This window comes from Pezoporus flaviventris, unplaced genomic scaffold (assembly GCF_033815535.1).
Source record: "Pezoporus flaviventris isolate CSIRO_AGI_PZ_B2104156 unplaced genomic scaffold, CSIRO_AGI_Pfla_v1 ptg000066l, whole genome shotgun sequence".
NCBI lineage: Eukaryota > Metazoa > Chordata > Aves > Psittaciformes > Psittacidae > Pezoporus > Pezoporus flaviventris.
Window position 1 is genome coordinate 8760662 of NW_026892614.1, and position 446173 is coordinate 9206834.

Here is a 446173-nt window from a genome sequence, read left to right on the forward strand (position 1 = left end):
AACTGTGGTTCTTCACTCCTTATTAAAAATACTCTGAAGTAATACATAATGAGAAGTAGAATGCGATCCTATCCGTCAGCAACATGTAGCTGTGAACTGCTGCACATCAGTAACAACGTGAGAACACCAGGAAAAGAAATCATACTATGCTGGATCATGGATGCAAAACTGAATCAGCATCATGGAAGACTTCTGCATTGAAGACTACTTGGTTGATTCACTGTGAAAAACAAAACACCAGCAGTCTGTCTATCTTTTTCTACATTTCTTTATTTATTTTCTACATTTCTTTATGTCTCTGTGTTTTCTTATTATAAATTGATGTATTTTCTCCTTTCTTCATGTTGAGATCCTTCTGCTTCCAGTATTCCAAAGGACATCCCTGTCCCCACCCTGCCAATCTGCCTTTTTGTCTTTATCTTTCAACTCAGAGGACTTTTCAGCTTGCCATCTCCAGTTGTTTCAGTTCTTTTCTCTGCCAGGCATACCTTGGATTGATTCTGGGTGCAGAAAATGTATTTTCTCGTAACAGATGGCTTTAAATGCATATATGAGTGTGCACAAAACCAGATATATCCTATCACCTTTCCTACGGTGAAGTCTCGGAAAAATTCCTAGGCTTCCTCCAAAAGACCCCCAAAATTAAAACCAGAATTATGCCATTAAACCTCAAAACCCTCTTCATTACAAGTTTTGCCACCTTTACTGATGATACTGACTATTCCAAGCTTTCCCTTGGTGTGGTTGTGGTGCTTGCAGGTTTGTTGTGTTTTTTCGGTATCCATAAACGTGTCAGTATAGAGAACAAAAGCACATTAAGCTTGTAGTATACCAGTGCGTATTTTTTTCCCTTTTGTGATCCTTTGTTGTGAAATGGCACATCTGGGTGCAGCTGAAGCCCCCTGTGCCGCATAGCTGCATGGCTCAAACTGGCCTCTAGAGACCTCAGGAACAGAGGAAGCGCCAGCTGAAGCAAAGTGCCACGGTCAGTCCAGTTTCACTTTTGCACGTGCAGAGGAAGGAGCAACTCTCTCTCCCTTTCTTTATAGGTAAGCCTTCAAACTAGTCCCACAGTGATTGCTACCAGTTTAAAATAGCATAAGTTTAGCTATGATCAACAGAGAGCTTGGAGCCTGTTATTTTGTTCCTTATGCATGTGGACTTCCACCATTGTGCTGAAGAAGACAAACAGGTACATTCTCTAGCATATTCCTCCTAGCTGCACATGCTTCTGTGCTTCTCCGAACACCATCCCTTTGAGTTAAAATCCTTTGGAAAGGTGTGTGCTTTGCTATGATGAAGTTCAAAATAGCAGTTCTAGCCCGTATTACTGTGACTTCACATTTTAGCGCTGCAGCCCCGGATGTCGTCCAGAAAAGCAGTCTGGGTTCATAAAGGTCGTCCAGACTCTCCAGGTCTGCCCAGAGCCTGAGCTATGCTGAGGCAACTTTCTTCCAGTTTGAGAATTATATAGAGCTCTCCCTCCACATATCTTTAAGGCCTGATCTAGTAGTGTTAGCAGCTTGATTCAATCATTAACAAGAAATTGCAAAAAGACAAGCAAGCTGCCGCAGATGATAACAAACAGTTTAGCAGGGGGTGGGAAAGGAACAGCTGTGTTATCCTATTTAAGATGAGAGCCTAAAACAAAGGAAACTGAAGTCCTTCTGGGGCAGGTGAGCAGCGCCTGGGAGTTGTTGCTGTTGATTTAACTTGGTGCTGGGCCTCACTATACCTCAGGTAAGCTATTCTCGCACTTGCACTCGCACTTGCACTTGCACTCGCACTCTCTGCATGTGCAGCCTCTTCTTCTGAGAAAAGGGGTTTTGAAATATTCTTTTCCCCAGTGTTTCTGGTAATGCAAACAGTGAACTAGTAGGTGAAGGTCTGTGTCTCAAGGAAATCTGAGGAAGCATGAACTATACAATGACTTAGATAAAAACTTGCTTTTAGCCTAGTAGCTCAAGTAAAAGCACTTGTTAACTGAAAGGTTAAAAAGAAATTAAAAAAGCTGTTAATTATGCTCTATAGGAAAACTGATAAGATTCTCAGGGATCTGAGTCAAACTCAACTGTTTCGGTACTTTCAGCCCAGAAAGAAGAGAGGGAGACAGATGTTTGCTTTTCATATACAGGCTCCTTAGTGTGGATGAGCTCAGTGGGCAGCAGAGTTTATCTCTAAAAAGCCAGCAGGATTCCCTCATAGTGGGAAAATAATACTTTGCTGCATTATTTGGGTGAAATTGCCCTTTCCTTTTCCAAGAGTAGGCACCTGCTGGGAGGGTGCTTCCATACTGTATCCTGCCCTCTCAATATTGCTGGCTGCTTTCACACACTCTCAGGCCAGATACTATGGACAGATTCTTGCAGATCTTCTTTCTTATTCTGTCCATTGTCTGCTCCTCTTATCCTCTGCATCTCTGCAGGAGATGTAATGATAGGGGCAGGACAGACAGCAGGGCAGCCTGCCTCATCTTCAAATGCATCTGCTTACGTACTCCTCTTCTGACCTATGTTGAGAGTTTTTATTTAGTCATGGAAGTGAAAAGTATCCTTTTCTTATTCTGCTCTTCACTGACTTGACTCACTCATTTCATATCCATCCAACATGGTTACACTCAAGACACTGATCTTTCTAAAGGTGTAATGCCTTCAAACCAGAAAGCACTGCCAGCATCTTGATGGATTCCAGCTTTCCGAAAAAGGCAGAGTTAGCAAAGGCTTAGAAACATCTTAGCTCCTTTGGAGAGAGTGGAGACTTAAAAACTAAAGAGAATAGAGTCACTCCTTAATGCACTCACTGGTAAGTATCTATAATGCTACCAAATTAGCTCAGCCTGGAACACAGCTAGAGGTTGAGCTTTGTAGCCCTCAGTTTTTATCAGTCTGCTTATTTTATATGAGCCCAGTGCTGGTCTGAGCTGACATAGCCTGTAGTCATGTGGATAACAGAAAGACATTTCATACAGGCCAATGAGATACACATGTTCTAGCAAATTTTGTTAGAATTTTATTAAATTTCAGAGGTGAAAAAAAGGGAGACTTTGGTTGAAAAGAAATTATTTCAAATATTTTGCTGGGATCTAGTGCTTTTCTGGGATCAGATAGAATGATCAAATAGAGTTTGTGCTTTCGGGGGAAATGAAGGAGGCTCAGTGATCTACCATACCCCTCACCCTGTTATTCTGGGGGAATACTGTCATTTGGAAACACTGCATCAGTTACATCTAGCCACACTATGCTCTATTCCATTTCATTTCTCATACAAATACTTTTCTTCTTTGTGCCACATGGAACAATATTAAAATAGGTTAATCAGTAACCAATGATTCCAGCAGCAGCTGAACAGTCTCTCATATGCTCCCAGCTGTAAGTAATCTAAACCCTTTCTCTTTTTCTGTTATGTAGGTACTGAGATATTCCATACTGCTGAGTCTTCCAGCAGCAAATGAAGAATATGTATATGTTCCTCCTTTCCACTTTATATTTGCTTTTGAAATCCACTGGCACCAAAGAGGTTATATTTGGTCATAATAATTTCACAGAATATCAAGTGGGCAACATGAACCTGATTCTCTCTGTCCCACACGGTGGGTCAATGGAACCCAAAGACATCCCTGATCGAGAAGCTGCTTGTTGGGATGCAAAGACATCCTCTTGTATTTTCTCTCATGAGTGTCCTCCTGGAAGTATCCAAAGTTATAAGAAATGCAAAGTGTCTACCAACCAAGACAGGTATACTATAGAGGTTGCTCAAGCTCTTGCTGAAGAAATCAACAACATTACTGGTGGCTTATTCCCACATATCATTATAAACCACCTTCAGAGATTCAAGATGGATGCTAACAGGGTAAAGGAAGAAGCCTGCTTTGGAATTCCCCAAGCAGAACAGGCATGGGAGGAATACATGGGATTTTTGACCACTGCAAAAAGACAGATGACAGAGGGCCTGATTCTGGATATCCATGGACAAGCACATCCTGAACGATGGATAGAATTAGGTTACACTCTTTCAAAAACTTCTCTTAACTCGGGGGACTTTTCTGCATCGTGTTCCTCAATTAGCCATCTGGCCAGTCAACTAGTAAATGTGTCTTCTCAGACTTTGGTTGCAGGGAACAGAAGTTTGGGTAAATATATTGAAGAACAAGATAACAGTCATGTCTGTGTGCCTTCTCCATCCAATCCTAGCCCAAATAATGGGAGCTATTATAGTGGTGGATACATAACAAAGACTTTTGGTTCCCATAGCTCTGGCACTGTTGATGCCATTCAGCTTGAACTACCCCAGTGGGTGAGAGCAGCTGAAGAACGTCCCAGATTTTGTAAAGCACTAGCAAGGGCTGTAATGAAATTCTGGCAAACTAACTACTGCAGCCAGCACAACCGTGAATTTCTGCTGTGCTGAAAGATGCTATCCTTTAAAGATAGCTTTCCATAATATAGTAATGATCTGGAACAATGGAAAAGCTGATACACTTGGAACATTTAGGCCTGCAATATAATTATGGATGATGGTGGAAAGAAACTAACTTGCAAAGGAATACAGAGACATCTACATAAAATCCACAGCTAATACCAATAAGCCCATTAATACACAGCTTTCTACTACATCCAGCATTGAAAAGACTTCTTGAAAATAAGTGGGTATATTTGGAAGTATCATTTGTCTGGTATGCTGCTCTGTGCCTAATTTCTTTCCAATAGCATTCTGTAGCACACAATAAACTGTTCTTCTTATAATTGAATTCTGTGCAGTGTTTTAGTAGATGGTCTGTTCAAAGAAATGAAGCATCTCTGCTTTTCTTATGATACTTAAGACAATAGGATTGTCTTGTGTAATATATTTTGGGCTGGGACCAGTTTCCATTTGGTGTTTATAAAGCCCTAGGAGCTGGAACTCTTCAAGTAAACAGTAACGTTGAGCAATGACACCCAGTCTGAACTACTTCAGGTTTTGTTAATTTAATGAATAATGAAAAAAATCTCTTGAGAGCATTACAGTGCTAAAATCTTGTCACAGTTTAAGTAGCACAACAGTAAGGTGTTATCTTTAGAAGCCTTCCATCCAGTTACAACATATCATGCATTTTTGACAGTTATACTTACAGCATGCTTCCCTCCTGAGAGCTGGTCCATTGATTTCATACAGCATAGGATTAAACACTTGATTGTTAACTGGGAATAGTATTGCATTGCGGATGGGCTCTTCTCCACCACGGAGAACATAGCGGCATAAATAGATGTGAGTCTGTTTATGCTACAGTAGACAAATCAGCTTTTGGAAAACATGGGCAATTAATAAGGAAGACTGAAAAGAGTAAAATTCATAAATTAAGAACCTATGAAATCCTATCAGTGCTAAAGGTTTGATAAAAATGAAAGAATGGGTTAATAGTTCTGAGTAAATAGTTCTGAGTAAATAAACAGTCAATCAACTAAAGAGAAGCAGGATTTCTGCATCTTGCAGCCACAGTAAAATACTTAAGTTCTAACTATAAATAGGGACAATATCAAAGAGAAAATCTTGCATGACTATAAAGCAGAACACATAAGAGCAATGGAAGAGGAGCTCTCTGAACCTGAACTGTTCACTTTTAATAATCTTTGAAGACTAAGCAATTTTCAGGTAACTTGAAGAGAGCTGACTAGCTGTCTTTCAAAGGCAAATAGGACTCATGGAACTGCAGGGTGTTACCTTTCATATGCTAACTGCTAAATCATGGGTCAGATGAAGGGAGCACAGATAGTAAATGAGGGATTACATCTTATCTGGTGACACTTGTTTTGTCAGACAAACTTGATTTTAGTTTTAATCACAAGGTTAATTGTGGTTATGTAGTGGGTTAACCCTGGCAGACACAAAGCACCCACCCAGTTGCTTGCTTGCATCCAGTGGGATGCAGGAGAGATTTGGAAGAGCAAAAGTTAGAAATCTTGTGGGTTGAGATAATGAGAGTTTAATAGGTGAAGCAAAGCTGCATGTGCAAACAAAATAAAGTACAGAATCCATCCACTGCTTCCCATCAGCAGGCAGATGTTTAACCATTTCCTGGGAAGCAGGGCCTCAATGTGCATAATGGTTACATGGGAAGACAGGTACCATAACCACAAATATCTTGATTTGCTCCTCCATTCCATAAACTGTTATTGCTGAGCAGGACATCATATGGAATGTATTAGGTTCACCCCAGCCAGATCCTGAACAGTTGATAATAGTATTTTTAAACACCTTCCCGCAAGATATTTTGCTAAAAAAAAAATATTTGCAGATCAAACACCATTCATTACTAGTAATACAGAAACCGCATTTTTTTTCCCCCAAAATAGTAGGTAATAATGGCACTAGTTACAGGAATTACCTTAAATACTTGCCACAGCGACACACTTGGCAATGATTTGTACCTTTAGTGAAACAAAGGATGATAGAATATGTATTCTGTGACCTGTGTCATGTTGTGGCAGTGTCTGGGAATGCTGAAATGCCAGGAAGCATTCAGGGAATCATGACTGATAATGAATTGAATATGAGCTCAGCATGTAGTTTTCTTGTTTAGAGGGTGAACATGCTCTCTGAAAGCATAAGCAAGGAATTAAGAGGCAGAAACAGCAGGACATATTAACTCCTTTTTGGGAATCTGATGTTTATCTGATTGTGTGTAAAATACAGTTCTGACACATTAGACACTTAAAAAAACATATAACCACTGTGGTGGAAAGGCTTAAAAAGGCTACAGAAATCTGCCTTATAGTGACTCACAAAGCTCAAATTACAGTTAACTTTGCTATGAAGAGTAATTGTGAGGCTGACAGAGCCTGGGTAAAGGAGAATGCCATCTTTAATGGTATTTTTAAATAAGGCTGTTTCTCATCATTTGAACCTAGTTCTCAATCTTTCTTCTGTCTTATCTCCACATGATTAACAGGAATCTAAATGAAGACATTTGACTAGGATACTGTGGCATATCTGTGCTAACTACAGAACATCCCATCATCTCTTTGCCTAGCTAAGGACACAAAAGTTCTTGAGAGAAAGGTTAGAGCAGTACCTCTGGAATAACATTTCATATTCTTCAGAGGAATCTATCTATATAGCTAGCAAAAGCAGATTTATGGCTCTGAATCTTTAAGCAGTTAATCACAGTAAGGTCCTTTTCCTTCTTAACCATCAAAAAGTGGAGTGAGATAGACTCTTCTGTGAGTATCTTGTTATAACCATATAGTCTTTATCACATTTTTTTATCTGCATGAAAGACTGGATTAGAAGTAAAGATTTGATTTCGAGATGTTCTACTTAATTGTGAAATGCTTTTAAATATAATTAAAAATCAAAAAGAAACAGAGAAAAAATGAAATAAGGAACCTGTTAATCCACTTGCCCTGAAGATGGACGCTATGTTTATTTGTCTTGACCCTGTTCTCCACCTGTTCGCATTGTCTATCCTGTGGCACTTGGTGTCTCAGCTTTTCTCTTCTGAAGACCTTGAAAAATAAATTGCAAAATTTCAAGAACTAAATAATATATTCAGGTGAACAGACCAATTGATAGTGTTTTGTAACAACACAGACAAAAGAAAATATTTATTGTGCATGCAGCTCATAGAAAAAATCTGATCTCATTTCACTGTAAATCCATCGCAGTGCCATTGGCTTCAGTGTAGCTGCTCCTACTTTGCCAAGGCAGAAGACCCCCTGTATTTTATTTTCTTCTTCTGGAAGAAAATGAAACGTAGATTTCCAAGGCACAATAATGGTCAGAAGGATAGCATACGTGCTAACTATTTGAACAAGTTTTCTGTTTTCTGAGATACTCTGTAATGCTGCATGCACAAGCATTAAACCATGTAGATTTAAATGCAGAGTACCCTATTCATCCCACCTAACTAGCCATCTAGATGCTAGAGTCTCATCCAAGCTAGTTTTCTAGATAACCTCTATAGAAAGACATCACCACCTCTACTTGGGGTGATTCTTTCCATCCTATGATAGGTGGGATAAACACCTGTGGACATTCTGGTCTTTCTCCATAGATGGAAAAACCTAGGAAGCCTTGCTAGACAGCTTGCAATAAATCAAAGCAATAGTACTTATAAAACAGTATTAACTTACAATAGCCACATCTTTGTGCAAATAAGAATTAATTTTGCGGGGCTGGCTAAAATTGTTGAGTTTGAGTAAAAAGCTAATGAGGTGAGATTGAACAGGAGAAGCAAGTGTCTGGAATACTCACTTGGTGGCATTTTCTCTTCAGCTGGCTTCTCAAGCTTCCACCAAACGGAGAATGGAGTTGGATGGGTAGTAATGCAAACCGTGTTTGAAAATTAAATTGAGAAGCAGATAGTTAACAATAGAATGGCAGAGTATATGATTGTGATAATTTACCAGTGCTAAAGGCTTCTGCTTTATGAATGCCACTGCAAAAGGTAGAAAGCACTTATACTTACCTTATATATAGGAAGATACCCAAATACTGCACCAGCCAATCTGTTTCCAGGCTCAAAACATTTCACAGGTTGTTTATAGATCTGACCAAGGGAAGCCAAAGTCAGTGCATTACTAGCTGAAGACAAATGATAATGAAGACATTAGCTCTGTTATTGGATTGCATGGTAAGATTCATGTTATCTGCAGAAATGTATATTACTACTATCTAAAGAGATTAGGGTTTATGCACAGGTTTTCTCTGTACCATGTAAAGGCTACCTTGAACTTTTTTTTTTCGTTTTCTTTAAATAGGAGGGATCATTATTCTACTACAGAAAATGCATATGCAGCAAAATCCCAGCTTCCCAAGGAACACAACATGAAGAGTTAACAGCAAAATGCCTTTTATCACCTAAGTTAAAGCTAGTTTTAAACACTTAGTTCTCTGACCTATTAACGCTTTGGATAAGATCAATAAAGGAATAGTAGTAACAGTTTAACAGATACCACATCTTCAACAATGTAAAACATTTATGAAGGAATCTTTTCCAGTATCTGTCTGCTAATTCTCAGCATTATTCATGCTCATTAATTACTAGGCCTTACCTATTTCAGAAAGATATGACAACTGAATTATGGTGAGCTAATCATATACTCTAGGTATTTGAACAGCCACTGAATAGCACACTCTAGTCTAAAGTGCAAACTGAAGTTCACTGTTTTTTTCCGCTCTAAGGCAAATGATAGGAAATCAAACTCTTTTCTCATCAAAAGCTTAATAAGAAAGAGACTCTGGTGCTAACATGTATCATGTATCTTCTGCTATGAGACCTCCCATAAGTCATCTTTCCAAACAACTATGTAAAATGCAAAGCAGAGCCTACCTCTACTGTCTTCACCTACAATGTACTCAGCCACTGACTTTGCTACAATAAATTTCATGTTTTATACCCAGCCTCAACATATTTTTCCCACTAACTGTTCTTTCTTATTATACAACACTGTATCTACACCTGCTGAACAAACGGGGACCAGTGATCAACTGCCAATATTTTGTAGTGCATCCTTCTACAAAAAAGTAGGTACGCAAGTCTCTGTGGTTTAAACACAGGCTGCTCTGGAGATTGTGGAGCACCTGTGACTGGTATAACTGACTTAAGGGAGCTCACCAACTTGTTGCTGTTTTGGGGTGAAATGATGGAATGCCTCGAAACTGCACACTTGACTAGCTTTGTGTAGCAGCAAGTAATCCACTAGCTTCAATAGATTCTACGATTCTCTAAACAGTGGAGAAGTGTCTTCCACTCACCTTGTCATTCTTTCTTCCAGGGTACACGAAAAAAGTAGCTGACCACATGGGGTAATGCTGTTTTTTACTGACTACTGTTTGGAACTTAGCTGGCCACATTAGAATAGGAAACTCATGGTACCACAAAGTTTAGGAGAGGTTTTTAAAGCATTCATAACCCTCACTGGCTTTTGACCAATAACCTCTGGGTCAGAGAAAGAATGGTCAGAAAGGTACTAATGGAAGCCTTTTTGGCAAGTGGCCATAGGATTTGTATCTTTTTCTGCTACAACTGCAAGAGAAGTTTTATCTGTTCCCATGACTTTTAAGGGCTAAGCCAGGTAAAAATGGAGGACCTCAACAATTATTTAATTCAAGTTATAGAAAATATTTATAACGATATCTAAAATAACTCAGAATTCTCCTGGTTTCTGATTTTATGGGAACTTTAAAAGAACTATTGTGTATAATCAGGAATTCAGTCTTGTTCTAGTATTTTCACACTTCCTTTGAGTAAATTTAAGATACTTAGGATTTCTGTTGGAGCATGTGAAAATTCTAGGTTTTTTTTAATGCTGTTAAACCAAATAATTGTTGAATCATTGTGTGCTACCTTCTAAATTGGAATTTGTAAGTGTGAAACAATGAGAATGAAAACCAGAGAGGTTTCTTCAAACCTTCTGATCATGCATCTTTGTTCTAGCTTGTCCATTGAATGAGAAGGATATGTAGGATTATTTATGGCTAATTTCTCAATGATATATATAATTGTATTTCCTCTGTGTTGCACAGAACAGAAACAAGTTTGTCATATATGTTAGCTACCTTTGGAGAAGCTAGAGATTTGAAAAACTTTGAGTCCTGAATTGTGTCCATATGTTTAAGACCTTTTAGATCTGAAGGTGGTCTGGTCAGTGACTTCCACCTGTAAAGGCAAGACAGAAAAAATCTGATGCTCCTATAAAAATGCAACATTATTAGCTGGCTCCAAAATAAAATTATTTTGAAGTATAAGTTATTCCACATATCTCAAAAATACAATTTATATTAGGACATTCATAGGTGTCACAAAGTGCTCCACTAGCGCTTTGTCAATCCAGATACTGGCTTGTCATCTTTAGAAGGCTGGCAATGTTAATATAAAAAACACTAGTTACAATAGCTGGGTGCTAATCTGCTGTCTGATAATGGTTTTTCAGCATTTCTGTCAGTTCTAATTACCGTTCCTGTATGCTGCTTAGGAATAAAGAAAGTTCCCTCTGCTCATATATCTGGTTTCCAAATTTAGAAAGAAATGATCTGGAGCGTAGATTAACAGTTTCATTTCTTATCAGAAAAATTAAGTCAGGTCACACAAGCTAAAGTATTATAAACTACAAAGAGAAACTGAGACTGTTCTTTTATATGGGCCTGTCTACATGCTGGCATTTTTCAATAGATAACTTGAACTGCTTGTTTAAACTGTAAGCACCTATGCTATTCAGCTGGGTTTGTACCTTTCCAGGTATATGCACATTTGGACGATATCTGTAATTAGCATTTATAACTTGTTTTGTTAATTGAAATTCTAAAATAGAACTTAGTGACTTGACAGCTATCCAATAATCAAACTGTAGTAGTATCATAAAGTGACTTGACCGAAGAGAAGCGTCGGTGTCCTGTAAAGAACAAAGCCTAGCATCCATAAGTAACACAGCCTTTTGGATGATGGTTGCCTAGCTATCCATTACACGTTTGGTACAATTAATCCAGAGGCATCCAGTTAGTCTTAAGGTGGCAGCACATACAGAGTATATAGAATAAGACTGAAACTTTCTATTGTGCAACATGTGTCCACTTTATCTTTTTTTTCCCCAGTTCTCTGCACAGCTAAGCCGGCTTTGCTGCCAGTCTAATTAATGTGCTTCTAATGTATAATAGCTGTTCTCCTTTACTGAAATAGTTGAATAGTCCTTCACAACTAGTCACAGTTTGACAGAGGCATGTCATTTATGGAAAGGTTCTTCAAAGTTAGCTGGCTTAATTATAGTATCTTTGATTCCAGAGGTTTCAAATTAATTGCTGACTATTCAAAAGGACTACAGGGGTTAGTCCTTCAAACACAGCCAAGCACTTCACTATATTTGATGAGTTAGCGTTTTGACTTCAGTGGGACTACTCACATTATTAAGGATTCTAAGGAATAGTAAGTGTTATCAGGATACTGACCTAAATGGAATAATAGAAAAGCACCCAAGAGATTTGCCATTGTCCCAGAGTGCTTTGGTTAGAAGGCAGCTGTTGTGGCTTAAACCCAGCTGGTAACTCAGTACCATGCAACTGCTCACTCACGCCCCCTTTATCCCCCTGCCCCGGGTGGGATGTGGAAGAGAATCGAAAGAATGTAAACCCCACAGGTTGAGGTAAGAACCATTTAATAACTAAAGTACAATATAATACTGCTACTACTACTAATGAAGATGATAAGGGAAATAACAAGGGGAAAGAAAACTAGGAGGGGAAAGGAAAAATTCCCAATAAACAGAGGCGATGCACAGTACAATTGCTCACCACCAGCTGACTGATACCCTGCCCAATCCTAGCAGTGATCTGGGCCTTCCGGGTAACTTCACTGTTTATATACTGGGCATGACGTGCTGTGGTATGGAATAACCCTTTGGCTAGTTTGGGTCAAGTGTCCTGTCTCCCTGATCCTTCCTGGCTTCTTGTACCCCTCTTCACTGGCAGAGCATGAGACACTCTTGATCAGGGTAAGCACTACTCAGTGACAACTAAAACACTGGTGAGTTATCAGCATTATCCTCAGACTAAGTCCAAAACACAGGTCTGTACCAGCTACTAGGAAGAAAATTAACTCTATCCCAGGTGAAACCAGGACAGCAGCATAAGAACTGACTGGGTATATATGAAGCCTTATCACTAAAGTAGGCATGACTTTTAAGTCTGGGAGTAATTTTTCTCAGATTTGGACTGCTCTGTTATTAATGGTACTATGCACATTGCCTCTGAAGAGTTCATCTTCAATATTTATGTTAGTTTGGTCAATGCACTAATTAATGAACCAGGGAGCTCCAGGAATATGACTTAAGCTAGAAGTCCAAGGTTCTCTGGCTTGACTTGTAACTAACCTAAATCCCTTGAGAACTCTTATCTAGAATGAGAGAGGTCCAGGACTGCTATTGAACACACAACACTTAATGCAAGTGTCAGAATGCTGTGATCAGAGGTACGTGAATGTATCCATAACATCCCATCAAATTTAAGAAGAATGTTTTTTAAACTGAAAGATTAAATTTGGCTTATTTTTACAGAAGGATTTGGTTTTGAGTTAAAACTATTCACATTAAGATTTTAAAATAAATTTTCTGGAATCCCAGAAGTATATTAGCTTGTGGAACTGGAAAGGAAACAGGCTGCTAACCTGAACAGTGTATATAACATACATCCTCTAATTAGACTAAAATATGAGACAATTATCTAGCCATCACTATTACTGAATTCAAATCCCAAGCATCACTTAGTCCTGGCTGTCACCTAGTCATAACAATTCAGAGGTCTATCCATGCTGTGTAGAAACATTTATACAAAGGACTTTTCCAAATAACTCATAGGAAATACTAATAATTCTTTCTGACCTTCAGGTGCTTTTTACATGTATTTTCAGAACTGTTTGCTCAGTCCTACGTGTATGTAAACATATGAGATCTTACTTGTCCCTGTCCACCACGAGAGGATATTCAAGCTCCTCCTCTTCCATATACTTGCTTTCTTCTTTAATTATAATAGGAAAGGTATTAACATCACAAGGCAAAATCAACCGAGTAGTATCTGGTAATTCAAACTTCCTGGGTTGTCCGTAGTAACCAAGATAGTGTCCATTCATCGCATTCCAGAGCCTACAGACATAGTAGAAGCAGTGCCAGAGGACAGAAAGAAAAAAATGGATACTCTTAGAAGTGGCACATAAGTGAGAAAATACCGCTCTACATTATCAAGTTCTGCAGCACTGTTCTGGAGTTCAGTGTGCTAGTCATAAAAAAAAAACCAATGTGATTGAAGTTCACTGTTTATAATGTAAGTAACTTGAGAGTAAAAATGTCTCAGAAGGATGTTGTAAAAATCAGAAAACAAAGAGTTCATCTTTAGAATTACAAAACTGAGTAAAGGCAGTGGTATCCTGAGTTGCTCCTACAGTAAGGTGCTGCCACCAAAGCAGGATCTACACAAAATTTCCTCATTAATTACCCCAAATGCCCAAAAGAAACCCCTTCGTGTGTACTTGTTAGCAGAAAAGGAATTACCATTATCTATAAAGCATTTCAGGCTGCAATGGATTAATTACATAAGCATTGAGTAGATGCAGTGCTTAGGACCCACATCAATTTAACAACTATTGAAAGCTAAAATAGGATTAGAACAGGTGGCCATTTCTAAAATGATGGAGCCATTAACTATGCATTCAAGGTCACCTTGCTGGAGGAAAAATGACAGTCTGCAAAAGGTCTGACTTCCTAAGAAACCTGGAAGCTTTACCCTAAATTACTAGTTTTTTTCAGGTGCAGAACAGAAAATGCCCTCAATGTATTTATTTCAGTTCCTGCCTATATAGAAGTCCAGCAAGAAGAGGAACTCTGGAGACAGTTCTACTGATTAGCCATAGCCATAAGAAGCAGTACCTGACTGAACCATCAATAGATGCTGTTACTACCACATTTTTCTCCTCTTCATGAAATAAGTCAACCACTTCAGTAGCATGTGCCCTCCAGCAGGCCTCCTCCTTTATTTGCTGAGGTAAAAAAGCAACATAACCACATTTCAGCAGTTCTGTAAGGTTGGTAGCTTAGTGGATTTATCCGCATGGTTTTCTGAAAATTCAGAGGTGAAAAAGGAATCCCCCCATGAAACAATCTGTGAATGGCATATGGTGGAAACACCACTCAGAGGACATGGATAAATTCACTCTTAACATAGCCTCTTTGAACACAATGGAATAATGTTAACAGCTTTTTACTTATGTTTTTCTTGCTTTTCACAACACAAGTTATTATTTCAAGCAAAAGACGTGACCTTTATGTGCAGGAAACATTTTTAGTCCCCATAGTGCTCTGAATCCATTTTTCTGCTTGTCGTATCTTGGTATACTGTTCAAGTTAAGAAAAGCTGGCAGATATTTGCTTACATTTTTGTCTTTTTGCAGATCTTCTAAGAATGAGGCAATGCGCCAGCGCATAACGTGTCCCTCTGTTTAAAAAGCAAAAATCAAAACATTAATAAATTTCATTAGTGCTGCACATTCACTTGCTGCTACCATATGCTCTTGTAAACATTGGGCAGAATAAAGCAGAGATTACAGGTCAGTCAATGTTATTTTAAGGTGAATGTCACCATCTCAGTGTCAAGCACAGGGTAGAAAACTATGGGCTATTCACTAATATGCGAAAAAATATATATACTCTTTGTGAACAAGGTATCATTAAATGGATAGGTTTGAAATGGAAAAAATTTAAAGTTTTTTCTTTAAATGACATGAGTAAAAAATAAGTCATCTCGCCAAGACAGTTTTCTATTGTACAAACTAGGTACGAGAGCTTCCTGGGGTTTAAACTGTTTTACAATCCTGGTGAAATAGATGAAGTTGATTAATTGCAGACATAATGAAAGCTTGATATTTGACAACCTTTTAGTGAGCTCATGTGAAGCTAGAATCAAAGAACCATTTTCCTTATGGCCTGCAACTGCTCAGTTTACCGCCTAAGCTCTCTCTTTCCTGATGAAGTTGCCTTTTATCTCTTGTTTCTACTATTACACAGAAAAATCTTTTGTGTAATTCCAACTTTCATATTGGTCACATCTGGTTTCTAGGCCTGTATGCTTTCAGGCAAGAAAGGAGGCTGACAGAGAAGTTGACATTTTCCTAACAAGGAAAAATATATAATGGGAACAAAAAATTGGTAGTAGCACTGCAGATAGAAGAGAAGGGTGTGGAAAGCATGTAAAGCAAATACATAGTGGCACAAATACAAAAGGACAAAGGGGGGGTATCAGATGAATAGGTAATAGGGTGGATACTTTTCCACAACTAATTAAAATCCTGTTCAGTGCATGCTGAACTCATTTACTGATTTGACTCAGTGGGGAGTGGAAACTATGTTTTCAGCATCAGTATCAAGGTACTGCTCAGTTTTACAACAAATGGAGAAAATGAGAAAAAAACTTTCTCCATCCAACCTCTGACAGTATAAGAGCAGGAAGCTGGCAAGAAACAGTTCTAATAGTAATTTTAGAAGAAAACTGACACATTAAAGGACAAAAATCTCATTTGACAGATGCAGAAGAGGAAAATCTCCAGGGTGATTCTAAAGGCTTGGAGGAGGATCAGACAGCAGATGACTTTCTGCCAAATGAAAGCCAGATTTCGTGTGAAATTAAGTCTAACAAAGAGCTGCTAGCACAGACCACGAGTGCCTTCTTTCCTTATACAGCAGCATACTGCTGAAGCCATTACTGTACACTCCACATCAATGTCCAAATCATGGCTCTTGGTACAGTCACAGCTGCAGTTTCTTATTTAGTTTTATTACTATGGATGTGAATTTTTTGCCTTTTTTTTTAGCAGCAAACTTTGCCCTTGGTATTAACACAATAAGAAATGGAAATAAGATGGAAAGTATATGCAGGGCATGTGAATGAAGAAAATTTTAATGTCTTTTATAAAAACATTTCTGCTGATAATGCTGCTAAAACTAAGCTTTAATCTACCATCCTTTCATACTAGAAAATACCTTTTTCAATTATTTAATTATAGCTTTGATGGAGAAAGTCTGGAAGCATTTGGGCATTCATTTCCACATTTCTGGCACATTTACAGACTGTCCTGAACAAAATGACTATCATGTTTACTCACCCTTACTGCCTGCCAAAAGTATTTTAGTGGAGATGTCTGTACAAAGTGCTGTCAGAGGAACTGAAGGATGTTTTGAAAATGGCAAAAGTTCTTTCACCAAGTTTCCCTAAAATACATAAACACATACATATTTGTCTTTAAAATATATACATTAAACAAACAAAAATCAATGCATCGGAAGTTGAGTTCCATTGATTTGATCTATTCAGCATTACTCAGCTCATATCTATTCAAAAAGATGCTAAAAAAGTAGTTATCTAATTACTGAATGACCAAGATAGCTGGGGTGTATTCTGGATTGCTGTCTCTTCTACATCAAGAGAAGCAGCTATTTTACTGTTCAGTGATCATACCATGGTACTCCCCCTTTTTACAGTATTTACTTTTTATCTCTTGTTTAGAGTAACATGTGTGATCACATATTTTCTGGAATATGTCTTATGGATCTCAAGTAAGACAACTAAGCCATTGAATTTCTGTTGCATGACTGGCTTTAAAAGCTGATTACAGCTGTAGACTCTATGTGTCTACTATTCGCTCCCTGTTTGTAACCTTACTAGTGCTAGCTGCTAGCTGGCTTGTGCAATGTTCCAGACCTATTTCTCATCTTCTGACAATAGGATACTCTGCCTTGACTAATATCCTTTCTTAGAATATAACTGGTTTGGGTGAAAAGTCAACTTTCAGACTTTGAAATAACATTACAGTCAGTTTTTGTTAAAATTATTTCAAATAATGTTTCTTCAACTAATTTGTATCTGTGGAAGAAACTGTTAAGAAAAAAATCAATAAAATATCTGCTTCTGCAATTGCTAGTTAAAAAGCACGTTTTCATGTTTTCAAAGATTAGTAGATTTACCTTCTCAATAGTCCAGTCCCATCCCAAAGACATTCAGATAGCTACCTGAATACTCCATAGGCAGATACAGCCATTTTCATGAGCAGAAGCCAGTATGGGTGAGTGTCCCGCTTCAGCTTTGGGTACATACTGCATACTCTTGCAACTAGTTGTGTCTTCTGCTTTGTAACACAAATAATCATACATTTTCTCAACAATTTTTAGAGCTGCTTTTGAATGCCCAGAAATTACAAAATGCTAGAAAAAATGTAAATTTGAAAACAAACTCCATCATCAAGATGACATTACTCTGAAAACATTACAGATATAGATAAAAGACAACTGAAAAGAAATCAGAACAATCTTCATGATCTTATCTAAACCATCCAGAACTATTGCTTCATGATGGTGGGGGAACTTTACTCAGAGTGTAGCAAAATTTTACAGAAACTGCAAGCACCAGTGAGAGTGGAGGAGAAGTGCAAGACAATGGTCATCAGGATCTGCAGCATGCATGAGGCTTCTGGAGATTACTGTAAATTCAACAGTGAAGTTTAATAACTAAATGACACTTAATTCTGGAATCACAGATTTCTGTACTTACTTTTTCAGTTCAAAACTTTAGCTTAATGCAAGGTGGTGGTTACAGAAAATCTTTTTTGAGTTCCTGCTATGACTTCCCTAGTGTTGGAGAAGCTGGGGTGGGGATGCCTTATGAAGACGCTCAGTGAAATGGATATTCAGTAGATGCAGGAATGAGTGCCTATTTCATTGGGCAGCTGCAAGGCTTAGGGATATTTTGGTTTCAGAGCATGTTTTCTTTGGAAAATCAGTTCAGCTTAAATCCACATTTCAGATGATCAAATTTCTTGTTATTGGGAAAGTCTGCTTTACAGGAGAGGTTGAACAAAGGATTCAGAAGAATCCAGGTTTGCTTCTTGCAAATTCATGACTCCATTTGCACAGCTTTAACTCTTAAGCACTTTGTTCTCTGTTGTTTTCTGTTGTTTTAAGGATATATATCATAGGAAGACTTTTCCTTCTAAAATTTCATTTTTTTTTGAAGATTTTGTCTGTGAGGTCGTTCAGTCATATGTGAGTCAAGTTGGCTTTTGCTATACTGTTTCAATGATTAATTGCTCAAATATTTATGTGGCAGACAACTGTGTACAGTTGACATTCCCATATTCTGCAAGGTTTTCAGCATCATGTCTACTTAGAAAAGGCAGCAATTAAGCCCTTGCATATCCTGCATCATGGCCTGGCTTTTGGGAAATAACTACAAATCAGGAGGGAGCAGAAGATGTTGAGGTGTGTCATCCACATACCAATGGTATACCAATTATTATAAATACGGTTTGTCATTCAAACCGACAGACTCATTTTCTGTGGTAATCTGGACCAAATTCATGGACCAGCAACAAAGAGAATGAAAAACGTTTCCATACCTGTTGTCTTTTCAGTATTAATTTCATCACTTTTTACATTTTCCTAATAGCAAGGAATAAGATGTAACAGAATTAGAAAACAGAACATGAGTATAACTACAGAACAGTTCTCCAGTTGAAATTATTTTAAGAATTTATTTTATTTTAATTGAAGGATTTAAATATTTCCACAGTTTCCATTCAATCTGGGACAGCACTGAGTGAAAATAAGGAACAATTCATCTGAAGAGAATCAAAATCACAGATAACCAAATCACAAATGAAATTAATTGGTATTTAGCATCATGCTAAAGGTAAATTTGGATGAATGGCATTATCTTTTTAGGATAAGCAATGTCAATCATTTAGAGTCATGTGAATGTAACCTACATTTCTTAGAGAGTTTAATTCTTGGCACTACATTGAGCAAAGATGAGCAAAATACATAAGTAGCAATAACATTTACTCACATCTGCATCTTCAGTATGAGAATTGTGAGAGTCCTTCATTTGTACCTTACTACATAGGCTTTTGAGGATCCCCAAGGCTGACAGTATGCTGGTCTCAAAAATTGCCAAGTCTAATAAGGCAGGAAAAACTATGCAGCCACCAGTGTTTGAGATATTGTGGTATCAATAGGATACCACAGGACAAGCCACTTCAGTCTCATCCTACCTATTGATCTGTAGGGCTTGATATGTTGGGGTTTTGGGGGTCTTTCTAAGAGCTGCAATTGGCTGTCCGTTTTGTTGCTCTAATGACTAAATAGCAAAGATATTGTATACTTTAGTTTGTGGATGACAGTCAGGCCTGTGCCTACTTGGGGATCTCTGAATGTGCCATACTCTGCTGAAACAACATTGTGGAAAGAATCTGGGAGGTAGCAGGGTTTTTTTTTCTTTTTGCCTGCTTGCTGTTTGTTACTGTGCAGATGTGGCATGTTCTGGCATAAAAAGATAAAACATGTGACAAAAATCATAATGCTACCCTTAGTAAAAATACACAGACTGAAACACTTGATGGTAAATAAAAAAAAAAATAAAATCATACTGTCATTTGAAAGAATGCATCCAAGCAAGTGTGACTGCAAAGTAGATGTATTTCCAGTTTTATTCAAGTACTTCATGATTTCTCTATTTTACCTTCCCCTTTGAGTTTTCTGTACTCAGTACTCGCGTACTGCTGTTTCTCACCATTTGAAAGTCAGCACTGCTATTGATCAGCGTCTGACAAACACTTTGGTAGTCAGCTATTCCATGTATCACTGAGCCAGCTGCCTGACAGAATGTATTCTTAATTCCCCACCTCATTCAGCTTAGGGGAACAAAGTTTGTTTCCCTGCAATTCTTGATATTTACTTGTGTGCATGTCTTTATGGAGGGAATTTAGTAAGCTACAGGATTTTAAAAACAAAACTAAGATGAAAACAGAAATTTGCTTTGAATGCTACTGAACCCATGAAGCCACCATACCTACCTCTTGCAGGCTCAAAGAACTGCTCTTGTGATCTGGAGTGGCATCATTATGACTCCTCACAGTAGCGGTAGTAGAGGACAGGGAACTGTATTTCCTGTGTGAAAGAAATTATTGGAGATCACTCACATTCTTGAAGAAACTGTTTTCTGTCTGGAAAAACAAAACAACATCATCCAGTGTAATAAAGCATAATAAAATAGTGCCTGAATTGATCACACTAAGGGTTGGTGGTGTTTTAGAAATTTATGCAAGTAGCTAGGCAATATTTGCATATTACACAGCCAACCACTCCTGTTAGGAGTTTTGAGCAAATTAAATCCATAGTAAATCAAAATTAACACTGGTGTTTATCCTCAAGAAGTGAAGAGGAAAAAATTCAGTGCATGTCAGTGGCTTGTTCCCTTTCATCTTACCCAGCACTTTGTTCTGCAAATTTTTTTTTCAATGAATTATAGATTATTTTCAATCTGTTAGGATTCTGTGGAAGAAAATCAGAAAAAAAATGTGTGGGGTCTTCAATGTTTATGTTTCTGTGTCAAGAAAAGTTCCTACTGTGCTAATGAGAGACTCCTGCCACATAACTTACACCAATTTCACATCTGCTCTTTGTTGTATCTGAACAACAGGGATAATGCAAAACCCCTATAGGAAGTATATAGCAGGTTTCCCACTTAAATTTGGACAGGTGGCTGTAGCTTTGTAATTTTTCAATGTTTGATTTCACAAACTTGCTAGCATTCTTGAACATTGTGTGTCTATATGTTATCACAGCCAAATTCATCCAGGTACCTTCCTAATACATACAAAACATCCTAAGCCTATATGGTTCGAAGTCATTGTTGGATCCTCCTACTTATGCATAATCATAACTTTTCCTGATTTATACAAATTTCTATTTGTGAATTGTAATCACCACATTTTCAATTTAGTTAGGATTTCCCAAACTGATCATTAAGCTATAATGTAAAATGTAATGTAAAAAAAGCAAATTTATGTTCAGTTAAGTGGCACTTGTACATTTACTACTTGTACATGTAGTAAATGCATAAGCTACTTAAAGGTTTTAAAGCAAAGTAAGACCATAAATCATTCTTATGGTTCAGGAGAGCAAAAATGCTGCCTAATTGCTTAAGACCTTAAAGTCACATTAAGTATTTAAACCATATTGAGCCCTTCTGCCTACTGGTGCCTTTGAACAACCATTGGAAGCCAGGCTTCTGATGTTATGTACACGTGCAATGCTTTTCTCTCAAAATGAGCATATTTGGCTAAAATTCTATTGTCCATCCAACACTAAAACCCTATGCCAGCTTCTAGTTTGTTTTAAGATGAAACTTGAGGCTGCACACTTCAATGAGCTTGCCTCTCTGATCAGAGTATCTAATAGCATGAGGATTGTATCCATTTTGAAATAAAGAAAAAGCCTGTTGCCACAAAGATTTATCTCATAGAGATAAGAATCAAAGAAGGTACAGTACACAGGAAAACTGATACCTGACAAAAGCTGATTTCTGATGAATTCTTTAACAGAATTGAGAGTTATGAGGTCAAAAGGACAAAAGGATAGCTTAGTGGAGGAGTAAAAAAATAATATTTATATCATAAATCATAATATTTATGATTGATAAGCATTAAGGATAGGAAAGCTAATTAACTGTTTGAACTCGAAGTGATTAAATGCAAAGAAAATCTCAATTTAAATCAGCTGTCTTGGACAAATATTACATGGGTGTACAACAAATGACTGCACCTGTCCTGGGGGTAGATACAGTGCACACAGTTACCTGGAAGAGAAAGCAGTATGTACAAGGAATAACACAGCATTGACTCCAGATGCCTGAAGAACTGAAGCCTGGCTGTCTTCATTAATGTTACACCTAAAAATAAAGATGTTTGTACAGGATGTGTCAGAGAGGTTGCGTACTATTCCCAGAAAAAGTTGCAAGCTTTATTTGTAATCTAAAAAATCAAACATGTCATTTCCCAGAAAGCATGTCACCTAAAAGTGTTAGACACAGTTTTTTAGAGTCAGTTAATCAATTATGATGGATTAATGTCAGTGAAGTGTAGGTACAAAATGTGCCTGTGTCAGGAAAACCAGGAACCTGATGGAATGATGAACATTTTGTTCAGTCAAGTATTTTCCTGAGAATTAGTATCTAAGAGAAAAGTAAAGTAACTTATGTTGAAGTTAACTGCTAAGTTAATGTTAGAAAAGTACCTATTCCTGTCATTCAAACCAGCCACGTGAACCCTGGGTAAAATACTCTACTTCCAAATTGACTTTCCTGTCTTCTATGCATCCACATTAATTTGCTTCCTCATAAATGAGGAGGCAAAAGCAAAAGAGACAGAGCCAGAACTGAGTTAAGTTTCATTATTTCCTGCAATACAGAAAAACTCAGCTCACTTTCTCACAAACACGCCAATTTTACATATGAAGGATGCTATGAAACTACTGGGTAGGATAAGTAAATATTGACTTTGTATGGTATGAAAAGGCGTGTATTCCACCACCACCACAGAAATACTGCCGTTCTGCTCCACACAGTCTAACCAGACATGTTGTTGTTTTTCATTTTCCTCATTGTCCTGGGTTCAGCAGTAGCAGTCATTTTTCTCCTTCTTAGTAGCTGATGCAGTGCTGTGTTTTTGACTTTCGGCCTGGGAACAGCACTGGTAACACCGATGTTTTTAGTTGCTGCTCAGTAATATTTACTCTGACCAGGGACTTTCTGAGTCTCATGCTCTGCCTGGGAGGAGGGGAAGCTGGGAGGAAGCAGAGACAGGACACCTGATCCAAACTAGCCAAAGGGGTATTCCATACCACAGCACGTCATGCCCAGTATATAAACTGGGGGCAGTTACCCGGAAGGGCTAGATCACTGCTGGGTCGGGCTGGGTATCGGTCAGCAGGTGGTGAGTGGTTGTATTCTCTTCCCTTGTTATTTCCCTCACCATTATGATTCTTGGTGGTAGCAGTAGTGGTTTTGTGTTATACCTTAGTTACTGGCTGTTCTTATCTCAACCCGTGGGAGTTACATTCTTTCGATTCTCCTCCGAATCCCTCTGGGAGCCAGGGGAGGAAGGTGGGGGGGAGTGAGCGAGCATCTGTGTGGTTCTGGGTTGCCGGTTGGGCTTAAACCACAACACTCATGTAGCAATTTAGTCTGATGAGAATATCTAGAACCAATATGCTCACATCTTGTCACTTTCTGTGAAAGGATTTTACTCCCAAACCTCCAAATCTACTTGAGATTTCCCCTTGTTGAACCTGACTTCCAGTCATCTAGGTATTGAGAATTATACTGAAGTGATAATGTAGAACATCTGCCATTGTCATGTGAAGTAGTATTATTTCTAGATGTCCTTCCAGACATAAGACTTCCTAAATAAGGATGTTTCTTCAGCTCAGTAGCAGCCTCTAGTCAATGACAGAGTGATTTACATAGAGTTGCCTCAGTGGCAGTGCTGAGTTATGTTAAAATACTATTCTTAATTACATCATCCTTTCCCCAGATGACTCTTGTCTCTTGACCATGTCTCCTACCTGCAATGTCAGGAATAGCTAACAAAGTATATTGAAGTGGGAGGGAGAGGGGCACACATAGTTTATTACTTTAACTCCTGCTTGGCCATCACCCTTTATAGCTGGTTGTTTTAGCATTCCCAGTATGCCATTTGAAAAGTTTGTATGAAATACTGGAGGTCAAAATGTCTCCTTGAAAGCAATACTTACAAGCATCTCACAGTGGCAGATTCGAAATCCCACAGAATTATTGCACCGTTTGCACTTCCTGTAGCTATCAAACTGCATCCTTCTGCTTTTAAAACAGCAAAACATTTGATTTCCACAGAAGGTACAAAATTCTACAAAGAACATTGAAAAAAAAGTTGATTAGAAGCAGTGTGGACACTAGAGAGTAAAATGTTGTAACTGTTAGTTTAATAAGGTGCCTAAATTGACAGTGTCTGCAACAACTGTGTATTGAATGCTATTCTAATCCTATTGTATTTGAGCCACACAGAAGCACCAGAAGGAAGCAGGGTGTATTTGAGCCACACAGGAGAACCAGAAGGAAGCAGGGCATGATAGTACTCCCTGCTACAGAGGACAGGAGCCTCCATCTGCTAACCTGACCTGTGCTACCTACAGCACAGTTGCAATTAGAGCACATAAAAACTGCTGTAAGAACTAAAGATTAATCAGAAGTAGGTACCTATGGAGATAGGGTAATCAGGTTAAAGGAATAAGTCACTGAACAGAAATATAACAACCTTTCCTTAAACATCATCTAGATCTGTTACAAAGTTAGTGAAATTATACAAAACAAAACTTAAGTCTCATGGACTAAGTTAAATTGGTCAACAACTGAAATATAATTTGACATTTTACCAAAACAATAATAAGAAGAAATGGAATCACTTTAATACCCAGCTTGATCTTTATATGCCACTATTCCTGATGGTCAGTCTAGTTATAGTGATGAATGACACTGAATTTCTAGAAGACTTTATACAAGAACCTCAACTTACTATTTTTTACAGAAATGTAAGTTATATGTTCAGAGCAGCTGCTTCATCATGGCAAAAAACCATGCAATGAATTACTAGGCAGATATAGCCATTGAAAACAATCACTTTCTTACATGATTTATTTTAGACCTTCAGTGTGCTGATAATTTTGAATACTTATTTGGTTCTTATCCTATTACTAAACATTAAATCTTTGAGGGCACAGTAAACATTTTACTTTCTAATCTTTCGTAAATTATGCAGAATTTGAAGCGTTTTTCACCTCTGTATCATTCTTTGGAGAGCTGGTGTCAGACAGAAGCTGAATATCCGGGAAAAAATCATGTGTTTGTAAGATGTCAGGCTTCAGTAAGAGAGACACAACTGGATTCTTTCGTGGAAATGATACTGCCTCAGGAAGCACCCATGTGACATACAGGTATGTTTCAGCTGAGTTACCCTATTAAAATAACTGACTCAATGAAAAAGGAAGGAAAGGATTTCTCTGTTCATAAGGCAATTATCAGTGAGTGTGTGTCAAAAGCTTATTTCTGTGTCAAACTATAAAAACTGTTATAGGTATCACCTAGCATATACCTACACTGCAAACTGACACATCAGCCAGAAATGTTCCAGTTTACTTTAAATTACCTGCTGTTATATTATAAGTTGTGGAGTTCAGAGCTTTTGATTTTATTCAGCTTAGCTACCTTCTTAAAGTAAGTTGTCTCTTCAGTTATAGCTGCTTATTTTATTAACGCTGCTGGTCTTCAGTTCACATCTACCATACCAGCAAAACTGGTGGTTGTTCCAATTGTGTGAGAAGAAGAAGCCACAAGTCCATGGCATACAAATGACTGGAATACGTCAGCAATATCTGAGTCTGAGGGCTCAGCTGCTGATTGGGACAGTAATGTTACAAAGGACAAGTATTCAGAACCCAAGGAGGTGATGCTGTGTCTTCCACTGCCCAAGGAGTGCGTTAAGGCAGAAAGGCAGCCGTGAAGCAAGAAAAAATACAGCTTCCTCATGAGAACATGGCCGTAGGCCTGAGCTACTGTTTAAAAGGAGAGCTTTTACCAGTGCAGTGGGGCTAAATACATAAACAGGAATTGCAGGAACAGTTCTAGCCAGTCACAGCTGCTGGTGAACTAGAAACTCTTAAAACAGGGTAAACACTGTCTATAATAACAGCAGCATTATTGTAAAGCTTTTATCTTAAAGTTTTGACTGAAAAGTCAAAAGTCAATCACAAACAGAAAAGCAAAATGCAAATTTCATCAGAATGAGGAAAACCAGCAAGAGCTAATGAACATATTAATACTTAGACAGAAAGGCAGAAAGCTAATTTGACAATATGCAGAAACTGGATTGTTCCTTGACAGTTTCTAAAAATGTATCTACTAACTAACGATGAAGTCCTATTTTACCGCAAAATTTAGGAGCTACCAAATGAAGTGAGGGGCGAAAAAAAGATGTATTTGAAAAACCTGAATGATTTTCATCTTCCCACTCTGTTCCAAAGCAAGAAGTGCATGCTGACTCTCATCAGCCTTCAGATAAACTATCTTCAGCAGACGACGCTGATCTTTGCTGCACTGGGCCAAAGGCAAGGCTTTAACTTCCTGGCCACTTTCAGACACCCAGATTTTCACTGTTCCTACACATGGATGAGAAAGATATACAAAAGGGAATGAACTTTTCATCACCTGTGCTTCAAGTCAGAAACTTGAACTGGATCAAACAGAGAAAGCAGAAGTAAAAAGAAAATCCAATTGGAGGTTCTGAGCTATGTCACTGGCCTTTTGAAAGCCGTAACAGCGTGTGTGTTTCTTAGGAAAGCACCTTCAGGGACACAAAACTTACAAGAAAACATCTTCACCACTAGGTCCACCATGTTTCCATCTTTTTTTTTCCGTGGCTGTTTTATGCTACAGCCCAGGATAAAAGACAGAACCTATCTTACTTCTGTTTCTGAACTAACAACATCGGAGAGCTGGCAGAGTGTGGTCTGTCAGGCAGAAGACTTTAGGTTCTCAGCTACAGCAAGGAGCAGAGGCACCTGGTTGCTGGACTTGTCCCACAGAGCTAGTGGGGAGAAAGAGTTACAGCATTATTTTAAGTGAAGCAGTTATTACGTATGACTTCACTTCTGTATGGCTTGACAGAATTCACCTTCTGTCATGCTCTTATAATCTTAAAGTGCAGTCTCTACTCTCAAGTATAAGCAAGAAACATTAGCCAGTATACCAAGTGGAAAAGGTCATCCCTTTATGTGATGCAGCTTTCATATATGTAATATATTTTAATGCTTCAGGTGTGTACTCTTGAACATTTGAATGTGAAAAGAATTATTCAGTTATGTTACCAGATTACAAAACTATGAAAAGTTTTCTGCAGAATTCAGTGTAGCACTTGTGTATTGGAGAGGTCTTGTCACATCACCTAAACTTGATGCACCCTAAATAAAACCTGTGAAAAATTCAGGAAACATGTAGATACATGTACTCTAGTGTTCAGTGTCTGCAGACACTGTAAAATTGATCTTGGATACTATAAAATTGAAAACCTGCTGTTTTCTGTCTGCAGCCATTTCATTACAGATCTAAGTGCTATGAGGAACCACCTTTTCAGACCAAGAGCTTTGAAGACAGTCTTCTGGAGAGCAATAGGCTAACAAAGTACCAGGGCCCAAGCAGCCAAAAATCACCCTTCTGTGAACTATCTACCAGATAAAACCCAACCAAGACATGCCCCCTTTTCCCCATACAGACATCTGTGAGTTCCTTCCCACCTTGGAAGAAAGCCAAAATTCAATCTTCTGACAATGTAAGAATCAAGGCAAAAAGTTCCATCTCCTCTTCTAATATGTCATTTTAAATAAGTGCAATAAAAATGTAATAAATATTTCATTACTTTACCATCACATGCTCCAGTAACAAAATAAAACCCATGTATTTCAATGGCTGCACAGGTCACTTCAGTATTCAGCCCATGCGCATCTTCCATCTGATATACTTGATATCCCGTTTCCAGGTCCCAGACCTGGAAAAATAAGACAGTAATTATTTTTACTATATCCTCTAAAACTCATCACACAATGTGTTCCAGTGTGAATGACTAATGCTTCCAAGAGAAAATTTTCATGTCAGTGAAAAACATTCTCTTTTACAATAGCACACTGCCATGTTCTATTACTGAAATACTAATGTAATTCCCTGAAAATGTTCCTCTCCCCAGAGAAGCCATTCCAGCAAGGGGGGACAGTATTTAATATGCTACGAGAAAGACCCTTGTTAAGTCAGAGAAGTTTTTGTTAAATGATTTTTTACAGTGCAAAAGCAAAGAAATCTAACTAGAAATAATGGAACTATAATTTCTATGCCAAACAACAAAATGAGGCTCTGAATAATAAAAAGTAACCACCTAATTGCCCAGTAACTTATTTGTAATTAAAAAAAGCTGAGACTTTTATTTTTCATTTTAAATGGAGACAGCTTACACTCACCTTCAGTATTGACTCAGAGCAGATAGTGAGAATCTGGTGAAAAGCCCAGTTGTAAACTAAAACCTTGATGCTTTTCTTATGTGTCCTTGGCACGTATTTTGTATCTTGTATCATATGAGTTAAGGGATAAATATCAATGACATCTGAACCTGCACAGGGTGAGAGGTGTGGGAATATATACATTTTGAGTATCATAGGAGTTACTTTCCCTGCATATAGAAAGATTTTATGTAAAACATAGGATTCGAATTCTTCTGAAGATGGTAAGGAATATTGTCTGTTTCTTCAGCATATGTGTTCTCTAAACAAGAAAACATTCACATGTGCCCCCCACAAAGGGCACTGAACAATGGCTAAGTATTTACCTGCCTTAAACCACCACCTACCCACCTTTGATGGGACTGATACCCTGACTCCAAGTCATTAGGAGTCATAAATCCCCATCTCAGATGTCAGTAGGCAATGCTGATGTCTTTCTAGTACCTTCCTTCATACAGCACTGTGAATTTGAATGGTGTTTTCCAGACATTTTACAGTGCTTTCAGATTAGAAGGATTGCAAAGACAGAGATATAGGTGGGGACAATATGACAAAAGAAAGTACAAGGTTTTTACAACGGAGGCTCACAAGCCAGACTACATATGCAGCTTCCTTTTGCAGTTCTAGTTACAGTTCTACCAGGAGAGGAGCAGCAGTCAGCAGTGAGTATGCAGCAAAGGACCAAGTTGCCTAATACTTGGTGTAAGTCCAGGCATAGAGGACAGCAGCTTGGAAAAAGGCACAGAAGGAAATCTATGGCAATATTTAAATGACGCATGAAGGTGATAGTGATTTATGGATGAAAAAATAACTGAAAATCTCTGTAAAACTAGGTACATAGCAATGAGAATTCATTTGCCCATGTACAGCCTCAGTCTCGTGCCCTTTTCAGGGGCAAGGAGGCATTCACTTAACCTTTTAATGGAATCATTAACAGAATCCAGGACTAGATTTTTTCCGATATTTAGGTACTGCTCCAGTCATTGTTTCTAAGGCCAAAGTTACCTCCTTTTGTCAAGGATTTATCAATGCAAAATCCATACACCGCTAAGCCTTGAAAATCTTACTAACAAATTTGAAGAAAAGATGATATCCTTTATCCTTTAGAAATTAAAATAATCTTTAAAAACTTGACTGATTAATATTCTTGGCATTTTTAAAATAAGAACTGAAGTTTCTTAAGATTTGCAATGAGTACCAAATGCCTAAATTGATACAACAATTTGTGGGCACTAGTCCAGTGTATATATATTTGGGCTTCTAAAACAACTTTATTGGCAATGAGATTCAGCAGAAACTAGCAGATCACTGAAAGGAAAAGAAAAAAAGAAAAAAAAGAAGTCTCACATTCATGTCCTCAGATTTGACAAGCTTTGCAAGCGTTGTGCCTTGTTCCTCATCCAAGGATAGAAAAAGCTGTCTCCAAAAACAATTATTTGTCTGGTATGTCTCAGGCCTCGATAGCCCCAGAAAAGGTTCAAAGCTGGGTTTTTTTTTCAGTGGCTACATCTCTGGGGAAGGTAAACCCTGCCAGTTTCCGGAGTCTCTGCCTTAGACGCAGAAGGCTAACATCCTTCGCCTGTAAAGCTTTGGTCCCTTGGAGGTTCCAGGCTCCTTGTTATACAGTCAGGAAACAGAGCCCAGAAACTAAGTTGAGTTCCCACAGTATTTTATTCCTGACCAATTGGATAATACATCTGTTGACAGCAGAGATTGTGGGGCTTTCTGTAGCTACTGAGTTAAATAAGGTGTTTGAATGCATTTGTGAGGTCTCCACAGAGACTGTACTTTGCTGCTTTGATCTCCAAATGGTAGGAAGGTGCTAGATGAATAGTTAGGGGAATATCAGTGGCCTAGTAGCTTTCAAGAAATGGCAAGGCTACAGAAAATATCTGTAGTTTATTTTTTCTGAGGAAGCCTCGCCTTACCCTCAGAAAAGGCTTTCTCATTTCCTTTTGTTCCGGCTGTTAATTCCCATGCTGCATATTTTTGATGCATATTTCTATATTGAAATTAGCACTGTATATAACAAGATCCACTTTAAAATGGTCTTAATGTGCAAATACCTCCCAGTATTCTGTACATCTTATATACTTTATTTCTTTACTCAGCTTCAGCAGTATGTAACCATCAAGAAAATCTCATTCTAGGAGACGGGACATTTTCTCATACATCAACTGCAGCAACATACCGGAGATAAGCACGCCATTATCATTGTCAAATAACATGACAGAGTTCTCCATCTCTTCAGGGTTGACTTGAGTATCATGGAAGACCTGCAGCAGTGAAAGAGTCTGTATGTCCCACACTCTAAAAATCTGGAGGGAGAGAGCAGGGAGAAAATTTTGTACTATATCATGATTGGATTTTCAACTACTTTTCATTTCTATGATAGTAATATTATAGTCTCCAATGAAAATCACATTGTTAAGCATGGTACTTCCCCAAATTAGCAAAACAAATATCAAAGATATCTTTATCCCCATTTTACTAAGGATAAAAGGCCCAGAAAGGCTGAGCTCTGTAATCTTGACCTGACAAGTCCATAGTAGAACCAGATCTGAGAATTGGTGCTACTCCTTAATGACAAGATGGATCAGTTGTGTCATACTTTTCAGTCAGTCACTTACAGATATATGCCAATAGTTCAAAAGCTCATATTTGTACTGGACTATCAAATGGTGTGCAACAGTAAAAAGATAAATTTCACAGGGTTCCAGGTAAAGGAATTCCTGTAATCTTTGACTGACCGCAGATGTTGGAGCAAATCAGGATCAGGAAACACTGCAGAAGGATCATTTTAATGCATAGGTAGTTCTTGTGTTCTCCGTAAGCAAATGGTAGTGGTCACAGCCTGGATACTAATCTCTAAGGAGCACTAGATACATTAGATATATTTGGTTTTACTTTCAGTTTCAGTGGAGAACACAATGTAAAATTCTTTAAACCGCAGAATTACTTGATAGTAATTGTATATTATTCATCCTGCCTGATTGCCTGATCAAAAGCTGTGTTGAACTCACTGCTATCCCATGCAAACTGCTCTTAGTCCTAAAAGAAATCATGATTTAATTTCTCAGATGTCATGGCTTTTAGTGTGGTATATTTTCTTGCAAGATAATCTTACTATAAAAAAAAATCAAAAGTCATTCTGTCATCACATCTGACTGCAATTTTTATTCAGCTGCCGAAACCATGGTGAGTTTTATGTAGGCATTTGTGCAAGGTATCTGTATTCATTCACTTGTGTTACTAAAAGGTGGGGCTGCATTTTTAATTGGGATTTTGACATGTTGGTACAGTGCTTCCATCAATATCGGGAGTGTTGTGGGTGTTGACAAAATTCATTGAATCATTGCATTAAATGATCCATATAATGTAAATCCACAAAACACATCAGGACAAACCCCTGAAATATTCAACTGATTTTGATGACTGAGCTCCATCTCAGACAGAAATTTTGTATAAATAATTCTGCTTCCTGTGCTACAGTCCCTGGAGGTCTTCCTCTCTCAGCTGTTCCTTATTCTTTGTCACTCAGTTGACATCTTAGTGGCTTTTCTTTGGTGATTTTGATGCAGTTAGGCAAATTCGTGGGCTTGGCCAGGAAGCATGAAGCAGCCATCCTGCCCTGACTGGGGCTGGGCTGCTGTTTCTCTAAAAGAGCTTGAATTTTGGGAGATCTGATGAAGAAAAAAAACCCCAAAAAACAACTAGGAAAAATCCTAGGGAAATCTGTAGCCATTTGTTTGATTCATCCCAGGATCTCCTGTATTAATATTATGTTAAAGGTAGGTCCAAGTCCAAGGGCGTCTGCAGCATACCGCTTTGGTGAAGTTTCGTGCATTATATTCCTGAAAACCTGCTTGATTCACCCACAGGTAAAACCAGCTGTATTGGTACATTAATCCGTCCGTTGTGGATAGACCACCCAGTAAGCCCCTTGAAACCAGCCTGAGCATCAGTCCATAACAGCTGAGCATTGTAACAGAAAAAGAATAAAGTGGAATTAGGACAGAGAGACTGGAAGCTCATTTTGAAATTGTTGGTTTTTTATTTTTTGCCTGATATATTAGCACAATCACTGGAAGCTCTGAAAAACAGCCAGACTAGCCTGAACATAGAACTCTGATTGGCACTTTCATATAATTTCATAAAAGACAAGCTACTTGCTAAGGCCATTAACAAGTCATGACCCAAGAAATGACTTACAGCCAGACTTATATGAGAAGTGCTAGAAAATAGTATCTGATGTGTAACTCAAATTCAGCACAGTCATGCTGCTACTGACTTATAAAAGTTGGTGACTGGTAGAAGGAAGACAGATTAAATTATCATTAAAGAAATTTGATTTGCAAAGTAATTGCTTTTAGATCATCTTTCCTAACACCAAGCTAGAAATCTGACAGGAAGAACTCTGAGGAAAAAACAAGAACAATCTGTCAGCCTCATAAATAAAACAGCTACAATCGAATTCACTGCTGAAAATTCAGAAAATTCAGTTCCGTAAAGTTGCTCACCTTTTAATACAAAGACCTTTGAAAACTTGAAATAGCCCTGAGAAATACTTTCTACGCAGATTTGCAATTAGATAATTTTATGTCTGTAGAGCACCACTAATATATGTGCATTTGATCCCATAAAAACTTAAACTGTTTGCGGGTGTCCTGAACCCAGGACAGTGGGGTTGTTTTTTTTTTTAATGTAAATAATCCAGGAAAAAAATTCATTTTATACCTATAAAAACAGAAAGTAAGTGGTTTCCCAAATGGCACACAGCAAATATTAGTCTGAAACATAACGCACAAGTTTTGACTATTTCAGCTTTCTTCACCATAGCCTTTTCCTTTCTTAATTCGGAAATCTATTTATTTCTCTGTTGAACAGAGTGTGTGCCCATTACAATTCACAGGCAATATGTCATGTCCTTAAAAATGCTTTTGATAATGAGGAAGACTTCACTTGTGCATATGTTCATGTTATGAGTTCTTTTCAATTGCCAGGAATTATTTCTTCCCAAGGCACACTCACCATGACTGAGAATGAATGTTTGTTACTCTGTATGTTATAAAATGTTACGGTATAGGTCTTTTTTTCACTAAAAAGAGGATCTCAGCACAGGGAAAACACCATTGCCAAAAAGAAAAAAAAAAAAGGCTTAAAGAAACCATGCTGAAAGCCCCCACAAATAGAAGAATGTTCACTGTATGCAGAATAAACATAGAGACAACAGTGGATGAAAATTATTCAGGGAAATACACAGATTTTGAGGTTATTGGAATTTCCATTAGTAACCTGATTTTAAAGGAAGTTATATTGGATCAGCAAAATTCTGAAGAGGAAGGAAAGAAAAGAAACAGATCCATCCTTTGGCACCACAGAGAAGTTCATGGTGGGTGTTTCAGAATTTTAAATAGAAGAAAATTTTTCCTGAATACTTTCTTTGTTTTCAGGAAAGCTCAAAAGGAAAATGCTCTAAGGAACTTCTACAGAGACTAAATTTTCCCTGATACAATACTGAGTTAGAGGAACCATGTCCAACATATTCCTCTGATAGGCTTCTGATTACATTTCAGTTTACTCAGACATGCAATTTCTAAAGCATACCAAAAGAGAAACAGGCAGTGAGAAGGCTTGAGAAAAGAAATCCAGCTGAATAGAAAAAATGGTGAAACTGTTCATCCACCTGACAGTAGACCAGCAAAAATAGAGAGAAGAACTGGTGAAGAAAGTTGAGAAAGTCAGGGCAATGTTGCAGGTAGATCTCCAAGCTCAATTCTGGCACAGTTACAATTAAAGCATGTAAAAACAGTTAGTGCTGATTTTACAGCAACAAGTGAATCTAAGTAAAAGCCTCTTGCACTATTTCTCGCTGCTTGTTCAGCTATTAATGCCAGTACCACATTAAGAAAATGCAGTCACTTAAAGTGACAGCAAACACCTGGACAAATCACAGTATTCATAAATCTCTTCCCTCCTTCCAGCTTTCTTCCTTTCCCACCCTGTGGGCAGGGATGGGGAGATTACATAGACCACTGTTCCACATGAGTGATTCCCACACAAGGCATCCCTAGCGTGGCCACTAGATATAATGTCACTGCTATTCATCTGCGTCAGCACACACATGACTGCATGAATTCAGGCACAGAGAGTGGCAACAAAAAGCATGCAATTTGGAAATTGGGAGGTGACTAGGGGGAGTTGCCTTGGGGATGCTTTGTTAATAGTAACTTCATTGTCCTACTTATTTATTGAAGAACTTTCTTATCTCGCCTGTAACAGCGTCAGCAAACTACTTTGTTATCCTTTCCAGGACCACAGTCTGGATCAGTTCCCTCTGTTCTAGGCACTCCTCTTGTGTCTTTCATTTTTCAAACCAGTGGCAAACCCACCTGGTTACAGATGGAATTTCCACAGACAAAGCAAAATTTGAAACCATATCAATCCAGAATTCAGCGGGGTTCTTGTCAAAGCCTTCTGAGAACCCTTTAAAAAAATGAAAGATGTATATTTGCATACATAAACACTTCTCTTTCAAGCACCACCTTCCTTCAAGCCCTAAAAATCAGAGCATAGAAAAAAGCCTGAACTATCTTTTCCCTCTAGTCTAAAGCGTATGTTTTATGAGTATGTAAAAACAGTAACACCCTCTGTTCTATTTTTCTTAATACACACACACAGACAGACACAGAGCAGATTCATTTTACTAAATTAAATGGGAGCAGCAGAGGGAGGCAGAACAAAGGTGGCAAACAGGACAAGACAAAATTGGTAAAGAAATATTTTACATGTTCTCAGTACAATAAAGTTCAGGTTCAGGAACACTTATTTCATGCTGGGTTGCTATGAGGAAGCCACTGTGGAAGCATGCTTTGACTTTGAAAGAAGTGAATCCTCTTCTGCCCCTTTCTGTCTGCAATTAACTGAGACAGAAAAGCACTGAAGAGCCCAGGATTTGCTGACCCTCCCACACCCAGCAAGAGATAATCCCTTCAAATTACTGCTAGTTAAGAATAAGAAAGTGACCTTAATACACTGCTTTGAAGAAAGTAACAACTCTCAAGATAAAACAGTAACTTCTTTTTAGTACTTCCAAGCTCTCACATCCTGCAGATATTTTTTGTAAGCTCATGAAAATTTGGGTTTTTTTGAAAGACAGACAACTTTCCTCAGTTTTACAGAATGGTGATGCTGCAAGTTTTTAAAACAGTTTATGAAAAAACACTTGTGCAGGAAAATCCAAAATCCAACCACTCTTGGGGCAGAAAGAAGTTACACTAGCCACAGCATGCACTATAGGCACAGACAGGAAGAGTAAGCAACAAAGCTGATTTTCTGTTTGAGTGTTCAGTTCATCTGGCCCTATTTGCTACACTGTTCAACTGTGGGGATTGGAGTCTCCACAGTCTATGTGGAATATTTACAGATTCATACAGAACCTCAAAGACAAAAATCACCAGGCATGAAGCACAGATCAGACTGCAGTTCTGCTTGCTCTATTACTTATTAGAGTAAGTTATCTGGAGAGAGTGCCATTATGTGTCTTGTGATCCCTGAAGGTGATCCTGCAAAGTATTATAATTCGCTGTAGTTATTAGAAGACGTGGGAACAAATTGATGTCAATGGGATTACTTGTGAGGCTAAGGCGAGGAGGATTTGGCTCTAAGCATATTAATGCAATGTGGTGTAGCAGATGGTACTTTAACTAGTGTCTTATTCAGACAGTAATTTGGCAAAGTTCAAAATTATGAACATTTCAATTTACTTCCTCAGATAGTACCATTAGGCTGGTAATATATAAGGTTGCTTTCCTTTTCCCAAATGTGGAGGAATGCTGGAAATAAACTGGTTTATATGCAATAGTGAGTCTACTTGCGTAGCAATGAGCCTGCAGGGTATTTACTGGGTGCTATGCAGTGACTGAGAGTGTGTAAAGGCTTTGTATGCCCCTCTCTGTGCTCTGTGTACTGAAAACAAACCTACCTGATCCCTAATGCAAACATAAAATAACCCCCAACACCTCTGGAAAACAGTTTCAGTGGACATTTAGATGGTTTGTGGGTCAGAAGCTGGAGGCTAAAGGTGTAGGACAGAGGTGACTGCCTATGAAAACCTGTATCAGAGGAGCTCAAAAAGTCAGGTTCTTCCTACCAATTTTGAGCCAATCTTAGAAGGATGCCCTAACCCTAGACATAAGGTTTGAAGTGATTTTACTTTTTCACAGAAACAGCATCACAGAACGGCTTAGGTTGGAAGGGACCACTGGAGAGTACCTTGTCTAAGTGCACTGTTCAAGTGGGGCCACCTCAAGCAGGTTGCCCAGGACCATGGAGACTCCACAACCTCTCTGGGCAACTTGCACCAGTGCTCCTTTTCCATCCCAGTAAAAGAAGTGTTTCCTGATGTGCAGACACAACCCCCTGTGATTCAGGATTCAGTTTTCATTTCCTCTGGTCCTGTTGCTGGGCGCCACTGAAAAGAGCATGGCTCCATCTTTACACCCTCCTTTCTGATACTTATATACGCTGATGATCTCCCTTGAGTCTTCTCTTTTCTAGGTTATTTTGTAGGTTTGTTTTTATTTTTGCAAACTACTCAACACACAAAGTAATTCAAATGATGGAAAATGGGACAGGAAATAACAGAAAACAGGGTAAGTTATATGAAAAGTCCAGAGAATAATATTCAACATTCTTGAAGGATTATGCAATATAAGAGGAGAATAAAATTCTTAATAGCAGGGTGGAACAAATAAACTGAAGAGAATAAAAGCTCAGCAGCAAGAGAAGGATTAACTTTAACTTTCAAAGCAGTATATGAAAGATGTTGCCACATGATTTCTGTGCAGAACGACTGGAGCAAATTTCCCAAATGCCTCTTTTTCAAATTATCTCAGTTAAATTGAATATTGTTGACATACAGAACATTCTAGTAACAGCCGCAATTAGCAAGGGTTTGACATAAAGTAAACATTGTGCTTCCAGCTCACCTGTTTCCCAGAAGACAAATGACTGTATTATAAATATATCCTTGAAACAATGTCATGTGCTTTCAAAATAGGCTGGAAAAAAATCCACACTAACTCACACAGACATTGATACAATCACAAGACAGACAAAAGACATTTATGACTTCCTACAGGGATATTGCACAGCCAGATTGCCATTATGCAGATCTGGAGAGAGAGCACTGGAGACTGATAACATAAAGGTTTGAGTAAATATGCAAAAGTCAGAAAATACAAAAATATGTAAGATATCTTTACCTCACTTCATCCTCCCTGAAACACATAAAAATCTGCCCTTGAGTTCTGTAAGAATAAAACTAATATATATATATATATATGTATATATATAGCAGAGTTAATTTAATATGGGCAAATTTCAGCAGGGAGGTGTTTATGTACTTGCATCAAGTTGGCTGTATTAGGTTTTGAAGAAATTACAAATGGAATGAAACTCTGCTATGCCCCAGAATGGAGAAGTGAGAAATCACCCTGTTTATTGTACTAGTCCCCTGCCACATGTAAATGTGTGCATTGCTCTTTTGGTATTTACTGCCAAAAATGAAATTACTTTTAGAGAGAAGAGAAAGTCTAAAGAACACTCTCTTCACTGATTTAAAAGAAAAGTTTTTTGCTGTTTACAAATGAGACCACACAGTGGTGTAAAGGCTGGGAATATATACTCCTTGCACTAGCCCTGTTGATCATCAGACAAAACTGAGATTGTTTTTAGACACTGAAGCCTGTAGGTTTAAATCTTGCTCAGCTGACTTACTTAAGTGATATAATTCAACCAAACCCACCACTGGAGGTATTCTAGTAAAACAAATGGAAGAACTGGCAATTTCGGCTTACCAATTTCCACTAACAACTCAAGTTAGGCAAGACATGAAATTGTAGCCTCTGCTGTTCCAGTTGTGAATCCCCTCTCTGCACTAAATAAGATAGAGTTTGTCACTGCTTCACAGCCTTTCAGTACAAGGACTATGCAGTCTGGTCTGGACTCTTCCATGGCCTTAATCTTGTTTCCACAGAGCACTATGAGTGTAAGATCATTTTTCATATAATGATCTGCTTCCTGCAGCATCTTCAGGTTTAATAACCCCTGTCCCTATGAGGTTGTTTGTTTTTTTTTTTAACTTAATGCTTTCTGAATGTATTCGGAGTTCTGTTATATGAAAAGAATGAAGCTATACATGTTTCAGGCTGCAGAACGAGAATAAGAATGAGCAAACTATAGACAAGAAGAGGCAATGAAGGACTGAATGATATGGAGAGATAAAAATGAACACAGCAGAGATTTCTTGTGCAGCATTCTTCTACCTAGGGTATAGTGCCAGGTTAGTTTTCCATTATTTCTCTGCTCCACAGATTGCTCTCATATTACCCTGTACTTGGTAGAATTGATTCTCCAGCTGACTGGGCCCATTTTAAAAAAGGCCAGCAATTTCTATTAAATTTGTAGAAAAATGCCTTTAGTGCCAATGTAACAACCAGGCAGATTAAGTACTTTTATAAAGGATAGACTTGCCTGGTTTGAAACATCCACCTCATGTCATGGTTCATCATCTAACTAGTGTATTCTGAAGCATCCAAGGATGCTACTTAGCTGTAATTCCAAGTCCAAAGATAGAGCTTTTTAAAGGATTTGCATATTCTACGAGGATTTCTCTTCAGTAAAAATATATTGCCTCAGTGCTTGAATAAGCTATATTATTTCATTTTGTACCCCTTCAGACCTAAGATAAAAGGTGTAAAATAGTTGTAACCAACTATAGTGGGTCATACAGCACTTTTTTCTCTTTTTTATAATGATAATGATCACTAAAATTACAAGCATAAATCAAGAGAATAGGCTGTTGCAACCATATTGGAAAATATGTTTCCTGATATGTGGGTTAGTGGCTTCTGCAGAATAATTCCAATCAAAGAGTTCCTTATGTACATTTGTATTTACAAATAAATACGTACACTTTCATTTTCATGCCAGTGACCTAATCTATGACTGCAACATGATGAAACTTTAGCAAAGTGTTCATGTATTATGTAAAAACCCAAGACTATTTTGGTGCAGTGATACAGAGGACTGGTTAATACCTTCAGCCAAATTTAAGAGCATTTTCTCTTTGGAAACATTTACAATGAAAAGGGAGACAGTAAGTGTAGTTGTGATGAATGTGGTTCGTCTTGTTCTGTGATATATAATTTAACACAGAGAATAGTTTGTGTTTATGGGAAATCTCAACATAAGATTTGGAACATGTTGCTATGATTAAGAACAAATAGATCACATTGATATTTCAGATCTCCTAATAAATTCACTTAACTGAACAGATGGAGAAAAAGACATGGCTGTGGAGTACAACTATATTTGCAACGATGCACACTTGGCTTTAAGTTCTTCAAAACCTGGAAGATCAGGAACAGATCTGTTTCCAGGAATATTATATTCTGAAGCAAATCCAGCAGCACAGAATTAACACAGTCCCTGCCTTGGCCCTCCCCTATTTCTCAGTGTCACTACAGTGGAAACACTAAATCATATGACTAAAGGGCATAAGAAATTATTTCCAAATCTATGGCTCTGTCTAATTTGTAGTTATTGATAAGAGAATTTGAAACACACATTATTTTTAATAGCTGCCTGACATCGGTTTAGTAATGATTTGTTCCATCAAGAAATCCTTAAAGTATTGGCGCAAACAAAGTGCAGAACTAGTTTGAGGAATTTTTGTTTTCTTAAATTGAGCAATCATTTGAGTTCAAATTCCAAAACAGTTTCTTAATTCTTTCTTAATCTTTTTTCAATTAAACATCATAGAAGGTTTCTTCAATGTTTTCCAGAAAGCTGCACTGCACCCTGGCCAAAGTGCCCCAGTGTAAACAAAGAATCTGCTCAAAATAGTTTAGATGAATTTCAAGTTTGGCTTGTATTGGATGCCTTCAATATTGTCTTTAATCTAGCATCTATTTATAAGTAATTTATTGGTTCTGAAAAACTCTTGCACTTCAGAAATAAAGATAACCCTTCTTTGATTTCAGGTCTACACGATCATGCTCTTCACAGAGAAAATTTAATTTTGGGGATTTCCAAAAAAGTATTAATTTAGCCTTCCTAAGCTTTTCCCTAATTCTGTTCTGTCAAACAGCTAATGAAAAATCTGTTAACTATAAGGAGATTTTGTTTCCCTTGGTTACAGTGCTTCTGTGAGACCGTTATCTGTCTGATGTATTTTCAGCAAAGATATGTGGACTCTCCTTGTTTTGTTTCAGGAACCTCCTATATCACAGTGAATGAAAGATGAAAACAAAGTAGAGGAAACTATTTTGATTTTTCTTATGCTAGCCCTTATTGGAAAGCAAATTGGTCTTTGTCACAATAAAGTCATTGCCACTTTATTTGTAAAGTCCCTTAGACTTCTCTATGAGGGATCCCTTCTTTTTTGATATAGTTTTCAACTGTGACAAGAGTTACCTGACTTCTGAAAGTCTAGGAATTTATTTCTTTATATTTTTGAGGAGTGTGATTTCTATTTATAACTTAAAGAGCTGTTTGAAGACACTTAGCTTTTAATTAAAACACTTCCACATATTCATTTTCATGTACAACTGATCTTACTGATGTCACAGCACAACTTAGCTACATTTAGTTAAGATCAGGTATCCTCATACATGGAGACTCATAAAATAGATTTTGCTTCCCTTGGAATCATGTTGAATCACAGAAAGGCCCAGAAGGGACCTCAAGAAGCCTTCTGGTCCTTTACTTCCCCAGGGCCTTCATTCTTATTTGCTTTTCTATAAATATCTTCATGTACACTCATTTCCCTAAGTCATGTCTTATGTCTTATTCCATTTTTCCTACATGTATAGCTCACAGGCTATCTGTCAAAACCCTCCTTAATTTGGCAGCAATGTATGAGTGTAGGAAATGTACAGTTACCTACAGAATAGACAGGTATAGATTTACAGGAGGAAGGGGGAATGGGTATGGCTCTGGGATTATGTGATGATGGGAGATTTCTGGTGACTTATTTTCAGATAGTAGTACTTTTAGAAGGGTGTGGATTATTTTAAGAATAGGATTAAAGACATGAAAAGGTGGTATTTACTGGTACCTCAGTGAGCAGTGGTAAGCAGTTATGGCAGAAGAGCAGCACAGACAGAATAGCTCGGTAATATTTCCATCTATTTCCAGCAAATCTTGCAATATCTGGTTGAAGAAGTTTTATTATTGATTTTAAACAGGAGGAGTTCAGGTTCAATATAAGGAGGAAGTTCTTTACTGTGAGGGTGGTGAGGCACTGGAATGGGTTGCCCTAAGAAGTGGTAAATGCTCCATTCCTGGCAGTGTTCAAGGCCAGGTTGGACAGAGCCTTGGGCAACATGGTCTAGTGTGATGCATCCCTGCCCATAGCAGGGGGGTTGGAACTAGAGGATCTTAGGGTCCTTTCCAACCCAAACCATTCTATGATTATATTACTATTCCTGTTCATGGACAATATTTTGGACCAGTAAACCTTGTAAAAGGTGCTCATCAGAAAGAGGTCAATAGTTGAACATGATGTATAGAGTCACCAGTGTAAGAAAAACTCAACCTATGGATTTAGTAAGCTAACAGGAAGAGAGAAGAGTAAATGAAGCTGTAGGAAGCTTTTGCAGGTGATCACTACAGAATGGAGCATTCAAGTACAGGTTATGAAATAATTCCAGCAGTCGCCAAAGTAATATGGAAATTAGGGTTAATATCTACTGTTGTAAGTATTCTTTTGTCACATTCAGAAAGAAAATATGTCAAATAGTTCCATTCTAGCCTTGCTTCTCGATACAAAATTTTGGAAATTCTAAGCTAAAACTTCACCTTTTATTAAAATAAAAGAATGGATGAGATTAGGGCTATATGCCATCAAAAGTACTTACTCTAAACCAAATTTCTACTTGCATTTATAGCATTGATTTCCATGAAGTTAAGCATTTTACCTTTGCAGAGGAAAGGCTGATCACATGTTGATCTTTTTCATTTGTCACAATTTCCACAACGCTATGTAGGTGCCCCGATAGCTTCCCTGAAGGCTTACTATTAACAGCAGGATGCCACAAACGAAGATATTTGTCATTACCTGAAAGGAAAAAAAAAAAGACCGAGTAGTCACTGGTATTACAAATAAGCTTTGTAATGGAGAGCTGTGTTGTCAAGTCTCTTGCTTCCACCAAGTAGGCAATTCCCACATAAGGATGTGAATTCTTCATTCTAAGGGCTGGATTCCAGCTTATGTTTTCATTGCTTATCCCCAAAATTGTATGAAAAACACATAATTGACTTGTGTTTCAAATTTTTTTCATTTTGCCAGAGGAATGTCAGAGACATGGGGTATGACTACTAGTGCTGGTCCCATAGAAGCAAAATCCTTTATTAGAAATAGAACTGTGACTATGATTTTTTCCTTCAATGATCTAATTTAGAAAAAACATCAAAACACTTTTTGTGTCCGCTAAGCCAGGAAAGGAAGGGCCAACCACCTCTATGGAAAAGGGTGGGCATGAAGAACAGGATGGGGAGCAGGTATGAAAGTTGAGGACTGATACAAAACAATAGCCGCTGATGAGTGATTTTGTGTCTTGGCAATCAGGTCTTTCATATTTATTTGTGTGTTCAAACATTAAATTTACTCACATTATAGAGAATAATCCTTGATTGCATTGTAAATGAATCTTTCTGTACTGTTTTTGTCATAATTTCCATAAATATTTCAAAACACAAAGATGTATTAGTAAACTCCTGAGTTTACATACTGATCTAAACACAGCTGTACCTCGTGCAATGAAATAATTCACATTTCTCACAGGAGTTTCAAGAGAACATGAGCACAATTTAAGTTTGACATTAATTTATATTTCAATTTCAAATCCTGGCAAATATTGCAATTAAATGAATTGTATGCCATTACTTGAACACTTTATTAACACACAATAAATGAAATAGCCATATTTTTATCTATACTTCAGTTTGAGTTTCAGTTTTTTCTTGGCTTGAAGTGTAGAAAACAAAAACCATATAGACTAGGAATTCCATGGTCCAAGAGAACATTCACCGAACCTGAACACTATGACACTGAGCTCAGTTTTGTTAAAAGAGAGAAAAGCTCTTGCAGTCTTCTCTCCAGGGATCTTCCTTAAGCTTGTTCAATCTACTGCCATTGGTCAGTCCCTTCCTCCATCTCTCACTCCAGAAATCTGTTACTTTTTTTCTTACTACAGCAATATTCAATTCATTTACAAGCACCCCATCTCCCTTTTACTCCATTAAAAATTGTCCTCTCACTTAAATTGGTTCCACTGTTTATGTAGCTTCTCTCTAAATGAGAGAGTCTCCCTTGAGAAATGATCTATTCTTAAAATAGCTACAACAGAAAGTAATTTTGGTATATGCTGGCTCATTTCACAAGTGTGACTGAGAATTCAACCATGCAAACAGCTGCACTAGCACAATGGAGGGATAATTTCTGCACAGGAAAGAGGAGCCATGGATAAGTAGCTAACCAGCAGTAACTTCAGTGGGAATCAGTTTCTTTTCAGGGCAAATTTCAGACAGAACTAATCTACATTAGCTGTCTGCGCAGTAAGCGTTACAGGAGGTAACTTAAAAGGCTATAACTGCACTAGTGAAGTCCTTTTGGATGGGGAGCTACAGAACATGATGGGCTCCTGCTCACTTCCTCATATGCTGTGTTGGGCTTTCATAGACATGTCCTGAAAGTTAGCAGAACCTGTGTGATCCAGCCAGTACACATTACTGAGAAACAAGGCCATGGAAGTAAAACTCAGCTTGCAAACCTTCTATGGGGTCAACAGGAGGGCACAAAAAATGGTAGACAGAAGCCTCCAGTGAGATTGATGAGATGAGTTATAATGTCAGAGGGAACAAACACTGCTTCAGACAACACACCCTTTAGCAGCCCCAAATGAAAACTGTCATGTCTTAAAACTGGGGTGAACTAAGAAGGAGCTGTTGACAGTATCTGACCAACTCAGCTACCTACTTGATGCACTCTGAGGAACAGTATCTTTCTTAGTCTTCCTAATTGCTCTGTTCTTTATATTCCTGAGGTGACAGCAGATGAATGAAAAGGGGATACCACCCTTTAACTGAGGCACAGGATTTCTTTTACAGATAGAATCATTAGTACATGTTATTTACTTATATTAATAGGAATAACAAGCAACATCAGGAAAGAAAACGTTTTCCTACATTAATAATGCTGTTTGCTTCTCATGTTATACAGTGGACCAGTTTTAGATCCTTTTACTGATGTGGATTTGGTTTTAGTAGATGTGTTCTGTCCCCTTTTTCTGTACTAATGCCAGATTGGCCTGAACATTTGCTGCCTCACTGCTTCACTGGAACATTTGCTGGAACATGTATTCTCTCTGTGCTCCAAATATGCCTCCAGGATTCAGAATCCTGTCACAGAAGACATGGGTACTAACCACGTTCAAGAAAAGCTTGAAAATGAATTATCTTTCTACATATCTGTTAGCAAATATTTAAGATTCTGTGAAATCAATGATTTAAATCATGATGGGCTCAGTTCAGTGTTCTCTCATCCCAACTAAATAATTATGAAAATATATAGGGTCTGTTGTTGCTTTTTTGTTTGGTTGGTTGTTTTGGGGGGTTGTTTGTTTTTTTCTAGGCTTGGTTGTATTTTGTTATGGATTTGTTTGGTTTTGGTTTTGTTTTCTGGTTGTATTTTTTTTTGGGTGTGAGAGGCTTTTGTTGGTTTGCTTGTTTTTTGGTGTTTTTTTTAAACTCAGATTCTCTGACCACAGCTCTATTCTAACTGGATGTTATGGATTCCAATACCATTTTTGAACATGTGATGCTTTGTCAAATCATTTTCATTGCTTACACTGTTCTGCTGAGATGTCTGCGTCTCAATGGTGTTGGAACCCCCTTGAGAACAATAGCATTTTTGAATGACAAATGCTAGGCCTAGCTTAGCATCCTCTGATAAAATAGAAATGAAAAATATAACTCGTGTTTTCTTTCTATACTGCTTTTCTCACACAGACATACCCCTTATTCTTTAAAACAGCTTGTCATACCTTCAAGCCTGACTTCAAAATAATCTTGAGTTGTAATATTTACAAAACCTCTTTGGAACAGTTAGATAACTGGTAAATTAACACAAGTTCATATGTTTATCATATTGACCAATGTCTCTTTCTTTTTCTGCAGTCATATATTCTTCTTAAATTTAGAATGCATCACAGAAAAGAGTCTGCAATGCTTCTGAAGGCTAATACTAGTCCTGAAATGTGGTTTCTGTAACTAGGATTCTTGAGAAATTCCTGAAAATGTCAATGCCAATGTATAGCGCCAGTAAAAGAAAAATATGTTACGAGTTACTTCACTTGTGCCAGGAATACACAAAGAATACTAAGCAAGTACAAAGGACTTCCTTGTATCAGTCTTAAGCTGCTACTGCTATACTTAGAAATTACTAATTGTTTTTCTTCTATTTTATTGTTCACAGAAGAACCATACCTGGATTTGAGGAACTAATAGTGTTAGAAGTTGCTGTGTCATATCATTTAAAAGTGATCACCTCCAGCTTTTATATATACACATAATTTGGTTTTAACTGTAGCTGTTTCCTGAGCTGATAAGACACGATTGGAATTGAAATGGATACAGAATAAGAAGAAAACCATATCATTTTACCCTTCAACATAATATTAATGCAAAATACTACACAGAAAAGTTATTCTAAATTACTGTGGGCTATGTATTTTAGGCCACTATCAGGCTTTTAACACTTTACTGGATGAAGTCTAGCTTTTAGCATAAAAAGTGAATGCTGTAGCAAGTTTGCTTTTATCTTTCTTATTCATTATTATAAATGTCAGATATCAGGAAGACAAAATTATGTTGAGTCACAGAACTGACAAACTCATTAATTTATTCAAATACATCTAAATAAATTATGAAAGAGTAAGGCTGTTAAAACATGACTTCTGAAATAGTCACTTCACATTGTAATAATACATTGTAGTGTTTTGAGTACTATTTGCGCTATAAATACCTGGCTAAATATCAATAGTTTGGGAGTTAGTAAAGTGGTTAGTAGATTTATCCCCACTGAATACTTTAGAAGCTAGCCTACAATCAAAGGTTGGATTTGTTTCTTTTAATTGCTGGATGTGACATATGAACATAGCTTCCGCAAATGTTTGCCTATGTCACCAAGAAATCTATATATTATGATACATGAATTATTCACCTGCTCTGGTCATTGATTGTTTTAACTGGATCATCAATACATGTTTCTCAGCTAGACAACAGATATGGAGATACAGAAACATAGTGCGCTCTAGTCAGACTATTGCATCATCATGAGCAGTGTATTTTCTTAATATAGCACTGAACTCTAAAGCTCAACTTTTAGTAGATGGATCTCTCAAGCACTGTAACTTTATTCTTAATTCTGGGTGCAGCTTCATAGTAGCCCTTGGTTAATCTAAACTTCACAGTGAAATTTGAAAGAGATGATCCTTTCCTGTCTGTCTTTGGCCATGCATTCTCACTGTCTCCTGTGACTGTTAGTAATTTAGCTCAGGAATAATTTAATTTTGTGCTTAAAGGAAGCAGCAGAGCTAAGCACTGGGAATAATGGTGAGAGGCAGGAGGATGCCATTTAATATCAAGGTGAAGGTCAATGAATGAACAAACAATACAGGATTCCAACTCAAGGATATGTAAATGTTATGGTCCAGAAATAGACTAAAATATTGTTACAAGTACAATTCTTATACTTTTTCAAAATCTTCATTACAGAATCCTTGAACACCGTATTATTAAGCTTTTGTCATGTTACCCATGCTTTCTGTACTTTTGTGCAGTGAAAGTCAAGACAAATTAAAATGCAGTATTGAGAAAGCTCGTCTGCTTCTACAGTATTCTGATTAGGTAGCTGTTTAGATGGGATAGGAGGTTCTGCATTCCAAGTCTAGCCTCCAGCCTCTATACTTTCAAAAATTTTAAGCAGATGAGGGCATTTCTTTCGGCAACTGCTGCTATTCAGAAAACCCTTCTCAAACTTATCTGCTCTAATTTGTGGTCTAATATTTATCCTCCTTATATTTTTAAAGACAGCAACGATATTCCTTGTTAATTACCATTTTTCTAGGTTATAAAAAATGCACTCTTCAGTCTCTGTGTGATAGGTTTTCCCCAACCTTTTTCACATTCAATTAATCTTTTTCAGACATGGCTCATATCAACCATACAGTGAATTCCAGTAAAACGTGAGGTTTTAGTAGTGTTAGATTCAGAGAAGTTAATGCTTTGTTACCTGTAGGACAGATATTTCAACTAACACATGTACCTAGGGCAAGTATTGCTTCATGACTGCCCTATTCCTATACTCTGCCATAAGCCTTTATTGCTGGTCACTGTCAATGAGGGGATAGTGCGTTAGGCTGACCTTTGGTCTGGCATACCATAGCTAGTCTTACGAAGGAAGTTTATGCAGATTTTTCTCTTCCTCTGCTATTTCTGTAAGAATTTTCAGTGTGTGACAGAAACTTTTATTAGTTCTTGTGTAATTGACCTGTACTATTCCGACACTTCATGATGGTTTTAATACTACAGTAGAATCCTCCAGTTTTACCTGTAGGAAATGCTAACCACATTCTGTTTTATAGGATCTGATTGCTTAACACAGGAAAGGATGGCCAAAGAGTAATAGGAAAGGATGGGAGCCCTGCTAATAATGCAAGGAATAATGTGTATAACCTGGCCAAGACCATCACTGTGACTTGGAAAGGTGCCTTAGAGTAGTTCAACATATTGTTTCTCCTGTTTTATCTTATGAGAAGAGAAGGCTGTGTAGAGACCTCATAGCAACCTTCCAATATCTGAAAGCGATCTACAAGGATGCCGGAGAGGGACTCTTCATCAGGGACTGTAGTGGTAGGACAAGAGGTAACAGGTTAAAACATAAATAGGGGAAGTTCAGGCTAGATATAAACAAAAAGTTCTTTACTGTGAGGGTGGAGAAGCACTGGAAAAGGTTGTTCAAAGAAGCGGTAAATGCTCCATCGCTGGCAGTGTTCAAGGACAGGTTGCACAGAGCCTTGGGTGACATGGTCTAGGGTGAGGCATCCCTGCCCATGGCAGGGGAGTTGGAACTAGATGATCTTAAGGTCATTTCCAACCAAGCCATTCTATGATTCTATGATACTTGATTCCAAGCCAGACTGAGCCCTTGATAGATTCCTGTAAGGAAGTATATCTTTTCAGAGTAAGGCTCCCAGCAATTAAAAGCAAGACATCTATTTCCTATAATTTAAGACACTATCTTAAGAATTATTTAAATTTTTAAGATACTAACTCAGCTTTACTTGATCTTATTTAACTGGGGAAAAAAAACCACAACAGTACAATCTCTTGAGAAAAAAATCCAATACTTACCACCAGTGACAATTAGTTTTGCTTTTCTACAGTATGTAAAGGCATTGACTCCTTTAGGGACAGAAAATTCCTTTACAGGTCTGTAATCATTAATGAAAGAAAAAAAAATTATTACAGGTAAGAAACATTAGGAAAATAGTCTACAGTCATTCCACCTTATTTTTCTATAGTATATAAATAGCTGTTTGCATAATGTATACAGTCTCTTGTTAAAAGCAAATTGATTTATAACAGTGACTTATATAGCCTTACAGTGATACTAGCATTAATAAAATAGGAACATACTGAACTTTCCATTAAAATAATAAGTCTCTGATTTGAACATCTTAATCCTTTATCAGTCATACTCCAAACAGTATACTAAAATGGTAGCTGTTGATAAAGTAAACCCTCACACACATCTCCATGCTTAAAGCAGTTCATCACTGAGGAAAGTATCAAACCAACTGCCTTTGCCCATTCCATACATGGAGGTGTATTATGGCCTCTATTTTTGCATGAAGTGCAGTTACTTTTCTGCTGCTTATGTATAATTGTATAATGCATAGCCTCTATTTTATCTATTTTGTGTTGTATAACAACATGAAGACACCACAGGCCTCTGAACTCAGCTGAATTATTCTGTTGTATTCACTGATGAAGCACAGGAATTCAAACACCCAACACAGACTGGGATTATCTCAGTGTCCCTTCCAAACCCATCCTTTGAGCAACTTCTGCTTGTCTCTCCATGTTTCATACATTCCTACTAATAAGTGAATATTTTCTTGATCTTTGAGCAATAGCATGACTAACACCAGTCTCTCCCAGGAAACAGTGACTGTCAATGTAAATTGGCTGTACAGAATTAAATGGGTACACATTTAATTTTTTTCCTTGAAATCCAGACAAGTAGGTAGTTCATTTATTCCAGGCTAAATTGTAACCATAGATATTGAAAACATTACTGATAACAGTAAATTTTACAAAAGACTCTGGAAACTTTGAAGATTAATGAAAGAGCTTATTCTTTCTAGGCTGTTCACTCCCTATTACATAGCAGAAGCAAAGCTTTCTTTCCAGACCTCTAACAGAGGAGTCCCAATTCTCTTAATGATATAAAATAGCAACTAATTGATATAAATGTGTGGCAGATTTCATCAGGATTTATTATCTTTTTTCCCTTAATTCTTTAATGTAATACTTTTATATAACCCTCTATTGGCTCTTTAATGAATGGTCTTGATACTCTTCTGTCCTGGGTTTAAACCACGACATCTTCCAACATCAGTGTGAATAAGGGCTTCTGGCAGCATGAATTCCTGCCCAAGTCATGGCCTTCCAACAGAAGCACCTTATGATCCCACCTACACCCTCCCAGTTTTAGATACAAGAAAAGTTTATAACTGCTTATCAGCCATTATCCACAAAGAAACTTGACAGTCACATAGGAGATAAGATCATTGCATCCCCCTTCAAGCACAATAGCAATTGCTGGCTGCAATGTTAACTGGGGAAATTTATTTTGTTGGCACCAGTAAGTCATATATTTCAAGTATAATTATGTATGAAATTGGCATTTCAAAGAAATTTGATCCATGCCCATTTTTAGAGCTATTAATTTCATTTTAACAGCTGTGTAATTTTTCAGTTGTCTAAATATAATTTCATTGAGGTGTTGCATGAAACTACTTAGAGAAATGTATTTATTCAGTTGGAGACAAAATTATAATCAATGTTAAATGAAAAAGACCTACCCAGATATTTATAGTTAATGTTCTGTATTACAATGTAAGGTGGTAGCATACACTCTTTTGACCATACTTTTGGCTCTGCAGTCTTTGTTTTCTTTCTCTTCAAATTAATTCCAAAACTCTTAACAAAATCAAATGGGGTTTCTCAGCTTTTCTCTTTATACAGTATATGACCTTGGACAAGCTCTATTTCATATTTCACTTTCCTAACCCGAACAGACATGCAATGCTCATAAAAACTGAAATTATTAGATTGATGCAAGAATTATTATGTGAATATTTATGGCCTACATTATACAAGACATTAACTGGATTATCATAATTGTTACTAGCTTTCAAAACCTATTTCTCTCTGGATGTACCTTACAGAGGAATTGTGAAACTGATCTGATGTTTACAATGCTTTGAGATATTTGAATGAACAGTTCTATCTATAAGTTATTTAAAGTTCTTTACATCCGATTGTCTTTGTATTATCTATTTTCTAATTGGGCTATAAACTATTCTAAAATCATAGATTAGAAAGGCTTGGAATCAGCTGTAGCACTGATGGCCATACGAATAAGGATATGGCCAAATAAGGAGGCCACAACCTCTTTCCTGTATAGTAAATCAATTTCACAGCTCTCAGAATAAATTGTTTTGTTGGTTGAAGCTTATGTAACTGAAATTGTGAAATTAAAACCATAAATGAAACTTAAAGATATTTTAGTGTGCATATAAATTTTTAATGAATGGATATATGACATACACGTAACAAAGCAATCATTCTTCTAACTAAAATTAGCCTGCTGAGAAGTTGGAGTGAACAACACTGCCAACACAACTTATTTTTAAGGGCTGTGAGTAATGAACATATACGGATAGTTGTCTCCTACATCAAAAGCTAACAAACAAAATTGTTATGCATTTAAGCAGCTGTATTTTTGTTTGTATTAACAATACTTACAGAAAAGACAACTTCCATACAACAGGATGGCACCTTGCAAGGCACTGATCTCATGCAAAGTTATATAGCAAGAGGTCTGTTTTTTCAGAAGATGTGATATACTTACAAGTTGTCCTCTAGTCGCTTTACATCATCCAAAACAAATGAACAAATGCTGTCTGAGGAGCAGGATCCAAAACAATGTAGGTCAGAAATATACTTAACTTTCATAACCCAGTCGTCATGTAGCTTGCGCTTAACACTAGGGATATAAATTGAGATGTTATTGGGATACACTAGCATCAACTGCAGTATGTCCATGGGGAGACAGGGATTTTTACTGTGAGATTATACATAACCTATGCTAAAATTTAATATCCAGGGCAGATACAGAGCCAAAAGCAAGCAGAGCTAAAATTAGGGTTGTATATGCACTTCTCTATTTGCAATTATGCTTCCATCTAATAAGGCACAATAAAGCTGTGCCTATGTCAAACTGGGTAACAGCAATTGTGAATTCTTCCATGGAAGCTGAAAGTTCTCTTGTAAGATCCCCTACTGGTAATGATGGCAGTTCTTTCACACAACAGTAAGCAAATCACACTTGCTACAGTTTGAAAAATTCTTTTTTTGGTAGATGGGGTTAATTTATACAGAAAAGCTAATCCTCCATGTACTCAGGAGAAAACCAAAATAGAAAACCAAAATTGCTAGACTGATACTATTTTATCATAAGCAACTTACATGTGAAAAGTTTTGGAGTCCAAGACCTGAAGTTGTGATTCTCTTTTGCCTTTACGTTTTTTTAATGCCAAGTGATCACTGTTCACAGTAAGCAAATAAACATAACCCTTATCGTCTCCCATTAGGATAGTATCCTTAGCCACTTGCTTTGATACAGTCACCGTGCAAACACAGAGCAGGCAATTTTCCATTGGTTTGATGACAAAGCAAATATTCTGTGAAATACAGTAGGTAATTGATTAGCTATTGCATGCAAGCCCTTAAGTTAACTGAACATCATGCTTATCTACTCGCTTCACCATTCAATTCTTGACTTTGTTTTTTCAAGCTCCCCCTGTGATAGCTGTTTCCTGCTATTAGAAACTCACAGAAGATCATCACTAAGTGAAGTTAAATGCAAATTTCAAAGATTTCATTGGGGCTTTATTTCATAGGTTACTTTTCTATTTCAGTGAGGAAATAGTTACAAATTTTAGGGAGGATCTCACCATGCTAAGTGGGATGGTGTATTTGCTAAGACTCTCTATGATTTCCTGTTCAAAAATAAGATGCTGTCTAGTAGAAAATGGGAAATAGACAAATTAAAGAATTATTCAAACCACTAAATGCAGCAATAACACAGGGAAAGAAATTATATTTGAGTCCTAACTATTAATACAACCTGGAAGAACCAAGTGTACTTATGTGGGCAGGTGTTTCAATTTTCAGGAATTGAGATACTTGGAATGAATACAGCTGCAAGCCACTGTGGCATTTTTCTAGACTGAGAAGGTCTGGAAATGGGATTTTGGGTCATCTCCATTATGCTGGTCACTGGTTCTACTGCCTGACTCCATCCTTGCCAACCCAAACTGGCAACTGTTCAAATGCCATAGAAATTAACTGCTTCAATGTTGTCCATGTAGCAGAAACATTAAGGAGACATAACAGATATAGAACTGTCTATATGTTATTTCTGTGGTCTTGAATGAGAACTGCTCCTATTCAGTGATAGTCAGGAGACTTTCAACTCTTGCTGACGTAATGACTGGAGGAAACCTGGAGAATAACGCGTGGAGAATAAATTTTTGAGCCTTCCAAATTGGACTGACAGAAAAGCTTCCATTCACCTGTCTGAGCATGGCGAGCATCAAAATATTTTACCCATGTGGTGCAAAATATAAATTCCACTGTTTCATGCAGTTCCTACAAAGAAAAATGTTAATGCCTTCATCCTGTTAGAACAACAAAAAGTGAATTTATATTGAAAACAAAGACTAATCTTCTTCATGCTTCCTCTTTAACATTTGCCTGACCCAACATAATACCTGACTTTTATAGTTCCAGATGATGACTGTCCTTTCAGTTACAGCCACAACACATTTCAGTTGAGGGAGGAAATCGCACCCTGTGATCCAAGCAGTATCCTGATGAAAATAAAAAAAGATAGCTAAAGAAGGATTTTCTCTATACCTCTATATACAGATCTTAATGTAAAATGATTTCTCCTGCAAATTCTAAGATTAGAGACTCAAATTCACTACCACATTGGCCAGAGGTTTGGGTTTGGCTTGGATTTTTTTAAGACATTAATAGATAGCTGTTTTTTTTTTTCCTCCAAAAATGTAATGGACCTTCCTAAATGAGAGTGAGATTGAAATGGAAAATGGTCCATTTGCTATGTGTGCAATGGCAGAATTAACTATTACTTTAAAATATTCAAAACATTTATAAAATAATACTGACTGAAACATCTTTCTTTTCAAGATTAAAGTGACAAAGAAACTTTTGATACACATTTAAACTGTTACACTGTTACTGCAGTTCTTCAAGTAAGCTATAACCCCTTGTAGTATCTAAAAATTAGTTCCAGTGGAAATACTTGACAAAGAGTTAAAACAAGGACCTATGTTGCTAAAGATACAGTTTATATCCACAAAGTGAGTTCAGAAGCAAAAATCACAGTACTAAACCCATAGTGAACTGAAGGCAGTTGATGACACTTCTACTTTTATTTCCATTATTGAATGCAAAATTGGTTGACAGAGTGATGTCAACACTTGCAGGAGAAAGCTTCTTTCCTTCCTAATGGCCTGTGGACAAGTGGTAATACATTTACAAGGATTTCAACTCTGCTGTTTTCAACAATAACATGCAGAAAATGTCAGACCTGCAGATACCTTATGGATTGCTTGGTAATTACCTTATGGATTGCTTGGTAATTCTTATGGAAGACTTTGTCAACTGTGGCTTTTGAGGGTCCTTAAAATAGTGTCCAGAGAACAATGACTTACTGATGTGGGAAAGCTGATTTTACACTTCTAATTTAGCCACTGTTTTGTAGTGCTGGCTTGTGATGATGCAATCAAAGTAAAAGAGCTGCATCTTGCAAAGGTTTTCCTGGCTATCACATGTACTGAGATAGTAGAAAGGCAAAAGGAAAATCAAAACCAAGCAGTAAGGAGAATCTTTCCATTTGAGATTTTACGAAGCCTGAGGGACAGATGTCCCTTTGCTTTCTTTTTGTGTTGTAGTTGAATTTTAGGCAATAAAACAAGCCCTGATGAAAGGACTTAAAATATTGATACTAAAAATGTATTTCACATACTTGCCTAGAGATACAACCAAGAATCTATGATATTACTTTGAAATTATTAAACAGAACAAATCACATTACAGGACAGTGGCCCGAGAAGGCATGACTAGTCCTTATGTACAAATCAAATGTCCCCCCTCTGTTGAAAAGTTATATGCAGTCCTGGTAACTGAATCTTTCCAAGTCAGTCACTATATGCCTTGAGAGGGGACTTATCCCAGCTGAACACAAAGTATTTCTCACCTATCTGGGAGAAACAGCTCAGTTAACCTGCAAATATAATCTTGGAAGTTAGAAGAAAGTCTGATGTCTGACAATAGTTAAGGAAGAATGAGTGGGAAAGGCTAGACATTAGCTTGGCAACTCAAGGGAAATATCTTCATTATACTTAAATGTATTTTAGGCATATTAGCTCAAGGCTAGTATTCTGGTTTCCCACACTGAGGTCAGATTCAAATACTTTGAGGACACAGGACAGAGTGAAAATGGCTGTTATCATTCAGGCAGGCAGGGGACATGCTCTTGGGATGCAATTTACTAATTCTAGCAGAGGAATTAAGCAAAATATTGGAACAACAATGTTCACATGTCCAGGATTGAGCTACCATTTTTCAGACATGTTTTTTTAAATGTTTCAAAGAGCAAACATTTTCCTCTAACCTCTGCCCCAAGGCCTACTCTCAAAGTCTACTCTCCTGACGCTTTCTTCTAGAGGAGCTATAAGTAACTTCTTCAACATCCTGTGAAATCCTTTCTTTTTCTTCTTATCCCATGTCTACCTGGAGGTAAAAATGCACTGGGTATTTACTGGGTGCTCACACATGACACAGACTTCTGAGTTTTTCCTTCAGCTGAGATCAGAGCTCTTTCCACAGGATAGAATAACTGAATAGAGAAAGCTAGATCATTTCTCACTAATGGTAGAAATGAATGATAGGGACCCTTTGCCCCTTTCAAAATCTGATATAGCCACTTGAGTCAATTAATTAATTTTAGATTTTCATACACAGAGATAAATGAGATTCAACCTCTCACATCCAGGAAAAATGAGAAACATTTAACTTTCCACAACTAAGCATCTAAACTTTACAAAATTTAGGTAGTGTCTTAATTACATTAGAAACTAAGTTATTCTATATACTTACATTTTTCAGGGAGGCAGAGTCTCTGCCTCCCACCAATCTACAGAATAATTTTAGCTCCAGTTTTATTATACAATTCTGGATAACAGTTTCTCCCTCACTATTCTCTCCATGTAGCTAATGATGCTGAGTCACCAAATAGGGTAAGGCCATCGGCTTCAGCTTCCCTGTCTTGTCACAGCATCTGTGACTACAAAATCACGCTGTCAAACCAGAACTTGTCAACTCTTAGCTGGTAGGCACCCACACATTGCTAGGGAAAGGTACACCGATGCTTAGCATGTTCTCAGGGAAAACTCTTCATTCATTGGTTTGAGGACTATTACTCTCCTAAATAATTAACAGTGAAAGGGTAACAGATGTTGGAATAACTTGTGCCTTCCGTTCTGTCTGATTTTACTCCAAATAGGAACAAGTCTATGTAATTCATGAAGGGAAAGGCCAGCTTGCAGTTAAATAAACATTTGAAAACCAGTCAAGGAAAATTGAGCTTGATTTTTCTTTTCCAGTGAACCATCCTAGCCATTGTACTGTAGCATCCACTAGCTTAGAGACATGATTATCATTAAGATATTATTTCACTAAAAAGGAGAGAAAAAATGACAGAAATGACAACCTAAGAAGTATTAAACCCACTTCTGGCTTGAAGAGTAAACAAGAATGCCTGTTCATATGAAGGTTCTTTTAGAGGATCTATACAAAGGCTACATACATCAACTTATGTCTAATACATATACAAATAAAACCATATGATGTACACATTCGTATTTTCCATACAGCATCTGAATGTGAACTTTGAGTGAAAGAAGAAAGCTAGAGAAGCAATGAATACTCCAAGAGGGGGAAAATGTTGGCCTAGACAGATTTTCTTTTCTAAGATTCTCCTCTCTATAGAAGATAAATATTCTAATTGCTAACTGGGAGTCTAAAAATGTAGCTGAAAAAATCACGTTTCAACACATAACATGCAATTTTTATATGCCAGAAGAAAGCAAGAATTAGTAAAACATACCCCCAATTTATCCTTTCCTTTTGCATTATTTATAGACTTTATATGTTATATTTGACAATATAACAGCAAAAGTAGCAAAAAATGTGTTTATTGCACCAATTTATTAGAAGTTGACAGTCAGGGAAAGATCCAGCATAAAGAAATTGAAGTTTCCTGTAACAAGCAGCAGAAGTGCTTGCATGTGTATAACTGAATCATTCTTAAGATTGTCTCTAAATTTGTCTCTAATAATTCCAGAGAAACTACTACTACTTAAATTACACCAACCTATGGCACCCTATGACAAATTATGCAGAAGTCTCAAGGTTGGCAGTAGCATTAGAATAATGCTAAGTTTCTAATTATTTCATTTTAGTGCCTGCCGATTTTTAATTCATTTCACAGGAGGAAAGTGAACTTACTTCAATAGAGGTGTTTGCCAGAACCTTCATCTGAAAAAAAAACAAACAAATATATGCTGTCACAACAACAAGTTTACAATTAAATTAAAAGTCTGAAGACAGTCAGCTCTCCTCTATCACAGGTAGAACAGAACAACAGTACTCAACAGAAGGAATCTGCAGTTAAGGTCTTCTGAGAAAGATCTTTAACCTACTTGTGTGCCCCCTATATACTGAGGAACTAAAAACCCCTCTCTTTCTCTCACAGTGCTTTGTTTGTTGGCTTGTGGGGGGTTTTTGGTTGTGGGGGGTTTGTTTTGGTTTGGGGATTTTTTTGTTTTGTTTGGTTGTTTTTTTTTGTTTGGTTTGGGTTTGTTATATTTTTAAATTGAAGTGAGCTAAATAAGTGAAACCGTACCATTTTTTTTTTTTACTGTGGAGTACAGATCAGCTGTTCTTCTGATAGAATTGTGCTTCTAATGGTCCTTCACAGCTAGAACAGCTTCAAATCCTGGAAGAAGTAGGATGTGACATATAGAAACCCAAGCTACTGCTGACTGAGATTACACACCAACTAGTGCCAGCAAAATACTAGGTACAAGTAGCACTTCAGGCTGCAAATACAAATACCCATGGCACAGCATTTTTCAGCAAACTATTAGTGAACAGTGTAGTGTATGGCTCTGAAGCGTTTAAAATCCCAGGGTGGTAAGTATACCTGTCACCATCATCCAATAGAGACAGGATTGCCTGACCAAATATTATTCATTCATGTACATAGAACATGCTGACTTCTGCAGGATATATGTGCATCCAAGAACACCTTATGTTTAATAATCTTTAAAATGCAACAATTATACAAAACCAACCCTCTCTATTTGTCAATTCACTGCTCACGTACTCATATTTTGGCCCCTTCATCCAGAACACAAGTCCTACGAAGCGGCATCTTCATATTCTCTTACCAATATGCTGCAAAGCCAAACTAGAGAAAACAACTCACTAGCTGAAATTTTAATGCCAGCTCTTTCCAAATCCTTGGTGTTTGAGAGTAGAAGAATGATACAAAAGTTGCTAACTCTACATTTGCTTTTGTGATGTGGAGTCATATTCTAGCAGGAGGACTCAAAATGATTGCAATGCTAAAGAACTAAAGTTTTCTCTTGCTTGCATGAAGATATATCAGAGCAATTCTAATGAAGTCAAAAGTCATTTGCTCAGATCAACAGAGATCAGAGACTGCATCATGAGTAAATGACTGCTGTTGTAATGCCTTAGTCATTTGCAGAACATACAGTTTTATACATGAGATTTGAGGTCTAATTTGCTGTGTTAAGCTGCTGGGTGTAAGGTCATTTACACTGCAGTCACTGATGTCAGAGTGACATCAGTCCAGTTTATGAGGAGGCAGCAATTCAAGTTGAAAGCAGCATGAAGAAGCAGGGAGTGGGGAAGAGAGCTATTTTTAACACAATACTTAGTGCAATTATTTTTTGCAGATAGAGGGATAATACGTCAGAGGACAGAGAACTAGGCTTTCAAATAAATTATTTTAGTATTTACCAAAACTGCATTACTGCTTTGTTGCCTAATCATCCACAAGAGTACTTTCTTGCCTTACGTGCTCCTTTCATAAGCATTATGCAATAATTAGCTAAAGCTCCTAGAAAGGATTAGTGCTGTGTTAAAGCTTTATTGTATTGTTTGAAGCAATTTTTATCAAACTGGTTGTATGAAAATTGTTCAAATGTAAAGTGTCAATGAGTATAGATGTGTGATGTACCTCATAGCATCCAGAAATGTGTACCTCTAAATAGTAACATGATAATCTGGGATAATAATTTCCAAATTTTACTTTAACAGCATCTTGAACCTGAACTTCTACTTAAAATGGTGCTCTTTTAGAGTCTGCTGATAAGGGAGTTACTGCAAAGCAGTATCATGTAGACTGTCAGAAAATTCAAGACTTTCAGGTTTCTAGATGTTGCTATATTGAGTAACTCTTCTTTGCAAACAACTGATAATGATTTCTGCCCATTCTAGATATTTTGTGTAGTTGTAGAAAATAGTTAATTCCCTGGTTTCCATTAGATATGCAAAAGTTAATTACAGTAGCATATTTTGTATTAAGGAAAACTTTTTCTAAAAAGAAATATGTAATATTTCTAACAATAAATAATATTTATATTAAACTATCTTCTGTTAAGAATGTTTCTTATTAGCTATCTCTACTTTCTATCAACTTTTATGGACTGTTCAGTAGGTTTATAATTGAAAATCACAGTGTATATTTCCTACTGTATTTAAAAAAGATAGAAAAAGTTAACTTTAATTAAAAAAGATACCTAGATTTTTAAAATTTTTTTTTTAATGGGTAAGTTTGCATCCTGGATCACAGTTCACCCAGTTCCCATCTATGCTGCCTAATGGAAAAATTAAGTTTGTTTGAGTCAGAATTACCTGCTTGTTAAAAACAGTTAGCACTCCTTTCTGAGAGGATGTTACTATGAAATCCAGATGGGGCACCTTCACTATACCCTTAATCGCATCATCTCTCTTCACAACTGTCAATGAGAAAATATTACTCTTCATCTTCCAGACACAAAAAATCTAAACAAATTAAATCATAGTATCAACAACATTTTCTCTTCTTGAAATGATATTGGTACCAACTCCATGACAGTAGTGCATTATACTATACATTATCCTATACTTGATTTAAATAATCATGTTTCACCTTCAAATATCACTAATGCATTATGGATGTGCTAGGTCTTTTTATATTATTTGAAAATTACAGAAACGCAGAGTAATAAATAAGTAACTGCATAAATAAATACTCAGAGTCAGAACATTAATATTTTCAGAATAATCTGGGAAAATGAACAATTGGGCAAGGCAGCAGTGGAATGTTCAGATGCAGTAAGTTTAGTAAAAAAAACATATTCTGGACTACATAAGAAGAAAAAGACTCATGAATAATAAGCAAAGACAGAAATACAATCGTATCTCTGTACTTCCACTAAAATGTGCAACACACAGCATTAAAAAATATTAGTTTTGGATACAAAATGAAGTATATTACCTGTATGAGCAATCTGCTGTTTTTTGGATAGAAGAAAAACCATGTTTTCTTCTTTCAGCTGGGAAGACATGCCATCACTTTCTTCTAAGAAACAGCCAAAAATCTAAACAGAACAAACCAGGCAATTTATAATAAAACTACTTCTGGAATATTTGTTTACATGCATAAAGTCAAATATTTATCTGACATTTTCCTCATTTAATATCCTTTCAGTAAGTTTTCTAATGTTATTGGCCTTAACCTTAGCTGTCAATATCATTTTAGATTTCTGAGATCTGCTACTAAGATCAAAATGTTTCTTGAATGTTTGGAAAGAAGCCAGCACACACAGGGCTTCTAGAAATAAAAGCCATCTAATTGATGAAGCTGTTTATACAGCTTTGCCTCCTAACAACTGTTTGTAAATTATCATCTCCAGTTTCCCTTTCCCAGTTAAGCTACTTGTGCTTCCTCAGCCAGACCTCAGCTGAAATTAAAATCAGTAAAAGGCAGACAAAATAGACGTCTCTATAAACTGAGAGATTCAAAGCAAAATAGTGGTTTAGCCTACACAGAAGAAGAGCTTTTCCATACAGAAAAAGTAATCCCCTTTTGCCCATTTTTTTTAAATTCTTTTTCAGCTAACCCTAAGCCAGGCAATGTTGCATTTTTACTGATCATGACAGAGAACCCCTACACAGACTATCCAGGTAAGTAGCTCATTTCTGTTCCAGGGTGTGATAATACTTCAGTGTTTCAGTTCTCCAAACCACAAGCTCTATACCCGTGTACATTTCCTCAGGAAACAAGTTCAGCCACACTGCGCCACAGATTTTTTAACCTCCTTTCTCAGTATATATAATGGACATTTTATATATATAGACTTCCATGAGTTCTAAAAGCAATGCCCCTTTGGATGCTAGACAAAACTTTGCACTGTTTTCTAGCTCAGTATTTTTCATACTATACAACAGAACTCACATTTTTCTCCTTTGAGAGATTCAGATGTACATCTTTTAAAAAAGAAAAATATTCTTACACAACATTACTCTTCATCTTTCACTTCCCAGCTCCCTCCTTACCACGCACACAATTTTCTACCATACATCATCAGTCAATACATTATTTGTCTATTACAGACCCTTACATCACTCTTCCTAGTTTCTTGTAATATCACCTTGTGTGGGGAGTGAAGGCAATAGATTTGCATGAAGACAGTTTGGGAGTGAGTTCTGAGGCCTTGGTGCTTGACAAGCCCTGGGGCGATGAGTTGGAATGCTGAAGGACAGAGAAGGTCGAAAAACAAGCCTTGGGAGGACGGGCCAGGATGTAGTTGTGGTGGGAATCTCAGTTGAAGGTATGGAGGTTGTAAGAGGGTCTGCAGCATTGTGATTGGACTATTTGCCTGGAGATTGAACGTGGCATGCTTGTGCAGGTTGGGAAAGTACTGAACAAGGGGATAAAAATGGGCTTGGTGGTAATAAAGTTGGATTTGAATCTCCTCATCAACTTGAGTCCGTGTCGTGAAACGCCACAGCCTTGTGACTTTTTCTTTAATGACAGACTGACCCAGCATCAGGTCACTCCCAAATCCTGACAAGATGCCAGATGCAATGGTTGGGCTAGGCCAGTAGCTGCCCTAAAGCCAACAAAGATGGAAGTTCTCAGATCAGTGAGACACCTAGGTGTGCCCTGTCATGCTTCTTATATACATGAGATGGTGCTACATCTGAACTTCTGCTCAGCAGGCAGAACACTGCCAAAGAAAGGGCATCTTGGAAATCCCTTTCAGGTGCATAAATGTCTTCTGCTGACTCCAGCACAGAGACAGGGGATACCAACAAGCTCCACCCCATAATGTCTACCAGAGGTTGACAAAGAGCATAAAAGATGACTCAAAATGCATTTTATATGTCTCTCAGATGTTTGGCATTAGAAAAATAGAGCTTTCAAAGTGCCAGCTACATTTAGGAAAGGGATGCAGAAGCCGATTTCCCAAGCCATTGATAAATGATAGCTGCTAGACTGTCCAGTGTATGACTAAGGGTAGATCCTAATTTAACAAAGGTTAAAGAGAAGGTTTTAAATTCCTTTAATGTTGGGTTGTTTATTGTTTTGTTTTGGTTTGTTTTTTTGAATAAAATAGTGGCCTTTGAGTATGGGGAGACTGTTGTGGAGACTGCTGGGAACTTAGGAAACCCTTGAACATGGAGGTACTTGAAAAAGAGAAATGTCAGGAAGAAATAAGAACACTTACACAAGACTGTGACCCTTTAGGTCATGGAAATATATTTGGAAGATTCTGTCAAGCTAAAAAGAGGCCAGATATGGAGAGGTAAATTTGAAAGAAAATAAGATCTGTGAGAGCAGTAAGAGGGGAACAAAGGGTCAGGGACAGAGTTCTGGGAAAGAAGGGTGGGAGGAAAGAGAGGCAGAGATGATAAAAGAGAAATATCAAAGGAGCACAGTGACGTGGATCCCTCTTCCTTAACTTTTGAGACTGAGGGCGTGCTCAGCAGTGCTAAAAGCAGCAGGGGAACTCAGCAGAACAGGGATGAAATACAGTCCTTTTTTAGAAAAAAAAAATCACATTAGAAAACTGGAGCACAAACAGCCGAAACCGTGATGGCTATTTAGGATGTTGCAGAAAAATAGCTTTTCAATGATACATGGCTTCATTCCCGACTCCAGTACCTCTCCAGGATTACCTGAACCATTTTGAAAACGTACAGTTTTTCAAGAAACAAAATTTTGAAAAGACCACCACCACATAATACATAGAACACAAACCAACCCTATTTTATTTTATTTGAACCCATTCAAATAAACCTGTAAATACCTGGTTTGATGCAATCATTACAGATAGGATGTTACCACAATTGCAGTAGATCAAAAAGCTGACATTGAAGTTATGGTTGATGCAAATTAGGCTTAGACAACAATCAATTGATCAATGCAATGATTATTCTGTTTCAGTGCAAGCTAAATCTAGAGAATTCCAGGAGTCAGCAGTTTTCTTACTTCAGTTTTCAACTCTTTCTCTATACCCTGACTCTCTATACCCACACTACCCATAAAATAAATCTTAACCTTTTGACCTGAAAGGAGTTTAGCTTTATGTTCTACAATGTTTAGATAGCTTGTAATACTTATCACTGTCATATTTCCCTCTAAATGGAAAGAAAACAAAACACCCAAAAAAACTCACTGGAGGTTTTCCATGCAGTATTTTATTTCAAACTCATGGATAATGCTGTTTCAAAGTAAAGAAATCCATGTCAGATTGAAGCTGATTAAACAGTCTGATCTTTGTCTATTTCATAACTGAATTATCACCTCCATCATGAATGCATTTCCATTTACATAATACTAAATATTTCTCCCCACAGGAGAAAATAAATAAAAACCTCCAACATGAATACTTTAATCAGGATTCTTTTGAACAGAGAAATAACAAATATTTTTATTTCACTCCTTACAGCACTTATTATAATCTCACCGATATCCATCTTCTAATGAAATGCATACTGTGAGATGCTGAAGATTCATTGAATGCCACACTCCTCTTTTCTCAGGAAATTTTATACACAGGGTATTTTAAAAGGCTGTCATCAGTCAGCTCACAGTTGGTAAAATCTGACGAATGCTCACAAAAATGGTTTCTGGAGAATTTTATCCTAAGCAAATCGCGCACACATTTCATAAGGAAACTAAAGGGGCTTCACTTCCTTCATTAGACAGCATACTGTGCTTGCCTGTGTAATTATGTAACCCAGGTAACAAGTCTGATTGCATTGGAAACCTCAAGTAAGGTTTTGGAGTCAAAAACGCTCATTCCAGTAAACAAACTGAGCTTCCTTCAGAAGCTCTTCCTTCAGTTCTCTTATAAACTAATGAGCAGGAACATTATTTGCTACTCTTCTGCTTCCCTAAACAAAGGATCATCAGTCTGGCAATCACCATAAATACAGAAGTACTATACTCTACCAGTCCCTGCTTCATACCCATAGAGCAGATCTTATGATATATAGGATACGTGTCTAGCTTGCCACATCTACACAACAGACCATGTCACCTCTCTCTAATCCCAGACAAAGAGTAGTAAGAAGTTTGAAATTAGGTAGATAATTTTGAATAGTACAAGAATTTGACTACTGCTGCAATTGTGCAGTTCTTCAGCATGTCTTTTGGCAGCTGGTCATTTCAGGAGCTTAGTGTGTACATCATGTACCAGCAAATCCAGAGATATCTTCCCCGTCCCCTATTTTTACAGTTTCAAATAAAACCTGAGCAGATCCAGGACTTCACCTTTAAGTTTCCTGTCATGTTGAAAGAGGAAGGAAGAAAGGGTAACATATGAGCTGGAGACATGCAAAGATAAAAGATTTCAAATTTAGCTCTCACAAAGTGAATTTCATAACAGAGGAATTGGATTTGGCCTTAAATTCTATCTGTTAAAGAGGGCTTATCTGTAAATTCTTTAGAAGGCAGTTATGTGATGTTTAATGTCTTCTACAGCTAACTTTCAAAGATTTCCCCCAGGCCTTTATTGAAGAAAATCTTTAACGCCTGACATGAGCAAAGTTTGTGAGTAATGTGCCATTATAATTAAAAGCAATGCTAAGGGAGGTATTGATCAGAAATATTCCCACACAAAACCATATTAAATTGAAAAGACTGAACACACTAGTTTTAGGATGGTATTAAGAAATTACAGGAATTGCTAACAATATGTAAAGAACAGATGTTGGTCATCTTTAAGGTTCAAATAATAATGTGATGTTCCAGCATAACATAAATGGAAATCTGCTGATTAATTTATAGTTCATGCCACTTTTTAATACCTTGCCTTCTGGCTTTAATTCCAGCAAGGACTTGCCATGTATGTAATGCCACCTATGCTATCATAGGATATAACTCCCCTATATAGGGAGTTATATCCCATCTACACAATTCTGTTTTCAGGTGAAAAATAAAGACAGGATCTTTTAGTAACACATGATATAGATGCTCTTGATATAAATTGGCTCTAACAACGTCAAATCAGTCATTGTTATAGAGCAGTTGATTGAAATACTATCCATGGGAAATAACTTGATAGAAGATACTTTTCTAGAACAAGTGTTTATAATTTCTCATAATGTGCAAAAAAAGGTGCAACATGTTTAAAAGAAACAAGACTTTTTCACAAAATGTGTAAAATATGGATGCTATGGAAGTATCCTTTTTAGGTGAGTTGAGAAGTAATTTACAAATGGATAGATTAAAAAACCATCAAGGGTTACTAAACACAGAGTGCAGTTGCAACTTTGGCACAAGAAATCCTTAAGCTACGTGCAGCCAGAAGCAAGGAGGCGTGAGCCAGGACTACTATTTCATAGTTACCTCTTTCTTACACATTTTTTACAAGGATCTGCTATTTGCCACCATTAGAGAGAGAAAATTTGATTAAATGGATCTCATGCATCAACACAATCAGATAATACCTACTGAATTCTCTGGTTAAAAAACTCTCTACTAAAATGCTGCCATAACTCTAATGCTTCACATTTAAAGTAAAGCTCAGATTTATCCCTGTGAAAAGGGGAAGAGGGAGGAGAGGAAGCAGAGGAAAGAGAGAAAAGAGAGGAAAGAAAGGAAGCAAAAGGAAGTATTTCTGATGGTTTAGCTATAGATAGGACTTATCCTGAGAGCATAAATTGCATGCTATAATCATGACAGATTTCATATTTTGTCAATAAGCCTGCGGCCAAAGCATATCACTGAAGTAGTTTGGGAGAAGACCTGGACATACTCAGGCTCTATGTTCCAGATCCTGCTATCTTGTCAGGAATCTAGCATATCAAACTTGTGTGAGGACAAGCAGTTCTGGTAGACAGCTCAGTGCTCTTTTATAAAATAAGCAGGAAAAGTATTTTTATTTAGTTAGATCATCCTTTAACATTTATTCATGTGCATCTACATAATAGGCTCAAGGATCTTGGTTCAGAGAGAACAGAGACCAACTTCCTCAACTCATGTAAACCAGTGGAGCATAATTAAGATTTAATAAAGTATTTAATTTGCAAGTTCAGCTACCAAACAGATAGGGGCAGGAAAGAAAAGTAGTTCACCTACAAATAAAAATTTAACTTAAGCAGGCTTCATTTAATTCATTCTAATTAACCTTTCTTGTCAGACTTCCAATGACATGCCTTTATAAGGACAGATACCTCTCAGAGTTTGAAAGAATGGAATAATTAATTTCATTAAAAAATTAGATTAAAAGTCCTGCTTGCTGAAATTACTGGACAGCTTTTGTAACAAGCACAGTATGGGCAAATCTTGCTCTTAAGAGCCTGCTACAATTAGCAGCACAGATTATGCCACGTGTTAAACTGGTTTGCATGATATATTTAGAAGTCTGAAATTAGACAGAGATCTTCAGCAGAAGATGCAGTACAGTGAGTGTCTTAGCAAAAACTTGTAGAGACAATGCTATAATTTCAAATTACCCACCTGTTTACCCACGTAAAAAGGGGGAAAGGCAGGGCTCAGCAAAGGTCTTCCATACCTTATCTTTCACTGACACTTGTTAAAAATAAACATCATTTCTTGAATAGGATAACAGCGACAAGTAAGCTACTCCAAGCTACTTCTTCAATGTAGTTTTTGTTTAGATCAACCAAAACAATACATTTAATCTAATTTTCGAGTTTCAAAGGCATATCTGTTTTCCAAATAATATTGGGTTTTGGGGGAGAAATGGTGGCCGGGATAAATAACGACATGTGAGTGCCCCATTATGCCATGGAACACATGAACAACAGACTCATGAACAATACATAATTAACAGTTAAATACTGTTACCTTTTAAGATTCTAATTGGTTGTTTATATTTAATAAAGTTTTAGAAATCCTTACCTCACACCATTCTATCCTTACATCAGGATTGTTGCTGAGCTTCCAGAAAAAGGCCTTAACATTATAGTCCTTCACTTCTGCACCAAAAAGTGCCTGTGTGGCTGCACAGAACTTTTCATAGTCTATCTCATCTGCGTGGGAGGAACAATACCCAGAGAGTTAGAACCTGTCAAGCTACAGCTTCCTTCCTTATCCTCCCTACCTACTGGTTTATTTCTCCTTCAATATCAACAGCATGTCAGTTCTAGCTCCTCATACTGTATTCAGTGAGGTATTTTGCAAAACAGTTCAGTCTTTTAAAAACTACCTGATTTGCAATGCATGACAGGAAACAGATAAAAGAACAGGGGACAAATTCTTACCTCTGCTTTCTCCCCTTACTTTCACACCATGATTCTGGTATGTTGCTCTGAACCTTAACGCTGTCTGGCATAAAGTTTATCCTTTCATGCAACAATAGGCACTTGTATTGAGTAAAGCAAACCTTTGAACTCATTACTTACAATAAAGCAACTGGATTTACATAATTCATTGGTTTTGTGTTTTTACAGATCAGTAGAAACATTGCATTGTGCTAACCTGTATATGTGGCAGCACCAACAATTGTTATTTTGTGAACAATATCCATAGCATTATAATTTGACCTGAATCCTAACAGAAGGAGAAAAGCATTCTCATAGTGCGATATGCCTGTTTCTTGCAAAAATCAGTAAGTCACAGTTCGAACATTAATTTGAGGTCTATAGTCTTGCCTACCTTCTCTCCATATAAAAATTACACTTTTCCATCAGAAGAAAATATCTCTTACCATCATCTTTAATATGCAAGCCTAATTTCTCCTTTGTCTTCTGGGTTACTAGTTTTTCAACTAGTTTCTGAAACTCCTTCACAGCATTCTTGAAATCCATCAATTCAGGAGCAGAGCGACTTTCCTTATCACAATCTTTCTCAGACATCCTTCATTAACAGAAAACAAGGTAGATAGAACACGGTAAGAGGAAGAGATCTTCTTACAGCCTGGTCCAAGCCATTTTTCACTCCTTAAACTCCCACAGGAGTTCATATAAGAAGCAACTGCATGATAGGTGTACGAAGCATATTAAAGAGGTGACTCAAGCTGGCACCTTAAGCTGGCAAACATAGTATGAACTGTTGATGTCACAACCCCTATTACGTCACAGAATTCTACTGGCCCTAGGTTACGAACAAGGATCACTAATAACCTATCAAGTGAGATTATATCATGGCATCTCATGCAACTGGTGGTTAAACAGGCATGAACTTTCTCACTTTCAGAGACAGACATCATCAGGGTTCAATTCTGCTGTATCAGGCACCCCATAGCAACATCAGAGCACATTCTCCAGTAACAAAGCAACTTTATCTTATCTTTCAGACTTCTGTACACAGTGAGGAGGAAGGACAATTATACTAGTTATCTCTAAGTTTCATATTGTTTTCTTATGCTTTAGATTATTTTCAAGTTTTCTGCCAAAAGCTGTGCATCAGCTAACGCAGTTAGGAATAACTGCAACTGCGTATTCCCTTGGATCCACAATTCATCTGGAGAAGAATGACAGAGCCAGTTATCTGTTTAGATATGCTCTGTGACAGGAGACTGAGACCAGCCTTATGATATTCTAGTATGTGCTACTGCTGCAAGGCTCAGCCAGGGAACTTGATCTAGGTGAGGATGTCTGGTTTTATAGTAGCAATAAGAACATTTTAGGAGGGATATTAAGTTATAAATCAGTATTCATATAGTAAAAAGAGGCCAAAACCATCCAATTCAAACAAAAAAGAACAAGAAAAGCACTTTTTCACAGTTCTTAGAAGTAGCATTTAATGTTTGCTTCTTTAGTCAATCTCAGTTTCTTGAATATATGCCTTCTTGACCTCAACTGTATTCCAAATTCCTACTCAATGAACAAGAACTTCCAACCTAGAAAAAAAATTACCCTACAGAAACATTTTCAGTTGTATAAATCATTATAAATAAGACTGCAAAAAAATCCAGTTATGGAGTGGTAGAGCTTTAGTCATTTTCAGCTGTCCAATTGCCTCCCCCTTGAACTCTTAGGGGTCTGCATTTAACTTGCACTTAAATTAAGATTAAGATCAGGATACTATATCAAAGTACCATTCTGGTTTTTGTTCTTGGGGTATACTTAAACAAAAGCAGTATGGGGCTATTCAGAAAGTAAAATTGCAGCTACCACTTTCTTTTGAAAGTGGCAGCCCAGAGCACTCACTACCTGATCAAAATTGTTTGATAGTCCACCCAATGTCTTGAGATCAAACATGAGTTTTGCCCTACAAAAGCACCAGTTCCTGTGTTATATTTGTGTTACTTTTCTATACCACAGCATCTTAAATTTTTCACGAAATACTGGAAACCTAAGGTATCCAACTGGAGTGGTGGAAAAGTGGATTGGTTTTTCCTCTGAAAATAAAGAAAAAGAAAGAAAAGATGAAAGAAAATTACATCCAAAACTATCCTCTGAATGAGTAACACAGTGACTACTGAAGAAACAGCAATACCAGTTCTTGTAAGAATATTCTAAAGAATTAAGCTTCATTCATTCCTTGAAAAGGAATGATATAAAAACCTTTCTTCAAAGAATAGTTCAGTGCAGTGACTTTTAAGAAGGAAGCATTTTCCTGAAAAAACAGGTGCTTGAAAAAGAAGTTCTGTGGTTTGCACCTGTGATCATCAGTAGTCTTCTACTGACTAAACTGTCACAGGTTTTTTAAAAAAGGTTTTAAGTATTGGTAATTAGTATGTCAATTACTTTGGATCATGTTATAATCGCAGATTCTCTGCATATGGAAGCTAGTTATCTTGATCAGGGTTCTGGATTCTACACCTCAGATGATCAACTTTTAGTTCCGAACCCTTTACCGAATCTTACCCTTTATTCTTGATCACATTTTGCAAATTGTAAAGGCTTGCCATTTGTTGACACTGCCATCTGAGGCAGTGTATTCTGCTGTGAAGTCAGAACTGTTCTTGTCTTGGCTCTGCCATTTCTTTTTTCTTGGTAAACTTATCAGGTTGCTAAAAACTACCTGTAACACAGGAGCAACACCCCAACCTGGAATTAATTCCTTTGTAGTATTACTAATCCTTATAAGTTAATGTCCACATTTTATGTGTGCCATATCTGCAGTTCTTTTTGTATCACTGCACTACGTTGACATTAAATTCTGGCATCTTTCTGTTTATCATGCTATTCTCACATCTCCTGTGCATTACATGAATATTATTGACATAATAAGCATAATTGAACTGTAATTGAAAATGAATAAAACTGTTCATGGTATTAGCAGTGAAATGCATTTACATTTGTTCACTGATCTACCAGTTAATGAAGTCATTAATTCATATTCATTACACAATCCCACATTTCTGTGATCAACAAAACTTGAAGTATTTCTGAGAAGCACATCAGTGATAATGAGTTGATGCTGGTATCTCCTGCAATTACAAAAAGGTGGAGCTCATGAAGAAATCACAAAAAAACTTGTCCCCCTTTTTATTGCCCTCACCAAGGTAATTTACATAATCCTGGATTATTTTCATTTTTATATCAGTGCAGACAGTAGTTCTTTATTAAGCATATGATTAAGTTTGGGATGAGAAAATCTGGCTAGAACAACCAGGCCAAAATATCCCCTTTGGCCCTACTGTCCTTGTTTCTAAATTTAATTGAGGCATCATACATTCATAAGGTTTAAATCCAGAAAAGACCTTGATATCTCCTACTTTCATCTCGTCCATGTTACAGATCATTAAATATCAGCCATTTATCACTATAACAAGCCAAACAACTTTGTTCTAAAGCACAATTTACAGAAAGATATGAAGTTTTAATCTGCAGATGCTCAGAGATCCATGATATTTGCTCCAAAGGTTAATTGCTCACATTGTTAAAATTTAAGCCTCCTGTGTGAATTTGATTAGCTTCAGCAGTTGTTGGAGTGTCTTCACTGATTTAGAGTAATCATTAGTATATTGTCCTGCTAGGGGCCTTTGTACCTGAATTACTTCTCCCTTTTTTCTCTTGTTAATTAAATCAGCTTGAACTCTCTGCCTCCTCCTGCAACACCTTCCTTCAGGACTCAAAATAATGTTTGTGATTCTTTTACACATTTTTTCAGCTTTTCAGTATCTTTAAAGAATGCAGATGCCACGTTATTGTGCTATATCATAATAAACTGATAATAATAATGGTCAAATAATGAATTGCAGTCTGTTTGTTAAGCTCACTTTTCATGAGACCATTTTTATCAATTTCTTTGTATTGTTCTTTACCTCTTGACCTCTAGATCAGCTTTTCTATTACTTCACCCAAGGCTGATGACAGACTTATTGGTCAAGCCTTTCTTGAATTGCTGTGCATGGATTCCCTGCTCTGTGGAGATTATGTAGTTGAAAAGAAAGAAGACATCATCTTTTTTGCTATTTAAATGATCGATATCAATCATTTAAATATGTTTCAAGAATATAAAAGCCACTTCTTCTTCTTAAAAAAAAACCAACCAAAGAAAAAAAAAACAACAAACAGATAAAGACCATAGTCTTTATACACACTTGGGAAAATCAGCTGAACATCTTTGAAATATACAGGGAAGACAATCTGGTATTAAAGAAAGTTACTAAAAATAGTGCATGCATTGCCTCTGCATGAAATAGCTAGTTCTCCAGGGGAAGTGGTGTTTCAAGATATGCCACCTAACAAAAGCAAACTGCTTGAGTTAGATACAAAAAAACAGCATTGAAAAGGGAGAGATAGCTTGGAAAAGGGAGGATAGCTTGAAAAGGAAAATGGAAAAGGAAACGGATAGGTTGAGGATGCATTTTTGCTAGTTCCAACAGTAATTCTCTAAGACAAAGTTTCCCTTGTGTGCCAAAGTACTCAGTATCTTGGTCAGAGTCCTGGTGTCTTTGATACATTGCTTCCAGCTGAACCCTTGTTCTGCAGCGTTTCCTGTTGGTTAATTTTTCATCTAAGGTTGTACAACATCGGGCTATATGTCTCATTTCCCAACTGTTATTACAGTGATTTAAGGACTACAAAAGGTAATCCTTAAGGATTCCTTAAGGTTCATCCTCAGAGTGGAAAAGGTTCAACCTCAGAGTGGAAAAGTTAAGAACATTCAACCTCAGAGTGGAAAAGTTAAGAACAGAAAGCTATGTTATGTTACCTTGCAACCACCCACAAAGAAACTTTATGTTATATAGCACAATAAAATACACAGAAACCCCAAATAAGGAAGAATTGCTTTCAGTACCAGCTGATTCTGTTGTTTTCGATGTTTAAACTAAAAAAATGTACAGCACAATTTTAAAATAAGATGTGATGACTGAGTGGACTGACATACAAAAGTGGAGAAGGTGGGAACTGCATTAGAAGATAAGCTAAACCTGAAAGGGAAATTCAATATTAAATTGATGAGTAACAGGAAGTCCTTGCATTAGTAAGTCTACAATAGCATTAACTCAGTGAAAAGCCTTTTCTTTCCTGTCTCCCTTACTGAGATTGTGGAAGGCATTGGATATGGAATAAGGCAGAGATAATGTTTATTCAGAAGTCAAACCTCCCAACTCTCCTTCTCTCAGTGTGTAATCTTACTAGTCAGAATTATTGGAAATTCTCAGGCCAGTGAAAAATCAATTATTTACAGTCTTTATCTCAAGAAGTATAATGAAATTCTATGCAAATTTCAGAGTTTTGACCATGTTATTTTACAACTCGCAACAAATAACCCAAAGCTACTGCAGAAGACAAACAAGCAAAAGGTAATAGATCTTCTTTCCTTCCTCTACTCCTTCTATTCAGTGACAAATAGTCTCCAAGTAACATGATGGTTCAGAATAGCCCAAAGAAAACACAGTAGCTCTGAAATGGCCTTAGTTCATAGAATCACAGAATCACATAACCATAGAATGGTTTGGGTTAGAAGGGACCTTAAAGATCATGTAGTTTTATTCCCCCTGCTATGGGCAGAGACACCTTCCACTAGACTGGGCTGCTCAAAGCCCCATATAACCTGACCTTGGACACTGCCAGCAATGGGGCAGCCACAGCTTCTCTGGGCAGCCAAGGTGTACACATGGCAGGTATACTAGAACTTAGATGCCATGCAACATGCTGCAGCCAACTTCCAACTCCAGCACAGGTGCTCTTACAGCATCTCATCACCTCCCAGGGTGGCCTACTTGGGTCCCCTTCCTGCTGCAAACATTTGTGCTTCAGTGAAATATGTTTGAACCACACACTTTTCTAAATCCAGAATACTCTCAGAGTCTTGCAACTTTTCCACTTAGCCTGCTTTGTGATCTAAACATCACATCCCAATGTGAACTGGATTAAATAGCTAGGATTACAATTCTGCAAGATCAAGATCTAATCTCAAACTTTGCCATTAGGCTTGTGTATTTTTTTTGCTCTTACATATTGTATTATCAACAGATGTAGATCTATATTAAAAGCCTTGTTTTAATGCCAAGTGGTGGGAACAGATGAAAGGTTCCTTTTGTCCATAAACTCTCCTTGCTCTACACACTGCAGCTATATATAGATAGAGTGAATAATCGCTTGGCTTTCATCTGCCTTTAAGGCAGAATTGCAAAAAGAACATGGAATCAAAAAAAAAAAAAGACAGGAGAAAAATGTAAAAATACAAATTAAAAAGCTGAAGCCAGGGTTTTTTTGGGAGACTTCTTTTTGGTTTTGTTTTCCTTTTTTTAATTTTTCTTTCCTTCTTTTCTCTTTTCTGGGACTGCAGCCTGGCAGCCATGCCCTTTGAAATAATTTTTACAAAGTTCAAAACAGGCAACAAATCACCAGCATCTTCTGATTCCTGAAACAAATGTATTGAGTAAAACTTCTTTTCTGCTCACTATCTGCTTGTCAGGAAAGAGCCTATGACTTGAAAGGCATGATAGCAGAAGATAAAGATAGAAATTGTATATAGATACGTGTTTTGAAAGATATCAAACCAACTCAACTACCCGTGTTTTCAGTCTCAGTTCACAAGGAAACACACCCTCAGTCTAGCCCTTTTCATATCACTACGTGTATAAGGGAGGAAAAGAAACAGAGGTATCGTTTGCCAAGACATATTTCCATGAAAATTCTGTTGCTTCCACAGGTGACATTAATTGTTTGGAATTAGATACTAAGAAGGAATTAGAAGCTTTTCCTTCTAATTCTAAACTAAGAATAGATCTAAACTGAAAGTTTTATTTGGGCCTTTGTGAAGGCTGTAACACACCAGCACATGCGTGGGTCTGCTAAGAAAGCAAACTGGAGGTCTTCCTGTGAAGAAAACTGGTGTTTGACTTGGCAAGGTGTTTTAGGCCTTGCTGAGCAAAAATTACTGTGATATTCTCAGGGACCATTTGGATTTGAAGTCAGTACTGCCACCCTAGCACATCTGGGGGCCAGTACAACACCCTCACTAAAACCTGCTAGGGCTGTACACAGGCAGCTTGGCCGTTCTTGTACTGTTTTCACACAACACACACCAGAGACAAACATAAAACTACGTGACTTAGTAGCACAAATTTGGTACCTTTCTTGCTCCGTGGCTGACAAAAAGGTGTTCACTTGTGCTGTAAGTTTGCTTGGGTCATGATGCTGGTGTTTGCTTTAAGGGTACAAATACTGCCATCTCCGTGCACTGTGGGGAAGCACCTCAGAAGAAACTATTGCTATAATAGGAGTTTTCATCAGCAGGATATCTGGAGAAGTTTAACTATGGGTTCAGCAGTTTATACCTCTCCCAAGAGTGGGGCACAAAAGAGATCTGCCCAAACATGTCTCCTTAGAAGGAACCACTGCTGAAGGCAGCCGTGCCGAGCCAAAACACACAGAGAACTTTTTAGGGAAGATGAGAATACAGCCACATCCCAGCCATGACGAGACTGCTCACCGCAGCAAATAACAGAATGAGGGGAGCTACTTGTTGGGAAGGAGCCATCCGGCACCAGCGTGTGGCGGCAGTAAGGCCCCCCTCGGGCGGGCAAGGGTGAGGCCACTCTAGGGCGCGCCCTCAGTGGGCGGGAAGCCGGAGGGGGCTCCTCCTCCTGCCCTCACTAGCTCTCTGCTATGGGGCTAGGAGCGGGCGGAGAGGTTTATCTCTGCTGCGGCCGGTCTGCGAGCCATGCACTCGGGGAACAGCACGGGCACGACCAGCCGCCCGGAGCCCGCGGCGGCAGAGCAAGAGGTGCCGGGCGAGCGGCCTCTCTTCAGCGCCAGCACTTACGAGCTGCTGGCGCTGCTCGTCGCCACCATAGGCGTGCTGGGCTTGTGCAACAACTTGCTGGTGCTGGTGCTCTACTACAAGTTCAAGCGGCTTCGCACGCCCACCAACCTCTTCCTCGTCAACATCAGCCTCAGCGACCTGCTGGTGTCTGTCTTCGGGGTGAGCCTTACCTTCATGTCCTGCTTGAGGAGCCGCTGGGTGTGGGACGCTGCCGGCTGCGTCTGGGACGGCTTCAGCAACAGCCTCTTCGGTGGGTGCTGGGGTCACGGTCGCCTCCTGTCCCGCTGAGTCTCTCCTCCCGGCTGCCCGTACTCTCCCTGTCAGCTTTCCCGGGGCTTCCGTCCCCCCTCCTGCCTGTTCCCAATCGTCACATACCCCCTCCCCAGCCGTCGCCTCTCCCCCGCCCTGAAGCGACCGCCTCGTCCCGGGAGTTTACTTCATCATCCCTTCGTCCCCTTTCAGTCAGCTCACTCCGTCCCCCGCTCCCCTCTGGGAGAGGCGCTTTCCCTCCCGGGGAGAAGGAAGAGTGAGGAGCAGCAGCTGTGGTGGCTGCCAGGGAGAAAGGGTCGGGTCCCCCCTCCTGGCGGCTCCGCACGGCAGAGTTCTGGGAAGGTCGACAGCGCTGAGGAGAATGACGCGTAGCAGACATTAAATTCATTGGGAATCCGTTTCGGCCTCCAGCCCATGCCGATGTGACGGGAAACTTAGGGAAAAAAAGCAGCGTTGTTAAAAGGGGTCTCCGAGTTGGCTGAGTGCTGCTCGGACAGCACGAGGTTGTATTGTATGTGGGGAAACGCTGTGGTCAGCGGGCGAGTAGCGCGTCCGACCTTGATGTCAGGGCCAGCATTGCCCTGCCCCGGTGGCACGGCTGGAAACGCGGCTGCACACCGCGGCAGTTCTGCCTGTCCGCCTCCAACGCTGCCCACCCTGCGGCAGTACCGCCAATTCCTCTGACCATATGCGAAATTCAAGGACTGTCGTAGCAGTGGCAAAGGAATACGGCTTTGCTTTACTGATAAAGGATGCTGCAGAAGAGCAAGGGTTGTGTTTCTGGTGGTGAAAATGGCTATCAGTAGCCAAATCTAAAGCTCATGTCGGGTACTTTTTTTCTGGGAGAGGTGTGTAAGTTAAAGGTGGATCACAGTGTGCCCGTGCAATGTGTATGCGCTGAAAATTGGCTCTAGTAAGGCAAATGAAAGTCTTTAGTAAGCTTTGTAGTTTTCCTGCTGAGTCTTTGTTTCACATGGCACTCTGGTCTACCTTTGGGTTGCTGGAACAAAGCAGATCAGTCATGATCACAGTTGATGGAATAGATGGGAACCTAGCTGACAGCTGATTTCCACTCATGATTGGGAGACATAACAAAGTTTGTTTTTTTTGTCACAGTGTATTTGGTATATATGTTTATGTTCATCATGACTCTTTTTCAGAAAGAGGCAGGAGAACGTAGGTGTGAAGCTGTTCTATGACCTTCATGCTTGGCCACACTGGGGCTCCTGGCCAATGCTCACACAACAGTGTGATCATGAGAAACTGCATGGCCCCATGAGTAAACAATTACAGATGTGGCATAGAGCCAGATGTTTTCTAAGCGTATAAAAGCAGGACTCTCTTGTAGCCAAATCTGAAGCCTCACCTACAGGTGGACGCACTGTGCAGGAATTTTCCCAGCTACCTGACACTCCTGGCATTGGCTGCAATGGGGCTTCCCAGCTGGAAGTGTGGGCCTGGATGATGATTCAGTGGTAATTGGTGATGTATTTCTTCTTAATTTGCTCTCTCTATGCAGCAATGATTTGACACATTGCTAATTTTGCGGTATACTTTACTCTTTTTTACTATATATGTGTGTGTATATATGATTTGCTTTATAGTACTTATTTACTATATAGAGATATATACCTGATTTGGATTAGTGTGCTTATTTAATAAACCGTGCATGTTGTATAGCTAGTGACTGGTACTGCATAATGCAGCAAAAACCTTATGGCTTGTATGGCTTGGAAGCTGTGGTGGATGCAAGATATAGTTACCCCCTTGTGCAAGGTTTGGTACTGGATGATTTCTGTGGTACACAGCTCTCAGACATTTGCTAGTGTTACCAGGGAAAGCAGATGTTCATGTTCTGAAACTTTTCAGTTCAGAAAGTGGCAACAGAGCTACAGACTGCGTCTAGGGATAACTGGCTGTATTTTGTGTTCTTAGCAATAGTTCCCTTCTGCATTATGATAACTTTATCACTCTGCAACCCCATGTAGTAATACCTGCTTGTGTTGTGTTGTATAGCTCAGAATTTGCTGTTCGTGCTACTGTTGGCTGCTTTTCCTGGGACTGGAAAGTTTTTCATTGAGCCTTTAGTATATTCAGAGTTCTGGTTGCTACAGTGCAAAACGGATCATTTTGACTACTGAACATACGTCCTTGTACACAAGTAGAATCCCTATTTTCTTATTTTACATTAAAATTTGAAGTCAAGATACAGTTCAGGTACATATGTCTTCACAACAGAGGCCAGGAAAAGAGCTTCTCTTTGCTATTACAAAGCCATTCTTAGCATGCCGTATACTAGTGTGGGGAAAGCAACATAGATAACTAACAGACAAGTCTTTGATGACGTTGTTGTCTGTCTTAGACAGTAATCCCCATTTAATTAATTATACTGAGTTCCAGTATTTATTTTTTAATGGGTGGTGTACCCTGGTGGAATATGATACCTACTTCAATTAAGTGATGTATTTAAACTGTGAAGGTTGCTTCTCTGTGAGGTGTGCAGTCAATTCTATGCTGGTCCCACTGAGCCTGCCACCCTCTCGTTATGTAAAAGCTTTTAACTTTTCCCCTGTCTGTAGTTGACCAAGCTGTGAACAGCAGTGATCCGTGCAATCTCTTCATCCGATTTAGTAAGACTACTCGTACCTAAGAGGTTTGCTGTCTGTCACTGAGAGCATAAGTTTTTGGGTATAATTGCTAGAGCAGACACTTGGCAGGTAAACATACCCAAATGTCTTTAAAGTACAGATACCCTGTAACCTGAAGCAAGTATTTGCGCAATACAGGCTCAAGGCATATAATCTTTGTGTGCATCTTCTGCCTTTTCACAAGCAGGTTAACAAGAGTTTTTAAAATGACAGTGATTGTTGCAGAACTTGATGTGCACAAGAGAAGTTTTTACCCTGCCCATTCCCAGGCAATGGATATCTGCTTTAATGCCTTCTGTACATAGAAATAGGTTCTTACTTCTGAACAGAAGTAAGCTAGTCTGATCCTGTGGAATGTACATATATAACTTTCAAACATACATCACTTCAGCTACAAGAAATGGCAACCATCTGCCAGTAGTGTTCTTCTAATACTTTCTGTTATGTTTAATTAAGCAAAGGAAGAAAAGAGTGGTAAAACTGAATAGTAATAGAAATGGTCTTGAGAAACAGGAGTAAAAATCACATATCTGAGGCAGTCTCTGGACAGAAGATTGCATAGTAAGGGTGTACTTTGGGGTTGGCTTTCTATTATTAAACTTCCATTGTTTGTGATTAAAAGGCTAGTGCTACTGAAGTGTGATTAGAGACATTTGTATTTCCTAACTGTAAGCTATTCTTGTAAGGGAAATAAGCACTGCCAGCTTTTAATGTCAAGTTAATTGAAAGTATTATGACCCTTCTGGACAAGTCGCCACTGGCATGTGGTGGGTTGATCCTGATGAGCTACCAAGTAAATGTTAAGATCCAGGTGTATACTCCCTTCCAGTAATGTGAACTGGATCATGGGGAATTTTGTAAGCAGTCTTACTTTTCCCTAGAAGAGCTGCAGAGTGTATAGCTGAGGTTATGCTATTTACTTGTTTCAAGGCAAGCTGACTACCTCCCTACTCCTTCCTTCTGTCACACACATATATCATGCTGAAGTAAGGATTAATTGCTAGAGACTTTCCTGTGGACCTGGCTTTAAAACAAAGCAAAGCAAAACCATTTTTCTGTGTATAATTGTTAGCTATGTTATCTAAGACTTTTCACACTGAAGGAATGAGGCCCTGTGCCACCCTCTTGTGTTACTAATGTATGTTATATGCACTGACTTAATCTCACTAAAAGCATTTTATATGGTCAGTCAGCAGATGATTTTAGGATCTTGTGTTACAGACAGATGGAGACTCGGTGTGCATTCAGCTTTAGCAATTTTTTTCCAAGCGAGTTGATCACTTGTGGGATTGAACATGGAAGAGATGTTAATTCCTCTGTAGTTTTATAGGAGAGGTGTATATAAAACATACAAGTCTATTATGCCTAGAAGTGATTTTTGTCTACCTAGATTTTCCTGCAGATGCTCTAATTTCTTGAAAATTCAGAAGTGATACATAGCTATTGCCTAAAACATATCATACACCTAATTGCTGAATTTAAAAAGACTGGTTATATGTTTTGTAATACACAGCTGAAGACTGAAGTAGCACCTTGTCTTGGACAAGTTGTTTCAACTAAATTGCTGCTGCCTAGCTTTTCAAATGTGAATGAGGCAAGGGGGATTTCAGAAGACAGGCTTTCCCCTCTGATCAGTATGCAAAATAGTAATTCAATATTTGGATGTAGGTCAAGGATTAATTGATATAGAAAATATGTTCTTTAACAGAAGTCATGGTCTGTCTCAGAGTTGAATCTCTTTTGCTACATTATGCCATAGCATAATTTCTTCCTCTCCTCTTTGAGAGAAGAGACTGGGGAGAACTTACAGTACTTAAAAGGGGCCTATAATAAAGACCGGAAGAGACTTTTTAGCAGGGCCTGTTGCAATAGGAAGAGGGGTGATGGTTTGAAACTAAGAGAGGGAAGATTCAGGCTGGATGCAAGGAAAACATTCTTTACACTGATCTGTTATGGTCGAAATTTGTCTTTCAGTTTGATTTCTGAGCATGCAAAGAAGTAAACTGGTAGTTTTATTTTCTACTGCTATGTATTTCCATCCTTTCCCACCAAAAAGTACTGTCTAGGATATTGAGTATAACAAATGCTGCTTGAAACTGTCCCTTGACATCAGTTAACTCCAGCTGAATTACATTTAAACAAAAATGTATAAATTCTCCCTTCCCAACTTCTCATTTAATTTCCTCATTTGAGAGGAAATTTTCCTTCCTTGCAATCAGTGCAGCAGAGGTACAGGTTATTGCCCAAACCAGATATGAGCGACTCATAAAATTTTATATATTAGTTTTAGTTTGTGTTTTATAGAAATACGGTTGAACTTAACACTACTGTTAGCATATGGAAAAAACTTGCAGACTGACAAAATACGCGTTACACACTGACTGTGGCAAGTTGTCTGAACAAACTTTTTCAATATCTTTGTTGCTGTGAATGTTATTAGTTTGTGTCATTACATGTGGAAGTGGCAGGCATATTCGAGCTCTTGCCACTTAGAGTCCCTTGGGCATCTTCTGCTTTTATGGTTTTGCAGCTTCATAATGGAATTTGTTGCCACAAAGTGTGCACACAGAATAGCTGAAATTCCCAGTAGTTGGAAAACTCAAATGACATATAAAGTTTCCAGTCATTGTTACAGATCATTCAAAGATATTAAAGTCAGTTTATACTGACTGATACTGGTCTCGCAATGAGGTTATTCTAGTTATGTGAGGTAATCTGTGCTGCTTCTCTCTCAGAGCTTTTGTTAGACATGTTGAATGTGCTTTGGTTGCATGTTGATGCAGAATGGAAAAGATGTATAGTGGGGAGGAATTCAGATTTTTTTTTATGTTTTAGTCTTGTTCTTCCCTATACTGAAGTTGTATTAAAAAACCAAGGACATCCTCCATCCCCTAGTGAAAAACTGGACCTTATGATCCATTGACATTTAGTGGAACATAAACTCCTAAGAAATGTTGACAATTCTGAAGATTCTACCTATTGAGATTTTTTTTTTTTTTTGGGGGGGGGTTTGTACTTTAGATTTAGGAACAAAAGAAATAGTTGGAATATCTACAAGCTGGAAAACTGTTACCAAGAATTACAGTCATTATTTTGGTCAAAAGTAAGAGCTCCCCAGTTTGTGGTGTAACTGAGAATTGTGCAGTTGCTTGTATTTTGAGGGCTTAAACAACTTGTAGCATTTGAAACCTTGAAATCCCAGGTTTAACTTTCAAATTACACAGACTTTACAGTAAAATCAAGGTAAGTTTTATGACCCCAAGGGTCATCTGGTCCAACCTTTCTTGGCAAAAGCACAGTCTAGACAACATGACCCAAAACGCTGTCCCGCTGAACCTTAAGTGTCCAGTGTTGAGGAGTCCACCACTTCCCTCAGGAGATTATTCCGATGGTTGATTGTTCTTGTTGTGAAAAATTTTCCTCTAGCGTCCAGTTGGAATCTTCCCAGGAATAACCCCTCATCTCTTTCATGTGACCCTGTGTAAAAAGGGAGTATCCCTTTTCTTTGTAGCCACCCTTTAAATACTGAAACATGGTGATAAAGGTCTCCCCTGAGCCTTCTTTCCTCAAGGCTGAACAAAACCAGTTCTCTCAGCCTTTCTCACATGTTTTCCCAGTCCTTTTGACATCTTTTTGGCTCTTGACTGGACCCTTTCCAGCCTGTCCACATCTCTTTTGCACAGCAGGGACCAAAACTGGACACAGTATTCCAGGTGTGGCCTGACAAGCACTGAGTAGAGTGCTTTGTTGATGCAACCCAGCATCCTGTTGGCTTTCTTTGCCACAGCTGCACACTGTTTACTCTTATTAAGCCTATTGTCCACCAAGATCACCACATCCCTTTCCAGAGAGCTGCTCCCCAGCTGGGCAGATCCCAGCCTGTGCTGCACTCCTGGGTTATGTTTTCCCAGACCTTAACAGTTGTCCTGTTGAACTTCCACTGCGTCTTGTCAGCCCACTCCTCCAACCTATCCAGGTCTCCTGGCAGGGTGGCCTTCCCCACTCCATTTGGTATCATCAGTACACTTCATCAGGGTACACTAGATCCCATCACCCAGGTCATTCATGAAGGTATTAAATGGCATTGGGCCCAATATTGATCTCAGGGGGACCCCACTAGTGACAGGTCTCCAATTTGAAAAGGAGCCATTCACCATCACCTTCTGGGTGCAGTCAGTTCCCCACCCACCACACAGACCACTTGTCTAGACCGTAATACAGCAGTTTCTCTAGGAGGAGGCAGGGGGAGACTGTATCAAAAGCCTTGGAGAAATCCAGGTAGACAATGTCCAGCACTGGCCCCACATCAACTGAGCAGGTTGTAGAAGTCAGGTTTGTCAAGTGCGATTGCCCCTGGTGAATCCATGCTGGCTTCTCCCAGTTACGTGCTTCATTTGACTTGTGAAAGACCCCAGGAGGATTCATTCCATAACTTTCCCAGGGACTGAAGACTGATGGGCCTGAAATATCCTGGATCCTCCTTTAAGCCCTTCTTGTAGATGGAGGTGACATTTGCCTTCTAGTCTTCTGGGTTGTCCCCCAGTCTCCATGACTTCTCAAAGATTATGGAGACAGACCTTGCAACAATGTCAGCCACCTCTCTTAAACCCTCAGGTGTACGCTGTCAGGGCCCATCTATTTGTAGGTGTCAGGCTCCTGTAATATTTCATATATGAACTCTTCCTTCACTGATGGTGGACCTGTGTTTGCATCAACCTGGATTTTTGTTTCCAAGGCCTGGGATTAATGTCAAGCCCAGGAAATATGTAATATTTCCATATGTAATATGGAAACAGTTCTAAAACATTCCTATGCAGTGTAATGGGTGTTTAACTGAAGTCGTAAGAGTTACTCTCTAGAATTTCTATGTTAAAAAGATGGACAGTCAAATCTGCAAATTTACAACCCTAAGTTTTCTGCATTCTATGGGAGTAAAGTAGTGTGAAAAAGAAGTGCATGAAATATTTTATTGGTTTTGGTAACATTAAAGGAGGGAAAGAAAACAAAACAAGAAACAAACCCTGTTCAGTCTTCGGTATGCCTCTGAGTTAAATAGCTTCAGAAATGCTGATGACACTACTCAGAAATTGCTCCTCTGACTATTTCTGTTCCACTCGGCAATGTCTGAATGCTGAGAGATACTGCCTGTATTTCAATTTGCTCATTCAGTAAAAGCAGTTTATTGGTAGTGTCAGGATAAGGTAATGCTGAGAGCTGAAAAATCTCTGATTTATGGCATAACATGTTAGTAAGTGTACAGTGGGGTTGAAAGAGTACACAGATAATTGAAAATAACACTGATATTTTTATGATATCAGCAAGATAGGAAAGGACACTCAAAATAACCCAATGTCTTACAAGTGGGACTCCTTCAGCAATATAACACTTTCCTGGTTGTTCTTTGGTATGCAAAGACTCTCGAGAAATCTTCAAAGAAATTGGAATTCTCCTAGTAATTTTGGTCACGTTAAAGGTGTATAGCTATGCTCAGTTGTTGAAGGCTTTCTCTGACTTGAGTCTGAACTCTGAATTCCCTAGGTTTGTAACAGATTTTGTTATTGCTGAGTATCTCATTTCTTTATGGCAGCTAAATCTCAAAAAAAAAAAAAAAACAAAAAAAAACAAATACCCCAACCTTAAAACAGTTCCCCCCCCCTCCCCCCCGCCCCCGTGAAGCCCACCCTAAAACAGACAACCCCCCCTAAAACCAAACAACCCAATGACAACAGTAGCAAACCCTTCAACAACTGTTAACAGAAGAAGCTCAGTGTGAGCATGATCTCTCACTTCATGAAGTAATATTTAGGAAGAAGTATTGGCTTGTTCTATTTTATTTTTTTTCCTTGTCCTTCTTCATGGTTATTGTATGTCATGGGTCACGTCAGCACCCTTCTCTGAGGAGTCTTAAAGTTAGTGGTACTGTTTGAGTTAGTAGTTAGTGAGTGATGGGGTGTTAACCAAAAAGTATATTGGTGTTAGATTCACAATATGAGCCAGCTAATTGTGAGTTAACCTGCTGGCAAAGGAAATGTTTATTAGGAGGACTTCAGTCCACTTTGCAATGTTTGTGAGTAATTTAATTGATTTTCTTTATTTTTCTTACAGGAATTGTTTCAATTATGACTCTCACTGTTCTTGCCTATGAACGCTACATTCGAGTAGTTCATGCTAAAGTGATTGACTTCTCTTGGTCTTGGCGGGCTATCACATACATCTGGCTCTACTCATTAGCCTGGACTGGAGCACCTCTTTTGGGCTGGAACAGATACACACTGGAAATTCATGGATTAGGTTGCTCCGTTGACTGGAAGTCAAAAGACCCCAATGATACCTCCTTTGTAATCCTTTTTTTCCTTGGGTGTCTAGTAGCACCTGTGGGGATCATGGCCTATTGCTATGGCCATATTGTCTATGCAGTAAGAATGGTAAGTTAATTCAAATAAGAGTTCTCTTACTGTAGCATTTTCAGTGAAAAATGCTGTATATTAAGCTTGGATCAGAGTCTAAATTCACACTCTTGCTTCCTATTCCAACTTTTGAATGTTTAATGTTCATTCATGTCAGGTACCAATAGACAGGATGTAGGGTTGGAGGAGAACCAACCTAAAGACACCAAGATCTATTTGTTGTGTAGTTTGACAGGGAGGTAGTTTAAGGAATGCTCACACTCACTAACTCACATCAGGGTTTTTTTTTGCCTTGAAAAGGGGCAAATATAAAACTGCAGTTTTCCTGATCAGAGAACTGTCTTCTCCTCACCACTCCTGAGAAGACAACCCTGTAAAACTCTTCCAAGTGGAGATTAAGCCCTGTTAAAACAGTTTCTTATGTTAAGGCGACCCATTTTAATTCAGTCCAGATCCTTGTGTCAGAAAGTGTTAATGTTTTGTATTCTGTGAATAATTAGCATGGATCCCTTCAAGTTTGTGGTCAACAGTATTGGCACAACAAATAATTGTTATGGAGAACACTCACATGCATGTCCCACATCTTTTCCTCATCTTATGACTCATTCAGATAACACTGGGAACCGGCTGCCTAGTGTTCTGCTGTAAATGGAGTTTTCATAATTGCAGGGTAACAAACTAAGTGGCAGAGCAGTACAGAAAAATCTATTTATGCAATTATCTTCTCTTTAAAGATTGCTGATGACACAGATCTGCAGGATTGTCTAACTAGTCAGACAAAGGATCACTAAATGTAAACTGAACTTGCTTATGCCAGTGGGTGAGAGCAAGTCAGTTTTCTAAAATACGTGCAGCATGTTTTGTTACATCACTGGATTTGTTGTTTTCCAGCAGATATGCTATCCTGTTTTTCTTCTAATTATATTTTTACACCTAATATACCCAGTAAAAGTCTGGTATGCGTGACATAAAATTCCAGAATTGTGGTTCATATGAGAAGATATGTAGTGTCTGTGCCTAAAACTGAATTAGCAGATTAGTTATAAAGAAATGTAGAACTATTAATTTTCAAGTAAACTATAGAGCTATCGTACTTCACCATTTTATTTTTTTTCTTCTGCAGCTTCGCTGTGTGGAAGATTTCCAGACTGTTCAAGTGGTCAAACTTCTAAAATATGAAAAGAAAGTGGCTAAAATGTGTTTCTTAATGATCTCCACGTTTCTTATTTGTTGGATGCCCTATGCAGTGGTTTCCCTCCTGGTAACGTATGGCTATAGCAACCTTGTAACTCCAACAGTAGCCATCATCCCATCTTTCTTTGCGAAGTCAAGCACTGCTTATAATCCAGTCATCTATATCTTCATGAGTAGAAAGGTAGGTACATTAAAGTAAATCAGATTTAAACTTTTCAATTGGTTATTCAAATAAGAATCTTTAATCTGTAAATCTTAATTTTTTTTAATTTATTTTTTAATTTGAACAGCTAGAATAAATGGTAAAGATCTGGTATAATTAAAATCCCTGATGGTGATTTAAATACTACCTTATCAGAAACTGATTTTAAATGTCTGAATTTACACATGAGCACACACATTAAAGGGAAGGGGAGGGGTGTCAAAATTTGTGTCTGGTTTTGGCAGTTTACCCATGAAATGGATTACACCTAGAAAACCTCATCTGAATCACTCCCTCATCACAACAGAAATCCACCGCAGAAAATTCATAATATCCAGGTTTTTTTAGGAGATAAAAAGCCTGCCTTTGACTTTTCTATTATTGCAACACAACGATTGAACAACTCTGCATACTATTTCATGTTACACCAGTAACAATTTTCAGAGCTACTATTCATTGCAGCACCTCTAAAGAAAGAGGCTAAACACATACAGACCCCCCCCCATGCTTCCACAATTAGTTCTACTTTATTCACTCCAGCATGATAATAAATATAGCATACAGATATGAGCCTGAGCTATGAAGCCAAATAGAAACCACAGCAATCACAGTGACTGTCTTCAGCCACTATAAATTCCATTCTATAAACAATCACTCCCTAGGCTGTTTCCCCGCCCAGCCTTGCACCCATGCCCACAAATATTCTCTGGCTTGCTCAAGACGCAGGTGCACTGTCAGCAATCTTATTCTTTAATTATCCACTTAGGGGGAACAGGACAGCTTGCAGTTCCCATATCTCCCCCTTTTTTGTGTTGCACGATCAAGGCGGCAAGCACTTTGGCTTTGGTTCTTTGCAAGCTGGCAACAAGTCTCCACATCAGATGGAGGAGAAGCAAAGTAAAGTGGTGGTGTCCAGGCTCCAAAGACAAGATCTCACCAATGCACTAGCCAGACGTACTGGGAGCCTTGGGAACCTGAAGATAGATGCTGTTACTTCCAAAGACACAGTCCTTGGCTTTCCTTGTCTCCTTCTCTGCTTCTGCTTAAGGAGTCTTAAATCACACAAGAGCAGCTTCTTGATATTAGCATTTGAAGATGGAAGGTTCAAATACAATAGTTACTTATTGTATTATTATAGCTTATAATAGTTATGCTAACTTCTGCTTTTTTATCTTGAGGGTGATGAAACCTGCTTTAGGTGACTGTGCTTGAGCAGGATATTTGGACTAAATAATCTCTTGTGCCAACCATAGGCTGCTTAGCCTGCCCTTCCCTTCTGAATGGCCCTCTTATAACAGAGGAGGCCACCTGTCACAGCAAGATCTGGCATAGCATGTGTTCCCAGCACTCAGTGCCTACTGAGTTACAGCCAACAGTAGAGCTAAAGGTTCTTCTTGGTGGCAAACACAGAGGCCAACCCAGCCTTGTTCTTGACTGTACTAAGAGGCATTTGGCCAGCCTCAGTCCTTGCACCTCATTGTCAAGGCAGAGTTTCACCAGCCTCATCCAGTAACAAGTCACTACCATGGGAAAGCACACACAGATTTACATTAGCAGTATAACTACTACAGGGTGCAGCAGTACATTGAGGGTAGTAGTGACAGTGGAGGACCAGCCACAGAAAACTTCCCACCAGTGATGTTCTCCCACCTTCTTAATTTGTTCTGTTACCTGCTTTATAACACTACCAGCATGATGTACAGTTATTAGGATCTTTCTAGCTTCTGCCTTAGCATATTCTAGCAGCTACTGTAAATTTGCATGCTCGACATCTCTTTTACAAGTGAGAAATCCATACTGATAGGGGTTGGGGTTTTACTACGATATAGTGTGTAGTTTCTTACTAGCAACTGGCTAGTAAATGCAGGTGGTTTATACATAAAATCATAGGCTCTAATAATAGCTACATTGCAAGCACATGTATTTGAGTTGTTAAACGCAGTCTGGTTATAGACTTCATTGATTTGCATGTATTATTATTTGTCTCTCAATTGGAGAGGCATCAATTTGATGGGTGGACCACTCTGTGGATAAAGAACTGGCTGGATGGCCTCACGCAAAGAGTTGTGGTCAATGGCTCAGTGTCTGGCTGGAGACCAGTAACGAGTGGTGTCCCTTGGGGATCGCTGTTGGGACCGGTCTTGTTCAACATCTTTGTGGCTGACATGGACAGTGGGATTGAGTGCACCCTCAGCAAGTTTGCCAATGACACCAAGCTGTGTGGTTCGGTTGATACCCTGGAGAGAAGGAATGCCATCCAGAGGGACCTTGACACGCTTGTGAGGTGGGCTGATACCAACCTCATGAAGTTTAACCATGCCAAGTGCAAGGTCCTACACCTGGGTCACAGCAATCCCAGGCACAGCTACAGGTTGGGCAGAGAAGAGATTCAGAGCAGCCCTGTGGAGAGAAACTTGAGGGTGTTGGTCGATGAGAAAATGAACATGAGCCGGCTTCAGTGTGCGCTTGCAGCCCAGAAAGCCAACCACATCCTGGGCTGCATGAAAAGGAGCGTAACCAGCAGGTTGAAGGAGGTGATCCTGCCCCTCTACTCTGCTCTCATGAGACCTCACCTGGAGTATTGTGTGCAGTTCTGGTGTCCTCGACATAAAAAGGACATGGAACTGTTGGAAGAAGTCCAGAGAAGGGCCACAAGGAGGATGACCAGGGGACTGGAGCACTTCCTGTATGAAGACAGGCTGAGGAAGTTGGGGCTGTTCATTCTGGAGAAGAGAAGGCTGTGTGGAGACCTCATAGTGGCCTTCCAGTATCTGAAGGGGGCCTATAGGGATGCGGGGGATGGACTCTTCATTAGGGACTGTAGTGATAGGACAAGGGGTAACGGATTAAAACTTAAACAGGGGAAGTTTAGGTTGGATGTAAGGAGGAAATTCTTTCCTGTTAGGGTGGGGAGACACTGGAATGGGTTGCCCAGGGAGGTTGTGAGTGCTCCATCCTTGGCAGTGTTCAAGGCCAGGTTGGACGAAGCCTTAGGTGATATGGTTTAGTGTGAGGTGTCCCTGCCCATGGCAGGGGGGTTGGAATTAGATGATCTCAAGGTCCTTTCCAACCCTAACTATTCTATGATTCTATGATTGCTAGTTAAGCCAGAAAAGTATTAATTGGAGAGGACTCCATACCTACAGCGCTCATCACAGTACTTGCAGTTTGATGTAGACTTCTCAGTTGCCCCCAAGTAATGTTTTGCAAATCTTTCCTTTTTCTCTGTCTCATTCTGATTGGGGTCTTCAAGGTCAGCTCTAGCATCTGAGGCACTGGGTTCTTCAACTTGTCTGTCCAGCTCATGGTTTGGCTTGACAACCTTTGCAGGCAACCACTGCAGACCTGCAGGTAGGAGGGCACAAGCATACCCCACCCCCAGGTTATCAGCTCCACAGGCCCTTCCCGTTTCTGTGGCCCCAAAGGGTCACGATACCACACTCCAGCACATTCAGAAGGTGGAGTGTCAGAGGAAAATGTCATTGTAGTGCAGTGACAGGAGTATTCATGCAAGATTGAGTGCAATTCAAAAAATTCAGTGTATAGATGGCATTGTCTAATTGTTCTTGAGGGACCATATTCCCCCTTTTTTGTTTTTGTAGCATGAATTTCAGAACAGTGTGAGCTCATTTCACAATCCCCTGGCTTCCTGTAGAGGACTGGGGAATACCAGTGACATGCATGACACCCGATTGTTGTAAAAATAGTGATAAAGCTAATGAATTATTCACAGGGCTATTCTCTGTTTTCAGCTGGGAAGGAACTCCTCAGGTAGCATATGCATGTGTTAAATGTTGGATAACATCACGGGCCTTCTCTCCTTTATGGGCAGAAGCTGAAATCACATGTGAAAATGTGTCAACAGACATATGAACATATTTAAAGGCACCAAAGGAAGCGATATGTGTAACATTTGTTTGCCAAATCTCATTTGCCTTTAAGCCATGAAGATTTACACCCATGGCAAATGAGGACTGAGCTGTTGACTGACAGTCAGGGCAAGACTTGACCATTTGCTTTGCTTGAGAAGAAGACAGGTTAAACTGTTTCTTTAAAGCAGAGGCATTCTGATGAAAAGAGGAATGTGAAGTGGCTGCAGAAGTAAATGCTGAGAGTTAACAGTCAAGGAGTTTGCTATGTCTACCCGCAGTTAAAAGGGCCAGGCAGGTTGGAATGCAATCTAATATGACCAATGAAAACAGAATATATCCTAGTTTCCAAACAAAGTTTTAGCTTCAGCAAAATGTCAGTGCACAGTTATTGATTTAACATGCTAAAAGGAAGGCATGATAACAATCAAACAACATATTCTGAGTCACAAACAATATTTAAGGATTCTGCAGGGAACAACTGTAGCTCATGCAAGACTGCAGCAATTTCAACAAGCAGTGTAGAGTCATCCACATGTATAACAGAGGATTGCCAGGAATCATTTTCAAACCAAACAACAGCAGCTTTGCTGTTTTTTTTCTAGAGCCATCAACAAAAATGGTTTTAGCGTCTTGAATGGGTTGCGTTTGAATTACGTATCACTCCTGTAGATCAAAATCTGAAAAAGCTTTTAGCAATTTATGTTTTGGAGTACCATATTTTTTTTTTTTCCTGTAAAGTCTGCTAACACTGTTTGGAAAGAAACAGACTGAGGAAAAGGGACCTGAAAGTCTGTTACAGTTAATGGTAAATACAATTCTTCAGGGTCGTTGCCTGTTAAATGTTGAACCCTTGTACAGCCTTTGGCGACTAAGTCAACAATCATATTTAATGGTTCTGTCACAGTCTTTCTCTGGGTATGTGGTAAAAAAACCCATTTAAAAAAGTAAACAGAATTACTGTTGATTTGACATCTAACTCCTAATGGCCTTTGTTGCGTATTAACAACAAGCAGAGAAATTGGCAAGTGTAAATGCATTTTATCTGCCTGTAGCATCTCAATTTTTTGAGTCACTGTATTCAAAGTGTCAATACTTTTAGGGGTAAGCTGACAAGGAGAATTCAAGTCTGAGTCCCCTTGTAATAAATCAGAGAGTGGTTCAAGGTTGGCATTAGTAATACTCAACATAGGACCCACCCAATTAATAGTACCTAAGAGCTTCTTTAAATCATTCAAATTTGTGATTTTGTTTGCCAATTTTATCTTCTGAGGCTTTACTGTTTTTTTTTCAGTTAGCACCCACCCCAAATATTTCCAGGGTGGCATTTTTTGTATTTTTTCCTGGGCAATTTGTAGACCAAAAGAACATAAATTTTCTGCTAAATGATTAACGTTACTTTCTAAATACTGTTCTGTTTCTGCACAGACCAAAATGTCATCCATATAATGATAAATTATTGATTCAGGAAATGTGCTCCTAGTTGGTGATATAGCTGTGGAAACTACTAGCTGACAGAGCGTTGGACTGTTTGTCATTCCTTATGGCAAAATAGTCCATTGATAGCTTTGAATGGAGCAGCACAGTTGACTGAAGGCACAGAAAAATCAAAATTATCTCAATCTGCAGGATGCAAAGGAATTGTAAAAAAAGCAATCCTTCAAATCCATAATGTAAAGAAACCATTCAGGTGGAATCATAGTAGGATTAGGCAAACCTGGTTGTAAAGCCCCCGTGGGTTGCATTACATTATCAGTTGCAAGCAGATCTTGTAAGAGTCGCCATTTCTCTGATTTCTTTAGAATTGCAAAAATGGGTGTGTTCTAGGGGCTAGTAGATGGAACAATATGTCCTGCTTTCAGCTGCTCTTCAACCAATAAATGTGGTTGCTCCAATTTTTCCCCTTTTAAAGGTCACTGATCAACCCAAACTGTTTTTTCTGTTAACCATGAGAGTTTGAGCATGGGCTTCAGATCAGTGAGGATAAATTTGCCCCATCTCTGGTAAGCAACAAATTCCATTGCATTTGCAAATCTCACCCCACAGATTCATAGAAACTGGGAGTATACATGGTTGAAAATCAGCTACAGCACCGTCCGGTGCAATAGCTTTGAGGACTCGACTACTTTTAAAAGGAGACTGCATACCTCCTATTCTGGCTACTGTTGCTAAAGTCTTTTCAAAGGGCCAATCAGTCAGCCATTGAGATTGTGAAATAATCAAAACATCTGCCCCATCATCTAGTAATCCACTAAAGTCTCTATTCTCTATTTGCAAATTCAATAAATGTTGTTTCTGATTAATGTCCTGGGTCTAATAAACCTCAGCTTTTCCACAGCTTCCAAATCCAGAGGTATTCCTTGTGTTAATTTCTACTTTTGGCACCCAATATGGAATCAAAACAAGTTGTGCTAGTTTTTGACCTTTTGGAATTTTACAACTGCCATTTAAGGAAGATGCTAAAATTTTCGTTTCTCCAGTATAATCTGAATCTGTTACTCCTGGATGAATGTTTATTCCTTGGAGAGTTGTACTTGAGTGTAGTAACAAAAGATCCATAAACCCCTTTGGTAAAGGTCCCCAAACATTGGTAGCTATAGCTTTAACAGTGGCACAATCTAATTGGGTGTTGGTGCTTGTTGCCACATCCAAGCAGATGCTGCCTGTTCTGGTAGCTGCGACATAGGAGATGGAGCATTTGCTGGAAAACCCCTGTTGTTTTGAGGGGTATTAGGTTTTGCCGCACCCCTCTTGGAGTTTCCCAACAAAGGATTTCCATCCTTATCAAATTTAGATTTACACTGATTGCTCCAGTGATATCCTTTCTTGCATCTGGGACAGAGTTGAGATGGTGTTTTTTCTTTCTGCTTTTGTTTCTTTTGGGGACACATTTTACTAACATGTCTTCCTGTCCACAGTTAAAACATTTTTGCTGACACATGTTGAGTTTTGATAATGCAGCAGCCAATGCAGAAGCCTTATGAGCCTCCATACCTATATCCTGACATGTTTTAATAAACTCGGCGATGTCTGTAAACTTTTCCCTGACTGGGGCTAAAGCAGCTTTGCAATCTCCCTTTGCATTTTCATATGCTAGCTGAAATAAAAGCACACCAGCACCCTCAGGATTATCAATCTGCCTTTGTATAGCATTGCTTAATCAGTCTATAAAAGACAAATAGGGTTCCCGAAACCCTTGGTGAACAGTTGCGAAAGAAGTAGTTTTCTTTCTTGATTCACGTACTCACCTCCAGGCTTGTACAGCCATATGAGCAGCTTGCTGGATTTGATGATAAGGGTGCAACCATTGCCTGTTAACATATCAGCATCTATTGGTGTTCCTCTTTGAGCATTATCTAATATCTGTAAAGCCACTAAGTCACTATATTCCGATCTCCAGACGAGTATTGATCAGGTGTCAAAATTGTTTGCATTAAAGTGTGCCAATCCCATGGTACCATAGATCCTGAACTAGCCATCATTTCTAGCAGACCTAATGTATAAGGACTTTGAATTCCATTTTCCATCACTGATTTTTTCAATTCCTTAAATACTGTGTACGGAATACTTTCATGTACTGGTTGTTGTTGTCCCTGCCCATCTGTTCTATAAAATACAGGTAAAGTGAAAGCAATGTCTCCAATAAGATCACCATCCTCTATCCCCAAATGAGGAATATTTGATGTGAATACCTTTAATGGCATCAGAGGCGGATGTAAATTTGGCTCCTTTTCTGAATCTATGGGGCCAGAAGTAAAAGGATTATCCGGCTTCTCAGAAAAGATATTTTCATCCTTCTGTCCTTGCTCTTTCAAATTGTTGGTATTTTGGTAATTTGTTTTATCAGGTTTCTGAATTATATCGTCAGCAGGTTGCAAATTAGATAATGCAGAATAGACAAAACGCCATGTCACTATTAAATCAACAGGAACCTCCATACCAAGGTGATTTTGAGTTTGTAAATGTTCTCCCACTCTCTCCCATATCTGAGTATAAGATGACCCTGTTGCTGGAAACCAGTTGCAATTTGGTTTGACCCATAACAAAAGTTTCATTGCTTCTCTCTCAGACAAATGATATCCAGAGGATTTTAAAATTTGCTGTAAAACTTTCAAATACAGTTTCTGTTTGGCTGATTCTACTTGTCCCATTTTTCTAATGCAATGCCATGATTCCCTGTACAATGGGTGATACTGACCTGTAACAGGGAAATGGCGGTACCAGGAATTCCCTGTCGGGTTGCATGGACACTGCAGTGTCAAGCAGTTTAGTGCCTCACATGGGGCACCATTTGCAGTGTTTGTAAAGAAAGAGGCTAAACGCACGCCCGCACACACACACCATGCTTCCACAACTAGTTCTACTTTATTCACTCCAGCATGGTAATATATAGCATACAGATACGGGCCTGAGCTGTGAAGCCAAACAGAAACCACATCAATCACAGTGACTGTCTTCAGCCACTATAAATTCCATTTTACAAACAGTCACTCCCCAGGCTGTTTCCCAGCCTGGGCTTGCACCCATGCACACAAATACTCCCTGGCTTGCTCAAGACCCAGGTGCGCTATCAGCAATTCTTCTTCTTTAATTATCCACATAGGGGAAACAGGACAGCTTGCAGTTCCTGCATTCATAGCCAGAGTCTCATGTGGATGACAGTGAAATGTTTTCTGGGGACAAAAGCATTAACATGCTGTTAAGAAGACATACTTTTCCATGAGAAACAAATTTATATTTTTGTCTGCTTTTGTGTTCTTCATTATGAAAAGTAGACTGCTGATATAATGGTGGTAATAGCTCATTTCAGTGCTTTACAGAGCAGAGAGACAATGGAAGTATTTGGAGTTATCAGTGGCATGCCAAATATATGGAAACTAGGGAACTACACATCTTTTTCTAAGTCATCAAGTTATAACCACTGAATGTTGGTGAATTTATTTAGACATAAAGATAGCTTCACCGTAACCCAGAACACTAACTGGAAGTGTAATGCACATTGTAAACTTCTGAAACCAAAATTGTATAGAGTTAAAGATATCTGGATTTTTATAGAATCACTTGAGAAAGGGTATAAAACCATGAATGATTGCTAGAAGGGTTTCCTTGGGATTTCATTGTCTTTTGGCTCATTATAGAGATGGAACTGTCTGAGATTTCCTACCTGGTTTGCAATTGCCATGCAGCAGCCTGGGCCAGCCAGCAGCCAGTGGGGACAAGGCAGCCAAGTCACTGGGTCTCATCCGCCAAGTGGGCAGCCAGGCAAAGGCCGTAGTGCAGCTCAGGCCAGGACTGAGGGCAAAGGTGGTGCTGTTTCTGAGTGAAGGCAGGAAGCCCCCAACATGCTGTCTTGCAGCTCCCCGCCTCCCCCAGCTCATTTCATAACAAGCTGATGCAAGTTTACACAGCTGCACGGTGTCAGAGCTGACACGGATATTGGGAGCTAATAATAGTCATGTTCAAAAAGGAGTATTTTTCAACAGAGGGATTTTGATTTTTTTTTAATACCGTGACACTGACTCTGTACCCAGATATCAGGCTGAGTAATTTATCTGAAAAAGATTGTGTAGGTTCTGATATCTAGAAGCAAATCAAACTGGGACCAGGAAAAATGCCAGTGAAGTCATAGCCAGGATAAGAACGAATCGGCTGAACACACTGATTGGAGATACAATGTGAAGTACTTCTCACTCACTTCTAATTCCAGATTAAGACCAAAATGATATTTTCACTCATCTTCTGGGATGTTTTGCTTTTAAAAGGAATTCTAAAACCAGTTCTTCTCTAGAATATCCTTCCTCTATTTGACTGTTCTAACATGCTTGTGCTTTCTCACTTCTCTGCTACTCTGAGGTAAGACATCATCTCCAAAACCTTAAAGGCTTCCACATGACCATTCTCTTGCACCAGATTGTCCTTCTCTATCACCTTGTAACTTTATAGATCCCCTTCCCAAAAGGACCTATTGCCTCACCTGTGTCAGAATAGCATTAATTTCCTATGAGAAAACCTTGTTCCAAACTGGCATGTTGGAGAGTTTCTTGCATAATAGTTGGAAAAACAAATACCCATGCAGGATAATACAGAATGATTTTTTACACAGCTAAATAGAAGACTGTTAAGAAAAATGTCCTCCTTCCTTTTCAGGGAAAAGGTGGATTGTTTCTTTCCCTGCCCTCTTTGTTGCTGTGTGTTTTTTTTCCTTGCAAAACCAGAGAATTTCCCCAAAGGATCATATTTGAGCTTTAGATGTGTGAAGATGTGGAACTGCTGAGTGAGTGTATCTTTTAACCCCCATACCTGAATCTTTGCTTTGTGAAGGGTGACCATAATTGGAGCATGTGAAACAGTGCTACTGCTGGAATTATCATTCTTTCTCCTGATATGAGCTTTCAATAAATACTTTGCATTAATTTAGACACAAGGTCGAACAAACTTCCTGTATCATAAGTGGTTTCTAGTTAGCTGAAAGACTTCTATTCTCCTCCATATTCAGTGGGAACACTTTAGTTCTGTGTTACCAGCCATGGCAATTTCATTTTATGTCTGTGTCCTTCAGTGCTTTTCTTAACATTCCAGACTCTGGAATTAAAAGGAAGAAAACACTTTCTGTCCCCTTCCTCCCCTTGTTTCTTCCCTCTGCATCCTTCTGTGAAGTGTTTATGAGAATATCTTCCCCTGCTAGATCAAATGTGTGACCTTTGAATACAGGAACAATGCCTATACCCCCTAGGCTGTGGAGCCTAGACCCTGTGTTCTTTGCAGATCTTGCTGCTGGTGAAATATTCAGTTGCACTTCAGTGCTCCCTACTGGCTAGGTGATCCTAAAGATACCCACTAAAAAGCCACCATATTTGTTACAGAAGTCTGTTATTTTGAGTCATTTACTGTACTGCTGTCATCACTAGATCATATGTGATAGTGAACACTTAGGAAGTGAACACTTAGGAAGTTGTAACTTCATTCTATATATTCTCTCTTGCAGTTTAGACGGTGCCTCTTACAACTCCTGTGCTTCCGCCTGATGAGATTCCCGAGGACCATGAAAGAGACGCCAGTGACAGGGAATGATAAACCAGTACGGCCGATAGTTATGTCTCAGAAAGCAGGAGACAGGCCAAAGAAGAAAGTGACTTTCAGCTCTTCCTCTATAATTTTTATCATCACCAGTGATGAAACTCGGCAAATAGATGACAACAGCAAACATGATGAGACAAAAGTAAATGTCATTCAAGTAAAGCCACTATAGGGATGAGTTAAAGAGATGTGAGAATGAGATGGACTTCAGCCAGTAGACTGTTTAGGTTGGAAACCAGTTTTAGTGGCAATGCCTGTGGACTGCCAAGGGAAACCTCATTCTTAAGCTGTGAAATACTGAAGGGATTCTGCATCTAAGGCTCTGCAGGCAATTCAGTTTTGATCACAGTACTGAAATCTCTTCATCTGTGCCAAAATTGCTGATGGATGTCTTTACTATTCATTTTCTTAAAGCATATTGTAGGACTTCTATTCAGGAGATCTTGGTCAGGCTGGAGGAATGCACAGACAGAAATGTTACAAAGTTCAGCAAGGGCAAGTGCAGAGTCCTGCGCTTGGGAAGGAAGAACAATTCTGTAGCACAGCAGGCCAAGCCCTGGCTGCCTGGGATGCAGCTCTGTGGAAAAGGATGTGGAGTCCTGTTACACGAGGACGTGAGCCTGCAGTGTGCCCTGGTAGCAAGGAAGGGTAGCAGCACCTTAGGCTGTACTGACAGTATTGGAGCCAGTAGTCTGAAGTAATTATGTCCTTGATTCAGTCTTCAGTGGACCATATCTACATTACTGCATCGACTTTTGGGACCCCAAAGCAAGACAGATATCTGTAAACTGGGGTGAGTTCAGTGGAGTCCCCGAAGATTGTCAGGGGTTGTAGTACCTTGCCTTGTGAGGAGAGGCTGGGGGTACTCCTCTTTACCAGCGTGGAGATGGAGCATCCTCACAGGAACCTAATATCAGCCTTCCAATAGAGATGGGGAGGTTTTCAACAAGATGGAGCAAGGCTCTTCAGGGCAATTCATAGTGGAAGTATCACAGACAATGAGCATGAACTGAAATAAGAGATTTGGGTGAGTAATAAGGAAAAGGTTTTTCACCCAAGAATAGCCAAACAATGGAACAAGTCATACTAGAGGCTTCCCAAGGTTCCTTTAGTATGGTGTTATAAGGGAAGAAGGAGGAAGAATGTTTGAGGTTTCCTACAGTTCAGTTGGTCTGAATTGGTGCTTTGCAGTGTAGGGGGTGAGAAAAGTGATGTCATCAATGACTGGGACTACAGTTAAACCAAAAGGCCTGAGAAAGCTGTCCTCTGTGCCCAGCAAGCCATTCTCTTGGTGCTATCTGGTAGGACCCATGAGATACATAGTGAAGAAAATCCTGCCAATCAAAGCATCAATGAAAAAAGGTCAGTGAAAAGGGAGACTTGGTTTGGGTTTTGTTTTTTGTTTTTGTTTTTGTTTTTCAGTTATTACTATTATGTGCTTTATGCATCTGTATCTTACATCCATTTATTCTGTACATGAACAGAACAGGACCAGGAACATCATCCTGTATTAATCCTGAACCTGCTCTGGCATTCTGGTGAAAGTAACTGTTAGGCAAAAGTTACCTTGCTCTTCTCTAATTGTAGTTGTAATGTGAGTGATGAGAGATCTAGTTGTAGTGTAAGTAATGATTTTCTTTGAGCTCAGTGAACAGAACAGATAGAGAATTTTGTCCTTTTTTTTACACATTTTAAAATATTGTTGGTACAAAATGGTGACAGGATTCTGTCCCAGACGTGGCTTCCTGTCAGCATGGGGTGAGTAAGAGAACTAATTTTTAATTATGGCAGTTGGTTCTCCACCGCATCCATTGCACCAGTGTAATTTCTCTGCCTCAGTCTGATAACAGGCAGTATGGATCTGCAACATGCAGCTTTTCGATCTCTGTGAAAGCTGTGAGAAAAGTAAGAAATTTCTTGTTTCCTCTGGGGACAAATCTTCTGAGAGGTTCAGAGGGAATGTGCACAATTACTGTTGGCACTGTAGCTTAGTCCTCTAGTCAAGAATGAAGCTTAAAAAAATAAATACAAAAAATCAGGGTCTAAACGTAGAAGCTTTCAGCTAGTGTTCCTGGGAGTAGGGAGTGACTTCAGCTCAGAACAAGTGACATGGTGCTGTACCTGTGCTTTTGAAGAGGTAAATTTGTTATACATGCACCCCTCCAGAGCTTTAGCACTGGTAAACAGGCTCTGTGTTGTGTTTAAAAGTGCATCTGGAGTCCACTTTGGTTTCTGGATTAAATCGTATAATCTGAGAGAAAACAGATGGTGATATACTCGTCTTTGTTTCTTTCATATTTGTTATTTTTAATTTATTTAGTTTTTAAAATATGTTATTTTAAATGCGCAGAAAGTTGTCTTAACCATGTCAGATATCTGCTCTTACTGAAGCATGTTCATTGCAATTTCAAGAACTACGTTTTCAGTCAGTGATCACTACATCTATGCACATTCATATTTACAAATGGAGAAAGATGTACATTAGCATTCCATGTCATTATTCCATCCTTTTAACAAAATGTTTGGTATTTTAATGATTTCTGTATAATGAGTCTTCAGTGAGTGATTAAATGTACTTTATTTATATCAATGTGTTCTCGGTGAAGTACTTTTTCCCCCACCAAGAGGGAGATGGTTTGGTATCGTTACTTGTTAGGTACTGCTTGAATTATTGAAATGGCATTATCTCCTGAGAAAATAATAGCATTTCAGGATTCCAGCTGACCTTTGTAAAGAACAAGGAACGAGTATAGTGTCTATAAACTAAAAATACCCAAGATTTATGAAGGTCAAATTTGAGTAATTAACAACAATATATGATTTTTAATGATTGATGTGCAACGATTATTAAAATACATAGCACACTAACAATTATGTAATATATGAAAACTAAACACTAAATATTGTTGTAAAATTGTTATCTTGGCTACTTTACATAACTTGGTGGCCTAAAACGATAAATCTTGTGAAACATTTATGATAACTTGTTATAGCCCGTAAAGCTTCACTAGCTTTGTAAATGTACCCATGTGAAGTTAGCATGCTGCAGTCCTGTTTGCTCGTCTTAAGCTTAACTATTTTCTGTGGGTGGCTGCAGCACTGATGCAAAATTCACACCCTGACACAGAACTTAAGCACTGTAGCAGTGAGGCTTTTAATATCACCAGGTTATTTACAGATTTTTTTAAATCTCTCTTAAAAAATTCAAGTCAGTCTTTGTTCTATTCTAGGGATGTCACAACTGGCTAGTTTAGCAAGGACTCGTGGGACCTTTCTCTCCCGTTACAGGGAATGGAAGAGGAAGATGGTTAGCATTAACATTTGGACCATTAGCTGTTCCTAAAGTAACAGAAATGCAAACTAAGAAAGAGAGGGAGAAAGTGCAAAGGGCAAAAGGACACATTATTTATGAAGATTTTAAATAAACTAGTTGGTAAGAACTTTCATGATCCTGTCATCAAAGGGAAGTGGCAGGTGTGGTGAGTACCATGACAGCCTCAGAGCCAATTAATTTCTCTTAATGATGTTTCTTGATTTCATGCATTACTGGAAAAATACATATGATGATTTAGCTAGGATGTTATTTGTAACCTGCAAATGCAGGAACCTTGGTTAACTTGCTGCCCAGCAGCTGCTGGTCCCAGACTCTGTTGTGAGGCATTTCCACATCCCTTTCATGCTGAGGAAGGATCCCTTCTCATCCTGTGTTATGGGGCAGCCATGAATCCTGAAGCTGTATCCACTGACTGCTGCTATCCATTTGCTGCTGACCTGGGTCTTATGGAGGCAAGGAACTGTGTGATGTGAGTTTAGATCTGCTCCACAGCCTTGTGACCTTCCTCCTTTTTCAGCTTCCAGAAGCATCTAGTTTTATGCTCCATGTATCTGACTTTATACAAGAGTCAAGTCTTAAACTACTTACACATTATCTTTTATCACAATGATTACATCAGTCAGCAGATCAGTATTCACATGCATTATCCTTTGTGCTCCTGTCCTTTACGTAATAGTGGTATCCTGCTGCTATTTCGTGCTAGAATACTGCAACAGCTAAGTGAAATGGATATTTGAGCACTATATTGTGCTAAGCCATCCAGAAAGAACAGCCTTTATGACTACATTTATCCTTGGCTTATATCAACAACCTTCCGCTCCAGAATGGAATTTCACTGAATAATACTCAGAGGTAAGAGATGAGAAAAATCTGACTATGATGGTAGAAGATTTCACAATCTCATATTTGACCCACATATAAACATCCCAGGTTTAAAATATCTCTTGTCAGGTATTTTATTTCTTTTGACAGCCTATTTCACCGCAGTTAAGGAGCCTTATTTTTTTGTCTATCACAAAGGAAAAAAGAGGAGGAGGGCGGTGAGGCTGGAACAGTCCCAGAGGGTGGGGATGCCAGCTCCTGCTGCTGTTAAAGGTTGGCAGTAGGTGCCCCTTTTGAGTTGGACTGCTACTTGCACATGCTCAAGTCCCTCCCTCTGTGGCAGCTAGAGCAGGATGAAAAGCAGGAGAGAGAAGAGCACAGCTGATCTCCCTTTCTTTTGCTGCAGGCAAGCGGTTCCGCCTTGTCCCACTTGTCTGACACCCAAGGCCACTTTGCCTGCTGCTCTGACCTGGCTTGGCTTCTCATTTATCCAGTGCAAGCCAAACATTATGAATGAGTTTTTCTCTTTCTCGCTCTCCTTACCAGATTAGTATTGAAGAATTACTTGTAACGCATTAAAGCTGGAGAGGAAATTAAATTGATTTTCAGTACAAATTAGAATGCAGGTTATTAGCAACAGACTTGGCATCAAACGCAGCCTGGAGCTGGCTCTTCTGCCTCCCCTTTGCTGCATTTTCAAACAGCGTTTGCGCTCCCTCTTGTGGCTTGCTCAGGCCAGTGCCTGTTGACAGGAGAACGAGCCTGGCCTCCTAAACCCCTGTTTTCATTACACATGTCCCCTGCATACGGGAAGAGTCACTATTTCATGTCTATTATATTTAGTTTATACTGAGTATGCTTCTGTCTTTGAAAAATTAGGTGAAATAGATATCTGTAAGTAATAGGAAATCTGGCCTGTCACAGTGATAATTTGAGGAGCTTATGTCTTTGCTCGTTCTGGAGAGTGCAGTCAGATAGGAGGCTGGTTATATAGATTGTGCAGGCATGGTGCTGGAGCAGCATATTAAAGTGCTTCTAAATCAGTTTTTTGCCTTGCTGAAACTTTGTCCAAGTGAAGGTAAAATCCCATCTGTTACTTGTCAAGGCAGCCTGAGGTCTGCTCTGAGGGAGAATAAAGTGTATGCGTGCTGGTTAGCCATGCTAGTTTTAACCAGTCTATCTTTATGGATAGATGATTGAGACTGAGGCCAGGATACAGTGTAGAATTATTAAACCTTACATACTAACTTCCTGGTTACCTACTGGCACTTCTTTATTTATATTAAGTTTCCAGGTGTAGCTAAAGTGGGATTTTGTTCCTGTGATGGATGGATCTCAGGCAGCAATTGGAAAATACTCTTATCTTCACCTATCCAATTGTCTTCATGGTTTAGGGAATTGACTTGCATCAATACACCCTCAATATACTGTGTCTTTCATTTGCTGTGCTGGTGTGAGGTGTGTATTGAATAGATGGCATGGGCCATGGCTTATACCTTGAACAGTGCCTGTGCAAATTCCATCTGCAATTAGTCTTTTCTAAGGCATGCTGCAGCCTTCAGAAAGAGGTACTTACACAACTGGGCAGTATTTTCTTTCCTTATGCCAAATACATCTTTATTTTGGCACTCTTTCAGTAACATGTTTGGCAGTTGGGTCTGAGGAGAGCTTAAAGCATGCTTGATGGGCTGTTGAACATGAATTCTGATTATCCTCCTAGAGGTAAAATACAGAAGAGCATTTTTGCCCACTTTTGAACTCTCATCACTGAGCTTAAAACATCTTTTGGTTAGAGAGTATTAGTACAGCATCTATGTGCATCACACAATACCAGACTACACTTCCATTTCACATGAGGGCTTCTATTAATAATGACTCATAGCTTTGTAGATATAGTTGCAAAATAAGTGTTTTCTCTGAACCCATTAGAAGACAATGAAATTTTACAAATCACAGAACTATGCATGGTTTTCAGTTGCCTGAAAGCTTCCAAATGAGGGGATATTTGGGGGGGGGGGGGGGGGGGGGGAACTTGTAGGTGTAGGAAGGCATTCTTTTCTTTTCAAAAATACTAGAAAAATGCCTTCTAGTGTGAGGCAATGATGGCAGACATATGACTAGTACACATGATGTTTAAGAGTATAAACAGTGTCAAGAGATGCTCAGTAAATAAATAGTTCAAGTAACATAGCTACTTACAGCTACACAAAATAGTCCAATTCATGAATATTAGATGTATTTAAAATTTTAAGTGGAAGCTTAGCTGTAGATTTCTCTTTCCTGCCCTGAAGCTACTTCTATTAAAGTTAATAGCATGTCTGGTTTCCAGAGAATTGCCATGAAATGTTCTGACAGTGGAGGGGAGCATTTGTTTTGATAAGTGTATTGAAATAGCTTGTTGGTACCTCTTGATGCAATAATGTGTGATAGAATAATAACCATATTTACTTTGAGTTTTCTCTAACTAAGTTTTATACATCCAGATCAGGGTATTGTTGTAAAAGACACTGAGCTTTTAAAATAAATTTGGGAGATCATATGCTGCCAATGTCCAAGGTGAAATAAGGCATCAGTGATTAGAAATGGATGTGCTGCTGCCTGAAGCAGACAGAATGTTTTCAGGAGCAGTACCTCCTAAGCTTTTACCTTTTCAACATCATCTCCTAATAACTGGTCCTTGAAAAACTACAAAGAGGCATAATAATGCATCTTTGTCAGAAAGATAATGAACGGCAACAGAAATTATGTCTGAAAGGTCAAATATAGAAAATTTGTTAACCATGTCTTTCTTTATCTATGCATTTATTATCCTTTGAATTTTTAGACTAACAAAGCATTGCTTTTTCTGAGTGAAGGCCCTTCCATTTTTTTTTCTGTTTTTCAACCAGTTATAACATTCTTTCACCAAGATTGTGTTCCTTTCTAAGAGAAAGGCTCAGATGTGTGGATTTTGGTGAGTAAAGAGGGAAGCACACCATACTTGAGATCTATACCTTATTTCAAGGTTTGTGAAGTTACCATTAACTTGGCAGTGGGGAAAAGGACTGAATTACTATCTACAGAAATTGTGAAGTGAGACAGCATTAGCATGTACTTTAAATCTAATATACCCAATCATTTATTTTGCACATAATACACGGTTATATGTAAACATAAGGGATCTGTTGGTCCTAAGAATATGTCAACTTCCATTTGAAAGAGTTTGGCGTGTGCTACAATTACATAGTGAGACAAATAAGGTGCGTCACCCTGCAGAGGGAGCCGTTGGGTTATCGAGCCAACCATAACTACTGTATTTTTGTTGCTGGATTTTTTGTGTGTGTGTACTTCATTTGTTGTGTGGTTGATTCGAGGGGTTTGATTTGGTTGGTTTGGTTGGTTTGAGGGTTTTATTTGTATGCGGTTTGTTTGTGTTTTGTTGTTTTTTAATACTGAGCTTGCAAGAATGTTTACAGTTTTAGTTTCCTTCCGGCTTTGCTAAATTTTGCAGAAGCTCATCTCTTAAACGATTTGCCCTTCCTAGAGGTGACAATTACATGCTTAGTGCTTTCTCTACTAATGAAACAAGACAGGAAAAGAGGTCCATCCTGTTCCAGGGTACCAAGGACAATGCTTAATTTGTATAAAATGCAGCAGACCTCACAAGGGTACAAACTGTCCAAGCATCATAAACTGCTCTGTGCAGATGGGAGCAGCATTCTGCTGTGACTGAGGAAAGGAGGACTGAGTTACTTTCATAGGAAGGAAGCCTTACCACCGCGGGCAGTCTAATGTAACATGCACAGAGAAGAGGTGGTCTTTACTTACCAGAATTGTATTTGTTGTTGTTTCTAGTTTTAATTATACTGTACCCCACCATTGCTAGACTTCTTCCAAACCAGAAGGCTTGTTTGCCTGTCGCTGAGGTAACTCTGGCATTGCCTCAGATGTTGGCAGTAGACACATGCTGGATTGTAATTATGTCAGACTGAGAGTTCCTCTTGGAAAGCTAAACCTGTTCCATTTGCATTATATGTGGACTCAACTGGAAGACACAGACCTATTCTAAGAGATTTTTAATTGCAAAGATCTTCAAGATATCTTTCATGGTGCAGTGTCATACTTCTTGTAATGTCTCCTACCTCTTACTCTCAGGAATTCTCTCTTCACTTAAAGGTATTTATTTTGCTTTCTTCATAAATAAGTGTGCCACCAAATTAGGAACTCCACTCACTTCAGAACAGTAAAAGTCTGAAAAACACAACAAATAATTTTCACCAGACTGTCAGTCCGTTTCCTACTATTTGTGACACTTTCCCCTTGATTTTGGAGTCATTTAGCATCTATAAGAAGGGATGTACCAGTGGTCTGCAGGATTTTCCTGTGTTATGACAGGCTCATAGTGTCTTTCTTGGTGTCAATGTGAAACCAAGGAGAGCTCCTGTTCTTTCACAGGTCCAAACGTTAGTTTGTTTAGTCAACTTTAAATCTGTGTTGCCTGGAAAGAGTTTTCCTATATTTTCTGGCTTGTCTTTGTGTCTTTATATCCTTTCTTAAACAGTCCTCCTTTGGCTCTTCTATACCCTGGTTTAGATAATATTGGAGGCTTCTCTCCCCACTGAAGTTTTCCATTCTGAAGAGAGAGGAGCATGCTTTAATTTTAAGACCTGCTAGTTTTTCCCTAGTAGATTTTCAGTCCAAAGGTCTCAAATGTGGCTACATTTTGGTCAAATCATGATGAGACTTACTAACTTGTAACATCTTTCCCAGTGACACTTCTCCAAATCTAACTTGCTTAAAATTAAGGGCAAGAATTTTTAATATTTTCTCAAGCTGAAGAATATACATCAAAGGTCTGAAAACTATGTTGGGGGATGAGAAAAGACCAGTGGAATGGGGAGGCCAGGAAGCAGTATCAGTGCTGCAAACAGCTCTCCCTACTCCTTTCCCAGCCAGTGAAGTGCATGTTTCTCCTGCTTCCCTTTCTTCACTGGGTAACCTTCTGTCCCAGGCAAAATTCATAATTCATAAAGGCAGGGTAAACTTTTTTCCCCATCCCTAATGGATTCAATTCAGTACATGCTGCTTGGACTGTTATGTAAACATGGAAATCTTTCACAGTGATTTTACGCTCGTGTAAAACTATGCTAGTACTTTAGTTAGGTTTTGGCTTTATATTTTCTCATGTCCACTTATGTCTTTGTAGCTCAGCCATCTCGTTGCTACTGTAAATGACCTTGGAAAAGATTTGGCCATGCAAGTCTCTTCTTGGAGGCTTTCACATGAGTCTGTAATGATGCTTTTTTCCACTGCATGTCTGGAAGTCCTGAAAGCAATAGCAGCATTTTTCTGACAGATCTACTAGATAGAAACTGGGGGACTCCTGATCCAGGTGGTGGTACACTGTAGTTCAGGCAAACCTGTGTGGTACATACAATGATTTTACTCAATCCACTGTTGCCCAGGGGATTGGCAGCAGAAGCCTGCAAAGCCCTGGTGGCACTTAGTTCCCACCTGAAGAGTCACTAAGACCTGGGCTTGGAAAGCTGAGTGGGGCTAAGGAGCCAATGGTCACAGCTTGTTCTTCGTGAGTGATAAGTGAACAGGGGCTCAATGCAGCTGGGTCAAGAAACTCTGGCCAGGGAGTGCAAAAACCAGCATCTGTCTGGAATGGACTGTCTGGAGTAAGTATCATCAGTTATCAGCTGGAAGAAGTAGAGTTATTCAGCTTACCTTGAAGCAGATACATGTGTTTGATTAAATGCCAAGTTATGTGGACTCCACTGCCCTTTATCAACTGAAAACTGTATTGACAGTGATGCCTGCTTGTAGCAACTGCATGGCCTCAAGTTGCTGCTCCACGAGGGTGCAGGTCACCTGTTGATCCTGTATCAAATTTAGCAGATATCTGTGGATGTCTTGAATACCCTGGAGCATCTCAGATTGCAGTAGCCACCCATATGGGTGCAAAAGTATGGAGACTTACATCTCCACTGACTACAGTGGAAACCTATACATTTAGTTCATATCCAAGCATCCAAATATGGCTGATTATGGCTTGAATCGTCCACTTCTTGGCTTTTAATACAATGACTGTCACTTCATAGAGTTCTGTTGCTGGCTCCTGTTTCCTTCCCATCTCTTTCTTTCTGTCTTGAGGACACTAGCATGAACTTTACCCAGACAGCATAGTTACCTGGCAGTCAATAACCTAGCACCATGGCTGTCAGATGTAATAGTGCTTTATCTAGATGCATGGTCTTGCCCAGTTTTTTGCAGTTATGTCAGATGGCTGACAGTTTGATGCAAGCAGTTGTCTGGACAATACTCTGTGTGTATTGTGATCATTGCTGATTTCTCACATGAGTTTGACACTAACGAACACGGTTCCACTAAATGGTGTAATTTCCTTGGAATAGGGTATTCTGACTGAAAAACATTGCACTGAAATGTTTTTGGCTAGCACTACTTGAGAAGAATGAGACAAAAAGAGGTCTTTCAGTCTTTTCTATAAATAAAAAGTCTTTAAACATGTTTATGCCATAGCAAGTCTGTAGGGCTTCTTGTCATTTCAAAGTGAGCAGCTGCTGAAGTATTATAGGCTTCAACTGGGGATAGTTAATGCTACTGTAAAAGTAGCAGAAGTGAGGGAGAGAAATTGTTGAGAATATTACTCCTGAAAATCATGTTCTAACAGAAGTAGTTTTTCTTGGAACAGATTATTAGTCTGAAAAGGACAATTTTGACTTCCCCACAGAGAGTGAAGAACCATCAATTGACAAATTTACTGTTCCTGAGAATCTCTCAAGTCCACTGCTTTTTGTTCCTTCATACCTGTGGCAGCATTCTGAATCTAAAATAATTTTCAACTTGTTTTTATCAGTTTGTTGACAACCAGTGGAAATGCCAAATGGAGATGCAAAATTCTGCCAAATCAAGATTACAGGGATTTGCATGCATTTAGCTTTCTGGGGAAATCAGCTGCATGAGATACAAGGCGAAAGGGACTCAATACAAAGCTTCTCCAGTAGAATCTACTTTGCATCCTGATGCAGTAGGTATCTCCATATCACTCTTCCATTACTGCCTGATCACCCCAAATTATCCTCACATTTCTCTACAGTGACACAGTACTGTATCTCATACAAGAAATCAAGCTGAAGACAGGCCTCACAGGAAAGTCTGTGACAGCTGAGGGAATGTTTTCCTGTAGTAAGTGCTCTGTGAACTCTCCTGCTCTTGCAAAGACAACTCTTCCAACAGAGAATTGAACCACTTTTCTTGCCAAGCAAGAAGATCTATTTACTGCTGCTAACAAAGAAGGTGAAGAAAGCAGAGAGAGCCACGGGGGGGATGATTTTTCTGCGTGTGAAAGTAATTGTCTTTCATTAAATAACTTGCAGTCCCAAACTTCAATACTATTTCTTTAGCAGCTATTTTGGGATTCAAGAACATTTGAAAGTTATATTTAATTCCAGTGTCTAATTATTTTTTTAATCTTCATTTTTAAAGGCTGTTGGAATAAAGGTCACAAAATGCTAACTATAAATTGCCCAGGTCACTGCCTTTCGGTAGCTGTTGCAAGAACGGGCAACAGTGTTTTAACTATAATATCTATTAAATATGCTAAAATATGTTTCTACTCCTATTATCCTAGCAAACATGAAGCTCACAAGGCATAATGATTTAGCAGACATTTTTCCACAGCTTGATCAACCACTGAGTTGATATAAGAATCCCTTTCAAATACAGTTGTTAGCAGTAATAGCAATTCTAGATGTTTCTTTTTATCAGCTAATGACTTAGTTTCAGGGAACACGGGTAGACATCGTGGCTATCTTTTTCCATAGTGCAGTACAAAATAAGTCATTACCAGAAGTTCAAACCTTTAAAACACTTAACAGATAAGAGCCAGCTTTGTCTGTCTTGGAGGCAGACATTCCCTTAATTTTGTGAAAAGAGAACACAGGGGTTGAGTGCCTTCCCAGCTTGTTGTCTTAGTCAGACTTCTTCATCTGTCAGATTTCCCCACAGTCACTCTCACACTTGGCTCTCAGTATTACACTGCAGTAAGATCTGGCAAATTATTAGCAAGAGAACAAGTTCTTTGGGGATGAACTTTTTGTTTTGTTTGCATATTGTGCCCGTCCTGGTTGATACTGACTGTAAATATATGACACCTTACATTACACACCATGATGTCTCATATGGAAAGGAACAGTATTAGCACTCTTGCTCATTATGCAAGACATCTAGCTGCAGTAAATTTTGGCACATCAAGTCTTAGCTCCAGATTGACAAGACAGATCACGATAGAGGCTGTTCAGATGGCCTGAGACTGACCGTGGGTAGTAAAATACTGTCTCATGTTCATGGACATGAATCCATTGTGGAATGCCTTGGTAGCAATACCAGAAACAATGCTTCAGCACATGCAGGGTAAATAAGCAAGCATGTAGAGAGAATAAAAAAGTGTAGCTTGAAATAATGTGTTACAAGCATTTGGATGAAGCAATGCTCAGAGAAAATAGGATGAGAGCAAAATCTGTGTGTGGCTGTTAAAAAGGTTTCGGCCTGGGCTTAGCAGTGAAGTATGAAGTATTGGAGCCATAGCTATTAGGCAGGGGGACAGAAAGGACATGGCAACAAAGGTGCTACTGAGGAACTGGGGAGACAGATCTACAACAGATAGCTGGATGGGAAGTGAGAGCAGAGGAAGATTAAAGAATCTGGCAGGAGTCTGATACCCACAGAAATAGCTGTCTTCTCTTCCCTCAGGCTATCCTTCTGAAAATAGGACAGCTGCTGATAGTGTAGCTCCTTTGTTGATGATATAGAGAAGTTATGTTTTAACTGCTAATTTGCCAGAGATGTCACTCAGTAAACCTGAAAATCTGTACCAAAATAAATAAGAAACTCTATTTAACATGGGCTGAATGACAATTAGTTATCTGTTGAGTTTGCCAAGTCAGAGGAGAATGTCACAGGTCAGTTGGCTGATATCAGCAGTTTCTACTCACCACAGAAGAGGTTAAAGTCAGTGGGAGACTGGTGTAGGCAATGACCTTTAAAGTTAAACACAATTGTTTAACAGATTAAATTGCCTTGACTATCTGTGGATTTTTTATTTAAATGAAGTTATACCATTCTTCCTCCCTCTCTTTGCATTGGTATTGTCACCTGGTGGTGTTTACAGGAAGCATTAGAAAAGAAGCTAAGCTACAGACCCAGCAGAGTTCTTCAAGGTCAGCTATTACGTAGCTGTTGCCTATAAACACCATTGTGAATATGCTGTCAAGGTCCACAGGCTTTTCATTCCCAGCAACTGCCATTTTCTGTTAGTGGTAATTGGGAAGTAAATCAGGACCTTATGATATATCAAGTCACTAAATCAGAGCTTCACTTCTCCTTTTGGTGGCATAAGCACTGAGAAGCAGTTAGTATGAGTTTCATATTAATGCTTAAGGATGCTTCGATATCACAAGAAGCACTGGAATTCAAGGGCAGAAAAACTACAGCACAGAAAAGGAACACATGTATTTTGAGGCTTTAAACACAGTAACAATGAAACACAGTAAGAAACAGCTATATGAAATACTGTGGACTATCTATGACCTTCTCAGTAGAACAAATTAAGATTAAACTCCTCAAAGCCATCTGTAACAGCAAGCTCAGACCCATGCTAGTATCGTTTTGCAGTAACATTAAGGTGAAGTACCCTCTAGCGCTGAGCAGCTCTGGACACAGGGAAACCCCAGGCCTAATTCTGATGCAGTGATCTCAGTTTGAAATGCTAAATTGGTGCCAGACTATGACGACACAGGAGACGGAAGAAAAACTGCGAGTGTCAACAAGTGTCCATCTGTCTGTGTCTCTAAGCATCTTTTGTGCATGTGTAATTCACCCAGAAGGAAGCTATCAGTGCTCTGTGTTAGCTTCTGGCTGAGCCCTCTTCCTCTTTCTTTTCCTTTTCCTTTACTTTCCCTTGAGCAGTAGTGAACCTGGCAAAGTTTGAGTTCAGTTTTTTTTGTTCATTCATTTTTTTCTTTTGCTACCAAGAAACCAGTGGGTTTTTATATAGGCATTTTGGGCCAGTGAGGTTGCCTGTGTATGAAGAAATACATTTGCATGATAAAGCCTGCAGTTCTTTGTTACCTCTAAACTAAATTTTTTGTCCAGTTCTGGGTCTGCCTTTCTTTAAGTGACTACTGTTGAGTTGCTTATAGCTGCAGGGTCTCCAGTTCCAGGATGTGTCCCATCCCATCTCATCCCATGACTGCAATCCTCTACACTGCATCTAGTTTTACCATTGCTTAAGTCCTCTTCTGTCATATTGGGCCTGTATTTCTCTATGCCACATCATTATGTTAGAGTCATAAACATCTTACTCTAGATAAGATTTTTTTTTTTTTACTTGTAACTATTATCAGTATAGAAACTTTGCTTTTGCCATGCAAAGAAGTAAACCAAGTTAACCACAGTGACCTGGTAGTTGGAAAAATCGAAGTGAACCAAGTGAAAACAAAGCTGCAGGCAGGTCAAGCTAGGTCACACAGAGCAAGCCTGACAATCCTATGTAGTGAGGCCATGCAAACAGTGTGCAGCCTGTGACTGCAATGGCAATACTTTCCTGGCACATGCTCTTTGTAACACATGAGGAAAGGTGCATGTTTGGGTTTTAGCTTCTGGGTGCAATTCTCCCAGCTCATTCCAGTACCTCCATTCCTGTCTGTGGTTATATCTGTGTCAATACCTTTTCTTTGGCACTAGCAGTAGTGTATGCTGTCCTAGATTTCTATCCCAAACTGCAAAATGTCAGAAAAGATTTTACTCTCAAACTTTAGTTACCTTGGGCAAAGACAAAGCACGGAAGGTTTAAGCTGACAAGGAATATAATAAGTGAGGATTGTCTTCAGTTAGAAGACTCAAATAACTTTTTGCAATCTTGATTGCCTCTAGCTACTTGCAAAAGCCATAATGAAACATCTTCTCTTTAAAGCCAGATTTGCCTTCTGGGCTCATGCTGGGAGTTCAGCTTGTTAGACATAAGAAGACAGTCTTCCAAGTGGAATACAGATTTTGCAGAGGTAAAAAATGAGGCAGGCTCATAGCTGATGTTAGTCCTTAAAGACCCATCAGTGCTGAACAATGTTTAAAAAACGTCTACTGGAAGATCAACCAAAACATCAGATTCTTCAAGTCTGCAGTAATATGTTTTTTTTTCATCTCAATGTCAACCTACAGTCAATCTGGATTCTGCTTCACAGGGTCATCTTCAGCTACACAAGACTACTGAAGATGCCAGTATTTAGAACAGAGAACTCACCCTTCATTTTCAGTGAAAAAACAGCTGCAAGTTTAACCTCTTTCTTCACTCCCAACTGTGAAAGTATCCCGTGGGGAGAAAGTGCTGCTTGACTTGGGATTACAGTATTAAGAAACTGTTTTTTTCACTTATTAATGTTTTAAATCCATCATTCAGTTGTATTTCCTCAACCCTTTTCTGCCAAGCAGATGTGGTAGCTACGAATGGGCTGGCAGCTGGCAGCAGAGAGATGTTATAAAGCCTTCACAGGTAGCATTTTGCTGTCAGCTGCATCAGAGGTGTTAGGAATTTAAATAAGTGGCCTACAGAGTGAATTTTACTCACTGAAAGAACTTGGTGCTGCTCAGCAGCATGGTTAAAAACAAATGTTGAAATCCTAAGCACAAAATATTGTAAGCAGAAACCTGATTGCTTATGTTGTGGGATGTGAAGGAGGCAGAAGCGAAAGAGATAGGATCCAGAGCTGGGGCAAAGGGAATGGAGAGACCATTTTGCCTCTCCTGCTGCTGCTGGGTGATCTGGCAGTGAATCAACAGCAACTGGTGAGTCTTGAGTTCCCCGTCTTTCTTCTTCTCCACCTCCTCCTTTCCTGTCCTCCCCCTGTCCCCTTCAATACCTCCCATCCTACATTACCCTTTGGCAGCAAGTTGTACTTGCCCTTGGTGGCTTCCCAGGACTTCTGTGAATCGAAGTAGGCATCAGGTCCACAGGCATTTCAGTGCCTGCAAGCAGTTCTGCCATTCTCCATATCCTATTTTGTCTCAACCTGAAAGGGTGCTGCTTATGAGAGGGACATACTTGCCTGGCTTTGATGCAGAAAGAGCCTGTCAGTGCCTGTGTGGCAACTTTCATGTGAAACATGCTTAAAAATAGACAGGTTTTCCAGAATGTCCAATACCTTGCAGCATGTCCCAGGGTTGCAACCTCCTCTGCAGCATTTGTACATCAATTGGTGACTGCCTTGATGATACAAAAGTCTCTGAAATGTCACCTTGGGAATAGAGTCACTGAGTTTATTTCAGTCAGGTCCTAACTCATTTTGTCATTTTGTGTGGCTGGGGTAACATAAACCCACCTGAGACCTCTTGTGAAAGGATCCCACTTCATTAATGAATTCTTAGGTGAAAGAAAGCTTGTATAGTGTTGAGGACATTGAAAGTCCCTAATGCCATCCTCAGTTTAATAGTGTTTGCAAAAACCAGAAAAGCTTTAAAGTGTGGCTCTCAGTCACCTCCACACTTTACCATTTTCTTTCCTCTGAATCAGAGGAAAGTTCTACAAAAACCAGGTTTATGATCACTTTTGTGGGCAATCTTGGTGTGTTAGCATGTTTCAGTAGAAAGCTAGAAAAAGACAGTGTGTTTGGGTTGCACATTTGTCCTCTGTAACGAAGTGTGGTGGGAGGTACAAAACTATCAAGGACACGAGAGATAGATTTCAGTGACTGATTTTGAAAGCTTTGTCTTAGTCTTAACATACAGTTTATTATCAAGAAAGCTCTTCCTATTAGAAATGCTAAACTGCATGGTAGCTGCAAGCTTTCAAATGCAAGGAAAAGGGAGAGAATAGGAAATGTCGCTTGAAGGTTTCATTAATCTACAGAGTTGTTTAATAAATCAGTGCTTATATCTATTTATCAACCTGACAGCTGCTTCCCTTGTCACCATCCCACTGCTTGTTGACATCATGTTTATTTCTTCATTTTTTGAGAATGGAACATTAAGGCAAGAAAAACTGGTGTAAGAAGCGACTGGTATGGGGACTAATGGAGCTACTGAAAATGAAATCTTTCATTGATTTTGCTTGAAAGAGAAGGTGACCCTACTCCGTGTGAAGCTGTAACCATGGCAGCAAATCCAGTCACTGGGAAAAAAAAAAATTATGCTGCTTTTGCAGTAGGAGGTAGAAATGGACACTCTGAGCTGAATGTTTTCAAGCCCATGATTGGGAGCTTGAGATTTTTTCATTTAATAGGCTTTGACTTTGAAGATGGATTGTGCTACTATATTTCTTGCAGAAAAGATGTCAGTGGGAAGAGATCACATTTGGTAATTGGGCCACACCAGCCTAGAGAGCTGAGGGATGCTTGCATTAGGATAAAGATGAATCCCCAATGATAGTTTCCAATAACAGGTATCAGGGATACAAAAAAGTGCCCCAGATACATATGGACCAACTGTTACTTAGATAATGCACTTTTACATCATTGACTGCATAAAGGGACCTTGAAGCATTGAAAAAGGGCTTGGATGTAACCAGGAATTGAGGCCATAGCACTTACAGGGCACTGTAAGTCTCTCAAGTTCTTTACAAAGAGCTAATTCTCATTATTGCCTGGGAAAGAGGGCAGCACAGCTACTGAGCCAGCAAGGTTGGCTTGCTTGCCTAAAGCCAGAGAGAAAAATCTATGTCAAAACTAGTGCCGCAAACCACGGTTTTCAACCCCTTGCCCAGAGCATTCCTGATCCTGCACCAGTTGCCCCCACAGCTCCCAGAGTGTCCTCCTGAGCTGTCCAGGCATGGCCACTTTAATCACTGATGCACGTTGCCCTAAAACATGTTGTGCTACTCTTGAGAGGTTGGAGGGATTCCCAGCCATGGAGAGAGCTAAGGGGTCCTGATCTGGCAGGTTACTCTACAGGTACATTCTCTCCTCTGCATCCACAGCGGGAGCTGTTTGAGGGCTGATACCCATTAAAAACTTAGTTCCTGTGTGTCTCCTCAGGCTTGCTTCAGTCAGTTTGCAAAGGCTTTGTTGAGCACTAGTGTATAAACAAAGAGGGCCAGAGTGCACATTCTCCATTTTACAGAAAAGTAAGCAGTATACCGCTATTCATGAGGCAGAACTGGTTGCAATCCGCATAGTGTAAGCGATCCCTTCTTGTGTGTAACATAAGTACTCTCTAAGGCCATAGCTGATTGGTACACTGGGAAGGTTACTGGGAAATGGCAGCAACCTTTGGCTTCTATTGAGCCAAACCATTCTTTGGAACGTTTTTAATTAAGATTAACGTACCCCTAAGTGTATGTCAATGATAGCAACATAAACTGGTGTACAGTCCTGCAACCCAAAAGAAATGTTCATTATTATATTAAAATGTTGTATCTATTAGGCACTGTGTGCTTAATCCGGGACCCATGTTTCTCTTTGTAATTGCATCAAGAGTAATTGACTTGGACTCCAGAAATAGGAAGCTTGTTTCATAGCAGCACTTCTACTCAAAAAACATTTTGTATCCCTGCTGTGCTAAATAACCACACTAAAATTAAAAACACTTGTTCTTGTAATGTCAGGTAAGAGAGTGACATATACACAAGCTGCTGGTTCTGCTTATTTTTGATGGAGGTTGCCCTGTAGACATAATTTCAGCAGTAATGCATATCCAAGTGGAATTCACAGGAAATGAGAGAAATCAATATGCAACTTCAAATGTAGCCTTCAAAATCAAGCAATACCAGGAATCTTGCTCTCTGCCACAACTGGGAATGCTGTATGCATTCTCAAGTGGAATGCATGTTTTCTGTATATAATATCAAAAGGTTTCTTTTTAAATGCAAGCATCTGATCACAAACAACCTTACTGGTTTTACAAAAGTCTGTGGCCTGATTTGTACATCCTGGAGACATGACCAGCATAAATAAGACTTCCTGCAGAGAGGCCAGTCACATTTCCAGTGGAGCCATTAAGAAATCTGTTTCTCAGCAGGTGATTCTTGTTGCTCCAATAAAGACATCCACTGAGGTTTATATCTATAGGACTGTCCCCTCGCCCAGCCCAAGCTAAATAGGGAAGTGGAAATGTGACTTTCAGTGGGCAATAAAGCAAAGGGAATTTTCTTCAATAGGCACCGAGGAATTAGAGTCTTGAAAAATATTTGTTTGAGGATAGCGATCAAAGAGAGAAGCAGAGGTCAGAGAAAAAGGCAAGTGTGAAAGCTAGAGAATCAGAGGATGGGAGAAAAAGAAATTGAAAATATATGGCAAACACTGTAATGATTTTGCTTGTGGATTTCAAAGGAAGACAAGGATCAGACTTCCTCCAGTGCTGGGTCATTGATGGAAGACTTCACTCAGATTCTCCAAAGATGCATTTTCCATCTTGACAGCTAACAAATGATGGTGCAGGCTGACTCGCAAACCTCTTTTTCAATAGACTAATCTGCTACTGGGATTTTTCTGGCACCTTCTTTTTTTTAAAAAAAAAGTAGAAATTGCAAGAGAAATAGACACAATAAAAGCAGATCTCTGCTTCCTCACTTCCTTTTCATATGAATCCCTGCTTTTCCTATTCAAAACTAATTCTGGTGCTGTGTAGGGAATATATATATCCAACATAGTAAATGGGAATAGGGAAAGAAACAACTGGCTGCAGAAAGGCAGGAAAAGAGAAACTAATAGAACTGAACATTCAGTGGCAGGAGAGCATCCACACAATGGGAGGACATGAGAAAAAAATTAAAGCAATGTGATTTTTAAGGGAAAAGTCTGATTCAGATGGTTTTAATAAACCTGTATTGGTTGGTTTTGCATAACCTAAGCAGAACTAGCAGGGTATATTTCTAAATGACTAAAGAAGACTGTTAAAACCTTATGGCAAGATTAACTTTGTGTGAGTCAGATTAGCATATTGAAAAGGCATAATCATATTGCCAACAGGAGATAAAAATGTCCAGTTTTGCAGAAATCTTTGGGTTTTGCTGTACTGTGATCAGCTGCATACTATAGCCATGTTGTACTAGGAGTTTAACTGTGAAGCCACATAATATTAAATACCTTCTAGTGTCATATGTTATTGGAATATTATTTATAAAATCCTCATTTGGCTTAGCAAAGGTGATACTAGTAGAACTCTGAAGGAATGTTTCTATGCTGAGAGATCAGAATTGTCCACAAAATGCTCTAATGGTCACTGATCTGGATAGCCATACTATTAAAAAGTTCTTTAGGCTTTGATATGGCTGTTTCAAAGTGGATGGTAAATATCGGTGAGCATATGCATCTGAATGTGTGTGTATGTGCAGAATAAAAGTTAAAACACGGGTACACACACAGAAGGCAAAGGAAAACTGCTAGTACAGAACATAAGGGTTTGTGTCTATTGAGTTACTGGACTATATTAGAATTTTTATATAAAAATTCACTTTTTGGATCCTGAAAATGCTAATCACTGCTTGTTATAATTTACACATGTTCTTCAGAGCAAAACCACACTAAACTCCCAAAACCTCTTACAAGATGCCTGCACTTCCCTCGCTGACAGCTGTGTGGTCAGAACATGAGCCAACAGGGATCAACAAACTAATGAGAAAGTCTTTTGATGGAGGTGACAGAGCTGAATGCCCACATAGGCTGAAGCCTGAGGCAGGTGCCTGTTAGTCTGGGTGTACAGAAAGCATTTACTTTAAAGACAAGGCATACCATGAGCGAGCTAAATCATAAATTGCTTCAACCCTGGCTTTTGTTGCAAAACTTCTCTCCTTGCCTCCTTTCTCCTTCTCCTCTCCACTCCCCAATGTGTTGCACTTGCTTGGATGCCACGTGGATTCATGTTAGTACTTGACCAGTGGGTAGTTTAACCATATTAAGAAAGAAGTTAGATTATGACGGGAATGGTGACTTTGTCCAATTGTAATTAACAGGCTAGCTGCTTCCATACTTGTGATTCACATTGAACATCACAAATGCTGTTCTGTACAAAAAAGAGTGTGAAGAACATAATCAGTATGGGTAGGATTTTGAACAGACCTGTGGGTCCAACTTTTTGGGGCTTTGACCCACTTATTCACTGGTTAGACTAATTGAAATAAACAAGAGGAATACTAAACTACAACTGTTAGGATAATGGGTAACATTACATATCGAAATTACACAGATCACAGTTTTGCTTTCTTATTAGATCTACTTGTTCATCCACACAGCTCAGGTAGGGTGCTCTTTGCCAGGGTTGTATTGTATCACTTTGTTGTACTTATTTGGGATCATGCTCAATAATTCCTCAGGGGAATCTTTCAGTCACCACCTTGCTTGCATAAATATGTGGCTTGAATGTTGACCATTCTTTCTTGTCCAGTTAATTTTATTGTTGTTCAGAGCAGAAATTCAGGCAAATGTCAAAGACATAAAAACATTTCCAAATAAGCTAATCAGTGAGTATTGTTCAGGGTCTGCTGGTTTCCTTCAGCAATGCAGCGAAGTGAAGTCTTTCACAGACAGAGGACTACTCCTAGAAAACAAAGAGGAAGACTTTGCTTTGTGACTGGGTGGGGACAAAAATCCCCAGCTGACATATTGCAACATGTATTTCTATAATGCTGAGGAGGGAGGTCTAGTTCATTTTCTTCTTGTGTACTACAATTCCTCCCTGCTGACTGCTCCATTATTTGTAGCATGTTGCTAGTAAACATATCAAGCATCGCACTGGGGCTACATCTGACAGTAACAATACTCTTAGTTTTGTGTAAACTTTAAAAGTTAATTGTGGAGTTTTTCAATATTTCTTCTCTGAGAGTGTGGTTTTAGTTTCTTGGCTACATACTCAATTGCATTGTATTGTTTCATGGGAACAAGAAAAGGATGTAATTGAATAAATAGTCTTAGACTAAGGTTTATGTCCATCAGTATATATTTAAAATTATATGGTTATAGTAGGCCTGTACCTGTGTAGGGGGGTCCACCAGTGCTCACCCCCTGCCTGCCCTTCCAGCCAGCTGCCACCATCCTCTAGCAAGGAAAATGGAAAAGCTCAAGAAGAGGGATAGAGCACACACTGGTATCTATTTTCCATTCTTGTGTCTTCTTCAGCAGCCTAATTAATTTATGTATACATGAGTTTCTTTAAATTCTAGCCCTGGGGGAAGGAAATTTAGGATTAATCTTCATAAAGAAAGAGCTTCCCTGTGTCTAAGAGCTCCCAGTGTAACCTTCCAGGATGTCACCTGTGCAGAGAATGGGCTCTTCCAGTGACTCCCCCAGCACAGCATGTGGAGTGCTGGCATCACCAACCACCTTCTCCTTCATTCAGTGTCTAATTTAGGGTGCCTTGCAGCTGCAGCCCAGAACTGACTCTCTGCCCACTTCTGTGCTGACAGAAGGGCAGGGCGATGCAGAAAGCCAATGTCCTTCAGAAACACCCTTGGATTTCTCTCTTAGTTCAGCTGTTCTGGACCCCCTAAACCAGAGGGCACGAAAGCCACCCAGAACTCACATCAGGAGGGTTACTTACTGCTGTCTTTAAGAGCATTGATGCAGCTGAAAATCTGTCCCTTCCCCCTTAATCTTACCTCCCCCTTTCTTTACTGATTCAGTGTTAGTGAATCAAAATGCCAGGCAGAATATTCAGCAGCTAATAGGTGAGAGGATCAGCTAAATAAAATAACTAGGATCAGTGGGAGCAAGCTAACCTTATTATGTGAGGAGACATGTGAGTAGATGTATTAGTAGACAAAGTTATGTTTGGTTTTGGATTAGGTGTACTGCCCTGAACTCACTGCAGTCATTTAGGTGGAAAATGGTATAGAATTTAAAAACCAGGCTGGTGGCAGGAGGGACATTTTGTTTCCTCCCAGGACAAACTAGAAAATTCGCATGTACCTTCCTATATCCAGCTTCTTTTCTGTGACTGGGAAAGTAGCCAAATGAAGATGTTTTCATGACAAGTAAAACAAAAAAGTGGCGACTACCTATGTTTCAACAGATGCCTGCGGATACCAATGGAGATCAATCAGCAGAAATTACCTGTTCAAAGAAAATCATAAATTAATGATTTTATCATAAAATAATGATAATTAAAATAGATAATTCTGCTGGATGCCTGTCATCCTCGATTAGAAGATTACACTCCTCAAGATGTCACAGCTGAAAAGTGGGAGTCAGCCACACAAAAAGCCTTATTTCATTATGTAACTGAACACCTTTGGATATATTTGATGGATAAATAAAAAGGCAATGATCTCATGAATCTCCATTTGGAATAAGTATGTATTTCAACAATTAAACTGAAGGAATAAAAAAGTTGCATAGATTGTTACTAATATGACTGGTGAAATGATGAATGTCTGAAAGAGGAAAAAAGAGCTGCTTTTCCCATGGATAGACATCACTAGTTCTGCTCTCCCAGAAAGGCTATTTACTTTCAAACAGGGCCTTCCTGCATTCGATCTCCTACATCAGTCAAGATAAAGACCAGAGTGTATAAGCTTTTTCCCTCAACAGTCTCTGAAACAGCTTGGGATCTCTAGACAATAATGTGCATAGGGTCCAGTGGAGATGTCCAACAGATGGCTTGGGAGACTTCAAGCCAGTTCCCAAAAGCAATTTAGGAATTAAGGAGCTGGTGGGATGTGGATTTACTTGGGAAATGGAATTTTACATCTCCTGAATTACCACACTGCTTCCAAATGTTTGCCTCAAACCTAGTTCTGTCAAGGATACAGGGTGAGCTAAAAAGCATTCAGTTTAATTGTGTAGGTGTAAACCCATTTTCAGTTTGTACAGCTATTTAGTTTTCCAGGCAAGGTGCTATATGTTTGACTGGTTTTGTAGGTAGAGCTTATGGATGGGAAGTACAGTACAGTATTTTGAGGTCAGAACTGCTGAACCAGATAAGCAGAAGGACTTAGTGACAGATAAAGCCTGTAAAGACACTGCGAAGGAAGCTAATTTGGCAAAGATACAGAGAGGTTTTAGAAGAAAATCTGCAGAGATGGAACTTTCAGGCTGATCTGAAAATGCATCATCTGGAGCCCAGATTACTTTTATTTGGAATTTCATTTCCATGCACAAAGCTAGGAACAACAGAATACTGGAAGAGGACATTAAAAAGTGAACTCTGAGGAAGCAAAGTTAGGATCCATCCAAACCAAAGTGAAATAGTTAAACAAAAAAGCTGACAGAAGTTAGCTGTCTTTGAGCTAGGGAAAAAGTAAATGCTACTCACAGCTACTTAATACGGATAAAAAGAAATCTCCTAGAGAGATATTTTAGAAAAGGATCTTTCTGTCCCAGAAAGTGTGTGATTTATCACTGAACTGGAACAGTCACACTAACAACTCAAACAGTTTTCACAAAATACCTCAGTGGGAAGATGCTCTGAGAAAGAACACGCACAGGAGGGACACAACAATGACAGCAACAATGTCCATGCACCATGGTATCAAAGTTTTATAGCAAAAATGCAGAAAGAAAATCTGAGTTGAAAAGAGTCTCTGTTACAAGAGATGCTTCTAAAACCATGGGCTTATAAATGAGTGCGGACCCAGGAACAAGGATGAGGACAGCCCCCCCCCCCCCCCCCCCCCCGGTGGGGAGCAGTACCATGCCAGAGGCATCCACAGAAACATTACCAAGGTCAGCACACAGACAAACCTGCTTGGAAATACCAAGTGTATAAGATGCAACACTACCAAGTTGCTGAATATCCCAGCCAGGGGAAAGATGCTGAGGACACACTGCTGGAGAGTTGTGGCTACTCCTAAGAGAAACAGGCAGCTTGTGTTAGGCTGTTACTCTGGGAATGCCTGAGGGAGTGCTGCTGCTGCTGGGGATGGAAAGTGAGCCCTGAGTTCATATACCAGAAGCTACACAGGTCAGTGATCAGATGGCTTCTCTGCAGCACTGTCTGGCTTAACTTCTCATCCTGGAAAGGAAGCATTTTCATTTTGAGCAGAATTTGTGCCTACAGCCTTAGTTATTGAACTCACATTATAAAACGATGGTCTGGAGGCCAGAAGGATAGGTAGCCTGAAGTATTACCAGTAAGAAGCTTCCCTGAATCGCACTAAGCACATCTTTCTGTAAATTATTAAGCATTAAAGAAACAAAACCACTCACTTTCATCATCCATTTTTCCACTACACTGAGCCTAGGCAATAAAAATCAGTGGAAGGAGTTTTCACTTTCCACTACTGCAGATTATACCATATTTGTTTGAAACCAGCTACCTCTCGTTCATGTTTACCCATAAGCCCATTTACACAGTATAAAACAGCCTTAAAGAGTGTCATTTACATTCACACACACTTCAATGGCTCTTTATTTTGCCTGAGTACCAAACAGAGCCACAGCAGCCTCCATGAAAGTGGAAATTGGGCATGGTTCCTCTAACAATGAACTTTATTTGGGCAGATCTGCACCCAGCATCATGAAGGGGAAGGGCACTTGGGCAGCTGAGGATGAGAAGTAATGTATAAAGCATTGCCCATGAGGCTGTGTCCTTTAGCACACACCTGTCCTTCCCTCTTTCCTCTCCTTCTGGTACATCTGTTGCAGCACAGAGCTCTCATCTCTAAATAAGAGAGAGGCAGCAAAAATGATTTGATCATGATTTCATGTGATTCCCTGGGTAGGTAAAAATAAAGTTGCTAAACTGGTGACCATGCATGAATCTCACAGAAGTGACAGCACCAACTCCTCTGTGCTTTTCTTTTATAGCAGTGCTAAAAATAGCAAATAGGATGTTGGCCTGAGATTTTATAAGACTGACTGTGTTTCCTGATGACAAAGAAATAACCTGGCAACATTCATGCCAGTGCCAGAGAAGAATATGGCATGGAATAAATTACATCAGGAACAACCAGAAATGAGAAGAACCTTTTCACCAAAATCTGAGGAGAAGATTTCACTGGGGAGAGCAGAAGACTGATGGGTCTCAGGGTGGTTAGTGTGAGGCTAGGACCAGGAGCAGATGGTATGCAATCAATATCACATGCTGAGAGAAGGCATGGCCCCTTCTTCCCTCCTATATGCAAGAGCTAAGTTATTTTGTTATGAATTCTAAATAGGATATCCAAGAGACTTCTCTGGTTTCAATGTCAATAATAGTGCTCAGATAGCACTAATGATCACCTCTTGCTGTTCCCCCACATTACTCCAAACATATCTCCAGATTTCTTCCCTTTTGATTTCACTTTAGGATCAAAATCTCTGCATTTGTCATTAAACAGAATTATCAGACTGTGGCCAGTGCTAGTGAGAAGGAAAATGTGGTGAACAAGAGATTTCTGTAACCTCAATGTACAATTATTTTTCGAAGCACACTTTTGTGTGTAAGGATTGAGGGAGGGTGGAAGAAATGCAGTCAAGAAAGAAAGGGCTCCTCTCTAATCAGAATCATGTCTCTGCACCCTTTTTGTCTTCAGAAGAGTCTCACAAGACTGGCTGGGAGAAAACCTGACCCAAGCAGACTTTCAATCAAGTTAAAACTGCTACCAGAAGTGCCTAATAAATCGATCATGCAAAAGCACTTCACAATTGCTATTGCTTTTCTAGCCCACAGTCATGAGTAATCCCTCGTTTCCTTCCTTCTTTCTTCCACAGGATATTACAAGGCAGAACAGATTGCCAAGAGAGCAAATGAAGGGATGGCACCACAAGCAGCTGTCAAGTTTGGATTCCTTAGATAGGAACAGTCTGATCAGCAGCAAAACCCAAGGAAATATTTGGTTTTGAAGAATTTTCTCAAGCACCATGGGGAACAGAGAACAGGAGAGGGAGAGCAGCAAAAGATTATTTTGCTGCCTGTTTAATTTTGCTCTATGTAGCCATCTATATAATTGCAGAATACAAGTTGCTCTGTGTCCATTATATAAAGGAGATGCCCAGTATGATAAAAATGAAACGGAAATTTACCAAATGCTCAAAGGATATAGCTCACATTGAGAAGAATACTATGTCATTACAAAGCCATGAGTATCTTTTATAGTTTGAATGCACAGCTAACTGAAAAGGACAATTATTGCCAGGCCAGATGAAAGCAGGTGAATGTAAAGACTCAATTAACCTCTTCATTATGGAAATTTTGCCACTTGGTTCAGGACTGGACTTCCTAATTTATTTGGGCAAGCTTCATCTATATGATTTGTTCAGTCCTTTCAGTTTTTACCTTTGATATCTCTTTTGTATTTCTAAAGGGTCTCAAGGGATTAGTGCCTAAGGTCTTGGTGGTCATGTACACAGTTAAATACAGACAGAAGAGACACTTTCAGTGATCTTTCTAGCAGCAGTATAAGTTGTTTCAATGCTTGTATGACACTAAGGGTGTGGAGTGGCAATCTTCCAGTTTTTGCAGGAGCTGGCAGCTAGTATTGGTCCTTAATGGAACAGCAACATATTTCTCTTTCAGATTTGCAGTTTCTAAATGTCACTCTTTTATTGTTGATTTATAGAGACCTTTTCTTCTCAGACCCAACCAGAGCAATATATATACATGAAATAGATATTATAAACTCCAAAATAATGCTTTTTGCCCTTGATTGAAAAAAAAGTATGGTAAAGCTTTGTAATTTTTGTCTCCTTGAAGCCATTTTATAAAGTAAATCAAATGGCTGGATGCCTCTGAAAGGGAAGTCTAATTTTATGTAGAACATAGCACAGTGCACTGAAGAATAAAGATGAATGGCTGCTAATTTACAGACACTCTTGACCATATATTTAACTTCTGTAAAAGATTGTCGTCTCCCTGTCTATTTTGAAAAATTTGAATGACTAATGCACCTGTACTGTTTACTGAGAGGTATACTTCAGATTTGTCTTCTAATATTTTACTTGAACACCCTGATGACCCCAAAACCTACATGAAATGGGGAAAAAATAATAATCTAATAATAACAGTACCACAAATGAGACTTTAATTGGACAGAGCCAGGAAGGACAGTCAGTAACTCAGCAGTCTTACCCCTGTTATTTCCCTTGAAGGAAGAGATAGTATTCGATGGTCACTTTTGCCTCACAGCCTGAATCCCAGGGAATTACAGATATTTTGTCAGTCCACCAAGTCATAGTAGCCTTCTGTGTCACTAACAATGCAAATGTTGCACATACAGATGATGACTGCATCTCCATGCCTCTCTGCCCTGATTCGGTTGGCACTGACTTCCCTGGAGCCACACCAGTTTCAGGCTGTGCTGTAGCTATAGCATGTTCCTCCATCTTAGCAGAGTCATGCATCCTTTCCTGGACCACATTTTAGATAGGCTTTTGATCTCAGCAATTGCAGGCATCCTGTAGGCCTCCCTCCAGCAAATTTATCTGCATAAAAAGATATTTTGCATGATTGCCTGGACAATACCATCATAGGTGAAGCATCTGCAACATAGCCTTTGGTACAGACTCCAAAACCTTTGAAACCAGCAGGCCAGAACATCTCAAAGCATGCCCCTTTGGCCAGACATGCCTTTTCAGGAAAGCAGGTTCACAGGGAGTGATGGTGTAAATGTACTTATATCATCTGCTGGAAAGGTTAAACAACACTGACAAAGGTCATAACATCGGGGAGTAAGTGGCCTCAACTGTTGCTCTGTCCTACAGCTTCAGCTAGTGTTATCCCTCTCATGATAAGACCTTGTACTCTTCGTTTGTGCCTGACCCACATAACACAATGTTGAACACCATTTCTACTTTCTACAGAAAATCTATATCAAATGACCGAAATCTGGGGCTTTTATCAAGTGTTTATATGGTAAATACACAAAGTATTATATGAAGCTTAAATACAGTGTATTAAATCACTTTGTAAAGCCAGAAAAAAAATAATTTACAAGTATTATTGTATTACAAGTATTATTTTAGACACAATTCAGAGAATTGAAAATTCTCAGATAAAGTGTTATTGACGTTTCAGAATAAAGTATTATGAATTAAAGGAAGCAGAATGGCTGCCGAGAGGCCTAAAGATGGTTAATTTAGATGCAGAGCTTAGTCTGAGTACAAGGTTGAATTTAAAGATGTAAACAGTTAATTGCCAGTGTGACATATAATAAATTGATATGATATTTTAACATGTACTTTTGGATAATAAGAATGATTTCAGAGAAGCAGCTATACAGAACAGCAGTGAAAGTCTTTCCACCCTGGTGCACTACAATGTTACTATTTCCTGCAGTTTCTTGATGAGGTTGAACTGCATTATCCACAGTAACTATTTATGTGTGTTTGATTAAATTTATAAATAGATTGTCAGAAAATAAAGTTACAGGAAATAACGGGGAAAATAAGAATGAAAAAACTAAAGATACATTGTCATGGGTAAAGTAAAAATAAAAGTGAAACCAAAGAATTGGTAAAACTCTTCCTCAGAGGCACATGATTAACATTTCTCTTTCTAAATGACTGCTAAGTAAAAGGCCCAAGTGTTGGGTTTACCCTGTCAGATTTTTTTTCTCTGTATTCTGGTTAGTTGTAATATTAGTAATCATACTTAATCTGTCAATAGCAATGTAATAAGTGTGCTTTTTCCAGTGGGAGCCCCTAACCCTAGTTAGCTTTTGTAGTAATGTGGCCACCCGGCAACATGAGCACTGACATGACTGCTGTACCATGGCAATCACAAAGGCCTGCTAAGAACTGATAAAAAATTGCTCCATCCCCAGTTCTTGCACAAAATTATTTACTATCTGTGTGGTTTTCAAGTAGGACAACGAGACAGGAAGTCCTGAAACTTCTCCAAGAGGTAAGATGTGGCTGTGTGAAGAACTGAGAGAAATTAAATTAAACAAAAGGAAAGTCAGCAACTAAGATTGTCAGAAGCAGATTAGATCAGATGCTTTTGTTTTAGTGAGAAAAAGGTTAAGATTGTTTGTTTCCCATGTTCAATGTTTTTCTTTTTTGTCCTTGCATAATTATTTCTCATGTCAAATGGCCAAACCAGGAAAGCCTAATCCATAACTGAAAAGGAAACCCCAGAAAACATGCTTTGTTTCAAGAAGGAAAAAATAATTGAAATTTTGAACTGATGATTTTTAGAATGACTGTGTCTGCTATTGATTTAATTTCTCCTCTTTTTTTTATATTGATGAAAATCTAGAGGGGATGCCTCAGAGGGATAAAGAAGACCCATTCTCAGAGCTGAGGTCTGGTAGCTGACAGGAACTCTGAAGGTGCAAATGCCTTTACATAGCACAAGGAGGATTCAGGGTTATCACAAGATGACTCAACCTGGTTGAAGAGCACTTTACTGGTGCATGCACTTTCCACACATGCCATAAAATTTCATGGCAGTGCATTAACCTGCTGGTTTGGAGCCTTCTATTCCCAATGAGGTCTTGGTGTTCTTTAGGTGGACATCTGGAGCAGATCTTCATCCAAAAGAAATTCAGATTCTGTATATTGACAGCTCACTGTAATGCACACCAACACACAGTAAATGGGGACAGCTGGGGAACTTACTCCACTACTGCTCTGAACTAAAGTACAAATGTAGACACACTTTAACAACTTCACTGAGGTCTGGTCACATCTTGTCATGCAATTTCTGTGGGAGCTTGTTCTGGAGCCTTCATTAGGAGACAAACCACAAATACAGCATTTATGATCAGGTTTGGGTGATATCCTATGTTGCAATTTTTTCTCACCTGCTCTAACAATGTAAAAAGTACCTGCTTTAAGTAGTTGTAATGCTTTCAGAAGGCGTTCGGTCAGCGGTGCTAGAGTCTGGGTTTTCCTACATCTCAGGAAGGTTTGCACAATACACAAGTTACTGATAAGTCCTTTAAGATGAAAGGATCACTTCTTAAAGGGATAATTCACATTTCTGGTGCATCAAATTATGACTTGTCAATATCGCACAAGAACAAGTATAATATATCATGAGGATCTTACTATAAAATTTTGTCTATTTGGGAAATAAAGGCATACATTATTTGTGGTTTAGATAAACTACTGAAAAGCTACCAGATTAAAATTACTTTTTGTCCCATACAATTGACTGCTACTGATGACCTAGGTGAGGCAGCTTCTAGATACCAAGCTCTTTGCCATCTGGTCTTTCAGAAGAGCAAAAACCCTGTATTTGCTTTGAAAGCAGCTCTGCCATATGGCAGCAACAGCACCTATTTGAATTCTCAAGGCTGAAGTATACCCTTTAGTTTTCATGAGAATTCTTGAAACTTCCTTGCAGAAATCTGGCATTGGAATAACATCCAAGCTGCCCATCTGAATGTGAGCCACAGGTTTTTTTTCAGTATTCTGATCCCCCTCTAACAGATACTTTCTTCATATTCATTTGCCAAACATGCATAAGATTACATGTCCTCATGAATATATTTGCCCTTTAAGTTGCTGAACACTGTGCATGTTCAGCAACTAATGCTGCATGATTCCTTTGTAAAGTGCTTTGATTTGGCCTGCAGTCAAAGCACCTGAATTACTTCTAACATCTCGGCTTGACAAGAAGATGTAATTGTATTAGTTTCTCAGTTTTTGAGAAAACACTTTAATTTAGGTCCAAATAATACTCAAATTTCAAGCAGCTAAATTCCCAGCTGAGACCTCCTGTATCATCCTGAGGATTAATTTTAGACAGAATGTCAGCTACTAATCAACACTAAGGATCCAATTACTTGTAATTTTTCCAGACTGCTAAATGAATTGTTGCTTGATGAACTGCCTCAAAAATATATTCGAATATGGTACTGTAAATTGTCTATAACGCCTCTAACAAAAGTTCACTTCTCTTTCTGCAGAGGCGTAATCAAAGCCAAAATTATGCGAGAGTGAAGTAAAGAGACAAAGTGCAGTAAATGTCACTGGCAACTAGTGGCTTTAAAGAAGGCATCTTCAAACACCTTGTAAGACACAGTGTTTACCTTTGATGTCTCTTGCTGGGCTTCTAACCTTTTTGTGCAGAATCTGGGACCAGGTGGCTCTTGGAAGTGCAGAACAAACTCTACTCCTGTTGTGAGGAAAGAGGATCTATACCATGTCTAGTGAGCTTTCTCCTCACTGTGACATTTAAAATACTAGAAACACAAGGGAATTCCTTTTGTCCCAAGTCACATTTCAATGGTATGCTCAGCTGCTTTGATGGAGGTGCCAGAGAGAAGCAGGCCAAAATTTGAGTACCACTTTCCCTCAGAGACAGCAGGTGCCATGCCAGGGATAGACAGAGGGAAGGAGAGCAACAAAGGTATGTGCACAATGCCTGGAGGTAATGTCTCTTTGAGGAGCCTGGACCTACCAAAGGCAGATCTCATGAGCCCAGGTGTGACGAGGCCTCCAGCCTCTCCAACACAGCAGCTGTTTTCAGCCTAGAATTTCTGAGATAAAATAATTTGTCAGCATGGGTCATCCCAAGCCACTCATCACCAGCTATGCCTGAAACGTTGCCCATTTCTTTTTACTTAGATAGTGGTTTAGACACAAAATCGGCCAAACTTTACACTTGTACCCTGACAACAGCTGTGGTCTGTAGAAAGGGTTTATTTTCTGATAAAAGATCACAAGTTTTCTGCAGCCATCACTGTTTTTCCTAACCCACAGAATTCAGTTACCAATTCTAAATGGCAGTACATATCATTCCAGAGCTAAAGGTAAATTGTCGTTAAAGCAGAAGACTTTAAAGACATTTTTCTCTTAGGGCTGGATCTTTCCAGTGACACAAGTCATTATCAGTACAGGTGACTGCAGTTGTGCAAATTTATCTGTTTTTTTTCCCTCTCCTTTCTTTTCTGCATCTCATTGAGAGCATGTTAAGTCCTGTAAGAAGGCTGTGGTTTACTTTTAGGAGAGAAGGCAAGAGGCTCCAGGGCCTTGGTATGCTTGAATTAACCTGGCCTAATAAGCTGTCTGAATCTACCTGTTTTTAATTGCCCAGCCAGCTAAAACACCCCTCTTTGATCATACAGATATATTTTGTCAGCTTTGATTTTTCTTTTCTCCCCTTCTCACCTATCAGTCTGTCACCAGCTGCTGTCATCTGTGAAATGCCAGTGCAACAAGTTGCAGTCGTGGTTTACTGTCACGGTCTGGTAGCATCCACTCTCAAAAAAAAAAATAAGCAAGCAGATGCACAGGCCCAGAACTGCAATGTTAGCTGACATAAAACTTCATGTGGTGAAAGAGCATAACCAAATAAACCTTGGTTATAGGAATGCTCTGGCGGGGACGGTTGTGTGGTTAACAATGTAGAAACAACCATCATGGATCAGCCCACTCTCCTCCAAATGTGGCCAGCAACAGATGAAGAATAAAACTAGACAGATGGAGGAGAGATTTCCTCAGAAATATTTCCCTAGTTCACCAAGTTTGCAGCTTGGTAATTCCCAAGACCAGAGAAGATGCTTTTTGAATTTAATGGCCCTTGACAATTTTTTCTTCTATGTATTTGTCCAGTTGTTTCCATAGCCATATAACTTAGCACCCTCAGTGCCCTGTGTCTCCAAAATCAGATTACTTGTTCACCATTTCCATTACTAAGGAATCTGTAAAGTCCCAGTTCTCTTCATGGAAGAGCCGAGGACTTCACCCTTTCCTTCCAGATGGAGCTCAACCCCAAAACCTCAAGCCTTCAGCTGATACAAGATTTTTCTGAGTGTAATGAAATTCACAAAGTACTTTAAGCGTGAACTTTTTCTCTAAACATATTTAACAAGGGAACTGGGGCTGGTGTCAAAGTTACTTCTTACTGAAGGATCAACTACTGTTTAATCTTCACATCAGTTTTTGCTACTGAGACTTTATTCTAGACTCTAATCTTTCCATACCTCACGTTATATATGAAATAAATATAATGAAAATTACTTTTTGCTCTGTGTCATATCTACTTGCACGCTTCTCATTTTACATGCGCAGTCACGCCTGCATCCTCTGCTAAAAACTGGAATTCCGTACTATAAAGTAACAATGTGGCTGTTATAGAGTTACAAACACTGGTTGCCATTATACATTTTACCAAGAGGCCAATTTGTCCCTCCACTCTCAAGCTATTGATACATCCTGGTAAAGGGCCTGACACGACCATATAACCCAAAAGGTGCCTCTTCCTATAGCCTAAAGAGACGCTTCTCCAGCTGGGGTGGGCATGAAGTCTTTGAATTTGCTGTCGTACTATTATAGATGATTATATATATAGTTATATAGGATATGTACATATGTCTTTAAGACATGTAGAGATATATGAGGAGATACATATAGCTATTGTAGATAGATTAAGACAACATCTGGATGACTTTAGAACCACAGAAAAATCTATTCTGGGCATGCAATGGGGAAGCCTGCACTTGAGTGTTCCCACCACCTACAGCCTCCAGCATCGAGCATGCACTTGTCCGAGAAGCTTAGAAGGCTGAAGCAAATTTATTGCTCCCAGTAACTGCTTCTGGCACAGCACATCTGGTTGGATCTCACTTTCATAGTACATGCATCTTAATGAAAGTTATGGAGAAAGACCAAGGTAAAAAAAAATCATTGTTTCACCTATATCTGAACACAGAATTGTAATTTGCCTTTACAATGCTGTTCAACTGGTAACTTTTTCTTGGATATCGTAACATATAGGATGTTTTATGAATACACAGAAAAGTTATTCATTCTCTTTCCCGTATGAGGCAACAGTAACTATTTATACAGCTGCAGAGCTGTCTGGGGTTTAATTTCCCTAATACAGTTTCAATATGAACTTCCAATGCAATCTAAGCACACCACTAATAATAAAATCTTATTTACTTGTGGTATCAACTACACTATAATTTTGCTAAATGATTTTTCTTAATTGTCTAGCTTTTTTCCATGAGTGCTGTCAATCTGCTTCCAGATCTTCATTTAGCTTCAGCAGTAGTCCACCCTCTCATCCAAATGCAATGCTGGAATGCACCCGAGAACCATCATACCCCATAGAAAATGTTTAAATATATGCAAAAAAAGGATTTTGAGTATTTTTAAATCAAAATGTCTTTAGTTAAGTGTTTACAATTTACTAACAATTAGGCTTGTAACTGTTTCAAACAAGCCTGCAATCACTTTATGGCGGCATGTAACAGGAACCGATTAGAAGACACATCCTGGCTTGAAGAAGTTGTCATTTAAATACATCAAGCAATCAAAAGTGGCAGAGGCAAACAGCACCGCAAGCTGAAATCTCTTGTTAATGATAAATTAGCGGCAGAGGCAAGACAATAGTCAAGGTCTCCAGGGCCTCACTGTTTCTTGATCACTTTGCTCCATCTTGCACATGTACATTTTGGCCCTAGCCACGCGGTCTTTCTTTCCAGTGAACAAACAACATTTGCTTCACTTCCAGCAACAAACTTATATTTAATCAACCAGTTTATTAAAGCATGAAGGAAAACTGGTCATGACTTCAGATGCTTTACTGCTGGAATTAACAAGCTGGCTGTTGCCAGCACTAAACTTGGAAGTGCTAATGGTAATTAAAACGTATTTTCAAGTAAATCTGACAGTTTTAAGGTGGAGAAGTATTTGTTACTCATGTGAGTTTCCAGACTGTGTATTAAAAAATAAGTGCTACTTTCTTCAGGAAGATGTCAGCTGTGAGAAAGAAATAATTACTAATGAATTATTAATGATGTGTGATACAGAATTTTTTCTCCTACAGTGAGTTTATGGCTGTATGTGTCCTCCAAACTCTTTGCATAAGAGAAGCTTGAAACTAGAATTTAACTGTATTTTGTTAACTTTTTAATTGTTTTACTGTTGTTATGCAGAAGGATACGGCAAAATAGTGTTGACATAAACTATCAGGAAATTTATTATCATTTCACAAAACCCCATGTAGCCCATTCAGTGAATTTCCCCCCAGGTGCTTTTGTGTAAAACACCTTACATTAACAAAGTCCTCTAACACTAGCTCAAATGGGACTTCTCCAAAACGTAATCTTCTTAGTTTTTCAACATATTCACATTACACAGTGTGAAAAAATAAAGGAAGGATAAATATGCTTTGTTTTGCACTTCATTTTCTAATCCTGCTTCCTGGCTAATTCAATCTACTGGATCACTGGCAGGGACATGGGATAGGTTAAAAAAATGTCAACTGCCAGATCACCAAGGGACTTGAATTAATGTTCTTTTGCGCAGAATGGAAGCATATGAACCAGAGTGCAGCTCTACTTGGAAAATTACCGTCAAACAGTACCATCTCTATTAACACAGCTGCTGACTTGTGCAGAAATCAGATTTTACTTGAGTTAACCTTCAAAAAACAGTGTCAGAGTGACTGCTAACTAATATTCTCTTGCTACACCAACAGTGTTTCCTATTAACAGCTGATGCAGGTCACACCTGTAGAACTCCACAAGTGTTACTTGTAAGAACCCATAGACGCCCTTACAATAATGTGAAGAAAGCAAGGTCATATTCATTCAACTTGACAACTGCTATCAAGATTCCATTTTCTTCCTGTAAAAAGGGAAAGCACACTTGATAAAATACCCTTCATATAAATAATACAGGTTTCACAGTATGGGCTTCTGCTTAGTTTGTCTTCATTACAGTTCCTTTCCAAGGCTGGAGTTCTGTCTTCATGTATAATCAGACATTTCCTTCAAATACTTCTTCCACAGATGTTCTAGCTTGCTTCCCTATCAACTTCGACAGGAAACGGCGAGGATCTCTTACCAATCATTTCTTTAAGTGCAAGCTATATAATGCTTTATTTGAAGAGAATGCTAAAGGCTTGAAGTTATACTCTACGAGTAAGAGGCTGAAGCTAAAGCTTTATCTAGGCATTATGTAAGAATGCCTCCAATAAGCAACTTTTGCTTCTGCAGCCCATGCCTGCCTCAGCAGGTGCCAGAAAGGAGTGATGACGAATTCTGCTGAAACAAGATACTATTGACTTACACCATTAAAAACCTACAAATTTTTGTCATCTTTGCTCATTTCTTTCATCCAGCTTTTTATGAGTCACTGAATTATTTCTAAATCCCAAACATAACTGAGTGACTAGCTCACTTACAAAACAACGGTGAAAAGAAGGACTCATACTGGATTATTAAATTGATGACTGTAAATCTGTTTACATAGAAACCTTTTAATAACTTATTTATGCATGACTTTCTCAAATCATTGCTAAAGGGCAGGCATTGACCTGCAAACGGAAGGTACTCTACAGTCCCTGTTGCCAGAGCACTTGCCTTCTGAAGGCCTCAAAAAGATTTAGCTTTTAGCTACTACTAATGATTTGAGAATGAATTTGTCATAGGAAATTATTTGTTACTTAAAACCCATTGCAATTCTGTCATGGACACACTAACTCAAAATGCTGCCTTATTTTTTTTTAAGGTTTATAGCTGGAAATGCCTTTTGGCTTCATGTGGTTTCTTTCCTGACAGGAGGAAAAAATGGGGAAGTCGGAAGGTCTGCAAATGGCATAAGTAGGTCTGTTAAAGGGGTATGAATCTGCTTTGGAGAAAGAAAATATGCTCTTTCAACAGAAGAATACATAATGGGTAATAGATCACTTGTGAGGGAAAACGAGCTATTGGCTGCATGTTGGGATGGGGTAGAGGTATCGGCACAGAGGAGCCTCTTCAATCTTCTGGTGAAACACTACCTGGGCATGGCAAACTCTATATGGGAAAATATATGTCCCACACGGGACACTTTCTCTTGACACCTTGATAACACATACAAAATGTTTTGATGATCAATATAAAAATACACACTAAACTGTCTGTGGAAGCAACCTCTGCCAATAGTCTTTAGACTGATAAATATCTTGTGGAAGATGCAAACAAACTGGTGTTAGAAGTCTTTCTTCCTTCATAAAATCCAAGAGAAGAAAATCAGTGTTCCATGTGTAAGACCTGCTCAAAGAAACAAGGCAGTGGCCTATTTTCTAGATATGTGATATAAGACAGGTATTTGGAAAAATCTGCCTCTATGGCAAGGGGAATAAATCTGTAAAAAAAAATCCAAGCAAAAAATTAAAGGTTTCAAGGAGTTAATGATTTGTATGAAATAACCACTTTCCTACTTCATTGAAGAAACACCAGTTACAGGCCACAAACATCGTACAGCTAAAATGTTACTGTGAAAAGAAAACATAAAACCCAGTGTACATATTCAGTGACTGCCTTATATTAATTCATTAGCTTAACCCTTGTAGAAAACCCCACTGACTTACTGGAATGTACAAGACTATAAGGGGACGTTGAAGTTTGACAGTCTTCTGTGTCTTCCTAGACAGAAGTCACAGTCCTCAACAAGTAACAATGAGAAAAAGTGCACCAGGGAGTAAGAAGTTTAGGGCTGTCCCATGAGGAGGCACAAGCAGGAGCTGTGGTGACCCCAGCACATGCCATACCCTCACTGACCATGGCACAGTCACACTTTGTCTTGAGATGGCAGATGAAGATGGGATGCTGGTAACAGATTCCACCCACAGCCTCAGGCATATGAAGTAAGTGATGAACTGGTCCAGGGTCCTTTCAGTGAGTCTTGTCAGGAGCAGCACGAGACAGGGCTGAAGACAGTGCTGGAGAGGTTACAATGTAGTTTAAAAGTCCACATGAGAGACAGGTACCCCTGCAGTCACTGCTCAGGGGAGAAAAGGGGTTCCTCAGGGCAATTAAGAGCAATCAGTGGCCCTGATACAGTATCACTTACATACAACGTGTTTTAGTACAATGTACACACATTGATACTAAACAAAGTGCTGGTGGTATGAAAAGCCTGATCAAGGCCAGTAGAGCTGTTTCTGGATTTTGGCCTGTTACCGCTGTTTGAGTTTCTTGGTGACGTGTGCTTCTTTTTGATAATGTGAAATAATCTGAACAATTATGAAGCTATTAATAAGCAGGAAAAGTAAGCCTGCCAACCATATAAGTAAAAAAGTGTTATAGCCTTTGAACTCCAGAAAATACGCAGGAGCAAGCCACAGGCCCTGTCCAACAAGCCAGAGGAAGAGAAGCAGCACACTACGATGCCAGGACATCTTAACACTAGGCATTATGAGGGGCAAAAGGCAGAGATACCAGACAAAGTACTGGGATGTGCACACTTTGTTGAAAGTCACAAAAACTGCAGTGTGAAGGAAACAACAGAAGGCAAGGTCTCTGTAAAATGCTATGGACGCAACCAGGAGCAAAAGCAGCTGAGGCAGGAAAGCTGCAAGCCCAAGGGCAAAACTCCATTTGCTCTCTGCAGTTAAGTACAGCATGTAGAAGTAGGGAGAGAAGTTATGACGGATATCCCTCCTGGTCAGGTGGTAGAAGTAGGCATGCTCCAAAAACTCCCAGCCATAGAGGTGGTAAAACACAACAGTCAAGGCAGCCAGCACAGATCCAGCAACCGCACCAAAAAGCAACACATCGCGGTTCAGTACCTTCACAAAAAGCCGCCAGGGGTACGCTATTAATGTAAACTTTGGGTTTCTGCTACCCCCTGCCCCTTTCCCGCCACACGCTTTAGTCCGCAGGTGAAGCGCTATGGGCAGCGCGTAGGTCAGCGGGTATATTTTCATGTGTACAGCCAGCCCGTAGCAGACCGCGGCCTTCCCTACGCTGCCCCCCTCCACCAAGTACAGCGTGGCGAGCACCAGTACCGCCACCAGGGCCTCCGCGTTGCCCCGGCTGGAGATGGCCATGGGCAGCGGGTTGAAGAGCCAGGCGGCAGCGCAGCACCCACACGCCTTGCCGGCGGTGGTTCCCCGGCGCCGCAGGGCCCAGTAGGCGATGACAGCAACCGCCAGGTCCGCCGCCACGAAGAGCAGCTTCCCGAAGACCTCGGCGAGGTAGACGTTGGGCATCAGGACCCAGGCCAGCAGCGGGGTGTAGCGGTAGGTGGCCCGTCCGTAGGGCGACCGCCCCTCGGTCACCAGTCGCGCCGCGTCGGTAAACACCCGGTAGTCGACGTCGGTGTACCGCACACGCATGGCGCCGTCCTGGTGTAGCCCGTACAGCACCAGGCCCAGCCTCGCCAGCAGCGCCGCGCACAGCGCCGCTCCCAGCCCCCACCGCCCCGCCGCCATGCCCCTCCCGCAGCGAGCCGCACCGGCGGCGGAGGGGGGGGGGCGCGCAGACCCCGCGTGCCGAGCGCGGGAGAGCGCGTGGTGCGCGGACACGGGCGGCAGGCCGCAACCCTGACTTCCGCCTGCGCGCGTGGGAAACGGGCGGCACGGCGCACGCGCGTGGCCGTTGGGCGGCGGCGCGTGCGCAGTGCGGGCGCTGAAGCCGTAGCCCTTGGGGCTGGTGGGATGAGGCTGGGAGGCGCGGTTACCTCCGTGGCGGGCAGGGATCTGGTCCCGGGTGTTCCGTGCTCTGCCCGCGGCGCGGCCCCGTCGGCTCACGCCCAGAATGAGGGAGGTGTGCGGCGCCGTGGCGCTGCTGTGGTGCTTTGTGTGTGTTCTGGCTGCCCTGCGGCTGACGGGCACCCGAGTCAGGCGTGCAGGGGGCTGCGGTACCGCCAGTGCTCCAGCGGCGGCTGCCGGCGCCTCCTGAGGCAGGGCGTAAGGTGCGGTGTAAAGCTGTAGGGCTCGGTGAGCAGGGCGGCAGCAGCCTCGGTAAGAAGGCGGAGGAAAAATAACATTTACCTTTTGCAAACGGCTGTGTTTTGCCTAGACGTATGAGCTCTTTCTAAAGCACTTAGGCAAGCTTCCTTACCACAGTACCTCTCTTGTTTAACTAGATCAGAATCAGTACCGTGGAAATCAGAGCTTAAGAGTTATTTATAACGAAGAAATTAATTTCACCATACTTTAATCCCCGCCCCCCCCCCCCATGTTTTTTAAATAGTTTTCCTGTCTAACTATTTTATCTCAAATTTGAATTGGGGCCGACTGAAAACCTGATATTTATTACTTACCCATATTATGGTTTTCATATTAGAACCGAGTAGGGCATTTTTAGACATGCTTTATTCATCAAAACCCATGTGTTTGCTTGTTCAGTATCTAATTGGAATTGCATTCTTTCTACTGAATGGTGGTGTTTGGGAACATTTGGGGAGCTGCAGCATTGCTGGTTTACACTGCTTACAGAAAAGTCAGCTTTTTCTCTCTTCGGAGAACTGGGAGCAGATGTTTTTTATTTTTTTTTGGCACAGAAGTCTTGGAGCCTGTCCTAGCTGGTAGGGCATCCCAGGGACAAAAGACGTACCTGTTTGTGTGCACACAGCTATTCATTTTTGTATCTTAAGGCTGTTTTACTCTGCATAATAATACATGGGAGAAGCATAGTAGCTAGCTAGATCAACTGATTCTTGTTTGGTTTTCCTCTTGTTTGTGTAGGTTACCAGATATTTATGTATTATGTACCAAACTGGACACTTCAACAGGAAACTCAAAAAGACTTTGCCAGTAACCCTCCACATTACGTAGTTAAGACCGAAAACTGATGGTTAGGGTATTTTGGGGATAGGGTATGAGGGTGGTTGTTACTCTCTGATAAATAATTGATTACTCATTACTGCTGTTCTACTTTATAACAGGAAAGATTTGTAACATTGTGCTTCCTTCCTTCTTTTATGTATCTTGTTCTATAATGGTTGGGATGCTTTTACAGAAGGTTGTATTACCTTATCCTTTATTGTGCCCAGGGTATCCTCTGAAAATGCTAGAAGTGGAAACTTAATAGAATCACTGGGACTGAGATCACTTGATATTCTGTGGAACTACAAGTCTAAGCAAAAGTATGCATATAGATAGTCTTACATTTTTTGTTTCAGGAAGGTTATTGCTTACGAAGAACTGTCCTTGCCATCTGCCTACTCTTTCCCAGGATTGTTTCAGATGCCTTTGTTGCCTCTTTGGATGGATTATGTTTTATTACTTCAAATCCTTTGGGGAAAGTGTTTATTGTCAGAACAGAATGCTTTGGAGTTTGTTTGCTGAAGTGTCTTAAGTTTAATGATACTGGTTAAATAATACCAGTTTAATAAATAAACAGGAGTTTGCTGGTCTCAAATGTTTTTTGTCTGACAGTCTGTTTTCAGACAAATCTTTTATTCTCATCTGAAGTTAATAGAAGTTATGAACCTGTCCATAGTGACTGTTTTATCTGGATTCTAAAGAGTAAAAGGCAGGTAATTTAATTCTAAAGGCTGTGAAGTTAATAAAAAAGCTACCCTAGCTATTGTTGCATATACTATGTCTGTGTGCATTGCCTGAGCTGTAAAAAGAATTGATTTTCCTTATCAATAATGTAACATCTTGAAAATAAACTTGAAGCTCTTTGGAGAATTAAGGTTTGGCTCAAATGTGAGTTTGGCTTTAGATTTGATACCAGCTTGCTTAATGTGATTTGTCATGTACTGTAGACTGTAATGCAGGAAGGAGAGCCGTCTTATTAAAGTTATAAATCTGTTGTTCCTGTAAAATGCTGGTTTTATTTATACAAGCCACCAGGAGCCACTTTTAGGAAATGCTAGGAGATAAAAATAATAGAACTGCTGGGACTGAAGCTGATTGATTACAGTTCGCATGAAGATAGATGAAACATTAACTAAATAGAAATGCATATATATATATATATGTATATATATACACACACATGTATAAACAGATTTTTTCCATTACCTACCACACCTGCATTTGGTTTACACAGTTTCAAAGATGATACTATCAGAAACTGGAGTCACATCTCTGTGTGCCTCTGCTGTGTAGTCATGATGCGGGGGATGATAAGCCTGATCTCAGATGTTAACTTCTCACATCTTCATCTTCTGTAATAGAGACTGCTTCAGCAGCACCAGGACATACATTCGAGAAACTACCTCACATGGCCTGTTATTGCTTAAGACTTAAAACAGTAGTTAGTAGCAGTGCAGGACAGTGAAGCTAGAACTATTGCTATGCAAAATACTCTTAGGCCTAAAGAAAGTTGCAACTATCTGAAAAACAAGATACAACTGGACGGTGACAGCTGGTGAGTGAGGGGGAGAGTGACAAGTTGGTTCCTTGTCACTCAGGAGCAGTAATGGCGGCCTGTTATGTACTTGCCTTTCAGGTGTTTTCTGTCCACAGTATGGTGAAAGGAGGAGGGATAAGCTGAGGCTGCTTTCATAGATGAACAAAGATGAGCATATGGCTAAAAACTAGAACTGATAGATACAGTAGGGCTAAACATTGGAGGCACTACCTAATTACATTTGAGAAGCTAGAGGAGAATAAGAAGGCTAAGGAAGGGTTATGAAGAAGTTGACAATGAATTAGAAGATGATTCCAGTAGCAGTGCTTTGAAATAACAAGGGGAGACATGGTGGCTGGTAGCAGTGCAGGAAAAAGAGAGAACAAGTGTTGGGTTGCAGTGATGAGAGCCTTACTAATATTCAGGTGGCCTGTGACAATAAACAAGCTTAAATACCTGAAAAGTTACGGAAGAAAGAGCAGTAAGAGGCTTCTTGGGAGGAAGGCAGCTGGAGGATCCTTTCACGTGATGTATTTTGAGCTCATTCTATTAAGGTCTCGGGGTGAGGCAGTTCTCATGCATGTTTGTTCTGCATTAGCTAATTGTTGATGGTTAGCTATAGTTTGAGATAGTGCTGTTGAGTTAGGAAATAAAATTTGATAATTTTTTTAATAAATTGTCTTACTGTGTGCAATATCAGAAGTCTGTATGTGTAAAAGGTGGTAGGAAAGCTGAGTATTTAAAATACTTGGAAGATTTTGGAAAGTAGTTGCTATATGGTCTTCAGACTTCTGAAAAGGGAGGCTGCTGAGCTATGATTTATTAGAGTTCTTTTTTATTTTTCTTGGGTGTTGAATGCATAATGTCTCTGCACAAGAAATACTTCTGCTCAATATATTTGTCAACTGACAGTAAACTTTTGATAATGTGATTAGTACAATATGTTTCTTTCAGCACATGAAATTTGATAGAAAAAGTGCCTAATGCTTATGTTAGATATTTTTGGCATAATAAAATGGATTTGTTTTGCAGATATGATTGATGCCTTTCAAATATTTGTAGTGTGTTGAGCTTCAGATATTATTGGCAAAAGGGAATTATAGTCAAGATTATGTAACGAAATGTTCATTTCTGCTTTAATACTGGAATAAGTAATACAAGAGACTTTGCAAAAAATAGAATGAAAACACGCATTAGAGCTCTTCACAGAAGGAAGTCACTATTATAGATATGCCACCACTATTCCCTTAAGCTTTTTCTGTTAACATGTTTACATAAAACTGCTTGATAAATCTATACCCTTACTCACACATTGTGCTAAAAATCTGTTATTCAGAGGATCTGCCTTGTAAAGGGATTTTTTTTTTTTTTTCACCACATGATAATTTTGCACAATATGCTCTAAGTGGTGTCTGCAGAGTTCTGTTTGCAGTGGTTATGCTGATTTTATGTCAGTGTATTTGGTAAAATGCTCGCCCTTCAGGAAAAATAAGTATTGGATAAAAATGAGCCTGTAGGGAAACCTGTTAAAAATTACTATTTCAGGAAAAAGACTACGGCTGAGAAAATGCATATGGCGGGTTAGTCAGCAAGAATAAGTCTACTGGAGTATGATGCTGGCCTAGGGAGAGATTCAAAAAAACATGGCCTGTTTTGCCTTAAGGCTGCAATGTATCTGAAGTGTGATACTGTAAAAAGAGTTACCCACTTCTAAGTTGGGCAAGAAAGTGCTTTACCCCTTTTCACATTTCTGCTACAGCACTAACTAGTGGGGCGGGCAGCCCAGTGGATTAGGATTCCAGAAGTGTGAGTGTACAACAAAGAAAGGAGTTGAATTTCCTCTGCTTTTTTTTTTTTTTTTGGTCTGTTTACTTCTGCTAACAAAAGAATGGATGGAGAGAACTGCTGAGAGCCCAGGCAGGAGAGAAACTAGAGCCAAATGACAAATTCTGAATTTAAGAGATTGTTGGATGGTGGAGTGTTCTTGGCATACAGCTGATGGTTCTGACCATTGTGCAGAGCCCAGCAACACACTCAGAAAGCATGAGCTTCTGGCATCTATAAACAGCTGAATCTGTGTTAGGCATAGTTTCTTGCCAATTTTTGAAAGTGTAAGGGAATCAGTTGTTATCGAGAACTGGTGAAGTCTCTGTTAGAGAATTCTATAGACGTATATACATATTCATATATTAAAGCTATATATATTATATATATAAATTTGTTATATATATGTATGAAAAGCATACTTAATTAGCTGTGTCTTTCTTTCTGATTGTCCACTTTTTAAAATCTTTTTAGATATCTCTGTTTTGTCTGAAAATTGGGGTAGTGGAGCTTGAGAATGACACATATGGGATCTGTCCTCTGTTCAAACAATAATATTTGTGACCCTTTATATAAAGTGAGGAGATTAGGTTTTGCATGTCAGCATCTGAGATGCCCTCGGCTCAATAGCCATTACCCACCAGTGCAGCCAGCCGTAAGCATCCTAAACAGCATTCAGTCACGATACTCGATTTTTACATGATTAAGAAAAACACTTCTTGTACTTTTAGTTTATAACCACTTGTTTTCCAATTCTTTGGAGGAGGAAAAGAGACAAAACTTGGAATTTATTATTTGATTTTTTTTTTTAATCTCCTCACACAATTGCTCTTTTATGAAACATAGAGGACAGCCTGTAGTTAGGGGGGCGTGGGAAGAGAAATCTGTCTTCTGAGCCTAAGACAGACCACTGCCTTCTGCACCTACAGTGAGACCTCCACTAATACCCAGTTCATGAGATTATATTGAGGTACAGGAAAGAAACACACAACTGTATTCTGAATCTCTGGTCTTGCTTTTAGGTTGACAAGTAGACATCAAGTATAGAAAGAAAATTACATCAGGTTCTGCTGCTGAGCTTGTTTATTTCCTAACAGTACTTTTGCAACAGATGGGACATAGACATGAAAAAGTGCAAAAGGTAATCAATAGTTTTTTTTTCAGAAATAGGTGTGAATTTGTCTCAGTGGTTGAAGTAATATAATAAGTTAGTTCTTTTGGTGCAGAATTCTGGGGTGTAACTCATAAGTTAAAGGATTTGTGGTTGAGGCCACAAGTTTATCATCATCCCTTGAAACAGCACAAGCTGGCGCTGGAACGCAAACTGCTTCTATGGATAGCTAAACTCGGGAAACTTGGCCTCTTCTAGCTTAGGTGACAGTTGGGTTCCATGGGATCAAAGAACATGAGAGTTTTGATCAAACTTTTTTTCAGAGGAAGAAACAGCCATAGCTTCTTTTGGTCTTTCCCATATCCTTCCCTGGACTTTATTCTATTTAAGATTCTGTTTGTGCTGTTGCTTCTCTAGTAGGGAAATTCTACTTTTGAAAAGTTGGTGTGAATTTAATCTCTGAATACTGTTCAGTATTATGCTACTGCAGGAGAGATGGGGAGACAAACACAGGTATTATGAACTTACTGTGCCCAAAGTAAAAGGAAACAATTCTGATTAATGAGTCCTTTAATGTCTAGCAGAGGGCTGTAACCTGCCACAGCTCCATTTATGACATTTCAGTATCTTCCCATGCTGTGCTCTCTTCTCTTGATTTCCTAGTTAAGAGGACTAAAATGAGAACTAGTTACGCCGACACATAGTAAAAAAAACATAATTGGAAGGCACAGGGTATGAAAAGCAAATCAAACAGGGGTATAACTCTCTAATAAACAACAAGTTCTGTGGAGAAAGGTGAAATGTGATTTATTTGCTATTGCAAGTTTGGTCAATACAAATAACTGTATAGTCATAATGGACTTGAGTTTATCACTTGGAATGTTGTGCTTCAGTGGAAGTAGGATAAGCAAGAAGATTGAACGTGTAAGTTTGTTAAAAACCCCTGCTTATTATTAGCAGCGTTGGATACCATTTCTTAAGAGTTTCTGCTGGAAAAAATGGTTGCAGATGCTACAAAGGTTTAGTTTACACAACTGCTAAGAAAACTTACGCAGTCCATCAGAATGGTAGGTGATTTACCCAAGATGTAGGACACCTGCATCTGGAAAGGTTTACATCCTGGAAAGGACACCTTCATCCCTGGAGGTGCTGTGCGGCATAGTTTTGTAAACTCTGGAGGAAGAAGAACAATATGTGGGAAAGACAGTTCTTAACTGCAGGTTTGATCAACACTGCTGTGGGATTATTTTGGCTTGTTTAAAAAAGAAAACAACCAAAACTAAACAATTCTGTGTTAAGACTTGCCAGAGGACTAGAGATCTCAAGTGCCTCTGCAAGTTTTGGGAGAAAGGTGATAGACTAATAGAAATGCCGTTATTGCTCCTGCAAATGAAGGACTGCCGTGGGAATTGAAGACACCAGGAATGAATGTCACTCTAAGCATCACTCCTAAGAGCTTCAGTCAGAAATTCCTGCTTCTTCTAGGAGGTACAGTTGTCCAGACATGCTACAGAGTTGTTGCATACCAGGCTTTGCTGTTCTGTGCCTGTGTTTGTAGTTGTGGAGATAAGAACAAGTAACTCTGCTTACAGATGTAACTAAAACTCACAGATTTGGCTGAAATGAGCAGTAGGGACTAGACTGTCCTCACCCTCTCTGTTTCTTATGCTTTTGGGCATGAAGTGGATTTCCAATGACGTGTTGATGCTTTTTTTCCAATGATGTGTTGGTGCTTTTTTTTTTCCAGTAGACACAAAAATGAATTATAAATCTCTACTGTAGATAAAGCAGCTGTATTATTTTATGTAGCAGTTAAAGGTTTTTAAAATTACTTAATAAAATCAATGATTCAGTTTCCTGCTTTTATCTTCATGGTCAAAACTAATCAGTGGATCAGAGAATGTCTTAATTTCTTTTATATTGTGTGACCAAAAAAAAAAAACCCCAAAAACCTTATAAAGAGCTGCTGCCTTTCCTTTTCAACACTAAACATCTTAATGTTTCTTCTGTCAGTAATCCCGATGACACTGTTGCACTTACTTTCAATACCAGATACAAATGCTGAAAACTGAAGAACAAAAATAAAAGTCTTTTAACCTTCTCCTTTCTTCTTGATGGTGTTTGGATCTGGTCACAGTGAAAACAAGGGGAAGATAGGTGTGGGGGTCAGTGGGAGCACCTTTTAGCTTCCTTTGGGGAAATCTCACATGCTTAGTTGAGGGCTGTTTTACCACCTACTTTTTTTGTGCTGACGTAATGTCTTGGGGAGCTGTTCTGAAGCTGTATGTTATGAGAAAGCAGGCCTGTAAGCACTGTATTAGAGAATAAATATAAATAAAAGCAGGTGCTTTTGGATTGCTTCTTGACATCCTTTTACCCCATGGTAATATTCTGCAGCCGGACTATTTTCTCAGCTGTGACTGTGCAGCTGATTAGAAACAGCTGTTAAAAAAAGGCAGTGCCCAGCTGCTGGGGCTAACAGTGCTGGTAGGGCTGCAGAGGTACTGTTTGCGGGGAGCTGCAAGCGTGTGCAGGGAGAAGGTAGGAGTTCTCCTGTGGGAGTGGTGAAAGAAGGAATAGCTCTCTGTTGTTCAGTTTGCTGTTCTTGAATGGTGATGTATAGAAAAATGTGCAGGTGAGGTTTCTTAGCTCTCCTGGCCTGGGAAGAAAGAATAGCCTGTAGGAAAGAGGAGCAGCTGTTAGGGACCTGTGGTCTGTAGAGACATGGGTAATGCTCTGGTCCTCCCAAAGCTGGTTTTGTGCTTTGCTTCCAGGTATCTCTAAGCTCTATCTATCCAAGTAGAAGAGGTCTACACTGAAAAAATAAATCATGTGTTAGCTGTGCTCACAAAAGAGTGCTCTGGGTAATGGTTGATACTGCTAGCCAGCTATATAGTGTGTGTGGAAAAATCCGAGTAAAGATTATCTGGATTTCTGTGTCCTTCAAAAGCTTTGAAAAAATCCGGTTGTTCTCTGTTGCTTAAAATTTCAAATACGTGCTCTGAAATGGAATAAAATGTTCTTTTAGCTGCCTTTGCTACCTATGGTGCTTTTGGCTATAACAAATAAAGATCTTCCCTGTCTTATCTCATGAACGATTTACAACTGGTTAAATAACTATTTTCTGCAGATGGCATAGTCTTCTAAATATTTGTTAGAGAAAGAATCCTTAATTTTGCTGAAAAAGTTGAAGTGCATTTATAGGAAAATGTGTAGCTGTGGTTTTAGTGCTGTTGGGGTTTTTTGTTTGTTTTTGATTTGTTGCGTCTTCTTTTTTTTAATAGCTCATCAGGGAGATCTTGAAAAGTGTCCCTGAGTAATAATTCTACCTTAATATTAATTTTGCAGTATCCTGTTGTGCACAGTGGCTAAGATGCTTTTGTACTTGGCACTACAGAATCATCAACTAAAGGTAGACTGTCCTAGAGACTTAGCTGTAGAGGATGTATTCTGCAGTAGCTGTCTTTGGAAATTCACTTTTTCTTTTCTTTTTTTTTTTTCTCTCCCAATGACTAGTGTTTTCTATATCCTAAATATTTAGATACTCTTTATTCAAACTCTGGCAGTTACTTGGCTGGATTAGTTGCTTATGCACACTTTCTGTTTGAGCTCTGCCTCTTGCTGTGTCAATGATCTCAGGTGGTGATGCTTCTGCAGAGTGTAATTACCTGGTAGCAAAGTTCATATTGTCTTTGGTGCTGTCTATAGCTGTTGCAGTTCTGTTCCTGCTTCTCTCACCTCCTGGTTGTATAGGATGATTCTGCCTCTAACCTTATGTACATGTGTCTCTTAACTCAGCCTTCAGAGCTTATTCATTCATTGTTGATTCAGAGTGACAGCTGTGTCATCAATCTGTTAGTCATTTTTCCCCCAGTTGGTGTGCTGAAGTATACTTTCCTTCCTACATAAGCTCAAGGATGCTCTCTGGCCCCTTGTGTTCTGCAGGACTGCTGCACCTGGATCTGAAGTTGACTGGATCCAAAGATAGGGTCCATTGATATGAGTGCTCAGTGTCTCAATGGTAAAACCTCTCTCACAGGAAAGTAAAACCACAGTGCAGAATTCAGGCAAGCCATGGTTGTAGACTTGGGACAATTCATACGTAACGTTCTACATCTGCAGTGTAACTGGGAACAGGCATGTCGCTTGTTTCAGTATTGTTTGGCTTTATTCATTCTGATTACTGTTGAATTTCAATGTTTGTCCTTGCTGACTGCCATGTTTCTGAGTTTGAAAAGCTGCTGCCAGAATTTGAGTCTGCTGATACATACTTTACATATGTGTAAGTAGAGATTCAACCAGTGATTATTCTCTGTCAGAGTAGATCCTGCTTTACATGTGCATAGTAGATTAGGAGAGGCTGCCTTTTCAGAAAAAGAACAGTTATGTCTGATGTTCATTTGTCAGATCTTTCAAAGAATTGATTGTGCCAAAAAAATACAGCACAAAAATATCCCCTGGGTAAGTTGTACATTAGGTTGAAATATTGATGCAATGAAAAGTAACAGTGGCGTTCCTTATTTAGATGGTTTTGTATGTGTACAAAATGTAAGGTAATAATTTCTGCAAAATTTCTGTAATAATTTCTGTAAAAATAAATCAGTCAGCACTTGATACTTACCAAGGGGCTGTGCTATTTAAGGATGATGGAAATCTTCAGAGTTCCTTCAGCAACCCAGACTGGAACTGTGCAAAATTAACATTGTGTTGGACTGTGTCATGCTTTTACAAAATGCATACATTACTTGCGATGGATCTTACTATTTAAGTGCTTTCTGGGGTAACTGTATTTCCTAATTTGACAATTAGAATAAAAGAAAAATTTTCTACTTGCAGTATAAATCATACTGTCGTAATTTTTAGCTGGCATAAACCAGAAGCAGTTGAAAAGTGGAACATCTGCATCAGTGAGCCTGTGTGCTTCTTTCTTCTGGAGGACCACTCTGTCAGGTTTTAATTCCTATTAAATTAGGAACCCTAGTATCATTAAAAGATGCATCAGTTCTTTATATTAAATGGTTAGGAAAATCAAGAACACTTTTTTTTTTCCTGGTTTTGTGTTGTATTTATTGAGTTGCTGGCTGTTCTACAATTGATATCTAATAACAGTTTTTCTTTCTGAGAGCCAGGCTACCCATAGAATTGTGTAGGAAAATATTGGGCAGAGCTTGCTTAGAGGATGTTGCTAGCCTCCTCCCATAGCACCATCTACATCATAAAAATTCATTTATTTGGTGTCTCTTCTGATATTCGTCTGAATTTGAAAGTTCAATCTTAATATCTCAAGTGGAAAGAGATATCATGTTGAGAGTTGAGTTCCACATATCCTTTAGTGTCCTATGAATGCAAAACCTTGTGTGTATTTTCTGATTGAAATAAATCGGTCTGTCTACCTCACCCCCTGGAGAATTCTTAAGAGCTTAAAAAATGCATATTAGAAAGTAATTTTTAAGTCTGAAATATTTAATCTCTTTCTCCTTACACCTCACAGACTTCCATGGTTGTGGCTTTTCATGTGGCAGTAATCATGGGGGCATCACACATTTCTGTGTTTATGGTTTTAAAAAAGAAAGCTAGGCAAATTTTCACATAAACCAGTAGAAGTTCTAATAGATAATTCTAATCTATATTTGCTTTAATTTGTAGGCAAATATTAACATAACCTATGTACTGTTTTTCCAACCCGAATGACTTACAAATGAACACTGGTGAAAAAATGCTATTAACAATTTTTATTAATGTAATCTTTGCAGCATTCTCTGTGGATTGGACAATACTCTGTCACCAAGGTATTGACTTCTGTGGAGATACTTGAAAAATAATAGGTACTCCATGAGACTGGGAGGCCTGGTACAGCTGGATAAGTAGGAACCTTGAGTGTTTTGATCACTGTTCTTTTAACCTGCTCAGAACACTCATAATCAGCACTGTAGTGATGATGTAATCATAGAATCATTTAGGTTGGAAAAGGCCTTTAAAATCGAGTCCAACTGTAATGATCCAGATTCATTCCCTTCCTGCCTTTTGTAAGCCTGGGACATCTGTCCTGGCTGTAGATACCACTGTTCTAATGAGAGAGGTGGGTAGGACAGAGAGCTGCTGAAAAGAGCTACGTGGTGTTGGTGGTGGTGAAGTATTTTTCAGGTGTTTCATGCTAGTGACAGTGGTACCAAGAAGATCAGACACCAAATGAATTTGTCTGGTTATTTAAGAAAAGTCATTATGCTATGTATGTAATGTGTTTGCAGTAGGATTTATAATAACCTCAGGAGCTGATCAGTATTTGTGTTCTCACTTGGTCTTCAGGATGTTGCTTTGGGGGTTACCAAAAAGCAATAGAGAATGTGACAGAATAAGCCATTTCCTATAAAATAGGAAGTTTACTTTAGTTCAGAACTGAAATGTATTCTGTTTCTTGAGCTATGGAGGCTTTTACTATAAATTAAGACTGATATGTTAGTGTAGGTTGGGTTGTGCATGTGATAGGTTTACTCTGGCATTCTTCTCCACTTTTGATCTTTTAGATATGAGAAATGAGGAAGGCTACTGGCAGATTGGGGGATGGTGAGTGCTAAGTCTGACCTTGATTGCAGTGTAATCCTTGTAGAGGAGGCAGCAAATGGGCCTCCATGTTCAGAACAAATCATAAAGCAGAATTGAAATACAGTCAGTACATTTGTGTGAGGTGTTTACTTTGAGATAATATTTACTTATACACGCTCCTCTATTGTACGGCAAAAGCACATCCAATAAGCCTGCTCTGAAGGGTTCTTTATTTTCTAAAGGTAAATATTTTTCTATATGTAGGGGAGGGGAAGGAGAATGACTATCTAGGAGGCAAATGTGAGCAACAGTGAGAGGCAAAATATTGTCAGTCTTCCCAGTGATTTCTGATTGCATTGTTTTTTACTTCTTTTTTTTTTTTAAAGCTACTCCATGTCATCATAATATATCTTTGATTAAGTATCAGCTTATGTGATGTTGCTACTGTAATTCTCTGAAAGTCCAACAATTATGACATGAATTACTGCTTTTCCATGGTGCTTTTTGCTTAAATGCAGAGGCATATAAAGGTGAAGGAAATCCCGTTAAGCTTGGCTAGTTTAAGCTCGTTCAAAGAAAATGATTGGAGAGTAAAAAAAAAAAAGCTAGAAGGTTGTTTTTTTTTGTTTGTTTTTTTTTTTTGAGGTATCGTGAAAAGATTTAGGGTCAGTATTAACAACTCCATGTGAGAGTCAGTTTGATTTGAATGTCATTTCCAGTGTCTGTTCCCAAAAGGCCTAGATCACTCTATCTGAAAGCCATACCGAGTTAAAGATTAATAGCAATAGAGAGGGAAATATTGTGAGGGATGGAGTGGGGGAAGACTAATGTCTTACAGGCTTGATTTACTAGCTTTTAGAGGTTAATTTGTAACACAGAATTTTATGAACTATTGAATTTCATGAACTACTTGACTCTGTTCCCATGTAAACTTAAGCCTTCATTCTTTCAACTTTTGCAGGATACCTTTTAAAGTTTAAACTTCTGTAGGTAAAGAAAAACTAAAACTAGTCTTTGGTTCATCAACGCAAAATATGATTCACCACAATAATGTTTCTGTTCTCTTTCTGGAACAAGATAATGCAGGATATCAAGGTTTTGTGTGTAGACAGTCAGTAGTGGTACCTAAATCAGTAGTGCAGAACTATACCAGCTGACCTTAGGATGATTTGAGAACTGACTGGCTGTCAGCATGCCCTTGCTTTAGAAAGGGCTTAGAAATACTTAGGGAATGTAGAATTGAACAAAAGTGGCCTGGGTTTATCTTACAGAATGTTTGCTGTCCAAAAATTAGATGTTGTGGTTGTCTAGCCCAAGCTAGCTCTCTAGCTTCCCTCTGTAACTAATGAAAAGAACTTGTACCTCCAAAGAGCTGTAGCGAGTCCGCCAAAATGTAACTGTCAGAAAAAGATGGATGACAGGAATACTTTGTTTCTCTGTGTCTTTCATATATTCTTATACTGAATTGTTAGGTGTGACAAATTCCTTCCTTGGGTTTTGCAGGGCATGGCACTGATAATTCTGTCCCACAAACTTTAAGATGGTAGTGCCCATCACCTATGTTTCCTACTTAGTTTAAAACATTTTATAGATGCTGTTGTATTATAACTGGGTAGAAATACCTGCAGTCAAATAGCCTGCTGAAAGAGAAGATTTTCTATGAGAATCTTCCCTTCCATGATATTTTCACAGATTTTTAGCATTCTAGTTAGTAGTGTAGTTCCTCTGTTCTTAGTCAGCTGTGAGACTTTCTTCAAATTACGCTTATTAAACTGGAGTTCTTAAATATGACCTCTTGGGGATAGTTTTAGTAATGAATCTCACTGAACTCAGGAGTGCTACTTTGTGAATTAATCTCAGCTCTGACCTGTGATCTTAGCAGGTAATTAATAATAAAAAAAGGTGACAACCCTAATTTCTGTAGAAGATCCCAGGTAGAATGAGAGAGGCATGTAAAGAATTTTGCTTAGGAGCAGTAGGAGGAAGGCTGTAGCAACTGTGTGTTAGCTTTACCACAGAACCATTACCAGGGAACTGGCAGTGTTAAGCAGTTCAGCTTATGAGTTAATGACATAAGCTAAATTTACTCCTTTATAGTAAGTAAAAATGAAGGGTCCAAGGAGGGTGGTGGGAGGAAGATCTTATGCAAGGTGAGTGCAGTATTAGGTTCTGACAAAGTTTTACTGATTGAAGGCTTTGTATTTAGAGGTTGTACTTAAGGGGGGGAGGGGATAGTGGTTTTGGGTACTAAAAAGGTTGAGCCATTCTAGTTCAGACTGCCAATCCATACAGAAGACCTTGTACTTTCTTCCCCATAGTCCCAACCCACTCTTACTTATCTATTTATTTATAGATGTGGCCAGTTCTGAATATATGTAGAAGTGATATGAAGAATCCTTAACCAGTAAATCATTTGATATTAGTTTCCAGCCAAATCTTTGGAATAGCAAAGCCTATCTGATATGTTTTGATTGTGCATATAAGTAACTCTGAGACTTTTGTGAGTCTTTAATTTTTACTTCAATGATATATGGTATGTAATAAAGCAGCTTTTCCCATTCAGAGGGAAGACAGCCTTTAAACTTTGCCTTTTGTTTCCAGGAAGAAAATATTTTTTCTTCAGATAAATAGTTCTGTAGCTTTTTGGTTTTTGCTTTTTTTTTTTTCTTTGAGAAAAAAAAAATCCCTCTCCCATCCTCTTCAGTTTGTGAGCGGAGAGTTCACTGGGAAATATAAGATGCTGTCCTCCATCAAAGTACACTGGAAGGATGTGTAGGATTCTGCAACAGATTGAAAACTTTGCTTCTTAACCCAAACTGTTCAATCATTAGAAAGTCACCCTTGTTCTTAGACTTGTATTTAATCAATATGCCTAAATTGATTGTACAGCTGAGAAAGGTACCTCTGTGGACAAGTGACTTCAGGATTACTTAGCAGCGTAAAACAGTATCTGTCCTCCTTCAGATCCGTGTACAATCTGTCTCTGTGCCTACACACCAGCTCTCGCTTTCCTTCTAGCTTCTTTTCCAGTTCCAGTGTCTACTGCCTTGGATTCTCAGTTCATGTCCTTTTGTTAAGTCCAGAGAGTTCTAGTGTCATTTTCACCTTAAAACCCCCTCGTGCTTTTGAATTGGCCTTTCCAGGGGGAAAGGTCTTTGCCCTCCATCCAGATATGTCTCTTGTGGGGACCTCTGGCCTCCAGCTTTGCTCACAACAATTCAAACTAGCAAATGCAGGGTAATGTCTGGCCACAGCAGCCTTCACCATCTTGGTGAGGACTTCAGGACAAGTCGGCCTTAGACCATCACCTTTTGAGGGAATAAATTTAGCCCAGCAGTTTTTGGTAGAACTCTAAGCAACTTCAACACTTTTAAGAGCAGTGTTAGCTTTAACAGATGATATTACCAGTCTTTTGTATGCTTGCTTGTTTAGCATTGTATGTTTTAACTTGGCAAGTGAATCTTGTCAGTACAATTATATCATGGTGTAGAAGTCAGGAGTTTTTCTAACACATTAGAATTTAACTGAAACAGAACTGAGTCTGGGTTCAGGGAGAGGAGAAATTATCATCTGAAACAAGTAGTTCTTGCATCAAAACCAACCAAGAAGTATTTTGACGAGACACAGAGCACATATACTTCTAGAGAGCTATGGGCTTCTCAGCATGACAGTGCTTGCCATACAATTGGTAGGAGGGATACCTCCTTAAATTTGGAAATGAGGAAGTATCTGTACTAAACTAAAATGGTTGTTTAAAGTGTGGAGCGCTTGGCTTTGTGAATTTTCATTACTAGATGTGTTATTTTTCGCAAAATGTTCTAGTTCAGCTTCTTTCTTCCCCCCATCTTTTTTTAAAGGAGTGGGAAGGAGTCACACATTTTTAATGCATTTTTAATATGATAGTCTGAAAATAATTCTAAACAGAATATTCACAGTAACTGTAATGAATAAAGAAGCTGTTATCTTAAACCTTGTTACTTCTGTACTGCTACATTCCAAGAGATGATATCCCTCTCGAGGAGAGCTCAGAAAAAAAGTTGAGAGCACAGTCTTTTTCAAAAAGACCTTGCTTATACGACCACAAGTCAGTTGTTCAGCCAACCTACGTGATGTGGTTTTATTTCTCTTTGCACACTAAATGGAACAATACGGGGGAGGGAGCAATAACCAGTTTAGGCCTTGTGACTACATCTACGTTAGGAAACTTAGCAGGGCTAGGAGTTGTGTTTCAGCACTGTGCAGTGATTCTCTATTCAGTGAGTTTCCTGGTGTGATTTTTACCTGAGGCAATCATTGCTCTTTCTGACAATGCCTTGTGATGGATAGCGTAGGCTAGCAATCATTTCCAGTAGGCAGAAGAGAAGAAATTCTCCTTGTTTTGAGGGAGGACAGGTTTGCCATATGGTTGCAGACTTTTGAGCCACACTTCCTCATAGTAAGTGAATGAAGAATGGCTTCTTTAATTTCTTATAGAAATGTAGTTCTGCAGCCCAGTAGGAGAAAGACTGAGTTCTTAAAAGATGCAAGTGTGAGAAAAATTGGAATTATTTTCAGCAATGGGAGTCTCAGCAGAAGCATCTTGGAGGAGATGGCTGATACCCTGAGTCTGTAGCAGTATGCAAATGGTGTAGGAAACAAATATAGTTAAAGTTTGAGTTCTTTCAGAATAACAATGGTCACGAAACACTTTTTTTTTCAATTTATTTTTTTAAAGCCAATTGGTTTGCAAATAGAGAATGGAAGGTTATCTGTAGCTTTTGAACTCTTACAGTTCAGGGAAGTCAGTGGAAATTTTGCATGAAGCTGCTGAAACAACTTGAAAAGTAACTATATATCAAGCCACCTTCACCTGGCACTGATATTCAGGTGCTGATTAGTGTTTGGAAATACCAGAAAATAAGTTATTCCTCGGACTTCTGGTTCTCCCTGCAAAGTACACTAATTATCTGCACTTGAATTTAGTCAGTGTCAGGATCTACTTTTAAATCTTATTTAAAAGTCCATAATTAATTAACAGACAGAATTGTTAGATTAAAATATGAAACATCCTTTTCCTAAACATTCACCTGTCACTGGAACAGTGCTTACTAATCATACGATAGGGTTTGTATTAAACACTGATTTTTGAAAAGCTAATAATTATTTTCATGTAGAAATACTGTTTTCCTGACAACCTACATAAAATCGAGATCTAGATAGTTTGTGGAATGTATAAAAGCCCTTGCCTTGCATGTTACGTGTCTCAGAATATAAAGCAAATGCAGTTTTTAGCTTCAGAAATAATACATCTTCCATTTGAAATTGCTTATGTGTCTGTATTTGAGTCTTTTACAAGCCCTTCTTTCTGCTTGCTTTCTCTCATGTAAAACATACTTCCGTAATCCTAGGAATACCACGCCTAGCTTTTTAAAAAAATTAATGTCTTCAGAGAGAAATGCCTCTCTGTATGCTAAAGCCTCCCTCTTGGGCAATAAATTTTGTCTTTTTATTCTGTTTTTGGTCTACCTGTACTTGACTAACTATGGGTCAGAAAGTTTTCTTACTACTGTCTCTCTCTTTTAAATTCATGGTCCTAACTTTGTCTCCAGTCCTTCATCTCCTTGTGTCATACCTGCAAGTTTCTCAGGTTTCTTATTTTCCTCCAAATGCCTGTCCTCATTTTGCTCCTTATTCCCAAATGTTTGTCTTGGTGCTATTCATTAAGTAACATACCAAGTCTGTCTTTGATTCTATTTGTGACCAAGGGCTATTGCACTTCTCTCCTGTACTAATCTCATGTATTTGTATTAAATGTCTCTGTTGTGTTCTGTGTCAGAAACAAGCTCCCTGGGTTCTTAGGATGCTGCTGGGATGAGATTTCAAAGAGGCCTTGTCAGGTGGAATTCTTCATGGCCAGGATACGCTCCTTCTCCTTGGTGTACATCAAGGAGCTGTGATTTCTAAGGTCTTTGCCATGTAGATGGGATTTTGAAAGCTCTGGAATTACCAGGTCTGTCCTAACTTCTCAGGCCTCTCACTGTACAAGTTGGGAAGCTGTTGCTGTCCTGAGAAAAGTTTCTGGGTTTTTCTGTGCTTTGAGAAGCTGAGCCTTGCTTGGAGCCCTGTGCTGGTGCTCTGAGCTCCTGCCTGGTTGGGTGGCCTGGATAGTCAGTGTATCAATATGTAAAGTATTAAAAAATAGTGGAGGATTGAGAGAAAGGCAGAGGAAGGAAGGGATTGTTGCTGTCTCAGTGCTGTAACTGAAGGGTGAAATTCAAGCCCCAGTGAGCACAGAATCCTAAGAGTTGGAAGGGACCTCAAAAGATCATCTAGTCCAACCCTCCTGCAAGAGCAGGGTAACCTAGAGTACATCACACAGGAACTTGTCCAGGCGGGCCTTGAATATCTCCAATGTAGGAGACTCCACAACCCCCCTGGGCAACCCGTTCCAGTGCTCTGTCACTCTCACAGTAAAGACATTTTTCCTGATGTTCACATGGAACCTCCTATGCTCCAGTTTACACCCATTGCCCCTTGTCCTAGCACGTTGGACTTTGAATTCACTACACAAGAAATTAGTTTTCCAGGTTAGTTAGTGTCTCGCTTTCTGAAGGCAGTGTATTCCTAATGAGAGAAAACAACACAGGAAAGGAGAGCATAGTTTCTCGGCAACCCAGAACTGACTCATGCTGCCAGCATCATAACTAGCAGTTAGAGCCCTCCCAGGCTCTGTAATGGACATGTTTCTCTGGTAATCATGACTGCTTTTGAGCTTTTCCCCATCTCTTTGAGAAAGAAATCAGGAAGATAAACTATAGTTTATCTGGTTCTCCTGGATATATCTTAGTTGCAGTACAGCAGAACAAATAGGAAGGAATTCCTTCCCACCTTGCCTTCCTGAAAGAGGTGTTTGTGCTATAGCCTTTGGTAATTCCAGAAAGTGAAATCCTTTATTTAGAACAGGATGCAGCCAAACAAGATCCTGGAGCCAAACTCTTGTATAACATCACATTGGTATAGGTAATAAGAGCCACATAAGATTGGTGCCCAGAGCTGATGCATTAAATGGCATTTGGTGAATGAATGAATGAATGAATGGTGGAGATGCTTGGTTAATTTTTTTCCAAATCATCTAATTTAATTTACAGAAGTGAAATACTAAAGTAATGCCATTAAAATTGATAATAATTAGAAATCACAGCATTTGTTGACTATAGCAACATTAACCTGAGAGTAATGTAAATATGTTTCTTCTAATTAAACAGAATTATAAAAAGTTGAAGATCTGAAAAAAAAATAAATTAAACATGCATTACATCCCACTTGTGATGCCCCAGAAAGCTCCTTTTTCCATTCTACTTTTTGCTGCTTCATATGTTTTACATTTGCTTCCAGTCTTTTAGATACCATTCCAAGAAAATCTGCAAAAATAGTTCATCAACATTAAATGAAGCCAGTTGGACTTTGGCGGACAATGTGCTCAGGTTCCCTCATTGGTAGAGATGCTCTATTGGGCTTGAACATCAGTGTTGCATTCAAGTTATTATTCATTTATTTTTAAAGGGAAGAGATACCACCTTATAAATGGCTTATTGGAACTTTTGAAGATCATATCTGATTTCTTGCCTTTTAATTGGGGGGGGGGGGTGGTGTTTTGTTTTGTTTTTTCTGGAGATAGTTTCTACAAGGCTGGGTTACAGATGTTTTATAGCTACTTGGCTTCCACTATGAAAATAAATCAATAATGTCTTTTTTGGCAGGGGAGCTGGGCAAAGAAGGATCTTGGAATATTGCAGAAAAGATACGTTGAAATAGCAAAACTCAGTTCCTTGTGCTGATGGATGAACCTATGAATATTTGATCTCAGTAAATACTGAGAAAGCATTCTTCTAGGATGTAGAGCAGTGGTGGTTTGAGGAAGAAGGAAGGTCCCATGAGGTGGCCCTCTCTGTTACTTTGCAAAGGTTTTGATGCAGATTGTATCTCATTTCTCGAAGGTTGTAGGACTTCCTTTTAGAGGATTTGTTCCAGAATGAATACTGCTTAAGTTTGTCTGTTTTGCCATGTATAATCATTGTTTCAAAGCAGTCTCCTCTCCGCACTCATGGACTGCACTACTGAGTGGCAATTCTTTGCTTTTCTGCAGACTGCAGGAAGCAGGAATCAGCATTTTGTATGAGGAGGAGGAAGTGTGACTTCTCTTCGTTTCCCTCTGAATGGCTGGCCTGAAGAGTTTATCTAGGTAGCATTGTCCAAGCACTGTGTAGTTTAATGGAGAGAAGCCAGCCTGAAGAGGACTGTTGTGGATGCAGCACTAGTATCCTGTGATGACAGCATTATTATTTGGTAACATTTAGAACTGAAACATTTTCATGTTGCTGTTAAATTGCCCATCATCTGTTCAAGCTCATGACTTTATCCTCTTCCTGCTCTAATTAATGAGTGCTGGCCTTCCATTGTCACAGGTGCCTGCATACAAATTATTGGGATAGTGGGTGTACCTTCCGAGATGAGGGTGAGGAGGACAATTGAAAGCTGTATTGTGACTAGCAAAACAATATAGGTATTCATTTATTTATTGCTACAGTGTTAGCAACAATATACCGGGACGTGCTTCACCAAACCAAAGTGACATTAACTGGCTAAAAGAAGTTGTTAGGCAGGGATGTGCCTACAATTCCATATCTGCAATTTGCTTCCTATAGGGGAGTCTCATGCCTAATGAATCTTATTGTGAAAGTGATTGTTATTTTGCAAGATATTATCAGCCTATATTGTAAGGTTGATTCCATATTTCAGGGTCCTTCCTCTTAATATCTTTGCAAAGTTCAATTTTCAATTTTTTTTTTTTTTTTTTAGGAGAATGAAAAGTACTTCCACTTACAAGAACTGAAATGGTAATATGGCCATAGCTATCATCTCTAAACAACTCAGAAATGAAACATGAAGTCAACTGAGAAAAGCTGTGGCTGAATCTGTGGGCCTAGCCATTGGTCACTTCTGATCAGTGGAAGTGTCTTGAGTGCTGCTTTTTGCTAGGTGAGCTTTTGGTCTAAGGTGAACTAAGTAAGCTAAATGCAGATTTTCCTTCTGTTTATTATTCCACTACCAAATTTTTTGGAACAATTTAAGCCAATATGAAACCACTTTCTCTTATGAATATATGCTAGATATAACTGCATTTTAGTGCCATAAAATTATCTGTTGCATATATTACATAGCCACAGTCACAAATGTAGAACAAGCAATATCATGAGGCCAGACACACAAGTTAGAAAACCTTTGTGTTAGAATCCTGTGGCACTATCAGATGAGCAAATGCTGCATAGGAGAGAACGTGAAAGAAACTATGAGTTTGTGACTGTAAATTTCAGTTCCCTCTACCACATAAAAGCCATTTACTTAGGTTTTTACAGTCCCTATTGTGGCTTTTTGTGCCTTTAGAGAAATCCCTGAAAACTATTATGGCTTAGACTAATAAATTAGCTTTCTATGTTTTGCAACAAGCCTTGTTCACAGTATGCTAGAGATTGGAAGGGACCTCAAAAGATCATCTAGTTCAATCCCCCTGCTGGAGCAGGAACACCTAGATAATGTTACACAGGAATGTGTCCAGGCGGGTTTTGAATGTCTCCAGAGAAGGAGACTCCACAACCTCCCTGGGCAGCCTGTTCCAGTGTTCCGTCACCCTCACTGAGAAGAAGTTTCTTCTCAAGTTTAAGTGGAACCTCTTGTGTTCTAGTTTGTACCCAATACCCCTTGTCCTATCGTTGTTTGCCACTGAGTAGAGCCTGGCTCCATCCTCGTGACACTCCCCCTTTATATATTTATAGACACTAATAAGGTCACCCCTCAGTCTCCTCTTCTCTAAACTGTAGAGACCCAGCTCCCTCAGTCTTTCCTCATAAGGGAGATGCTCCACTCCCTTAATCATCTTCGTTGCCCTGCGCTGGACTCTCTCCAGCAGCTCCCTGTCCTTCTTGAACTGAGGGGCCCAGAACTGGACACAATATTCCAGATGCGGTCTCACCAGGGCAGAGTAGAGGGGAAGGAGGACCTCTCTCGACCTGCTAACTACCTCCCTTCTAATACACCCCAGGATGCCATTGGCCTTCTTGGCCACAAGGGCACAGTGTTGGCTCATGGTCATCCTGTCGTCCACTAGGACCCCCAGGTCTCTCTTCCCTACACTGCTCTCTAACAGGTCGTTCCCCAACCTATACTGGAACCTGGGGTTGTTCCTGCCCAGATGCAGGACTCTACACTTTCCCTTGTTATATTTCATCAAGTTACTCCCTGCCCAACTCTCCAGCCTGTCCAGGTCTCGCTGGATGGCAGCACAGCCTTCTGGCGTATCAGCCACTCCTCCCAGCTTAGTGTCATCAGCAAACTTGCTGATAGTACACTCAATTCCCTCATCTAAATCATTGATGAATATATTAAATAATAGCGGTCCCAGTACTGACCCTTGAGGCACTCCACTAGTTACAGGCCTCCAACTAGACTCAGCCCCATAGACTACAACTCTCTGGCTTCTCTCCTTCAGCCAGTTCGCAGTCCACCTCACTACCTGATCATCCAGACCACACTTCCTCAATTTAGCTGTGAGGATGCTGTGGGAGACTGTGTCAAATGCTTTGCTGAAGTCAAGGTAGACCACATCCACCGCTCTGCCATCATCCATCCACCGTGTTATTTCCTCGTAAAAGGCTATGAGATTGGTCAAGCATGATTTCCCCTTGGTGAAGCCATGTTGACTGCCCCTCATAACCCTCTTATCCTTGATATGCCTTAAGATGGTACCAAGGATAAGGTGTTCCATCACTTTCCCAGGGATGGAGGTGAGGCTGACCGGCCTATAGTTACCCGGGTCCTCCTTCTTGCCCTTTTTGAAGACTGGAGTGACATTTGCTTTCCTCCAGTTCTCAGGCACCTCTCCTGTTTCCCAAGACTTGGTAAAGATGATGGAGAGTGGTCTAGCAATGACTTCCGCCAGTTCCCTCAGCACCCGCGGGTGCATCCCATCTGGACCCATGGATTTATGGATGTCCAGATTGCTCAACTGGTCTCTAACCCATTCCTCATCGACTAAGGCAAACCGCTCCGTTGACCTGACTTCATCTAAGGTCTCAGGGGTAAAGGACTCTTCAGGACTGCCTGCAGCAGAGTAGACAGAGACAAAGAAGGCATTGTTCCTTATTAGCTAAATTTTTTCATAGATACAAAGCCATGCTCTCCCTGTCTAAAACTTGTTCAGAACTTGGTCCCTCATTTTTGTAGTCAGGAAGTAGATGGTACCAATTAATTTTAAAGACTCATTGCTAATCAATAGTGGACTGTTTCTGCTCTGTACCTGTAATGCTCTTTGCTTTTTGTCCTGTCTCCAAGTATTTTGGTTCCTCATGACTCCATGAACCTTACCTTAATTTTCTTTGTTGAGATGAAAAGCTAAGTGCAGTCTTCTTTTCTATAGTGCTCAGATTTTTTTTCCTTATATATCACTGGGTTTAGTTTTCCTTTTGTTAATTTTATCCTGATAATCTAACTGATTTGTAGAGAAAATGGGATCAATTCTTGCTTTCTGTATTATTATCCTCCTTGCTCCCTCTCTCTCATCCTAGTTCATCCTTTTCCTTTGCTGTTGGCAGCTGCACAAGTTTCATTTGACATACAGAGTCATTGAGATTGTCTGTTTCCCCATTAAATAAGTAGTACTGTCCTCCCCCACTGTGGAATATTTTTCAGTCTGGATATATTCATGCTACCTTCCTGCTTGATGATCATGACCTCTTTATTCACTTGTATCCACCTCTCTCCTATTATCCAAAGGCCCATGACTAAGTAGCTTTCTCTACTCCTGGTCTTTATATTGTGCAAATCTCATGCTGAATGCCAGATTCCCTTGCATAAAATTTTAGTTCCCTATCTAGGCACAGCAAAGCTCTGCTTTCTTTAGCTTCAGTTTATTTTAGTGCTCTTTTTTGTCTCTATTCTCTTGCAAAAAATAAGATTTAAACCATTGGTATGTTAGGGGGAAAAAATTGTTGTCATGCTAAGCATTTTAGCTGTCAGACACCTCATCAGGATTCAGTGTCTGCTTCTAGTACTGCAGTAGAAGCTAGTGACAAAGCCAGCCACATATATCCCTGTGTTTAGCAGTTCTTTACATTAACTAGAGAATGACGCTGTGCACAGTAACAAAGATGTGACATTTTGGAAAGAGAGTACACAAAATGAGATTTTCTACATGTCTTGTATCTTCTAAATTCCTTCTTATTGTTTTACCTCACTGCCTGGCTATTTAAGGCTATGAGCCCAAGGTCAGGTTTACTTAGTTTTCCTTGCTTGCAAAGTAGCTTGATGTTATCGTATAGTTTAAGTAAAGATGTGTGTGTTACACAATGGCTCCCAAATATTGCAGCTGAGGCAAGTTTGATATCAAAGGTTTTGTAAGACTTCTTGACTGTCTAAACTGTTCTGGCTGACTGCTTTGAACATCTAGATTTATTGTTGTTCAATCCCTTCTTCCTAACCTCTTGTTATGATTTGTGAGAGATTACAGCCAAGAGGTGTTTTTCTTTGATTGTTTGTTTTTAATAAATATAATTTGATGTCTCAGCTAATTGTTTTGAACTACGCATTTGCACTTTGGAGATTTAGAAGTTTCCTTTAATATTTGAGATATTGTATACAAGTTGAAGGTCTGCTAATAAACGTGAAGTCTGAAGGGAAAATCTTTGTGGTAAGGGGTGAGTTCTGCAAAGGGCTTGAGTTTATACTGTGGTTTGAAAAAAAACCCAAAACCAACCCAACCCACGCTCCTACTTTATGGTTCTGTTACCTTTTTTTTTGCTTAAATGGAGATCTCCAGTCAACATAGAGACCTGCTTATTTGCTTTTTGTCATTTTTAGTCCCTTGAGTTTCTGAGAATTTAATTTTAAAAACCCAACCAAAGCCCTCCTTCCAACCTGAATGCTATGTAGGGTTTTAAAAGTACGAAGATGCCATTTGTTTTCTGAGAGAGAATAACTGTATCTGTTGTGTGCACTTGTATATAAATGGATGTAGATTGGTTCAGTTTGTGATGCATAATCAGCAAATTGATTCTGTCTGATTTTAACCTTTAGAAAAACAAAGTGACCTTCGGGGGAAGAAAGATGTTTGATTAGATTATCTGTGGATGTGAGGCAGGGAATTCATGAATGATAGAGGGAACTTTAAAATGAAAGGTGGGGGAAGGGAAGGAAAGAAAAGTGATGAAGGAAGCCTGTTAAACTGCTGAGCTCTCTTTTTCTCCAGTGCATTCAGCTCAATGAATTAATGAGATTAAGTCACATCGACCCTTATCGCTGGATGGACTGAACAAAGGGAGTATCAGTAGTAGCTTGCATAGCCAAGTTAAGCACTTGCAGGCTACCTACAATGGTGTGCTATTTCCTGACTTGATAGCTGCCACAGATTTTATCATTTTTGTAACATGTGTAAACCTAGCTTACAGTTGAAAAGATATAGTGAAAAAAGATCTCTTTTCTAATATGAGAAAGCACCTGTAATGACTGACAAAAACATACAAAATTCAGCATGTACTCTACTTTTGGCATTTACCTATTTGTCAGAACCTTCTAGAAATTTTGTCTTTTGTGTAAACAGGAGGAGATCAAATACACTAAGGACAATTTTTATTTTTCAAAATTTCTCAAGTTTCTCCTTAATGTCTCATTATGAACTTAAATGCATCTGCCAGTTCCCCCAAAGCATTTCAGCAGTTTGCAAAACTGCTCCTGCTTATTCTGTGCCTTCTGTATTTCTTCTGAGCCTCTTCTTTTTTCCTTGTTTTTTTCTGCTGTGTTATTTTTATTTTTCAGCTTAATTCTTTGCCACACAAATTATTCCTCCAGCTAATTCTTGGTGTCTCCCATTAATTCTGTTGTGCTGTATTTCAAGGATTAATCTCTTCTGGTCTGTAACCATGGTATTCTCATACATTGTGTACTTTTCCCCCTCCCTTTATAGGGTTTCTGAGTCCTCCTTACTCTAGTCCTTTCATGCCAAAGGATTCTAAATCAGTAACTTATTCCTGATTAATTCTTAAGTGGCTTATTCTATTTTGATCTGAGCAAATGCGGTCCTATGAATCAGGCCTGAGAGAGTTCCTTGATTAAAGGGGAAGGGCCAGTTACTTGGTTTGTTGGAGTCTTGATGTTTTAGCCACAAAAACACAACAAAATACTACTGGTATGGTTTTTGTGTTTGTGTTTTCTTTCAAACATGAAAGTACTGTCAGTTTGAATTAGGCTAATGGCTTGGACTAAAAGAATTGCGGGTAAATTTACAGAACTGCAATCACTGTTTTCTTTCTCTGCTTAATATAAAGTTGCTCAGTAGTTGAACACTCCTGTGTGACATACACAGCATCTGAAGATACGTGTATTAACTTAGAGATTTCTAATATTAGCCTCTGAGGAGAGTGTCATAAATACCAAGTGTTAAGAGATGCTGAGAGCAAATACATTCTTATCGGAAGCAGAGACCAAGTGTGCAGTTCCCCAAAATGTTTGTTTATTCTGTGTCAATAATATTTTTACATAAAATGGAAAAGCCTCCCCAGGAGCTGTTTTGGGAGTTGGGAGACCAGGACTCAAAATCTTGCTTGAGTTAAGGATGTTGGTATGATGAGATCCAAATTTGACTCAAAAGCCCATTTCCTTTTTTTCTGGAGATTAGTTCTATTCCTACATGCTTGCTTGATTTTTCTAGTTGGCAATTTAGATGTAAGATCAGGACTAATTAATCTTGAGTTTTCCAGGCAGTTTTTAAGGAATACAGTGTAATATGTCTCATTTCTGTAGGTGCTTCAATTTTTGGAGGAAATGAGGGTGTATGGCTGGTTGTGGTAGTTCTTTCTGTGGAATGAAACTGTTGATCCCTACTACTTCTGAATCAGAGAGCTAATGTAACCTCTTTGACTGAGAAAGACTGCCCTCTTTTGGGTATAATTAGAACTGGTTTAGATGTCAAGATGCAGTACAAGTTTGTTCTGCTTTGTAGAAGCTGTTGAATTTTCATGGATAGCTGCGGTAGGGCACCATGTTGTGATCAAATTCTATGTAGCTGTGGATTTTCTGTGACAGCAATAAGCGACATTTTCAGTAGGGTTTGAAATTAGTTTCATTAAAGTTTTAAATATATGCAGATTTTACCGTAGTGATCTATATGGTGTATGTGTATATATAGTGTCTGTACTTTAAAAAAAGTATTATGGAAATTTGGGCTTTCCTTATTTATGAGAATTTTCCATTCCTGTGTAATATATCTGTCCATGAATAGTTTTTTTCTTATTATTATTCTATTAGTTCAGAGTTTTTTTCTTGTTAAATATAGACTGGGTTTTTTTTGTTACCACCTTCTTTTCTGGTTTTAAAGCCCTCTTTTTATTGTTTTTTAACTCTTGCTATAACCAACAGAATACAAATAGCTTTGCTCTTCGGCATCATAAATTGACAAAGGTAATTGCAGTTTCAGTTTTTGACAAACCAAATGCCTAGGGCTTAAAAAAAGGTCCATGAAAGAAGCAGTGAAGTTTCAGTCCTGTGTTCAGTTCTCGCAAATATATACTGTAATCGGTAATCATCTGAATGACATTTGAAGACCTACATTAAATGGATTGATTGCAATTCACTCCTGAAGGAGCAGGTGTTCAAATCACATAAGAAAGGTCAAGAATTTGGCCTGGAATCACTAGCTTCCAGTTCAGAGCCTGGCAGTGAAATACTTGTGGTTCTGCAGGGTCACAAATGTTATCAGTTCAACTAAAGTAGACAGACCTTCTCTGTGCTTAAACAGGCTAGTGGAAAAAAAACCTGTGTTTTATACTTTAAGGTAGCACAGTACTAACTCATGCTAGTATTTAGAGCCTGGGTAACTAGAATGTTTGAATTTTCAGTAAATTTAAATGTGCTTGTTTATAATGCAGTAATGTTTTAAAGACTTGGTCATGGAACAAGATCATGCTGTGCTAAGAGCTTGCACAGCATGTCTTTACTCCAAGGAACATTTGGTCTAGGCATAAGATGGGATAAATTGATGAATATAGGCAGCGTACTGACACAGTGCTACAGCACTGGTCAGCAGGACAGACAATAGAATTCCTGATCTCTTTCACATCCAGATAGATTGTCATATACTTTCTGACATAATATTTTGAGTTAAAAATGCGCGTGTACTATGTGTACCATGGCACATGATGTTAGTGGAATACTTGAGTTGTACTGATGGTGCAAACTACACACAGAAAATGTAGTTACCACCTTGCAAAATTATGTGTGCTTTATTGCCTTGTTAGATAAAGCTGCCCCTTGGCAGCCTTTCTCATCTTCTTTGTTTTATTAATGAGTAGTTTTGCCTTGCATTTTGAAGCAGGCCATTCCTCTTCTGGCAGACTATGCTTTCTGGGGATGCTAATGCTGCTCGTGTATGAGATAAGTGATGACTCTCAACATGGGAAAGATGTGTAAGTAATTTATGAATTAAAGCCTTTTATAGGCTATTGAACAAACATATTCAACTGTAGTAGAATGAGATTATCCAGTTACATGTGTTTAGAAGAAATTACTTTCTTTGTAACTTGCATTTATGGAGATAGTCAAGCCCAGTGTCTCTTTCACCTCAAAGTAATGACAAAAAGGAAATTCTGTTGGGCTGTTTGTGGTTTTCTCTTCAGTTTAACCCTTTTAGCATTTAGAGCTTCTATTTCATTTTGATAGTTGACATGCTAATGAAGTGGAAGAAATCTTGGTGTGCTTCAGCATAGCAAGTCTGTAGTTACGAGACACATTCCTGGGATGTTTGAGTTACTTCTCTGTTTCTGAGGACAAGATTAAAGACTGTGTGTGAAATATAGTTCCTTTTGATGTTACTGGACAAACACGTATTGACTTCAGTAGGTCTGACTACATACTTCCTTTAAGGTAGGTCTGACTACATACTAAGTCTGTCTACATACTTCCTTTAAAACTTCATTTATGATAATTAAATTTGGTTATTTTCAAAGAAAATACATAAACCTTACCTAAGTAGTATAGCGTTTTGTATTTGACTTCATTTGCGAAATTAATCGGAATGGTTAAAGCAAAAGCAAGACTGGAGGCAGTATAGCCAAAATCTAACTCAGCTGGGGATACCTCTGCCTTTAATTTTGAAGAGATTCTCCGAAAATAAAAGCTTGGAAATGTTGCTGCCTACATTAGACGGGTTTCTTGGGGAGTTTTTCAAAGACACATAACCTGTGCCAAAAATCTATTTTCTGAATAGCTTCTAGTAAATAGGTAGATTGGAGTCATCTTGTACACAACATGTATGTAATCCAAGAATTGCTATACAACAGTTTCATTTTCTCTGTTTTTTGGTTTGTTTTTTATTTGGGTTTTTTGTTGTTGTTTTGTTGTTTTTTTTTTCTCACTTGGATTAGTAACAAGATGAGGCTGAGTAAGAAAACAACTGTATGACTTTATTGGAAGCTTGCTAATGTTTGATTTTTCTGCCCTTTAATGCAATTACTATGTTAAGTGTTGGCTGGCAGAACAACTGGAAGGAATCTGGGTATTATATTTTTAATGATTTTTCTCCTTTCCTTCCTCTGGGGTAAAATTGCATTTAGAGTGTATTTTGTGCAGTCCCCACTTTTAGTCACAAAAAGAAGTTTGTACACCAGTCCGATACATGAGATTTTGAGTTTATATTGATGCCATACAACCACAAAGGTGTTGCTTCTTAACATTTGGAGGCATTTCCCTTGACTGCCAGTGCAGCTGTCAGTCCTGCGTAGTCAACTCTGTGAGATCTGAATGCTGCAGTGCTGCTCATTTAGGTTGTCAGTGTGAAAGCTAATAAAGTTATAGACTGGGGTCTTTATTGCTGGTACCCATTTCTCAACGAGAACTGGACTCAGTTACAATGTCTGTTGGAAGATTAGCATTTTGATTCACATTTTCTTGCTTAGCTTCATCAAGACGCTGTTGTATGTCAAGTGGATTTTAATGGGAACAAGTCTTAGCTGTGTTTGCTCTTTAGCGTCATAATTTTTTCTGCCCACTATTTTCACCACTGATATTTCTTCACTTTCCTCTTGTGCTGTTGAATTCTTTCACTTCTGTTGATCTCTCTTCCATCTCAAAACTCCAGCTTACTTTCTTGTTCACACAGTTTGTTTCCACATTGCCTTTTCCTTGTGATACACTAAATTATTTTATCCTCTGTAAAAGTCAAGACAGGTGTCTGCTGCGGAGCTCCTTTCCTTTATCTCATTGAACTGAGTTGTTGATTCCTACTGTATGTTGTGTCACTCCACCTTTTTACTATTTTTCTGTCTGAAGAACATTCCTATTAGTGTTTGAGATCATCTTTCATACTTTGATGTTTGTTGTAGGACCACTCTCAAGCTGATGTCTTCCTTTCCTCAGCTCACCAGGGAGTCAAGATCAGCCCTGTCCTTTCTCCTGTATTTTGTTTTGGCCACTGTGATTACCAGATGTTGCCTTAGCTAACTTATCACATTCTTTGTTAAAATATCTGAAGGCCTCCAAAAAGTTTGGAAAAGTAGTTAGAAGTAGTTGTAATAGCAAACTTCTAGCAGGATAGTGTTGATTTGCTTGAGTCTCTGAGATGTAAGAAAGGTAGAAAAAGTAAGAGTAGAGATGATGCAGTATGTGGGGAAAGCACTGTGCTGGATTGCTTAATTTACCAGTGCACTTAAGGTACAGTGCACAAGAGGTGATGACTTCTTCTGCAAGACCATCCTTGTATTAAGAGCTACTGATTCCAGAAAAAGACTTTCAAATGGGAATATTCCAAAGTTTAACCAGTTATGTATCTTTTGTGTTCTTGAGGCTGTTGAGTTCTGGGCATTTCAGCCCTTACATAAAATCAAAGCCTTCTTGTCCATAAATCATGAAGGAGACTTGGGGACCTGATCTTTTTTCTTTTATCTTGGCCAGCGCGAAGCCTTCACAAGTTAGGGACATAGCAAAACAGCCCTGAGCGTGTCCTGAGATGTCCTTAAGGCTCCTTCCTATTCGGCTGGAGCAGACTCGCTCTCTGCTCTCTCCGTTCTGCTGCTCAGAGAGATCTGCAGTGCCAACACGGCACAAGCTCTCCTTAGTTCTTACTGAGAAAAAAAAAACAAAATACGTCAAGTGTCCAGTATAAGGCAAAGGAACAGGCAGATTCCCTGTTGCTGTCAGTAAAGGTGTAAGAAGGCGGCGACACACTTTCCTTCCCGGTGTCTCTCCACCACCAACTGCCCGCCCTTCTTTCCCCTATCCCATTAGCCCACATTCTCTTCCTGCCCAGCCCTCCAGTGCTGCCTAATCTCATTTACAGGGGCTGCTGCCAGATCTGCTGGCAGCTGCAGTTTCTTGGCCGCTGTTTTCGGTGAGCAAGCCGAGAGCGCCGAGCTCAGCAGCAGCAGCAGGAGGAGGAGGAGGGCTGCTGCTGTGTGGCAGAGCGGCAGCAACAGCAGCGGCAGCAGCACCTTTGACGTGCCCGTCCCCCACGTGACGGCCACTCCATTGCGGGGAGGGAGCTGAGCTGAGCTGCCGCTGCTTCGGCAGAGCAAGGGGGAGCCGCAGCCTCGGCGGCGGCACCGGCAGCGGCGCCTCCGCCCGCAGTGCGTGTGCGTGTGTGTGTGATGAGCGATCGCCGCGTCTCTCCGCCCGCTGCCGGCTGACACGGACCGCGCGGGGCGCGCCAGGAGCAGCAGAAGGAGGCACGGAGCCGCGGGCACTGCGCAGTGACCTTGGCCCAGGAGGTAAACGAGCCGCTCCTCCGCGCCCCGTGCAGCCCGCGGGGGGAGGCCGGGGCGCCGCCGACAGCACTCCCCGGAGGCGCTGCCGCTGTCCGCGGTGCTGAAGCGACGGGCGCGGAGCCGGGCTCCCGGCGGGTTCTGCCGGTCATTTGGTGCCGAAAGGCACCCACGGACGGGCACTGCAGGGGCAGGGCAGAGAGAACCGGCGCTGTGGACAATGTGCAGTGGAGCCCGCACGGGAGAGGTCTGGGGGCAGGGGAGGGCTTTGGAGCTAAGTGTTTGGAGTAGAGCTCATCCCTCCGTGCTCTCGGCAGCCGCCAGTGTGGTCTGTAGATAGAGCGCATTCTTACACCTGCGTGCAAAGCCGGAGCTACGGCATGATCTGAGCTCTTGCTTGGTGCTGCTCCCGTGTGACCGGGGGGGGGGGGGGGGAGGGCGGGGAGAAGACGGGGCTGGCGGCGGAGCCGGCGTTTTGCAGTGAAGTACGACGAAACTAGGTGAAAGCAACCGGAAAGATTTTCTGGCTTGTTTCTTCCTTGAGCCTCATCACCTGCTTCCCTCCCCCGGCGTATGTGTGAGAGCACGCACGTGCTGGAGAATTAAAAAGAAGTTTAAAGCATCTGGTTTGCTTTTTGTGCATTTGAGGGCTGTGAAAGTTGCTATGGCCCGAGCCCTGAGGAGAGAGCACTGCCGGATGCGCAGTGGTGGGCTGAGCCAGCCCTTCCAAAACTGTCGTGTTCTGGAGGGTGCAGGGTGTCCTTTGAAGAAGCCTGGTCAGGGGAGGGAGGAGTACTTCGTGAGGAGGCGTCTTCATGATGGGGTTGTTTGTAGTATGTTAGGGAGCCATTCGGAGTGACAATTCATTAGTGTCTAAATTAGATTAATATACTGCATTCATTATTTACAGGCAAAAGAGAGTAGTGACAGTAAATGGTGAATTAGCAGCTTTGCTCCAATGTAAATATCTGTTGGAGTAAAAGCATACGCCTGTTCTGATAGTATATTGGTAGAAAGTCAGGTCCATTAATCGTCAGGGAAGGAAGGAGACGTGAAGTGATGTTTCACTGAAACCACTTTTACCTTTTACAGTGTGACATTCAAAAGAGGATCAAACTTGTGGGACATGGCACAAGGAAATAATTATGGGCAAAGCAGCAATGGGGTGGCTGATGAATCCCCAAACATGTTGGTGTACAGAAAGGTAAGCCTTTGTGTTTCAAAAGCTGAGAAAGGGCCTTCAGGAAATGGTGAAATCGTGGGCTCTTTTGCCTAGCAAGTGAGGCCATTATTTTTGTTGTTTCTCTTCAATTTAATGAGTAGATGCTGCTGCTGTGCTCTGTTGAATGGAGCAGTCTGATTTCAGAAAGTGATCACCTGCCACTAATCAGGAGTATTTTGTGTCTATTGACATTTGTTCTGCCTTAACACAGTTTAAATGCCATGTGCAAAGTAGATCTGTATCCCAGGTACTACTAAATGACTCTTGTTTTGAGAAATGGCTGAATCAGTTGTTTTTAAATGGTAAAATACATGTGTCTCAGAAGCAGTTGGTTTTCAACCAACTATATGTGATGTATTTCATTCATTTTCTGCATCGATTCACATGGTGTGTTATGGTAGTGATCTTCCAGAGACTGGAATATGTTCTGTATTCAAGTGTTCACTTGTAAAATGTGTTTGTAAAATGAATTCCTATATTCTAAAGCTAAATATTAACTGTAGAATACAATATTTCATATTTCTGTGTCTAGACAAAGATTTTCAGAGTGCAGGGAAATCGGAACCATTAACTTATTTCATATGAGGGGAAAATCTGATTAAAGATATTAGTTATCTGCAGTTGCTACAACTTAAAACAAACACATGCACTCCAGGGAGTCTTCCTGGGAAGGATTTCTAACATAGTTGTTCTAATAGCATCAATATACAAATTTCCAGACATTGAACTCCAGTAGTGGGGCTTATTTGGCCACTGTACTTTTATTTAAGCGACAGTAAATTCTTGGGAATTTTGATATATGTCTATACTTTTATATTTTTATAAAGCTTTAATTGTGCTCATAAAAAAGGAATAAAATAAATTAAAATAATGGAGAAAACCCAAATTTGCTGTCACAAACTGAAATACATAATTAAGCAACTACTTATTTATTTGAAGAACACAGTGCTTTCTAACCTATTTGTGGTTGGTTTTAATCATGTGGGAAAAATCAATATTTTTACTTTGTTAGAGGCATTGACTTTTCCTTTTGCAAGTTCACTGTAGTAGAAAGTATTTGGTATATATTGAGTTTAGTCTTTGAGGTGAACTGAGGTATCATTGGTAATGGTGGTAAGTGTTCTTTTCCCAGAAATTAAAAAATAGTCTTAAATTGAAGTCTGATTCATTCTTTATCTTCCTATTTTCAAGTAAGTTGCTGGTTTCTGTTAGTTGGTTGTATTTGCTGTTTTGAAAGATTAGGCTCTTTTTACGTATGTGAATGTATTTATGAACTAGTTACTTCTGTAAAAATACAGGATTACCTTACCATTAACACCACAGGTTTGTTTCAAAATACAATTGTGTGCATGAATTTATATGTGAAAACATGCTGCATGTATTAAAAGCAATACCAAAGCTCTTATTGTTCTTTACAGGTTTTTGATCTTTCTAAACAGAGTATTTGCACATCTGTTGTGTACTTCCACTCTGAGATCGGCTTATTTAGTACACAGAGGGGGAACCCAGAAACTGTTTCTCTTCTCCCGTGGTGACTTTGCTTGGTCAGGCTTGTGACCTGTTGTACTTAGAGTGACCTTATGCCGAAAATTAACATTGTCCCTGAGCATCTTCCAGATTGAAATGAAACTGTCAAGGCAAGGGATGAGAATCCTGGTGATACAGACAAATTTTGAAAATGGGGAGCTGAGTAGGGCACAAAACCTCAGGTATATGCTCAGCAATTCATAGCAGTTGTCTGTGAGAAAGGGATGATATCAGTCTGTGTCTTCCAGTGTAGCAGTAGTCCTTCCCTTGTTGCTGCTAAAGTGCAAGTGGTGCCCTGAATATTAAACTTCCGAAGAACGCTGACCTTTTACAGCATTACCTTCAATATTTAATTTTGTACATGTCAACTTATTTTTGTAGCAGGGTGAATCATAAGATCATTTAAGATTGTGCACACTGATGTTAGAGGAGACTAAGTAGTCCTTCATTTGGCGGTTTTCAAGGAATAGGCAACAAAATAATAGATAACTTTTAAAGAAGATGTGAAATCATCTGCCTTTTGTGTGGTATGATGTTGCTGTAATCAAATGTGTTATAATTTTTGTGTCTGAAATGCAGGAGGAGGATAGTTAGGTGGAAATAATTTTATTTCAGAATATGTCATCTCTGAATATAATTCTTTAATAGCAACAACTAAATCACAGGATTCCTTGTAATACATTTGCAAAACACAATACTCCTCTGTCTGTCACTGTGGGAAATGAACGCACTGTGCTGAGTGAACAAAGGACTAGAGTTGCCAGCTTCATGAAGGACTTTTTCTTTTTTTTAACCTGGAAAAGTATTAATAGTTGTTAGAAAAAAACACAAATGCTGGCTTCAGAAGGAAACTGAATTTGAAGTCCTGTATTTTGAGTAATGCTGTGGAAATCCAGTGATGCAGAAGTGCTTTCTTCCAGTAGTTTATACGACATCAACCCTTGGAATAGCACACATTTTGATATGTGGACCTGCAAGGAATATATGGAACAATTCTTACTGCTTGTGTTAATGAAGAGCTAAAACTTGGCGTTGTTGAGTGAAGAGGATTACTTTGGCTATAAAGCACAATTTTGTAATCTGGCAATTCTGCTAGTCTGTCTAACTTTCAGATATAATCCGAACTAAGCATGTTCTAAACTACATGGAGTTGCAGCTCTGGCTTTCCTAAATCCTTATTCTTTCAGGAGCATTTTAGAACAAATTTTGCATGGAATGAAGTTCTGGTATTTACAAATGCAGTACTTAAGTCATGAATCACTATTACACGTTAAGTAAATTGCAAACTCCTCACAAAAAAGGCGGCTTTTCTGTTTACTAAAATGTATTTGATTTGTAATTAGTTATTTATTTGAAGGGTTAAAGAGAGATGGATTTTCGAATTGTTATCTAGAGTAATACAGACTGTAGATAGCTGCTTTTTCTCATAGTAGGTTTTATTCATAGACAAAGAAGAGTTTCATTGCGTTTTGCTTTCAGATATGATTTTTTGGGTTTTGTTTTTTGTGTGTTTTTTTTTTTTGTTTTTAAATCAGCATAGGAAAATTAAATGTTCAATGAATACCTACCTTAGAATTACTTATTTGAAGCTGTGATGGAAAGATACCAGCATTGATAAATAGATCCTTATATCATTTTTACACTGCCTTTTAAGATGCTTGTGTCAGTGTTTTTACACCTTGGGGGATAGTTTTTATTTTAGTAGAACGTCAGATGCATTATTCTTTTTGGCTATCAGCCTAATTATAAAGTAGTGACATGTGACACATCATTGGTACTGACATACCTTAGAAAAAGTCCTGAATTTTTCTGCTAGTAGCCTGAAGCAAACATGAAAAATGTAAACCCCCTGCTTTTACTTCCTAAGAGTCCATTCCAGTCAGCAATTAAAAGAGATAAGACACTGGAATCTGTAGTGTTTTAACATCACAAGTTGTTCACAGAAATCTCAGATTTCAACAACACTAACATGTACTGCTGTAAGCTAGGTCTTAAAGTATAAACTTGAGATGTAATCTAAGGCCCATGTTGTGCAGCTTTTTAGAGCCTCACCTGATTTTCTTTTTTTTTTTTTTCTTCAAATGCATGGCTCAAATAATTAAAAGAATAAGACTTGTCTTCTGAGGAAAGTCCATTTTAGACCTACAGCTGGTCCTGCTAAACCTTTGTTTGTCTTTCTGGTCTGTGCTTTACTTAGTTTTTTTTTAGTCAAACATGTTGCAAGGATTAGGAGTTCTAATTTGTAAGCGTAACGGTTACTGTATTGCTGTCTGAACTAGCTTCATTTAAGAGATGATAGCTTTATTTTGTAGCAATAAAATTAGCCTTGTCTAAATAGTAATATTCTGTGGCTGAGACTTTAATTCTCTACCTTCCTCACTGCCCTGAGTGTTAAAGTAGCTTTTGCCAAAGCTGGTCAGAATTACTAACATTTGGGGCTTTCAGTGCTGTAATGAAGATAATAAGGTGTTTGCTCTGTTCTTGTGACAATTGTTGAAGGTTATATATGCCAGTACTCATGTATAGCAAGGGCTGAATTTGTAATCTCAAGCTTCTTAGTTTCCTGTGATCTGATATTCTTCATAGAAGCTATGCTTCCAAAGCATGATCCTTGCAAATGTTGTTGTAAAGGAACAATAGCTATGCAGAGACAGCATTTGAGGAAATAGTGACCACCATCTTCTAATGACCTTCTCTCCTCTGCTTGCACCAGAGACTACTTCCAGTGTAGTGTGCAGGTAATACTGTGTTCTCATGTGGCTTTTATCAACTGCTCCCTTAAAAACGATTGTGTGAAGAAAGTGGTATTGCAGATAACTATTCCTTAGAGCCTGTGAGACTAGAAAGGGCATGATAGGTAGGATTTTTCTAAGTTCTGTCACTCACTTTGATAAGGGATGAGTTAGTCTGACACTGTGCATTTCTGAATATGCTATCACATCCTATGGAGGCATCTTGCTTCCAGTGTAAAATACTGAGTTTATTACTAAATTGCAAATGCCAGGGTACTCTGAGGTACTAGAGATAAGTGTTTTTTGTTTTTAATTACTGTATACCTCTACATTATGCAGTTTCTTCTTCTCAGAATAAGGGTGGGACTGGTCTGAGTTTTGGATGCTAGTCTTGATTTTATTCCAACACTCACCATTATAAAATTGACAGAGAAAGGTCCATTCCACCTTAGGAATTCCAGCTGTAGGAAGAGCAAAATTTACCTCCCTATCCAGTACAAAGAATGGCTGAGGGAATTGCAGTTGTTTTACCTGGAGAAAATGAGGCTGAGGAGAGACCTTATTGCTCTCTACAACTACTTGAAGGACATTGTAGAGAGTTGGGTGTCAGTCTCTTCTTCCAAGTAACAAGTTATAGGGCAAGAGGAAATGGCCTCAGGTTGTGTCAGGGGAGGTTTAGGTTTGATGTTAGGAAAAGCTGCTTCACCAAAAGGATTGTCAGATGTTGGAACAGCCTGCCCAGGGGAAGTGTTTGAGGCACTGTCCCTGGAGGTATTTAGAAGACGTGTAGATGTGGCACTTAGGGACATAGTTTAGTGGTAGACTTAGCACTGCTAGGTTAATGTTTGAACTTGATTATCTTGAGATCTTTTTCAATGACAATCTTAAAGTGGTTTTCAGCCTAAACGATTCTGCGATTCTATGAGTGTTATGAGGATGATGATGTAGTTCTGGAGCAGTTGGTTGATAGTTAAGTAAGCTATTACATAGGTAATATTTAGGGGGGCAGGAACTTGGTACTGAAGGACAGAATAGTTGCTAGATGCTGTGGAGTGCCTTTCATATGGTAAGACTGCATGTTTCCCTCTACACTCTCACCCTCATGTTTGGTATTTACCCCCTGTGCAGGTCATTCACTTTCTTGTATCCTCTCTTGGAACGGTTGTTGATAGTACTATGTGTAGTGTGTATGTTTTGGCATCTTTTGTGATAAGAGCAGTATAGAGGATTTGATTGACTTCACAACTATACAGAACTGCTGAAAATGCCAAGGAACCCTGATTAAAAATACGTCAATATGAGTCTGCAGGTGGCTAACTCTGAGAAAGAGGCACCTGTCATGTCTGTTTGCTTTGGAGAGTCTTGTTTGTATTTTCCATCCTTTCTGTTCTCCTTTTCCTTCCACTAGGTGTAGAAATGTATCAGGTGATACTGCAGTGAGAGAGGTTTACTGCTGCTTACTGTTCTGAGCTTAATGTGCTCAGATCACTGGCATTACTGGCAAATGCAAAAACCCCAAAGAATTCTGTGCCTCCATGTTACTTCCTTTCTCCATCCCACATGTGCCGTCTGAAAACTGTATGTGCCTGTTTTGATTGTGCATTGTCATTTTCAGTTTCTCTCCTTCTTTCCTTTGAAGCAGTCTACATTTGTAGCTATGGAAACAATGATGCTATTGATAGTGACATGCAATTCAGAGTCAGAAATTGTTTGTTTTGAAGTTTTGAATTTTGTTTTCTTCAGACTTACAACCTTCTCTGTGGACTGCAGGAATTTTTATAGTAACCTCTATCATATGATAACATTTGACAGATTTCCACCAAAGCTGATATGAACTATAATGAGGCCACATTAAAATACTTGCATGTAAATACAACCTGTTATAATGTGGCTATTTTCCCAATTCAAGAATCATAAACCCACTGAAACACAGTTGTAATTTTTAGTATAGGAAACACTACACCAGATTCTACACATCAGTCTGTAAAAGCTGCTAAAGGAGAAGAAACTGGGCTTATTTTCCACGGCAAGGGGATTGGTAGAGAATATTGATTCTTTGATTGCCACCAGCTATATAAAAAAAGTCTATTTACAAATCTAAATGTCAGGTCAAACCTAGAAAGAACAGAATAAAGTCAGCAGCAGAATGTTTAATTGTTTGGTTTTATTTTTTACATGCTATAAAACTTTTCAGACAAAATGTTGGGGAAAAGTAAAGATACATAATATAGAATGTGATCAATAGCTGGTTTTCAACTCTAAAAAATAAAGCTTTTACAAAAGAGATGCATATAATTATTCTGTGTGTTACAGGTGGATAAAATGAAGCGTGACAGTGACATTTCAGAGCAGTGGAAAAGCTAAAAATCTTTTGGTAAAACAGAGCAAACTATTTTCTACAGATGAGCGAGCCGTTAGGGCTGAGTTTGCAATACACTGTCTGGAATGGCTTCCATTATTCCTTTGTAAATTTTATTTATTGTTACTAGAAACTGACTGCAGTGTTAGGGAAGAAGTTGGAAATATAAGAAACTGCCTTTTGTCAACTTGTTCAAGGCAAGAAAAATCTGGATTTTCATAGTGGTAATATGACTCTTACAAAAATGAATAAGGGAGGAAAACTTTGAGAGTGTTAGTAGTAGTAGGAGGAGATTGGCCACTGAAGAAAAACATCTTCAAACAAATCTTTGAGATGATGGTGCAGCAAAGTGGATTGTTTCATGTACAATTTTCCATGGTGAAGGGGTCAGCTGAGAATTTTAATTTTTGGTCTTGCTTGCCACTAGCTATTAAAAAAAAAAAAAGTTGGAGTTAAAAAGGTTGAGCTAGTTATTAAAGTATGCATCGGTTATAAGAGTAATTAGAATAGATACAGTGGGAATGAGGTTGGCCGGGAAGCCACAGGGGACATTAGTTCTTCAGGCTGAGCTGTCTGAGAAGCAGAGTTGAGAACTGTAGCTTCATCTGGAGAGTGAGGTCTGCCTGAGGTTAGTGTAGGAAAGCAGGCTGGCCAAGAAATGGAGCTGTAGGAACAGGTATAGAAGCATCTTATAAAGCCATTGTTACTGTTAGTGAAGCTTTTACTAGATAACATACAGACTTCTTAACTGACAGGAATGGAAGTTTGGCATTTGGACTATTTAGCCTCCTAAAATGTGGGGTCTGTTTCGTGATCATGTGTGTATATGTTTGGAAGCTTCCTTTGTCAGATGGTGCTATGGATCTCTCTCCATTTGTTTGCAATGCTCTATGTATATCTGAGAAAACCACTTTATGAGCTGAGTTTTGGAGATAATGCTGTTTGCGAATGGTGATTGGGCATCATAAGCCTGTCGTTACCTCTTTTCTTCTTCAAATATACTTCTGGGTAAAAGATTACTGCTGATGAATAGGAACTGGAGAGATGATGCCATAATGTGTACCTTATCCATATTTTTCTAATGAAGATACCTTTTTTTTTATAATTGTGCTATTTCTACTAAATTGAGGACATCTTTGATACCCATTAAATAAAATCTGGAGTGTATTAAATCCACAGTGTCATTCAAACGAGAAATCCATTTGGTGAGTTCTCTAAGAATCAATCATGTTGCATTCATATCAAAGCTGCTCTGATTTAATTCTGAAAACAACTGAATCAAGAACCAAATAGACCCCCAGGACCAGAGATAGAAATTTATCCTTCACAGTGAAGCTGTCATTCTCCAGACGTTGTTGTACCAGTTTTACCAAAACCATGTAAAATGGGAATTTTGAAGCTGTATTAACTCTTCTGCATCAATTCTGCTAGAGTTGTGTGTTTGCTTCTGCACTGAATCCTCTTTGACTAACATAAAGTTCTAGGAAGGACGGATTGTACCGCAGAGGAAGAGATGCAAACGCAGAAGGTCTCTTCAAAATTCAGTTCAGATGTGCAAGGATTATCTAGCTGAAAGTGAAAATTGCTCCCTGTAATACCAAAGGATATTTTTTCTTTCTGTTCCAGTTACTCTTGATGACGTAGATGGTTGTATAATGTGAATGTACATGCATATGCACTTCTAGTATTTCAGCAGTCTAACCTAACAAACGGATTGGCAGTTATAAATACACTCTCAGCAGTGCAGAGTCCTGCTCTCGTGTGACGAGCAGTGGTGTAGTGGGATGGATCTGCTTTTGTGATAGTGTGGGGGGCCAGGACTCTTGCTGGCATGTTGCTTTGGTGGCCGTCATGCTTTTCTGAGTGTTCTTTGCTGTTTAAATACCAATCCACAGTAAAAGAAGAAAATATTCACACAGCCCCCATGGAATTTATTTGGAAAGAACATTAGCCAGGCCCACTTTTATTGTAATGTTGTTATTGATTCATAATTGATCATAATTGAATAAACATGAACAAAAGATTCTATTAGAGGCCATTTAAATATATAATAGTTTTAAACAATATCTCATGTATATAATGTAACACTATGATACTTCATTTTCCGTATTGTAAAAATAAATTGCACTGAAGTATTTTGAATAGCTGTTAATTAAGAGCACCTTAAATTCTGGTGGAAAACCACAGTTTTTCTGATCTACTTTGATACTGGGATGAATAAGCAGTTTACTGAATGTCTTTTGAAAGAAAGACATACTAGTGCTTCGTAACACCTACACTTCTCTGAACTATAGGCTGTAAGAAGCAGTAATCTGTGAACTAGATTCTGCACTCGGATGTAGATTCATGCCATTGCTTAATATTGGCAGGAACCATACGATTGCATTTGATATAGAGTCAATACCAAGAAGAAGAAGAATGTCAAAGCTTAATAATAAAAGCTCAGAATTACACAAACTTGAGGCAGGATTTTACAATAAAAATTCTTTTTACGATATACATTTTTGTCTGTATGGAGGAGAAAATATAGAACATTCCATGGCTGTGCTACAAAACCCCAGATGTTGGCACATTTAGTTCTGCAGGCTTATAAGTGTGTTCTGAGGAATAAGTTCCAAATTGTAAAATGGGATGGCTTCTTAGTAGCAAGTGGAAAAGTTAGCATAGCCCTGTACAATAGCATTATGCATAGATTAAGATTTCTGCATGGCTTGAGTAGTTTATTTTAGCTGTGTCACCTGTAAACCAGGTGGTCTGCAGTATAATTAAAGTAATCTTAGGTAAAATTCTGTGAAGATCAGTTGTTTACTTTGTACAGAGTACCTTAAATTTATCGAAGTACAGCATTACATGGTAAAGTACAACCATCACAGGAATGCAGTTTTAGACAATTAGAATACTATAAACAATGAGAATTCTACCCAGCTGTTCACAGTATTACTAGCTTTCAAATGTCTTTTTTTTTTGTATTTTTTTTTTTAAGAGTTACTAAGCAACAGTAAACCTCATTCAAGTCACTAGGAGTGTCCTGGGTTCAGCAGTAGCAGTCATGTTTTTTCCTTTGTGTTAACTGGTGCAGTGCTGTGTTTTGACTTCTAGTTTTGAGAACAGCGTTGGTGAAGCCGATGTTTTCGGTTGTTGCTAAGTGATGTTTACCCTGACCAAGGACTTTGTGAGGCTCATGCTCTGCCAGGGAGGAGGGGAAGCTGTGAGGAAGCAGAGACGGGGCGCCTGACCCGGGCTAGCCGGGGAGGTATTCCATACCACAGCACGTCATGCCCGGGGTGGGGGGTAACTGGGAGTTGCCCGGAAGGACAGGGGCTTCCGGGTGGAACTCGTTTTTCTTGGCCGGTGGTATCGTATTCTCTTCCCTTGTTATTTTCCCTTATCATTGTTTTAGCTGATAGTAGCGGTGGTGATTTGTTGCTGGACTGTTCTTGTCTCAACCCGTAGGAGTTGCACTCTCTCGATCCTCCTCCCCGTTCCTCCGGGAGCGGGGAAGGGGAGAGCCCCGGTGCAGGGAGGGGGGGGGGAGACGAACACGGACCTTGATTGTTGTCAGCTTGGCACCACTCACTGGGAGTGAGTGAACAAGTTACCTGACTGGGTTTAAACCACGACAGTTCTTTTTGGCGCCCAACGTGGGGCTCGAGGGGTTGAGATAAGAACAGATCTGACTGGATTGATAGTCACTCGTCACAATGCTGATTTATTGGCTCTCAAGGTTTTTCCTCTTGATCTCACAGTTTCAGTATACCATATCTTACGTCCATCCGGTATTGGCTGTATTAGTGTTTTTCAAGTGTGGGGCTTGGGCTAAGGTTTTTATCCCATTGTACTTTATGGTAATGACTTGTAATACAATAGAATCATTGATCATGAAACTGATCTGGTTTATGTTCCCAGTGTGGTCACCACCTTTATACTTTGGGAGGTATATGATGGAGGTGCTTAGCAATTACACATCTTTTTTCTCCTTCTCAGGTGCTCAACCTGTGAAGGAGACATCCTTTTACCCTCCTAGTCGTCCCCCCAGACCATTTACATTTGAGAGTTTTGAATTTTTTAAATGGCCTTTTAATGCTCTTGAGACTTGTTTGCTGATGGTGATGGGAATCACCATGCTAACACGCATACAGAGTGTGTTTTGCCCACTACTGATTTCAAGAGTTAAGCAGATTCAGGTTTGGGTCTTGTCTGGGGTCAAACGACGATGTAGGAGGACCGAGAGATTTTCCCAGAGGCTGGACAGCCATGAGTGGCAGGGTGTGTGGGATAGTATGGGCAAGTATCTAGGTCAGTGGGCCCCTCCAGTATTTTGGAATTTCACTACCGAACAACTGCAAAATCCAGAAGAATTAGTAAAACACTTAAATGAGGTGTGTGGTCATTCTGGCCATACCAGAGATGGACAAATCACGGCAACGTGCTGGGGCTTGGCCTATGCTTACAGGGCCTTGTTCAACACTATTCAGCACCTTCAAAAGGAAAAGAATGTCGGCGGATTTGAGGGCAAAGTGACAGTCGCTACTCAAACTTTGGCTGCAATGAACTGCGCAGCTACCCCAGTGGCAAGTACAGCAGCTGCTCAAACTTCAACTGCAACAGACAGCGCGGTTACCCCAGCTCCAAGCACGGTAGCTACACCACCCCCAGCAACAAGTACAGTCGCTACTCAAACCACAGTGATAATCACTGCAGCCAAACCAGAGGACCAATTCGTACCAATATCAGTTGCCCCTGTACGCAAGAGAACAAGCAAAAAGGAGGCAAAAAGGGTGAAGCGAGATGAAGAACCAATGAATTCACCACCCGGTCCAGAATCTGATCAGGAGTCATCCTCACATGACGAAGAAGAAGAAGAAGTAACTTCTCGACCTCGGACCTCAACCGAGCTGCGGAATATGCGAAAAGATTTTACCCGTCAACCAGGGGAGCACATCATCACCTGGTTACTCCGATGCTGGGACAATGGGGCCGATGGTCACGAACTAGAAGGTACAGAAGCCAAGCAGCTGGGATCACTTGCTAGAGAAGGGGGAATTGACAAAGCAATTGCAAGAGAGAAAAAGTCCCTCAGCCTTTGGAGGAGGCTCTTGGCAGCTGTGAAAGAAAGGTTTCCGTACAAGGACGATGTTACGAGTCGTTCGGCCAAGTGGACTACTATAGACAAAGGCATCCAGTCTCTGAGGGAATCGGCCATCGTAGAGATGATCTATCACATCAAGCCGAATAACGGGGATACACCTATAGATCCAGATGAAGTTGAATGTACACGACCCATGTGGCGAAAACTTACACGGAATGCACCGTCATCATATGCCCATTCATTGGCAACAGTGACCTGGAATGACATAGTACCACTAACAGTGGATGAAATGGTTCATAAACTCCGAGAGTTCGAAGACAATCTCACTCCTTCCATCATCTCAGCTGTGAAAAAACTGTCCCAGGACCTCGACAAATTGAGGGACGATGTATCTGATTTATCCAGCTCCTCACGTGTACCAACACGCGTCTCAGCTATTAACAAAAGACGTCCTATTGTTCAAGAGAGGAGATACAGAAGGTATACGCCACGGGGTACCCTATGGTTTTACCTGCTGGATCACGGAGAAGACATGACAAAGTGGGATGGAAAACCTACTTCAGCTTTGGAGGAACGGGTGAGTGAACTGAAGAGGGGAGCAAGGGCCAAGACTGATCGTCCCATGAGAGCTACGGCTTCAGTCTCTGGTGAGCAGTTTCCCAGATGGAGTGGAAGAGCTGATTTTACTCCAGCTCCTGTGATAACGAAGAATAATCCCTTTCAACACGACTTAAGTGTCCAATGCTGTGACGACCATTAGAGGGGCCCTGCCTCCAGCCAGGTGGAGGTAGGGGACAATCGGATTTACTGGACTGTGTGGATCAGATGGCCTGGCACATCAGTCCCACAGAAGTATAAGGCTCTAGTAGATACCGGTGCACAGTGTACCCTGATGCCATCAAGCTGTCAAGGGGTGGAACCCATCTATATTTCTGGAGTAACAGGAGGATCCCAAGAGTTGACTGTGCTGGAGGCTGAAATCAGCCTGACTGGGAGGGAGTGGCAAAAGCACCCTATTGTGACTGGTCCAGAGGCTCCATGCATCCTCGGCATAGACTACCTCAAGAGAGGGTACTTCAAAGACCCAAAAGGGTACCGGTGGGCTTTTGGTATTGCTGCTTTGGAGACTGAGGAAATTGAGCAGCTGTCCACCTTGCCTGGTCTCTCAGAAGATCCCTCTGCTGTGGGGTTGCTGAAAGTTGAAGAACAACAAGTGCCAATTGCGACCACAACAGTGCACCGGCGGCAATATCGCACCAACCGAGACTCCCTGATTCCCATCCATCAGCTGATCCGTAGACTGGAGAGTCAGGGGGTGATCAGCAGGACCCGCTCACCCTTCAATAGCCCCATATGGCCAGTGCGAAAGTCTAATGGAGAATGGAGACTAACAGTAGACTATCGTGGCCTGAATGAAGTCACACCACCATTGAGTGCTGCCGTACCGGACATGCTAGAACTTCAGTATGAACTAGAGTCAAAGGCAGCCAAGTGGTATGCCACGATTGATATTGCCAATGCATTTTTCTCCATTCCTTTGGCAGCAGAGTGCAGGCCCCAGTTTGCTTTTACTTGGAGGGGTGTCCAGTTCACTTGGAACCGACTGCCCCAGGGGTGGAAACACAGCCCTACCATTTGCCATGGACTGATCCAGACTGCACTGGAACAGGGGCAAGCTCCAGAACACCTGCAATACATTGATGACATTATTGTGTGGGGCGATACAGCGGAAGAAGTCTTTGAGAAAGGGAGGAAAATAATCCAAATCCTGCTGAAAGCCGGTTTTGCCATAAAACGGAGTAAGGTCAAGGGACCTGCACAGGAGATTCAATTTTTGGGAATAAAATGGCAAGATGGACGTAGACAGATCCCCACAGATGTGATCAACAAGATAACAGCAATGTCTCCACCAACTAATAAGAAAGAAACGCAAGCTTTCTTGGGTGCAGTGGGGTTCTGGAGAATGCACATCCCAAATTACAGTTCGATTGTAAGCCCTCTCTATCATGTGACCCGGAAGAAGAATGATTTTAAATGGGGCCCTGAGCAGCAACAAGCCTTTGAGCAAATTAAACGCGAGATAGTTCATGCAGTAGCCCTTGGACCAGTCCGAACCGGACCAGATGTAAAAAATGTGCTGTACACTGCAGCTGGGGAGAACGGTCCTACCTGGAGCCTCTGGCAGAAAGCTCCAGGGGAGACTCGAGGTCGACCCCTCGGCTTTTGGAGTCGGGGATACAAAGGATCTGAGGCCAGCTACACCCCAACTGAGAAAGAGATACTGGCAGCCTATGAAGGGGTTCGAGCTGCTTCGGAAGTGATTGGCACTGAAGCACAGCTCCTCCTGGCACCCCGGCTGCCCGTGCTGGGCTGGATGTTCAAAGGCAGGGTCTCCTCTACACATCATGCAACTGATGCTACATGGAGTAAATGGGCTGCACTAATTACACAACGAACTCGAATAGGAAATCCCAGTCGTCCAGGCATTCTAGAAGTCATCATGGACTGGCCAGAGGGCAAAGATTTCGGAATGTCACCAGAGGAGGAGGTGGTGCGTGCTGAAGAGGCCCCACCATATAATAAACTGTCAGAAAGTGAAAAGCAGTATGCCTTGTTTACTGATGGCTCTTGCCGTATTGTGGGAAAGCATCGGAGATGGAAGGCAGCTGTATGGAGTCCTGGACGACAAGTTGCAGAAACTGCTGAAGGAGAGGGTGAATCGAGTCAATTTGCCGAGGTGAAAGCCATCCAGCTGGCCCTGGACATTGCTGAACGAGAAAAGTGGCCAGTACTTTATCTCTATACTGACTCATGGATGGTGGCAAATGCCCTGTGGGGGTGGTTGAAGCAATGGAAGCAGAGCAACTGGCAACGCAGAGGTAAACCCATCTGGGCTGCTGCACTGTGGAAAGATATTGCTGCCCGGGTGCAGAATCTGGTGGTGAAGGTACGTCATGTAGATGCCCATGTACCCAAGAGTCGGGCCACTGAGGAACACCAGAACAACCAACAAGTGGATAAAGCGGCTAAGATTGAAGTGGCTCAGATGGACTTAGATTGGCAACATAAAGGTGAATTATTTTTGGCCCGGTGGGCCCATGACACTTCAGGCCATCAGGGCAGAGATGCAACATATAGATGGGCCCGTGACCGAGGGGTGGACTTAACAATGGACACTATTGCCCAGGTTATTCATGAGTGTGAAACATGTGCTGCAATTAAACAAGCCAAGCGGTTAAAGCCTCTTTGGTATGGAGGACGATGGTTGAAGTATAAATATGGGGAGGCCTGGCAGATTGACTATATCACACTGCCACCAACCCGCCAAGGCAAGCGCCATGTGCTTACCATGGTGGAAGCAACCACCGGGTGGCTGGAAACATACGCTGTGCCCCATGCCACTGCCCGGAACACCATCCTGGGCCTTGAGAAACAGATTTTGTGGCGACACGGCACCCCAGAGAGAATTGAGTCAGACAATGGGACTCATTTCCGGAATAACCTTATAGATATTTGGGCCAAAGAGCATGGCATTGAGTGGGTATATCACATCCCCTACCATGCACCAGCCTCTGGGAAAATCGAACGGTACAATGGGCTGTTAAAAACTACACTGAGAGCGATGGGTGGGGGAACTTTCAAGCATTGGGATACACATTTACCAAAGGCCACCTGGTTGGTCAACACCAGAGGATCTGCCAACAGGGCTGGCCCAGCCCAGTCAGAACTTTTACATATTGTAGAGGGGGACAGAGTTCCCGTGGTGCATATGAAGAATTTGCTGGGGAAGACAGTCTGGGTTATTCCTGCTTCAGGTAAAGGCAAACCCACTCGTGGGATTGCTTTTGCTCAGGGACCTGGATATACTTGGTGGGTAATGCGGGAAGATGGGGAAGTCCGATGTATACCTCAAGGGGATTTGATATTAGGGGAAAACAGCCAGTGAACTCAATTGTATGCTGTTGCCTGCTGTGTAATGCTTTTATAGCCCATCAACTAGATGTCTCCAGGTCACCAGCGACTGGCCCTGACTTCCCTCCAGCCATCATCCCAACAGAGAATGAACTTGGAACATCATGGACCGAATGGACTCGGCAGCATTATAGGGATTGGTCCATGCACTAAGAAAATGATTTTTTTCCTCTTGGTCTGTATGTATATGGATGTATATATGTGGGAGAGCGATGGTGTATTGAAAATGTGGGATCTGAGCACGACGTGAATGGTATGGAATAAGGGGTGGATAATGTCCTGGGTTCAGCAGTAGCAGTCATGTTTTTTCCTTTGTGTTAACTGGTGCAGTGCTGTGTTTTGACTTCTAGTTTTGAGAACAGCGTTGGTGAAGCCGATGTTTTCGGTTGTTGCTAAGTGATGTTTACCCTGACCAAGGACTTTGTGAGGCTCATGCTCTGCCAGGGAGGAGGGGAAGCTGTGAGGAAGCAGAGACGGGGCGCCTGACCCGGGCTAGCCGGGGAGGTATTCCATACCACAGCACGTCATGCCCGGGGTGGGGGGTAACTGGGAGTTGCCCGGAAGGACAGGGGCTTCCGGGTGGAACTCGTTTTTCTTGGCCGGTGGTATCGTATTCTCTTCCCTTGTTATTTTCCCTTATCATTGTTTTAGCTGATAGTAGCGGTGGTGATTTGTTGCTGGACTGTTCTTGTCTCAACCCGTAGGAGTTGCACTCTCTCGATCCTCCTCCCCGTTCCTCCGGGAGCGGGGAAGGGGAGAGCCCCGGTGCAGGGAGGGGGGGGGGAGACGAACACGGACCTTGATTGTTGTCAGCTTGGCACCACTCACTGGGAGTGAGTGAACAAGTTACCTGACTGGGTTTAAACCACGACAAGGAGCTAAAGGTTTTTAGTACCTTTTCATATATCCTGTCTATTACTCTGTGGAATCATCCTTGTACGTGAATGAAATACTTAGATTCTGGCTCCTGTGGTTTGGAGGGAACACCAGAACAGCCATTCAACAGAGTGAAGTTAATGCATTGGTTTGGTTTCTAAGAGAGAGAAGAAATAGCTTTGACTTGTTTATAAATGATGTAGTGCTTTATTTGTGCTCATTTCTTAAAAACCTGTAGTAGCACAAGAATAGAATCTCTGCTATAGGAAAACCTTTCCAAGATTTAAGCAATTGTTCTGTTCTACAGGCGGTTGTGACCTGAAGCACTTAGGCTCATTTGTAGTGGGAGAAAAAAAAAGCCCCAAAAAAAGGAATATTGGATCTTGCTTTCTCTTTACCATCACCACCACTTCTACAGCATTACTTCTGGATATTGAAGTTCATGTTCAGTGGTTTACTAAACACGATGTTCTGTTCTTATATGGAGGTAGTGTTTGTATCTCATTTTGAGGTACATTTCAGAAGAAAAGCGTTTGGACACGTTTTGTTTATAGAGTTGTGTTCGTATTTACCTGTGTGGCATCATCATGCATTAACCTTTTAACACAAACTCTGGACACAGTTGGTCAGGCAGGCCACAGCCAGTACTATTTTCTCTGGGTTTCTTTTGGTTTATGTTGTTTTCTGTCTAGAAACCGGGGGCTAACTGATTCCAGGACACTGGATTTAATACTCCTTTCTAGTTCTGTATTCCAATGCTTAGGAGCTCTCACTTCAAACTACAGAAAATAGGACATGTTGTACAGGCATAAACGTGTAACCATGGATTGCCTCTGAAGGTTCTACCTTTCCTTCCAAATTGCTGATGTCTGTTATCTAAATGAAGGTAAACACAGATGCTGAGATCTCAGTTTATGTTGTCTAGAAGGGTGTTAGCACAGGACTTTGGCTTGACAGCCTTTTCTTTTTTTCTTTTTTTTTCTTTTAATGTATTGAGGATCTGTACTTCTTGCTTCCCTTTCAAACAGGAATTCTACCCTTTGTGTCCTGTGTAATGGTTTCTTTAAGTAGATCATTTTATGTGGCTTGTTCTTGGTCATTCTTGGCGATATTAAAGGCCATAGAGCAGGTTCAAGGACAAAACGCTGAAAGAAAACTTCCCTTGTAATATGTTTGTCTTCATGCGAGCTGTACCATCAATTACTCTGTCTAGCGAATATGGCAAGATAAGCAGGTTTGAATGAGACAACCAGGTTGGTGCAAGTGCTTCTGAAAATGGTGCCGGAGCTTCACTAGGTGGTGCTCGTCTCCCTGAATAGTGAGCAAGCATCCATCCCACACTGAGAGGGATTCTTGTTGAGGAAGCACTGAGTAAACGCTGTCTTGTAAACAGTGTCTTCCACGCTAGGTATTAATGTTGGTGTCCCGGTCAAATTGTTGATCAGGTCTTTTGGTGGTGGTTTTCTCTCACTGGTGCTTGTTTGGTGGTTTCCAGGGTGGGAAGCCTCTTTCATCAGCCAGCCTGAACACTGCTGTTTGTTGCTTGCACTCGTGTTACACAAAGGAGGCTGCTGGGCTTAGTGTTCTGTTGGCAAGCTGAAAAGATAATTTCTGTGCATAAAATTTACAACCTAAGTATAAAAAAGAGAGGTGGCAAAGTGATCTGTGGAGACTAATCAGAGGAGGCTGAGCCTAGGTAATTTCTTTTTTTTTTGACACAATACCTGGAATGGTCATTGCATCATCTTCAGAATCGTATTTGAGGATCACCAAGATGGAAGTAAAGCTGCCTACAAATTCATAGTCTTTCACATGACTTGGTCCAAATACTAGTGGTTTTGTTCTTAGCTTGACAGGCCTTAGCAAGAGGAAATGTTTCTGTATGTTCTTACTTTTCTCCCTTATGCCACCTTTTTGATCTTTTCATAGAATCCGTATAGACATGGTAAACGGATTTTACCTGAGTAGTCCATAGTTGACATAAATATACTAGCATCAGTATAAATTTTAGCTATGTTGTTGATTACAGATAAATGTTTTTGTCCTATTCTTTTTGCAAGTAATCTTGAATAGTACTTACATGACAGACCACTTAAATGCTTATGTATTAGCCACATAGACTTCAGTATTTCTAAAAACGTTCAGTGTGCTGTGTTATTGCGTTATTAGCTATCCTTGGGAAAGGTACTTCCTTGAATATTTGAAACATGTAATAGAAGCAGTTGAGGGGGAAAATGTCCTGTCCCATCACCCTCTCTCCCCTTCCCCCTTTTTTAATTTTAAAAGTAAGTTCTTTCCTATTTACCTTGTAGAAGTACCACTTGGGTTATTAAGGTTAATTCCTTGAAAAGCAGTCCCACACAGTTCCTATGTCAGTGAAATGCTACAGAAGTTCTTACATGGTGGTGTCCTGGTAGTAGAGTAGTAGCATGCTAGATGTCTGAATTCCAACTTTTTCCCACTGACGTAGGCTATACTGTAGAATGAATTAGATGAAAAAAGTGTTTATATTTTCCATTCAAAACCAGTAAATGTAATGACTTTTGAATGAATTGCCCTTCTACAAGCTAAATTAGTTTTCATAATTGACATATCACTTGTAGTATTACCTACTATTAATGCAGTGAATGACTTCTGACAAGTGAGAACAAACAGCGTAACAGTCATTAGCCAGTGTAACAACTTTTTCTTCAAAGAAGAGATGGAGGATGTCTTGAGGATGTAATCTGCATTAGAACACAATGGAAAAGCAGTGGCAGATAGCTTGTTATACTGAAATGCAGCAGTAGCCATACTTTCTGCTAATGCTGGGATGCCTTGTGATGAGTAGTCTGTTACACCACTCTTCTAATCAGTCAGATCTCAGATGATTGCCTCCCTTTAAGATGGAATGTGATCATGCAGAGGGAGACTCTTGAGTGTGAGAGAAGGAAGGTTAAGTCTAGGTTGTGCTGCTGAGTAGTTTTGAATAAATCATTCTATGTCAAGCAGACTGAAAGTCATGCATACACGTTGTGCTTAACTCCTTAGGATGCTGATAAGCAAGAGATAAGTATTATTTTAGATAGTGTATGAAACAGCATTTATCTGAAAAATCTCTCCCCACTTCGCTGAGTAGGAAGATTGGAATTGGAGAAACTTTTAATTTGTGCAATGCAGTAAAACTGTGAATTCTTCTTGGCTGGAGAATTCTAATATTACCAAAACGTGGCTTGCTTAAGAGCAAGGAGAGTATCTACAGTCAAGTATTGCATTTAGAAAATTGAGCAGTTGGAACATGGTTATGAATCATAGTCCTGCTGTCCTGTTTGACAAAGTGGTAGTAATTTTGTGCCTCTCTTTCCTAAGTGTAATTTGGAGATAATTCAGATGGATTACAAAGAGTCACTGAGGTTAAGATAATTATATTTTTGGCTAGCGTATAGTATAGCGATGACAATATTGCAATAACAAATATTGCCTTTTTTTTATTTTTTTTTTCCCCCGGTACACCTTTTTTTTCAGTTGTTTTTCACAATTCCACTGTGATTCATTACAGATGTAACCTTTGACTTTCTGACTAACAGATTTTGTGTTCCTTTCGAGTGAGGTTTTGTCAGCATGGAGATCTCTGTCTGACTCCCAGCAGAGTGTTAAGTGGAGAGACAGTGGCTGAATTTCCACATGGTGTGCTGATAGTGTACTTTCTACAGTCATTGTTTCTGTTTCTTTACCTGCTTTGAAATCGTAAGCGAGCGCTGACATAGGGAAAGGAGATGTATGTGTCTTACAGTACAGGCCCATCTGTGAAGACCAGATGGCATCTGTAACAATTTTTCCAATGATTTGGTTATTTTCCCTGCCATTTCCTGTAAATTGTCTAGGGGAAACTCATGTGCTGAAACAAGCAAGAATAATGGAAGTGCTGACCTTTATTGACAGTGGCATTTTGTGCTTTCTAACCTCTGCAGCCTTATCTCACTTCTGTAATGCTTATAAATACTGTGTTTCAAATAAAATGTAATTCTATGGAATCCAAGCACACTTCTTTTTTGTTTTGCCGCTGAAAGAACAGAGGATATCTGTCACTAAAGTGATGCGTGGGAGCCATGTTTATGAGATTTTGCTTTCCAGCAATTTAAAACTAGTCAGAAAACCGAATAAATTGTGGCAAGTGTAACTAAAGGGACATTAATCCACACTGTATTTTCCCCATGCTTTAATTTTTGTAACAGATACTGTGATTGTATGTCTCAGCAATATATCCTAACATTCAATATGCTGAAGCAGAAAGTCCATTCTCTCAATCTGTATTCATATGTATAGTGAGAGTTTAATATGAGTAGCGATGATTTTAGTGAACCTATGCAGCTTTCCTACACAGTATTCCTGTGAAATACTTTGAACAGAGTCTTGGGTGACATGGTTTAGTGTGACATGGTTTAGTGTGATCCCTGCCCATGGCAGGGGGGTTGGACCTAGATGATCTTAAGGTCCTTTCCAACCCTAACTGTTCTATGATTCTATGAAATATGAGTAAACATACAAAATAGATATTATTGGCATCTGTGCCATCACCAGGGTGCAGTTCCTCAAACTGTGTGTGTGCATGTTTACAGCTGGTATTCTAGCTATCACTAAATTTTCCCACCCAGCTTACATAGTATGGTTCTCTCTGTTATTATTACTTTTTACATGCATACATAGAAATGTTTTGCCTTTGGACAAATGGGGAGAATCATGTAGAGGAAAGAGTCTGCTGTATAAAAGTACATGGAACTTTATCTGCAGGTTTGGGCATTGGTTATTAAATAACCAGTGTTACTTAGCTAGGTCATATCTTGTCTAAGAGATTCAAATATATTCAGATTTCTGACAACTATTACTCCTGAACTAGCAACTCCCCTCTTAAAACTGTAGAGCATTTCTCTTGGGCACTTACCTCTTCTACTAACAGAACTGTGTGCTCTGGAATTATTTAGATTTGCTGATGACATAAACCATTTTCCTCACTTTGGATTAGTGTCCAGTTTCTTTTCCACTTTTCATAAACTTTTGTCAAGTAGCATTAGAAGTACCTTAGCATGTAACTTCTAAAATCCATGATACTAAACCAATTTATTTGTGAAAAATACCTTTACCTCTCAGAAGCTGTGAGTTTTCTTGATTATAAATGGCAACTTGGGAGTCCTAACAGTAGAATTGATGTCACTTTAAATTTTTTTTTAGAATGTTGCTGTCTGCTAATGAGATTGGGTCATGGTCCTAGACAGTGCATGGTTTTAAGTCTGATGCTATGTTAGGTTTTATGCTGTGTCCAAGCAAGGTATATGAAAAATTACAATTTGAGACTGACCAAACTTTTCCTTCTGCAATCACAAAACACTTTTATGAGACATCGTGCATTTATTTTTATACCTTTGGTTCAGTTTTCGCTGCTTCAGTTCTGTATGGAAATCTAATAAAAACCTTTCATTAGCATCATTTTATTGCCTTGAAGTTCTAGGAAAGTTCTGTGAGCAAGGAACCAAACTAAATGCCCCATGCAGTTTGTGGGCTAAAGAAATGCACCTTGTATGTATAGCCAAGATTTTTTTTTTCCTTAGTCTAATTTAAAGTATTAGCATTCTAATAGGAGTTATTTGTCCAGTTGGAATGCTCCGCACAGATAGACACATCTATATCCCTAATTATGCAATTGTTGTCAGTTACAAATTCTAGTATAGTTAAAACTTATATACAGAAGCTGTTCAGTACCTATTTCTTTCTCTGGTACTAGGCTCAAGTTTTCGAGGCTTCTTAGGGTGCTAGTGTCAATAGTGCCAAGTTACATTCTAGAAGGATGGTAAAGGAGTACATCTGCATCCTGATATAAAGAGTATGATGTTGATACTGAGTATTTCTTCCTTGCTTCTCTTGGATTGGTTTGTACTTTTGTGTTTGTTAACACAGTCTTTCTTGCTTGCTCTTTCTTTGCTGTTTCCCAGATTTCATTTTATATCTGAATTTTACTATATGTGGTATGTTTTACGCAGGTCCCAAGTTTGCATTCCTTTACCAGGAATTCAACGAGACTTGATTTGTAATTTTACCCCTGGCACACAGGTATCATCCTGTGCTAGCACTGTCAAAAGTTACTAGTGTCATCTGCTGCTTGAACATTTGGGGTCTTCTTTTACAGACCCCTGTCTACAACAGCCTTCAAGCTTCTTTAACATAAATATACTATTAGCACACCCTTGTCATTCCTTTCTATTAAGGTCATTGAATTGTTTACCTCATAAAAAACAATGATCCATTAGAAATCCTGTCGATATAATAGATACAAGTGGATATACTGTTTTGGTAATTACTTGCTGTTAATTTTGCTGGTGTGTCACCAAAATTGCCTCATAGCTGTTTTCACACTGAAAGACAAAATAGTCTGGTTGTAGATTTGAAAGACTTTATTTGCAGCTTCTGATTTTTTGACTTTGCTAAAGTAAAGAGAGAGCCACAAGATTTGTCCTATAAATCTTTTATAGTCTACAGTCTGTGGACCACAACATACCAGTAAAACATAGGTAAAGATAACAGGTCAAATCTGCTGAAGAAGAAATTCTATGGCCATTATCCAGAAATAGACACTTGTACAGATTGAGACTGCTAGTGAGTGTAATCTAAGAGGACCCATTAAAAACCACGACCTTTAACAAACAAGTGATTATTACCCTATGTTCCACTCGAGTCTTATAACTGATGGCTGACTTTGCAGCAGTTTGAACTTTGCAGTCATCTTAAATGAATGCAGGCAAAAGACCTTATTAAATAAAAAGCTGAAGCAGAATGATTTTGGACATAATTTGAACATCCTTTTGGGTTAATGATGCTTACTATATTAATCAGAGACCCTGAAAATCACAGTTGTTGATGCCCAGAATAATTGAAGCATCTCAGCTGGCAGTGTTGATGCTTTTGAATTGTGATATGTGAGAAAGAGATTGTATTTGCAGATAACTTTTCTCAATGTTTCCAAGTGCAGTCTGTCATCATTTTTTTTAAAAGGCTAAGAATTCCAATTCCATTGTGAGAGTGAAAAAAAAATATATATTATGCAATATTGTTGTGAAATCTAAAACTCAGTAAATCAGCCAACAGTTGCAACTGATAGAACCAAGTATGTTCTTAACTACTACAAATCATGACTTCTGTTTGTTGCTTTTTAGGCAATGGTAATTCTAAACAAGAAAAGCTATCTCAGCTTATTTAAATAATAATCTACAAGGGCCATTTTGGTGTTGGGTCTTCATATTTTTCATACCGTGAGTGATCACCAGACTTTAGTTATGATGAACACGGGCTTTGATTGTGTTTTACTGAGAAGGCAAGAGAAAATGCTTTTCATCTCACAGCTTAACAAATTGATTTTTTTTTTTCAACAGAGGGCTGTTGGATCTTGCAGCTTAAAAGCAGTGTGGTAATGTCCCGGCTCTATTTCCATTTGCTGTTCCTTAATTGGAATTTGCAGTTTCCAAATTCTTTGAGTCTTTTGTTAAGGAAGAAGATTTTTATTTATTTTTTTTTAAATACACACAAATGTAAGGATCATATTCAATGTGTTATTTCATGACTAACTTCAGCCATACTTCCTCAAAGGAGATGTGTTTATTTTCTTTCCCTTTTGAAGTACTTTGAACTCCAGTTTTAAAATTGAATTGCAATATCACATGAGATCTTGAAATTATTTGTTACTTTAGTACATTGGGGTTTTTTTTATGTTTTTATTTAGAGGAGCTGTGCAGGTGATTGAAAACTGAGCTGTGCATCCCCTTGATTTTGCTTTGAAATACATGCTTAAATGTGGTTCTCATCAGTGCAGGTGTCCTCAAAAAAATGATATGATTTTTGCAAGTACTTAATCTGATGGATAAATTAATGGAATTCCATGTGCAGGCTAGAGCATGTCAAACAGCATGAAAAAAATAAATTGACAATGTTATATTATTTTATTATATGAAATTATCTTGCTGGAGGAGAACATGTTTAGGAAAGTAAATTGACAAATGAGCTTTGGCTTTTGTTCTGCAGGTTTGAGGGATAGAATATATGAACTGCTTGTTACTCTTAAGTGCAGTTGCCATAAAGATCTTAACTGTTCTGTTTGGGAGGCTTTTAAGTTTCAAGATTATATTATTTCTCTCATGACTCTGTAACAATTTGCAATTACCTTTTCAATTCTTGGTCATCATAAGCCTTAAAATATTGTAAATGTTACCTGTAGGTACTTGTTAGAACAAGCACTCCTGTAATTTTGTAAGCTACCGATCACTGTAAACACACAGGCCCGGGTATGCTTGAAAGAGCTCTACTATTCAAGAGTATCCCAGTTGCAGAATAAAATAAAAAACTTTAAGTGGTGGGAGCTCATATTCATAAGATCCTGACACAGTGGTCAAGTGTTAAAACTGCTAGAAGATATTTTGGCCCTGTAGATATAGGGAGTATTCTCAACTACAATTAGTAGAAAATAATAAAACATTTTTCTGACTGCGTAGTCATGGCTAGCTGATATTTGACAAATATGAATAACATTGTGTAAGTCAGCGTAAGTTGGGTGAGCTAAAGGTCCCTTCCAACCTAAACTGTTCTGTTACTTTATGACGTCATCTGAAGGCTTGTTTTTTAGGTTTTTTTTTTCCCCTTCTTCTCTTCTAACAAAGCTAGTTCTCTAAAGCTTAGCAGAAGACAGGCTTCAGAGTGTTGCAGAGCATTTATGATGCCAAAATGGTAAGGCAGATTCATTCATTAGTAGGACTACATGGCTATGTATTTTTAGAGCCTTTCTGTAGTTGAAAACAAGCTGTATGTTATTTGTCTGTGATCCAACAGCTAGCAGAGGCAATGTACCATGCTGTTGAGTTGACTTTTAGCATGATCGGGTTTTATACCTCCTCTTGCAATGCAGAACATTAGGCTTAGAAGCAAAACACATAGGGCAAGGTTTGCTGGTTGAAGAGCGCAGGCTGGTGGGTATGACACCTAAGGGTGTGGATTTGAAGATTCATTTGTTTCCATCTGAAATAATTTCAGTACTGAAGGAGGTGTTGAAATTAACTGTACCAGAGGCAGATTGTTTTGGTCTAAGAAAATACAAAGCTGTTAATGACTTTTAGATTTAGTGGGTTTTTTTTTGGGGGGTGGTGGTGAGTTTGTTTGCCCCTGAGGGTCCATCATGCAGTGGCCTAACTATAATTAAATCCCTTCATATTTTTTCTAGCTATTAATTATCTGTATTTTGTAAATTAGAGAATATACATTTCACTCTGAAACAGTATTTTCAGATTGACTTTTAAAAGAATTTTAATAAAAATGTGCTTTGTTGGGTATAGACCAAAAGTTATTGATGGTGATTTTCATTAATGCTGCTTTGCATACGGCAGCATCTGTCACCTGATGACTTCCTTGCAGGTGTACTCATTGACATTAAAGTAGCAGTTGATACCATTCTAATTTGTCAGTATACTGATCTTAGTCTATGTTGTATTTATATTTAACTACCTTCTTTACCACTGATGAGTATCTGTTGGCTCCCTTGCTTACCTGCACATTACTCTATTGATCTCTCTTCTTATCTTGCATCTTGTACTCTTGTATTTGAGTCAATTTATTCCAAGGACACAGAGTACTTTTCAAGTCTTTTAAAGACACAGTGAGAAGATTATCCATATGATAGTTTTATCATCGATTTTTGTAAAAGGACTGTTGTGGTTTAACCCCAGCCAGCAACTAAACACCACACAACCACTCACTCACTCCTCCCTCGAGGGATGGGGAGGAGAATCAAAAGGGTAAAAGCAAGAAAACTTATGGGTAAAGACAGTTTAATGGGTAAAGCAAGAGCTGCGCACAGAAGCAAAGTGAAACAAGGGATTCATTCACCACTTCCCATCGGCAGGCAGACATTCAGCCATCCCAACATCCCCTCTTTCCTTCTTCCTTCAGCTTTGTATGTTGAGAATGACATTATGTGTCTGGGATATCCCTTGGGTCAGTTGGGGTCAGCTGTCCCAGCTGTGTTCCCTCCCAGCTCCTTGTGCACCCCCAGCCCACTCACTGATGGGGTTGTGTGAGGGGCAGAAAAGGCCTTAAATCTGTGTAAGCACTGTTCAGCACTAACTAAAGCATCCCTGTACTATGAGCACTGTTTTCAGCACAAGTCCAAAACATAGCCCTATACCAGCTACTATGAAGAAAATTAGCACTATCCCAACCAAACCCAGCACAAATTTTGGGGGGTACGCTATTAAAATCTAGCTGCAGCTAGAGATGTACTTGAAGAGATGAGCTTTATATTTAGAGAAGCAATAAACTGTTTTTATCCTCTGTTTCTGAAAACATGTCTGGGTAGGGTGGCTTTTGTTGTTTTTTTGTTGTTGTTTTTTTTTTTTTTAAAGCAACAAATGGGTCTGAGAATCATTTTTGAGTACTCTTCTGGGGATATGGGAGAACAGTTAAATTTTTCCAGGTTTGTGGGCTTGAACTATGTAGTCAGTCTGTTTTGTGGTATGTCAAAAGAGGTCAAAACCCACATCCATATGAGATTAGAAGTTTCTCTTTATGGTGCATTGCCTTTACATTCAGATTTCAGAGGGCTTATGTGGAAGCTATCCTCAGCCTTTGATTTACTATACAGTAGTTCTCATGTACTCTCAGTGTTGTGCAACTCCTATATCATTCTCACTTGTAACATCATTTCTTCAAAAGTTTGGTTTTCTGTTTCATGGTGACTCCTCACACTGTTTTACACCTTGTTCAGTCATTCAGCCATTGTTCAACATGGCAAAGTTGTATGAGTTCCTCCAAAGCATTAAGTTGAAAATTAATGGAAATGGAGAGCTTTTGTGAGGTAGGGGGTGCATTGCTGGAAGATCGATGGTATTGTTTGCAAGCCTGTCTGCATTGCACCTGGAGGCAAGAGGAGGAAAAATGCTTTTTAATTAGATTATTTAATTTGTGGGCAGAAGTAATGTGTGCAGAAGTAACTTACAACTCCGATTCTTGTGATGCTACTGGAAAAGTTTTGTTGTAGAAGCTACTGCTAAGTTTCTGCGAAGTGACTGAAGTTTTTGTCTTCTAATTGCCCTCCTATGAAATTAAGGCCTGTAAGACCTTGGGGTGCCTTGGGGTGTCTTGGGGTGTCTTATTAGCCAAAGCATAATACTTTCATTGTTTCCTTATCCTTCTTCCCTCGTTTTAATAACTAAAGTTGTTAGTACAACTTCAGTTGTTCTTTCTTTTCCTGCTTAACTTTGCTTAAAGCCAGTTCTGTTTAACAGCTTCCTTTCTCTTGTTATTCATGAGCATGGATGAAATGACTAGTTAAGCGTCAGTACCTTGCAAATCTGGTGTTCCCACAAGCAGGCTGTAATGGTCTTGTCTGCTTAGTAAAGTGGGAATCTCCAGTCAAAGTTCATTTTGAGCCAACAGAGTTACGTCTGCATAAACTAGCAGAAGATAAATAGCAGTTTCTTTTACTAACGCTTTCCTCACCAGTTCCTGGGTGATGGAAGAAAGTCTTTCCAGAGCTCTGCAATAATTGGTTTTCCACTGTCATAACAAAAGACTGCTAGTATAGAACTTTATTTTTTGTAAAAAAGCTGTTGTCAGGAAATTCAAAGTAGCAGAGAGGCCTTCCCCACATTATATCCAAGATCTGCTAAGATGATAGGAAAAACAGTGACCAAGTACTTTCTTGTAAAATATAGCTATTCTATAGATAACTTCTGAAAATCATTGTCTTAGGGAAGGCAAATATTAATTTATTGTCTGTTTGATTAGTTAATATTCTCTTTCGGAATGTTTCGTGTTTGTCTTATGTTTGTGGAGCCCATTTATGACTACTTCAGCTGATGGAACTGTTCCTGGTACACATCCTGTGGAATACACTTTAAAGAGTGCTGCAGTACTGCATGCAGATTATCCATGTTGTTTATCTTTTGGCGCATTATCTACTTTGCACTAAAATGCTGACAAGTCTTGTTTGGCTTGTTCCCCTGGTGTTTTATATCAGTAAAAGGATCTTTGAGAAAATTAATGCCAACTATTTCATTGGCTGAGAAGCTTTCTGCTATATTCCCTGTTTTGTACAAAGACATATGAAGCTGCTGTGCTCTCACAGTGCTTTGGATGAGTTCGCTTCCAGCATTACTGTTAAGAGCCATCTGTGGAAGTCAGGTGTAAGGTGTGCTAGTCACTTCTTAATTCCTGCTGTGTGGATTTCATGGTAAAGCATTTTGCTTGGCAACATCACCTGTGCTTTCCCCTCTTCTGGTAATGGGACTGGGCCTTGCAGAACACCCAGAAACAGACACTTTTAAAGTCCAAGCTTTCTATGTGGTGGCGTTTTTGCTATTGGATTTCTCCCATCACCATACTTTCAGTACCTTCACTTTGGAGGTACTGTCACGGTTCTAAGTTGATGATGGACTTTTTTATTAGCTGGTGAGATGGAAACTAATGTTCTGAATTAATACAGATATGCCCTGGAGCATTGAATTAACACATACACACCCCTAGATTCTATAAACAACTCTGAAATTTAATCTCTTGGTCAAGTTGTATGCAGTATGCTAAATACTTATTAAGGATAAGCTGTTTCTACTTTTAGAACAAACATTAAATGGCAGATGCCCACAATTCTAATACCAGATGCCAGTGATGGAAAGGATTTGTGACCTAAATACTCCTGAACAATTTCTTCCTTAAATGCACATTCACAGTGGCACGTGACTTAACTGATCTAGGTAACTGGAGTGGGCTTTGTTATCTCTGCTCATGTTAAGAGAGATACATTGGCAAGGCAGTGTTGATGCCATTCTGTTTAACTAGAATATGCCTTGCTGTTTTGAGAGGGAAAACAGTATAATAGGTATGGAATTACTCTGTTTAGTGAAGTCAAACACTGACTTCGGTGTGGAAAGCCTATAAGCCAGTGCTTTAACTGAAATCTGAAAGTACAAAAGAAAAGTATATTTCTCACCTTCCCCATATGAGGAGCTCTTAGGTTATTTTGGGTTCCTTCCTATTGTACTGTGAAAAGGGTCATACCAGTGCTGAATATATGTACAAAGACTGGATTGTCTGGGGGAGAGAAGGATTTGTGAAGATAGAGTGGATGCAGGAGGCTTGTTTTTGCCTTTCCGACACAACTGAAAGCCCTACGATTGCTGCAGAATTAATTAGAAGAGGTTCTTTTGTACTATGTTATGCATAAAGTCATAGACTGCTCTAATGGTCTCTTTGAGCTTTGTATTAAAACAGTCAAACAAAAATACACTCCCCATTTAATTAGAAGACCTAGGTTACCCAAGAGAAAAGGTTCCTTTTGTTTCAGAATGACTTGGCAGCTTTGTCAGTACAGCATCCTGTTTTTCTTCTTTTCTATATATTTATATATATGCATGTATATAATTTGCTTATTTATTATAACTTAAACAGAAATAAATATTTCCTAACAGTTGTCACTTCTTCCTTTCTGAGGCTGTATGTACCTGCAAATGTCACTTGAGACAGGGATCAATATGTCCCAAGCTATGGTGGTTTCTAGTGTTGTTTTATCAGGCTGGTGATAAATCAGTTTCAGTTGGTGAGAGGGCCGTGCACTTACCACTGACCATTGTGCCCCACACTTTTGGTGAAGGTGGACCTACCTTCCACTGTTGGTTGCCTGTGATGCTTTTTAAGTGAAGAAAGACTGATGTACAAGTAACTCCAGCTTGACAGATTTTAACATCTGTCTGGATTCAGAGGAAACCCATCAGGCTGGAGAAGTGGATTAGAATCTCAAGAAGTCTTTGCTGTGAAGCTCTTTGTGAGTGGTGGTTGATTTTATAACATAAGAAGTACAATAAAAGTGCCAAAGCACTATCCAAAGGTACCTGTTGATTTATACAGATTTCTTTGTATTGGTAAATAGATGGGAAACATATAAATGTGGTTGTCAGTTGTCATATCTCTTTTTCCATTTCCTGTCCTCCTGTCAAGTCTGATTTCTTTCATGAAAGACTGAATATGGTATGGTACTCACTTTAAATTATTTCCTAAATAACTGTTTCTATGGCAGCAGCTGCTGCTGATGGAATTTACATGCAGAGCACTCCAGTGAGGAGATTTACAGAAAAGTCATTGAAAAATGGTCAAGTTTGTCAGCATTTTTATAGCCCACCCACAAAGCAGTTCATTATTCATCTCTTTGCTAGAAACTAAAAGTTCTGTTATGACTGGCACAGCTAGCAATGTAATAGGGGAGAAAGAAAGGCCCAGGCTATGTTGGATAGGGTCTTTGCTAATTTGTTTAACCCTTGCAGGATGTAATTTGCTACTTGATATAGTAATGAGACCTCAGTTTGATATTTCTCACCATCAGATGATTCAGTGCAATGTAATTTTGTGATTATTGCTTGCACAATAAAGCTGAGCTCTTTAGGAAAACAGCTTTTATTTTTTATTTTTTCCCTGTTTTTTTAGATGTGAAGACTATATTAGTATACTAATTTTTAAAATATTCTTAAATATTCTTAAAATATTCAATATTGCTTTTGAAAGGGCTTCTAACCTTTTACCCTGACACCTGCTAAGAAGCAGCCCAGGCATTGTGACATACAGTTGACTCCCAGAAGCGGTTTTGTATATATGCTGAAGGGATTATGAGTAGCTGAAAGGGTTGGGTGTGTTTTCCTCATCGTTCTGAAACTTTGTGGTGAGGTTGTAATTTTCTCCTGAGTTACTAGTAGTGAATATTTTAATTTCAACTCAAGGAAAAGTAAACTTTTACAACATGCTTTGAAAGTTCGCGATGAAATGAAATGATGGATTTGAAGAACTACCATAGAAGTTAAAAGGTTTGTCTGCTCCTTAACAATTAACATTTATTTGTCTTGTCTTTGGCATTCTTTGAGATCTCCAATCAGAAATTGATTTAATCTTGCAGCACATCTGTGAAGTGGGAAACTTTCTGCGGTTATGATACAATACAGATGTCATATGGTACATGTGGCAGGTACATACTTCCAAATAGATTGTTGATATCTATGCCAGAACAGGGAAGAAAACTGAGCTATGTTAGTCCATTCAATGTAAGCAGAACCTTTTCCCCATTTTCTCCTTATGCTGCCTCATGTTATTGTTCATTTTGATTACATTACTCAGGACAGGTTGCTGATCAGTGAGTGATTCTATCTCAGATAAACTCTATCTGTAAGGATGGAGTCCAGAAGTTTAGAAACCGTGAAGCACTGGTAAAGAAGTGTCCATATTGGGAGGATGCTTGAGCTATGGAGAAAATCAGCTCCACTCAGCAGCTGATTGAGGGCATCAATTTTCCTTCCTTGTTAAGGAGCTTCAAAGCCCCTGTTGTTGTGGACAGGATGTTAATCTTTTTCATTGCACTAAAACATGAATTAACACCAGATACTTAACTTCTTTCCCCTGTTTTTAAGTGGCATACAGGCCCTTTTTGTATGATGTAAGAATTAAAAACAAATCTCGTGTATTTCAGTGAGGAAGTAAACATTTCTGATTTCTTGCTATGGTATAAGAGGAGAGCAAATAAAATGTAGATCACATCTATCCATTTTATTTATCCCTTGTCAGTCATTTCTGTGAACCAAGGAAAATTGTAGCTATTCTATAAGCCTTGGAGTAAAAATCGACTTTAAAAGCCATCTGACATGCTCTTGAATTTTAATTACAGGTTATACGTTAGGATGATTTGAAATTCAATTTTGACTTAAACTGAAACTCAAAGTACACATGACAGCTCCTGGTTTTCTGTTAGATTTTGAGCGGTGGGGGAGAAATCACATAATCCAAATAGCTTTGGGAGATAACATGGCATATAATCAAGTTTCTGACCTTAAAACAGACTTCCTGTAGCTATAGGGAGCCTACAAGAGCTCTGAGGAGGGACTTTTTACAAGGGCATGTAGTGACAGGACAAGGCTTTAAAGTGAAAGAGGGTAGATTTAGATTAGATATTAACAAGAATTCTTTACTATGTGGGTGGTGAGACACTGGAACAGGTTGCCCAGAGAAGATGTGACTGCCACATCTTCGCAGTGTTCAAGGCCAAGTTGGATGGGGCTTTGAGCAACCTGGTCTAGTGGAAGGTGTCCTTGCCCAAGGTGCCCTGTCTTTAGGGACAGGGTGTCTCCTTGTCCCTAAAGATCATCTATTTCCCTGGAACTAGATGGTTTGGATTGGAACTAGATGATCTTTAAGGTCCCTTCCAACCCAAACCATTCTATGATTTTTGTACAATGGTTCAGGCATTCTTGTTTCCTCTGCTTGTCCACAAAGATCTGAGATTTTTCTTTCTTTTTCCTTCTTGCCTGTCCATCTTTGTTGCCCATTCAGTTGCCATACATTACATAGTCACATGTTCAAGAAAAGGAAAAAATAATTTCAAATATCCACACTGTACACTGGGTACAGGATATATTCTTTGAGCAGGGCACAGCTAGCATCCTTTTTGTGTAATCAAATCATCTTGAAAATTTAAATGAACACTTAAAGTTCCCTATTGTACCTAACTGAAAATAATATTGATAATTATAGCAATTGTTGGAAAAATTTGGTGGTGGTAGTTTACTAAGGATTTTTTTTCACTTGTGGCTTACACAGTTCAAGCCATATGTATTAGAGTCATATATAGTTCAGTTCAAGTCCCTAAATGTGAATGAAATATGCTTTTTATTGAAATAAGCTTGAATTTTGTGAGTTAAAAATTAGAATACTTTATGCATTTGAAATGGCAACTTGCACCAGCATTCTCATAAAGCCTTTTTAGCTGAATTTAGCTAACTTCAAAGGCAGCTGTTTCTGTCGATCTTTGGGAATTACATATCCTTGAATGCTTCCGACTTTGTGAGATGGAAGATTGGAATAAAGTGACAGCACCAGATTAAATAAGCTAAATACTAAATATTTTACTGAATAATCTAAGTGCTGTTCAGTCTTCTTGACCTGAGACAAGGAGTAATCCATTAGGCTAATGGACATAGATAGCTTCTGTTTGCTTAGGGGTTTGGTCACATCTTGTATTTCTCACTGTTTCATCAGCTTAGAGTAAGCTTGCAGTGCACAAACCTCACAGTGGCCAAATTTTCTACACCTCTCCTGCAGTCATTACAAGTCTGAGTAACAATGTAAGGCGAATTTGTCCTCAGGTTACATACAACAGCCTACATAGGAAGTAACCAATCAAAAATATGTCTGGCTTTGCCCAGATGTTGTGGTTCAAGCCCAGCCAGCAACCCAGAACCATGCAGCTGCTCGCCCACTTCCCCCCCTTCCTCCCTCCACTCCTGGAGGGATGGGGAGAAGAATGGAAAGAATGTAACTCCCATGGGTTGAGATAAGAACAGTCCAGTAACTAAGGTATAACACAAACCACTACTGCTACCACCAGTAATAATGATGATAAGCGTAATAACAAGAGGAGCAAACACATCCGCTCACCACCTGCCGACCGATACCCAACCTGACCTGAGTGTCGATCTAACCCTTCTGGGTAACTGCCCCCATTTTATATACTGGGCATGATGTGCTGTGGTATGGAATACCCCTTTGGCTAGCTTGGGTCACGTGTGCTGTCTCTGCTTCCTCCCGGCTTCCCCTCCTCCCTGGCAGTGCATGAGGCTCACAAAGTCCTTGGTCAGAGTAAACATTACTGAGCAGCAACTACAAACATCGGTGTTATCAGTGCTGTTCCCAGGCTGAAAGTCAAAACCACAGCACTGCACCAGCTACTAAGAAGGAGAAAAATGACTGCTACTGCTGAACCCAGGACACCAGATCATGCAACATTATGAAACTCCATATATCAAACCAGAATTTTTATAACAGTACTGAATGCCTGTAAAGCATTTATACACACTAAGAACAAACAGTAGAAAAAGAAAAGCGACTTGCAATTCCAATAGCATTTCACAAAATGCCAAAAAAAAAAAAAAATTTGGAAGAGATGGAAAAAGAAAAAGGCTGAGACTTACTTAAACAGTATCATGAAGGCAGAAATTAGTTTCTTTTTGCAGTACAAATTTCCATGCTTATCATGTGTAATGCTATGCTGAGGGCAAGAAAAATGCCAAATTTTTCAGAATATTATGATACCAGAAAAAGCTAAAGGTAAGTGATACATTCCAGAAAATCCTACTTTTTATCCTAAAAGCAGAGAGAAGCTGTGATTAAACTCCTGCCTAAGCTATAGATGACCCAGTTAAAGCTTTGTTCATAGCAGAAACTGTAACTTTAATCAAGCCTGGCTATAAAATCTAATTATGTATCCATGTGTATTTAAGATTGAGGATGTATTTGTTCTTAGCTGGGGGCAAGAAGTTACAGCTTCCTACGTACAATTGTATTTGTTCTTCAGAATTAACATAATCATGCAGTTCTGTTTGCCTTATATTTTAATTGATTAAAAAATCCTCGTGTAAGTCTTCATGTCTTTCAACTTGCTATAAACACTTTGTAGCATCATCTTCTATGCATGCAACTTATTTTTCTAAAGATGTGCATCCTGTAGTTTCCTGTAGCTTGTTTTAGTTTTGCAGACAGTGATTTCTTATCACAGGAAAATAAATAGGAGCAGAAGAAACTTCAGATCTAAATAATTCACCTGCAAGTAGTTTTATTATCCCTGTTTTAGTGGAAAGTGGAACCCAGGATTAGTAGTGATTAGTAGAAAGTAAAATATTTAATGACTTTGAAAGAATTGAGCTTTCCTGTTTATAAAACGCTATTAAAAATATGAACTTTCAGAGTAAAGTGCATGAGCATTGCCTTGGAGCAAAATTACCAATAGGGTGGAAATTACCATCACCCAAAAAACCCCAAACTATATCTCTTAAGTTACTAGACTCCTAGACCATGGTCTTGGTTGTTCTCCACTGATGTTAGCTTCTTGGAGCAGTCTCGCATATTTCTTGTATTAGCCTTACATGGAAAGAAATTAAAGGTATCAGATTAGAAGTAATGGGATAAGATTTATATATATATGTGTGTGTATACATATGCTGGAGGTAAATATATGAAATAGTTAAGTTTCTGAATCAATCAGAAAGCTAAATCAAGTGGAGCCTCAAAACAATACACAGAAAATATGACACCTCCTTCCTTTACCTGCTCCTTGTCCCCACGGTGTATTTTGTTTAGTGAAAGTTTTGTGTGTCAGTGAAAGAGTCAAAGAGTAAAGAAGATGGGACAGCTGAAGATAAAGGAGTTAATGCAGAAGAATAATAGGGTGCTCCAGCTGAACAAGTGAGTTAAGAAATGATTTTTCTGTGTGTGTGCGTGCATGTCTTCCTGCATTCAGAATTGAATTCTTTACGTTTAAGCAGGACTCAAATTGTGATTTGTTGTCTGTAGTTTCCCTACCTCAAGAAATGTTTCATTGTCTCTCATAAGCTTGAAGACTCTTGACTTGAACTAGCTGATCAGGTGAGAGATGAGAAATAGCATGCTTTTCTTTGCAAGTAAGTGCTAATTCTGGTATAAACATATTTCCCTTGATTTCTTTGTCTAAAAACTAGGTTGCTTAACTGTTTGGTTTTTTGTTTTTTAATTTTTTGTGAGGGAGAACCCTGTTATAAATGATGCAGTGCTTTTTGCATGTTCTCCAAATGACGGGTATGACTGCAAAAGGAATGGATGATTAGAGTACTTAGTGTGTGATGGCTACTGTGTTTCAGTTGTGCATTGTAACTGGCAAAATGAAGAGGATCCTTTAATCTGTTCTGAATCATATAAGAGTTCAAATTCTCCTGTAATACATCTGCTGATTTGAGGAGAATAATATGTGGCTGACATCCACTGTTTTTTTCATCTGTGGTGATCTGAACCAAGAATCTGACCTAAATTATTCCACTAAATTATGCACGTGTTTCAGACTTGCTTTGTTGCAGAGTGGAGAGTTGTACTAATCATGGGGAGATTCTTTAAATCAGTTGCTACATTTATGAAAGTATGAAAAAAGTAAAATCTCCAAAGCAGTAGAGAAGAAACTAATGTCTGTGGCACTAGTGACTTTCCAGTTGGAACTGGATGCGCTCTTTTATTCTGGCATTCTTTGTTCTAATTAAATAATGTTAAAATTACATGAATTGCAATGGCAACGACAATGCATCTGGTGAAGGGTCTAGAGCACAAATCTTATGAGGACCTACTGAGGGAACTGGGGATGTTTAGCCTGGAGAAAAGGAGGCTGAGGGGAGATCTTATCACTCTCTACAACTACCTGAAAGGAGGTGGTAGTGAGGTGGGGGTTGGTCTCTTCTCCCAAGTAACACATAACAGGACAAGAGGAAATGGCCTCAGGCTGCACAAGGGTAGATTCATGTTAGGAAAAAATTCTGCACCAAGAGGGGTGCCAAGTGCTGGAATAGGCTGCCCATGGAATTGGTTGAGTCACCATTCCTGGAGGTATTTAAAAGACATGTAGATGTGATGCTTAGGGGCATGGTTTAGTGGTGGACTTGATTGTGTTAGGTTAACGGTTCAACTTGATGATCCTAAAGTCTTTTCCAACCTAAACGATTCAATGATTCTATGATCTATAAAGATATGGAGATCTGTAAAGATATGGAGATCTTATTCTGAAGTTATAGTAGGTTTTCAAGGATTTTTATTTTGCTTGTTATAGCTCATTGTCAGAAACAAGACTTCCACTCTTTATGTAAATACCTTTTGGTTAGATAAGCACAATTAGGCAATTGTCATTAATACCACCACCAGCAGCAGCTCCCTCCCATAACTGACAGAAATAGTCATTACATTTATACAAGAATATTTGCTGGGGGCCACTCACGTAAGTGACAGCTCCGAGCAGTCCATCAGTGAAGATTCAAGATTTGATGGTCCCCCAAAAGATCTTTGATAGAATCAGGTCCAATCTGCAGAGTGTAAATGCAAATAGAATGGAGTTGTCCAGCTCAGTGGTAGACAGTCTGGTTTGAATTCCAAAGGATTCAGCTACAATTATGAACAGGAGTGCCTAGTAAAGCCAGTTGAATTTCAGGGTCAAATGACCTCTGTATCTGGCCATCTTTCACACTTTTACTCTAAAATGTTATAGGAATTGTTTTAATATGAAAGAATATTTTTTTCCTTTGCTTTTTATTCTTGGAATTCTTGGTTTGTCTGAAATATTAAGAAATAATCTTTAGCACATGTCAAGCATTTGGTCCTTCTGGTGCATTGGTTTATTTGGTATCATTTTATGGATAAGAAAAAGCTTCTTATTATGGGAATTATTGGTCAGTCTTAACGAGGGATGTTCTCACCCCATCCTCTGTAGGATGGGTTTTATTTTTGAACACTGTCCACTGCTGGACATAGTGGAAATATCTTTCCATTTCACTAAATACAGTTCCATCTCTTGTGAGCCATCAAAACTGCAGAAGTTCTTTTTGTCCCCACTGTGATACCACCACAAATTAATGTTGTCATAATAACCTCATGAGACTTGATGAGCAGTGCTTTTACCCTTCTTCTCTGTTAGGCAAGTTTTACTGTAGGAAATGAGCAGATATCAACTTACAAGAATAGCAACTGTGACCTAAGGTGATATTTGTTGGTATCTTAATCCATTTTTTTCTAACTTACTGAGAAGTGGATGTTGCTTTACAAATATAGAGTTGTTCTGTGTATCTCCAGAGCTGTGTTATCTCTCTCTCAATGCAGCTTTGAAGAAAAAAATTCTGAGTATACCATGTTACCCTTTTGATAGCTTTCTGCAGTCCTTCTCTCTTCCCCATTTCCTCTTTGTGGGTCGTCAACATTATTTTCACTAATGTGGCAGAATCCTTTATATTCCTGATATAAATGGAATAATGCCTAGATAACAAAGATGCAAATCACTGGGAACTCATCATGGCTTCCAATTCTGTTGTTAATTAGGTGAAGCTTTTCAGAACATCTGGACCTGCTTCAGGCTTCTTCTAGTCCCATTTCTGGACTTTCATCATAATGATATCTATCTGAAGTTACATGGTTATTTTTGGTTATCAGCACATTCTGCTAGTAGTCAAGCTTCTTTGGTTGGTTACCCTGAGGTAACCAAATCTCTGAAAATGCTGCTAACCTGAATCTTGTTATCACTCCACCCCAAAGTTGTGTGTTTGGCTTTGACATACCTTCTATGATCAAAGGCAGAGTTTCTGTCATAATCTATAACTGAACAGTGTAGCCCTAAAGCTGCTCTGTTTCTCATGGGAAAGTAAAGTTCCGTCTCTTGTCAACAATATGGAAGTTTTTTGTCCCAAATGTGATACTACACCACATTAATTTTGTCATGAAAACCTGTGAACTCAGGCTTGTGTTCAAGAAGTCAAAACCTAAAGTGCTTTAGAGGTTTACCTTAGTTCACTAGATGCTGTAGAATCTTGTTCTGCAGAGTGCAAAATCAGATAACTCTGGACTTCCAGAAAAATCAGTAAAACTATTTCAGGGATTAATCTGGCTGTAAACTTCCATGATGAATAATGTGAACTTCATATTGTGTCTAGCCCATTTGTAACTTCAGTCTAGGCTTTGATATCTACAGCTGTCTACTTACAGCAACTATTAATAAAATCCTTTTTAAAGGAAGGCATTATGACTACATAGTTGAAGGGACCTCTAGTCTTTATAGTTGTTGAAGGCATTAGGAACTCTTCTTGTCTAAATCCTATGTCCTTTATTTTATTTTTTCAGTGTAACCCTCCAGTTTTGAGAGCACTTGCATGCACGAGGTATGCAAAATTTGTCCCTAAATCCCTAGAATACTTAGGAGAACACAAACTGGCATTTCCATCTTCCCACAGTTATTCTTCTTGGCCTGAGATTGAGACTGAGATTTTTTTGCTTTAGATTTATTCTCTGTAGCAACAACCAAAGAGATAGAGAGTTATGAGTGTTCCTTTTAATGTAGAGCTGAATTTAAAGCTTATGTTCTGCTTTCTGGATTTATTTTATTTTATTTTTTTTTTAATTCCTTTTAGGAACTACTTCAGTTTTTGGCATCACTGAGGCATTTGAGCAAATACGCTGTACATTTACCTTGAGAGTCTCAGAGAATAATGGCAGATCACTTTAAACTGTAATTCAACCTCAGGCTTATGCTTGAAGATTAAATTCAAAGTGATTAGCAACGAGTAAAAACGTCCAGTTCCAGCCAATTTTGCCTCAGTTCTCCAATCATTTTTAACACTAGCTCCAGTATAATTTAGAGTCAAAGTTATATTTGTTCTGCAGTCATACTAAGATTGCAGTTGGGTATAAAAGGCTCTTCTGAATTTGGCCAAGACTGCGAAGTGGCTGCTGGCATCAGTTTGTCAAGGATTATGGCATGTTTTTTATAGTTGTTGTGAAAATTTTGAATTGCAGTTGGGAAACAAGAAGCTTTTTGAAAATGATACATATCTGAAAAAATATACATTGTGAGAACATGCCGTGTTGAATACGAAGACTTATGTATTCACTGGAAGACATTAAGTTCTGCAGCTGGTTTTTTTTTCTTTTTAATTGATTTCAGACTAAAATGTGAAATTTAGTTCTGTGCTGAAAGTTTTGAATATGAAAATAAATAGTGTGAAGACATGTCCTTCTTGGTGATAAAGTTTTTAAAGGCATATCTTTATTCAGAGGCAAATCTTTAATGGCTTAGAGTTCAAAAAAACTGAGGCTTATTCTGTGCAAGAAAATGTAGGAGACTGGTTTGTTTGAAAAGCGTATTTGATTAACCATAAGGTATTTAAGGGTGATGATGAAATGAAACTGCAGAATTCATAATTCAGAGCTCTTATGTCAGGCTTTCTGCGAATTCAGGCAAAACATGGCTTCAACAGCTTAATTGCAGCTTATGTTCTTAGGGTTTTATTTCCAACCAAAATGCTACACTAGAATGATTTTTTTTTTTTAAATAATTGTACAGAGTCTTGATTTTTCCACAGATATCATTTGGCAGACTGCAGCTGCACACTTTAAAACCATACAGGCTTTAGTATGGTTTGTTATTCAATTCTCGTACATTACAAATTACACCTATTCCCTTTTATAAGAAGTTTGGAGTATGTAAGAAAAGTACGCATATTTCTCCTAGCATGTTTTGCTATATAACAAACCATTTTTTTCTCTATAGTTTTTATCCTTTTTTTTTTTTTTTCAGCTCTCCTATCCCCACCTACAGGTATAACCATGAAAGTCAAGTTGAACAACATGAATTCTACCTCTGTTATGCCCTGCCTCTTGTAATGTTTGTAACTGTATTTCAGTTAAGTGAAAGCTGCATACAGCATGACAGATAATCAGGACTCTTAACACAATTTTAACGTAACTTTACCTAAGTCAGACTGTTCTGATGCCTTTGATTATATGATGTGGCATATTTTCAATAACAGATTAATACCTGTAAAGCAGGGAGGAATCTGTAAAACAGGTGAATCTATTAATCAGAATGGTTTGTCCATGGTTTGGCCTCAAGCACCCTGAACAGAAAATACCACATTATTTCTGATAAGACTAGAAATGAACGCTGTAGGTGCTAGTGAGTCAGAGTGAATAGAAACACCAATTCAAGTTTGCTAATGGAACTGGCCTTGGAGACCTTTTGAAGTACAACCATTACTTCATAGTACTGATAGCACGTATTAGGGACTGACAGCTTCTGCTCAGAGGTATCACTGCCAGGTGTGGCTGTCTGTAAACAGATAGCTAGAATTGAGTTGTAAGACTATGGATTTTCTTTTTTTTACCTTTTTTTTTTTTTAAATTTCATCTTTGACATTGTGAAGTTTAATGTAGAAGAATCATCCCTGAAATAGTGATTGAATCGGTCATTTTACTTTAGGCTTACTGTACTCCATGTATCACTTTGCTGACTAAGAGATAACATGTCTTTGAAAATGTTACTTGGCCTAGATGCTAGTGTTACATGTTATTTAGAGGTAGGAGGATTTCTATTTCACTTTGGTGTGTTTAGCTGAGCAGGGGGGTTTGAATCACTGTGGGCATTTGGCTTTGGTTTGAACCAATTTTTAATTTTTATTGATAATGGGATTAGACATGATCATCCAAGTCATCATTGGGTCTTCTCCTGCTTCACGGAAGGTAACTACATGATATGTATCTAGCTCAGATGAGCTCATGAAACAGTTCTCCCCGCACCACAAAACACATTCGAGCATTTCATAATAAACTGCATATGCTGCCAGATGGTAAAAATGCAAAGCTTCTTCAAATGTATAGTTTAAAAAGTATGCTGTCTCCTTTCTCCCTTATTTTTCTCCTCCCTTCAGGTTCTTGCTCACTTCTTTCCCACACCTTCCCCCATACTTTCGTGACTTCGCTCTACAGCACCGATTCTTCTTTTCCCACCCCTCACCCAGCTGCTTCCATTACTCCTCCAGCTCTTTAATTCTATTCTCTGCTTCTTTCTTTTTCTCTGGCACTTTGCCACTCTTCAGATTTTAAAGCTTTAAATTCTTTCCTACATTTTTAATCTGATATCGGAACCCTTCTTCCAGTTTGTCTTTATAAGCATCTTCATGAATTGCCAGTATAGAGAGAAACTAGAGGGATGTAGTTAACACTTGGCACCTTCTTCAGTTTCATGTATGTCCAGTGGCACTTAAATCATAACAAAAAATTATCAGCTTTTGCTTTCTGCTTATATAAGATGAAGTAACATATTTATTGCTAAAATTAAAGCAGTTCTGTACCTTAATATGGATAGCAGATGCGGTTTTCAGAAAAAGATTTGGAAGTCTAAAAGACCACTCCTTTAAATGTACCTTTCACAGATTATTTGCTCTGCCTTGGGCTATTTTTACCTTGCCAACTAAAAGCAGTTCTAATGGAGGATGGTAGAGTTGCTTCTGAATGTCAAGAGACCTGAAATGCTTTTGCTTTGTTTTGAATGAACCTCTTAAGCTTTGGTTTTCTCTGATGATACTTTTGCAAAATAAAGCGCCTTGTTCAGAGCTTCACTTGTCTCATCTCCCCACTGTGAATCCTCTGTTTTTATCCATTTGATGCAGCATGTGCAAACTTTTGACAGTCTAATATACCCACCGCAGTGTCAGACTTGAAGATCTCTGGGTATTCTGGGGAATGTGAGTTATCCTTTAAGACAGAAGTATTTGGAAACACAGGGAAAACCATTCAATTCAGTAGGGAGTGCATCCCATCTTCCCCCCCTCCTCCTCCTCCCCCCCTTTTTTTTTCTAAGGGATGATTGGGATGCAGTGAGGACCTAAGTGTAGCTCAACTGGCAGTCTTGCTTTCATTGAGGGAAGTACATGGCAACTGGTGAGAACAGGAAACCTTCTGTGTCTTCTCATATCAAGATGATGATGAATTCAAACCTCTTCCATAAAAAAGAATAGATGCTGTAACTAAAATCTGAAGTGGGTTTAAATACTTCAGTGGCCTGTGGAGCTGGATGGACATGTTTTGAGATTCATTTTTCTATGGGAATTTTTGATTTTTCAGACATAAATTATGATGAGAACTTTGTTTCATTTCAGCTCATTCAGATAATTCCAAATTCTTGAATAATCTGACACAACACCTCAAAGTCTAGTTTGAAGTGATTTAATTTGGCTTTGAGCTTTAACAATGATCTGGGTAAACCCAAAATATTTTAGACTTTTTCCAAAATGCTTTTAGATTTCTGCATAACAGAAATGTGGTTTTCCTCACATTTTAGGACTGAAAATATGTTTGAAGTCTTGTCTCTTTCTTCCTGAGACAGGAAAAATCTTGATCTAGTTCTAGCAGCAGCTGGCTGGTATTCTGTTTAATCTTACTGCATGTGAAAGAGCTAGGATTTGTATGTAAACTTCAGTAGGTGCTGGGGTCTTTTAGTGTGAATGAAAAGGACTAGGTACCTGATTCTCCTTGTTTCTATCTTCCTGTCTAGTGTCCTGTCTCCCTTTGCCAAATGAGGCTATGTGAAGCCCTGATTCAAACAAGATGTTCTTTTAAGCATATTGTACCAGAATTATATATTTTGGACTACGTACAGACACATCTGTTGTAGAGTGCACGTGATGTAAAAACAGTTTCTTGGGGATCCACCCACTATATATACTTGGTGAATCTAGCATCTGAACTGGATTCAGTGGCCAGAATCATCCCAAATTTGCTAGAAAGCTACACATGAGGGCAAGGACGCTCTCGAATTGATGAAGACATGCAGTTGATCCAGTCCCCTCAGATTTCTCTTTACGGTCAGTGAGGATAAGCAGACACTCTGTGGGATTTGATTTTTTTCTCAGCCAAATGTAGATGTTCTCTTTAGAATAGAGACATCACACTCTAGAGAAGACTGCTGAGCTAAAAAGATTGCTCAGAAGGATTAGCTCCATGCACATGTGTGCAGTGCCTGATGAAGTCTGTTCAGATGTCAGGAAATCCCAGAAAACTGTTGGCATGGTTTAAGCCCTGTCGGCAAGTCAGCCACGCTTTTTCTCTCCAACCTCCCACCCCTCCCCCCCCCCCCCCCCCCTTGCCCTCCCCCTGCTCCCGGAGGGATGGGGAGGAGAATCAAAAGAATTCAACTCCCACGGGTTGAGATAAGAACAGTTTAGTAACTAAGGTATAACACAAATCACCACCGCTACCACCAATAATAATAATGATAAAGGAAATAACAAGGGAAGAGAATACAACATCTCACCGCCCGCCCACCGCAGCACCAACCGATACCTCATCCAACCCCTCAGTGAACCAGCCCTTCCTGGTAACTCTCAGTTACACCCTGGGCATGATGTGCTGTGGTATGGAATACCTCTTTGGCTAGCATGGGTCAGGTGTCCTGTCTCTGCTTCCTCCTGGCTTCCCCTCCTCCCTGGCAGAGCATGAGGCTCACAAAGTCCTTGGTCAGGGTAAACATCACTTAGCAACAACTGAAAACATCAGTGTTATCAGCACTGTTCCCAGGCTGGAAGTCAAAACACAGCGCTGCACCAGCTACTAAGAAGGAGAAAAATGACTGCTACTGCTGAACCCAGGACAACTGTATTTGTTCAAGCAGCCCTTATAAGAGGGGGCTAAAAGCTTCCTAGTCCTTTTGCTGCCACTGCATTTCCCAGGACCAGATTAAACCTTGTTTTGACCTGATGCTTTAGCTGAACCTGTTGGAGGCAAGAGACTGTGCAATAAGAGCCTGACATGAGGAGCCAGGGAATAAACCTGTTATCAGACTAAAGTGTTTTTCATATGATAGATCTATTTCAAGGCTAGGAAAATCCGTAACTTCCTGAGCAAGTCTTTCACACAGAGTCCATTTACAGAATGAAATAATCCACATGCCTCAGTCTTTAGTTACATGGTATCGGAAATACAGAAAGCATAGGAGACAAAGGGGGAACAAAGCCACTTGAGCACCACAGTCTAGACGTCAGCCGTGCAAAAGAGGGAAATGCTGTCTCAGTTTTCTAGAGGTATTTTTAAAGAACTGAAGTTAAATTTTTCACAGTGATAGTCTTCAAAGTGCTAATGAGTTGCTAAAATAGCAGATGTGGAATCATAATAAAACCAAATAGTGTGACAAGAATATAGACTGAAGAATTTTACACTTTGGGAAGAGGATAATTTCACTGTTAATGAAAATCACATTTTCCAACTGTATTTTAGCCTAGAGGTTAAAGAATAGGTTGTATCTAATAAAATGCAAACCAGATTCAGAATGGAGCTTGTTATATCCTATCACATGGTGTGAACTTTTTAAAATTGCATCACTGTTGTTTTCAGCTGTATAGTAGTTGTTGTCATAACCTAATAGGATTTGCAGTGCCACCTTTCCTGCTTTTGAGGAATGCCACAATACCCTACTGTAAAAGCTGTCATTTAAAGAAATATGGAACTACACAGATGGTGAAAATAATCTCTGCTGAAGGTTTTGAGAAATGCAGTGTAAATGCAAAGTGCAAAAAGAAAAAGCTTTGGGAAGGCTGGGGTTGGCATATCAGTCTGAAATGCAGAGAAGAGGTCCATGAGGTCAGTGAAACTTGGCTAAGATGTGAACCCCAACATCATGTTTTAAAAAAACTTTTAGGGTAGGATGGTGTGTGAAAGGCTCTGTGCACTACTTGTGCATTCCACTTCACTGCTTTCTGCGGCGCTTCACAGGAAAAATACTGTGTTCTGTGCCTCATTGTTACAAAGATAACCTAAACTGTAGCATTGATAAATCCTCAACAGCCAAATGTGAGGCAGCAAGTTTTTATTTGTGTGCAGTGGCATTCTAAAGGCTTTAAGCTATGCTCTGTGAACTTTAAGAAATGCAATTTACACCGGTTTCCTTTTGAATGGAGAGGATTTTTTATGCAAAGATCAATGGGCCTTATGCAAGAGCTGAGGCTTTTTCTGATAGTAGTAGAACAGGAGCCTTAGGAAACTGCACACTATGCACTTCTTACAACCTCTCAAATAAATATTTCCTTGTATCTCATACTTTAATTGAGAAGCAGTTTGCCAGAAGGGGCAGTTTAATGTTGCTAGCTAAGAAAAATATTAAATGGATTGTATTTTCTAGTTTTCACCTGAACTTTCGTTACAGGTAGCTTATAGCTGGCAAATATAATCTTATAGCTTGTTTCCTCCAGTCTCTTGACTGCACAGAGATGTGCAAAATATGAAGGTTGTCTGAGTTTGTATCTGGGAGCTGATGCTAACTGTTTTGTAGTAGTCTACCATATCCTTATTTTTTCATGAGGAGTTGCTTCCAGTGAATTTTTATTTGGGTTTGTGCATTAACCTTCCTTCTTCAGAGAAGGCACCTTAAGAGAAAAGGCAACTTTTCCAGCAAAAGTGTCATTATCAATGCATCTAATGTATTTTATACTGAATACCTGTATTGAAGGTGTATTTTTATGGAAGGAGAAGTACAGCTGGCATATTCATTACGTATTGTAGCATCAAAGCATTTTCCTAACTAAAAAGTATCAGGCAGCCTGCAGAGACATAGAGTTGCTTGCTGGCTTGTGTAAGGTGAGCTGACACTGACCTCAAGTTATTATTAACCGTCTTGTCTCCCACTGGTGTTGTGTTAACTACATCCTGCCACTTACTTTTTTTATCTTGCCTATGTCTCATAAACAGAATTCAGATGTATAGAAGAGTGCATTTTTCAGCTGTTCAATCCATTTTCTTATGAAATGGAAAAGAAATATTAACAATAAATGTTTGGCTAGTTGGAGGATGCCAAGGAAACGATTTTGCCTCGGGTGACTCCCTCTCAATGACATTCTGTCAGACCTCAGTAATATGGTTGTTAGCATAAGCTGTACAGTTAAGCACTGGGCTTTTATAAAAGCTGGTGGAATTTCATGCATAAAGAATAGAATTCCTTTGCTTTTACTTCTACGAAACTTCTCACATCCTTGGAGATTTTCCATAATATGAAACAAGGAGGAAACTAAATCTCAAATGTGTTTGTTTCATAGGTGAAACTCCTCAGGGAAGCAAAGCTGCTTCTGGGCAGCTTATTTAGTGAAATTGTAAAGCAAGGTAGGAGGACTGCTTGACAAGTGGTTTTTATTTTTTCAAGTCTCTTGATTATGGAGAAGTAAAATCTAAAATGCTACTGAAGGAAACCCAGTTATACTCTGAAAACTGTGGAGAATGGGCAGCCTGCCTACTCATGCTGTATGTACTCTGTTTCTAACTTGTCATTGTTCTACTGGATGACATGGTGTCATTTGCAGAGTAAAACTTATCGTTTTTTTTTCTTTTGTTCCAAACACACTTTGTCACACAGAAGGATCAGGAACAGGAAATATTCCTTCTGAAATTCTGAACACCTGTAGCCCATTCTTTCTCAGTAATGCCACTGCGTTGTGGAAAAAAAATCTAAAGGAGGTAGGGGAGAAGATAGAAATGCATTAACTCATGTGCATTCTATATGACCTGACAGGAAAGGCCTTATTCTGTACTTCAAACCACAGTCTTACTCTTTTGGCATGTGACAAAAGAACTTGGTTTTGAACGGCTAGATGCAGTCAAAAGTCTGCCTTCTGATAACTTGCTTGTAATGAAGTCTGCTGAGTCATAGTCATCCTTCATTGTCCTTTGAGCTTGCCTGCATTCAAAAATTGTACCACTTTGTGTATACTTATTTTTGTGTTGGCGTTATAAAGATAAATAGCAGCATTATCATGGGAGGAGAGTTGAGACATTTTTGTAAGGCAGTCTTAGTTAACTAACATTCCAGGTAGCAATTATACCATCTATTTTATAACTAATAGGTTTAGTCTAGACGTTATTAATGTTACTATTGTAACAGTAGGAAAACTCAGGCTTCTTAAACTGCCAGTAAAAGCTGAACATATCTCCTGCTATTTATTTGAAACACCTAGGCCATATTGCAGTGCTGTCTTGACAGTCATCCGTTATCCTAACTTTATTTATTTATTTATTTATAACAACATTTATTTTCCTCTTTGGCATTAAATATTGACTGTCAAATCACTGAGTGTGAGTAAATCCTTTTGCAGTTCTTTTGTGCATGAATTTTGTTCTACTACTTGCTTTTAGGCTGGTTACTTGTCATGGTTTAAACCCAGGCTGTCACTCAGAAACGATGCAGCCATTCATTCGCTCCCCCCCTTCCTCCCCCCCGCTCCCGGAGAGCTGGCGAGAAGAATGGAAAGAATGTAATTCCCACGGGTTGAGATAAGAACAGTCCAGTAACTAAGGTATAACACAAACCACTACTGCTGCCACCAATAATGATAATGATAAGGGAAATAACAAGGGAAGAGAACACAACCGCTCACCACCCACTGACTGATACCCAGCCCGACCAGAGTGGTGATCTCGCCCTTACGGGTAACTGCCCCCAGTTTATATACTGGGCATGACGTACTGTGGTATGGAATACCTCTTTGGTGACTTTGGTTCAGGTGTCCTGTCTCTGCTTCCTCCCGGCTTCCCCTCCTCCCTGGCAGAGCATGAGACTCAGAAAGTCCTTGGTCAGAGTAAACATTACTGAGCAGCAACTAAAAACATCGGTGTTATCAGCGCTGTTCCCAGGCTGAAAGTCAAAACCACAGCACTGCACCAGCTACTAAGAAGGAGAAAAATGACTCCTACTGCTGAACCCAGGACATTACTACATGGATATTATCTGTGAAGGACTTGAACTCTCTTGAAAAAGTTATTTTCTTGGGTAGGCAATACTGGTCCTATTGGAACAACCCCTCGGGGTTACCTGCAGGAGTACATGTGGAGTGCAGCTGAAACTTGATTCCATGAGACAAAATGCTTCTCTCAGCAAGGGATGGTAAAAGTTTTGAGTGACTCAAGATCTCCACACAGGGTAGTAGGGGTCAGTGGGAGCAGATCTGTGAAATGATTGGTGTGGTCCACATAATATACATTTTAGTGGTGTTATTTCAGCCTACCTCTTGTTTGGACCTATTACTAGTCAGGGACATATTTTCTGGTTTACCTTAATGTGAAAAGAATCAAGCTGATGTCCTCTGAGGCTGCTTCATAATGGGAACCAAAGCACGGTTAAGCAAATTTAAGGAAAATTTGCCTTGGCTTCATTATCTGAACTGATGTACTAATGTAGATGACTTTACAGGGAAGGTAGTTGTCCTGTTTGGAAATGCCACCAAGTAGCACTTCACTCCAGATATCTAAGTTAAGCCTTGGGCATGGTACATATCCCACGGAGCAGTCTCTCTACAGCTATTGATTCTTTTGAGGCACAGAAGGTCAGATTCTTGGCATCCCAATGTACTGTTACAATTTTGCTCCTACAAAATTCCAGCTAACAAACAATACTCACTTGTATTTTGTAGCTGAATCTAATTCATTTTCAGATTTTATGGAACATTATTATATTTGTTAGTGATGAAATTCTGTTCTTCCAAAGAACAGAAATCTTTTTCTAGCCCACTTGAGGACAGTATTTGGAACTAATAAGGAATGAATAGCCTCCAGATGTAAAGCTGTCCCCTTTAAAACCATATTTGTTAAGAAGCCTTATGAGAAAAAAAAAAAAAGAAAAAAGGTGGACGTCTTAAGTCCATCTGTTAAGGTAACTTTATTTGTCATCACTTTGAAAAAGAACAACCAATTATGAATAATTCTGAATGGATTTAGTAAATTAATACATCAGCAATTGCAAAAGGTTCTTTATTCAGTTTTTTTGGTAACTTTTTTGTGATGAGTGCTGATACTGGACAGGAAGATTCTGTGAGCCTTGATTTTGTTGTTTTTGTATTATTTGGTATTTCCTTTTCATTACCCCACAGTATCTTTGCAACTGTGAATTGCCTTCGAAAAGACAGCTTCCCTCCTGATATATGAAATTTTTTTACAGTGAGAACAATCATTCAGCGGAACAACTTTCCCAGGGACATGGTGGAGTCCCCATTGCTGGAGGTTTTCAAGATGCAACTGAACAGAGTGCTAGATAATCTTATTAAGGTTTCCTTTCCCACAGAAAGTTGAACCAAAGTCCCTTCTAACCTGGGCTGTTCTATAATTCTATGGTTCTAAAATTTACTGTCAGTTTATCTTGCGCCTGGTTTAATGGAAGCTCTGTGTGTGTGTCTTATTTATAATTGCTTGAGTAAGACTTTACTCCAGCTCTAAATTTTGCATCAGGAACTGATGCATATAAAACTTATGTAGGCTTAGACAGTTTTGTACTTACAAAACACTCGTTCATCAAGCAATGGGAGTATTTTTCTCAACTGTAAAGCTTTCTCTTCTCTCTGCTTCTGCTGAGTGATAACTGTGTCCTCCCCTTGTTCCCCTTTACAGCTTCCTCATCCAGAATGGCCATCTGAGCTCTACCTCTTTGCAAGGTGAAACTTTCAAACAGGTGTTGGTAGCTATTAGTGGATTAGGTGAAAAATGTTGCTCTGGGAGGCCATAATTTATGGTGGGTTTTAACTGTTCTTTCAGGGGTTGTTTGTTTTCTGTAATAGATTCAACCATCTTTCAGTTATATCATAATTGAAGAAAATGAGAAAAGCAAAAAGCATTCTGTTGTGAGGGGATTTTGGTGGACAGCACATGTAATTTGTTTTAGCTTCTACACGTTAACTTCTTCCAGGTATTAATCCACCTTCCTAGCAAGTCTGTCTCAGGTGTTTAAAAATGCTTCTGCTACTCAGAACTGGTTTGTGCTCTTATAAGTCATGCTGAGGTAATTAGGATATAAAAAGTTGTCCCACTGTCAGCTAGACTAGGCAGTAAGAAATTGGTATTTACTACCATTTCTTCAGGCAGGATAATGCATTTCTCCAGAAAGAAATGGGTTTGAGAATGGGGAAGGGTGTGAACAAGGCTACCAAAAGCATTTCAGAGTCCTGTCTTCACTGCAAAACCAGCATGATTTATTTTAGGAAAGTCTGGAAGCAGCCAATAGATGATGTTTAAAACAAATTTAGTATCTGTTCTTTTCCCTTAACACACGCTCATCTTAATGCACGACTGGTCAGTTAATTAGAAATACTTTGAATATTGTGGCTGCCTTTTGGGGAAAACAGAAAGTCAGTAGCTACTTTTTACTTCTGTCTTCCAATATGGGTATGATTATCTGATCTAATGAGATGTTGATGTTAGAAGCCACAAGACAAGTTCTTTTCAGAAAGTAAATCTTACTGTGATTATCAGGTGAACCTGATCAGGTTTTTCAGTCTCTATCTTGAAATGAAATGAAGGGACGCTGATAGAAAAGACTGTCAAAACAGCAGTGAATGCAGAGTAGACATCTAAAAGTATAATGTTGCAAATGTTTCAAAATCTGTCTTTAAAACATGAAGCTTAATAGGTGTCTTCTAAAAGTTTCAGTTTGTAAATATTGTTACTGACTTCTGTTACCGCTCCTTCCTTCCACCATTCATAGTCCAAATTATTTGGAATGGTACCTCAAATCTAGGCTTGAGCTGTATCAGTTCCTGCTCTTCAGCAAGAGCAGTTCAAAGAGTATAGGTTACAGACCTTCCAGACCCAACCTGCATTTAACCTGCATTTAATTATCAGCTTCTGATAGTGGAATGAGTAATTTTGATGCGTGTATCAAAATTGAGGTCTCTTATTCCTGAATATAACTGGTGAATACAGATGTCAAAGCTGCAGGGGTTTTCATCCATAAGAAAGTCCATGGTTTTCATTATTTTTGGTGGGCTTTGGTCTTAAATAGCTAGTAGTACTTTTAATTACCTTCTAGACAGAGATTCTTTTTGCTTTCCTAGAAACACTGAAATACAATATTTCTAGATTTTAGCATTCCCCCTGTGTGCTACAGTTGCTCAGTGACATTATCAAGCAGCCAAGGGTTCCTGAGGTTTACAGTCACAGCTCTGCAGTAGGGTGCCAATATCCTTACTAGACTTCCCTAGCATGCCTGACTGCCAGCTTTGCGAAGGAAATTCTGGCATAACTTTCTTTCCAGTACCTGGCAAATATAGGGCTCAGTGTCCTTTGTTAGACACACCTGGCACACTTTTCCACATCCTACAAACTTCAGTTTTGAATATCCCATAGCGTTAACAGTGTGTTTGGCATATATGTTCTACTCTGCTCTGGTGAGACCCCACCTGGAATACTGTGTCCAGCTCTGAAGTCCTCAGTACAGGAAAAATACTGACCTAATGGAAAGGGTCCAGAGAAAGGCTGCAGAAATGATCAGAGGGGTGAAGCATCTTTCCTATGAGAAAGGGCTGAGAGAGTTGAAGTTGTTTGTGCTGAAGAAGACAAGTCTCTGGGGAGACCTTAGTGCAGCCTTTCAGTTCTTAAAAGGGGCCTATAAGAAAGAAGGGGAGAGACCTTTTAGAAGGACTGTTGTGATAGGACAAGGGTTGATGGTCTTAAACTAGAAGAGGAGAGATCTAGACTGGATGTGAGGAAGAAACTTTTTACACTGAGGATGGCAGAACACTGGCACAGGGTGCCCAGAGAGGTGGTGGATGTGCCATCCCTGGGGACATTCAAAGTCAGGTTGGACAAGGCTCAGAGCATCCTGACCTAGATGAAGATGTCCCTGCTCATTGCAGGGGGGTTTGACTAGATAACCTTTGAAGGTCCCTTCCAACCCAAACGATTCTGTTGTTCTATGCCCTAAAGCACCAGACTTCTGTACTTCACTTGCAACTTTTTGTGTTTGATGAGAATTTTGGAGAGCTCAGAATGTGTTGGAGGAAGTCCTCTGGTAGGAGGAGACTTACTTTTGTGTCTTCGTTATTCTGCAGGAGACAATAAGGTTTAGAAAGTACTCTTTTAAATTAATGTTTTTTTTCCGGATGCCAGACACCTTTCTAACTTCATCATTAAAGTTTAAAAAACTAAGAAATTATTCCTGGAGTTGTACAGGAACTTTCTTACAAAAATATCCTAAAAAAAAAAAAAAATTGGAACTGAGATGTGGATTTCCAGAAACAAAACCAGAATAAAGTACTTGTGAGTATCAATTTCACGCCTGACTACAATTTTTCCTTTGAAAAATTCCTCCTAATAAAAAGATAGTATCTGATTAATATATGTTTTGTTAAAATATCAAATGCTAGGAAGCAAGGTCATGCACCTGAAGAAACTCAGAAATCTGAATAAGAAAGTTTTAGCAGAAATAAGTGGGCAATTCTAGGAAAATCAGGAGTTTCTATTTTTGATTCACTTATATCACTCTAAAAATACTTGTTATTATGCATCTAATATGATTATTATGTCTTACAAAGCAGCTACAGTTTTCATGATGTGCCAACAAGTTTTGTGAAAGCAGGCAGTATTACTGAAGGCTGATGATAAATGTTTTATCATAACAATGCAGACCTTGAAGCAGTAGCATAGTGTATTGTGGCAGTTCCACTAGCAGGAAAGTAAAAACTGGCTTTCGTAATGATGAAACAACAAAACATGGCAGATCAGGTAATGGACACATTTGGATTTAATTTTTCAGTCAAGCTCCTATTGTTATGGAACAGAATGGCTTGGATCTAGCATCTGACCTAGAAATTTTTCTGCCTGTGCACCCAGGCAGTCAAAATACACATGCTCATCTGTGTGCATTTGTGGGTGGAGAAAAGCTAACAAAGAAAGTCTTTGAAGCAATGTCTGCTTTTTCTGTTTTGCTACTGTTATATAAGGGCCAAAATAATATTATGAGATCATCTGAGAATCTTAAATATGCAAATATGTGTTAGTGTTACCTAACCTCTCTTGTTTATTTTTCTGTTCTCACTCAGGAGGGTTCTGTTTGTAGAGCAAAATTTAAGAACCCCTGTTCCTAGGTGTTTGCTATAAGGAGCATATTTAGATTCTGTGTATTTCTAATGAGATAATGAAAGTGTGAGTTTGTGCGTTTCTGTAGCTCAGTGGACCTCATTACTGTTGTGGTTTTTTATACTTAATTAAATAAAACATAGAGTTTTCCATAACTTCTTCTTTTACTGGATGTTTCAATGGGGTTTCTGGCATCGCTAGGCAGTCAGGTAATTTATGCTGGTGATGTCAAGAGCCAGACAGTAACAATAACATACAGCAGGTGAATTTGATTCATGCAGTTTATTGAATTGCTAATTTGAAATGTTTAATTGTATCTGAGTGCTTTGCTGCATCAAAATATGCTACAGGAGGAGTCTTTCAGTATGTCTGGAGCGCACCTATTGCCTTGATAAGAAACTATTTGGAACAGATGGTGTTCACCCAGGAGTGCTAAAGGAACTCAAGGGGGAAATAGCTGTATTGCTATTGATGATAACTTTGTTATTGATGCATAACTTTTCATTAAAATCATCTTGGTGCTTATGATTAGAGGATGGCAAATATGATGCCAGTGTTTAGAAAGGATTTTATGTGAAATCTGAATGTCTGTAAGTCTTTGCTGTATGAAGTAGCAGAAATTGCTTCAGATTAGATGTTGTGAACAAATGAATAAACAAAACCTAGATATGGGTGATATACTTGTAAATACCATGGCTTTTGTGAAAGGAAGTCTTGCATAACAGTCCTTTTTGGTGTTCTCTGAAGGACTTGGCACCTGTTATTGATGAGGGTGACCTGAATGATGTGTTTTACTTGGACAACCCAATGTCTGTTGACAAAATCTCTCAACAGAGGCTTTTATGAAAACAGAACAGACAAGACTTAAGAGAGAACATCTTTCCTTTCATAAATAACCAATGGAAAGACAAAACCTGAGGATAGTAGCAAATTATTTGGTTTTGCGATGGAGAGAAAGAAGTCTTACATGGATTTATTCTGGGTTCTGAACAATTTAGTATATTTTTTAAGTGACCTGGAAAATGGAATAGTGTAATGACGTAGACAATTTATAACTGCAAGTTACTGTGGGGGAAACAGGGCTATGGCTGACTGAAGAATGGCAGAGGTACTTAAAGACACTGTCTGAATGGGCAACAAAATGGCAGGTGAAATTCTACTAGATAGATATTAGGATATTTTTTCTTCCTTCATATACTAAATGATGGCTTCTGAGTTGGTCCTTGCTACACAATAATGTGTTACTGTGTAACAAGGACAAATACCAGTTTTTCATTACAGATACAGTCATGAAAATATCAGCCTAATGGTAAAGATCAGTCAAAAAAAGGAAATAAAATGCTAAGGGTCATATAGGAAGAAAGAATGGAGAGCAAAGCAGAAGATCAGTGCAGTGTTACAGAAATCCATGGTTTGTCAGCTTTCTGAGCATTGTGCACGTTTCTGCCCTAGTCAGAAACAATGTAGAAGAAGTAGAGAAGATTCAGAAAGAGCAAGAATATCAACAGAACAACTTTCATGTTAGGAGGGTGTTGCTTATGCATTCTGTAAGATGAAACTTCAATATTTCACCCAGTGTTTACTCTCTTACATACAGATAGGAATTTAAGCTACTACTTCCAAAGTGTGCCTAATTTGGTAAAAAGTCCAAGAGAAATCTATTTAATATTTTCTAAGCAGCTTTTCAAGTTGCAGTTGAATCAGAGCTTAATGACATCAGTTGGACAGCTTCCCATGAACTGCAGTAGACCTGGAATCAGTCATCCCAGAGCAAATGTTAGAATTTGGTGAACACAACTGCATTGGAGTTATAGTTTATCTACCTTTTCCCATATATGTTATGCATACAGTTTGTGAAACAGGTGATGTGTCATCTTGGCTTGGCTAGGGTTTGGGTTCTTACATAACAAAGCAGCAAAAAAAGAAAAAAGTGGGCAATTTTGCTAAATATCCATTGAATGTTTCCTCTCTCCAAAAGTAATTCTTATGCCTGCACCATGTTTCATAAGAGTTAAAAAAAAAACTTTCTAAAAACTTTAATCACTCTTTAGGTTGCTTTTATTATTGCCAATGTGGATGAGATAACATGCATAAGCGAATGTAGTGGTGAAATACGTAATGCAGAGCGCGATTGAGAAGATTATTGTTAGTTCTTTATGTAAGAAAACATGCAGCATCTTGAAATGCAGAAAAGAGATATAGTAAACAACGTTATGTTACTTTAAACCTCTGTTAGTTGCAATAAATGCTTTTGCAAATCTCACCTACTCTGCAGGCTCTTGTTTGCAAATAGGGTAGTTCCTCCATTTTTCTCTATTATTTGCAATTTGCAAATAATAAATTGAAATTTGCAGTTTAAACTTGTATTTCAATCACTGGCAGGAGATGTTATTTTTAATAAGTATAAGCAGATGCCTTCTTTTGCTTTTGGCAACTTTAACGCGAGGGAAAAACATTAATTAGTAAATCAGCCTTTTTTTTTATCTGCCTGCTGAGACTCCTTGCCTTAAGTAAGCCCTGTTTGTCACAGTTGCATGGCAAGCTTTCTGTCCTGAGGACTAATTGGCAGGCTGGATGGACTGTGACATTCAAGAAATATGGAACAGAATTCAAGAAAGTAGAATGCAGCCAGAATTTTAGACACTTCTGTGCATTTACTATGAAGTGCTCTCAGTGTTTTTTTCTACTGTTTACAGCTTCTTCTGGGTATGTTGTATTGCAACAAATTCTACAGCTTTTTTTTCTTTCTTTCGTTATTCCCACCCCTCCTTTCCCCTTTCAGAGTAAGCATCTGATTTTAAACCAAAACATTTCTTTTGGAAATGACCTAGTTTTTTTTGAGGTGGTGGTGTAATGATGGAAAATTACTTGTGGCTTCAATATACTCATCCTTTAAGATTGTACTTCATGTGGGGTATTTTCCCTCTTCTTTCCCTGCCCCCCTCCTTCTGTTTACTAAGTTGTTTTATCATTAGCTGATATAAGACTACATCAGTTTAAGAAGTGCCCATTATTTTACACACTTTTCAGAGGAACTTCTTGAGGAAACTTTACTGACATAGTTATATTCCACAGATGATCATGTATTCCCATCTAGCTTTGACACTGTGATTTGAAGCTGACTTTATTCTTAGTCCATGTAACTGCAGATCAGATGTTACTGGTCTTATAAGTAGTCTGATCCCACTGAATCCATTGTGACTAAAGAATTAAACTTTATTTAATATTTACTTTAAATGTAGTATTCCATTGTCCTTAATTGGAATTGCCCTGTCACTGTTTCCTTCACTGCTCATTTATAGGTTTTATGTGTTTGCTTCTCCTACATACATTATTTGGCATTAAAACTAATGGTTGTTTGGATTGCTACAGTGCCTGTAAAGCTCAGTCAGGATCTGCACCATTGTGCTGCGCATAACCAAATGTGGTTTTTTCCTTAGGGAACCGTCTGAAGGTTGCATCCTGGAGTTTGCTTACACCAGCAACTGTAGGCTGGACAAACTTCTGACAGTTTTGCTATATACTGTAATCCTGTTATGTTTTTAGTAGCATGTTAGTAACCAAGGAAATACAAGCTCAGAATATTTGGTTTGATTTTAATGGTGATACTGAGGTCAAGTTTAACTCTTGGTACAGTAGATTAGACTTTGGAAAGAAAAAAATGGTATTCTTTGTCCTTTTATAAAACAACCACCAAACAAGCCATGAATGGAGATGTGATAGTTTGCTCAACCGGGGCATGGACATTTAGTCACTTATTCTGCCTCTGAGTTTGGGCTGGCCTTTTTCAGAATACTTCTAGTGAAGGCAGTGAAACAAATCTCCATTTACAGTATGGTTGCAAGTTGATGTAGTGATTGACATAAAGCTTGCTAGCAGAAGTACTGCCATGCTTCCTGTTTGCATTTTCATAGTCTGTCAGCATGCTTTGTTAAAGTATAATCAATCCTTTTTATCCACAGATGCTGGTGCATTGAGTATTTCTAGTAATTAGGAAGTCTTTAGATTTACCTCATCAGTGTCAAATAAAATTGAGTACCTATTGAGCTTTGAACATTATATCTGTAAAACCTGAAATTGATGGGTTTTAGCAAATATATGGGGTTTACTGTGTTTCTGAAAATTCAGTAATTTAATCCTGGAATTTAGTAATTTGATCCTGGTTTAGAGTCAGTTATGAATAGTTATCCTGAATGATATTTGCATAACATTTAAAGCAGAGGTGGGATGTTGACAAGAAGGACAAAATTTAGTGCTTAGTAAAGTGATGGTTTTTCAGTTATAAATAAACGATGTGCCGGTATAGTTAATGTTTGCAAAATTTTATTTGTGGAACTGTAATTTAACTGGCTTTTATGCCTTGTTGCTTTGAAAATTAGCATCATTAACACAAACTGTATCAACATACCTACTAAGACTGCCTTATTTAGCAGGGATAACTCATATCTTAACCTATATTTGTGATTTTTTGAAAGAAGAGGTGCATGAAAGGAACTAGCTCACATTAGACAGAAGTAAATTAAATGTGGACTGAATCTGAGAAGCTTCCTTAAATTTATATCTCCTCAAAATAGTATCTTAAAGCATTATGTGGGCTCCTGTCTTATCTCATATACCCATGTGCTTCAGCATCTGATATATTGGTGATCCAACAAAACTTTTGATCACCATATTTGTCTTTATGCCCTGTTTTGTGCTTACATGTCTACAAGTTGTACATGTAGCTTTGTTTATTAACTCCTTTTGGACTTCACACTACAGCATTGTCAGTAATAGAGAGTGCAGCTAAGACTGCTACAGATTTGTGGACATAGTTTTTAAAATTTTCTTGGCTATTTAAGGTGTGCCGTTTTCCAGAATTTTGCCATCCTTTGTCGTATTCTAGTTTTTATATTTTTTTCTTCAGGCAATTTTCGGTATGTTCTTGCAGCACCACAATGGAAAGGTTTTGGGATGTATTCTGTGAGATAATGTTGCTGACTTCAGGTTAACCTGGATGACAGATGTATTTGTATTAATAGTAAATTAATATCTTGCATATGTAATGTTTGAATTCTCCACGTATTCATGGTTTTTTTTTTTGTGCGGCATTTCTACTTGCATTAATTGGAAAATATGGAGGTGTATTTATGCAAGGTCCTAAGTTCTTCTCAGATAATATTAAATTCAAAATGTGCACAGTAAAACAAAATGAGCTTAATTTTTTCCTCATCTGTGGACTTTGAACTGTACACATTTTTAAATGTAATGGAACTTGGCAAAATCCACCCCAGTCCATGGAAACAGCTGCTGGCAGTTTCAGTGGCTTTTTGATCATAGGGCCTCTTAAATATTGTGTGTGAGGTATGTGCAGTCTAATAATACATACAGAGGTTGTACATCTGCCTGTGACGCATTTTGCTTTCTTATCCTGAATGTCTATATAAAGCACAGGGTCCAAATCTTTGAGGCTTGATGTGTGTATTTAAGCAGGAGTTTAACCTAGTTGAAGCCAATGGGGCTATTGGTAGGATTAAGAATGATGATGTATGAGTTAAAATTAATATAAAAAGCATTTAGGAATGTGTTTATATACTTCGGTTGTTTAATGCCAAGAAGCTTTACTGTAGGAAAAAAAAAACATAATATCTGTTCTAGTGTTCTTTACCAACTACTAAAATTAGAAAGGCTTAGATTATGGAATGTATTTTATCCATAAGTTTGATTACAATTCTTAATTAATTGAAAGAAGAGGTAGTATATTAGTTAATTTGTATTCTTGTTCTTTGGAAAGGTTACAGGTAGGAAATGTTTGACACTGATCTATTCCTTCTATTTTATCCCTTTCCCCTTTAACGCACAGTGTGTTCCCTTATGTTATGCAAGAAATGTCTTATTAATTCCTTCATTAACTGCTGAAGTTATTAACTGCCATAAACAGAGAAGTCTTGGGAAGACTGAAGTTCATTTCTTCAGGTGCTTCCATGTTTGGGGGGAAGTTATAAAGCTGTGAAAGTCTTGTGCTGATCCAGAACAGGGTATAGATGAGGAAAATCCTCTGTGCAGTTTTCTGGGAAGACTTTATAGAAGAATGAGAAGATTATATTTATTTAAAAAGTATTCAAAAGACTGATACAGCAAAGTCTTACATTCTCTCAGAGATTACCTTGAATGCTTCTGTAGAGTTTCAGTATGTTCTAAGTGGAAGTTATATTTAGTACTTTAGCATTTTCAGCGTCATTTAGAACATTAATAAATTTGGAAACTGTACCAATTGCTTCCCAGAAATTGAAAAATTACTCTTTCAGTTGAGGATTCCAAGTACATAATGTTCTGAGACTGAATATCGGTATTTACTGATGATAAACCCCATAAAAGGCAAATTCAGTGGACAAGGGAGAGGAATAATGACATGACGGTACTAGAGCTAAATGACTTAATGAAAATAATTTTTCAAGAGCACCTTGGTGCACTCTGAAAATTTGGATTCATTTGAACAATAGAATACTAGAAATGGTATCAGGCTTCTCTTTCTTCAAGATCTTTTTGCCACAGACAGATGGCATGTGATGACTACAGTGGCAGAGGGACTGCTTTTTTGTTTGAGACAGTTTATTCAGAAATGATACAGAATTTTGTTTATATTGTTTCATGTTGTTGCCTGGAAATCTGAAATGAAATGAATGGTTGATTGGAATGACTTTCTGTTTTTAAACCTTTCTTCTGCCTTCAGTGTTTACATGTTTTGAGGGCGGTTATGTCTTTGAAAGGTGTAGCGCTTTGCTTTTGTCGTCATTGGATTTGGTGATACGGATTTTAGATTTCTTTTGGGGGGAGGGAGGGGTGTATACTTAATTCTGACCTTTGAAGGGCTTTCTGTGAGTTCTAAATCATCCGCAAATATCCTATTGAACAGATTAGTACCCGCTATCGCAGAAGAACTTCTACCTGAAAGTCAGTGTGGTTTCAGAGCAAATAGAAGTACCACAGACATGGTATTTGTTCTCAGACAACTGCAAGAAAAGTGTAGAGAGCAGAATAAGGGGCTCTATGTAACTTTCGTTGACCTCACCAAAGCTTTTGACACTGTGAGCAGAAAAGGCCTGTGGCTGATCTTGGAACGATTAGGTTGTCCCCCCAAGTTCCTCAAAATGATTATTCTGTTACATGAGGATCAGCAAGGCCAAGTCAGATATGGCAATGCTCTCTCTGAGCCCTTCCTGACAACCAATGGTGTGAAACAAGGTTGCTTTCTCGCACCAACTTTATTCACAATCTTCTTCAGCATGATGCTCCAAAGGGCTACGGTAGACTTTGACGAACAAAACAGCATTTATATTCGATATCGTACTGATGGTAGCCTGTTCAATCTAAGGCGACTGAAGGCCCACACTAAGGCCCTAAATCATCTTGTCCGTGAACTGCTTTTTGCTGATGATGCCGCCGTTGTTGCCCACACAGAAGCAGCTCTGCAGCATTTAACATCTTGCTTTGTGGAGGCAGCTGAGCTTTTTGGGGTGGAAATCAGCTTGAAGAAGACAGTAGTTCTCTACCAACCTGCACCACAAGAAGATTACCATCATCCCCACATTACCATTGGTGAGTCAGAGCTTAAGTCAGTTCAGCAGTTCAGCTATCTGGGAAGCATTATTTCCTCGGATGCCACGATTAACAAAGAGATAGACAACAGAAGAGCAAAGGCATATAGCGCCTTCGGAAAACTCCATAAAAGAGTCTGATGCAATAAACACCTGAAGAAAAGTACAAAGATCAGTGTCTATAGAGCCATTGCACTGTCTACTCTTTTATATGGGTCCGAATCATGGGTCATCTACCGTCATCACCTGTGACTCCTCGAACACTTTCATCAGCGCTGCCTCTGTACAATTCTAAACATCCATTGAACTGACTGTGTCAAATGTTACTGTCCTCGAACAGGCAGGGGTCACCAGTATCGAGGCCATATTGCTGAAATTGCAGCTACGCTGGGCAGGGCACATCTCTAGGATGAAGGATCACTGCCTCCCTAAGATCGTGGTTTACGGTGAACTTGCCACCGGTAGCCACAAGAGAAGTGCCCCAAAGAAGAGATATAAGGACTCCCTGAAACAATACCTTAGCCTTGGCCATATTGACTACCATCAGTGGTCCACCTTGGCCTCCAATCGGGAGACTTGGAGACACACCATACATAATGCCGTTGACTCCTTTGAGAACTCACACAGAACTAGTCTTGAGGAGAAAAGACAATGTAGCAAGAATTGCACCATGCCCATACAACACGAGGAGACCTTTTGCTGTGCTTTTTGCAGCCAGGTTTGCCTATCTCACATTGGCCTTTGTAGTCATCAGCACACTTGTAGTAAGTGTGGGTAAAGCCCTTCCCAAATCTTTGTTCGCGAAGTCAAGCCATGATGATGATGGTGATGATGATGATGATTTGTTTTCTCCATCATACTTTGAAAACAACACGAACTATTATAGTAGAGTCCTCTGCAGGAAGATCCCAGACAGATTTCCAGCTTGACAAAGAATGATTCTTCCTTGAATGTTTAGCATAGTCAGATATTTTCCTTCAGAAATTTTATCATGATTTCAATACTTGTTTATGAGATTCTGTGGTGTCACAAAAATGGATCCCTTCCAAAAGTGTGTGAGATCAAACATAATCCTAGGCCATCCTGATATATTTTGTTGTGAAACTCTTTCTGTCAGAAGGGCTTTGCAGACTCTTGATGCTCTTGTTCCAGTGCTTAACTGTGCTTTCCTAATCCTTCTTATTTTATACCTAGTTCATTCCTAAACTGTTACTCTGAAAATTAAAGCACAGTTGCATGGGTAGCATCAAAAGCTTTCTCTAAGCATGGTATCTATTATTTCGCCCTTTGTTAAGAGTCAGCTCATGTAAGAGGAAATGAGGGCTCATGGATTAGTTTAATTGTTGGGGCTGGTGTGTGCTGTGTTCCCACAAACCTCATACTGAACATCATGTTATCTTGTGTATACTCTCTAAAGTTGTTGAGCATTGCCCAGTGTTTTCCTGAGTGCCAAAATCTGGCTGTCTAGCCTGTGAGTTTGTCTACAGGTTGCTCTCTTTGACTTTAAAGCAAAGTATTATGTTTGCATTTCACAAATCTTTTGAGATTTCATCAGTCTCTCTTGAAGTATCAAAGACATTGCTTTAGCTGGCTCTTAAAATATTCTAGATTAATTAGTCCATCTGACTGAAATGTAGTTAACCTCTCTAAATATATTTAGCTTCCTCTTTCTGATGTGTGTTTCTGCAGACAACAGTTCTTACGTTCTTCATCATGTGGAAATGAGTACACTTGAACAAAGGCCAGGTACAGACTCAGAGCAGTGAAGTGCTTGCCCCTTGGCCTGCAGCACACCAGTGATTGCTTCAGTTGATGCTCTTCACCCAAACTGGAGATTTGTGAGATGTAACAATGGCTCAAAGTCTTGTACATTATGCATTTAGATTCAGTAATTTGTTTTGACTGTTGCTGGGAGTATATAACACCCTGTGCAAGACAGCAAGACAGTTACCTTTCACTGAAGTAAGAAAAAATATATAGGACAGACTTTAATCCCAACTGATTTGGATTAAATCTGATATTTGTCTTCTAAGTAGCTCTATACGATTATGCAGCTATAGGACCAATACTCTAAAGCTCAAAATAAGTAAGTAGTTAAAAGCCTGCCTACTCAATTTTTTCCTGAGTGCTGCTGCTGCTTCAGTCCCAGAATCAGATGGGTTGTTTTTTTTTGAAGCGATTAGCAGTTAAATAGTTAATAAATAATTGGTATTTGTTTATCTCGGGCATTGTGACACCCAGAAAATGAGGAAAAGCATTTTGCTGTCCTGTATTTGGACCCGTATTTAGAGACAAAGCCTAAACCAATTTAGTCATGCAAGTAGGTTAATGAGTGTAATTCTTGAGTTTACAGTTACTCTTTCTGGATGTTCATTTTGTGACTATATGGCTAGCAACACCTGTTCATGTTTTTCATAAACATAGATTCTGTAGTCATTAAGACATCTAACCCTGAAACAGGTCCTAAAACTGAAACTAGCAGGTGGTGCGGTCTCTGACATTCTGCCTGTTCAAATGTTTTCTATTGTTTGGTCTAAATTGCTATATCTTGATAAAAATCCATGGTTAATCTAAAACATGAGAATCCTCTGCAGTTTTGTTCCCTTATCTCAGAAAGGTTATATTTAGAACTAAGAAAGGTTCAAAGATAGATGGCAAGTGTGCTTAAAGGTATGGAATAAATTACTTGCTATCGGTCCATTGTTAAATTCTGCCGAATCTGTTTTCCACTTCTTTGTCATGATGAGAATTTGTGCTCATGAATTACAAAACAGCAGAATTTATTGGTTATAGCAGGTACAGATCAAATGCTAGCATTTTGCTTCCATTGTTCAGATCCCACTGGCAAAGTGTATATTTAGAAGCAGTAATCTTTCCTCTGGAGTAAGTCTTGACTTTTCTTGGCCCCAGATAAGAAATAGTAGCCCTTTCATTTCCTTGTGCTTTTCAGTGTGGAAACAAACTTAACTATAACGACAGTGTTAAAAATATAATTTCTAGAATGCTGGTGTTAGAATAAAAATCCATTGTACCCATCTGCCTAGAATGCTTACTGTAGACTGGGAAAAATTTCAGAGTAAGCTCTCATCTACTCCAGTATCTTCTGCTGGAAACACACTTTTAGTTACTGACTGGAATAATGTGACCTGAAGGTATTAGGATTGTTTTCCTTTCTCTAAAATGACCCAACAAAAAAAAATTACCAGTTCTTATGGATTGGATTCAGGAAGATTTATTCATTGTTTTGCTAGAAGAACTTTGTAAATCAACAGAGCTTAAGAATAAAGCAGTACTTGTACATTTCCTTTAGCAGTTTAAAATTGTAGTATATCATACTACTAATCTACTGATATACTACCATATCATACTTCTAATAGGTACATACTTTATTTTAAAATCTGTGGCAGCACACAGCTTTTATAGGAAAGAAATAGCAGAGGAAACAATTTTATAGGCAGAATTTGAAATAATGTGTATTTTCATGCATGAAATACAAAGATTCAGTGTCAGTGGCATGGTTCATGAAGCATTATGTATGAGGAAAATCATATTCTTGAACTTAGAAAAGTGTGAAAATGCCTTAGGCTGTGCTTATCCTGGGGAAAATGCCACATGTAAAGAATCTCGGTAGTAAGCATATTTGATCATGTGTTAAAATTGTTCTCTATTTCATGTATTAGTTCAAAAATACAGTTGATTCATTGAGGCTGTTTCCATATGAAACTATTATTCAAATAATACTTTTGTACTCAGCCTTGGAGAGCTTTGGGGTTTGTGAAGAAATCCTTAAGCCAAAGACCATGCCCATGAGAACACGGGTAGGGTGAGCATATCAAGTGTGGCCTTGTCTCTGCTGCATCTGTCCCTATGCCATCTATAGTCAGCCCCCTGACTTGCCCTGTCAAGGTAGTATAGTATAATATAGTGGTAGTATAGTATACCTGTGTCTTTTAAGCTAAAAGTGTCAAGTCTTCTTTGTTTTGGTAGATCTTTCCAATCTTTCCAATCTTTCATTTTCTATCTTTCTATCTTTCTGATAAATTTTTCCTCTCAATAGGAGACTCTACAAAAGAAAAATTCATTTTCAGACTTTATTTCCAAACTTGTCCTGGTTTCAGCTGTAAAAATTATTTTTCTTCTTAGTAGTCGGTGCAGTGCTGTGTTTTGGATTTAGTCTGAGAACAATGCTGATAACACACCAATGCTTTAGTTGTTGCTGAGCAGCACTTATTCTGGTCACAGACTTTTCAGTCTCTCATGCTCTGCCAGTGAGGAGGGGTACAAGAAGTTGGAAGGGAGCAGAGCCAGGACACCTGACCCAAACTAGCCAAAGGGGTATTCTGTACCACAGAACATCATGCTCAGTATAGAAACTGGGGGGGAGCCACCTGGAAGGAACTGATCTCTGCTTGGGCTGGGCTGGGCATTAGTCAGTAGGTGGTGGAATTGTGTATCACTTGCATTTTCTGAGCCTTCATTTCTTCTCTTGTTGTTTCCAATTGTTATTGTTATTGTTGGTATTCTATTATCACTATATTTTACTTTATTTTAGTTGTTAAACCCTTCTTAACTCATGGGGTTTCCATTCTTTTGATTCTCCTCCTCATTCTGCTTGGGAGGAAGGGGTGTGAGCAAACTGCTGCTTGGTACTGAGTTACTGGCTGGATCTAAACCACAACAATGTTAGGTTTGTAAAGCTGCCAATGAGCAGGAGGTTGCCATTCATTTTCATTGCAGTTAAATGTAAATGCACATAGGGTGACCAGGAAAACCAAGAATTTTGTCCTCCTGAACTCAATGAAAAGCCTACCAGTCATGTATCTTTATATTACAAGTGGTCTTTAAGGCCTAAAGCATGCAGCAGGAAATAGAAAGTAAAATGTAATTTAAGTGATTTGGTAAAAAGACTGTAAACCAGTTGTTTGATGTGATTGCAAATGTTGGAATGCATTAGCTGTGGAAACCTTTTTCCCACTTCTTAGTGGAAGCAGTGTTGTTTTGCTGGACTTAGTATGACTGCCTGTGTTAGTTGTTAAAATCTGTTGATAATGAAGAACTGCTTGCTGTGTAGATGTATCTAAAGTGCTAGAGGCTGTGTGCTGTCACTGTAGATTCAGAATACTTGGAAATAGAAGCCAGGTGTTGAGAATTTAATGTTAGATCTCTGAGGATACAGCTTGCAAATCTTGCATCCCCACCTAAGGGTTATTTAAGGATTAACTAAAACCTGGAAATAAAAATTTGTTGGATCTGAAATCATGTGGCAGGGAAATGAATGCTCAAAATATTTAGCAAATTCTGTGCTGGAATTCTTTTTCAAACTGGTGTTGGTACAATGAGCAGGTGAATACTTTATGGCAATTCATCAATCAAAAAGAGAATTAAATTAGATAATGCAGTGGCTTTAAGAATTACCTCCATCTTCCTGATCGTAATGAGGAAAATAAAAATAAGCAGTTCAGGATACATTTAGAACATATGTGAACTAATTCAGTTGAGTTTGTATTATTAGGGCCACTTATGTTGTCTGGAACGTAAAACTGCTTTTGAAGTAAGTGCTGTAGAAGAGTTGGCTATTGATAAATTGAGCTCTTGTTCTTTAGGCAATTTAATGCCTCCTATTTTGAATATAAGGGATTTATCTAATAATATAATCTGAAAAGATTATGTTTGAAAGGAAATATAATTTGCACACAAATACTTAACTTTCCTAACAGATGTTTAGAGGAAAAAGATACTAGCTATGTGACAGAATAATTTGTACAGTACTAATTGGAGGCTTGATTTTGCCAAGCAGATGAAAAGATGATCAGAAAATGTGGAGAAAGTTGGATCTGAGGGACAGCTGTGCTCAGATGTTGGAAGAATGTTCACAGATGTGGATTTATGAAATCCTGTTTTATGGCAGCAAACCAAAGATGCCATGACTCATACAAATTGAGAGCTGCTTTACTTATTCATCACTTTAACAGTTTTCTTTGACATGTGCATTAGTTAACAGAGACATGCACTGTATCTGGTTACAGTGAGTTATTGCAGATTTTCATGAAAAACCTGCTATTTTGCAATAGAAATGCAATACAAATGCAGGTTAATTGGATAAATTTTAAATATCTGTAGAATATAAGAAAGGTCTTTATGAGTAGTTACTTTTCATAATGCATTACAAATACTTTTTCAGTTTCAAGCACCAGTTTGGAAAATACACTAGTAGTATATACTCACATTTTCCATCTGAATATTCAGATAATCCATGATTATAGAACCCGTGCATGTTACAGTGACTTGTTAAAAAAAAATCTTATAAATTTCTTTATGATTTATATATGTCTTTATTCATGCTTTCAGTTACATTGAAAAGTATATAAAAATAATAAAATTATAGAGTGTTGGAAAGACTCTTAAGATCATTGAGTTCAACTGCTAACCTAACACTACGAAGTCCACCACTAAACCCACTTCCCTGGGCAGCCTGTTTTTATATATATATATATATAAACATTATAGGAAAGTAAGAGTTCTATTTACCTAAGATGATTTAGAGTCTCTAAGCTTCCACTTAAATTTGAAGGTGTTTCAGTCTTAGTTTCCTTTTCCTGTTCATTTGTATAGGGGAAGTTCTGTGGGGAAGTTCTGTAGGGAAGTTACACATACCATTGCTGTTGGGAGTTAAGAATAATACTTAAAATTTCAGTAAGAAAACAACTGAGCAGGGAAGGAGCACATCCCCCAAACTTTGAATGGCATGTGATATTGAATCAACTATTGATATTCACAGAGACTTTGTGATAGTAAATGAGTCTTTTTTCACTAATCTTGCAAACAGTATTATCTCAATGACACGGAACTGTTTTTATTGATCACTGATTGAGTTCCAGTAAGCATTTTTGTTGCTTTTCTGGTTCTTGACTTTTCAAGTAGTAACTTTTTTATGCTTTGATTCTATTTCTTTGTTCAGAAATACTTGTGTATAACGTGTATACATCTGTGTGTATTTTACTGTCATTTACTGTATTGTCCTGTTTTATTCAGGACTCTTGTGAAGATTAAAGTTTTACCTCTCAGAATAAGAGCTATATTCATGTGTATATTCTTAATGTCAATAATTAAGGTACTCATAAAGAGAAGCAAAAAATATAAATCTTTCTTTTATACTAATTAATTCATTTAATGTCTTCCAATAATTCTTTTGTAGAGCTTAAGAAAGATAAAGGCTGTACTTAAATGGTAAGAACTAGAAAGGCGGAGTCTTATTTATTATGACAGTTTAAGGTTAGAAGGAGTTCTTGGTAAATGCTTTTCATCAAATGTATGTTGTGTTCATGTTTTTAAGACTTGAGATGGAAGTATGCATATAAAATATGATAATACCATCAGAACCATTCAGAAACAATATGTGGTTTCCAAATAGTTTGGAATAGATTATTTTTATCTCCACCACCCCCAACTTTGAAGTCCCTTTTTCTTGCTTCCTTTAAAAACAATTTTGAAAGTTTGAGTCATACTTTAAGCAAATGGTGGAATTCTCTGGAAAACTGAATTTGAGTTGCTTTCTCTCTCCACATGAGATTCCTTCGATTTCAGCTTGTGGCAGGTTCAAAGAAGCACAGACATTTTTTGAACGCACAAGAGAATTTCTTCACTAGGACTAGGAAAAATGAATGGCATCTCAGCCATTGCTTCTGAACATAAAAGCTTGGAGCTATAAATGGAATAGGCACCATTTCAGTTCCCAACAGCAATTTAGTCTGAGAGTCTAGATTCATTCACTTTAATGCCTGGGATATTCTCAGGTTATAACTTCCTCTGGAGCTGAAACTGTTCTTCTGTGCAGCCAGTGGTTGTCCCGGTGAGAGTTCACCGTTTTGTACCTCTTCACATGGCTTCCACATAAGCGCCTGCTGTGCAGCTGTCTGCCAGAATTGTTGCTGTTCCTCTTGTCAGCAGTGAGCTGCTTGCCAGCCTTCTTTCTACAGCCAGCTCTCATCCTGCTGCCCTTACTGCCTCCTCTCTCCTTAATATGGCTTCTGACCTCATGCTAATCAGTTTCTTTTATTAGGCAGTGTTGGACCTCAGCTGTCTTGGGGCAGAGGATTGATGCAGTGCTTTGTACCGAGTTTCATTAAAGAAAAACAGAAGTTGTATCAGTACATGCATGCATTTATTAGAGGCTTGCAGCAGACATTTTAAATATGGCTGAGCTTCACAATTTGATTGTGCATCTAGTTCTTCAGTCTTGGACTGTATTGTATATGTCTGAAATCCAACTATCTTCAAACTCTAATAAAGTTAGGGTTTACATTTGATTGTGGTGCCTGTAAATTCTGAAAAAAAAGAGCAGCTCTTATCTTATTTACATGTACTTGTATTTTAGCTAAAAGCTAAACAGTATGAGTTGCTTCTATTTCTAAAATTATTACAGTGTTCAAGATTTAATAAATTACTATCCTGGCATTTTGCCTCAGAGAAACACAGCTTAAGAATAGTATTTTGTAGATTTTTTTTGTTACTAATATTGAACTCAGACTTTTCTGATCTTCTCTCTGCCCATGCAAAAGGAATAGTTCTGTTTAGTTTGTTCTTAACAGCTGTAAGGGACTGAACTTGTTATTTCCTAGCAGTATGTTTATTAACACATTGTCTTCAAACTTGGGAGCCATAGGAAAAAAACCTGTCAGAACTGCCAACCTCCAGCCTTATCCAAGTGTCATCTTCATGTATTAATCACACTGATGAGAAAATTTTAATGCCTGGATCATTCTGGATACTGAGTACCCAGCCCAGGGAAAGAATAGTAGCTAAGCTATGCCTTTTTCTCAAATGAGTCTCTTCCTGTAGCCACTGGTTCTCCTAGAGGACAACTTAATGGTTAGGAACTTTGCAGTTAGGTAGAATGAGCTGAAATTTGCCCTGAGATCTGGAAGCTAAGGCTAGAAAGGGCACAAAAGTGTCAAATGCATATTAACTTCATAAACTTGATGTCTTTGAAAAACCAGCTATAACCTCTCTCCCTTACTGACAAAGCTAATAGGAAGTAGCAGTGTAAACCAGTTCCTCCACTCTCCCTCAGGCTCTGAAATGGCACCTCTGTTCTCTGCTACCAGTAAAGTCTCTAATGGTTTCCCACTGGCCAAAGTGCAGAACTGGGATATACCTTGCACTATAAAGCTAGCATTCGCTTCAAAAATTAAGCTGTGTTCTTTGTAATAATTTCTGTTATTTAGCTCCCATGACTCATCCTTCTTCCTTCTTCACTGTCTGCAGAGCTATAGGCCACCATTCTTGATCCTGTTCTTCAGTGATAAAGTCACGGAATAATTTTATTTACGACATGACTTTAGCTACAATTACTATGGCAAATTGATAATCTGTTTTTCTGTTTCAGACGAAATCATCTTCTGTCAAAGCTAAACGTTTGCCTAACTTACATATTCAGCTGCAAGGTTAACTAGCAAACAATTTGTCTTCTCAAGCTTTTGTTTTTTATTTCTCGGCTGCTGGAGACCTCAGGCTGACAAATACAAACATCCTTGGTTCAGAATCAGTGAATCTGGCCATTTCTTCTTGCTTCTTGCACAATATTTCTTTTGATACTTTTCATCTCCAGCCATGCAGCATTAATCCAGACTTTGCTAAATTATTTCAGTTACTGAAGTACTTTCCCCTCTGTTTTGTGAAAGTGCAAGCTAGTCCAACTCATACCTTTCAAATTCTTTCTTTATTCGGCCTGTTGTTTTCACTGTGGCTGTTTCTTTATTTTCCTTTCACACACTAAGTTCCTCAAATGCTTCACATTTACAAACCCTTTTTTCTCCAAGCCTTGAAATACTTTAGATTGTGGTCCTTCATTCACAGCAAGGTGTTGTTTCATTCCTCTGGCTGGTTAGCAGCTTCTTCCCCACTTAACAAATCTCAAAACAAGTGCTTGTTTGGAAGAACATATTTAATGCTCAGTTAACATTTGTATACTCAGATTCCCAGCATCATCTTTAGCTTTTTTTCTGCTCTGTTTTGCCTATACTTATCCACTCCTCATTTAACATCTCTTCCTTCAATGCTGTATCGTTTTGGGTGGTTAACTTTTTTCTTGGGTACTATCTCAAAACTGTCATGATTCTGTAACTCTGTCTCACCTAGGTAGTTCAGTTTGAAGTATGCACTGAGTTTTTCTAAACAGAATGTGTTCATCATTTCATAGTCTTTATTCCAAATGCATTTTTAAAACTAGATTATCTAATGATTAATATTTCTACAGGAAGAAATGCTAATTGTGTAAGAATGTCGTATCACAGGCTTCCTTAAAGAGTAGATTTAATCATTTAACTTGAAACATTAAGTATTACTCAGAGTATTTAAAAAACTGTTAATCTCCATGTCATACAGGTTGGCATGGCTGTATGTCCAATTATTTTCTTTTTGCTGTGTTTCCTGTTGAAGCAGAAATGGAAGGCTTGGACAAGAACAGGAAGGGGTGCACATCCAAATGGTGGATACTGTGTTCTCAAAAAAGCTAAACACAAGAGATTTGCAGCTGTTGACAAGCAAAAAATGTGTTTCCTAAGTCAATAGCTGTCATTAGACATGGAGATAATTTTATCTATACAGAAAAGTGTAAAGAAAACATAAAGGTGATTGAGTGCAGCTATTGTTTGTTCCCCATACTGTCACAATTTAATCCCTGACTGTGGCTGTTTGTCAGATAGGCTCTGCTCCTGAAATTATTTTTTTTAATGAAGGTGAGGTGAAGCACAGCATTCTAGAAAGAGCATTGAATTTCAGGGGAAAAAAGAACAAAACCAACAAGACAAGAAGCTGAAGAGTTCTGTAAGTGCTGCTGTTCTCATTCTCAGTCCTCTTACTGACAGAGAAACAGAGTGGCTGTGTTTGTATTTAAAGCACAGTGCTACAGTGCTGTAGCGCAGAGTTCTGTCTTTTCATTAATCACATCTTTTTGAAAGTCAACGCACAGAATATTGGCAGAGCTTCCTATCAAGATCTGGACTACAAAGTTGGTAAAGATGTTTGAACATCAGTTCAATTAAGCCTAAAGCAATTAACTGGCTTACTCTCTCCTGTTCTTAGGAATGAACCAGATGTGAACAGACAGCACTGATGTGTTTATATAAAACTAGCTTTTGTTCTTGTGCAATACTTTGATATTCTCAGTAGCTTATAAGCCTCCTGGGGTTCTATTTCCCCTAGTCAATTGGCAGAAGAATTAATAGTTTTGTTCATTACAGTACTAATGAAAACAGTTTTAAGAAGTTCATGTAGAAGTTTCTTCATTGATGGCATTAACATGACTTTACAGGGAACTTTTCTGGGGAATGACAATATGTGATAATAATTGCTAGCATAAACAAAACCTTTCAGTAGAGATAACAGAGGGTACAATGGACAACCCCAGACTAAGAGCTTCTGATTTGTTGACAGAGTGTGTAGTTTACACAGCAGCACATGAGTACTTTGTGTGTGTGTGTTGTCAGACTGCAAGTGTTGAAGGAGTTTAAGTGTAGAAATGCTGTACAAACTTCTGCATCATAGTCATGACTAGTTACTGCTGGTTTTGCTTGTGGGATGTACTCTTCAAATTTATTTTCTATGGTCTACGTTCATAGGAAGTGAAATTTAAGGTCTTAAAAGTTTTTTTGATGATACAGCATCAGAGTGCTTTTCCTTAGTCAATCAGAGTGTTTTTTTTTTCCTTTGGCTTCAAGGGATTGAAAGGAGAATTTTGTGTAATGACCAAAGTACCAAAGAATTGCAGAGTCTCAAACAAATGGCATGACTGGAGACCAGGAGTCCTTATTGAATGTCTAGAACAAAGGAAACACAAGATAAATTAGCAGTCTTTTGTACACACTAGATTTTCTTAATTAACTGGATTCCTTTTATCCTGTGAACTATTTGCAGAACTGGGAGGTAAATGAATGAATACACCTATTTTTCCACCTCTGTGCTTTCTCGAAGTAAATTCCAGCTTGCCTGCCTCAAGGAGTACTTCCCAACTGACGTTTTAGAAACTTTCTACTTAATGTCATTTTACTCTAGTTAAGTTCCCTTAGTAACCTTCCTAGAGTCTTCAAGCAGAACAGCAGCAAAATTAGCAAGATTGAGATCTCACTGAGAGAGCTAAAGATCTTCAGGTCCTTCAACATAAGGGAAATAGCAATATACAAATTGTTAGTGGCATAACTTGTGTTAACTTTATTATATAGAGCCAGTGCGTTGGTTTTGGACAGGTTCTAGGCATTGAATGTGCACAGAAGATAAACTAAATACCAGCTGTGTCAACACTTAGTATAATTTTGAAGTTTGAAGTGAGTCTGAAAAAATTTCTTATTTTTCTGATAAACTGCTGTGCAACGAGTGAAAAATATTTGTCTAAGTAAAAGCGTGGCTTTTTCAGATCTTTAGTTCCTACCGGTTTGAAATCAAGCCTATCTCCCATTCATTAATATCTGTTTAATGTTTTGTTGCTTAGTTGCTTATAAAAAAAACAATATTTTTCACTCTACCCTGTATTTTCAGAATGTTTGCCATTGTTTAATTAGGTTTTTCTTTCATCAGTGAAAAAGCTGAAAACTTCAATAATGTGTTGTATTTAGGCCATAGCACATATCTCACCCTCTAATTAAAAGCCACTATTACTGTTTAAACTATTAAGCAGCTAATATTATTTAAACAAGCAAAACTATTTGCTGCTTATATCTTAAATTTTTCTACAGGAATGTAACAGTTTTAACTATAAGTTCATGATGCTTCAGTAGGTAATAACACAAACACTTGCGGGAATAACATAAGGATTTAGGCTATTGGTTTTAGACAACACCACAGAATTTGCATTGTTACTACTTGCAAGTGCCCTAAAATTACTGAGTAAACCACTGAGGTTTTGCAGTTCTCTGAGCTGTTTGCATTCAATTGCAATTTAATTGACCCTGTCTTGAGTAAATTTTTGGACTAAATGACCTCCAGAGGTCCCTTCCAATCTCAGTGATGCTGATTCTGTGTTATCATAAAAGCAAGCAACAGCCAAAGGAAGGTACAGTCTGCTAGTGAGGTCCATCGATCTCATGTCTCAGTATAGTTAGGGAATGGAGATCCATGTGACAGCAAAGATGCATGAGTTTTTGATGTGTTAGAAACCATGGAAGCACATGAGAATGGTTATGTGGGAGTTAGGGCTTTTTCCCCCAAAAGGTGGCAGGATCAACAGTCCAAATCGAGTGCATCTAAACCAGTGCATGCAGCATGGGCAACAAACAGGAGGAACTGGAAGCCACTGTGCAGCAGGAAAACTAGGATACAGTTTCCACCCTGCACTTGGTTCATGACAACCCTATGCAGTGCAACAGGCTTGGGGGAAGAAGGGCTGCAAAGCTGCCCGGCAAAAGGATCTGGGGGTGTTGGTCAGCAGCTGGCTGAAGACAGTGTACCCATGAGGCCAAGGCAGCCAACAGCATCCTGCCTTGTATGAGAAAAGTGTGGCCATCAGGAGTGGGGCAGTGATTGTCTCTGTGTACTCGGCACTGGTAAGGCTGGACCTTAGCACTGCAGAACTGTGTTCAGTTTTGTACCCCTATCTAAAAGAAAGGGGTACTCTAGCACCTTTTCTGAGGTGCTAGAGCATGTTGAAAGAAGGGCAGTGCAGCTAGTGAAGGATCTGGAGCACAAATCTTATGAGGAGTGGCTGAGGGAACCGGGGTTGTTTAGCCTGGAGAAAAGGAAACTTAGGGGGATTCTACAACTACCTGAAAGGAGGTTGTAGCGATGTGGGCGTTGGTCTCTTCTCCTGATTAGCAGGTGATAGGTTGCACAAGGGGAGATTTATATGTGATGCTAGGAAAAATTTCTTCACTTGAAGAGATGACTAGCATTGAAATAGGCTGCCCAGGAAAGTGTTTGAATCCTTATCCCTGGAGATATTTAAAAGACATGTAGATGTGACACTTAGGGACATGGTTTTAGCAGTGGACTTGGTTATGTTAGGTTAATAGTTGGACTTGATGATCTTGGAGGTCTTTTCAAATCTAAATTATTCTATGATTCTATTTGAAGGATACTCTAGAAACTTACTGGAAGTCAAGTAGGAGTTGCCATAGGAGGAGTCTGTTTCTACACGTCTTTGTAAATCTCTTTGGAGGAGGATAGGTGATTTACAGTGCCTTAGTTTATTGGGATACCATCCTTGAGGCAACCTCTTAGACTGGCTTTTATTATTGAAACTATTCTTAAAAAATGGCCAAGCAACCAAAGAAAAGTGAAGTAGACATGAGCTGGACACTGAGCCAGCTCTAAGCTAAAAGCTTTGTGATTGACACTTTTGATAATCCATACATCACAGAATCTGAGGTAATACAAGCTGGCTGCACAGAGTTGCTTCTGTCTGCTAAAACAAAGTCCTAAAGTGACAAAAAGTTCCATAAAATGACAAATGTTGTCTTCTTGCCCTTACATCATGCCTATGGAATATAGCTCAGTTAGCATAACAGCAGTAGCGTTATTTTATTCTGCACCTATCTTCTTTCCCTTAAACCCAACCTTGTTTCATAGTCATCACATTATATCTAACCTGATTCAGACTGACTGCTCATGGAGCAGAAATGTTTCTTCTGAAAAGTGCTGCTTATGTAAGTAAAAATCTTACTAAAGTTAGTAAGTGCTTTCTGTGAATTAGGTCCAGAGTATTGGGTTAATTACAGAGGTTGCTTGAGACTTTAACTTTGTAGTTTGCTGTACTACCCATATGTTATTTCACAAAATTCTTGGTTAATATAAAGTCCTTGGGAAACCAGTGTTATACAGGTGTTGCAAGTTTTTAGAAATACTTTCTAGTGGGAGCTTATAAATAAAAGAATGGAAGTCTTCACTCTCTAAAGTATAAAGGAAAATCTTACGAATATATAACTGGCAAGAAATAGTACATAGTTATTTTCTCCAAGAGAAGCATAAAAAAAGATGTGTCAAGATGATGGCCTGTTCAGTTGCTTACTCCTGTTTGATCAGAATAATGTGTATGAGTATTAGAATATAATTAACTTTTTTTGATTATGTGTTATATGAGTGCAGCTGCTTAGCTGTTTTGTGAATTTTTTTCTTTATAAACACCTAACTTCAGATCTTAGAGTTACCTAACATGTGCTGTTGGCCACATTGAATTCTCTGTTACTATACAGTTAAGGGATTTTCAAAAGAAGAGTATATTGCCTTTGCTTTTAAAACTGTTAATCTAACTGTAATTCCAGTTACTTATATTGGAGTATAACTTTTCTTAAAATGGCTGTGGGTACTAGTGTCTGAAAACTTCATTGTGTTCTTTTGTGGTGTAACAAAAAGACAAAAAAGAAAAGCCACAAAGAGTTGGTAAGGGAATAGCATTTCCTGTCTTTGTAACTAAAATGATCAGAATTAAAGATCTGTGTATGGTTCATTTATTTGTTTTTCCTGATTTAAGCATACTGTTTATGTTACTGAACTGCTACTGAAGGGGAAGAGGCAGGTAATTCAGAGAATTTCTTTTCAGGCCACGGAGATTCTCCCACATTAGTCTTTTCTAAGCGTGTCCTTGTATTTGGACGAAGTGCAACGACAAAAATGTCAAGAGGTGGCACCTCTTGACCTCCAGTGTTGAGTATAGCTGCTTCTAGTGGTTTTGCTACTTGGCTAGCAGTAGTTACTTTCACTGGTCACAAGAAGAGTGTATCTAAGGCTATTGTCTTCTCTAGGACTCACAGAAGCCTGTATAACCACATCTAAGAGCACTGCAGATTTTAAGAACAACAGCAAAAAAGAAGCTTTATGTATGTGAACTATGATTTGTAAAAGTAGAATTGCACCGTAGCTTTTCCCATCAAAATCTATACCATTCTAATAACACACTAATGTTATTTAATTTTGATTTATGACATATCTTCATATGCAGTCATTTTGTTCAAATTTCTGAAAAGTTGAAGATGCCTTTTGAGTTTAAACAGCTATTTTGACTCTGTTTTGAAAAGCTCTCTGAAATTCATTCTTGGAAAATGGTGTTTAACCCAGACTCCTACACGTCCAAAGAGTGTTCTTTATTTGTGTTTCAGATGCTCTATCATCTTTTTGAGAAGTGAAGATGGTGGTTTGAATCTTCAAATTGTCATTAGAATTCTTCCAAAGAAATTGAACAAGAAAGTGGACAATTTATAATCTCATACGTAAATATTGCTTTCAGATGACAATGTAATCTGGAAGAATCATAGAATCATAGAATAGTTAGGGTTGGAAAGGACCTTAAGATCATCTAGTTCCACCAGAAGAAATTAGATGTCATTTATATATTTAAAATATGTTTGGTAAGTGACATTATATATTATTATTATATATATATTATTTATATATTTAAAATATGTTGGTAAGTGACATTTAATAATAATCCTCAAAGAGAATATTTGCTGAAGAAGGCTTTTTGGGGGTCTTTTTGTTTTTGTTTTTTTTTTTTTTTGTTTTTGTTTTTTTTTTTTTTTTTAGGAGTGAATGTGATTGGAATATCAATATGAGCAAAGCAAGTTTTCAGTAGAATTTAAAAAGGAGATTCCAACATGGCCTATTCAGTTTCTGTCACTTTTGTATCTACCTTTAAGTTTGTTTCATGCATAGTTTCTTGTTAATGGACCATGTACAGAGTACATGTGTTAAGCTTGTGGTATACCTACACAGAAGATAGTAAAAACACCACCACAGTATGTGCTGCTTTGCAGTGCTGAAAAACAGTAGCATAACTGACAAGAAAGCACTGTTCATTGCTCCTGTTCTAAATCATTCATTTTGAGATTTTTAAAGAGTAATTTCTGTGCTTATTTGCTTACTATGACAAGCATAAACTATTTACAGGTTTTACGTTTATTAATAATACCACCATTCCAAACTTTGGCAGAGCACATGCTTCATACCGCATCATCTGTCCTGGGTTCAGCAGCAGCAGTCATTTCATTTATGTACAGAAGTTACTGAGATCATGGTTTATATGTAATTGCATAATGCATTATCTGAATTGACCTTCTTATTCCAGAATTAAGTGCCGGGATGTCAAGCACACAGTTGACACACATATGTGCAGTTCATACAACTAAGATGAAAGCTGCTGTGAAACTCAGTGGGGAAACATTATAAATATTAAAAGCATGTGTATACTGAACTAGATAGGAATTCTTCAGATAACTCATTTAAAGGAACTAAGCCATGATAAAGTCTTTCCTTCCTCAACTACATCATCTTCAGTACAAAATCTGTGCTAATCCTTTTTGTTATAAACACTGCAATTGCTGTATTCTAGTGAAGCAACAGCTGGGTTACATACCAGCCTTTGAATCTGTGATAATTTTCACAGACAAATCAAACAGTGATTAAATCACTGGTAACACTCCCACACCCCTCAAACTACTAATATAAATGCAAACTTATTGTGTCATTTAAGAATTTAATTTTTCATTCTCTAGGTTAATCTTGTATAAAAAATGTAATTATATTCTTAATTGGCTTAATTGGTGTGGCTTCAAAGTAGCAGAGACTATAGAGACAGAACAATAGAAAATACTATAAATATCTAAAGATTTGTCACAACACTCAGAGCACTCCAAATGACCTCATCTTTCTTTGTCACTGAGATGATGGAATTAATATGCAAATCACATTAAATCAAAATGCCTTCATGCATGTTTCTCAAAAGTCAAAGAAAGATTTCTGATTCAGTTAAATACCAGTGCCTCTTTCTTGTGTAGGTCAGATACTGCGCTGCTCTGACCTCTGACTGAACGCTGGCTCCATCTGAGTTTATAAAATGTCACTCTTGGGGAACCATTTGACCATAAGAAACAAAGCAAAGCAGACAACTGAAGGAGGAAGGTTTTTTAATTGTGCTCTGCTACTGAGGTCTGTCTTTGGTGAGGAATACTTTGTGTGAAGGTGTATGTTTTTCTAGAGTGTTCCACTGTGCAAGGGAAAGAAAGAAGGAATGAGAAGGGCTGGACATCAGGGTTTGTCTGTTGTGAATCCTTCTTCTGGGTCTTCAGCACTCTTTTTTTTTTTTTTTTTAATCCTGTGTCACCAACAGACCTGTGAGAGGAGCCAAGTAACCATTTATAAAAATCATTAACAGTTTTGCATGTGGGGTGTCCTTCATCTCCTCTAAGACAATGCCTTTTCTTCTCCTTTGGTGGTTTTATATGGATTAACAATAACGTAATAACATTCTGGCAAAGGGCCTAGAGCACAAGTCTAAGCAGCTGAGGGAACTGTGGTGGTTTAGTCTGGAGAAGAGAAGTCTTGGGAGAACCTTATGGCTATCTACAATTACCTGAAAGGAGGATGGAGCCAGGAGGTGGCTCTCAAGTTAAATGTGATAGGACAAGGTGAAATGGCCTCAAGCTGCGCCAAGAAAAGTTTAGCCTGAATATTAGGAACAATTTCTTCATTGAAGTGATGATCAGGCATTAGAACAAGCTGTCCAGGGCAGTGGTGGAATCACTGTCCCTGTAAGTGTTCAGAAACCATGTAGAGAAGGCCGTGACATAGTTTAGGTGGTAGACTTGGCAGTCCTGGGGGAACAGTTGGTCTTTTCCAACCTAATTGATTCTATGATGAAGTAATTTCAAGACCACTGAGGTGCCCCCAGCCTGGTACTAATTTTGTTTTAAAGAAGCACAGCTTTTTTACTTCAAGGCAGTGCAAATCGGCAGCATTATCCACCTCCTATGGCTAGGATCATATGTGGGCTGCTGGCACCTGGGTCACCTCCTCCTGCCTTCTCCTGGGCTGGCCCAGGTGTTCACAGTGCAGTTCCTCACACCTTTTTTCCTTATTTCTCTTTGGTCTTGTGGCAGTTCTGTTGCCCTTTCTGAACTACTCTTTTTCTGAGGTGGCCACCCATGACAGCAGGGTTCAGCCATGCCCTGTGGTCTTGCTGCTGGAGTCTGCTGGAGCTGGCTGTGCCCAGCATGGGGCAGGCCCTGACTCCCCCCACAAAGGCCACCCTGCAGCACCCACTGCTGGCACACAAAGCAGAGGCCATCTTGCAGCAGCTAATGCATCGGCTTGTATTGTATTCCGTGATTCCTCTCAAGAAACAACCACTGAAAAAGAAATCAGCCATTTCAGTCATGGAAACAAATCACAGGCTGGGAATGATGGTGTTGCCTGAGAAAGGTGAGGTATCCATACTCTCCAGTTGCTCACCCATGCCCCTGTGAAAGACATTAAAACAAAAGGCACAGTGTTTCTACTGCTTAACGTTGTGCAAAGGCATTATGAATTATTCCTGTTGAATCTGGGTTCCCCAAAACTCTTGGAAAAGTTGGAAAGCACTTGTGTGCTGCAATACCTGTATCATTTCTTTACACTGACATTATCAGTGCCTATAACTGGAGTTTCACAATCCTCCCCTCCTTCAGGACCATTACTGGCTTATCTTTTTTTTCTTTTTTTTTTCATATTCTGAAAGCTTTCCTAACTTTTTGTACTTGGACTTGTAGAAACAAACATGAAATCTTTTAAGGATTTTGCCTTTGCTCTCTTATTTATATACATCTTGAGATGTTTGAAAGGAAGGTTTTATCTTTCTGCTAATTAGTCACAAAACCCCCCAGATACGCGATTTTAATTCAGCAAGAATTCCTACCATGTTAATAGCTTAGCAAAGAGCTAAATGTACTGACATTCCTATTGTCTTGCTTCTTAGTGTTTAAAAAGACAGGAAATTCTGTGTATGTTGATAGACTACAGTAATATTAAGTATACAAGAAGAAAATCTCAAAAGTCAAGGTACTGATCAGTTGCCCACACAGTTTGAATATATGCATCATTACAGGGCCTGCTTTTACAAGCTCACATATGCTTTTTCTCACAGCAACCTGGATTAACCAGAGCACAGTAGATGTGGAGTAATTCAAGGTCTTGCATGAATAGATTTAGGATTTAGTCAGGATGTATAAAGTGGCTCCAAAAAGAAATACATTCATATGCCATCTTTAAAACAGGTATGTTCTTTTGCTTTAGCTAATACTGCAGTAAAGCAATTATCTTTGGATTTTGGAAATACTGAGTTCTTGGACAGAAGCTAAGCAGTAGCTATCTTCCTGTTTCAGTTCTTACAGGCAATCTGGGTTTAAAAGCATTGCTGTATTTCAGTTATTACAGTTAGTATTATAATGGATATTATAAAATGCCTTATTTATTTCTTGATGCTGTGTATAGCCATGTGTACACAACATATGTAACCAAACCCTGGCTATGGCGAATAAACTGTGTCTGTATAGATCTGAATGTGCATGTAAATGAGAACAGTCAGTTTTCAAACGTAATTGTAAGACTAGACAGATGACAGGGTATTGCCACTAGCTTACACTGAAAGTCTTTTTATCACTTTGTGTCTTGGACTAAACTACTATTTATTTCAGTCTTTTTTGCATAGAAAATTCAAGGGTACTAGTAAAATGCTTGCTACTGTGTAAATGTAGTGGCTGTGGGAGTTCCAAGAAGTGGTTGTATTAGTATGTTTCTATTTTCATAGCTGTAGCAAGATGTTCTCTATTACCGTCTGTTCTTTTGAGAGCCTGACATTGAAATGTGTACCATACATCAAATTACAAATGACACCGTGCTTTGGATTTTGTTTAGTAGATATGAAAGGACTGATAACTAGATATAGCCCTCTCTCACTCAATCCACTTTTGAGATTTCTCCTGGGGATAGTAAATTGAAGATTAAAGCTGATGGTTTTATGATAGAATAAAAAATGCAGTTTGAGTGTTTTAGGTGAGTTAGACATATAGAGGCAGTGATAAACCATTAAAATTCAGAATTAGAAACAAATGAAAGTGAAATAGTACCTCTAGTCTATTTCTGTTGTTGGATCCTCCTGTTATCATCAAATAACTAGCTTGGATAAAACCAACAGTTCAAATGGATTGCTAGAACTCTGTACAATGTCTATTTATCGAGGACAAAATTTCGAACAGGAATGTGTGTTTTTGCTGCATCATTTTTTCCTGACCAAAAGCACTGACTGAGCCTTCTGCCCCTACAATAGCACATGCATCATCAAGTAATTGATTTGGCACAGATAAGGATGTGAAAATTACTGGCAGTATAGAAAAGGTGGCATGAGAAAAAAAAGTGTCTGGTTTTGGAAAGCTTCTAAATAGATAACGGAAGAATAGAATAACATCAGTGAAGAATAACATCAGTGGTAGAACTACTGTGCAGCTATCTGATTCTTTATACACTGAAGGTTTTCACCTGTTATTTTAGCTACCTGCTAAATCAGCTTCCTGATAGGTGATTTTTCATGGTTTGAAAATCTTGGAATAAAGTTAAAAGTGAAATACCATTTTTCCATTGATATCAGTGGTACCTACAGCCACAAGGTTGACAACCTTATTATTCTTTTAAAGCTCTAGAGTACCTACAGCCACCCTGTGAGACACTGGGAGGAAGTCAGTGCGTCCTGGGTCCATCTGTCAGGCAGTGGAAGAGGTAGCATTCAGGTTCCTTAAAATTTGGATGGGTCTTGCTTGGAAAAATCATCAAAGAGAATTTGTAATAGTCATTTTTTTTCATGCAGAATTGCTACCAGAGTTTGTTGTCCTGCTACAGTATTTCACTTCTTTTGTACAGACACTTGCTGCAAAAAAAAAAACCCACAAAACAACAAGATGTTGCAAATGATCATTGGCACGTTAACATGATTGTAACTGGTTGAAGTTCAGAATTTCCTAATGCAATTTTACTATTAAAAACCATGAGTAAACGTGTAATAAAATACTCTTCTGTCTCTAATTCTGAACTAAATTAAGGGAAACATACGTTGTGAGTTTGTAAAGTATATAAGGCTGGATGTGGTTCTGGGCAGCCTGATCTAGTTGCACGTTCCAGGGGGGTTGACTACATGATCTTTGAAGGTTCCTTCCAACCCAAGCTATTCTACGATTCTGTTTTTAATGCAGTAGAATTGAAAATTTTAAAAAGCAAAATTAAAGCTGAATTTTTAAAACAAGAACCTTTTTTCAGTGGAAGGAACAGGAAATGGGAGAGCAAGTTCTCAGCTCTACTTAAGCTGAGAGCTACTAGCTCCTGTTTCAGACTTAAAATTTTCATTGAGATTCAAGCTTATGAAAACTGACTGCCTCGTAACTCTATTCTGATCTTAAGAATGGGTTTCTTTGAGATTATGTGTCATGATGCATATATATATCTTACACTAGAAAAATATTAAATGGTAAAATTTCTTAAATATCTTTGTGAGTTTTATTTTAAAATACGGTATGTATTTACTTGTTCAGTCTTTTGGTGTGATCATGTTAAAAGAGATGATCTTTCTGTATCTGAGCACAAACTGTCTGAAAATGACTATATATTTGCAGGTTTTGTGAAATGTGCTAAATACACGTTTTTGTCCAGCAGTAACAACTTGCCATTTTCTCTCCCTTTCCTTTCAGCTTCTTTTTCTTTTAAAGATAATTTCTTTAATAAGTTGGGTAGAAAAGCTGGCGGCGGTTGTGGAAGAAGAGGGTAGCAACAATATTTTCAAGTATTCACAAAGAAGTCTGAATTAAAAGAAAGAAAATGGAAAACCTCTAGCTTGAGGCCTGAACTATGATGATGGTTTCCTGAGAGGATTCATCACCAGTACTACTTAATGTAGTCTCTTTCTCTGCGATTTGTCCTCCCAGGCATATCAGTGCAGCTCTCTCTGAGGCTGTGCCGTAGTCTAGTTTCGCAGCCACCATAGTCTGGACACACCTCTCAGACACCACTTAGCAAAGTTCTTTGTATTTAGGGGAGAGAGAGCCCTACACCGATTGAACACACACACAAAAAAAAAAAAGTCACTAGAAGCTTTTTATAGTATTTTAATTAGGCTTTTTTTTTTTTTTTTTTGCCTCTTATTCAGAAGCGGTGCATGCTGCAGGGTGAGACTCTACAGTGTTCACTAGCTGGCTCATCACCTGTCACTAACAGCTTTTTTTTCCCCAGACACTTAAGTGAAAGTGAAAGATCAGTCTATGTAACTACAAAATCATAAATAATTGAGCTGGAATAGAGCCTGGCCACATGTCTACCTGTAGATAACTGACTCCCAAGATGCTGCTTGGAAGATATTTATGTGTAGTTTACAAACAAATTATTGTATTTGATTTGAGGATGTCAGTTACTGTCTATACTATGCAATGGATGACATGGCAGACACTTGTTATGTGGGAGCTTGGCAATGTCATGGACTGAATTCTGAATTGCAGAGCTGAGTTATGTTTGTCATTAGCTCAAAAGCTTTGGGATCTTAGATGGGTTCAAGGATGTATACCAGCAGTTCCAAGGCGATAGAGTAATGTGAGATGGAAAGGAGAGTAGCTTATATCTGAGATGGAAAAGCAGAGAGGGGCAGAGAGAAAAAAGTTGCTGAAGTTGGTTCTTAGAGAGATAGTGGCGCACTTTTGAATAGTCACTACTGAGAAGACTAGGTATAAATAGTATTAGAGTTGTATTGCATTGGGCAAGACAAGAAGTTCTGTATATATCTAATAAACCATACCCGTGAAATATAAAATAAAAAACTTGCAAGAATTGCTAGATATTATGTTAGGAATTGATCATCTCATTTAACTTCCTAACTGAGCAGTCATTCCTGTATTGCTATCACTCTTCTGTAATTCCTTGGTTCATTTACACTTAATTGATTCAAATAGTTGTTTATGAACCCAAATGAAATTCAAAAAGAAATTTGCATACCATTGGGTGAGAGGCTTTGTTGCCACATTTCCAAGTATGAAAGAATTTATGAATTTTAGAAGCCCTTAAATGCCATGGGAATAATTCTTTATTATGACTGAAATAAAAATGAATTCTACGGTAATATGCTGCAGTATAAACAAACCATTTCTTAGTGGGTTTTATTTTATTCTCCACACTGTTATTTAACAATATCAGTTTCTCATGTAGCTTACCTGAGGTTGAGCCTCAAAATAAAAGCTATAAGCTTTCTAGCTGATAACCTACAGGCATAATATATGTAGAGAAAGCAATTATTGCAATATATGCAGAAAAATTCTGAAGTTAAATTTGGAGATTGAAATGGTAGAGGAATTCAGCAGCAGTTACTCAAGGAGGTACAGAGGAGTTTCACTATATTGCAGCTTTAAACAGTAGTAAAGGAAGTCTCAGAGAGTGAACAGAAAGTAATAAAGTATATATAATGTTGGGGGAGTTCATAGAAAGCTTCCTTTTGTAGTTTTCAGGCAGACTATTCAAGGGCATATTTTTGTCCTTCAGATAGTGTTTTTCAAATAGATTTTAACATGGAGCATCATGTTGATGTCAGAGTTGATATAAACAAGCAAACAAAAAAATTAAATGAGAAATGGGCAAATGAAAAACAAGCAGAGGAGAATGCCATCAAGTTCTGGGATCGGCTTCAAAAGGAACAGAAATTTAAAGCAGACTAAATCTTTCAAACTAGGCTTTGATGTATAATAATAATAATGCTCAGGTGCCACCTAGAAAAGAATTTCCCTTTAATGAGAAATTCCTTTGTATGCTATTTGTTTCACATGGTCTGCTGTCATAAGCTGGTCTTCAGCTTGATATGGAACAGGAATGGAATGACAGGCATGGGCAGCTGAACTTCTTATTACACTATCATCATCTTATTTGCAATACAGCTGAAATCATCTTCATTAGTCCTGAAAAGAGATTGTAATGCCTCAATCACAGCAGCACTGCAACCAGAATTCACTAATAAATGCAATGTATTTTCATAAGTGTGCCCATAAATCCATGATCCTACTTGTGATTAAACTACTGAACATTTGATGGCCTGGGGTGATTTATTCCTGAAAATTGGGATGGTAGCTAGAATCAATTCCAAATTGAGTATTTTTCTGTTTTTTTGTTTTGTTTTGTTTTTTTTTTAAGATGACATTTGTGTTTATGTCTTGTGGAAGGATTATTAAATTTTAAAAAGTCCTTTTTTCACTTGAGCTGCTGAGGCTGACGTCGAATATACCTCTTCTCCAGTTAGGTGTGGAAGAATGATAAGAATCATAAATAGCAATGTTGTTTTCTATATTTTATTTTATTCTATATCTTTTAATTTATAGCATAACTTATAGAATGTAAATTGACTGTCTTCGTCTTTGCAGTCCATGTGTCCTAGGCCCAACAATTAGAGTTTGCTTCAACACATGGTGTAAGATAATGGACACATGTGATTGACACCACAATAAGAGTAAGATGGTTGACTTGCTTACAGTCTATCCTTGTGAAGTTAGGATTAATTTATTGGGGGGGGGGTGTATTTATTTATTGCTTATAAGAATATTATATTACTATAATATCTATTGCTATAATAACTATAATATTATTTTTTTGTATTTATGTATTATTTTCATGACCTTGGCAAAGGTCATGAAATACCATTAATAGCACAGATATATTGTCCTTCATAGGTGAATGTAGTTGTGCCTGCACTGCCTGGGAGCTGCACACAGAGCACAGACCTAATCATGTGTTGAAAAGGATGTTAGTCTGGCTCTGTCATTAGTTGTCTTCATGCTTATATGGCTACCTGGCTTCCCGTTAGTGCAGAGCACAGGCAGGGCTTGCTTGTATTTGCATGTTTTTTCAAGTTTCCATAGGTACATCCTCTCTCTTCAGTGGCCTATGTAAAATTGATATGTCATTTCTTCATGAAAGGTTACTGTCAGGAAAGAGAAAGTCCGTGTTATGAGGTGACCAGGAATTCTTATGTTTGCAGAGAAAGAGATTATGAGGGTTAAATAATATTGCTAAAGTGTATGTTAGGCCCAAGAACTATAGTAGATAGTATCTTTACTAATAGATTATTCTGCTTCTCAGAGTTGCCCCTTTCATACATTGTCCCCTCACTTTTTAAGTGTGAACTCTGATTCAAAGAAGCTGAGAGGGAAGGGAATTTTTTTCTTTCCTTGGGGAAACTATTTTTCTCAGGAAAATAGTTCTGATGAAGTCCGTTGTATAGCTAAGACATCAATGCATGGAATAAAATAGCAGCCTGAACAGATCTTTTGAGGTATCATCTTGGCTGTTTTTTATCATTCAATCAGATTGCCCTTTTATGCTGCTCTTTTATTTTCTCCCTTTTTTTTTTAAAGTTTCATCATTATACTTGAATTTTGAGACTACATAGATGTGTTTTTATAGTTTATGTATGGGTTCATATTGGCTTTGGTTTCTTGCTGCTTATTTGGATTAAAAAAAAAAAAAATTCCACCAGAAAGACTATCTATTTTAGTAAAAATATTTTATAATACTCATTAGATGAGTATTGTTAAAAAGTCAGTGCAGTGTCCTAAATGCTGTATACCTTATGTTTGTATATGAAGCATTTTCTTGATGATTACAGTAACAATCTGAATAATATTCCATTCTATACATGAAAATATAACCAAAATAATTCATTAGTTACTGAAAAGTGAAAAGTTTTCACCTGGCAATTGCTTGTAAGCCTTCATTTTGTCAGTAGGGAAACCAACTAACCAACTAGTTAAGTGTGATCACCTTGGTTATCTCAGGGAGACCTTGGAAGATGAAAGAACTCATTGTTCTGCAGTATTTTGAGTCCAACTTTCATAAAAGCTATTATCCAGAGAAAAATAAGCTTATATTCAGGCATTTTTAATCCCTGAGCTCTCATTTTATTGCCATTCCTCAGTGTGTACAGATACTTCATTCAGAAGTACCTGCTAATAAGAAGGGGTATTGTATGTGATGCTTAAAAAAGTGTCATTCAGCTTCTTGAGCTACCAGAAAAGGTTAAATGGCAAATCTAATTGTATATAATATCTTTTTGCTTCTCTATAAAATATAATAAGGCAGTTACAATTTGGGACTGAACGATTTTGTCATTTTTTGGGGGAAAAACATTGGGGTGGTAAAATAAAATTTTTGCATTTATCATTCAATCCTAGGCTACGTACATGTCTTCATGTTGATGCATCAGGTAATCATGGGATTGCTGTTAAGTAGTAGCCTAATGACATGCCTGGTGAAATCACAGAACGTTTGAGGCAGGAAGAGACCTCTGGAGGTAAACTTATTCAACCACACTGCTTTAAGGAGGGAAGAAATAGTCTTAACTAGAGCAGGTTGCTCAGGACTGTGTGCAGTCAGATTTTGAGTATCTCCAAGGTTGGAGACTTTACAAGCTCCCTGAGCAACCTGTTTCAGTGTTCTATCGCCCTTACATAGAAAAACAAAGTAATCTTTTTTTTTTCTGGGATTCCTTTCTCATAATGACTGCGGCAAAGCATTGAGTACCTCAGGTTCTTCCATGACCTTTGCCACCAAGTCTCTTGCTCCAGCAGCAGGACCCTCACATATTTCCTTGTCTTCCTTTTGCTGCTGATACACCTGTAGAAACCCTTTTTGCCAAGGCTGCCCCAAACCATTTTTTTTCTTGAGAGGACATGAAGTTCAACAGGGCACCTGCCCTTCTCAGCTTGTTAATCATCTCTGTCAGGAAGATGGTGGAGCCCAATATCACGGACCAGATGAATTTAGCAGCTTTATAGGGATTGGTCCATGGACTAAGGAAAAACACCTCTGTGTGTGTGTGTGTGTGTGAGACAAAAGCGATGGTATATTGAAAAATGTGGGATCTAAGCATGATGTGAATGGTATGGAATAAGGGGTGGAAACTGTCCTGGGTTCAGCAGTAGCAGTCATTTTTCTCTATCTTAGTAGCTGGTGCAGTGCTGTGACTGCAGCCTGGGACTTTCAGCCTGGGAACAGCTCTGATAACACCAATGTTTTTAATTGTTGCTCAGTGATGTTTACTCTGACCAAGGACTTTCCGAGTCTCATGCTCTGCCAGGGAGGAGGGGAAGCCGGGAGGAAGCAGAGACAGGACACCTGACCCAAACTAGCCAAAGAGGTATTCCATACCACAGAATGTCATGCCCAGGATGTAAACTGGGGGCAATTACCCGGAAGGGTTAGTTCTCTTCCAGGGTTGGGCTGGGTATTATGTGGTGAGTGGTTGTATTCTCTTCCCTTGTTATTTCCCTTATCATTATTATTATTGGTGGTAGCAGCAGTGGTTTGTGTTACACCTTAGCTACTGGACTGTTCTTATCTCAACCCATGGGAGTTACTTTCTTTTGATTCTCCTCCCCATCCCTCTGGGAGCAGGGGGAGGAGAAAGAGGAGAGTGAGCAAATGGCTGCGTGGTTCTGAGTTACCAGCTGGGCTTAAACCACAACAGTTCTTGCACTCCAGAAATCACTGCACTCCAGAAACCTCCTGGATTGTTTGTGTCCTGCTGTGTTGCACTTCCGTCAGGTATCAGGATGGTTAAATCCTCCATAAAGACCAGGGCCTGTGAATGTGAGGCTTCTTCCAGCTGTCTGAAGATGGTATTTTCTGCTTTCTGATTACAAGATCTGTAGCAGACACACTGTAACATCACTCATGTTGGTCTACCCACTAATCCTGTTCTTCAGTGGCTCCACATCCATCTAGGGTAGAGCTCTACACATTCCCAATGCTCTCCCATGTCACAGGCAACACCTCCTCCTTCCCTTCCAGCCTGTTCTTCCCAAAAAGCTCCTATAAACTCATTGCAGTACTTCTACTGCGTGTGCTATGAATGGAGAGACTACCTGGTCTCCAAAATCCCAGTAAGTTGTAGCCCTGCAACTAACTGCAAACAGATCTTTCATTCCTCTTGCTTGTTACTCTTGCTGCATGCATCGATGTACAGGCACTTCAGAGAGGCACCCAGTCATGCTGACTTCCCAGGAAAGGTAAGACAGGTTTCCCCACAGTGCTTTCTTGTAGGCACATCCTTATTTATGTGCATACACTTGAGGTGGGCTCCCTTTGGGTCCTGTGATGTTGATCACAAGGACCCTCGTGTCTAATAAACTTCACATGCATTTTGTTTGCCAACCTTGTCCACCACTTCCTCACTTGATTTTTGCTAATCTTTCCCTTAGTTTAAAGCAAAGATGCTTTTCCCCCATTTTCTCAGAAATAACAAAATAATTAAATTGCTATGTCTGGAAAAAATTTGAAAAGTGGATTTTCAACTAAAACATACTATTTGAGAAAGTTTTTCAATTTTAGTAATTTAAAATGGAATTACTGGATAAAGATTTAAATAAAATGATGCAGTTTGAAAATAGTATTATTTAAAATAGCTTTTGAAGATATACAAATAATCTAGTTCTTAGCGATTTTGATGGGCATGCAGAAAGGAAGAGAAACAAATACTAAAACCATGGTTTTTGTGTCTGTGCACTTCTGTATGCCAGCATGCACAGCTCTGTAGGTTCATTTAAAAAAATATTCTTTTTTTGTTGATTCACTTTATTATGATTTGAATTCAGCATGAAGCCATTACCTTATTTTCTTCCTTCTTCCATTTATGAACTGTTCTCAGTCATGTGCACAAAAGACACAATATATGTAGCATGTCCTCTGTCATGCATCATCCTATCAGAGGCACTAAATGGTTATCAGGGTTCTCAGAAGCAAACAGTCCCACCCCACCAGCCTTTTCACAGTGAAGTCTTGAAGATACCAAGGATGAGGAAGCATGACCTAAATGTAAACAATGTGTTGAAAATAGTATACCATTGTTTATGCATCTTTAAAAACTGCAACTGAGGTTCTTTCAGTGGCAGTGAATGCTGTGCTTTTCTCCTAGTGTAGCTAACGTAGAACTCAGTTAATTTTAAGTCTCCCATGTGCTGCAGAAACATGAGTACCCTTTAATTTTATTTAGCTGAAGTTGTGTCTCACAGCTAATTTATGTATAAATTTCTTCCTTTGTTTTAAGCCTTTTGCCTAATGTGACTTCATTTGATGTCTTTACTTAATGTGTCATCTAGTCCAATCCTCCTGCTGTGAACATCTTTCATAAGATCAAAGCCCTGCCTATGTCTTTCACATCTGTCTTCTCTCTATTTGGTTATTTTGATTCTGCTTTTTTCAATCTAGATGTTAACCCCTTTTCTGCATAGACCCCATTCCATAGCTTCATTTATTCTTTTCCTCCCTTCACTTTTTCTCCACTGTATCTTCTCTAGCCGTAAATGTTAATTCTTTCTGTCTTCTCTATTGTCAGAAAAGGGAATGCTACTGTTGATTTATCTCTAACAGTTAAATTAAGAAATCTGGATAAGCTGAACCTTTTAAGTGCTGTTAGGGTTGTAGCCAATGTAACAGAACTACTGCGAATGTTTCGAATCTATAAGCCTTGCTGTATGTCTGAAGTTCTGAAGTAAATTTCACATTAAACACCTATTATTTATATTAATTTGAATTTTTGTGCTGGAGTCAGCACTCTGACAATTCCTGAGGTGACATCAGGTGAGAATTAGTGAAGCTGAGAATTAATTATTGCTTTACATATGTGCTTGGCAAAGATGCAAGAGAAGATGCAGCAGAAGCAGCTTGGTACTGTTTCAGAGCAGGAGCCCTTAGGGTGCTGTGCGGTCCCAGTTGCCTCCATGCAAACTGCAGAGGGACTGAGCACCCATCCTGGTGCTGAACCAAGTTTCAGGGCAATGCCAGAAAGCCCTCAGCCCTGTGTTAATGGGTTTCTATCTGTTGGCACCTCATTTAACTTTTTAAAGTTGGCACTGAGACTCTCAAAGGACATGCAATGTGCTGCATTCAAGTTCTTGGTTAGAAATTACATTTTAATGATCTGTTTTAGAATATTTAATCATTGTAATGACTTGGACCCTAGAATGAAGTCTAGATTCTGAGATTAACAAATGTTATTTTTGTTAGCTCCTTGGTAGTGTTAACTCATTTCACTATGAAGGCTCTTGAACATATCCTATTTAATTCTTTCCAGTTGCTTGTTACAACTTCTTCAGGTGCTTTAGAATACACAGTGGGGATGCTCTGACAGGGTACTAAGCCTAACTGACATAACAAAGAAAAGGAAGTAAAGCATACTATCACTGCCTCCCTTTCGGGATAAGGTGCAAATTGATGTCCTCTTTATTTCTAATGAACCGTCTGTGTCTGGACGTTTCTTGGATGTATTTTGTTTGGAAAGTACAGTTAAATGTGTTAAGTGATTACTGCATGAATTCATAAGTATAACTTAGAATATAGAATGGTAAGCAAATAGTTTGATAAAAAGTCTAAAATCAGTATTTCAACATTATTTTCAAGCAACCCCTTTTGCATCAAAGTTTATAAGGTTGTTTTTTTTCATAATATAAAATTTTAAAAATCCCACTTATATGCATCTGTGTGCATATGTACATATATATGTGTACCTGTATTGTATAAAAATACTGGGATAAATATCTACTCTGCAAAAGTGGGGCTACAATTTGGTGGATGACATACAAACTCTTAAATTTAATTTCTAGAACTTGATAAATAGCTCAGCTTTTCATAGGAAAAGAGGAGATACGCTGTGACAGTCATAAAACAATTAATATTTAGAAGCCCAGTGCTGAGAGGTACGAGGATTTATTCCCAAAATATCAAAGGACATGCCTGTGCTGACTACAGTGGGCTTTAATTCATGCCTCTGAGAAAAGATAAGGTAGAAAAAAAATGTCATGACTCTGCAGATTACTGAAATGGAAAGAAACTGCAGCTTGTGGAAAATGTGAGTGTTTTAATTTTATGTAGCGTTACAGCGCTCCAACACATCATAAGTATTTAGAAAGCTGTTTTATTAATGGTGGTTTTCTTAGTTTTGTCTTGGATTTCTCAGGCAAAGGAGGTTACAGTGACTTGCCACAGGTCAGTTGGTGGCAAATTGGAGAAGAAAACCAAGAATTTCCAAGTCCTAGTCAAGTGATTCCTCTGCTAAATGGAGCTTGCTCTGTTGAAATGTCAGAGGAATCATACCACCCTTGGTGTGTTCAGGTATTTTACTTTTCTCCCACCTTGTTTGAAACAATTCATCAGAACCGGGACCGGTATTATTTAATATATTCATCAATGATTTAGATGAGGGAATTGAGTGTACTATCAGCAAGTTTGCTGATGACACTAAGCTGGGAGGAGTGGCTGATACGCCAGAAGGCTGTGCTGCCATCCAGCGAGACCTGGATAGGCTGGAGAGTTGGGCAGGGAGTAACTTGATGAAATATAACAAGGGAAAGTGTAGAGTCCTGCATCTGGGCAGGAACAACCCCAGGTTCCAGTATAGGTTGGGGAATGACCTGTTAGAGAGCAGTGTAGGGGAGAGGGACCTGGGGGTCCTAGTGGACGACAGGATGACCATGAGCCAACACTGTGCCCTTGTGGCTAAGAAGGCCAATGGCATCCTGGGGTGTATTAGAAGGGCGGTGGTTAGTAGGTCGAGAGAGGTCCTCCTTCCCCTCTACTCTGCCCTGGTGAGACCGCATCTGGAGTATTGTGTCCAGTTCTGGGCCCCTCAGTTCAAGAAGGACAGGGAGCTGCTGGAGAGAGTCCAGCGCAGGGCAACTAAGATGATTAAGGGAGTGGAGCATCTCCCTTATGAGGAAAGACTGAGGGAGCTGGGTCTCTATAGTTTGGAGAAGAGGAGACTGAGGGGTGACCTTATCAGTGTCTATAAATATATAAAGGGGGAGTGTCACGAGGACGGAGCCAGGCTCTACTCAGTGGCAAACAACGATAGGACAAGGGGTAATGGGTACAAACTGGAACACAAGAGGTTCCACTTAAACTTGAGAAGAAACTTCTTCTCAGTGAGGGTGACGGAACACTGGAACAGGCTGCCCAGGGAGGTTGTGGAGTCTCCTTCCCTGGAGACATTCAAAACCCGCCTGGACGCATTCCTGTGTAACATTATCTAGGTGTTCCTGCTCCGGCAGGGGGATTGGACTAGATGATCTTTCGAGGTCCCTTCCAATCTCTAACATACTGTGATACTGTGATACTGTGAACAGAGTTATAGTTTACTGTATTTGTACATGTCATCTGCAGCTTCTTAATTTTGCCTGGGTAAAGAATAGTTGTATAATCACTCTTTTCAGATGAAATTATGAATATGTGTTTCTTGCTTGGAAGGGGTAGATGCCTCCAGATTACTTCTATGTATTGTATTTTATCTTATTAGTGTAGATGTCTCTTGCAGGCTAATCCCTCTGTATAGGGACATATGTTTTCTTGAGCACCCTATTTCTTGTAGCAATTATTAATCTCTAATATATTTGGAGTGTGAAATGGGTCCTACCAAGTGCTCCCTAGCACAGATACAGGACTATGTGAAGTGGTGCATTGGTTGTTAGACCCTGTTATTTTTCAATACTTTGAGCTGGTAAGACAGAGAAACTGGTGATGGAAAAACTGCTCTTCAAAAGGAGTTGGGATTTTTTGAGTGAGAAGTGTCTTTATTACAATCAAGCTTCTCTGTTATGAGAGTAAGTTCCTACGAAACTTGTGATCCACGGTTTCTAAGACCTACATTCACGCTACCAGTTTGATCCAACTGGATCAAGTACAGAGATTATAACTCTTCCAACTCTTCAAATTAACCAAGACCACATCAACTGAGAGATTTGAGATTGAGCTGTCTTGTCCAGATTTATGGCTGGAATAAAGGTGCATATGGCATCCAGACTTCCATTATAGAATCATAGAATCATAGAATAGTTAGGGTTGGAAAGGACCTTAAGATCATCTAGTTCCACCCCCCCTGCCACAGGCAGGGACACCTCACATTATGCATTGTGTCATATATTCTGCTCGCTGTAACTAATACCTAGACTGATTCTGGCCTTCTGGTAAAATAAAATTTGGCTGAAACACACCATTAACTTCTCAATTAATTCTTTCATGCGGCATTTTGCCTAATTTTTTCCAGAGTAAAAAAATAATTGCACAAATTAATTGGTGGCCCGTAAATCCATTTTCAGTTTTTGGTTTTAAATGACAGTGCTTCTGATTTGAATATTGTTCTGTTCTCATTGTGTACATGTGTATGTGAATACCAAAACTGATTTATGGGGAAAGAATATTTCCTTTCCAGATTGTGTATCAGATAGGTTAAACAAATGGCTTACAGGCATCATTCACAATTTTCAGAGTGCACATATTTCAAATCTGTTAGTGACTGCTGTTCTACTTGCTTTTGTGGCACAAACATGATTTGACAATAAAGACACAGGATGTTTCTAATGAAAAGGGATTTGACTGCAAACGAAAATAAAATGTAAATACAGTAAATGTCAAACTAAGACTAAATTGGACAAGTACAGAACATTCAGACCTGATTTGCTTTAAAGTGTCTTAATCATCAGAATTCAAAAGCTACTGTTTTGATGGCAAGATAGCCTTTTTTAATGAAATTACTTGCTTTATCTCTAAGGAAATTATAGTTGGATATACTGTAGAAATCTAACATGAATTCATTTAATTTTTTTTTTTTTATAACAGAGAAAAATTATATGAGAGTTAGTTTTTAATTTCATTAATTCCTTCAGAATAAGTCCTGTGAAGTGCTAGAGACAATGTAATTGCTACATGCAATTGAAAAGAAGTATCACAAAATGCGTTCTACTTTTGCTAATTATACTGCAACCAGCCAAAATATAAACTAGGAAATGTTACATTGGAATGGGTTCCTATTTTACAAAGTACTGGAACGTACACACTCTTCTTTGTGTCACCCACTGTCTTTTGACGTATCAGTCCCCTGTTTTTTAATGTGAATTAGGTATTTAGTTACTTTCATTTTCAGGCTTAGAGTTTACCAACTGTTTTAAGTGCTTTGATGAATAAGGCCTTATTGAAATTGATCCTGTACCAATGCATGGTAGCGGTTCATTGAGAAAATAGAGCAATGCTGAGTGGGAGTGAGAAAAAGCTAGGTCCTTTTTTAATGGAGAATGACAGGGCTTCTGGACATCTGGTAATGACAGGGCAAAAACCAGTGCAGAAATTACCGGAATATATTGAATTTTTCTTCTCCACTTGTTGGTGAAACACTGGAACAGGTTGCATAGAGAGGTGGTAGATGCCCTATCCCTGAACGCATTTAAGTCAGGTTGGACAAGGCTCTGAGCAATCTGATCTAGTTTAAGATGTCCCTGCTTAATGCAGAGGGGTTGGACTAGATCATCTTCGGAGGTCCCTTCCAACCCAAACTATTCTATGATTCAGTGATATTAGTGTTCCTCTTTGCCATTTCATTGTGAATGTAAAAGTAATCCTCTGCTTTGGTCAGCATCCACATCAGCTGTTATAAACAGGCTCATTTTCTAATTTCATATTCCATTTTCATATAATTGTTTACCCTGAAATGTTATTTCTGTCAATGTAATTTTAAACATTTCTTGTAACTACTTCTCCCCTCTTCAGCATTTGAAGAATAATGGTGGTGAATATTTTTGAAAAGGTCTCCTTGCTTGGCAATATCTGCTCCTAGAGTGATCTGCTGCTGTGATGTTGCTTTGTAATGTTTGGGATCATCTGACAAGTGAGAAAAAGAGATTCCAACCAGGAAAATTTAGATTGAAAACCGTTAGCAACCAATGCTGTAAGAAAGCTGTTCTAATTTAGAAAACATCTGTTTTTGTGGACTTAGAATTAAACAAAAATACTTTGCAGTAAATGCAAGTATTCTCCTGAGGAATGTCACTTGTTTTTTAGGCACATGAATATATCATAATTCTGCTCTATCCTGTATCTCATTTTTTTGTTAGTATTTTTTATGAAGGCAAAATGCACTTTCACTATTTTATCTGAGTTAGATATGTATAAGTATTTGTTTTGCATCTCCTACAAAAATGTGTGCTTGTGTTTTCTGTACACTGAGCAGTGTACCAGAATATGTTCTGGGTTGTTTCGGGACTTTTTTTGTTTCAGCTGAGTTTTGACATTTTGCTTTTGTACCTTCTTGGAAAAAGATCCAAACCTTTCCAGCATTTTTATAATGTTGTTTTGAAAAGTGCATTTGAGATGTCAGAAGTCAGGTTTCCAGTTGAGCTTGCCTGTTTGAGAAATATACTGGAGACTCTTTTTTATGTCAGGACCAGCATATCACAAGCTTCAGTATAACTCAGGAAGCATCTTAGCTTTGAAAGACCATATTTTAAAAATATGAATTTTGCCTAAGAAACATTATTTCTATCACTGGGAGCACAGCTTAGAAGCTGAAGTTATGGCCAGACAAATTAATAAATATTATTTATAGGTTTAGTTACTTAAAAAAATTTATTCTGAATGAAGTATTCTTACAGAAATCCCTCTATTAATATAAATTATTTTGCCAAGACTTCTTTCATCAAGCTGTTTCCTTACCAAGTCCCTACAGTGATGCTTCCTTTTCCTCTGTCATTCTAACCAGCGTTTCACACCTGTGATGAAAATAATAATTTTACTGAAAAGCAGAGATCCAATTTCCAAAATTATCATTGACTTCTTTTGTTTTGAAATTTCACTGACTGGATGTGGTTTTTAACTCCTTTGGATAAGCTTTCTCTGGTTTTGTTGTGCAACACTAGTGTTCAGGGCTTCAGAATGTTGTATTTCTAGTTAGTTCTAATTAATAATTTCTAAGAAAAACATATAAATAAATGAAAATACTTTTTCTAGCTGGAATTTAACCATGAAACCCATTCATTCAAAGTGGTAAATTCTGCATGAGTGCATAGATTTTTGTCTTTTCAATGTCTGATTGTGACATTTCCTAAATACAGAGAATGCTTCTTGTCTTGGAAAGGCCAGAGTAAAAATAAACTATGAAGTATTAATAGTATAAAACAATTTTAAAGAATATTTAAATTATTTTTCAAGTGGTTAATTTAAAGGATTCAACCTTTGTCTTTACTTAATAAGTTTTTTTGTTGTTTAAAATTTCATGAAGGCCAGGGATCTGGAATTGCCACCTACCCAATTTCTGGTATAATTAACACAGCATTTTCTGTAACCTTTTCTTGATTCCAAAGCTGCATCAGTGCGATATATTCCCCCAAAGTTACATGATTTTTTCTGTAATACCAATTGAATAGCTTTTACAAACTACTTCAAGTCTGCTGTTCACTGTCCAGACATATAGCATTAATACGCATGCAGCAAACTGGATTTATGTCCTATATATTTAGATGTAGGACTCTTAGGTGAGGCAAAAAAATAGTCTATTTTGAAAACAATGGAACTAATAGCCCATGCTATGTTATGGCTTTGTTGACATAGTTCTGGCATGCTGAATTCTTCAAAAACTTTACTGACAGAAGCAAACATGGGCTATTTTTCTGAATTAAAATAGAGCAGTGCTTAATTTTTGGTGCAATACAGTATTAATTAAATGCTTTCAATTCAACTTATCCAAAGAAGGCACAGTAAGAAATGGAACATTACTGGGAGATCTACAGTTTACCCAGTGTATGAGGCAGAGAAAAAGGTCATATTATGTGATATCTTGGTACATCAAACCACTAGTTGAACATTAGCAGTCCAAGGGAGAAAAAAGAATAACTTATTGACATAAATCACTATCTACAGAATGCACTATATGGTATCTTCAAGATTTTTCCATTTAATGTTGGACAGTTTTATGTGATGGGAATTAACCTTTATCCCTATATCCATTCTATATCTAGGGATCACTGACAGTTGTAGCTTCCAAACAAGCCACATGATTACATAAATATGCTTTTTAGTTATCCATCTTCCATGAAGTGTTAAAAAGAGGTCAACTAAGTTCTATTTCAGTAGACTATTTATATTTTTCAGAATTTTTAATTCTGAAACTGTATATCTTCCTCACATACTCTCTCTTCCAAGTAAAACCTTGTAAGGTAACTTTGTAGAAAATTCTTTGCTGTGCAGTAGTTATCAATATCTGAGCTGCTAATAACTTTAACTGATTTTGCATATTCTGTGTGATTTCAGTAAACTTTACATGAAGATTACACTTTTCGCCTTTGAGAGAACATATTTAGGAAGGGATTTATTTTCATCAACTTTACTATTAGATAGCTCAGCTCTACTGAAATGTGGATACTGCTTCTTTTAGAGTAGACTAGCTGCATCTCTGTTACTGCATGCTCATTCATTGTCCCTTGAACTCTCTGCTTCCCCAGGTATTGATATCCAGAATCTGGTATAAGTGCTCAAAAAGGGCAAGGCACAAGAATTAAAAGCAGAAAAGAGCTACTTGTATTATTCATATTAAACTACAAGCGCTTTTAAAATTAAATGCTGGGTTTGTTGATTAATCATTTTTGATGCGTCAGTAGTACAAGAATATGCTTAAAATTATCATTCCAAAAAGCACAGTTCTAAATGAGCAAAGTGTGCAGAATCTAATGTATTAATGCAAGTTCAGTGGTGAACATGTAGTGTTGATAGCAGGGACAAGCACAGTGGGACTGTTCATCTAATTAGAAAAGAATCAGGTCTCAATAATAATTGCATGGAACTGAAATTGTTTTTCAAATAAATTCAAACTAACCTAAATTATTCTTAACAAATGACAAAAGCTTGCCCTGCACCTATTTAATGTTAGCAAAAGCTGATAATATGTATAATGCCAACCTTGTTTTATAACCAATTTGGAACATTACTTATTTGATCTATCTGACACAGTACAGATAAATAGGGCCAATAAATTTGGTTCTTAATTAGAAATTCAGAAATTAAGAACTACAAATGCAGATATAAAAATGATGGCAGACACTGCTTCAATACAGAGTTTTGTTCTACATGTGAAGCCAAAACACCTTTGCTTTCCACAAGTATTCTCTCTGAGGAGAGAGAATGAACTATTTGATCACATCGGTGGCTTCCTTCTGCAAAAGGAAAGGAACATGAGACAGGTGTGTCAGCATCATAGGTATATGTAGTAAATGAGACTCTTCAAACTATTTCCATTGCATCCATTTAATACGACTGGAAACTTTTGTGTTGATTTGATGTTTAATTTTATCGTGTCAAATAATTTAGCAAATAGAGGTTGTGAAAATAGGAGATTGGTTGTCCTTGTATTCTTTAGTTATTCTCTAATTTAGTGTTCATCAGAGAGTACTTAGGGCAGTTCCTTGTATTGGTAGACCAGAGAACAATATTGCCTGACAGCATTTTTATTTTAGCAAGCTCAGATAGTTTATGCATGACTGTCATTAACAGTTTGTTTAATCTTGCATGTTTTAAGCCATTTTTCAGCATTGTACTTTAGTCAAAAATCTAAATTTGATTTTCTGGACTTATGAATGTTTTAAACTTCTTTTTTTTTTTCTTCTTCATCCCAACTAAGAATAAAGAGTTGAACTAACCATATTCTTTATTAAATGGAAAATGCTAAAATCTTTGATACAGAGATGTCAAACCATCTCATTTTTACACACTTGATTTAGAAAGAGTTGTCAGCACTCCTGACCTGAGATGATTTGCTTTAGTTTGTGAGCAACACTGACATATTTTATCTGGCAATCAGTTTGCCTGTATCTCTGCTTGTCAGTGCAGCCTCCCAGGATTTAGAGTTCCTGTATTTTGTGCTCTTTTCTTCTCTGTGATACAGATTAACTAGCTGAACAAAGCCCCCTGGTTCACTGAGTTGGGCAGCTCCCAGGTGGCATTATAATGATTCAATTAAAGAAAGATGTTGCTGTGATTGTTGGCATGTGTAGTCCTGGCAAAGAGCAGCTCACATGGGAAGGGAGAGGGTCAGAGGCTTCTAAAGTGTAAATCTGATGGGGCAGTTTAGCCATTCATGTAAATGTACAGATCTTTTGCCTCAATGAACCACATCAAAATACTTTCTTACAAATTGTCTGCATCGTGCAATTACAGGCTTTTTAGCTGATGGAGGTCTCAACAGAAAATTTGTAGTATAATTGGCAGCATGAGACAGAGCATTTGTCATACAGTGGAGTTTCAAGAGAGGAGTGCTATTGAAAGGATGAGCAGTTACAGGTAATTCATTTTCAGTATAATGCTAACAAAATGAGACTATATTCTGTGTAGTTAGCAAGTGTTGGAAAATGGAAAAAAATTGCCATTACCTTGAAAACAAGCAGTGCAACTTGTTGCTTCATGTGTGTCTCTGTAAGGGGGTTGGGTAACAAAGGCCTCCTGCAACTGCTGGCCAACCACACTGGTGAACTTGGACTTGGTAATGTGTTTGACTAGGGAGGGGAAAAATTGCCTAGGGAAACTTGGTGCATAGTGTAAGAAATTATTACATATTGTAACTTGGTGTACTTTGTTAACAAGTTTGGATGAGGTTTGTAGTTACTTCCACTGCATTATTACACCCCTGCCTTTGGGTAAAATGATGAAATATTTTTGCAAAATCACCAAAGCTGTAGTGTGGGTGGACCCCAGTATACTCAACAGCAATTCCCTGTTCTGAGGTACCATAACTGAGTACAAAATTGTGGCTAGTTTCATTCAAGTATTCCTTGATATAGATTTAATTCCCTGTCATTGAAATTTGTTTTAGTAATAGAAACTGAATTGAGATACCTGTAAATGTGTAGGTAGGTCAAGGCTTCAAGCATTAAAATGCATGTCTTGAACTTTAGTTAGTTCCAGACCATTGCTTTCCTTTTTTTAGTCTTGGAATCCTTGTATCTAGTGACCATCTTTATGTGGAGTTGATTTAGCCTTGCTTTTAAGGGCAGAAAAGACTCTTGTACTGCACTGACAAACTTTCTGAGCTTTTGACCTTTGTCATCTTTGAGTTAATTAAAAACCCTACTTCTTAAGAATCAGTGATGCTGAATTATGGTGCAAGGGGATAATTTTTGCAAGATGTGTGGATGATTAGCAATGAAATTCATATTTAGATTTAGAAATGGAAAGTTCAGGGTCTTACCAAACCACATGGAGTGAAATCTAAGTAACCATAAAAATTCTGCTTCTAGGAGTTGTATTCTTTTCATGTAGCTGTAAGTAGCTAAAGGATACTAGTCCTGGTTTCTTGTCAAGACTTCCACGGTCAGTAATTGAGAAAGACAGATACCTTTAGATAGTAACTGATGATTAAAGATAGAAGGGGTTAATTTTACCTTATATGGCAGAAACCTCTTATGGTCGTATCAAAGAAGAGAAGCCTACTAATAAGCCTAGTCCTTCAGTGGACTTCTAGCAATACACAGTATTGAGAGCCATCACCTTCACTTCCCATTTGATAACGTTTAGTCTCTCTTCTCCAAGGCCAGATACTCTGTGGGCTTGTTAGTTCTGTATGGGTTCTGCCCCTGAGCTAAGTTATGCTTGTCTCCATGCCTAGTTCCCAGTGTGTTTGGAGCAGAGTCGGTGGTCATTATTCAATGGCTCCTGTGTCCTGTAACCTTTCTATTACAGGATATTGCTATCTTTCTTTTTGCTTCATGTAAGGTGCATTGTCACTGTTGTCAGAGTCAGTCTTTGAAACAGATTTCAAAGAGTCCTTATGTGTCAGGCTGAAGACTGCAAATTATCTTTCACATGGAGATGAGTGAAATTTTAAATATTAATACTATAAGCTTGGTCTGAGGTGCCTATGCATCAGAAGATTAGTGAGTTTTTGTCCCAGTTAGAATTGTCTCACTGGTAAACAAACAGCACATTTTTTAGGGTATATGTCTATTTAGAAATGCTCCTGTAGAATCTGTGCTTCACTGTGAACTTCCTTCTAGCTACCCCTTTCCCTGTTAATTGTGCATAATGATAACTGAGAATCTAACAGATACACTTCTACAACTTCCTTTTCTCAAGCACATTGAGCTTCATTGGAAGAGTGATCAGGAGGCAGCTTTTTGTGTATTTGTTTTCTCTGAGTTCTTTGAGAAGGTTTAGGGCTAAAAAATATCCCGTTGGATATTGGCATGACCCAAGATAGTCAGGTTTAGGTAAATAAGCCCATAAAAACAGAACTGTGAAAGCCTAATTCTGAGGTGAAGTGGAGGAGTTTATGTTTCACGTTTGAGCATCGGGTCAGGTGACTCAGAAGCAAACAGTGATACATCAGCAAGGAAAATTATTATATTGAGCAGCAGTTTGTGTTCCCCAGATTAGAATTCTTGAGCAAAATTAGATTAAGATTTTCTTTTGTTATTCTAATCAAACTGTTATGCTCTTTCCATTGTCTTAGGTCATTGTTGATGAATGATAGACAAGTGCCTTGAGTGCTGCTTCCCAAATATAGTTGTGATGTTTTTCAGTGGACAAGATTGTACGTTTGCTGAATTTAAATCAGCTAAAACAGAAATAGGGACTACATGTATTGAAAGTTAAGCTGTACACCTGCATATGTTGAGTTAGATGGTTTTGAATCTTTAATTGATGTGTTTGATTGTTGTTTTTTTTTTTTAATTTGCCCTTCATTTCATTGAGTTCTTACATTTAAGATAACCACAGAACACACCTTTTGGATTTGTGCTCAAAAAGGGACAAGACAAAGAAGGATTTTGTAGCCTAGCAGATAACATACAGAATCCCAGGGCAATGGTATCTTATCAGGAGTCTTCTGTTGTGTTTTGTATGTTGTATCGGAGCATCCCCTCTCGTTTATGCAGTTATCTTTGCACACGGAACTAACCAGGCAGTTCACAATGAAGCTGTCTGGAGTGGGAGCTGCCTTTTGCACAGGTGTTTGCACCTGACATGGAACAATAATCTGAGCTAAATGGCCAAGGGAAGGTGTGCTTTTGAAGTGCAGACATCCTAGACCTTGCTTTGCTAGTCAAAGCCAGAGAACTTCCTCAAAGATACAGCTCCAATCAGAGTAATGTTTTATACAGCTTAGATTAAATCTTGTTCATGAAGCAAGTTTAGGAAAGCATATGTGCATGTCAGTTAACAATATATTCCATATACCCTTGAAGGACTGATTACTGACAATGCTAGGAATGCTAGGTATTAAACATTTGTACTCTTGTGTGATCCTGAGAAAGAGGTAACTGCATATCATTACCTGCAATGTCATGTTCCAGGACTGTGTCCTACCTTTCTAGTAGTCCTTATTATAATGCAAAAATACCTTTATCACATTGCCTTATGTATTGCCTTCCAAATTTTGTTCCAGTGTAACACACATTATTATGCACTCTGCAGTTCTAGCAGTATTTCATAAGCTTACATTGCATGCATGGAATTTATCATTAAATTTACTTCTGTTTATTTTCATAGAAGACCATGCATCTATGGTTATAATTTACTTCCTTGTTTAAAGCAAAGATATTCACCTAAATTTGAGTGACTTCTAATTCATTTAAGGGCTCAGTAAGACAGTTTACCAACTGAATTTAGAAGGGGTTGGAACAAGCCTCCCTTTATTGTATGGATAACAAATGTAGGGGCAGATTCCATTTCATAGCATTTTGTCTACTTGCCAATTTCTTCAGAATAATATTAATGGCCCTTTCTATTTAAATTATTGAATTCCGTATCAGATGAAACTCATTACAATGAATGGTGGTGTTTTGGTTTTTTTTTTGTGACATTTGTACATTCCCTAATTCTGAGCAATAGACTCGGTCTTCCATATCCTGTTAACAATATCTACATCTTGTGTGTACTTTGTATTTTGGACTATGCCACTGGATTTTTGTTCCTGGTGTTGTTAATGTGTGATCCATAAGTGTATGCAGCATTCAAACCTCCAGATACTCTCTGTATAAACCTGTTTTTCATGAGCAGTCGAACTAATTGATCTTGGTTTCACATTTTTATACCCACTCTGTTACCTACAAATATCTTACACTTCTGGCTCTGCTGTCTCCAGGGATGAAAAGTTGCTTCATGTATTTTTTTTCCTCTTCTCAAAAGAAATAAACCTAATGTTTGGTCTGAACTTAAAAGCTCTATTTTTATTTTGAACAGACTTTTTGAGAACTGTATCAGTCCCCTAGAAGGATGCATGAGTCTATTTTGCTTTTATATGTGGTACAATACCAGTAAGACAATCAAAACACATTCTATATCCAGCAGTGTTTTTTAACTACTTCTTTTAATTACTTTAACTAAATCTCTCTGTTCTCATTTGGTATTTCTTTTTCAAGAGACTTTGAGTACATACAATTTTTTAATGTTGTCCAAGAATAAAGTACTTGCAGGTTTTTTAGCCTGTTCAATAAAAATATAAAATATTAACTATAAGTTTTAAAAAAAATACTTGTCATTCTGAGAGACTGATCTAGGATTTCTTGGAGAATTTATTTTAGGAAATAATTCTGGATTTCTTTATTCTTTCTCTCTTTTACCTATGTTCAGATGGAAGACGTCATAGCCCGCATGCAAGATGAGAAAAATGGGATTCCTATTCGTACAGTCAAAAGTTTTCTTTCCAAGATTCCCAGTGTCTTTTCTGGTAAGAGTAAAAGCATATTTCATGTATTTAAGTTTCCAGACTACCTTATGTAAGGGAATGCTCAAATGGAAAATCCTTTTAACTGAGTCTTATGGGGAATTCAGAGTCATCTGTTCTGGAGGAGACATTGCTGGAAAGCTTTAATTATAGGAATCTTTGATGTTTCTCGTACATTGGAATGGGCTTACACAGGGATGGTTTTGTCCTATAAATGAAGTGAAGGGAATACTTAATTTACTACCAAAAGTAAGTTATCTGAAGATGGCAATATTTTTATTTCAGAGTTTCTGCATTTCAGATCTTGAAATGCAAGATCTGATTTTAGCCTCTTTAGCAGCCTATGAGGTTAGCGTACAGGCCAGTATATGAAGATAAGAATTGCCATAGCCGCAGCAAAAAAGGAAAACCATCGCTGCACTCTGCAACTGATACTGAATTGGGACTGTAGAAATTAATTCAGACATTTAAGTGGCTGCTTGCACCCAAGAAGCTAAGGCTGAGATGTCTGTGGTGATCTGCAAGACAGCTATAAACATCAGTAGCATCATATGTACCAAAACCAGAATAATATATCTATTCACTTATTTACATGTTTTTATATCATTGTCTGTGTTTTTATATGTGGATATGTCTCTTTGTGGTACCAATGAGTATGGAGTTCCTCTGAAATAGATGCCATTGCTAAGCCTACTTTTTTCTGTACTCTGTTAACAGTTGCAATTTTTGTAGTAGAAAAGGTAATCCTTGCCTAGAAAATATTTACAGAAGTTTGTCCTATACAGAACAGCAAGAAGAATTTTATACTTTAATTTTAAACCCTTGGAATGTTTTTGCTAATGAATAATTCTGGCACAAAAAAGGAAAGAGTTTTACAGATGAACAAAATGTCTTTATGATTTTAGAAACTACTTGAATACAAACTAGTCTCTGAAGAGTAGACTTATTTCCCATAAGTTTGTACAGCATGGTATCCTATTAAATGATCCGTATTAATTGCTGTTCTCTGCCTTACCTTGTGTGCTATGTATTTTAAATTAGATAGATTATGGTTATTTGTATAGCAGGAGACACTATTTGTAAATTTATTTTTTTCTTTACAGGAATGGACATCATACTTTTTTAAGGTTGTTTTAGAATATATATACAGTAGTGCACAGAAGTCACTGATACGACTTCTGGATTGAGGCATTAACTCTATCAACTGCAGTGGGAAAGAAAAAGCATAGGAGATTTGGGGGTTTCTTTCCCTTTGCAGATTTTCTCACTCAAATACCCGGGCCGTAATTCTTTCTACACATGACTAAGAAACACACTGGAACAGCAAAACTGTCATTTGAGTTCAATTAATCTACTTTCCTGTCTCTGTCCTGGATGGATCTGTACTCTTAAAAACTTCATGTTGAGAGTAGCAGCATTCCTTTGAAGTGCTAGAAGTGTGTATGTAGCAAATAAATCTCATCTAGAACTTAAAACTATTGACTACTAGGAAACATGAGAATATTATTGTCTAAGGATCATGATGATAATAATGAAAATGTATATAATAACAACTTACAGTACTGTTATTACCAACAAAAGCATCAATATGAAAATGATCAAATCAAGAGGAGATGCTCTCCAGTTAAAATATATATATATGTATGTCTATATGCTCATATATATCTATATATCTATATGTACAGATATATCTTTATATATCTGTGTGTCTATTCAAAAACCATATATTATACCCAGTCATCTATTCAGGACTATGTCCCATAAAACCTGGAACTTTGCAATTGTTTGTTTGTGTGCAAAATGGGTAGATCTGCCACAATTAAGTCATGTTCCTGCAAGGACTTAGAAAGACCTGGAAGAGTCCTTTACACAACATGTAAAACATAACATGTAAAAATTAAGGATGTCCATAAATTGTCTGTAGTAAAAAGGTTTTATGGGCCAACATTTTCATTACGTTGTTATAAAAGCAAGAGAGGTATCTTTGTTTATTTTTGTTTCATAGTGTTACTTCTAAAACAGCAAGTGAAAAACTAGTTGAAAGAGCAGTCACTTTTCAATGCAGAATTACTGACACTGTCTATTTAAGGATGTCTACATAAGCAAAATCATCTTGGGAAATGGTACCTGAATTTAACCTTTTAGTAAAATGTGGCACTTGTAACAAATAGAATGATGTGACTGTATTATCTTGTTTATGGAGTCATTCCTTATATATTTTTACAAGTAAAATATCCACACAGAGAAACATTTCAAATGCATAGAATTCTCTATAGGCTGTACATTGGTGCACTTCAGAAAAAAAAAAAAAAGAAAAATAATTGCTAAGATTATTTCACCTTGTGAAATTTTGGAAAAACTGATGAGTTATTTTGCTATTTCTTATATTAATAGAAAGCAAGAAAGTTTCTGATGTTGATATTTATACATTCATTTTTGTGAGAAGGCTGCTTGAATTAAAATACCATTTTTGTTCACTTGCTTTTTTGAAATCTTTCAAAAGCAAGTCATTTAGTTGTCTTTACCTGATTAAAATATGCTTAACATGAGTTTGCAGGCTACTTGATGATAAGGAATGCAAACCCATAGATGTGTGCTAATTGCTGTTCATATTTTTATCCACATTTAGGTGTGTATTACATTGACTTTATGCAGCAAATTTATCTGTAGTGTAAATTCTCTAGAGATGATGAATGGCAGACCAATTTGGATGATAGCATTCCAGTCACCTACAAGCAGGAGGTGGAATGGATTGTGAGAAAGAACCCCAGTCCTTGACTGAGCTCCAATATATTGCATATGTCAAGATAAAAATCTCTGAAAACAAGACGGCAAAACCAGAGATGTTTGTACCTATCCTGGTTCTTTACCTCATTCCTTAATGCCGAGAGATTTTTCCTAATTGTTTAGCATTAATGATGTTAATGATACTCAGTCGAGTTATTTTGATAAAGAATCTATACAAAATCATACTTCTTTTAATGCAAATAACTATGGCAGACATTTAATGCAAATAACTATGGCAGACAACTTAGTATGTTACAAAGTCTTTATCAGAAATTATGGGGCTTATTATATATAGAAATAAACAATTATTGGAGGGGGAAGAATTCATCCTTGTCCATCCAGGTGGGATTCAACATAAAAGAATCAGTGGAAGTAAAGCTTCAGTAGCTGACTACTCTTACTTGCGCTGCCTGTAGACCTGCAACCTATTGTACTCATCAGTGAATATCTGTGGTGTATTTTAGTATGTCATGACAAGCAAGAATAAATATCAAACACCTCAGAATGGGCTTGATGAGCTAATGGTTTCATTGCATTCAAAGCTTATTTTGCACTAAGATCTGCATCATTCATTGATGCAGAACAGATATTTAGTCTCCATGCCCAGTGTGTTTGGATTTATCTTTTTTTTTGAGCTACACATGGCTTTTACAGCATTATTCTATACTGACTCATCCTGAAACTAGCTCACTGCCTTCTGGGGCCTGTGTAGCACTGTACTGTATCCCTATTACAATTTCAGCCAAAAATGGGTTTTGTGAAAGACCTTAGCCTTTACATAGTCTCACTGAATTACCTCATCCAGCTAGGGCTTCTGAGGGTAAGTACAATTAGGCTTTTGAGCAGAGAGGATGTGCTGTAGCAGATGGTCTGTAGTGATGGTTCACCTCAAGCTGAGTCACCCACGATCTTACTTGCAAGTAGGCTTAGACTGAGTGCAACAAATAGATGAATTTGCATACATAGCTTTGCAGAAAACAGACTAATATACTTATGTGCCCTAGTACACTAATGACTGAAACCAGATATGCTAGATTATATTTTAGATCTTACACTGGGCACTGTTAATGGAAATTCTGCTGGAAACCGTAGCATTGCTTTAGTCTTGACTGTTTAAGTGTGTAAGCAATGCTATGGTGCAAACCATTATTGTTTGAGTAAGAGCTTCCTGTCTTCGAAAATGGAATAATCTTTTTATTATGAAAAATGCAGTTTGCTTTTGGTCATTCACATTATAATCTTGAATGTGAAAATCACATCAGAGTTTGTGCTTTAAAAATTCCATAGTTCTAGAAGCGTGTCCTCTAGCAGAGTCTGAACTATCTCTGAACTGAATGTCAGGTGAACTGAAAGTTTCTTGAAGGAGGGATTGAGTCAGTTTTCTCAGTAGCTTTAAGCATAATTACACATCTGGGCTTCTAAAGCTCGGCTTGACATGTAGTTTCCCATGTGGATCTTGGGAAATTTGACTTTGTTTTAATTTTCCCTGTTTATGGATCTGAGTCACTTTCTATGGCTGCTGCAGATGACCACAGTCATGGACACTAAATTTTCGGAAGGCACAAGTTTAAAATAGTGGTCAATGGCTGACTAGACTACAGTAATGCAGTACTTCCTGCGTGCTTGCCATGTAGTCACAGTAATGTTATTCATCAGCTATGTATTATTGTGGCTTCAGTTTGAAACTTTAAAGGCTCCAAGGAAAAAAATAGGCAGAAGAGTTTGCTCTTTCTATGTGATTATGTGTTTTGATGAACAAAAGAAGGGCTTGCTGTTGTCTCCATGGTTTTAAAATGCTTTGGAGGAATGAAGAAGATAGTTTATATAGACATCTTGCCAGTCAATTGCATGAAGGTTGTCACAGGCATTCTTTACTAACACTGATTAGCACATTAGGAATAAAAAGATAGCAATTTGCCTCGAACATGGTTCAGCATTAGGCCTGGAAATGGATAAAAAAAAAACTTGCTTGAAATGATGAATGTAGGGAGTCTGACATATGAATCATAGGGATTAGAAGGAGCTCTAAAATATCATTTTTATTTTTACTAAGGAGAGACAGCAAGTAAATGCCAAAGTTTTGCTGTTCACTTTCAAGCATAAAGAAGCATTCAGGGTTTACAGATAAAGGACAGCAATAGCCAAGGGTTTGCTTTGGGGGTCTTTGTGGGGTGGGCAAGTGGTTTGGTCAGTATTAGTACTGAAAGCTTCATGACGTAATAATAACGTGGATATTTCATTAAGAGAGACGTAGTGACATAGTGGTGTCTTATGGTCATTACAGGCTATCAGGACTTTATAGGACTTTAAAGTGTATGCTGCTTGGGTATAATTGGTGATAAATAAAATCTGTGGAGAGTGTGCCAACTGAGTGGTGTGTAAGCATGAATGAGAGATGCTGGTGTTTTTATTGAAGGAGTGAGGAGAACTATAAAAATGTAAGCTCAATTAAAGAATACATGCATAGATGGAATAAAAAATATGTAAGGAAAGCATGTTCATACTAGTTGTTACTGGCTGTTTCTGATGTGTGGCTCAGTAGTTTTGGAAATAGTCACAGCTTAAACCAACAAATATAGGAGGAGATCAGTAGAAAGGTGGGTTTTAACATCTTATAGTTAAAAAGGAAGGGAAAGGATTCGTTTACCCTTCCCAGGAAAACATAATCCGTGTAGTCATTAGAATTTTTCTCCTAGATGTGAAGCTGATATTGTACCTTTTCCATATAGACATCGTATTTTCACAATTTTTAGACAGATTATTGCTATTGTATGCCATTTTTATTCATTGTTTTTTTCTCATCTCCCAAAATGCTTATTTCTCTTCTACCTGGGAAATTAAGGTAATGAGATGTTGCACTTTGACTAGCAAATGTATTCTCATAATCATTAGTTACCAGTCTTTATTTGAGCACTAGTAGTACCATGCTTAGTAAAAATAGAGAATTTATGTGTTCAAACATTAAAAAATTTCTGCTGAAAAGCAGACAGTATCCTGGTGAGATGTAATGAGAAACCCCAGAGGAAAGCAGTGTCATCTCACGCACAAATCACGGGTGGGTGAACCTAAGGAATGATTCACAGGAGCTACCTGCACAGTATTGCTTGTTATATAGATGTAGGCAGAAAAAAAATAAGGAGCAGTAAAATGGGAATTGGATGACTCAAGGGACTAATAACAAGATCGAGAGCATTTCTTCTGTCATTGGTTTTGCTCTTTCCCAGCTGAGTAATGAGTTGTTAGCATCTGATGACTTTTCAGTGCTGCTATCTAAAATACAAGATAAAAGAGAAAGCTCTACTGCTTGGATTGACAGAAGAGCGCACAAAGGCAAAACACCTCAATCATCCAGTACCTTTGAAGCAAAGTAATTTTGTCTTATAGGTAAATACAAGGATTTGGGAATTTCCATTTTTGATACCTTTACCAGACTAAATTAACTATGCGTGAGAAGCTGGGTTTCCCATCTCCCAGGCTTCTAATTTTATGGACCCTATTTTTTTTAATTTTTCCCTTCAGCGTCTTCCAACGACAGGTTCCTACTTTCTTCTTCTCATCATTCCTTCATCTCCCTTTTCTTGCATTCTCCTAGAGGTATAATTTAATAGTGGAATCATTGCCGGTTTCTTTACACCAAATCAGACTCTTGCTGTTTGCAAACAGTATTAAAATTGTGGACTCATGGCCTCAGGGAGGTTCCAGTCTTAGTAAAATGCTCTGCTGAAGAGATCTCTGTCATTACACGAAGGACAGAAGCTGGCTTATTCCCTATCCTGTGCCTATTCTGAAGGGCAAATATGAGCAGGAACTTGCCATTTTTAGTTTTACTTTTCAAAGCATAACTTTTGAGAATGAAAAGTTAATAATCCTCTATCCCCAAATGAATAGTCGGTTTGAAGTTAAAACACCAATCTCTCTTGTGTGTTGTCTCCATTCATCACTTTGTCAGAGTGACTGATTTGCATTCAGATGTTAATGGTCTTTTGGGAGCAGATATTTTTAAAGAGGAGGCTGGTTCTCTTGTTTACTGAGATCATGTTCATGATTTTTAGAGTTATGGGTAGAAGAGATTGAGTAAGTGGTGCCATAAGGTTGGACATACAGACATTTCAACATAGTGAGGTAATTAACTGATTAATGAGTGGTGTTTTGTGTGCTTCAGAATATCAGAAAAAGTGTATTTTTGAGCGCTGTCTGCATACCTTCACCTCCTGTTTCTGTTTGTTTGCCTGTCTGCTTTGGCTGCATCACTGATATTGTAACTTGGCCAGGGAAGGGTGCTCTTAAGCTGCTTAAAACTTCACAGAACTTTTGTATGTTATGGAAAATCACCTTAGTGACAAGTGTTGCAGTTGTGAAGCTCAGAATGGCCATGTGACAAGCTGTGGTGGGCTGGGATCAAGTAAGAGCTGAATACTCTCATTTGAAATGAAAAGTGAATGAAAGAAATTAAGAAAAGTTTCCAATAACTTTAATGCTCCAAGATGATCATGCTCTCCAGTTTCATTTTAAGGCATGTGTTAACATCAGATCTTTAATAAATCACTGTCAGAATTAAAAGCTTTTCAAAATGTGAAAGCATTTTCATTAGCTATTTTGAACAGAACAAATTCTTAATTAAAAGTTGCTGCTTCCTCCTGCCCAAACAACAACAAAAAAATGTATTTATATATTTACCTTTCAATTCTGTGGTGATTGCATTGGGAACATTAGTAAAAAGCAGAAAATATAGTGAAGAAAGTCTGAGGCAATTTTGCAAAATTGTTCTAGGAAACTGAAATATATGAAAACCCATTGAAAAGTCTTTTAAAGTAATCTGTGTGTAAAGCAGTCATCATAAATGTCAGTTCTCCTAAAATCAGTAGCTATGAAAAGCTTATTTTCACAGACATTTGCAAAAGAAATAGGAGTCATGCATTGATGGGCAAAATATCTTAATAATTGTTCTCTTGTTGTGAGATAGGAGATTGCTGGGAATACTCATCTTATTTGTTGTTCGTCCACACAAAGTGCACAGTTTGAATTAGATGATCTCCTTTTTTCTCAAACGCTGTGTAAGGCCTTACAACTCAGCATGTTTCCAGAGAAATAGCTGGGGTGTTTGTTCATCATAGATACAGATTTGTTCCTAGCTTTTCCTACTATGTTATTCTGTCATGAAAATACTTTCCTCTATTTTCCACAACGCCTTCTTCATAGCCAACCTGCATGTAAGATTTTGCCAATTTTTTTAGTGGAATGGGGTTGCACCTTTCAAGCATGAGTACTTCTAAGAGGAGTACAGGAAAACCTACTGCCTCCACTGTGGCCAAAAATTTACCTACTTTGCCACCCTTGACACCCAGCCTCTGGACATGTAACATTCATGGAAAGGGTGGGGTGAAAAGGGAGCCCTGAATCAGGCTCACATTAACCTGAAATTAGCAGGAATTCTGCAGTCTATCACAGGTTCTGGTTAGGTAGTTTGCCATTTTTTCTGGCATAACACCAAGTAATTATTTTATTTTGTTATGCTAATTTTATCTCAGCAACGAGTAGTACTTGCAGAAAGCAGAGACAATAATCTGCTTCAACACCCAGATACACAAACATGCCATGCGTATTTATGCCATATAAATTTTCCTATGGAGGCAATGCATAATATATCAGCTTAAAAAAATATTTTAAGCTGATATAAGCAGCCTCTGTAATAGTGATTAATAACATAGGCTCACTGAAATCTGTTGTGTGCATAGAGCCTTGTGGGAAGACAAGACTGGAATATGTCTAAGAGTGACTGTACAGAAATATGTCCAGGGGTTCTATGAAAATTATTTTCCTTCCTGGCTATCTCTTGGAAATGTCTTGGAAAGACATAGTGTTCAAGTTGCATAGCAATGATTAGAGCCATGAAATAAAGATCAGTGAGAATTATCCAGGCATCTGTATTTTAAGTAATTGTTTTGATTAAGAGGCAAAGTATACTACTTGACTCCATCCATTATGAGGTACTTCTCTGACAAAGAGCTGTTTGTTTAAATCACATTGGAGTTTTTCAAGGAGGCACACAGAAGAGAAGCATTTTCTGAGGAGAAAGAGTTGCTACTGTGTTCACAGTCACTGATTCTGATTTCTGAGATTGGAGGGAAATCCACTGCTCATATTAAGAATGCAGAGAGGAAGGGTATAGCTGAACACAAATGAAGTCCTTGTTGAGTATTAGTGGGGGTCTTACTAAAACTTGAAATCTGTTTTCAAAGTATGCTTGATAAATAGTCTCTGGAAACTATCCCAGAAAAGAACATCCGCTTAAAGATGAAAAGAAAAGAAACTTCTAAGGTCAGAACCCTTGCGTCCAAAAAGTATTCATTGTGTTGCCAACACCTTTGCAACAGTACATAGATTAAGTATCATTTTGAATGACTGAAATGTAATCCTAAAGCTAGGAATGTGTGTTAGTAGGTTTGGGTCTTGAGCATATGGTCAATTAGAATTGAACAAAGTAGTTACAGAGAATATCTGTGTGCGAGGATGTAGTTAGGCAGGTACTGCCTAGCTACAGTTAGGCAGGTATTTATAATTGCTTTATAGCGACAATAGATATTAATACAATTGCATTGTGAAGTATGTGTTAAAAATATTCAGCTTTTTAATTTGTGCAGCATTGTATACTGTTGTCTGGTGGCACAGTGATTGACTGGTGATTATTTATTATATGTGTATAGGAAGCAATACAGACATATGGTAAGTATTGCTGGTACAGATACAAATAATACCTTCTTTAAAGGAATCTGTTAGGTGTAATACAATGTAAACATATACATTCGCTTTCTTTTAAAGATGTTAAAAATGCATCTGGAATGGTAGTTCCCCTATTTCTCTTAAATGACGTCTAACATAGAATTTATGAACCTAATTTCTTTCTGCTTCAGTTTTACCACTTTAGTACATGAAATTCTATCTTAGAATCATAGACCCATAGAATAGTTAGGGTTGGAAAGGACCTTAAGATCATCAAGTTCCAACCCCCCTGCCATGGGCAGGGACACCTCACACTAAACCGTCTCACCCAAGGCTTTGTCCAACCTGGCCTTGAACACTGCCAGGGATGGAGCATTCACAACCTCCCTGGGCAACTCGTTCCAGTGCCTCACCACCCTAACAGGAAAGAATTTCCTCCTTGTATCCAATCTAAACTTCCCCTGTTTAAGTTTTAACCCATTACCCCTTGTCCTGTCACTACTACTACTATCTTATTGTCTTTAAATCTACTGTTTTAAACTGTTTTGAAATATTTAAATGAACAGCATGCAAAGAGAAAGATTTCAATTGGCCATTTTTACAGCCAGATAAATATAGCTGGCCAGCAGTTAAAATAATCACACCAATTAAATAATTTCCTGGAGACTGTGCCCCTTAAGGAAGAAATCAAGTTAGCAGGATTTACAAGATGATTTGTGATTTAGCTCCTAATTCTATTGGTTCCACCTATGAGGAAAAAGACTGTCATTGTAGTTGCATCAGAAGACTGCAGACTTGTCTCTGCAACGGGACAGCAAGGAATAAATTCTGATAATTGTAACTGTTCGTATTTCTGTTGCTGCTGAAATTATCCACAGACTAGTTTTGCATGGTGCTATTATCAAACAGTGGATGTACACTTTATGATAACAAATGTCACCATAAAAGCAGGATTTTACGTGTTAGTAGGATGTCATTTCATGACACCCCCCCCCCCAAGTAAGCTGCACTCAGTGTAGCTGGTTTCTAGTAAACTAGGATCTAATATGCATCTGGATTGTCTGGAACTTTTTACCTGAACAGTTGCCTGGTATGGGCCTATCTGAGTGTTTGTTTGAGCTTGGGCATGTTTAGTGAAGTGAATGATCATGACACAGCCTGAACAGTCCTGTGTGGTGTATCTGGATGTATGAGATTTCTATTTGTTAGGGATTCCAGGTATTTGTGATGGTAAGAGAAGCAAAATAGTAAGATCTGAGTTTTCATTGCTTGGTTCTTACTGCATACTGGCAGTCTGAAAAACAACAAAAAAAATGATTAAGGAATTTTGCTTTTTCTACAGTTGGCAAGACATCCCAGGCCACGAGAATTTGAAATAGTTAAAACATTTTTCTCCTGACTTAGGACAAGAAGCTAAATTCTCAGCTTTCAATGTGCCAAAACTGAAAGGTTTTAATTAAAAAATAAAAATTAAAAAAATTCCAGAGCAGAATGAAAAAATGGAAAGTTTATTTTTAGAAAACGTTGGAAATGGGACATTTAAGACTTTTAAAAAGTTTTAGCTTCAACAGATAGGTTTTCCAAAAATCCCATCAATTTGACATTGAAAAAGTCATAATGAAGTTCTAATATGATTTCCTGCCAGCTGTGTCCTCAAAAAAGTAAGATAAGTTTAAATTAGAAAGTAACTCACCCAGGAAATAAAGGTAGTTCCACTCCTCTTACTGTGATTGATTATCACTGTGCAAATAAATGGACCATAGATATGAATTCATTTTCACAGATTATCAAGTAATTGAATAATTGGAACAAAACAATTTGTTAACAGGAATTAAGAGCACTCAAATGTGTGATGAATGTTACTTATTCCACTGCAAGGATTTGGCAGAGCCTATTATAGGATGCTCCTGAGCTTCACAATAAAGGCCAGAAGTTTAAAAATCTGCATTCCAGTCTTTGCAGTTGGAGAATGAGCCTGGATGTTACAAAACAAGCATGTAAGCCTACAGGGCTTCCTTTGTTTTCCAGGATCCCCGCCCCACAGACTAAGCAGTCCCTGAGGCCAGAGGATATTGGCAGCTTTGAAGGCACAAAGCCCAGTGTTCCTGCTGTGCACCTTGCCATTTCACTTCCACACAGCATCTTTTTGTGCTACATGCTGCTTCCCTCCCTGCACTGCTCCACAGAGTAAGGGTGTAGACCACAGCAGGAAATGGGCAGAGCTCTTGTAGCAGATGCCAGGTAGTCAGGAGGTGCAGGCTGATAACTTTGATGTCTGAAGAACAGAGCAGAAACCCAAGACTCTCCAGGAATCCAGGTAGAAGGCACAAATAAATTACTTACGAGGTCCTCCTTTGTCTTAGACATTGCCAAGCCTTGGGTAGTGGAGTCAAACTAATTGGAAAGCATTGAGAATAAAAAAATAAAAAAAGGGAGGAAAAGGAAATTATTCTTAAGCTACCCATATGCACATTTTGTGGGTTAATATTTTTTATTGTACGGCCTGGTAGTGCTTCGATGTAGGAGCAGGCAAGTGGGACTGATGGGTGTTTGGTGAATGTTTCACTGTTAGAATAATGTAATGTCTCTGAAGGGTTTGAGTTATGGCTGAGAATTTGGTTCCACTGTATTATTATATGGAAAGCCCCAGACATGAGGGATTTGCAGGAGATGATTCAACCACCTCAGCTGTCCCTGAAATATTTACCTTTTGAAGGTTTTGATAAAATGCTTTGAAAATGCAAGGCTGTTCTTTAAAATAGTATATATATATTTTCCAGACCTGCAGAAGGGTCTGTAACCTTTTGTGATAAAACAGCTATGCATGTAGCTTTGATGTACAGACACCAGCAAGGAATATGCATTTCAGGTATTTCACCATATCCATTTGGATCTCAATTTAGTCACCAATGTGAACAAATTTTCCTTTTATGCATTAAATGATTACAAATTTCATGAGAGTAAGCCATTTAAGACTGCTGCAAACTTGGGTTTTGAATATGTATCAGCTTTGTGGAGAAATATTGAGAAAGGAAGTTGATGTTTAATTTGTATTTTTCTGTCTCTCTTCAGGGATAAATACAAAATTGGTATGTGCATGTGGGGGTCTCAAGCACACCATGGACTGCCTTGTGCCAGAATTTTTGCCCTTTAAGCTTTTATAATCAATTGTGAAATAGTGAAAATGCAGAAATACTTTATAGACCTATAGACTTCTGTAGACTCTTCTTGTAAGTTTTGGACTTACTTATTGTGTAAGTAAAGTCTTGCAGACCTTAAACAAAATAAGTATTTAGTAAAATGCCCAGTTGTTGCCTGAAATACTTTATTTCTAGAACAAGGGAATATTTTATGAATAGATAAAAGACACTGGGCCAAACCTTCCTGTTAATGGTTTGTTTACATAAATTACACCTTCTACTCTTCTTCCCACCCCTTTAACCCTCTTTTGATTTTTCTAATTGCTGTCATCAGTAGTCATTTCAAGTTTGATTTCTTATTGCTTCCATACTCTTCAGAGAAAAAAAACTTCTTTGTTCTCTAGTAACTTGTTTTCTGAGTAGTAGTAGTATTATTTTTGTGTTCCTACTATTTGAATTCTAGAAGTGGGTGTTTTAAAACAATTTTATCAAGTCCTTTCATACTTATAAAGACATTTATTCAATAGAACAAATCAGAATTCTGTCTTAATGGAAAGTGGAGGTGGAATGACTCATTTCTGTTGTTTTTCCACCTGGGGTCAAATACAGATTTGCAGAAATACTTAGGTAGGCCTTGCATGTTACCTGCATGTTTCAGACTGTTGAAATATCATCTAAAAATTTTTATCACGAATTCTAAAATGCCAGGCCACAAAGACATAGCTACAATGGTCAGCATATGCAAGTGACTGCAGCTGCTCTGCTTGTGCTGTGGGTTGGTTGCTCTGGACTGGAAGTAGATATAAAATATAGTTGTGTTACAAAGAACATCGTGTTGTTCAAGCAGAATATAGGAGGCTAATGTCCATCTTTCTCTGTGTTTTAGTCATAGCTCTTTTCTCCTTTGGGCAGCCATGTAAGGGACAGGGAACTCAGATTCAACAAACAGTAGTACACTGTTGAACTACTGAGCAGGTACCATTCAGCAGTGGTTGTTCCAGGCTCTGTCAGACCAGCACAAAGGTAATGTATACATGAGTTGGATGGTCTAATATAGTGTTTAATTTCATATGACACAGCTGAGATTTAAGACACTGCTTATAAATTATCTCTGCAATGGGTTAAATGAGTTCTGTAAATTAGTCTTAGTAAAACTCTCCTCCTTTTATTCTGAGAGGTGATGTACCATGTTTAATCCAACCAGTCACCCAATTAGTTTTGGATTTAGTCTGATATAACTACACTTCTTAGATGATGCTTAAGCCTGTTATTTCTAACTATTAGTGATGTCATGTAAAATAGAAGTAAAAGTAGGAGTCAGTTGCTGGGGTGAGTAGCTTGAGAGAGGACGCCTGCAACACCAGAGCGGAGTGGGGCGGGATCAGCATCCAGGAGCTTCACCACAGAGGGACAGGAGCCACCGAGGAGAGAGCCTCAAGTCCTCGACAGGACCTGCCCAGGAGCCTGCAGCTCAGCTCACGCGAGGAGCTGACTCACCAGGGGTGGAGCCAGGAGGAGCGGGACCAGCCCTGAGTGGTTAAAAACCTGCCCAGGGAGCACAAGCGACCACGAGCACGGCGGACAGAGAAGGTCGCGGCAGTTCGAGCGGGGTGACCGCCTCATCAAGGGGACTTGCCGGGAGCGCAGGAGGAAAGACGTCTTGCTTGTGCAGAGAGACGTAGATGGACCGATCGACCAGATAGATCATGGTCACAACAAGGTCAAAAGCTGTAGTGATGAATAATGTGGGTACCCAGACTGAGCCTTCCTGCAGACATGCGACCATGCAGGTCTCTGGCTGCAGTAAATGCCTGAGCCCAGCACTTGTACTGGAGAGAGCCAGTGACATTGCTTGTGTGCAGTGTGAGCGAATAAATGATCTGCTCAGGCAGGTGGCTGAACTGAGGGAGGAGGTAGAAAGGTTGAGAGCCATCAGAGAATGTGAAAGTGAAATAGATTGGTGGAGCCACACCCTAAGGCAAGGGCAGAGGAAAGTGGTTGAACAAGTGATGGATCCCCTTCCCTCCTACCATCAGATAGAAGGAGTGAACTTAAGGGACAAGGAGGTATGGAGAAAGGTCCCTCTTTGGAGAGGTAAGCGATCCCTTTCTCCCTCCCAGTTGCCCTTGAATAACAGGTATGAGGTCTTGGAACTACAGAGCCAGGTAAATGGAGATGGAGGGGTAAATCTGTCTAGTGAGTCACCTAGGGCTTGTCACTCACCCCCATGCCTTAGAACTTCCTCAACTAAGAAGAAAAGAAGAGTAATTGTGGTGGGTGACTCCCTTCTGAGGGGAACGGAAGGGCCCATTTGTCAACCAGATCCATCCCACAGGGAAGTCTGCTGCCTACCTGGGGCTCAGATTAGAGATGTGTCCTGGGTTCAGCAGTAGCAGTCATGTTTCTCCTCCTTGGTAGCTGGTGCAGTGCAGTGTTTTGACTTTCAGCTCAGGAACAGAGCTGATAGAGATGTTTTGGTTTGGCCAAGGACTTTGTGAGCCCCATGCTCTGCCAGGGAGGAGGGGAAGCTGGGAGGAAGCAGACACAGGACACCTGACCCAAACTGACCAAAGAGCTATTCCATACCACAGCACGTCATGGCCAGGATGTAACTGGGAGTTAGCCGGAAGGGCTGGGAGACTGCAGGGTTGGAGGAGGTATCGGTCGGAGCTTGCTCGGGCTTGGGGGGGCGAGTTATCGGTCAGCGGGTGGTGAGGTGTTGTATTCTCTTCCCTTGTTATTTCCTTTATCATTATTATCACTGGTGGTAGCAGTAGTGATTTGTGTTATACCTTAGTTACTAAACTGTTCTTAACCCGTTGGGAGTTGCATTCTTTTTGATTCTCCTCTCCGTCCCTCCGGGAGCAGGGGGAGGGCAAGAAAGGGGGGGAAGTGAGTGAACGAATTACCTGACTGGGTTTAAACCACGACAAGATGTTAAAAGGAAACTCTCTGATCTGGTGCAGTCCTCTTACTACTATCCGCTGCTGGTTTTTCAGGTTATCAGTGATGAAATTATTACAAGCAGGGCAAGGGCAATGAAGAGAGACTTCAGGACCCTGGGAGGGCTGGTTTGAGGGTCTGGAGCACAGGTGGTGTTTGTCTCCATACCTGTTACAAGCAAGGATGAAGAGATAAATAGGAAAAGTCTGCAGATTAATGTATGGCTACCTGACTGGTGCCAAAGGCAGGGTTTTGGGTTTTTCAATCATGGGCTGCTATGTGAGACACCTGGTCTGCTGGTGGCAGGTGGGATACACCAGTCCCAGAGGGGGAAAAGGTTTTGGGGGCAGGAGTTAGCAGGGCTCATTGACAGGGCTTTAAACTAGATATGAAAGGGGAAGGGGAGAGAACTGGGCCTGTTAGGGACAAGCCCAAGAGAAACATGCTAGGGCTTGAAGGATGGCAGACTAGGGAGGACTCTCAATCTATTGTTTCATTTGAGGGAAAGAATAGTTGTTTAGACCCTGTCCCGCAGGGGAAAAAGGGTACCAGGGCAAGAGTTAGCAGAGCTCGCTCACAGAGCTCTAGGTTAGATTCAAAGTGCGAGGGGATTGTAGCTGGGTTTGAACTAGTGGGGCATTGTTCTAGTATGAATGAAGACCAGAAGGCCTCCCACCTCCCAAGGATGCCACTAGCGTGCTCTGCTCGCTCCCTGAAATGCCTGTACACCAATGCACGCAGCATGGGGAATAAACAGGAGGAGTTAGAAGTCTGTGTGCGATCTAAAGGTTAGGATCTGGTGGCAATTACAGAGACATGGTGGGACAGCTCACATGACTGGAATGTGGTCATGGATGGCTATGTCGTTTTTAGGAAAGATAGGTCAGCAAAGCGAGGTGGTGGAGTTGCTCTTTATGTGAGAGAGAGCCTAGAATGTATTGAGTTCTGTCCAGGGGCAGATGAGGAGCAAGTGGAAAGTATGTGGGTATGAATCAAGGGACAGGCTGGTACGGGTGTGTTGTGGTTTAAACCAAACCAGACAACTCGTTCACTCACTCCCCCCCTTCTTTCCCTCCCCCTACTCCCGGAGGGATGGAGAGGAGAATCGAAAAGAATGCAACTCCCATGGGTTGAGATAAGAACAGTTTAGTAACTAAGGTATAACACAGATCACTACTGCTACCACCAATAATAACAATGATAAAGGAAATAACAAGGGAAGAGAATACATCACCTCACCACCAGCCAACTGATAACTTGCCCCCCCCAGCCCGACCAAGTACCGACCGATACCTCCTCCAACCCCACAGTCTCCCAGCCCTTCCGGCTAACTCCCAGTTACATCCTGGGCATGGCCTGCTGTGGTATGGACTACCTCTTTGGTCAGTTTGGGTCAGGTGTCCTGTGTCTGCTTCGTCTAGGCTTCCCCTCCTCCCTGGCAGAGCATGAGGCTCACAAAGTCCTTGGCCAAACCAAAACATCATTGTTATCAGCTCTGTTCCCGGGCCGAAAGTCAAAACACTGCACTGCACCAGCTACCAAGAAGGAGAAACATGACTGCTACTGCTGAATCCAGGACAGGGTGATACAGTTGTGGGGGTCTATTATAGACCTCCTGATCAGGACGAAGGAGTTGATGAGGCTTTCTACAGGCAACTGAAAGCAGCCTCACGACTACATGCCTTGGTTCTCATGGGGGATTTTAACTACCCCGATATTTGCTGGAAGACTTACACAGCCAATCATTCACAGTCCAGGAGGTTCCTCCATGCATTGATGATAACTTCTTAATGCAAATGGTGGACAAACCAACTAGGAGAGGAGTGCTGCTGTATCTAGTACTCACCAACAAGGAGGTTCTGGTTGAAGCGGTGATGGTCAATGGCAGCCTTGGCTGCAGTGACCGTGAGATGGTGGAGTTTAGAATCCTGTGTGGGAGGAATAGAATACCTAGCAAGGCCACAATTCTGGATTTCTGAAGGGCCAACTTTAGCCTCTTCAATCAACTGCTAAGGAAAGTCTCATGGGAAAGGGTACTAGGTGGTAAAGGGGCTCAAGATAGTTGGTCAGCATTCAAGGACCACTTCTTCCAAGCTCAGGATCAGAGTATCCCAATGGGCAGGAAGTCAAGTAGGGAAGCCAGGAGACCAGCATGGTTAAACAAGGAACTGCTGGGCAAACTCATGCAGAAAAAGAGAATCTATGGATTATGGAAAGAGGGGCTGGCCACTTGGGAGTATTATAGGACAGTCGTTAGAGAATGTAGGGAGGCAATTAGGACAGCTAAGGCCTCCTTGGAACTTAATCTTTCAAGTCGGGCTGGGGACAATAGAAAGGGCTTCTTCAAATACATAACGGATAAAACTAACACAAGAGGCAATACAGGCCCACTGCTGAACGAGGTGGGTGCCCTGGAGACAGAGGATATAAAGAAGGCAGAGGTGCTGAATGCCTTCTTTGCCTCTGTCTTTACTCCTGCAGACTCTCCCTGGGGTACCCAAATTCCTATAGCCCCAGAAGGAGTCAGCCCCAAAAGGAGGCGTTTGCTTTGGTGGATGAGGATTGGGTTAGGGATCAGTTAAGCAATCTGGGCATCTATAAATCGATGGGTCCGGATGGAATACACCCACGGGTGCTGAGGGAGCTGGCAGAGGTCATTGCTGGGCCACTCTCCATCATCTTTGGTAAGTCGTGGGAAACAGGAGAGGTGCCTGAGGATTGGAGGATAGCAAATGTCACGCCAGTCTGTAAGAAGGGCAAGAAGGAGGACCCGAGTAATTATAGACCGGTCAACCTTACCTCCATCCCTAAAAGGTGATGGAACAACTTATTCTTGACACCATCTCTAGACATATCAAGGATCAGGGGGTCATTAAAAGCAGCCAACATGGTTTTACCAAGGGGGAGTCACGTTTGACCAACCTTATAGCCTTCTATGAGCAAGTAACTAGGTGGCTGGATGATGGTAGAGCAGTAGATGAGGTTTTTCTTGATTTCAGTAAGGCATTTGATACTGTCTCCCACAGCATAGAATCATAGAATCGTTAGGGTTGGAAAGGACCTTAAGATCATCTAGTTCCAACACCCCTGCCATGGGCAGGGACACCTCACACTACATCGTATCACCCAAGGCCTCGTCCAACCTGGCCTTGAACACTGCCAGGGATGGAGCATTCACAACCTCCCTGGGCAACCCATTCCAGTGCCTCACCACCCTAACAGGAAAGAATTTCCTTCTTATATCCAACCTAAACTTCCCCTGTTTAAGTTTTAACCCGTTATCCCTTGTCCTGTCACTACAGTCTCTAATAAAGAGTCCCTCTCCAGCATCCCTATAGGCCCCCTTCAGATACTGCAAGGCTGCTATGAGGTCTCCACGCAGCCTTCTCTTCTCCAGGCTGAACAGCTCCAACTTCCTCAGCCTGTCTTCATATGGGAGGTGCTCCAGTCCCCTGATCATCCTCGTGGCCCTTCTCTAGACCTGTTCCAACAGTTCCATGTCCTTTCTATGTTGATGACACCAGAACTGCACACTATACTCCAGGTGAGGTCTCATGAGAGCAGAGTAGAGGGGCAGGATCACCTCCTTCAACCTGTTGGTCACGCTTCTTTTAATGCAGCCCGGGATACGGTTGGCTTTCTGGGCTGCAAGCGCACACTGAAGCCGGCTCATGTTCATTTTCTCATCCACCAACACCCTCAAGTCCTTCTCCGCAGGGCTGCTCTGAATCTCTTCTCTGCCCAACCTGTAGCTGTGCCTGGGATTGCTCCGACCCAGGTGTAGGACCTTGCATGGTTAAACCTCATGAGGTTGGCATCAGCCCACCTCACAAGTGTGTCAAGGTCCCTCTGGATGGCATTCCTTCCCTCCAGGGTATCAACCGAACCACACAGCTTGGTGTCATTGGCAAACTGGCTGCGGGTGCACTCAATCCCACTGTCCATGTGAGCGACAAATATGTTAAACAAGATCGGTCCCAACACTGATTCCTGAGGGACACCACTTGTTACTGGTCTCCAGCTGGACATTGAGCCATTGACCACAACTCTTTGTGTGCGGCCATCCAGCCAGTTCTTTATCCACCAAGTGGTCCATCCATCAAATTGATGTCTCTCCAATTTAGAGACAAGGATGTCGTGTGGGACAGTGTCGAACGCTTTGCACAAGTCCAGGTAGATGACCTCAACTGCTCTACCCCTGTCCATCAGTTCTGTAGCCCCATCGTGGAAGGCCACCAAATCGGTCAGGCAGGATTTCCCTTTAGTGAAGCCATGCTGGCTGTCACCAAGCACCTTGTTGTTTTTCATGTGCCTTAGCATGCCTTCCAGGAGAATCTGCTCCAAGATTTTGCCAGGCACAGAGGTGAGACTGACTGGTCTGTGATTCCCTGGGTCGTCCATTTTCCCCTTCTTGAAAATGGGGGTTATATTTCCCTTTTTCCAGTCATGGGGAACTTCACCTCACTGCCATGATTTCTCAAATATGATGGCCAGCGGCTTCGCAACTTCATTCGCCAGCTCCTTCAGGAACCACAGATGGATCTCATCAGGACCCATGGACTTGTGCACGTTCAGATTTTTAAGATGGTCTGGAACCAGATCCTCTCCTACAGTGGGTGCAAGGTCTTCATTCTCACAGTCCCTGCATCTGCCTTCCAAGACTTGGGTGGTTTGGTCAGAGCCTTTGCCAGTGAAGGTTGAGACAAGAAGCCATTCAGAACCTCAGCCTTCTCCAAATCCCGTGTAGCCAGTTCTCCCGAGAGCTTCCTGAGGGGGCCTACATTCTCCCTAGTCTGTTTTTTATTTGCTATGTGCCTGTAGAATCCCTTCCTGTTATCTTTAATACCTCTAGCTAAGTTTAATTCTAACTGAGCCTTAGCTTTCCTAACCTGGTCCCTAGCTTCTCGGACAATATTCCTGTACTCTTCCCAGGCTGCCTGTCCTTGCTTCCACTTATTAGAAGCCTCTTTTTTCAATTGAATTTTCCTCAGCAGCTCCTTATCCACCCAAGGAGGTCTCCTTGCCCTCCTGCTGCACTTCCTTCTAGTTGGGATGCAACACTCCTGAGCTTGCAGCAGGTGATCCTTGAATATCAACCAACAGTCTTGGGCCCCTCTGCCCTCTAGGGCTGTATCCCATGGAACCTTCCGAAGCAGGTTCCTGAGAGGCCAAAGTCTGCTCTTTTGAAGTCCAGGGCAGTGAGCTTGCTGCACGCTCTTCTCACTGTCCTGAGGATCTCAAATTCGAGCATCTCATGATCGCTGCATCCAAGGCTGCCCTGGAGCATCACATTTCCAACGAGCCCTTCCCTGTTGGTGAGCACGAGGTCAAGCACGGCACCTCTCCTTGTCGGCTCCTCTATTACTTGCAGAAGGAAGTTGTCTTCCACACAATCGAGGAACCTCCTGGATTGCTTGTGCCGGGCTATACCGTCCTTCCAACATATGTCAGGGTGGTTTAAGTCACCCATCAGAACAAGGGCCTGCAAGCGTGAGGCTTTTCCTATCTGTCTATATAGAGTGCTTCATCCACAGGTTCTCCTTGATCAGGCGGTCTGTAACAGATGCCCACAGTAATGTCTCCCACAGCTATATTCCCTTTAACCCTGACCCACAAACTCTCTGTGGACTGCTCACTTGTCCCCAGACAGAGTTCCATACTCTCCAGCCTATCCCTAACATAAAGGGCAACTCCCCCTCCCCGCCTGCCAGGCCTGTCCTTCCTAAAGAGCCTGTAACCTTCAATTCCGACACTCCAGCCATAGGAGCCATCCCACCATCTTTCTGTGATGCCTGTTATATCATACCGCCGTAGATGTGCCCACATCTCTAGTTCCTCTTGTTTGGTCCCCATGCTACAGGCATTTGTATAGAGGCATCTGAGCTGAGCTCCAACTGAAGCCGGCTCATTGGCTGGAGCAGCTAGGATATCTCTACATTGCTCCAGGCATTTATTATAGGTGCTGGCAACTGACTGGGTGTGTTGGAATGGAATGATGCTCCCCTCCCCCAACACATCTAGTTTAAAGCCTCCTTGAGCAGTCTGGCAAGCCTCCTACCAAAACTGCTCTTTCCCTTAGCAGCAGCTCCACCATCCCCCAGTAGACCTGGCCTACAAGCTTGGGTCCCGTGTTCAAGACACCCAAACCCCTGACTATGGCACCACCCTTTTAACCATTTATTAACCTGGCCAATCCTCCTAGCTTTTTTTAGGTCCTCCCCTGTACCCTGGAGAATTGATGAAAAGACCACCTGAGCTCCAGAGCCCTTAACCACCTCCCCCAGGGCTCTGTAGTCCTTCTTTATGTTCCCCAGGCTACTACTATCTATATCCCTAGCACCCACATGTATCACCAGGAGTGGGTAATAATCCGTGGGACTTACTAGAGCAGGCAGCCTCTCTGCCACATCCCTGATCCGTGCCCCTGGTAAGCAACACACCTCCCTTGAGACAGGGTCTGGCCGGCAGACGAGTGCTTCTGTCCCTTTCAGTGTAGAGTCCCCTACTACTACGACCCGCCGCTTTTTCCTGGCAGCACCTGTAGAGATCTTCTTTACCAGTTTATCAGCCGGCTGTTTCTGGCGTGAGTGCGTTTCCTCATTAGCCCCCTGCAGGACAGCAAAGCGGTTCTGGGTGGGGACAGGGGATTTAGGGGGAAGCCCCTCGCTTTTGGTTGTCCTTTGCCTTCTTTTTTTTTTGGTTTTTTTTTTGTCACTAATTCCCAGCTTCCCAGGTTAACGGCCTCCTTCTTTCCTTCATGAGGCAGAGGTGAAGCTTGAGGCCCTGCACGGTTTGGGCCTGGAGCAAGCATTCCTGCTTCCTCTCAGCTTCCCTGACATCTTGCAGTCTATTAACAGCAGCTCAGCCCCTGCTGCAGGAGGACCTCCACCAGGGAGCACCGAGTGCAGCCCTGCCCATTGCGCACCCTCCCCTCACCAGACCAGTGCAGGCACTCTCCTCTCTACACCCCGAGCTCTGCACTGCAGCCTCCCCTCTCATCGGCTCTGTCTGGGTGCCTACGCTGGCCACCGCCGGGGCAGCCAGAGCAGAGCTCCCAGACGGGGCCCTGGTCATACAACGAGTGCCCATCATCCTGCTCGCCTGCCCGCGCAAACTGCCTCGACCCGCTCTGTTTACCCGCTCTGTTTGCCGCCCTCCCTGGGGCAGGTTTTTACCCAGTCAGGGCTGGTGCCGCTGCTTCAGGCTCCGCCCCGTGTGAATCAGCTGCTCGCTCTCATCAGCTGAGCTGCCGGCTCCTGGGCAGGTCCTGTCGAGGACTTGAGGCTCCCTCGGTGGCTCTCACCGCTCTGAGTTGAGGCTCCTGGACGCTGATCTCCCCCTCGTTCCGGTGTTGAAGGCGTTCTCTCTCGAGCTACTCACCTCAGCATCCTCATAGATAAGCTAAGGAAGTGTAGGCTTGATGATCAGGTAGTGTGGTGGATCAAGAACTGGTTGAAAGGAAGAAGGCAGAGAGTTGTGGTCAATGGGGCAGAATCTAGCTGGAGGTCTGTGACTAGTGGAGTCCCTCAGGGGTCGGTGCTGGGACCAGTGCTGTTTAATGTTTTCATCAAGGACCTGGATGAGGGAACTGAGCGTACCCTCAGCAAGTTCGCTGATGATACTAAACTGGGAGGAGTGGCTGACACACCAGAGGGCTGTGTTGCCATTCAGTGAGACCTGGACAGGCTGGAGAGTTGGGCGGGGAGAAACTTGATGAAATTCAACAAGGGCAAGTGTAGAGTCTTGCATCTGGGGAAGAACAACCCCATGTACCAGTACAGGTTGGGGGGTGACCTGCTGGACAGTAGCGAAGGGGAAAGGGACCTGGGGGTCCTGGTGGATAGGAGGATGACCATGAGCCAGCAACGTGCCCTTGTGGCCAAGAAGGCCAATGGCATCCTAGGGTGCATTAGAAAGGCTGTGGTTAGTAGGTCAAGAGAGGTTCTCCTCCCCCTCTACTCTGCCTTGGTGAGGCCGCATCTGGATTATTGTGTCCAGTTCTGGGCCCCACAGTTCAAGAAGGACAGGGAATTGCTTGAAAGAGTCCAGCGCAGAGCTACAAAGATGATTAAGGGAGTGGAACATCTCCCTTATGAGGAGAGGCTGAGGGATCTGGGTCTCTTTAGCTTGGAGGAGACTGAGGGGTGACCTCATCAGTGTTTACAAATATGTAAAGGGTGAGTGTCAGGATGATTGAGCTAGTTTTTTTTCAGTGATGTCCAGTGATAGGACAAGGGGCAGTGGGTGTAAACTGGAGCATAGGAGGTTCCATGTGAACATCAGGAAAAATGTCTTTACTGTGAGAGTGACAGAGCACTGGAACAGGTTGCCCAGGGGGGTTGTGGAGTCTCCTACATTGGAGATATTCAAAGCCCGCCTGGACAAGTTCCTGTGTGATGTACTCTAGGTTACCCTCTCTTGCAGGGGGTTTGGACTAGATGATCTTTTGAGGTCCCTTCCAACCCTTGGGATTCTGTGATTCTGTGAAAATTTTTGAAAGTGTCTGAGGAACTTCATAGAAATTCAACTGTATTGAAGTAACATTGTATATTAGGCAGAAGAAAACCTTACAGAGCAGTTGATGAGCTATGAAACACATGAAATTATAGCAGGCTGGAGATATACCATTTTTAGAGAAATAAACCTGAGAATAAAGTGAACATCAAATACCTTTTGAAAATGCATTTTAATAGAGTCAAGATATATTCATAGAGTAATGAATTTAAGCTAGCTTGCTAACTGGAAATTCCTAACTCAGGAACAGGATCACCTACATTTTAGGAAAGGGAAAGGTATTGTTAACACTCTCAGTTACAGGGAAAAATTGCAACAGACTCCTGAATTGGAAATGAGTTGAGAAGATGGAGGGCAAAATTAAAGATTTTAACAAAAGAAGGAAAAACATTGCCAGGTGCTACTAGTTTAAAGGTTCCAAACTGCTTGAAGATGTTTGCTTTTTGAACAAAGGCATTGCATGTTTTTGGAAACAGTATCTGTTTGGATTATCCAGGAACCATAATTATTCATTTAGGGATAAGAAAATAGGAAAAGCTTTCCTCGAGGAACGTAGATTATTTAATATAGAATGAGTGATGACTTCTTGTGAAAGAAGCAGAATCTTGTAGGGAAAGTGTGTCTTCTCAGTGCTGTGAGATTTGAAGGGCTTTGATATTCTAAATTAGGCTATTTGAATTATGGCTATCCAGGACAAGGTGTGTGTCTAGACACAGTATCTGGTAATCTTACTATATTGTAAGAATGACCTTTCTTCTTAAACTGCTTTGGAAAAGAATCCTAGACATGCATACTGTTACATGTTTACACTTATATTTCTGTTTTAAAATGTAATATTCTAGTTAGTTTCAGCTGAAAAGTCACTGCTTGATATCTCAAAAGTCTGAAAATGGAAATTTCCTTCCAATTTTTTTTTTTTGACAAAAGGCAAAATAGATAGTGAAGTCAGAGAGTGAAAAAGTAATGTAGTCCTATATGTATCTATTTTAAATCCAATCATAATGGCTCTTCTGAAAAGTGCCCCCAGCTTAAGGGTTTTCTGTCAAATATTCTTAGATCCTTTGTTATAAAAGATAAGATAAAATCTATAACTCAGTGTTTGTGAAATGTTCTTCTGGCACATTGCTAGAGCTTGGCAGTTCAGTCCACACCATCGAACTTAGACGTCAATATTTGCTGAGTCTCTGTGCTCAGTTTATTACTAGTCAAGCCAAGATAGAAACTGTCTGTACTATCTGTACTCAAAAATAGAATCCTGATGTGCAGGTAGATGTAGTAAGAGATGTAGAAGGAATAAGAAGAATAAATAAAATGCAATTTCATGAATGAGAATTTGCTATCTTCTGTACAAGGCATTAGGTACAAATACCGATAATGTTCTGTTTTAAAAATTGTACTTAAAAATTGCCATTTGGGGTTTAACAAAGGAATCACTGAATTTAAATGCCGTTTTTTGTAACGAGCTATCCAAACAGAACATTTAATTTCCAAAAAAATAACAAACAGAAAGAAAAATGGAGACCTCACAGTTCACAAGGCAGAGTTCTTAAGTTTTGCATTAGCTACAGCAAAAATATAAACAGGTAGAATGTGTAGCAGAAAGAAAAATGGAATATATTAGTTGTAATATTTGCAGTAGGTGTCCTCAGTCAGCTGAAACTCTTCTCAGATCAGCATATCTGTCAAATAAAAAGGAGATTATAGCCCTGTGTCTCAGATCTAATAAAGATTTTCTATTATTTGGGAAGGAATATGTTCTTGCTGACAATCTAAAAAATAAAATATGCTTTTCATCTTTGATTGGTATTGACTTTGAAAGAAAGAAGCAGAAACAGAGAAATCCTGAATAACAAATTCTGCCTTAAATCAAAAAGTGCTTTTTCTCACTGGGCCTTACTATTTCCAATACTCAATTTTTCTCCTGGGAAATGAACACTGCAATTATAGTACTAGTAGAAGGAATGGATTCATTTTGAAATATTTGTTTACAGAAAAAAATGCTTAAATACTTTTTACAGGAAGAAAAACTTCAGTGAAGTCCATGGAGATTTAACTAAACCTTTCTTTACTCAGAATGTAACAAAATCACTGCAGTTAATATATGCGTCAGCACTGACATATGAAGCATGTGTCTTGGTAGCTATTAGAAACAAATCTGGCTTTTATGATTATGGGCAAGCAGTCTGAAACTATTAATTGACTAAAAATGAGACAGCACCCAGCAAGGTCAGAGAAAACCAAGAAAAAAGCCACCCACCTGTCATTGGGTCAGGCCATGTGCTGCTGCATGCTTGAGGAGATGGGATTTCTGTGCCTTCTGCTGCCGCCAGGAGCTGAGGGCCTGCGAGCAGGTACTTAGTGGAGCTGCAATCCACTGAAGTGCAGAGCTTGGGATCCCCAAACTTCCCTCATCCAGCACCACACTGTGTGCCTTCATACCAAAGGCAGACTTTGTGGCTGTGTTAGTTGTGTCTGATGAAATAGACTTTGTTAATTGTTATGAAATAGAGGCTTTGTTAATTGTGTCTGGAATATAACAAAATGTGGGTGCACCCACTAGGATCGGGGATTTCCAAAGGTGGGTTTTTTTCATCTTCAAGTTTCCTCTCTATGGTTTCCAGCTGAGGGTGTTTATTAACAGTGTCAAGCCTGGCATCGAAGGGCACAAATTGTCCTTAATGATCAACTGCAAAATAAGCCTTTTTGGTTTTTCACGAGCCAGTTTCTGTATAATAGAGCAGACTGTATTTAGCACTTTGGAAAATAGATAGGACTGGGTAGGAATTAAAGTACAAGAGTGATCAGTATTATATACATGCTATATTTTTCTCATGTTGTTTTTGTCTGGCAAATACTTAAGGTAATATATAGTTATAGCATTCCTCTCAAAAAAAAAGAGAGGAAACCTGAAGTTAAGCTCTTTTTACTGCTCAAGCATTCAGTTTATATTCCCCTCACCTGCTTGAGTAACACCACAAAAAGAAAATAGTGCAACGACTAACTTTTGCACAAAGTAGAATTTTTTTTTTTTTTTTAATTAGGACAGTATTTGACATCAGCATATTTAAAAGTTAGTATAGAAAATGAGGAATAGTGAGTGCAAACTAGTCACTTCCATTTCATCAACACAGACTCTGTTTTGAGTCAAAATAAGTCAAACATTGCTACTCAAAATGCTACTTTAAGAAAACAAACCCAGAAATGTACATTGTTTTAAAGAGCAATGCAATTAAGCAGGAAGACGCAAGAAAACATGTGTTAGCATGAGATAATTTATGCCTTAAGGGTATTGTTGCCTAGGAAGTGTGCTATCTTACAATACCAAAACCTTTCAAGAGTCCCATTGTGGTTAAAAAAATAGCAACCTGCATAGAGGAAAGAATAAAGAAACAGCTACACGAGGCAGCTAAAGCAGTCCTTAACTGAAGTGTTTAAGATAGTTCCCATTAACAACAAAGTACTGAATTTATAAGAAGAAAATTAGTTATGGGAGAAAAGAACTTTAAATGACTGTTATATGGTATGAATGTATATTCATTTGCAACACATCTTAAATCTGGAAGAGTAGTTATGTAGTATATTTAAGAAAAAATGTCTTTTAAGTTACCCTAGCAGGACACGGCAGTCAGCAAAGAAAGATGTCACATATGCAGACTGTAATAACAATTATCATTGCTTCGTGCTTTGTAGTGCAAATGAGCAAATTTACTGGCAAACACTTTCAAGCTACTATTTAAAAGGAAGACAATCCAACATGCATCTTAAAACCAATTTCCTTTAAGGAAGACATAGGATAAAATGTGATGGATTAAAACTAAGTAGAATGCTAAGATTAAAAAAAAATGCACCAAACCCAAACCCCGTTTATTTGCAGCTACTAATGCAAATGATATGTAGAGTTTTCATATGGAATAAAAACAAGGACAAGCCTGAAATGCTTAGAAGCCCTGTGTGAATGTTACATCTGAAACACTGACCTGTATCTGTATGTTTCCTGCATCTTGCAGGGCTTTTATAAAGAAATAGAGTAAGGCTGATTCATTATTGAAGAAGTAGTTGTGATAGCTAATTCAGCACTTTAAAAATCAATAAATTATTAAGAATAAGTCTTGCCTACTTGAAGTGACAGGAAAATTTACCTGTTATTTTTAGTTATGTTCATTTAATATTTTGAATATAGTACTTCTCTTGTAAATGCAATCCCCCCCTCCTCCCCACTCCCTCCCTCCAAAAAAAAAAAAAACAAACAAAAGAAACACCTTCAGTCTTTTCAGTGTTGTCTAAGGCATGATGGTCTAACCTAGGACTCATAAGTGCGGCTTGGAACTAAGTCTCTTGGATTTTCATCATTGACTTGGCCATTCTGTCTCTGTGGTAGCAGGCTATTGGTTTTTCCTCACTGGCCACCACTCCTGTAGAAATAAACCAGACCATGTCTTCATCAGGGTAGTACTAGGGAAGTTAGTGTTCCCAAAGTTCTTGCACATACTGTTGTGCAAATTGTAGATCACACATTATTTTCTGTAATTCTTTGCTAGGCACTTTGTAAGTTTTACATGTTTAGGAGATACACTCACTTTAAATGGCATGATGTCTGGGACAGTGTATCATCGTGTTTCCTTTCTGAAAGGCTTTTTGATCAGTGATCGTTCTTCTGACAAATCATATCCTTGGTGCCAAATATAGCAGGTGACCACATCAGTCAAAACCAAGACAATAGCAGGTACTCTTTTTTTGTCTTGCTTTCAGCACAATCACCTAACTGACGTATAAGACGCTCCCCATTCGATGCCCTATAGACCCATCCCTACTTGGCTTCCTTATGCGCAGAGAGGAGGGAGCACAGTTGCTAGATAGTTGTCCTGGTCTTAACATACATGATTTCAGTTACAAGCATTTTTCTAGGTTTCCTTGTGAAGGTGTCAACTGTACCTCAAATAAAGGTTTTTTTGATAATGGGAGGGAATATAGTCTAATGCCTTCAGTACAGAAAATATTTTTCGTGTAAATTAGCCTCAGTGATGCTGCTTTATAGATAGTGAGAGTCGTGATGATATCTCTTTTAGAGCAGGGCTGCTTCAGTTTGCATACCAGAAGAAACTACTTGAAAGACATTCAGGACATCTTTCTGAAGAATATAAAGAGTTGGACCTTTTTTTTTTCTATAGCCTTTTTACCTGTCAGGGCTAGGAAAGGTGCAAGCACGTATAAAAATTTATGGTGCTGTAGAGTGAAGTCCTTGTTATGGTTGAAGTAAAATACCTCTAGATGGTTACGGTTTCAGTACAAGTTTGCATGCATACTGATCTTAGAAAGAATAAAAATTAGACTTTAAGTTTCGTAAGCAACTTTGAATCGCAATTTGTTTAAGTTTCAGCATATGTCATAGCTGAGGAGAACTTGAGGCGTATTTCAGTATTTTAGTCAACCGCTTCCTGAAACTGTTCATACAAAACAGTTAAAACATTTTTAATGACCATAGTGAAGTTACTTCAGATTTTCCCTTTGTAACTAAGACAGAGAATGGTTTCATAATGTTCCCTTTGATTTCACAGTCAATAAATAGAAATTACTTTTAAACATAGCACTGGAATGTGAAATACACCTGAAATTAAAGCTTAAAAGGTTATGAATCAAAATTGCCATAATACCAAGTTCAATTTTACTCTTATTTTCAAAGAGAGCATCTTTTAGAAATTAGATTCTAGAGAGTTCCCAAATGTTTTCATCTGGGCTATATATAACTCACTGTCTGGAAACCGATATAGTAGTTACAGGAGTTACAGGAGTAGTTACAGATTTGTGTTACAAATACATTTTCCAAATGGTATTTGCTGTGTAAAATTGCAAAAAGTGTTAGCTTTTCAAGGCTCATCCGTTTTCTTTACTACATGGTAGGAGGAGAGATGACTCATCACCAATAGAGAGGCATGATATGAACTAAGCAGAACTAATGCTGCAATAGTTGTAGTGTTTATATTGTATGAGAATATATTTCAGTTTATGTTACAATGTAAGCAGTATGTAATTAAAGAAATACAATGGAATTAAAATTTTGACTCATTCTGATAGAGTTAATAATTGACAAGGTAACACCTTAAGAGAAGAAGGCAGATGAGATTGCCCTTTATTCTTTTTTTTATTTTGTCTTGTGCCTCCAAAACCATCGATTTCCCTCAGTGCTCAGTGTAGCAGATCCTATGGCACTGTCCCCTGGTCTGGTCAAAGAGGTGAGACCATCATAGCATAATGAAGCACATCCATCTTAGCTCTGTTCAAGCCTTCTACATGTTTAATTTAGAACAGTTATCCATTAAGAGCCTTTCTGATGCTTTACGTGGCAAATCAGTTTTCTGCTGGGGAATGTTTTCACAGCTGCACTGTTCCATGTGAATTTTTTTGATGATGTTTTTATCTGGAAGTACTGAAATACTTCATTTTGGTTATGTTGTTTTATAGAAGCATCAGAAAGATGATGAAACATTGTTTGGTTTATACTAAAAAAAGGCTTTGCTGCTATTGAATTTAGCATTTTGATAGCGTTAAAGGAAAACATTTTGGATTTTTTTGTTTTGTGCAAAGGTTTGATGCTTGGTTCCACTTCACAACAAGATGAAATTTGAGTTTCAGAATTTGTGTGATTCGTGAAGCAACCTTTTAAGGATGCACTTTTGGTCAGGGAAGTTCAGAAAATAATGGAGAAGTTGGGGGCTATATTGGCCAACCACAGAATATGATCAACACAGAGAATCTTCATTATCCAGTCAAATTTTCACATCAGAAATGCTGACTGTACAGTCCTTAGCAGAGATACTGTCTGTTCCAGTGTGTTTGAATCTCAATTAGGGTAAGATGTTTCCATACTAAAATTACTGAATGATCTCTGCAACACCAAACTGCTGAATACCTTCTGCCTCTGCCAGATCTTCTGCCTTCCCTAATATACTTGGCTTGGTGATCATCATCTTTACTAAGATTAGAGTACAGCACGTTAAGGCACCACCAGAACGTTACATGTATGTATTTGCTTTATATGTAGTAAGAGTTACTTGTGGGTGCTTCATCTTAAGAACCTGCGCTTGGAGCCGTAATTTTCCTCTATTTTCTCAGTGCGTACATTTTTGTTTGATAAAGAAGTTGTCTGTCTTTGTTAGCTCACTTGCTACAAAAAAAGAAAAACTAGCTAGCAAGTACATCTGTCGTAAGGCAAGCTCAATGGTGGTTTTAAACATGTGATAAGGGAAAATTACTGAAATTTAAAAGAGTATTGACAATGCTGGAATCTTGTTGCTTGCTTTCCTTGAGTGACAGTCATTTCTAGAAGCATAACTTGAGAGGGGAGCTTCATTAATATTCTTAAAAGATATGGAAACTAAAGTTTTAAAGGTGAATCTAAAGGTCTTTTTAAATATACTCACCTAAACGAATAAATAATCACTTTCTGTAAAAGAAAATAATAATAAATCAGAAGCATATAAATATATTCTAGCAGCAATTACTTAAAACTGTGGAATGTCTGTGTTCCAGAAATAGTGATCATCAAAGATATACTATCTGCAAAGTCAATAAACAACTAGTGAATTTGAGATTAACAACATCTTCAGGCTCTTCCTGGCTGGCTTGAATTGCTGCTGAGTTTGTGCGCTGCATGACAAACTGGTTATCTCTTGTTTGAGCAATATGTTTTACTGGCTGTTAATATGACTAGCAAAAAAGATCTGCACCCCTGAGACACTGCTCTCCTGTAAGTGTAAGGAAGAAATGCTGGACCTTAGACTACCATATTTCACAGTGCCTTACAGTATGGGAAGCCATGCTGTGCAAGTGGAGTCAGGCAGGCTAATGGTGGACCCACTGCTAGAGGCTGGCAAGCTCTCAAAAGACACAAAGCAGATGAGCAGAAGCATATGCTAGTCCAAAAATTTTACAGAGGAGCATTCACAGCGTTGCAAATTGTTGCTGTGAATGCCATGCCATCCACAGCAGTGTGCTTTGCTGAGCCTGTGGAAGGGATCAACAATGTCAGTTTGGCAGCAGTAAAGGCAACAGTTTGGCAGGTATGAGGAAACAAAGGTGGCTATGTGTAAGCAGGAGCCTCTATTCCTGTCTGTTGGATATTATTTGTTGAAATCAGTGGTATGGCGGGCATGTATTTGTCTGGTGGTATTTAACAGGAGCTCATTTCTGTGCATGTTCAGATAGAATTAGCATAACAGAAAGGAGAGCTAAACCAGCCTAGTATACACTTAGTTTCTAACTATAAAGTTTCTAAGTATAAACCTGCCTCATGCAATGTGAAGTAGAAATTTGAAGAGAATAATCTGCTTAAGTTTTCCCTCCTAGGTGACCTATACCCGTTCTCTTTTGCATCAAGAACAATTCTTACCAGTCATATTACCATTACTCCCTTTCCTCTGTATTTTGGAGAGCAGAGTGGCTCTGTTCCCAGGCTATCAAGCAGGGGGAAATGATCCACCTACTGCCATCATCAGACTATTTGCTAGTCCAGGCATGTGTACCCTCTGCTGCTCTCCATCAATTTCTTATCTATCAAAGGGTACCAGGACAATTGTATTAATTGCTGTTGCCAGATTGAACAAGGTATAATTATTTCATGGAAAATTACTTTCATTTTTAAATTTAGGGGGTTTGTTGTCTTTTCTTTCCTGTTGCAATACACTGCTGCTAGCTCTATTCTTTAATCAATTGATTAGTTCATTTTAGCTCTTTTCAGGTTGTAAGAAGATTTAGCAAGAAAGTGTTTTTCCCACACCTCTTCATGCCCAGTCCCTCCCAGCATTGGGACTGTATTGCATTTAGACAGCACAATTCTTTAGCTGACTGACAAAACTTTATTCTCATCAGGACCTCAACACAGAAATTGTCTGCTTTCACATTCCACTAGTAAACAGCAGCCCTGGTACTGGATGACTGTTTGCTTTCTGTATCTTTACTGGTCCTCCCTTTAATTTCCAAAGAGAGGGTATACCATCCATTCCCGAGTCTGCAGTCGATGGTTACAGAAGAAATGGTGGCCAACAACAATTTACATAAAATATGTACAGGTCTTAAAATGTTGCATGGAGAGGCCAGAATACAAATAAATAAATAGTTGTGTACAGAGGCTGGGAAGAAGAGGAACAGAACTGGTTTGGATATGTACGTGAGTGGTTTTGTATATGTGTTCGCTTACCAAGCTTGGGTTTTTTTCCCATCTTGCTACTATTTATTCTTACTCTGACAATGTAAACAGCAAGGATGCAACAGGTGCTAAAAGTAGTATTCATGTCACCGTGTACTGCTAGGCAACAGTAGGAACTTAATTTTTCTCTGCATCTCGTGAAAAAGGAAAAAAATGAGCTGCAGCTCATCCTCACAAATAGCTTCTGTACTTGATAATCTAAGTTATAAAAGACCCATCCCATGTTCACAGCAAGACTGCCATCCATTCTTAGCTGTTTCATCCAATGAAATGAAACATTGAAATGTACAGTAAAATAACATGAAGAATAGAATCTAGACTCCAGGATGCAAAGTATTATGTATTACACTACTACCTACAGGCTGATGTTTTCAAAATACTCCTATGTTCTCTATTCCCCAAAATCTACAGCACAGTATGGGGAAATGTTATCCTTATTACAGAGATAAGTACACCGCCTGTGACCTACCAAAGGTTGCATCACAGTCTAGTGGTCCAGCATTGTTCAGAATAATGTCTTTTTTTGTTATTCTTCTACCTGATAATGGATAGCTGAAAAGTAATGTCTCCTGCTTTTTCACAGAAACTTCCAAATGCCTCCCATGCACCAGCAGGTTCATGTATCAAATGGTAGCTCTGGGTATAATGAATGTGAGGGTAGGGATGGCGGAAGACAGGAGTTTTTTTGCAGAGGTTGTTACTTTGTCCAGGCTTCAAGAGACATTCCTAAAATGGAGACATTAGTGATGGCTCCGTGGTCATTGCCAGAAGCTGATATTGCTGGAAAGAAAAGTACTTTGCTTCTTAGAACACATTTGATTAATATGGTACCAAGATACTTGTAAAAACAGAAACACTGCTTTAAGTTCCTATAAAAATGTCATAGACAAAAAGCCAATCCTAGCTACAGGGCTGCAATTAATATCTCACAAATGCTCATGTGAATGTCTCTGGGGAAACAGAGCAGCAAAGGAGTGAACTCAGTAAACTAAAAAATACGGGAATTTATTTTCTCTAAGTTTTACTTTTTGGTTTGCTATGTTTACTGTGGTTGGTGGGAGCATCACCTGTAAGATGTCTGCTATATATGAGCATATAATATACTTCAGTTTGCAATTTTAGAAAGAAATACAGTACTCGCTATGGATGGTATGATTATTTTAAACCCAAGAGCTCTTGATTGCATATTAAAATGCATATTTAAAGTTTTGATAAATCTCCATTAATGCATAAATCATGTTAGAGAATTTCAATTGTCAGCACAACTTATATTTTAATGAATTGCTGGAATTATCCTCAAGAGCTAATAGATTTTGCTTGTGTTGTGACAAAGTGCTTGAGGTGCATAACTAAAGAACTACCATGAGAAGAACAATGACATTTTTACTTTGAGAACAGACCCAGTCATATCTGCTTCAGACACTTGTGCTGCACAGTTATTAACATTTAGAATAAATTAATTCATAATCCCTGAATAGCGATGAAACACTGCAGATGAAAAATATCCTGAATTGGGTGGATGTATCGAGTTGGAGCAAAGATCAGTCTTACTTCTAACACAGTTCATTCGTGCTGTATGATGTAAGTGATTTTTATTATGCCAAGTAATTGAGCATAATACAGTCTTTAAAAAATTCGGATATTTTGGTAAAAGCTGAATGGAATTAGATTTTCGGTCAGACTAATGCTCCAAAATATAGGTTCTTGGAATTTGAATAACTTCATTTCTTTTCCATTTTGAAAATGTAGCCCTGCAGCAAATCTTTGAAGTGTAAACTCTGAGGCATAGCAGTATTAAAATAATCATGGATCTGGAGGAAATAGCACAAAAAAACATCCAGCACAGCTCAATCAAAAATAGAAATTCATTTGAACTTTCTGTGGTCTATTGAATATTAAAACATTTCATTTTTCAAATAACAAAAAAGAAGCCTTGAGCGAAGTTCTTATCATAGTCAGTGACATTTCTGGTGTAAAACTTGAATATTAGAATTAAGGATGAAAGTTTCTTCTTAGCTTCAGCAAACTTTCCTGTATCTTGTATTTTGTATTTATTGCTATTAGCTAAAAAATAGCTGGTCTGTGCTGGAGACTGTGGAACACTAGGACCTGTCTGTTAAAGAATAAAAGCGCTAAAACCCCAAGATGACTTATTTGGCCAAAGTATTTTTATTCAGTAATTCCATGGCATTTTGTCATTAAATTCATGTTATAGGGATTTCTGTTATAGCCTGTGCCCCCATGCTAGATAGTATCTCTGAAGATGAGTTTTTGTGCAACTGCCGTGTGGTAGAATTTATTTTCTTGAGATGGGGTTTCCCATTGGAGATGGGTCTTTTGGTGAGAATGACTGGCTAATGAGCAAATTTTAGGGGAACTTCTGGATTCTTTATATCCAATACTGCAACTTTTATCAGGAGTTTCTGCAGAGCATCACTTGTACTTAACATCACTAAAGTTTTCTGAAGGATGTTTTTTGGTCAAAATAACTAAATTAAATAGCTATTCAGGAAATCTGTGCTGATCAAAAGGGTGTTTTGGACATCAGTTTTCAGAGTCTTAAGCATAGAGAACAGTAAGAGCATGAGTCACTGAAAGAACGTTTTGAAATAGCAATGGTGAAAAAAAACATTTTCAAACCAGCTGTATAAATTAACCAGTATTGTGTAGGAACGCTTTGTGAGATAAGAAGCAGGTTGACATTGTTGCTGGGCAAATGTCAAAACTGTAAGTCACTGTGTCTCCACTCACTGTCTTCCTGGATTCAAAATTACAAATCAAAGTGTATATAATTTATATATGTATTCCTGTTACCCCTGAATTAGGACTTCAGAATTTTCCCCTGTGAAAATCCTCTGTGAATATGAAGTATCTAGCAAAAATTACATTGCTGCCTCACTTCCATTGCCATCTGTGTGTGGGTGTCTTTGGGGGGCAGTATGGCAAGAATTAGAACCATTTCAGGAGGAAAATATCATATTTCTTGGAGATATTGAAGTGGAAATATGAAAAAAATCAATTGCTTGAAGCAGTAGCGTGGTGAAGACAAAGCCTTTTTGTTGAACTTGGAGGTGTTTGTTTTTACACGCTATTTTCAAACTGCTGATGTAAAAAAAAATAGGAAGTAAAACTGTTTATTGTGGCAGAGATAATCTCAGGCAGCTTTTACTGTGTTGCAAAGAGTATCAAAGCGCAATTTGCAGACACTGATATGTGTATGAAAGAACATATTTGAGTAAGTGATAAGCAATTTTGTAAAAACTAAGAGGGCGGAAGCTGCAGTATGTGATGACAATGCTACGGAAAGCTAATAACGTTGCTGTGGATAATGCCACTGCTATGTTGTTGAATATTTTTTTTCCAGCTTGGCTTTTTTTTCCAAGACATTGTAATTGTGAAATCTGCAGAACCACTGTAAGTAGTATCTCAAGCTAGATACACTGTGTAATTGTATGTGTTCTTAAAAAAAATCTTAAATAGTCAGGTTTTATATTATAAGTAGGTATAAACTAAGGTAATTGAGTTTTATGCAAAACATAAAATTATGTATGGATACCTACTACAGTTAAGAAGGGGTATAAAATTACTTACAGTGGTTGTTCCTGTCTACGAGCACTGCATTGAACAATGTTCTCTTTTCCCTTCTGATACTAACCCACCGCCATTTCTACTAGGCAGCTTTTCAGTTTTGGGGTCTCACCTGATTATGTTCCCCTGGAATACTTAGCATATGGTCTCAGTATAGAAATACCTTATTTTTGCTCCTAGAGAGGAAGCAAGCCATTCAAATGACCTAGGAAATCCCTTCATTTAGAAATTTCAGCTACTGCTGAATTATTGAAGAAAGCTCCTTTTCAGTATTTGCATATAAATACACAGGGTAAAGGAAAAAAACCCCTGTGCCTTGGTGATACTTTTGCCTGAGGAGCCCTCCTTCATGACACTAACAATAAATTGTTCTTCTGTAACTCTGAAACTTTCTAATTAAGAAAGAAGATTTAGGTAGTGATCAGTGAAATTTTGTGGTGCTCCCTCCGCAGTGAACCCCCCAAAAATTGTGCTTATCAATCTACCCATTTGCTGTACAAAGTTGTCAGCAAGATACAGTGAAACATCTAAGAGACTTAAAAGAATTCCAGATGAACAATTTCTGGTAAGTAGCAAAATTGTTTCTCAAAAATGTGTTTTCAGTTTTCCTGAAGTAATCCTGGATGAATTTTCAGAATGAGAGCTCAAGATAGTTATGCAGGAGCCAGAGGACAAACTTGGGACGGGAGCTACATATCTGTTTCCTTCTCAGCTTTTCTTGAGGGAGGCTGCTCTTGCGTTCATACGCTGCTGTGTGATGCACCAGGATGCACTTGCTGATACTGTTCTACTTTCCATACACCAGCCTTCACTGCAGTAGGGAGGGGACTCCAGGTGCTCAACTCTCTACATGGGTCTCCTACAGGGTAGCAAATAATTTATTTTCTCCTGTTATCTCCAAAAATATTTAACAAAAAAGCATTACAGCTCCTTTGACCAGAATGCCTGAAGACTGAGGTGGAAACACTCAGGTTGAAATGCCTGTAAACCACTTGTGTCTGAGCAGAAATTTGGAACAGATTGCCTCATGCTTTAGAGAATGTAATCAGCAGGCAATAGAGACTGTTGTCTTACACATGGAATTTCTCATTCTTTGCATAAAGAAGTTATATTTTCACTGAGACAGAGATAAAAAATTGTTCTCTGGGCTTGTGGCTAAGCATTTGCCTACAAGGGGGGTTATCGACTTTGCAGAACAGCTTTATTACCTACTGATTTATGCAGTACACACGAGCATTGGGAATAGCATGAGCACCGTTACGTTTGGTGTTCAGAGGGTTCCTGTTCTCTGCTTGGAGGTGAATCCAAAACTATTTGGAGGAGGGGATTTAGCTCAAGAGTTCTGAAAGGTTATGAGGAAAGGGGAACATGATGAGCTGCTGAATTTCTGGCTGTTTCTCTCTTAATAGTATCCAAATGTGTTTGCATGTGTTTGAAGGGTAAAGAGAGGAATTGATTGAGAGGAGAAGGCTGGGTCATAATGATGTGGAAAACTGAAAGTCACATAGCTTCTAATCTTCTTTTATCATTATTGAATATTTCTGATGGACTGGAAATCAAGTAATTCTCACTGAGAATCCTTTTAGGCTCCTTGCTCATCTCAGACTTTAGAAGTTTTGCTTGGAGTATGGATATAATATTTAAAAATGAAGTGTTGTGATTTGTTTTTTTTTTTTTTATTTGGAGATGAATTTTCTTCAGGGCAACTTTATGATGTTCAGAATTCTACTTATATTTCTTGTTCCTCACCCCCTATTTAATTTTTACATTGAAGAAGTTAAGATTTTGTTGTCAGCAGTATGTGTGAAATAGTATTTTCTTTATCCATGTCACTTGAACACTGCTACTTTGTTATAGTCAAATAAGATCATATGGCTTTACATAATTTTGAAGAAAAGGATAAAAAATCTGTTACAATAGGAAGGCTGTGCTGGGTTTTCACCCCGTTTTTCTAAACTGTCAGTTTTGTCATCCAAATGTTTAACATGAAGCAATGTAGTGAAGCACTCTAGTGCTTATTATAACAGCCTTGGGATTACAGGGGTCCCATCTGTGGTTACTGGTATATTGCCAACTACGCACAGCTAGTGTCATCTAACGCTTGCGCACTTGTGAGCAAAGTCACTTGTGGCTGTTGAAGAGATCGAAGTAGAAGATGTCTTTTGAGAAGCTTTAGAGGTAAATGTTGCTGGAATGAAGCAGCAGTTTCTTTTGCTGAAGACAAGGAGCCTGTATGTATTGACACTTAAAGAGTGGACACAGATACACAACCATCATTAATAACCTAATGGGTTATTAATAACCTAATGGGTACAAACTGGAACACAAGAGGTTCCACTTAAACTTGAGAAGAAACTTCTTCTCAGTGAGGGTGACAGAGCACTGGAACAGGCTGCCCAGGGAGGTTGTGGAGTCTCCTTCCCTGGAGACATTCAAAACCCGCCTGGACACATTCCTGTGTAACATTATCTAGGTGTTCCTGCTCCGGCAGGGGGATTGGACTAGATGATCTTTTGAGGTCCCTTCCAATCTCTAGCATACTGTGATACTGTAACCTATTTAGTCTTTATGAATCAGATATCTGTTCTGAACCTTGTTTATGAGATAGAGTGTGAAGTAAGAAAAAAAACTCTATCCCAGCTGAAACCAGGACAAGCAACATCAAGAAATATATTGTTCTTCACAGGGTTATGCTAGCCAGAAATATGAATCCTTTCTGCTCTTCTAGGCTTGAGTATTTTTGAGGAATCCTTAATGTAGAATGAGAGAGTCCAACTCAGAAGCATTGGGATGATTCATTTGAGGGTTTTATTGCTATAAATTCCTGTGTCCATCTTCACTTAAAAAGAAGTTGCAGCCTTTATTGTTTTAAAACTAGTAAACTAATTTTGTGCTTGAGAAGTTTCATTAAAGTACGTTATATTCTATGTACAGTTAGTATTATTCAGATGAGGTTTTTAAATCTGCAGCTTGTTACAAGGTTTCTTGAAGGGTAAGGGGACTCAAATGTGTGGTCCACCTCTAATTATAGTAAGTCAAAAGAGTAAGTTTATGCATTTGTTTTCATCCGTATTTTAAAAAGCAAGTGGCAGAAATAAGTGTGTGAAAGTTGAGATGCAAATTTTTTTAATCAAACTGCACTTTGAACAATGATGTGTTTCTTTTAAAAGTCAGCCCATTTAAATTGTAAAGGTCAGTATGTTAAAGATGTAAATGCAATCAGCAGTGTATTCAAATTATCACAGTTTCAGCTCCGTTGACATTCATGGTAAATGATTATACCAGATTAGGTCTATAAATTTATCTTACATTAATCCACAATAATAGGGCAATGTTAAACAAAAATACAAGGTGGAAAGAATTTAAATTATTATGAAGTAAATTCAAGTTTAGTTACACAGCTTCTTTGAGTCATTTGCCTTATCTTCTCTACTTTTACCATCTAAATGTTTGTTACCATCTTCTGGAACTAAGAACCAGGCAATCAAAGCACCTTCGAATACAGTTTCTGTTAGAGTGAAATTCAGTGCAGTTTAGTACTAACTAGAGCTGTGGTTTATGGGAAAATAACTCTTTGTGCCTTCAAGCATTACTACAACCTCAGCCTCAGAGGGGAGTCCCCGTACCCTTCTATCTTTCACCTTTCTGTGCATAGTGCTATCAAGTGATGCAAATCTTCTCTTTGCTCCGCTATAATAGACATAGAGGAAAAAATAAGGAGAATTAATCCAGCATGGATCCAAATATGTTTTTGCACAAGTATAACAAAAGATAACATAGTCATTGCTTTTCTTCCCTCTGCTCTTCTGTCCTGAAATATGTGGTACTTGATTTCTTTCAGATATATGCATACAGAATTCATACACAAACTGTGTTCCCAGAGAAAGAAAAGAAATTGTAAAATATCCATTCTGATACAACAGAGTGACGACATATTCTATGGCTTGTAACCGCAAAAAGTGTGAATGAGAATGCAGATAATCTTATAATGCTCACCAGTGAAAGCCTTGTATTGCGGAGTCTAACTGTTACACAGCAATTTTTGTGATAAAACAGCTAGTGCTGAGAACCTGATAGGCCACTGGCTTTTACAATCACCCTGCTATCTGATCCAGTTTCTGTGTTTCCAATATCTGAATCAGTGTTGAGAAGTGAATTGCACTTTTTTTTTTTAAAGCCTCATATGACCAAGGATTTTGAAGTGTCAGTAAATAAACTTTCCTGATGTATCACCATGAATTATTAGAACAATGGAAATGCAGTGCTCTTTCCTTAGAATGATAGAATCATAGAATAGTTAGGGTTGGAAAGGACCTTAAGATCATCTAGTTCCAACCCCCCTGCCATGACAGGGACACCTCACACTAAACCATTCACCCAAGGCTCTGTCCAGCCTGGCCTTGAACACCACCAGGGATGGAGCATTCACAACTTCCCTGGGCAACCCATTCCAGTGCCTCACCACCCCTACAGTAAAGAACTTCCTCCTAATATCCAATCTAAACTTCCCCTGGTTAGGTTTTAACCTGTTACCCCTTGTCCTATCACTGCAGTTGCTAACAAATAGTCCCTCCCCAGCATCCTTACAGGCCCCTTTCAGGTACTGGAAGGCTGCTATGAGGTCTCCATGCAGCCTTCTCCAGGCCAAACTTTCTCAGCCTATCTTCATATGGGAGGTGCTCCAGTCCCCGATCATTCTTGTGGCCCTCCTCTGGACTTGTTCGAACAGCTGCATGTCCTTATTATGTTGAGGACACCAGAACTGTACACAATACTCCAAGTGAGGTCTCACAAGAGCAGAGTAGAGGGGGAGGATCACCTCCTTTGACCTGCTGGTCACGCTTCCTTACTAATTTACTAACAGTCTTGCCTAAAATTTAGAAACTGCTATTTTCTAGAGTAATGTTCATTAAGTTTTCCTACTGTGACTTGCCTGCATAAAATTCTCCATATTCTCAAGACCGGGTGGTGAAGTGCTGAAGGTCACCCAGTCAACCAAGGCACTCCCTTGAGGCTGCTCCTGGATGATCTGCTGCTGCCTTTCAGCACACAAGCACCCACCCAACAGGCCCAGCTTCCTGGCTTTCACAGCACAAGGCAAACATCTCCATGGTTATGTCACTCTTGAGAGTTCAGATGGCAAAAGTCTTAATGAAGAGAGAGTAAGTGTTTACCGGATTGTCAACAGCAAGCCCCTCTCTCTTAGTAACTGAGGAGAGCTTCCTGTGTCCCTGTGTCTCTTCACCATCTGTAAATACTCTGAGGTCTACAAGTGAAAAAAAGGATAGATTTTTAGTTACTAAACCAAGATATTAGCAGTAAAAGAGGTGTTTTTGTTGTTTTTTTTTCAAGGTTGAAACTATCTCCTTACGAAATAAGAAATCATTGAGTTAAGTTTCTCAGTAGTCTCATAGTTTGTGATTCAGATTAATAAAATATATTTTCTTGCAACTTGAATCTTCTTCAGCTAGATACATTCTTGAATTTTTAAAAAGATAAAGCATTTTGAATTTTAATTTTTCTTTTGCAGAATGACTATCAGATCTTTTTGTTGTCAGATCAAGGCTTACATGGCTCATTGCATCTATGCACAGCAAAAAATGGATCTGTAATTCCCATGAAATTTTCTGTAGTTCAACATCAGCACTGTTCTGAAATGCACTCTGTAAAGACTTGTTTGAAATAAGGCTTTTGCTCTTGAAAGCTAATCTTAGCATTGCCCTGCCCTTTATGGCTTGACTTGGAAATTAGCATTGCAGAGTCCAGAGAGCGCACTTCCTCAAAAATATTTTCTTAAGATGCTATGACAGCTTCAGCAACTGCTATTTTTGGACCATTTCATTTAAAATTAATCATTTGTGGAGTTGTCAGCAAGTACACTTTACAAAGAATACCCTTTTTTGTTTGTTATGAATGTAGACATATTTTTGCCTCTTTAAAAAAGTTGAAATAGTTTTGGACTTCAGTAAGATCTTCTGAATTTTATTGCCTTTATCCAGGTAGATGCTGGCATTTAAGAAATATCAGTATTGGCTCTCTGTCTTTTTTTGAATGTTTTCTTCTTGTGCTGGCTTAAATTAATTATTACAGATTATCACTTTGCTTTCTCCAGTTTTATTTGCTATAGAAATTAACAGGATATTTGAGGGTTGTTTCGGGATTTCAAAATTCAGTTAGCAACTTCATTCTTTTGCACCTTAGAGATCTAATAGCCAGCTTGCCTTTTAGGTGGCTGGAAGTGAAGCAGGGAGATTTGGAGAATTTAGCTTGAGAATCTACTTTGAAAATGTTATTATTGGAGCTTTGTTATCCCACATTACCTCTAACTGGCACATAAAACAGTATAGAAAACTGAGTATCTTTCTGGCACAACGAATATTTTCCATCTGGGTTGCTGAAGTTTTCCTTTTTAAGGCAAGTCCAATATCAAGGTAGTAGCTTCCATTAAATTTATGTTGTCCAAATAGCTTGTCTTTTTGATAGATTCTTCCTGATAGGTTCAGGTTTGAAGGTTAATGATGTTTTATCCTATAAACATTAGGTTTTGTCTACAAATAATCAAGTCAGTAAGATTTTTTTCATTCTAATTCTTGGGTCATAATTCCTGTAGATGAAAAATGACATGAATTTACTGGTCACCAGATTTTCAAAGCTAGGACTCAAAGGAAATATTTTTTCCTGTAAAGTGTTCACATCCTTTGCTACCTTGTTCTTTTCATGAGATAAGAAATAATAGTAATGGTTTTGTTTTTAGAAACACATTTGCATAAGTAATAAACCTTAGAAGAGAGCACAGGAATAATCAAATGAAATTGTTTTGTTGATTTAATGTCAAAAGTAGCAGTTAAAAAAAAAACCAAACAACAAACAACACATCAAGCAGCAAGCTATACAAGATAGTACCTTTATTATTCTTTTTTAGGAATAGAATTGGCCACAAGGTCTCTCAAAGGAATATGAACTGATAGGTTTCTCACTTGTGATATGACAAATTACTTGCAACTTTGTTTTACTTGAATAGCCTTCACACTAGAAGAAGAGTGTTCGTGTTAATATTTATTCATCTGGGCTTTTGTCATTGAAGTCATGCAGCTGAAATCATTGGAGTGTTCAAATGTGATAGCTGGCTTAAACTGCTGTTCAGGCTGTTGGGTACCAGGGGAATGGCTTCAGTGTAAAATGTGGGTAGAGCAGTAACGATCTTTCAAATCAGACGATCCAATTGTCAAGAAATACCATTTCCCACTAGTTTTTATAATAAACCAGAAGAGAGGGTAACATATGGAGGTAAAATTTCTGATATATAGGTAACGTATTCAAATGTGATGCCAGGAGTTGAGGACTAAAGAAAAGCAGGTAAAGAGGTAAGAAGTATTTGAAGGCGAGATAAAAAGAACAGAAAATTTCTGTCCATAATGTACCCAAGAGAGTTAAAGGAAGCCAAAGTTGAGAATCAGTATTTGAAAATGTCGTGTCGTTTTTCTAATTACTTTTTGTCTCTGACCTTTGAGAATTTAGGAAAATAGTAAGGCTAACTGACTTCTCAGCTGACAAAAAAATATAGCTAGGCTTGGAATTGTGTTGTTGAACTCTATGAAGTTTCATCTTATACCGTGGTAAAATTCTTCCTTCAGTGTCAGCCTCATAAAGTTGATATTATAAATAAAGTACAGAAATTGTATTTATAAAAATGCCTACGAATATAATATCTTGTTGTAGTGATATCTGTCTGAAACATTTTGTAGACATTCAAGAGCATGCAAAGGAAAATTGCCTCATTTAAGGAATAAATTTAAGTAAATGCTGTGAGAAATGGTGCCACTGGAGTTCAACATTATCAAAAATTTAGACATGTTATGTAGTAATTAAAGCCTCTGCTCTGGACACAGAGAGAGTTCTCTCTGATATGTAATCAATTTAGTAACACATATGCATAAAAATTTCTGATATAATTAATGAGGCTTTGTAAAATACATTATAAAGCTATTCATTGTGTAAATTATAGTCTTTAAAATTCAAAATGTAAGAAGAAATAAATTTTCTTTCTTTTCTGAAATACCTTTTAAAAATGTCATATTTTTTGCCTTAAGAAGTTTAAGGAAAACTGTGCACTATGGGAATGTCATAATCCAAAACCAGGGAAGTATAGAAAGAAATCTCAGTCTAGGGAGTGACAGGGAAAATGCCCTGCACATTCTAATGCCATGTATTCATGAGAATAATGTTAAGTCCATTCATGAGACTTGATTGTTTTAATATATTTTAGATTCGTGTAGATTGTATAGACTTTTACTATAATTTTAAATTTAAGGTTTGTAAAAGAATTGTGTTGCTCTGCCTGCTGAGAAATGAATAACTTAAATATTGGTTCTGCAAGGAAGTATTATGTGACATGGCTGTCTATTACATTGCTTGTCTGAACTGGAGGGCTGTATTACATTGCTTGTCTGAACTGGAGGGCTGTTGATGACAACCGTTATGAAACATGGAGAATTTGCACATAAACCCTCCTCGATGTTTCATTATATTTTCCCCTTAAGCCAATTTGGTCATTTAAAGTTGTTTAAATACTAAATGTGTTTGTCTTTTTGTTAGTATAGCTGCTTTATGATTTATTTGGTACTTCATGGTCACACTGCAGGTTTCAGTCTGAAAAACAAGACTGACTTCAGCTTGTGACTTGGCACATAGAGTGCAGTGTATCACAACTGCATGACCAAGAGGAGTAGAAGGAATTAGGAGGTGAGGTTGAAGGATACTCAATGTGAAAGACAGCAGGGATTCTGGTATTGAAGGTGTTAAGTGGTGAGCAACAATATGGAACCTTAAAATAAGGAAGGAATTTAGAAAGAAATGGATAGGCAGTAAATGAAGGGATACAGAAAAAGGAGACTGGAGTGGTAAGGATAGATCTCTAGCACCAGATGTCAAGAGCTTAGCCACAAGACGAAGTTTGAAACATTGGTAGTACATCAACACCACCGGTACTGAGAGCAGTAACGCTCTCATTGGTGCATGTCTGTCCTTCCTATACCATACACTTCTTCAATATGATTTCTCACTAGTAAGTGAGACTTCCTGATGTAATTTTTTTAAAGGCTGCCTATGCTCAGTTAACCACTTTTGGTTTTCTTAGGTGTTCTTCTATATGTCCATCCTCTTTGATATGAAACAAAGGAATCTGCTTTGAACAACCTGGTCTCATGAAAGGTGTACCTGTCCATGGCAGGAGGTTGGAACTAGATGATCTTGAAGGTCCCTTCCAACCGAAACCATTCTATGATTCTATGATCCTATGATTTAGGTAACTGAATATGCTTTTACAGGTAGCCAGTGAAATGAATTGAAAATAACTACAGCAAAAGTCATAGTTAAGGATATACAATCAGAAGGCAAAGTTGAACACAAACTGCAGCTCCTAAGAGGACTTCATAATGCCATGTATTAGACCCAAGGAGGTTTTTAAGCCTACAGCATGGCCTACAGCACATACCCCATATACTGCATAATCACAATGTGTGTTGAATTTACCTTTTCTAGGCTTCATTAGTAAACTAATTTTGAAGGTGTGAAAGTCTCAGTATTAATATAGTGTTTATTTATTCTACATAAATTTTGCAGTAGTTTAATTTTTGGAATGCAGGCTGTTATCATACCATTAATGCACTTCTATTGCATTTTATGAGTCTTGGCCTAAACAAAAAAGTGAGTGCTATATCTCTTTGTTAAAAAAACCAAACAAACAAAACTAAAAAAAAATAAAATAGAATGGTCTGTTTTTTTTCTAGACAAACTGAGCAAAAAATGTAGATCTCTCTTACATGGTAGAACAATATTAGTTGTCACAGGGAACTGAAGAACAGAAAGAGGGAAAAAACATACTAATCTAAAAATGCTGTTGTTTTATTCCTAGGTTCAGACATTGTTCAATGGTTAACGAAGAATTTATCCATAGAAGACCCAGGTAATTTCACTTTTTTTTTTTTCTCATGTCTGAAAATCCTAGTTTGTCTTTTCAAATGATTGGACCTGACTTTCTGTGCTGTTACAGTGGGACTGGCCAGGCAGCATTTGACCACTATAATTTCAATAGCAAAACAGAGAGCATCAACCTTAGAAACCTTTGCTAAGAATCTGAGGATTTTTGTTATCCGTTTTATTGGAGCAGGTACCAGGAAACAAGATGATGGCCAAGAATGAAAATGATAGCTGCTTTCATTAGCATAAAATGAGTTTAAAGTTCTACTCCATGAAGAATTTGCTCAGTGTCCGGCTACATAGTTTATTAAACATGGCCTGTTTTCTTAGCAGAATTTTTCAATATATAAAAAATAAATAGAATTAATAAAATAAGCTTTTGTACAGTTATTGAGAGCTGCATTTCTGTTCTTAAGTTTTGGACATTTTTATAGCATCTTAAATGGAAAATGAACTGTAAGTAAAATCACTGCAGTGAGGAAGAACAGTTCATTGCTCAAACAGCTGGGTTGGAAAGTGGAAGTAAAGCTTTGGTTACAATCTCTGACACAGGTTACTCGTGTGGCCAGCATCAAATGCACTTTGGTGTGTATCTGATATTTATTTCCCTGATTTACAGGAATCTTGTTACATGATGTGAAATTTTCTGGGAAGGAATGATTTCTAGTAGAAAATGCTGAATGCCAGAAAAAAAAAATATTCTGTGCAAGTTCCTATTATCTTTTGGTTAGAGAAAAAAATCTTCCTTTTTTAAAGCATGATTAAAAATACTTATTTTTCCTCTCTCCTCTTCAGTCTTTGGGGAATGGAATTTATGTTTTATTTTGGTTTTTGTTTGTATTTCAAAAACTTTGGTTTTTTTTCTTTTCTGTCATTTTAGGAATGAAAGGATGATCATTGTGTATTTCCACCAAAAAGTAAAATCACTGTGTTTAAAAGTGTGACTTGAATAATGAGGAACTGTTATAAATTCATAATTCAGTGTTTGGAGGTAGCCAGCTCACAACATATCGATATGTTACATGAAAGAGATCACTAACAGCTTCCAATTTTATGTAACTTTATACAGAGTCTCATATGTTTGCTTCCCGAAGGTTGGAGGAGACCTATGTGTGATATATTTCTCAGTTGTCAGCTACTAAACACTCACCTATCTGTATTTATCAGAGTTGGAAAGATTGTTGTACTATATTTATTTGGTCTGGAAGCTTAACCTTCATTTGTAAAACCAGAACTGCAATACTACGGGAGGCTTTCTTTCAGATTATCTGAGTGTTGCAAAATTTGGAATAGAAGAAACCTTAAACTAAATGGAAAAAATGGTTTCCTGTGCTGATATCCAATTAAAATTAAGCAAACACATAAAATAATAACATATGTAGCCAGAACACCACAGTCATTTAAGATGGGTTTTATTATCTCAGATTGAATGGGTGGAAAAAATTATCCGCAATGACAAAAACGTCTTGTGCATGTTATTCGTAGTCCAAAGTCAGCTATCTGGAGCTGGCTGAATGCAAATCTTCAGAAAGCTACTCACTCTAAATGCTGCCTTTGGGGAGTGCTCAGAATTACCAGATAGCAGTAAACCTGACAAATGGTGGGTAAGAACTATTCACATGACAAAACCTCTGAAAAGACTCTGTTTTATAAAATCTTTTAAGAGTGTGACTTTTTGTTCCAGTTCTAGATTTTCCTGTGGAGAAGCCCTAAATTTTTGTGAACTGTTGTCACTATAATTTGAATTTGCAGTATCTCCTCTCTGCTTTTCACCAGTATATCAGGGTTTTACTATGACTCTGTTTTAAAATTCCCCCGGTAGGGTCCTGTTACAGAGCTCCTGTGAAGCTATACAATTTTCTGGTGCAGAAATAAATAATACCTGTGTTTGCACTGACAGTTATCCTATCCATCTAATTCTCATATCAGCAGCATACCTGTAAGAGCAATGTAAAGTAGATCTTGGTTCACATATTTTAAGAGTATGTTCTACTCTATCCTGAAAAATTTCAGGTCTATTTGCATTCCTCATCTACCATTGCTGTGAACTACTTGTGCAAGCAAAGCATGCAAATTGTGATTTAAGGAGACAGATTCACACAATCATAAAACAGCCCAGGTTAGGAGGGACCTCAGAAGATCGGCTAGTCCATACTTTAATGGGAAAGAGAGCCTAGTTGGAATTAACTAGCACCCTGTCCAGTTGCATCTTGAAAACCTCCAGTGATGGGGACTTCACCACATCCCTGGGGAGGTTTTTCCAGTGATTGATTTTTTTCACTGTAAAAAATGTCTTTCTTATACTAAAATGAAACCTTTCCCCATTCAACTTGTACCCATTGCCCTTTGTCCTCTCCAGTGTTGCTCCTTTTGAAGACAGCTTCCATCGTCTTTTGTAGCTGCCCTTTAAGCACTGGAAAATTCTGTTGAGGACCCCCCTGAGCCTCCTGTTCTTCAGGGTGAAAACACCTAACTGATTCAGTCAACTAATTTTTCAGTAAAACAAAGAACTAGTAAGAAGCAAATGGCACTACCATGCATTAAAACAAAGAAACAAACAAAGTCACATTTTGTGGTGTAATATTTTCACTGTTTCGCATAGGGAATACAACTCCAATACCATTTTGGTGGGAATGAAGAGGGCTGCTTTATGGATAGTGGGATAACACAAGGCAGGATAAGGTCAGGCAGCATTTGCTTTCACTGTATTAATAAGTGTAAAACTATTATCTGGAATCAGCAGTTTCAAGTTTAAACTAGTTACAATTACAAATTGCCAATCAAAAAAACAAAATAAAACCAGACCACCACCACCATCACCCCCCCCCCCCCAAAAAAAAAGCCCCACAAAGCAAACCCCCAAAAATCAACAACCAAAAAAACCCATGCACGTTTTTCACAAATGGAAAATGATTTTCTGTGGAAGATTTGAAAGATTTTGGCTTGCTGCAACAAATCTCCATCAAGAAAATAAAATGGAGATGATGGGTGGATTCAGCGAAATTGTACCAGATTTGAAGTTATTTCAGTGCAGAAGAGTAGAGCTTGTGCCCAGAATAGCTGTGTGCAATGTATAGTTGCTGTTACATTGTTTGCTTTTCAATATGTACTTAAAAAATGTTCATGTTTCAGCCTACAACTCATCTGTAAAATTTTAAGGAACAGAAATTATCTAAGTTATTTTTAATGTGGAAGTTTAATTCAGTCATAAAAATAAGCCTGACCTCAACCCGAAAAGAAGCAATTAACTGAGTTTATAAGAATTGTAAGGGCTTGTGGTTTGGCACTTAGATATGTGCTTGTCAAATTGACCATTACAGGGTAAGTGCTGACTCTTCACTGATGGTGCCAATTACTCTTAATGGGGAAAATCTACTCTGTTTTTCTACAGTGTGTTTTCCTTTTTTAAAGTAATAATAATGCCCTGAGATGTACCCGATTGACCACACTAGAGATTGAAGTACTTTTAATCCCCAGGGGAAAAAATAGAACAAAAAGGGCAAATGAGCTGATTTAGAAGTGTCAGCTGAAATTGCCAAGAGACTAACTCTGTACTTGGTTCTACTACTTATTTCTTTGATGCCCTTTGGGCAGACGATTTCTCTATTCCCAAGCATTGCAACTTGCTAATGGCAAATCATATTGTTGTCTCTTTAAAGGGAAAAAAAATGTCATTTTTCAAGTATTTTCATAGTGAAGTATGTGTTACTCACAAACATGCATGTCATCCTTAAGTCAGCCTGTGAAGGATTTCTACCTAGGTGTCTTAGAGCCCTTAAGAATTGATAATATTTTTAGTCATCATCCCCTTGTTCCTTTGTAGTACCTTTAGTCCTCAGTGTTGCTTTTTTAATTTAGTTGTATCTACAAAGCCAATTGTATTTGGCTGAAGGCACTTCATTACTGTATCCACAGTATTGCAACCAGCTCCAGAATGCACAGCCTTTGCATTCAGATTGGTTTGGTGCAGCTTATTTTGGCAGTCTGTTGAAGGACTTTGCTACCGCTGTTGGACATCAACAATTATATTAATATCAAATATATCAAATCAAACTTTGTAAGTTATATAACAAGACTGTACCTTGAAATAGACACCCTCCTGTGATTTTTCAGCTTTTACCATTAATAATCTTTTCACTTAACTGATGCAGCTAATTTGTAAACAGATGCTCACCAGCAGCCATCTAAACTGTGATCACTGATCCAGTGCAATAAAAGGGGAAGTCTCAGGAGCACATCATCTGTGTTTCTCCCACTTTTCCCTCCTTTGCTTTGTAGTAAAATCTCTCTCCAGCAGCTGCTGCATTAATAATGACCTTGAATAATACACAGTGCTTGCTCTAAAGAGTTAGAGGAAAAAATATTAGGGTTTTTATTTGAGTTTATGAAAGTGTACTTGAAAAATTGGTCAGCTCTAAGTTTTTTCTGCTCCTTTCCCCGTGCATATGCAGTAAGGTAGCAGCAAAAAGCAGGAGCCAGACAAGGTGTTCTAAATGATCGCTATTTGGGAGACAGCGCCAGACAACTGCTAGTGAAGGGGGGAGGTTCTTCCAGAGTTTGCTAACAGAGAAAAGAACCTCTTATGGAAAGGAAGACAGAAGAGAATGGAAAGGTCATGCTTGTTTGTAGTCTTTGCATTAATCAGAATCTGTGGAAATGGAGCAAGAGTAAAATGCATCCCATTTATCAGCTCAACTAAAAGTAATATACACTGCCTGCCCACATACCTTAACCCTCATACTAGGAATCTGGAACACCAAGACACTTTTTTAATTTGTTTAACAGAAACTCAGGCACATTTTGTTTGACAAGACAAACCTCACGAACCTTCCTCAAGTCCAGTGTATAATAGAATAACTTTCTAACTTTCTTCTACTGGGTGAATTTGGTCTGAGCTTGTCAGGTCCTGTAGCATTTAAATGGAATAATGACCAGTTTTGGATGAACAGAAAGAAAGTAAAACTCAAATCCTGCTTGGGAATAGAAAATGTCAAAATTTACAGACACTGTTTTAGTAGCAGTAGTATTAATGTTGTGATACTGAAGTAAAATTAAATTGTATTGGTCAGTTTTCCTTTAGTTATGTGTAGCATGGTTGGCACTTACCTGTGTGTGGCAATTGATGGGCTTCTAGCTGCTGTAGTTTAAGGACTGCAAAGCTAAATGTTCATGTGCAGAGATTACTGTTCTGTGCCCAAAGCCTTCAGACAGATTTTGGAGCTGGTGAACAGAGGTGTATTGCCTGTGATTAAATTGAGATGGGTAAATCAGACTTGATGGATTTCATGGTTTTCCGCTTAAGTTTTTTCCATTTGCTTGTAATCTGTAACCCTGTGTAGAGTGCGTAAGTTAAGTGTCTCCCAAGATCACAGAGAGCAGCAGGACCAGCCTGGAGTAAGCTTTCGCTCTACGTATGTGCCAGTACTGTCAGAGCAGGCTCATTCCCACATAGTCACTCTGGAAGGTGATTAGCATGTTAGCCAGTTTATTTTCTCACTTGCAGGTAGGTGGTAGGCTGTATCAGTGCTCATTTCCAATTTCTTTCAAGAAGCAGTCATTTCTTCAGATATGTTTGGTAGTTTGACAGCTGGTTAAAAATGAACATTTTTTTACAGTTGCAGGAAAGAAATGGAGTTTGTGACTGGTAGAGATGCAAAGAGTTCATGGTATCATTGACAAATCACTTCCTTTACATAGGCAGATAGGTCAAACTATCACGTTTCATCATACTATGCACGTCTAAATAGGATTCTGCCTCCCTGGTTGCCTTAAGGTGGCATTATTTTACAATATACCATAAAAATAGTTAATGTTTTTTCATCCTAGTAATTAATATACACTGTTTACAGATAGAAGGATTTATAACAATACAACATTGTAAACTCTGAAAATCCCTTTAGAAACCACTTAATTGTGGTGAAATATATTAAAATTATTATCAATATATAATAGGTTATATTAGCCATGTACAAAACAGGGCTAGTCTAAATACCTAATCCTATTTATCATTAGAGTATTTTTATAAACTGTTGAATTATCTGTAATGTATTAATGAATTGTATCTCTTTAATTTATAAATGTGATATTGGAGGAGTGGGATAAGACCACAGTTATGGAATTTGTTGCCTTCTAGCATAATTTGCTATATAATGGTAAGAATAAAATTATATCGCTGGTGGTGGTGCAACAAAATGTAAATGTTCTGTAATATTTTTTCTGTGACCAAGCTGTTTGCTATTGTCAATAGCATACTAATTCAAAATATACCTCTTTTGGTTCTAATTAGGCTTCGGGGAACCTGATCTAGTGGAAAGCATCCTTGGCCATGGCAGGGGGTTGGAACTAGATGATCTTTAAGGTCCCTTCCAAGCCAAAGCACTCTATGATTCCATGATTCAACTGTAACTTATGTCATACACATTTCCCATAAATAGTTACTTTGGATGAGAAAAACACTTTCAATTGAGTTTTTAAATGTTATTTTTCTTAATACTAAGCCTGATTCCATGGCCACGTCTACAGAGATATTTATTTTTAATGAGGAGTTATTTGTGCTTTTAATATTAAAGTCTCCAAATTCTACTCAGAATTATTTTCTGTGGCAAGTGTAATACCTTCACATATCATCCACTCCTCCTCCACCTTTAATCATTAAAGGTGAAATTCTAACCCTGCAGAAGGCTGGAGGTTTTCTCATTATTAACTCCAAAAGAAACAAGATTTAACTAGATGACTTTTAAAAAAAGGAATATGTGTAACATGGCCTTTATCGCAAGGTAGAATCCAAAAGCTAGTTTATAAAAAGTGTCTGATACCCAGTTAGATTTCAAAAATTGGAACAAAGCAGCAATCAACATTTTCTTTAGAATTCAGTGGGCCGTATGGGCTTTATTTCACTGAGGTCTTTCAGAATCTGACTGAGTGAAGAGGAAGAAAGAAGTACTGAATAGAATACAAAACAATGATTAGGAAAATAAGTCTGAAGAAGCCTATTCAGATAAAAAGTTCATGTTAAAACTATTACCAGATCCAGATAATAGATGCTTAAAATTGGTAAGCATTAATGTCAAGTAATTTCATTGGAAAGAAGTTCACATACTCTGTTGCACCAATTAAAGGAATGTATTCCATCCTTTCTGTCACAGAACAAATTAGGCTATGGGAAATCTAAATTAAACAACTGAAATCTTTGCCCATGAAGTTACCTCAAAGAACAGAGCTTCATCATAGAACTATATATAAGTTGAACTATTCAAAACTAATACTGGCTTCTGCCAAATGTGTTATAAGGTCTGGAAAGCATTGTAACCAGTTTTTAGAATCAAGTCCTAAATTGGGCAATTTTTGTTCCTTAATTTTCATTGAAAATTCTCCACTTTGTTCTTCTAAGGACCTGGTGTTCCTAACTGGATATCTTCTTCCAGGTGTTGCACCAGCCTCTTTTCCTTGATGCCATCACTCAGCATATGGAGCCAATATCTCAGCCTAAGGCAAATGCATGTAGAGCCAATATTAACTTCCAAGTGATGCACCAGGTTTTCAAAATAACTGACTTCAGATACCAAATACTGCTGATTCAAAAATATTATCCATTCCCCATCTTGTCTGCTTGCATTGTAACTGCGCACACTAGCAGCTATCATTTATTGATTATTCAACATGCTCAGAGATTATTATGTTGCTGTCTTTGTTAATAACAAGAAAACATACATTTTGACTCAGCTAGGGGCAAAAGTACAAGTGAAGACCAATGGAAAGGTGAGCCCTTCTAGGAAGAACTCTGATAACTTTTAGAAATAAAGCTCATAAATTAATTGCTTAAATTAAATTATAATAACATTCCTAATAAAAGATTTTATCCCATTTTTACTATAGTTACATATTTTGTGATTTTCTTACTGTTTGACAGCCTCCTTCTGAACCTTTGGGATTGTACCAAGTTTTGGAGGTTTAAGAGGAAGAGCATTTACTAATTCCCAATTCATGTTGGCTTAATTAATTAAAAGCACCTAAATAATTGTCTAGAGACTTCATTAGCTTTCTGCTTCCTTGTTTCCTAGAGAACTGTGTTATATAGTAATGGAAAGTGCAAGTAGGTGGAAGTGAGATTTTATATCTGGACGACTTAATTGAATAAAAGTAGTTGAAATCCTATTTCATCTTGCCAACAGCTGCTGCACCTATTTTTAATCAAATAAACAAAAATGTTTTGGTATTTAGATGTTGTATGTAGCATTTGATGACTGGAAGGTTAAAGTAAGGCCTTCTCTTGATTTTGTTGCTACTTGTCCTTAAGAGGGTTTTCAGTTTTCCCATAGCAAGCATAGAGAAATACTGCTGTCCACACAGGAACATAGTGACAGTTAATTTAACTGCTGGGTGGTGTAGTTTACTACATAAAATACCTCTGGTTCTCATTTTCTTATGACCACTGATTGGATCTAATTCACATGTTCTCCATTCAGATGTTCTTCCTCTTATGGGTTCAAACTTAAACTGGGGAAGTTTAGATTGGATATTAGGGAGAAGTCCTTTACTGTTAGGGGTGGTGAGGCACTGGAATGGGTTGCCCAGGGAAGTTGTGAATGCTCCATCCCTGGCAGTGTTCAAGGCTGGGTTGGACAGAGCCTTGGGCAGCATGATTTAGTGTGAGGTGTCCCTGCCCATGGCAGGGGGGTTGGAACTAGATGATCTTAAGGTCCTTTCCAACCCTAACTATTCTATGATTCTGTGATAATATTTCTCCTTTCTTCTGATTTCAGTAGTTGCATTCCATCGCTTAATCAAATTACACAAAGTTTCAGGATTATCACTGTTTGTGTGACAGGGTGGGCGATAGCAGCCATCTCTAATAGGGTTTTGTTACCTGCAAGGCCTCACTTGGCTTTGGAACACTTGGGTGCATAAAGTATAAAATATCTGGTGAAAATAGAAACTAATTCTTATAGGTGCTAAAAAATTACTGTTCTCAGTAAAGTTGAGGCTCAAATTAATAATAATAAAAAAAATCAAGACCATAAAAAGCCTCCATTCACCTCAATTAAGCATGCAGAAATTATAACAAGTAATTTACAATTAACCTTGAAAGTTTGTTTCTTAATTACTGTCTATTTTAAGGTAATATCTTGTATCAACAGGAAAACTTAACACTTTAATAGCTTTTAAGCTATTAGATTACAAAGAATTATAAATTTGGAATATTTGCATCTTGAAATTGTGGAATTATTTACATCTTCAAATATAACCACTAGCATAAAATAAAGTAAAGGTATCATAAGCAACTACTATATCATAATGACTGTGGGATAAATAAAGTTTAAAAGTTTTGGTTAAGGTCTTTCAGAGAAATAAAAATACTTTGGGGGTTTTTTTTTTTCTCTACAACATAAGTAAAAACTGTTAATTCTTGAGGAGGCTGCATATATTTGGCACCTACCTTGGTATTTTCATGTAGGCTGGTTTGAAGAAGTTGGGAATGGGGATTTACAGTTTCACAGCTAAGCCTGGCACGGATTTTTGATAGTAGTGACCACCACTATAATAGAATTAAAGGTGCATACAACTATCTAGACAGTTTCAACTGAAAATTCCTAGGGGTTTAAAGTTCATGTTAACAAACTTTTGCAAACATATGCTGTGAATTGTCTGAAGCAGACAAAAAATTATGCATATGAGAAATAGATCAGAAGTAATTCAGCTATCCACAGAAACTTTTACTATAGATATGATGGCTGACTAAAAGTTAATTAAAAAATAAAAGATGTATTTAAAATTCTGCATGGTACATTTATAAGGTATGCTGACACACCAAAAGTATTTCCAGGAAAAGGGATTAACAAATAAATATGTTGCATTTTCAAATTTCAATATTAAAAGAGACTGCACACCAGGAGCATTTAAGTGAAATAGTGGTTAAGGATTGGTTTGGTTTGTTTTTAATTAGCAAGCCAGAAATCTGTACAGCAACAAAAAACATAGGCAGCAATGCAAATTAGTATATATCCAATACATACTCCAAAATACTAGAAATTAAGTTCATTTTGTTCAACAGCATCAGTAGGAGCATAAGAAAGAGATGCAGTCAGACCATCTGGACCATGAGCTGTTTCTGGCAGTGGTCAGTCACAAATGCTCAGGAAGGGACTTACACTATAGGAGAAAAGAAAGGTGTTGTAGTGGTCTGTTGCTTTGCCTGTCCAGATCCTGACAGTCTGAACCTTAGGGAATCCCCTGACCCGCAAGTGTTTCCAGTTTCTTGTTTAATAGCTCCTGAATGACCTTTCTTTCATTGCTTTTTGTAACACCTCATGACAATATGTAACACAGGTTGATCAAGTATTATGTATGTGCTTTTTTATTTTGAAGGGTCTGCCTGATAATCACATTGATTGACTCTAGGTTCTCAGGTTCTGAAAGGGAAATTATTATTCCTCATTCATTCACTTTCTCTTGGTTAGTCATGATTTTACAGACTGCTATCATGTCTGTCCTCCATGGTCTACTTTCTGGTTTGTGATATTTCTTGTTATATGAAAACCTTCATAGATCTCTCGTAATCATTATCCTCTTTCTTCCTGCATTGTTGGTTTTGGAGTTTTTTGTTTTGTTTTGTTTTTAATATATAGTTTGAGGTGAAATGACCAGAACTCTGCTTGGAATTTATGATGTGGATATGCTAAGCTGCATACTAGCAGTGTCTTCTGGTTTCTTTTGTATTTTTTTCCTCATAACTGTTCTGTTTGAGATTTGAGCAGGCAGTTTCACAGAATCATATAGTGACTCTTGTTTTTCTTGAGCAGCAGCATCTGACTTGCAGCCACTTACTGGGCATGAGAACACAGGGAGGGAGAGTTCATATTTGAAATATTTAGCATTTATCAAAATTTAATTCAATCTGCTGTTGTATAATCTAGTGCATCAGTACCCTGAAGTCCTACATCTCCTCTCAACTCACTTTTTACTTACCTCAGAAATTATATACTTTCAGCAAATTTTGTTATACCATCAGTCACACCCTTCTGTAGATAATTTAAGGTGATACTGAACAGTTCAGGATCTGCTAAATGCAGCTACAGTGGTTAACCCCCTTCAGTGTGTTAACAGAGCTCCTGTGCCTTACCTTTATTCCTGCTTCTGCCTATTGCTTTTTCCATGACTTTCTATCCCAGATCTGCTTAATTACGTTAGAAAATATTGAGAGGAATCATGCCAAGAGCCCCTGGAAATCCAAGGTATATGTTAAATAAATTTTCATGACCTTATATGTTCACTAATTCCACACAGGAATATGCACAGAGTTGTGAGACATTGCATTCAGCAACAAAGGTAGTGCTGAGTCTTGTTTTTCTATTGCATTTATTTTAATTTTCATTCATTCTACCCTTTATCATAGTTCCTATCATGTTGGCTGTATGGACATCTGTTACATTGATCTTTTTTCGACAGATTTCCCCTGGATGTCTTTCTAAAACACAAAGACACATTTTGTGACTTTTTTTTCCTTTAGTACTGAAGGTGGTTTGAATGATAATTTCCACACTAGGGGTAACAGTCCAGCAGTTTAATATTTGACTTGCCTTAAAACAGAGAGTGACCATTATGTTGATCCAGCTAGATGCTTTTGTCCATTTTATCAATTTATTTTAAAGCCTTTGATAGTTTTTGCTGCAGCTATTGTCATCAGTGCTATCTCTTCCTTCAGATTCTTCAGATTAGATTCTGCCACAAGTGAAGAAATAGGTCATTCACTGAGACCTCTTCTCTTTTTGTGGAAGAAAAAAGAAAAAAAAAACACTTAAAGTTTTCATTGAGCTGTTTTTGCTAGTTAGTATTTCTATATTTTTAGTAGCAAAATTTATCTGGCTGAACTGGCAGTTCTCTACAATTACCTGTGTAAATCCTGTGCGATGGGGAGAAGTGAGCACTGGGGTGAGGGGCGGTTATGGCAATAGGAACATGTGATGGCATAAAATGGAGTTTTGCAACATCTGAAAAGTTTATTCTTTCATCCCTCATTTTGATGTGGACACTGAAATCCATTTTACTTGCCACTCAAAGAAATTAATTACAAAGAATGGATGAAGAGAACTTTCTAAAAGTAATCCTGTTTGTAGTAACTGCCTTGATGTTGTACATATGCATCCCAGACAACTGTATCTGATCACGTGGGGAATCACATTCCTGTGTTATTGTCTAGAAAGCTACCTCCACACTCTTTGTACTTACATTGCCTGAGCTTTGATGGTATTTTTCCCTGATGTAGATCTCAATGACACCAATTTACTTATAAAGCTTTTCTCTCCTGCTGGACTTGAAAAGCATAGCATTCTTCCCATTGAAAGAAATACATTATTTTCAGCATTTTATGCTCTCAGTTTGATGGAGGTATAGAAATTTTTATGAAGAGGATTGTATTCTTCTTTACTGTGCTGAGTGCAGTGAAAAAGGCAGTTATTTTTCTAGCTGCTGCTGCTTCATGTTCTTTGTGTTGTCTGAACTGCCTGGTCACAAGTGGGTGTTCGGTGATTATGATAGCAACGAATGACAATGATACAAAATTAATGGTTGATGTAGTAGCAACTGATATCCAAACAGACCTGGAGATTAAAAAAGTGTCATGATTCATCTTAACCAGCAGTAATCATAACAAGAGTTTAGTATGACCTATTGCTTACCCTCACCCAACTCCACATTAGCTGCCATCCCTTTCATTCAAGAATATTGTCTTTGGTAGTTCCTTCAGGAACAAATATTTTGTGCACTGAAAAATCCTGTGCCCGCTCTTGCTATTTACTGGCCACAAATCCAAGTGGTGCATGAACCACATCTGTTATTGACATGCCCTGGTTCTGGCAAGGCTTAACCATGTGAAGAAAGTAGAAAGGTCTGGTGTAATAGCAGCAACTGGCAAGCAATATACAAGAAAACCTGAAATAATAACACAGTAATTCTACTACTGAGTAGTTTATGTCCAGTATTTTAGGTCTTTTAGAGATGCTTGAAATTGTGAAACAAGATTTCTCCTAAGATAATTTGAGTGAGGTATCTACAATAATAGATTTTTCTTGTAAATTTTTTAACTTTTTATTTGGGAGGTTTCCTCCAAAGGGTGCACATACAACTTTATGCACTAGCATAGAATTTCATACTAAAAGGGGGGAATGAGCGAAGTGGTAGGAAATATCATGAAGATAAGTTCAGACTGTCGTTAGGGAAAACAAGGCACACAGGTTTTGATTTTCTGTATTTTGCCCTGAAGAAGCATGGGAATCAAAGCTCAAACTAAAAAGTTGTGGGAAACCCACATTTCAAAGAAGTCTAGATTTCATCCTTCTATCATGTCAAGTAATAAAATAGCAAAATGTCTGTGATTTCTGCAAAATTGAAAATGGAAAAATTTAAAAGTATTAATTGTGAAATTAGACTAAATGTTTTATGAATGTTGGCTTGGGTTGGTGGGTACAGAGCTAAATTACACTCTTGCAGGGTCTGATTGCTGGTGTGATATTGGTAGGTACTTTAAAAAATTGAGGAGAAGGTGACAGGGAAACTAAAGGCAATTTTAAACACTTACAAGCAACTGTTCATCACCGTGTGCTGAATGAACTGGTTTCCTAGTGATCAAACTGTGCCATGTTCTGGTTTCCCTTGTAAACCCTACCCAATGCTTGCAGCTTCAATGGATTTCTTCCACCCTGTGTAGCTGCACATTTCCAATATGCTAAACAAACACACTTAGCAAATATTTCAGATGGGGATCTTTGTCAAAACAAAATCTATGGTGTTCACCTCAAGTCATTACATTTTGAGGTCTCAGGGGTCTGCCTTTTCAAGATACAATTTTATTAAAAGAATGAAAGCTGAGCTTTAGTAGGAGGTAGCAACAGTTAGTGTGTGAATCACCTAAACTCCATTGGGAAACAATCACGTAAGGAATTTATCAGAGAACACTTTAAGTATTTTCAAGAGAAGGGTTTGTATATTGCTAGCAGTGAGATGTAACTTCTCTTTCAAGGACTAACTCCTTTTTTTCTCCCATTTGATAACCATTTTCTTTCTTCTTTTCCTTATTTTGATGGGGGTTTTTTGTTTTTGTTTTTGCTTTCCTTTATTTCTTCTCCTGTGAGTGGAAAAGTCTTTTGCTTTGTTGATTTTGTTTTTTTTCTTTTCTTCCAGGAAACTGTAGGTCAGCTTCCCCTTTCATTCATTCTTTCACAGTAATATAACTTCTGTTGATCTTGTGTGGGTCTTTCTAGAGTTATGTCACTTAGGTGAGTTCCAATTCACTCACATCCTGTGAGCATGGGTAATGTGGCCCTAGTTTGCTGGAAGTTTTTGTGAACAAAGAAGTCAATGTTTCAGGTATACATTATTGTCTCTACACTTGGGATATCCATATAAGTGACACCCAGTGTTACGGATCAGCTCAGACTGTAGACTGTAAGGGTAGGCATTACTGTTCCTTGGGCAGATGAGGATTCGTGACACATCTCTGATAGGTTTTACCCATTACCTGCTGAGTGACATTCCTGCTGATGCCTCTGGCCTGTTGATGGCATTAGCAGCCACTGTCTAGCCCACAGCACAAGCAAAATCCTACCTGTTTAAGTAAGCTGCGGTAGTGACAGATAGCTTGGTTTGTGATGGGTATATTGGAATCAAGCATGAATCTAATTTTAGCTGTGTTTGGGTAAATAGTGTTTCTTCCTTCAGTGACTCTTTTGCCCTCCCTGAAACAACTCTGAGTGCTGCTCCCTTTGTAAATTCAGTCCTTCAGATGGGACAGATGAGGGAGGCTTACAGTGATGTGGGTGTTGAAGAAATTTTCTAGCTGTTTTATTTTCCCGTCTTTAAATGCAACAGTCAGGACCAGAGAGAGTCTCCTACACTTTATGTGAGCATGAGAAGCAGGTTGTATTTTATTACTTTAAGTCAAAGTTAATCCATTGCAGCTTGTGTTCACACTGGCAATGAAATGACAGCAGGAGTAAGGTGAGAGTAAGTGATAATCTCTTGGCATTTGACACTTAAAATGAATGTGTGCTTGGGAAGTTCTGACTCATTAATTCTTTTTCCAGTCAGTCGTGTGGCTTAGCAATGCACTTCAGTACTGTGATGGATTTTAGATTAAGCAAATAATGCAGAATAACAAACACTTTATTGTTTGATGGGAAGGGAAGTTTTCATTTGTTTGACATATTTGTGTCAAAATGTATATGAAAAACTTGCAAGTTTGCTTTTTCACTGTCACTTACATCATATAGCAATCTTAAGGACACAGAATGCCAAGCCACATTCTTTTTAGGAAATCTTTCTCCAGGACTTTGCTGCACAAAAGAACATAGACACTGAAAAATGTCATTTTAAAGTGGAGCAGAATTGGGAAGCACCCACTTTTGTGGAAAGGCACTTCAGATGTTGTGAGACTGTAACTACGATGATGAGATACTATAAAGTATTTTATGGACTTTGGAGTAAACATAGAGACTACATCACCTGAAGCCCTGGAATGCGTAAGGAAAAGCCAAATCAACACTAATCACTGAAAACATACTCTTTAAGGCAAACAGAAACATGTTCTGAAGAAAAACAAGGAACATACATCCTTTTTAATTCCCTCCTGTGGATGTTATTACAAGAAACAACTTATTTCGCTGATATTACCATACCCTGCAATTTAAGATGAATGAACTATCATCAATCCATATAATAGTTATTGCAATAAGGAGAAAACTGCACTATGTTTAAAAGGAAACTAATATGAAATCTCAACAACCAGGGTATATTTTTCATTGGTTAGATTTCATCAGGTTTGCATTGTCCCAAAACATTGAAAATGTCTTTCTTGTATAAAAAAGTATATTAAAAGTGACTGGCATTTAATCCATCAAGATCACTCTCCTTGAAATGGCACAGCAGATGTCTGGGCAATATTACTTCTCACAAAAATGATTGCTAATCAATGTATGTACATGTGTGGTTTGCTTCACCCACTCAGCTAAATAAAGTTCAACAGCAAACTGAACCCCATGGAATGTCAAGCTTTTTCTGAGGTTTTAGCCCAGCAATAGCACACACATTAAAAAACTACACCCACAGCAACATTTTGAGTTTATATAAAAATATTTCTTATCCTGTTGAAATGTAACAGGTTCATAAAGATATATTTCTGTCTTTAGAAGAGGTGTCTCTTTGCCATTAGCTGTTATAACTTACAATACTGTCCTTTAGATATGAAAAATTGAAACTGTGGTTTGGGTAAATTTGTTTCTTGAATGTGACATTCCATTTTTCAGCAGTATCAGTGCTAGGAAAAACAAGCAGTCAAGAACAGAGGAAGCTGAAGTCTACTAGTCTACTCTGTTCTACCTCCATGAGCTTTGTCTCCCTTGGAATTTTTGTGTGACATCTCTGGCTGCAGTTTTTATTGATTGTGTAGCAGTTGACTGCTATTTGAATTATGACTTCTTGGTGAGGCTATCTGGGTGTAATGGAGACTGTAGGTTACATTGCATATTCTTACACGCAATGGCTGAAGATTTGGTAATAATAGCTGTGTAGGTACCACATTTCTGTGTGCATCTGTGTACGCTTACAATCTAAAATAATATTTTCTTGCTTTTAGTCTATGTTCCTCCATTTTTTTTAATTTGTATTATGATGTCCTGGTTTCAGATGGGATGCAGTTGATTTTCTTCCTGGTAGCTGGTACAGTGCTGTGTTTTCGCTTTAGTCAGAGAACAACACTGATAACACACTGATGGTTTAGTTGTTGTTGAGTAGTGCTTACTCTAAGTCAAGGACTTTTTAGTCCCTCATGCTCTGCCAGTGAGGAAAGGAACAAGAAGCTGGGAGGGAGCAGAAACAGGACAGCTGACCTGAACTGGCCAAAGGGATATTCCATACCATAGAATGTCATGCCCAGGATATACACTTCCTGGGGACAGGCTGGGCCTGGGTCAGTGGGTGATGAGCATAATTTGTCTTTCTTGGGTTTTATCCCTCTCTCACCTTTTCCTTTTATTATTATTGTTATCTTTGATTTTTTTATTATTATTTTACTTTATTTCAATCACTAAACTGTTCTTATCTCAACACACATGTTTTACCTTATATTTTTTTCCAGTTCTTACTTGCCATTCTTCTATATGAAATGTGCTTCTTTACATGAAAATCCCCTAACTGCACAGGCAGGAATAGCTGGGGGATGCAGAATGAGTTTGCCAGAAGTGAAAGTTAAACCTGCCTTCATCTCCATACATAACTGAAGAAGAGATATAGGCTTTTAATTGGGAATGATTCAGATCTTAACCTTAGTTGGCTTCTGGAGAAGGCCAGGTCAGTATGTCAGTTTTTTGCATAGAGAACCAGCATTTACTGTATACTTGCATATATGACTCAATGGTCAGTGTGAGAAATATGAGCTCTTGCTCTTACTGTAACCAAGCTTGCCAGGATTATACGCTGCTCTGGCAGGAGCTTCAAAATAATTTCTAATTCAATTGTTGCCATACTTTTTTTCTGCTCCTTGTTCCACCTCTGGTTAACCCACCTGGAATTGTAATATAATTCAGGTTAAGAGGGACCTCTAGAGGATTTAAGAAAGCTGGAGAGGGGCTTTTTTACAAGGGCATATAGTGATAGGACAAGGGAAATGGTTTAAAAGTGAAAGAGATTTATATTAGATGTATGGAAAAAGTTCTGTCCTGTGAGAATGCTGAGACATTGGAACAGACTGCCCAGAGAAGTTGTGGATGCCAAATACCTTGAAGTATTCAAGGCCAGCTTGGATGGGCTTTGAGCAACCCAGGCTAGTGGAAGGTGTCCCTGACTGTGGCTTGGGGGATGGAACAAGATGAGTTTTAATGTCCCTTCCAACCTATCCATTCTACAAATCCAGTCCAATGCCTTGCTCAAGGCAGAGTCAACTGTAAGGTTACATGACTTTATCCATTCAGGTCTTGAAACCCTCCAAAGGATGCAGATTGTATACCTTCTCTGGGAAGCCTCTTCTGCTGTTTGGCAGAAGTCAGAACTACCCCTGATTTAGTTTATTACCATTGGGGTTTGTTGGGTTTTTTGTGTTGGTTTTTTTTTTTTGGTGTTTTTTTTCTCTCAATTGCTATGAAACTCCATAAGGACATAGAGACCTTGGCTCCCTCATTCCCTCATTTAGTAATCTCCTTTAGGCAACAAAAAGATGCCCAGCACCCCCAGCCTCTCTGTCACATTTTCCAGCCCCAGCCATCTTGGTGAACTTCCATGGGACTCACTCAAATTTGTTGATGTCTTTCTTACATAGGAATTGACACATTATTCCCATATTAGTCCAGATGTAGTCTAAAAATTGCTGGGTAAAGGAAAATAAAGTGAGCTCCTTGTGCTCTTGAAAAATATTACAGTCCAGAATCCAGTAAGAACATGAAACAAATCTGGAGCCTGTTTAGTTTCTGCTAAATATGACGAGAAAGCACACTCAACTGCGTCAGAGCTCCCTGGCATGTCCTGTCACCCTTATTTGAGAAATCCTTTCTCTAAAAAATGACAGCACATTTTTTTCCTTTATTTATCTCTCATTTCACACAGATGTATAATACCTGGAAAAAAAAAAAAAACAAAAAAAAACAAAAAAAAACACAAACCCACAAAGGTTTTGGAATTGGCAATTGGCAATATGTGTCAGTGTGGAGAGCAAAGAAAAACTTAATAAAATTAAAAGGTAGACAAATCGACCTGAAATGAACAGAATCTCAGCAACCAATTCACTACAGAAATTTTACTCAAAATTTCTGATCTAAGAAATAATAGAATTTAGGGGCTTGAAATACATGGGTAACAACGATACAGACTTACATTAATTAGGATGAAGTTCAAATGGGGATTTGCAGACATCTCAAGCACAAGGAACAAAGCAACACCTTGCTCTGTCAGGGAGATTACTTGTGGACTTGCAACTAGGAGAAGGCTTGTTAACAAGAGAGTGATATTTTATAGCAGGCCAGAGATGTGCTGCTGGAGAAGATGGGTTGGATTTTCTTAGACAATTGTTCTGCTGGAATGACAGGAGCCAGTTTGCTAAACACAGAGATCGCTTTAGTAGGCTTGTGTGCTCTCAGTTAAGTACTGTCTAGATCTCCTTTCTCATTCCTTTCACATGTTGCTGGCTTTGGGTTAACTTAAAAAATGTCCCACTCTACCTCCTGTATCTCCTGCATCAGTGGATGTCTCAGGTGAGCAAAAGGGTGAAAGAGGGAATTTTCTGAGATGCTCATGAAGTATGGGTAAGTAATAAGCCTGTGTTTCCTTCTCATATTCAAAATAATAGTGGGTGAAGCATAAGTGAATTCCTCTTTCTGTGTCTATTAGCAAGGGCACACATCTCAGGACTCATATTTCTTTCTGTATGATGCTGCGACTGCTGGTCAGATATTGCAGTACTGTTTTAAACAGGCAGGACAAGACAGATCTGTTACAGCATCTCTTTGCCATTGGTGAAAGCCAAATTACAGGTAATAAGAACAAATAAGCTTTTTGTAGAGGCTGAATAAGAGTCTGTTAATGTCATGGTTCTGTAATATATTTTCCGTAGTGCACACATTCATCCTTACTGATTCTGCATACTTTCTGGATTCATGGTGAATTCATATTTAGATCAAAGATCGCTCATTTCTTTGGCAGATCTTCCTGTTTCTTTCTTCTCTTAGTCTTTTTCTTCCTCACCTTTCCCACCTTCCCCTTACTCCCTTTGTGTCCAATATAGCCTTTTTATTGATATTTCCTTTTCTCACTGCTGATGTCGTCCTGCAGCAGCGTTGTCCTTTCTAGCACCAGCTCCTGTAACTGGTGGCTTTGAAACTCAGAATATTTGAGAAACCCTTGTGATTCTTTCCAGGGTTCATATTTGAAAATTAGGAAGAGTCAGTGGATGTGGACTAATAGCAGGTTATGCTAGGAAATTTTTAATGTTACAGCAGAAATTGCTGTGCAGCTATTTCAGGGATACGTTCTTGAGTTGTTACATGGTTGGTAAAGAAATATGATAAAGAGATAGTAGGACTTAAATATTGCAGCAAGAGCATGACTCTACTGCTGTTCTTTTCTTGCAACATTGTATTCTTGTCAGCTAAATAATGACAATACTGAGTAAGAGACTTTGAGGACTGGTACCAGACAGTGATTCACTTAAAATACAAGAGCACATATAAACCTGACTCTTATGTTTTACGGCTTTATTCATTAAATTTAATTGAATTCACTCTCTATGCATCCAATTCTGGAGTCATCACTACAAGAGACATGTGCATGCACTGGAGAGAGTTCAGCATAGGACCATGAAGTCCGTTTAGGGTCTGGAGCATCTTTCCTAATAGAAAAGATGTTGTTCAGTCTGGAGAAGAGAAGGGTTAGGGGAAAGTTCACCTATGTGTATAGATACCTGGTGGGATAGTGTAAAGAAAATGGAACTAGGCTTTTTTCAGATTGACAGGGCCAGAGTCAATGGGCACAAACTGAAACGCTATAGGCTCCCTCTGAATATCAGGGAACACTTTTTTACTGTGTGGGTAACTAAGCATTGACATAGTTTGCCCAGAGAGAAAAAAGTAAAACGATGTCTAGGTATGTTCCTGGTTCTAGGTGTCCCTGCTTGAGCATGGGGATTGGATCAGGTGATCTCCAAACTCAGCCATTCTGTGATCCTTTCTTATTTTCCCAGTAATGAGGAACTTTTATGGAAATCTCTATCCTTTACTGCAGTTCTGGTAAAGCTAATGAGGAAGATATGTTATTGTAATCAACTCTTTTAACATTATGTAATCTTAAACTGTTCTGAGGAAGAAAAGCACGCTGCACCATCAGGGTGAAAATGATAGCTGTTTTCCGCTTCAGAACAAGTGAGTGAACATTGCTGTTGCTACCTGCTAATGCTGATATAAGTTGTGAATCTGCGGCTACACATGAGACATCTAATAACCATTTGTGAAGGAGAGTAAAGGGCATTTTTTAGTTGCATCTTTATATTACACAGAAAAGGACAGCACTTTCATGATGTCAGGACCTTGACTGAGAGTCAAGTGGTTATCTGCAGCTGATAAGATGAATCTGAACAAGAAAACTAAACTGATGAAAAGAAGGGGCTTTGGTGGCTTTTTTTTTAATTTATCTTTCTTTTGTTCTTCAAACAGTGGAAGCTCTACATTTGGGAACACTGATGGCAGCACACGGTTATTTCTTTCCAATCTCAGACCATGTTCTAACACTAAAAGATGATGGCACCTTTTATCGATTCCAGGTAAGTGTTTTCAACACATTCTTAATTTATGCAAATGAAGGCTTATATTAAAGGCTTTATACAAAAGTTCATAGCAAGTTTTAACATACTTTGTTTAACATACTTTGTCTCTTGTGTAACCTAGTAAATAGTGGCAATTCAAACAAAGTAGTATTGAAGTACTGTGTATTCTTCAAACAATTGCAGACACATTTCTACATTGATCTCTCAGTCTCATTGCATACAAAAAAAAAACATACAGATGCTTCAGAACAAGTTGGAAAGTTATATATGTACGCCTATACCTACACATATTACTCAGGTACCTACATAGTTGTATTTTATCATACTAGATTTCAAACTATGGGCTTGGGGACCAGGACTGTTGCTTTTCTGATAATGAATACCAGTCTAGAAATTTGCAGAGAAATGCCACCTTTGGCTTGAAGCAAATACGCTTGTACAGCATCTGATTATGTATTCTACAGAAGGAATTAACTTTGCTTGCCATGTATCACCACTGGCAATAGTGGCTGCATTTTGTATTGCTCTTCCTATTAGGTGGCCCAACAGCTGCTCCAAGATCTTCCTTAGAGATTTGTTGTTTTGAAATGAGATGATGATTATCGCTATGAAACTGATGATATGAAATAACATAGTGATCCTGCCATGTTAGTTTTGTGTTAAATACTAACAGAAAAATATCTGGTACAACAAAATCCATTGTCTTCAAGATATTTACATCTATGCTTTGTTTTAAACATTGTTCAAGCAAGAAGCTATCAAGAATATAAATAACTGAGATTGTGGTCTTTAAAATGCGGAGAAAACCTGATATATTGGAGACCAATCATAGTCTCAACCATTGTATTACATTAATTGCTGTGCAATACTTTCATCAGTATTTTGGCTTGAGTTCCACAGACCCATATAAGAAAGGTTCATAATATTTGGTCTAAAACAAAATCTTAGAGTGAATATAATTAATTATGTATAGCACAGTGTGTCAAGAAAGAGAATGATAATTTCATATGTGCATACAGTATTATCATACTTTCATATGTAGATTCTGTGGGTCAGACAATACCAAAACCCTGTTCTTCAGCAAGACCATAAGTTACATGTGTATGTGGGGAACACAAAGAGCAGTCACTCCAAGCCTCCTTGCCCAGATTCACACTTATGTTTGATCTTGGAGAGAGAATTTGAAGGAAAATATTTCCTTCTCATGATGCTTCAGTCCCATCAATGTTCAGTATTAAAGAGGAGAGGGATGGCACATAGGTGAAGGGACTTACTGCTGAGGGAAGGACACTGATGTGATGAGGTAACTAAAAAGTGTAAAGAATTCATGGAGTGGTTGAGGCTCCAGTTCTTGGTTTTCTCTGCATAAGTAGTGGCCAGAAGGAGAAAATATCTGAGGACTTCATTTTGTAAAGAATGGGGCTTATTTATGGGAGTGTTGGTCATCAAATTCTGAACAGCTTCTGGACTGCTTCTCTCTTAAACGTGTGAAATTAGCACATCTGCTAGCATGAAAATTTGACTGAAGGAAAGTATAGATTAGAATTAGCTGCACTGTGAACAACTAAGAGTACTGCAGCTACCCTGCTGTGGGCTTTCCTCAGAGATGTCTACAGCCTGCATGTTTAGACATGAAGTTTCAGTGAGGGTTAGTTATTAGAATTATGTCAGTTGATTTACATAAGTTAAGGATTTGGCACCTATTTGACATAAGCATAAGAATAAGGTAATTTCCTCAAGTGTTACTCAGTATATATCCGCAGTATTTTGTTTGTTTGCTGCTTTGTGGTACTTTTTGCATTGCTATTCCTATGTTACAATTTTAGCTGTTAATGTATAGCATGAGAAAAAATTCATAGTGGTGTCATACTGTTAACTGGAGTTCTAACAGCAAAAGTTATAACTTCACATTCCCCACCAAAATAAGGCTAATATAAAATCTGCTGCTAAAGCTGCTAAATTGGAAGATGAAGACAACATACTCAATGAGGAGGGAAGTTTGACTGCAAATGCATGAATTTTGAACTAGAATAGTTGTTTGGGTGCTTTGGAATTAGGACTCCCTGAGTATTGGACAAGATTCACAAATTTCTGGATATTTTAATAAAAAGAGTAAGTCGTGCACTTGCCAGCACTGAAAAGTTCAGAAGCCTTCCCTGCAGAGTAATCTCTCTCTTCAGTACAAAGGTCTAACCTACAAAAAACAGGCTATCTACAATAATGTTCTCCATGCACTTCATTTTTTGTTTTCGAAAGGGTGACACATTCCCCCATGACGGTAGAATTAATTTAATTTGTTTTAAACAACCTTCTGTTGTATACAAATAGCTAAAAGCAATGGAGATTGTGCTTCATTTATGCAAATACCCTTTTACAGGAAAAATTATACTTTTTCAGTTATTCCTCGTGCCATCAGGAGGGCTGTAAAGCCATAGTTATATTGGCTTTTTTAAATAATAGCTCCTTAAAAATAATAATAAAAAAATCCAGATCATTCTTTGACCTACTTAGGTGTAGTTAGGTTAGTTTCTGTGATAACAATTTAATTCAAGGGGGGTGGATCTAAATATTAATTGCCTTACAGAGGAAACTTCCTAGTAGTCTCAACAAGGCAAATCAGAAAATTCAGGGGCAGTGATACTTTCTGAGCCATCTTGAACAGCTGCATTGTGTTTTTGTGGTAATTTAAGCCAGGGACCAAAGAAGAAGCTGAATAGTTGCTAACCACCCTGCTCTACCTCAGGGCAAGTTGCTTTAGAAAACAGATCTTCCTAGGGCTAGGGATTACTCATTAAGACCTTTCATCTGAGTCCACATCAGTGCTAATAAGTCCTGGCAAGAAATGCCTGACTGGCCCTTTTAGCTTGTAAACTTCTATAATAGTCTCCCAGGGAAAGTTATGCTTTTTTTTTCAAGTTGCACATGCATTCTGAGTGTCTCAATGTTCATAGTGAAAAAATAATGTTTCCTATTATCTTTTGTCTTTAAGGAAGCTCCTAGGATCCTTGACGCTAATGATAATGACACTCCTATTTTTCTATAAGACTAATTTGTGATTTAATGTAAATTAATTTTTCAGAGATGAAGTTTAGGTTCTGCTGTTGTTCTACAACTTTTAAGATGGAAGGTATAAATACCTGAGAGAAAACGTGAAAATGGGAACATTTTCTTGTGAAAGTATGAATCTGGTGAAGATAGCAACAAAACCCAGGGATCTCAGCAAGATGAAGATTTCACCTGTGATGTCTTTTGTTCTATCACTTGAAACACTTTCTTGACACATTTAACTTCTCCAGCCATGTTTACCTGTGGCTACATTGGGAACAAAAATATGTAGCAATCATTGTAAGGATCTTGGCATATCTTTGCTGCAGAAGAGTGTAGACCATGAAGTGTTTTGGATCCTTGTGTCTCAGGTGGAATTACATTGCTTCCCACATCTCTCTGAGTCAGCTTTGCTTGGCTGGGTACCTCTTGGCTCAGTCCTGGACCAGCCTCCGGCCATTCTGAATCCTGAGGCTGTGGCTGAACATCACAGCTCTCTAGCCACTCTCCACAGCCTTTCTGGATAATCTACTATGCCTTGAGGGAAGGAATTTACTGGGAGCCAGATTTTAGAAATAAAGGAGAAGCAGGTATCTTATGCAGCATTTGGCAGATTTTCTGTGGCAGTTGCAGGTGCAAGGACTAATTCATTGTCTCTTCAGCTCAGGCTCATCATGAAAGGATCTGTTTAGGTTTCAAAGAGGCAAAAACAATTTCAAATCCCTGTGCTGACTACCCTATCTGTGTCCTTTTTCCTTTTTAAACTCCTTACTCAGGCATGCTTTCTCCCTCACTGCTTTCTGTGCTCATCCCCTTTCCAGGTTAGAAAAGAGGAGTCATGGAGCCAAAATCTTTATTGTTTCAAAATTCCTCATCTACTTTTTTTTTAATAATTCCGAGGTAACTGTGGAGCACTACTTGCTGTCATCCTTCCTCCATGGGCTTGACAGTGCTAGAACAGTGATCTTACCCTTTTCTTTTACCAGGAAATCATTTGAGCCAACTGCAGTGAATGTAAAACTGAATGCGCATAAATTCTGCCATCCATCATGCAAGGCATTACTTTTTTTTTAGCAGACTTGGTTTCTGCTGTTTATAAAGACTCCCTGGTGCCTGTGAAAAGAATAGCAGCAATATGCAAAGGAAGGTTTATGAGTGATTTGAATATTCCTCCTTCATCCCAGTAATTAGATTTTAAAAGATTTTGCAGATTGAAGCAGCTTCAGAAACAACAATTCTTTTCTTATTACTATCAACAAGGGGTAGCTGAAAGATGCTTATGATTTCCATCCTTAGTAATACAGTTTAATGCATTGAAATTAGTCATGTTTTATAAAAGCTGATGGGTAACACTGATTTTTATAAGTGGCTCTTTCATTAGCTCAGATATTATTATTGATTAATTTTTATGGTAGGGCCAAAGCAGATCTATTTGTTTTATCACAGGATTACCCACGATGCATAGCAGCTTCTGCTGCCAATTTGTTTAGTGGAGAATATGTACTATATTACAGGATTTTGTTTCATATGACTTTATTAATAGGAGGATTATGAATTTCTGTGGTTAGGTTTACCTAATTATGTTAGTCTATAATGTGAGAGAGCCAGTATGTGTTTGTGTGCAAAACCATTTTTTCCATCAGCAGCATAAAGATCGTTGTAGCAGCCTGTTTTTTCTGAATGCTTAAATGGCTCTACAGTTGCATGTACAGTGCTAGGTAAGCATTATTTCTCCAGCTGTTGACTTGTACTTATTCAAGTTACAGATACAATTAAACAAAGTGCCTTCAAAGTTACTGATAAAAACTGGCAGCATTATTTCTGCCTGGGCTCATAAACAGTGCTTGACTTTGCCCAAACCATTCTACCACCCACCTTCCTGCCAGCTATCAGTGGGACATCATGGCAAAATGACAAATGTTCCCTGTTTAATACTTGCTCATGACAAACTGCTTCACACTTCCTTCTGAGGAAAGGTAAAATTATTAAGTACAAGATTTCCTTCAGGTTTTCTATATTTCACCAAAAAAAAACCAAAACCTTGATATTTCATAATCTTCTCTTTGAAAATGGTAGTGTAGAGGTACAACATGTTATATCACATCCATAACTCTCGGGGGGGGAAAGTCTCCACTTTGTATGGTTTCTACAATATGAAACAAAGCGCACAGAGTGTATAATATTTGTGCTATAGGAATATGGGATATTGCAAGGGATGTTAGAATTCATCTACAGTGTACTTGGGATATGCAAGTTGTAACAAATAGTTAAGGCAAGCTTTTTTTTTTTTTGCATAGCCCAGGTATAGAGAAGGTAATTTAAGTGGCAGGAGCCTCTTTGCATTGCTGTGGAAGATTTTAACAGATCAGATGAGAGCTGGAAGCTTTCTTCATTGCACACACCTCCTATTCTCATTCCTGACCTCATTCTGTGCTAACAGGGGTCTTCTTATTGGACTCTTTTAACTTCCTAATGTTTTCTTGTTGAATGAGGCAAATCTTTCCCCCGTCTTCATGGATAACGTCTCTAGCAAGTTCTTCTAAAGGATTGTTAAATATCTAGACTATAAAACTGTGTGGAGACTTTTAAAACAGAAGTGGAAAGATGTAAACTTAGCACATATGTAGTCACATGTTATGTGGTAGAACTATTTGAAGGATGAAGTAAAGACTCCAGCTGTGGGAAAATCAGGGTTTTGGAGTTAAAGGTTCCAGGGGGTTATGTCTGAGATCTTGTGCAAGCTCAGTGTTAACTTGCTTGGTGCAGAGTCTGGGACAAAAAATCTCTGCACAAGTAAGAGCCTGTGAGGGGTTGCAGCTGGGAGCAGTGGGGATTCACTCAGAGCAAACCCCAGAAGAATGAAGACAGGCAAGGGACTTTCCAGTGCACTTGAGGGATGCCTGAATGGGGGACCTTGATACACCTTTCCCTCAAAATTTAACATATCCTTCTAATAATTTAATTGTACTATTGTGGGAACCTTGTGACGAGGTTTCTCCCTGGGTCTCTTTTTCTGCCATGAGTAACATTACTTGAGATTTACTTTTGTTGCTATATTTTGTTAAAGGGTTTTCCTGTTTACCCAGTCTGCATGGGACATGGTGAGGTAGATTAAGACCAGAACTTTGTTAATACCAAACAATTAAACAAGAAAATGTGGAACACACCTTTGGGAAAGCATCAGTCCTTTTAACTACACACAAGTTTATTGTTGTTGTTGGGTTTTTTTCATACAATTACAGCATTGCAAAAATCCTTTAATCATATTCCATTTTCAGTGTCCAGGATTTTTTAAAGATTTTTCTTGATTTTTTTTTTTTTTTTAACCGGCTTTTTGCTTGAGTTTTTATTCTATCCCTTACCACTATTTTTTTGTGCCTGGTTTTAGAATTGTCCTTGTCTCTACACCCACTAATGCCATTTCCTGCTTTGAAAATGAATAATAGTTATCTACTCTTTGAATACAACTTTATCAGCACCTGTAGCTGCTTTTGAGCACATATCTTCCAGTGATACCATAATTCTAGAATTATAGAATGGTTGGAGTTGGAAAGCCCCTTAAGATCATCTATTTCCACCCCCCTTGCCATGGGCAGGGACACCTCACACTAGACCGTGTTGCCCAAGGCTCTGTCCAACTTGGCTTGAACATCGCCAGGGATGGAGCAGTTACCACTTCTTTGAGCAACCTGTTCCAGTGCCTCACTACCCTCACAGTAAAGAACTTCTTCCTTGTATCTAACCTGAACTTCCCCTGTTTAAACTTAAAACCATTGCTCCTTGTCCTATCACTAAAGTCCCTGATGCTTTATTTACTGGTTCTTTACTTACTGGTTCCTTACCTACTAGACAGAAAGTACTGTAGAACTTTGCCTTGGTCAAAATACATAGCATCTACTGTTTATGTCTCATCTGGCAGGGGCTTTACACTGTCAATGACCTAATATGTTTTTGAAAAATCAAAATTTTAGTAACCTTTAGCTTTTAAGGATTCAGAAATAGATAGTTTATTACAGTTGTTCAATCTAGACATCTAGAAAGATTAGAAGATGAAAATTTTGTCTTTTTCCCTTTTCTAGAAATGGTAGACCTTCCCTTGCTGTAGTCTCCTGTGGCCTTATGAGATTTTTTTTTTTTAATGACTGCCATATTTCAAAGGTTCCTGAAATTAATATTTTTACATGTGTAGCTTGCCCTTCAGGTAACTTGCACCCCTTTAAACATCATGCAGATAATCCAGTACTTTTGATAACTTTTGACAGTTATATGCTAGGTACTACAGAGAGAGGAGAAAGAGAAGTACCAGAGCAAAGTTGCATCATGATATTTCCATATATATAACTTACATATATATAACTTACAGTGCTGAGAGACCAGAAGTCATTCCTTAGGTTGGTGAGGCTTTTTAGTTTTCTACAAATAAGCACCGTTTACCCATGTGAAAACACAGTAATTCCTTAAGCATTCTGTGTTGAATTTCAGCAGGCCTCTGACCTGAATTGTCTGACCTCATAAAAATGTTTCTCTTCCTGTTTTCTGTCCTGTACTTTGCCCTGTAGTCTTACCTTCATGTCCAAAATAATTTTGGGCATGTTTGCAGAGCTGATTGCAGGCAGGCTTGAACTTTGTTTCCACTGGGAGCCAGCTGGCTGGTGGCCAGCTCCAGTGCTTGAGCTGATGAGCTGTATTTCTCAGCAGGTCCCATTAAATGCATCCAAGCACCATGCAGGCAGGGTCTCGGCTTGTAGTTCAAACACAGCTTGTGCCTACCTGGTTCAGAGAATCAGCAAGGAGAGCTCAGGCCTGTGCATTATTCCCTGGGCAGGAGGACTTTTATCTGAGCAGTCTCCCTCTTTCTGGAGACTCAAACAAGGAAGGCATTTAATAATCTTCTGTACTTATCCGTACCAACTGTCATTTGAACCCCTTTCTGATATTGTAATGTTTGCATTTTGCTGGGATTTCTGTTTTGACCACCCTTATAACACATTATTGAAGCCTTTTGTTACAACTTATCATCTGCTTTGCTAACTAAACCTTATGGTCTAACTTTTCAGGGTTTATCTCCCTGATGCAGGTAGGCTTAGACTCCTTCTTAGTACCATGCGCATTAATTTGTGCTTTTAGCATGATCTTTGTTACATGTTTAGTTGGTTTGAGATTACCAGTAGGCGATTACACTGGCCTGTCACTCCACTTTGACTCTAAAGGTACTTGGACATTTAGCACAGTCTCTTTCAATAACTGCCATCTGCCATTTCTTTGTCTCTTGGTATACTTTCCTCAGAGACCTCGCTTGCCTTTTCTCTGAGCCTGCTGGCCCTTATGCTGCTGTACTCTTCTTTGCAGAATACCAGTCTCATCCTGCAGTTTCACTCCAAGTACTACACAGCTGCAAAGTCTTGGTTATGTATTCTGTAAAGGGACAAAATCTATTTTATCTGTTCCCTCAAAAGTGTTGTTCAGCTTAAGAAAGCAAAAAGTGTCCTTGGTGCATTTTCACACTTCTCAGCATTGGTCTGAACTGAGTCCCTCTGTTAGAATCAGTTCTTGCCACCGGAACACACCTTTTCATCCTTCAGAAAAGCCTTGGCCACGTTGTCTCCTAGTGAGCTAAAGTGACATTTCACGACCTTAAAGATCCTGTCCCCCTTCCCATATTCTGTTTAGTGCCCACACTCCCTTTGCCACTGATGTGTAAGTCCCAGTAAAAAGTTTAATGTTATTTTAACTAAATACTGAATCCAGAAACATCAGATGTATCCTTGATTGTTATGATGTCTTTGATTGCCTCTCAGAACTATTTACTGCAGTATTCTTGCTGGCTGGGAGTAACTTTTCCTTTATGTATGAAACAACAGACTTATTCGTGCATCATAAACATATAGGTGTGAATATATAGTATTTCCTCATAGTTTCTGTGAAATGAATGCCCAAAGCAGTTGTGGAATTTGCTTAGAATCAGAAGACAGAATTTATTTTTTTAATCTTTGCTGGGATAGGAGTACATGTAATTTCTCAAGTGTATTCATGTAATTTGTCTAAGTGTGTATGAGGAGGCTGAATATGGAATCTGCAGCAAGTATACCCATAATTGAAAGAATATCTGTCTCTCTACTTCCAAAATGGTTCTTCCCCTGTACCTTTCTCCAGACGTTCTTCACCATAACTGCTACTTTCCTGTGAATAAAACCTAAGCCCCAGCCACTTTCAGCTCAGGAGCTGCCTGAGTGGATGTGGTTTATATGTATTTAGTAACCCTCACTGCATCTTTAGGGGTTTCTCCTTTTTACTTATACTGGTCACTTTGATTTCAGTGGCACCGCAAAGGAATAGTTCATAGGAGATTCATTCATTGCTGCTTCAAAGAACAAATTAATTTATGAGGAACACATCCTTTAAAGTTAACTTTTGTTCTTTTTTACCCTTTAACTAATCTTGGGTGCTACATAAATAGCAACTTCTAAATTGCTCCTGTTAAAGTTGATGGGTCATTGTTACAAGAGAGAGAGGTTTCTCACAACATGCATTTAACCTGAGTAGGTGCGAATGTATCACCCTTTGCCCCTGTTGCTTTCCAGATTAACATTAAAAAGGTTTGAGGGAAGTGGGCAGCAAGAGAGGTTTCCATTTTTACATCTGGGAGATCTTGGAGAAAAAAACCGTAAGAAACAGAGTGAAGCAGAAATTTTTCCTAAGAGAAGCACCTGTGTTTTGAAATACCACCCAGACCGATCCACGAATTTAATGTGATTGATTCAGCTGCTCAAATAAGATATAATTATCTGTCTATGCATGTATGTATATAAATATGTATGAATGTGTTATGTATAAAACACTATAATCCTTTACGTTTTATTAAAAACTTGCCATTTTAGAAAATAAGTTATTTGAGTGAAAAATGTCTTATATTCTTCATTTGGTAGAAGCAAATTATTTTAACAATACAGTACAGTTTTAATAAGCATAATGTTCAACTAGTTATCAATACCTTTATTGGTTTTCCATTTCAAATGTCACATTTTATATCATGGTTGGTAAAAAATTAGAAAAATCCCAACTTCAACAGATGCAAAGAACTTTGACAACTTTGTGAAAAGAGGTTGTATTTAGTGGCCTTTTTTAAAACAAATAGAAACAAATAGCTCCTAGGAAAGAATATTGACTATTAATATATACTAATGAAACCTCTCCAAAATCAAGAACTGAATGTACCCCAAAATATCTTCTGTCTTTTCACTTTCTAGAACTGATTCTTCAGGACATGTAGGAGGTGTTTTGCTAGAGAAGATGAAAAAGACAAGCTTGCTACCTAACCTTGTGGCTTTTGTTCCCTTAATTTTAAGAATACAAAGAACACTTTGTTCTTTTTCAATGTTATTCTGACACTAGTGCAATAAACAAGCATACAAAAGTAATTTTCTGTTTTGGTGCATATTTCAAAATTGCCAAATTAACAATATAATAGATCTACTAGAAATGTAAATTGACTCTGAAAACCAGTATCAATCCAAGGACTGTATAATACTTGCATTGTCTAACTTGAGTTCCCTACTTTTTTGTTTTGTCTATAGACACCCTATTTTTGGCCATCAAATTGTTGGGAGCCGGAAAACACAGACTATGGTCAGTGTAGAAACCTTTCCTATTTCTCTCGGGAATTATGTATTATATGAATGAAGACATCATTGCAGTCTGTCTTGTTTAATCATCCCACTGTTAAAAACATAATTATATGTCATGTAATTCCTGTACAAGAATTGCTGATGTTGAAATGAATGTCATGTTACATTTTTTAAAGTTTATTAAAAGTTTGTTGAAGTCAAACTTGGAGTTGATTTGAGGGGAAAAGAAACAAAAAAGCCTCAAAAGTCCTCAAAACCTGCCTTGCCATTTACATCTGTTTGCTCCAGGAAGTGTAATTATTTACAGTAACAAAGTCTCAGTAAAGCAGAGGACACTTTACTGATGGTTGTGCAATAGGTATTTTCAAATTCAGACTCAAAGATATGCCTAGCTTAGATATCTTACATCTGATACAAACTGTGTAGAAAATTATTCATTATGGAAACTAGTATGGTTCTAATATTAGCTATATTAGAAAATACCTTGTTTATTTGTCTGTTTCTTGGGGTTTTAATCATAAATTAAACACTGTAATTACTGATGTGTGCTTAGGAAAATCTGGACATAAGAGTAAAGTATTACAAAAAACCTCAGAAAATAATTATAACAAAATTAGGTGCTGCTCCACGCCAAATAGTGATATAATTTTTAAAGAAAATGGCTTATCTATGAACAGTCTCCTGTTCATTCTACTCTAGACCGTAAGTCCACAGCTCATCTGAAGACCAGGTCACTTATTTAGATAACTAAGCATGTACATGATAGTTTACCTGTTTAAAAACTCAAACTTTGAAAGTCTCTATTTAAAGCTTTTTGGAAATTTAGATATGTGTTCACTTGTAATATGGATTTATTCTCAGCCCTTAGGAGCTGAAAACTGCAGGGATGGATGGTTCCAATAGATGCTTCCTTCCTGCAGTGGACAGAGTTTAATTTCAGATACATTGCTAAACAAAACAATTTCAAGTTGAGACTCTCAGCAGAGCTGAGTGCATTCAATGTAGAGTTTGAAAACAGTGACAGTTTCCTCATCTTATAGAAGGAGAAAAATGTTAATCTTTCTTCATTACACTGAAATTTGAAGATGTCCAGCAAATTGTTATTGAAAGCTAGAGAGGAAGGGTAATCCATACCACATCTGAGTGATTAGCCACTCTATATGAGGAAATTAGTCTCTGAAGGAGAAATGCTTGATTTACCACTTATTACAGTGTTTTTCCTTTCCTTGAAACTGTTACTTGCTTTTCTCAGAGGGGCACTTCAGTATACTCTCCTAATATGTTAAAGATCAGAAAGTAATTTACTATGGTTTTAAGTGACATTAAGTTGTTCAGCTGTAATATGTGTTACATTACCAGGGGATTTTAAGAAATAACTATATGCTTAAAAGGTCTGAACTTGAGATCAGGCTGGGAAAGTTTCAATTAATATCCTTTAAACTAAATTAGGAGAGATTAACTTTCTAGTCACAGCTGATGGCTGGACTGGAATTACACACCTTAGTCAGTAAATAGAAATCTTATACAATCTGTCCATTTTTTTTTGCATACCAGAAATGCAGAATTAAATTTAGGATCAGTTTCTTCATCATGCAGGAAGGTGCCTTTGTTGACAGTAAACATACTCATTTGAGAGCTTTTAAGATTTAAATATAAGTGGAAAAATATGTTGCAATTGGTGAAGTTAAGCTTTCCTGTTGCAGAGGGTTGAAGGAAGGGAGAGCCCTAACCCTGCCATCTCATTGCTCCTTCTGAGTCATGAGCCAAAGGTGCAAGCCTGTAAGAAACCCACCCACAGTTCTGCCATGCAACAGGGGCAGAGCACTAGATCTACCTAAGGTGGCTGTGTGCCATTTGAATTGACTAATGCCAGAGCATTCACAGGAAAATAATTTTTTGAGACAACTTCTCAATACTTTTCTTATTAGGTTAGCATCTTCCCCACCCCAGAACTTAACATTTGTGTTGTGACCTGAGGATTTTTTCCTGATGCCTTTTCATGAGTATAAAAAGAGGGCAGATAAGGGGAGAACTGAATACTGCTGCTTGTGCAAATGGTGGCATAACTGGTGTAAACAGTATTCATCAGAGGAATACAGACAAATCAAGCAGATAATATTCAAGAATCCAATCTAAAGTAGGATTGAAAAAACTTAAGGATATTGCATTTCACATCAAATACACTCCAAAGAGGTTCTGCAGGCTTCAGAGTAATTCTGTTACTTCCTAGAAAACAAATAGAATTTGTGTTCTTATAGATATGCAAATTCATTTCATACTTGTCATGTATTATGGTGTTCTGCAGTGCTTCCATTTTCATGGTCTTGTCCTGAACAAGCTTGAAACTACATCTCCTAAAATTAATGGCTGCCGCAGGCAATAGGAGTCTCTCAAGTCCAGCAAAAAGGAGGCTTTCTCTGTAATTTCCCTGTATCAAAGTTATTAACAAAGCAAACCACTTTCTTTGGCATTGACCTGATTTTACAAATCTTAACAAATACACTACAATTTCATTTTAATTTAAAAACTGCTCCCAACCATTACTCAGCCATAGGTGGGCTACTGTCCAGAATGTAGCATACTGCTGAAAAATAATGAATCTTAAACTAGAACTTAAATGAGATTGAGGTATTGCCAGAGTTAAGTCAGAAAGAAATAATCTTTATATCTTTGTATAGCATGTTGCTATCTTCTCTAAACTGTAATTTCTTGTTCCACATGAGCTTGCAATGTCAAATATTTTCATTAAAAGAGATGTCTCTGTAGAAAATGTGAACAAAAGAGAAAACAAGAGTCTTCCAGAATGTCAAGAAGCTGCATGCCCATTCTCATAATAAAGCTATGTCTTGGTGGCAAAAAAAGGGCTTGAATTAATTTATTGTATGTCAAAGTGAAAAACTGTAACTTTTGGGTTTGATTATAACCATCAAAGTATTGACCATCTGATCATTCTGAGGTTACTAAGAAGCTGTTACTTTTCACTAAGTGCTCAAAACATCCCTCCCTTTTTCTTGAAAATCATGCTTTAAGAGACCTCAAGAGAGATGCCTCAAACTCCAAACAATTTTTTTAAAGGCAGTTTCTGAGGTTCCATCTGTTGAATATATCCTTTTTAATGCCAAATGTCTTGGAGTCCACCCATGCAAGACATGCTGTTTTCTATAGAATCCCATTGCTTTCAGTAGGATTTTATTAATGAAGTCTGCATATTTATAATAATTATTTATAATAACTGATAATAATAATGCCAGTGTAATTCAAACCACTTTGCATTTTCTCTGAGTTAAGTCATGTTCCTGAATTATGATTTGGTTTTGTGACAAACAGAATTTGATCCCAGTTCAGAAAACTGGCTCTGGAAATGAATGCAGCTAGTGGCTGAGCATAATGTACCTGTAATCATCTCTTTTCTTACAGATGTACTTTTGTAACTGACAGATTTTTTTTTTCTGGCAGATTAAGAGTAGTTCATGTCATTAAGAATTACTTACATATGGAGACTTATTAAGCCATTGCCTCTCAGAAAGGAGAAATATAGCGCCAAACATGAATTTCTTATTCCATATGCATTTGGCCTCAGTTCTCATGGGACTTGTCAGGTTCTCTTGGAAGTTTAGTGGCTTACAGCTGTTGCAAATTTGAGAAATTCAATTTCTTACTGTTCTCTTTTTTTGAATGAGATAAGAAAGGTTAGGGAAAAATTCAATTCACAAAAAAAGCAATTGTTTTTGTGTTTGGAAAGTTCAAGCTTAGAGCCTAAGTAAACAAATGAACATAGTTGTGGCAATATTGGAGGCTTATAAGAATTTCAGACATATAAGATATGGAGAAGAATCAGTAACTTTTACTTGTTTTCTGTAGTCCACTTATGTTGATTTTTAGGTTCAGAAGTGTCTGTAACAGAGACCTTTTCTTACAGTTAACTGTGTATTAAAAGAAGTATGTTCAAAGGAGATACAGAATAAACTTTTGAAAGTGCCACAGTCACTCACAGTGTTAAGGAGGTTTGGACTGATGCTAGAAGGCAACAGTCAACTGCTTCTACATAATCATAAGAGGATGATGCACTTTCAGCCTTGTAATTTTATGTGTGTGCATTTCTCCCAAATGAATTAAAAATGGAGGAGGATTGCAGGATCTTGGTAAGTTATGGAGAGCACAGTAAATAACTGATAATGACACACAAGTTTAAGAGCACATGTCCATGTGATCTGTAAATGAGACTGTTTTTCTGTATAGTCAAAGCAAAATGTTAAATCATGCTGCTGTGAAGAAGGGCTATTTTCAGTAGCCTTCCAAGTAAAGTTATGTGCTGTAAAGACAGTTTTCTAGGGAATTAGAGCAACTACAAGGACAAAAAATAAAAAACAAACAAACAAACAAACCAAAACAAAACAACCCAGGAAAGAAAAAGACTTAATTGCTGCCTTTAAAAGTGTAAGTTATCTGTCTGGGTAAATGCTGCTTGGAAATTTCTGTGGCAGTTCTATATATGTTCATGACTGTTATACAGTCTGAGTTACAGTAAAATAAGGAAACTATCTACTTTTGTTATGTGAAAGTTGTTGTCTCATAGCTGTTTTTCTTCAGAATTTTTATGAAAGCAAAAGTGTCCTTTTATTATTTATTTCTTTTTTATAATTAGCTAATAAGTCAGTCTGTACAAAGCTGCCTTCCTACTGCTCCTGTATTTCTATCGTTTAAGAGTAAACTGACAGTGTTCAGCCTCTGCTGCTCTGTTCTGACCATGAGCCATCACACCTGTCTCATCCTCCTCTCCTCTGCCAAACTTGCAGTCATGTTAAAGAGTGCATAGTGCACAAAAAGTATCATGTTTTTCACATATTGAAAATTTTCATATATTTTTCTCTCTAGAGTTTGTTGCCTGCTTGTTTTACGTGCCTAGCTTCAAACCTCTCTATAAAAATCTGGTTAGTTCAGGAATTTTCTCTCTCATTTGTCTTGCTGCACCCTCTCCCATGGAGTGAGTAACTGTACTGAGGATGCATTATATAATTTCTTTGTCCAAATGCTCAGGCAAGATTTCCTTGGCAACAGCTTATTAGTAAGTGATTTGTGCTTCAGAAATATTAAGCCCTGTTGCTTACCTGAAATCTGCTTGAAAACTGCATGTGCTCAGCTTCTCTGGAAATCAATCCATAAATATGGATTTGACTCAGTAGCTTGCGTCAAAACTGGTGGCAGAGTAGTATTTTCTTTTATACAAATTGCCAGATATTAATAAAAACATGTTTGTTAAAATTTATGCCACGAGAATGAGGAGAAATTTGCTAATCTAGTGTAAATAGTTTCTGGAGAGTTCTGCAGTTCTGTAATCTTAAATCTCTTAAATCTTGATGCCCAGTCCCATTTTTATAACAGCTAGTGTCAGCTGTGAATGTCAGCAGTGAAAAACTCCTGTAAGCAAACTCTTAGGTCCTTAATAGAGATCCTTCCTTTAAGGACCTGTCTTAAAGTGTCTCAAAATTTGCTGGATTTGTAGGTGTAGTGAGAAACAGACTCTTCTACCAGACTCAAGTAATGTACTAGTTCGTTGCTAAGATTGGGTTGTGAGTCCTTAAGTGAGTGATTTTGAGAAAATACATATACAGAATCTACTGAATCTTGATGGTGGGACTAAGTGAGGAGTACAGTCTGTCACCGAGAATAGTCCCTCAGGATAATGTGGCCAGGGCCAGTGCTTGCTATGCACAGAATTTAATCTGGGCAGAACCTAATCAAATGATCTTTAGGAAAGGAACTTGGCATTTAGCAGAGAGATGGAAGAGGTGACCTACAAGATTTTTTTCCACTCTGAATTCATATCACATTATATTTCTCTGCAGAGCTACATAATTCACTCATTAGGAGCAATCTCTGTCATATAAACAATGGAAAGAAAGTCTCACTTCAACAAGCATATCCTGACTTTTTTTCTGATCCTTGCTAATTCTGACGTTGACAAACCACAGTAGCAAGGGCTCTGTAAGCAGAAGGCATTTCCTGAAAATGCACTCCAGTCAGCTCACCATTTCAGTTTTGTGCTTACCTGATTTTTTTTTTCCATGAATGTGTAACTTATATCCACAATATGTAATGCATGGAAAATGTGTTTGGCCAATGCATTTGTATGCACACAAATGAAAAGATAACTGACACACGTACATATTTTCTTCAGCATTATTTTAAAATCATTATTTTAAAATCATTAATAATCTGCATCTAGGTCCCCTATAAATAGGGCTAAAAAATTTTATTAATAAATTCTGAGATTTAGAAACATAACTCATAAATTTCAGAATTGCTTTCAAATTACCTTGTTGAGTAAACTAAATAGGTTTGTCTGTTTCATTATCAATATGGAAATTAGACCTTTTAGGCCTGCTTTGTCCTGTAATGGCCACCTTCTGATGCCATCCCTGTAGGTAGTTTTTGCACTTTAGAAGAAAAGACTCTCTGTCTTCTCACATCCTCAGCTTTGCCTTGAATTGCTCATCCCCTAAGTGGTTTCTATGCAAAGTCAGTGTGTTTGGATTTGTTACACCTCCTCTTAGAAGCGTTTTAGCAAGTGCATTTGAGTCCCCCTTAAATCTGAGAGTCTGAAGAGGAGGTAGGAATTATTTTTTTTTATGCCAGAGCAGGGTGTTAAAATCTTGAATGCAAATTGAAAACTTAATCATAACAACAAGAAGTATTAAATAATTCAATGGATGTGATTTTAAATTAGATTTGACAACAGGACATTATTTATCTGATCCTAGAGTTTATGTAGCTTGGGTGACCTCTCTTCCACACCTCTTTTTGTCACCCTGCAGGACTTACTGAGGCCAGCCTCATCTGGAGACTTTTGAGTGTTGAAAATTCATTTGTCCTTTCCTAATTCTTGAGCTTTCTGGTAGTTTGAAATTTGGTTTCCTTCTTGTCTTTGGTTTATGTAAGAAAGTGCTCTACCCATCTAAATCAAATTGCATTCCTTAGATATTATAGAAGTAGTGTCATCAAAGAATAGAAAGTCAAGAAAGGGAGGAGTGTTTCAGAAATTATGGTTTTGACCATTTGGCAATTTAGTGCACATCAGTTATCATGGTCTAACTTCTAACTTAATGTTATTCTCATCTAACAGAGTGCAGTTCTTTTATAGGTACATGAAGCTGATGATGACCCATTTGTCCACCTAAAAGTTATATTTTTTTTTAAGATTAAGTGAAACTCAATAGCTGTTGTGAAGAGCAAAAAAATTATTTTTTTTTTTAATTGGGTAAAAGCAGAAGTGACCTAAAGAGGGTTTAAATAGCCCTAGGGATCCCAACATTTAAATTACGTAGTTTATTTCATTTATTCCGTTTCACAGTCATGTCCTGTAATTCTCCAACTGATGCAGGCACTTGCATGTGGAGGGAGAACTTCTATCTGCCCACTTTGAAACCCACAGACCTTGAGGTGCTTGCTATTTTCTTTGCTCTTTAAATACTGACTAGGCATGTACACACTGACTCTGAAAGCAGGATTTTGACTCACAGAGAGTATAAATTTAATCTGGCCTCGGTGGAGATAATGAATGTTCAGTGAAAGTTACGCCCACCATCTGGGACTGAATCAAGCTGTAACACCACTGGCATTGGGACAGTTATGTAAGGAGTTTAAGTTTGTGTACATGGTGATGGATGTGTAGGCGGCGTTATCCATGGTCTTCAGAGGCCCAGTTGTACTTCCATTGAATTTAGATGAGGCTTTTTCCCCGCTGTGGTAAGAGGGAAGATTTAGACCCTTTTTAGCAACAAACTTAAGTTCCCCACTTTAACTTTTGGGTGAAAACTGTTTTGTTTCTTTAATTTTTGTTTGTTTGGGCTTTCATGGGGTTTGTTTGGTTGGGTTTCTTTTTCAGTAAGTGTATGTAATACAATGTGTACTCAGTCCAGTTTCTTGATTCTATAATGAAACCTCTCATTATCATTATGACCGTATTTAAATATAAAAAAAAAATCTACAGATATGTCTTAGGAGCTTTCAGGTACAAGTGAACAGTCAAGAATATGAAACGAAGGTAGCTAATAATGAAAATGGCTTATTTTGGGTGTAACAGTTTAAAAACTTGGAGGAAGGAAAACCCAGACACCCTCTTCATGAAACTCTTGCTAGAACACTTTCCAGTCTCACTTTAAGCTCTCACATTGCCCACATTTTGTGAGTGCCTCAGTGAATTTTCAGGAGTGAATAGTCGGTATTTACTGCACAGCTACCAAAGCGTGCTTTGGTATATTTTTTTTTTTGGTTCAAATGCCCATTTATAAACATCACTGACCATCTTTCATTATGAAATGTTTATTAATATTGCCTTTGAAATTATTGGCAAATTTGTTTTTTCATGATAATCAGTCACTTCCAATGTACAAGCTAAAGCATCTAACATAATTCACTTTAGTGGAGGCAATTATGTTGATTGCAAAATCCATCAGAATACACTGGCTCTAAAAATAAGAGTGTATGTAGCAGTCCATATTTAGCAAATAGAGGTTATTAATCAGCCCCTGTTCCTTGCATATCATTCAACCATATGTTTAGCATTTTTCAGCACCCTTGTCAAGGGGTGGCAAGAGCAGGCAGCTCTGCAAGGGAAGGTGAGCAAGAATGAAGGCTGCCAGCAGTGCAGGCAGGAGCGGTGTCCTCACCAACAAAGTCTGAATTGTCCAGGAAGGTCCAAAGTCAAGCCAGGAAGCCAGGGCAGCATTGATAAATTACAGGGCTGGTTAGACCGGTATCTACAACGTAACTCTAGCTGGGACCAGGGAAGATAGCTGGGCTTAAGCACAGCTCCTGGGCACAGGAGGCCTCAGTGGAGACCCCTGGTTGGGATGCTCAGGGCAGTTAGAGGTCCTTGATGTACTGAGGGCTCATTACTCTTCTTTGAGAGGGAAACTGACTGACATCCTCCCCAGATGCGCAAGGTCAGGCTACTGAACACACGCAGTTATTTCACATATGTTTTGGTGTGGAAATGGGATAGTACTTGCAAAAGGTGGAAGTATCTGTATTTCAGATCTTATTGCTTTAAAAGCTGCAAGAATAAAACTTCATTTCTTTGTGCCTTCAAATGTTCTGGCTGAAAATGAGAATGATTTTCACATTCTTGCTTTCCCACATGCTGATGAATTTTGTTACAAGCAAGCCAAAGAATATGATAACAGGAGTGTGAACTGGTGAACTCCAATTCCTGAGCTGCTGCCAGCAGCTCTTAAATAGATTTTCAACCATGAGCTTCTATAATAAGGGTGTAATAGTTAGCACATAGCATTGGGAGTAGATTGAGTCAAAGAGTAGGAATGACCTTCAGGGCTATTTTCTTCTACACTAGTTGGTATGTTGTGTTTCCCGACTAACTAAAACTTGCATGGGTAGATTCTGCCTTACCCACACTGGCACATGGAAACATTTCTGACATGAAGAAACTACGATACAGTTATTATAACCTTTAGTCTCCTGAAGGGGAGAGGATCTGGATATTTCAGAGAAGAAGTGGTCTGAGGGACAAACGTGACTTTTTGAGTCTTGGCTAAAATATGCTCATTATGAATAACAAACATTTGTGCACGGACTACTTCCAATGGAGTTGGAGCAAAAAGGGTCATTAAAAGAACCCTGCAGGGAAAATACTGCAGTAGAGTCGCACAATGAAGATAAAAGTTTTCTTAGACACAGTATTAGATTAATAGTGTTGCAAGCTAATTCCTCTCTCCTGCTCCTGGTGATCCAGTGGTTTTTTTTTGCCAGTGTTGAGAACTCTGTGATCTGAAGATGCTTTTTTGTTAAAACCTATTCTGACAGGTTGTTGTTTTTTTTTTTTTAGAAAAAAAAAACCAAAACACACAACCCCCCCAAAACCCACCAAAACCCTACAGCAACAATTTTTGTTGGAGGTAGCAGGAGGTGCTAATCCCACAGTAAACTCAAGGAAGTGCTAAACTAACAGTGCCTATACAGGGACCATGAGAATGTGATTGACAAGGGTTTAATTAAGTTCAGAGAACAGGGAGTTTATTTTGTTTGTTTTCAGATGGTATCAGACTGGTTATACTAGACAAAAGTTGACCCCTACAATTCCCAGAACTGTCCACATATTTCTGTTAAATATGTATTCTAGTGCTAGTATTTTCAACGGGTTTAGGGACTTTTTTCACTTGTTCAATGAAATAACCTGTTTTCAAGGAAAAGAGAGGAAAAATCTTCACTGTGAAAGGAGTTAAATGACAAAGGCTATCCCTCTCTTCAGTATTCTCTGAACACTGTATTGATTGTGGATGCAGCCTAGGTACAAAGGGTCCAGAATTCATCCCATCATCTTTTGGTGACATTTCAGCATGCATGCCAATGCATTAGTATAAGTGTATACTAATATTACAATGCATGGACATTGAGGCTATAGAAACTGCTTGTCTGTTATACTTGGTATGTGAATGGATTTGTAGCTGTATTTGTAGATTTTTTAGACACAGAAATTCCTTTGGAACCAGAGGGGATATGAGAATGCCAGGAATAGAGAAAAATCATGGCTTCTTATGGGAGTGAAAAGTGAAGAAGTATGAAAGAAAAAAGACCAGCTAACACACACAAAATGAGAGAGAAAAAAAAGACATAAACATAAAATTTCATTTTACAAGGACACCTGTAACTGCAGCTGGAGTTATTAGAAATGCTTGTCATCAGTTCCACTGAAATAACAGCCACTGGAGGGGGGTTGCATGTATTTGCAGGTGACTTGTTTCCATGGAGTTGTAAAATAGAATTGTTTTGACTACTTTAAAAGTCAAAGCTATGTATATGTAAGATGAGCACCTCCTTCTTCCTAGTGATTGAAAGAGTTAGGTTCCTATGTGAAGTTTTTTCTCTTTGCTCCTGTATTGACAAGCTGGCAGTCAGGAAACAGGAACGTTCCTAACCACAACCAGTAAATATGGGCTCTTTTTGCTGACAGTAGACATCATAGATAAGTTAAAGTTTGCTTACCTGCACTGATCAAAAGATTCCTCCATCTGACACATCAGCAGGTGCTCTGGAGTAATGAAATGGGTAAATATGACATCATAAAGAACTGCACCAAACTCATTGTCTTACTGGTGGGGGAAGCTGTATGAATAGAGTTGATGTGAAGTATTTGTTGCTAAAGTCTTCTGGAGATGTACCTCATTCAAGGGTAATGGAGTGCATAAAGATTTTAGGATCAAGCAACATAATGTAAACCACTGTGCTGTCTATGTAGTCTCAGATTTCATTTTCATTCCTGAATCTTTTCAGTATTTAGCTGTCAGTATTCTATTTTATTAGTTAAAATTTTGTTCTCTCTGGGTGAGGTGAAGGCAAAACAGCTCTCCTGAAGGATTTTGGATCCAGAAAATAATATTTTTTCTCATTATATTTCATACATGATACACTTTTTCATTTCTTATTCTCACATTATTTTCTATTTTAAATATTTGTTGTCACAGACTAATCTATATGAGAATTGAGTTTTATCTTGAATGAGCTTTTAGCTAAAATCTTAGGTTGAAATTTTGTGATTTCCAAATATAAAGTAACAATAAGTAAAACCAGGTATGAACATTCTTAAAAAATATTTGACTGATATAGCAGCAGCTCTTTATCAATCTCTTACGCATTGTGAGTTATAAATACAGAGTTTAAAAAATGTTTTTACCATTTCTTTTAATGTGCCAGTTCCCTAGCCATTAAACAACTTCATCCCAAGTATCTCATAGTTTGTATACGATGTCTGTTACATAAAGCAGATTCATTATTTATTCATTATTTAATGAATCTCTGTATCTGACCCATCAGGTTAGTTGCAATACTTTTTAGAATAGAGGGAGAATTCAAAACAAAAATTGTTAGCAGTAAACTAGAGATGAAGCCCCTAGGTTTCTGGTCTGCTGTGTTTATGAGATAGTAGCAAATTCTGTGTTCTTTCATTCCATTCCAGCTGTTTACCTCTGCAAGCGGACAATGCAAAACAAAGCAAGGCTGGAGCTAGCAGACTATGAAGCTGTAAGTACCTGATGAAAAGTGAATTTCTTTGCTGAGACTAATAAGCTTGTGAAATAATGTTAAGAACTACAGACATTATGTGTGAAATTTATTTGGTGTTTTGACACTTTTGCCAGCCTGTGGGTGATAGATGCTGTTTGAGGGACTCTAGTGAGGGCTGAGTGGGCAAAAGTTGAGATTTTGGTTCATCTTTAATGTTACTCTGTTCAGATCACCGTGACAAAATCAGAAATAACTGTTCATGAACCCAGATATGCCACAGGTGTTTGAAAGTAGTTGTACTCTCACTGTGTAAGGTCTGAATGAAGGATCCCTGGCAGCATTTTCAAAAGCACTTAGTGGTTGTAGAAGTATGAGTCTCATTCTTTAAAGTGATGCTGGGGCTTAAACCCTTGTCCCATTGGTTAAATGAGAGGCAAAGAGGGTGAGATTAGAGGCAATTCCCATTCCCTGAACTTTTGCTGTGCCCCAGGCAGGTGAGGTAATTTGAGCCAGGAAGAACCTGAAAATGTGAGAGTTTGATTAGCTGATGGGGATGGCACTTGCTAAGGAGAGAGATGTCTTGAGTTTCATCTCTAACCCCCCAAAAGTTCCTGAATTTTTTATGAAAATGTCAACATAAGATTCACGAACAGCCCAGGCTCTGTGGTGAGTGCTGTCCAGCTGTGCTGCTGTGACATGATAACACGATAGCCAGGCCTCTCAACATGCTAAATACTCCAGCCGCAGCACCCTGCTGGCACGCTTTATTGCTTCTTCTTGGCACAAGCTTGCTTTTCAGTGTACTGCACTGTGGGGTATCCACAATTGTATGCTTACGTGTCTTGGAAAATTCACCACCAGTATGCAATCCATGAGAGCCTTTACTGCTATTGACAAGATCTCTAGAAAATGTCTCCACTCTCTGTGGTCTTTATTTTCAGTAAATATGCCATAGAGGTACATTTGCAATGTATACAAATACAGTTGAAGCAACACTTTTTGTTAGGATATTTACAGATAATTTTTCACTTAGTCTCAGTAAAAGCAGTGCAGAAAGGGAACTGGGGGTCTTTTTGGGGGAAGATAACCTCAGCCTTCTCCAAACTAACAGACTGCATACTGCTACCGTTTAAGCTGTGGGGAGATTGAAGAAGCTTTGTTACAGACAGTGAGGCTGTTCCAGCATCACTGAAGGAAAGAATTTTGCTAAGATTTTACAAATCTTCCTCCTGTTATTAACAGTAGGCTGCAGGTTACATTCATTTCTTGTGCAGTAGTGGAAAACTATAGTCTGCATGTTTTTAAAAATGGGGATAGCTGTGGAGGTCATGGAAGGTTCCTGTACTACCAAAATATTGATAGCTTCTTATGTTTATATTTGAAGTAAATTGATAGGCAGCCAATGTTGTTCAGTAGAACCATTTGTATAGGTAACCGACAGGAATTGCCCTGTGGATTTTGTCCTGGGTTTTCTCCTGCTGTTATTAGATACTTTCAAACCAAGAATGTTTCTTTGTATTGTTACAAAATTACTCAACCACCACCCACTAAATAAAACTGCGTCAGAAATTCACTGTTACGCTGATGGTTGCATCCAACCTTGTCACCAGTTTCAAAACTAAAATAGTCGGGGCATGCAAAAGTAGATAGATCTAGCATTCCATCCTATTTGGTGTCAAGCAAGGACTTTGTATTGGATAAGTAAGGTCCATTTGCATTTGCGGAGAAATCATGACTTAAATTGCACCTTAGAGGGAAGAGGGAAGGATAACCTAAAAGCTCTAAAATAGTAAATAACTTTCAACCTAACCAACTAAAACTGTGATGTATTTTCAGGAGAGTTTGGCCAGGCTACAGCGAGCATTTGCTCGGAAATGGGAGTTTATTTTTATGCAAGCTGAAGCACAAGCAAAGTAAGTTCCTTTGAAGTGAAGATGAGAAATTTTGGGTTTGCATGCCTTTTGAGGGGGAAAGGGAGGGAAAAGCAATTGGACGCTTCTCTCTTTCAAAATTAATGTCATTAGCACTGTTTCTTTTAAATATTCCTGTAACATTGACAGAGTTGACAAGAAGAGAGACAAGATAGAGAGGAAGATCCTTGACAGCCAGGAGCGAGCATTCTGGGATGTGCACCGTCCGGTGGTGAGTGAGGGTGGGGCTGCTCTGCCTGTGAGCAGGGCCACTGATGAATGTGAGCCTCTGTGGAGCATTGGGGTAGCCTGGAAACAAGTTTTTAGTGTAGGGCTGAGGGTTGGGGCTTGCCTCCCTTTTTGCAGCATCTGGCGTTTTTACCATTCTGTTACTGAAGACTGCAACTGTGTGTACTCTCCATTTGGAGTTTGCAGTGAATAGATTTGTTGTGTCTGATTTCTTGAATCAGAAGGTATCTGTCTTTGACTATTACCATCTCAAAGGTTTCCCAAGGTGTGAGTCACACAACCAAAATTATCAGCATAGCTAAAACACTTTAAAAAACATCTGCCTTTTTTTAACCTGCTTTTTTTGCTTGCCAAGCCTTTCAACTTCACTCTGGTCCTATTTTCAATTGATTTTTGAGGTACATAAAGGTTAGATGATGTTGGATTTGAGCTGTGGGAGTCATGCACTGTCTAAACAAGATTTGCCTGAGTTCCTTGTCAAAGTCCCTCTGAAACAAAATATTAAAAAAAGAAAGGGTCTTACATAATCAACTGCCTTTGGGAGCTAAAACTCTGAAGAAGAATGTCAAATGTCACAAGACTTCCACAAGAACTCGGTAATCACACTTTTCTGCTTTACTACAGAATTACTTCTGTTTCTCTTAACTAGAATTGAGTTTTCATTTTCTGTGCAGAGAGTTTAGTATTGTTAACAGTGAAACCATTTATGGATTATATTTTCCATGGTGACATTGGGAAAAGACACTTAACGAAAACTAACTGTTCTGGGAAAGTGATGATACCTGTGGAAAAGATGCATACACTGAAAAATTTCAAACAAAAAATAAGCTTGGACATGAACAGCTTGTATTTGTGACAGTGGAATTTAAAGAGCAGTAGAAGAAATGGATTTCTAGGCAGGATTTAGAATGTCAGGTAGATAAAGTCATTTTAAGTGAAAGATTAAAACCTCAGGCATTAGATGCGAGAAGGCTGGGACATTGTTGTCTAGTCAGTGGCATAAAATAGGGAAGGAGGACAGAAAACAATTTGCCATCTGATGTTGATGGAAGCTACATATAGAATAAAACCATAAAGTTTCTATGGACCTGGGAACTTTAAAGGTGCAGACAGCTTTTATATTCCCTGCAGAAATGAATCTGAAGGTTTTGAATCTGAGAATGAGATGCTATTTCCAGGTTTGGAACAGAAGATGAATTACTGAAGTTTCAAATTAAGATATTGGCAGACAATAATGAGAGAATTAAAGGGGAACAGGACAAAAGAAAATCAAATCTGATTAAAAGCTTTCATTGAACTGTGGATATATCTTCCTGAGCACATGTTTTAATCTGGCTGTAGGCATAGCTAGGAAATATCAGAGGCAAAAGACTGTCTTAGAGTCAGCAATGTAGGCTCTTGACTTTAGGAGATATAAATAGAAGAATGTAGAGGTTCATACTTTGCCTAAGCAGCTCCTCTCACTAGTTAGTGAAATACTTGTTTTGACAACATTGTTAAGAATTTACTGTCACAGTAAAAGCTAGAAGCTTCTTTAAAAAAAAAAAAATAAAAGGAACAAACTGAAAAGAGGAAGGTGATGCTAGAGGTAATTACAATTTCTAATGGTTTTTCAAGCCTCCCAAAACTCATAGAAATGTTGCTTTTGAGAGGAAGTTAAGAGAACAGTTTTGATAACTCACTGATCAGTTTCCATTCCAATATTTTTAATTGCAGGTTCACTATATATTTAGTTCTTCTTCCTTTGGTGTCTTTTTTAGTGTAATGTGAAGTGTAATCTTAGTTCTGTAATTTTCAGTTTCTGCTTTATGTAGAAAGATCTTAGCTTGCAGCTAGAAAGAGCATGACTCAGCTTCAACTGTAGGTACTGCAGCCTGCAGAGACATTCCTGAACAACTTTTAATCTTACTAGTTCAGACTAGTCATAGTAAAACCATGGAAATGTGTGTCAGGGAGTGCTATACAAATTCCTGAGATCCTGAGCAGCAGACCTGTGATAAAGTCCATGCCATTATTTCTAAGGTATAGCCAGTACCTAACACAACTCTGGGATTATCCACATACATTCACATACATTCACATACGTTCGTGCATTTCCCTTTTTGATGGCAGAGTAAACATGGTTTATAAGCCTTCCTTTTCCTTCCACCTGCCTAGGAAGTGTATAACTTTCACAATTTTGAAACTTTGTATCAATAACTGAGTATGGAAATGGAAAATTGGTTGGGAGGATAAGGGCATTATTCAAAAAGCAGTAACAAATTGGGCTAATGTGGGGAAGTCAGTTCCTTCCAGGCAAAAGAAATTAAGAAGCTGCTCTTGTTTGAAAAGAAATGTCATGTTCCTGATTGAAGTCTTCATAAAAGAACTCATAGCTTTCCTGAATTATTATGTCTGTTTAAAACCCCTTAAAATCTTACGCTTGTTAAAAAGAGACAAACAGGTACTAAACCAGTAAATCCCCTGAAACATTCTGAAATCCATATTAAATACAGTAGGAGCAGAGTAGCTATGGCTTGCTGTAAAATTAGCTCTTAGATAATTAGCAAGGACAGCTGATGTCTTGCAGTTGCAAACAATTCACTTTTCTTCCTGGGTTACACATTAATGTAATTTGAATGAAATGCATAATAAAGGCCTGTTTGGTACTTGTTGACATTCAGATTAATTCAGAAGATAATGAGGGAAATATCCTTTTCTCCTGGAAGACAGCTGTATACTTCCTAACTATAAGAAGTTGAAAAAACCTTCTTTTTAATCCAGGGCCGCTGACCTTTGTCATCAGTCAGAATGTATTGCAGTTATATTTAGCAGGCTTGTGTGCGGTTGTTTTTAAAAGGAAGATAGGAAATTTCTACACTGGTGTGTCCCTCTCCAAAGCTGGAGTTGGCTATGGTTTAGTTATATTGAGATTTAATACAGTATGCACCAGGGGAGGTTTAGATTGGATATTGGGACACATTTCTTCACTGAGAGGGTTCTCAGACATTGTAACAGACTTCCCAGGGAAGTGGAGGAATCATTGTCCCTGGAAGTGTTCGAAAACCATGTCGATGAGGACCTCAGTGACATGATTTAATGGTGGTCTTGGCAGTCCTGAGGTAGCGGTTGGACTTGCTGATCTTAAAGGTCTTTTCCAGCATATCTTATTCTATATAGAATTATAAAATCAGCTATGATTCTATAATGTGCAATCGAGTTCTTTCATTCTACTATTTGTAGCTTTTTTAAACCTGATCTGCGGGACTGAAAAACAAAACCAGTATTTGTGTGATTTAATACAGTAAGACAAAATATCCAGGGTGTATATGTTTGGTTAGGACAGCAAAAACGTTAAGGGCAAGTGTGGTTTTCAGATAATTCACTGATGATGTAAAATTCAGAAATACATGTGATTTCTGCATTTGGGAGTTTCATGCCATTGTTTCCTAGTAGCAAACTATGAAAACAGTAACCTTTGCATTTTAAAGCTTGTCACACATCCCACACCTTTTGCTTCTCTCTCCATTTAGTGTTTGGGTTTTTTTTTCAATGAGATTCTATCTCAGTTAATCTCACTTTCTCTGTTTGTATTTTTAAGTTGTATTTTATGTGGTCTGAATATGACCGTCAGTATCTGAGCCAGTAAGTAATATTACCAGGTGTCAGGGTCATGCAGCAGATACCTGTGGTTATTTGTTCTTGGTTTTCCTTTTTTTTTTTCTTTTTTTGTTGCTTTTGTTTTTAATGGCTTTTCCATCCTGTCCTTCGAGATCAGCCTCAAAGACTCGGCAAGAGACTGAATTTAACTTGGCTAAGGTGGTGCAATCCTCCGTTTCACTCTTTGTCTGCTACAAATCCTGGACTTTTCTAGGCCAGTCACTTCTTTAGCCAGAGACCACTTCTGTCTGCTTTATCATACTGTTTTCAGAAAGTTTTTAAACACCTCTTGGGAGTGAATGTGAACCGTGCCATCCAGCTTCTCTAGTGATTTATCCACATACAATTTGCATGCCTTCTTTTGCACCTGTATATCCTTTACAAGGCAGTTACCTATCCAGCAGGCAGGGAGTGCAGCCTGGCAGCAATTGTCAGCCTCAGATAACTGCACTTCTGTTAATGAACAAAACCTTGTCCAGAGTTTTATTTTCAGAAAATGGTTATAATATTTATGATCCATAATCCAATCTGTTTCAGGCAGATATTTATAAACCTTGTAGCTAGCCTGCCAGATATGACTTTTATGGAAGAATTTGTACTCACATTACTTATCATTGTTACTTAGTCTGACGCTTGAGTAAGGGTGGGGCAGATGTGGAAAAGGAATCCAGCTTTCTTGCAGCAGTGCGACAAACTGAGAGTGCTCAAGTTAAAACTAAGGATTCTGAGGAGGTCAGAAATTGTGAAATAGCTGACTGATGAGATGGTTGAAGGACACAAGAAAATGAGATGACTTTATAGTTTCTAGTATGACCGAGTTCTGGTAACAAATAGGAAAATTAGCCGAAGTAGTAAGGATAAAGAATTTTTTGAATAAGCTCAATGTTTTTATATTTATTTTTCTTTCTGTGTGAATTAAATTTGCTGCTTTAATCCAAAGCAATCTGTCAAGGATCTTCTACAAGTCAAAAGGCAGATAATCAAATTTCTGAATGTCACCTATATTTGCTGTCTACATTTCCAGAGAAGTGTGGTCAGACTTTCCTATTGTCACTTCTTTCAAGCCCATCACCTAAATTTGTCTGTATGGAATCCATAAAACAGCAGCTGCTTGCATTTTGGGGTGAAAAAAAATGAGAAAGCAATAATAACTCTGAGTATTTAGCATAGGGGCAACAAAGCAGATTAATTTAACAGGTTTCCTTATGCAACAGTGTTGCAAATACTAGAATCTTCACATACCCCAAAATCACATTAATACAGCCTTAATTAAAATTAATACTACTGAAGCATCACTTGAATAAATACAATGGATCTAATTTCTGTCCAATAATTTCTGGTTCTGGAAACCAGTAACTACAAAGCTAAAATAGTCTATTGCACATGAAGAGTAATCAGAAATTAAATTAACTTTCAGAAAGAATTAATCATATAACTTTCATGTAGTACTATATTCTTTAGTACAGCTTCTTCATACGACTTGTCTCAAAAATGAAATTTCAACATCCTTTTCACACGCATTTTGCACATTGTGTGTTCCTCTGACACACAGACCACTAAAATATGGTTTTTTAAACAACATTATGAAATCCTGTTATCATAACCTGAAAGCCCAGCTTTGTGGTGGATCAGTCCCTAAACAAGCAAGTATGTGAGAATGTGAGAATCCCTGTCAAGATTCAAGATGCTCTATCTGATATGGATTAATTTTATGGTTTAATTTACAAGTATTGTATTCCTTGAAATTTTCTCTATATCTCTTTTTTGCCTGTTCCAAGCAGGTCCTTGGTTTGAACAGCCACTGGAATTCCATGTGTGTCTGATATAACTCAGGGAAAAGATTTGCACTGTAGTTTGAGATGACAAATAAGTATAAGCAGGGAACTGGTACAGTGTAGGTCTTCTTTTTTAAAAAAAAAAAAAAATGCTGAAAAACTGTGAAATTCTAAGCAATCTTAAGTTTCATGCTAAATGAGACTTCCCATCTCTTAATTTGAAAACTATCCGAGTTTTACCATGCTGCAAATGTAATTAAAGTTTGATCAAACTAGTTGATCGGCTGTCTCTCCTTGGTCTGATGGTCTTTCAACCTCATTTGTCTTGTCCAAACAAGAGAAAAAACTCAAACTTTTACCCATTAGTTGTACTCCTTACTATGTTTTGATTAAGTCCACTGCAGAACAACAATAGAACTACTACTATTTTGATAGTACTTGAGTGATCTTCAAATAAATCCTTGAATAGAGCATTTATTGATTTTACTAACTGGTCCAAATTGCAAGCTTTCACTCCTTCATGTGGGGCTGACTATACTGCGTTTAACTTGTGCTTAATTGCTTATGCCTTTCTCTGCAGTTCTCAAGAATTCATTATTTCTGCATCAGTATATTTCTAGTGGATGCCACAGTCAGGTTTATATATATTATATATTTATATTATATATTCATGTCTATATTAGTTTAATTTCTATATAATAATATAAAGTTCTGGAATTTTATCTCTGTTCTTTAATGAGTCAAAATGAAATTAGCTAATGAGGACATGTATTGAGCATTTAAATTCATTTGGCTGTTTGCATAATTCTCTATTAAAACCTTTAACACAAGGGAACTAACAAGGAATCCTAACAACACAAGGGATCCTAACAAAGCTTTTATTCATTCTTACAAATTAAAAGAATCCTTTCCTTTGAAGAAAGCAATTCAGTAAGATTATACATTGAAGATTCTGTAGCCTGAAATATAAGATCAGTAAAAGAATAAGAAAAAAAGAGAAAAGTTATATTTCCTTAATTAAAAGCCAATAGGTTATGGATTATTATCAGGTGATATAGACAGGTTTTAGCAGTTAAGCTGTGTACAGCTAATGTGTTTCCATTATACTAATGTATTGACTGTGGATCACTATACTCAAGGATATTTGCAGCATATTGTCAGTTGTATCATGTTTTAAAAATTGATTCATATTGAGAAATATGAGCACATTTGAGGCTATTCTATGCAAGTCCAGTTCCAAGATGTATGTGCTTATTTCAGCGTCACAATGAATGCATACGTTGTATTTATTTACCCTGTCTTGTGTTCCATAAAGATCGTATTTAGTAGCCCAATGCATCTCTTTTTGTATCCATAATGAAAAGGCTGTACAAATTGGGGAAAATGTCTGATGGTTTAGTAGAACAAGTGGGTTTTAATAATTTTTCCTTGATTATCTGACAAATTTATGAGGCATCGGGGAATGAAATTTAAAACATGCTGCTACGGAATTTATACTTGAGAACAATCTTGGGATTTGCTTCCTACTCATTAAATATGATTTAGAGCTGTTAATTGAAAGGTATCGCTGTACTTCCCAGATAAGATAATTTCTAACAGAAGAGAAGCTAGAAAAATTGTGCTAATTTTAGGGAAGTTTTGTCTGGAGTTCTGGGGAGGTGAAAACTCGATAGAAGCTACATACAAAGTCATCATCAAACTTACATATTTATTACAATTTATATATGAATTTACCATGGCCATAATGGACTGTAATCCAAATATTTGTCTTTCTGTGTTTGCTTCTTGTTGGAATTGTAATGAAAGTGGGATCTGTGTAAAAGAAGTGCAACAGAAGAGCAGGTATTAAAAGTCCAGTCACAGTGCTTGTGTGTCAGTCCCACACCTGAATCAAAAAAAGCATGTTTCCAAAGACATAGTTGTGCTAAAAGTAATTGTGCAGAAACTGGAAATATGATACTATTAAAAAAAAACCTAAAAAAACCCAAAACAAACAAACAAAAAAACAAACAAAAAAAAAACAAACAAAAAAAAACAAACAACCAGAAGGAAGTGGCTCCTCTACCCCCATCCCAGTAAGTACTGGTTTGGCCTTACTGCCTTGGGTAGTGTCACAAAGGCCAGTGAGATCCCCCCTCGCAGCAGTTTCAATACATATTTGCAGGTTCTGGCAGCTATGGCTACTGGGTTTAAATCAGTTAAGGTTGATTTAGTTATAAAGTGAGATACATTTTAAACAGCTCTCTAGTCCTATCAGATAACCACCGGAAAAACGGGTTTGTGAAATTTGTAAAGGGTCAGAAATGTGCTGCCCTCCTGTGACTGGACTTTTAATAACAGCTGGTTTTTCAAATCTGGTGAAAGAGCTAACCACTTGTACTCAGCGCATCAGAAATTTTTCTCTGAGAGTTTCTATTGCACCAGCAAGTCATTAATTGTGCAGCTCTTCCACTGCAAAGCCTCTTTACTCATTGACCCTGAAGTGTGCAAAATGAAGTAAAACCCCAAAATAGCCAAGTAATCTATAACTAAACCTCAAACTTTTCTTATAAGCCTTAGCAGGTTCTGCACACTTCAGTGACCTCCATCTCTGGGGAATGAAAAATTGGTGCATTGAAGGAGGATATAGCTGGGTTTTTTCTTTGTGAGACCCTCAGTTTTAGCTGTTACTGACAATTCCCTCAGTATAGGATTTTAATGTCTCCTTTGATGCTAGATTTTGCATGAGAAAAAAATGAAAAATGTTTCCACATAACCAGAGTCAAACTGGGTATTCCTCCAGCTAATAACTCCTTTGTTTTTCTTCCAGATGAGTACCACTGGATTTTTTTCTTTGCCTCATTTATTTTTTGTCAACTTTCATTTTATTATTGTTATGATTTTAAAATATACACCATTCAGCTAGCTACACTGAAATATAAAACCTACAAATAAAAATGAACTCTGGTATTCTGCTTATCCTTCACTGCCTAATTAGCTTCATTTTCTTACTTTGGAAGTGAGTGTGTGAATATTGACTGCTGAGGGTTAGAAGACTCCTTTCCTAGAAAAATGACAGAAATAGCAACAATAACAGAAATAGCAGATTAGGTTGTTGCAGAAAGCAACATTAACATCTGACACTCAGAAAATTTCAAACTTCATATATTTATGATAGCCTGATATTACGAATAATGTAAAAGACAGCCTTCAATTTCTGCCTTGCCTTTATGTTGGACAGGTTGGATGGGGCTTTGAGCAACCTGGTCTAGTGGGAGGTGTCCCTGCCCATGGTAGGGGGTCAGAACTAGATGATCTTTAAGGTCCCCTCCAACTCAAACCATTCTATGATTCTGTGTTTTTCTGTCTGACTTTAATTTTTCCAACTGGAAGTGAAGATCTGTCCTGCTTGTATCCATGACATGATTTAAATTTATTGTGCTTAAATTTTGAAAGCCCAGAGATCTTGAAGTTTAGTATTCTGCAATTAAACTTAACAAGTTAGCCCATGCTTGCAAAACAAATATAAAGGTCTATTTCTAGTGTATTGACAGTGCAATGCAATGAAATTGTGAATGGTATGTGAATCAGTCTGCCTTAAAATTTACTGCTTTAATGCACCCTGAATTTATGGGTGTGCATTTTGAAATGAGGTAATTATTTTAAATAGCACCTGTGTGTTTTTAGCTGAAGAAGCTGTGAAATTACATTGCCTTAAAATCATCACGAGGTTCATTTGTATGCACCACAGGCTGCTAGAGGGCAGAGGCAAGAGCAAAGAAGCAAATACCAGACTTGGCTTTCCATTCTGCTGTTGTGAGGAGGGGAAGGCAGGGTTGTGAATTTCACGGTGCCATGAATTGGAGTGTTCTGTAAAGTTGATTATTGTAATTTCAGTCTCTGCAGCTTGCAAAGATCATAGGCTGTACCTGAGAAATGTAGGCCAAGAGGGACCTCTGGAGGCCCCTCTAGTCCAACCTCCTGCTCAAAGCAGTGCTAACTTCTAAGTTGAGCAAGATTGTCCAGGCCCTTGGTTAAACAAGCTTTGAAAATCACCAGGGATGGATATTCCATCTCTTCTACCTTTTATTCTGAAGAATATTTCTTTATAGCTAATTGGAATTCCCTTTACTGCAATTTCTGACTATTGCCCTCCTGTCCTTTCATGGTGCATCTCTGGAACAGGTCTAGCTCTGCAAGCCAGCTTTGGGCAGCAGAAGCGAACAGTCATCGCTCCTCTTTTGCAAGCAGAAGAAAGCCTTTTCCTTGATTGGACTTTTCCATTTTAAATACATTTTTTTTACATTGCTTATGGCGCCCAAAACTAGCCTTGGTGTTCCAGATGTATCCTCGTTATGCCGAGTAGAAAGAAATAACCACTTCTTTTGCCTGCTGGCTAACGCAGCTGGGTATGTGGTTTGTCTGCATTGCTGCAAGGACATACTGCTGACTCATGTTCAGCTTCTCCCTCAGATCATTTTCTGCAGCGCAGGAATATGGACAGACAATTCTCAGCTTATTGCAGTGTATGAACTTATTCCTTCCTACATACATGGGTGTATTTGTTTCAGATACAAAAAGTACTTCTGGTTATTGTGGCTTAAACAGATTCACAGTCAAATTGCAATATGCTTTAAGAAAGAAAAAAACACCGAACTTAAACTGATGTCATTGTAAACATTAATTTAGTTTCTGTTGAGGATTTCACACTTACTAGAATTACAAATACATCATACCAAAGATATTTTTACACAAAAAGGTGTTGACAGCAATTGATTTTAGCTATGTGGCCAGGCAAGAAAAGGGGCCCTTGGGATATGCAACTTTGTACAGCAAACAAATGATAAATATTAGGTATTCTGCACTATTTGGATGGAAACATACCAGGCCTAAAGCATCCCATTTGATTTAAAAAACAAATTCTTCCAAAGATTTGCTGCAGGTATCAAAAAATTAATTCACTGTTAGCACTGTTACAAGCGCTTCATTCATTCATTCGTCACCATTGACACCGTTATCAGGGAAAGATTATGAATATCAAGTGGATTTTTTTAAGGAAACATTCTCTCGGGTGCTTGTTCTTTTCAAATGTTGGCTGTAGCCAGATCCAAGCATGTAAGTCCTTGGACCACCACTAGTTGCAGAAGAGGCCTTCTCTTTCCACTGTTTCTTGACAGAATCCTATCATGCAGCCTCCTAGCAAGCATCACCAGAAAGTTGTGCTGCTTGGAATTCATACTAATGTGATTACCCAATAATTGAAGTAGCAATTAAAAAATATTCTATGTGTGGGTTTTCATATTATTTATCTGCATCCATTTATCTCAGCAGTGAATTAATCATGACTGGGCTGACATGTCCATTGCTGTAAATTAATACAATCGCATTTGCACTTTGAGATAAGAGCATGTAACAGATGGATGAAAAGAAACTGTTTCCTTTGAATATATGTCAGTTTTTCAGCCAGGTATTTAAAAACAGATGAGGGACAAATTCTATCCTGGTTATGATCTTGCTGTATGATTAATTTCAACAAGATCACAAGATTTTCCTCTATGTATCTAGAGGGGGGACTGTTTTCATACAGAATGTTAGTTGTGAAAGAAGAAAGTATTCTATTTACACATACAGAAAAGGTTTCAAGCCTTTCAGGAAATCTGTTTGAAAACTATTTATGGTATTAGTATGCAAATTATATACTACACACTAAATGGGAATCTTGCAGTAAAGCACTCTGACAGGCATTTCACTATCTGAACTATGGTAGTCCAGTTAAAAAGGCAAAACAAAAAGAAAACACAGCTGGATGTAATTGTATCCAAACACATGCTTATTATGTTAATGGGGGCATACGAATAAAATAAAATGTTGTCCAGCAAAGGTTTTCCCAGAATGACTCAGTTATTGTAGCAAAATGTTCAAATAATGCAAGCTTTTGTGTTTGTTTTAATTGAAAACATGTTTCCTATTTATTCCTAAAAATTGACAGATGAAGTGTGGCAGCACCAGAGAAACAATAAATTCCATCTCATATCAAGTATTATTTTATTAAGTATTCTTCAGTTGAGAAGAAAATACGAATTGTGGCCGTGATCACATTAGGTATTTCCAGTGATATAATTTAAATCAAATTAGGAGATTGGTATTGTATGTCTTAAACTCCTACTGTTATCCCGGGTTGTCAGAGTAGTGATACACCTTTCCCTTTTGCACTGAAGCTTTCTGATGTTTCCCTGCCTGTGCCTTCTGGCTGCTGCTGCTGCTCTCCCATCAGCTTCCCGTCAGTCACACCGTGGTCTAATTTCTGCCCACACAGCCTCTCATGAATCTCCCTTAAGCATCCTACAGAAGTTTTACATCAGTGTGAGAGGTTTTAAGCAGCCAGGTGTTAGTAAGAATCCATTAGATGCTGTAGGTCAGTACTGGGTTGGGTCTTTTTCCAACCAGAAAAAGCTTTGGCCTTGTTTCATTCCTAAAAACCTCCCGGAATTCCTTGTTGTGTCCCTCACATCAATCTGCACAGCTCTGCAATGTAAATTATCTGGGCAAATTGCTGGATCTGTTCATACCAATTTACTGCTGGTGGACTCGAAATCTTTGAAGAGACTTTGCATCAGGTTTATGCTCCCTCCCTCCCTGGCCCTGCTTTGCTTTTTGTCCTTTCCATTTGTAAGACATGCTTTAACAAACCGTAACTGAAAACTAAACAAACAGTTTTGTGCCTTATGTAAGTTGCCTCTTATTCAAATCGTTTCATATAAGGGCTGTGCATATTGTTAAAAGCCTATGTCTTCTTCGCTGCCAGCTGCTACCATGGTCCTAAAGTAGATGCGTTGTTTTGCTTTTAACTTTATATCTCACTATACTGCCCTGTGAAATTGCTTTCTGCCTTTAAATTGACCATCATGAAGAATTTTTGTATTTTTCTACCTGTCATTGTCTCTGACAGTTACATGTTATTCTGAGTTTAAAAACTAACATTTTTGTTCACAAGCACAAAGGATACCTTCCCTAATCTAGGTCAATAGGCATGTCAATGCAGTCTTGAGAACATTATCTAAGTGCCTATTTTTATTCTTAGTGATGAGGAACTGTTTATACTGCAAATGTGATATGAGCAAACACACATTACTTTAAAATAATGATATATTAATTTAAAATTAATAGATAAAAAGTCAGTCTGTTACTTAAAATATTTCCCTGAGGCAAAATACCCCTGGCCTGTTTAATGAAATGTGTTTGTTTCTTGGTCCTGCCTATGTAAGAAATGTTTAAAATTTTTGTCTGTGAATACTTGCAAGCCACTTAAGCATTTTACATTATGATAAGAAAACAAAGCTTGTATCATTAGTGTGATAAAAAGTCCAGCTTGGTTGTGTGGCAAGCAAATTCTACATCTGCTACTCCCATTAAAAGAAACCTAACCTACTTTCACTAAAAATTTGCTACTGCTAGAAAGCAGATTTTGTACTTCCCACTGTCAGTGGAAGATGTAATCCCTGTAAAATCAATAGATAAAACTCACCTGAGAGCGTACACTTATTATTAGTTGTTTCCAGCAACGGTTAAAGAACAGATTTCTGCACAGAGTTTGTGCTTAGAGGGAAGTGTCAAAGGCAGATGAATTATGAGACACTAGAGGACCTGTGTCCTTTGGGATGCTATAGAATTGTGAGAAAGAACCTTTTAAGGCCAAACCATATGTGTTGAGAGTCATTCTGTTTAGACTGTCCATCCTTTTCTTTTCTTTTTTGACAAACAAATCTCATTTTGGCACATTTTCTTACCTGTTTTGAAAAAAGATCATCTTTTAAAAAGTGACCCAAAACCAGATGCTCCTGAAAGGAGCCTGGGGTCCACAGCAGAGGTCAGTAATGCAAAACTCGATTTATTTTATCTCATTAGGTCAACCACGCTTAGAGGGGATAGCTAGAATGCAAATTGTATGCTTCTGTGACAAAGCTAAAACAGAAACATGTGATTTGTTTCCATTGAAAATCTTGAGAATTTATTTTATTTCAAGTTCACAATGTCATGAGCACGAAACATGTGGTCTTCAGTGTCTCACTCTGAAATGCCCAAATAAGCCAATAGCAATTTGATTTTAGCTGGTACGTGTTTGTTCTGCAAGCATGTATGCATTTGGATATTTTCTGCTCCTCTGTACATTGCTTTCAGTACTTTCAGCATAAAAATATACAGTAAAACTTGTCTTAAAAAACATCACAGAGTCCAGCAAACAAAGCTGTATAGCAGAAGATCCTCTCTTACAATAAGCCAGGTAGAATGGTACTTGAGATGCTTCCTGAGACTAAACGTTGCTTAGGTTTTTGGGACTATTACAGAAAGACATCAAATTGTTATATGCATCCGGTTATTTATTTCCTTAGCCTTACAAACTGAATTGCAGTATCTCCATGAAAATAGTATGGAGTTCTTTCATAGCTTTTATCCTTGTGCTTTCCCTTCTTTTTCTTTTAATAGCCTGGATGTGTAAACACTACTGAAGTGGATATAAAAAAATCTTCAAGAATGAGAAATCCACATAAAACAAGAAAGGTAAATACTGTTATTACACCAGAAGCAGGAGGTGAGGGTAATTTATAGCATGAAGTTCCATGGTTTCTTAAAACAATTTTTTCTTACAGCTGCAAAGAACAAATACATGAACCTATATTATTATTTCATAAGCTCTTAAATAAATAAGTATTAACAAATTTTCTAATATCAAGTAAATGCTGTCACTGATGAAAGTCTTTTGGGAAATACACAGAATATATGAAAATAAAATTTATTTTTGCATGCTTTATTCATGTTTAGTAGATTGAATAAGGCATGCTGTAATGTTCCTGCTGGTAATTCAGGAAAGATAAATTTAAAGTGCAGTGTAAACTAGAAAAGTAATTCTTCTTGTGCTGGTCGTAATTAAAAGGGTGTCTCTAGTTTGCAGTTGTGCCCCAAATGGTTGACCAGAAATTGTGGAGGAAATTAGCTTCATCTAAACTAGGATCCAGACATGAACAGCATGAGCTCTCTAGGGATGTATAGACAGATCGGAACAACACTTCTCTCAAATTCTTTGTATCTTAATACTTACTCCTACTGTAAAGTACTTCCTCTCAGGTATATGTGTGTATCAACTCATGGAAAAATATTTTTTAAAAAGGAAAGTGGATTTAGAGAAAGTTTTATCTTCACTTATTTACTTTAGTGAAAGGTCAAGTTTAATGTAATTTACCAAGTAGTAATTGCAAATCTGGGAGTCATCCAAATAAGCCATTGTGATTGTCTACCTTTCAGGGTGCTGTTTCTTCTTTTCCTATCAGTCATCTCGACTTACCATAATAACTGCCTTTCAGTGTCATCAAATCCTTTTACTATTTATTTACTATGCTGTTAAATAAAGACTATGTTTACTATGCTGTTAAATAAAAGTAGATCCTGTGTTCTATGGCATTATGAAATTGTGGGATTTGAGGGGTCTTTATTTTACACCATGGTATAAAGGCACTATTTTGTCTGAGTGCATGGTTTATTTGCAATTTCTTTATAAAAAGATGATCTCGTCCAACTTCTTGAGCACACTGAACTAAAATGTCACAGTTACTATGGGTATGTGTAGAAAGCATTGTCAGAAAGTAACTGTCATTGTTCCATGTTTTTGTGTAGTCTGTCTATGGCTTACAAAACGACATTCGAAGTCACAGCCCTACCCACACACCAGTACCAGAGACTAAGCCACCCACAGAAGATGAACTACACCAAGAGGTTTGAAAAATGACTGCAAACATATACTTTTAAATTACCTTTTTAGGAAGTAGGTATTAAACCAAAAATTATCGTAACTCACAGGGCTTTTGTTGTTCAGGCTAGATCTAGCAGATGTTTAGTAGGCCTTTTCCTTGTTTCAGGGCATACAGATTTAGGTATGTAACTGCTATTAAAACTAGGGAGACGAACACTGACATTTTTTTATATCTTGTGTTGCACAATTAAAGGCAGTGAGCAGCAGGCAGGCCAGTTTGTAGGCTCTTTGCGCAACTAAGACCATTAGCCCCTTTAGCAGTAGACAGCTTGCTTTTCCTTTCAACACTGATTCAAGATTTGGGAGTATATTTACCTCTCCATGTATGCACATAGAGGTTCACAGATTTATCTACTGTTAATGCTTCATGGAACTTTCCTAAGATGTTAGAACTGGGAGAAGGTAAATGTCAAAAGAATTAGTAGTTCTCTTCAAAAATCTAAAAAAAAAAGGCTAATTGGATTTCTGTTAATGAACCTTTAGGGAAAATGTTATACTGGGTCCTTTTTTGTCTCTGTACGATATTCTCTCTTTGATGGAAAATTCCATTTATTTTAGAAGTCCACTGGTTATTTTAACTCAAATATATTTCTCTTCCATGCCCTAATATAAATTAAGGTTAAATTACAGCCCTAATAAAAAGGTATGGAAATAGAGTCAAAAAATGAATTGCTCACAAAACTCTTTGCCTTCCTTTCTTGCAGATTAAGCATTGGCAAATGCAATTAGACAGACATAGATTAAAAATGTCAAAAGTTGCAGAGAGGTAAGTATATTGTCATATCGTTTTTTTTAATTAGACTGACAAGTATTGGGAAAATATCAGTATGAAAATAGCTTCAAAGAAAGAGGGACAAAGGAGCTCAGGTTTCCTAGAAATAACAGTTGAGATTTCACTTTAAGTGGAAGGTATGAAATTCTTTACTGATAAAAGATGGCCCAGATATTCTGTGATACATTTATGATAAACCCAAGAGTCACTGAATGAACCTCAGACCACGTGGTCACAAGTTTAACCTTGCACCGGCAGGGAGGCTAAACGGAAAAAAGGTCTGGGGTTACCATTTTGGTATTTCAAAAGGACAATCACTGATAAAGGGAGGGAACTGTTTGGCAGAGCTGTCTGGGTGAAGAGCCTGGTGCTTGAACAAAGTGAGTCTGAGCTTACTTCAGGTCAGAGGATGTAACACTAGTAGGAATCTTTCTCCAAATGAGACCAAAATTTGTCAGAAATGGGCTAGAAAGCAAATAAAACAAAAAGCCCCTTGGAAATACTAACTGCAGCATATGTAGTGAAGAGGTAGAGAAAAGGAATGTTCTATTTTATTTATCAAATACAGAGAGAGTGAAAATTGAGCTGCATAAGACTTAGTAAAGGAAATTATGCCAAATACAAATGGTTCTTCATCCTCTCATATATGTTTGTGTGTCTACTTATATTTGTGTATGTATGCATAAACTTAAAACCACACATATATATAAAGAGAACAAGTTAAGAATATGTGTTTGCTGAACAGTAACAGTAGAAATGGAGACTAAATATAATATGAATAGGAATGAAAAAAAAAATATTTGTCCTCATTTGTCCAGAATTTTCAATAATTATGGGACAAAAGGAAATGGAAAGCAGGAATAAGGGCATGGGAGATGTAAATTACCAGAACGCAAGCAAAACTTTTTCAGCTGAGTCAGACCAATTCATGAATACTGAAGAATTTGGAGGAAAACACGGCATTTTTTGGAAAGCAATACACCTGGGAGTAGTGCCATTTGATTAGGAAATACTAAAAATATTAGATGTATTTAAAAGAGGAAGAAAGGCGTCATAGCAGCTGCAGGGCCAATAAATATGACCTGAATACCATGCTGTGTTTTAGAACAGGTTTTAAAGGAACTGATAATTTAAACCGTAGGGTTATAAACCATGTTCCTTTGTGAAAGCAAATGTGCATGGAAGCGGTTGCTTGATTTAATTTATCAGTGCCTGAAGGACCCCCAAAAGGAGCTATGTGGAAGTAATGGGGAAGTTTGTCATTTATTTTATATTATTTCAGCTCTTGAAAAGACTGAGCCACCCCTCCTTCTTCAGAGGTCCACTTTTAAAAGGCTTGAGCAAACCTACTTTAGCTTGAGCATGTAGCTGACTTTTGAGTATGTGCGCGCCCGATTACCATGGTTCAGTTGGTGCAAGTAACTTGTTGACTGGCTAAACTGATCAGGTTTCCTCACCTCTTGACATGACAATGTTTGATTCTTTTGTTTTCCTAGTCTATTAGCTTATACAGAGCAGTATTTGGAATATGATCCTTTTCTTGTGCCCCCTGATCCCTCAAACCCTTGGATATCAGATGACACCACTTTCTGGGAACTGGAGGCAAGGTATATAATTTTATTTCTTCCTTTGGACAAAGGGGTATAACAGGCTTTTCTTGAAATGTGAAGATGTCAGTCAGAAGTAGGCAAATACTGAGCCAAAAGGGCAGTGCAGTATCCTTTTGGTCTTTGCAGATTTACAGTTTTATAAAATGGGAAGAGCTGTGGATTAATAAATCTGTGTAAAAGTTAGAGTAACAAGTTTCCGAGGTTCCCATGTGAGGAAAAAGGGCACCTTTAAAAATCTGATAGCATTTTTGAGTTGGAAGTCCTATTCTTCTGTGTAAATGCGTGCATATTAACTTCATCCTTGTTGCTCATCTCTGCACATTGCACAGATATGAGCTATCTGGAAAGTGGAAAGCAATCTCGAAGTGAAAAGTCTGTGGCTGAACTTTAAGACGGTCTAAATTACAAACACAGAGTATGAGAATACTGAAGTACTGCTCATTGTGTGTTCTGTGTTTTTTCAATTCTGTAGCAAAGAGCCAGGACAACAGAGGGTGAAACGGTGGGGGTTTGGCATGGATGAAGCTTTGAAAGACCCTGTGGGAAGAGAGCAGTTTCTCAAATTCCTGGAGTCAGAATTCAGTTCAGAAAACTTAAGGTAAATGAGAGTGACTTTGGTTTTTACTACTTTGTAAGGTACATTGATGGTTTTTTTTTTGTCTGATGCTTTTCATTTTTTGAACCCTTAAAATATTTACCTCTCAGAATCCATTCATGCACATTGCCTCCTGCTCCCATATTCAGGCTGAGGGGAAGATTGATACAGTTAGCAGAGACTCAAATGAAGCATATTGTCCCATGCATGTCCAACATTTGGTCAAACTACCATGTAAGAGTTTTTCTCTCAGCTCATTTCATTAAACAGGTTTAAAACATTGATCTGTTCAAAGCCTGTTCAGTATATTTTATTAATCCAATATTATGAGAACAGTAAAATTAAAAGAGAGATTTTGTTAAAAAATAAATAAAGGATTTTAAAGTAAAATTCACAGACTCACTGTTGGTCAGGTCTGTTGGGAACATTGGTCTTTTAAGTATCTCCAACAAGATTCTAGTACCCGTGGATCTAACACAGCAAAAGCAGTGTGACAGCTGGCTCTCAGATTCCTCAGTAATCACAAAATGGAAAGGTGTTGCTATTATATGAGACTTAAATACTATTTTCTTTTGAAGTACATACACAGAATTACTTTTAAGTGAAGGACAACATTTATTTGATTCTAAACGATAGCCCATCCACTGGCTAATAGTATGTATTGCTGTTGCTGTTCTAAGGAAGACATGTCTTGGTAAGAATTACTTCAGAAGGATTAATAACAGCCTTTCTATAGATAAGACAAATTGTATGTAGTAAAAAAAGCATAGATGACATATTTTTCTGTTGTCAGATGTCATCTATATCACTTCCCATTTGCCAAAAGTTTAAGGAGTATAAAATCCTATTTGCACACATTCTAGAGCTCAGAAAAATCACAAATGACTTTTTTCTGTGACAGTTCTCAGTCTAAAGTGGTGCAGCATAGTCTTTCATACTAGTTACTTTTATGTAGCGTCTTGCAAGACCCATTTGGCATTTTGCGATATGGGTTCATAAATCCTGAGTAATTGCACAGACCTCCTTGTTAATGTAAGTTTATCAGCAGAATAACTGCAGGTGGACCATATTCATATTCAAATATTGAATTCAAACAGGCTGACTGTGCTCGTATTCAAGCACAGAATTTTGCATCATAAATTTATATTAGATACTTTAGACCTTATGATGTTTTCCAACTTCTTTGTTTGCCATTACCCTCATGAAAATATGGCCCAATCTATATGTGTATGTTGATAACTTCATTAGTGACAGATACAGATGTTTTTTAATTAAAAAATCCAAGCGATGAAATGAAATTTTAAAAATCAGAATAATACCAAGAAAAGAAAAGGTAACTTTTTTATTTCAAGAGCATCCTGGTAATTCCTTATGCAGAGCAGCTGTTCAAACACAAACCTCTTCCACTCAGTGTGTGCTGCACTTTATGCTTTTCTGTGATTAATTTGTCTCTCTGCCAACTAGACTGTTACCCACATAATCCCTAGGTCTTTCTTCTAATCCTATTTACAACACTAACCACAGGCAAACTGCAAGTGACTGATCCAGAAAAAATTCCCTAGAGAAATTTGTCCAGAGCTCATTCCTTGACATGTTGTCTACTTTTCTGTCTCTCTCTCTGAATTCTTATACTGGCATTATAAATTATAATATCTGAGCAAAGGTGAATCTGAGCTTAAAGTTTGTCCCTGGCAAGAATCAGGCAGGGAATCAAACTTGCACTGAAAAGGTGCTTTCTGTGATGATTAGCCGAAGGAAAACTGCCTCACAAGCTCAGAATTATCTTTCTAAAGTCTCAAAATGTAAGGAAATCAGTCCAGTATTAGGCTCACACAGTAAAGTCAGGTTAGAAAACATGATTTTTTAAAGCCTGTTATGTGTGGGAGTCAAAATGTTACAGATCTCAGTAAAAGAAATTAAAAGCTTGATGTTTTCAGGCATTATGTCTGAATAAAGCTGAAATTGAAAAGATCACCTATGTCTTTGCTCACCCTTTAACCCCATGGTGGCAATTTGTTTTTTTTTAGGGGAGATTTTTTTGGATTTGACAGCCACCATGAGAAAAAGATTCATTTCTGTCCATATCTTCTCACTCCAAAAAAGTGAACTTGAGTCAGTGGCTGGCTCTTGTCCTTTTTACAGATCTAATAGTGATAATGATGATTTACAACAAGCACAGTCAAACCTACCCTGAGATAGACAGCTGTGACCTTGAATTCAAGCTACCAAGTGCGGTACACAGGATACAGCAGGGAACTGCAGACACTACAGAGAGGTTCAGTATTAGCTAAGTCTCCCACCTCGCTTTGGTGAAAGAAATACTGAAACTGTGAAATAAGTCTACCAGATTCATCTTTTCTATTCAAGTGTGATTATGTTACATAGCTAAACGTCCCAGTGTTACTATTTCGTTAACTTGAACTGCGAGTGCCTAAGCTGCCTGAGAATCTCATTCTTATTGGATATAGATCCTGTCCTAAGAGACAGAACAAGGATGAAGAAACTTGAGTTGTGAGTTAAAACTAGGAAGAGTATAACAATTAGGAATTGTCTTGGGTTCAGCAGTAGCAGTCATGTTTTTTCCTTTGTGCTAGCTGGTGCAGTGCTGTGTTTTGACTTCCAGCTTGAGAACAGTGTTGGTGTAGCCGATGTTTTCAGTTGTTGCTAAGTGATGTTTACCCTGACCAAGGACTCTGTGAGGCTCATGCTCTGCCAGGGAGGAGGGGAAGCCGGGAGGAAGCAGGGACGGGGCGCCTGACCCGGGCTAGCCGGGGAGGTATTCCATACCACAGCACGTCATGCCCGGGGTGGGGGGTAACTGGGAGTTTTCTTGGCCGGTGGTATCGTATTCTCTTCCCTTGTGGTGATTTGTTGCTGGACTGTTCTTGTCTCAACCCGTAGGAGTTGCACCCTCTCGATCTTCCTCCCCGTTCCTCCGGGAGTGGGGAAGGGGAGAGGGGGAGAGCCCCGGTGCGGGGGGGGGGGGGGGGGGGGGATGGAGACAGACACGGACCTCGAGATTGTTGTCAGCTCGGCACCACTCACTGGGAGTGAGTGAAAAAGTTACCTGACAGGGTTTAAACCACGACAGGAATGCAACCAGGTTTCACCTTACTCTATCTCAAGGCTTTTTTCTTTGCCTGTAAATCGGGATTAATAGTATTTCACTCTCTAATGGGGTGTTTTAATGCATAGCAAAGGAATAAAACTGCCTAAGCAGTTCTCTCAGCGTGGTAGCTTCATTACAGTGACTGAAGTTTGCTAGCCCCCAGTTTGGAGTCTGCATTCACCTAATGCAGGCTATGACTTGTAATGTCTTGTTAGCATGAAGATTTTTTTTGAGGGATTGCTTTGTATGCTGCTCACTACACAAAACAAAGAGCTAATGAGACATACGATTTGGATAATAGATTTATAAATTTCCCACTGCCTATTACAAAAATGGTGGCCATCGTTTAAAATTCACAAGACATAAGTTTGAGCATGATCCAACACTACCAAGCATGGTCACAAAGCTGTCCAAGCACTGAAAAAGGACTTTTTAAAGACAGCAAGATAATGAAATGAATCTTACTGCTATATGGCACCTGTAAACCTAATTTTGTTACAAAAGAAAGAAAATCCCCATTCCTCTCCACATCTTTGCTTTGTCTGTAGTACTGCAGAATTCTTTGGAAAGTTAGTATGCATATGCTCACTGCAGGTTTGCTCCCCAGTGGTTGTTTTGTAGGAATTGCTGCCTAGATCTAAATGGTTTCAGGTCTGCCAACCTGAAAGCCTGTCCAAGTTGTCACGCAGTATTGCACTAGGTGCAATCTCCAAGGCAGAACTAAGACTGCAGAAGCCTCCTAGGATAGTGAAAGGAGAATGGTGTCAGGACATCTTCCATGATGTGCAGAAAGAAAAGCCACTGGCTCCCTTGCCCCTTCCTTTGATTCTTATTCATTAGCTTCCATAATATATGAGTAAATAGGGAATAGGGGCTTTGAGTTCCGGTTGTCCCGAAAAAGAATAAAGGGACTAAAGAGTTAGCTAGATTTAGATGTTTTCTCTCAATGAATTTTCTCTGACCATCCCCCTGCAGGCTGAGATTTTGTGAGCTGCTTATTTTGGACTCGTCCATTAAAGTTGTAGAAATGTTCTCTACATAGAGATAGAGGCTTCCATTATGTCCCATAGAAAAAAAAAAAACCAAAACCCTAACACATACACTACTGAACATTTGCAGTTGTGCCTACAGTGTGATTCAGTCACAGTGCTTAATTTTATGTTTAATTTACTTCGGTGGTTCTGGCTATTCTCCTAACACCATAACAATGCTTTTAGTTGAGAGGAGGGAGAATGGTGCTGTAAAATTCTTTTTAGTACAGCTTGTATCACTTTCATTTTTTTTGCTCTTTATTACTGATAACCACTCTGATGACTTTAAATGCAAGACACTTCTGTTTTCTCTGATGGTGGAGGTGTTCTGCATGTTATAATGTATGAAGATTGATTAACTGTAGTTGATGTCTGTCCTGCAAGTCTGAACAGAAGTGTTGGTAATGATACTTTCCCACACTGTGTGGGAACTGATAATGTTTATCCTTCACACTGTTTATTACATTGATTATGAGGCCCTGTTTTGGTTGCTAATAACTTGACCAAAATTTAATCCTCAAGGCTGAAATTGCCTGTTCTTTATTTCTAATTCAGACTCAAGCTTAAACTCCAAGTCCCAGCAATGTTGCCACTTCTTCAGATTAGATAAGGAACTAGTTGCAAGATTAAATGTTTTTCTCTGTCATTATATTGAAGATCTTCAGCCCTACCACGTCTTGAAGCTTGAAGTTATACTTGACAAGAAGGTGGACACCAGGAATCAGAGTAGTCTTTCCTATCTCTAAAAAAAAAAAGAATGGTAGCTGATTTTCTCCATGGAGTTTATTAAGGTTTTTGTTTGTTTTTGCTGAAAATGCTGAATGGTCTGTCCCCTGACCTGTTGTGTCACATGCACTGGGTGCAAAGCCCACATAATTCCCCCTTCATTGTCTCCACACTGCCTAAACCTCACACATTTTGTGGAGAATCACTGCAGCCTTCCTCTCTGTGTTCCTGTGTGCTAAGTTTAACTGATTAGCTTGATCTGGGATTTGCTGATGGCTACATCTGACATTTTGGTCAATTAATGGGACAGAACCTGTGTTGCAGCTGTGTTGCTGTGCTGTATATCTGGCAATGCCAGCATCACTTTGAAAATAATCCGGCTGGAGGACATAATCCCTAGATGTCTTGCAACATGAGTCTTACCATGTCATGTGGCTGGATGTGTAACTGTCACATGCTATACACTGTCACTCGGCTACACATCTGGTGTGTGACCCAGTGTGTGGCAGCCCAGATGATGGGACAGAAGACAACAGTAAGGTTTAGATCAAGCTACTCAGGTCTCTGTTCAAATGGTATTGAGCAGCTTCTACAGAGGTCTCACAGACTCCAGCTTTATCTGTGCTATTGGTTGCCATGGGATATTCAGAAAAGTTATTTTTGAAGACGCAAGAAGTGGCAGCCTTATTTCTGGAATTTCCTAACTTTGCATATTTGACTTTAACTCTGTGGGAGGAGGGCAGGCATTTTTTTCTTGAAAGATCAGTAAGTAGATTGAAATGTTAAGAAGTGTGTTAGCTGTAAAGCACCCTAGACATAACATACCACAAAAATCAGCATTTTCTTCCCACTTTACAGAGGTTTCTATATTTAGAACCTCACAGTTTCAATAGGTATTTTGAATGCTAATGTTAGAAGGGTAAAATAAAACTATTCTATCAAAGAGATGGTGTTCAGCCTCTAAGGAGCTGTCTATACAACCTGCCTATTCTATGCTGGAAGCTGAATGTGTCCTCAAATAAGTTAAATTTATCTTCCATCTATTTCCCCCTAATTGAGTATAACTTGCTATATGGAAACAGGTTACTTGCAAAAGAAAACAACATCCTAAGGCATGTTTGTGGTGACTGCCAGAAGTATTGGCAGTGATATAATGGAACAAACTAGAATGTGACAGCGTTGAGCTAGACCTTGTTTTTACAAAGAACATCCTTCCCTTTCATTTTTCTATCCCTTACCTGACTTTGACACATATGAGTTATCAGTCAGTCCCAGAAGATGCATTTGAAGGGGTAAGCACTGCAGGATACACACTTTTAAATGCAAATATCGAAAGCAGCTTAAGGAAACCAAAGTAGGTTGCCTGAATTTGACAGACTGAACTGAATTAGAGTTTGTGAGCTGTGCAGCTTTTAAAGATGAGTTATGAGGCCTCTGTGCTTACTGCATTGCCACCAGATTCTCATGATACGTCCTCAGGCTCTGTGCTGATCTATGTTCAATTCACATTGCAGTTCACAGGGATAAGTGATGCTACCCAGAATTTTTGAAACTGAAGTTCTGTTGGCACAGACTCCCTTTGTGACCTTGAGAAGCCATTGTACATTATTACTTTATTAACACATTAGCAAAAGTGGAACAATATTACTTCTCTGTCTCTTGGAGAATCTTAAGGGATCAATAGATAGATAGATTGTCCTTAGCTCATGGAAATTGAAGAGCGTAGAGATACCTGAAAGTCATCTCAGTAGAGTGAAGCCATAATGGCTTGTGAGCAATGAGCATGGGCTCCTTCTGTCTGTGTTACAAAGGAGTTTCAAAACAGGACTATGAAGGACTAATTCATCACAAGTAAGGAATGTCTTACAGGAGGAATGCTGTAAGGTTTCCTTTGCTATGCTTTACTATCCTCTTTTAAGAGTTGCTGCTGTTGAGGGTGGTATCATTTTCCTTTCTTGGGGGGTCTGAGTACAGATCCTTCACCCTGTCCCATCTTTGTTTAACTAAGCTAAGAAAACTGTTCGATGTCACAAAGTAAGCCAGGCATTGTCTCAGCATTGGGTCCTAGTTGAATTTAGAAATATTTTGTGCAGTGAGCTAGTCTGAACACCCATAGAAGAAATAATGATAAAACAATCATAATAGCAAATGAAAAGTAATTATCAAACATAAAGCTAGCCAGCTGTGTTCTCAAAGTGCTCAAGACCTTTTTAGTGGTCCTGCTCCAGACTGAGTGCAAACGGTACAACAAACTGGCCTGCACTGTATGTAGCTGCCCAGTGCTGGTTTGCTCAGAAGCAGAAAAGAAGAGAGAATGGGTACTTCCATTTAGCATTTTAATAAAAATATGTATAGGAATACAATACTGAAGAAATAAATTAAATTATAGTGAGCAAAACAAATGCTTTACCAGTTTCTACATGATCTGTGAAGTATTGGTAACAAAATTACACAGTTTATAGTTTAGCAGGGCTCCGAGAGATTCATGTAGATAGCAAGAATATAAGTTCTCATTATTTTTTGAAAGAATGTAAAAAAGCAGTAGATTTATAGGCAATATAAGCGCTGTGGTTCAGGTGAAATGAAATCTCAGTTTAATTCCAGCTGAATGAAAACCTTCCCATAAGCAAGTTACACATATGTAAATAATGAAGGATTTTCAACCTGTCTCATGAAGAGGCTTGTAATAATTGCTTCTCAACATGGTTGGATTGCCTAAGACGGTATATCAAAATGCTGATCCCTACATAAAATCACAGTTTTTTCTTAATTTAGCATGGTTTAGATTAAAACTTTAGTTCATTTTTTTTTCTTAAGAACAATGAAAAGTTTGAACTCTTCATTAATGATTATACTGAATTGGAAGTCATGATGCTATATTGTGCCACAGGTTCTGGTTAGCAGTAGAAGACCTGAAGAAGAGGCCTATCCGTGAAGTTCCTACTCGTGTCCAAGAAATCTGGCAAGAATTTCTTGCTCCAGGTGCACCCAGCGCTATCAATCTAGATTCAAAAAGTTACGACAAAACCACGCAGAATGTAAAGGACCCTGGAAGATACACATTTGAAGATGCTCAGGTCAGTTTGCAGTCCTGTTTGGGGACATTTGAAATAGAATATTGTCTAGTGAAATATATTTACAAAGGAATAAGATATATTTGGGAATTAAATGGTAATGCTGTTTCTTAAAATGCCATTTTGGCAATGCAGATGTGTAACATTCTTTCTTTCATGAGGCCTATGAATTATTAAAACTTCATGAAACTTCTGCACCTGGTATGGAGTCACCAAGTGACTTCAAATAAAACACAGCATTTGATGCGGTGAAAATGGTATTTTCATGTTCTTGGTTTTTTAATTTTCTTATTCAGTCACATTTAAAGTCCCCCCCCCCCAATTTTTAGTTCTCAAGAGCTCCCTTTGAAAGACTTATCTTGATACAGACTGAAAATCAATTCTTGCAATGCACGTCCAAAAGTGTTATCATTTGTAGGATTCTTAGGTTCCTGTCATGAAAAGAATATGACCTATGTGAGAAATAACATTTTGTAACAGCTTGTGCAGAAGTATCATATTTCATGGATGTATATTCTATACCTTATTAAACTACTATCTACAAAATATGGGGCAAAGATCCTAAAGATCTTTTCTTCAGTAATCAGTATTACAACAGTAAAGAACAGTCTGTAAATGTCTGATTTGTCTTTTGGGGGTCTGATTTAGTCACAATTTGAATTCTATCATCAAAAGATACTCTTCACCAGAGCTATATTTGTGAAAGTGCTTATATTTTTGAGTTAGGAATTAAAAGTTAAAAAATCAGAATGGTAAAATAGAACTCTGGGTTTTCCTCAGAAGAAAAACCAATTACTTCTGCATTAAATGTGACACTTCATGTAACTTATAACTTAATATTTCATCTTTGCAGACTTCTAAGAAAAGCAATAGAAAATAATTGGATTCACAGTAAAAGCAGTAGAACTGGTACCATCCTCCCTTTTTCATCAGCAGCCCAGTGATGAGAATTTAATTATTAATGCAAAGTGAAATGGTGTCAAAAGGAGAGATTGCGATCATATCCCTGCAGAATTTCCTACAGCTTGATTATTAGGTCATCATCTTGGGAGTCAGGAGATGGTGCTGCAAGTCCCACAAAGGAGAAAAGGGAATTGAATTGGGACTTTCTATTTTTGGCAAAGTGTGTCTGCCCTAAATAGGAGGGGGATTAATTCTACCACCTTTACATTTTGCTATTGTAAGAATAATAACCTATAATACAGCAATAATGTTTTCAATAGACGCTATGTCATGCTCAATGTTTTGAAGTACTCTGCCTTAAGCCAGACACATAGGTTTTCCTTGCATCTGCTGACCCCCATGAGAGTTAGGAATGCAGCATATAGCGAAGGCTTAAGTTACACAAATAAACAATTTAGCAAGATTAAAGGTTTTAAAAAAATATGTCTTCGCAGTTGAGTCAGTAAAGGACAACTGAATTCCTTGTCAGTACCAAATTTATGTTTTTTTAATAGGTGTAAAATTTCAACACCATTTTACTTCCAGATCTCCCTGGGCTTTTTTATGAAAGGCATGGAATATGCAGCCCTTATGGAAGCAGGACTTTTCCTCCTGTCAGACTTCCGCTTATTTGATCCAGTTCAGCATACAACTTGAAGCTGGAAGCCTCCATTTCTCTGGGAAAGGGGGCAGACTGTACCTGTGGTGTTCTGACTTGAAGCTTTAGGACATTGTTACTGAACGCGCCACCTGAAGTGGCAGGGTTTTGTCAGAGGTAGGGCTCTGCCCCTGCAGTGGGCTCTTTATGGCTTGCCAGTTGGGAAGAGACCACTTATAAGTCATTCTGGTAGCCAGCAGGTCATTTAACTGGGGTTAAAAATGTTTTGAAAAGCATTTCTGGACTTGAAAGATGATGTCATGGAACTCCTTGTCAAATGAAAGTGATACATAAGTAAAAATAGACTGATCGTGCTAAATAACATCCAGCCTCAATTCTCAGCTCATGCGCATTAGCAATACAGCCTAATTTATTCTTGCTTTTACGGGATTGATATTTTGCACAGAAATAACATTCTAATGCCCGTTACCATTGATATGTAGAACAGGAGCAGAGTCCTTTTTTCTCTCTGTTGGCTGTATTGGCTGCTTTTGTAGAAACGGAGTGGAATAAAAACTCCCCAAATTAACCAACCTAAGTTTTGAATATATACCAGCATTTCTCTCCTTAGTGCAAGAAATACAGTGAAAGGCACTTAGAATCATTTCTAGACTTTCTAATACTAAAAAAAAATTAAAAACTGCTTTAATTTAACCTTGCCCTAATTTTCAAGCAAGGTCATTTGTTTTTTTTTTTTTTGTTTTGTTTGGATTTTTCTTTCCTATTCTCTAATTTTATGCAGTACCAAACTGATAAACAGTATTTATTTTACAGTTTATCTGTTATTTTGTGGTTGCTGCTACAACTTTCCTACAGTAAAGGGTAGGGTTTAAGTAAAAAATAAACCAGATACAGCTAACACAATTCAGTAGATTGTTTAAAAATACTTTGGGTGGTATTTCCTATTTTTATAGCTTTTTCTACAAATCTCTCTCTTAACATTATAGACAGTTTTTCATATTTCACAGAAATTAGAATGCTCAAAAAAAAAAGAAAAACTCACAAAAAAACCACTCTAGAAACTGTCCGTGTCATTTGTTTTCTGGATAAGGTTTTCCAAATTTTCATATGCCTCTGAAGAATAAATACTTGGAAATTGAATTAGCCTGGTTTTCAATTTGCATATGTATTTTCCTTATTATATTGTCAGCTGAAAAGCAAACTAAACATCTGTTCAGAGGATGTTTTCAAGAGTAGCAAGGGGATATCCTCTCTAAACTAACCTGCTATCCTGTAAGACTTCCTATTCAAAATAGTGCTAGCTGGTACACATTCCACAACTGAAACATATATGAATGCCTCCTATTTTGCTTAGGTCTTCTTTTATGGGAGTAACAGCTCCTTCTTTCCCTTTCAGGAGCACATTTACAAACTGATGAAAAGTGATTCTTATCCTCGTTTTATACGATCCAGTGCCTACCAGGAGCTGCTACAGGCCAAGAAAAAGGTATTGGTCCATCTTGCCTTTGTCTTGCCACTGTGCAAAGCAGTGGTTATGTTTGCAACAATACTCAGTCTTCTCTCCCCTGTGCCAGTGCAACTGGATATCTGGTAGGTGACCAGCTTGGCGTGTTTGGAGGGTCACATACACACAGGAGTTTGATATACATATATGTGTATATATCCTGCATGTGGGCATGTTTCAATAAGTTAATCTAGCAAAACTTATTTTTATTTTTACATCCCATATTGTACTGTTTTCTCTGTTATGAAGCACCTTAAGTTGCAAAGTGCTTTACAAATACATTAAAAAAATAAAATAAAATCCCGGAAGAATAGTCTTTCATGTTTGCAAGTTTGCTTATGTAATAATTGTTGTTCTCTTTATTCCACCTATAAACAGAATGCGTTTAGAAACAATCTTACTCATATAAATAACTTCTAATTTCAACTAGAAATACAGGGGCTTCCTAATTCTCTTTCTTTCCCTATTGTTACATGAATAGTTTTGAGTAGGGTAGGAATCTGACTTAAAAGACTGATCATGTCACACTTCAGCAAACAGAAGCTCATGTCTTGGTATGTAATATTTGATTAAAAAAGTCCAGATTGTGGAATGAGTTTTGAATAGACACAGCCCAGAGTATGTGGAACAACTTGTGCAATGCAGTCATGATAAAAACTTTTATTAGTGGGCTCTAAATAGTAATCTGCTAGAACCAGCTGGGAGCCCTGTGCCTTGCAAAATCAGGGCCCTGATCATTGCTGGAACAAGGTAGTTACTAACACCATAGCATTCTACTGTTTATAATGACAACCTAAAATTATATGAAAGTACTGTGTGATTTTGTTTTTTGTTCAAACATTGATTTCTGAAGATCCAATATAGAGAGAGATGTTGAAAATACCAGAAAGCTACAACTGTCCGTGTGAAGTCCTTAAGTTTGTGAATGTCAGTTCATTAACACAAGATGTGCACTTCATTATTTCTTTTTATTTTCAGTTTTTCTTTAAATCAAACCAGTTCAATCCCCATGAAAATTTTTTTTGTTGAATACTCTATCCGCTTTGCCCATCCCCTGTTTTTCAGATTCCCATAGCTTCATACCTGTGTTTGCTTCCTGATTTATACAAACCTTGTTTTGCAGTCCATTGTTTCATCAATCTTTCTTTTCTACTCCATTTTTTCTTGCTTTTCTTTTTCTCGTCCTTTTTATTTTGTTTTCTTTTATTATTATTATTATTTTAAATTTAAGTTGGAAAACACTCTGGATCGTCGAACATCTTTTGAGAAATTCACACGCAATGTGGTAAGTTTGTTGCCTCTGAAGACTAGTAAACTTGATGGGACATCCTTCTCCCCTTCCCCTCACTGACCCTATTTTCCCTTTTTGCTTATTTAACCTGACAGTTAAAAGTGTATTCATCACAGTTTGTGAATTTTCCTAGGAATGTCAGTTTTATAATGTGCTTTCATTACAACCCCTCCTCCCTAGTCCCTTTCCCACTGACCTCAGTAGTCTCACATGGAGGAATGGACCTTTGGGAGCCATGTTTTTTTCATTGGGAAGCATGAAATTATTCACTTTTTATTTTTTTTTTTTTAATTGTAGAATCTGTGAAAACCTGCTTGGTGTTGTTCCTTTTTCTGGTACCTCCAAAAATACTGAGTCTAACACTGTTTGAATGCATTAGACTTCAATGCTCTCTCCTTTTTATTAAACTAAAAAGGAGCTTGTCCTTTTTTTCTTTTTTTTTTTTTAAATTTGGCACAGGGAAAAATAAGCTATAATAATTCTCCCATCTTCCTTAATGTCTAGCACAGCTTCTTCTGGACCAAAGAATTCATGCTGATGGTGTGCAAGGGTTTGATTGGGATTTCATTTTGATAATGGACTACAAGAACTAATTTTTTTAATATATAATTTTCAGAAGCTGTTTCACAAAGGTAATAATGAAGGCTGGTAAATTTGCAGTGGGCATTCTCCTGCCACCTGCCAAAAGATCCACTGATTTCCTGATATGTGGGATTCTTTTTACTTATCCAGTTTCTTTGGACTTTTTTAAACATTGTGAAAGTGCAAACTAAAGCATTCAACGCATTTATTTTTGTAGGGCAGAAACATCCCTATTTTCCCATGCCATAAAAACTGTACACCAACACTGAGGGCGAGCACTAACCTGTTATGAAAGAGGTAGAAAGATCTTGGATTATACTCAAGTTTGTCTGCATTGTCTGTTGAATTGTGCAGGTGACGCTGCTGTGTGTGTGTGTGCGTCCGTGGCTTTTTTGTGACCTGGTTAGTGGATCTGTGTGTATTGAAATGAAAAATATGAGAGCTTTCAGCAAAGATCATGGTTTTTGTTTTTTAGTTCCTAGGGAAGGAGAAGCAGTTCTCAGAAACTGCCTCCCCTATAATGAGGCTCAAGAGTATTTCCCCCACTATTTAAAATATATATATGTATATATATACTTTCTAGTAACCAAAAAAATAAACACAGTGAAAGAAGAAAATTTTGTGAGGCTGTGGGAATATCTCACATGTTAAAACAAAACCGTAATTCTTTAACCTTTCTTATAGGTAAAGGCTTCCTGTAATATGCTTTGAATCCACTGTAATCAGGAAGAAATTTGGATTCAATGGGACAAAGTCAGTAAAGGACACTAAAAAGTAAATAAACAGTCACAAAGGAAACTATCCCAATGATTGAAACAAAAACCCCTCTATTTTGCATGGTGGTGTTGCCATAGCATGTTGCAGTGTGATTTGTGTGTTGTCTAAGCAGGTTGATTGACAAAACAACATTGTACATGATAAAAATTGTACATGGTAGTTACATGACAATCCCCGAGGAAGTTTCATATGAATAAAGAGCCTGTGTTAATAAAAGAGAGTGTGCAGAGTAGGTAGTGCATCTGGGACCTCTGAGACTCAGGCTTGTTCCCAGTCATGGTGCCTGGCAAGCATCAGTAACAACTTTTATTCATGAGAGTTTAAATAGCCCACAGATCAGGAGCTGGTTGTGGTAAAGAGTATGTAAACAGATGGCTATAAGGAAAAAAAATAGCAAGCTGCAGACAGATGTGAGGAGAATACAGCACAAAAAGGAAAAAACTGAAGACAGACTGGGAGGCACTAAGAGGACTCTCTGATAATCCCTCTTAGAGCAGTGTTACTGATCAACCAGCAGTTCTGTGCACAAACACTGAAGCATTATGCCCTGCAGGTGTGCCCAGTTTTCATCGTGTTAATCTCAGGGCAGAAGTACCAGAATAGCAGGATGCCAGAGATGCAAGGCAGGCCCAGTAAACCAGCTGTGAGCTAGAAATGGGAATGAGGATTTCTGGATGTGAAGTGTTAGTGCTTCAGTAGAAGATGGTGGTTGTTTTTTCACAGAGCAAGCTATAAAATAAAAACTGTGGTTTTGCTTTTCCTCAAACTACTACCTGTGAATCCGGGTGGAGTCTGTCAAGTCGTGTCAGGTATCAAAGTAAAACGTCACTGCTAGATCTATATCCTCCATTAGATTGGCAGCTCTGAGGCTTGCAAATTAATCCACTCTGTCAGGATGCTCAGGTGCAAACCTTTTCTCCAAGACAACTGACTTCACATCACCCACTGCCCCAGGAACCCTTGCCACCAGGCATCCTTGTTCTTCTGTTCTTATTCCCACTTATGATGAGTTTATAATATGTAATTATCTACCCTGGTACAGCAGGGTATGAGGGAAGTGTTTCTCAGAATATCCCACAGTGGACTGATTAACTTGTTCAACTGTGAAGTGAGGGACTGAGGTATAGATCTGTTCTTCTGATTAATACAGAAAATAGGTGTGAAACAGGTCTTCTACAACCTGGATAAACGCTGTCATTGCTGAATGATTTTGTTAGATGAAAATTACAATTTCTCTTCTGCTCTGATGGATTAGAAAATTTAGACTAATTTTCACTGGTTTCTTTTTTCTCACATATCAAAGTGGGTTTGTATTGAACTAAATTAGACCTCAGCTTTTTCCATCTGAAGTGTTTAAAAAACCCCAGGAACCTTGCTTGTGTCTAGGGACTGAACCTGAGAAGTTGACCTCGTAATTCATAACCTGATTTTTTTTAAGACAAAGACTATAAGAGGCTCCTGATCAGTGATACCTGAAAGTGGGTTATACTTGCTACATAAAGCATTTGTTAAAATAGAAAGTTTAGAAATTTTGTAAAGACAATCCCTCTGTACTGCTCCTGGAATTAAGTGTAAATAACCTAGTGTATTGAGTCATTGTTCTAGTCTGATGGGGAAAATATAAACGTGGAGTTATATACATGGAAAAACCCTAGGCTCAGCTCTGCATTTCTTCGACAATGGAGAGTTTTCTTTCCAGAAAACTTTGAATAAGCTGCTGCACTTTATGAAAGCCCTAAATGCTCAGTTTAAAAAACATCGTCTAGCTTGCTCTGTAGATTTTATTGTGCAAAATCACTAATGCCCTTGGCAGTACACAATAGACAATATTAATAGTGTTAGAAACAGGTCTGATTCACATACAGTATAGATGAAGTGATAGCAAACTGGCATTTGCTATGCATAATATTTATTATCTAACACTTTGTAGTAAGCACAGCCATCTTTAGTTTGCCTCATTTATTCACACTCCAGGGAACTGCATGGAAATACAGAGCCCATACACATCAGCACCACTGGAATGATGCCGTTAGATAAGTGCATTGCCTTGGAGTAACATGGGCAACCACAAGTGTCACAGCTCTGACTCCAAGGCATGGGAGCAGTGACAGTGTGCTCTGTGCTCCCCCCTGCCCAGCCAGCTCAGCCACTCAGGTTTTCCTTTGGGAATAATTAAGGTCTAGTCACCTGCAGCTCCCTAAGGAAGTGAGTACAGAAGCTAAAGGCATAAGGCAGGGAGACTGAGAATTTCACTGGTTGCTACAGTAGTGGAGAGAGGGAAATCAGATGTTTCTGTGTCATTAAAAAAATGAAATTCTTTTGAAGAGTTCACATGGGAAAAAACATTAGACCATTTCATGCATGAGATGGGAAATGTGAAGGCCATTGAAAACAGCGCATTTTCGGAGGCTCAGTCCAATGTCACCTGACATAGAAAATTACGGTTTAAAGATGGAAATTAAAACTCATAGCTTCCTCAATTCTTATCAGTGAGGGATAAACTTTCTAGATTAAACCATTGTAACCTCTTGTCATGTTAAAATCTGTCCCTTTATTGAGAAAGAAGGCAGACAATACTTCAATTTAATCAAGGATTTTTTTGTATATGCACAGGTAAAACTTACTTACACAAGGCTCTATTGTGCCAGACCATAAGTCCATCTAGCACTGAAATGCTGCTGACGGCTAGATTTTTCTTCAAAATATCATTGTGAATAAGCTTCAATGCAGTATCACGTTTGGGACTTCATGTTCAGTGTACAGTCATAGAAGAAATCCTAACTAGTCTTTGAACTTACTTCAGGTCATTCCTAAAATTTACATAAAAAATAGTCAGAAAAAAAAATAATCACAAGGCTTCTTCTTTGACAATAATAAAAATAATAAGTATTTATAGAAATTAAGGCTTTTTCCATTTCAGGAGGAAGATGCCTTATTGATTTTTAATTAAAAAGAACTGATGAATTAATGGAAATTTTTAGTTTGAACTTATAATTAATCAAAAAATCTGGTTATGGGGTTTTTAGGAATGATGCCCAAGCTAATGAGGAAAATCAAGAAGAGCACCTGTAAGACATGCCAGTGTGGACTAGCCTTCTTGTCCTGCCCTGCAGTGACTGGAGCAAAGCTGTTTTGCTGGAAGAGAAGAGCTGGAGTAGTACTTGCACAGCCAGGTCCCTCTAAGTGAGGAGCCAGTGTGTACTGTTCAGGTGTTAGGCCAGTGTCTGCCATTTTCCACCTGACAAACATTTACCTGAGTCTTAAGCTACTTGCAGGAAGGAGAACTGCTGAGAGGTATAAAAACCCGAGGGGTCAAGCCTAGGACAAGTATACTAAATATATTTTAGTTCATTGGTGCCTTGGAAAACCTTATGTGTTACCCCACGCTTCAGATACACCCCATCTGGGAAGAGTTTGTAGTTTAATCACAAGTGAGAGCTACTCATCAGTAAATGTAAAGATCAGTGCAAAATGAGAAAGAAACTGGAAGTGTCAGCCAGTTTGGAATGAGCTTAAATAGGAACACAGTCACTCAGCTGCTGCCTTCCTGTCTATGGACTGCTCCAGAAAACAGTATGGCCATAATGAGAAATGAACAGAGGACTGCAAATCCCTGCAATAAGCAAAAGGATTTTCCTCCACATGCAACCACTTAGCACTGCAGCTGCGCTGACAGCTTGAGCCCCAAATTCAGTAAGTGCTAACCTGCTCCCCCTCTTCACACGTCTGAAAGAGAAATACACCTGCATGGGTGGCTGAGAGCAATGTCCTGTGCTCCCGGGGAAATCAAAGCAGAATCCTGACCTGCTGCATGGTGCTAAAGCAGTTCCCCTGTGCTCAAGGAGCAAAAGCTGCCTAATCTTAGAAAGGGACTTACTGTTTCTGCTCCTGTGCCTCTCCAGATGTGCTTCTCTCAAGGGCTGTTTCTATACTGGCTCGGTATGTGATGCACTGCAATGTCACTTGGGAGCTTCCCCTGCTGATGCTGGCTGAGCTGCCACCTGGCTGCAGGTGTGTCATGGATAGGGATAGGATAGCGAGAGCAAGAGAGTCGATTCTCTCTCTGCATCTTATTTTGCTCACAGCAGGGTTCACACTGTTTCTCTGTTTCCTAGTCAGATGCATGAAGTTCTCATTTCTAGTCCTACCAGCACTGGTCCTGGGGAGTAGCACCTGTGCTGGCAATAAAGAAGCATGAAAAAGGAACCATCGAGGTTGCTTAGCAGAAAAGAAGAGAATCTTCTAAAGAGAAAAGATTTGATCTTCCCATACCATACATTTCAGCTCTAGTCCCTATATAAATTGCATATTGATTTCTTATAAGCCACAGAGTTGTTGCTGACTTGTTTGCCAGCTAATTTGAGACGTTAGTGTCATGATGCATAAATAGGTCAGTCAGCACGTTTGTATTTAGCAGCTTAAACATCTGCACATGATTTTGTAATTTCCATCCTAAATTCTCTGAAAGTACAGATAGAAGGACAATTCTATGTTAAACAGTTTATACACTAAAGTAGGGACTGAACACTGAGGCCAATTGATTTAGTATTCCTAGATGTACTTGTTAAACTGCTGTGCTGCCTCCTCAATCTCTGACACCCTTGTCAGGATATGCAGTTCTCATTTTAGCTAGTGTATTATTAGTAAAATTGTTAAATAGCTTCAATTCATATGTCCAAAGTGCACCAGTACAGTCCAAAATCATGTTCAGAATTTGGCCATATACTTCTAAATATTAACGGCAAGAATATATTGAAAAATATTAAGGATCTCCTTTCCATTCTTCAGAAAAATATCTGCTACTAATTCTGACTTCTTTTCCAATTGTTCTTTAATCTCATTAGCACAGGAAACATTTCCCTATGTGTGATGATTCATATGCTACACTTCTAAAAAGTGGATTATTAGATGTATTTTCCCAAATCAAAATTTGACTTGTGGAAATGCTATTAACACTGTATCTGAAAGAAATAGCTAGGCTCAGCTTTTAAAATACAACCCACAAGGGGTGATCTTTACTTCAGCCTGTAAATTAAGTAAATCTGGAAATCTTCTGGAAGTGGTAATTCTGAAACCCTAACATACAGAGCTAAAGTAAAAGTATGCTCTGGAACAAAATTTGAAATAAACATTCTGTAAACTGAAAAATAACAAATCCCTGCAGACCTGAATAAAAAGGTGGGATAATTCTGTATTTGGGGCTGCCATGGATTCTGTGTTTAATACATGTGCTTATTTTCCCAATCACAGAACTAAGTATGATTCCGAGTAAACATGGAACGTCTCTTAAGGACAGTGTATCTTCTAAGCTATCACTTTTCCAACTATAAGATAAATTAGAACTATTAATACCTGGAAAAAGAACATATGTTGTTGTTGTTCAGGTGGAGACCTCATATCTGGAAGTGTAATATTCTCTGAGGCAGCAAAGGGAGGTGAAGGAGAGGACCACGCCAAGAATTTCCTATCAGTGTAGGGCTTAAGAGAAAAAGTATTCAGAGAACAGCAATATTCAGGAAGCAAGTGATGTACAACACAGGAAAAAAAAAGTCATGACAGCTGTCAGTATCTATAGGGGAAAATTCAAATAATATGTAGAATAAGGTTATACAATTCAGATCAACTAACAGCTAGGTTTTGTGCTGCTTTTAGGTCAAATCTTCCTAGTTTATGTGGTATCACAATTAATTCCTGAGATGCTAGAATTTTGTTGTGGATCATCTAAAAATGCCAGGAAAGGTGCAACTCCCAGATAATCAATTGTGAATAAAACCAATATTTGCACAGATTTTATCCCACAATAAAAGCCGGTGCAGCTTTGCAGTATTGAGCAAATAGTTTTACTAACTAGTAGAGAATACCTGGTTTGATTGTCTTAACTGATTTATGCAGGTCAGTGTTAAAGGGAACTCGTACATATCTACAGAAAGTAGCCAGGCCTATAGACCTCTAAAATTAAGCATAAAAACTTCATGAAAGGCAAAGTTAAGCATATGCTAAATATTTTCTGAGATTATGTCCAAGCTGACAATCATGAATTGCCTAACAATACACTGAATTTTGGACATGCTGTTTGAAATTGTATTCCAGTGCCACACAATTGTTGAGACTTTTTTGACTTTTTAAAAGGAAAAGATGTTTCACTATAAACAACTTTCCTGTTACATTAGAGGAAAACATAACTTAAGTGTTAACAAGGGTCAAGAAGCTGTGAATTTAATGTAGGTAAAAAGTGACAGAATTAAACCTAAATACAGGGCAGACTTCATGCCAGGAAGATCACTTTCTGTCTTCAGAAGCAGTGAGTATTAATACTGTCAGGTGATACAGTGAACCTGATGGATGGGCAGTGTAACCCAACACTGCAGATCATGAGTTCCCTTCAAAGTTGTACTGTAAGGGAAATACTCATCCTGTTTTTTTCACCTTGTATTTCATAGCACAAAATAAAATATTTACTCTTACTTTTGTGAAGACCTACTCTGATATACTGCATCTGAGCCAATGCTTGAAACAAGCTTGCAGATTCCTGTGAGCATAAATTTGATTAATAATGACAATAGATATTAAATTGGGGAATTCTACTGAGTTATAATACAGCAGATGACTTAACTCATTGATATGGCAGAATAAGTTAATTTACCATTTACTGCAGAAAATGTAACATCTCCCCCATAGCTACAGTATTTGTTACTGTAATCTCCTTGAAATCAGTTTCACTTTTCTGAGTTGTGCAGTTAAAATTAATACAGTAAATGTAAGTATTAAGTATCTAACGGGAGAGTTAGAGCCATCTTTTATTTAATGATATGATCTATTTGTGTTATCTTACCAGGGTATGCCAGTGGTATTTTGAGGAGTGATGTAAGCTTGCTGTGCCAGCTCTGCCTCTGTTGGATCAGAGTCATAGCAGGATGGCCCTAGGAGAGCTGTTTCTTTTATGTGGTCTTAGGAGAACTAATTCCTGTTATATGGCTTCATGGTTTTTGTCTGGCTCAGCTAAAGCTCAAATCTGCCTGAAATATACCATGGTGACACACCCAACACCATCCTCTTCATGCTGTAGGCTTAACTCTTATGGGCCAGTCATTATAACTTGTTAAAAGAACGTACGGTAAAACTGAAACTGCATCCTTGCAAAAGGAGTTATGATGAGGAAAATAAAAGTGTGGAAATCCAAACACCTTCAAAGCAGTGTTATGCAGTCACATGTGGTACACTTGACCAATGTCCCTAAATAAAGTCTCAGCAAACCAATAGCTGCATTCATGAAAAAGCTGCTTTCCCACCTACATGCAATCTGCCTCTTACTTTCTTACCTTAACTTTAAAGTAGCTTTTTGTCTTCTGTGACAGAGCTACTGCAGTTTGCACGTTCATCTTTGTAGCACAAGGCACTCTTACTTCTTCAAGTTCTGAGTATGACTGACAGCAAAACCCTCAGCATTAGTTTATCATCAGCCAAAACCAATCTCGTTCAAAAATGGCCTTTAAATTTGCTGGTTTATTCTGTGAAACAACCTGGCTGGCTGCAGTGCAGGTATTTTCAGCATAAGGGTTTCCAGTGGTTTAAGATTTGACAGACTCCAGTTGGTGCCCCTAGTTATTTGACAGTGATGTGGCAACACTGAGTGGTTGCTGATGAACAGGTTTGCAGTGATCATGCCTCTGTTTTCTGTTTTTGTTTTTTGTTTTTATCTTTTCCTCAGGGGAAATCGCTCACATCAAAGAGGTTAACCAGTCTAGTGCAGTCCTACTAAAAGGATCACCTTGTAGCATGGAAGCAGACTCAAATCATTATACATACTTTGTAGCTCACTGATTGCCTGACTCAGAGGACAGTAGAACAAGATGTTGCATGAGCAAGGACCTGACTTGTTTTCTTTTGTGTATACTAAGGCATTACAGACTCCGAGGGACTCTCTAGCCTTTCGATGCCACCATTTCGAAAACTGTCTGCTCACTTCCTCCTTCATATCAAGCTGGATCTGTGTCTTTTTATTTTCTGCAAGCTGAAGTACAGTGAAAAAAAAGCTTCTGCTAGGCACAGTTTATTAAAAAAAAAAAAGTCAATCAAAACCTGGAAGAAATGTAAAAAATGCATATATTAATAAATATACATATGGCATCACATTTATTGCACAATAAATTAGCACAGAAGGTTTCATTTCACTGATGTATTCACATTGAGAAAGAAAGCCTGTGTCTTTGTCTGTTGTCTGTATATTCTCTGTTAATGTTTCTTGCATTTATTTTTATACCATATTTAAAAAAGAACACCTTTTACTCCAGATGTATTAAAGCTGATCCTTTCTCTGTAAATTTGTGTATGTTTATATTGTTGTTTTATCTTTCATTAAAAGATGCAGAATCTCTTTCCTTTGGGAAGTTTGAGATTTTAATATTGAATCTGAAGATCAGTCAAGAGCAAAATCATCCCCAAACGTTACACATCTTGTGCTTTCTAAAAAGTGACATGAAATGGCATTTTCTTTCTCTCGGTGACACCTAATCAAACACACTTTATTGATAATCATTTACTTTTTCTTTTCTTTTTATCAAGCTAGCAGCAGAGAGACCTTTCCAGCTTGCTCATCATCACATAAGCAAAGTTTTCTTTAAGCTAGACTCGTTCTGTCATAGTGCAGCCTGCACAGTGATTCAGTCACTACCCAAGACCAGGTCGACTGACCTGCATTTCTTTAGGAACGGACATGAACAAAGCTGGCTGAGAACACAAGTGCATATTTGCTAATGCAAGGACAGTGTTTCTTCCTCCTTGTCACTTGTGATCCAATGCAACATTTTAAACTTAAAAGGTAGTGTTTTGGGAGTGGTAAATGTATTGTCTGTAGAGCAAACCTTGGTTAGCAACCCAGGAAGCTGTCATTTTAATTCAAGGGCTCTCTTCAGGTGTCCTGTTGAATATATACTGCTGAGTTTACTCACAGAGACCTATTGCCAGGTTTATGAGAGCATTTAGGCGTTTCCCATGAGGTTGCAGATATGGATCTTTTGAAGCTAAACTGAGCTGTAACCAGAAATCTGCTTGGCCTAAGAAACAGCAGTTTTGACTGGCAGAGATGATGTAAGGAGTGTAGGCAGAACTCCGAATAGAAAAACAATGAGTCAAACAACAAAATGCTAATGCCTCCAGGTCATTGTAGGGTGCATAGGACAAACAAGCCTTTTTAGCAATACACAGGAGAGACTCTAGCACCATCCTTCATACTGACTTTAGTTTAATATTGAGAAACAGGAGTCTTGTTTTGAAGGGAGTACCAAATCTAAAAATGCACAGTGTGACAGTCATAGACACAATAAGAATAAATTTGAATACAGTAATGCTAGCCTCACTTCATTTGACGTCAGATACGTACCTGCATTGCTGCTGCTAGGGACAGGGCTCATGCACAGAGAAGCTGTGTAGGCAGAAGGTAGCTGAGCTGCCTTCTGCAGGGAATGCTCGCTTCTCTGCTGGCTCTGTTGGTAGCCTGGTGCAGCCATAGCCCTGGATGTAGCCTGGCTGAACCCAGGACAAAATGCATTATAAATCAGTGGAGGTTCCCCAGGTTTTACTCAGTTGGGGTTTCTGGAGGTTTGGGATTTTTATTTGTTGTTTGTTTTCACATGCCACTGTGTTTCTGGTTTCTAGCTAGGATGATAACCACTGATTTCAAGTGTCTCAGGTTTTGCTAGCATAATTCTATTAAGCTTTAATCAGAAAACACTGGAAATGCCCCATGAGAGCTTGAATTTGTCATGAACTCCATTTAGGTCAACACAAAATATTCACAGTCTAGGGAGGCCAGATGAATTTTAATAAATAGACACACTGAACCCCAGATCCTAAACTCTGAGATTTTCTTATCCTTTACCACAGAAATGTGAGCTCTGAGGCATGAACTTGGGGCCAGGCAATCCACAGAAATCTGAGCTCTGCTTCGCTTCTCAGTGCCAAACAGAGGTATTTATTTCCAAACTTCTGCTGCCACCAATTGCATCAGCTGGTATTGCCTGCTTTGCCTTAGGAGTTAACTGATTAGATACCAGTGTCTGCTTTCAAGAATCACTCCCTTCAAATAACTAATGTTTCAAATTCATGCATTAGGTAATTCATGCAGCTTTTCCCTAAGATTTCCACCCCCCACACCCCAAATCATTTTGCAACACCAACTGGCTGATAAAAAGATGTGGAGCATTTGTATCCCTGAACCCATTTTGTACTTGTGCTAGTTCTGCCCTTTCAATAAATACGAAGTCACTATTGAATGGCTGTCTTTCCCTGGATTTTAACACAGGTTTTAACAGTGTCTGCAAAGTAAAAAGATGCAATACTAATAAGGATTTCAAAGTAGTTGGGGAGCTCTATTAAGGTTTAATTTGAGTTTAGTTTTCAACTCCATTGTTACACAAGTGAATTTGGCCCAAATAAAATCTGTCCACTACCTGATTTTTAAAGGGTTTGTCTGCAACCTTGTGATACTTCACCTGATCACTGTCACCTGCCAGTGGTACCATACTTGGATTGAAAACTCCAAATAGGCACAAACTTCCTTTTGCTTCCCCCAGAGAAAAAGCTAAATATCTGTTGCCACATCATAGCAGCCTTCCAGTATCTGAAGGGGGCCTATTCGTTAGTGATAGGACAAGGGGTAACGGATTTAACAGGGGAAGTTTAAATTGGACATAAGGAAGAAGTTCTTTACTGTAAGGGTGGTGAGGCACTGGAATGGATTGCCCAGGGAGGCTGTGAATGCTCCGTCCCTGGCGGTGTTCAAGGCCAGGTTGGACAGAGCCTTGGGTGACATGGTTTAGGGTGAGGTGTCCCTGCCCATGGCAGGGGAGTTGGAACTAGATGATCTTAAGGCCCTTTCCAACCCTAATTATTCTATGATTGTATGATTCTATGTGAAGATCCACTTCTAGAATTAAGACTAACTCAGATTAAGGCTTGTTTGTAATATACCTATTAGGAATTTCAATGAGGCCACAATGGGGTAAAAAGGACCTAGAGAGCAACCCAATCTGGAGGGACCACTTTTCTGTCTCCTGGGGAAGAGCCATCAATCAGTGCCATCTGGCTTTGCCCAGGAAGCCGTAAATACCCTCTGTTGGGAGATATTAATTGTAATAGTCATTAAAATAACAACGTAGTGCTGACAGCTTCCACCTGAGAAGTTGAGGTTCATCAGACACCTTGTTCCTCATGCATGCCTGTGCATAAAAGCAACTCTTAAGCCTTCAGGGGAAAGAATTGTTTGCTGATGATGCTGCAGCCTTGAGATTGCTTCGTGCTCCCACACCAGCCTGGGAAGGAAAACAGCTGGTGAGATATATGTGAGCTTCCCTAGCACCTACCTGATAACAGCAAAATATTCACCTATTCTTTTGTGAGGTGCAATTGAAAATTGTCCTTCAATCCTACAAAACCAAAGAGGGAGGAACAAGGCCTTAAACAGTGACAAGAGAAATTGCAGAATGCTGAGCTGAAACAGTAATGGAGACTGGCCAAAAATTAATGAGCTGGAGGTGAATACAGGAGCAAGAAGTGGGAGTTAATTGTAGTGACCAGAACAAAACCAACAAGGGAGGAGAACTGGGGAACTGATCGAGAGGTGGAATGCAGCTGGTGGATTCCCAGCCTGCTAGCCATGGCTGTGCAGAGCTGGAATCAAAACCACCCAAAAGTCAGACAAGATCAACTGCAGGTGGCCCTTTAATGACAGGTTTTTTGACTAGAAAGCAATTAATACCAAGTATCTGTAATTACTTTTTTTTTCAGATTGTACCGCTTGTATTGTTTGAAATAATGACATACATAAATGCCAAATAGTCCCCCAAGAAATAACAAACTGGAGGGCTAAAATCAGTTCCAGAAAATGGGACTTTTAGGAGTCCATTTAGGTTGTTTAGTTATTAAAAAAAGAAAATAGCGCCAAGGCAGACAACTAACCTGAGGGAAAGCTGTTTTCTTTAGGTACCTGGAATGAGGAGTTGGGAATGACCAGTGATTTATGTGTGGCTCTTCCAATTACATATCTTTCTGCTAAGTGATTAACAGCTGTTTGAATTTAGATTTTTAAATTAGTATATTTTTAATGTCCCTTTTAGCTAGAGATGTTGTGCACAGAACTAACACTGGTCTGATTAGGTGCATAAAACACAGAAGTTTCTCTAAAGGAAAGTTAATAGCTATAGAAACGTATATAAAATAAAGCTTTAATCCCAAGATGTTCAAGGGAAATTATCAACAACTTCTTTGACCATATTCCATGTCCACAATTTATATAAGCAAATTGCTAAGTGGTTATGAATTGTACCAATCTGCCTTTTGATCTGACTGTGCTGAATAGATTAATGCTTTTGTCTCCTGTGAGTTGAAGGTAGGCTGAATTCCCACTATCAAAGAGATGGAGGGGAAGCAAGGATGATCTCTCTGGGACTGAGCTCCCCCCCCTTGTTCTGTTCTGGACTATAGAGTCCTCAGGTGATGTGCAAATAAATGGGTTTGTTTGTACAGTCATTGTCTTGAGAGCTGCAGAGTCTCTCTAGTCATTATCTCTGCCACTATGAAGTTTATTTCCTGGTATCTAAACTAAATCTTCTTTGCTTCAATTTATCCATTTATTTTTGACCAGGCTGCTACAATCACTATAAAATGTTCCCTACCTTTTTGCTCAAGTACATAAATGGCCACTGCAACATCACAGCCTCCTTTCCTTTCTTTACTGCTGTTTTCTGAAGTGGTGAATGACTTCATTGCTCTCCTCCAGGCTAGGGGGTGTTACAGCTTACTTGCAGGACAGTGCCCAGAGCAGGCTGCAGGGCTCTCACACAGGTTTTACAGGAGGAGGGCAGAGGATTGCTGTTGTACTTCTGTCCATACACAGCTATGAGATTGCCCTTTTTGCAGTAGGTGGCCACTACTGAACTGTGCCAGCTTATGCATGTGGCACAGTGACACCCAGATCCTTTGCACTAAAACATAGGTGGTTGTTCTCCTTTGTGTGTAGCTGAGTCTTCCTGGGTCAGTGAGGCCTCTTCTGTTGTCCATTGAGTAGTATCCTAATTTTTCAGGCCATCTCTTTTCCTAAGATCACTTACCTTTTTTGATATTAACCTGTGAAATACTTGTAGTCCTCTTACCTGGGGGTATCTTTATGTGTGGGTGAGAGTGAGGAATTTGTGGCCTGATTCTCTAAAGCATGAATGAGAGCAAGTGCCATTGTCACTATTTGCCGTAAGGGATCTGTATGTATAAATTGCTAAGAGAAATTGCTGTGACAATAAATCCTGAGAACCTGCTCAAATGCTAGATGATAGTCCTTATTTACAAGTGTGGACGTGGACAGTAAATATCAAATATTAAGACACGATTGTAAATGTTACCTTGTTAGTGGCATTTGCACAATTTTTATTGCACTTTTTCGTTGCTCCCAGAATATATTCTGCTGCATTCACCTTCATTGGCTCCTGTTTGATTTGACTAGATTTTGAAATCTCTCATTAGATTCATCACAGATGTCAGCTTTCAAAATAGATACTCTTTACCACCCTTCCTCTTAACCTTGTGGGTGCTTCTTCTGCATGTATGTCACATAAACGAGGCATTTCATTATGCACATGTCTTTTATATCCACCTCTTTATGCCTTTTCCCCTTTCCTTTTTAACAGATGTGTGGCAATGCCATATTTAGTGTAACTTACTTCTCTACCTTTCTGCTGAGAGGAATGTATAACCTGAAATCTCTGACCCTTTTTGAGTTCATCTCTTCTGATGTGCTTATCTTTGTATGATTCATCTTTTCTTTTAGACTCTCTTTCTTCTCCTCCCCCTCAGTAACATCTTTTTTAGGATTCTCCATCTTTTATGTTCCTTTTCCTTTGTTCCCCTGATCCTCGCTCCATTGATCCCTCCTGTGTGTTCCTATGGTGCTCACTAATGCTCTTTACACTTCCCTCCTCTGTTTTATCTTTCATGGAATTGAAAGAAATTACAGGCTAAAGAAAAAAAAAAAAAAGAAGAAAAAGCATTAAAGGAAAGGCAGGCCAGTGCTAGGGCGAGGGCTGAGGTAGAACGTGCCTCTGACAGTGGTCTGATCTCAGGGGATCACCCTGCCTATGGGTGCCTGCCTTTCCCTTCCCCACCCTGCTGCCACCAGCTCTCCACTCCTCCACTAGCCACTGCTGCCCCAAACTCCTCTCTCTTGGAGATGTTGGTGAGGATTCAGACATAAGCACACAGAGGCGTTTCTAAACACCTGAGGTACTGCCCTAAGCTCCTCTGTGCATCAGACAGAAGAGGTTCATAAAATCCTTACTTTGGCAGCAGGACTAAGGATTAGGCATTCAAAAGCTAGTCTGGCATGCCATGGCATGGCAATAGATCATGGAGTGGCTGTTAGTAATGTTACCACCTTTGTTTAAACTGTTCTCCAAGTCTCTCTGTAAAGCCCTTGTACCAGGAGGGTCACACCCCCAGGTGTCCTTGGGCTGGGGGAAGGAAGGGGGCAGGTACTCATGTCATTCACTCCAGGAACTGCGGTTCCAAATAAATTGGGAGCTTCAGTTTCTTTCATGGTAACAGCAAGGTGAGGGAGGTCCACAGAACGATGCAGAGAATCTTGGTCTCCTATCAAACAGTCTGTGGGAGGCAGGAAGGAAGAGTTAAGCCCATGCCTATTTTTCTAAGTCCTGGTTTATACTGGTCTGGGAGGTAGCTGCAGTGAAGATAACGAATGGGCTTATGGAAGCTCATGTACTTAAATCACAGATCAGGTTTTGGGGGTGAAGGGATATAAATGTGGAATTTCATCAATGGGTAGACTTTATTTAAAATTATCTGGTGTTTTAAAAGGTGACACTAGCAGCAAAGTAAACTGCTGAAGATACAGTGCAGATAATTAGATAGATATTGCAAGGGAAACGGGTTCCAGAAAGTTGGGTTAGGAAACAATTAAGGTTGTAATTCCTAGGTCATTTTGGGAAGCTCCATTTCTCTTTCCTGCACCTTACCTGAAGTACTTCAACAACCTTGCTGTGTTCCTGATGAGCAAGGCCTTGCCTAATCTCTCTTCCATTACTTTCCTTCTTAATCTTTTTCCTCATCTTTTCTGTCACTGTTGGACACGCCAGGCATGAGACAGTAGCTGCTGCTGCTCTCTCAACAGCACATTTGCGTGCAGGGGGGATTTTCATTACTATCTCTGTTTCTTCCTATAATAATAAAACTTAAAATGTCATGCTTGTATTTTCTTCCAAAGGACTTCTTCCAAGGGCAATTCAAGTCATACAGACCCATATCACCAACTGTTTCTGTCTACTTGTGTATTAGCAGTATTCATTTTATTGGGAAAAAATAGCAAAACCAAAACAAAAATGTGGAAGTTATGAATTTCAGATATTTATTCTGCTGTTTGTCAGAGCTGAGTAGAAAAACAAATTGCCCTTTACTCCCTGCTTAAATCCCATTGCCGTGTTAAAACTGCACTTTGCTATTCCCATCAGCAAGGGGCATGGAGCATCTGCTGACCTTTCAGTGTCTCTGCTGGCATCTCTCACTGTTTCTCCCTGCCCCAAACTCCCAGCATACTTCCCCTTAAGTCAGGGATGTGAAACCTGTAAGACTGACTTTAAAGTATACTTGCTCTTTGCTCAGCAGGTATGCTTGTGCTTGCTAGATGGATGTCAGCTGTGGTACCTTTTCGGTACCCATGGGTTTGGGGGATTTTTTGAAAGATGGTTTGGACTTCTACAGCCCCAGACCCCACCATGTGCTGGGAATTCACCTTTCTTTCTAGAAAGCTTTTGAAGGCAACCTCTTTCCACCAACTGCATGGACTAGGAAGAGTGGCTTTGATCTCTTTGTGTCTTTTAATGAGAAATAAATAAACAAGGGTTTGTAGGCCAGAAGACCTCAAGGAATAAAACAGAGAGAGGGAGAGGGCAAAAGAAGAGTGTTAAAAATTAAAAAGGAGCATTAAAGTAACAGCTGGAATAGTGAAATCAAGGCCCACCACCTGCCTCTTGTTATAGCTATCATTTATTTCTCTATCTTGAGAGCAATCATTGGTGGCTGCTCTCCTCCTATTCTGTGTTAATGCTGTGACTAGTGAAGCATCAGGAGAAAACAGAAGAGGAGCCAGAGACCACAGGACACTCGTGTGTTTGGTGGCATTGCCTGACATGGGGGACAGCACTGGGAAGACAGGAGGACTTTGTTCTACGTACCCTGCAAACCATGTAGAGCCTGCTGCTTTTATTTTTCATCTAAACAGAGATTTTGGATGTGCTGCCCCAATTGTGTTGTGTGAAAAAAAGAAGAAAAGAAAAGGCCTTTCCATGCCCAGCATGGTGAAAAAGTCCAGTGTTGCCCATAGAAGTTGCATCCTTTTCCAGTTCCTGAAAGCTCCTGCACCAGGATGGAGCTCGTTACTCATCATTGTTGAGGCCTCATGGTCTCGTGCATCCAGCAACAGCGGCAGCTGCCTGCTTCTTGCTCTGGCAGAAAGGAGCTGTCAGCAGCAGTCCTTCCTGTGATGCAGAAATGGCTTCTCCTAACAGTGAGCCCTCCTGGATACTCTTCTGTCATATTGGTACGGACAAGGCAGCACCAGCATGGCTGGTGTATCAGTGCTGTTCTCGTTCAATACGGCTAAAATTTTAATTCTGCTGAGGAAAAATGAGTAACCTGAATGCTATTACTTACTTTGACTTGTGTAATGCTGAATATGAAAAATACTGATGATACAAATTTATTGGATGGGACATTTTTGGTATCCATTATAGCCCATTATTTGGAAAATATAAGTAGAGCTTAGAATTGGAAACGAAGAAAGTTAAAATAATTTTCTTCACTTTTCCCCTGCAATAGTTCTGAAGTGATCATATGCTTTTTTTTTCTCTTTCTTTTTTCCGTTGCTGTGTCTTGCTGACTTTCATGCCGAGAGCCAATGTTCATAGGAAACAAACCAACCCGATTTAATTTTCCTTCTCTAAACCCTGAGCCATGGTGATGATACAAGTTGCTGGGCAGCAACTGCAGTTTCACTTCCAGCATCAGCAATCAAAACATTTGTTATCCTTGTGTAGCACAGGCGCTCCTTAAAGCCTTCTTCCCAGAAGCCGGGAGGAGGGCATAGGGCTGGGGATAGGGCTGAGGATGTGGCTAGGGCTGGGAATAGGGATAGGGATAGGGATAGGGATAGGGATAGGGATAGGGATAGGGATAGGGATAGGGATAGGGATAGGGATAGGGATAGGGATAGGGATAGGGATAGGGATAGGGATAGGGATAGGGATAGAGCGGGGGCTGGGGCTGGGAGCGCGGTGCGGCGGCAGTGACACCTGGTGGGTGCGTGCAGGAACGGTTCCGGGTGAGCAGAGGCTGGTCCCGGCAGTCCCGAGTGGGAGCCCACGGGAAGGAGGAGGCTGTGTCCTGCCCGTTCCCGCGGAGGCGCTGCCTGCCCTCCCCTCTGCAGCTCTTTCTCCTGGGCAAGGAGCGGGTCCCGAAGCGGAAATGCAGGCGGGGGCAGACAGGGACGCGGGAGCTGGAAGTGAGCAGTAGGTGCCGAGTAGGAGGCAGTTGATGCGCTGAAGCTGGTATAGAATTGCATCGGCTCAATAGAAGTGGATGAGACCAACGCTGGTTTACTGATCATGAAATTTACTACATTTTACTTTACGTTGCACTTTACATTTCAGCTTAATGGCTTTAAGCTGAAAGCGGGGAAATTTAGATGAGATATTAGGAAAAAAAATCTTCACTATGAGGGTGGTGAGACACTGGGACAGGTTGCCTGAAGCTGTGGTTGCCTCATCCCTGGCAGTGTTCAAGGATAGGTTGGAAGGGGCTTTGAGCAACCTGGGCTAGTGGAAGGTTGGAACCAGGGGATCTTTAAGGTCCCTTCCAACCCAAACTGTTCTATGATTCCATGATTCTTCATATCCCAATGAAAATAACATGGATTATTTTTGTTAGATTATGCCAGAGGAGGGTGTCTCTGTTAAGACGGTTCCCAGAAACCAGTGTTGCTGCAGTGCAATCTATTAGTTCTAGGTCTTTTGGATTGTATCAGGATACATTTGGCTTGTCTCAAGTTGACTTCACTAGCTTTGGGAACTGATTTAAATAATGGATGTGAAAGGAGCCTGAAATGAAGAAGAAACAATAACAGCCAGTACATCAAGGTCTGGTTTGAGCCTGGAAACATGCAGATGCTGAGGACTGATGGAAGAAGTGGTTACATAGATTTGACTGCAAATGCCTGAGGAAGCCTGGGTATGTTCCTGGGAAGAAACAGCAGAGAGCCCCCTCCAGCTTGGCTGCCCATGGTTAAGGTGGGCTTTGAAGTCATGCATGGGAGTGTTGCTTCCGGTTGTTCCTCTGATTGCATCCAGGACACTGGGATTTTGGTCCTGTGATCTGTGAGCAAACAGCCTGCCAGAAGGAAACCCACTCCCACCTAGTTCTGGTTTCAGGGGGAATCTCTTGGCAAAGGCTAAAATATCAGTGGTTAACCACTGCCAAACTGCAGTGGTACGGTCTTTACAGCTCTCCCCACTTCAGTTCCTATCTGTTTCTGAGAACGAGAATGAGAGACTGAATATAAAAACGGTGCTTAAATTTCATGGCCTTCCACTTGCACGGTTAAATTCTGTTTTGTGGGTGCTGCAAATACATGGGATTCGTTTACATCAATTTTGGGCTTCCTTTCCCTTCTTCTCCAGAGCCCCCAGACTGTGTGATGGGGTTGATGAGGAGCTCTGACTGTTTTCCAGCCTTTTCCGTCTCACTTTTGCATATCACATTCCAGCTTTCCCAAAGAATCTGCAGTCTGGCTGTGAGGACAACAGGCAACCCAGGGCTATGCACCCTCATGACCTCAGATGCTGAACCATTCTGGGGAGACTATTCTATGGAGAATCATGTATGTGGGGAGTTACTTTCCAACTTTGAAACTCAAAATGCTTTTTTTCCCATTAGTAATAGACAGCCAACTTTCATAACATAATGTTTAATAAAAAATATATTAGGTATTTGTATGTAATTTTTTTATGTCTGGAATGGATGTTATGGAAAGCAATTGCCTTGGCTTTAGGGGATGGAGAGAAAGTTTGTCTTTGCTTGGATATATAGCACTCCCCTTTGGGATGGTGTCATTTGATAATTCCTGCCACATGTTCTCATGAGTAGGATGTTTTTGTTTCCTTACTGTGTCTCCCCCCAAGTCCTGCTGGGTAATATTTCAGATGGTCACGGTCAAAAAAAGCATGTGACAGCTTCCAGATGTTCAAATAATCAAAGCGATCTGCAGATCTAAGGGAGCACACCAACAAACAAATGAAGGATAACTTGAAGGGCTGCAGTCTAGGTGGGGGGCCACATTCAGAGGTGGTGTAGCAGGCTGAAGGATAGTCTTTTAATATCTGGAGAATTCACTGATGTCTACATCACTTGCTAAAAATGAGACAGTCTGATGTGGCTGGGCAGGCAGTAGAAACCGAAAACATCGGATCTGGTTGTGGTTTTCCCGCAGCTTGGAGCAATGATAGCGTCCCAGGGGATCGAGGAGGGCTGTCACGGTGCAGCACAGCTCTGAGCTGTGCTGGCTGCTGGGCTCCAGCTCGTGTGATGCAGCTGGGACTAAGAAATGTGACCATGCCCTGCTGCCGTCCACACCATCACCCCATCTGGGCTTTGTCCTGGCTGAGGGGCTGGTGCCCAGGCAGTGAGTGCTGCACTCAGCTGAGAGATGGGAGGACAATTCTCAGAGCAGGGAAACACGCCTGCTTCTGGCTTGCTCCTACCTGGTTTGTATAGGCACCTGTTTAGGCATTAGTAACTAGTTCAAAGCTGGGGTTTGGGAGACATTCAAAACCATTAATCATCCCAGGTGATTTTTGTTGGTCAAACCAACAGCTTTATAAAAACAGACAAGCTTCCAGCTTTGTAAAAACAGACAAGACAATTGAAAATGTACAATGGGACACTGTATTCCTCTTTGGGAATGTAAAATCTTCCTCATAAAGAAAAAAATGAAGCTTGTATTAGTCACTGTCAACCTGATGCTTGTAGAGGTGAATGAGGACAGTTGTGTACCTCTGTGCAGTGTGTATGGACCAGCAAGCAGGAGCAGGAGGCTGCACATCACTGACTGCTGTCCTGCAGACTGGGCAGTCCTCTCTGGTCACAGGAGGGACAACAGCCCCACCTCACAGGGTCCTACAGCAAGTCTGCTGGTGCCTTTTCGCACGCTGGCATGTCGTGTGGCACTGCCTCTGCTGCCGGTGGCACATCCTATGAAACAGATGTAACAGATGTGCTGTGGGTGTGCAACTGGCACAGCTGTGCTGGAAAATTGTTTTACAAAGCCTTCCATGTCAGTGATCGGGAGGGGCAGACATCATTATTACTATTATTATTATTATTTCTACTACTGCTATTACTTCTACTAATTTGTGTGCAAACAATGCTGGCTCAAAATCTGCCTCAGCTGCTGATGGAAAAAAGCAGATCTGATCACATCAAGAGAGCTGCTGGTGGTTTGAATGTTACTGTGACTCCTACAGGCTGATGCTTTTGAAGCATAACTATTTGGTAGATGATTGCTACTGACTACTCTTTCCCCTTGGTAGTAAGGCTTTGTGTGACTTTTCATGCAATCCTACACAGGCATTTTACTGCATTGAGAGGTAATAGTGTAGCATGCTAGCAAATTCAGTTCCACACTTGGAAAAGGAACAGCTTTGAGACAGTTGTCCGCCACCAAGTCAGCTTTTGTAAGTCAAGTTCTGTGTATTGCATTCCCCAAGAATTTGGAGAACTTCTGGCAAGATTATTTCTTGGTTTTGCTCAAAGAATCCCTTTGTATGTACATAGTGGGGGGAAGATCAATACACTACTCATCTGGAAAATTGGACTATGGTGCCCATGTACGTGGAGGGCCTGAGCCTGAGAAGGGCATTGTCAGCAGTATAGGGGCCTTGGACGAGGCACACCATGACATGGGCAAACACCCAAAAGTGAGGAGGATGCTGCTATGCACGAGGACACTGGTACCTGAATGCGTTGCGGGAAAGTGGTGGCCGTGAAAAATTGGATCTGGGTCACACAACAGATATTTGCTATGATGAGTCATTGCTGTCCTGGTTCATGTCTGTAAAACTGGGATAACAAGGTTTCACATTGTAAACCCTGAGAAGGTTTGGAGGGTTGTGTTTTTCTATGAGCTGGAGCATCAACACGTGCTTCCATCATTTATCATGTGGTTGTCAAGACTGCAAGCTCATTGCCCACGTCCACAGGGAAAGTTATAATTACTTATATATGGTAAACTAAAAATGGAAATCATTCACTGCAGTGGAAGCTGACTCAAGAAGGACAGATCATCAGTGGGGAGAAGTGATAAGAGAAGTAAAGCTGCTGCATTGTAAACCAGAAAACAGTGTGACAAAAAAACAAGTGGCCTCCATCTACTGTCTACCCATCCTCTGGTCATCCCCCCATCCCTCTGCTAGCTACATATTTGTATGTTTTTATTTAAAAAACAGGCTAGGGAGCAGCATGGAGCGGGGTGGTTGGGGCAAGAGGAAAGCGGATAAAGGCCCTTTTCCCCTTGGCTTGTAAATCCGTGCCTGGTCTCCCTTCAAGGCTTCGTAGTTTAGAAAGAATTGCAGTTTGTTCTTCAAAAGATGTGTCAGTCTGTTATGGATTAAGAAGACAATATGCCTTCCACATTTACTCTCTTTGCAAAGACTGATTTTTGGAGGATTTGCTAGTCACTTCATTTCAGATGCATTTTTTAACATGTTCACATTTCTTTGTGGTTAAACTTAGATCCTGTCCTTCCTGAATCCTATAAGGCTTGCTGTGTGGTGTTTGTCTTCTCATGGTCATTACTGATATATACCCACTGCACTCATTGTGCTCCACTAAAACAATTTTGTCAGGGTAAAAATTGCGAATTAAAATATTTTCTCAGAAGGCAGACTCCAAACATAGTTTTGTAACAAAAAATCCCCAATTGTTTCCAAACTGAGCTTAATTTAAAGTGAAGGATAAATATTTCCCTTTACTATTACTCAGATGTGATCTTCCCAAAGCTTCAGACATGAATAATCTCTCTAAATTTTCCAGCTATTTCAATATCCTGGCCATATTGAACTCAGCCTGTGGATCTAGCACCCATTCAGGAAAATCTGCAGACAAGGCCAATGCCTGACGTCTCTATCCATTAAAATCAGTGATCACACATTTTCTACTTTACTTTCGCAGTTTTGGTTTCCTTTCATTTCTTGTTTGCAGCTGCACCTTCATTTTTCCCTTTTTAGTGAGAACTTGGGAAGTTCCCACTACCTTCCTGCCTCTGCCTCTTCTTTCTTTAGAATCGCTAGTCTGCTTGCCTTATTTTAATAGCTATCATTCTCATTCGTTGATTGCAGATTTTGGCCAAATCCTGATAATGTCAACAGAAAGGTTTTCCCTGGAATTTTAGACGTGTTTCTGTTGTGTTTTTTCTTTCCCCTCCTTCTTGCTGCCTGGCTGGCTGATTTAAACAAATATTTTCAGAACAGCTTGTCCTCAGTTGACTAAACTGGTAAATAATGGATAAATATAGTTTTGATTGGGAACAGCTTTCTGGCTAAGGATGGAATACGGCACTAAAGAAGAATTTTTCTCACCTTGAGTCATGGGATCTGGTTGGTTAAATTAAAACCGTTTACTTAACCTGCCTGTACAACACACAAACATCAGAGATGTGCTTTAGCTGTACTGATACTTTGTGCTGCCTACACTACTACGCTAGCTGCCACACCTGGGCAGTAATTCTATTTTGTGAAACAGAAATAGCCTGGCTTTCATTCCTTCTTTGTGTCAAATTTAAATTAAGTACTTAAGTAAAGGCTCAGGCTTATTCTTCCAAGTCATACCTTTTTTTTTTTTTTCTCGCCCTCTGGAAGGGAAATGTTGTTCTGTCATAAGCCTCAAGCTTCTATGTGTATAAATTCATCAGTGTCCTAAGGCTGGCTACCTACCTCCATAACTCAATCCTGCTATAACTGTACTGTCTTCTTACCAAAATGTACTTCACCAAGCCTACAAAAGGGATGTTGCTATGTTTGTTCGGGTTGCCTTTGCAGCATGCAGAGGACTTCTATAAGTATTTTTCTATCTGTTTATTTACACAGAGGGGCTAGAAATATTACAATGTTCTCCATATACATAGTAAAAGTAAAAACCCAACTTGCAACAGTAATATGAATATAAGTCATTGTATTTTGAATTTTGATTGTAATAAATTACAGCTATAGTTCGCACAACCCAGCTATTATCTCAGATTGTCTCTCTGCAGAATCACAAAAACAATCTGAGTCATTCCAACTTGATTCATGTTCAGTTCCTGTTTGGGAAAGCTTCTCTCACCATCAGACCGCCTCATAACTTTTTTTCCTGAGAAAGCTCAGATCCTGTACAACAGTCCCAGAGCCTATGGTGGGTTCTGCAGCATGAATCATGGAAAATATGCATCCCTGGTTATTTGTAGCTGGTTATTTTTGCAGAAGTCCATGTGGAAAAAGAGCCATGTGATTTTGTTCTATGCGATACGTGTGTCTTTTTGGCACTCTAATGGGAATTGTTTAATAGAGACTAATCAAGCATATCAAAAGATGTCAGTACTTGAAAGAGGAAACAGAGGTGTGGTTGACATGTAGAGCTGAGATAGATTATGAACCAGTTTCAGAGAGAAAGAGAGTGAATTTGCCTGTCTGAATAAAGCAAGGCCTCAGAGAGTTTCCCTGTTTCTCCCAGAGCACTCTTCATGGTTTGTCACTAAATTATTGTGAAACCTCTATTCGTCTTTGTTGTGGTTTCATTTCACCTATGTATAATATGTTAATTCAACTAGTACATGCAGAACATATTATTTCAAGTAGTTCACGGCGCTGATTAATTAATAAATAACTTTGGCACTCTTACCTGAAAAGCATAATAGAATCAGAGAAAATGCCTTCTACTTGCCAGCCTTCCTTACATCATTTGAGAGACCTCTCTCTTTTTAGAGAGCTCCCTCTTTTGAGCTGAAAATACAGAACAGCAACTCCATATAATATCTTAGACATGAAGTGAATAATAATGTATAACTTCAAGGAAATGAGGCTACACAGTATAATGATGATACTAGCTATCATTTCTGTAGTTGAACAGCTCAGCAGTGAGCAACTTTGCTTCTGATATGTCCTGCAAAAATATGGTACTCATTTTACTATTAGTAACAGAGGTAGTATTAAGGGCAAGTAAGAGAATAAAATCATCAAAACATTGGCAGATGTTGCAAAGATTAGGGTTATCATATATAATGAGGATTAAAGGAACTCAGAAGTAAAGACTGAGGTGCTTTGTCATCTGATGTCAGATGACTGAGCAATAGTCATTTATCCAACAGGGAAAAGTAGAGTCAGATGCAGAGAAAAAAGATGTAGGGCTGTGCATACTGTCGGGAGCATCCTCAACCGGGTATCAGTGAGCTTAAACGGGACAGGCGGCTCATGTCCCAGGTATCAGCTGGACATGAGCTCCAAGGTAAAACTGGTCAAAAACTAATGTGACTCCTGGGATCATGTGTTTTTGGCAAGGATGACTTGTTTCCTCTATGTGTGTGCTGGGCTCCAAAGCAGGGTGTTTGCTTTAGGCACTCCTAAAGCCTGACAGAAAACCAGACAGGGTGCAGGCAACAGCTCGGAGAGCAACCAAAAGACCAGAAAGCACCTTCTGGTAGAAGCTGTAGGTACACATTTTTTTAAGCATACCCAGAAAAGGTTAGCGGATTACTGGTTACAGACGGTAAGTATTTACTTTAGGACTAACACTCTTCCAATCTAACAAATAAAGATATAAAAAGATCTGGTGGCTGGAGCTGGACAAATGAGCAGGAGGAAAAGGCTACACATTTCACCAGGCAAATACTTTGCTGTTGGCAGGGATGGCAATAGGTTCTTGTGGCTTTTCTACCATTAGCAATTCTTAAATCGAGAATAGATGTTGTTGGGTTTTTTAATCTAACACATGTACTCAAGTTTAAACTGGCTCACATTCAGGCATGTTCTGTGTCCTAAATTATGTGGTTAGGTGACCACATGGCGACTCCTGGTTTTATAATCTGAAAATCCTTTTGCTCTGACAAATAGCAGTGGAGGAGCTTCTACTGTGGCTGAGATTTTGGATTAATGGATGCTTGTTGTGTTTACTGGGGTCAGCATTTACCTTTCTTCCTTCTCTGAACCAGCTTACCACTGACTGGTCCTGGCTGCCGAGCTGCACACTAGGCAGACCTGTCCTGCCTAGCCCAAAGATGCTCCTTTTTCACTTATTTCTCTCCTCCCAGGCTGGAAACCCACATTCATTTTTCCGAGGAGCCAGGAGCCACCTTGAACCGGGGAACTTCTGTAGCGCTTTGAGAGTAACCATTCACAAAGACCTTACAGCTCTGAACTACAGCACGCACAAAGAACACTTTTTTTCTAGCGACTACAAAATGCTGCAATAAGCTTTACTCAAATGAAACCTCTATTAGCGGTAGTGGAGCTTTGTATGTTAGTCACCAAGGATTTGACTATCAGATAATTGTGATTATACGTTCTCCTCAGAACAACATGCATTATTTAAGAAGAAAATCAAACTCCAATCAAGCTGTTCAGAGAGTTTAAGATATTCAGATGTAGAGCTCCCAGCGTCCCTGTTTTAGCCATTGGGGTATAGTGCAAGATGCTGCTAAGCAGGCAACAGTCTCAGGATTTATTGCAGTGACTGAAATTATAAATACAGAAAGTTCACAGAAAAGCCTGCTCTCGTGAACTTTCAACCAGCATTTGCAAAGTAAGAAGCCATAGATTATTAATATAATAAATGGATGCATATCTGTCCAAATGTTTAATAAAGATAATATGTGAGAAGCATGAAACAAGTCATTTTCCTCTGCAGTAAAAATATATTTCTTCTATTGGATGCAGAACAGTGTCAGTAGCAGTTGAAACTTGTTGAAGTTTTCATGTTCAGAAAATGATACTCTAACAAGAATCATACCAAAAACACAGGTCTTAGAATAGGAATTGTCCGGTCAGAGGAGACCAAAATTTGACAAAGTAATGGTTGAATTCTCTGTAATTAAGAAATATATACATATATACACACACTATTTACATAAGATCTTGATATCAAAAGGTAAACTGAATCATGCAATACAATCCAGCAAAATCTATTTTTATAAATACTCTTTGTCCCCAGGAAGACATGGGGACAGCAATGCTTTTGATTTTAAAAGGTCGGATCACCTGTTTCTGGTTGCTTTGGCTATTGGAGTATGGCTGGGCTGAAAAGGCCAGTGCTTACTTGGCCTACAGTTGCCGCACACCCTACAACTGCCTGCTTCCTGCATATGCTTTCTCTCTCCCCTGCAAAGCACTGATAAAGGACACATGAATGTTACCAAGCAAATAACATGAACTACATCTACACAGTCACAGTAATGTTGATTTGTATTTCCTGAGTGGTCCCAAGAGACATGAACACAGTCTGAAGCCCCAGGCAAACATTCATCTTTCTATTGCCAGCACCGGTGTCTCCAGGACTGGGAGTCTGGTAAGATGAGTAAGATGGTCTGCCATACTCTAAGCACAGGTCTGCTCATTTAGCTTGCTTAAGTCTTTTCACTTAAGCACACAGGCACATATGAAATGTTTCTTTTGAGTCTAATTCCTTCAACCTGAAAGGATGCAAAGATGCCCGTGATTCTTGCTGCCAAAGGACTCCCAAAGCCTCAATTTTTTGGAAGAGGTAAGTGGCAGAGGAGACGGACCTACAAAGGTGAGAAGTATTTCCTCACAGCTAGAGATTACACAGCAAGTCTGGTTAAGATCCCAGGCTCCAGGTTTACTGGTTACAGTAAAGAACCTCTAGTGACACTAAATGCTGCTTTACTGTTGCTATTAATATCAGGCAAAGAGATGTAACAAATAATTCCAAGCCAAAGATGTTACTCCATACAACTTTATTAGAATAGCAGAAGGTGAAGCCAGATGATGGAAAACGTATATCAAGAATGTCATGTGCTGTAGTATATGCTTTACATTCCTACACAGAGTTTTGTGAGAGGAAAAGATCAGTCCTTTCAAATCTGGTAAAGCAATGCTGGCATTGATTTCTGTGGATGCAGTCATGTGTCAAGTGATTATTTGTGTTGGCACAATGAATTCAATACACATCTACGACCTCAATACTTGAATCTCAAAAATTTCACTAAAAGGGATGCCAGTGAACTGTTATTTTCTCTAAACACCAGTTCTCTATAGATGTAATCATAGTAACAGCCATCACGTTTGTGTTGACAGTGGCCAGCAAGGGCTGAAAGCTTGGCCTGTTGAAATCTTTGGTGAAGATTTGGCTGAGAAGTGCAACTAGGTTTTCACACAAAAATAAAAAGACTGAGGGTTCTCCTGAGGGTTACCATTTTGTGTAATGGTAAAATATTCTTGTTTTGTTTTTCAACATCTTGGATGTCAATGCCCTTAGTTTATGAAAGTTCAAGTTTATTTGTGCTAAAATGAAACAACAACAACAAAATAACTGTATTTCCATCTCTCCCTTCAAACCAGAAAACCTTGCAGGACTGTGTTTTAATGCAGGCACTGGCAGAGCCACAGCCCAGGTATGTGCAAGGCAGCATAATAGTGGGTGATGAGGCGAGTCATGTGCCACCTGAATTCCTCCTGGTTCATATTCTTAAAAGCTCTTAATGCCCTGGTCTGCAGCTTCAGACAGTCTTTAGAGAGCATCCAGCCTTCAGACATGTTTACGCTTTGCAGAGTTTCTGACAAATGCCCTGCTTTAATCAAAGTCCATCCATTGGTTTTGACTTTTGAAGCCAGCACTGGAAAACAAATACCTGTGGCAGCAAATATCTAAACCATGAAAACCACTGTGGAGCATCAGTTCCTTGACCTTAACACCATAAAAGATTTATGACTAAAAGTTTCTAAAAGTTGCCTTGATTATAAAGAAAATTAACTGCCCTCACAGACATGCTTCATCTTTTTGGTGACCATAGGAATTACCATTAGTGTGTTGTACAAAGGTTCAAAAATGCTGCCAGAAATTATAGGTTAAGCGGGATATTTTTGTTGTTGTTATAGGCTCTTTGCCTATTTCCCTTTAGAATTAGTGTTTATTGACTCGTGATGCTGACCTCTTTTTAGTTGCTCCTTGCGGATGCGTTCCAAAAGGTGGACGTCAAAAGCAGGGGAACCAGCAGATGGCAGCACAAAGCTGCTGTATCTGGGCTCTTGCAGCAAAATGGGAAAAAACACAAACCTAGCTGAAAAGAAAAAGTTTCTTACAGTTCTTTTGCTTTCAGATCTCCTCAGACCTCCTTCCTTTCTCCTGTTCCTTTGGATCGGGTTTGGGTTTGGGGTTTGGGTTTTTTTCTCCTTCTGTTTTTTCTAATCGCTGTTGGAAAAAATAAAAAAGAAAGAACAGCAGAGGAGGAAAATTGCTATCTCAGGTCATCCTGTAGTGATTTAGTAGAAGATAGTAAGACCTGATGTGACCTGCTAAAAAGATGACATGAGGTTATGGCCTAGCCTACCAGTGCTTCGCGTCGTATTAAACACTCCACAGGGGCAACATCTGGAGGGTTAAACAACTGCTGGGTAATGCACTTTTAAATACCACTTCATCAAAGTAATAGACTCCACAGGACCCTCTTGGGATCTGTAAACTGATGTGTTCCAGGCTTTGTGTGCTGCAGCCCCTTTGTGTAACACATTAGGAGAAGCCTGATAGCTCTGACTGCTGCAGAGTGATAGAACTGAGGTTTGCAAACTCTACAGCACTCTGCCTTGCTAGGCCTGGGTTCAAATGCATGGCCTTTATGGTTTTTCTTTTCTTGCTCAAAGCTTGATAGTTTGTATATCCAAAATTCCTGCAAGCTGAAGGAAAGATTTTAGGACAACAGATTTCCTCTTGAGTCTATTTTTACAGCAGCGTATGAGCTTCAAAAGGAGACTGGATCCCATGCTTTCTGTTTTCCAGAGTAGTTACAGAGGAGAGAGCAGATCTTCTGTGCATTCTGCATAACTGACCAAGCTTTCAACCTGAATAACAAACAAGTGGATTCCTCGGGTCCTTAGTGGTCCTGGCTCCTCTCCTGCCTTCTTCAAATACAACCCAGCTGTAGCTCCAGCAATACAAATCATGAAGGAAATGTGGTCTCCAATTTGAAGGGCCATGGAGGCTGCAAATCAGCTTAAATAACCTGACAGTAGAACAGTGTGCAGTTTTCCAAAATAACTTCTTCCACTATTCCAGAGCTGCTAGGCAACAACTAAGGAAAGTCCCATTAAATAATTAATCACTTTAGTCCCTCGGAATAGTTAATCACTTTAAGACAGAATAGCCCAAGAACTTCTTCTATTGCCTGCTAATGCAACATTTGCTTTCTGAATACAAATACAGCAAAACACTTAGCCCACACAGATCCCTGTGTCTGGGCAGACACAATTTGATAGCTGTCACCAACTGATCTTTGTCACTACCAGGAACATGCAGAGGGACACTTGGTAACTCTTTCCAGTGAGAAAAAATTAGGGTAAGGCTTGCAGCTGGCACGAGCCAGCAGCATTCAGCTGAGGTCAATGGAAGGGCTTTGATTCTTTCCAAAAGAGTATCTGCCCTCACTGCTGTCCTTGCTTGTATATCCTTCTCTCTGCTTTACTGCAATCAGTTCAGATCAAAGGGCAGCGGAAAATTCCTCAATTACCTGACACAGTTTCAGTTCAGAAATGTCTCTGGGTAAGTTTTGCGTGATGTCTTTCAAGGAGGGTTGCTGACAGTAGTCACAGAACAGGAGGAGGAGGTCTGAAGCTGACTGTAAGCCACCATTGCCATTTTATTCTTGTTACTGGGTTCTTGTAAACTCTGTGAGGTTGTAGGAAGACCAGAGAAATGTTGTATTTCTGTCTTCACCGAACCACATATGATAGCCTTCAGTTACCTTAGTGTCAGCAGGAGAACAGACCTGAATTGTCCCTGAAGTGGGTTCTGCAGCCTCACTTGACAACCTCCATGCCATCCCTGCCCAAAATGTTTATATCAGGCAGTCCATCCACAGGTAATCATATTAGGTGAACTATTCTTTGGAAAGTATAACATTTATGAATGCATACATATGAAAGATGCCCTCTCCTCACTAAACTAGTCTGTGGCCTATGCTTTAAAACCAGAACTTGTTAAGACTGAAGACATATGAGCTACTGTAATTTACTTACTGGAATTATTTTTCCATCCCTCATTATTCCTGAGGAGACCACGGCTGCCCTCCATCTGTGGAGAGGTCTTCATAGGAAAATGGGGAGCAGTAGGGAAGCAGCATGAATTCTCCAAAGAATGCATTAGTTTATTTATTTATCACAAATGTCTTTCATGTCTTGGCTTTGTGCATCTTTTCCAAGGAGCAAATGCTTCACAGATGGAAAGAAGCAATTTTCAGTTGTAAAAATTCTAAACAGTTCAGGTGAAATGAAAAACAGCTTCCTGGAGACACGCCAGCTGAGATTTACTTTATTTTTTCCCCAGCCTCACTTTGATTGTGAAAATATTCACCCACCTCCAGGCATTACAGAATGAGAAATGCCCTGCCTGGGATCTAATCCATGCCTGAGGTATCACTGCAGGGTCGATTCAAAAGGAAAACTGTTCCCACACAGACACTACATAGCTGCTCCGTTTTTCTGATGCGTGTATACACAGTAACACTACTGCAAAAATTAAGTCTTACATAAACCAAGCTTGTACTGGCATAGCTCCTCTTCTGGAGGTAGTTCTTCTATGTTGTCATCAGGAAAAGGTCTAATTTGCCCACTGATACTCTGTTTTCTGTCAATTCATATGGCTAGGTAGTGAAATTAGGGGAGAAAAAAAAATGATAGGTGATTAGTGACAAAGAGTAATGAGCTTATGAGCTTTTTTTTTTAGATTCTTCTCACTGATAAAGCCTTTAGGATTTATGGCAGATCAAATTAGCAGGAACTCTCAGAATTACGCTCAGAACCTTTGGATATCACACACTGCCTGTAAGGCACTTAAATTTCCCACATGCTCCCCACAGAAAGCTTAACTAATCCTCCAGGCTATCTGCCTTGGAGCCAGACACCTATACATCTATGACCTGCTATGTGGACAAAACAGTATCTCCGCCATGCTGCCAGTGCCCATGCATGTGGAGCCAGTCTGACCCCCATGTGGGGCAGGCATCTGCAATGAAGTGAATGGACACAGGGGAATTGAGCTGCCTCTGGGTGATATGGGGTGAGGGGCAGCTCCCTGAGCTCTTAATCATTCAGGATGTTCAGGATCAGAGACTCAGGGAGGAACAGAAGAAGGCCTGTAATTATTAGCTGCTGCTGCATCTCTGGGAGCACAGCTCTGGAACACGCTAATGCATAATGCTCAGTCACTGGCTAACTTTGGATGTTGCAATGGGTTTTACAACACATTTGACAAGCATATCGTGCGGGGCTCTACAGGAAGAGAGCAAAGCATTCAGCATTGGGTGCTGAATCAGGGTCTAAGTGTGTAATCCAAGGTTATTTGCTATGAAGTCTGGGACATTCCCTGAAAACTGTTGAGTTGTGCAGGAAATATCTGGTTACTTGTGTAACTGTTTGCAAGATATACAAACTCATCAGGCTCTGACTCCTAAGTCTTATGACAATAATGCATTTTCTTCCAGACATGTTCAATTGCAGATCTGATACACATACTACTTGGCCAAAATGACTTGTTAGTGATTTATTTGGAATATCCAGCCTTTACCATATGACATCACCTCCTTAACTTGATGGAAAAAAGGTTTAGACTGAATTTTTCCCATTAAAAATAATGGGGCAATGGTTTCTTGATGCCAATATTTACTGATATCAAAGCAAAATATTGTCTTGGTTATTTGTCTTAATTTAGCCCAAACAGTACACAAAGCACAGGGGACAAAAACAGCATGTTCTTTCTTCTAAACCAGATCACTGCTTACTAATTACTATATGATTTGAATGAAAACAGAGGCATGATTCACTGATGTTTTATAGACATTTTCTTACTATATATAGTTTTCTCTTACCCTGATTAATAGAGGGGTCATGTAAGAGGTTTTCCTATATCTGCTTTCATCCAGAATCTCAGGATTGCTTTTTAGTTATCCATTATACAAAATACAGCAGAATGTCACACAGATCCTTTGCTAAGATCTCTAAGAAACAGCTACATTATGTATATATGGGTAGTAATATACATAGTGTTTATATATATATATGTGTTTGTGTGTGTATATACATACATATACACAATCAATTTTTAAACTTTAATTAAAGCTTTCAGATCCCAGTGGTATTTGAACATTCCTAAAATTCGGGTGTTCCATTTGTGTTGGATTCAGATACATTTTGAACAGACACCATTTTATGTATCTAAATCCAACACAAAATCCAACCCTCTAATAAGAGAAAGTTAATGAAAGTAAATGGCCAGAAAGGATCCTTTGCTTCTGCATGTGGACCTCGACTCAGACAGAGATGTGCTTTCCCTTCCTGTGGTTTCTGTTCTGTTCGAAAACTCACGGTTGCAAGCTCAGGTAAAGCATCAAAGAAAAAGTAATTTAGAGCAAGAATTGGAGCATGAATACTTAGAAGACTGTGTCCAGATCTGGTCTGCTTCCAGCACGCCAGGAAAACAATATTTGACCCAGGATTTTTGGCTGATGACTCTAGGACGCATTTGGCTATGAATGAATCTGTCTCCTCCCTGTTAGATTTCTATTGCCTAAGAAATCTTTAGCAGAAGCTATGAATTCATTCCTCTGCAACCTTTCTAAGATAACATCCCCTATTTACATGCGCTCCACAGACATTTGCTTCCACCCACATCAGGCACTTTTTCTCCTGCCTTGTCTCTAACAATGCCTTGTACAAGGTACCAAGGGTGGCGTGGCGTAATGGGAACCAAGTTCTGTCAGTGGTGAACACATCAAAGCCCATTCATTTATTTCATCTGCGCTTCACTGACTACAAACATGCCCAAACAATGCCAAGCACATCAACACAAACTTCTAGCCGCAACTTAAATGTTGCCTGTGGATGGAAGGAGAGAGGAGAATTTCTGCCCGGTTGCCACTAGATGGAGTAAGGCCAAAACTGTACATTTAATTAGTCTTGCTATAGAAGCGCATCCATTTCTTCTATAGGTTTTCTCTTAAATGAGTCTATTGAGCTGAAAACCCAACCTTTCTAGCTCTAGAAAGAGTGAAAGAGCCCTGTTTATGTTTGTACACTGTACCAATTTGTAACTAGGGTTCATTCAAAGGAGTCGCTGAACTTTCCAGTTTGTACCTTGGAGAATTGAAGTCAAATTCTTAAAAGACTGGCTACTTTATTTGTCTTCCAGCACTCAACTGAGATGAGTAAACAAGGAGTCTAAACTATGGGGACAGCCTCTGTACTGTGACTGTGCAGATACACAGGTTCTCTCTTTAGGCTTCTAAGGCAGGTCATTAATACCTGATGGTGCTGACATCCTTGAAGGAGTTTATCAGTAGTCCATCTTCCCTTTTTCTCTTTCAGTCTGTGTCTTTTACACTTGTCTGTGCAGCCACCTAAACTCCCATCTTCTACCTAACTGATTACATACTTATAATACGTGAGGAAAAAACAAAATATTTCTTCTTGGGGTGCAGCAAATTATCACTTACACAGTTTTCACAACACAGGTGGTATTCCCAGGCATGCTCAGCATTGCCCTAGTTCTGTTTCCAACTAGGGGTTTTACTGTTGCCTTAAATGGCAGCTGACAATAAGATAACAGTTATAGCTTCTGAAAACCTACTGCATACATTGTGCATTTTGAGAAGTACAGTGCAGTTTGAATGGTGAGCATACACACGGCAAGCTCATTACACTGTTGTTTTTTGTAGTTGTGACAATTCTGCATACTCATGAAGCTGTAAGCCCGAAGGTGCTTTGTGTACTGTTTTACTTAGAGAAGAGAAGAGTATTACAACTGAAAGTGATCTACAGCGATTATCTAGTCCAACTGCCTGAGCACTTCAGGGCTAAGTTAAAGCATATTGTTAAGTGCACTGTTCAAATGCGTCTTAAACAGTGACAGGCTTGGGGCATCAACACCTCTCTAGGAAGCCTGTTCCAGTGTTTGAACACCTTCTTGGTATCTTTTCCAGTCCTGAGAACCTTTATCTCCTATCACATCTTTTTCTTGGCAAGAAAGTAAGCAATTCATCCATACTCTTCCTTGAATCTGGATTAAAAGCTATTTTTTACCTTTATTCTTTCTGAAACAGGAAACATTTCTCCTTCACAAACTTTGAAGATCTTCTGCTAACCAAATGAAAGCCTTGCAGATCTGCTACCACTAATACTCTTCCAGATGAGACTGCTTGGATGTTATTTCTTTTCCACCAAGTGAGGCTTCTTTTTACTGTACTCAGGGACGAAATGATTTAAGGCAATAGCTGGTCAGAAATCCAAATATATCTCATCAAGAACTTTTAAAAAGAAAATGTTGGTGGGGAATGTTTCTGCTTGAAGAATAATATTGTATATTCTCCAGGAAGTTTTGAATAGATTTGGAAAAAAAAGAAACTTTGAAGCAGAATGATGTCTCTACTTGAAATGTTGTGTTATGGTATTTTTGCAGTCTTTTTTAAGAAAGCAGTGAAATTACCGCTTAGAACAGAACGAGAAATTATAAATGTGTTTTATATGAATTGATCTTTTGAATCAAAACACGATTTTGTTTGAGATTTTAAAACTGATTAGTGGAAATTACAGGTCATCTGGACAGCCAAAAAGGTTTCCATTTCAGTGTAGAGGACATTAACTTGATAAAACCAGTGTTGCTGCATGTAAGAATATTTCAACTGCTGCAGAGCTCCCCATGCCAAATGCTTACCTCTTCAAGACTGTCAAGAGTTGGCTTCTGAGGTCTCAGCTGTGCAAGCAAAGCTGATTTTTGCTGAGCAGAGTGCCAGGATTTCTGTCACAGACAGGAGAAGAAGAGTGGGCAGGAACATAAGAGAGATGAAGAAAGAGCCAAGGGAAAGCATTAGTGGTTCAGGCATGCTGCTCCTGATGTTTGCACAGGGACAGAGAAACTGAGCCCAGCTGGGCTGCTTCCAGCCCAGGACTGTGACAACTTCTCGCATCCCAGCTCTTCAGCAAAGCAGTGGAAACATCCAGGTTAGACCTCTGGCGTAGGCAGTCTGTTTTCCCCCTCCATCTCTCTTCCATGGTAGTATCCTGCCAAAGCAACTTGCCCAAAGCTACCATTAGCTCTTATTTTGATTGACCAATAATTCATTTGCTTTCCTCACTTCAAGGGTCCCATCTCAGAATTTAGGTGAGACACATCTTCTGCTACCAAGGGGCATGAATCCCTCAGCAACCAGATTATTTTTCTTACTGTAATTGTAAACTGGATGGAGGTGGCATATCATAACTTTCCAAATAGGAGATTGGCTGGACTGTTGTATGTGCTACAGGACTCTCTGACACAAAAAATTAAGAGTTCATTTACCCTTCTTCACTAATAATTTTATGATTGTCAGCTCCCTCTTCCTTGCCATCCCTGCTGGAGTATTAGCTTAGTAGTAAGTCTTATGAACACTAGGTGCATCAATAGCTCTTGTAATTAACATGGCTTGTCTTTCAGGGATCTCATACAAATCTGCTAACAATTCCTCATCCTAGTTTCTACACAAAACTGGGCAGCACTATATTAAAAATGTGCTACAAAGGAGCTGACGATTATCTGTTGATTTGATGAAATACTTTGAATGTAGACATTAATATCCATATACATTTCTCATCTTCCTGGGTAGGGGGTTCCACCACAAGTATTTAACTTCAGTTTCCTAAAATTTAGACATCAAATATAGAAACGACTTACCCTTTTTGGTACTTGGTGGAAAGAAAGAAGCACTTTCAGAGGAAGCATTTCTTCTGAGGACACGAGTAAGGCTATGGTATCAGTAACTCTAGGGATTGTTTTATCTCTCTGCCAGTCATAAAAAGGGACACAGGTGACTGACTTGAAGTAGATAACTGATTTTTTAGAAACTAAAGTTAGTTCAGATGAGTCCCAACAGCTATGTGTTAACTTTAGCATCTAGTGACAAAATGATATTATGTCAATGAAAAAGCTCTGTATCAGAAATATAGCTATGCATATCAGTGAGTCTAGCTAAACCCCCATACAGGTGCACCTACATTATACTATTTGCACCAAGTATATTTATTTCAAGATAAGGTTTCTTTGTGTCTCTTTCCCTCCTGACCTACCTTTCTATCTCTTCACAGTCTGGAAGACGTCATTGCCTAAATAGTTGGTATGTGGTCATAGTTTTTTTAACTTGTTGAAGAAAAAGCATTTGGAAACATATCACTCTCTTCATTGTATATTTCTTGGCACTATTCTATAGTGCAAAAGTGGTTTTAAAATTGGGTTGCTTCCTGTTGCTCAGCTTGTAAGCCTCAAGTCTTTATATAATTTTGCCGCTGTGAAATATCATTTCATTCTAAGGCTGTAAAGAAAATTGCTTCCCTCTCTGCTGTTCAGGAAGGACCACCAAGAAAAGGGGAGAAAGGATCTTGCTAGGGGCTGTGTGGGCAATGCCTGAGATCAGAGCAAGGGAAAGTGAATGGCTGCGCTTCATGTACACACATCATTTGTTCAGAACATGCTTGTGCCTGGGAGCAGGGGAGCCAACTGCGTGCACCCGGGACAGACACAGCTCTGTCAGTGTGTCCTTGCTGTTCAAACCTGTTATTCAGCCACCCCGGTGCTAGGACGGTCCTTAGTGGGGAAAGAAAATTATGCCAATGAAAGCGATTCCTTTTTGATATGGAAAAACGTCAGAAGGGGGTAGGATAAGATTAGCAAAACAATTTCCATTGCTGAACAAACAGAAATTTCAACCCAGGTCACCAGGGGTGAAATGTCACTACACCAAGTTGTGTAGTTTTGACTTCCCAGTTAATCCTTATTTCAGGGTAATGAAACTCAACTGTCAGCTGGAATACCATGTCCAGCCCCAGCATCCACACCTTCAAAAGGATTTTGAAAAATTGGAAAGCATTCAGGAAACTGCTTCAGGAATGCTTTGAGAACTCTTTAATCCAGCAGACAAAGGCATAACAAGATCCAGTATCAGAGAGCTGTGTTTTGAAACATTCAGATTAGAAATAAGGGTATGAGAATTGCATAGCCAGGGAGGGACTTATAGATTCTCCATCACTGCAAACTTTTGAATCCAGACTGCTTTATATTGTAAAAAAAAAATTATCCTCTGCTATGGATTTGAGCCCAGAATTGGCAAGATTCATCAGAATCCTCTTGGGTCTTTGTAAGCAATAAGTCAATGAAAAGTAAAGTACTTAATCTCAAGCATTTTATTTTTAACATGCACGTAAAAGTTGGTACAATAGTCTCATACTCAAAGGAAAACCCTAGCCAAGCTTTAGGTAAATTCTGATAATTGGTTACTTTAAACTGTGCTCTTAGATGCTGGTTTGAGGGGGTTTTTTGTTTGTTTTTTTTTTCATAGGAGAGATGTGAGTTCTAATTCAAACATATTATAAATTCAAAGAGCTGGAGAAGAGGTTATGCTGCAAAAAATAACTATGGGAAATTATTAATTCCAGGACTCTTTCTTTCCATACTTATTCAATATCCACTTGCAAAACATAAATTCATCAGATTTGATCAGTATTTAGAGCCATTCAGCTGTATTTTCATTTAAAGAATTGACTGTAAATATACTTGAGACCATTCATGGTTTTGATATTTGATATACTTACTGCAATTATTACCTGGTATTAATCTACTTGAGTGGGTAAGTGGTCTAGCACACCCAATGCAAATAGTTGCACATTCAGATTGAAGTGTGGCATCCAGAGATGTTTGCTAGAATAAAACCTCACTATTTAACCAGAATATGCAAAAGTGCCTGATCAAAACTGAAATTAATTAAAGCCTTAAAAATATGTTTAGTAGTTTACATCAGGGTAATGAACATTCAGAGGCAACTAGCATGATACATTAGAGACTTCCAGTGCCCTCTTCTATTTTACACATCATTTTTCTAGGTGCTATGATTCTCCTTTTACTTATTGCTGCTCCATCTCTTTTTCAATTTAACTTTGTAATTATAAAATCCTTCTGTCACCAGAACTTTCTCAGGCTTTTCCTCATGCCTGTTTTCCTCCATCCTGCCCACTCCAGTTGCAGGTTATTTCATGCCAACAGATCCTAGATTTAGAAAAGTATATTGCTTGTGAAAATGAGGAGGCATATGTGCAAGTCACTTTGCTGTGGCTACACTGTGAAGTTCTGCTCATCTGGAGTGCATTTTTCCACTGTAGATGAACGGGGCACCTGAATGAATTTAATAGTGCTTGATGCACACAGTATTCATTACATGAAGTAATACTGCACTACTACACAGCACCTCAGGAGCTGTAGAAGTCCTAACCCTTATCTCTGAACACTGAGCTCCAGAAAGCTTCTTTCTGAATTTTGCAATGGTTACTGGGAACAGCACTAAGCCTGTCTGATTATAGAACATTTAAATAGACAGTGACAGTATTAAAAGCAGTCCTGAAGATGTGCTTATATAGTCAGAAGTTTGCCTGTTTTAATTATTTAAGTTGGCTTAAGAGGAGCTAATAGTCTGAACTGTACCTTTCTATCACCCCCCAAACCCCTCTCCCTTCTCAACAAGTATTCTCATAAGGTTGTTCAATGAAAATACAGGTCTAGGACTAGAAGAAAGATAAATACGGGGGGTCTTGCCTTCTTGTTTCTGATTTTAGTGATCTAATCTTGTTTCTTTAGCATGCAAATTTCTCCTTATTCCTACCCAGGCTTACTGTCATATATAGAAAAGTGGATTATTCAGATCCTATATAGCATGGCATGGAAAGAGAGATGAGTATGCACAGCAATACTGTCATTTTATATTTGCTGAAGATACTCAAGTACTTTGGAGCTGGAGGCTGTATAGATACCTGGTTGTAATGAAATGCATCCCTTGGAGAAAGGACAATGCTTTTCAAAATGCAGTGTCAAGTACTCATGACACCTGCAGACCCAGTAAAATAATAAATGTTCCTGCACTGCCTTGACTGCTTTGTGCTCTGTATGGATGAGTCCCTTCTTGTCCCAGCATAATTTAACATGAATTAAAATATAGAGCATATTTTATGTGTTATTGGTATCAAAATGGATTTACTGATATATTTAGGTTGTGCATTCACTATCCATTTATGTGAATAGTAAGACATCTCATTATCTATAAACTGAATATTTAGTAGTTGTTAGATATAGCTACCTGAAGCACCCCACTCTTTGGTGTTTAATACTCTGGCAATAAACCCAGGTCATCAACATGAAACTCCCTAATTAATTTATTTGAATATTCGTAAAGGCTAATTGTGTTTTGAGAATGGACAGACACATGCATTAATTCAGGTTCCAGGTCAGCCAACCAGGAGGCAGCAGGGGGGTTGGATGAGCAGCAAGAAGACCTCATGGAAGTCAGGGCAGCAGAACTACTCAGGCTTCCCCTGAGTCCTGGCCCAAAGTGGGAAGATGGCACACCTTGCTCCTAGCATTTGTGACAGAGCTGTTCAGATGCCAGACTTGCTCTTGAGACATATCTTATTTGGTGGTTCTGCTTACTTATCAGTTTGACCCTTATACTTGTACCTTTGGGGAAAAGGACAGAGCCAGCTCAAATTAAAAAACAATTCCTAGTCTCTCCAAGAAGAGGAAAAGACAAATCTTCATTTTTTTTTTCTCATATTCACTGTGTGTAAATATTCTCTCTCTATAGACACCATTTTCATTTCATAATACACAGTATTTGGGATCATTTCATTATTTAAAAGAAGATTCATAGTGAATCCACCCATAGCTGACAAAGATCTGTTATTAACTAATAATAAAAAAGAAGGAACCAAAGGAATGAAGAAGAAAATGCTGTAATACTTCATTCACATATATATCTCAAAATTCAGCTGGACAATTCAGTCAGAACTGGGCAGACATTAGCGTGTGACACTAGGAGCAGAGAGAAGGAAAAAAAATCCCATCCTTTACATGGAGGTGACGAATGATGTATTAACTGTGCGTAAATTGTACAAAACAGGCCAGGCAGATTGACAAAACTTGGCAAAAATAATTCAATCCACAGCGTCAAATTACGCAATAAAAACAAGCTGGTGCTATTCAAACTGGTACATTTCACTTTAAAAAAGGCGGAAATAATGCTGGATTCCCAACAAATCATAGATTCCACTTGTTTTGGCCAAATCTCAGTCCCCTTCTAGTTCATGCAATACAAATGAATGTTTTTGTAGTGACACAAATTTTGTTGTTCAGTTTTCCTGGTCCATGATCACATCTATTTATTTCTTCAGGTTACGAAAAAGCATCTTAAGAAAATAACAGAAGGGAGTGTAGACCGGACATTATGCTTAGGAGGCTTCCTAAAAAGCAGGACTTGCAGGGACAGTCATCTGTAGCAGATGCAATGTTTTAGGATATTCTGTGCTCTGCCACCTCATTACTTCATTCAGTAGCAGCTTAATGTTATTTCTTTATAACATTTAGCTGACTTGTTCATAATATGTTTGAAGTATTGAAAGAGAATACTACTGTTTTGTTTAAACCGACGATTTCAGTGAAATGCTTGTGTATTTCCCAAAACATCCACTGCCAGTCATTACCAGTGAGATAAATTTAGGCTTAATTAAAATATCTAATTCAATTGCATCATGTGGCAATAATATATTTTCCCCTTGTGTGCTGTACATATTAAATTGTTATCACATGTATTCCATCTTTAACATATCCCTGGTGTGATTCTTGTCGCTTAAAATCTGCTCTGCTGTCAGAAGGAACCATCCATCATATTATTTGTTTGCTTGGAGCATCCTCCGCTGCTTAGGCTGGGGATGTTCCGAACAACTCAGTCTTCTCCCACAGCCTGATAGCTCCATCACTGAGCTACCATGTTCTGAAAAAGGGCCAGTGAATATGCTCCTAAAGTTTGAAGGACATGTGGTCTCAGTCATGGACAGCAATGCGTTGCCTCAAAGTAGTAACGGGAAAACCTGAAGTACCTGGAGCTTTCCTAATGAGGCGCAACAGTGATTTAGCAGGCTGAGAATTGCCTTTTCCTCTTCTTCATAACTGCTGTGATGTGAGATCCACAAAGGACAGCATGGTATTTTGGGTGAGTTTTTTTCTTCTTTGGGATATGCAGCATCTAATTAGTTTTCTTTCATCTTAGGGAAGTTTTGAACAATTTTTTTCCTCTGAAACACCAGAGATTGAAACACCTTGCACTAAAGCAAGAAGCTGGAGCATCTTATACAAAGATGTAGTATCTGTGGCTGGGTTATAGACCAGGTTTTGAGAGGAAAACCACCAGGCGATTAGGAACTAAGAAGGAGCAAAGAAAAGTTAGCTGATGCAGCTGGAGAAAAAATATCCTTAAGATTTTGAAACTTCGTACTTTACTTTTTCCTCCTTTCCAATTGCATGAACTTGTGCTGTTTGGGAGATGTCATAAAGAAAGCAGCACTTGTAAGAATCTCACTCAACACATTTTCATGAAAGAAATTAACCAGGGACCCAGTTAATTACTCACAGTTCTTGGAAGAAGCTATATTGGCTGCCTTCCTGGTTCCACACATATTGCCTTTATTAGTCGTTATACAGCAAGTGAATCATACATGACAGAGCTGGTCTGGCTCTAATATTTCGAGGTTATCTGGTCCTATTTAGTGATGTTCCCTAGAGATCCACATGTCCCCACAGCCCCTCATGACAGTGAAGAAGGAAGAGAACTCATCTCAAATGGTCTGTGCTCTCTGCTCTTGTTCATCCCTCTTCTTCAGCTAGGTAGTCTCAATCCAACCAGAGAAAACAGATGGAGTGGAGGTTAACTGTTCTCATTCATTCAGATCATCTTGGATTTAGGCTAGGTCATCTGCTCTAAAACCACTAGGGCATCAACAAAACAGGGTAAAAAAAAAGGAGCATCTAATGTCAATTTAGAGAAGGGCAATGACAGACCTCAGATGGCTTAGGAGTTTATTTTTTTAATTGCCATTGAAAGTAGTTCAAAGCAAAAATCCAGATCTATGTCATAGAGTGCATGAAACAGAAAATACATATCTGGACATGCATAATGTCATGCTTTGTCGTACGAGATCACTGCTTTCACTCTAGATGAGCAATTTTCAAAGGGTTCTGTGTAGCTCAGGTTCCCCAAACTGTTTTTGAGAGTTCAAGGGTTTTGTAAAGGGTTCACGACATAATGAACTACAGCTTCCAAAATAGTGTTGAGAAGCACACTTTGGGCTACCATGTTCTGAAAAAGGGACACTGAATATCTACAGACTCATTCTGTCTTAAAAGGGAATGACTGCATTAACATCTCACATCCACCTTCCCTCTGCTTTTTTCTGTTCTTCACTAGTTACCGCTTTTCTTACTATGCTCTCCTCAAAAACACTATGGCAGCATGTATCATTAAGCTTTCATCAGGCAAAGTGAGCATCATCCTTAGGCTGGTAAAAAAATATCCAGTTAAGGAGAAGTTTATGTCAGGCTCTGTGTGGACTCCTGTTTTTACTCTGTTAAACTGAATTTGTGAGCCTTCTGGAGAGCTTTCAAAGGTAGATGTGTGAAAAGCAATCATTTCCTCCTCCAAGAAAACACACAAATGAGAGGCAACTTTCAAATACCTAAAGCCCAAGTCCCTGAAGCATACAGATGGGCTCAGGGCATCTGAATAGAGCTTGGCTCAAATTAAATTTTACTGGAAATGAAATGAAAGAAGGTAAAGGTTGAGAAAGGTGCTAGCACTCTTTTTTCCTTCTAAGGAGCACACAGTAATTCATGTTTGAAGTCAGAATCAGGCAAGATTGAGGAATTTTCATCCATGTCTGCTGTGAAATACAAAGACGACCTTTTTGACAGGAATAGTTTTATCCAGGTTAACGAAGATCATTATTTGGAGTTTGATGAAGTATTGACTCATGTCCTGGGATGGGATGTTGCCCTGTCTCTGGTAGAGACATATTTTAGAGTTGTTTTGCACAGCAAAGTACTGAAAAAAACAGGATCCAAATTACTGCTGCTTAGAGTGCTTTTCTGGCTTGAATCCACAATGTTAGAAAGAACTCCAAATTAAAAAACAGGTGCACTATATCCAAAGGCATTTAGGTGCCTAACTGTCTATGAAAACACTATGAGCTGTTGAAGATCTTGACAAGTGTGATTAATCTTAAGGGAACACGACATTCTCCTGCATTCTCGCAGCTTCTCCTAAGCCACGACCCAATATTGCTGCTACAGCCTATTCCACAGGCGGCTGAATTATCACACAGATTAGCTATGTGCCAAATGCTCTGCGTCAGCAGTGGGATATCACATTTTATAACTCCCATTCAGCAAGGTGGCTTTGAATGGGAGTTACTAAGGAGTCACAAGTGGAATACTTGGACAAAGTGACTATAGCTGGGGTGGCTCCAGACACTGAAACTGAGGAAACTCAAGACCAGGAGTCAGTCACCAAGATCAGACCAGCCCAAGGCTCCATATGGAAAGTATGCTCAGAAAAACAGAAATCAAGGCTACCCAAAACTCAAGAGCAAATCAAGAGCAACGTCAGGAAATCAAAGAGCTTGTACTAAAAGTCTTGGATAAAGATGAGTTAGGACTGGAACAAGATAGAAGTTAGCCAAGAGGCAGGAGCCATGCAGAACCAAAGGGGATGTAAGGCAGTGAAAGCAGTTTGTGGGCAGTTTGAAAGCATTTATTACTCCTTGTGCCTGAATCAGAAACATATGCCAGCACTCAGTCAGGCTTCTCAGGACATCGATTGCCTAGGAGAGTACTGAGCCCAGCTCCTAGATACAGAGCTTGGCTGCTTAGGGCCTGAGGGGGGGAGCATACATGCCTAACCTAGCAAATGATCAGTTTGTTCATTCAGTGTATATAAGTCAATTCACAATCAGAGAAAAATTGTATAATGGAATCACCAGATCTCTCAGGTTTCTTCTTTTCCATCCTCTGTGGATCATGGCTTGGGACAAGAATGAGGTTGGGGTATATGATGGGCTGCTCCATCTCTCAGGCCTCCTTTGGCTCTGGGGCTGTGCTGCAGCCCTTCATGCACTCCAGGCACTCCTGCCAGATGTGTTCACAGATCAAGACAAGCTCTGCATTCAGGGCTGCAAAGCAGAACAGATTTTCTGTAACAGGGGTGACAAAGATGTGGTCCTTGCTGTGAAGGAGATGGGCACCAGTTGTTTGTGTTTTGTCTCAGTGTGAGACAAAAGGCATGGATTACAGTCATTCCTGAAGTGTGGCCACATCAGTAGAATGTATTGTGAAATCTGTAGATTAAAAGTAGGTATATGCTTCAACAGCTTGCTGAATTAATGGCTCTGTAATTGCCAAGGGATGTTAAAAGGTTAGTCTGTGTAAGTAGAGCACACAATAGAAGTCAGGCACTCACGCTGGAGGAAAGAGGCAGTAATATCAATATGAACATGCTTTACACTGACATTGCTGGGTAACTGCTATCTGTAGCATATAACTATTTCAGTTTTAAAAATGTAAACAAAACCTGAACACCTAACTGAAGTATTGTTAATGGAATAAAATTCTGGTTGTAGACCAGAGCAAAGAATGCTATGTATTTTCTATGTCAGATCA

General features: G+C 38.8%; 5 protein-coding genes and 1 long non-coding RNA gene across 13 annotated transcripts; 3 read left to right on the forward strand and 3 right to left on the reverse strand.

Moving 5' to 3' along the window:
- Positions 1–918: 918 nt before the first annotated feature.
- Positions 919–4946, forward strand: LOC133278423 (uncharacterized). The gene is made up of 2 exons (XM_061471171.1): positions 919–1049; positions 3408–4946. Exon 2 carries the CDS (start codon positions 3448–3450, stop codon positions 4405–4407), a length of 960 nt encoding a protein of 319 aa, XP_061327155.1. The 5' UTR covers positions 919–1049; positions 3408–3447; the 3' UTR covers positions 4408–4946.
- A 2419-nt stretch (positions 4947–7365) lies between these two features.
- On the reverse strand, positions 7366–68756 carry WDR64 (WD repeat domain 64). The gene is made up of 27 exons (XM_061471173.1): positions 68189–68756; positions 67381–67511; positions 60499–60601; positions 59874–59977; positions 57435–57464; positions 53612–53710; positions 52305–52519; positions 51688–51822; positions 48900–48979; positions 42404–42543; positions 30610–30736; positions 28380–28528; positions 27793–27916; positions 26362–26531; positions 25155–25331; positions 24096–24226; positions 22141–22233; positions 20357–20450; positions 18902–18944; positions 17520–17632; positions 16616–16721; positions 14891–14952; positions 14388–14497; positions 13422–13607; positions 10537–10636; positions 8230–8524; positions 7366–7481 (listed from the first exon to the last, which is right to left on the reverse strand). The coding sequence occupies exons 1-26, from the start codon at positions 68334–68336 to the stop codon at positions 8402–8404; spliced, it is 3093 nt and encodes a 1030-aa protein (XP_061327157.1). The 5' UTR covers positions 68337–68756; the 3' UTR covers positions 7366–7481; positions 8230–8401.
- Positions 68757–75461: 6705 nt separating this feature from the next.
- OPN3 (opsin 3) lies at positions 75462–99643 on the forward strand. The gene is made up of 4 exons (XM_061471172.1): positions 75462–75904; positions 84678–84997; positions 86103–86354; positions 97230–99643. The coding sequence occupies exons 1-4, from the start codon at positions 75553–75555 to the stop codon at positions 97491–97493; spliced, it is 1188 nt and encodes a 395-aa protein (XP_061327156.1). The 5' UTR covers positions 75462–75552; the 3' UTR covers positions 97494–99643.
- A 46-nt stretch (positions 99644–99689) lies between these two features.
- LOC133278425 (uncharacterized) lies at positions 99690–129463 on the reverse strand. Of its 2 annotated transcripts, none has more exons than XR_009746549.1 (3): positions 129361–129463; positions 120463–120517; positions 99690–103193 (listed from the first exon to the last, which is right to left on the reverse strand). It is a non-coding gene; the product is annotated as an uncharacterized LOC133278425 (long non-coding RNA). The 2 variants fall into 2 exon arrangements; XR_009746550.1 differs by having other exon boundaries at positions 127080–129443.
- Positions 129464–135574: 6111 nt separating this feature from the next.
- PIGM (phosphatidylinositol glycan anchor biosynthesis class M) lies at positions 135575–137579 on the reverse strand. Its single transcript, XM_061471179.1, has one exon. The coding sequence runs from the start codon at positions 137481–137483 to the stop codon at positions 136227–136229; it is 1257 nt and encodes a 418-aa protein (XP_061327163.1). The 5' UTR covers positions 137484–137579; the 3' UTR covers positions 135575–136226.
- Positions 137580–166261: 28682 nt separating this feature from the next.
- Positions 166262–427290, forward strand: RGS7 (regulator of G protein signaling 7). 7 transcript variants are annotated; one of them, XR_009746551.1, is made up of 19 exons: positions 166285–166326; positions 170707–170818; positions 276386–276482; positions 323287–323337; positions 344534–344640; positions 355263–355314; positions 367285–367349; positions 369168–369244; positions 369392–369473; positions 383368–383442; positions 384553–384651; positions 385393–385454; positions 386957–387067; positions 387543–387668; positions 395422–395608; positions 398563–398652; positions 399902–399955; positions 400761–401317; positions 409029–409698. XR_009746551.1 is itself a non-coding variant. In XM_061471175.1 (18 exons), the coding sequence occupies exons 2-18, from the start codon at positions 170741–170743 to the stop codon at positions 409077–409079; spliced, it is 1464 nt and encodes a 487-aa protein (XP_061327159.1). In that variant the 5' UTR covers positions 166305–166326; positions 170707–170740; the 3' UTR covers positions 409080–409698. The 7 variants fall into 7 exon arrangements, 5 of the variants coding, with proteins under 5 accessions (XP_061327161.1, XP_061327158.1, XP_061327159.1 ...); XR_009746552.1 differs by lacking the exon at positions 399902–399955 and having other exon boundaries at positions 166305–166326; XM_061471175.1 differs by lacking the exon at positions 400761–401317 and having other exon boundaries at positions 166305–166326.
- The last annotated feature ends 18883 nt before the right edge of the window (positions 427291–446173 follow it).

Excerpts from the sequence above, each read along its gene's own strand:
- LOC133278423 (XM_061471171.1), top strand. The coding sequence starts at position 3,448 with ATGAAGAATATGTATATGTTCCTCCTTTCCACTTTATATTTGCTTTTG.
- WDR64 (XM_061471173.1), bottom strand. The coding sequence starts at position 68,336 with ATGTCTGAGAAAGATTGTGATAAGGAAAGTCGCTCTGCTCCTGAATTG. Across the intron at positions 18,945-20,356 it reads GTTCTTTGAGCCTGCAAGAG|GAAAATGTAAAAAGTGATGA; the intron begins GTAGGTATGGTG and ends CCTTGCTATTAG. Across the intron at positions 16,722-17,519 it reads TCTGCCTATGGAGTATTCAG|GGAAACTTGGTGAAAGAACT; the intron begins GTAGCTATCTGA and ends TATGTATTTTAG.
- OPN3 (XM_061471172.1), top strand. The coding sequence starts at position 75,553 with ATGCACTCGGGGAACAGCACGGGCACGACCAGCCGCCCGGAGCCCGCG. Across the intron at positions 84,998-86,102 it reads TTGTCTATGCAGTAAGAATG|CTTCGCTGTGTGGAAGATTT; the intron begins GTAAGTTAATTC and ends TTTCTTCTGCAG. Across the intron at positions 86,355-97,229 it reads ATATCTTCATGAGTAGAAAG|TTTAGACGGTGCCTCTTACA; the intron begins GTAGGTACATTA and ends TCTCTCTTGCAG.
- PIGM (XM_061471179.1), bottom strand. The coding sequence starts at position 137,483 with ATGGCGGCGGGGCGGTGGGGGCTGGGAGCGGCGCTGTGCGCGGCGCTG.
- RGS7 (XM_061471174.1), top strand. The coding sequence starts at position 170,741 with ATGGCACAAGGAAATAATTATGGGCAAAGCAGCAATGGGGTGGCTGAT. Across the intron at positions 369,245-369,391 it reads CAAGCTGAAGCACAAGCAAA|AGTTGACAAGAAGAGAGACA; the intron begins GTAAGTTCCTTT and ends TAACATTGACAG. Across the intron at positions 383,443-384,552 it reads ATCCACATAAAACAAGAAAG|TCTGTCTATGGCTTACAAAA; the intron begins GTAAATACTGTT and ends GTTTTTGTGTAG.